This window comes from Dipodomys spectabilis, unplaced genomic scaffold (genome assembly GCF_019054845.1).
Source record: "Dipodomys spectabilis isolate Male_0828 unplaced genomic scaffold, ASM1905484v1 ptg000024l, whole genome shotgun sequence".
Lineage (NCBI taxonomy): Eukaryota > Metazoa > Chordata > Mammalia > Rodentia > Heteromyidae > Dipodomys > Dipodomys spectabilis.
This window is the reverse complement of record NW_024870701.1, coordinates 3,423,336-3,949,712: the sequence shown is the minus strand read 5'-3', so window position 1 is coordinate 3,949,712 and position 526,377 is coordinate 3,423,336. Positions and strand designations below refer to the sequence as shown.

General features: G+C 38.7%; 4 protein-coding genes, 1 non-coding gene and 2 pseudogenes across 9 annotated transcripts; 3 read left to right on the top strand and 4 right to left on the bottom strand.

Moving 5' to 3' along the window:
- The first annotated feature begins 21,480 nt into the window (after nucleotides 1-21,480).
- On the top strand, nucleotides 21,481-72,740 carry Abhd3 (abhydrolase domain containing 3, phospholipase). The gene is made up of 9 exons (XM_042675248.1): nucleotides 21,481-21,743; nucleotides 22,291-22,454; nucleotides 24,369-24,551; nucleotides 41,353-41,398; nucleotides 59,759-59,871; nucleotides 65,274-65,447; nucleotides 68,165-68,213; nucleotides 68,294-68,459; nucleotides 71,884-72,740. Exons 1-9 carry the CDS (start codon nucleotides 21,597-21,599, stop codon nucleotides 72,060-72,062), a joined length of 1,221 nt encoding a protein of 406 aa, XP_042531182.1. The 5' UTR covers nucleotides 21,481-21,596; the 3' UTR covers nucleotides 72,063-72,740.
- A 10,491-nt stretch (nucleotides 72,741-83,231) lies between these two features.
- Nucleotides 83,232-96,456, bottom strand: Snrpd1 (small nuclear ribonucleoprotein D1 polypeptide). The gene is made up of 4 exons (XM_042675123.1): nucleotides 96,320-96,456; nucleotides 90,797-90,873; nucleotides 86,350-86,541; nucleotides 83,232-83,409 (listed from the first exon to the last, which is right to left on the bottom strand). Exons 1-4 carry the CDS (start codon nucleotides 96,331-96,333, stop codon nucleotides 83,333-83,335), a joined length of 360 nt encoding a protein of 119 aa, XP_042531057.1. The 5' UTR covers nucleotides 96,334-96,456; the 3' UTR covers nucleotides 83,232-83,332.
- On the top strand, nucleotides 88,930-89,056 carry LOC122104472. The gene has a single exon (XR_006146936.1). It is a non-coding gene; the product is annotated as a small nucleolar RNA SNORA40 (small nucleolar RNA).
- A 6,572-nt stretch (nucleotides 96,457-103,028) lies between the features above and the next one.
- Esco1 (establishment of sister chromatid cohesion N-acetyltransferase 1) lies at nucleotides 103,029-177,951 on the top strand. Of its 5 annotated transcripts, none has more exons than XM_042675096.1 (12): nucleotides 103,029-103,237; nucleotides 113,385-113,478; nucleotides 119,547-119,649; nucleotides 120,019-122,125; nucleotides 129,139-129,250; nucleotides 137,486-137,552; nucleotides 140,837-140,951; nucleotides 144,131-144,262; nucleotides 167,674-167,763; nucleotides 170,739-170,882; nucleotides 173,828-174,015; nucleotides 176,776-177,951. In XM_042675096.1, the coding sequence occupies exons 4-12, from the start codon at nucleotides 120,602-120,604 to the stop codon at nucleotides 176,921-176,923; spliced, it is 2,520 nt and encodes an 839-aa protein (XP_042531030.1). In that variant the 5' UTR covers nucleotides 103,029-103,237; nucleotides 113,385-113,478; nucleotides 119,547-119,649; nucleotides 120,019-120,601; the 3' UTR covers nucleotides 176,924-177,951. The 5 variants fall into 5 exon arrangements, 4 of the variants coding, with proteins under 4 accessions (XP_042531030.1, XP_042531031.1, XP_042531028.1 ...); XM_042675097.1 differs by lacking the exon at nucleotides 103,029-103,237 and adding an exon at nucleotides 103,271-103,400 and having other exon boundaries at nucleotides 113,368-113,478; nucleotides 137,492-137,552; XM_042675094.1 differs by lacking the exon at nucleotides 103,029-103,237 and adding an exon at nucleotides 103,271-103,400 and having other exon boundaries at nucleotides 113,368-113,478.
- LOC122104288 lies at nucleotides 130,352-130,648 on the bottom strand (annotated as a pseudogene).
- Nucleotides 177,952-182,844: 4,893 nt separating the features above from the next.
- Greb1l (GREB1 like retinoic acid receptor coactivator) lies at nucleotides 182,845-435,545 on the bottom strand. The gene is made up of 34 exons (XM_042675277.1): nucleotides 435,503-435,545; nucleotides 309,281-309,389; nucleotides 296,778-296,937; nucleotides 296,256-296,453; nucleotides 286,057-286,233; nucleotides 279,520-279,696; nucleotides 277,448-277,570; nucleotides 250,227-250,355; nucleotides 245,998-246,114; nucleotides 245,272-245,391; nucleotides 243,379-243,516; nucleotides 241,731-241,916; nucleotides 237,507-237,833; nucleotides 236,173-236,301; nucleotides 235,440-235,574; nucleotides 232,234-232,431; nucleotides 220,925-221,105; nucleotides 218,820-219,012; nucleotides 215,110-215,243; nucleotides 211,176-211,515; nucleotides 207,017-207,132; nucleotides 206,022-206,266; nucleotides 202,663-203,228; nucleotides 202,337-202,439; nucleotides 199,387-199,542; nucleotides 198,968-199,107; nucleotides 197,595-197,756; nucleotides 197,283-197,487; nucleotides 191,868-192,033; nucleotides 190,499-190,726; nucleotides 189,072-189,213; nucleotides 187,160-187,360; nucleotides 186,050-186,188; nucleotides 182,845-185,469 (listed from the first exon to the last, which is right to left on the bottom strand). The coding sequence occupies exons 3-34, from the start codon at nucleotides 296,932-296,934 to the stop codon at nucleotides 185,306-185,308; spliced, it is 5,892 nt and encodes a 1,963-aa protein (XP_042531211.1). The 5' UTR covers nucleotides 296,935-296,937; nucleotides 309,281-309,389; nucleotides 435,503-435,545; the 3' UTR covers nucleotides 182,845-185,305.
- A 20,430-nt stretch (nucleotides 435,546-455,975) lies between these two features.
- On the bottom strand, nucleotides 455,976-457,764 carry LOC122104402 (annotated as a pseudogene).
- Between the last annotated feature and the right edge of the window lie 68,613 nt (nucleotides 457,765-526,377).

The following is a 526,377-nucleotide window of genomic DNA, read 5'->3' as shown; positions in this document are numbered from 1 at the left end:
CTTAGTTTTTTATGAAGATAACAAGAAAATAACAATTATTGAGAGCCAAATGCCAAATCCGGATAATTTTAAAGTCTAGAGTTTAAATTTTCCCCCTCAGGATAACGCAGCCAGTCTCGTTTATTTTTCAAAATACTTTCACCTGAAATATCTTAAATGTTTATGGCCAAACCTACCCAACTGTATCTAAGCAATTAAAGGCAGTTAAATATTTCTGCTCTACTATTTCTCTGTTTTCAAAATCCTTTCTGGTTTCCTTTTTATCCCAATAAATTGATTTCATGAATTACTCAATTGGTTGTTTTATTTTTTAATTTTAGTATTGAAAAGGGGCCCTGTTGAGTTATAGTGTTGACTTTTTAAGCTAAATTAATTCCAGGAAAGCCATCTGAGATGTCAGATCCTTAACTTGCATTTTACATCAAATATATCAACAGCCTTCCACATGTTTTTTGTTTGATTCACCTAGGAGTTTTATGATTATTATGACATAGTCTAATATTTAAATAAATTTTGATGAGGAGATGTGCAAGGGATTGAATTCAAGACTTTGCAAATGCTAAGTACATGCTGTACCTTTGAGCTACACCTAGCTCTTTTATTTTTCCTACAAGATTCTTGTTGTTTGGTTATTGTTGCTGGAACAGAGTTTATGTAGTCCAGACTGGCCTCAAATTCAAAATCCTTCTGCCACAGTCTCCCTGGGTTACAGGCACATCCAGCTAGTACCAGAGATTTTTTAATACTAGCATTTTCCCTTAAATGAATAGTTGTAATGCCTTAAACTGGGAAGGGCTCTTAAGAGGTGATTTAGAAGCCAGGCTGGGTGGTGCAAGCTTGCAATCCTAGCACTTGGGGAACTGAGATAAGAAAATCAGGAGTTCAGGGCCAGCCTGGGCTATATAACCAGACCCTGTTTCAACAAGTCGGGGTAGAGTGGAATGAGATGATCTGGGCTAGAACTTTTCTTTTTGTTGTTGTCCTTTTATGTCTTTGTTGCCTCCCTGCACATCAAACTGGAGGCAACTTGCAGTCTATGCTTCCACCTGCCACTGCAAGAATCTATAGGAATCATCAAAACCTCTGAAATAACTTTGAGCACAAGAATAAAAACTTCAGTGGGCTGGGAAGGTGGCTCAGTGGTAGAGCGCTTGCCTTGCATGCATGAGGCCCTGGGTTCGATTCCTCAGCACCACATAAGCAAAAAGAAAAAAGCCGGAAGTGGCGCTGTGGCTCAAGTGGTAGAGCGCTAGCCTTGAGCTGAAGAGCTGAGGTACAGCGCCCATGCCCAGAGTTCAGGCCCCACAACCGGACCCCAAAAAAAAAAAAAAAAAGAATAAAAACTCCATATTAGCCCAATCCTTATATTTGAAATGATTAAAGTGAAGCTGATACTGGTTAAATAACTTGTCTAAGAATGCAAAGGAACTAAGTTACAACCTGCTGAAAGAAATACAGGGCATATTTTTTTCATATATGAACATGCTTTTAACCATCGATTTCCTCATTAAATGTGTTGTGGATTTCTAACATAATTGCGTTGCTTAGATTGTTACAATGCTTTCATTTCCCAAGGATCTCCAAATGTTTTCAGTCATACGTCTTTTCAGAACAACAACAAAAAAATTTTATTAGGTTGCCAGTGATTTACACTTGTACTCCTAGCTACTCAAGAGACTGAAATCTGGAATGTCCTGCAAAAATAAAAGGTGGAAGTGGAGGTGTGGCTCAAATTATAAAGCACCACCCATGAGCAAAAAAGCTGAGTGAGAGTGAGTGAAAGGCCTAGAGTTCAAGCCCCAGTACTAGCATTAAAAAGACTTACAGAAAAATTTTTATATTTCTTCTGTCAAAGTAACATTTCTGTATCTAGAAATGTTTAAGTTGGTATGCTCCAAAGTGGTTACACCCAATTCTGGAGACCACAGGGTCATAAATGTGTCTGTTATTTTTTAGAACACAGTCATTTTTACACATATGCTTACTTATCTGCCCATTTGCTAAGAGATATTTAAGGTCACTCACTACTTAAAAGACAAACCCTTGCCCCAGAACTTAAAGTAGTTGTTTTGTTCACATGTTATTCTACTATGAATTTCTAACTGCTGTTAGGTGTGATATTTGGACAATAACTTTATTAGGATAACATTATCTTCTGTAACAAACAGACATCCAACGTACAAGGAAACAAAAAATATGAACTCAGATTGAGTTTTATTTCCCAGTCATATGATAGCCTAATGCTTCCCACCATATGGTAATTCAGGGGCTCATGCTGCTATTCAGACATCCACTAAGACTGACTACGTGTAGCTGAAGGAAGGAAAGGAGAATAGAAAGGCCATTCTCAACATGCAAATTGTTCTACATCACCCAGTTCTTTTCTGTCTTCTAGAATTCAACCACTTGTAGTTGAAAGGAAAGAGAAATGTAGTGTCCAAGCTGAGACATGTCCAAGAAGAATGGTATATCAGTTAGTGTCCACGTAGGAAAACAGAAAATACTTATTCCCATGAAAGAAATTGAACATAGCAAATTACTTGTAAAAATGTGATAAGGAGCCAGGCAACAATAGCTCATACCTATAATCCTAGCTACCCAGAGGGTTTAGATCTGAAAATCATGGTTCAAACCTAGGCTGGGCAGGGAAGTCAGACTCATCTCCAGTTAACCACCAGAAAGCCAAGTGTAGAACCATGGTTTAAGTGGTAAAATACCAGCCTTGAGCAAAGAAGCTAAGGTACAAGCCAGGCACTGGTGGTTCACACTTGTAATTCTAGCTACTCAGGAGGCTAAGATCTGAGGGTCATGGTTCAAAGCCAGTCTGGGCAGAGAAGTCTGTGTGACTCTTATCTCCAATATATCCTCAGAAAAAAAAAAAATCCAGCAGTGGCACTGTGACCCAAATGGTAGAGTGCCTTGAGCTTAAAGCTTAGGGATAGCTCTCAGACCCTGAGTTCAAGCCTCAGGACAGCACCAAAACAAATAACAACAACAAAAAAAAACTAAGGTACAGTGCTAAGGCCCTAAGTTCAAATCCCGGTATTAGCATAAATTATTTAAGTGTCAGAAAGGCTGAAGAAGCTAAAATGAAACATTTCATCCAGTCTAGAGGAGCAAAAAGTGCTTGGAGATCCTTAGGACCCATCATCCCTGTGCCATTGAGGCTGCTGGATAAACTCCTGATGTTGGAACTGCTTCTGTTTTGCACTGAGGATCCTCATTCACCCTGATACTGAAACTAAGAGTGCAGTCACCTATGTCATCTACCACTGTCACTTCCCTGACAAAGTCAGAGCTCCATGAGCATAGGGCATGCCCCGGTGCTACAGTTGCTAAAAACTGCCCTGCCTGCAGAGAAACCCAGAAGTATGACACAACTAACTGTTCTTTCTTGGGTCAGTCTCCCATCTGTCTCCACCCTTTAGATGGAAAAACTATTTTAGCCATTCTGACATGTCTGAACTTCCACATCATGCATCTGCTTAGGAAGATGCAAATATTCAAGATAAAATGAAGGTACCTTCATAATCTCTTCAAAAAGAGAAGGTATAAAGTAAGCCACATCCATTGCCATACCCCATATCTAAGAGATATTAACTCCACTTACAGTTCAGTCACAATCCTACCTATTTTGAAAACTACATTAACAACTAAATTAACAACCACCAGCAAAACTGGCAGATCTTTTGTTAAACTAGCCACACACAAAAAAGTCCGTTGTGGTGCTATTTACCTGTAATCCTAGCACTGGGAAGAGGAAACAGAAGACCATAAGTTCTAAGAAAGCTTGTTCTATGATAGCAAGCCCTTGTTGCAAAGAAAAGGAAATGGCAGACAGATAATGAGAAAAGGGAAGCCGCAAACAACCACCAATAATTCTTACATAAAATAGGAGAAAAGAGAAAGAAGGAAAATAGTTACCTAAAAATTGTATTATGTTGGTCATGTCCTCATAAAAGATAAATTGAAAGCTGGGTACCGATGGCTTACATCTGTAATCCCAGCTACTCAGAAGGCTGAGCTCTGAGGATCACAGTTGAAAGCCAGCCCAAGCAGGAAAGTCTGTGAGACTCTTCACTTACCCACCATAAAACTGGAAATGGTGCTGTGGCTCAAAGTGGTAGAGCGCTAGTGCCTTGAGCACAAAAGCTCAGTGACAGTGCCCAGGCTCTGAGTTCAAACTCTATGACATACCAAAAAAAAAATGAAAAAAATATGTTAATCCAGATGCCAGTGGCTTATACTTATAATCTTAGCTATTCAGAAGACTGAGAGCTGAGGATTGTGGTTTGAAGCCAGACTGGGCAAGAAATTCCATGAGACTCTTATTTTCAATTAACCAGCAAAACACTGGAAATAGAGCTATGGCTCAAGTGCAGAGTGCCAGCCTTGAGCACAAAATATCAGGGACAGTGCCCAGGCCCTGAGTTCAAGCCCTGGCCTCAACATCAAAAAAGTTCTAACCTTTGAATGTGACCTTATTTGAAAATAAGGTTGTCAATATACTAAGTAAATAAGGTCACATTCGAGTGAATACTAAAAATCCAGTCTCTGGTGTCATTAAAGAAGAGGGATTTAGACACAAAGACAAACCAGGAAAAAAAAAGACAAGCCAGAAAGAAGGCATGTGATGACAGGCAGAGACTGGAATAATGCAACTATAGGACAAGAGATGCCAAGGATTTACAACAAACAATATGAAGAAGCTAGGAAAAAAATCAAGAAAGAATATTTCCTTAGACCCTTCAGAAAAAAAGCATGGATATAGTAATAACTTGATTTCAGATTTTTGGCTTTCAGAACTGTGAAACTATAAATTTCTATCATTTTACTCCATGACTAAATACTTAATTCTGGAATCTATAAGAACACCATATATTGGTCTTAAGTGCTTACAGTAGCCCTAGGAAATGAATACAAGAAAAAGGCAAAAAAAATAAGCATAGATGTACCTATTCTCACTGCTGTCACTACTTATAAGGTCTTTGTTGATATGTCTACTTCCTCTTTCCAGTATACACAGCGCACATTTCCTTTTCTTCTACAAGCACATCAACAAATCAGAGTCCCCATACCTGGCAAGTAACCCAAATCTTCAGTCCTAAAGGACTTCATTGTCAGTCCTTAGAAGATTGCTGTAGTATGATGATTAATTTTATGTGCCAGCTTAACTGGGCCAGAGGATCTGACAATTAGTCCAACAGTCTTCTGAGTGTGTTTGTAATGGATTTTTTTGTGAGATTAACATTTGAGTTGCTGCATTGAGTAAAACAGACTATCCTCACCTCCCTAATATGGGTGAGCCTTCTCCAATCCATTGAAGACCTAACTAGAACAAATAGGAGAAGAGGAAACATCTGCCTGACTATGTGAGCTAGGACATTTGTCTGTTCTGTTCTTTTGGTGCAAAGTGAAACATTGGCTCTTAAGTCTCAAGTCTATCTACCAGCTTAAATAGAACTCACACAATCAGCTCCCTTGGTTCTCAGGTGTTTGAGTTCAGGCTTAGACTAAAATTACGCATCAACTCTCCTGGATCTCCAGCTTGCATACTTCAGCACTTGGGATGTAGCCTCCATAAACATGGAGTATTCCTTGTAATAAATATTATATATATAATATAGATATGCACATATACAAATAGATCTGTATATAATACATAAGAATGCATGTGGGTAAAAATATATGTGTATACATATATGTGTGTGCAAATATGTATACCATATACACATATATAAAAATGTGTATATATATATATATAGTCAATATGATGTTGTAATTGTAATGTGATGTCCTATAAGATGCTAAGACAATCAAGGGCCCTGCAAAACATGTTATGACAAAGCAGGAGACTTGACACAGCTCTGAGGAAAGATACTGGAGATGACATGGCTGCCCCTGTTAGGACCTAGCAGCTAGGTGAAAGTTGTACGCTGACAGCAAGTACTTGTCTGATGATTCTGATACAAAACACTTTTATGTCAACAGCTATAGTAGCTGCAGGTTCAGTTGCTGCAGTAAAGAAGCCGCATCTAGAATGGCAGCTGCAAAGGAATCCCCATGTGATTAAATTTACAGTAATGCATGGAACTCATCTTTCTTTTCAAGCTAAATAGGCCAGTTACATAGAAGGTGATAGAAATGCTATCCTTGCAGTTTTCAAGTCTTTGATGTTGGCACTCTGCAATTTTCCTAAGGATGTGGTGTTGCTTTTGGCTTGCCTTTTGGTCTGAAAAGGTAGTTACAAGGCTCCTATTTGGACTCCCTTATTGTAATGTCTCACTCCACAATTCAAGGAGCCAATATGTGTGTTATTCCAGCTGCTAAGAATATCTATTCCAAGTGTGCTTTCAGAAATGAAGAAAATCACCTCTAGCCAAACTAGTTTGGAAACTGAGACAAAACAATTGCTTAAACTCAGGAGTTACAGGCCAGCTTAAAAAAATCCAGAAACTAGAGAAATAAATTTAGTAATACCATAGGGATTTTTTAGTTTTTATTTTGGGGTGTGTGTGTGAGAGAGAGAAAGACAGACAGACAGAGACAGAGACAGAGATAGAGACAGAGAAAGAGACAGAAAGACAGACACAGACACAGAGACACACACACATACACAGAGAGAGCTGGTATGATGCTGTCTCTTTGCTTTTTCACTCAAAGCTAGCACTCTACCACTTGAGCCACATCTCTACTTTTGGCTTTTTGGTGGTTAATTGAAGACAAGACTCAGATCTCAGCCTCCTGAGTCACTGAGATTACAAGCATGAGCAGCTAGGATTATGGCTTAGAGTTTTATTATTGTCTTTAAGTAGTTGTACAAAGGAGTTTCAATTCAGCATAACAATTTACGAGTACAATACCTCTTCATCAGGGACACTGCTTCCATCATTATCCTCCATCTCTTCAACACTCCCCCCCATCCTCCCAAGTTATCTGGTTCCATGTTCACATGTGTACATTGACTATTAATGACTGGATTCATTCACCCTTCTCTCTCCATTCATCTTGGAATTACTATAATGTACAGGAGCTCAAACTTCACCTGACTCTGACCAAGGGACCACAGAGTTTCTTGGGCCTCACAGCAATTAGCTGTGGGGATTTCTCAAAGAAAAATTTCCCTTTCCCTAGTGCCCATCACTCTGAAAAAATGGCTTCTGGATTTTTTTTGAGAGAAAAAAATATAAAACACATTTCTTTATGTCACAGGGTCCTACTTCTTTTTTTTTGGGGGGGGGGGTCCGGTCATGGGGCCTGAACTCTGGGCCTGGGCGCTGTCCCTTAGCTCTTCAGCTCAAGGCTAGTGCCCTACCACTTGAGCCACAGCGCCACTTCCGGCTTTTTTCTTTTTGCTTATGTGGTGCTGAGGAATCGAACCCAAGGCCTCAGGCATGCAAAGCAAGCGCTCTACCAGTGAGTCACCTTCCCAGCCCAGGGTCCTACTTCTTGGGGACCCATAGAATGGCTTCTGTCCAGACACTGGCAGAAAGTTATTCCTCATATCATGACTCGGGTTAGAGTTCTGCTTACCATAGCTAGAGTTTCTCACATTTTACAAATTACTTAGGTAACATGCCATCTCCTTAGTTCATTGTGATTAACAGCCACTACCAATGAACTACATGAATCAATACATTCTGATTGCCAGGCGATGGTGACCCACACCTGTAATCTTAGCTTCTAAGGAGGCTGAGATCTAAGGATCATGGTTCAAAGCCAGCCCAGGTAGGAAAGTCCATGAGACCCTTATCTCCAATTAACCACCAGAAAACCAGAAGTGGCGCTGTGGCTCAAGTGGTAGGATAAAGTGCTAGCCTTGAGCTGAAGAGCTCAGGAACAGTGACCAGGCCCAGAGTTCAAGCCTCATCATCAACAACAACAAAAAAACTCACTGCCACTCAGACCCCATTGTCCAATTCAGTTACTGCATTCACCTTGGCTGTGCAACAGCGCCTAGGCCTAGAGTTCAAGTCCCATGACTGACCAAAAAAAAAACCCAAAACCTCTGGTATGTGCTTCTATGTTGCTCGATGCAGACCAGTTCATTTGTAAGTGCAATTCTCTTTTGTTTGGCACTCAAGAAGTCATTCCTACACATATATATTCTTACATCTATATTAATATACATTTGCAAAATTTTGAAACATATCACTCATGAATCACATGACAGGAAAATGTATTTTGTGCAATGTTGTTATTGTACAAATGTCAACAATAAACAAACATCATTGTAGCATACATCATTGTATAGCAGACTACACACCTAGACTATATGTTTTAGTCACTATTGCATATGCTGTACATCATTGACTGAAACATTGTTATACAGGAAATGTCTTAATTTGTTTCTTTTTTTATCTATAAAACCCCAGGCCAAAAAAGAAACCAATTCAAATAAAGTAACTACAAGGTTATTATACAATGAAGGCTCATCTCTTTAGATCCTGGAAAAAGGAGTATTTTGGTTAAAAAAAAAACTCAGGGGGGTAGAATATTACTCTACAATAAAAAGAACATTGTAAGGAAATTTACTCATTAGCTGACTCATGGAATTATAAGCTCTCTGTATATCACCTTTATAATAACAATAAATGAATAAAAAGGAACAAGTTATTAATACTTGGAACAACTTAGATGGATTTTCAGGGCATTCTCTCTATTACACACTGTATGTTTCCACTCACTTAACTTTTTAAAATGGTACTAGGGTTTGGATTCAGGGCTTTGTGCTTGCTGGTAGAGGCATGAAGATGCCATCTTGGAGGTTAAAGGCCCTTACCAGACATGAGTGCTTTGATACTGAACTTGCCAGCAACCAGTACTATGAGGAATAAATTTCTATTGTTTATAAATTGCCCAAATTACTGTGTCACAGCAGCCTACATGTACTAAGCTACCATGTCCCTCGCTAACCAAGCTCTGACTCTATTGAAGCAAGTCATGAGCCCAACTAAGAAGTACTTTACCCCAAGTCCTGTGGAAGTGGTATGTCCAAAGACAGTTCTGTACAATAAGGTGTAAGCAGAGTGTGGCACATCAGGTTGCTCCAAATGCGTTTTAGCTAATCTCTTCTATCTCCAGTCCTTTTTACCCCTTTTCTTCCCCCTAACATGTAGTTGAAATGACTGGGAGAGTCCAAAAGCAGCTACAAGAGTCACACACTAAGAAGCAGGATGTAATAGCCTAGAAACTGAAACACTGAAAACATCTTTTGAACTATTACCATAGCCCTAGATTTACGTGCTTTCAGACTGTCACATGAAAGAAAAATAATGTCCTATCTTAATTAGCTCCATGCAACCTCTTTGCCACATCACTCTTTCAACATATTTATCATATATGGAGGACAGATGGACCAATGCCTACAGGAAGATATGATTAGGAATAGATTTGCAAGGTAGAAAAGACTTGAGCTTATTTAACTGCTGCTAAGAAAGTGGCTCATTGCCCCCTGTATCCTCAAGAAGCCTCATGGTGACACAAATCAGATTACAATAATAGACTGGAGAATGGAAGCAATTCAAGGAGACATTGCAGTTTGCACTTATAGATAATAAGATAATAAGAAAGGATTTCTTGATTAGAAAGATCTCATTCTCCTGAGCTCAAGAACCATATCTTGTCCATCATACAGTGTGTGTACAGGTAAGTTTAGAGGTAAAAAACTTGAATGAAAGTTGGGTAAACGTAGCTCATGCCTATAATCCTAGCTACTTAGGAAGCTGAGATATGAGGATTCCAGTTCAAAGCCAGCTTGGGCAGGAAAGTACATGAGACACTTATCTCCAGTTAACCACCAGAAAACTGAAAATAGCACTGTGGCTCAAAGTGGTAGAGCACTAGCCTTGAGGGAAAAAAAAAAGCTCAGTTGCCTTGTTTTTTAGAACTGATTTTAGCACATGCTTGCAATGTTTCACATGACCATTCCACACTTATTTATTATGATAAATTCACAAGCTATTTGGGAATTAATAAGACAGGGTGTTTTTTACAGATGTCAAAGCAACTAAAAATATTTTGTTTTCCAACTCTAGTTACTCAAAAGATTGCATTTTTTTCATATAGAGTTTGGAAAAAAGGTGGAATTATATCACAATTCAATTAAGATCATTTTTATCTCAGTCTACCACACTTAGAACCTATGTAATCTTTCCTCCCTTAATTCCTCTCTTAATTTTTCCTTCCTTCCTTCCTTCCTTCCTGTTTTACACAAACTACGTTTTTAGCTTACCCCTAAAGAAGGAGAAACAAAGATCATTAACTTTATGTTTTACCAGTTGGGTTACAGTCTGTAAATTAGTCCCCTCTATAGGAAAATATTCCCAAATGACAACAGTTACCTTGGAGGAAGCAGGGATAATTTATCTCCCTATTATGGATACGACTTGGCTCCTATGTTCTGAATCTAATAAACACACATTGATGCTGACTGAAACTGTTAACAGATTTCCACTCAAAACTCCAATGATAAGCTTAAACAGTACAGATTGGGAGTCAGGGCTGGAGCCACAATTCAGGTGTCTCATGATGACTCTGTGATCCTTCAAGGTATTCAACTTAGGTCTTCCCTAGGCCTCTCCATGGGTCCCACACATACATTCCAACATGACTTCTTTTTGTTTTCTATATTTTAATTCTTTTCATCTTCAGGATATTTTATCTCCAATTCTTAGGACAGAGTGCTCCTACAAAAGATGTATTTCAGTTGGAAACCAGATTGTTAGTGTTAAAGTTAGAACTACAATTATTGTAGTAAGGTTTAGAACTAAGGTTGGGATCATAATAGTTTGTCAAAAAGTAACTTAATGGAAAGTAGTGCTGTGGCTCAAATGTGCTAGCCTTGAGCTAAAGAGCTCAGGGACAGCACCCAGGCCCAGAGTTTAAGCCCCATGACTGACCAAAAAGAAAAGAGTAACTTAATACCATTTGTAATTTCATATAAGAATCCATATAGAACTATAATATAATATTTTTAATTGAATATAACCTGAATATCTTTTCATTAAGTATATGTCCTTTGATATTTTTGGTTTTGATATTCTCTGTAAATGCAGATTAACCTATCTAACCTATCCTCTGCCTGACTTGTTATTGATTTCCCATGACTTTGAGAGGGGTAGGATATTGGATGTAACCTAATGCACATAGAATTATGCTTTATTCAAAAATTAAAGAAGATGGGCTGGGAAGGTGGCTCAGTGGTAGAGCGCTTGCCTTGCATGCCTGAGGCCCTGGGTTCGATTCCTCAGCACCACATAAGCAAAAAGAAAAAAGCTGGAAGTGGTGTTGTGGCTCAAGTGGTAGCGTGCTAGCCTTGAGCTGAAGAGCTGAGGGACAGCGCCCAGGCCCAGAGTTCAGGCCCCATGACCAGACCAAAAAAAAAAAAAAAAATTAAAGAAGATAAGCCAGAAACACTGCTAAGAGGTTTAATTCTTACTTATAAACCCTAAACCCTAGGGAATAAACATAAAAGTTATAATCTGAATTCATGTTAACTTACCCTAGATACACAGGAGGATAAAGAAACAAATATACACATATGTGTTAGTGTACACACAGATATAATCTATCCCTGCAGAATAAGAGGACCCAGACCTAAAAGCAATGATATTCAAATAACAATGGGTATATCTAGCACCCAGATAGTAGTTCCTAAATACCATTCCTTACCCTAACTAATCAGGGGACTAAGATATAAGGATCATGGATTGAAGCCAACAGGGGCAAGAAAGGCTGTGAGACTCTAATCTCCAGTTAACCAGCAAAAAGCCATGTGTGAAAGTGTGGCACCAGTGGTAGAAGTCCAGTCCTGAGTGAAAAAGCTAAGGGATAGCACCCAGGCCCTGAATTCTAGCCCTAGTACCAGCACACACACACACACACACACACACACACACACACACACACACATGTATACACACACACACACACACACACACAAATAAATAAATGTCATTCCTTTAATAAAAGGAACCAGGACTCCCTGGAGGAATGATTATTTCTAGGGACAGGAGAGGACAGGACAAGATGAACTTGGAGAACCTTGTAGTACTAGAAAGTAAGGAAATGTTCAAAAGCCAAAGGACCCAGGAGCCAACCAGAAAAAGCTGAGTGTCGCCAAAGTGAAAGAATTTGAGAAAGAAAATTATGTAGTTTGAGACTATAATCCAACTCTAAAGTAAATATATGTGAGTCATAACTCATATAAATAGAAGATGTAATAGAGAAATAAGACATGTAATTCCCAAGAGAAGAATTCTCAATAATATATTAAGGCCCTCCCTTCTCCAGGAAGTGAAACTGAATTTCTGTTTCTCTCTCCTTTCAGTGGGCATCTAAACTTGTGACTTTTCCAAATAGAAGACTTAAAGTAGAAGAACCTTCCAAATGATGAAGGTAGGTTAGCACCTCCAGTGATGACATGTGACCATTGTGATATAATGTAATAAAGGACAATTCTCCCCATAAGCACGTTAATCATAAGGAACACATCACACAAATCTAGATTGAAAGATAATTATAGGATCTTTGACCAGTTTTCTTCTAGAGTGTCAAAGTGATAAAAAAAAAAAACAAAAAAAAAACAAAGAAAGATAGGCGAAGTTATCATAGAACTCAGGTAACTAGGAAAACTAAATGCAATGCACTACTCTAGATTGGATCCCAGGACTAAAAGAGAATGGGAAAAAATTTCAAATAAATCTAATATTGTTTCTCATAGTACATTTATGTAAGAGGTTAATGGGTATAACTGGTTAAGGGGTTTATGGAATCTCTGTGTTGTTATTTTTAGCATATACTAATTGCACAAAATGGGTTACATTATAATTTCACTCATGCATGTAACACACTTTGATCATATTCATATATTCACTATTACCTCTCCCTATTCCCTCATCCATTTTGTTTTCACTAATAGTCCCTCTTCTACATTGTTCTCTTTTTCTTCCTAGATTCCATATAACTTTTGGGTTAAGACTTGAGATACTTCTCCTTCTGAGTTTCATTTATTTGACTTAACATGACAATCTCTACCTCTATCTCTGCAGTATCTTTGCAAAATTTTTCTGTAACTCTAAAATTATTCCAAGATAAAATTATTGTAAAGATATGTTTGTGAATAGTTTAAAGTCGGGCACCAGAGGCTCATGCCTAGAATCCTAACTACTCATAAGGCAGAGATCTGAGGATAAAGGATTAAAGCCAGCCCAGCTAGGAAAGTCCATGAGACTTTTAGCTCCAAATAACCAGCCAAAAACAAAAACAAAAACCCAAAATAAGAACAACAACAAAAACAGCTATGGCTTAAATGGTAGCACACCAGCCTTGAGCAAAAAATAAAAGTTAAGGATAGGGCTTAGGTTCTGAGTTTGAGCCCCAGTACTGAAAAACAACAACAACAATAACAACAACTTTTCTCTAAATGAGCATTTCCACCTTACCTCCAACTGACAGTTTTTGTTTATTTTTCAGTGCTGGGTGTGGACACAGGGCTTTCAATCATGCTATGCTCATTTCCCACAGCTAAGCTCCAACCCCAATCCTTATAAAAACATTCTTTTTTTTTTGGGTCCGGTCGTGGGGCCTGAACTCTGGGCCTGGGCGCTGTCCCTCAGCTCTTCAGCTCAAGGCTAGCGCTCTACCACTTGAGCCACAGTGCCACTTCTGGCTTTTTTCGTTTTGCTTATGTGGTGCTGAGGAATCAAACCCAGGTCCTCATGCATGCAAGGCAAGCACTCTACCACTGAGCCACCTTCCCAGCCCCTAAAAACATTCTTACATATACAAATCCTTGTACTTTCTACTTACCAACACTAATCTTGTTTTATATCAATTCATACCACTTCCCACTGGATTATTTTGAAGTATATCCCAGAGATGACTTTATTAATAGATACCTCAGTAACTATCAAAGAAGTACTCATAAAAATCAGAAAACATGCACATTAGTATGAAATATTACCATAGTAGTAATTCCTTGATTATACTAATTACCCAGTCTTATTTCCATTGTTTTCATTTTCATTATTGTCTCACATAATTGAATGTTAGTTTATTTGAATCAAGATTCAAACATGAGTCATATTTCACTGACTGATTGCTCCTTTCCCCCTCTTTTTCACACTTTGAAAATACTTGAGCCAGGCACCAGTCAGTGGCTCACTCCTGTAATCCTAGCTACTCAGGAGGCTGACATCTCTGAGGATCGCCGTTCAAAACCAGCCAGGGCAGGAAAGTCCATGAGAATCTTACTTCTAATTAACCACCAGAAAACTGGAAGTGGCACTATGGCTCAAGTGGTAGAGCGCTTGCCTTGAGCTGAAGAGCTGATGGACAGCGCCCAGGTCCAGAGTTCAAGCCCCACTACTGACCAAAACAGCAACAACAACAACAAATCTTGAAAATGATTTATTTAATAAATCAGATTGATCTATGCAACTTCCCATATACTAAATTTTTCTAATTACATTTCTGAGGCATTGTTGGACATGTTTTTGTATCTATGGTGATTCCATAACATGACAAATAGATCTAGAAACTTAATCATATGAATTTTTTGGCAAGAGTATTTCAAAGGTGATATTGTATACTTTCTATTTTAGCCCTTCAAGGTGTACTTAATTTCTAGGTAAAAATGTCTTATTGATATTCAGATTGGTCAAGGAAATTGTTGACTTGCTCCATCCATTACAAATTTCTTCACTAGCTTCTACTGTTTAAGCAGCTATTGGTAATTGATGGCTATACATTTAATGAACTAATTAATTAATTAATTATAAGCCATAAGTAATTATTTTTCTGTTTCTACCATTCTTTCTTCATTTTGTTAGCTGGAGTTCTTTCATGTAGACCTTTGTCTATTTCAGAAAATTGAGTATTCTAAGATACAGTTAGTACCAAAAAAAGCAGATAAATGCTGGTTTTTCCCCCTTATTTAGTATTCCTCACACTCATAAGTAGGTTCCTTCTTATCCTCCAAATGTGACCAATGATTGTCTTCGAAAGTCATAAGCAGGGCTGGGAAAGTTGCTTAGTGGTAGAATGCTTACCTAGTATGCATGATGCTCTAGGTTCGATTCCTCGGTACCACATAAACAGAAAAAGCCAGAAGTGGCGTTGTGACTCAAGTGGTAGATGCTAGCCTTGAATTTAGGGTTTGGGCACTGTCCCTGAACTTTTTTGCAGAAGGATAGCACTTTGAGCCACAGCTCCATTTACCGTTTTCAGGTTGTTAATTGGAGGTAAGAGTTACATTGCCTCTGCACCCCACCCCCCCACCCCCCAGGTAGTTCATGCCTGTAATCCTAGTTACTCATCAAGCTGTGATCAAAGGATCACGGTTTGAAGTCAGCCAGGGCAAGAAAGTCTGTGAGACTCTCATCTCCAATTAACTACCAGAAAAAAAATGAAAGTGGGGCTCTGACTCTATATGGTAGAGCACTGCTCTTGAAAAAAAGAATTTATAAAAAGTTCCAGGCAGCACCCTGGCCCTCAGTTCAAGCCCCACAACCAGCACCCCTCTCCCCTGCAAAAGAGGTCTCTTGGACTTATCTGCCTGGAGTAGTTGGCTTTAAACCTCAATCCATAGATCTCAGCCTTCTATGTAGCTAGGATTACAGGCATGGACCACCAATGCCTGGCAATGCAGATATTTTTTTTTTTTTACTACATCTGGAAAGCTGCATAGAGATTCCCCAGCCTTTGTAACCTAACACTCCTGGGCATGGATATGGGCTATATTAATCAATTCCAGAACAAGAGGAACAGCTGGGTTCCAGTGGCTCATGCCTGTAATCGTAGCTACTCAGGAGGCTGAGATCTGAGGATCATGGTTCAAAGCCAGCCTGGGCAGAAAAGTTTGTGAGACTCTTATCTCCAATAAACCAGTAGAAAACCAGAAAGGGCGCTGTGGGTCCAGTGGTACAATGCTAACCTTAAACTGAAGAGTTGAGAGACAGTGCCCAGGCCCACCACCTACCAAAAAAAAAAAAAAAGAGGAAAGATGACAATCAACATTCTAGTACCACATTCAAGGCCACAGCTGCACTCCAGCGGACATTAGAACGCTGTTCCTTTTAAATAATTTCTCCAGAGAGTAGAGATATGATATATACTCACTGATAGAGCACATAGTTTAGCATGAGCAGACCATAGTTCAACCCCAGCACCAAAAAGAAACAAAGAAACAAAACCTCCAAATTCCATCCTGTAAGACTTAGGATTTAGGGTCTGGGAAGGTGGCTCAGTGGTAGAGCGCTTGCCTTGCATGCATGAGGCCCTGGGTTTAATTCCTCAGCACCACATAAGCAAAAAGAAAAAAGCCAGAAGTGGCTCTGTGGCTCAAGTGGTAGAGCGCTAGCCTTGAACTGAAGAGCTGAGGGACAGCGCCCAGGCCCAGAGTTCAGGCCCCACGACCGGACCAAAATAAATAAATAAAAATAAATTTAAAAAAGACTTAGGACTTGATGATTTCCTAATAATAACAACAACCATACCACTAATAATAAAAACAGTCTTTGTAGGATAGCAAAGTGACATGACAGCGGTGCGGCTAGCAGTAAATCTTTATGCTCTTCTGTTCTTACAATATATTTTGGAAAGCACTCAGGAGAATCCCAGTAATGTACTTCCACAACCACAGACCTTGTTGTAACTTCTAGCCAGCAAATTGATACAATCCTCAGAGGTTTGGAAGATTAAAGCTAAAATTCCTTTTGTGGTTTGCCTTATAATCTTGAAACAATAAAGTTCTCTTTGCCTTTCCCTGCAAATTCCTAATAGCAATTTGATATTAAAAATTTTAAAGGTCAATACACATGACACAAAGTTTCAAAGGATAGTGACAAATTTCCCTCCTACCTTTCCTATCCAGTGACCCATTTTCACTCTCTGAAGTCAAACATTATTTTCTGTTTCTTTTGTGTCTTTCTGGAATATCTGTTTTATAGATGGAGTCCCTGTATATTAATATAAATAGATTTTAAACATGACATATTACACAAAGTTTGTGGACAGTTCCTATTTAAAATTCATCTTCCAGGGAGTGAAATTAATCAGAATACAGAATTACCTGTATAGAAATGTAACAGTGAATTCTCCCCGGCCCCCCCCCCCCCCCGTAATATAGGTGAAAAACAGATAAATAACAAACTCACCTTCCATTACATCTTACAATATTTCAGCCTTTCTTTTAGCTCTATATTTTTCCTATAATTCATACCTTCACCATGAGTTTTATGTTTTAAAAAATAACTGTTTTACTGTTTAATAAATTTTCACTGTGGTAATCAAACAGACAAATCTAAAGAAAAAAAATCTCTTAATAGGCTTCTTACTTTTGACTATTGATTGAAAGCTTAAAAAGTTTAACTTATTTAAAATATTTTCATAATAGATACTTTGGTAGGCAAAAGATGAACCATTAAAAGCTTTAATCATTGAGTGGATTGTTGGACATTTTCTTTTGTTGTTTTCTATTAGTATACTACTGCTAGATAAAGGCTGGGAAGGTAGCTCCGTGGTAGAGCGCTTGCCTTGCATGCATGAGGCCCTGGATTCGATTCCTCAGCATCACATAAGCAAAAAGAAAAAAGCTAGAAGTGGCGCTGTGGCTCAAGTGGTAGAGCACTAGCCTTGAACTGAAGAGCTGAGGGACAGCGCCCAGGCCCAGAGTTCAGGCCCCACGACTGGACCCCCCCAAAAAAAGGAAAAAAAATTACCTTACACAAGTGGGGCACCAGTGGCTCACACCTGCAATCCTAGCTACTCAAGAAGCTGATATCCAAGGATTATTATGGTTCAAAGCCTGCCCAGGCAGGAAAGGCAGTGTCTTATCTCTAATTAACCACCAAAACGCTGTAAGTGGAGCTCTGGCTCAAGTGATAGACTTCTGTCCTTGAGCAAAAAAGCTCAGGGACAGTACCCAGGCCCTGAGTTCAAACCCCAGGACCAACACACACACACACACACGCACACACACACACACACACACTTACTACAAATTTAGCAGCTTAAAAGAACATGTTGTTATCTAACACTTTGTGGGTCAGAAATCCAGGCATAATTTATCTGGATATTATGCTCAGGGTGTCACAAGGCTGAAATCAGATTGTGTTCTCATCTGGAAGTCTGCTTGCAAGCTTGTCCAGGTTGTTGGCAGAATACACTTCTTGACAGATATAAGGCTAAGGTCTCTCCTCATAGTCACCTTTAGCTAGCACTCACCCACTGATCCTAGAGGCCACCTGCTCTGTGGCTCTCTGCTTAGAGTTCATGGCTGCTGGCTTCTTCAAGACAATCTCCTGCTCCCATCTCTTAAGATGGCAGTGTATCACAGAAGTGGTGACATCCATTCCTTTGTGATATTGTATTGGTTAGAATTAAATCACAGGTCCTCCTAGCACTCAAGAAGAAGGGCATCAGAAATCAATGGGGGTTTATCTGAACATGTGTCTACCACACAGTCTCTATGTAATTCTGATTTCTCCTTGAAATCAGAAAGCAATAAGGGAAAAAAGTTTTATGAGTATTATTATTTACCATTTTACAAGGACTAAAGGCTTTGCTTAGCTCTATTACTGCTGCTTAGCTTTCCAGGCTGTTGGGGTTTTTTTAATAATTAAAAAATAAGCATAGGGCTGGAGGTGCAGTTTGACTGAAAAGCACTTCCCTAACATATGTAAGGCTCTCAATTCAATTCCCAGAAACTCACACATACTGAGAGGGGGTGGGGAGAATATAAACAATGTGTTGTTGTAGTTTAAATATTCATATATAATTTAAGAAGACTTTTAAAATAACTATTTCCTCTTTTTATTTATTTGCTTATTTATGATCACAAAGCCAATAAGATTTTGGAATGCGACACTATAGTTGCTAAAACAAGTTTTGGAAAAATCTAGGGTAAACTCCAGCTCACTATTTGCTTAATTTGTTCTGCCCTTCCATTTCTGGATCCCTACACAGTTCCTCTTCTTTCAAAACTCTGCCTTCACAGGGCTCCATTGGCTCAGGCTGTGATCCTAGATACTTAGGAGGCTGAGATCTGAGAATCATGGTTCAAAGCTAGCCTAGGCAGAAAAGTCCCTATGACACTCATCTCCAATCAAAAACCGGAATTGGAGCTGTAGCTCAAAGTGATAGAACACTAGCCTTTAGGGGAAAAAAAAATAGAACTAAGGGACAGTTCCCAGGCCCTGAGTTCAAGCCCCACAAAAAAAAATTAAATTAAAATTAAAAACAAAAAGAAAACACCTCTGCCTTCTCTTTACTTCGGAGTTAATTCTCACCATATTAAGAGTTGTCAGATTACATAGGATTGGATTAGTTACTGGGGGAGCAGGGTGTTATAAGACCAACCCATGTATTTTTGTCTTCTTGTACAGCCTACTTGCCCTCTCACTGATACCATGGGATGGCAAAGTATGAGGTCCTTGCCAGATGCAACCAGCTTTCCCAAACATAAGCCAAACTACTTTTCTTTGTAAATTACCTATTCTCTACTACTCTGTTGTAGCAACGGAAAGTGGACTAAAATACTGGGTCTTGGCTCACATCTCTTTTAGGGATTCTTCTCTGATCTCCTTTAGACATCAGATTGTAGCTGTTGCAAGTTGTCCTGCCTTGTGCCTGAAAAGGATGTCTATATTCTAAAACCATGGAGTGAAGCTTAGAGGGAACCGTGGTTTAAAGGATCAGCTTCCTCCCTCCCTCCCTCCCTCCCTTCCTTCTTTCCTTCCTTCCTTCTTTTCTTTCTTGCTAGTCCTGGGGCTTGGACTTAGAGCCTGGGTGCTGTCCCTGAGCTTCTTTTGTTCAAGGCTATTGTTCTACCTATTAAGCCACAGCACCACTTTCCGCTTTTTTCTGCTTTCCAAACACAATTCTCTGGTTTTTCTAAACACAGCATCAATCCCAGGAGCCATTGACCCATGCCAACAATTAGCTACTCAGGAGACTGAGATCTGAGGATTTCTAATATATTTCTTTTCTATTTGCAAGAAGACCAAATTAGTTTGCCTCTGTTACTACTGCATCTCGTCCCTCCCACCCTGTTCCAAGCACTTTGATAATCACCACACATTGTAATTTAATTGCTTACCTTTTGCTATTATTAACTGCAAAGTCTGTCTTATTTATCATTGGCCTCTCAGTCTTAGTAAACACTCCAAAACAAACTGGTTGGGTGAGTGAATGCAACTCTGAGCTCTCATTTTCTGATCTATAAATTGATCGTCATAGTTCCACTTTAAAGGATTTAGTTGGTTGTGTTGGGAAGGAGTCATAATCCTTGTATCTGTAATTATTGTGTCTATAATTCTTTAGAATATAGACAGACTCCTTTTGTTTATTTGTTGTTTTTGTTTTTTTGTCAGTCGTGGGGCTTGAACTCAGGGCTTAGATGATGTCCCTGAGCTGTTTAGCTCAGGGCTACTAGTACTGTACTACTTTGCGACACAGTATGCCACTTTGAGTTTTCTAGTGGTTAATTGGAGATAAGAATCTCACAGACTTTCCTGCCCTAGCTGGCTTCGAACTTTCAGCTCTCAGACTCCAGAGTAACTAGGATTACAGGCGTGAGCCCCCAGCGCCTACCTGGACAGACTATTCACTATTTTGGACAGACCTTCACTATTTTGTCTGTTAAAGTCTTTCCACCCTTACTACCTTTGAGAGGAGGAGTTCAGGGCAACACATTGTCAAATCTTTTAACCTTTACAGATGCCTGTGACTTTTCTCATGTTTCCATAAATAAATCTAAGACAGTCTGTTTCATAAACGATTTCCTGTCTGTATACTAGGTAATTGGTATTAATTTCCATAGGTTCTCTCTACCTTGAAAACACTAATGAACCACATATAGGGTTTTAACACTATTGAATCCTGTTTCCTATTCTTGACCTTGCTTTATTTTCAGAATGACTAGGTCAGCTATCAAGAAGACTGGCACCAGGGATTCAGGGTCGAGTATGGCGATCCTTGCTAGTCGAGGTGTATAGGACGCTCATATTTTCCTCTTGGGTTGGGGAGGAGGGGAGATGCAGGACCCTTTTTCACTAGGTAGTGGGTTCGCCTACCCCATTTCCACCCCCCGCCCCAAATTCTGGAATGTGAGGCCCATTTCTCTTCCACCAGAGTCCACTGGCCCACCCCTAGTTCACCGAGACCCGTGGCAGGAACGATCAAGGTCAAGGTCACTGTGGCAGGTGCGGGCCGCGCACCTAGACCCGCACCGCCAGGTGTGTTTCCGAGGCCCACTCTAGGGGCCGATCCCTGCGGATTGGGACCCAGCCAGGGCCGCCCCCACCCACCCACCCACCCACCCACCCACCCGGGCCGTGGTCCGCCCGCCAGGCGAGGCCCGCGCGCTCCGGAGCTTCCTGAGTGGCTGAGGGCGGGGGCGGCTCCGGAAGGCCGGGGCGGAGCCGGCGGCGGGGGCGGCCCCGACCACGCCTCCTCCCCGGGCGCTCTCCTCAGCGGCGCGGGGTTGCGGACGCGGCGCTCCGCCCGGCAGGAGACGCTCCAGTCGAGGGTGAGCGCGCGCCGCCCCGGCTGGTGTCCGTCCTCGGCGCTCCGGGGCCGGGCAGCGCTGAGCCATGGACCTGCGGATGCTGTCCCGGGAGCTCTCGCTCTACCTGGAGCACCAAGTGCGGGTTGGCTTCTTCGGCTCTGGAGTGGGCTTATCCCTGATCCTCGGCTTCAGCGTCGCCTACGCCTGTTACTACCTGAGCAGCATTGCCAAGGTGAGCCGCGGAGCGGCGCGGGCGCCGAGGCGCAGGGCCCGGGCACCCCGGCCCCGGACGGTGGCGGTCCCCGGGGCGAGCCGAGAGGTCGGCGTCGGAGGGAGCCCGGAGGGCGCGCCTGGGAGAGCCGGCGACCGCTGACCGTCTGCCTGGGGGAGGGGGAAGGAATAGGGGGTCCCGGGTCCTCGCACCGCAGAGGGGACTTTGCCGATCTCCATGGGTTGGCGCTGCCCGGCAGGGCTGCCCAGCATGCTGGCTGGAGCGCTTTGGAGCGTGCTTCTCCCCGCTCCCCGGTGTGTGTGGTGGTGGTGGTGGCGGGGGGGGGGGGGGGGTGTTAAACCACGATGGAAGACTGTTGTGATGTTCATTCTTCTCATCAGTTCTTCCAGGAGATGTCATCGGTGGGATCGCGCACACCAGCGGGGTTTGGGAAGTGGGGGGGGGGGGGGAATGGGGGGCAAGTCAGCGCTGGTGTAACCGTGCTGGTTTAAGGTGGGAAGAAACTTGGTTCTACACCCTTCGTGAAATACTCGATTTTCCCCTTCAGAAACCCCAGTTAGTCACGGGAGGTGAGAGTTTCAGCCGCTTCCTCCAGGACCACTGCCCCGTGCTGACCGAAACGTATTACCCGACCGTCTGGTGCTGGGAGAGTCGAGGACAGACGCTGCTCAGACCTTTCATCACCTCCAAGCCTCCGGTGCACTACAGGAAGTAAGCAAATGTCCATTTTCAATCGTTTCCTTCAAAACGATCTCCAAAAGCATACTCACTCCCCAGTGCTCTGGTTATGAGAACCTGTGGTTTAGTAAGTCTGTAGCAGAACAGAAAGAGGAAGGGACGTGGGAGAGATGCCCCTCGCCCCGCCTCCATTCCAGCTGCAGAAAAATATTCAGATATTAACTTCCCCTTTTCTATCCCTCTACCCCAATGTATATATGGCTATTTCTAGAATGAGAGAAATGCCTGGAGTTACTGTTTTCCAATTCGTTGTGCATCTGTCCGTGAAGAACAAGATCCTTTCGTTGATATGCACTAAGTTGTTGATGCATAGCAGGTATTAGGGTAGGGGGTGAGAAAAATGTCAAACATTACTGATTTTTAGGGCTTCATATTGAACAGCAAATGGGTTCCTGATGATAATGTCCCTGGTGTTAGAGAGATCATCTGGAATATGTTATAGCAGGAGATATAAATGGTGCCTGTTGTTCATTTTCCTGAGTCATTGAGTGCTTTTGGAGTTTCTTTTGTTGCCGAAAACTTGCAGTGTTTGAGAAAAGTCTATTAAGCTCCTGGGTATGGTGTGAGAAGTATAATTGGAGAAACAAATATTATCCTATACTCAATGGGGGAAATTGCACTTTTGAGTCAAAAGAGCTAGAGCAATGATCAGATCAGGTTTTGGTGGGGGGGTTGTTTTGTTTTGTTTTTGTTTTTCAAATTTGGGTGCCTGTATTATGGCTTGGACTCAGGGTATGGGTATTGTCCCTTAGCTTTTTTTTTTTCTTTTTTTTACTGAGGGCTGACATTCTACCATTTAAGTCATAGCTCCACTTCCAGCTTTTTGGTAGTTAACTAGTGATAAGAGTCTCACAGACAATCTTCCCCCGGCAGACTTTGAACTCAGCCTTAATGAGTAGCTAGGATTACAGATGTAAGCCACTGACATTCAGCCCAGATCATCATTTTTCTTATTCATACTTTCTTGTTACTGAGTGACCTCAGTCAAATCAAGTAGGGGTTAAGTGCTAGATATTTTATGGTAATGTTGAGATGATTGAAGTAAATATTAGAATTGCTTCTCTCCTCCCCTCACCCCCCCCCTCCCATACTGGGGCTAGAACACAGAGCCTTGCATATGATGAGCAACTAAGTCACACCTTCAATGCAAATACTGAAGTGCTTTGAAGTTTATTTTTATATACTACCATTTACTGGGTCTGCTGGATAGTTGTTATGGTACTAATTTTTATAACATCTTTGTAATAAAATAAGTCATTAGGAGCCAGTGGCTCATATCTCTAATCCTAGCTACTCAGGAGTCTGAGATCTGAAGATCACAGTTCAAAGCCAGCTGAAAATTCTGTGAGATTCTTACATCCAATTAGCCTTCCAAAAGCTAGAATTGGGGTTGTGGCTCAGTGGTAAAAGGCTAGCTTTGAGCAAAAAAGGTCAAGGACCAGTGCCCAAGCCCAGGTTCAAACCCAGGACCAACACACACAAAGAAAAAAAAGTGGTATAGCTGGGCGCCGGTGGCTCACACCTGTAATCCTAACTACTCAGGAGGCTGAGATCTGAGATTGTGGTTCAAAGCCAGCCAGAGCAGGAAAGTCCGTTAGACTCTTTTATCTCCAATAAACCACTAGAAAACCGGAAGTGGTACTGTGGCTCAAACAGTAGAGTACTCGCCTTGAGCTGACGAGCTGAGGGGCAGCGCCCACACCCAGAGTTCAAGCCCCATGACCGACAAAAAGAAAAAAAAGTGTATAGTTGTGTGTGGTACTGAATGCTGAAGAAAATTATTTTGAGATGACTAAATGGTGTTATATGTTTCTAGAATTAAACACTAAAATTAAGACAGAACTTGCAACACTTAATAAGTAATGCCTATTGAATTGTTTCTTCCAGTGAACTTATTAAAACTGAAGATGGAGGGCAGATTTCACTGGACTGGTTTGATAATGATAACAGTACCCTTTATATGGATGCCAGCACCAGACCAACTATCTTGTTGTTGCCTGGCCTCACTGGAACAAGCAAGGAATCGTATATCCTTCATATGATCCATCTCAGTGAAGAATTAGGATACAGGTACAAGTGAAAGATCTTTTTCCATTTTTCATTTAACTCTTACTAAGTGAAATAATATATCTAGATGTGTGTTTCACAAATGCACAAGGGTTAAGCAATCCCTTACGTTATGGTTTTTTCCTTTGCTTAGCTTTTTTCCCCCCTATCTTTCAGAATGGTATGTAACTGAATCGTCACACAAAGAAATGACACTTAGCAGAGTAGGTACTCGGAAAGCTTAGGTTGAATGAGTAAATGAAATTAGAATCACTTGGAGAATTGATAGAGTGCCTGTCCTAGAGCACCCCCCCCCCCCCAGGTCTGAGAAACAGTAGGCTCCACTAGAGAGAGTGTTAGAGAGAACAGAAATTATTCCTGAGACAGTATACCTCAGTAGCTTTCCTGTCACATGCTGTATTTGTGACTTGCATTTGCTAATCTTGTGTTCCTGGCTCCCATTCCAACTGTGAAAATATTCAGAATCAGCTTGTAGGTCATCCTTATCACCTTCCAAAAGTGATCCACCTGATTTTGCAGGTGCACATAGCTAGTGTCAAGTTGATGCCACTGCATCATTATTCAACTTGGTCACCGGGTACAATTAAATTTTTCCAAGTGATTTAGCAGCTTTAAGTTTCGAGTTCCACTTTAGAATCTTAAATTAGGGTCATTGTAAGAGGTACTGCTTTTTTTCTGTGCTTTAGTCATTTTTAGTTGAGGATTATTATCATAATGGAACACTATTACTTGTCTTTAGCTTTATATCTTTGTTAAACTTGAAACCTTCATTTATGTAAAAATCTGATGAGATCTAATGATCTCAGAGTTGGTGCTCTACCACTTGAGCTCTATCTCCATTTCTGGCTTTTTCTGGCTAATTAGAGAGAAGATTCTCACTGACTGTTCTGCCCGGGATGACTTCAAACCTGCTAGGGTTACAGCTTAAGCCACCAGCCCTCAGCAATAAAAACATTTTGATATACAGAGGGGAATGCATAGTGAATTTAGTTTTAACAATTAACTCTTCCAGATGATGCCTATTCTATCCATAAAGTGACATTCTCTGGGAAATTATGATAGGATATTCCAGAATTATGGTGTTCCAGAGATATGCTAAGCAGTAGCAAGAATTTACCATTACTCTGTGTTTGAACACCATCCAGTTAGATATGAAGCTTGTTTTGAGTTTTGTACTAAAACTTAGTCATGCTCAGAAATTTCAGTTCATCAAGCCTTTTGTGGACTGGGAATGTGGCTTAGTGGTAGAGTGCTTGCCTACCACTCATGAAGACCTGTTTCTTTCCTTAGTGCCACATAAATAGAAAAGGCTGGAAGTGGCACTGTGGCTCAAGGAGTAGAGTGTTAGCCTTGAGCAAAATAAGCTCAGGGACAGTACCTAGGCCCTGAGTTCAAGCCTCAGGACTGGCAAAAAATAAACAAAGCATTTTGTACATATTTGAATTGCTAATTCTAGATATCTGCTTTTAAAAACAAGAACTCTCATGGTGTTGAGGGTCTGTAGCTGTAGTATAGTGACACTAAGTTTGAGCTCCAGAACCAAAACAACAACAACAAAACAAATAAGAGCAAATCTCGTTGAAACTTGAAGACTAAGTTTCTGAAGTCCTGAGGTTGCCAATGTGTGTGGCTTCTGTCCTTCACTTGCAAAATTTGCCAAATCTTATTTCCAAAGGCCATCATTACACTATGCTTCAAAGTAGTTGGAATATTTTTAGCTTCCCTGTAGGTTAAAATAATCTTTCTTCTATTGATTCAGAAATTTTTATTGAGGACACAGAATATAGAGAAGGCTCCCATTAAGATACAAGGAGTTTGAGAAGGAGGGAGAGGCTGGATCAGTTCATTGTCAGCAGCTTGGAGACCTACTCTGTTTGGGTTTAAGGAGTTCTAGCATTGAATCAGACTGGCCTTGCAAGAAGCACAATGTATGAATAAGCCATTGTCAGTAAAGTTGTCAGTGGCCTTTAGACCTAGCCCCTATTATTTGTAGCTACTAGGACTCTGAATCTAGGCCAGAGAGGCTGTATTAGTTAGCTTTTGCTGTACAACAAACCACCCCAACTTAGTGGCTTAACATATGTTGCACACATATATTAAAATATGTTGGGATATATTGCAAACAGGCATGGAAGTATAACAGTGAAATCCTCCTCTGTATAACTAATGTAAGTTAATTTTTTATAAAAGCTAACAACAACCACATCATACTCTGCTCACAATTGTGTGGGTTGGCAATTAGGGCTGAGCCTACTCAGCTGGATGGGACTTTGAGTCTTGACAGGGATCATTTGTGGTCAGCTGCCAGGATAGCTACTGGCTTAGGTTGGGGAAACTTGGCTGAGACAATTCTTTTTAGCTCTGAGTGATGTCTTAACTCACCATCGCACTCAAGCTGAGTTCATTTTGTGGCAGAGGTTCCAAGAGTGCAAAAGCAGAAAGGGGGTGACACTAATCAAGATGTAGCATTCATAAACTGCTTTGTTGAGTACAACTTCTTTGTACAACTACTTAAAGGTTTAAGTTTAAAAAAAAAAAATCAGAAGCTGCCAAGTTTCTTGGGGCCCAAACTAAGAACTCTCACAGTGTTGTTTCTATAGACTTCTACTGGTGGGCTGGGAAGGTGGCTCAGTGGTAGAGCGCTTGCCTTGCAGGCATGAGGCCCTGGGTTCGATTCCTCAGCACCACATAAGCAAAAAGAAAAAAAGCTAGAAGTGGCGCTGTGGCTCAAGTGGTAGAGTGCTAGCCTTGAGCTGAAGAGCTGAGGGACAGCGCTCAGGCCCAGAGTTCAGGCCCCATGACCGTAAAAATAATAATAATAATAATAATAATAGACTTCTACTGGTCAAAGCAAGTCAGATGGTCATTCCACAGTGGAGGAGAAGGGAAATAAGTCTGGTGCCAGAGGCTCATGCCCGTTATCCTAGCTACTCAGGAAGCAGAGAAATGAGGATTGAGATTCAGAAACAGTCTGGGGAGCGGGAATGGGGGGTGGCTGAGGAGGTGGGTCAGCGGTAGAGTGCTTGCCTTGCATGCATGAGGCCCTGGGTTCGATTCCTCAGCACTACATAAGCAGAAAAAGCCGGAAGTGGTGCTATGGCTCAAGTAGTAGAGTGCTAGCCTTGAGCTGAAGAGCTGAGAGATAGTGCCCAGGCCCAGAGTTCAGGCCCCACGACCGACTAAAAACAAAAACAGTCCAGGCAGGAAAGTTTGTAAGATTCTTATCTCCAATTACCCATCAAAAAGCTGGAAGTGGAGTTGTGGCTCAAGTGGTAGAGTGTTAGCCTTCCACAAAAAGGCTCAGGGACTGTGCCCAGGCCCTGAATTCAAGCCCCAGGATAGACATAATCATCATCGTCATCATAGAAAAACAGAGAGAGAGAGAAGGGAAATAGATTCTTTGATAGAAAGAGCTAGAAAACTTATGAAGGAGAGAGCACAGGTTGTTTCAAAGACAACTGAAGTGAAAAATAGACCTAGAAGTTTGGCTTAAGGCTGGATTGAATTGTAAGAAGGGAGAAAAAAAAAGATCTAAGTCATGAATACTATGGCAGGTGGTCTGGCAGGAATCAAGGCTTGTGAAAGGTTTTGTAATGTGGTGGAATGTACATGGGCTTTGGAGTCAGGTCCAGATTCACATGTTGGAATTACTACCTACGAAGTGATCCTGAGCAGTTGAGTTCTGCCATCACAGTTTTCTCACTTCAGAGGATTTAGTGCCTGGATGAAGTGAGTTATTAGAAAATATTTGTCTTCCTTCTCTTATCTTCTATTCTTTGATCAGAGTACGGCCATTGTTTTTGTAAGTTAGAAGAGATGTAAGCCTATACCTGTCTTTGTAGGAATGCATAAGTATTGTTATCCTATCTGTTACAATAGCAAGTTTCATAGACAGTATCAACATTCCTATAACAAAGTGGTGCATCTGCTCATCTGGCCCTAGTTATTATTACCTTCTTTAAAATTGGGTCATGAATGTTGTCAGGTCATCAGGGAATGGTTGATACTTTCCTGGTGAGATGATTTAGACAGTAGAGCAAATCTAACTCCCAGCAAATAGATACATAAGGGTTTATTGTAGGCATTAAGCATTTCTTTTCCATAGACAAGGAAACAGAACCGCAATATTTTTTCTTTTAAGGTGTATGAATTCAAAATTAATTATTAATAAGATGGTAACTAAGCTGAAAGTTGTAAAAGATAATTAGGAACAAAGGTGTTGTGAAGTAAGTCAAAGGTAAGTACAAGTACGTGGGGATATTTAGCCTGCCTACATGGACTGTCTTCACTGGGAGATGATGTCAGAATATTCTCTCTTGGCTAGACCTACTTCTAAGAGAGAAGATTGTGGAGCCAGAAAAATGCTTCCAAATGTATTAATCAATTAAATCATTTATTTCTAGAGTGTGAATAAAGTAAGAAAGGGCAGGAGGCCAGAAGTATGTTTAAAAGGAAACCCTTCAGGCCAGGCACTGGTGGCTCACACTTGTAATCCTAGCTACTCAAGAGACTGATATTTGAGGATCACAGTTCCAATTCAGCCTGAGCAGGAAAATCTGTAAGACTCTTGCCTCCAATTAACCACCAAAAAGCTGGAAGTAGAGCTGTGGCTCAAGAAGTAGAGTGATGTGGAGATGTGGCTCAAGTGGTAGAATGCTAACCTTGAGCAAAAGAGCTCAAGGGACAGTGCCCATACCCTGAGTTCAAGCCCCATGACCAACAAAAAAAGAAAGAAAGAAAGAAAGAAAGTAGAGCACTAACCTTGAGCACAAAAGTTTTTTTTTTAATGCCAAAAAAGAAAAGAAAAAGAAACTGAGATCAGGAGTTCGTGACCCAGCCTGAGTAACAGAGACACCCCAAAATAGGACTCCATTCATCACATACAGCCTAATAGGTTCTTTTTTTTACATACCTGAATGATATCCTATCTCCTTAAATTTTTGTCTTGATCTCTAATACGAAAACTACAATAAACAAGAAAAGTGGACTGGGAAGGTGGCTCAGTGGTAGAGTGCTTGCCTTTCATGCATGAGGCCCTGGGTTTGATTCCTCAGCACCACATAAGTAGAAGAATAAAGCAATAATTATGCCAAGTACCTGAACCATCTTTTACCTTGACCTTTTAAATTCATCTGCCATTATGTTCTGTCCCCAGCTAGTGTTAAAAAAGAGTGACCCATCCAGAATTATATAATAACAAGCTCATTGGAATCTAGGACAGTCATTAAGTATTTTGGTACTGTACAACATCAGGACCTATATTCCCAAGGTGCATACAGTCCAGTTACAGTGACTACAGCAGAAGTAGTGAAGTATATATTAGAAAAGACCAGGAATGGCTGCAAGTGACAGAAAAGGCAAAATGACAATGGCCCCAGAGCCACAAAAAGGAAAAAAGGGTAGTTCTACATCTTGTGGTTAAGTAAAATGGCCTCCGGAGCCCGTGACAAGTTGATAAATTTGACAGAGAAAGTTTAGAAACAGGATAGCCTTTGGAGAATTAGTTGAGATATTTTTCAACATTACAGACTTGCATTTCGAAAAAATGTCTTGCTCTCTTGTCATATTTTTTTTTTTTTTTGCTGGTCGTGGAGCTTGAACTCTGGGCCTGCACACTGTTCTGAGCTCTTCAGCTCAAGGCTAGCTACCACTTGAGCCATAGCACCCACTTCCAGCTTTTTCTGAGTATGTGGTGCTGAGGAATCGAACCCAGGTCCTCATGCATGCAAGGCAAGCACTCTACCACTGAGCCACCTTCCCAGCCCCTCTTGTCACATTTTCAAAACTAGAGAGCACTGTTTTTTCAGTATCATTTGACAAGATCAAGGTGTTTTGTTTATTTCAGGGCCTTCTTATTGATAACCAGGATGTCATTGTCCATTCTTTATATTTTTGAGAGAGACTCAAAGTAGATGATTTTAAGGTGGTTACAATTTGACTGCTTTAAATGTTTCTTTGCTTTTGAGTTTGGCATTTGGGCCTAGGAGGTTTTGTTTTGTTTTTTGTTTTTTTTTTTTAATTTTAATTTTAATTTTTTGTGAACATACTGTACAGAGGGGTTACAATTACATGGGCAAGATAATGAGAGTACATTTCTTATCAAGCATTGAAGCCTCCTCCTTTGTTTACCCTTTACATCCCTTCCCAGCCTCCCCCTACCCTTGTTTTTTTGTTGTTGTTGTTTTTTTGTTTTGTTTTGTTTTGCTGGTTGTGGAGTTTGAACTCGGCCTGGATGCTGTCTCTCAGCTCTTCAGCTCAAGGCTAGTGCCCTACCACTTGAGCCACAGCACCACTTCCCACTTTTTCTGCTTATGTGGTGCTGAGGAATCAGACCTGGGGCCTCACGCATGCAAGGCAAGCACTTTACCACTGAGCCACTTTCCCAGCCCTTTGTTTTGTTTTGTTTTTTTTTAATGGAAGGTTTTCTTGTTTGCTTGCTTGCTTGTTTTAAGAGGATGTAGCACCCATGTATATTATGGATTTTCTATGAAGATTAGTTTTTCCTGTGTTATATGAGGTGGATTGAGAGGTCATCTACAGATTCTCCCTGAGGAAGGAGGGATGAATGAGGTCCACACTAAGGAAAATGATAGAGTGCAATAAAAATTGGACTGGAGCCCAGCGCTGGTGGCTCAGGCCTGTAATCCCAGCTACTCAGGAGGCTGAGATCTGAGGATCGCTGTTCAAAGCCAGCCCAGGCAGGGAAGTCCAGGAGACTCATCTCCAATTAGCCACCAGAAAACTGGAAGTGGTGCTGTGGATCAAAGTGGTAGAGCACTAGCCTTGAGCTGAAGAACTGAGGGACAGTGCCCAGGTCGAGTTCAAGTCCTACAACCAACAAAAAAGAGTTGGATTTGGAGGCATGGCTCGAATGTTAGAGCACTGGCCTAGAAAACATTAGGCCTTAAATTCAAACCCCAATGCAAAAAAAAAAAAAAAGGCCAGATGCTGGTGGCTCATGCCTATAATCCTAGTTATTCAGCAGACTGAGATCTGAAGATTGAGGTTCATAGCCAGCATGGGCAAGAAAGTCTGTGAGACTCTTATCTCCAATTAGCCACCAGAAAACTGGAAGTGGAGCTGTGGCTAAAGTGGTGGAGCACTAGCCTTGAGCACAAAGAGGCTCAGAGATAGTGTCCAGGCCCTGAGTTCAAGCTCCATGACTGACCAAAAAAAAAAAAGTTTCTGACCCCTTTCCTCCACATTTTAAGCTGTATCTTAGGTAAGAAATTCCTTTAAATGGACATTCAGATATTTTTGTCTCTGTTATTCACGTTTGTTCTTTTTTTTTTTTTTTTTTTTTTGGGGTCCGGTCGTGGGGCCTGAAGTCTGGGCCTGGGCGCTGTCCCTCAGCTCTTCAGCTCAAGGCTAGCACTCTACCACTTGAGCCACAGCGCCACTTCTGGCTTTTTTCTTTTTTCTTATGTGGTGCTGAGAAATCGAACCCAGGGCCTCAGGCATGCAAGGCAAGTGCTCTACCACTGAGCCACCTTCCCAGCCCCTCACGTTTGTTCTTAAAATAATTTGTTTTTTGTTTTGTTTTGTTTTGTTTTGTCAGTCATGGGGCTTGAACTCAGGGCCTGGGCACTGTCCCTGAGCTTTTTTGCTCAAGGTTAGCACTCTACCACTTTGAGCCACAGTTTCACTTCCAGTTTCCAGGTAGTTAATTGCTTTTCTTACCCAGGCTGACTTTGAACTGTGATTCTTAGATTTAGGCCTCCTGAGTAGCTAGGATTACAGAGGTGAGCCACCAGTGCCCAACATATTTTGGCTTTTAAATATTGAGGAATAAGTCTGTAAAGTGATTGTTTGAGACTAGCTAGATTAAAGTATGTACACTAAAAGCAGTAGAGATTATTTAATGATGTTCTGGGTAAAGATATGGTGGACCTGACAAATGACCTCATGCTCTAGAAAATTCATACATAGATACTCTGCTGTAGAATGATACCCAAATTCACAACTTTCAGGCCAGCACTCTTATTATCAGAGTTGGCATGCCCATATGGAATACTCTGTGCTCAGAATCCCCATCTTCATTGGAAAAAAGAGACTTGTTATCATCATAACAGGGAAGAACAGTAAATAGGATAAATAAGTTTTTAAATCAGGTCTTCCTCTTCTCAGATCACATGTATTACCTCTATAGCCAGGAACAAATTATTCAATCTTTCTGCACTTCAGTTTTTCATCTGTAACAATACCTTACACCTCGAAGGACTTTGAGGATTGTGTGTATAATATATATTATATATTATATAATAGTGTATAATATATATTATATAATGCATATATATATGTATATATATATATATAAACATCAACTGGTACCTGGATAAATGACAAACATTTAAAACTATTGGCTCTGAAATCTGCAGGAGTAAATTAGGGCCAGTGTCCATTTTAAGGAAGAGCTTCACTATTCTAATCTGGTGAGTTCAAAACAAAGTACTTACTGTTTAGGCCCTATTGCCAAGAAGAAACCTCTCTAAGAATGTCTAGAGATAACAGTGGGCCTGGTCAGGAAATGGGTGATCCAGGAAGGAAATGCCTTGCCAAGGTAAGTAAGTGGCTGCTGGAATCTGCATCATCCTGTAATACATGTATCTTCCCGTTTCAGTTTCCAGCAGTGACTTGTGATATTGCTGTTAGCTATGAACACTCTGAATGTGGCACCCTCAGCTAGTTACACTGGGTAGTTAATATAATCTATGGAAAAATATTAGAGAGCCGGACTAGAATTCACACATGTGAACATCAGAAAGCAGCTAAGTAAATTCTAGAATCAGAGATAATGGAATGAAGAGGGTAGTTCTGGCAATGGTAAGAGATCACACTTTTAAAGATTATGAGTATGAGTATTTTTCCAGTCCTGGGGCTTGAACTCAGGGCCTGGGCACTGTCCCTCAGCTTCTTTTTGCTCAAGGCTAGCACATTCTACCACTTGAGCCACAGCACCACTTTCGGCTTCTGAGTATGTGGTGCTATGGAATCGAACCCAGGGATTCATGAATGCCAGGCAAGCACTCTACCACTAAGTCACATTCCCAGCCTGAAAGATTATTTCTTTTTTTGGTGGTGGTATTGGAATTTGAACCTAGAGCTTTGCACTTGCTAAGCAAATGCTCTATCACCTGAGCCATGCTCCCAACATGAAAGATTTTTTGGTTGCTTTTTTGTTCTTTTGACATAGAGTCTTGCTATTTAGCTCAGATTGGACTGGGTACTCCTGCCTTAGCCTCCCAAGTGCTGGAATTATAGGGCTCTACTGCCAAGCCTGGCTATTGAAAGGTGTAAGGTTTTCAATTTCTCAAGGATTTCTTGTATTTTTTTTTTCTCATGGCCACTTGTTTTGAAGTGTTATGCCTAAAAATTTGACTGCTTCAGGCTGGAACTGGTGGCTTATGCCTGTGTTCCTAGCTAGTTAGGAGGCTGAGATCCAAGGATCCCAGTTCAAAGCCAGTCTGGGAAGAAAAGACCATGTGATTCTTATCTCCAGTTAGCCAGCAAAAAGCCAGAAGTAAAGATGTGTTTCAAGTGGTAGACTACCAGCTTGAGCAAAACAGTTAAGGGACAGCACCCAAGTCCTTAGTTCAAAACCCCAGAACCAGCACAAATAGATGAATGAGTGAATGAATGAATAAATATTTTATTAAATATTAACTTATTACTTGCATGAAGTGATATAGTACCTTTCCTAGGTTCAACCCCTAGTATTAAAAAGGTAATTTACTGTCATAGATTCCATAGTATGTACTGTAAGTAGATTATCTTATTTGATATGTGCAAAACCCCAAGACACTTGTTTTGAGATAGAATCTCACTACCTAGCCCAGTCTGACCTTGAACTTGCCCACACATATTATTAGCTCAATTTTACCAACCAAAAGCAGAACTAACCTGGTTGTCTTGGTGAACACCTGTAATATAAACAAATATAAACAGACAGATGATTTGTCAGATATTGAGGACCAGTTTTTATCTAGAATTAAAGGCTTTTCCTCTGTCTTCTTCCTCAGACATTTCTTCCATTTTCCAACTGCCATAGTTGCCCCCAAAGTCTAGTTTTTAGGTTTTTTGTTTGTTTTTGTCAGTAATGGGGCTTGAATTCTGGGCCTGGGCACTGTCCCTCAGTTCTTCAGCTCAAGGCTAGTGCTCTATCACTTGAGCCACAGCACCACTTCCAGTTTTCTGGTGGTTTATTGGAGATAAGAGTCTCATGGACTTTTCTGCCTGGGCTGGCTTTGAACCAAGATCCTCAGATCTCAGCCTCCTGAGTAGCTAGGATTACAGGTGTGAACCTCCGGTGCCCGGATAGTTTTTAATTTTTCAGTTCTATGTGATTTAAAATTTCTCAGCCAAAAGTATAAACAAAAAGCTATAAAAATAGAAACTCACTTAATGCCTTTTTTTTTTTAAACAGTACCAGGGTTTGAACTCAGTATGTGCCTGTGCTTAGCTTGTTTGGTTGACACTCTAACATTTGAGCCATGCTTCCAGCCCTATTTTTGGTCGGTTGTGGAGCATGAACTAAGGGCCTGGGTGCTGTCCTTGAGCCTCTTTGTGCTCAAGGCTAGCGTTCTTACCATTTGAGCCATGGTACCATTTCCCATTTTTTGAGTGGTTAATTGGAGATCAGAGTTTCACAGGGACTTTTCTGCCTGAACTGGCTTCAAACTGCAATCCTCAGATCTCAGCCTCCTGAGTAGCTATAGGCTACTAGATTATAGGCTCATTATAATAGATTATAGGCTCATGCCTATAATCCTACACCTGGCTCCAGCACTACTTTTTGCTGGTCACTTTGGAGACATCATTTCATGGACTTTCTTGCTCATGTTGCATTTGAACTACAGTTCCTGGATCTCAACCTTTTGAGTAACTAGGGTTGCAGGTGTAAGTCACTGGCACCCAACTTCCAATGTCATTTTCTTTCTAGCATTAACTTCCTTTCAGTTTCTGCCTGCATTTTTGTTGTTGTTCTCTATTGCTTTACTATTTTGTGGAGAGTTTATGGCCATTATTACCTGTAGGTGAGTGTAACAGAATCTAGCTTGACATTCCTAGAAGCAGAATTCCTTGCCATCTGTTCTTAGCCTTGCACTTAAAGCCCTATGTCTATTTCGGTTCTAACCTATTTCCTGTCGTTCCTTTCTGTCATTATGCTTTGTGCAGCCATATTTCAACAAAGATGATCTGTTTTTTCCATACCTGAGAACATTGTGCATGGTCTCACATTTATCTTTGCACATATTGAGCCCTCCACATAGATTCCCATACTTTCCTCCAGCTGAAATCTTTACCATTGTTTTCAAGTCTTAGCATAAAACATATCTACCTTTTGTATGAAAACCTTTCCTAATCAACTATGCCTGTTATGATCTCACAGGGCTTTTTTTTATCCATATCATTCACTGGACATTGAATCCTGTACTGGATGGTGATATTATATTTGTTGTTGCTCATCTGAAAATATGGTACATAGCTTATAAGTTTAATGATCTGGGGGCTAGAGACATAGCTCAAGTGGTAGAGGACTTGTCTAACATGCCTGAGGCCTTGAGTTCAATCCCCAGGGAGACACACACACACACACACACACACACACACACACACACACACACACACACACACACACACACACACACACACACACACACACACACACACACACACACACACACACCAGTCTAGCTATATGGTACTATCCTTGAGGTCAGAAACTTTATATTGTTATTTTCTTTCTCTACTACAGTCGGTAGCTTGAGCCTTTAGTTCAGTAAATACTCTGTTTAATGAAGTTTTGGATAAACGAGTATCATTTTAATATTACTATTCATGTGAAATGTTTACAACTTGATCTGTCAAGCAGTAGGCAGTAATTCACTTTGTTGTTATTTGAGATCAGTGCAGTGTGAATAGCTGACCCTAAAGCTTCCTCTTATTCCATTCTTTAATGATTACTATTTCTATATTTAGACTCTAAGTCTTGGAGAGCTTAGAACTGGAAGAAATTTAAGGCTGTCAGAAAAAAAAACTCTTTATCTTGCATATTTGGAAATGAGACCTAGAAAGGTACCTATTACTCTTACTCTTTCTTTACTGCTTTTCCTAGGTTCCCAAGCCCAGAATCTGCCCTGTGTGTTTAGTAGGAAAGACCATGTGTGTAGACCCTGAGTAGAGTCAAGGCTTTCTGGTCCTCCCCACCTTAACAGCCAAGGGGAAGTTTTGCTCCAAAGAACACCTGGCAATATCTGAAAAGGTTGCTTTTGGCTTTGGTTTTCAGTGGTAGGAATTAAACCAGGGCTTAATGTTAGACAAGTGTCTTCCTCTGAGTTACATCCCCATCCCTGGATATATTTTTGATTGACATGCCTGGGATAGGTTTTGCTGACTTACAGTTGTTAGAAGCCAGAGATACCATCAGACATCCTATAACATAAAGGACAGCCCTACTACAAAGAATTATTGGGTCTGAAATGTCTTTAATGCTAAAGACTGAGAAACCCTGTGTTATAATAGCTCTCTGCCTTTTACTTAACCTTCATCAGAGGAAACTCATCTGCTTCGCTGGTATATTCGTCTATGTTGTGTTATTCTAATGAAATAACATTGTGTTATGCTAATGAAATAAAGGTAGGTATCTGTAGAGAAAAAAAAATTTATTTTGATTTTTATAGTTCTGAAGGCCCAAAGTCTATGGGCCATGTCTGCTGATGACTTCATGTTCAGAGTCCCAAGGTGGCTCAGAGCATCACATGGTAAGAGATAAGTAGTGTGTATCACATGAGCATCCTGGTCCCTTTCATCTTTTTTTTTCTGATTTTAGGTCTTGAACTCAGGGCCTGGGAGCTGTCCTTGAGCTTTTGTGCTCAAAACTAGTACTCTATCACTTGAGCCACAGCTTCACTTCCAGTTTTTTGTTTTTTGGGGTTTTTTTTTTTTTTTTTTTTGGTGGTTAATTGGAGATAAGGGTTTCTGGCTTTGAATTGCGATCCTCAGATCTCAGCCTCCTGAGTAACTAGGCTTATAGGCATGAGTCACCAGCACCCAGCTCTTTGCTTCTTATAAAACCACCATTATTCTATAATGGGATCTCTATTCTGGGGACCTTACTTAATCCCAATTATGCCCCTCCACAAAGATCTCACTTATAAACATTATAATTGGATTAAGTTTCCAGTCTCTTAATTCCTACTTTGTAGTGGGAATTAAATTTCAACAGTGGAATCCCTATGGGATACTGAGACCACAGCACCTGGATTCCATCTTCTCTTGTCCCAGAAAGTTCCTTACACTGATTTATTCTCTTATTTGCCATTTCTTGTTTCTATTTTCTTTGTTTTGAGAAGAATATTTAAGTAGTTACAAATATGTTGGAAAAATGAGTTTAGCTGACTAATTTTCCTCATACAGAGACACCATTTAAATAAGATAAGCTGCAGAAACTGGAGAGTTGTTAACAGAGGGTTTTTCATGCCTGAAGAATAGTAGTTTGTGGGATTGTGTGTGTGTGTGTATGTGTGTGTGTGTGTGCACACGCACGTGCACTCATGCATATATGTGTGTGATAGTATTGGGGCTTGAATCGGGGCATGAGCACTGTTTTTTAAGTCTTACTCAAGGCTGGCACTCTACCACGTGAGCCCCAACTCCACTTCAAGCTTTTTGCTGGTTAATTGGGGATAAGAGTCTCATGGACTCTCCTGCCCAGTCTGGCTTTGAACAGGAATCTTCAAATTTCACCCTCTTGAGGAACTAGGATTATAGGCAGGAGATAGCACCTGACTGAAAAATAATAACTTCACAAGCAGCTCCTTAGCTTAATGTGTAATGTGTTCCCTGATGACTATCAGTGTAGCAAAGGAGTTAAGTGAGAAAAATGGAGGACAGAATGGCAGCTTATTCTGCTGTCTTCTGTGGCTGCTTGGCTCTTCCCTCTTTCTCCCTTATCCTTCTGCTCCCAAGGCTAGAAGTAGCAATGACTGCCATGGATTAAACATTCTTGGGACCAAAGTTAGGTGGAGAGGTCAGTTTGGCTCCTCCTCTAGCAAAAGATGACCAGAGCTGTCATCCACTTTCAACATTGCCTGCAGGAAAGTGCAGATATCTTAGTCTGCACTTTGGAAGCAAATCCCAGGTGTACTGACTGCTTTTCTATGAGCGTGCAGATTTTCTTTTCTTTTCCCTGTCTACTTCCAAGGCCTTTTCTCGGTGTCAGTCACATGGTAGCATCTTGCTTAAGAAGCTATTTTATCTTTTCTTAAATGTTTGATCTCTAAAAGTGACGCCTTTCTGAATAGGAGTCTCAGCATTCAAGGTCACAGTTCCTGTGTGACTTAGGGGCTTGAGCAAATGAATATAAATGGTCAACCCAAGTTTTATTTATTTCTAGTCTATTTTTCTTTTCTTAGAAAGAAAGTGAAAGTAAAAAATAAAGGGGGAAAAAAGTAACAGCCAAGAATGATACTATGGTACCTGTGATCTTAGCTATTTAGGGGGCTGAAGCTTGAGCTCAGAATCTTAGGACCAGCCTGGAAGACATAGTGAGACCTTGTCCTTTTTTTGCATGTATTTATAACATATTAAAGGTTTCTCCTATGTAAGTCAAATAAAATGTATCTCCTAGTTTCCCCCTCCTCCAAATTGGATATCTAAGATTTTGGGACCATTTCTCTTCTTTTAGACCACAGCTGAAAAAGTAATAATAATCTCCAATAGTGAAACAGTTAATAAACACACCAAAAAAATGAAAGTAAAACAATTTGTTTTGGGAGAGTGCATACTAAAGGGAAAAGGGTGATTGATGTGGGCAAAGTATTTGCATGTGTGAAAATAGAATTTTATGGGTCTGGGAATGTGGCTTAGTGGTAGAGTGTTTGCCTAGCATGCATGAAGACTCAGTACCACATAAACAGAAAAATCTGGAAGTGGTGATGTGGCTCAAGTGGTAGAGTACTAACCTTTAGCAAAAGAAGCTCAGGGACAGTACCCAGGCCCTGAGTTCAAGCCCCAGCACCGGCAAGAAGAAAAGAAAAGAAAAAAATAGAATTATGAAATATTGAAATTGTTTTAAGAACTGGGGAGGGGCGTAAGGGAGAGTGACAGAGGGATGAGTTTGAATGGGATGTTTTGTATATATGTGTGGAAATGTCACAATGAAACCCCTCTTGTATAATTAATACATACTAATTTTAGAAATCCCATATGGGGTTTTAGATGCAAGTATTTTTCTGCAAAAATATATCTTGAGGGCTGGGAAGGTGGCTTAGTGGTAGAGTGCTTGCCTAGCAGGTATGAAGCCCTGGGTTCGATTCCTCAGTACCACATACACAGAAAAAGCCAGAAGTGACACTGTGGCTCAAGGGGTAGAAGAGCACTAGCCTTGAGCAAAAGCAGCTCAGGGACAGTAGCCAGGCCCTGAGTTCAAGTTGCAGGACTGGCAAAAAAAAAGTGGTGTGTGTGTGTGTGTGTGTGTGTGTATTGAATAGCACCTTGTAGATACTTGGGAGGATGAGATTAGAAGAATTGCAGTTCAAGGGCATCCTGGGCATCCACTTCTCAAACAATAGCCAAGCTCAGTGGCATGAACCTTTATCTCAACTACTTGGGAGGCTGAGATCAGACAGATCTTGGTTCCAGGCCAGCCTAGGTAGAAAAATCTGTGAGACTCCATGTCTGTGGAAGAAGCTGGGCATTGTGGTACCTGCCTGTCATTCTAGCCAAGATGGGAAATGTAAAATAGGCAAAGTGAAGTCCAGGTGTGGGCCTGGGCAAAAAATGAGACCCTATGTCAAAAATAACCAGTGTAGCACCAGAAACCAATGTCTCAAATTTATAATCATAGCTACTCAGGAGGCTGAGATCTGTGAACAAAGGTTCAAAGTTAGCCTAGGCAACAAATCTGAGACATTGATCTCCAAATAACAAGCAAAAAGCCCAAAGTGGAGGTGCATCTCAAGTGGTAGAGCACTAGCTGCACGTGGAAAAAGTAGAACCAGTTCAAGGCCCTGGATTCAAGCCTCAGTACTGGCACAAAAATAAATAAATAAATGCATACATACAAAACCATTGCAACAAATGCCAGAATCATGGTTCTGCAACAGAGCACTTGCCTACCAAGAAGGAAGCCTTGACTTCAAACTCCAGTATTGAAAAAAAAAAAAAGAGAGAGAAACCTTTGAGTTCTAGATGGCCCTCATTGATTGGATAAGTAAATTTAAAGAAAAGTGATTTTGTTTGTTTGATTGTGTTTATGCCAGTATTGGAGTTTAAACTCAGAGTCTCATGCCCACAGCTTTACTTCTGGCTTTTTGGTGATTAATGGCAGACAAGAGTCTTGTAGACTTCTCTGCTGGGTTGGCTTCAAACCACTATCTTCAGATCTCAGACTCTTGAGTAGATAGGATTATAGATGTGAGTCACCAATACCTGGCACAGTACTTTTTAAGTAGCAAATGGGTCATAAATATGGAAAAAGGTTCTGTGTAAGGAAGGATCAGAAGAAAGGGTAAATACACACACACACACACACACACACACACACACACACATACACACACACACACATGAAAATAGCTTAATGAAATTCAGTAAACAGTGGAAAAGAAGGGAGGAGGAAGGAGAGGAATGGAATATAATGGGAAGGTAGACATGTTCTAAGTACACTGTGTATGTGTGGAATTATCAATGAAACCTGTCATATCATTAATGAATGCTAGTTCAAAATTTAAATTAAATTTTTAAAAAGTATATCATGATCAGAAATCATGTATACATATAATGTTTCCTGATTTCTTTTTAGATGTGTGGTTTTTAACAACAGAGGAGTAGCAGGAGAAAGTCTCTTGGTAAGTAAATTTAAAAGAATTTTTAAGGTTTTAAGAAATTTAAAAGAATAATTTCCAGGGGCTGGGAAGATGGCTCAGTGGTAGAGTGCTTGCTTCACATACATGAGGCCCTGGGTTCAATTCCTCAGCACCACATAAACAAAAGGCCAGAAGTAGCACTGTAGCTCAAGTGATAGAGTGCTAACCTTAAGCTGAAGAGCTCAGGGACAGCGCCCAGGCCTATATTTCAAGCCCCATGACCGACCAAAAAAAGAATAATTTTCATATTTTTTGCTTTCTTCTTTTCTTAGTGCTAGTACTGGGGTTTGAACTCAAGGCCTGGGTGCTATCCCTGAGTTTTTATGCTCAAGGCTGGTGCCCTAACACTTGAACCACAGCTGAACTTCCAGCTTTTTGGTGGTTAGTTGAAGATAGAAGTCTCATGGACTTTCCTGCCCTGGGTGACATTGAACTGAAATCATCAGATCTCAGTCTCCTGAGTAGCTATGATTATAGGGATGAGCTATCAGAGCCCAGCTAATTTCCAGTTTTATACTAAAAGCATATTCTTTTAAATTTAAGATAGTTGTTTATGCAAAAATTGTTTATGCAAAATATTTTATGCAAGTTCATGGTATACAAATACAAAAAAGGAAATTTTCAAGACACACAATTATACACTATTAAATCTGTGTTAATGAGGATGTTATGAATATATGTAATACATCAGTAGATACAAATTTACATTACTTTTAATACAAATGCATTTTAAATTATTATTTTTGTTATGTTTACGGAGTTGTATAATGGAGTTACCATTCAACAAATCAGTTTATAAATACAGTGTATGCTGATCCATGGCACCCCTTTCATCACATTGTTTTTAATTGAAAAACAATCAGGCTGGGTGCCAGTGGCTCACACCTGTCATCCTAGCTACTCAGGAGGCTGGGATCTGAGGATCACGGATCACGGTTCAAAGCCAGCCCAGGCAGGAAAGTCCATGAGACTCTTACCTCCAATTAACCACCAGAAAACCAGACATGGCTCTGTGGCTCAAGTGGTAGAGTGTTTGGCTTGAGCTGAAGAGCTCAGGGACAGTGTCCAGGCCCAGAGTTCAAGCCCCATGACTGACACACAAAAATAAGTCAGGTAAAAATAACAATAAGCCAGATAATGAGTACATTTCTTTTTGAACATTGTTACTCCTTCCCTCTCTCCCAGTTTTTTCCTCCCGTCTCTACCACAAGTTGTATAATTCATTTAAGCCTTCTTTATTTTTTTTCTTTTTTGTCAGTACCAAAGTTTGAACTCAGAGCCTTATACTACCTGTCCTTTTTTTTTTACAGTATCAAATCACATTTAATAAGCTGGATTTCTTCCATTCTAAAAATAATCACATATTTAAATAGGCAGGCACTAGTCATGAGGAGAAATATAGCCAACATTTGTAATGTGTGAGTACTTTCATGAATACTTATTTGAAAAATAAAACTTTCCTTCTATCAACATTATAATACAAAGTCTTCCATTTTACAAAGAAATAACTACCTGTCCTTTTTTATTTTGTTATTTTTTTTTTTGGGCAGGGTCTTGGTTTTTGCCTGGGCTGGCTTGGACCACAATTCTCCTGTTTATACTTCTGTGTAATGGAAATGATAGGCATACTCCACTTCACTCATATTTTTGTTGGTTGCAGTGGGTTCATTTGATTTTTTTCCCCCAAGCTGGCTTTGAACTACAATCCTTCCAATCCTAGAATTACAGGTGTGAGTAGATAATTTTTTAAAGTAGGCTTTAATTTTTTAATTTTTTTATATTTTATTATCATAAAGGTGAGGTACAGAGGGGTTACTGTTACATAAATCAGATAAAGAGAGAGTACATTTCTTTTCGGACAGTGTCGCTACTTCTTTTGCTTTCTCCCAGTCTTTCCCTCCCATCCCCAGCCACAAGTTGTATAGTTCATTTTCAACATAGTGTCTAGTGCATACCACTGGGACTTTAAATTTTAAACCAGGTCTCCTTCCCCTTCTGCCATCCCTGTCCTTTCTAGTATTTGCTATTCATCTCTTAGCAAGTCATAATTCTATCTGATGTTTAAACCTGTAAGTTGATCCAGGCTTGTGGTTGGGCCTGTAATCCCAGCTATTTAAGATGCTGAGGCTGGAGGAATCTTGAACCAAGGAGTTCAGTACCATCTTGGGCAATACAGTGAGACCCTGTCTCAAAAATCTAAAAAGAAAGAGAAAAGAGGATATTCAGGAAGGGAAGCAAAGAATGTTAGAAGGGAAAGAAGGAGGAAGGGAGGGAAGGAAGGGAAAAAGGACAACAGATATTGGGGTCTCTGAAAGATCAATGAAAGGATCTGCTACATCCATGCCAGAGGACCACGCAGAGGCAGGCAGGCACAGGGGAAAGATTATTACAAGGTTTATTAGAGGAGCCATATTTCTCTCGGAGAGAGAGAGAGCACATGGCGACCTCCACTATCTAGGTAGCAGCAGGGTCTGGGGGCAGGAAGTGAGGTAGATGGGAGTTCAGGTGGGTCTGGGTGGAGAGAGGGAGGGACCAGCTATGTGGTAAGAACTCCTGGACAGGGAGGAGCTCAGGTCTGGGTGGAGCTGAGGACCAAAGGTGGGCATAATGCTTACAGTCTGAGCTGAAATCTAAGCTGAAATCTCAGGAGGCTGAAATCTAAGTATCATGGTTCAAAGCCAGCCAGAGGAAAAAAAAAATTGGTAAGACACTTAACTCCAGTTAACTACCAAAAAAACAAAAACAAAAACTAAGGTACAGCTCCTAAGCCCTGAGTTTAAGCCCCAGTACTGGCACAAAAATATATATATAAGAGAGATCTAGAGAGGAGGGGCAGGGTAATGGAAAGGGATAGGGAAAAGGAAAGCAGTGCTGGAAGGTAAATTATTAAACTCACTGAAATACATTTCAGTAGGTCAAAGGTAATCCTATTAGAACTGGAAGGAACTGTTTTGTTTTGAGTCATTAGCGAATGACATTAAGACTATAAATATGAAGTCATTCTGGAAATGAAAATATACTCGTGCCAAATGTGAATGCTTTATGAGCACTGTGGAAGAACAGAATTCTTATACTCTGCTTTGTAGTCACTTAGGCCCTAGAAGGAATCAAGATCAATAAGTTTGCAAAAGAAAAAGTTGTAAAAGTGTTTATGCCCTTCCTCAAGTGCCTTATAATCAATAGTTTGATGAGAAGGTTCACATTTCCTCATTTAGGCTAGCTATCCCTTTCAGATTCTTGTAGACAGTACTCTGAATAGAAAGATTGGAATTTTCCATTTTGGGCTTAGTCTAAGCACATTCTTTTGAGGAGTTCCCATCTGCTGTGCATTCTAACATTAAGTCCTCTACACATAAATGAGGAAAACCTGATCTGATGTTCTCCAGGAAATAGCATGCTAGAAGAAGTGTCTATTGGATCTCATAAAGTGAAGGACAAAGAAACCCTATTCCTCATCAGCTCAAATTCAGAGTCAAACATTATTCAATATCAACTATAAGTGTAGGAACTGAGTGTGGTAGTGCATACCTGTAATGCTAGTTCTTTCCTTTTCCCTCTTCCCCTCCCTATCCCCTCCCCTTCCCCCTTCTCCTCTTCTTCCTCCTCCTCTTCCTTCTCCTCTTCTTCCTCCTCTTCCTCCTTATCCTCTTCTCCTTCTCCTTCTTCTTCATTTTGCTTGTTAACTGGAGGTAAGAATCTTGTGGATTTTCCTGCCTGGGCTGGTTTTGAATTGTGATCCTTCAATCTTAGCTTCCTGAGCAGCTGGGACCTGGTGGCTAATACCTTTTTATGCTTTATGTTGGTTATGAGAATCACCTCAGTGATTTAGGTTTCTAGATGAAAGAAATGAGACATAGGAAGACAAGAACTGTCCCTAGCCAAGAACTGACAAAGTCAGGACTCAGACTTAGGTGATCTGACCATATGCTTATATTTCTTGACCATTATACTAAACTCCTTACTATTTCCAAAGTAACAGAATTCTTTGAGGAGGGCAGGGACAGAGTTGGCAGAATGATGGGGAAAATCCTAAGAAATTTGGAATTGCCAAGTTGGAGATAGGGACATAATTTGATCTTGTTTATGTTTGAGAGGAACCATAGCAGTAAAATGTAGAAAAGGGATGGATAGGGAGGAAGTTAAAGGCCGGGATACCAGTGAGAAAGCAGTTACTACAGACCTTCCCAGAATTTGGAATTAGAAAGCAGACATAGGGAGACTATATAGAGGAGAAAACAACAACAACAAAAAAAAAATAAGTGGATTCAGGTCTCACTCTCAAATGCTATTAATAAATGTTTGGAGACTAAGTTTCCAATAATGAATTTTTTGGAGACACATTCAAACCAAAGTAGGCATATAGGTAGTTTTTAGATTATCCAAGTGGGAATTTCTAGTAAACAGCTTGATATACTGAACTGACCCTTGGAAGAGATATGAGCAGGTAGAAATTGGAGCCCAAGAGTGGCTGAGATTTCTTGGGGAGACTGTAGAGGAGAGGTCTATGGATAGGCTCTTAGAAAACAATGGATAAGCCAGGTGCTGGTGGCTCACGCCTGTACTAGCTACTCAGGAGGCTGAGATCTGAGGATCGAGGTTCAAAGCCAGCCCGGGCAGGAAAGACTGTGAGACTCCTATCTCCAATAAACCACCAGAAAACCGGAAGTGGCGCTGTAGCTCAAGTGGTAGAGCGCTCGCCTTGAGCTGAAGAGCTGAGGGACAGCGCTCAGGCCCAGAGTTCAAGCCCCATGACGGACAAAAAAAAAAAAGAAAACAATGGATAGCAGGTGTAGTAGTATACACCTATAACCTTCCATTACTCAGATGATGGAGTTAATTACTCAGAGGATAGAAGTAGGAGGATTGTGATAGAAGATCAGCCAGGAGAAGGTTAGTTTGAGGAAAATTAGGATGAGAAACTATCTGAAAACCAAATTAAAAGCAAAAGGAGCTGAGTTCAGATGGCTTAAGACTGTAATCCTAGCTACTTAGGAGGATAGATCTAGAGGATCATCATGGTTTGAGGCCAGCCTGGGCAGAACAATTTTACTAGTCTTCATCCCCATTGAACCAGCATAAAACAGGGCTGGAGGCATAGCTCAAAGTGATAGAGCACCAGCCAGGCAAGCATGAGGCAAAAGGAGTGAAGCCATTTGAGTTCTCTCAAGCTCTATCTTGCCAAGACTTTGCGTTCCATACCAAGCACTATAAAAAGAAAAATAAAATTAATACAGGTACCAGTGGCTCACACCTGTAATCCTAGCTACTCAGGAGGCTGAGATCTGAGGATCTCGGCAAAGCCAGCCTGGCAGGAAAGTCCATGAGACTCTTATCTCTAATAAACCACTAGAAAACCAAAGTGGTGCTGTAGCTCTTGCAGTAGAGTACTTGCCTTGAGCTGAAGAGTGCAGGGACAGTGCCCAAGTCCAGAGTTCAAGTCCTACAGCCCACCAAAAATAAATAAATAGATAGATAAATAAATAAATAATAAAATTAAGACAATACAACAAGAAATGGGAAAGAAGTCAGAAAAAGAAAAGAAGCTGATTAAGAAGCATTATATCTTCAGGTTTGAGGACATGGCTGAAGTGATTGTCTAGCAACTGAGAGACTCAGGGTTCAATCCTCAATACCACCGTTATCTTTCGCATTTGTTATAGTTTGGATCTTACATGCTGCCCAAAGGCCATGTGCTTAAAGTTCAGTTGCCAGTTGAGGGTGGTGCTGGGAGGTAGCAGAATCATTACTGTAAGGACTGGTTGGATCAGAGGACAAAGGTCACTGGGCAGGTGTTCTTGTATATTTTGGCTTTTCCCACTCCATTCTTCTTGGCTGCCAAAAGATGAGCAACTTTGTTCTGCCACATACATTCTTTGCTATTATGTTCTTCCTCATCACAGGCCTAGAAACAAGGAAGCCAAGTAACCACAGACTGAAACCTTAGGAACTGAACCAGAAATACATCTCCCAGCTTTTTAATTCTTCCCTGCCCAGGATGTCTTGTCATAGTATTGGAAAGCTAATACAGCATTTAAGTCAATTAGAAATTTATTTCAAAAAGATGCAGCAGGGGGCTGGGAAGGTGGCTCAGTGGTAGAGCGCTTGCCTTGCATGCAAGAGGCCCTGGGTTCGATTCCTCAGCACCACATAAGCAAAAATTAAAAAAAAGTTAAAAAAAAGATGTAGCAACCCGCCAACTCATGAGAATACTTCTAGTTTTTACAAAGTCATAGTTTATTAGAAGAACTGTTCAATTTTTTTTAATTTTAAAGTTCAAGTTTAGTTTCCATCACTAATAAGCTAAGTGAAGAAGACAAGTCAAATAACCTTTCTGATTCTTTACTTACCTGAGGGGGAAAAAACAATACCATTGTACACATGCCACTTCATAAGGATATTTGATGTTTACATGCAATAACGAATAGCAGAATGTCTTCATCATTGAAGGCATAATTGTACTTAGATCCTTAGAGAATAAGAACTGTATATTTAATTAATGTATACTGATACATTCTATAATAAATTTTAAATAGTTGTCTAAAAGGATATAACTAATTATATTTTTGGCCATTTAATAAAATTGCCCTAATTAAATTAGGATCATAAAAATGGAAATAATTTGTGGTTCTGAAAGGACAGAATTTTGATTATAGTTTGGTTATTTCAATTCTTTCTTAACTTTTGGATCATACAAACAAGATGCCAATATTAAGGATGAGAGCTAGCTTTAATATTTAGGTCCCTTGATAACATGCTCTCTTAGCTGAGAGGAGCCATTGTTGCTTTCTCCTAGAAGTCTTGTTTATTTATACCTCTCCTTGTTCCAAACCCAGAGTAAGAAAGCCCTTAGGGTAGGCATAAAAAAAAAAAAGATGATTCTGCCAAGATCAAACAGGAAGGACCTGTCTCTACCTGAAATAAACCTCAAACAACTGTTAAAGGTGAAATGAAATGGGGGGGGGGAGGGGGCGTCAAGCAGTTTTCCTAGAAGAGGAAGGAGAACACTGTAAAGGCTTTGCTGAAAGATATCAGATGAACTCTGTGTAGGGATTGCTGAAGGTCTGCCACCACATATTTGTCTTCATTTCCTACTGGTCATTGCAGGAGTATGGGAAGAGCAAAGGAAATCTGAATCACAAGGAAAGCTGAAGCCTGCACTTCTCCTTTCCTGGTTGTTTTCTGTAGGAGATGACAGTCCTAGTCTCAATAGACAGAACTTCAGATATCCTGTAGGGTTCTGGGCATGCTTGGAAGAGATGGAACCTTTTCTTCTCTCCCTGCAGATTAGCTTTCAAGGTTAAGAATCTAGGAGTCCTACCCAGGTGCTAGTAGCTCATGCCTGTAATCATAGTTACTTAGGAGGCGGAGATCTGAGGATCATGGTTCAAAGCTAGCCCAGGCAGAAAAAGTCCTTGATACTCTATACCCTTTTCTGCTTATGTAGTGCTGAGGAAGCACCTCGTGCATGCGAGGCAAGTACTTTATCATGGAGCTACCTTCCCAGCCCAATATTCTATACTCTTATCTCCAATTAATCACCAGAACACCAGTGTGGCTCAAGTGGTAGTGCACTAGCCTTGAGCTGAAGAGCTCAAGCGCTAGGCCCCCAGAGTTTAAGTGCCCCCCCCAAAAGAATACAGGAATCCTGCTAGGCACTGATAACTCATGCCTGCCTATAATACTAGCTACTTAGGAAGGTGAGAGCTGAGCATTGCAGTTCAAAGCCAGCCTAAGCAGGAAAGTCAATGAGACTCTTACTTCCAATTTAACACCAAAAAGCCAGAAGTGGAGCTATGGCTCAAGTGGTAGGATATAAAGTCCTGACCTGAGTTTAAGCCCTAGAACCAACTCCAAAAGAATTAATTTTAAAAAAATGAATCTAAGAATCCAAGTTACTCACAAGCTCCCTGATATTACTGATTGATTACTAAATTTAGCTTAGGAATGATAATTCACAAAGAACTTAGTGAAAATTGAGTTTGTTGTTGCCCATTGGGTTATCAGACACCTGTATACTTAGGCCCCACAAGGAAAGTGTTCTAGCTGCTTTGGAAAATAGTCTAGCAGTCCCTCAAATATTTAAACACGGCTCAGAGCAGTAAAAATACGTGTTCTCTTAAAATGTATCCATGTTTATCTATTATAATATTATTCCTACTAGCTAGAAGGTAGAAACAACTCAGAGATTTCCCAGTCAATGAATGTATAAACAAAATGTGGCCTGTCATATCATAGAATGATCATATTATAAAGTATTGGGTGCCTAAGAACCTTGAAGGCATTATGCTAAGTGTGAAGCTAGTAACAATAAACCATATTTGTGACTCCATTTATATAACATATTCACAAGAGGCAAACTCTCTAAGAAAGTAGATTAGTGGATGCCTAGGGCTCATGGAAGAGACTTTCTTTTCAGGGTGGTGAAAATGTTCAAAAATAGTGGTAGAGGTGGTTGTACAACTTTGAATATATTAAAAACCCTAACTTGTACATTTTACATGGGCAGATCACCTGATGCATAGAAATGACATGTCATTGAAAAGAAAAGTTCCTTCAGGCATTTCCTAACTCAAGTCAAGAGCTGCTCCCATGGAAGCAGGAAGAGTCTTCAAAGCTATGCTTCTCAAGCTGGGTACCAGTGGCTCCCTCCTATAATCCTAGCTTCTCAGAAAGCTGAGATCTGAAGTTTGAGTTTTGAAGCTAGCTTGGGCAAGAAAGTTGTTGAGACTCTGAGTTCCAATTAACCAGCAAAAAGCTAGAATGGGAGCTGTGGCTCTAGTGATAGAACACCAGCCTTGAGCAAAATAAAGCTTAGAGACAATGTCCAGGCATTGAATCAAGCCCCAGAACAGGCACAAAGAAAAGAGAGGAGTGTTGAGAGGGGGGGCGAGGGGAGGAAGGGGAGGGGAAAGGAGAGGAGAGGAGGAAGGAAAAGAAAAAGGAAAGGGAAGGGAAGGGAATGAATTGTGTGGTCTAGGCATGGTCTCTCACTCTTCATAGCCTGATACCAGTCCCTGATAAGCTGAGAGGCTTCAAAGGAATATAAACCAATTTAGAAACCACAGAAGCACAGAGGAAAATGCTGGTTGCTAGAGGGTGGAGTGGGGGAGTGAGGAGATACTTGGCAAAAAGACAGAATTTCATTTAGGAAGAGTAAGTTCCAAAGAGCTATTATACAACTTGATGACTGGTTAATAACAAAGGATTATATTGTATGCTTGAAACTAGCTAAGCAAGTAGATGTTTATATTCTTATTTTAAGCAGTTGTTCAAAGGGGCTTCGATTCTACAAGTCAGATTATGAGTATAACGTATTTTGATCATTGTCACCCCTTCCACTGTTCTCCCCCAAGAGAGTAGATTCTGAGTAGCTATTAAGTGTTCTCACCACAAAAAAATAAGCATGTGAGGTAATAATCATTTAATTTACTCCATTTAGCCATCATATAATGTAGTCTTATTGCAAAACATATTATACCAATAAATATGTACAATGTTTATTTTCCAATTTAATAAAGTATATGATTTTTCTTAGAAAAAAGAATGTAAACCAATTCAGTTTCCACACACCCAAGGTGACTTCCCCCCCTCAAAGAAATATTCATAATTTTAATTTTGTAAAACCAGTGATTGAACACAGGGCCTCTGGCCTGCTAGGCAAGACTGTACCACTTGAGCCACGCTCCCAGCCCTATGCTCTGGACAGTAGAAATAGCATACTGAGTTACATACTGAGACTGGCACTCACTCTGGGCTGGCACTTTGAATGTCTCTGTTTTAGAGGTTTTCAAATCTCCTTCTATAGATGTGGACATGTCTGGGAAAGAAGAGTCTGAAAGCTAATTAGGGTAGGAACTCAGAGTGTCCAGGCTAGTGTCTCGACCTTTCAGTGCTGTCTTTCAGTCAAGTTAGGCTGAGAACCTCAGGGAGAACTAAGAATGACTCCTATGAGCCACATCTCCCTCCAGTCTCAGCTGCTTTACATGGCTAAGGTCTCAGCTCTGGTGGCCAGGGGTATGGTTCAAGTGGTAGAGCACCTGCTAAGAAAGCATAAGTTCAAACTGCAGTACCGAAAACAAAAACCCAAGGACCCAGATCAGATCTAGATCCTGGTGGCACATTAAGAACTCTCTGTAAGCTTTAAAAAATCCTGATCTATGAACCCTACTTATCCAGAAGTTCAGATTCCCTTGGTTTCAGATAAACACACATACTCATATGTATGCATATTCTTCAATGAGTTTCATGTACAGACAAGGCTGAAAGTCCTGTGAGGGATGAGTAATTGTACATGTGGCAGCCGTACTGACTCAGGCTCACCATCCCTGGTCCCAGAGACAGCCATAGGAAAGCACAGACCTGCATGTTAGGAGCCTAGACTGTAAAGAACTGGCTGGCTGATGTTAGCCATGAAGAGAACGGCCCTCTTGCTGATGTGGCTTGTGTACCATGTCTGCACGAGCATAGCCATCTGGAGCATTAGCAGGAACGTGGCACGCAGGTCATCTTAGCTTCAGCATTTACCAGCCTAACTCATGGGGCCCTCTGTTTTGCAGTTAATTATTTTTAGACACTTGGTCATTTTTATTTCAGCAACTAGGTGAAATGATTGTGTATTAAGTTGCTGATTTTATTATATATACATATCCTTTTTCTTTTCTATGACTTTTTATTTGATTAACTCATATTCCAAAAATAAGATCGATTTTCCTAGAGACAATTGGGGCAGTTCACGAGGCACTGGACAAGGAATGAGGGGAATGAAAACAAATCACACTTCAGAGATCAACTTAAGAGCATAATTGGTCCTGTTATTTAAAAAAAAAGTATTCCCTTTTGAAGTTCCACATCTACACAAAAGAGTTCATCTAATAGGATCATCAAATAACTATAGATGATTAAATACTCAGGATAAGACTATAAAATGAAGTATTCTAAATTTCAGATGATTGTCAGATATGACAATAAAGTACACATGAAATTTAAATGTTTATATATATATATATATATATATATATATATATATATATATATATATATACATTTCTTTTTCAGTTTTTGTTTTATTGAGAAAAACTCTAAAACCCTAGATGGTATTGGCTGTGAGGTAACTCCAGTGTTAAAGAAGGATTCTGTTACAGCTCTACTGCAGATTAGCAAACTAATCTCTTCCCAGAATAGCTAGGGAGAGCCGGGCTACCTGATTAACAGGGTAAATTTAAAAATTTTTTCCAGGCTAAAAAAATGTAATGGGAAAAAATTTAATGCTAAAACAGAGGTCTTCTGAAATCAGATATGAAAATTCTATTTCCAGGTTAGGGAGAAATCAACTTCTTACTTTTTCTTTTTGAGCTCTTAATCAGTTAAGAAAAAAACTATTAGACCTGCATGTATGGAAATATCATGATACCCTTTTGCACAAGTAAAATTAGATATGAACCATAGATAAAAATTAAATACAGCTTTGCGCTGGTGGCTCATGTCTGGAATCCTAGCTACTCAAGAGGCTGAGAGCTGAGGATATGGTTCAAATCCAGCCCAGGCAGAAAAGTCCAAAAGACTCCAACTAGCCACCAGAAAACTGGAAGTAGTTCTGTGGCTCAAAGTGGTAGAGCACTACTAGCCTTGAGCAAAAGAGCTCAGGGACAGTGCCCAGGTCCAGAATTTAAACCCCATGACAGACCAAAAAGAATTAAATATATACTTTATTATTTTCCTTTTATATATAAATATTAGGAATTATACATGACTAATCTCTCAATGCTTGCTTTAAAATGAACACTTACAGCTGTTAAACAGATTGCTGTTTGCTATTATTCTTGCTCTCTGATCATAGTTGCACTTGAATAATTTGAACAATCTTTATTTGTAATTCTGTCACATTTTTCTGTCACTAAAAAAAAAAATGTATGCTCAGTTATCTGCTGGAAAAATGTGTATTGGTGGCTCACAACTATAATCCTAGCTTCTCAAGAGGCTGAAATCTTGGCTCAACATCCTCAAGACAAGTCTGAGACTCATCTCCAGTTAACCACCAAAAGGCCAGAATAGAGGTGTGGCTCTAGTGGCCCTGTTTAAGCCCTTGTACAGACACAGACACATACAGACACAGACACACACACATCTGCTGGAATGCTTTTTGGATTTTTTGCATTTTTTTTTTCAAATATCTTTCCCATCTTATCTCACGCAGATAAATCATGCCAGATCTTCATTCATCCCTGTTCTGATTAGGTATGGTTCAATTTACCTTCTGTGCTGGGAGTATGGAAATGAAAGAAATTACTACAAGAAGTTACTAGTTGCATTTGTAGCCCAAGTAGCTGAGAAGAATCTAGTTGTTCACTTTAAAAAGCTGCTAAATTTTATCTTTAGTTGTGAAGACAATTTTTGGAAAGCCTGCTAATTCAGATATTAGAAAGACTGTATTATGCCCCAAGTGTCCTTGCCGTGTGTATATCCTGAATGAATCAGTTCTTTAATAAACCTGTGCATGGTTTCTTACTTTAGATGATAATGAAGATATCTGTCTCCTTTTGGAGGCAATCAAATGGCAAGGAGAAATATTTTATATAATTGCTCAACTTCTGCAAATTATATTAATCAAGTCTTCTCATTTTCAGGCCTGTGTGTCTCAGTTCTGTTTGACAGGTATTTATTGACTGACAAGTAGGGCTTATAATAGACACTAGGACAGTGTGAACTGGAAATCCAGGCAGAATTAGGAAAGGTGAGGCCCTAGCAGACAGAAGTCAAGACTTACCTGTAGTCATTTACCCGTCATTTATTCAAATGACAATTGCAACAGTCAACTGCTGACAGTGTAGGACATCAAGCAGATGAAATGTATACACATGCACGTAGCAAGGATGGCACAAGTTCTGGCAGCCAAGAGAACATTAGGAGCCCATTGATTTGAACCTGTACATGTGGAGAAAGAATAAAATACTGAGATGGAAAGGATGTTTGGCTTCCTGTTGTCCAGGCCTAAAACACTTGGAGGAGTTTGTGCTTAATTCAGTACTAATGGAAAGCTAATAAAGGATTTTCTGCAGAAAAATGTTCATGGTTAGAACCTCAAGTGTTCTTCATGAAAATTTGCCTGACAGTGCACTGGATGGTAGATTACAGATGGTGATTAGAAAATACTGGAGGGGCTGGGATGGTGGCTCAGTGGTAGAGTTCTTGCTTTGCATGCATGAGGCCCTGGGTTCCATTCCTCAGCACCATATAAGTAGAAAAAGCCAGAAGTGGTGTTGTGGCTCAAGTGGTAGAGCTCTAGCCTTGAGCTGAAGAGCTGAGGGACAGCACCAGGCCAGAGTTCAGGTCAGTGACCAACAAAAAAGAAAAAAGAAAATACTGGAATTACCCAGTGAATTGATGATTACTGCAGCCCAGGTGAGAAGCAGGAAGGCCTAGTGATAGATAGTAAAAACCAGATCTAACTACCCTCTTTGTACTCAGCATTCTAATCCACACCTACCCGAGGGTGATCAACTGTGAGAACTTTCTTCTGTGATTAAGGACCTTCTCTAGCCCCTGGGCACACCAGAAGTCCTGGAGGCTTCATTTCTTCTAGGAATAGTCCTCAAGCAGTGACTGAAGGGACATGGTGGATATTAGTCCAACTTACTTGCTGCTCTTTAGAGATTTTTTTTTAAGCCTCATTTAACATAATCTCCCAAAGAGTTCCCTAAGAAGATTGAGTCCCAGTTGTTCACAGCTATAAACTGCTTGGTAACATTTTCTTTATTGTCTTCTCTTTTTTTTATTTGTGCCAATGCTGGGCTTGAACTTGAGAATTCATCTGCAGGTCTTAAGTTTATCAGCCTTATGGAAAAAGGCAAGGTCACCTATAGTTAATAATTAACTAGGAAATACAGATGTTATGTACAGGAAAATGGATAATTCTGAGAAGTAAGGAGAGTTTTTATGAAGAGAGAAATGACATAGGAAATATCACAATTCTATAAAAGGAGGATTGAGTTTGGTCATTTTTCATTTGAAAAACAAGAACAGTCCAGTGAAGCTGCTTGCTAGGACATAGAAATTTGGTGCTCAGGTTGAGAGAAAGACAGTAGACAAGTGCACCAAGAAGTGGTTAATGAAGCTATGGAGGTGAGTAAGGCCTTGAAGAACTAAGTATTGGGCTGGGAATGTGGCTTAGTAGTAGAGTACTTGCCTAGCATGCACAAAGCCCTGGATTCACTGCCTCAGTACGACATAAATAGAAAAAGTCAGAATGGGCACTGTGGTTCAAATGGTAGAGTGCTAAGCCTTGAGCAAAAGAAGCCCAGGCCCTGAGTGCAAGCCCCAGGACTGGCAAAAAACAAAAACAAAACTGAATATTAAGGCGGGTGCTGGGGGCTCATGCCTGTAATCTTAGCTACTCAGGAGGCTGAGATCTAAGGATTGTGGTTCTAGCCTGGGCAAAAAGTTCATGAAACCCTTACCTCCAAAACCAGAATTGGAACTGTCGATTAAAGTGATAGAGCACTTGGCTTGAGCACAAAAGCTCAGAGATAGCACTCAAGTCCTGAGATCAAGCCCATGATTACCACCACCACCAAAAAAGATCTGAGGCATAGGATTCCATTGTGTGTGTGTGTGTGTGTGTGTGTGTGTGTGTGTATCACGTTTTCTTGATCCATTCATCTACTGAGGGGCATCTGGGTTGGTTCCGTATCTTAGCTATGGTAAAAAATGCTGCAATAAACATAGTCATGCCGGTAGCTTTAGTGTGGCCTTGTTTGTGATCATTTGGGTAAATGCCCAAAAGTGGGATTGCTGGGTCATAGTGGGGAGCTCTATGTGGAGTCTTTTGAGAAACCTCCCTACAGCTTTCCAAAGTGGTTGAACAAGTTCACATTCCCACCAACAATGCAGTAGGGTTTCCTTTTGGCTACATCCCCTCCAGCATCTGTTGTAATTAGATTTCTTGATTCTAAGTGGGGTAAGGTGGAATCTCAATGTTGTTTTGATTTGCATTTATTTTATGGCTAGAGAGGTTGAGCATTTCTTCATATGTCTATTGGCCATTCTTATTTCTTCTTCAGAGAAGTTTCTCTTTAAGTCTTTAGCCCACTTATTTATCAGGCAGTTGTTTCTTTGAGGATTTGTTGTTAGGGGATTTAATTTTTTGAGTTCCAAGTATATTTTAGATATGAGACCCTTATCTGTTGTATGGCTAGTGAAGATCTTCTCCCAATTCGTGGGCTTTCTGTTGATCTTGCTAGCTATGTCCTTTGCCATGCAGAAGCTCTGCAGTTTCATGCAATCCCATTTGTCCAACTTTTCTTTGATTTGTTGTGTTTTTGGGTCTCTATTAAGAAAATTTCAGCCTGTGCCAAGGAGCCCTAGAGTTTCTCCTATTCCATCCTGTTATGTTTTCAGGGAAGGAACAGGTGGCTCATACCTGGAATCCTTGTTACTCAGGGGGCTGAGACCTAGAATTGAAGCCAACCTGGGTAGAAAAGTTAATGAGACTCCATCTCTAAACTGGCATAAAAGGTGGACTATTGGCACAGCTCAGATAGTAGAGCTCCAGCCAGCAGTGAGCAAAAAAAGCCTAGCCAGAGCACTAGGCATATATCAAAAAGATGACATTAGACAATAAGTTGTATTTTAGAGATCAGTTTAAGTGTATGGATTATTTAAATTTTTCCAACTACTCATTATTGAATCAACAGATTTATAAATTATATAATCTTCCTAGAACATGGTTTTGGAACATTAAAATTACGGTGGTGCCAATAACTAGTTTCAGTGTCTTTATTAGAGGAATGTTATGGTTTATCTCCTTGGTATGAAATTCCAGATAATTTTCTGTCATAATACTTTTCCTTATAGTAGTTTATTCACATGCACATTCACTGTATTTTAAAGAGAATTATTCACTCCTCGCAGATCTGAAATAAAGCATTTTGGATGCGGTTCTGCTCTAAACAAAGCCCTTATTGATGAATTTCACATAAAAACCATTTGTTTTAATGTATTATGTATTGAGGCAAAAATCAGCTTTACATAATTTAACATGTTCAGTGCCTACTGCAGTGTACCATGTTCAGCACAGCTGAGGCTAACTAGACATAGTTAGAAAAAAGAAGTCAGACTGGCCATTACTGTATCTGAAGTAAAGGCCCTTTATTCCTTCACTGACAGATGGAGTTGGGGATAGAGAAATAGTTCTCTGGTTAGGAACTTACCACTTTTTAGGGAAGAGGATTTTATTCACTATGTAGTTCAGGTTGGCTTCAAACTCATAATTCTCCTGTGTTGGCCTCTAATACTCTAGTCACAGACACTTATTTATTTGTTTGTTAATTGTGGAGCTTGAACTCAGGGACACGGTCCCTGAGCCTCTTTGTGCTCAAGGCTAGCACTCTACCACATGAGCCACAGTGCCATTTCCAGTTTCTGAGTGGTTTTTTTGGAGATAAGAGTCTCATGGCTTTTCTGTCCTGTCTGGCTTCAAACTGCAATTCTCAGATCTTAGCCTCCTGAGTAGCTAGGATTACAGGTATGAGCCGCTGGTGCCCAGCCTATTTATTTATTCTTTGTTGGTCATAGGGCTTGAGCTCAGGGCCTGAGCACTGTCCCTGAGCTTTTTTTTTTTTCTCAAGGCTAGGGCTCTACCACTTTGAGCCATAGCTCCACTTCCACTTTTCTGGTGGTTAATTGGAGATAAGAATCTGAGGATTATCTTACCCATACTGGCTTCAATCTGAGATCAGTGGATCTCAGCCTCCTCAGTAGTAGAATTACAGGTGTGAGCTACCTACGCCTAGCTACAGACACTTGTTGTTGTTGTTGTTGTTTTATAACAAATTATTTTGGAGGACTAAGAATGTGGCTTAGTGGTAGAGTGCTTGCCTAGAAGCCTTGAGTTTGATTCCTCAGTACCACATACACAGAGAAAGCTAGAAGTGGTGCTGTGGCTCAAGTGATAGAGAGAATAGCCTTGGGCAAAAGAAGCTCAAGGACAGTGCCTAGGCCTTGAGTTCAAGCCCCAGGACTGGAAAAAAAAATATTTTAGCTTGGGAGTGAGGGACTGATACTTTTTTTATATATTAAAAGTATAATTCTACAAAAGCAGCAGTGGTACTCACTAAATACTATGCTGAAAATTATAACTTGTGAGTGGGGATGGGAGGGAAAAACTGGGAAAGATTGAGGAAAGGGATGACCTTGTCCAAAAAACGTACTCTTTTACCTGACATGTAACTATAACACCCCCCCCATATCACCTTTATATTATAAATAAAACTTTTTTTGGGGGGGGGTCCGGTTGTGGGGCCTGAACTCTGGGCCTGGGCTCTGTCCCTCAGCTCTTCAGCTCAAGGCTAGCACTCTACCACTTGAGCCACAGCGCCACTTCCGGCTTTTTCCTTTTTGCTTATGTGGTGCTGAAGAATCGAACCCAGGGCCTCAGGCATGCAAGACAAGCACTCTACCACTGAGCCACCTTCCCAGCCCCAAATAAAACATGTTTAAAATATAATTCTCTATTTTTTTTTCTTCCTAAAGTTACTGTTCTTCCAAAGATGGAGACTTGTTTGAGCTGAGGTTAAAACAATTTTTTCTCAGTATAGGGTTTGGAAGTTAGGGCTCTGGAGCTTTTTTATGCTAGTTATTTTTTTTTTTTTTTTTTGCGGTCCGGTTGTGGGGCCTGAACTCTGGGCCTGGGCGCTGTCCCTCAGCTCTTCAGCTCAAGGCTAGCGCTCTACCACTGGAGCCACAGCGCCACTTCCGGCTTTTTTCTTTTTGCTTATGTGGTGCTGAGGAATCGAACCCAGGGCCTCGAGCATGCAAGGCAAGTGCTCTACCACTGAGCCACCTTCCCAGCCCCATGCTAGTTATTTTTAAGATAGGATCTTGCCTCCTATGTAGAGTCAATCCTGTTGTAACTAGGACAGGCGTTCACCACCACACCCATCTTCTTCCATAGAGATGGAGTGTTGTAGACATCTTGTTTTTACAAGGACTGCCTTAGAACCATCTTCAGGTTCTCAGCCTTTCTCAAAGGTAGGATGACAAGCATGTGCCACTGGTGCCTGGCTAGAAAATTATATTTTAAATTGAAAGTAATTTTGTTGAGTTTACCCACCTTGCATCAGGGTTTTCTTTGCATGTTGAAAAGTCTTTCTGTTAGGACCAACTTGAATCCTGTTGACTTTAAATGGCATATATGTATAATGGAAAAGATGAAAACAAGTTATTATTGACAGTATGTGTAAAGAATGGTTGCTTTTCATGTTTATGACTTTCATGTTCTTCTTACATATTATGCAAATAATCTTACCTTTTAATATTTATTATTTATTGCTTATCATTTGCTTCTAGACACCAAGGACATACTGTTGTGCTAACACTGAAGACTTGGAGACAGTTATTCACCATGTTCACAGCTTGTTCCCTTCTGCTCCTTTTCTGGCAGCAGGAGTTTCAATGGGAGGGTAAGATTTTTCTCTTTGTAAAATATCTGAAGAGAAGAAGTCCTACTCAGTATCCCTTTCTGAGGACTATAAGCTAGCTACAAATTTTATATTATTTATTTATTTGCCAGTCCTGCAGCTTGAACTCAGGGCTTGGGCACTGTCCCTGGTTAGCACTCTACCACTTGAACCACACTGCCACTTCTGGCTTTTTCCATTTATGTGGTACTGAGGAATTGAACCCAGGGCTTCATGCATGCTAGGCAAGCACCCTACCACTAAGCCACCTTCCCAGCCCTACCTAGAGATTTTAAAATAAGTGTTTGCTTATTTGCATCTTATCACGTGGTTGAGAGAAACAAAGAAGAAATGAATTCAGGTAATTTTTTGCATGTGTTTGTATGTGTACGGGTACTGGGGCTTAAACTCAGGACCTGGGTGCTGTCCCTTACCCTGTTTTGCTTGCAGCTGGTGCTTTACCTCTTGAGCCACAGCTCCACTTGTGGCTTTTTAGTGTTTATTCATTGCAGATAAAAATCTCAGGGACTTTTCTGCCTGAGCTGGTTTCTAACCTCAATCCTTAGACTTCAGCCTCCTGAGTAGCTAGGATTACAGTTGTGAGCCACTACACCCAGCTTTTAGGTAAATGTTAATATTTGCCTTGGCTATGTAGTAATAAAGGTACAAGTCCTTCGCTGGGGCCCTTGGTGATTTGTGAGACTTGAAGACTGCCTGACCCCTTGGAGATGATTTGCAGCTCTTTATTGCATGTTGCCCCTCTAATTCCCTGCATTGAAACTCAGGATGCTGAATTTATAGCAATAACATACATCATTCTAGTCTCAGAAACAATCACTCTCCAGTGGCCTTTCAAATTATTTTCTCCTAGGAGGTTTGTTTTGTTCTGATTTGATTTGATTTGGTTTGGTTTCTGGGCAAATGGAACTGAAATTTTGTTGTTCATCTACTCTAGCTGCTGTTTTAAACGTAATACTGGGGTTTGTGCTGCTTACCCTTACAGTGGGACTTACCTGGAATAATTATTTGCCATGTTTATATTTAAGCTTATTTCTAATAATAATTATTATATTGTTCTAGTGGCATTGTACTTAAGGAAATCCAACAGTCTTATCTAGTATTTTACTGTGCCTTAAATCCTCCATGCCACTATATAAACCTATTTCCTAATTTTTTTTGTCAATGATGGGCTTTGAACTTTGGGCCTGGATGCTGTCCCTCAACTCATCACCTCAAGGCTAGCCCTCTACCACTTAAGCCACAGTGCCACTTCTGGTTTTCTAGTGATTTATTGGAAATTAGAGTCTCACAGACTTTCCTGTCCAGGCTGGCTTTGAACCACAATCCTCAGATCTCAGCCTCTTGAGTAGCTAGGATTATAGGCATGAGCCACCAGTGCCCAGTTTACTTTTTAATTTAACTTATTTATCAACTTACTTTTTGTGTGCTGGATATTAAGCTCAGGATTTCTTGTATTCTAGACAAATGCTCTACAGCTTGGCTCTACTCCAAAATCAGAAAACACTTAAAGTGAAGAATGACATTTTTCTTAAATTTGTAATGGATTTATCTATCATTTTGGTTTTCAGAGTATCTTAGGGTCATATATATTTGAAAACAGACATTGCGAATGTTAGACTTTGAAAAGTAGGTTTTAGCAAGAGCATTTTAGATTCTGATAAACATAAAAGTACAAAGAAAAAGAATACATCTCTTACATTAGCATGGAAGGTTTGACTTGACCTACAAAAGGAAGAAATCTGAATCAATGCAGAAAACCCAGGCAGAATTTCTCAGTTGTGCTGAATGGGCAGAATTTAGCTTTTTTTTCCTTCCCCGTGACATGAGCCTTTGAGGGATGGGGGGAATACTGAACTTTTATCCCTTAGTCATATAAATTCTTGGCTTTTTTTTTTTTTAAAGGCCAGACCTTACATAAACAGGCCTAGATTCTTTATTCAGAATCTCCTGGGAAGTGTCTATTCATGCCAGGCATTGAAGCCTCAGTGCCTGAAGGCAAGAAGTGACCACTAGTCTTTATAGCTAGTTGAATATTAATGTCATGTAAATTATTTGAAGGAAGCACCCTTTCTAGTTGCCTAGCAGTATGACACATTCCCACATGGGCACATAGTTTGGGGGCGGCTTTTTCAAGCTTGACAGTTTTGGGGTTTGTTTTTTGTTTTTTTTTTTCTTTTAGAGATGGAACTGACAAAAGCATGGTCTGAGGGAGAATCTTATGTTCAGTGGTCCATGGACTTGGGTAATCCCCAAGCCTGTGATGCTAGGTGCCAAGGGCAGGCTTTAAGCCAGAACTGACTAGGGCCAAGGAACCCATGCTACTCTAGACCTGGACTCTGGTATCACAAAAAATTGATGAACAAACTTTATAAATGAATTTTAAAAGCTGGATACTGGTGGTTCCAAGGATCACAGGTCAGAGTTATGTCTGGCAGCAAAGTCACGAGACTTTCATCTCCAACTACCAAAAAGCCAGACGTGGAGCTCAGGCTCACGTAGTAGAGCACCAGCCTAGAGGAATAAAGCTAAGGGACAGGCCTTGAGTTCAAGCCTGGTACCAGCACACACACACACACACACTTTCCAAATATATATACACATATATACACACACATACACACACATATATGTGTGTGTAGATAAGAGGATCCTCATAAACTCATTCAGCTTCAATAATTAGCAACACATATATAATTTGTTTCATTATTTTCATCCTCCTTTCTATTCTTTCCTAAGACATTATTATTAACTAAATTTTAGACATTACATAAAATATTTCATCTGGGCTGGGCGCTGGTGGCTCACGCCTGTAATCCTAGCTACTCAGGAGGTTGAGATCTGAGGATCGCGGTTCAAAGCCAGCCCGGGCAGGAGAGACCGTGAAACTCCTATCTCCAATAAACCACCAGAAAACCGGAAGTAGTGCTGTAGCTCAAGTGGTAGAGCACTAGCCTTGAGCTGAAGAGCTGAGGGACAGCGCCCAGGCCCAGAGTTCAAGCCCCACGACAGACAAAAAAAAAAAAAAATTTCATCTGGGGCTGAAGCTGTAGTGCAGGAGTAAAACAACTTGATTAGCATGCACCAGGCCCTGGGTTCAGTACCACAAAAATAAGTAATTCAGTTAGGTCACTTCTTGGCCTTTGTGCTAAGATCAAGTTCTGATCTGTTCTGATGATCTTAATATCTGACACATCCTCATTCATTTATAGAAGTGCAGCTTGAAGCAGGGATATGGAGAGTGGAACAAGAGCTTATTCTGTCTATGCCGTCCATCTGCCTGGTATTGCAATACTTCCAGAAATGGTACACACACAAATTAATACAAAAATATTTTAGTGGTATCTTTAAAAGGAATCTCTAAGCTGGGCACTGGTAGCTCACACCTATAATCTTTGTTACTCAGAAGGCTGAAATCTGAGGATCTTGGTCCAAAGCAAGCCCGAACAGACAAATCTGAGAGACTCTTACCTCTAATTAACTGCAACAAGCCAGAACTGCATTTCAATTAGCATCATTTTGTATGGTCTTATGTACATAGCTATTGAGCTATTATGATTCTCTGCCCGGGAATACCCTATGCATATACTGTGTTTCTTTGGGTCTGGCTTACTTCACTTAATATGATTTTTAACTAGAACTTCTCATGTCTTCTCTTCCATTAAAATGCCTCTATCAAGAATTCTGAAATCTTTGAATTTCCTCTCTTGAAGTTTGTTCCCTTATTGCAAATTTAAGATAAAACTTTGGCATATACTTCAATAATTTAGCAGTAGAGTCAAATTCACAATAAGATGTGAGTCAACAAAAAGTGAAAAGTCACACACACACACAGAGCAAAACCACCCATCCCGCACACTCACACGCAGAGCAAAACAACCCCAACTTTCAGGGCTGCAATGTTTGCTGTTCAACAATAACTATTTGGAAAATTTGTAACAATGTGGGAAATAATTTAATATTTTATGTAAAGTAGTGGTAATGTGTTCTAGTTACCTATCACTGCATAACTGACCATATTAAAAGTATTTTAGTTCTGGTTTTTAAATGCTAAATTTCTAGAAATATGCATTATCCTACTTCTTTAATGATTTAATGAATAAAACTGCCCTGTAGTGTGATAGGGGAGGCGGTGATTCCCTCACCCCTCTTCTTAGGAGTTAGGTGCAGCAAACCTGAGGGGCAAGGGACAGCGAAGGGAAAGGCACCACACAGTAAGTAGCATTTTAAAATCTTTCCTTCATTTAAGCCATGGTTTACCGCTAGGATATCAGATCCCTGAAAAATGTCAAATAGCAGGTGTTAATTACAATGATTAAAATGCATTTAATTGTGAATAAAATTAGACTGGAAAAAAATAATGATTTAGGATAATCCTATTTCTCTAAAACTCCTCCCTCCTCTTTCTTCCTTTTTAACAGTCTTTGGTGGGCTTCATATATGGGGTGAATTTGATCAAAGTACTTTGTGTGCTTCAAATATCACTGCAATGATGCCTTTACACAATTAATTTATGCTAATAAAAATTTAAAAGACTTAAAAAAAGCCAGAACTGGAGTTGTGGCTCAAGTGGTAGAGCACCAGCTATGTACAAGGCCCTGAGATAAAGCTCTAGTACTGGCACAAATAAATAAATACAAATAAAAAAATTTTTATTTAAAAAAAACAACTACAGGTGTGACTCAAGTGGTAGATCAGTATTCATGAAGAAAACAAAACAAAAAAACAAAAACAAATGAAAAGGAAAAGAATTGGAGGTATGGCTCAAGCCATAAAGCACCTGCCAAGTTGAAGCCCCAGTACAAAAACAAGCAAAAATTCACAATGCCCTTATCATACCTGATCAAAAGTAACTAATTCCTAAGTATCATCAACTATTCAATGTCATTTATCCACTTATCTGTTTGTTCACTTGATTTTATGGTTATGTAGTTCAAGAACCAAATAACTGTAGGCTTGGCATGCTTCTTAAATTCCTTAATTGTGATTTGTTCTCTTTCTTCCTCTTTTAGTTGTTTTTTTTTCTTTTATCGAGAAAATGAGGTCTTTTTACTGTCAAAGTAAAACAACCTTTCAGGGAGAAACTATCAATATTATACTGATCCTCAATGATAAACATAATTCCTACCTATTGTGGTGATGTCTTTTTTTGAATCTGAGTTTTCTTTCCAACCCTGGTAATTTATGCGTTTTATCAGCTTCCCAGCTATATCCCAGCCATTTAAGGCCTCTTAATTTAGAAGCCTAAACATTTTACCAGAGAGGAAGTATTGTCTTTTAATGGCTTAGTGACCCATCGCAATATATGCAAGTAGTACAGTCATTTTCATGAGCTAGCTTGAGAGATGTGACAAACTACTAAATTTCCTGTTTCTCCCCAATTTTAGAATGCTACTTCTGAATTACCTGGGCAAAACTGGGCCTAAAACTCCTTTGATGGCAGCTGCAACTTTTTCAGTTGGTTGGAATACTTTTGCCTGCTCGGAGTCACTAGAGAAACCACTGAACTGGCTGCTTTTTAATTACTATTTGACAACCTGTCTCCAGTCCTCAGTTAATAAGTAAGTCAGCTTTAAAACTTTTGTCTCCAAACATTTTAGATTACACGCTCTAACAGGATAAAAATTTTTAAACAATACTGCCAGTATATGTCTTATATGTTATGTGAATTTACACTATTTTATCAAAGTATTCTCTATATTATGAATGCATATAAAAACAAAGTTACAAGCAGAAACTAAAAATACAGATAAAAGTCATAATGTTTTCCTTTATCCCAGCAAATTGTCTTGTATAACTCATGAATTAGAGATCTGTACCTTGAAGATCACTAATTCTAAATTATTCTAAAAGACTGAAAACATCAGTATGGAATGTGTTAGGTAAGATTATGGGCCACCTAGGTTTTCTACTTGTTGTTCATCTTGTCAAGACCTAATTCTTTCCCAGGAAGTAAGTGATATTTTACATGCTTTTTTCTTTGTCATTCATAGACTTGAAGTCAGGGTGCCATCCCTGAGCTTTTTTGCTCAAGGCAAGCGCTCTACCACTTTGCACCATAGCTCTTCTACTGGTATTTGGGTGGTTAATTAGACATAGAGTCTCACAGGGGCTTTTCTGCCTGGGCTGTCTTCGAACCCCTAATCCTCAGATCTCAGCCTCCTGAATAGCTAGGATTTCAGACATGAGTCACCTGAATGGTTAGGATTAGGATTTATAGGTATGAGCCACTGGTGCCTGGCTTCGGGCACCAGTTATATAATCAATGTTGATTATATAAGTATGTACTTATGATCATGGCCTGCTTTAGAAATAGAAGGCAATTCACATGTATTGTCTTAGCTCACGGATTTACTACTAAAATACTCTTTGTTTGTTTTTTGTTTTTTTGGGTCCGGTTGTAGGGTCTGAACTCTGGGTCTGGGCGCTGTCCCTCAGCTCTTCAGCTCAAGGCTAGCTCTCTACCACTTGAGCCACAGTGCCACTTCCAGCTTTTTTCTTTTTGCTTATGTGGTGCTGAGGAATCGAACCCAGGGCCTCATGCATGCAAGGCAAGCGCTCTACCACTGAGCCACCTTCCCAGCCCCTAAAATACTCTTTACATTAATATTTCCAAAATTATTTATGTATCTTCTAATAAATTGGCATGATAGCAAAGAACATAGAACTCTACTATTAAACTACACCCCAGCCATATCACTCACTCTACCCCTTGAAATGCACTGATAGGTTTAAACTCTAAATGAAAGTACAATTAATTCACATATAACTCATTGAAAACCATAGCTATCCTGAAAGTTGACATTAAATATTGGATTTAACCTTACTAAATTAGAGATCTTAATTATACATGTTGGTAAATATGCTGACTCATCATATTATTATAGTGATGATTAAAAATGATCTTACATGTGGTCACTGAAATGGGGACAATAGCATGGAGAATGAAATGGGATTTGAATTGAAATGCCACTTGAGATGTAGCTCAGTGGTGGAGCATGTGTTCAAGTCCCAATGAAAACTAGAGACTGTAAAGTTTATATAAATATAAAAACTTGTAAATATATAAATGTGTAATCATTTACAAGTATATAAACTGTCTTGTATAAGAAAAATACCAACATTTCAAAAATAAGTATGTAAGAAGATAAAATCTGATTTGTATTATTATAATTTTAAAAAACAATGTCCAGATAATGTAACCAATGGAAAGATTGTAATTTAACTGAGACCTTTATGATCAAACTGGCTTACTAGCATCAGTAGGCAGGTATAATTTTTTATGAAACAATATTTATTTGTTTTTATTACTGTGGATGTAGTTCTTTTCCTGAATTTTTTAAAAGAATGTTGACATGTTAAAGTGTACAACTAGCCGGGCACTGGTGGCTCACGCCTGTAATCCTAGCTACTCAGGAGGCTGAGATCTGAGGATCGTGGTTCAAAGCCAGCCAGGGCAGGAGAGACCGTGAGACTCCTATCTCCAATAAACCACCAGAAAACCGGAAGTGGCGCTGTAGCTCAAGTGGTAGAGCGCTCGCCTTGAGCTGAAGAGCCAAGGGACAGCGCCCAAGCCCAGAGTTCAAGCCCCACGACCGACCAAAAAAAAAAAAAAAAGTGTACAACTATTTGAAAAAAAGTTTTTAAGTCTTCACTGAGACTACAGCATAGATAAATTAAGAAATGAGTAATACCTCTATCCTGACAGCACTGAATTTTTTCTTTAATAAGCACAACAAACATTTCCATTTGTTGGCCTAAAACATAAAAAATGGTTTAAAAACAATCTCAGGGCTGGGCACCAGTGGCTCACGCCTATAATCCTAGCTACTCTGGAGGCTGAGATCTGAGGATAGTGGTTCAAAGCCAGCTCAGGAAGGAGTGTCTGTGAAACTCTTATCTCCAGTTAACCCCCAGAAAAGCAGAAGTGGTGCTGTGGCTCAAAGTGGTAGAGTGCCAGCCTTGAACAAAAAAGCTCAAGGACCATGCCCAGGCCTGAGTTCAAGCCCTAGGACCAGCAACAACAAAAAACATAGTCTCAGGGCTGGAGGCAAAGTCAAGTGGTAGGGCACCTGCTTATTAGTAAGTGCAAGTTCTTTCTTGAGTTCAAATCCTAATAATGCCAAGTAATAATAATACCTCACAATAAAATCTTCCTACATCTTAATTAAGCACGTATTTTTTACATACCAACTTTATGCTCTGAGCTAGATTATTTACTTGTATGATTGAGATAGGAATGACCTTAACTTTTAGTTTTGAAATTCTTTTGTTCCAGGCACCGGCATATGTTTGTTAAACAAATTGATATGGATCATGTCATGAAGGTAGGTGAGAAACTTTATGCAATATTTTAAGTTTTTTCTTTTGATTCCAAGAATCAACCGAATTTGTATATGTTTTTCAGGCTAAGTCTATTAGAGAGTTTGATAAACGATTCACTTCAGTCATGTTTGGATACCGGACAATTGATGACTATTATACTGATGCCAGTCCAAACCGGAGGCTGAAGTCAGTAAGGATTCCCGTGCTGTGCCTGAATTCTGTGGATGATGTTTTCTCACCCAGTCATGGTAAAATTAACTTCAATAAATATATTTGGACATGAACTAACTTTTAAAATACCATTCTTTTTAAAGAAATGCAGTGATTTTTTAAAAAGTATCAGCCATATAATGTTTTATATTGTAATAAAAACAAAAACTAACTAAGCTGGGTGCTAGTGGCTCCTGCCTATATTCCTAGCGAGTCAGGAGGCTGTGATTTGAGGATCATGGTTCAAAGCTAACCACCAGAAAACAGGAAGTGGCATGGTGACTCAAGTGATAGAGAGCTTACCTTGAGCTGAAGAGCTGAGGGACAGTGCCTAATCCCAGAGTTCAAGCCCCACAACCGACAAAAAAAAAAAAAAAGAGCCCAAGTGAATCAAGTGATAGAATGATAGCTTTGAGCACAAAAAGCTCTCAGGCCCTGGATTCAAGCCCCAGTACTGGCTCATGCACACGAGTGCATGCACATGCATACACACACATACAACTTGACAGTCATTATTTAGTATCTAATGTTTCCCATCACTCTGAAATGTTTTCAGTCCTTATCTAGTCCCTTGTAAGATGCAGGACAATATTTTGCTTGTTCTATAAACCTTTCCTTCTTATCAAATGCACTATTCTTTGAACTGTTTTGTTGCGGTTTCTTTGCCTCAGAAGAACATTTTCATCACTTGGCTCTTTTTCATAGGGTTGTTATACAAAAGAATTAGAAATTTTCATGAGAGTTAACCTATTAACCTGTTAGTTAACCTGAGAGTGAACATAGTGGCCTTGTATAACTCAATGATGGGAGCAAATTTAAAAGCAAACAGTTTCTCCTCTGGATATTAAAGAAAAAAAATATTCCAAAATTAACTTTTCTTCTCTCTTACTTTGAAAGGTTATCTTTAATCTATTGAAATAATGTAAGATGTTACATTGTCTTAAAGATCTTTAGGCTTGATCTCTCACTTATTCTTAACAGAAATTTCAAAAGGCATTTTATGCGTGAGGCACTAGTGGCTCGTGCCTATAATCCTAGCTACAGGAAACTGAGATCTGAGGTTTGAATACAGCTGGGGCAGGAAAGTCTGTGATACTCTTATCTCCAATTAACCACCAGAAAAACAGGAAGTGGCACTGTGGCTCAATTGCTAGAGTGCTAGCTTTTAGCTGAAGAGCTCAGGGACAGTGTCCAGGCCCAGAGAAGAAGAAAAGAAAAGAAAGAAAAAAACAAACAAACAAAAACTTCAGGTCATTGGTTATCGATCAGAAAATGAAACTAGGAACTTAAAAGTCAGTTTATTATTTAGCATATTTTTATTGGACAAAAAAAAAAGAATGTAGCTGATCTACACAAGTAAAATTCTTCCCTTATATATTCCAAGTGTAGCTGATTTTGATATAAATAATTGTCTTGACTTTTACTGTGATAAGAAAAATTAAAATTATGCTAATATGTTGCTATATTATTATCTATTGGTCTATTTACAAAATCATCTACAATCATGATGTCCTAAAACTATTCTTGTTACCTGTAAAAAAAAAAAAGCAAACAACAATAAACTTTGGGCCATTGATCAGAAAATGAAACTGTGAACTTGAAAGTCAGATGATTATTTAGCATATTTTTTACTGGATTAAAATTGTATATTTTTAGTCCACTTTTTTCTTTCTATTTCACTGGCCTTGCTACCAACAAAAATTTCCCAACATTTGGATCTGACCCATTAGGGTGAAGTTTAAACTCATTATTTCTTATTTCCCAAGCCCTTTAAATAGTCTTGCCAAACTGAAAATAGTGGACAATTGTCTGCAGTCTAGGAGAACAGGCAGCCAGCATGCTTCACATGACTCAGCCTTTGTTCTGATATGACTGTAACTAACAGTAACAGATATTTCTGGGTAGGGATTGGGGAAAACTAAACAGTAGTGTGTATACTTAGCACTCATGAGGCCTTGGATTCAATCTTCAGCATGAACAAACACACAATCACTGTCTGCACTCTTAAGCATACGAAAAAAATAAAACAAGGCTGGGGCTTGGCTCAAATGGTAGAGCATTTGCCTAGCAAGCACAAGGCCCTGAGTTCAAACATGCGTACTGGCAAAGAAAATAAAATAATGCTGGGCACTGGTGGCTCATACCTATAATCCCAGCTACTCAGGAAACTGAGCTCTGAGAATCAGGTTTGAAGTCAACCCAAGCAGAAAAGTCTGTGAGACTCTTATCTCTAATTAGAGGTAAGAGAAAAAGCTAGAAGTAGAAGTGTGGTTCAAATGGTAGAGCACCAGCCTTGAGAAACAAAGCTAAGTGAGAGCACAAGGCCCTGAATTCAAGCCCCATTACTGGCATTAAAAAAGAAAAGAAAAGCAAGAAGAAAGAGAGGAAAAAAAACTTTTAATTCATATCCTTTAGCTTATTCTCGGGCTTGATTTTGTACAACCCATAAAAAGATTGCCATTGCTGGTGAATTATATCTAATATTTATAGCAACTTTGTTTTCAAAATAAAGTATTTTTCTCTAGAGTATGAATAGGAATTTAAAGAAGGAAAAGTAATCATCCCTCTTTCAGCTAGAGATAAATACTGTTGACATTTGGGTAAAAAAGTTTTGTTGCTATCTATTTTTTTCCGGTTGTGGGGCTTGAACTCAGGGTCTAGGTGCTGTCCCTGAGCTATTTTGCTCATGGCTAGCACTCTACCACTTTTGAACCACAGTTGCACTTGCAGTTTTCTCGTGGTTAATTGGAGATAAGATTCTCATGGACTTTCCTGTCTGGGCTGGCTTCAAACCATCGTCCTCAGATCTCAGCCTCCTTAGTAGCTAGGATGACAGGCGTGAGCCCCCAGCATCCAGCCTTCTATACACTTGTGTTTTTTTTTTTTTTTTCAAAATTTTTATTGTGATTAAATGGTTACATAATTTCCCAAATTTTACAGTATTGTGGGATAGTGATGCTTAGTTAAAGTCACAAACACATTCTAACTTTCATGGAGCAAATTGTCTATCACAGTCTATAACATTTATGAGTTCTTATATACTTGTAATATATAAATTGTGATGCATAATTTTGAACCTTCACATAGCTACAAGTTGGCTTCAGGGATCTATAACTTTATGCAAAGTTAACCAAAGTCATGCATAATAATTTACAACTCTCACAAATGTGCTAAAATTAATTTCTCAAAGCAAGATTCAGGTATACTCCTGTGTTACAATTAAATCTTGGGTTGATTCTTTTAAAAGAATCAATCAGTACATGTGTGCAAATATGAACTAAGAATATAAGTGGTTTCTATAAATTAGTAAGTCTCATTCCATTTATCCACATTCATTACAAATATTTGTTTAATGGTGTGTAGTTTGTTTTGATTAGAAAGGATAAAGAATATACTTTTCCTAATAAAAAATGATAATTTTCTTTTCCCCCCTTTCTACTTCCTCCCCTTCTTTTCCTCAAGCTATTCCAATAGAAACTGCTAAGCAAAATCCTAATGTGGCATTGGTCCTTACTTCTTATGGAGGCCATATTGGTTTTCTGGAGGGAATCTGGCCAAGGCAATGCACTTACATGGATCGCGTCTTCAAGCAGTTTGTGCAGGCCATGGTTGAGCACGGACACGAACTCTCTAACATGTAGTTCTTCAGTGCATCATGTCTGAATCACCATTTTAAAGGCAGCTCAGCTTAGTGCACACATTTTAACTTATGTATATACAGCAAAGAAGCCAGCAGATGGGTGAAGAGGTCCAGAATGACATGCAAAAACGACTTTTAAGAAAACAAAATCACTTTGTAGCAAGCAATTAAATATAGTTTAGATTGTTACTTATGTAGATTTTATTTTTTACTATGCCTTACCAAATATGACCTTAACTAAAGTAGTCTTTATGTACATGGAACTGCACTTAACCAAAACTATTGTGTAAAAAGATTTTAATTCCTCAGGGTTTTAATTTAGGCTAGTGTTTTTTTTTAGATTACTCATTTTAAGTGACTTAATTGTACCTTACTAATTGTTAAGAGATTTTGGTTTTACTTGAATGTAAGTTATAAGATGGCACATTCCTAAGGGTATTTATACTTGAATGGTAATATGAAAACTGAAATAAGATAAAATACAATGCGCTAAATCTTTTATGTGTTTAATTTTAACAAGTGCAACAATGTTAGCCTGACTTCTCTGTACATGCTCTTCTATTCTGATAACATATTAGGGCTGATTTATGTTTTATAATGATTATAATTTACATGCTTATTTTTAAAATAGTATATGTGCACACATATAAGTCATTATATTAAAATCTATTATTTTAAATTGTTTCTTTGCAATTTTTTCATCTTCAAAAAGAGACTGGGAAATAATTTATGATAGTTTCACAAACAAATTAGCAAGAAAACTTGAAACTGCTTCCAAAATATTAGACTCACATCATTTATTCCAACTAAGAATACCTTCAGAATTGGGCTCTGTTGGCTCATGCCTACAATCCTAACTACTCAGGAGGCTGAAATCTGAGGATTGCAGTTTAAAGCCAGCAAGGAAAGTCACTCTTATTTCCAATTAACTACCCAAATGCCAGAAGTAGAGCTCTGGCTCAAGTGGTAGTGTGCAACCTTGAATGAAAACACTAACAGATAATACCCAAGCCCTGAATTTAAAAAGAGAGAAAGCTGGATGCTGGTGGCTCACGCCTGTAATCCTAGCTACTCAGAAGGCTGAGATCTGAGGATCTCGGTCTATCTCTAACTACCAGAAAACCAGAAGTGGCACTGTGGCTCAAATGGTAGAGCACTTGCCTTGAGCTGAAGAGCTCAGGGACAGCACCCAGACTCAGAGTTCAAGCCCCACACTGACAAAAAAAAAAGAGAGAAGTGGGAGGGAGAGAGGGAGAGAGAGAGAGAGAACACTTTCTGTTACAAGACACCCAACAGTGGCTCAAGTAATAATGTTTAATTGGGGCTAATGGTATAGCTCACACACATCTATACAATAGATAGACAGACAGACGGATGGATGGCAAAACAGGGCTGTTGCAGGGACTTGTTTTTTTGTCGGTCGTGGGGCTTGAACTCTGGGCTTGGGCGCTGTCCCTGCACTCTTCAGCTCAAGTCGAGCACTCTACCGCTTGAGCCACAGCGCCACTTCCGGTTTTCAAGTGGTTTATTGGAGATAAGAGTCTCACAGACTTTTCTGCCTGGGCTGGCTTTAAACCATGATCCTCAGATCTCAGCCTCCTGAATAGCTAGTATTACAGGCATGAGCCACCAGTGCCCGGCAGGGACTTTTCTTTTGCTAGTCCTGGGGTTTGAACTCAGGGCGTGGGCACTGGCCCTGAGTTTCTTTTGCTCAAGGCTAGCACTCTACTACTTGAGCTATAGCACCACTTCTGGTCTTTTCTGTTTATGTGCTACTAAGGGATCAAACCTAGGGGTTCATGAATGCTGGGCAAGCACTCTACCACCTAAGCCACATTCCAAGCTTTACAAGGAACTACCACTTGATTCAAATCTCCACTTCTGGCTTGTTTTGGTAGTTAATTGGAGTCTCATGGCCTTTTTTGCCTGGACTGGCTTTGAACCACAATCCTCAGATCTCAAGCTTTCTGAGTAGCTAGGATTACAGGTGTGAGCTACCAACGTGGACATTAGTGTTTAGAGAAGGAAATAGTAGGAGTGGGGTCAGACACAGGCTGCCTACCCTTTTGGAAATACGAAAGGTTTCCAGAAGTCTTGGATTTACACCTAGTAGAACTGTATCACATGTCTACCCAGATGGGAGTGGGAGCTTGGGAATGCAAATACATAAATTATTTCTATAGTGGTAAAGGCAGGAACGGAGCAAAGGGCTGCCAATAGTTGTTGGACTAACAAACTAATAGTTCAGGCGGGCACTGGTAGTTCACACCTGTAATCCTAGCTACTCAGGAGGCTGAGATATGAGGATCTCAGTTCAAAGCCAGTCTGGGCAGGAAAGGCCATGAAATACTTATCTCCAATAAAGCACCAGAAAATTGGAAGTAGTGTTGTGTCTCAAGTGGTAGAGTCTTGCCTTGAACTGAAGAGCTGAGGATCAGCACCAGGCCCAGAGTTCAAGCTCTATGACTGACAAAAACAAAAACTATTTCAACCTGTTTCTAAAATATGTATCTCACTATGTAGTCTAGGCTGGTCTTAAAACTTGTGAACTTTCTGCCTTAGACCTCCAAGTGCTGGGATTACAGGAATGGGCCAGTATGCTCTACTCAAGTACTACTACTACTCTATTCAATATCTCACACTAAAAGGTCATGTACAGAAAAGCATATTAGTTATGAGAATGCTTGAGAATCCCAAATTATGTCTAAAATAATAACAGATACTAATTATATTAAGCAATTCACGAGGCCTTGGATTCAATCCTCAGTGCACGCACATACTAGGGGTGTCTAAACCCCACACATTCCCCCAATGGTAAGGAAGCAAAAACATCCCCATAGCTTTGCCTGTTGGGCTCTGTTTCTGTAAATTAAATCATACGTATAGTGTATGATCTTTTTGCCTGCTTTTTCTTCCCCACTTGACATTGTGCCTTAGCTTTTTATTGTGGAGATGGCCATCAAAACTGCAGGTTAAGCAAGTGCCCTGACACTGAGAGACACCCCCATTCCATTTGGCACAATGTTTTAAAAGTCCATCCTTATGGGTAGCATCTATCAGTTCTGGACTTTCCTTTGGTGGATGTACAGTATTTCTTTGTGTAGATATATCACATTTTATTTATCAGTTGATAGACATGTGGGTGGTTTCTACTTTACCACTAGAACAATGGCATAATGGACATTTGCATATAGTTTTTACCTGAGTGTACTTTTTGGGGGAAGGATTCTTGGTCAGATGGTAATTATGTTTAGCCCTTTGAGAAACTACTATTAGAATTTTGCAGTTTGTTTTACATTTTCAAGTGCAACATATATAGCTCTCCACATGACTGTCAACCCTTGTTATCACCTGACTTTTTTTGGCAGTGCTCTTACAGAATGTGAATTAGAAGTTTTAATCATGATATTCTGTCAAAACCAAAATGTAAACTAATAGCTTGATGTTTAAATATTTCTTTTATGCAAGTTGGGCACCAGTGGTTCACACCTGTAATCCTAGTGGCTCAGGAAGCTGACATTTGAGGATCCCAGTTTGAGGCCAGCCCAGACAGAAAAATACATGAGACCCTTATCTCTAATTAGCCAGCAATTAGTCAGAAGTGGAGATGTGGCTCAAGTGATAGAACACCAGCTTGATCAAAAAAGCCAAGTGATAGCATGAGACCCTGAGTTCAAGCCCCAGGACCAGCACCAAAACAAAAAAGTGTCATCTGTAGTTTGATTCTGCTTTTTCAGAAATTCATTATTATTCTTGTGTGCTCCCCAAATTTACAGGGTGAAATAAGTCACTTTAGGGGAAGTGGACTAAGAAGGTAGGTGACTAAATCTTTTTTTTTTGGGGGGGGGGGAAGGGTCTGGTTGTGGGGCCTGAACTCTGGGCCTGGGTGCTGTCCCTCAGCTCTTCAAGTGATAGGCTAGCGCTCTATCACTTGAGCCACCGCACCACTTCCAGCTTTTTTCTTTTTGCATATGTGGTTCTGAGGAATCGAACCCAGGGCCTCATGCATGCAAGGCAAGCGCTCTACCACTGAGCCACCTTCCCAGCCCTGGTGACTAAATCTTAAGGGTAGGACTCTCATAAATAAAATGTGTGCCCTTATGAAGGCATTTTGAGAGTATAGCTAATCAGAAGTGGCCCACTCCAGATATCCCAGCACTTTGACCTTGGACTTTCTAGCCTCTAGGACAGTGTAACACAAATATCCACTGTTTAAAAGCCACACAGTCCACAATGTTGTGTTATAATATGCCCAAGTTGCATTTCACAAATTTATGAGTGAGAAAGTCAAGCAATACACAGATTATAGCAATCAAAGGAAAAGGGGAAGAAAAGGAACACAGCCCGCTGCAAAGATCATAGCTGACTGCCAGCTACATTTACATAATTTGAAGAACCATTAACATTACCTACTTCAGGAATAAAACTTGGGTACTGACCATGCCAGCATTTGAACTCAGTGCTTCTCACTCATATTCAGCTTGCTTGCTTGTGGTTGGCACTCTACCACTTGAGTCATGCCTTTAGGTTAGCTTTTTGCAAGTGTAAGGCCAGAGTTCAAACCCTGAGTACCAGCAATAAATATATATATATGTGAATTCTGGATCATTTCAGATTTTTAGGCTTTCAAATTAGGGATGCTCAATCTGCATAATATGAGATGCTTTTTTTTTTTTTTTAAAGTTCCTTTCCTTATATACTATATCCTGGAAGCCAGCTCAGGCAGAAAAGTACACAAGACTCCATCTCCAAAATAACCAGCAGAATGCTAAGGCTGACTGGAATCCCGGTTTACATGACAGAGCGCCAGATGAACAAGCAAGCTGAATGAGTGCAAGGTCCTGACGTGTTCAAACACTGGTACTGGCAAAAAAAATTTAAGTGTTTATAATCTCTCATCTTCTCCCTATGACAATGTGCTTACTGAAGGAAGATATTTTGCATCATGCATCTTTGCATCCTTCATATCTTAATAGTTCAAAACAATAAATGAATTCAATTTTATCAAAATCTGAAATATATCAGTGGTGCATACATATAAATCCAGCTACACGAGAGACTGAAGCTAGATAATCACGAATTGTGGCCAGCCTAGGCTACTTAGTAAGACCTCCACCTCACAAAAACTCATGTGTATAGTATAAATCTGTGTAAATATAAAAATCCATTGCATATAGGATGTCATTCTATTGAGAATAAATTGTGACACATTCACATCTAGAGCCCTGAAAAATAACTGATTTTTGAGGATATTTCTGATATTTGATAAAAACAAGTTATTGATATGTATGTACATTTGTCTGTACATACACTTCATTAGTGTCAAATAAAAAAATATAACCATACATATCTATGGTTGTGAATTTCATGAATTAACTATAATGGGAGATTCTTTGACCTGATTGATTCTTTGACCTGAAGGACAAATTATTCTCAAGTTGTTTTTTCACACAGTATCTAGCTCTGAGAAGGAAAGTTATTTCTGCAGCCCAAGCAATTAGCACACTGTCAGTAACAGACTAGGAATAGAGTCAAATTTAACTGAGAAAAAAAATACTAATTTGTAAGCCAGCTACCCATTCCAGTAAATCCCTTTTAAGCATATCCTGGAATTATTTCTAGCTCTGTCTCTTCAGTTTGTTATTGCATCATCAAATATTTATCTACAGTCTTATCTATAGAGCATTATAGATACAAATGGATACAGTAGGATTTTTTCCCATTATTTTTACTTCCTTCTCTCCCTCTTTCTTTCCATCCTCTCAAGCCCATGTTTTCTTTGTATCTTGAACCCAGCAAATACACACATTTCATAAAACAATACTTACATGTAATATTCATGGTGAGGTATGCTCTCATTTTCTAGTATACCCTATTCTATTCTTTTAACTATCTTTATTTTCAAAATCTAAGTGAGCAAATGCAAAATTTTATTCTTAAATCTGGGGATGAATTCAAGGAATTTATTAGATTTCTACTTTTATGCATGAAATATTTTATTACTTAAAAAAAAACCACTCCAAAAAGGGTGAAAAAGTACAGCAGTGGAGCACACTGGACATTGATTAAAGTGAACTATGCAACTTGTGGGTGGAGATGGGAGGAAACGTACTTACCACCTGAAGCATATAAACATAACCCTACTGTATATCCTCTCTAAAATAACAATTTTTTAAAATTCCAAAATGTATTTTTGAGATTAATAATGCATTGCAACTTACAGTTTGAAAAATAACTGAAATTCCCCAGTCAGAATGTCCCACATCCACAAATCAGCCAACGACAAATGCTGGAGGGGATGTGGAGAAAGAGGAACCCTATTACACTGCTGGTGGGAATGTACACTTATACAACCACTTTGGAAAGCAGTCTGGAGGGTCCTTAGAAAGACAAAGATTGACCTCCCTTACGACCCAGTCATACCACTTCTAGGCATCTACCCTGAACAACAGGAACCAATATACAAGGACACATGCACCTCCATGTTTATTGCAGCACTGTTCGCAATAGCTAGGATATGGAAACAACCTAGATGCCCCACCACAGATGAATGGATCCAAAAATTGTGGTATCTATACACAATGGAATATTATGCAGCCATTAGAAATGACAAAATAATGGCATTTGCAGGGAAATGGATGGAGCTAGAAGGAATCATGTTGAGCGAGGTAAGCCAAGAACGAAGAGACAAACGGTACATGGTCTCCCTGATAAGTGGATGCTAAATCCAAAAGGTTAGGTGATACGACAAAACTAACAGGACTTAAGAAACAAAGAACTCCCGCTCATCTGGTTGAACCACTACTAAATATCCCCATGCTGCTGATCACAAATATGGTATATAACATGTGAACACTGTTATATATTACAGACTGTGGTAGACAATTTGCTCCAGGGAAATTAGAATGAACTTGTGACTTTGAAATTATGTAATCATTTAATCACAATCAAAAAAAAAAAAAAGAACCTCGGGGAAGGGAGGGAGGGAGGGGATGGTAGGGGGAAAACAATGGAGGGGGTAACAATGTTCAAGAGGAAGTGTACTCAGTACCTCATTCATGTAACTGTAACCCTCTGTATAGTAGCCTTACAATAAAAAAAAAAAAAAAAAGGAAAAATAAATAACTGAAATTGCAAATACTAGAAGAAAATTCCTCTTGCCTATGACAGTTGTCACATTTAGTTACAGTAACTTCTTTACCTGTAGACCACAGCACCATGAAGACCAGGAACAAAGTTGCTGGCTAAATTGAAGCTCTTAAAAAGCTTCAGGTCTGGGAAGGTGGCTCAGTGGTAGAGCGCTTGCTTGCATGCATGAGGCCCTGGATCCGATTCCTTAGCACCACATAATCAGAAGCCAGGTGGAGCTGTGGCTCAAGTGGTAGAGCATGCACGTTGAGCCGAAGAGCTCAGGGACAGCGCCCAGACCCAGAGTTCAGACCCACTACCAATAAAAACAAAACAAAAAACGCAATGCAGAGCACCAGTGGCTCAAGCCTGTAATCCTAGCTACTCAGGAGGCTAAGATCTGAGGATTGAGGTTCAAAGCCAACCCCAGCTGGAAAGTCCATGAGACTCTTATCTTCAATAAACCACCAGAAAACGGGAAGTGGCGCTGTGGCTCAAGCTCAAGTGGTAGAGCATTAGCCTTGTGCTGAAGAGCTGAGGGACAGTGCCCAGTCCCACCAGAGTTCAAGCCCCATGACCGACAAAAACAAAACAAAAAACTTTATGAGGACACTGGCAGCTCATACCTGTAATCCTAACTACTCAAAAAGCTGAGATTTGAGGATTCTAGTTTGAAGCTAGTCCAAGCAGGAAAGTCTGATTTTTATCACCAATTAACCAACAAAAAGCCAGAAGTAGAGCTGTGGTTCAAGTGACAGAGTGCCAGCTTTGAGCAAAAAATGCTATGGGACAGCACCCAGGCCCTGAGCTCAAGATCTAATACTGGCACATACAACACAATACTGTGCCCAACACTTGAAACTTAGTCTAGCAGGCTCAACCTTAGGTAGAACATTCATACAAATCAAGTGTGGGAGAAAATTCTTCAGCATCTGTGAGTCAGAACATCTGTTAAAGCAGTTTCCCCTGCATAACTCAGAATAAAGATGATTAAAAGAAAAAAAAAAAGGCCTCAGTTACTCTGAGCTAATGTAGCACTTGTCACAAGGTAAGCACTCAACGTTTTAGAACTTAATTTGGAGTCAGGACAATTTGCAAGGTCAGGTGACAAAGAACACCTAGGGAATTTGCTATTTTAGCTCCAGTTCTCACTGAAAAAGTGTTTTGACCCTAACTGATTCTCAGAACCAACCCAACCCAAGATACAGAATAGCAGCAAATGTTCCTTTTCTAATCACGTCAGCAATGATAACCAGTGCAGTCAAAACTGCTCTATATAATTGCTTTTATTGTCTTGCTTTTAACTTTCATTTCTGAGTAAAAGATTGATAGCTCTATTTTCATGGGTTTTGTGGTTTTAAAAAAAAGCAATGCTTTCTACTTTTTTCATATGTACTATAAGGTTGTAAATTATGCAACTGCTCTTTGTCCCTATTGCCAGTATTGAAAATCTAGGAGACTTGAAGTGGTGTTATGGCTCAAATGGTAGAACACATTGGGCTGGGAAGATGGCTCAGTGGTAGAGCGCTTGCCTTGCATGCCTGAGGCCCTGGGTTCGATTCCTCAGCACCACATAAGCAAAAAGAAAAAAGCCGGAAGTGGCACTGTGGCTCAAGTGGTAGAGCGCTAGCCTTGAGCTGAAGAGCTGAGGGACAGCGCCCAGGCCCAGAGTTCAGGCCCCACGACTGGACTCCAAAACAAAAAACAAAAAAATCAAGTGGTAGAACACTTGCCTTAAGCTGAAGAGCTGAGGGACAGAACCCAGGCCCAGAATTCAAGCCCCAAAACTGACAAAAATAAATAAAATGAAAATTTAGGAGACATTTTAGAATTACTTTTGAATACTGTTGTGCTAAAAAGAACTGTGAAAGGCAAGAATACTTTACCTGTGAGTTTTCTGTATATATTTGTGCTGATTCTGGGACTTGAACTCAGAGCTGGGTGCTGTCCTTGAGCTTTATTTCTCAAGGCTTAAGAGTCGATTCATGAAGCCAGGCGCCAGTGGCTCACGCCTAGCTACTCAGGAGGCTGAGATTTGAAGATCACGGTTCTAAGCCAGCCCAGGCAGAAAAGTCTGTGAGACTCTTGTCTCCAATAAACGCTGTAGCTCAACTGGTAAAGTGCTCGCTTTGAGCTGAAGAGCTGAGAGACAGCGCCCAGGCCGAGTTCAAGCTCCACAACCAACAACAAAAACAGCATTACTATCATGTACTCTGGAAAAATCTCACAAGCACTTATGGCACAGCTAGCCGAGGGCACTAGCCTCCCTGATAGTATTTATGTAACTTTTAATGTGCTTCCATAAGTTTGTTGTAAAACCACCTGAACATTGTCAAGAATTCAAATGCCATATTCAAAAAAGAAAAAAAAAAAAAAGATTGGGGACAGGAATGTGGCTTAGTAGTGTGGAATGTTTGCCTAGTATGCATGAGGCTCTGGGTTCAATTCCTCTGTACAACATAGATAAAATTTTTTTAAAGGGCTGGGAAGGTGGCTCAATGGTAGAGCGCTTGCCTTGCATGCATGAGGCCCTGGGTTCGATTCCTCAGCACCACATAAGCAAAAAGAAAAAAGCCGGAAGTGGCACTGTGGCTCAAGTAGCCTTGAGCTGAAGAGCTGAGGGACAGCGTCCAGGCCCAGACTGGAACCCCCCCCCCCAAAAAAAGGGAATTTTTTTTTTAAAAGATGAATTGTGTGGTTAAAACAAGTTGTTAAACAATATTCAACTGCCAGTAAAAACCCAAACATCCTTACTTTTGTTCATGAATCTTAGAAAATAAGGCTTAAAGTCAGTAAGCAAGAGCTATTAAAATTACTTAGAATCAAAAAAAAAAATTACTTAGAATCAGTCGTTATATAGTAATAATTTGAAATACACTATTTTCAATGCAGATGCATCTCCCTACGGTGAAGCTATTTGGGGAGGATGGGAGATCACAGTGTGTAATGATACCAGTGTCACCAGGTGCCAGCGGCTCATGCCTGTAATCCTAGCTTCTTGAGAGGCCGAGATTGGGAGGATTTTATATGCTGCCAGAAAGGGCAGCATATAAAAAGAGATGACAGTGGACTGGGAATGTGGCTTAGTGGCAGAGTGCTTGCCTAGCATGCATGAGGCCCTGGGTTGGATTCCTCAGCACCACATAAACAGAAAAGGCCAGAAAGGGTGCTGTGACTCAAGTGGTAGGGTGCTAGCCTTGAGCAAAAAGCAGCTCAGGGACAGTGCCCAGCCCCTGAGTTCAAGCTCCAGGACTGGCAAAAAAAGAAAAGGCAGCAACCTTTACAAGAAATTGTATATTATGAAACATACTTTCCTCTAACTTTAACCAATTATAACAAACCGCTCATTAATGATTAGAATGCATTGCTTTGCTATCACATAAAGCAGGTTTTTCCCATTTTGCTCTAAAAGGACTCTTTATAAAAATACTTGAAAAAGTAACCACTAATAGCTATATTCCACATTAAGAGGTTTCCACACAGCTCACATATAATTATCTAGTGGACATGATCTAGGGTTTCAACTTGAAAGTACACAAAATTATTATAATGAGAACTTATAAAAAAAAACAATGGAAAAAAATAACAATGACTATTAAATCACTGACTTCTGATTTCAAAGAAAACTATCAATTATTACCAAATAAACAGAACTTATTTTATCAGTAAGTAGGTTACACACAATGGAATCAGATGGAAGCAACAAAATGTGTATTGAAAATATATTAAATAAAGAACTGGGACGGTGGCTCAGTGGTAGAGTGCTTGCCTGGCATGCATGAGGCCCTAGGTCAATTCCTCAGTACCACATAAGCAGAAATAGCCAGAAGTGGTGCTGTGGCTCAAGTGGTAGAGCGCTAGCCTTGAGCTGAAGAGCTGAGGAACAGTGACCAGGCCAAGTTCAAGCCTCACGACTGACAAAAAAAAGAAAAGAAAAAATGTGAAATAAAAGGTCTATATTCTATATATTGTCTTCTACCTTGTTATAATTTTATAAATATAAGGAACTACTAAAACTTTAACTTGATAGTCAACAGACAACTCAGTCTCACATGTTTATTTTAAAAACTGACAAACAAACAAAGCCTGTACAAAAAGTATCCCAAATCAATGATCACTTTCCAACAATAATCTTCAGAGACATTATCGCCTAGGACCCCCTCTTCCTCTGCCACGGCCACGTCCTCTTCCTCTACCTCGGCCTCGGCCTCTTCCTGCAACTGAGAAAGAGGAAAAAAAAGAAATTAAACTCTCTTCTTTCTTTCTTGTTATTTGGAAGGGGCTAAGCTTTGTAGCCCAGGCTGGCTACACAAGATCCTTCAGATCCCTTGAGTACTGGATTACAGGCTGAGATTTACAGCAAATTAAATTCTTTTCTTCACTAATATTACCTGGCCACCAAAAACAGGATGTAAACACATTTCTTCCCACACCCTTATAGCTCTTAATTAGCAGCTAACAAAAATTTAATTCAACATCTCTTAATGTGTTAGATCTCAGAACATACCCCATACACCATCATGAAAAACCAAGAACTAGGGAGACAATTATAATGCTTTGTTCACTTAAGTTTGCTGAGAAATATGTTAGGTTTAGAATTTTCTTTTTGGTCGGTTGTGAGGCCTGGACTCAGCCTGCATGCTGTCCTTCAGCTCTTCAGCTCAAGGCTAAGAGTCACAGTGCCACTTCTGACTTTTTCTGCTTATGTGGTGCTGAGGAATCGAACCCAGGGCCTCATGCTGCAAGGCAAGCTCTACCACCTTCCCAGCCCTTATAAGTATTTTTATTTTACACTTTATCTTAAATTTACCACAACTGCAATACAAATGATTTGGACCTCACACCCAAGATAATAGATACTTTATCAAAGGAACAACATGAATCATGTATTAATGTTTTTATTGAATAAAACCTGAATGTTAATCAAATTCAATAATGTTTAGGTGGGCCTTTTTTTGGTTGTTTTTATTTATTTATTTATTTTGGGTCGGTCATGGGGCTTGAACTCTTGAGTCCAGGCACTGTCCCTCAGCTTTTCTGCTCAAGGCAAGCACTCTACCACTTGAGCCACAGAGCCACTTCCAGTTTTCTGGTGGTTAATTGTTGGTATGAATCTCATGGCAAGGCGCTGGTGGCTCATGCCTGCAATCCTAGCTACTCAGGAAGCTGAAATCTGAGGGTGATGGCTCAAAGCCAGCTGGGCAGGAAGGTCCCTGAGACTCTTATCTCTGATTAACCACCAGAAAGCCAGAAGTAGCACTGTGGCTGGCACTGTGGCTCAAGTGGTAAAGCACTGGCCTTGAGCTAAGAGCTCAGGGACAGCTCCCAGGTCCAGAGTTCAAGCCCCCCCGCCTGACAAAAAAATAATAAAAGAAGAAAAAAAAACAGAGTCTGATGGACTTTTCTTGCCTGGTCTGGCTTTTAATGGTGATCCTCCGATCTCAGCCTGAGTAACTATGATTACAGGCATGAGTCACTGGTGCCCGGCACTGTTTTTGCTATTATTAGTTTCACAGTACTAGTATTTTTTTTTTTTTTTGGGGGGGGGGGGGGGTCCAGTCGTGGGGCCTGAACTCTGGGCCTGAGCGCTGTCCCTCAGCTCTTCAGTTCAAGGCTAGCGCTCTACCACTTGAGTCCCAGCACCACTTCCAGCTTTTTTCTTTTTGCTTATGTGGTACTGAGGAATTGAACCCAGGGCCTCGTGCATGCAAGGCAAGTGTTCTACCACTGAGCCACCTTCCCAGCCCTCACAGTACTAGTATTTTTGACTACATTTTTCATTTGCTCTGCTTTTTCAGCTAGTTGTAGGCAGCTATGCTCTTTGCAGGTCATTTGGAAATGGATGGCCCCGAGTTCAAGTCCCATGACCAACAAAAATAAAAAAGCAAAACACACAAAAAAAAACCCCTATGCCCTATAAAAACCCTACACCCTAATAGCATAGGGAGCTATTAAAAAACATCAGGACTAAGGTGTGGCTCAAAAGACGCGTAAGAGGCTTTGAGTTCAAACCTTGGTACTAGTAAAAATAAAAATAAAGAAAATAAAAATAGACCCAAACAAAGATGCTTATAACTATGTTAGAATGGAAGGTTGGTCAAGAACAATTCCTACCCTGTATAACCTCTTGAAATTTGAGAAAGAAAAAAGAACAGTTCTCAGGCAAAATAAGACCAGAACAAAAAAAAGTTAAAGAAAAATAAGAGCAAAATGGTAAAAATCAGAAAATCAGTGGGAAAGATCAATTGTAAATTCCAGGGGAGAAAAAAAGAACAGACCAAACAAATGCAAAGAAATTAAGCCAGGCACCAGTAACTCTTGCCTGTAATTCTAGCAACTCAGGAGGCTGAGATCTGAGGATCACAGTTTGACACTAGCCTGGGCAGGCACGTCTGTCAGACTCCTATCTCCAACTAACCACCAGAAAACCAGAAGTGGTGCTGTGGCTCAAGTGATAGCCTTGAGCACAGAGGCTCAGGGATAGTGCCTAGTTCAAGAACCAGCAAAAAAAAAAAAAAAAAGGGATAGGAGGGAATATCAAAGTTAAGCTTTACAGTTTTCTTAGCTCTAAGAGACAATATATAAAACAAAAAGACCTACCTCGTACCCAGAGCAAAGTAAAGAAAAAAAAAAGGGAAGGAACTAGATGTGAAACCACTTTTATTATGGAATAAAGTCAATCCCCATTCTTCCAGTGTGGGGATGGTGAGAGACCAGGACATATACCAAAGGAGAGGGAACATAAGAACACTATCAATCTTAATAAGGAATAACAGGAGCTATAATAAATAATATATTTATTCATGGCAAACAAAATATGAGCAATTTTAAATAAAATGTGGTTTGGAAATGTATTTTAAATAACAGATAAGGTTTAAGTATGCTACAGAAGGAAACATTTATGAGCCAGGAACCAATGGCTCATGCCTGTAATCCTAGTACTTGGGAAGCTGGCATCTGAGGATCCAGTTAAAAGCCAGCCCAGGTAGGAAGTCCATGCGACTCTTATCTTCAGTTAACCACCAAAAAGCCAGAAGTGGAGCTGTGGCTCAAGTGATAGAGCACTAGCCTTGAGCACAAAAAACTTAGTGATAATACCCAGACCCTAAGTTCAAGCCCCAACACAAAACAAAACAACCACTCAAATCCTCCAAACTTACCAGCTTCTCTTTTCTTAGATTTCACCTTAGGTTCAACATCCACAAGAAGTGTATCCAGAGGTAAACTGTCCGGTAGAATAAAATATCGAATATTATTTCCTCGAATACTTAATGTTTCCAGCTGTACAGGTTCTCTGTTCTTCAGGGTCATTTTCACAGCTTTAAGGTGTGTATTCATGCTGACATCTACACCTAAAAGGGAAAAGGGCAATTATTATCGTAACTGTAATCACAGTATCAAACCACATTTGACACTCTATTTTATAATAGTACTGTCGGTTCTGCTAGAAAACAAGTAAGAGTTTAGCATATATACTGATATAGGAATATCAATATAATTAGCACTCTTTCATAATTTTCCTAACTGTGTTAGTTTTACACAGCTAAGCATGTTTACAGAAGTAAATAAAGCAAGCCCTGGAAGAAATCTGCCTGTCACATATGCTTTAAGCACATTACCAGTTTGGATGGCTTCAATACCACAATTCTCCCCTAGTCTCTAACTTCACCATACTGCATTCCATCAAACTATGTTTATCTTTGTTTCTGAAGTCCTACAGGCCCTGCAGTATTTTTCTTTACCAAGAGACTTAAAATCTCTTTCCTTTCTGTCCCTGTCTTTATTGTTTTTTTCTTCAGATGGGTCTTCACTATGTAGCTCAGGCTAGCCTGGATTGCTACAAAGCCAAGGCCAGCCTTGAACTTGCTATCCTCTTACCATAGCCTCCTAAGTGCTGGGATGACTGCCATGAAATACATGTGTACATGGCTTAACATTTCTTTTTAAAGGTTAATCCAGGGCCTCTTACATACTATGAGGTGCTGCATTGCTGAGCTGCATCCCCAACCCTTATACAATTGCTTTTTCCTAATTAAACCTTTTTTTTTTTTTTTTTTGGCGCCAGTCCTGGGTCTCAAACTCTGGGCCTGGGCACTATGCCTGAGCTGCTTTTGCTCAAGACTAGTACTCTATCACTTGAGCCACAGCGCCACTTCCGGCCTTTTCTGTGTATGTGGTACTTAGGAATCAAAACCAGGGCTTCATGAATGCTAGGTAAGCACTCTAGTACAGAGCCACCTTCCCAGCCCTAAGCCATTATTTTTAGGTTTTACAAAATACAAACTAAGGTTTTTCCTCATGAATATACAGCATTTTAGAAGCAACTGATTTTTGGAGCCTTTACCAAGTTATATTTTAATAAACAAGAGTAACTAAAGACATACTCAATTTTTTTCCTCTGAAAGTTAATAGCTGGGCACCAGAAGCTCATGCCTATAATCCTAGCTACTCAAGAGGTGAAATCTGAGGATCAAGGTTTGAAGCCAGTTTGGGAAAGAAAGTCTGTGTGTGAGATTCTCATCTCCAAGTAAAAACTAAAAAGCCTTGAACAAAATAGCTAAGGGACAGTACCCCTCCTTGAGTTTAATTCCATTCTGGCACAGACAAAAAAAAAAAAAAGTTCATGTGCAAGGGCCAGATGTAGTAGTACCCACCTATGGTTCCAAGTGAGTGGTGGAGATGGGAGGATTCTGTTTCAGGGCCAATTAAGACAAAAGCTGGCAAGAAAGCCGGGCGGGCGCTGGTGGCTCCCATCTATAATCCTAGCTACTCAGGAGGCTGAGATCCGAGGATTATGGTTCAAAGCCAGCCCTGGCAGGAAAGTCCATGAGACTCTTATCTCCAATTAACCACCAGAAAACTGCAAGTGGCTCTGTGGCTCAAGTGGTAAAGTACTCCCCTTGAGCTGAAGAGCTCAGATGTCACCTAGGTCCAGATTCAAGCCCCATGACCAACCCCCCTCCCCCCCCCCAAAAAAGCTGGTAAAACATAATCTCTAAAACAAGATGAGAACATTGGAGCATGCCTGTAATTTCTGCTTTCCAGGAAGCAGAAGGTGGGGTGGGGGTGGGAGGTGGAAGTCCTCAGGAAGCCTAGGGCAAAAGCAATACTCTATATGAAAATAAACAGCTAGGGGCTTGGCTCAAGACAATGGCTCTTGAATTCAAACTTGGCATCACCTCACCCTCCAAAAAAAGTTAAGATCAGAAAGCATGAGCTTTCTCAAGCTTCCTAAAATGTTCAGTATTTCTAAACCTTTCTTCTTTTCTTTTCTTTTTTTTTTTTTGGGGGGGGAGAGGGTTGGTGATGGGGCCTGAACTCTGGGCTTAGGCTCTGTCCCTTCAGCTCAAGGCTAGTGCTCTACCACTTGAGCCACAGCACCACTTCTGGCCATTTCTGCTTATGTGGTCCTGAAGAATCAAACCCAGGGCCTCATGCATGCAAGGGAAGCACTCTACCACTGAGCCGCCTTCCCAGCCACCTCTCTTCTTTTCTTTTTTGGGTCCGCTCGTGGGGCCTGAACTCTGGGCCTGGGCCCTGTCCCTCAGCTCTTCAGCTCAAGGCTAGCACTCTACCACTTGAGCCACAGCGCTACTTCCGGCTTTTTTCATTTTGCTTATGTGGTGCTGAGGAATCGAACCCAGGGCCTCATGCATGTAAGACAAGCGCTCTACCACAGAGCCACCTTCCTAGCCCAGAACTGTATTTTTTAAAAAATAATTTTGCCTCTTCTCCATTTAAGTGTCTATTGTATGTCTGGTAAAAACTTGTATTACCCTTACAAACAGGTGCAAACAATAAATCCTCTTTTGCAGCCCAGAATTCATTGTTGACTATGAGTTTTTGGTACACATAAGAATGAGTATGATTCCTACAATAGCTGGCAATAATGAAGGTTTGTTAACTTATGCAGGTTGACTCTGAGAATAGAGTTGATATAAAAGCTAAAAAACAAAAACCCCCAAAACTTGTGCTACACATATTCCTAAAATCCCTTAAGTATTGATTTAGTGTACCTCTCTGGAGAGGGATTTTTTTTGCTGGTCTTGAGCTCAGAGCCTGAGTTCTATCCCTGAATCTCTGCGCTCAAAGCTAGTGCTCAACCACTTGAGACACAGAGCCACTTTGGGCCTTTTCTGAGTAGTTTATTGGAAGTAAGAGTCTCACAGACTTTCCTGCCTGGGCTGACTTTGAACTGCAATCCTCAGATCTCAACCTCCTGAGTAGCTATGATTATAGGCATGAGGCACTGTGCCTGGCTTCTAGAGAGATTTTAATGGGACAGCAATAACACTTCCTAGACATGGTTATGGTGAGCCTTATTTTGTACTGATTTCCTTTCACAATTGGCATTGAAAAATTTTAATATATTCAAAAATTGTTTCCGTTTATTAAACTATTTGTCTTGCTGTACTCAGACTGGTTCTGTCAAAAATTACTTATAAATTTTCTATTTTAGAACATTGGAACGTATAGTAAACTAGTATTTTCTCTCATTTGGTTCAATTCTTTTGAAATTTTGCAATTTTTTGGGTGCGGGTGGGGGGGTATCTACTATAAGCAAAGAAAATATTCCCAAAATGTTATGCTGACAATATCCTTAGGTAATGGTTTCCTAATTTCTCCTTCATTTCCCACATATTTCTCACCCAGTATAATCTCATATGGAAACCTTGTCCTTTGTCCTCAAAAACTTCACAATCTAATAGGGAATACAAAATTGCAATAAAATGTACTTTTGGAAAAAGCAACATTCTACACAAGGAATATATATAAGCAAAGGTATAAAAGCAAGAAAGAGGGGCTGGGAAGATGGCTCAGTGGTAGAGCGCTTGCCTTGCATGCCTGAGGCCCTGGGTTCGATTCCTCAGCACCACATAAGCAAAATGAAAAAAGCCGGAAGTGGTGCTGTGGCTCAAGTGGTAGAGCACTAGTCTTAAGCTGAAGAGCTGAGGGACAGTGCCCAGGCCCAAAGTTCAGGCCCCACAACCGGACCAAAAAAAAAAACAAACAAACAAAAAAAAACAATAAAAGCAAGAAAGAATAATCTGGCCAATTCTGTGTGGTTATAGCAACTACTGAATTCTGGTAAGGCTTAAGACCAATTAAATGATTCATAAATAATTCAGATAGAAAGAATGAGGATCTATACTTCAGCAAATAACCAGAAAAGACTTCTGGAAGAGATTAAGAGGGAAACACCTAAACAAACCCCCAAATGAAAACAAAATTCTCCTATAAAAAAAGAGTTCAACCTCGCAGAAGATGTTTGTTGTAATAACAACAGTGATATTTGCTAGGAAGTAAAATGCTGAGTTCAATCCCTAGTAGTACTAAACAAAACAAAAACAGTATAATCTGTCGGGCAGTGGTGGCTCACACCTGTAATCCTAGCTACTCAGGAGGCTGAGCTCTGAGGATCGCAGTTCAAAGCCAGTCAGTGAGATTCTTATCTCCAATAAACCACTCAAAAACCACCAGAAGTGGCACTGTGGCTCAAGCTGTAGAGCGCTCGCCTTGAGCTGAAGAGCTGAGAGACAGCGCCCAAGCCCAGAGTTCAAGCCCCACAGCCGACCAAAACAAACGAACGAACCAGTATAATCATACCTGTAATTGTTCCATGGACCTGTGTTCCATTCTTCAATTCAATGGTTACAGTTTCATGACTCAATTTCATCAAAAATCTATTTAAAAAGATAACAAACAGAATGTTAGCATATATAAAGATGTCATCTGGAAGTCTGAATCTCTAAACCATTACACAACTTAATCTCAGACTTTCAAGGTCTTAGACTCATTTTCGGTCACAAAAAAGAAATTAAGAACTAAAATTGGTAGTATAGGATTCACATACTTAATGATAGGTAGAAATAATCTCTTCTATACCGCTCTTAATTATATACTAAGATCTTAATTATATAATAAGATTTATATATATTACATTATACTTTAATTACTTCTGTAACATGTAGCTCTCCCTCAGCAGTTTACATTGGAGATATTTCCTAACAACATATATTCCAAGAGCTGGATACTCTACTATCCACAAATGTTATAATATAGATGTAGATGGACAATTTTCAATTTTTTTGTTATTACAACAAACTTATTTATACAAGCCTTCACCAACACTGGTTACTAATAATCTTCCAAATTTTTGCCTGGACTACAATCCTATTGGTGCTTCTCTCTGCTAATTGGATGAAAACAGATGCATACACCAATGCCCAGCCATTGGTGAGATGAAATTTTGTATACTTCTATTCCCAGGCTGGCTTCAAACTGCATTCTCTGGACCCTCCCTCCCCCAATATCTAGGATGACAAGTTTGAAAAGCATTCAGTTTCTTTTATGAACTGCGCATTCATAATACTCACACCTCCAGTTAAGTTTTTATTTTCTACCAGTGATTATTCATTCAAGTGTGTGGTTTCTTTAGTCCTACATGTATTTTTTCTTTTTTGAAATTGTTTTGCTATGTTGCCCAGACTCAAAATCCTAAACTCAAATGTTCTTCCTCAGTTTTCCAAGTGTTTGGGAATATAGACACATACCTTCATACCAGGATTTTTCTTTTCTTTACATTTTTAATAGCTAAATTTGTCAATCCATTCAAAATTGATTTCTGTAAGATGTGAGGTACAAATTTGCCTTTATTCTTTTCCCCAGTTAGACAGCCAGCTGTTTCAATAATGTAAATGAATAACCTGTTTCTCATTTCATCTAGATTTATTCTTCCTTATGGTTGTTTTATGAAATACTGCAAAGGAAGAAAAGTTAAAGGGTTCACAAATTATTAAATATTGTCCATTTCTTCCCCTCTACCTCAAAGCATACATGTTGCTATCATGTGAAAGTTAAGTTGCAGACATTATCTTTCCTGTGCACACTATATTTTGAAATCAGGGCTAATGCTTCCTAGGCTGGCACAGGTTTGTGCCTAAGCCATGAGCTGCCTAAGCTTCCCATCTTCACTGGAATCACAAGAACATGCCTACAACATACACTACTGCATCCAGCTTTACCCTATGTAGATGCCACCTTGCAGAATTTTTGCCTAGGTTGGTCTGGAATCCTGATTCTCCTGTTCTTGGACTTCTAAGCAACTCCCAAGTAAAACTATAGTCTTGAGTCTCCAGTGTTTGGCTCTTAGCACAGGGTTTTGTTTTTTGTTCTTTTTTTGAGGAGCTGAACTCAAGGCTGGTTATGTTCCAAGCAGGTTCTATTGATTTATGTTTAATTGGCCTGGAAAGCATTCCTATTTGTGGTTCCCTGTGCATCACTGAGCCCAACCATCATGCTTCACTGGTAGTTGGAATAGGTAGGTTGATAAAGTGTTATGAAAGTTTTACACATAAGCTAGCCTTAAACTGTAATTTCCAAATGTTTACTTCCCTAGTAGTCCTGGCATGTTTTGTTGTTTTGGGTCTGGAATTCAGGGCCTGGATGCTGTTACTAAGCTCTTCTACTCAAGGCTAGCATTCTAGTCCCTGAGCCACACCTCCACCTACTTCTAGTGACTTTCCTGCCAGGGTTAGCTTTGAACCACCATCCTTAAATCTCAGTCTCCTGAGTAGCAAGGGATAACAAGCATCTATTAACTGGTGGCTAGCTGGCATGTATTTTCTAATGAGAACACTGGCCCATATTACCATACCACAAGTACACATAAGGAAACAATAATCCTAAAAATGAATCTACAATGGATATTGAAACATATTTACTTTGTATATTCTACCACAGTGTCTATCATACTAAATGTAGTATGTACTACTACCTATTCTAATGCCCCACTACACTACACTGTTACAAATAAGTATCAGGACAATTAAATGTCTAGATTGAAATAGACATTAAATACTGGCTGAATGTTTCAGTAATTAAAGGGAAGCTAAGCTAATCTATTTTTTAGTGTATAAATTACCATGACAAAAGGAGAAATTACATGGTTTCAAATATACTAGCCCCCAAACCTCTGCCCTGAGTTCAAGCCTCAGTACTGGTACACACTTACATCTGTAACACACAATTTACCAAAATTCATTATTTCACTCCTAAACATAAATGTTAAAATGAAGAGGTTGTACAAGGGTGTAGAGCACGGCTCACATGGCACATTAACAGCCTAGCAAGCTGAAATTTTAAACCACACATATACACACAAAAAGTTATAAGGCTTATAACACAGACAACTAGGTGTGACAACACACGTTTAATCTCAGTATTCAGAAGATGAAGACGCAGAGATCCAGAGTCCAAGACCAGCCTGGACTATATACTAGAACCTAGTCTCAGAAAAACAAGAGCTGGGTATGTAGTCAGTGGTACAACACTTGCTCCAGGCCCTAAGTTTAGTCCCAAGGTAATGAAGAGGGGTATATATTTATGGTTTGAGGGCACACAAAGTTTAATAGTACAGAGAAAGGGCACACAAGGTTTAATAGTACACAGAAGGGAAGAACCAGAAAGGAAAAGGTTAGAAAATAAAGATTTCTTACAAATAAGCTTGTGTTCATTAACAGGCTCATTAACAGTATTAAATACACAAACAGCAGGAAAAAATATGTAACAAGATTAATATCAGGATATACAAAGAACTCACACCTACAACTCAATGATAAAGACACACAACCTCAGGAGAGTGACCTGGTATCTCATGCTTATAATTCTAGCTACTGAAGAGGCTGAGATCTGAGGATCAGTTTAAAGCCAGCCTGAGCAGGAAAGTCTAAGAGATACTCATATCCAATTAACCATCAAAAAGCCAGAAGTGGAGCTGTGGTTCAGGTAGTAGAGTGTCAACCTTTGACTCTGGGACAGGACCCAGGCGGAGGTCAAGCCTCAGAATTGGCAAACACACGCATGGGTGCGCGCACGCACGCACGCACGCACGCGCACACACGCACACACACGAGACACAATTCTGACTATGGTGGCATAGATGTGCCTGTAACCCTAGCACAGTGGAAGCTGAAACGGGTAGATCATAAATTCAAGGTCAGCGTGAGTAATTTAACAGATGCTTGTCTTAAAAAAAGGGGGGGCTGGGAAGGTGGCTCAGCGGTAGAGCACTTTCCTTGCATGCCTGAGGCCCTGGGTTCGATTCCTCAGCACCACATAAGCAAAAAGAAAAAAATCCGGAAGTAGTGCTGTGGCTCAAGTGGTAGTGCTAGCCTTGAGCTGAAGAGCTGAGGGACAGCGCCCAGGCCCAGAGTTCAGGCCCCACGACCGGACCCCCCTCCCCAAAAAAAGACTGACAACAAATGCTACTAATGTGGAACAGCTGTATTCTAATATATTGTTGGTGAAAGTAGTTTTAAACAAAAGCCTACAATGTTTAAACTAAAGGACTACTAGCAAGCAAAAAAATAGATAAAACAAAACTAGGGAATAAATTCCTGATGCCTTCCATGGTATAGATGAATCTCAAAAGCATGCTGAGTAAAAGAAATTATATATATATATATAGAGAGAGAGAGAGTGAGTGTACAAACCTCACAATTCCAAATATGAGAAATTCTAGTATAGACACAGTAATCCCTGGTTGCCTCTGTAACTAGAGTTTGAATGCAAAGAGTTTGAGGAAACTCGAGTTTTTTTCTTTTCAATGACATGTATGTATCTTGTTCATATGTTGTGCTGAGCATCAAATCCTCAAGTTTGAGCATTCTACCTAGCACTGAGTTATATACCCCTCCCATGTCACCCCAATACTATATATTTTTGAGGAAGGTTTGAGTTACAGTGGTGTGTAAGGCTTTCAATGTTGGGAACTGTACACTGCATTTCACCGTTTAATTATTTTTCCTGAAAAGGGAAAATAAACCCAGTGCACACAAGGTTCCAAGTTCAATTCTCATCACCACAACCACAGTGAAGTAGGGGCTGAGGGGTATAAGTTGAGCTCCCTTCCCCCAAAAAAGGAGCCCAAATCTTAATCATGATGACCGGGTTTCTCACCCCATCTAAGCCAAAGAACCAAACAGATTTACTACATTTATCTGATGAATCTTTTAATGTGTAAATCTTTTCTTTTTTTTTTTTAAATGGTGAAAATATCGTACAGAGGGGTTACAATTACATGGGCAAGGTAATGAGTACATTTCTTATCAAGCATTGTAGCCTCCTCCTTTGTTTCCCCTTTTCTTCTTACTATAAGTTACATGCTAAATACTCAGAAAGATGGTGTCCTTGCAACAACAAATACACACTATTTAGAACACAAAGAAACCCAAACAACTGGACAATGTGATATCAGATAAAATTGACCAACCTGGCCATCTCCCATTTGTTAGGAAGATCGGGAGTCAAGACTACCTCCCAGGTTTTGCGAGAAAGGATAAAGTTTACAGTTCCCATAAACGGAGACACAGAAGAAAGCCTGTTGAAAATCCGACTGTTTCGTAACAAGGCAAAATAAATCCCCCCCAAAAGATGCTTTGTTTCTATACGGTACTGAGGACAGAAAACGGGATTAAGCGAGAAAAACTCAATCCAAACTACTACTGCATAAACCTCCAAACTGTGATTCACCAGATGAAGAGCTTGCACAGGTGAACTGTCTCTGGGAACGTGGCAGAGCCCTGACCTAGCCCTGGCCCTGGGTTTGATCCCCAGCACGGCACAACAAGACTACAATGAATCGCCTTCTTTAGACAGTCACCCCGAACAAGGCATTTGCTTGTTTCCGTTTTTCCAACACACTGCCGTATCTATTCATCACAAGTTAATGTCGTCCCTCTCTGATGTGAAGCATCCAACGGACGGGTGTCGTTCTCCCCAGGTGAAGTCCTGCAGCGTCTGGTGCGACTCGGGGGGGGGGGGGGGGGAGCCGGTGAGTAACCGACCGCGGGCTCGCGCGCCGGGCGCGGCCCCTTGCGGGCCGCGGGACACGGTCGGGCTTCCGTTTTATCTTTCGGGGAGACAGCCGGAAGATCCCAGCCCCGAAGCCCGCGCTCTGGAACCGCCCCGGCGTCTCCAAGATGGGCACCAGAGCGGCGGGCGCGGGGGGCCGTTAGCAGGCCGCACGCACGCGGCTTTCCCGCCTCTCCTCACCCGGGCGGCCCAGCTTCCCGCGCCGGCCCAAACTCCCCCTTCGCGGCCTGCAGCCCGCGTGAGTAACGTGTTTACCTGACGAGCTTCATCCTGGCCGCACCGTCGCCGTTTCGGTCCGGTTGTATAGGAAAAAAAACCTAACACTCAGACCAGATGAATGGCCGGAAGGACCGACTCCACGGGCGAGGGACGGAAAGAGCGCGCGGACGCCGGCGGACGGACGGCGTTTCCGCCCAAACCGCGCTGGGCCGCGCTCGCTTCCGGCCGCGAGGTCGGGAGAGCGGCCTCTAGTGACGGGAGGACCACCTTTGTAACCACTGAGGTCTACCTGGTGGTAGACCCCGCTAGGCCCGGCGCCCTCAGCTTTCCACCCAACTGCCCCCCGCTACAACTTCCTCGGGAGCCCGAGGGAGTCTGAGAGACACCTCAAGGAGTATTCTAATTCTGCTCCCACACCAGGAACCTTAGCATTCACGGAAGGTACCTTTCATGCTGCTCAGCGATTCATTCAAAGCACCGCTGTGGCCTGGCTTCCAGGCGGCCAAGCATCGCTGTCTGTCTGCTTCCCAGCTGGCATGCCTGTCCTCTGCTTGGGAATCTGCTCTATATTGGAGTGCTTCTGAGCTTACTGCTCTTCTTCCTTACTTCTTTTAGACTATCTCCTCGAAACTTGCTATCTCCCGTCAGAAATCTTGTATGTTGTAAGGCCAAGCTTAGTACATTTCAGTGGGCCTGGGCTGGGAATGTGGCTTAGTGGTAGAGTTCTTGCCCTGGGTTCCATTCCTCTGTACCACATAAACAGAAAAAGCCGGAAGTGGCCCTATGGCTCAAGTGGTAGAGTGCTAGCCCTTGAGCAAAAAAGAAGCTCAAGAGGCTGAGATCTGAGGGTCACGGTTCAAAGCCAGCCTGGGCAGGGAAGTCCCTGAGACGCTTATCTCCAACTGACCACCAAAAAAACCGGAAGTGGTGCTGTGGCTCAAGGGGTAGAGTGTTCGCCTTGAGCTGAAGAATTCAGGGACAGTGCCCAGTTCCACAGGACTGGCAAAAAAATTTTTTTTTTAATTTTTTTAAATTAGTGTGCATATGGCTCATATAGAGAAACCAAAATGAAAATTCTGTCTCAGTTGTTGAGGGGCCTGAAGTACCCCCATTTTAAACAAGAAATTCAATTAATGAAATGTCCCTAGTCCATAGACCACGATTTCAGTATCAAGGCTGCAATGAATATTTGAGTACTGCCTTCTCAACATTTACCCCTCAGCCTTTCTGAAGTTCCTAATATTCTTTTGGTGACCCATGTGATCCTAGTGATGCTGACTACCCTTTTTATAAATTATCACATTCCATTACTTGACCACTATTGGCATGAGTATAAAGCTAATCCAATCAGGCTTTTTATGGAATACTATACTCTTGTTGTGAATGGAATAGTAGGCCCAGGAGCTGAGAACCTTCTTAGAACCAGGAGGGGAACCAGTTTTAGAGCATTTTGGGATTTTATAAAAGTGATGTGCATAAGGGTTACAGTTACATTGTCTTTTTGGACAATGTCACTCCTTCCCTTGTTCTCCCCCAGTCTTTTCCTCTCCCCACCCACCTATAAGTTGTATAGTTAATTTTCAACATACTGTCTAGTGAGTACCACTTCTGCAGCTATGACTCAAGTAGAGCAGTACTAGCTGAGCAAGCAACCAAGTGGGTATGAGGCCTAGAGCTCAAATCTGCTACTAGAAAAAGAAGGAGGAAGAAGAGGAAGAAGAAAAAAAGAGAGAAATAAATCAGTCCCTTATTTGCAATAACTACTTTTTTTTAAAACCAGTACTGGGGTTTGAACTCTGTCCCTGAGCTTCTGTGCTCAAGGCTGGTGCTCTACCACTTGAGCTACATCTCCACTTCCAGCTTTTTTTTTTTTTTTTTTTTTTTTGCCTCAGGCTGGCTTCAAACTTTCAAACTTCAGATCTCAGCCTCCTGAATAGCTAGAATTACAGGTGTGAGCCACTGATGTTCAGCTACAAGTATTTTTATTATTTTTGTTGTTGTGGGCTTGAACTCAGGGCTGGGGCATTGCCCTTGAGCCTCTTTGTGCTCAAGGCTAATGCTCTAACAATTGAGCCACAGCTCCACTTCAGTTTTTTGAGTGGTTAGTTGAAGATAAAGAGTCTCAAGGGGACTTTTCTGCCCCAGCTGGCTTCAAATCAAGATCCTCCCCAGTAGCTAAGATTACAGGCATGAGCCCCAAGGCATCTGGCTAAACTACATGCATGAAAAAACAAAACAAAACTGGGAGCTGGGTGCTGGTCGCTCATGCCTGTAATCCTAGTTACTTAGAAGGCTGAGATCTGAGGGTCATGGTTAAAAGCCAGCCCAGGAAGGAAAGCCTGTGAGACACTCATCTCCAATTAACCACCAGAAAACGAGAAGTGGCACTGTGGCTCAAGTGGTAGAACACTAGCCTTGAGCTGAAGAGCTCAAGGACAGTGCCCAAGCCCAGAGTTCAAGTGCCATGATAAAAATAAATAAATAAATAAAAATCTAGGGTTGGAAATGTGACTTAGTGGTAGAGTGTTTGACCAGCATGCATGAAGCCCTGGGTTTGATTCCTGAGTACCACATAAACAGAAAAGGCCAGAAATGGCACTGTGGCTCAAGTGATAGAGTGCTAGCCTTGAGCAAAAGTAGCTCAGGAACAGTGCCTAGGTTCAAGCCCCAGGACTGGCAAAAGAAAAAAAAAATCTGACTGAAAAGACAATGAGATACTCATCCTCTCAAATATGTTGGGTCATCATAATGCTTTATTTATGTTATTAGTCTCAAAGATGGCCCATTGAAATGCTATTGTGACCTCATTTATATAAAAATGCTGTAAGTTTTTCTTTGTCTTTTTGTTGGCTTGTTTTCTTTTTTGTTGGTCCTGGAGCATGAACTGAGGGCTTTGTGCTTGTTCAGGCTTTTTTGCTCATGTCTGACACTCTACCACTTGATCCATACCTTGTTTTAGGTTTTTGCTGATTAGAGACAATGATCTCTCAGATTTGTTTGCTCAGGCTGGCTCTCAACCACAATTCTCAGATCTCAGCCTCTAGAATACCTAGGAATAAATGTACCTGGCTTTTATTTTTTTTGTTCTTGTCATGGGGCTTGAACTCTGGGCCTGGGCACTGTACCTCAGCTCTTCAGCTCAAGGCAAGTGCTCTACCACTTGAGTCACAGCACCACTTCCAGTTTTCTGGTGGTTTATTGGAGATGAGAGTTTCATGAACTTTCCTGCCTGGGCTGGCTTTGAACCAAGATCCTCTGATCTCAGCCTCCTACAGGGGTGAGCCACCAGTGCCTGGCCTGACTTTTGTTTTTTTCTAGATTGAATTTTTAAGAAAGAAGCTTACTTTCTCATAGGATAGATCAGGAATAATGAGTTATAGAAGACAGAAGCAGGAATTCAGAGTCAAACATTGAATTAATGAATAGCTTGGTTAAAAGCACATTGGGCAGGGGGAGGATGGGAAGGGATGGGAAGGGGAAACAAAGGAGGAGGCTGCAATGCTTGATAAGAAATGTACTCATTATCTTGCCTGTGTAATTGTAACCCCTCTGTACAGCATTTCACAATAAAAAAAAAAGCACATGGGCATTATTTTCTTTCTTTTAAACCTTACACTGCAACGTTTAGTTAAAAAAAATAAAGAAAAAAAGAATAGCTCTTTCCTTTTGACCCTGTCTGCTTGCCAAAATAACTAGTGTACTCTGGGAATTGAGCAAGGATAAAGAACAACACTTATCTAGAAAAAAAAATTCTTGGGAAAATGACTCCCCTGGGAACAACAAAAAAAAAAGTTCTTGCATAGAAAAATACTTATACACAAGGATGGATATTTTCCCAAAAGGGAGCATCTTGTGGGACCTTTTCTTTGTTAAAAGGGATATTCAAGGGCTGGGAAGGTGGCTCAGTGGTAGAGCGCTTGCCTTGCATGCATTGAAGCCCTGGGTTCGATTCCTCAGCACCACATAAGCAAAAAGAAAAAAGCCGGAAGTGGCACGCTGTGGCTCAAGTAGTAGAGCACTAGCCATGAGCCGAAGAGCTGAGGGACAGAGCCTAGGCCCAGAGTTCTGGCCCCATGACCGGACCCCCCCCCAAAAAAAAAAAGGGATACTCAAGCATTAATCCCATGATGACCTTATAGTCAACCTTATAGTCTGTAGACCTAATTGATAAAACACAGCAAAACAAGAATGACAAAATATATCAAAAGTCACATCAAAGAGAAGAACTTACCTTAAGGTGAATTTGAGCGAAACCCTCAATTTTTTTTTGTTGTTGTTGTTGGTCCTAGGGCTTGAACTCAGGGCTGGGCACTATCCCTGAGCTTCTTTTCCTCATGGCTAGCACTCTATCCCTTGAGCCACAGTGCCACTTCTGGCTTTTTCTTCTGCTTATGTGGTACTGAGGAATCGAACCCATGGCTTCATGCATTCTAGATAAGCATTCTACCACCAAGTCACATTCCCAGCTCCTTAATTTACTTTTTCCCCAGAAATATCCATGAACTTAAAGCACTCATCACATCTTTTAGCAGATGTATCTGTACTCATGCTTAGTTGTGTACTATCTACCTTTCCTTTGCTTTATTAATTAAACTATCTTGGTCTCTAATGTGTCCTAAAAGTCTTTTTTTTTTTTGGCCGGTTGTGGGGCCTGAACTCTGGGCCCGGGTGCTGTCCCCCAGCTCTTCAGCTGTAGACCAGCGCTCTACCACCTGAGCCTCAGCCCCACTTCCAGCTTTTTCTGATTATGTGGTGGTGCTGAGGAATCGAACTGAGGGCCTCATGCATGTAAGGCAAGCACTCTACTGCTGAGCCATCTTCCCAACCCCCCTAAAAGTCTTTTTGACAATGTAAAGAGACTAGTACCCAAGGGCCAGACAAAAGGTCACTTTCCTTTTGGATACCTCCTCCCTGTAGTATTGCCAGTTCCAGTAATAATAACTTGTTGGTCTTGAAATAGTAAGGGTAGAGTAACATTGTGAAAAACTTTATTTGCAACTTGCAGTAGGGTCAGTCTGGCATGAAATTATCCTGTTCACTTTTTCTGGTTTTTTTTTTTTTTTGGTCATGGGACTTGAACTCTGGGCTTGGGCACTGTCCCTGTACTCTTCAGCTCGAGGCAAGCGCTCTACTGCTTGAGCCACAGCGCTACTTCTGGTTTTCTAGTGGTTTATTAGAGATAAGAGTCTCACAGACTTTCCTGCCCGGGCTGGCTTTGAACCGCGATCCTCAGATCTCAGCCTCCTGAGTAGCTAGGATTACAGGTGTGAACCACTGGCACCCAGCTTTCTTTTTCTTTCTGGAGCTTGAACCAAGGTCCTGGGCACTATCCCTGGGCCATTTTGTTTAAAGACTACCACTCTTCACATTCATTTTCAGTGGTTTATTGGAGAAAAGAGTCTGAAGGACTTTCTTGGCTAGGTTAGCTTCAAACTCAGGGCTTGGGTACTGTTTCTGAGCTCTTTAACTTAAGGCTACCACTTTGAGCCACAGCTCTACTTCAGTTTTCAGGTGGTTAATTGGAGATAAGTCTCTGGATATTTTCCTGCCCAGGCTGGCTTTGAACTGTGATCCTTAAATCTCAGCTTCCTCAGTACCTAGGAATACAGGCTTGAGCCACTGATGCACAGCTTTGTAATAGACTTTTCTGTCTAGGCCGACTTTGAACCTCAATGTCATTCTTCGGAGTAGCTTGGATTGCAGACAAGAGCCACTTGGTGCAGACCTTAATTTTTCTATTTTTTCAGGCAAAATCTTACTATGTAACTAAACCTAAGTCAACTGGCTGGCTTCAAGTTACTTTTTTAATTAATAAAAAAATTAAAAAAATACATAATAGGGACTGGGGGTCAGTGTGAGTGCAGAGGGCAGGTGTTTGCCAAGTAATGCAATATACAGTAACATGGAGAAGGTTCTCACTTGTAATACCTAATCCAGAAGATCTCTTTGGTAAACTGCCAGCTAGTTTACTAAAGTTTTGTGAAAAATGAACTGTCAGAAAAACATCAGGCTTGACAAGTGTCATTTTTTGATTGGGCTTGGCATCAAAAGGGGAGGGCAGGAAGGGGAGAGCCCAAATCATCTCTCTTCCTATTCGGAACAGCACAAATATGGATTTACCCTTCCCCACAGCTTTGTAAACAAAGAGAACAACAACAACAACAAAAGTTTCAAACAAGAGCCACAAATCCTACATAGAGAACCCTGAGGTCTATCTTCAAAGTTTTTGAAGAGCCCAAGCTTTGAATGTGCGCCTTGACTAAATCTAGTAGGCTATTCTAATTTCTCCTCTTGTTTGTTTTTGTGCCGATATTGGAGTATGAGCTTGGGGTCTGGGTGCTGTCTCTGACCTTTTGTGCTCAAGGCCAGTGCTCTACTTGAGCCACAGTACCACTTCCGGCTTTTTTGGTAGTTAATTGGGTCTTTTCCTGCCCGGGCTGGCTTTGAACCCGGATCCTCAGATCTCAGGCTCCGGAGTAGCTAGGATGACAGGCGTGAGCCTCCAGCACTCGGCGCAGCCATCCTTTTTAATATCGGTTCCCAAGGTAGCAAATACTCTCGGACTAGAAAACGCAGATTGAAGTTCATACTTGAAGTTTACAGGCAGCGGTGGCCAGGGTTTCCACCTGGAGGTCGGGGTGGTTTGCTTCCAGATGACCGCAGAAGGGAAAAACGACAACCGCTAGGGGGCGCCGCCGCCGCCGCCGCCGCCGCCGCCGCCGCGCCCGGCGCCCACCCGCGGAGACGCGCACGCGAGGCCTCCCACTGCGCCTGCGCTGATGGTGGACTCGGGCTCGCTGTTCTCCGACGCCCAGCCGCTCTGGCCGGGGTAAAAAAAAAAAATTGCGTGACACACGGCGAGAGTGGCGGCCATCTTCCTCTTCTGGGCGAGTCAGCTGAGAGGATTAGGAGTCGAGGAATAGCGCTGCGCAAGCGCACCCTTGATGGTCCCAGGTAACACCCATCTGACCGACGAGGCGTCGACGCCGTCGCCGGAAGTTTGGCGTTCGCGCGGGGAGGAGGCGGCGGCCGCGGCAGAGCAGCTGTCTCCCGGTACCCGGATGTGAAGCGTCCGGCTAGCACCGAGCGTGAGATCCTCGGCGGGGGCCGCAGGGAGGTAGGCGCGCGTCAGTGACGGTCCCGGCGCCCGGAGTGCGCGGGCTGCTGTCCTTCCTGTCCCTCCCTCCTTGGGGGTCACCGTGTCTCTCACTCCTCTGCCTCGTCGGGTCCGGGCGCCTCGCGGTCCTGGCCGGGAGGTGGGAGGCTCGGGGACGCCCGGTCCGAGGTAGGGACTGACCTGCCCGTCGCTGTCCAGGGCCCCGTCACCTGCCGCTGCCTGCCTGCGGGCGGGCCGGGGCTCCCCAGGCGGCCGCCGGGGCTCCCCGAGCTCCCCGGTGGCGCGCAGCCATTGCGACGGCCGGGCCGCCCCAGGCCTGGTCCGGGTCCCCGCCCCCGGCGCGGCCCGAGGCCTCGGCACGCCGCGGCGGGGGCGGCCGCCGGTGCGGGGGCCCAGGCGGCAGCCTGTGCGGCGCGGCGGGCTGGGGTGCGCGCGGCGCGTTTCATCGTGGTTTCCTCGCCGGGGCCCAGGCCCAAGGTCATGGGGAATCTGGGGTCGGAGACGGGGGTAACTCGGGCACCGGTAAAGCTGCGCCGGCTGACAAGACGGGTGCCCGAGGGCTGCGCTGAAGTTTGTGGCCGCGGAGAGCGGCGAGCCGGAGGGAACGGGGGCTGCCATTTTCATCCCCCCCGGGAGATGATAACCGGGGCTGGTTTTGCACCGGCGGGATCACCTGTTAAGGCGATGTGTGAGAGTCTGGGGATCTCCGCCCTCCATTTGTAAATGACGCGCGGTGGAGATGACCGAATTTTCCAGGGCTGGGAAGGGGGGGGGGGGGTGGGTAGGGAAAGAGGAAGGGATCCAACAGTGGCGATTTGAGGATGTTTTCAGTCGTCGTAGCTGAATTGGTATTGTTCTTGGTGGGAAGGAATTTCAGCATGCAGTATCTAAGTAGTCATACAGTATTGAAGTAGCCCAGAAGAGGGGGAAAAAAATAACAAGGTGGAGTAAGATAGGGTGTTTTTGTTTTTCCTTTCCCAGCCATACACTTAATTAAAACAAACACACAAAAAACTGGGTCTGAGCCGGGTGCCGGTGGCTCAAGCCTGTAATCCTAGATACTCCGGAGGCTAAGATCTGAGGATCGAAGTTCAAAGCCAACCCCGGCTGGAAAGTCCAGGAGACTCTTGCCTCCAATTAACCCACCAGAAAACCGGAAGTGGAGCTGTGGCCCAACGTGGTAGGGCGCCAGCCTTGAGCCAAAGTGCTCAGGGACAGCGCCCAGGCCCACAATTCCAAGATCCACGACTTACCAAAAAAAAAAAAAAACAAACCCAAACTGGGTATGGGCTGGGAATGTAGCTAGCTAGCTCAGTGGTACAGTATATGCTCTATCCTCTACACCAAAAGGAAAATGAACTGGATAAGACAGATTTCACTGGTGAACTTCTCTAATCAGGTCTTAGTTTCTGCTTTATTACCAACGTAAATGGAATCTTGTTTTTAATTTGAAAATCTTAAACATTTTTACTGCCCAAATACCAGTGAACTGAAAATAGGATGAGAAAGCATTGAAAATGCTTAATTTGAAAGCTGCAGATTCAGGCCTTCTGCATATTAGGAAATGAAGAAATGATCTGTAATAGAGTCTCCTTTAGGTCAGTTGTGTGACTTTGGAAGTAGGTTTTTTTTTTTTTTCAATAGAATTTGCCTTGCTTTACTAAGTTTCTTTCTTTCCTTCTTTCCTTTTTTTTTTTTTTTTTAGTCGTGGGGCTTGAACTCTGGGCCTGGGCGCTGTCCCTCAGCTCTTCAGCTCAAGGCTAGCACTCTACCATTTGAGCCACAGCGCCACTTCCGGTTTTCTGAGTGATTTATTGGAGATACGAGTCTCTCGGACTTTCTTGCCTGGGCTGGCTTTGAACTGTGATTCTTAGATCTCAGCCTCCTGAGTAGCTAGGATTACAGGTGTGAGCCATCAGGGCTTTAGTTATTTCTTTCTGAGGTAAATAGGCTACTGTCAACTCTCACCTTGCTCAATTAACAATACAGTTCTGAAGTGAACAGTCTTTTTTTTCTTTTTTTACACCCAGCTTATACAAGGATTTTTTTTGCTGGCATTTAAATTGATGATAGATTATGCTTCACAGAATAATTAAAAAGGTATTAATTAGTGAATGCTATTATCACTCTCTACTGGTGGCTCTTTTTAGAAAAAGCTTGACATTTCATTAAAAGAGTTGATTGTGCTTATTTTAATAATAAAACTAACCATAGCTCTATAATTCAAAATAATGGATTGTTTCTAATAGTTAAATATTTTTCCTGACATTTGTGTGTGTGTGAGTGAGCTAGCACTGATCCTGGCATTTGAACTCAGAACCTGGTCGTTGTCTCTGAACTTTTTTTTTTGTCGGTCTTTGGGCTTGAACTTTGCCTGGGCGCTGTCCCTGAACTCTTTAGCCCAAGCTAGCGCTCTACCACTTGAGCCACAGTGCCACTTCTGGCTTTTTCTGTTTATGTGGTACTAAGGAATAGAACCCCAGGCATCATGCATTTGAAGCCTTCCCAGCCTCTCTGAATTTTTTTTTGCTCAAGAATGGTACTTATGGACTGGGAAGGTGGCTCAGTGGTAGAGTGCTTGCCTTGCATGCATGAGGCCCTGGGTTCGATTCCTCAGCACCACATAAGCAGGAAAAAAAAAAAGCCAGAAGTGGTGCTGTGGCTCAAGTGGTAGAGTGCTAGCCTTGAGCTGAAGAGCTGAGGGCAGCGCCCAGGCCCAGAGTTCAGGTCCCACGACCGGACCCCCCCCCCCCAAAAAAAAAAAATGGTACTCTTTGCTGGGTGCCGTGGCTCACGCCTGTAATCCTAGCTACTCAGGAGGCTGAGATCTGAGGATCCTGGTTCAAAGCCAGCCCGGGCATGAAAGTTGGTGAGACTCTTATCTCAAATAAAGCACCAGAAAGCTGGAAGTGGCGCTGTGGCTCAAGTGGTAGAGTGCTCGCCTTGAGCTGAAGAGCGATGCCCAAGCCCAGAGTTCACACCCTAGGACAGACCAAAAAAAAAAAAAAAAGAATGGTACTCTTATCACTTGCTAGCTAATTTTGGTAGTTTAATGGAGATAAGTGTCTTAAGGGCTTTTCTTGCCACTCCTGGCTTCTAACCTCCATCCTTAGCTCTTAGCCTCCTAAGTAGGTTGGATTACAGGCTTGAGCTCCTTGCTTCTTCTTTGTGACTTTGGTAAGTGGGTTTATATTCTACTTAGAGTTCTTTGAATATTCTTTACTTAAGGTGATAGTTTAGATGGTAGAAACCAACTCTAGTACAATTGTTAGGACAGATAATTCACTTAAGGACTATGTTTGCTTTTCTGAAACCCAAATTTTCTTATTTTATGTTTGTTGATGTTATGAAAAATCTTGGATTCTATTTCTGCATAAGTTCTATAGTTCAGTTTGTTTTTTTTTTTTGTCGGTTGTGGGGCCTGAACTCTGAGTCTGGGTGCTGTCCCTCAGCTCTTCAGCTCAAGGGTAGCACTCTACAACTAGAGCCATAGCGCCACTTCCAGCTTTTTTTGCTTATGTGGTGCTGAGGAATTGAATCCAGGGGCTCATGCATGCAAGGCAAGCACTCTACCACTGAGCCAACTTCCCAGTCCATATAGTTCAGTTTTATCTTACTATTGTAATTGCATTTGGCAAAATGAAACATTTTGTCAGCTTGTCTTTTCTCTTGTAGCAGTCGGGATGGGACTATATCTTAGACTTACTTGCATTATGCTGCATTTTTATTTGTTTTGGTTTTTATTTTGGGTCCGGTCGTGGGCCTGAACTCTGAGCCTGGGCGCTGCCCCTCAGCTCTTCAGCTCAAAGCTAGCTCTCTACCACTTGAGCCACAGCGCCACTTCTGGCTTTTTTCTTTTTGCTTATGTGGTGCTGAGGAATCGAACCCCTGGCCTCATGCATGCAAGGCAAGCACTCTACCACTGAGCCACCTTCCCCGCCCTCGGTTATTGGGTTTCAGTTCGGGGCCTGAACACTTCAATGAGCTCTGTTGCTCAAGGCTAGCGCTCTACCACTTTGAGCCATAGCTCCACTTCTGGTTTTTGAGTTGTTAATTGGAGAGTCTCTCAGGGACTGTTCTGCTCAGGCTGGCTTAGAACCAAAGTCCTCAGATCTCAGCCTCTTGAGTAACTAGGATTACAGGTGTGAGCCATTGCCTCCTAGCTGAATTTCATTTTTGCAGATCTTAATATTTGGCCTAATACAGCTGTAGTCTCATGAACTTTTGCATTTAATCTGTTTTTATCTGGTATATGAAGAAAATTATCTGTTGAAATATTAGAAAATTCACCACACAAGCATGTTAATAACTGTAGATAATTGTGATATTCTGTGGTTCAACAAACAAATGGTTAAAATGTAAAGTCTGAAACCGTTCTTATATGCTTTTTGTGTTTAATCCACTGTACATGAACATGTATATATATATATACATATATATATATATTTTTTTTTCTTCCCTGTGATGGATATCTGTCACTATGTTGCCTAGCCTGACCGTGAACTTTTTTTTTTTTTTTTGTGAGGCTTGAACTCAGGGCCTGGGCACTGTCCCTGAGCTCTTTTGCTCAAAGCTAGTGCTTTACCATTTTGAGCCTCAGCTCCACTTCTGGTTTTCTGGTTAATTGGAGTTAAGAGTCTCATGGGCTTTCCAACCTGGGCTGGCTTTGAACCATGATCCTCAGATTTTAGCCTCCTGAGTAGCCAGGATTTCAAGCATGAGCCACTGGTACCCAGCTTGACTGAACTCTTAAGCAAGTTAGACATGATAGGCCATTCCTATAATCCCAGCTACTTGGGTGACGTATGTAGGATCACAGTCTGAGGCTATCTTTTGGTAAAACCTGAGGACACTATTTGACAAGCTAGAGCAAAAAGAGCCAAGAGTGTGGCTTAAGTAGTACAGTGCCTGCCTAGCAAGTGTGAATTGAAACCTTGAGTTCAAGCATCAGTATTGAAGGAAAGAAAAATAGGAGTTTGAGCTCCCTGAGTCTTTGTCTGGTTTTAGTGTTCCTACCCAAAGGTTTTAGCTAACTTGCATTATAGGAAAAATTTGTTGGAGGAGGATGGAATTAGTCTTGAGTTAAGGTGGAGAACATGATTTTTGTTTTACATTTTTGTTTTACTTGCTTTACAAAAATCTTATATTTACATAATAGTTTCTTTTGTTTTTATTTAATTTTTTAAGATAAAATCTCATTATGTTGATCATGCTATTAAACTTTTAACTTCTGAGCTCAAGTTAGCCTCCTTAGCTTTCCAAGTAATTGGAACTACAGGCATGCACTGCTGTGTTTGTTTTTTCTAGTTTTATATGTGCTTGAAAAGAATGTGTTTTACTTTTGTTGGGTTAATATGTGTGTGTATATTCATATATAACGTCTATTAGGTCAAGCTTAGAACTGCTTGTGTTATGCATGTATTTGGTATATTTAACTGCTTTTGATTAGTTTATGTCTGCTTGTTTTGTCAGTTCTGAGAACAGTGTATAATTAGAGCTTTGAAAGCTCCAATTTTGGAGCTTGTATATTTTGGACTTGTATATTTTCCCCTGTATTTCTGTATTTCCATACTGTATATGTTGATATAGAAAATACGTATGTGAAAATATGTATACATATAAGTATGTATATATACGCATACACATATACTTTGCAGCACAGACATCAAACCTAGGATCTTGGGCATAACAGGCAAGTGACCTATGTATCTTGCCTTTTTTTTTTTGGCCAGTCCTGGGGCTTGAACTCTGGGCCTGGGTGCTGTTCTTGCTCCTTTGCTCAAAGTTAGTGTTCTACCACTTGGGTCATAGCTTTTTCTGTGATTAAGTCTCACAGACTTTTCTGCCTGGCCTTGCTTCCAGCCATGATCCTCAGATCTCAGACTCCTGCGTAGCTAGGATTACAGGTGTGAATTACTAGTGCCCAGCCAGGCTGTGGTATTTTTAAGGCAAGATCTTGTGTAGCTCAAGCTGGTCTTAGAAACTTTTCTACCTTACCCCCCTAATACTGGGATTACAGATCTATGACCCTCTCCTTGAACTGGGTATGTGAGTGCTGTCCTTTAGCTTTTTCCATTCAAAGCTAGAGCTCTATCACCTGAGCCATCATTGTCTAGCTGCAATTATGTGTTTTCAGACTGTGTTATTAGATGTATTCAATTTGAAAATTTTAAGCCATTTTTTTTTAACTGAGATTTTGAAATCAGGAGCCATGCATTTTTTTTTTAAATTTATATATTTTTTTATTGTAAAGGTAGTGTGCAGAGGGGTTTCAGTTACATGAGCAAGGTAATGAGTCCATTTCCAATCGGGCATTGTTACCCCCTCCTTTGTTTTTCCCCTACCATCCCTTCCCTCCCCCACCCAACATTCCCCCAACACACTCCTCCTTTCCCCAGCCAAGTTATAAAATTAGTTTTCAGCATAGTGCCTTGTACATCTCATTGTTAACAGTGGGTCAAACTGTATCCTTATATCAGCATTTTGTTGTTTCCCTTCCCCTCCCCAAATTAGAAAAATGTATATACAAGATGCAAGGCACCGGAATCAAATACAGTGAAAACAGGTGTTATACCATGGGGAAGAAACAAAAAAAAAAGCACATAGTACATTATAACACATTAAAAACAACATCAAGAAAGATAAAACCTCTTGTGTCCCTATCTTGGGTTCATTTTGTTTAGCATCATCTTTTTTTTTTTTTTTTGTCCGTCGTGAACTCTGGGCTTGGGCGCTGTCCCTGTGCTCTTCAGCTTGAGCCCCAGCGCCACTTCCGGTTTTCTGGTGGCTTATTGGAGATAAGAGTTTCACGGACTTTCCTGCTGGCTTTGAACCGTGATCCTCAGATCTCAGCCTCCTCAGTAGTTAGGATTACAGGCGTGAGCCACCAGCACCTAGCTGTCTCTCCTCTCCTCCCCTCCCCTCCCCTCCCCTCCCTTCCCTTTCCTTCCTTGCTTTGCCTGCCTGCCTGCCCGCCCTCCCTCCCTCCTTCCTTCCTTCCTTCCTTTTTTCCTTCTTTCTCCTGTCCTGGGGCTTGAATTCAAGACTTGGACACTATCCCTGAATTTTGCTCAAGGCTAGCACTTTACCACTTGAGCCACAGCACCCCTTTGGCTTTTTCTTTTTATATGCTACTGAGGAATTGAACCTATGGCTTCAAGCATGCTAGGCAAGCACTGTGTCACTAAGCCACATTCCCAGTCCTTAGCCTGTTTTGAGATGCATGCAGTTTAAATATTTTATGTCTTAACATCAAGTCAAATCTTTAATCACTATGGTAGGAAGTATTTATAGTTGCTTATAATACATTTTGTTTTACTGTTCTTATTTTGCTGTTAACCATACAGGCTTTCTTTCTTTTTTTTTTTTTTTTAATGAAATCTTTCCCCTTTAAACCTTTCTGTTTTTTTGTGTTGTAAATATGTTTCATAATCTTGATTTATCTAGAGGACTTACTAAACATGAGCATATAACAGTTTCTGATATATCTATATATATATGAGTTAAATCTGTCTTTATATTGTAATTTTTTGTCTTTAATTATTTTGTATTAGCCACATATTATTGAGGAATAATCCTAATTCGATCATGGTTTTATTTGCCACTTAAAACATTAGTTAACACTTTTTTCCCCTCAGTCATGGCTCTTGAACTCAGGGCCTGGGCGCTGACCCTGAGATTTTTTTTTGTTTTTTTTCGCTAAAGGGTGCCTCTCTACCACTTTGAGCTACAGCTCCACTTCTGGTTTTCCAGTGGTTAATTGGTGATAAGAGTCTCGTGAACTTTGCTCTGCAGGCTGGCTTTGAACCATAGTCCTCAGATCCCAGCCTCCTGAGTTGCTAGGATTATAGATGTGAGCTACCAGTGCTTGGCTAGTTAACATTTTTTTACTTCATACATAGTAGAAGAGGAGAGAAAAGGAATAGAGAACATAAAATGGATGCTGGCTACAGTCCTTTATAGTAAATTAATAGTAATTCTTATTTTGGTTATATATCTACTTCCTTTATGTTGGCTTAGGTGGTTTTTTTTTTTTTTTTTTTTTTTTGAGGGGCTGAACTCAGTGCCTTGAGCTTTTGCTGAGCCTTTTTTGTTCTCAGCTGGTACTCTTCCACTTGAACCATATCTCTACGTGTGTGTGCGCGTGCATGCGTGTGCGTGCATGTGTGTGTGTGCAGTACTGGGTCATGAACTTAGCCTATGTGCTGGCTTTGAGCTTTTTCCTCTTAAGGCTAGCACTCTACCACTCAAACCAGAGCTCCATTTCTGGCTTTTTTTGGTGGCTAATTGGAGATAAGAGTCTGATGGACTTTTCTGCCCAGGCTGGCTTTGAGTGACCTTTCCCCCATATTTTTCTTTTAAATAAAACAACAAAAGGGCTGGGAATGTGGCTTAGTGGTAGAGTGTTTGCCTAGCATGCATTAAGCCCTGGATTCAATTCCTCAGTACTAAATGAACAGAAAAAACTGGAAGTGGTGCTATGGCTCAAGTGGTAGAGTGCTAGCCTTGAGCAAAAGAAGCTCAGGGACAGTGCCCAAGGCCTTCTTCAGTTCAATCCCCAGGACTGGCAAAAAACAAAAACAGTGTGATGGTCCAGTTTGGCCCTGGATTCTTGAGCTGGAGTACTCCTTGTAGCTGGATTATAGGTATACACTGGGCTAATTGACCTTTTTTGCATTTTTTATAGGGCTTGAACTCAGGGACAAATTTGCTGTCCCTGAGCTTTTTTTCCCTCAAGGCTAGTAGTGAACACTTTGAGCCATAGTGCCACTTCCTAATTGACCATTTTGAAAATGAAAAATTTTAGTGCTAACTTTTTTTTTTAATGCTAAAATAATGATGAAAAATTTTATTTTTCACAGTACTGAGATTCTTTTGTTGGTGAGACAGGTGTTCCACTCCAGGCTTCTAATCTTTTTTGCTTTAGTTTATTTATTTATTTTTTTTTGGGTCCGGTTGTGGAGCCTGAACTCTGGGCCTGGGCTCTGTCCTTTAGCTCTTCAGCTCAAGGCTAGTGCTCTACCACTTGAGCCACAGCGCCACTTCCGGCTTTTTTCATTTTGCTTATGTGGTGCTGAGGAATCGAACCCAGGGCCTCAGGCATGCAAGGCAAGCGCTCTACCACTGAGCCACCTTCCCAGCCCCATGCTTTAGTTTATTTTTCATAAAGGGTTTTGTGGATTTTTTTTGTGTTTTATTTTGGCTTGGGATTGGCCCTCTTTGACATAGCTAGCATTTCAGGTGTGCCACCATTCTCAGCTTGTTTTTTTTTTTTTGTTTTTTTTTTGTCGGTTGTGGGCACTCCACAGCGCCACTTTTGGTGTTCTGGTGGTTAATTGGAGATAAGAGTCTGATGTACATTTCTGATTTTGAATGATGATCCTCAGATCTCAACCTCTTGAGAAGCTAGGATTATATGCATGAGCCACTGGTACCTGGCACATTGTTATTCTTATGAGGCTAAGTATTTGGTAAATCTGGAGCTTTCCAGAAAAATTAACTGTAATATTTTATCAGTTATCTCTTGCTATATAAGAACCTTTGATAATTCAGTAGATTAAAATATAAGTTAATCTTGTTTATACATCTTGTAGAGCAGCTATGGCTGAGGTTATTAACATACAGGCAGAACTCAGCTTTACTTCTCATTGTGGGTTGGGCTTGGCTACTATTTGGAGATTGATGCAGCTCCATTTAGTAAGGCCATGGCCAAGCTCAGCATCAGTTGGAAAGGAAAGCATACTTTCTCTTGGAGGTAGTGAATGGGAAAATAAGTGTTATTTTTGAAGACAAACCAAATCTTGCATGAGAGTGAGATGGCAATCATGTTGTAGTTTAGTAATGTCTTTCAAACAGCAGTGAAAATTATCACTAGACCATTGTTTAAACTAGTACTGTATCACTTACTAGGCAAATACTATTTTTGTACTAGTTTTTCAATAGTTTTTTTAATGTTTTTGCTTTACAGAATTTTCCTGTTTTAAGATTCTCAGATATTCAAGAAATAATTGGAAGCATCATTCAGTTAGAGACATCATCAATCAGCTTAACAAATTGCTAAGGATTTAATTCCCTGAAGGTAAGTTAAGTGACTTATACTTTCATAATTTTGTGAGGTGATAGTATGCTAAATATATTTTATATTTTCAGGGAAATGAAAGTTACATTTTATTTTTTGACATGTAAATGCCTACATAATAAAACATTTAAATGACTATTTAATGAAAAGTAAGCTTTTTTTCATTCTCCTGACACTTAACATATTTTAGGAAGCATTGTTATTCTTTTGTGCTTATTGTATACATAAGCATGTGGTTTTGTTTTTTTCCTCCAGTCCTTTACCCTTTTTACACAGAGGACCCTGATTTATTCTTGTTTTTGTTTATTAATGTTTCGTAGTCATAATCATAATTAGTTTTAGTTCTTTTTGTTGGGAAGGATTATTGGTATGTAATTTAAATACAATAAACTTTACCTCTTAAAATTACAATTTGGTGAGTTTTGACTGATAATACTCATGGAAATTACCACCACACTCAAGACAAAGAACATTTTGATCATTCCCAAAAGTAAACCTTTGTCTTCAACACCTAATCCCTGGCAATGACTGATCAGTCATTGTTCCTCTCCCCACTTCCGTAGATTAGTTTGCTTTTTAAATACTTGCATGAAAAGTAGAGTCTTTTTTTTTTTTGGTCAGTCGTGGGGCCTGAACTCTGGGCCTGGGCACTGTCCCTCAGCTCTTCAGCTCAAGGCGAGCGCTCTACCGCTTGGAGCCACAGCTCCACTTCCGAAAAGTAGAATCTTATATGTACTCTTTTGTCACAATATGATTGTGAAGTTAGTCCCCATCTTGTTCCAGGTATTAGTAATTTATTCGTTTTATTTGCTGAGCTGTTTTCTACTGTATTGATATATCACATTATGTTTATTCCCACTTTGACTGTTTTACCTCACAAAGAACTTTGTTAGCTGGGTGCCAGTAGTTCTCACCTGTAAGCCTAGCTATTTAGCAGGCTAAGATCTGAAGATTAAGGTTCAAAATCAGCTTAGGCAGCAAAGTCCATGATATTCTTGTTTATTTTATTTATTTATTTATTTTGCTCCAGTCGTGGGGCCTGAACTCTGGGCCTGGGCACTGTCCTCAGCTCTTCAGCTCAAGGCTAGCGCTCTACCGCTTGAGCCACAGCGCCACTTCCGGCTTTTTTCTTTTTTCTTATGTGGTGCTGAGGAATCGAACCCAGGACCTCATGCATGCAAGGCAAGCACTCTACCACTAAGCCACCTTCCCAGCCCATGTCCATGATATTCTTACTGCCAGTTAACCCCCAAAACAGTTGGAAGTGGAAATGTGGCTCAAGTAGAATGCCAGTCTGTGTAGAAAAAGCTAAGCAAAAGCACAAGGCCCTGAGTTCAGCTCTAGTACTATGTTAGATTTAAAGTTTCAAGTCTGTCTTTGAGTTCTTTCTTCCATTTGGTATTGATGTCTATATAAGGTGAGAGACAGAGGTTAAATTTAAATCTCCTACAAACATGTAATCAGTTTTGCCAGCACCATTTGTTGAAGAGGCTTACTTGCTTGCTTGCTTGCTTGTTTGCTTGCTCTCTCTCTCTCTCTCTTTCTCTCTCTTTTTCTCTTTCTTTCTCTCTCTCTCTCTCTCTCCTTCTCTCTCTCTCTTTCTCTTTTTCTCTCTTTCTTTCTTTCTTTGCCAGTCCTGGGGTTTGAACTCTGGGCCTGGGCACTATCCCTGAGCTCTTTAGCTCAAGGCTAGTGCTCTATCACTTGACACAGCGCCGCTTCTGGCCTTTTCTGTTTATGTGGTGCTGAAGAATTGAACCCAGGTCCTCATGCATACCAGGCAAGCACTCTACCACTGACCCACATTTCCAGCCCAAGGGGTGCTCCTTTTAATCAGAATGGCTTTTGCTATTTTGGATACTTCCATGCAACTGTTTGGATTGATAGTTCTATTTTTGTGAAGAATGACATTGGGATTTGCATTGAATGTATAAATTGTTTTTGACAGTTTGGTTATTTTCACAATACTGAGAGTTCTTTTATCTTCTGATGTCTTCAATTTCTTCCTCTACAAGTTTTCATTGTAGAGGTCTTTCTCTTGCTTAAATACCTAGGAATCACTTGAATTATTATTTTTGAGGCTATTATGAATGGAATTGTTTTTAAATTTCTCAGACTGTTTATTGTTGTTATATAGAAAAGCTATTTTTGAATGTTGCAGAAATAATTTTGATTCCTTTTTTCTTTTTTGCAAACTAGTGGGCCCACCCCCTCTGACAGTATTTGGAATTGAACGCATGTCCTTGCATTTGCTAGGCAAAAGTTCTACCACTTGAGCTACGTTCTCATCCTCTTTCACTTTAGTTTTTTTCAGGGGGAGGGGTGGGAGGCAGTGATGTCATCCTAGTGCTTGAACCCAGGGCCTGGAAGCTGTCCCTGAATTTTTTTTTCTCAAGGTTAATGCACTTCCACTTCAGCTTTTTTTGGTGTTTAATTGGAGGTCAGAGGCTCACAGACTTTCCTGCTTGGGCTGGCTTTGAGCAGTGATCTTCAGTTCTTAGCCTTCTAACTAGCTAGTATTACAAGTGTGAGCCACTGGTGCCTGGCTTTCATTATTTTTAGGGTAGGCTCTTGAATTTTTACTTGGGCTGGCCTTGGACTGTGATGTTCCTACTTGTGCATATTTAATAACTGGGAACACAGGTGTGAATCACCATAGTTGGTTTATTGGTTGAGATAAAGTTCTTCTAATTTTGTGCCAGAGTTGGCCTTAAACTTGTCTCTCATTCTCTGTATCCCAAGTAACTAGTGATATCAGGCCTGAGAAAGAGTCTTAGTCTCTTGAAGTTTGAGGGTGGTTTGTTTACCCTATGTTAGGCTTATGAAAATCTTATAATCTATTTTGGTAAATGTTCGTCTTTTTTTAATAAACTCACAGCCTTTTTATATGAGTGTATGCTGGTATTAGGGCATGATTCAGGCCTTTCACTTTCACTGTTTACTTGTTCACAGCTGCTATTCTACCACTTGAGCCACACCTCCAGTCCAGCATTTTTGCTGGTTAATTGGAGATCAAATATCACAGACTTTTCCCTCAGGCTTACTTTGAATTGAGAGCTCCAGGTCTAAACCTCTTGAATAGCTAGGATTATGGGATTGAGCCATCTTGCCCAGCTTGTAGCCTTTTGTTCTAGGAAAACTTATTGAATTAATTTTTTTTTTTTTACTTTTCTTAATTTTTTTCTTAATTATTTGAGTTCAGGGTCTTGTGCTTGCTAGGTAAATGCTTTACCACTTGAGCTACACTGTCAGAGCTTTTTGGTTTAGTTATTTTTCAAATAGAATGTCACTGACTGTGGACCACAGTCTTCATCTCTGTGCCTACATACATGGGATTACAGATGTATGCCATCATGGCTGACTTTTAGATTAGGTCTTGATAACTATTTGCCTGGGCTGACCGTGAATTATGATTTTCCTATCCCTAAAACTTCATAGCAGCTAAGATTATAGACATGAGCCATAGCCTTTTTCATGTATTATTAAAATACCAGTTTCTGACCAGCTGGGCATCCATGGATGGGTCGCTTAATTTTCATAACATCTTTTTCTTCTATTGCTCTTCCAATAGTTCTTTTGGACCTGTTTACCTTAAAATGCTTTTACTGACTTTTTAAAAGTTTCTCGCTTCACTGTGAGTATGCTTAAATACTTGTATCACAGATGATGAGTTACCCTATTTTTAGGCTTTGTTTCTGTATAGTGTATTCCTTCAAAGTCATTCTTTCCAAAATTTTTTTTCTTCCATGTTGAGATATTCCTTTTGTGGTGATTATTTGATCTTTTTGTTCTATCCAATGAAGTACAGGCTTGGCTAGCAGTTTCTAAAAGTCTTCCTTGAGTAGGCAAAGAGGGCTATGGGTAGAGTGGAGTACACATAAAAAGTATGTGTACTTCTATGTATTTATTTATTGTTGGTATGATATTTCTGTCCTTAACCTGTAGAGTCTATAGCATTGGTTTTTACCCCTCCTAGATAGATATAACTCCAGTTTTCAGTGGTAGTGCAGAAGCAGTCTTTTGGGAGCTAATAGTTGATTACAATCTGGAAGTCTTAGCAGGGTGTGTGTGTGTGTGTGTGTGTGTGTGTCTGTGTGTGTGTGTGTGTCTGTGTATGTCTGTGTATGCCTGTGTGTGAATCTTTGTCTGTGTCTATTTTGCCAGGATCAAATCCTAGGTTTTATTCATGCTAGGCAAATGGTCTACTACTGAGCTACATCTCTAACCTTACCTATTTTCTTTCTTCTTTTTCTTTTTTTCTTTGCCAATCCTGGGGCTTGAACTCAGGCCCTGGGCACTGTCCCTGAGCCTCTCTGTGCTCTAGGCTAGCACTCTACCACTTGAGCCACAGCACCACTTCCAGCTTTTTCTGTTTTTGTGGTACTGAAGAATCCAATCCAGAACTTCATGCATACTAGGCAAGCACTCTACCACTTAGCCATATTCCCAAACCACCTTATCTATTTTCTAAATCTCATTTTTATCTGTATTTCCTTTGAAATCTAGTGCTGCCAATTCCTTGAGTTTTGATGGGTCATATAGTTCAAATAGAGCTGCTTCCTAGCCTTTTTTGTTTCTAGTTTAGGGTTCAGGTTTTCTTTGTAAACCTTTTTAAGTTTTATTCTTTCCCTTTATACTTTTGGGTTTTTTTTTTTTTTTTGGGTCCGGTCGTGGGGCCTGAACTCTGGGCCTGGGCGCTGTCCCTCAGCTCTTCAGCTCAAGGCTAGCACTCTACCACTTGAGCCACAGCGCCACTTCTGGCTTTTTTCTTTTTGCTTATGTGGTGCTGAGGAATCGAACCCAGGGCCTCGAGCATGCAAGGCAAGCGCTCTACCACTGAGCCAACTTCCCAGCCCGACTTTTGGGTTTTTTTTATGGTTTCTTTTTTTTTTATCGGTCATGGGGCCTGAATTCTGGGCCTGGGTGCTGTCCCCCAGCTCTTCAGCTATAGACTAGCGCTCTACCACTTGAGCCTCAGCCCCACTTCCGGCTTTTTCTGCTTATGTGGTGCTGAGGAATCGAACCCAGGGCCTCATGCATGTAAGGCAAGCACTCTACCACTGAGCCACCTTCCCAGCTCCTTGCTTTTTTTTTTTAAAGTGAATTTTGAATGCTAGTTGCCACAAATGTTTGATTAAATCTGCCTTCTTTATATTGTGTCTTTTTTTCCCTGTGTGTATGTAATCTTTTCCTCAAAAGGTTTTACTTTACCAGTTTTTGTTGATTATTTTTTAGTGAGGAGCTGGTACAAGGGTTTGAGCTTCATATACTTGCACTTGTTTGGCAAAGCTCTGCCATTTAAACCACGTCTTCAGGAATATAATGTAATTTTTTAAAATTTAAACTTTTTTCCCCATAGTTTAAAATGGATCCATACTACTTGAGTGGTTTCATACACTATAGAATTTGAATATTTCAAGGTAGAAGTACTAAAATTAAGTGCTGTGTATAAAGCTGTGAAAAAAATTTAAGACAAGTTGTAGTATAGGTCTTATATATTTGATTCATGAAAGTTGAATGGATGATTACATCTTTTGTCTTTTTTTTTTTTGTCAGTCGTGGGGCTTGAACTCTGGGCCTGGGTGTTGTCCCTGAGCTCTTCAGCTCAAGGCAAGCATTCTACCACTTGAACCACATTGCCACTTCTGGTTTTCTGGTTGGTTCATTTGAGATTAGAGTCTCATGGACTTTCCTGCCTGGGCTGGCTTTGAACCATGATCCTCAGATCTCAGCCTCCTAAGTAGCTAGGATTAAAGATGTGAGCCACTGATGCTTGGCTTTTTTCTGGCGGGGGGGGGGGGCAGGAAGGTGGAGGGTCATTCATTGGGCTTGAATTCTGGGTCTAGGTACGGTCTCTGAGCTCTTTCGCTCAAGGTTATAGTTCTGCCACTTAGATCCATACCACCATTTCTGGTTTCTTGGTGATTAATTGGAGATACAGTATCTCATAGACTTTTCTCCCCGGGCTGGTTTTCAACCACAATCCTAATATCTTAGCATCCAGAGTAGCTAGGATTACAGGCATCATCTTCTGTCTTTTAAACATTGAAAGTTGCTTTCTCTTTTAGGTGCTGTGTAATGTGTTAAGAACAGGTTATAAGGAATGGTTTTATCAGATTTTCATGAGTTATGTTGGCTGAAACATCAATTCTGTCTTGTGGGAAAAGAATTGTAAGTATACTGATTTTCAGCAGTTGTATGTTTTTATAAAACAAATTACTGATTATAAGAATACAGTTAGGATACCTCATTCTGTTAATATATACATATATATATATATATATATATATATATATATATATGGTTGTGGGGCTTGAACTCTGGGTCTGGGTGCTGTCCCAGAGCTCTTCAGCTCAAGGCGAGCACTCTGCCACTTGAGCCACAATGCCACTTCCAATTCTATCTTAAGCATACAGTCTAAACATTTCAAAAACAAGTGTTAGAATTCAAATCATTATTTGAATAATTATTTCTGCATAGTATTAGCATGGCTAATTATACTTAGATTATAATTTAATTTTTATTTATTTATTTTTTCAGACATATCAGCACAAAAGGAAATCTATATTAATAGAGTACTTTATTAAACAAAGGAGGCTAAATAAGAACTACAAACCAACATACCCAGCAAACAAGGAAAGAAACGTGTTAATCATAAGACATGTTTCAAATGAATCAGAGTCCAGTAACTGTAGACTACAGAAGAAAAAAGTTTTCAAAAATTTTGTCAAAACAGACAGGTCAGTGATAAATAACTTCTCCAGTAATAGAGATAGGATTGAAACTAAAAATTAATTGACAATTTTTTACAAAATCTGAATTAAGTTTCTTTTCATTTAAAAACTTATGCAAATAGAAAATTAAATATAAAATTTCTTTAGAGTGTGATTGCCTTGTTCAACAGAAAGCAAATATCTTTCAGAATTTATTCCAGCTTTTCTCATATCTAAAACCTTACTTGAAGCAAACTAGTACTTTTGTTGAAAATGTGTATCAGCATAAGTTAAAGCTGGTTTTCACGACTTGCTTCTCAGTAATACTAGATACTCAACATTTTTACCTGCCAGGACACAGGCTGTCCTTTGAAAAACTACTCAGAAAGAGAAGACATTACTCAGGAATAATGTCCATTCAGGAGAAATCAAGAGAAAATTCTTCCAGTATTATTAAAGAAAGTAAAGATACGAATTTAGAAATAGACATTCAAGGTTCTGAAAATAATCTAGCAAAAAAATCAGGTCCTATGGAAGCTATAAAGTCACTGGTTAAATCTCCCAGTGATGAAAGTAAAGTAAATCAGTGTGAATTGGGAACACGCATGAGTACACGGTCGACAAAGGCTGCCTCCAGTGATAAAGGCACTAAAAGTATAGTACCTGTAAAAGGACATTCACAAGAAACTACAAAAAACAAATGTCAGAAAAAATCAGTGCATCAAACCTCTAAAGCAAATGAGCATCTTAATCGGAGATCACAAAGATTACAACAGTTAAAGGAGTGTTCTACAAGGTCTTTGCGCAGTAGAGATATTCAGGGTCATATTCAAGCAGCTAAAAAGTGTGTACCAGTAACAAGAAACGAACACTGTAACAGTACTCAAAGTAAGTCTAGTAAAGTTAAAATAAATCAAAAACATGTGAAAAGGAAATCACTGGAAATAAAGTCAGATTGTAAAGAGTATGAAAATTCAGTAATTAATGAAATAGTAAATTCCCCTAAAGCAAAAAAGCTCAAAATAGAACACCAGACAGTTTATACTTGTAGTGCACAATGTGTACAAGGATCTGAAAAGTGTCTTCAGAAAACTACAAGAAAAGAAGAACCAAAACCTGTGCCTGTAACTTCTGAAATAAAAAGATCAAAAGTAGCTACTTCATTGGTTTCTAAAAAGAATGAACTGAAGTCAGCTCACACACAAGTGAATACTAGCACAAAATCCCAAAAAAGTCCACAGCCATCAGTGCCTGAACAAAGTATAGATAATGATTTGGAGCCAACAGGAAAGAGCAAACGTGGTAGCATTCTCCAGCTTTGTGAAGAAATTGCTGGTGAAATTGAGTCAGATACTGTAGAAGTAAAAAAGGAATCATCACAAGTAGAAACTATAAAGGAAAAGAAGCCTACAGAAGTAAAATCAGAAGAGACTGATGTTGAAAGACAGATACCTCATCAAAAAGAAACAAATCAGGATGTGCAGTGCAACCGTTTCTTCCCCAGTAGAAAAACAAAACCCGTGAAATGTATACTAAATGGAATAAACAACTCAACAAAGAAGAACTCCAACTGGACTAAAATTAAACTCTCAAAATTTAATTCTGTGCAGCAAAATAAAGACTCTCAAGTTTCCCCTAAGTTGGGCTTATTGAGAACCAATTTTTCACCACCAGGTTTAGAAATACATCATTCTGTGACTCAGAGTACATTTTTAGAGGCAAAACCACATGATAAAAATGTAATTTGCCATCAGGAAAAAATGGAAGAAATTAAATCTGAAGTTAAAATGAAAGAAGTTAATATTAATGATATTACAGTTGAAACTAATAAAACCACAAAAAGGGCTCCTGAAATTTTGGATAATCAGATAAAACCTTCTGACTCACCTTTGGATAATCAGATGAAACATTCTTTTGAATCAACACCAGATAAGGTAATCAATTTTTGTTCTGTTCAGTATAGGTACCTGAGTACCTTTTATTTCTTATTAAACTTTACAATGTTTTTAGCTTAAGTAGGTCATAAAATTATTAACCCAATCTTATAGTGATTGACTTTTGTGATTCCTTTGGTTGTTTATCTTTATATGTATGATTCCTATGTTTATTTTTACTCTCTCTTATGGAAAGCATGAATCTTCTAAATGCCAGATTTTCTTTTTAGCTTAACACATGATATGCTTAATTTTACTAATGATTATAGTCATAGAGAACATACTGCCTCGTGATTAAAATGTGGAACTTAAAAACATGAGTCTTCTCATGTCCATATTAAAAAGCCTTTTATCCCACTTGATGAAATTTAAAAGTTTGGCATCTTCAAAAGGGTATTTTTTGGTTTGATTTGTGTAGTCATTTTCATTAGTTGGCAAATTGAAATGTCTGAGGTATAAATCAGTCTAATGTCTAAGAATAAAATTGTACTGGCCAACATTTTTGAATGTCTTGTTTGCTTGCTCTTGGTTGCTTAGTTTTATTTCTTGGCAGTGTTAGGGATTGAATCCAGGTAATTATGCTTGCTAGGCAATCCTTATCTCCTATGTCACATCCCCCAACTAAAGAATTTTTGAAAATAATTTTTGAAAATAATTGAAGACTTTCATTTTAGAGAAAATAGTTTTAAACTTCATCAAACTGAGCCTTTGAGCTGGGTGATGGTGGCTCATGCCTGTAATCGTAGCTACTTACTCAGGAGACTGGTATCTGAGGATTGTGGTTCAAAGCCAGCCTGGGCAGGAAAGTCTGTGAGACTCACCAGAAAACCGCATGTGGCACAGTGGCACCGTGGCTCAAAAGAGCTCAGAGACAGGGTTCAGCCCCAGAGTTCAAGACCCATGAACTACCCCCCAAAAAAACCCAAACACCAAAAATGAGCCTTTTGGCTGGGGTGGTGGCTTAGTGGTAGAGTGCTTGCCTAGCATGCATGAAGCATTGGGTTTGATTCCTCTGTACCACATAAACAGAAAGGACTGGAAGTGGTGCTGTGGCTCAAGTGGTAGAGTGCTAGCCTTGAGCAAAAGAAGCTCAGGGACAATGCACAGGCCCTGAGTTCAAGCCCCAGGACTGACGGAGAAAAGAAAAAAAAAGGTTACTTTTGTATGAATAATCTTACAATGAGAAATGAGAGCAGAGTGTGATTTAGGTTTGGTGTCAGAAAACTAGAAACCAGATGTTCTAATTTTCAACCCCTCATTTTCTATACACCACACTGAACATTAGGAAATCATTTGAGTGAAATTTTGAGTAATTTGAAGTTTATATTTGGGATGAGCTGGGGATCTGGGCTTTATGCCAAAAGTGTGAAAATAAATCAGTATATGTTACTCTACAGGGTTGAAAATCAAACCTGAACTTAGAACAGACATCATTTGCTGCTTTTATACAAATGAGAATGGAAGCATCAATTAAAAAATGATAATTTAACAGCTGGGTATCATAGTTCATGCCCATAATTGCAGCACTTGGAGGCTGAGGCAGAAGGATTGAGGCTAGCCTGGATTACGTAGGGAGAACCTGTTTCAAAAAAAAAAAAGAAAGAAAGAAACAAAGAGAAAACAGGAAAGAAAAGAAAAAATAATTCAGAATAGATAGGAGGAGTAATAAGTTATGGGCCTGGGAATGTAACTCAGAAGTAAAGTGCTTGTCTGTTTGATGTCATAGGTCCATTCTCAGCACCATTTTTTTTTTTTTAATTTTTTTATTGTAAAGATACTATACAGAGGGTTACAGTTACATGAGCAAGGTAATGAATACACTTCCTATTGATCTTAGCACCATCTTGCTCAGATGAGTGGCTTTTTTCTTTTTTTTTTTCCCCTATATTGCTGCTGAATGTGTCTTCTCACAAGCTTCATAAATGCCTTTCAAAACTTAAAAGGAGTTGGACACCAGATGGTTCATACCTGTAATCCTAGCTACTCAAAAAGCTGAGATCCAGAGGATTTCAGGTTGAAGTCAGCCCAACAGAAAAGTTCATGATTTTTTGTCTCCAAATAACCAACAAAAAGCTGGGCTAGAGGTACATGTCAAATGGTAGAATAGAAATCCAATAAGCAAGCCAGTCAAGCATGATGCCCTGAAGATTTGAGTGCAAACACTGCTTCTATTAAAAAAGAAAACAGAACCTCAAAAGGCAGCTTATGAAAAAAGATAAAGCAAATTCAAATCAATTTATTTGGACTAACTATAATAGGCAGGAGATGTTTACTTGGATCATATTGTTTTGTCTCTTTATAACATTTGAAAAGTGTTTTGAGTTTATGCAGTTCTTTGTTACAAGAAAGAATACTAGAGATTTGTTGCTATTTTAAAAATTGTATGGTTCTGAAATTCTTCAGTATTTAAGATTATAGCACAGATAAACATGTAACTACCGCCCAGATTTGACAAAATGAACATGTTCTTCAGATCCTTTAAAACATAAGTACATTTAAATCCTCAACTATACCTTCTTTGTTTCACTTCTTCCCTCTCCAGAATAAAACTTGCTTCCGAAATTGGTAGATTCCTTCTATTTTTTATTTGTGTGTTTTTATGAGTTTATGAACATAAAGAATGCTTAGATGTGTTTTAAAATTGTATGTAATAATCCTTTATGTATGTATATTTGAAACTTGATTTTGTGCAATCAGAACAAAATGTTTTGATACATATCACAAGTTTATATTTTCCTCTATTAAAGAACTCTTTTTTTTCAACAATATTAATAAGTGCTCACTATTTCAGAAATGTGGTGGTGACTTATCAGTTTGAGACATACTTCAGTGCCTGCATCTAGGTACTGGTACAAAGGAGGCATGTTTCTTGTCTTTTTTTCTACAAAAGGGTTACTATACTATTCCATGACAGGTTATGAGTGTAATGCTTCTTGATCAGTTTCACCCCTTCCTTCATTTCCCCTCCCCTCTTTTTCCCTTCACATCCCTACCCTCAAGGTACATATTTCCTATTTATCATAATATACATTAATATAGTATCTGAATTTGCTCATCTTTTCTCTATTCCTCTGGCCTCCTACTTCTGTCTTCTAGAACATGTTTATACTTCCTGTTTTTGTTTTTGTTAGTTGTGGGGCATAAACTCAGGGCCTAGGTGTTCCTCAAGCACTTTTGTTAAAGGCTAGTATACTACTTTAAGCAACAGCTCCACTTCTGTTTTTTGAATGGTTAAGTGGAGATAGGAGCTTTAAAGGTTCTTTTCTGCTGGGGCTGGCTTTGAACCTACATCCTCAGATCTCAGAGCACTCAGTCAGTCAGTAGGATTACAGGTGTGAGCTAACAGTGCCCAGCCCTGGTATTTGTTTTGATATATAATAGTTCTTCAGAGGAGTTACACTTTTGGATTCCTCTGTGTATACCCTCCTTTAGTCATGTTTGCGTGTACGTAAATGCATAGAACCATATATATGTTAACATGCATATTTGTGCTTTGGTTCTGGCTTCCACATATGAGAGAAAACGTGGGCTGTTTGTCTCTCTCTGAGTCTGGCTTACTTCACTTAGTATGAATTGTTCTAGGTCCATCCATTTCCCTGCAAAGGACATAATATTCTTTCTAACAGATGAGTAAAATTCCATTGTATATATGTATCGCATTTTCTTGATCCATTAATCAGTTGTAGGGCATTTGGGCTATTTTCATAACTTGGCTATTATGAATAGTGCAGCACTGAACATAGATGTGCAAGTGTCTTTATTGTATCGACTTGCAGTGATCTGGATAGATGCCCAGTATGGCTTGATCATAGGTAGCTCTACGTTTAATTTGTTGAGGAATCTCCAAACTGCCTTCCAGAGTTTTCATTCTTAACCAACAGTGCAATTAGGGTTCCTTTTTCTCTCTATCTCTGCCAGCATTTATTATTGTTTGAATTTTTTGGGGGGGGGGAGTCTGGTTGTGGGGCCTGAACTCTGGGCCTGGGCGCTGTCCCTCAGCTCTTCAGCTCAAGGCTAGCATTCTACCACTTGAGCCACAGTGCCACTTCTGACTTTTTTTTCTGCTTATGTGGTGCTGAGGAATCGAACCCAGGGCCTCATGCATGCAAGGGAAGCGCTCTACCACTGAGCCACCTTCCCAGCCCATATTGTTTGAATTCTTGATGCTGTCCAGTCTTATTCTGGGGTGAGATGGAAACCCATGTTGTTTTGATTTGAATTTCCTTTATGGCCAGGGATGCTAAGCATTTTTTATTTTCTTCTTTTATGAAGTCTCTTCTTTAGCTCCTTTGCCCATTTATTTTGGGTTATTAATTTGGGGGTGGTTTAGTTTCTTTGACTACCTTGTATATTTTGGTATTAGGCCCTTGTCAGATGTATAGTTGGTAAAGATCTCCCAGTCTGTTGGCTGTCCCATCATTTCCTTTGTTAGGCTTATTCCTAAATATTTTTTTTTGAGGATTTTGCAGATGGAATTGGTTTCCTGATTTCTCTGAAATCTGCACATTTTTGATATATAGAAAAGCTACTGATTTTTTGTGGTTTAATTTTGTATCTTGCTACTTTGCCAAAGTTATTGATCAGCTCTAGAAGCTTAGAAATGGAATCTCTAGGGTCTTTTAAGTAGAGTATCTTGTCATCTGTAAATAGGGATAATTTGACTTCTTGTTTCCCTGTTTGAGTCCCTTTTATGTCTTTCTCTTGCCTTACTGGTCTGGCTAGGAATTCCAGTATTATATTGAAAAGGAGTGGAGAGTGCTTGTCCATCCTATTCCTGATTTTAGAGGAAATGGTTTTAGTTTTTCACCATTTAGTACGATGGTAGCTGTAGGCTTTTTTTTTTTTTTTTTTTTATCACTAATAGTCTTTATTAAGCTATTTTTAGCTTCTCCAGAACATGAACAAATGATGGGTTTTGTCAGAGGCTTTTTTTTTTTTGCTGTTTCTTTTAAGAATTGCAGTAAACTCCTAAACACTAAGAAGTGAAATGACAGTAGTTAATACTAGTCATTCATAATAGCTTTTGTTTAGTGATTGTTTTCATTGTAAAATAGCTTTTGTTTATTATGATGTAGGGTATCATATTTCTCAAGTACAATCTACACTGTAAATTTAGTTATCCACATAATACAAAGAAAATGAAGCTTAAGTAACTTAAACTTGTTTGAGTGACACGTTAAAGGATGGAGTGTCAATTTAAAGTGGGTTTGGCTGGCTTCAGAAGTCAGCAAGATTTGTATTTGGGGAAATAGGAATGCAAATAAAAAGGCACAACCCTTGCAACATTGAAAATTTCATGTGGCCACCTGTATGTAATGTTCTTTTTGTTATATATTATCAGTATCAGTAATACTGCTGATAAGCCAGGTATCCAATAAAACGTTCATGAGTTCTTGTTCGAGTTTTAGTATCCAGACATTATGAATTTTTAGGCTCCATAGTTTTATGGTCTGTCTTTTAAATCAGTAACTTATTGGTTTCCTATTAATGGATTGTATAATGATTAATACAATCATTTTATATATTTTTTTCTGTTATTTTTGGATGTTCACTTAAAAAAAGAATGTTCTAGCTGGGTGCCAGCGGCCCATGCCTATACACAGAAGGCTGAAATGTGAGGATCATGGTTTGAAGCCAGCTCTAGCAGGAAAGTTGATGAGACACTCATCTCCAGTTAACCATCAAAAAGCCAAAAGTGGAGGTGTGGCTCAAGTGGTAGAGTGATATCTGTAAGCAAAAAAGCTCAGGACCTGAGTCAAGCCCCAGGACCAGTGTAAAACAACAATAAAAATGTTCTAAAGTCATGTCATGTTCACTTTAGCTTTCATAACACACATACAAAATGTTTCCTGTTACTTCCATTTCCAATGTTAATTGAATTGGTAGTATATATATATTTATTAGTTACTAATTGTGTATCTTCTTTGATAAGATTTTAGCTTAGAGGTTCTTAGGAATAAAAAGATTAATATGCTCATTACTCCTAAAAGCTATTGATAATTCAACTAATTTCAATTAGAAAGTGAAAGGAGGTTGAAAGAGATATAAACAAATATATGAAGGGAGTTAGGGAAAACTGAAAGCTTCATTGGAAGAGGCTAAATTTTGAGTTATGTGAATTTTTATTAGAAAGATATTCTACATCATGACTATAAATATGAGCCATAATTTTAAATTTTAAATAGCTGCATTAATGGAGCAAAAAGAAACAGGTAAAATTCATTTTAACATAATATGTTTTATACATTGTTTATAATACATTATTTATAATATATCTATCTGTCCATAAATGTATGTTGTATGCCTGTCACATAAAATGGTATGATTTCAACATCAATTCTAAAAATTATTAATGATACAATTTACTCTTTTTGTTTTTTAGTGGTACTGGAGTTTGAATTTAGGTCTTGTGCTTGTTTGTACCGCTTGAGCCATGACCTGTAGGCCTGCTTTTTGCTGGTTAGTTGGAGATATAGTGAGACTTTAACAGTCTTTTCTACCTGGGCTGGCTTTGAACCAGATCTTTTGGATCTCAGCTTCCTGAGTAGCTAAGATTATAGGCTTGATCCACCAGCACCTGGCTATAGTATACTGTGTGTGTATAAGGGAGAGGAGAGAACGAGCATGTGCTTTAAGTTTTCAAAATCTGACTTGTGATTATTATTACATTTCTCAAATCATATTTTCAAGTGCCCAGTAAGTCAAATGTGACATTCACAACTATATTGGATAGTGCAGTCCAGACATGAAGCTCTTAAGAAAATCATGAAATTGTGAAATGAATCTCTGGGAGTGGGGTTGAGTTTTAAATGTAGCATGAAGGGGAGTAAGTGATGATAGGTAATACTGAGAAAGGGAGCTTATGGCAAAATCATGAATAGATTATTAATGCATTTTTATGTGAATTCAGTTAGAAAGTGTTATCTTAAATTTTATTAGTATGTTGAAATTTACTGAAAACTTGAGATACTCCACAAAAGTTGATACAAAAACTTTGAATTACATTTGTTCAGAATTTCAGCCTATGTTTGGAATCCAAGCTGGGAAGCAGTGCAGTAGAAAACACTTCTGTTTCAACTTTGCCAAATCAAGCAAAATTTGATGCAGGAGAAAATACACTTCCAGGTAATACTGTGAAAATATTATTTGGATTTCTCAATGTTCAATGCTATTTTTATTACTGTTACAGAAAACTTTTATATCAAATAGGCCTATTATTGCTTCTTTAAAAAAATTTCTATTATCATGGTTATTCTTTACAAATAATTGTTTCTCTTGATTGGCTTGGACAACTAAATACTACCTTTTGCCTTCCTAACAAAAGTTCTTTTATTTTTACTTTTCTTACTTTGTGGTTTATTTTCTGGACAATGTTCCTTAATGAATAGCAGCTTATTTCCCAGACTTTTTGTATTTTACTTTTTGTATTTTACAGTAAAATACAAACAATTAAGATTTTTTTTTTTTTTTTTTTGGTTGGCCGTGGGGCTTGAACTCTGGGCCTGGGCGCTGTCCTTCAGCTCTTCAGCTCAAGGCGAGCGCTCTACCACTTGAGCTACAGCACCACTTCCGGTTTTCTGGTGGTTTATTGGAGATAGGAGTCTCACAGTCTCTCCTGCCCGGGCTGGCTTTGAACCGCGATCCTCAGATCTCAGCCTCCTGAGTAGCTAGGATTACAGGCGTGAGCCACCAGCGCCCGGCACGATTAAGATTTTTAATCGTTAACTCACAGTAACTCGAGTTTTCTAACTCAGTGAATCTCTTGGAATTAAGGATTTAATAATGCTCCAAAATGTCCACCTATATCATATAAGAACTTTACTTTGATAACCTTATGAAAATTTGTTAATATATTATTTGAACTGTTGAAGGGGAATTTGCTTTCATATCAGATGAAACATCATAAGATGTAGAAAGTTTATTTTTTCCCCCTCTGTTTACTAAAGGAAAGGTGTAACTTGGACCAAAATACTGAAGTCAGATAATCACTGATGTTGCCTATAATTTATCTTTTTGTCTTTATAGAGGAAGAGTGAGTATAATTATGAGAAATGTATTGGAAAATAGTTATTACATATAATTTATTTAACTTAAATTCCAGAGATCGTAAAATTTTTTTCCTGCTTATCCTTTTTTATTATTTAAAAAGTGGAAAGTAATATTTTCATTGATAAATATTATTTGGTCCTTAGGTAGTTCTTTTGCAGAAAGTTGAGCCCATAATTTTCAAATGATGATAGGACTGTATCAACCAAAGAGTTTCACACAGTTTTAATAACAGCAGCAATTTCCTTGAACTGTCTGTAAAAATTCTGAAACTGAGGAATTGCCATTTCAAAGGACTTGTTCTTTACTTGGCTAGTGATCTGCCACTTTTAGCATTACTGCAGCATAAGGATACTTAAGTGATCTACAGCTGTCCAAGCTCACAGCCATACTGAGTTTCCACTGAAAATCCATAAGCTGGCTAGTGACTTCGGACTTAGCATCTAGTACCGGCTCTCTGCCCCCAGACTCCTCCATGGCAAAGGGTATGGCGCCCCCGCCGTGGTCTCGGACGGACACGCCCCGCCGCCAGCACTTCCAGATCATAAATTTTTTTTTTTTTTTTTTTATTGTAAAGCTACTATACAGAGGGTTACAGTTACATGAGTGAGGTTATGAGTACACTTCCTCTTGAACATTGTTACCCCCTCCATTGTTTTCCCCCTACCATCCCCTTCCTCCCTCCCTTCCCCGAGGTTCTTTTTTTTTTTTTGATTGTGATTAAATGATTACATAATTTCAAAGTCACAAGTTCATTCTAACTTCCCTGGAGCAAATTGTCTACCACAGTCTGTAATATATAACAGTGTTCACATGTTATATACCATATTTGTGATCAGCAGCATGAGGATATTTAGTAGTGGTTCAACCAGATGAGCGGGAGTTCTTTGTTTCTTAAGTCCTGTTAGTTTTGTCATATCGCCTAACCTTTTGGATTTAGCATCCACTTATGAGGGAGACCATGTACCGTTTGTCTCTTCGTTCTTGGCTTACCTCGCTCAACATGATTCCTTCTAGCTCCATCCATTTCCCTGCAAATGCCATTATTTTGTCATTTCTAATGGCTGCATAATATTCCATTGTGTATAGATACCACAATTTTTGGATCCATTCATCTGTGGTGGGGCACCTAGGTTGTTTCCATATCCTAGCTATTGCGAACAGTGCTGCAATAAACATGGAGGTGCACGTGTCCTTGTATATTGGTTCCTGTTGTTCAGGGTAGATGCCTAGAAGTGGTATGACTGGGTCGTAAGGGAGGTCAATCTTTAGCTTTCTAAGGACCCTCCAGACTGCTTTCCAAAGTGGTTGTATAAGTGTACATTCCCACCAGCAGTGTAATAGGGTTCCTCTTTCTCCACATCCCCTCCAGCATTTGTCGTTGGCTGATTTGTGGATGTGGGACATTCTGACTGGGGTAAGGTGGTATCTCAGGGTTGTCTTTATTTGCATTTCCTTCACCACCAGGGATGATGAACATTTCCTCATGTGTTTCTTTGCCATTTTTATTTCTTCATTTGAGAAGTCCCTCTTTAGTTCCCTTGCCCATTTAGTAATTGGTTTGTTAGGTTTGGGAGGGATTAGTTTCTTGAGTTCCCTGTATATACAGGATGTTAACCCCTTGTCTGATTTATTGCTGGTAAATATTTTTTCCCAATTAGTTGGTTGTCTTTCTAGCTTAGTTGCGATAGATTTAGCTGTGCAGAAGCTTTTTATTTTAAGGTAGTCCCATTTGTCGAGTCTCTCTCCAACTTGTTGTGACCCTGGGACTCTGTTCAGGAAGTTCCTTCCTGTGCCTATTAGTTCAAGTGTCTCTCCTACTCTGTCCTGCAGTAGTTTCAGAGATTCAGGTTTAATGTTAAGGTCTTTAATCCATTTTGAGTTGATGTTGGTGCATGGTGATAGGCTGGGGTCCACTTTTAGTTTTCTGCATGTGGCTGCCCAGTTTTCCCAGCACCAGCGGTTGAAGAGGCTGTGTTTCTTCCATTGTATGTCTTTGGCTCCTTTGTCGAATATCAGCTGGCTGTAGGCCTGTGGATTTATATCTGGATCTTCTATTCTGTTCCATTGGTCTTCGGGTCTGTTTTTGTGCCAGTACCATGCTGTCTTTGTGATTATAGCTCTGTAGTAGAGTTTGAAGTTCGGCATGGATAGCCCTCCCATATTGTCTTTATCCCCTAGAATTGTTTTGGCTATTCTAGGTCTTTTGTTGTTCCATATAAATTTTTGGACTGTTTTCTGTATTTCAGTGATGTACGTCATTGGGATTTTAATAGGAATTGCATTGAATTTGTATATTAGTTTTGGAAGTATCACCATCTTTACTATATTAAGTCGGCCTATCCAGGAGCATGGGAGGTCTTTCCATTTCCTAGTGTCTTCTGCAATTTCTTTCTTTAACTTTTTATAGTTCTCATTAAATAGTTCTTTTACATCTTTGGTTAGGTTAATTCCTAAATATTTTATTTTTTGGGAGGTTATTGTGAATGGGGTTGCTCCCTTTATTTCCCTCTCTTCCTGTGCGTTATCAGTGTATAGGAAGGCAACTGATTTTTGTGGGTTTATTTTGTATCCTGCTATTTTGCCGAAGTGACTTATGATTTCTAAAAGTTTGGGGATGGAGTTTTTGGGATCGTGGAGGTATAGTATCATGTCGTCTGCAAAAAGGGATAGTTTCACTTCTTCTTTCCCTATGCAGATCCCTTTAATGTCTTTTTCTTGCCTTATTGCCCTGGCTAAGGGTTCTAGAACTATGTTGAAGAGGAGTGGAGACAGTGGACATCCTTGCCTTGTTCCTGTTTTTAGGAGGATTGGTTGTAGCTTTTCCCCATTAAGTATAATATTGGCTATTGGTCTGTCATAAATGGCTTTTATTGTTTTTAGAAATGTTCCTTCTATTCCTATTTTCTCCAGAGCTTTTAGCATGAATGAATGTTGAATTTTATCAAAGGCCTTTTCTGCATCTGTGGCAATAATCATGTGATTCTTGACCTTGGCTCTGTTGATATGCTGGATTACATTTATTGACTTACGTATGTTAAACCATCCCTGTGTCTCTGGGATGAAGCCTACCTGATCATAGTGTATTATTTTTTTAATGTGTTTCTGGATTCTGTTAGCTAGAATCTTGTTAAGGATCTTTGCATCTGTGTTCATCAAGGAGATTGGCCTGTAATTCTCCTTTTTGGTTGGGTCTTTGCCTGGTTTGGGGATGAGTGTGATATTGGCTTCGTAGAATGAGTTTGGGATAGCTCCCTCCTTCTCTGTTTCTCTGAAGAGCTTGAGGAGTATGGGTATTAGTTCTTCTTTAAAGGTCTTATAGAATTCTGCTGTGAATCCATCTGGTCCTGGGCTTTTTTTTGTTGGAAGACTTTTGATAGCTTCCTGTATCTCATTATAGTATATTGGCTTATTTAATTGGTTAACTTCTTTGCTCAGTTTGGGTAACTTGTATTTCTCTAAAAATGCATCCATTTCCGCCAGATTTTCTTCCTTTAGAGAGTATAGCTTTTGAAAGTAGTCTGTTAGAATTGTTTGGATATCTTGGGTACGTGTTGTGATGTTTCCCGTGGCATCCCTAATCCTATTAATATGGGTTTCCTCTCTTCTTTTTTTAATTAATCTTGCCAACGGGCCATCAATTTTGTTTATTTTTTCAAAGAACCAGCTTTTTGTTTGGTTTATTTTGGTTATGGTTTTCTGATTTTCTAATTGGTTAATCTCTGCTCTCAATTTGGTTATCTGGCTTCGTCTAGTAGCTTTAGGTCCCATTTTTTCTTGTTTTTCTAGCTTAGCTGTTTTAGTTGCAACATGAGATTATTTACTTGGTCTGTCTCCATTCTCTTGATGTGGGCACTGAGGGCAATAAATTTGCCCCTCAGGACTGCTTTTGCTGTGTCCCACAAGTTTCTTTGTGAGGTGTTTTCATTTTCATTGAGTTGTAGGAAATGCTTTATTTCTTCTCTGATCTCTTCTGTTACCCAGGCCTTGTTAAGGAGTGTGCTGTTCAATTTCCATGTATTAGAGAAATTTCTGCGGTATGCTTTGTTATTGAGAGCTAGCTTGATTCCACTGTGGTCAGATAGCATACAGGGGATTATGTCGATCCCTTTGTATTTGCTTAAGTTCCTTGCATGAACTATGATATGGTCTATTTTGGAGAAAGTTCCATGAGCTGCTGAGAAGAATGTGTACTGTGTTGTTTTAGGGTGAAATACTCGGTAGATGTCAGTTAATTCCGCTTGAAGTATGGCCTCACTTAATTCGGTAGCTTCTTTGCCAATCCTCTGGTTGGTAGACCTGTCCTTTGGTGAGAGTGGCGTGTTAAAGTCTCCTAGTATTATCGTATTGGGATCTATTTTATTCTGTAAGTTTGAGAGCATTTGTTTAACATATCTGGGTGCACCGATATTTGGGGCATATAAGTTGATGATGGTTATATCCTCCTCTTGGATTGTTCCCTTTATTAATATGTAGTGTCCGTCCTTGTCTTTCTATACTGATTTTAATGAAAAGTTTATTTTGTCAGATATCAGGATAGCTACACCTGCTTTCTTATTGGGGGCATTTGATTGGTAGATCCTTTTCCACCCCTTCACTCTGAGTTTGTTTGTATGTTTGGCTGAGAGGTGGGTCTCCTGAAGGCAACAGATGGATGGGTCTTGTTTTCTGATCCAGTCCTCAGTTCGTTTTCTTTTAATTGGCGAATTCAGCCCATTTATATTAAGAGAAAGTATAGAGAGATGCATTGTTGTCCCTGCCATTCCGTTTTCCTAAGTTTTTCTTTTTTCCTTTCCTCCTGTGCTTGCTCAGTTAGAATTTGAGTAATGCCTGTTTGGGGCAGGTCCCAGTTCCTGGTTGCTTTCTTCAGGTTGTGTCCCCCCTCTTAGAATTCTTTGTAATGCTGGCTTAATGTTTATGTATTCATTTAGTTTTTCTTTGCTATTAAAAGTTTTCAGTTCTCCATCGAATGTGAATGCTAGCTTTGCCGGGTATATCAGTCTGGGTTGGCAGTTATTGGCTCTCAGGGCTCGTATGGTGCTTTCCCAGGCTTTTCTTGCATTCATTGTTTGTGTGGAGAGATCTGCAGTGATTCTAATTTTTTTCCCCGTTGTAGTATAGCTCCTTCTTCATTTTTGCTGCATGCAGGATTGTTTCCTTATTATTCAGATCCATCATTGTTACTATAATGTGCCTAGAAGTGTTTCTCCTGGGATCTTGCTTGTTGGGTGTTCGATAAGCTTTTGTGATGTAGTTAAGATGGTCGTTTTTGAGGTGGGGAAAATTTTCATTGACTATCTTGTTAAATAGGTGTTGCATTCCCTTGCTCTGGAATTCCTCACCTTCGTCCACTCCGATTATGCGAAGGTTAAATTTTTTAGCATTATCTGCTTGCTCTTGAATTTCCCTTTGGTTTAATTTGAGTGATTTTTCCATATCTGTCACTTTTTGGTCCAGTTGGTGTATTCTGTCTTCTGTATCTGACACTCTACCTTCCATTTCATTCACTCTGTTGACCGTGGCTTCTATTGTGGTTTGCATGGTGGAAATGGATCCCTTTATGGATTCAATGTTGGTTCTCAGAGTACTGATCTCACGTCTCAATGAGGTGAGATCAGTATGCATTACCTCTAATTTGGCGTTTATCTCACTTCTTACTGAGGTTTGTGCAGCTTCTATTTTTGCATCCAATGTTTGTTTGATATCCTGTATATCTTTTGATAGTTCATCCTTGTGCTCTTTCAATTTCTGATCCATTTCTCGCTTTATTTCTTGAGTCATTGCCTCCAGCAACCCTTGGATGTAGTTTTTGTCTTCCATTCCTGCTTTGCTCCCACTGGGGCTTTCCCCTGCGTGGCTGCTGGCTTTTGAGGTGAGCTTGCTGTCCTGGGTAGTGGTAAACCTTGTGATTTTTCTCTGTGATTTTCGCATGGGGGTTCAGGAGACTGCTCTTCAATCTTGTTTTGGTGTGTCTGTCTTTGCTTGGTTGCTGATTCTGTATTGGTAGAGAGAGTCTGTGCCTGATCTGGATTCTGTTGGGAGCCTATTTCCAGCTGCTATTCTGACTTACTTAGGATTCTCAGCTCTCTGCTGTAGCAATTCCCGCCTTTGGAAGGGTTGAGCAGCCTAGACTGCTTGTGTTTGCTCCTGCGGGTGCTCTTGGGAAGATCAGATGCTCTGGATGCACTCTCCCAAATACTGGAGTCTGCTATGGGCTCCTGATGTGTTTTTGTTTGTTTGTTTTGGGCTGGTTGTGGGCTTGAACTCTAGGTTTGGGTGCTGTCCCTCAGCTCTTCAGCTCAGGGCTGGCACCCTACCATTTGAGCCACAGCCCCACTTCTGACCCTTTTTGCTTTGTTCAGGCGCCGGTCCCCGGGCCTGGTTCCGGCCCCAGCCTGGAGCGCGCTCGTTAGGCCTGTGCTAATGTGTATACCACCTAGGTTATGCAGCCTGGAGGACACAGTTCAAATTTCTTCTACTGTTGGTAGTCTTGACCCAGGGGCGCTGTTCCTGGCTTGGGCATTTAAGCTCCCTTCCAGGGGCGCTCTTACTCTGGCCTGGCCAGCAGAGTGTGCTCCACCGGCTGGTGGAGCTCTCGAACAGTTCCCAGTTTTAGTGGGTCCTGTGGTCCGGGTGTTGGGGTAGGGAGTCTAGGTCAGGGTCTGGGGATTCCCTCCAGCTCTGGTCTCCCTTGATGGATTCACTGTCCCCTGTGGGGTACTCACCCTGTAGGTCGTCAGTTGTTGTTGCAATCCGAGTTCAGTTGGGGTGGTTGCGGGCTGGGTTGGGCGGCCCCCCGCCGGGTAGTTGCGATGGCGATTGGGCGGGTGGTCTGCAGACAGGTCCGTTTGTCGAGCTGCTGGTGCCGGGCGGCTTTGGCGGGATGGAGCCTCTCCACTCCGGTGGAGAGTGAGGGGTGGGGGTGGGATCCTCGTGGAGACTCCCGGCTGGTAGGTTTCTCTGTTCCTTGCGATCCGCTGTTCTGCAATCCGGTACCTGGTGATCTCAGATCATAAATTTTTAATAATGAAATGTTTTGTTGCCATTTTGAATTTATATAATTATGCAGATATTTAAATAATTTATTCAATGCCAGCAATTGTTGGTGAATTTAGAGGTAAACCAGTGCTCTCCCAGTAGCTATCTGTAGTTCCATAGGAGGCTTATTTTGTCTCTTCTGTGTAGAGTAATTGTTAAATGGATCTAAATTTGTGAAATATTTTTTATTAAAAATGAGGGAAAATTTTCAGTTTTCTAAATTATTTATAATTGTTCTTATTTCCATTTCTTAATATCATCAATCTTCTTAATAAGTTGCAGGTTCAGCTCCCAAACAGCACAGTATACCTGATAACCAGACCTCTAAGAACAGTGATAACAGGTAAGGTATTAGTTTAATTTAGGTGCAAATTTGAAAACTTTACACTTAAAAGTATTAGTCTAGGGGCTTTTCCCCCCCCAAAAGTTATACTAGTAATTGTCAATTTACTCACAGATTCTTTTATTGTATATTTTTTTCTGTGCCTATATATTTAGTAGCTTAAAAAAATTGTACTAAATACACTTTTTCAAACTTCCTACTTTATTCTTTCAAATTCTGCATTTCATTTAATTGTGTAAATACTCCTTGGTTTATTTAATTGCTGTCTACTGTGTGGACATTTTGGTGTCTTAGTTAATTTCTATTTATTTACAGTGGGCCTATATCTTTGTTCAGTTGTGTTACTTTATGTCTAGGATAAATTCATAGCTGTAGGACCTATTTGACGTTGCCTAATTTTTTTTCCAAAATATTCTGATTTATACTGACAGCAACAGTATTTGAGAATGTTTTTCTTCACACTTGAGAAAATACTGTGTGTTATCAATATGTAAGGTTTTTTTTGTTTTTGTTTTTCTTTATTTGGTGCCAGTCCAGGGGCTTGAACTCAAGGCCTGGGCACTGCCCCTAAGCTTTTTTGCTCAAGGCTAGTGCTCTACCACTTGAGTCATAGCTCTATTTCTGGCTTTTTGCTAGTTATTAGGGGGCAAAAGTTTAATGGAGTTTCCTGCCCTGGCTGGTTTTCAAACCATGATCCTTAGCTCTCAGCCTCCTGAGTAGCAGAATTACAGATGAATTACCAATCAAACACTGGTGCTCATAGAGTGTTTTATAGTAAATGGAAAAGCCCTTTTAAAAAAAGAATCTTAGGTCTGGGAAGGTGGCTCAGTGGTAGAGCGCTTCCTTGCATGCATGAGGCCCTGGGTTCAATTCCTCAGCACCACATAAGCAAAAAGAAAAAAGCCGGAAGTCACGCTGTGGCTCAAGTGGTAGAGCACTAGCCTTGAGCTGAAGAGCTGAGGGACAGCGCCCAGGTCCAGAGTTCAGGCCCCACGACTGGACCCCACCCCCCCTCCCCCCCAAAAAAAAAAAGAATCTTAGAATTAAGTAAATCTCCCTCCCTCCCTTCTTCCCTCCCTTGCTTCCCTCCCTTCCCTTCCTTCCCTTCCTGTCCTGTACAAACTGCACTGACTTAAACCATGTTCTCTGTGCATGGCTCACACTTGTAATTGCAGTTACTTGGGATAGGGAGATTTGGAGGAATCTGTTTGAGGCCAGCCCGGATAAAAAGATTGTGAGACACTATCTGAGCAAAAAAGCTGAATGTGTGCCTGCCATCCAAGCTATTCAGATGGATTCTAATCCAGGCTGGCCTGGGCATAAGTCATGGGAGACTCTACTTGTAAAATAAAATCAATAAGAGATGGAGATGGGCCTCAAATGGTAGATTACTTTCCTAGCGAGCAAGAAATTCAGTTCAAATTCCATAAAATGTGAAGACCCATATCAAGTGCTGGAATTCGTTTGTTGAAAGTCAGTTTTCTTTTCCTCTTAAAGAAATATAATTGAGCCGGGCATTGGTGGCTCACGCCTGTAATCCTAGCTACTCAGGAGGCTGAGATCTGAGGATCGCGCGGTTCAAAGCCAGCCCGGGCAGGAGAGACCATGAGACTCCTATCTCCAATAAACCACCAGAAAACCGGAAGTGGCGCTGTAGCTCAAGTGGTAGAGTGCTCGCCTTGAGCTGAAGAGCTGAGGGACAGTGCCCAGGCCCAGAGTTCAAGCCCCACGACCGATCAAAAAAAAAAAAAAAAAAGAAATATAATTGACACATAAGAAAACACATTAATGGGGAGGTTAGTATGTCTTTTATTACATCAGTTCAGGGAAATATCTTTCACCTCAGACATTTCATTATTTTTTTGTGTTTGGGACATTGAAAATCCTCTGCTAGAAATTATACAGTTGATAACCATAGTTGCTCTGAGTGTTAGGAGATATTAGGAGTCTTTCTTTCTTTTCTTTCTTTTTTTTTGTTGGTTGCAGGGCCTGAACTCTGGGCCTGGGTATTGTTCCTCTGCTCTTCAGCTAGCTCAAGGCTAGCACTCTACTTCTTGAGCCACAGCGCCACTTCCAGCATTTTCTGCTTATGTGGTGCTGAGGAATCGAACCAGGGCTTCATCCATGCAAGGCAAGCACTGTACCACTGAGCCACCTCCCCAGACCTAGGGGTTTTTCTATCAAGATACACCCCTGACCTTTTAACATTCTGCCTCTCTCTGTCCCTGTTCCTTTCTAGCTTCTTGTAACCACTGTTCTAACCTTTACTTCAGTGAGATCAGCTTTTTAGCTTCCACATATAAATGAGATTATATAATATTTGGCATTTGGTGCCTGACATAGTTTACTTAATGTAATGCAGATTCATTCATGTTTCTATGTATGTCAGGGTTTCATTCTTTATTATGACTGGATTATACCCAACTGTCTACATACCACATTTCTTTTTTTTATGGACTCTATATCTTGGCTTATTTTCTTGATTTTTTTTGGGGGGGGGGCAGGGCTTGTGGGGCTTGAACTCTGGGCCTGGGCGCTATCCCTCAGCTCTTCAGCTCAAGGTGAGTGCTCTACCACTTTAGCCACAGCTAATGTGATCCTTAGATCTCAGGCTCCTGAGTAGGATTACAGGTGTGAGCCACTGATGCCTGGCTTTTCTTAATCTTTATAGTTTCTTTTTTTAAGGTGCTGGGCATTGAACCTAGGGCCTCCTGGATGTGCTCTGCCACTTAGATACATCCCCAGCCTCTCCTCTAGACCATTTTTTTGTGTATGTGCAATGGGGTTTGAACTTAGGGCCTCACAGCTGCCATGCTTCTAGTCCTACAGTTTTATATGCCAGGACTGGGGCTTGGGTGTTGTCCCCTTAGTGTTTTTGCTCAAGCCTAGCATTCTACCACTTGAACCATAGCTCCATTTTGACTTTTTAATGTTAATTCAAACTAAGAGTTTCATGGACTTTCCTGCCTGCACTGACTTTGGACTGTGATCCTCAGATCTCAGCCTCCTGAGTAGCTAGGATTATAGGCATGAGCTACCAGTGGGTAATTTTGGAGATGGAGTCTAGAAAACTTTTCTGCTTAGAATGACCTTATAACTTAATCCGCCAAATCTCAGCTAGGATTATAGGTGTGAGCTACTTGTACCTGATACCCTTAAATTTTTGAAAGGTTATTGTTTTCCCTTTGAAGTTGAAAAATTTCATGATTGTTTAGTATTTTTTGAGTCATTTAAAATAATTCAGATTTATAATTTTCTATAAGCATTTTGTTCTATTTTTCAAGAGAGATACCACCAAATCATTCTTGGTCTAAATGTAATTCCCATTTGGAGATAACAATTCCAAAGGACTTGAAACTAAAGGAAGCAGAGAAAGCTGATGAAAAACAGTTGATCATAGTAAGTATGCAATTTGACCTTGTGGTAAAATGTTAATGTATCTTACTTATTCATGGTACTAGTAAATATATTCTTTTTATGCAAAAGTCCTTTTTTTTCCACAGGTTTACAATATAGAAAATATTCCTGGTATTGTTACAATTTCTTCTCCTCTAAATAAATAGATCATCTTGTAAAATAAGTCAGGTTCCTCCTAGTTTTATTTATAATACTGATATTTTACATCTGATAATGTCTTAGGTCATTTGATCATTACTTTCATAGTTGTTGCTGTTTTTGTTTTTGGTTTTTTTTGGTTTTTTTTTGGGTCTAGTTGTGGGCATGAACTCTGGGCCTGGGCGCTGTCCCTCAGCTCTTCAGCTCAAGGCTAGTGCTCTACCACTTGAGCCACAGTGCTACTTCCAGCTTCTTTCTTTTTATTTATGTGGTGCTGAGGAATCAAACCCAGGGCCTCATGCATGCAGGGCAAGCGCTCTACCACTGAGCCACCTTCGTAGTCCCATAGTTGTTTTAAATATTGAAATAACATGGAACTTCAATACATGAATTTATTTATTTATTTTTTATTTTTATTTTTTTTGGGTCCAGTCGTGGGGCCTGAACTCTGGGCCTGGGCATTGTCCCTCAGCTCTTCAGCTCAAGGCTAGTGCTCTACCACTTGAGCCACAGCGCCACTTCTGGCTTTTTTTTCTTTTTGCTTATGTGGTGCTGAGGAATCGAACCCACAAGGCAAGCGCTCTACCACTGAGCCACCTTCCCAGCCCCACATGAATTGATTTTAAATCTACTGTAGTTTTTTAATTGTATAAGGATAATAGGTTAGCAATTTGAAATAGAGATATTTTGGTGGCAGGATGTTAAAAAGGGAAATATTTGATTAAAAACGTTGGGCATTCATGGCTTACACCTTTAATGCTAGCTACTCAGAAGGCTGAGATCAGAGGATCACAGTTTAAAGCCACACTGCCAGAAATGGTGAGACTTAATTTTCCATTAACTAGCGAAAAGGCTGGTCTGGAGGTTTGGTTCAGGTGGTAGAGTATCAGTTGTGAGATAGTAAGCAAGGAAGCAAGAAAGGATTGTGAGGCCCTTAGTTCAAACTACAGTACTAGCACCAAAACAACCCCCAAAACACCATACTTTGAAGGACTAGCCTCCCAAGTGCAAGATCCCTAGTTCAAATCCCAGTACTGCCAAAAAACAAAAATCAAAAAACTTAAACTTGAGTTCTTTTAACTCTTATTTACTGAATGGGAAGCTGGAAGTGTTTCTTTTTTTCCCCTATTTAACCTGTTATACTTAAAGACTAATTTAAATATTGGACATGATATGATGGCTCATGCCTGTAATGCCAGCTACTCAAGAGGTAGACATAAGAAAGCCTTAGAGTTGAGGCCAACCTGGGTAAAAAGTTAGTGAGATCTAGCAAAAAAGCTGAATATTGTGGTGTATGGCTGTCATCATGATGTATAAACCTGAATCTTAGGAGGTGCATATAGGAGAATCTTGATCCAGGCTAGTTCAGGCAAGAAAAAAAAAGTGAAATCTTATCTGAAAAATAAGGCATTAAAGGGCTTGCCTATGGTTTACAAATCCCAGAACTAACAAACAAAAACAGGAACAAATAACAAGTCAATAAAATATGAAGAGATCCAAAGTAATAAGGTCATTTAGTGTAGTTCCAGTCAAACATAAAGGATTTTTTTGAGATTGGATCCTGGATTATGCTTTAATATCAGGGGATAACTTTTCAATGATTGTTTAGAAAAGTATAATGAAAATAAAATTTGTTTTAGTAATGTTTTTGTTGTCAAATCAGTGTGGTAGGCAGTCTAATATGGTAGTCACATAGCTACTGAACACTTGAAATATGGTTTGTCACAGTGAGATATTGTAACTAAAATAAATAAAATAGTGCATTTCAAGGAATAGTATAAAATGTAAACTATCTCACTGAGTTTTCAAAAAATTTTGAACACAATTGGGATGTTTTTATTAAATAAAATGTCAAAATTTTACATTTAATTAGCATAGCTAAAATTTAGAATTTTTAAATTAACATTTGTGCCAGGTGCCAGTGGCTCATGCCTTTAATCTCAGCTACTCAGGAGGTTGAGATCTGAAGATCACAATTTGAAACAAGCCAGAGTAGTAAATTTCATGAGACTTTATACCTCTAGTTACTAACAACCAAAAAGCCAGAAGTAGAGCTTTGGCTTAGCCTTGAGTGAAAAAGCTAAGGGATAGTGCCAAGGCCTTAAGTTCAACCCCTAGCACTAGCACAAAGGCATACAAAATAAAATAATTACATTGTGATAAAGAGAAGTAATTTTTACTCCCCCCCCTCCCCCTGTGTATTTATCTGCCCGTCTGTCTCTTTCTAAGGGTTTTATCTCAGGGTCTGTTGCTTACCAGGCAGTTACTTTATCACTTGAGCCACTTCTTCAGCCCTATATGTATTGGTTATTTTTGATATAGGGCCTCACATTATTCCTAGGCTGACTTGGACTGTGATCTTCATAGTTGTCTTATCCCTACTCCTGTATCTGGGAATGACAGGTATGTACCATTTCATACTCACATTGATCCAGATGGAGTTTCATTAATACCCCCTCCCCCTGAAGCTGGCCTCAAACCTCTGTTTAACCCCTTCCAAGTAGCTAGGATTATAAGCTGGAGCCACTATTACTGGCTGTTTACTTATTTTGAGGCAGGATCTCACTGTGTAGCCTAGGTTGGCCTCAACTTACAATCTTGTACTATTTCCTGAATGCTGAGATACAGGGGTATGTAACCACACCCAGCAAAGAGGCTTAAATTTTCAAAAAGAGTCTACAAGCCACTATTTCCTCTAGGTTCTGGTATAATTATTGAAAGGATGAAAAATAATAGTATTCTTTTTAGATTATTTGCTGTTTGGAGCTTTTGGACTAAGTGTGTAATGTTAAAGATAATTTCTCAGTTTTTAAGTTGGATGCTGTGATAGGAGTGATTAGGTTACTAAAATGGAAACATTTACTAGAATCGTACATTTCAGACAACATCTTGATGTTTCTAGTCAATATTAAATCACTCATTATAGATTTAGCAGTTCTCATGCAATGTTCATTTTGTAGCTGGGAATCTTATGTTCAGGAGTAACGGGCAAAGATTAAAAACTTACTTGTTTTTATAAATAGGATGCAGGACAAAAAAGATTTGGAGCAGTTTCCTGTAATGTTTGTGGAATGCTTTACACAGCTTCAAATCCTGAAGATGAAACTCAACATCTGCTTTTCCACAACCAGTTTATAAGTGCTGTAAAATATGTGGTAAGTGGAATTCTTGAATTATAAGTGTAAAGTTCAGATGATTAGGTCAGAATCTTAATGAGATGAATTGCCAAATTTTTTTTATTTTTATGGAACAGTAATAGATACAAAACATATGTAGTACTGGCTTACTTTTTTTGAAAAGCCAAATGTTGAAAACAGCTAATATATTCTTACTAGTTGATATGGTGGGATTTTTAATTTAAATTATATTCTCCTAAAATAGTTATTATACTGTTTCTTTGTAATTATATTCAGCTTGAATAATTTCCTACAATTTTTTTAGATTTTAATAAAATAATTGATGAATATTTAATTTGTGTAACCTTGTGCAACTTGGTATTGGGGCTTGGAGTTTTTTTTTTTTTAATCTTCTTTGAACTCACAAGAATTTGTCTTTGTAATATTAAAAGAAAAAAACTGGAGTATCTAAAAGGAATCCCACAAAGTTAATATGGGTTTTATTTAATATATTTTAGCATGAAATGTATTTTAATGTAAATTCATTTGAGGCATATGAGTATAATTAATACTCATTTCTGGAAATAGCAAAATTATTTTCAGCAGTTTTGAACCATTTCAGATATCTTGTGAAAATAGTAATTTAGTATAATTGCTGTTTACCCATATCTGAAATGGAACCTGTTTTTATTCTATACATGTTACCTTCAGTACTCTACACTCAAATAATAAGACCTCCAGGATATCTGAACTGAGATCACCAATTCATTTCATATAGGCTTGTATGTAGGCACCAGATTTATTGCATTATTTTAAAGTCTTCATTGCCCTCAGTTAAATTCATATTCTTAGCTTTGGCTGACTGATGATGTATGCATTCATTCACCTAATTACTCCTACCTAGAGTAGGTGAGGTTTGTTATTTTGTTTTTTTCTTTTTTGGTTTGGTTTCCCTGGTCATTTTTGTATTCCTTTTTTTACCTTTCCACACACTGTCTCTGTTACTGCTTCACTAAATGAAATACAATGTATGTGATGTAGACCATTTATAGGTAGATAATGATTTATCATTGGAAATTTTACTCTTTCAGTTTGGCTATGTTAGGATCTTTACATCTGGAGGAGAAAAATGATCTTATCAGGTAGTTAAATTATAGAAGACTTATACTTTTATATGTGAACTGGCAGAAGTCCTTTCTGTCCAATTTACATAATTTACATATGGTGATTTAGTTTCCTAAAATTAAACATGTTTAAAAGACAGAAAAATTCTTAATTTCTGAAGGGGAACTGTAAAGAAATCAGTTAGAAAATAACTTATTTTGATTTTTTAAAATCAAAAGTTGATTTATGTAGCAAGGAATAGTTACCACCACCTCTAAACAAATTCTGAATCTCTTAAAATGCTAAAAGCACTTTAGTAATCTAGGAAAGATTGCCTCTTGTTCCAGGCAACTATCCTCACATGCTGTAGGTGGGACAGAGCCTAGGTTATTTTATTTATTTTGAAATAAGCTTGTGAGAAGGAAGTGAGTTTAGGAGTTAGTTATCTTTTGCATTTTCAACTGTGGGTATATGTAGTCTGAGCTAAGCCTACTCCAAAATCATGTAAGTGCATTCTTTTATAGTGCAGAGTGGATAAAAGTGTAACTGACGGGCTGGGAAGGTGGCTCAGTGGTAGAGCGCTTGCCTTGCATGCTCAAGGCCCTGGGTTCGATTCCTCAGCACCACATAAGCAAAAAGAAAAAAGCTGGAAGTGGCGCTGTGGCTCAAGTGGTAGAGCGCTAGCCTTGAGCTGAAGAGCTGAGGGACAGCGCCCAGGCCCAGAGTTCAGGCCCCACGACCAGACCCCCCCCAAAAAAAAAAGTGTAACTGACTTGATGGTCTGTTGTGATTGTGGCTCCAGATTTTGAACTGTGACATTTAAATAATTAGTTAGATAGATTATAGTGAACCTCAAGTAGACATTAAGCACTTGTGCTTGACGGAACATCTAACATTTAGTGCCAATTCTATCTGTTGTGTTTAATTCTTGGTGAAAAGTACACAAAAAGAAGACACTTGATGTTATAGTTTAATCACTCAGAAATGGGTGATAAAATTTTACTCTATTTAGAGCTACTTAAAAATAACAACAAATGGGGCTGGGAAGGTGGCTCAGCGGTAGAGCGCTTGCCTTGCATGCCTGAGGCCCTGGGTTCGATTCCTCAGCACCACATAAGCAAAAAGAAAAAAAGCCGGAAGTGGTGCTGTGGCTCAAGTGGTAGAGTGCTAGCCTTGAGCTGAAGAGCTGAGGGACAGCGCCCAGGCCCAGAGTTCAGGCCCCACAACCGGACCCCCCCCAAAAAACAAACAAAACAAAACAAAACAAAAAATAACAACAAATTGCCTGGTGCCAGTGACTCATGCCTGTATTCCTAGTTACTTAGGGAAGCTGAGATCAAAGGATCACAGTTTGAAGCCAGCCAGATCAGGAAAGTCTATGAAATTCTTGTCTCCAATTAACCACCAAAAATCCAGAAGTGGAACTATGACTCAAGTGGTAGAGCACTAGCCTTGAGTGGGAAAACTAAGGGTCCCTAGTTCATGCCCTGAGTTCAAGCCCTAGTACTGGCACAAAATAAAAATAAAACATTCTTTCCCCCCCACCCCCAAGTCTTGGGGCTTGAACTCAAGGCTTGAGCACTGTTCCTGAGCTTCTTTTTGCTCAAGGCTAACACTCTACCATTTGAGCCACAGTGCCACTTTTTTTTTTCTTTTTCTGTTTATGTGATACTGAGGAATCAAACCCAAGGCTTCATGCATTCGAGGCAAGCACTGTACCACTAAGCCACATTCCCATACCTAAATAAAACATTCTTTAAAAAGTAAGTATTGTTTCCTTAGGTACCTTGGGTAAAAAGTTTCTCTAGATCAAGGACAATAGAAATGCTAATGTCCTATTTTCAAAGTTTAGTATTGATATTATATAATCACTGTAGAAATTGATGCTCATAGAACCTATTTTTGGTTGATTGAAGTAGTCCCTTACATCTTTGTTTGTCTTGGGTAGGGAGAGTAGGTAGATAACTTTTCTGTTCCTTTGTTTTACCCCATTTGCCTTATTAATACCAGTTGGAGAATGAATTTTATCTGACTTACTACAAACCGAGTAGAAAGAAGTCTCTTAGTGGCAGAGGGGAAGCCTAGACTGGTTTAGACAGAACAACTGCTTTCCTATGTGAACCAAGTGCAGGTTGTTAAATTTGTGACAAGTAGGAAGAGTTCTTTCTTGTCTTTAGGTAAGGAACTATCAGGAATGATTAGAAACTAGAGCTGTATTATTGCAGAGAAATTATCTCAGGACTGTTTGATAAAACCTTACTTTCAATCTTAAGAACAAATTCATACAGAAATGAACAGTTGTCATAAAAGGTAAAATAACTATTAAGGCATTGAATAAACATTAAATGTTTTTTCAAATTAGAAACTTTCACTGCAGTTTGGAAGTGACCAGAAGAGCACTTATCAAAGCAGAAGAGGGATTTGTTCTCCTTAGTGGACAAGAATTCTTAAAAATGAACATAGGTCATCTGGTTGATAACATACTATAACTAAAACATGAGAAAACCTACCATCTTTGTGGAAAGTAATGAGTAGATCTTTTCAACTGAAATTGATCATTTTTGTGGGGAGTAAGAATACCTTCAGATTGTAATATTTTGATTTTGAATGTTGAGGAAGACTTTATTTTTTCTGTTTTTGTGGGTGTTGAGTTTTGAGCATTGAGTTATAAATTTAAATACCATTGAAATACTTGGGCAACACGTAGGGAGAGAAATATGTCTCTTCCTACATTTATACGCATGTCCCTACACATTTTATTAATTTATATTACATGGGTAAAGTGCATGTCATACGGATAATTATTTTGGCATTGGTCATGTGGAGGAGAAAATGGACCACATGAAAAATTTTGAAGAAAGATTTGTTATATATCTGATTGATTATGGAATTATCTTTTTTTTTTTGTCAGTCATGAGGCCAACTCTGGGCTGGGTGCTGTCCCTCAGCTCTTCAGCTCAAGGCTAGTGCTCTACCACTTGAGCCACAGCATCATTTCTGGCTTTTTCTGTTTATGTGGTGCTAAGGAATTGAAGCCAGGGCCTCATGCATGGAGGCAAGCACTCTACCACTGAGCCACCTTCCCAGCCCTAATTATGGAACTATCTTATGCACTGTGGTAGGCACTAAGCCAAGTGAAATTAGAAATACTGTTCCTAAATCTCTCTTTCCAGTCCTCAATAGCTGCACATTAGGAGGGCATACTGTATTTGACAGTGTAGACATAAAATGCCTGTCTCATCACAGGAGTTCTCTTGGACAGTGCTGCTACTGAGAGTTACAATTATATATGACTTAATTTATGGAAGGCATGGTCCAGTTACTCTTAAATTTCATTTACTTAAAATGTGACTATGAATTTATATCAGTATACTTTGTGTTCATTCCTTTTGAAAATGATTAGGAAAAAGTGGCAAGATGTTAGGGAAAAGAGAAGTGAATAGTAGAGTAGAAGTAGAGATTTTAACATCTTAGGAATGGGAAAGGAATCTGAAATTGGGCTTAATCTTTCAATAAAGATTACCAAACTTTTTGTATCTCATGCTTCCATGTTTTCTTTTCTTTGCACCTGTCCTTTTTTTCAATTAAAAAAACTTTCATTATATTTTACAGTCTTAGAAAATTATATATATGTACATATATATATATATATATATATATATATATATATATGAAGCAACCCTTCCCAATATATATTTTTAGCAAAAGAAATTTTACTGTGAAATAGGAGGATCATTTGGTAGAGAGAAAAATGCCTTCAATTTGAATGTTATATGGACAATTTTTTAAAAATTTTTTGGAAGTGTTCACAAATTTGGCTGGAGCGGGGAGAAGTGACTTGTCAAATGATAAATAGAAATTTTTCAACCTGTTCTACCTGTATTTTTCCCTGTATCAGAAATGGTACCCACTTTCTACTTATTTCTTTAAACTGAAAACTTCAGAGTGATCTTCAGCTTTTTTAAAACTGAATTCCTTATGACTACCATTAGAAAATCTCATCTTCTAGTACCAATCCCAAGTCCTTCTACTAATGTCATTTGCACTGCTGCCACTCTAAAGCATTCCTTGTGCCATGTTTTACTGATTGACCTTCAAATATCCATTTGATGTTTCTCTGTGGTATACACACTGATCTTTTAAAAATTGTAAGCTACTCAGGAGCCTGAGATCTGAGAATTGAGGTTCAGAGCCAGCCCAGGCAGGAAAGTCTGTAAGACTCTTAACTCTAGTTAACCACCAGAAAAACAGAAGTGGTGCTGTGCCTCAAGTGGCAGAGTGCTTGACTTGAGCCGAAGATCTCAGGCACAGCGCCCAGTCCCACAATTCAAGCCTCCCTACTGACAAAAAAAGAAAAATTGTATATCAAGCCAGGTGCCCGTGGCTCACGTGTGTAATACTAGCTACTCAGATTGAAATCTGAGGATCGAAGTTCAAAGCCAGCCTGGGCAGGAAAGTCCCTGTGAGACTCATCATTAATTAACCACTCAAAAACCAGAAGTGGCGCTGTGGCTCAAGTAGTAGAGTGTTAGCCTTGAGCTGAAGAGCTCAGGGACAGCGCCCAGACCCAGAGTTCAAGTCCCACAACCAACCAAAAAAATTGTAAATCATATTTTGTCTTTTTTTTTTTTTTTGGGTCCAGTCGTGGGGCCTGAACTCTGGGCCTGGGCGCTGTCCCTCAGCTCTTCAGCTCAAGGCTAGCGCTCTACCACTTGAGCCACAGCGCTGCTTCCGGCTTTTTTCTTATGTGGTGCTGAGGAATCAAATTCAGGGCCTCATGCATGCAAGGCAAGTGCTCTACCACTGAGCCACCTTCCCAGCCCCACATTCTTTCTCTTTACTTACTGCAATCCACTAATAGACCTTTCTGTCCCTAAAACACTTTAGGCACATCACATTCTAATACACACACACACACACACACACACACACACACACGTCTTAAAACTCAAAAGTATAAAAGTTAACTTGTGCTGGTAGTGTGGCTCAAGTGGTGGAGCATTTGCCTAGCATACACACACACACACACACACACACACACACACACACACACACACACACACACACACACACACACACACACACACACACACACACACACACACACACACACACACACACACACACACACACGTACGTACGTCTTAAAACTCAAAAGTATAAAAGTTAACTTGTGCTGGTAGTGTGGCTCAAGTGGTGGAGCATTTGCCTAGCATATACAAAATCCAGAGTTCAACCCTCAGCATCTCCAAGAATAAACAACAACAAAAAAAACCCTGACTTAATAATGGGCATAACCCAGACAGTTTCCTTCAGACAGATGAATGGTAAATAAAAATGTAAAAAATGATCTAAGTCAGGTGTAGTGGTACATACCTCTACTCCTTCAGACCTGAGGCAGGAGATTTCAAGTTTGAAGCTAGCCTTGGATAGATGTTAAAACCTTGTCTCAAGCTAGGCACCAGTGTTCATGCCCATAATCCTAGGCCAGTATCTGAGGATCACGGTTCAAAGTCAGCTGGGGTAGGAAAGTCTGAGAGCCTCTTACCTCCAATTAACCACCATAAAGCTGGAAGAAGAGCTGTGGCTCGAGTGGTAGAGTGCTAGCTTGAGCAAAACAATCTCAGGGACAGTGCCCAGGCTCAGAGTTCAAGACACTAAAACAAACAACACTAACAAAAATTCAAAGCTGGGCATTGGTGACTCACACCTCTAATCCTAGCTACTCAAGAGGTTACTCAAGGGCTGGGAAGGTGGCTCAGTGGTAGAGTGCTTGCCTTGAATGCATGAGGCCCTGGGTTCGATTCCTCAGTACCACATAAGCAAAAAGAAAAAAGCCAGAAGTGGCGCTGTGGCTCAAGTGGTAGAGCACTAGCCTTGAGCTGAAGAGCTGAGGGACAGCGCCCAGGCCCAGAGTTCAGGCTCACGACTGGACCCCCCCACCCCCCCCCAAAAAAAAGGTTACTCAAGAGGCTACTCAAGAGCCAGCCCAGGCAGGAAAGTCTCTGAGACTTTGCTGTGGGCACTTAGAGACAGTAGTCAGGCCCTGAATTTTAAGTTCCAGGACAGGTACACACACACAAACATAAGTAAATCAGGAGATTTTTACAGGCTTTGCCAATAATAGAATGTTTTTAAAAATTTTGCTGCTTTTTTGGCGGTGTGGGAGTGGGTCGTGGGGCTTGAACTCTGGACCTGGGTGCTATGACTGCTCAAGGGCTAGTACTGTACCACTTGAGCCACTTGGTTTATTGGAGATAAGAGTCTCATGGACTTGCCTGTCTGGGCTGGCTTTGTACCAATCCTCAGATATCAGCCTCCTGAGTAACTAGGATTACAGGCATGAGCCACCAGTGCCGGACTTTGCTGCTTTTTTTTTTTTTTTTTTGCTAGTCCTGGAGCTTGAACTTGGCCTGGGCACTGTCCTTGAGCCTTTCTGTGCTCAAGGCTAGCGCTCTACCACTTGAGCCACAGCACTACTTCTGTCTTTTTCTGTTTATGTGGTACTGAGGAATCAAACCCAGGGCTTCGTGCATGCTAGGCAAGCACTCTACCACTAAGCCATATTCCCAGCCCTTTGCTGCTTTTTAAAAAAATTGTTTGGGATCAAACTCAGGGCTTCAAGTATGATTGGCAAGTACTCCTAGTCACAGTCTCTGTTGCTTTCAAATCATTGGGAGTTGATATCATTCTAGGGCAGGAAACCAATTGTGCATATTTGCTTTAAGTTACACAAAACAAAATTAATGCAATTCAAATTTTAATTCAGTGTGGGAACAAGTTGCCTAGATTTGCATACAGAATACTTGATTGAATTTAGATCGTATAAGTCATTCATTCTTCACTTAAAAAATAATTTAGTGTGGATTTTCTTTTTAAAATTAACTTATATTAATTATACACGGAGATTTTCATTGTTACATTTCCACATACATTTACAGTGTATTTCAGTCTCACAAGCCTGAGCCACCAGGTACCCATGTTTTTGTGGGGTTTGTGTGTGTGTGTGTGTGCTAGTTCTGGGGCTTGAACTCAGGGCCTAGTCACTGTCCCTGAGCTTTTTGCTCAAAGCTAGCCCTCTTACCACTTGAGTCACAGTGCTACTTCCAGCTTTTTCTGTTTATGTGGTATGGAGGAATTGAACCCAGTGCTTCATGCATGCTAGGCAAGCACTCTACCACTGAGCCACCTTTCCTAGCCCCTTTTTGTTTGTGGGTTTAAAAAAATATATTATTATTATTTTGCCAGTCCTGGGGCTTGAACTCAGGGCCTGAACACTGTCCCTGAGTTTTTTTTTTTCTCAAGGCTAACACTCTACCACTTCAGCCATAGCACTACTTGGCTTTTTCTGTTTATGTGGCATGAAGGAATCGAACCCAGGGCTTCATGCATGCTAGGCAAGCACTCTACCACTAAGCCACATTCTCAGACCCCCTTCCTGCCCCCCCAGACTAGTCTTGAATGCATAATCCTGCTTTTTCCTATGAGAACTACATTATAGGCTTGCACTACTCCACTTTTTTTTTTCAGTCCCTTGACAATATCTTCAGTAAAGCAGAAATTTAAAATTTTAATCAAGTCCAGCTTTGCTAACTCTTGTGGATTGTGCCTTTGTTGTTGTATCTCAAAAGCTATCTCCAAAGTTATCTATATGTTTTCCTTTAGTATCTTCTAGGTGAGTTATAGTTTTGTGTTATACATTTATAGTCATTTTGATTTCATTTTTATAAAACCTGTCTTAATTTTTTTTGTCTTAATTTTATTGGATTATATTTAGGGCCTTTCATATGATTTGCATGTGTTGAACACTGACCTAAACCAGAACCCCAAAGATCTGTATCTGGCCCTTTTTTTTTTTTTTGGTGCCAATACTAGGGCATGAACTCTAGGCCTAGCCACTGTCCCTTGGCTTTTTGGCTCAAGGCTAGCATCTACTACTTGAGCCACAGTTCTACTTTTTTTGGTTTTTGGGTGGCTAATTGGAGTAAGAATATTACTCCAATTACGAACATTATGAACATTCCTGCCTGGGCTGGCTTTGAACGGTAATCTTCAGGTCTCAGCATTCTGAGTAGCTAGGATTGGCAGGTGTAGCCACCAGCACCCTACTGTAATTTTTTTTTTTTTTCTTTTAGTGAATTTTTTTTCTTTTAGGACTGATTTCAGGGTCTTGCACTTGCTGGGCAAGTGCTCTTCCATTGAGCTAAATCCCCACTCAAACCTTGTAATAATTTTTTAAATTTGTGTAGATATCCAATTCTAGCACCTTTCTTCACTGCTTCTATGACAAATTTCAGTTGACTGTGAATCTATTTCAGGGCTCTCTGTTCTGTGTTAGACACTTATTTAAAAAATACCATTTATTCTCTTGTACTGTAACTTTATGTAGTTTATTTTTGATGAAGTGTTTATTTTTTTCTACTGGTACTAGGGCTTGAAGTTGGCACCTTGAACTCTTCCTTAGCTTTTCAGCTCAAAGCTAGAGCTTTACCACTTGAGCTAGGCCTCCATGTAATGACTTTTTTTTTCTGTCAGTCGTAGGGCTTGAACTCTGGGTCTGGGTACTGTCCCTGAGCTCTTCAGCTCAAGGCAAGTGTTCTACCACTTGAGCCACAACGCCACTTCTGGTTTTCTGGTGGTTTATTGGAGTCTCATGGACTTTTCTGCCCAGGCTGGCTTTGAACTGCGATCATCAGATCTCAGTCTCCTGAGTAGCTAGGATTACAGGCATGAGCCACCAGGGCCCACCAATGTAACGTGTGTGTGTGTGTGTGTGTGTGTGTGTGTGTGTGTGTGTGTGTGTGTGTGTGTGTGTGTGTGTGTGTGTGTGTGTGTGTGTGTGTGTGTGTGTGTGTGTGTGTGTGTGTGTGTGTGTGTGTTTTGTGGGGGGGTTCTGGTTGTGGGCCTGAACTCTGGGCCTGGGCGCTGTCCCTCAGTACTTCACCTCAAGGCTACCACTCTACCACTTGAGCCACAGCGCCACTTCCGGCTTTTTTTTCTGCTTATGTAGTGCTGAGGAATCGAACCCAGGGCCTCATGCATTCAAGGCAAGCGCTCTACCACTGAGCCACCTTCCCAGGCCCATATATATATATTTTAAACCTAGATTCCACATGAGATGTTTGCCTTTTTGAGTCTGGCTTATTGCATCTAATAGTCTTTACAGTTCCATCTATTTTCCTCCAAATGATATAAAAAAATTTTTTTCCCCCGGGATTGGGCTTTGAACTTAGGAGGATGTACTTGTTAGACCAATACTGTATCACTTGAGCCCTGTCCCCTCTCAGCTCTTTTTTGCTTTTAGTTATTTTCAGCTAGGGTCTCATGTTTGGGTGAGGCGCTAGCCTCTGACCCCAACCCACCAACCCACAAAACTGGAACCACAGGATCCTTCTAACTTTTTGCTCAGACTAGCTTCAAACAGCAGTCCTCTCTGTCTCTACCTCCTGATTATAGGTGTGAGTAACCATGTCCATTTCTGTTCTTATTTATGGTTGAAAATAATCCATTATGTATTTGTGTTTGTATATATCCTTTATAGTATGTCAGTTCTCTTGTTTTCTCCTGTAGATGATTTGTTGTCTTTTCCCCCTCTATAAACTTCAGAGTTTGTTGGTAACCACAAAATAACTTAATGGGAGTTAGGTTAGGATTGTTTGGGATTCGATTCAGGAAGAATTCTTCTCATGACAGTAGTTGTGAAGCTTTTTTTTTTCTTTGTGTCGGTCCTGGAGCTTGAACTCAGGGTCTGGGTGCTGTCCCTGAGCTTCTTTTGCCCAAGGCTAGCGCTCTACCACTTGAGCCACAGTGCCACTTGGTTTTTTCTGTTTATATGGTACTGAGGAATTGAACCCAGGGCCTCATGCATGCAAGTTGAGCACTCTATCACTGAGCCACCTTCCCAGCCCTTGTGAAGCTTTGTATGTGGTTTTTGTAAGCTTTTGTTGTACATTAGACAATGTATATGGAGGAACAGTAGAAACTGAAGTAGATAACTTCTCCATCTTTATCCAAAGAGCTCTCTTTCGTTTTTCTTTTTTTTTAAAAAAATATTTAAATAATTGTACACAGGAGATGTCATTCAACAAAGCAGTTTATAAGTACAGTGCATCTTGATTTTCAACATTCAACATTCTTACCCATCCTTCCCACCCTCCTCTTCCCTCACTTTCTTAATTTTGTAGGATATACATTGAATTTTGAGTGTATTATCCCCTTCTGTTCATTTATGTGCCCCTTCCTTGGACCCCATCCTACCCTGTTTTTTCTTTTTCTTTTTATCAGTTCACTATGATGAGGAGTGATCTCTTAGATCTAATTGACAATCAAGTAGGGTCAGGTCAGAGTTGGGTTGAAACTTTACTTTTTAGTTCCCTCCTGCTATTAAATTTCATGAGGTTGGCTCTCTCTTGCAGAGATTAGGGATCAAAGCTACATAAGACATAGAGTACTCTATCCTTTCCAGCCTCACTCAGTCGATGTCTCATGGAAGAAATTTATCTCTGGAAGTCTTCTGAATTTTAGTCTGCCATGCCAGCCTCTTAAAATTTTGGCTGATTTTTTCCTTCTCTTCTACCTGTTAGAGCCTTGCTTCAATCATGAGAATTGCTGGTCAGCTAAATAGATTTGCTAACTAAGTTCCTACAGACTTTGAGGTGAGAATGGCATCAAATAAAATATTTCTAATATACTGGAAAATGGTTGTTACCAAGAAAAGTGCTAAACTAGAAATACTGAGATATTCAGTATATGATCATGATAAAAGAATCATTTTTCCTTTTTGATTTTTCATTAGTATTTTTTATGAAACATAAACATGATAGGTTCACATGTTTTAATTATCATTGATAGAAGTGCACTTACTTAGCTGATAGAATGGGGAGAAATGAGTAAGTTAATACCCAATACTAACACTTTAAAAAAATTGATTAAAGTTTGAATTCATCATAATATCCAGTTAATAGTGGCTTAAGTCATGCATTTCTTTTCTTTTCTTTTTTTTTTTTTTTTAGGGGGGGTCCGGTCGTGGGGCCTGAACTCTGGGCCTGGGTGCTGTCCCTCAGCTCTTCAGCTCAAGGCTAGCGCTCTACCACTTGAGCCACAGCACCACTTCCAGCTTTTTTGTTTTTGCTTATGTGGTGCTGAGGAATTGAACCCAGGGTTTCAGGCATGCAAGGCAAGCGCTCAACCACTGAGCCAACTTCCCAGCCCCTGCATTTATTTTCTTAAAACACCTGGAATTAAGTGTTGTCATGAGTGTTGGCTATTTCTTATTCAGCACTCTCCTGTTCTTAGCAAATTGACTTTTCTGTTTCACATTTGCAATAGCATGTTCCTAGGAGTTTGATAGTCCTGATATATCATATTCAGATATCTTTCTATAGATAGATCTTTACCAGTTATCAGTGAAAAAAACACTTTTTCTGGAAACTCTCTTGAAAAAAATTTCTTTTGTCTCATTGTCTGGAACTGGTCAGGCAGCCATCCTTGGCTACTAGAGGATCTAGGAAAGCAAGAGTCTGGCAGAAAGAAATAGGATAATCATGACTGGTTTATGCCAGTGGTTCTCAAGATGGGAAATGGGATATTTGTTATATACTCTACTTAGAGGCTTCTGAAAATGTGTAGAGAACTATTGACATGTAGTGAGTAGAGCCAAGAGTGCTAAATTTCCTGCAATGCATGTGACAATTCCAAAGAAGATAGATGTCCAGCTCAATTGTCAGGGCCAGCCCTGTTGAGAAATTCACAGATAATTGTTGGGAACATGTAAATTACCCAAACAAAATGCAGAGAAAGGAGAGAAAATGACTGTGGCATAGGCAAAGAATAATGTCTTCTCATGTTCATTATATTGGTTAAATATTATAACTTAAAGCCTTTAACATGTAAATGTATATTAAATATAGTGAATATGGAAAGCCTATTTAAATATCAATCTCCTAGGCTTTATTTTTCTCATATAAATAACATCCATAATCATCCCATGTGATTTACTTTAAAACAAATACAAGAGCTTAGATAAGAGCAATCTAAGAGTCTGTGTACAAAATTGATCTTATTAATCCTATAATCCTAGCTACTTAAGAGGTAGAGAGCTGGAAGATTGCCTTTTGAGATCATTGCTAGCATAAAGGTTAGGGGACTCCATCTCAACCAATGGTTAAATACAGTGTAATACATGCCCATCATTCCAGCTTATAGGGGAAGCAAAAATAGTATTTTAATCCAAGCTGGGATGGGCATAAAGTGAGATCCTGTCTCAAAAATAACCAGTGCAAAAAGGGCTAGTGGAGTGGCTCAAGTGATAGATCAAATTCACACCTCAGTACTGCCCTGTCCCCCAAAATGTCCCCCCCAATGTCCCCCTAAAAAAGTATGATTAGAAAGTAAAACTGATATTATAGTTTCACTTACATATGTTCATATTACTTGCTTTTCCCAGAATTATCTTTGATTCCTTTTGTTTTCTCCCAAATATTATGGTTCTCCACATTATGACTCTTAAATGTATATTCTTCAACAACTGTTTTTTTTTTCTCTCTCTTTTCTAAGCCAAATTGAACTGATCACTGTCTTGCACATGGCTTATAATATTCTGCTTCTCTTTTAGTTCACAGCATTCCTACCACCAGGAACGCCTTCCCATAGTCATCTGTACCTTTCAAGCCCTGGGAAATACTGCCTCTTCTGTGAACCTTTTTTTGATTTCTTTCTAATCCCAGTAAGAGTTTTCTTTTCTTAAAACCATTGTAACACTTTGCTTATATTATTTTGCATTTTCCTGTGATCTCTGCTTGAATTTGACAACTCTTTCACCACTTCAGCCCTGCCTGGATGCTGGGGTTTGAATCCAGGTCCTTGTACATATTGGGTATGCACTCTATCATTGAGCTAAATCCTCAGCTGATAACCGATTTTTTGAGAATTTGCTATGTATAATGACAAGAATTCAGAAACATAGAAATATAAAAGCTTGGTTTGAATCAAAGGAGATTTCCTTTCAAGCATATAGCATATTTCACTTTATATTATATACATTTGTGTACCCCTTCATTATGTTTTGTAATATTCTTCAAGTAAGGGCATAATAGAAAAGAATGTGAGCACTGGTCATGATAATATATACCTGTAATCCCAGTACGCAGAGTCAGAGGCATGGGATCACAAATTGTAGGCTATGTAGGAAGATCTTGACTCAAAACAAAAAAACAAAAAATATGAGCTTAAACTAGAAGATGTAGATTTTTAGTGAGTCACTTATCATAGTCCATAGTACATTATTGATCTTTTTCACTATTGTCTTTTTTTCAATCTGTAAAAAAAGAAAATAATATAGAATAATTTTTATAGCTTTTTTCTTTTTTTTTTTTTATACATATGGGTGTATAGGAAAATTTTTACTTATTTGAATTTTCCTAAAACTAATAGGTATGGTTTCCTGAATTACATCGTTAGGGAGTGACTCAATGTCACAATAAAGAATGCCATAGCTTTCCATAGCAGCTTAAAGTCAGTCTAGTGAATTTGAGTGCAGTCTGAGCATCTTGTGGTATGGGCACTGGGCCTTGTAATCTTGGGGATCTTCTGGCTAGCAAGGATGCGTATTTCAGAGAGACCCCTAATAGGCAGTGTGGTGAACAGCCAATAGTGTTTAAAGATAATTATATCTCCTGTGAAGAGTCTTTTTTTTTGTTGAAACAGTATAAATGATCAGCTGGAAACTGTGCTTCCAGGCACCTGCAGAAAGTCTCATGAGAGGTGCCGCTGTGAAGGGACTAGCTTCTCATAGACCAAGCTGCTTCCTTAGCCAGTCCCTAGCCACATTACACAGAAAGACATGGATTGGGGACAGTGGAGGAAAAGCCTGAGAAAGGAGGTGTTTTGGTTTTGTTTTTTCGCGTGGAGGTAGTGGCATGGCAGCGAAGGGCTCGGGGGAATGTTGGTGCTCTGCGCTCAGATGCTAGCTGGTCTCACTTGAAGTTGTGAGTGCGGCTTGTACATGGGGGGAGTAGTAAGTAAGTCCGTTGCCTAGAGCTACGCACTTAGGTGAGACACATCTGATTTGTTTCTAAAGTGCTCCAAATCATATGATTTCTTTTTTTTTGTTGTTGTTATTGTTGGTCATAGGGCTTGAACTCTGGGCTTGGGCGCTGTGCTTGTACTCTTCGGCTCAAGGTGAGCGCTCTACCGCTTGAGCCATAGTGCCACTTCTGGCTTTTTAGTGCTTTTATTGGAGATGAGAGTCTCATGGACTTTCCTACCCGGGCTGGCTTTGAACCACATCCTCAGATCTCAGCCTCCTGAGTAGCTAGGATTACAGGTGTGAGCCCCTGGTGCCCGGCAAATCATATGATTTCTATAACTTCAGGTGATAATTATAGTAGACAGAAGAATGTATCAACTTAAATATTCTAGGTCCTTCAGATCTTGATTAGTCTTAGTTTTAGTGACAAAAAAATTTTTGCTAGGAAATAGTTGAATTCAAATCTAGACAAATATACTTTATATCTTCATCTTTTTGGTCTTTTAATATATCTAGTTATCTGCCTTTTTTGGGGGGGGGGGGCGTAGTTTATGGGAAGTAAGAGTCTCATGGACCTTCGTGCGTAGGCTGTCTTTGAACTGCAATCCTCAGATCTCAGCCTTCTAAGTAGCTATATTTACAGCCAATATCCACTGGCGCCCAGCTGATTGGCTGTTTTTTTTTTTATTTTATTTTTATTTTTTTATTGTGAACATACTGTACAGAGGGGTTACAATTACATGGGCAAGATAATGAGTACATTTCTTATCAAGCATTGCAGCCTCCTCCTTTGTTTACCCTTCACATCCCTTCCCAGCCCCCCCCCCCCCCCCCCCCGGCTGTTTTCTTGTTGTTATAAACATCTCCTGTGTGTATGTATATGTTTATGTGTATTTTATTTCAACGTTTCTCTGTGTAGTCTAGTCTGGCCTTTCAATTTGAAATCTTCCTCCCTTAGCTTCTTGATTTGTAGAATCACAGGCCTGTACCACTTGGCCTGGCTGGGTAAATTATTTAATGTAGCAAGTGTCAGAGCGGTAATATTTGAGGATATGTAAGATATATATGAGTTTAAGGAAAAAGGTGTCTAACAGATTGGAAAAAACAGTTTTATATCTGAATAGAGTCAGAAAGGAAGGTATAGAGAAAAGGTTATCAGGCCAAAATTACAAACAGTATGAAAGGTTAGGAAAATAGAAGTATTTAATTATGATTTGTAAATATGTTCTGGGAGACCAGGCCATGAGTCATCTTTTGAAGTCTCAAAGTATCTAAGATATAAAAGCACGTAAGACCCAGGGGAAGTAGCACCCATCTATAGTCCCAGAAATCCCAAGTCTCTTTGGGAAGATAGAGAATTGAGGTCCAGCCTGGCATATATAGTGAGTTCAGTGACAGTCTGGGTTACATGTGAGACCCTGTCTCAAAACAAGAAAATGATTAGTTGCTTTATTCCTATTGGAAACATTTATTGAGTAAATGTTACATTAGGCACTAAGTTCTACACTTGGTAGCATTTTCTTTTTTAGTTTCTCCACAAACTTTTATTGTAGTTATTTTCTTGCAGGTAGGAACAAAGGTTTAAAGAAGCTTAGTAATTGTAGAACTGGTTTCTTTGGATTACTTTGACATCCTCTTCATCATTTTGTTATAGTATGTAGATCAATTGTTTACATATATGGTATGTAGTCGGTGCATTATTTCCTGAATTAACTGAACTCTCATGCATTTTTTTAAATGTCTAATCATAGCATCTAAGACTTCTTTTTTTTTTTTTTTTTTTTTTTTGGGTCCGGTCGTGGGGCCTGAACTCTGGGCCTGGGCGCTGTCCCTCAGTTCTTCAGCTCAAGGCTAGCACTCTACCACTTGAGCCACAGTGCCACTTCTGGCTTTTTTGTTTTTGCTTATGTGGTGCTGAGGAATCGAACCCAGGGCCTCAGGCGTGCAAGGCAAGCGCTCTACCACTGAGCCAACTTCCCAGCCCAAGCATCTAAGACTTCTGTAGCACTTTAAACTTCAATATGGTCACATTGACTGGATTCACATCTTTATCAGTATTGTTAATACAAGATTATTTTTACTAAAAAATGTCTATAGAATATTTAACTCAGGGCTTTGAGCTTTCTAGCTAGGCAAGCACTTTACCTCTGAATCCATGCTTCCAGTTCCAAAACATCTAAAAATCTTTTGCTAGGGAGGCTGGGAAGGTGGCTCAGTGGTAGAGCGCTTACTCTGGGTTCGATTCCTCAGCACCACATAAGCAAAAAAAAAAAAAAGCCGGTAGTGGCGCTGTGGCTCAAGTGGTAGAGTGTTAGCCTTGAGCTGAAGAGCTGAGGGACAGCGCCCAGGCCGAGTTCAGGCCCCACGACCGGACCCCCCTCCAAAAAAAATCTTTTGCTAGCCGGATGCTGGTGGCTCACACTGAGATCTGAGAGGATCGCTGTTTGAAGCCAGCTGGGGCAGGGAAGTCTGTGAGACCATTATCTCCAATTAACTACCAGAAAACCAGAAGTGGAGCTGTGGTTCAAAGTGGTGGAGCACTACCTTCGAGCAACATAACTCAAGGACAGTACCCACACCCTCAGTTCAAGACCCATGACTGACCTTCCCCCCCAAGGAAAAAAAAAGTTGCTTAAATATATGAATATTGCATCACTATTTTATTTAAAGTAGAAAAATAGGATATATGGATAGGCTGACAGGAGAAAATTTAAATCAACATTCTGTCATGCAGCTCACCTCTGTTTATATTTTGGTGACTTAAAATACACACAAATGTTTAAAACTTATTTTAACAAAGCATGTGTTTCAAGAGTTTATTTCTCTTGCAGTGTTTCTGTTGTGTCTTATGCTTTCTGTTATATAGGACATGTAACTGCTTTTTTTTTTGTTGGTCATGGGGCTTGAACTCTGGGCCTGGGCGCTGTCCCTCAGCTCTTCAGCTCAAGGCGAGCGCTCTACCACTTGAGCTACAGCGCCACTTCCAGTTTTCTGGTGGTTTATTGGATATAAGAGTCTCACAGTCTCTCCTGCCCGGGCTGGCTTTGAACCGCGATCCTCAGATCTCAGCCTCCTGAGTAGCTAGGATTACAGGCGTGAGCCACCAGCGCCGGCTGTAACTGCATTTTGAATGAATTAATTTGCTTTCATCTCTGAAGCTTCAGGATAAAAAAATAAAAAAAAGATCATGTTAACCTCAAAGCTACTTTATACTCTTTGTGGAGTCAACTGCTTTTCCTGACTTTAGGCTTTACTGCTATGCTGACTATATTAGTTTAGTTTTTCTCTACTAAATAAGTTTTACTTAAGCCTTCATTTTTGTTTTTGTGAGATAGGGTCCTGCTAGATAGCCCAGCTGGCCTCAAACTCACTGTACTCAAGTAGCTTCTCTAAGTTCTGGTATGATAAGTGCCACCTCCATCCAGCTAAATGTTTTGAACTTTCTAAAATAAGTTTAATAAACTAAGTCTCTAAACTTACCTTTCTCTCTCAACCACTCCCCCACATCAAGAGAATAATGAATCCCCATGTACCTCTCACTTAACACTTTAAACAAATAACAAATCACAGACAATCTTTCATCTAATCTTCCTAGTTATTTTGACGTAAAGCCAGGCATTACATTGTAGTTTTAATACCAGGACTTCATTTTTATTCAAGTTCTAATTTATTCTTTTTTTTAAATAGTATTTTCTTTTAAAAGCATTCTCTTTTTAATAAAAATGCTTTAAAGTATATAACCGTATCTTTAAAAAATGAATACATTGTGCCAGGTTCCCGTGGCTCACACCTATAATCCTAGCTACTCAGGAGGCTGAAATCTGAGGATCACCGTTCAAAGCCAGCCCAGGCAGGAAAGTCGGTGAGACACTTATCTCCAATAAACCACCTGAAAAAACCGGAAGTGGCGCTGTGGCTCAAGTGGTAGAGCACTTGCCTTGAACTGAAGAGCTGAGGGACAGTGCCCAGGCCAGAATTCAAGCCCACCTACACCAAGGCTGTAGAGCACCTCAAATATATTTCTTATATTGTTTATTTGAGTAAGGTTTATATGTTGCATGTGTTGATGTATATTTCTTTTCTTTTTTTTTTTTTTTTTTTTGGGTCAATTGTGGTGCTTGAACTCTGGGCCTGGGTGCTGTCCCTGAGCTCTTCAGCTCAAGGCTAGCGCTCTATCCTTTGAGCTACAGCGCCACTTCTGGTTTTTCTGAGTGGTTTATTGGAGATAAGAGTCTCATGTACTTTCCTGCCCAAGCTGGCTTTGAACCATGATCCTCAGATCTCAGCTTCCTGAGTAGCTGGGATTACAGGTGTGAGCCACCGGTGCCTGGTTCCTCTTGTCTCTTAATTAGAGGTTTCCCTCTATGTTGTATTTTCCTTTGCATTGTTTGTTGATTTTTTTTTGAGCTGGTTGTTACTTTGTTTTTTAACTGTCTTTATAAATACACATTCTCAATCAGCCTTTCATGAAAATAATTAGGGTGAACTTTTAAAATTGAGACATAACTTATACATAGTTACATGCACAGATCTTAAGTATAGGCTTGAATTTTTAGTGTATAAACTATACAACTATACTGTATCCATCACCCAGTGTGCTTTATTGTCAGTTGTGATCTGTTTTTGTTTTATTGTTTTTGTTTTTGCTTTTGTAATGAAAACAAAAGAAGAAATTTTGTCTGTTTTTAGGCTCTATCATTTAGAATAACAGCAACAAGGAGAAATTTTCTATCAGAAACATAAATTAAAAACCAAGCATGTTGGCTTGTGCCTATAATCATAGCTACTTAGAAGTCTGAGGTCAGAAAATTGCAGGTTGAGGGCAGCCTTGGCAAAAAGTTTCCAAGACCCTTAGCCAGGTGACAGTGGCTCATGCCTGTAATCCTAGCTACTCAGGAGGCTGAGATCTGAGGATCGCGGTTCAAAGCCAGCTGGGCAGGAAAGTCTGTGAGACTCTTCTCTCTGATTAACCACCAGAAAACCAGAAGTGGTGCTGTGGCGCTGTGGCTCAAGCTATAGAGCGCTCACCTTGAGCTGAAGAGCACAGGGACAGCACCCAAGCCCAGAGTTCAAGCCCCACGACTGACTCCCCCCCAAAAAAAGTTTCCAAGACCCCATCTCAACAGAAAAAGATGGTGTGGTAGTATGTACCTACAACAGGTACTGTAAATAGGATTGTGGTCTAAGCCAATCTAGGCAAAATGTGAGAGCCTATCTCAAAACTAAGCAGAGTAAAAATGGGGTGCTGCTCAAGTGGTACAGTTTCTGTTTTAATGAACATGCCTTTCTTGAGTTCGAATCCTAGTGTGCTGAACACCCCCTTCCCCCCCCAAAAACCGGATGGCCATAGATACATACATGCCTACATATATATATATACACACACACACACATATATACACACACACACACACATATATATAATGGTATATATATATATATATATATATAATGTATATATATATATATATATAATGTATCTCATTAATAGGAACTTTGCCTAGTATGTGAGAGGTCCTGGGTTTAAACCACACAAACAAGAAAGTTCTAATGAGGACATAAATGAAAAGTACAGGCTGGGTGCTGGTGGCTCATGCCTGTAATCCTAGCTACTCAAGAGGCTGAGATTTGAGTATTGTGGTTCAAAGTCAGCCTGGGCAGGAAAGTCTATGAGACTCTTATCTCCAATAAACCACCAGAAAACTGGAAGTGGTGCTGTAGCTCAAGTGGTAGAGTGCTAGCCTTGAGCTGAAGAGCACAGGGACAACACCCAGGCCCAGAATTCAAACCCCACAACCAACCAAAAAAATGGGCTGGGAATGTGGCTTAGTGGTAGAGTGCTTGCCTAGAGTACATGAAGCCCTGGGTTCGATTCCTCAGTACCACATACACAGAAAAAAGCCAGAAATGGCACTCTGGCTCAAGTGGTAGAGTGCTACCCTTGAGCAAAAAGAAGCTCAGGGACAAGTGCTCAGGCTCTGAGTTCAAGCCCTAGAACTGGGGGGAAAAAAAGCCAAAAACAAAACGAAGCTTTTTGCTTTTCAGTATCAGATGACTAAATTAAGGAGATTAAGATTTTGGAAAAATACTTCTTTGTAGCAGAGGCATATGTGTACCATGTTTAGAGTAAAGCTGAGAAGTTTAAATGTTCTGTATTAGAATATATACATTGGCAAAACCATCCCTGATGTTGCGTATTGCTTGAATTGCATGCACTTCTCCCCGTGTCCTCTCCCTCTTTCTCAATTTCAAGCAACAGACTTCTAAATTCCCTCTAAATTAGTGAAATTGAATGGTGTTAACTGCAGTTGGGTCACATAGATTCACTGTATGGTGTTTGACAAACATTTGCCAACTTGGTTATCTTTGCTTTGTCCATCATATGCAGTTGTATTTTACTTTGAGAAAATTTTGTTGATTGGCTGTGTGTTTTGTTAGACCTAGTCTATTGATTTTATTTTGATAGGCCAGTTACTAAGAGTTTGTAGTGGCTATTCTGTGTGAGCAGTCATCTTTATCCCTCTGCTGATAGCCATTTTATAGACTGTTTAGGCTAGGAAACAGAATTAGAGTTTTTATGATTTGTCCAAGACTACATATTTAGTAACTGTTAAAAACAAGGATCTAAGCCCTGGACTTTTACTCCAGCACTGTTAAAAAAGTTTTCACTAAAGTATGCCATCATGAAGCTTAAATGAAACTAAGCAATAACAATTTTTATACAGTTCTTGCTTCTTAGATATAAAGGCCTTTTTAATACATGAAAAAACAGAATTTGAAGCTTAATTATATCAAATCTGACTGGGAGAGAGTTGTTTCAAGAAAAAGTTTTAGCTAAAAACTTAATAAAGGTAATTTAAATGCCCATGGTTTATAATATAACATGAAATTGATATTACTGCTCTTAAAGGCAGTTAATAGAAAAATAGCTTATCAGATTGTCTTTATATAATCCAAGGAATATGGCTTTCTTAAAACTTGAAGTTTCTTAAACTTCTAGCTTGATTTTTTGTAAGTGAAAAGTCTGCTTTTCTATGGGAAATGGGTTTATGTAGAAGTTTTTTCCTAAAATAATATAAATTTCTTTTTAAAGAGGCACATTCCTTTATGCCTTATATTGAGATCTATATTTTGCAATTGAATTTCTTATCTGAAAGACTTGTATATCTATTGTTTCTGCTGTTCAAGTCATGGACATTTGGAATTAATCACCTACATTTTACTTTTTTGGGGAGATACTCCTAACTTTGTAAATAGGTTTTGGGTTTTAAATAGCTTAAGTTGTTACATATACCTTGTTACTATAATTTTTGTCACCAACTAAGATCCTACTCCCATCATCAAAAAAAGGCTATATTGCTTAAGAAAACCAGTTTCTTTCAAATTTGTCGTTACATACAAAATTTTTAGTTACTTTTTTCTTGCTTTCATTGAACATTTGTGTTCTTAAAAGAAACATCAGAAAAAAAGATTTTTCAAAAAATCCAAAGGCCTTTTGGAAAGGCCTGGAATTTTTATGTGACGTCTGTTGGGTGAAGCTAATGGAACAATTAGTTAAGCTGGTTCCTTCTGTACGTATTCAAAGCTTCTCGTTTTAACCTCTGGTTTAGTCCCATCTTACTAGATTTAAGTGGCTTTTGTTTTGTTTGTTTTTTTTCATGCAGGTTCTGCTCATTAATCACCACGAGTGTGGATCTGAAGAAGAGTTTATTACCTCTTTTTTTGAGTATGTTTAACTTCAGATACACACAACGTAGCCTCTCCTTCCCTATTAGATTCTTAGAAGGTAGTTATATATTTTTTTATAGTCTCCTTCCTTGTGGCTTTGTTAGTGTGATCAATAAAATAAATATTCCTTTCATACTGGGCTACTGCATGCAAATCAGTTCATTTAAAACCTCCTGGAGGTCTTGGCATGCCAAGCATAAAACTATTGAGTGTTTGTCTGTGGAGGTAACCATGTTCCAAAGAAATCTAAGAATTGAATTCTTTTATCAAATATCTGGGAGAGTTATCCTGTAGCTTCTGGGAATCTTTGACTTTAAGGGGTTTATTGTTGGTATGTGACTTACAAATTTCTTTTAAAATGGGATATGATAATTAGACAATTTTGTGTTATTAGGTATCTGAATGAGAAATAGAAATTAGCTTACATTTCACCTTATTGTATGCCTTACAAGAGAGATAATTTGTCATGCCATATTAACTTTAATGAACATTTATTATTTTGTGTTTGTAAATTTTAGACAAATACATGTACTTTCCTCTTATACATGATGTGATAGTGTATGCTATATAAAATTCTTCCTTTTATACCTAGGGTTGGAAAAAAGAAAGAATTCTGGCTGAATATCCCGATGGCAGGATAATAATGGTTCTTCCTGAAGACCCAAAGTATGCCCTGAAAAAGGTAAATTTCCAGTGAAGTTTTATATAGAGTTGATGATCATTTCCAGCTAATGTTAAGAAGATAATGTATTTCTAGAATAGCATATTTAAACACTAGTTGGAAACAAGAAATAAGCATTTAAAGGATACCCATAGCTAGCTCTGGCCTACATTTATAATCCTAGCACTCTGGAGCTGAGGTAGGAGGATTGAGAATTCAACTCTGCTTACACTGCATAGTGAGTTTGAGACCAGCCTGAACTAACATAGTGAGACCACACACACACACACACACAGACACACACACACAGACACACACACACACAGACACACACACACAGACACACACACACACACACACACACACACACACACACACACACACACACACACACACACACACACACACACACACACACACACTTTAAAAGGCACAAAACCTATCTAAAGGAAAAAGAAAAAATACCAAATCAAGACTGGCTGACTTACTTGAAAAATTATACCCAACTATATCCACATATGAAAAACTAATTTAAAAGAGTCAGTATGTGCCCAGTATTATCAGTAAGTTTTGTGATTATATAGAAGGCGTGCTGATTAAGTTAATGAATTAATACCAAGTAAGTGATCTCAGGAATGAGAAAATTAAAAGTCAAGAACTAAAGTAGAACCCACGGGGCTGGGAAGGTGGCTCAGTGGTAGAGCGCTTGCCTTGCATGCATGAGGACCTGGGTTTGATTCCTCAGCACCACATAAGCAAAAAGAAAAAAGCTGGAAGTGGCGCTGTGGCTCAAGTGGCAGAGCGCTAGCCTTGAGCTGAAAAGCTCAGGGACAGCGCACAAGCCCAGAGTTCAGGCCCCACGACTGGACTCAAAAAAAAAAAGAAAAAAAGTAAAGGTAGAACCCAGTTGGTAGCACATGCTTCTTGAGATTCTGGGCTAAATCCCCAACACTAGTACGAAACAAGTCTAGAAAAGTTTTTTTTTGTTGGTTTTTTGTTTTTTGCCAGTTCTGAGGCTTAAACTCAGGGCCTGGGCTGCTTTTGCTCAAGGCTAGCACTCTACCACTTGAGCCACAGCACCACTTCTGGCCTTTTCTGTTTATGTGATACTAAGGAATTGAACCCAGTTCTTCATGCATACTAGGCAAGCATTCTAATATAAAGTTTAGAGGCTGTTATTATAGGTCAGTGGTTGATTCATGCCTACAATGTATACAATCCTTAGCACTGCAAAAAAGAACCCCGCCCAACTCAAAAGTAAAGTTTCATTTTAAATATACATGTCTAAATACAAACTTACTACAGAAGCTAGTTTAGCAGTACATCATAATAGAGGAAATTAAAGGTTACATATATATGATTGTGTGTATGTGTGTATGCTGGTTCTACAGCTTAAACTCAGGAACTGGGAGCTGTCCCTAAGCATTTTTGCTCAAAGCAAGTGCGCAAGTGCTCTACCACTAGAGCCACAGCTCCACTTCTGGCTTTTTTGGTGTTTAATTGGAGATAGGAGTCTCATGGACTTACCTGCCTGGGTTGGCTTTGAACCACAATCCTCAGAATTTAGCGTCCTGGGTATTAACAGGTGTGAGCCACCAGTGTTTGGCCTTCAAATATATTTTTAGGTGACAAAGATACATTTCCTCTTAATCTAGTTTCAGCTGGGTCTTAATTAACTTAGAGAGTTGATTCTACAGAATTAGAGAAACTAATTCCTAGCCGGGCGCTGGTGGCTCACGCCTGTAATCCTAGCTACTCAGGAGGCTGAGATCTGAGGATCGCGGTTCAAAGCCAGCCCGGGCAGGAGAGACCGTGAGACTCCTATCTCCAATCAACCACCAGAAAACTGGAAGTGGCGCTGTAGCTCAAGTGGTAGAGTGCTCGCCTTGAGCTGAAGAGCTGAGGGACAGTGCCCAGGCCCAGAGTTCAAGCCCACGACCGACCAAAAAAAAAAAAAAGAAAGAAAGAAACTAATTCCTATAATAAGTACAACTCTACTTTAGTAGTGAATCACACAAAAGATCAGGCACCAGTGGCTCACACCTGTAATCCTAGCAACTCAGGAGGCTCAGATCTGAGGATTGCTGTTCAAAGCCAGCCCAGACAGGAAAGTTCATGAGACTCTTTTTTTTTTGCCAATTATCACCAAAAAAATCTTAAGCAGCTTTGAGAGTTCATTGTGTACTGTGTTGATAAATTACTTGGAGAAATAATGAAGTCTGGAGGTATATGTCAAGAGTATTTTAAAAGCAACAACAGGATAAACTTAGTTTTGAACAATATGTTGAGCTAGGTATATAGCTCAGTAATAGAGCACTAGTTAGCATGTATTAGTTCCTAGGTTAAATCTTCAGAACTATAACAACAACAAGAGTTAATTACAGATAATGTGCTGTGTCTATTTTTATTTTACCAATGAGGCAGTAATTATTATTTTGGAAGAAAAGTGGCTTGTGGGCTGGGAAGGTGGCTCAGTGGTAGAGTGCTTGCCTTGCATGCATGAGATCCTGGGTTTGATTCCTCAGCACTACATAAGCAGAAAAAGCTGGAAGTGGTGCTGTTGCTCAGTGGTAGAGCACTAGCCTTGAGCTGAAAAGCTGAGGGACAGTACCCAGGCCCAGAGTTCAGGCCCCACGACCAGAAAGAAAAAAAAAAGTGGCTTGCCTGGCTAAAGATTTCAGTGATGTTCTAGCTAATTCACAGCTCATGATTCTCCTATTAGAAGCGCATTAGTGTAGAATAGAAGCTAGTATAGGAACTCAAACCTCTCGTTTCCTAGACTGCTGAGCATGGCATCATTGTCCTGCTCTTCTGTCCAGCACTCTTCATCTCACATTGCAAGTGGTATGCACGGCTTAACAATTACTGATCAATGGACATTTCTATAAGAATTCTTTTTAGAGTACTATTCTTCTAAAAATATTCTGTTTGTTGAATTATACAATTTTCATATATCCAGTGCTTTCACTTTTAAAAAATTATTATTTATTTGGCAGGTCGACGAGATTAGAGAGATGGTTGATAATGACTTAGGTTTTCAACAGGCTCCGCTTATGTGTTATTCCAGAACTAAAACACTACTCTTTATATCTAATGACAAAAAAGTAGTTGGTTGCCTAATTGCTGAACATATCCAGTGGGTAAGTAACTTTTAAAGAGTGTTTGAAAGTAGTTTAATGCATTAACAAATTCATGTGTGATCTTGAATAGTATACAATCCTGACAAATTTTTCTAAATTAGACGAGGAAAGGTGTGAAGGATTGTAACACATTATATGGGTTGTTTGGGGAGGATGGTGGAGGGTGGCACTGGGATTGGAATTCAGGGTTTCTTGCTAGAGCAGCTTATTTGCTCAATTGGTGCTCTGCCACTGTCACTTGAGCCAGGCTTCCAACCCTACTTTTTGATGGATATTTTAGAGACAGAGCCTCAGACTTTTCTGGCTTTGAATCTTATGTGTGTGTGCATAGGTGTGCACACACGCACCAGCCAGTACTGGGGCTTGAACTTAGGCTTGAATGCCACCCTTAGCTTTTTCACTCTACCACTTGAGCTACAGCTCCACTTCTGGCTTTTTTGGTGATAATTGGAGAAAAAGAGTCTCTTAAACTTTCCTGCCTAGGCTGGCTTTTGAACAGCAGTCCTCAGATCTGAGCCTCCTGAGTTACTAGGATTACAGGTGTGAGCCATTGGTGCCTGGCCTTTTGTGTGGATTAACTACGAAATAGAGTTGTACTTAATGTAGGAATTAGTTTCTCTAATTCTGTAGAATCAGAAGTACTGTTAAAGTTTGTTTAGGATGGGCTGGGAAGGTGGCTCAGTGGTAAAGCGTTTGCCTTGCATGCATGAGGCCCTGGGTTCGATTCCTCAGCACTACATAAACAAAAAGAAAAAAGCTGGAAGTGGTGCTGTGGCTCAAGTGATAGAGCACTAGCCTTGAGCTGAAGAGCTGAGGGACAGCGCCCAGGCCCCACAACCAGACTCCCCCCAACCCCCCCCCCCCCAAAAAAAAAAGTTTAGGAAGTTTTCATGAGTGTAATTTCTCTCTCAGTTGGGCTTCCAACATTTGAATAAATGAAGGGTAGGTAGACCAGTGGGTAAAATGTGGCCTGTTTTTGTAAATGAAATTTTATTGTGCCATACCATTCACTCACTTAAATTTGTCTGTGGCTGATTTCATATTATAAAGCAGGAGGTGAGTACTCAAAAGAGAGACCAAGTAGGCTGTGACACCTAAAATATTTAGCTATCTGAGGACTTATTTTTATTTTTTTTGTGGTATGAGGTTTAAACCTTTGTTTGCTAAGTAGGCATTCTAACCACTTGAGCCATGCCCTTGTCCCTTTTGCTTACCTATTTTTAAACAAGAGCTGTGCTGTTTCCCAGGATGGCTTTGGGCTATGGTCCTTATAACTTCACTTGATCAGCAGAATATTATCATTTCAACTTTTCTTTGAAATGGGGTTTCATTTTTTTAAAAATTAATTTAGCCTGGTCTTGAACTACACTTTTCTTACCTTTGTCACCTGAGTAGCTGAGATGACAGATATGGGCCACTGTGCGTGGCCTATCTAGGCCTTTATACCAAGTTTTTCCACTCTGAATAGATAACTTTTTAACTAAAAGTTAAAAGTTATAGATGAAGTCATTGGCTATGTTTAGTGGTATGAACAGAAACTGAGGAATGAGTTCATATTGTAAATGTTATATAGTTCTTTTTTTTTTGGTCTGTCATGGGGCCTGAACTCTGGGCCTGGGTGTTGTCCCTCAGCTCTTCAGCTCAAGGCTTGTGTTCTACCACTTGAGCCACAGCACCACTTCTGGCTTTTTTTTTTTTCTCTGCTTATGTGGTGCTGAGGAGTCGAACCCAGGGCCTCATGCATGCAAGGCAAGTGCTCTACCACTGAGCCACCTTCCCAGCCCTGTTACATAGTTCTTAAGACCAACCTAAGCAAATAGGAGCTTTTTGACTCTACGATTTTCACTTGAAAAATCTTTTTTTTCATCTAAGTTCATCTTCATGAATTTAGTTAGTATTGTATATAAGTACTATTCCCTTAGTGTCTTTACCATACCAATAGCTGCCTGCATAAATACGTGCTGCTTCATAAAAATTAATAGGAGGACAAAAAAATCCTATGAGTTTATTTCTGTTTTTCAAGTTTTCATGCCTTGAAATTGTAGTTCTTAAGAGTCTTGCTGTGATAATTGGTTTAAAGTAAGTAGCTGACAAGTACTTTTGTACTTCCTTTCTTTCTTTTTTTGTTATTGACTAAGATGGGGTCTCAGACTTTTTCCTGGGCCAGCCTCAAACTATGATCCTCTTGATCTTCATCTCTTGAGTAGCTGTGATTACAGGTGTGAGCCACTGTGCCTAGGTAAACCATGCGTTTTAAAATTTCTGTTTTACTTAATTTCAAAAACAACTTACAACAGTGATTAGATTAGAAGATAACTAATGCTAACTCTTAATTAAAAAAAAAAGTTTTTTGGCTTTTGATGCTAGTACTGGGGCTTGAATTTGGGGCATGGATATAGCCCTTTAGCTATTTTGCTCCAGGCTGGTACTCTGCCACGAGTTACACATCTATATTGGACAAAGAGATATATGATTTTTACAGTTATTTATTTAAAGAGACCAGAAGATTCAAGAGCCTTTTAAAATTCTGATTTTCCTGCTGTTCCTAGTCTTAGTTCTTGCACAGCTATAAATCCAAGAAATATGGAAACATTGATAGGAGCAGCCATTAATACTACTAAATTCTGAACCTGTATTTTTGCTAATTATTAGTCTGTAGGAGGTAGAGGGAATTGTTCCATTCTTATGTGGACCACACAGTAGAACGTTTTATATATTTTTTCCTTACTTAATCTCTCAAAATGTGAGTTGATGAGTATATCCAATTTATACATGAGAAGCCCTGACCTTAGAGAAATTAACTGACTTTCCCTCATAGTGATATAAATAATGAATTAGAACTTCTAGGTTTGTGAATTTTCTAAAAGCGAGAGTAAAACCGTGAGTGATTCCCATAGTTATTAAGCCTCACAAATGTAGTGACTCCTCAATTTTCACATTTATAGGGCTATAGAGTTATAGAAGAGAAACTTCCAGTGATCAGGTCAGAAGAAGAAAAAGTCAGATTTGAAAGGCAAAAAGCCTGGTGCTGCTCAACATTGCCAGAACCTGCCATCTGTGGGATCAGTCGGATATGGGTATTCAGTATGATGCGTCGGAGGAAAATAGCTTCTCGCATGATTGAATGCCTAAGGTAACTTGAATGTTGGTTTGCAGTAGTTTAGGAGTTGAGAATTTTAGTATGAAGATTGGCATTTCATTTAATTATAATTGTATGGTTTGTATTTGTACTTATAGTAAATTTTGCATAAAATTACCAGTGTATTGGATCTGTAAATACTTCCCTGTGAAGTTAATCTGAGGAGAACAAAAGCATTCTTGTTTAAATCTTAACTATTTTGACTTGGTTGTAGCTGTGATGTTATGTCACAATCATGACTTATTTCGAGTTTCATTGATACTAGAGAAATTTTTTTTTATTGTGAAAATACTGTACAGAGGGGTTACAATTACATGGGCAAGATAATGAGTACATTTCTTATCAAGCATTGTAGCCTCCTCCTTTGTTTCCCCTTTCTACCCTTCATATCCTTGCACCCCGCCCCCCTCGTCCTCCCCCCCCCCCCCCCCCCCCCCCCGTCCCCCCTACCAAAGTTGTAAAGTTCGTTTTTCGACATAACGACTTGTACAGCTCATTGTTGCAATGGGATATTAGAGAATTTTAAAACATAACCAACAAGCTGTGGAAAGTTTCTTGTGAGTTCAGCTTTTTACGAAAATTTGTCTCAATTTAAGAGTATTATTTGTAAACTTTTAGGTCCCTTATTTTCTTTTGTCCCTGGATTGTCAAAGGTATAGATAAAAGACTCATTTGTTTTTTGTTCTGTAAATTGTCTCTATTTTTGTTCTCCTTTGGTGAAGGAGTTTAATGATTACATTCATTCAAAAGAGGTTTCTGGGTGGTGTCAGTGGCAGAGTGGTGTCTGGCATGTCACTCTTGTTTTTGTTGTTACATATAAAAAGCCACTGCATAGTCCATAGCCACTAAGATTCATACCAATGTTGTCTTGTCAGAGTTTATAGTTTTAGTTGCTACATGTAGGCCTTTGACCTAGTTTGAGTTAATTATTGTATGTAATTTGAGGCAGTTTATCACATGTGATATTCTCTTATAGTAGTTGGTCGTAGCATGTTGTTAAAAATTATTGCCCACTGGGAAGATGGCTCAGTGGTAGAGCTCTTGCCTTGCATGCATGAGGCCCTGGGTTTGATTCCTCAGCACCACATAAGCAAAAAGAAAAAAGCCAGAAGTGGCGCTGTGGCTCAAGTGGTAGAGCGCTAGCCTTGAGCTGAAGAGCTGAGGGACAGCGCCCAGGCTCAGAGTTCAGGCCCCATGACTGGACCCAAAAAAAATTAAAAAAAAAAAAAAATTATTGCCCATAAATAGAGTAATTGGTCTGTATGTCTGTTCTCATGTCACCTCCTGCACTTTGGAACACTATTGCTTTGTAGTATATTTTAAATGAGAAAATATGAGTGTTCTAGCCTTGTTTCTTCTTTTAAAAATTATTTTGGCTATTTGGCATCCACTGTATTTCCATGTTAATTTTAGGACCAGCTCTTCAATTTCTCTAGAGAAGCCATCTATAGGTCAGTTTGTAGGAAAATGCCAGTTTTACAATGTTAAGGTCTTCTGATTCATAAACTTGGAATGTCTTTGTTTCTGTTAGATCTTTCATTCAGTAATATTTATGTTTGTAGTTAATAGTCTTATACTTAGTTAAACTTACTCCTAGTATTTTGTCTTATCTTAATTTTTTGTTTTTTTTTGGCCAATCCTGGGGCGTAGACTTGGGGCCTGTGTGTTGTCCCTGATCCTCTTCGTATTCACTCTACTACTTGAGCCATAGCACTTCCGTTTTTTTTCTGAGTAATTTACTAGAGTGTCTCACAGACTTTGCTGTCCAGCTGGTTGGCTTTGAGCCACAATCCTTATATCTTAACTTCCTGAGTGAGTAGCTGGGATTATAGGTGTGAGCACCAGTGCCCAGGTTTGTTGTTGTTTTTTTTTGTTTTTGTTTTTTGTCGTGGGGCTTGAACTCTAGGCCTGGGCGCTGTCTCTGAGCTCTTCAGCTCAAGGCTAATGCTCTACCACTTGAGCCACAGAACCATCCAGCCTTTTCTGTTTATGTGGTGCTGAGGAATTGAACCCAGGGGGCCTCATGCATAGGAGGCAAGCAGTCTACCGCTGAGCCACCTTCCCAGTCCCCCAGCTTTGTTTTTTTTGTTGTTGTTGTTTGGTCATGGGCCTGGGCGCTGTCCCTCAGCTCTTCAGCTCAAGGTGAGCGCTCTACCACTTGAGCACAACACCACTTCCCCAGCTTTGTTTTTCCTAATTTTTTGGGGATTATCAATTACAAGAAGATAGAAAATATAATTAATATTTATATCACCCAAGCTGAATTCAGCTTGCATGTGTTTTCTAAATCACTTAGAATTCTATTAACCATGTCCTTTCATCTCTAAAAAGATAGTTGTTTTTTTCTTTCCTATCTAGATGCCTTTCTTCTTCTTTTCCTCATCTAATTCACTGACTATAACCTTTTGTTCATTTATTGGACAGGCAAGAACAGCCTTATCTTACTCCTGATATTTGAGAAACAGTTTACTTTCTCTGTATTACCTCTGATGTTCTTTGATGCTCTCGATCAGGTTGAAGAAGTTCTTAATTGTGTGTTGAGTAGATGTGGGTAGATGGGTTTTACATGGTTCCATCTATTAAAAAACAACAAACATCAAAAATAATACTTTAGGTGAATCAGTATTTCAACCATCTTTAGCATAGATCATTACTTAAGTCCTTTTAGAAAACACAAATGTGTCAGGCTTTCACTATTTTAATGATTTTTTAAAAAAACTTTTCATGTTTCCCTCCCACCTCTTCTTTTAATAGGAGTAACTTTATATATGGCTCATATTTGAGTAAAGAAGAAATTGCTTTCTCAGATCCTACTCCTGATGGAAAATTGTTTGCGACACAGTACTGTGGCACTGGTCAGTTTCTGGTATATAATTTTCTTAATGGACAAAGTACCACCTAAACCAATCTTGCCTGCAGTACCAGAAGACATCTTTTGAAGAGAATGAATTGGTTGCTGACTTTAACCAGGAACTAGGGCCATTTTTATTACAATGAACTCAGGACTGGTAACAACTATATGGTTGTTCCATTTTCATAAAATTGGAAATAATGCAGTAATAGCTGATTATTGTTTTGTTTTTTAAAAAAGATATTTTATTATCTTTTACAGAAATTTATGATTGATGTATTTTATCTATAGTAATTTAGACATGTTTACATGCAGCAGATAATTGTTCATAGTGGACTGAAAACTAATGCAAGGACTATGGTCTCAGTGATAAGTATATTTTGAAGTTCTTAATATGGAAATATACCAGTGTAGCTTGGTACTGTACTTTTTAATATTTGATCTGATACCAGTTATAGGATTAAAGATTGTATTTTCACAGAATGGAAACCAATGTTTTTGAGTTACTGTTTAAGAAGGACACAGTACTATGTGTTTAGCAATTTGAAGCTAATTTTTAAAGAGACCTGATGGATACTTTAAGAAAACTCCTACAAAAAAGGAAAGTTCCAAAGAAATGGAAAAAATTTAGAAAACTGAGCATTTTCTTCCATTTCTCTTTCCCACCTTTGATGGCAGGATAAAGTAGAAAGAGGTAAAGAACTAAAGCTCTTATGAAGTGATAAATGACCAGAATTTTGATTGATACTTTCTGAGTTTGTTTTTACATTTCTGGTTTCACTTTAAAAAAATGCATTTGGCACAATTGGCCTGTTAGCAAATCTCAAAAAAGCTTATGAAATCATTATAGAATAGTTGCAAGCTAAATATGAATGACTTGGTATCTGCTTATTATTCCTCAGAAATACTGCACTGAGTATATACCTACATTATTGGACTTCATTTTGATACTTGTCTAACCTTCATAGTACCCTCTACTTTTAAAGGGTTTATATGTTGAAAAACTGCTGTGGCCTTCTATGACCTGTACATAATGTGGAATAAAATAATAAAATAGCCTTTTCTAAGTGATAAATGTACTAAGATAATGTTGTGTTGTTATTTATGTGTTTTTCAGGGAGTTTCTTAGGTATGAGACCGAAATATGGTTAAAACACTGATTTTGTAAAAGTAGTTCTTAGTAGTTTGCAGCAACTTAGCCAAATTTTCTCTCCAAAAGGCAAAGTTCTTTCTGATACTTGAGTAAATTGGTACTTCATCTTTGAAAGAAATAAAGGGCTACAGCCCAAGAGTGAAGTACCACTGTGTTTTCACATAGATTATCTGTATGAATTGAAACAATCATATCTTACTTTAGGACCTTAAATTAAGAGTTTGGTATATGTTTTATATTTCTGTAAAGAGGGGCTTTTATTATTTATAGGATGGTGTAAGACTGTTCTGCTTGGGTAGAAAGGGCAAGGGGTATAAGTATTTCACTCTGAAGAACAATGTGAACGTTAAGGTAACACTGAGCTTGTAATACAGGTCTCATTTGCACATGAGTAATATATACTACATAGACAAGCACCAGTTGATTTTTTTTTTTTTTTTTGCACCAGTTGATTTTAAGGAGATTTGGAGGTAGAGAAGGATATGTATTGATTGGTTTCTTTAAAAGTTAGTATTAGGGGCTGGGAAGGTGGCTCAGTGTTAGAGTGCTTGCCTTACATGAATGAGGTCCTTGGGTTCGATTCCTCAGCACCACATGGCAGAAAAAGCCAGAAGTGGTGTTGTGGCTCAAGTGGTAGAGCTCTTCAGCTGAAGAGCTAAGGGACAGCGCTCAGGCCCAGGATTCAGGCCCCATGACTGACAAAAAAAAAAAAAAAAAAAAGTATTACATGGATAATATGGTACTTTCAAGTTAATGTTGAAAATAGCCACTTAAATTTTATAATCTAGATAGTTCTTTTAAGAAATTAGTAATAGGGGCTGGGAAGGTGGCTCAATGGTAAAGCACTTGCCTTGCATGCCTGAGGCCCTGGGTTTGATTCCTCAGTACCACATAAGCAAAAAGAAAAAAGCCGGAAGTGGCGCTGTGGCTCAAGTGGTAGAGTGCTAGCCTTGAGCTGAAGAGCTGAGGGACAGCACCCAGGCCCAGAGTTCAGGCCCCACAACTGGACCCCCCCAAAAAAAAAGATATTAGTAATAATAGTCGTTCGTATCTAGCATTGGATGTTTGCTACATCTGACTTAGTATTTAGGCTGCATTATTTAATTATGACAACTTTATGAAGAAAGGCTTATAATAGAGGAAACTGAAATTTAAAAGATAATTAAGAGAACAGAATTAGTAGTAGATAATAATGAAACACCAAGGATGAAATAGGGAGATGGACACACATTGCAAAGACAGAATTTAAGAATTGATAGAAGGGACTAGGAAGGTGGCTCAGTGGTAGAGCGCCTGCTTTGCATGCCTGAGGCCCTGGGTTCGATTCCTTAGCACCACATAAGAAAAAAGCCAGAAGTGGCGCTGTGGCTCAAGTGGTAGAGCGCTAGCCTTGAGCTGAAGAGCTGAGGGACAGCGCCCAGGCCCAGAGTTCAGGCCCCACGACCGGACCAAAAAAAAAAAAAGAAATGATAGAAGTTTGTAGCTGACCAGAGGAGGATCATGGCAAAGAATGTAGGGTAAATTTTGGTTTGAGATAATACAGTAGGTTGATGGATTGAGATGGGAATACAGAGGAGGTGGGTTTGGAGAATTTGATGGGAAAGGGTAAGTTCAGTTTTAGCACCTCTAAATGGAAATATTTATCCTAGTGTATGATTGAATATGGGGGTCTGGAGTTCAGGAGATTTAAACTGAGCAAATTTATGGGTTTAGTTCTTTGAAGGTTTAGAAGAGATCATCCTGGACTATGTAAAAGGAGAATTATGATAGATCTGTGAGGAATACCATTGTTTAAGCATGTCCAAAGAGACCAGAGAAGGCATGAAGCAAGGTAAGAAAGTCTGAAGAGGGTAATAGAAAGCAAGGAAAGAGTTTTAAAAATCAAAGAATAGCAGGATATAGTGGCCCACCTGTAATCCTTGCACTTGGGAAACCCTGGTTCAAGTGAGGGAGGAGGTAAGAAAGAATAATAAGGGGGGTGAATTTGACCAAAATAAATTATAGGCATGTATATACGAAATATCACAATGAGGCCCCTTTGTACAATTAATGCACACTAGTTAAAACTTGAAAAAAGAAAAGACAAATCAAAGAATAGTCAAGGCAGTCACATCACAAGTGAAGACAAAAGAGGACATTAGAGAAAGAGCTGAATCTGTGGCCTGGTGGAGGCAGCAGTGTAACAGGAAGTAGAATGTGTCTTCGTCAAGCTTCAGAAAGGGTGATTCTATAATTTCTAGTTACATAAAGATGTTGACAGTTTTTATTAGCACCCTCAATAGTTGGTCTTAAAAGTAATCTAGCAGATACACATTGTAGGAACCTGTCATTTGAGGTGTTCTGCTCTTATCTGTGTGGATACACAACTGTTAGTTTCTTTAGCAAGAATTATCAGTTTATAAGATGTAAGATTGAATTTGGTATATCTCATAGAAGCGTGACTCTTATAAAGATAGCCAGTGAGTACAACTGACAGTGATTTTTAGTTGAGCTTGCTAACTTTGCCCAGCAAGGAAGTCTCAGACTGTTGGATGGGAACACAGCATATTCCTGCCCAGCCTTAGTCCCTTAAGGTTAATATTGCTCAGGTGATTCTTAAGAGTAGTGACACACAGGCATGTCTTCTTTCTTTGTCATGACTCCTGAATTTTTTGGCAGAAAAAGGGATACACTCTTTTGTCTCTTGTCTCCTTCAGCCTCCCTTGTCCCCATTACTCTTTTAGTAAAAACAAACAAAAAAATTAGACTACTTGTGGAAGTTGTCAGTAAACATGTTTTTCTTTTGTATGTGGTTGCATACACACACTGGTCCTGTGGCTTGAGCTCAGGCCTGGGCACCATCCCTGAATTTCATGTGTTCAGGACTAGTGCTCTACCACTTGAGCCACAGCTCCACTTATGGCTTCTTTTTGGTGTTTAATTGAAGATAAAAGACTCATAGACTTTCTAGGCTGTTGTCAAACTGTGACCCTCAGATCTCAGTCTCCTGAGTAGCTAGGATTATAGGTGTGAGCTGCTGGTGCCTGGACACTTTTTCTTTATTATAACTTACCCTGTGTTGGTGTCATTAATGTAGATGCTCAGCTCTAGACAGTAAAGAGCCCAGTAAACTGATTCTGTGAATGATTTTCTTTGCTTTCAAAGGCCTTTTTGAAACCATCTTTATCATGGCTTTTCAGTGATGGCAGGGCCTCAGTGTTATAGTAATGTTCTAGAACCAAGGAAGCTTAAGATCTAGTCTCCATGTTTGTAACGCCAGGAATGTTTGTTCCTGGAGGTTGTTCCAGGGGCACGTAGTTGAATGTAAAGGTTTGGCCACCAGTTATGTTATTTTTTTTCCAAGGTTGCTGCTTGGAACAGTAGAATGCTGGCAGTCTCTGCTTCTCCTCAGTCTGTCCTATCATTATTGAAGTGACAGCCAAGGTCTTTGGTCTGTATTCTCATGGTTTCTTCAAATTCAATTCTTTCACTACTCTATATATAGAGAGAGATCCAACAGGCACATGTCTAGGACAAGGGTTACTTACTTTGGTGATATTCAAGTTTGAGCTCAAGGCCTTGTGCTTGCTAGGCAGGGCCTCTAACCTTTGAGCCATTCCTTCAGTCTTGTTTGCTCCATTTAAAAAAAAAATGGGGTGGGTGTATAGCACTACTAGGGTTTGAACTCAGGGCCTCAAGCTTGGTAGCCTCGTACTCTTCCACTTGAGCTATACCTCCAGCCCAGTTCTTTCCCAGGTTATTTGGAGATAGGGTTATGAACTTTTCTGCCCAGGCTGCTTTTGAACTGCAGTCCGTCCACATTCAGCCTCCTGAGTATCTAGGATTATAGGAGTGAGCCATCTGATTTCTTGTTTATGTTGGTACTAGGACTTGAACTCAGTATCTGTCCTTTAGCTTGCTTGCTTATGGTGGGTGTTCTATCACTTGAGCAATGCTTCCAGTTCAGCATTTTAGTAGTTAATTGGAGATATATTAACTTTTCTGCCTGGCCAGCTTTGAATCATAAGCCTCTAGGTCTTAGCCTCCTGAGTAGCTAAGCAGGCATAAGCTAGCATTGTATGCTTCCTGTTGTATGTGAGATAACAGGTATGCAACACCAAAGCATCTTGAAGTTCTGTAACCTTTCTTTGCCCAGGCTGGCTTAGGGAGTCTATATAGGTAGGAATATAGGCATTAGCCACTGGTGCATGGCCATTTTCTTAAATTAAGTGGGATGAGATTAAATAGCACCTTGTATCATATCTACATAGTTTTAGTAATCCAAAGTTCTGTTCCTGAGGATTCCAAAGTCAGGAAAAGTTGCCTTGTGTAAAATAAAAGGTTGGAGATGTACTAAAAAACATTCACAGGGCTGGGAAGGTGGCTCAGTGGTAGAGCGCTTGCCTTGCATGCCTGAGGCCCTGGGTTCGATTCCTCAGTATCACATAAGCAAAAAGAAAAAAGCTGGAAGTGGCGCTGTGGCTCAAGTGGTAGAGCGCTAGCCTTGAGCTGAAGAGCTGAGGGACAGCACCCAGGCCCAGAGTTCAGGCCCCACGACTGGACCCCCCCCCCCCCAAAAAAAAAAAAAAACATTCACAGTACCTCATTTCTAGGTCTGTGAGCTGTAGTTTCATGGAAATGTACATTTGAATCTGTAGCTATTTAACATGTCATTCAACAAATCTTTTTCCTTGGCAGTTAGTTTTGCTGAAGTAGAGGATTTTGCAACCACTTATGATATGGAGACTTCCATCCTGTTTTGGACATTGGTAGAGTCAGGGAGCTCATTTTTCTTCCATAAAGAAAATAAGTTTAAAGAAAACAAACTTTTGGGGGTGGGGAATGGGAGAGAATTTTAATACATTCACCAAATTAAATGAAAGGATAAAACATACTGTAGACACAACTTATAGAATAAAAACAAAATGTGAGGTAGACTGGTGAAATTCACCAAATTTTGGTTAAGAAAATTTTACAGTAGTAAAGGAACAAGGTGCCCCTTTTCTAAGTCATAAGAAGCCGTTGCATAAATTACAGCCCAAACTGATTCACTACAATGATCCTTGCAATTTTTAGTTTACATTCAGTATTAACCTGTGTGAGCTGTCATAGATGCCGAGGTCCAGCAGGCCTGAAGGTAAGTTTGTGTGGCTGAGTGAATCCATTTGCCTTACCTCAGCATCTTAAGGAAAAAGCATAAAACTGAACACTCCCAAGACAAGCATTAAGAAGTCATGGTGTCCTGAACTTGTGCAATTTCATCCTTAAGAGGACATTCCTGAAGGAATTATACTGAGAAGATATTTTTAAAAGATCCAGACTTAGTAAAACAGGCAGGGAGGGGAGGCAGGGAAGGCAGGCAGATCAGTTGAAATTTCTTCATTGTTGGATGATAGTCTTTGGCTTTATTCCGGTATTTTTCTTCTACACTGTTGAATTGAGAAGTATTTACAAGCCATAATCATTTGAGTACTTTCATCTAGCTTTAAAAATGTTCTTTAGATTTTCAGTCATAAGGCCATCTTCCCCAGGTACAAAAATTGTTTTAGAATTATTTCAAGTATTTTATTTGCCCTATGTAGTGTTATTGAAATATTGCACAGACAGTGGGTTTCTTGACATATCATCTGCACCAGGCCCTTTTAACCAGACAGGAGGAAGTGAAATACATTCATTCTAAAAAAAAATTGCCTCAGAACATACCTCTTTGCCAAAAGTTTGTACTAAAGCAATATTTTTTAAATCATACATAAGGCAGGTCTTCTTTGAAGGACAGTTTAAAAATGGGGCTAAAAGGAATTGTTCATTTCAAGATACACTTAAAGCATTACAAGTAGCTATATTAAAACCAAGAGATTTGCAAACCAGTTTCAGTCTAATACATTTCATCATCTCACTAGCTGTAAACTCCGTGTTATCACAAGACAATAAAGCTGATAGGTTAACACTATTTGTTCTAAGTAAATGCAGGCTTAGATAGGCCCTCTGGGGCCTAAAATAGATTCAAGTAAAAGTGACCATTTTAAGTGGGGATAAAGTGATACACATGTGGACTAATGAGAGTAATCTGAAAATAAGTGATGAACTTGTAATCTCAGTGTAAACTTCCAATAGACTTGTAAAATACTTTCTGAAACCCTGTTTTTTATTATTTGGTGAGAAATCCATAGAAACTTATGCCTCCTATTGATGTTAGTAAAATACCACCCGTAGATTTTAGTGAGTCAAAAAGACTTCACAGAATCTTCCTCATTCCTCGCAAAAAAAGTGGCTGGGAGAACTAAGAAAAACAGTTCCTCCTCTTTCTATGACTGTTTCAGCAGTCTCCATGTTCTCATTGTAAGGCAGCTTATATTCAGTGTGTCTTTTAGAGGAAATTTTGTTTGAGTTCCTGAAAGAAATGAGCTGATTTAACTCCATAACAGAATCCCAGCCTGACACTACTGATGCCCACTGCTTTCTTTCAACCCAAACAGGGTAGGTACAGGTTTACTGCAAGTGTGGCTTAATTGGCTCAACTACTTACTCCATTATTTGCACAAGAATAATCACTGTGCCATATAGACATGATGTGCTTAAAGACTGGAGAAATTTTAAAGAATGGGAAATCCATAGGGACTAAGCTGAGAAGCTTCATAAATGCGCACAATGCCTGCTCTGCATTTACTGATTTGTTTGTTCGGTTTAAATAGTAAACTTTTAACTCCTGTGGAAATTTTGCCAAAAGTTTCAATACATATAAGATTATAAATCTTAAACTAACACTGCACAGAGAAAGACAAAACTACTAGTTTTTTTAAATACAAATATCTTCTACATTTTATCATTTCATACCCCTGAGAAATACCTGTACCAAAGTACAGATATCTGTACCACAGTACAGATCTGAAGAGAAACTGAGGGTCAGGCCTCTAACGTTTATCTTCAATTAGTTCCACACCAATAGTGTGAGTCTCATTTAACAACATTCAAGCTACCTAATGCTGACAGCTTTTCCTTTAACATAATATAGTAGAAACAAAATCATGCAAACTGTTTGTTCTCCAAAGTCTATCCTCCTTGGGCTCCCATCCTAAGTAATTGCATAACTACCTACTATGCAGTTCACCTGAACTTAAGATCCTGTAATTGGAACTGAAGAATGATCCCAAAGACAGATCTGAGGAGTTCTTTGGAGAATAGACAAGTATGTTGCACTTTGCTCCACAGTGATTGTACTTTGAAGAAAAGAAATCCCCAATAATTGTTTCACTCCCATCCCACCTAGGCATCCCTTTGTTATTTTTGGTCTCTTCAAACATTCATACATGGCGTCCAGTAAGAAAGTAAAGAGGCTTGTCATCACTGCTGTTAGCAGTTTGAAACTCATCCCGGAGACGGAACTGCCACTCATCCTCTAGCTCTAAGCGGACAATTGTTTGGCGTAAGGAGCTTCGGTCTTGGCAGATGACACACAGGGTAGCACCTTCAGAAAGCGAGGCAAAAATGGGGCTTAGGATCAGGGATTAAATGACCAAAAAACTCCCAATATATTCCTAAACACTTCTGAGAACCAACATACAGTGGGTAAATAACTTGTTAGAAATGGGCATTTTAATTTATCTCATAGGTTTACAAGATTTTAAGAGTACGGAGAAAGTGAGGGATCTCAATAGCTCCCTCATGTCATACATAACCAGTGCTGAAACTAATGTTAGGTGTTCCTCTAGAACAGTTTCTCAAACTGGGTAATGGTTGGTTGTATAGTTGGAAGGGGGAGTTATTCTGTGAACCGCTGTCTACTATATGCTAGCTTTTACCACATCTGTTCTAGGAGGCAGAACATTCCCCATCTCCAGATGAGAACCCACTGTCTTAGCAGTACTATACACATACATTCCCTCCCTCCCTCCCTGTCCCTCCCTGTCCCTCCCTGTCCCTCTCCTTCTCTCCCTCCCTCCTCCTTGAACTGACCTCAAGGATCCTTCTGTCAGGATAGTACCTGGTACAACTCTGATTTTTCTATTGAGAACCATTAATATACACAATCCAGATACTAAATTTACCTTTTAGGAACTTAAATTTCTTAAGAAGATCAGCACCTACAAAAGAGTCACAGAGGTACAAAAGGAGTCCACTGAAAAATACCCCTTCACAATTGACATTGCTGGAGTGGGGTCTGGAGCTGATGTAGCATATGGCCACCTGAAAGCATCAAGCAGAAATAGGTATAAAAAAGGCAGAAAGCAATCTGCACATTAATCAGTATCTTTCTCTGTATTTATGCTGTAAGGTAAAGCAGCCAAGTCTTCTTTAGCGTGAAAGGGATTGGTTATTCAAGTTTATACCTCTCTTTAGTATGACAAGTTTTTTAAGGTAGCTGACATTTTTCATAAAGGATTTATGATATTAACTAAGGGAGCTCCTACACCTAAGAGTGTACACTTAAAAAAAGTACAAAAAGGTATTTAGGAAAGCTTAAATGTATTTAGGAAATCTTATTGATGAGCATATAATAGTAAATGTTAAGTAGATGTTAATAGAGTGACTGTGTTGTCCAATATCGGGAGCTTTTGACTCTGAGGAATGGAATTGGCTTTTTTTTTTCATAGATAACTATTAAAGGGTATTGTTACATCAGATTTTTTTTGGTTCTATTTTATTTTTAGGGTTTTTTGTTTTTTGTTGTGGCTCAAGTGGTAGAGCACTAGCCTTGAGCACAAAGAGGCTGAGGGACAGCGCCCAGGCCCTGAGTTCAAGCCCCACAACTGACAGAGAGAAGAGGGCTCCCTGTGTGTGCCCACAGTGGCCTTGAACTGCAGTCTTTGTGGTTTCAGCCTTCAATTAGGACTACAGGTGTGAGCCACCAGCACAGGGATAGAACTCAGCCTTATGGGAAAATTCACATTGTCTGAACAGTGGAATAGTGGAAACAGCAGCTTCTGCCTAAGGTCATTGGCGTGGGCTTCTCAGACACTTTTATCTGAGATAAGGTGTAAGTGGTTGCTGGCTCTTTCTGTAGAGGTGAAATCAGTGTTGCCATCAGCTTTTGTTCAGTGACCTTTTGCCTTGTAGGACACTGGCTTCCTTTTATCACCAGTTGAGTTTCTAAATCAAACGAAAGTGGGAAATGGAAGAATATGGGGAAGCATAAGAGTTACCATTCCCATCTTTACCTCTTGTCCAATGTTCAGGTAGCAGTCAATGGCCAGCACAGGACTCTTGAAGTTATGGATGGCTTTGGGGAAGAGTTTATATGAAGCATGCTGCAGGAACTTCTCCAGGAGAAATTGTGCTGGCGCTGCTAGCAGTGTGTGTTCACTGTCAGGCGCACAGATGTACTGCGGGGGCAAGATGGGAGCTAAGCTCTCTGACACCTGAAATCAAGAGAGATGATCACAGGAGATGCCCAAGAATAACAGTCGCACCCTGAAAATCTTCACATGCAGTAGTTCCGCTTTATCTAAGAGGACTATGTTCTGCGATCTACAGTTGATACTCGAAATTACTGTTTTATACACACGGTGATGGCTTAAATAAATTAGGCACAGTAAGAGATAAAATTATAGCAGGGTACTGTAACAATTATTGAATATGGTCTCCTGGGAGGCAAGAAATTCATATTTTTAGGCCATGACTGAACGAAAGTTGCAGCTAAAGGGGACTCTACTGCATTGGCAATAGCATAGTGACATGCTATAGTCAAACGTTGGTCATTTTGGGTCCCGATACCCTACCCTAAGCCCCTTTAGGAGTAAACTACAGTAATATTTGACCTATGTTTCAGCAAAGGCATGAAGAGAAAGTAGGCTCTTTTTTTTTTTTTAGCTAGTCCTGAAGCTTGAACTCAGGGCCTGTATCTTGAGCCTCTCTGTGCTTAAGGCTAGCACTCTATCACATGAGCCACCGCACCACTTCTGGCTTTTCCTGTTTATGTGGAAATCGAACCCAGGGCTTCATGCATGCTGGCAAGCACTCTACCACTAGGCCACATTCCCAGCCCATTTTATTTATTTATTTATTTAGGGTCCTGTCGTGGGGCCTGAACTCTGGGCCTGGGCGCTGTCCCTCAGCTCTTCAGCTCAAGGCTAACGGTCTACCACTTGAGCCATAACACCACTTCCAGCCTTTTTCTTTTTGCTTATGTGTTGCTGAGGAATCGAACCCAGGGCCTCAGGCAATGCAAGGCAAGCGCTCTACCACTAAGCCACCTTCCCAGCCCCCCATTTTTTTTTAAACATTGCATTTGAGATCAATAGAAAGTCTTACTCTTGCTGCTGTTAATCTCATCCCATTCAAATAACTTTTTAAAAAGCAGGAATTTCAGCAGAAAATTTCTAAGCTCCAGAAAATAGTCTAGCTACTGTAAGTGATCTATCAGTACTCCCTTGGATGTGGAAGTCACTCCTCATGAGTTGCAGGGGGTGCTATTTCATGTTGTGCCAGACTAGGGCTTGAATTCAGGGCCTGGACACTATCCGTTAGCCTTTTTGTTCAAGGCTGGCCCTCTTCCATTTGAGCCACATCTCTTCGTGGTTTTTTGGTGGTTAATTGGAGATAAGAGTCTCATGAACTTTCCTGCCCAGGCTGGCTTTGAACCATGAGCCTTAGATCTCAACCTCCCGAGTACAGCTAGAATTACAGGCATGAGCCACTGATGTACAGCTTTACAGGTTTTTATACTGTACTATCTTTTAAAAAATCTGACAAAAGGACTAAGCAAGCAGAGGAGCAGTGGTATTGAACTAGGGGCCTTTAGATACGATGCTAAAAGCACTTCTGAGCTAAATGAACACCTTTTAATATGTTGATTTTTGTCATTTATCTCATGTATATCACATGAGTAATAGCACAATGTAAAGTTTGCCATCTTGGAACTAGAGTGTTAAGTCTAAACAAATGGTTGAATTGTCAAAACCTGTGTTTTGGCTGTCGGTGAGTTCTGAGTGACAGAAATGAAACTGCACAGTTTTCATTAACTCCTTTAGGTTACTTTCTAATCAAATAGTCCTTAATGTAGTATCTAATAACATGTTCATATGAAGTTATACTTATTTTCAAAAGCACAATCAAGCTGATAAAACTTACCATGATCTTTGGTTTAATGATAAAGTCCCTTTGTCCTCCAACCTGAATGTGTTTCTTCATGAGACTGAAGTTATTGAAGCGGCAGATGAGCAAACCACTACTGTTTGTTCTCAGGTTAAAGTCAACATCTTCACAGAAATACCTAAACCATAATCACAATGATAGGTTTCTTCGACTGCTGTTCATTTCTCAACCATGCATAGAAAAACATGGGGCCTATGTGAGTCTAAAAGAAGCGACCTCCTCATGGAGCCAGCCTTTGATACTCACCTGGAAAAACCCCTAACTTGGGCATCACAGCCACTAAAGGAGGAGAAAGTGGGATGAGCCTGGTCTCAAGCCACTGAGTTAAGACATTCCTGTGCAGAAATAGAACTGTACATTCTTATATTCTGATAAGAGTGCAAGATGCTACAGTTTTAAATTGGGGCTACTACAGGACAGAATTTTCTGGGAGATGTTAAAACATGGAAGTGGAAGGAGCAGCTATTGTAAGAGCCACAGGTTGGGACTGACACAAAAGTGACTTTATGATCTCTAACATTATTTCTTGACTCAGGGTTACCAGGAATGTGGACATAGTTTATTTAGGAGTTAACGTCATACCCATGCTGCCCATCCCTCTCTTCTGCTTTTCCCCTAAAATCCAGACATCTGGGTCTTAACATTGGTGGAACATTCTTGAGGGTGATTAGGGGGGTTGCTATGTATGTTTTGGGGTCCACACACTGATTGATTGAGCAGTTTTGTTTGTTTTTTTTTTTGTCGGTCATGGGGCTTGAACTCTGGGCCTGGGCGCTGTCCCTCAGCTCTTTAGCTCAAGGCGAGCGTTCTACCACTTGAGCTACAGCGCCACTTCCGGTTTTGTGGTGGTTTATTGGAGATAGGAGTCTCACGGTCTCTCCTGCCCGTGCTGGCTTTGAACCGCGATTCTCAGATCTCAGCCTCCTGAGTAGCTAGGATTACAGGCGTGAGCCACCAGCGCCCCGGCTTGATTGAGTAGTTTTTGTGTCTATTTTAGTTCTTGTTGAATACGATAGCCAAAATGTGCTTTGCATCTTATCACATCTACTACTAACGGTCTAGGAAGTGCCTGGCATGGTAGTTCACACCTGTAATCTTAATATTATGGCGGCTGATACCAGAAGATCACAAGTTCAAGCTAGCCTGAGGTTATCTTGTGAGACCCTGTCTAGTTGGAAAGGTGAGGGAAGGGGCCTACACTGTGAACTTGAAACCAGTTTTCACAACCTCCTTTAGTATATATAATTAACAGAACTGGGAACCTTTGTCCTTCTAATCTCTGGCTATCTCTGATAACTCCAAAGAATCAGAGACCCAGGAAATAAAAACACTGCAGAGGCTATAGATAGGCAGCAACGGTCTGTACTGAGTCCAGGATGGCCTATATACAAGGCTTGACTTACCTGTTAAAGTCATACTGCACATTCTGAGTCAAGTCTATGTTGAGGAGAATGAAGTCATGCACATGGCACCTAGAGAACGGGGTCTTTAGGCTTTGAGAAGTCAGCTTGCTGCTCCATTTTTGTATTCCCAGGATTGCGTAGTGGATGATCTTTGGTGTGGCTTCAATATGCTGCAAGACACTCTTCAAGGACACATTCTTACTTGAAACTCCTGCTTCCACTGGCTGGCTATAAAATATATAGTTTATATTAAATGTTAACTATTAACAAACAAGATCATTATGAAGGACCAAGACTGTCCCAGGAATACTGCAAAATATGGGATCCACTGATTTACTTTGTCTTAGTCTGAAACAGAGTAGTATGTAGTGCCCAGTGTTCGTGCTGCCTTTTGGGGCTGGGGTTTATCACCTTGTCCACTGGATTTTTTATTTTCTCTGCCTTAAACAGGATGACCAAAGAGGTAACCAGAAGTCAAGCACAAAAGTGCCAGTTCTGGTAGTTATATATAAAAGGGATATGTGAAAACTCCACTAGATTCAAATCATCAGTGAAACAAAGCTAGAAAATTATGTTTGAACAGAGCAGGAATGGGGTGGCTAGTGTTTTAGTGGCACAGTGTTTTGGTCCTACTATGGTGTAGGGTTTGCAGTGTGGTATTTCTTGATCTTTTTAGAGCCTCTGACTACCCCCAAACCATGTGACATATCTAAATATTCTCATCTCCCAGGGTACCACTGCTGAAGAAGAACCACCACTGCTTTTGTCCCAGCCATAATTTCATAGTGCAGGACTTGGATCATGGTAAAATAACTTCCAGTTTAAAAGCAGAACTAATTCCACAAGCCAGTCTCCTGATTCAGATGTCAGAGCCTCATAGTGTCAACAGATAGTTAATGAACACCATAATGCAAAAATGGTCCAGGGTTTCATGGCACACTAAATATCTAAGTTTTAAAAAATCCCTAGAGCGGGGCACCGGTGGTTCATGCCTGTAATCCTGGCTACTCAAGAGGCTGAGATCTGAGGGTCACAGTTCAAAGCCAGCCTGGGCAGGAAAGTCTATGAGACTCTTAATCTCCAATAAACTACCAGAAAACTAGAAGTGGCGCTGTAGCTCAAGTGGTAGAGCACTTGCCTTGAGCTGAAGAGCTGAGGGATAGCGCCCAGGCCCAGAGTTCAAGACCCACAACAGGAAAAAAAAAATCCCTCAATCATTGCAGAATGTGTTGGTGAAGGTGGTCTCATGGTTGATCTTTCTGTGGAATGCTGTATCCCTTTTACTTCCAAATAACTGATGCCAAGAAAACCATCCAACCATCCCCTCTAGCAATGTGTATATTCCAGAATTGCTCAGAAGTATCACTACCTGGTTTGCTCCTGAACACTGTGAATGTTCCACAGAACACAGGAGTCATCCATCACAACGATGAAAGGCCAGACACACTGGCGTTTGACTCCCAGCTCCTCCAAGCGGTTCCTCTCCAGTTCTAGGTTGTGATATGACAGCTCCTTAATGAGGAACCTAGCAGCACCTGGAAGGCAGCACAACCACAGCTCCATATCCTTCCCTCAGGCTTGGCCAGTGCCCTCCAACAGTTCATATTCCCTCCATGGGCTTCCTGATTCCATGGGCACCATGCAGGCAGGAGCCAAGTGTTGAGCTGTGGGTCTCTGGACCAGCAGATAAAAGAGTTACTGGGGAAGTCAGTTTAAAACAAAGGTTCCTTGGCCAGGTGCTGGTGGCTCACACCTGTAATCTTAGTTACTCAGGAGACAGATCTGAGGATCTTGGTTCAAAGCTATCCCAGGCAGGAAAGTCTGGAGATTCTAGCTCCAATTTACCAGAAAACCAGAAGTGGCGCTGTGGCTTAAAGCAGTAGAGCATTAACCTTGAGTACAAAAGCTCAGAGACAGTGCCCAGTCCCTGAGCTCAAGCCCTGTGACCTACAAAAATACAGTAAAGATTCCTGGAGCCCATTGCTAGAAGCTTACCTGAGTAGGTCTCATGAACTAGAAACATCTTTTGTGATCCAAACGTATTCTAAAAAGAACCTAGTTTCCTTAACAAAGGATACCTCAACAGGAATGTGATAAATGTTCTGTAAAGCATAATGAGCAGCTCTGTGCTAGAAGCAGCCACACATGTCCCACACCAGGGAGTAGCCAGGGCTACAGTCTACAGTGAGTAGGAATGCTGCTTCTACTCGTGCTCACTGCTTTAGATACCTTCTGGAAGTTAGCATCTTCTCTGAAGATGATTTAGCAATGTGGCCTTCTTTACCTAGATCTGCTTTTTTTTTTTTTTTTTAAAAATAATATAGTAAGCCAATAGATGGGAGACAAGCTTCCTGTGTGGATCCTGATTCCACCAATTTCTAGCCTTGTTACCCCAAACAGGTTTACTCTACTGAGCCTTGGCTTTTTCTCCTGTAAGAAGATGATGTCTTCACAGAATTGTATGGTCCCTAACACATGGTGTGTATTTAGGGAGTATCTGTGTAAAATAAGCTATCAGGAATTAGCCAAAAGGTATGAGTGGGCTAGTTTAAAATGAAACAAAACATAGAGTATAATGAAATGAAAAAAAATCTGAAAACTATTCAATCTGTGGAGGAACCCAAAACATTTTCATTAGATTGAGGGTAATGCTGAGGAAAACCTACCTTTCAAGAGTATGTGTGTAATAGTTTACTTTCTCAACATAATAAGGGTCACATATCAAAGGTTCACAGCTAACATCCTCATAGTGGTGAAAAGTGTCTCCTCTAAGATCAGGAGCAAGACAAGATGCTTGCATCACTTCTACTTAACAGTACTGGAAGTCCTAGCCAGAAAATTTAGGCAAGAGAAAGAAATGAAAGTCATCCAAATTGGAAAAGGAGATTTTCTCAGTTCCCTGACAACATATATGAAGACAATTCTAAAATCTGGAACTCTGTTGGAACTAATAAATAGACTCAGCAATGCCACAGATAAAAATGTCACCAGCTTCATTTCTAGGCATGTAATGGTTAATCTAAAAAATGAAATTAAAAAATTTCAATTACAGTACAACATCAAAAGGAATAACCTCTGAGGAGGAGGTAAGCATTTGTATAGTGAAAAGTGTAGAATGGTGCTGAAGGAAGATAAAGACACTAATACATGAAAGACAATACATGATTATAGTTTGGAAGGCTTTTTGTTGTTAGGGATCCCTAACAAAATCCCAATAACTTTGCAAAAATAGGAACAGTCTTAACAGTCTTTTCTTGAAAGAGAACAACTTATAGGCAATGATTTTTTTTGTTTGTTTGTTTTAGATAGTAGGACCAGGAAGAAGATATAGGCCAAGAAATAAAAAGACAAATGGGAAGCTCTTGCACCACAAAAGAGAAACAACCTAGTTAAGAGAGAGCCTAAAGAATCAGACAAAGTATTTCCAAACTATTGGACCAACAGAGGATTGTCTAGAATACGTATGTACACAACAAAACTTAAGCTGAATGCCAGAAGCCAGGAAAATTCAATTTTAAAATGAGACACATCTCAGAAAACATTCACTCACAGAGTATTGTGGTGCATACTTGTAATACTATAGCTGATAAAAAAAATAGACTGCAAGCTAAAAATCAGAAGAGACAAAAATTGCTTAATATTAATAAAAGGAGTGATCTATAAAGAGAAAATTATGGTTGCCATCATAGACTCCAACATAATAATAGTGTGAGACTTTAATACTCCATTCCTACCAGAAGATCAAACAAAAAAAAAAAGAAACCTTAGAAAGTAAATGACACCATAAACCAAATGGACTTATCTGTAGAGTATTTCACCCAATTGGTACACAATATACATTCTTCTGAGCCAGCAGCCAAGGAACTTTCTCCAAAAGAGATCATATCCTAGAACATACAATAAGGCTGAGCAAATACAAGAAAACAATTCCTTATATTCTATCTGAACATAATGGAATTAATAAAAACAGGAAAATATACTACAGAAATATTCAGACAGAGACAGAATAACATGTTGAATGATATGTGGTTCATTGAAGAAATAAAGGGAGAAATTAAGAAGTTCCCATTCAATGCAAAGGAAAACACAGCCTAGCAGAATTTTTGGTGCAACAGCAAAGGCTGTGGTGAGATGAAAATTCATAGCTATGAGTGCTTACATTTAAAAAATAGTGCTCAAATAATCTAAAGAAGCAACTTGAACATACTAAAAATAGGAACAAACCAAATCCGTAACTAATAGGCAGAGAGAAATGAAAGATTAGGGCAGAAAATAGTGAAATAGAAACTGTAGGTCCAGGGGCTGGGAAGGTGGCTCAGTGGTAGAGCGCTTGCCTTGCATGCCTGAGGCCCTGGGTTCGATTCCCCAGCACCACATAAGCAAAAATAAAAAAAAAAAAAACCAGAAGTGGCGCTATGGCTCAAGGGGTAGAGCACTAGCCTTGAGCTGAAGAGCTGAGGGACAGCGCCCAGGCCCAGAGTTCAGGCCCCACAACCGGACCCCCCCAAAAAAAAGAAACTGTAGGTCCACACAATGAAACAAAGCTGGTTCTTTGAAAAATAAGATTGATAAGCCTCTAGCTAATTTGACCAAAAGAAGAGAATCAATAAAAATTAGTGAAGAGACAGTCACAACAGATACCAAAGAAAGGATCATGAGGGAATACTTAAAAGGCTATGCGCAAATGAGCTGGAAAATCTAGGAGAAATGGGTACGTTTTAGATATAGTATAGTTGGCATATCAAAACTAAATTGAGAGGATTTAAATTAAATTTTCTAGAACTGATAGTACCTTTGGAAAGGTAGCAGGATACAAAAGCAATATTCAAAAATCAGCTTTTCTATACAGCATGAACAGGCTGAGAATGAAATCAAGAAAAACATTCACAGGTCTCAAAATACCTAGGTATTAACCAAGAAAGTAAAAGACCTCTGCCCTGAAAACTATAAAACTCCAAAGAAACTGAAGGCATCAGAAGGTGACATTTCATGCTCATAGAGTGGCAGAGTTAATATTGTGAAAATGGCCATACTATCAAGAGATATTTACAAATTCAGTGGAATACCCATCAACATCCCAATGTGATTCCATACAGAATTACAGAAATCAACCCAAAAGTTAATACACAGGCACACAAGACCTTGAATAATAAAAGCAGTTCTAAGTAAAACAAATACTACTTGAGGAAATGTCAGAATTTGTTATACTACAGTGCCATAGCAGCATACAGTTTGGTACCGACACAAGAACAGGTCTGAAAATGGACAGTACAGTATAACAAAGTATTTCTGCACAGAAAAAGAAACAATCACCAGAACCAAGAGATAGCCATGGAATGGGGGGAAAAAATCTTTGCTAGCTATTCATCAGATAAAGGATTAATATCCAAAATGAATAAAAAAACAGCAAGACAACAATCCAATCAATAAATGGGCAAACTAGACATATTTCTCACAAGAAGCAAAACAAATGGCTGTGATTCATGAAGAAATGTTCAGCAATTTAACAAATGTTCCTTAGTCATCAAGACTGTGCAAAATCACAACCATACTAAGATTCATTTTTACTCCAGTCAGATTGGTAGTCATCAAGTAAACAAACATGCTGATGAGAATTCTTAGAAAAATGAACACTCTTATCGGTCTGCACATTTATAAACATGTTAAACAATATGAATCAAACCTAAGGGACTACTTAGGAATGGAAAAAGAGGTGAGTAATTTTGTAATACACTGCTAGAATATATGAACATAAAATCAATGAAAGAAATGTAGAATATAATGAAATGAAAAATCTGAAAACTATTCAGTCTGTGGAAAGTTTTTGATCAATAGGGTTGAGTTGGGCTAACAGGCCAAAGGAGGTTGTATATTGCAAAATATATTATTTGCAACCATAAAAACGAATGATGAAACCTGTTGAAATTGTTTTGGAAAGGGGATCAGAGAATGATAGAGTTTATAAGATTTACAGTGTATGCCAATCAGTATGTGGAAAGGTAATAATGAATCCTTGCCCTGTAGAACTAATGCAAACTAAGAAATAAAAAGACCTCTAATTTAACAGCAGTAATCTAGTGGAAAAAGTGGCCAAAGGACTCCGTAAGGCAGTTTTCTAAAGAAGAAGTACAAATAGCTTAAAAGCACATGAAAAAAATGCTCAACATTACTAATCATTAGGAAATACAAATCACAATGCAATGAACAGTGAGCTCAGACACTGAAGTTAACTGGAAAACTTCAAAACTATGGAGCAAGATGTGCTCAGGATGAAACACTGGTTTCTGTTAGAGGTTTCTTGTCTGTAGCCTATGTCACCCACAGCTGTTAGAAACACTCAAAAACCCCTGTTCCCTATTGCTCTTTAACATCCTGAGGAAAAAGCAAGAAAGGCTCTGCCAGGCATGTTCACTATGGTGTAGTAGTAATGATGCTTGCAGTGTTCTGATTGGCAGAAGCCCCCTAGAAGTTGCCATGAGCTCCTAGAAGTGAGGGACACTCCAGGCAGGTACAGCACTACCTTCCCTCCTCTCTGCCCAAGAATATTTGCAGTCTACCCTGAGATGCAGCCTAAACTCTTCCAGAACACTCAATAGACCAGTAACTTCCTTAGTTACTAGGTTTCAGAAGTTCACAAATGTGCAAAATTTCAGAAAGTGGGGGGTGGGGGTGGGGAATCAAGGAATCAAACTCAGGAGGACAAGACAATTTCCAGAAGCCACCATGAGGAATTTCATCCCAGGAATGGAACAGCCCTTCCCGACACCCCAGGGAAGCCCCTTACCCACGCCTGCGTTATTGAACATGCCGGGAAGCACCAGCATGATGTGGTTAGGCCAGTACTTGCGGTACAGTGGCATCTCATACTCTTTGACCACCAGAAGGTGGAGGTGGCTGGTGCCCTCCATGGCGTGGAAAAGATTTAGGAGTCCATGCTCGTGGCGACCACTGGAAGGAGTGAAAATAGGGCTCTTGACTGCATTCAAATTCTGCTGAAAGGAAAACAGAGACCCAAGAAGGAAAATAAAACCTTTAGATCTGAGCAGTTTGGATAAACTGATGCCTGGTAGCCCTCCCATCCAGACACGTCACCCACCTTGTCTGAAACCAGAGGCAGCCTCATGCTCTCCAGGTGTTTGCCCTGCTTGCTGAAGACAAAATGACTCTCTTTGGACTTGGGAATGATGAAATAGAGCTGAACTTCTTCTCCCAGCATAGAGGAAGAAAATGTGAACGCATGAAGGGTGGAGTCGGACATCTAAGTTTGCAAAGAAGAAAAAGGGAAGGGATGTAAGCACATGATTTCTAGACTACTTGTTTTGGTTGTTATTGGGAGGCAAACTGATGTGTGTTTAAAAGTGCAACCTGGTCATCAGACCTCTGGTTACCAGCAGCAACATGCAAATGATTCGGAATGCAATCAATTCAAGTTGAGCAGCTGCCACTGGGAACTAGGTGGGAACCAAGCATCTGGCTCCTACACAGTCCTTCCAAGCGTGGAGAGGTACAGATTGCTGGCATTGTCTGTTCCTCATTCTTACAGTCCTCGTAGGCACACATTTCCCAAGGGCCCACCATGCCTTGGGGAGCTACAGTTTTGCATTACATGAGTCAGATCAAAGGAACTGAGTTTGAAAGCTAATGCTTTTTGAATAAAATAGTAGGAGTAACGTCATTAAAATTCCTCAGTGGTCCTATCTTTGCTGGCTGCAGTGGAAAGTGGAGAGTAAGCAGTCATTAGCCCAGAACTTTGGCTTTGGGGAGAGATCATTTGATCTATTGAAGCCAAATATAAATCTAACCTATTTTTAAAGGTGCTAGGACACTCCCAAGCTCTCAGGAACTCAAACTTTCTCTCTCTCTCTCTCTTTTGTCAGTCATGGGGCTTGAACTCTGGGCCTGGGCACTGTCCCTGTAGCTAGGATTACAGGGATGAGTCACCAACGCCCAGCTTTGAACAGGGTTTTTAATTCTAAAATGTTCTAGACACAATGATTTATATACTCAGGAACACTTGAATCTTCTATATCTTGTAAAGCATTATGAACCAATTTCAGAGCAGCCTTTCAAGAAAAAAATTCTAAAAAAAGAATAAAAAGATATTTAAAAGGGCATAAAAAGGCACTGGTGGCTCACGCCTGTAATCCTAGCTACTCAGGATCTGAGGATTGCAGTTCAAAGCCAGCTCGGACAGAAAAGTCTGAAATTCTTATCTCCAATTAACCACCAGAAAAAATTAAACACCGTAGTGGTGCTGTGGCTCAAGTGGTAGAGCGCTAGCCTTGAGCAGAAGAGCTCAGGGACAGCGCCCAGAACCAGAGTTCAAGCCCCACGACTGACAAAAAAAAAAAAAAAGGTAGTTTGTATTCCAGTGTTAAGTGTATCCCTTCTTTTTTTTTCCCATGCCAGAAACTAGGGCCTACCGCCACCATTACACATTGCACGACAGGAGGGAAGGTGGGGCTGCACCTGGGAGGCGGGGGTGAAGTCCATGTACTGGTGGCACTGCTCACAGTGGTGAAAAGTATTGTAGGCCGCGTATTTGGTCAGCATCATGGACACAGTTTCTCGTTTCCGGGGCTCTTCAACTTTGCATTCCTTTATTACTTCTGTGTACACAGGGACAAAACACTGTAATTCCAGGACACACAGGTAAAGCCCCTATACCTGGGAAGAAAGGTTCCCTAGTCCCCAAAAGGACTTTTCTGAAGATTCTATAATTTACTCCCTGACAAGGTATAAAAATTAACATGACATATATGTGTATAAGAGAGAAAATCAGGAGAATTATTAAGATGCTGAAGATTGAACTGCCTCTGGCTTCCTGCCCTGATTCAGCATGCCCTTGGGCCTTCAGGGGAGGTAAGCCTGGCTCTTCTTACACTGACCTTGTTTCACCCCTGCCAGCTTCTCCGTGTACACCAGGCTCATCAGACTGTACTTGGGATCATGCACGCTGACATCAAAAGGCATTTTGCTGAAGCTCTCGAGGTCAGGCCAGGGCTCTCCCTCAGACTGGCTCACATCACTGCTTTCGCTGTGATCTAGGACAAGAAGAAAGTGAGCAGAACAGACAGACCCCCCCTTCCTCCCTCCTTGTCAGGAGGAGAAGTTTTCTGAAGTATAGAGCCCCGATGACAAACACAGCCATTTCTCAAAACTCAGCCTTTCTTCCCCAGGACAGGAGCAGCCGTAATTGTTTCTTCAGACCTATGCCAGGGGCGGGGAACATTTGCCCTCACGCTGTGCTAGTCTCTTCAGACCTCACTCACAAACTTCCACATCTGTAGACCAACTAAATATCCCTTAAAATTGTCTTTAATTTGGAGGACCTAAATCCTTAGCTTTAGCTGTGGGTTTTTTTTTTTTGGGGGGGGGTCCGGTGATGGGGCCTGAACTCTGGGCCTGGGCGCTGTCCCTCAGCTCTTCAGCTCAAGGCTAGCGCTCTACCACTTGAGCCACAGCACCACTTCCGGCTTTTTTTTCTTTTCGCTTATGTGGTGCTGAGGAATCGAACCCAGGGCCTCATGCATGCAAGGCAAGCGCTCTACCACTGAGCCACCTTCCCAGCCCAGCTATGAGGTTTTAAGGTGTGGACACTTGAAATTTTAGGATGTCCATCAGCTGCACATTACAATCACCCTGGCACTCCAAACACACCTCTCAGGCCTCACCTCCCAGAACCTTTTAGCTGGGTGCACCAGTGGCTCACACCTGTAATCCTAACTTATAAGGAGGTTGAAGCTTGGAGGATCATGGTTCAAAGCTACTCAGGGCAGAAGTCTCTAAGACTCCACCTGCAATTAACTAGCAAAATGCCAGACTGGAGGTCTGACTCAAGTGTTGAAACAACAGCCATGAGCAAGAAAGCCAAGTGAAAGTGTGAGGTCTTGAGTTCAAGCCCTGCTAGCAGGAAGAAAATACTGTTTTTTACTACTCAGGCACCAGCTACCAACCAAGGCATTCCAATATATATGAGCTCCCAGACTGGGACTTGAATCCTGGTACTGCTTCATACTTGTAGGCAAACTTACTCCTCAAAGTGACAGGTTTATTAGCATTAGGAATGGTATATTGCAAGTGCTAAAACACATAGTATGTGTCCAGTAGATGGTATTAAATGTTAAGATCAAATAGCAGCTTAAGCCTAAAGAAACAAGGGAAGAAATACACTTTGAATTTTTTTAAAAAAACATCTAAAACTGGAAGTATGGCTATTATTTTTTACATTATTTTCACATCCTGAGTTGAAGTTTGCATTCTGTTAAAAATTTCAAGCGTGTTGTAGTGAAGGTGTGTTTGTATCCTTCCATAGCTGCTTTATGTTAGCCCTTACTTAAATAAGGGAGAAGCAGCTCACACCGGTAATCCTAGCTACTCAAGAGGCTGAGGTCTGAGCGGGTCAGGAAAGTCTGTGAGACTCTGATCTCCAATTAGCCACTCCCCTCCAACAAACCAACAAACAAAATGAGGAAAAGAAGCAAACCAAGTCTCCCCTGTGCATCAGACTATGTCAGAGGCTGCCAGAGTGACACAGAGAGGGAAAGGGTCTCTTCCTCTGTGGCAGGATTTGCAGGTAAAATCAAGGGCATTGCTCTGCTGTGGTGCCAAGGAGCCGGTGGCAGAGCTGGCAGGAATACAGGACGCAGCTTCCAGCTGGTTTTCCTGAGCTTTGCCCTTCTGGCACCAGGCCCCTTTCAGGGTTGTGGCATTTTCCAGCTGTCCTGGAGCTCTAGTTCCCCTCTGTGGTGGGGCTGAGGATGTAGTACAGCTTATCCAGGGACAAAAGGACACGTGAAGCTGGGTACTCAGGAGGCCAAGGTCTGAGATTCCTATTTTGAAGCTAGTCGATGAGAATCATATCTCCAATTAACCACCCAAAACCTGGAAATGGAGGTGTGGCTTTAGAGGGAGGGCACCAGTTGAGTAAAAAAGCTAAGAGACAATGCCCAGGCATTGACCCAAGAAAAAAAATTGGGGTGGGAAGATGAGATTACATACAGATGTGTGTGTGTGTGTGTGTATGTGTGTGTGTGTGTGTGTGAGAGAGAGAGAGAGAGAGAGAGATCATAGATATGAATTCCTATGTAGAAACAGGACTGGAGCCATAATAGAATTACTAACTATATCAGTCCTTTGTGTGGGTTAGAGAACAGAACCGTATTATCTTCACAATGCAAGTGAGGTGGAATTTCCAAGAACTAATTTAATAGATGCTAAGGGGAGTCCCTGTTGGGCCTATCTTTGAGGACCTTCAGAAGAACTTCACCTGGTTGCCTTGGCTGCCTCCCCACAGTCCCTTTCGATAGGGAAGGGTGCTAAGGATGGGACCCAGGGCTATGGAACCCAGGGCTAGACCACCGTCCTCAAAAGGATCTTCGTTGGCCAGCCAGCCCCATCCGCCCCTCACTGCAGAGGGGAACGGGTCTAGGTCAGCTCTGCACACAGAGGTTTTCATTTCATGACAGTAATCCCAGGCCTCCAGTGACAGGTTTACAGGCTATCCTCTAGCTAGGCAACCAAGGACTGGTGTCTAGAGTGTGAAACACCAGTACCCACCCCCCCCCCCCCACCCCCCCCCCCCCCCCCCCCCCCCCCGGCCGCGCACAGCTGGACTCTACAAACTGAATTTCACACTGGTTATAACCATCGTAGCGGTGAACTTTCCTAACAAGCCTTAAAGAAAGAAAAAGGCCCAGCACGTTGCTGGCCTCCTGAAGTCGGGGAGATAAATGGACTCAGGAGATAAAGGCAAGTTAGGGGCTAGAGGCACTTCAGGAGTGGGAGCCACTGCAGTTCTTTCAGTGTCTCCCGTGGGGTGCTTGCCACGAAACTCACCAGTATTGATTTCCTCCTCGTCATACACATCCACCTCCAGGAGCCGGATGAGCATGCGGAAGAGGATCCTGAGGAACTGTAAATAGGAGCCAGTCTTTCCAACCTGATGCAAATGGTTTTTTTCATCGGGTCAGGGAGGAGGGGAAGGGAAGGGAGGGAAAAGAGAAAAAGAGATTTCATAGCTGGACGCTTTGGTCGGCTGCCAGGCCTGAAGGAGTCCTCCAGGCCCTGCGCCACCCATCCACCCCCCTCTCCAGAGGTCCCTGGCTCTTCTACTTCTTGGGGACAGTGTCCCAACCTCTGCCCATCACCTGGCCCACGCCTACCTGTGGGGGTCCGGTCAGCAGCAGCCGCCGCGGGTGGAAGGTCGGGGCCCCCGAGGCCGGGTCGGGCTGGTTGCTGTAGTCGGCGTGGTGCTGCCGGGCCGACGTCCACTGGCGGTAGTACAGGGACTGCTCCTCGCTGCTCGTGTCCCTGTGCAGGCGGGGCCGCAGGGAGCTCACCCACGCCACGTCGGCGTGGGGCAGCAGGGAGGCGGAGGACGGCAGCTTGCCATCCTTCGGGGCGCCCAGGAGGCCGTAGGCCGCCTTGGATAAGATCACCACCGGGGGCAGGCTGACGTCCAGGCTCCTGTAGCCTCTGGGGGGCTGGCCGGGCCACGCCAGGCTTCGGGTGCCCGAGGAGGACGAGGAAAGCTTGGGGGTGGTGGTGCTGCTGGCCATTGGGGGGCCCAGGGAGTCACACTCCTGCTTCAGGGTCTCCCCCGCGCTGGCCGAGACCCCTTCCCCCAGCCCCAGGCTCGGGGCAGGACTCTGCAGGCTGGGCGTCCGGGGCTGCTTCTGGGGCTTGTCGGCTGTGCTGGAGGAGCTCACTCCATTCTCCATGATGGACCCTGAGAAAGGATGGACAGAGCTCACCCCGGCCTGCCCCGTCCAGCGCCAAGGAAGGGAGGCGAGGCCAGGAAAGCCAGCCGGAACAGCACACACAATACAAGCTGGAAATCTGCATTTCCAAAGGGACCCACTCAACGGAGGAAGACGTCAACAAGCAGACAAACGACAGAGCCGGTGGCAGCTGCAATGAACCCCAACTTACCCGAGATCATGGAACAATGGGTCCTTGAGCCTGACTAGTAGCTGCTTTAGGAGCCACTGAACTGTAATTGTTGTATTTGTTTCACCTTTGCAAAATGTAAGGGCAAAGTCATCTTTGCCTTGGTCTCTACACCCTCCATTCCGGTTTTTACCCTGACTTCTCTGTGGGTTTGGCCAATGGGAGACCCCAGTAGAAAGCTGATTCTTCCTTCCCACGTGACCACCTTCCACCGCAGAGCAGCAGCTAGTGGCCTGCAGGGCTCCTAACCAGACCAGACACCATGTCACTTTCCTGATGCTGCCCGGCTTCTTTGGCAATAGTCCCTTTACTGTACTCTCCTCAAATCCTCCAGGAGATGCCATCCCAGCCCCACCAGGCCCAGATGGGTACAGGTGCTGTGTTCAAGTCCCCTACGGGGCATTGGCTGCCTTTGGTGGAGGTAGAACTGAGGACTTCACCCCTCTGGCTGCAGAGATATTGCTGATACTGCAGCTACTTCCCACTCTAAGGCATCCATGTCTCCGTGGAAAAAGAAAAGGAGAGACATCAGGTAGAGCTTCTAGATGAGGAGGTACATGCCTCTAGGGCCATGCCTGCAGATTTGGCCAGTTCACTTTAAGTGTACCTTTCCCTTAGAGAAGCTTCTATTTGGTTTGAGGACAACCCTAAAGCTCCTTATACCGAGGGCCCACTTGGAACACAGGAGGCACGCAGCTCAAATCCCAGCCTTGGGAGATCCTGACAGTAGTGTTAACTGGTGGTGATTAAAGCCAAGCAACTCTGAACCACACTCAGTGGAAGCCCATGGCTAAGGTCTAGAACACTCAGTGTTGTGATCATGGCCCAAGAGGTAGGAAACTACACAGCAAAGGGCAAACTGTTACCTTCTGTGAGCTGATCAGAACACTAGCCAAAGCAGGGGCATTGAAGGGAAAGGAGGAGTGAAACACAGATCCCGCCCCAAGAGACAGACTTCCTCCTGCCCCCCATCTTTTCCCTCCTGGTATGTATTCCAGTGTTCCTAGATGCAATATTCCCTACCTCCTATTTCTTTTTTCCCTTCCTTCCTTCCTTCCTTCTTTTTTTTTTGGGTCCGGTCGTGGGGCCTGAACTCTGGGCCTGGGCGCTGTCCCTCAGCTCTTCAGCTCAAGGCTAGTGCTCTACCACTTGAGCCACAGCGCCACTTCCGGCTTTTTTCTTATGTGGTGCTGAGGAATCGAACCCAGGGCCTTGAGCATGCAAGGCAAGCGCTCTACCACTGAGCCACCTTCCCAGCCCCCCTTCCTTCTTTCCTTCCTTCTTCCTTCCCTTTTTTGCCAATCCTGGGGCTTGAACTCAGGACCTGGGCACTGTTTCTGAGCTTCTTTTGCTTAAGGCTAGCACTCTATCACTTGAGTCACAGTGCCACTTCTGGCTTTTTCTGTGTATGTGGTACTGAGTAATGAATGCTAGGGAAGCACTCTACCACTAAGCCACCTTCCCAGCCTCCTCCCTCCATTTCTATCCTCCAACTGTATTGAGCTAGCTTTGAGGGAAAGTTGGGGAACTTCTAGATAGTAGTGGGTTGAGGGAGGTAGAGAAATACAGGATTACCCCCTGATCTCTGCTGAGGGAGAGTAGCTGGACACACCTAGGAGAACTGTGGACAGAGGATGGGGTAGTGCCTCATGACCCTTAAGAATTAGGGTCATGACTGTAGAGACCCCACCGGCAACAGCCTCTTCAGTTCCCACAAGGAGCCATCTAACAGCTGCTAGCAGAATGAAGAGGAGGAAGAGCAACACACTTTGAACACAAAATGTGTGTGTGTGTGTGTATGTGTGTGTGTGTGTGTGTGTCAGAGTGACAAAATGATCTCAGTGATAGTGCAGATAAAAAGGGAAGGAGGCAGAACACATATAATGGTGATTATCAATAATAATAGTGATTATCTCTGGTGGTTGGATTATGTTTTGCTTTAATTCTTGTACTTTGATACCTTCTTCAAGTTTTCCAAAATGTTTTATGACTTTCATAATCAGCAAAAGCTATATTTTGCTCTAGTGCAATTTACCAGAAGAAAACTCCAGGCCCTGGCATAAGACATACGCTTTGAGTGGGAGGCTGCCTGGTGGATCTCCACTGCCCACCAGAGCAGTGGCCCCAGAGCAGCTGTGGGCTACAAACACTTGCCACTAAGTACCAAAGTCATTCATTCATTCAAAGCTCTGTGCAGGTACCGAGCCACTTGACACAAACCTACAGCTTCAGAAAAAGGGGGCACGTGTATAAATATGAGCTGTAGAGCCACCATGCAGAGATAAAGGTGGGAATCACTAGGAAATGTGATGCAGGCTGCAATTGATGAGATCGACTTATTGTCTTTAACCTATTACCAAACTTGGTCAAGTGTTTCCCAGAGACAGAGGCTGTGACTGTTCTGCTATTCTGCTTGCGTCCCTCCCAGGAACTGTAGTCTGGAGAAGCTATAGTGTTGGGTCAGTAGCTGGCTCTGCCTTCCAGACTCCCACCTACTTCCTCCCACTCCTCCTGTGAAGGAGAGAGGACTGACCCAAGCTCCTGTGATAGGAGGAGGAGGAGGAGTACTGACCGGAGGTTCCAGTGACAGCGCTGCTGTTGCTCTGCGGCCTCTCCAGGTCGATGAGCAGCTCCTCGGAGTCATTCTCACTGGCTGGGGCCCGCTCTGGCTCTTTCCCACTGAGGTCCAAGGCAGCAGTGGGTCCCCGGATGACCTCTTTTGAGACATAGCAGCATGCCAGACCCACCTCCTGTTCCAAAGCCGTGCGAGTTAAATAGCTCGAGTCGATTAACCGGAGGTCGCAGTACTTCAAAGACCTGCACAGAAGTAACTCTTTTGGTGGCCAGTCCCTCTGCTGGGGCACATGGGGTTTCCGCTTGTCTGGAGGGCATTGTGGGTTATGAGGCAGTGAGGACCACGGCTTTATTGCCAGCTAAGCCTGATTTACATCTCAGCTCTGTGTCTACCAACCATCAGCCTTAATTTTTCTGTTTTACTTTCTTTCAAGTATAAAGTAGATATGCCAGGGGCTAAGGGGCATAGCTTAGTGGTAGAGGGCTTCATTAGTTTGTGTGAGACCCTAGATTCAGTCCTGGCAGCGAAGACAAAATAAAAATGAAAAAATCTGATTTAAGAGAAGACAGCACAGCTGGCTTGCCCAGTCAGTACAAGGCTTGATGCTGATGCTGATGCATGGGGAGCATTTAGGGCATGCCCTGGCACACATGCAAAAGCACTCAATTGATGCTTTTATTGTTGCTGTGTTTCAGTCTGTGGGAGATCCTTGAGAGATTTAGTGATAGCAGATTAACAAAGCATTTTATCCAAAACAAAAATCTATATTTCTATCTCTGTCTCTGGTCTGTCTCTCTCTCTCCTGTTAGCTTCTGCTTTTCTTCTTGTTCTCTGGCTACCAGCCTTCTTATACACAACCATTCCCCCCCCCCCCCCCACACACACACACATTTGACCTGTTTTACTCCCAGAACCACTAGGTGCTCTCTGAAAAGCTGAAAGAGTTCAGCTGGGCAGCTAACTCCAAATGGAATCAGTTATTCATACGGTACCTGGGAAAGGTTTCCCCCAGAGGGTCTTTGCCGGTTAATATTACTATGCAAGGCAGACCTTCTAAATCTTGATACGTCCGAGGGATCCATTCTTCTGGCTCATTTCCTCTCCACGTCTGTACAAAGGATCAAAAGGAAGAAGTTCAAACTCTGAAACTCCTAATTCTCATTTATACCTTTTCAAAGGTTTCTAGGCATAGATTTCAAACACCCTGTGCTTCCTGATACCTTTCTCTAATGGAATAGATTTTAATTTGCTGCTATAAAAAAAGCATTTGCAAAGCATTTCTGAGAATGTGGCCTTTTGGTTTTGTCTCAATAGAATAAAATAGGAGATCTTAGTAGTCTTCATGCATTAGCCCCGCAGGCCAAAGAAACAATGTGGAACATGCGGCCAGTGATGCAAACTTCACAGCGTTTCCAGCTAGTAGCCAGCTGGCGCAAGGCACTCAAATGTACTCTTTTTGTATCACTGGCAAACTTTGGTATTAAATGATTTTTAAGAAAACTTTCAGTTGTAAATGATCAAGAACAGAACCAAAAAGGACTCTATCAACAAAGACATGTTCACCAAGAAAGTGAAGAAGTCAGCCAGTTCTGATGGTTCTTTCTTTCCTTCTTGCAACTTATTTACTTAGTCCTAAGTCTAAGTGACAAATGATTATTGACTTAAGGCCTCCAAAGAGTCTCATACAAGGAATATAGCCTGAATCAAGGGAAAGGAAACAAAACCAACAGCTTGCCCTTACTAGAAAGTGGTTCAGTTTTCAGTTTTCTTATGGCTTCATAAAGTATGAAGCACCACTAGAGAGTGGTAGCTCATGTCTGTAATCTTAGCTACTCAAGGGGCTGAGATCTGAGGATCACAGTTCAAAGCCAGTCTAGGCAGCAAAGTCCATAAGACTATTAGCTCCAATTAACCACCCCCAAACCAGAAATGGAGCTATATAGCTCAAGTGGCAGAATACCAGCCTTGAGCAAAACAGCTATGAGACAGCACCCAGGCCCCAAGTTCAAGCCCTAGTACTGGCACTGCAAAAAAAATAGTATTAAGCACCAATTTCTCATTATATTAATGCAGGTATACAGGAGCATACTTTAATAAATGGAACATCAATTGTGAAAATATGAGCATGAGTAGAACAAAACACCATCAACTTGAAAGACATTCAAATCTAAAGAGATAATACAGGTTTTTTTTTTCTATTTTAGAACAGGAAAAAATAGACCATCTCAAGTGGATAAGGTACTTTCTACTTATTATAGGCATAGCATCTAATTATACTTTATGTCAGCTTTGTAGCAGGAGTTGCCATGTAGAAATGAACTAACACTTCTAACCATGCTTTGGGGAGCGAAGAGGTGTTAATACCCAAGAATTAGGTTTATTTCAAATAGAAGAGTATTCTTCCATAAGCACAAAATGTGACAAGAAGAAACCTATATAACAAAAGATAACAGAGTTTCATTATTATTTGCTGCTATTTAGAAAAGATGTGCTGATACTTAGAAAAGACTCACTGAAAGCTGGGCACTGTGGTGCACCTATTATTCAACACTAGAAGGCCAGGCAGGAGGATCTTGAATTTGAGGCCAGCTTGGGCTATAGAACAAGACACTGTCTCAAAATAAATTTTTAAAGGAAAAAAAGAGCCAATGAAGAAAAAAATACAATTTTAGCTATGTCTGAGATATGGGGCCTTAGAAAATCCAATCTTCCAGAAAGTTTTTTTTTTTTTTTTTTAACTTTTCTATTGAGAAAATCTGTTTTCTAAACCATTTCTTGTTAAAGGGATCTACCTATTACTTGACTTAAAGAAAGTAATTCTGGAACATTTTGCCTATGACCTTCACATTGGATCCATGCTTTTGAAACCCAGTGGGTATCAATCTTCCAGAGACCACCATGATTCTACCCAATGTATTAAGGTTGGGTTTTATGACAGGATCACAGGTATGTGTTGCTATACAAAGAGATTTATTTTCAGTACACTTCACTTTCATCCTCCACCCCTTTTTTTCCAATTTTATTCTTGACCAATATGAGTTAGCCAGATATACTAGACAATGCTTCCTATCATATTGCTACTGTGGCTTCAGGATGATTTTATTCCAAAGGTCTTTAAGACAACCAGAAAGACAAGTTTCAGGATAAGACAAGTCTCAAGACGACTGAAATCTTTTGAAAGCTTCACCTGCCTCTTGGAGCCACTGATTTATTTATATTTGAATCTGTGTCCTGACAAAGTGTTTGTCATACTTATAGGTTAACCATACTACCTAACCAGGTAGGGATGGAAAAACACAAAACTGAGATCATAAGAGGAAGCAGTGTTTGTTTTTTTAACCAGCAATGCAGATAATAGGCAAATGTGCCATCCTGAGAATGGTAAAGATGGTCAATAATACAGAAAAAAGCAACCAGAATTACTTAGCAAGAGATAGTCATGCTTTGGTGTGAATGTCCTAATAACATTTCATATTTCACACAGAGTTCAGAGTATAGACATGATCCAATCATTTTGAGAATATGAGGCTGTTTTATTTGATTGGTGCCCAGCAACTATCCACAAAATGGAGGGGGATACAACTGTGTTGAGAGGCAACTTCAGGTCCCCCTTGGACATGGCAAACTCTTTCTCTAATTGTCCTTTGAAGGCCCTGCTGGTGATTCTGATACACTGCCAGTCAGGTAAAAAACAGCTTCAATAATATTTTTCAAACAATGGCTCATTATTTACAACACACTGATTCATACTTAGTGCCTGGCCTTTCTAAACAAATGACCTCATACTTAATCGAGGTCAATGGAGAACCAGCCTGGAGCCTCACCTTCATTATAGCACCTTGAACAGGCGGGAGATTATCTGCTTTTCAAAATTCTTCATTACACTCATTTATTTGCTCTGTGTCCCAATGATTTACACTGTGAGAAGGGGTTTTTGGAGTTTTATTATTTATCCCAGGAATTCAGACAATGCTGCTTATGACCATTATCTTAAAAGGGTAAACATATTCCTATATCTGAAATATACATGTTACAATTTCCACTAAATACAGGAATTGGCACTTTTGAACAATTTTGTGTCTTCTAGTTGCTTAACTCCAAGCAAATATGAGATATTTGTCTGGATTTTAGATTCTGTTTAGGTTAGCTAATAAAAAGGTTTATGTTTGCCAAGGAATTTATGAATGTTAAAACAGAGTTCTTGGAAGTCATATAATCCAACTCCTGCATTCTACAGATGGGAAACTACAGCCCAGGGTGAAATGTGATTTCCACAAGATTCTGCCTGAGATGTCTATCCATTAAGTTTGTGCCAAGCTAGATTTTTCTTAGCCCAATTTAGCGTAGGATTTAGTGTGTGCAGAATGTGGAGTTTCCATTAGCCTCACTGAGCCATACAGGAGCCAGCTTGGTAACATACCCATATGAATGTGGGTATTCGAGTACGTGTCTTTTAATGGCTAGGACAAGTAGATTATAAAAGTCCCAGAAAAACCCTAAGCCAGGCATAAGGTAGGGAGTTAGGTGAGTTGATCGGTGCCTGGCAGGAGGGGTAGCGGACAAGCAGAGTCCCTGGCTGAGCAGAGGGGGCAGTGAGGGACTTGGCATGCACTTAGTCCCTCTGTACCAGAGCCGGCAAAGTCAGTCCAGCCAAAGCCGGGGGCTGAGAGTCAAAGCAAGTAGAAAGAAACCAACAAATAGTTGGGGGGAGTCCACATGCTAGGAGTCGCTCTAGGTGAGAAGTGAAGATGAAACGGAATACTTTACCGACTAGCCACGGGCTGACAGATGGGCTGGATGGACAGAAAACAATTAGTGAGTTGAGGATACTCAAAGGGATACCCCACACATGTCTGAGAGATCTTACCTTTTACAAAATTTTCCTGAGACAACAGGGCCAGGGTCTAGATGCATCTCCAAGGTCAAGATGCATCTCCAAGGTCAAGGAATATAGTGTCAGGTTGGGTCATTGTATTTTATGCACTGCCGCTGGGGAGCATGGATGGCAAAGAGGGAGGGGGCTAGCTACGGGGCTCCACAGAATTTCTAGAAGCCAGCTCCACTTAAGAACGTATGTCCCTGAAGACTGCATGTTCCTAGAAAACAGAAGCAAACGGCATTCTGGAAGAGAAACATCTGACGGCTACTAACCTTTAATCGTGCCACAAAGTGAGTGGCCACGTTGAGTTCGGAGGCGGGGTTCCCCAGGATGATCTCGAAGCGGTACTGCAGACCCAGCTTGTCGCGCACCTCCTGCAGCCGCTCCTTGGCCAGCATGGCCAGCTGCACCGAGGGCACCCTTATGATGAGCATGTGGCCCCTCCCACTCTTGGTTTTTCCTGGGGAGCTGATGAGGTCATCTATAATGCTGAGCGTTTCAGGTGTGCTGTGGTCTCGGAGCGACGCCATGGTGGTGAGAGCCATCAGGGCCTCCGAGTACTGCTGGATGAGAAGATAGCAGCGGACGACCATGCTGTGCAATCTGGGGTACCTTCAACAGAACACGGGGAGCCGCACTCAGCCACAGGCAGGCCCGGCTGGAACAGCAAGGCTTGTGCAGTGGAAATCAGATGAACCATTGGGTGGGGGGGAGAGAGGGGGTTAGCTTCAGGAAGACCTGGGGTCCCACATCACTAGGAGAAGTTTCATTGTCAAAGCCTGTTGGGCCAGCTGAAGCACATGTAAAAGGTTTAGGGGTGGTCAGCTGGGCTTCACTTTTCAAAGTGTGGTCTGCAGGCCAGCAGCACTGGAGAGCTTGCTAGCACTACCAGAGCTTCCCCCTACATGGCTGAACTAGGGTCTATAGCTGACTAGGGGCCCTCAGGTAACTCGATGCACATTAAATTCAGAGGCATGCTGGTCCAGGTAGGTTATTTGTTACATGTTTTGTAGTTGTATAAAGGAATTTCAATTCAACGAGTCAGATTATGAGTACAATTCATCTCCATCAATGTTACCCCTTCCATCCTCCTTCCCCAAGGTTAACAGTTGATGGCGTCAAGCTGGATGGTCCCTGGATCCTAACCTCTACTTGGTGCCATTGGATGAGAATGGCAGTATCATGGCCTTATGACATGTAGGTTTACAGTAAAGAAAATGAAGACATTATTGTGGTATCCGTGAAGTATTAAGCATAACAGGTGTTACTGGTTTGAGGTCAGTCCCACAGACAGCAGTAACTGTCCTCTATAAAAAGTGATGTGAAAAAATAAATTGAAGCTGACTGGGAAAAGAGCACCCCCTGGTGGTGTAGCCTCTTATTACTCAGAACCCTCCTTGCTCAAGGGAGAGGAGCAAATCTGAGTCTGGAAGCGGCATTATTCTCCCCTTGCTGGACTTCTAGGTAAAGGGACTGTTTTGCTCTTGTCGGAAGTTTTACCATTACAGAGCAGGTAAAAGAGAAACCACCCATGTAGATGCTCTTTCTGAGGAAGTTAGGCCTGATGACCTGGTAAGTGCAAATAGGTACAGAGGCCCCACTTACAGCATGAAGAGATAGGGACTAGCCAAGAAGATAGATGCCAGGCCCAGGGTTGGCTGAGAAGTTCCTAAACTCTGAAAAGGTAAGGCTGAGTGAAGACATTTTTTTTCTGGATGCCAGCCAGGAGAAGTGTGACCCAACAGTGGGTAGCTAGTGGGGAATGTCACCCTTGTGTCACTTTGTAATTCTATGTAGAATACCACAAGCCCTCCCTCCCACCACCAGCCTTGCACAGTAAAGCTCAGGGTCAAAGGCCTGGCAGAGGCATCAACACTACATGGTTTTGAAGACTTTTGAGGGCAAAGGAATAGAGGTAACTTGTATTCCAGCCACCACTGCCTTTGTGTAACTTATAAGAAGCTATGAGAAATTTAGCTACTTGTCCCAGATCATACAAACAGACAGCTACGGAACTGGGTCTCATTTTATTTAGGTCTCTATAATGTCCTCACATACTGTAAAGTTTTAGTAGGTTGGAGCAAAGTGAAGAAAGCCTTGGTTTCACTAATCCTGGGCTGGTCCTTCCAGCTGCTCAATAAATCATAGCTATTATTAGCCTAGGAACACTATGTTGAAGAAGCATGGATGATCTATGTTTGTGTAGAAAAACTGAAGTTAGAATAAAAGAAAACATTAAAATATAGGCATTTACATTTCACACCCTCAGAGCATTATGTTTCTTTTTTTCAAGTGAATTGTTTCCCTGCTCTGTTTGCATTAAACTACAGATTTCTAATCATTACAAAACTTATAACAGAAGTTTAGGAGATAGTTCCTTAAAACACAAGCTATATATATTTTTTGCCAGTCCTGGGGATTGAATTCAGGGCCTGGACACTGTCCCTGAGTTTCTTTTATTCAAGGCTAACACTCTACCACTTGAGCCACAGCGCCACTTCTGGCGTTTCCTGTTCATGTGGTCCTGAGGAATTGAACCCAGGGCTTCATGCATGCTAGGCAAGCACTCTACCACTAAGCCACATTCCCAGCCCCAAGCTATAAAATTCTGATGTTATGGGGAATAAAGAGGCATCCTAAGCTGGCAGATCAAATGGGTAAAAGTGGTATTTTGAGTTAATATACATTAATAGTAAAAGAGGGCTTTGTTGTGATAATTCCAAGATGTGTATAGTTTGCTCTGAATACGTTCACCCCTGTTCTATTTTCCTCCTTTCAAACAGTTTGTTTGACAGTTTAGTGGGTCTCTCTCTCTCTCTCTCTCTCTCTCTCTCTCTCTATCTATCTATCTATATGTATGTGTTTACACACACACACACACACACTCTCTCTCTCTCTCTCTCTTACATCAACTCCCCCTCCCATACTGTCTCTTTTCTCCATTCCCTCCCATTGATTCCCTCCAAGGTGGGAAACTTTTTTTTTTTTGGGTCCGGTCGTGGGGCCTGAACTCTGGGCCTGGGTGCTGTCCCTCAGCTCTTCAACTCAAGGCTAGCGCTCTACCACTTGAGCCACAGCGCCACTTCCAGCTTTTTTCTTTTTGCTTATGTGGTGCTGAGGAATTGAACCCAGGGCCTTGAGCATGCAAAGCAAGTGCTCTACCACTGAGCCACCTTCCCAGCCCCAAGGTGGGAAACTTTTAAAGGAGAGACTCATGGATGATTTTGGAAATTTAAGATCACATGTTTTGTAGAAGGATTAATGTCATAGTGTCAGTTTTCTCATCCCCAACAGCTGTAGAATATGAGCTCCTTCTCTGAGCTTCTCCTTTTTCCTGAGGCAGCATTACAACTTGCTGGGTGAAATACATCTACTTGTCCTCATTTTTATTTCCCTTGTTTCTTACCAAAATTATAGAGCAGATTATTAAATAGCTGACCCGTGATTGGAATCAGGGTCTCTCTCTCTCTCTCTCTCCCCTCCTCTCTCTTCTTCTCTCCTTTTCTTGGCTTGAACTCAGGGACTGGGCACTGTCCCTGAGCTTTTGTGCTCAGGGCTAGAGCCACAGCTCCACTTTCAGCTTTTGGGTGGTTAATTGAAGATTAGAATCTCACAGAATTTCCTGTCCTGGCTGGCTTTGAACTGTGATCCTCAGCCTGCAAAGTAGCTAGGATTACAGGCATGAAGCACCAAAACTCAGCCTAAAGCCTTATTGGCCATAGTTGATGATCAAATAGTACTAGGGCAGAAGGTAGGATGGGACACTGTTAGATAAAAGGCTTTACATACTCAAGAGTCTATGATTCAGGGTCAGAAATGAAAAAAAAAGTTTCAAAGTTAGACCTGATAAAAGACAGAAGAATTCTGATCTTCAGCCCTCAAGGTCAGGGACTAGAGAAAAGGTGCCGAGAACTGAACATGTTTAGCTGCTTTGATTGCTCCTTAACTTCCTTCTGTCTCTTGATAGAGGTCTCTTTTTAAAAAGTGGTGTTCCATTTTACTGTAGGTCAGTGTTTTCCTTTGTTGGGCTGGGATAGTCATAGAAAACTCATGGGAGTAGAAGGTCATCTTAGGAAAAAGCTATTTATATTTGGCTTTGCATGTCATCTGCATGGGCTCTATCAAACTTGCTATGATGTGAACAGAAAAGCATTTGGCTATTTTCAATCTGCAAGTACAACGAAAGCAAAGGGCAGAAGTCCTTACCTCTCCAAGAGTGTGTTCACCATCTTCTCAAAGGTCTCGTCGCATCTCAAAAGTGGGCTGGTGACCCCCCACTGCAGAGACTTGCTGTACTCGTTCAAGCCGAAGTACAGCTTCTCCTCACAGCCCACATCCTCCTGATTGAAAACACAGGGCAAATCCCCAATAAAGACAGGATACTGTGTGTTGTGGTTTTTATGGGTGTGGGGTGGGGCAGGGTGAAGGGGTAGGCATGAAGAGGTTATTTCCTGGGAGGTAAAAGAAAAACTGTGTTTTGTTATGTGACCTAATACCAAATCTGAATCATCTCTCTTCACTTTGATTGAACTTTATATGTAATTAGCAGAGTGTTGACAAACTCTGTAGGCAAATTATAACTACAGGGATGATTTGTTTTCCTTCTTTTCTCTTTTTGGTTTTGGTTTAGACAGACCTGGACAGATGGCTTCTAACTCCTAATCTTTCCCTACTGGAAGCAGCACTCTATTTGGATATGTTTGATATCCACAGAACTCTGAAAACTCTAAATCTCCTGTTTCAACTTTTCTAACATCATTCAATGACATAACTCATAGAAGTTCATCATTTCAAAAATTAGGTTAAAAATGTAATGTGGCCGAGTGCTGGTAGCTCACGCCTATAATCCTAGCTACTCAAGAGCCTGAGATCTGAGGATCCTGGTTCAAAGCCAGCCCAGGCAGAAAAATCCATGAGACTCTTATCTGCAATAAACCACCAGAAAAGTGGAAGTGGCGCTGTGGCTCAAGTAATAGAGTGCTTGCTTTGAGCTGAAGAGATGAGGGACAGTGCCCAGGCCCAGAGTTCAAGACCCCTCCCCCCCAAAAAATGTGTACCCTTTCTGCCCTCTTTCATGGAATACACAGCATTGGCCCTTCCCCTTTCATGATGACTTAGTCATTGCTACAAAAATAAGCTGCTATTTTGGGAAATGACCCAAGGGTGTCCTCAGAGGATCCTGAGACATGGGACAAGCTGCTTGTCCTTAAAGTAGGAAGAAGCCCCAGAATATTAAATAAGCTTTCATATCTCATGCATCTAGCTTTAGTTTTGTTGTTGCTGATAGTTTTTCTTTTTACATTTTTTTCTCCCCTTCCCTCTTTTCCCGGTATTTTTCTCTCCTTCCTTTTCTTTCTTTTTTTCTTTCTCTTTCTCTCTCCTTCATTTCTCTCCATTCTCTTTCCCTTCCTTCCTTCTCTTTTTCCTCCTTCCCTCTTCCTTCTCCTCCCTCCCTTCCCCTTCCTTCCCTCCTTCTAGCTTTCCTCTTCCCTCCTTCTCTCTCTCTCCCTCCCTCTCTCCTTTCCTCCTCTTCCTCTACATCTCTTATTTCTTTCTCTTTTGAAGTAATGGGATGAACTTAGGGTCTCACCCTGAGTGGTAAGCAGGCACTCATTTGAGCCATGAGCCATGCCTCCAGCACACTTTACTTTTTGTTTGTTTTTCAGATAGGTCTTTAACTTGGCCCAGGTTGGCATCAAATAGAGATCTTCCTGTCTGTCCTTTACTCCTGAGTAGCTGAGATTTGGGCATGCACTCACCATATCCAGCTTGTATTAATATTTCAGTCATATTTTCTTGTCATGTTGTTCATGAATTTTAGTCTCATTCTCCCATTTATTTTACAAAGGAAAAATAAGGCAGCTTTTAAAAGACCAAGAATACAAAAACAAATAAGGCAATCAGGAAGGAAAAAAGCAAGGATAAAAGAAGTAAGACTGCATCAGGAATAAGATCAGTACCCCCAGAAATGTATGCCAGAATGGGGAGCAAAGACAACTATAGTAATACTCAATGTAGCTGGGCGCTGGTGGCTCACGCCTGTTATCCTAGCTACTCAGGAGGCTGAGATCTAAGGATCACGGTTCAAAGTCAGCCCAGGCAAGAAAGTCTGTGAGACTCTTATCTTCAATTAACCACCAGAAAACCAGAAGTGGTACTGTGGTTCAAGTGGTGGAGCACTTGCCTTGAGCTGAAGAGTGTAGGGACAGTGCCCAGGCTCAGAGTTCAAGCCCCATGACTAAAAAAAACAAAACAAAACAAAAACAAAAACAAAAAAGCTCAATGTATGTAAGTGGAAATGGAAGTAGGTAACTTGAGCAGTTGGACGGACAGAGGGGAAAATGATGGAAGGGTGACACTTACCAAGGTGTACTGTACTCATAAATTGGCATGTTGAATTGAAAACCTCTCTACAACTACTTAAAGATAATTTTTAAAAATGCATGTCAGAATTAGGCACCAGTGGATCATGCCTGTAATCCTAGCTGCTCAGGAGGCTGAGATCTGAGGATCATGGTTCAAAGGCAGAAAAGTCTCCATGAGACTCTTATCTTCAATTAACCACTCAAAAACTGGAAGTGGTGCCGTGGTTCAAAGTGGTATAATGCTGGCCTAGAACACCAAGAGGCTCAGGGACAGCACTCAGGCCCTGAGTTCAAGCCCCACAACAGACAAACAAAGAAGGAACAGCATGCCAGTTGTTTTGAAAGACTTTGTTGGAAATGGGCTATACATTTGGTCCCGAGATTTTTCAGCAACCCATCTACAGAACTGTGATTTACAGGGTACATATAAAACACTAACTAACAGCTTTTAATTTTTGTGGCCCCAAACCAGATAATCCTGCTTGTTGGAATTGGGTATTACTTTAGAGTAAGTAGATTTTACAAGAAGACTAGAGGATGTTCTTACAGATTCTGGAGACTTAGAGTACACACTGAGCTTTTAAACCTTGTTTATTTCCTACAGAGTGTATCTGGTGCAGTTTTGAGTCATTTCAGGAACAAGAGTTGTACATCTCTGTTTCCTTCCTCATATGGACTATAGGCACAGTCACATGGAAAAGAATTATCTCTCCTTCTCATCCTGACCGTTTTTTTTTTAAAATCAACTCTTTCTCTGCACCTGTTCCTTTTCCTGATGCTGCATTGTAATTTTCTAGGTAGGATGTATCTATCTGTCCTTATTTCCACCCATAAACACACCCTTTTGGCAAAACTATAAGGCAGATGGTTAAGTGATGTTTTGTGATCAGGTAGAGCCTGGAGGGTCTGGAGAATGAGAACAGCTGAAAAATTAGAAGTGACTAGTTCCTCAATCTGTCATGCTTGCATTCAAGTGGAGCTGTAAGTTTTCAATGTCACTGATTTTGTAATGGAAGTTTATAGGGCCACTCTTTAAAATATAAGTGATGAGAGCTAGAGGCATGGCTCAGGCTGTAGAACATCTACCTAGCAGGTGTGAACACCTGATTTCAAGCTCCAGTAATATCAAATTGAAAAAAAGTTACCAAACTCAGACTAACTTCTGCAATTTTATCCACACACGCTGCTTCCGATATCAGTCCTATTCAATTCAGTCATATTTGAAAAAGATTCCTTAGTGATAAGCTACGGTCCTATGCAGCCTCTCCTGTGCTATGCGAGTGCGTGGAACTACTCCAAGGCAGTCCCATCCGCCCTTCACAGGTCAAGCTTCCTCTATACTTATTTTTTCCAATTAAAGGCATCATCTTCATTTCAAAACTAAAAAATAATTGTGATCATATGTAACTTTCTGAGGATGAAGCATTAGTTTGATTTTTTTTAAACTCTGGGGCTTATTTTTATTTTAGCTCTCATACTTATTTCTGATCATATTTAGTTTCAAGTTCTGCCCTCAGGGGCACTGAGTACAGGATTGATTGGGAGACTCACCACAGTGTCCAGCTGTATCCAGTGAACTTCGTTGCTGGAGCTGATTCGGGACTGCTGGGTCTGTAGTGTGTATGGAAAGGAGCTAACCTGGAGCACCAGGAGGTTGAAAGCTTCCAGAACTTCTCTGCAATTAATGACTCTATCTGCCAACCCATGACTGGGTTCACCATGGGACAGAGTGCCTGAAATGACACTGTGGAAACAGTGAAGGTCATATTAATACCTCCTCATTTCATTGATTGGATGCAGAAACCTACGCCAACACAGAGATGTTTAAGTTCTTATTTTTCTAGCTCTTCAAAATGGAGAGAAGATAAAAATCAAAATGTGATGTGGGAGCCAAACATGAGGTATGCCTATGATCCTAGCACCTGGGAGCTTGGAGTTCAAGACCAAGTCTGGGTAACACACTGAGAAGTCATCTCAAAAACCAAACAAAAAATATAATTTGGAAGGCAAATCTTTACCTTCCTTCTTAACACTTTTTTTTGACAGATTTCAAGGATTGTTCCTCCTCCAACCCCCCTTTTCAGTTTGTTCTGATCTACCTCAAAGGACAAGCACTTAACATGAATTTAACATATAGTTAACATGAAGTTTAACATGAAGTTAACATGTAGTTAACATGAATTGCTTTACTTTGAAAGTTCAAATGAGAGAGGGAGCTTCTGATGAAAATGTGATGAGTAGACCTATGTCTTCACAGTGTTCCAAGGCTCCCCAGCACAAAGGAAGGCTCCTTCCTGTATTGGATTCTAGACTGGGATGAGGGAGACCTCCCCCTTCTATGACTGTACCAAGACTTATATTTCTGAAGCTTTATTTCTGCTCTGCCCAGTTCAGATAGACAAGGATGTCATAAAGACTCAAAAATAAAAAAAAAAAAAAAAGGAATCCTTGTTGTTGTGTGTATGCTGGTACTTAACTTTTTTTCTTAAGGCTTTTTTGCTACCACTTGAGTCACATTTCTACTTCTGTCTTTTTGCTGGTTAATTAGAGATAAGAGGCTCACAGACTTTCCTGTCCAAAGCTGGCTTTAGACTATGATCCTCAGATCTCAGCATCCTGAGTAGCTAAGATTATCGGTGTGAGCTACCAGTGCCCAGCTAAGAATAATCTTGATTATACAAAGACATCCAGTGTACATTCTCAGCAATACCAAAGAAGAGGCATGTAAAGTCACCAAGCTGTTTCTACTCATAGAACACTAAGACAGACATATGCAAAAACATTCCCTGCTTTCTGTTTCTCCCTCTCTTCTTTTTATTTAATATTCCTTTTAAATCTAACAAGTTATGAAAGGTCCTTCTTAATCTACTTCTAGATTTTAAATTGAAGAGTATCAAACACATTTTAGCTTCTAAATAGGTGTTTCTGTCATCCTGACATTTCTATTAAGTCCAAAAAAGTTCCAGTTCATCCCTAACTTCGAAGAAAGGAAAATCTGCAAATGCGCAAGGATGCCCTAAATTTCCACTACATGTCAAGCTCAGTGGGTATTTGCTACTCTCCTTTAAAAAATGATTTTCCTTTTGGTTCATAAGAACAAAGATAGCCCTTACCAGATAATTACAATTTTGTCAGGGAGTAAAACTGGCCTCCTTATACCAATATATGGTTCTTTCATTAATAAGTCCATGGAAAAAATGGGGGTTTTGTTTGTTTGTTTAAACTGGAAAACTAGGGAAGGAGGGAAGGTTTCAGATGTGTTCTCAGACCATTAAAGTGGCATTTCTTTTGCTGTTAAAGGTCAAAGGGAAGAGATAAAGGCCAGGAAAAAGGAGAAGTGAAGAAAAAAGGAGAGCTAGGGAGGAAAGCAGGAAGCATGTTTTCCTTCTGGAGCCCTCTGAAGCAAGTGAGTTCCACGATGCTCTGAAAGGCCATAGTTTCAACAGAAGTTTCTAAATGTCCCAGAGTATAATTTTAAAAATTAACAAGGAAGAGGAAGTGCAGGCACAAGGAAAGATTAAGAAAAAGTTACCAGGAGGCAGATGCCAAATGTAAGGTTCCCCAACCTTCACATCACTGCTCTAAAGGATTTCCTTAGTAAGTAACAACTACTCCTATAGAAGAAACACAGTGTTTGCTCACACGGAAGCAATCACCTCGTTAGCTCCACATGGGAGTTGTCATGAACTAGTACAAACAGTGTGTACGGGTTCTGTTTCACCCTCCTCATAAAAACGTCAAACTTGCTTTGAATCTCATTGTCCAGACGAACAACATATTTCTCTGCTCTCTGATGAGCTGTTCCATTTTCCTCCAGTCCCAGGTCTACAAGGACACCTGTTAAGAAGAAAAGTTTCACTTTTACACATTTTACATGAACACACATGTACACACACACATACACACACACACACACACACACACACACACACACACACACACACACACAGGAGATAAACTTTTGCTCAGTGCTGACTGATACTGGAACTACAGAGATTTACAGAATAGCATGCTTTTCTTTTTTATGTTCCTTACCATAGTTCTAAAGAGAAAATACCAGATTTTCTTTACCTGAGAATGTTCCTCCCAGCATCTCATCACCTGACAAAGAACATTCTGATCCACAAAGTCAAAAGCAGTTGAAACTAGGAGACTTCTGTTTAATTCAGTTCTATTTATAGGTAAAGTGATAATGTTGCTGGCTATCACAGATCATTGGGAATAAATTAAGGTCTGGTCTACAGTTCTTGACCAAATTAATATAACCACATAATCCTTCCTTAGCAACAAAATGTTTATAAGGAAGAGAAATATGAAGTCCAAAGATGCCGTATTAGGTTATGTGAGATGAGATTTTGAGCTTCTTTAGTAGTGTTGTGGGGTTTAGTAATTTTGAATACTTTAGTAGTATTTTATTCTCACAATACTGGAGTTTGAACTTAAAAGCCTTGCTAGGCAAGTGCTCTACTACTTGAGCCATTCCACCAGTTCCTTTTTGCATGCAGGGTTATGTTTTGGCTAGTGTCTTGCTTTATGCCCAGACAAGTCTAGACCTCAGTCCTTCTATTTGTACTTCCCCACAATGCTGAGGTGATGGCTATGCCACCCCACTCAGCCATTATGCTTCCCAGATAGCTTAGGAAGACAGGTATGTGCTACTGTGCCTGACTAGTTGAGATGAAGTCTCTTGAAGATTTGTTTTCTTTTTTGCTTGGCTAGCTTCAAACTATGATCATCTCGTCTCTACTTCCCAAGTACCTAGGATTTTCAGGCTTTAGCCACTATGCCCAACTCTTCTTTCCTTCCCTCCCTCCCTTTCTCCCTCTTTTCTTCCTTCCTCCCTTCACACACACACACATTCTCTCTTTCTCTCTCTCTCTGAATTTCTATGATTGCAAGATTTTCATAAGGTTAGGAAGTGGAACTTCAGTGTGGAAGCTCTGTTTAAAATAACATTATTTCTATACACAGACATCTACAACAGTTCTAGGTGCATAGAGCTGTTGATAGGCTAATTAACACACCAGATCCTCCTTTGAAATGAAGACCCTCTTGTGAATTATGTTGATTTAACTTTGTTAGTCTAGCTTCTCTTTTAAGATACCATAACTACAGGCAATTAACAACTAGAACCTAAATGGCATAATAGAAAAAGACTAAACCATTTTTACTATATAAAAACCCATTATAGGGCTGGGAAGGTGGCTCAGTGGTAGAGTGCTTGCCTTGCATGCATGAGGCCCTGGGTTCGATTCCTTAGCACCACATAAGCAAAAAGAAAAAAGCTGGAAGTGGTGCTGTGGCTCAAGTGGTAGAGCACTAGCGTTGAGCTGAAGAGCTGAGGGACAGTGCCCAGGCTCAGAGTTCAGGCCCCACGACCAGACCCAAAAACAAAACAAAACAAAACAAAAAACTGCATTATAGTCAGATGCTGGCGGCTCGAGCCTATAATCCTAGCTACTCAGGTTTTTTCTGGAAGAGTCTTGCTTACAACACTCAGTGAACATTCTGAAGCTATTTATTGATCATCTACTAAGTGTCAAGTAACCATCAGGTACTGAGCTAGCCCTGGGAATTCAGGGGGGAACAGGATGAAGGCTAATCTCATGGAGTTTATGACTGAGAAGATAATGTCTTAGGTGGCAAACAAATCCTGCAGTGTAGAGGAACCCAGCAGAAGTGAAGAGAGTATCTACTCAATCTCTAGGGGTATTTTTATCCCTAAAATGGGGAGAGTAACACCAGCTGAGAATCTCAAAATAAGTAGTGTGAGTTATGGCATCCTATCAAGGAAGGATCATAAATTTAAAAAAAGAAAAAACTATACCTATTTATAATGAAGAGTCAACAACATTCTAAACAAATGAGATAAAGATGAACAGTATGGCTGTGATAGGTCAATCCACACATGTCCTCAATGGACAGAGTCCCAAGAATTTAAAGGTCATTCTTTTAGGTATAATATGGTATATTAGTCTATAGCTAGACAGCTATCTGGAGGAGAACAGGCAGGTTGAGAGGTATTTGCTTTATTTCTTTTTTTTCTTTCTTTCTTTTCTTTTCTTTTTTTTTTTGTTGGTCGTGGGCCTTGAACTCTGGGCCTGGGTGCTTTATTTCTGATTGGACATTTTTAGTAAATCATCCTTACCTCTAAATTTTATTTTAGGCATGCTTTTTAGGTTTTGTTTCTTTCCTGGATATGAAAGTGATACTCATTTTGGAAAACTGGAAAATATAGATCTATATTTAAAATACAAATCATACATGTAATATTTTAATGTAAAATAAGCTATTACTTACATTCTCCATTCCAATGTGTTTTCTTTCTTTTTCCTTTAGGTGGTGTTGGGGTTTGAATAGGGCCTTGAGTTTCTATGGCTTGTTTGGCAATTGCTCTACAACTTGAGCTAAATAATTCCAAGAATTATTTAGAAATGGAGGCTAGTGGACGTTTCTGCCTAGGTTGATAGTGTTGGAAATAACTCATAGGATACAATAAATGTGACCTGTCCTGATGAAAAATAGAGCCAGAGAAACAGCTTTTCTTATAGAATCATACTCCAACTAGTATATGTAAAGAAAATGACAATTGCAGAATTACCATTATGCAAATGCCATGATAATGTCTGGACAAGATCCACTGATGGATGCAAAAATTAGTAGTTGAAGAATTGAGAAGAAACAAGGTATTTAGCATAGTTGGCATAGTCACAAAATATTTTCATAAGATTTTTTAAAAACCAATTACAAAGATGGAACTGGAAATTACAATTATAATGGAAATATCTGGGAGGGTGAAATGAAAAATTTTAAGGTAAATGTTAAAAAACAAAACATATCAACATCATCTGATGCACTCCCCAAAGCGACACAGAGAGGATGCACAATCACTTTGTGATTCTCTCACCTCAAAATATACAACCTCTGGAAACACCATTCTTAGTCTGGGAGGTGTTACACAAAACAATTGACTGGCATTTACTTCTTTCTTGAAGATACAAGGAAAGAATGAAGAAATATCATAGATTGAAGAATACGAAGAGGACATAGTAAGCATGCTAGATGGTTTTGAGCACACTGTAAAGACAGGTAAAGGAGAGGCAACTCCAAAACCCTACCTGACAGACACATCCAAATGTCCTACATACTTGAAGGTCTCTGCTCTTGGGCAAAATTGATTTCTGGAACATGTTTTATTTATTTATTTATTTTTTGGGTCCAGTCGTGGGGCCTGAACTCTGGGTCTGGGCGCTGTCCCTCAGCTCTTCAGCTCAAGGCTAGCGCTCTACCCCTTGAGCCACAGCGCCACTTCTGGCTTTTTTCTTTTTGCTTATGTGGTGCTGAGGAATCGAACCCAGGGCCTCATGCATGCAAGGCAAGCGCTCTACCACTGAGCCACCTTCCCAGCCCCTGGAACATGTTTTCAATGACCCAATTTGTTTTGTTTTCTTTTCCCAGAGGATTACCATATCTTTACTATTATTTCTATGTCTTTCCAAATATATTTTAATTTCATATTTAGTTCAACAAAACATTTATAAAAATTTACATTACAAAAATTTAGTTCAGCTGATATCTGAAGTGTTTGTTGGGATATTGGCCATATACACATGTTCCTTGAATATTTTATTTTCTGGCTTAAGAGAAGGTCATTGTAAACACACAGCTACAGCCGGAAGTGTCTAGTGGCAACAACTAGGTGCATGCCATGTGATTAGGGTGCAGATTAGGATGGAAGAAAAGCTGGGAAGGTCCAGAAAAGTCAAGTATTAAAAAGTTGTGTTTGAAGGCAGGGATGATGGTCTCCAGAATGACAAAAGTTCTGATTTGACAAGGACAGGGAAGGTCATTGATCACAATGGTAGGAGTGCCAAGAAGGTGCAAGCCAACTGTGGGGAGCTCCCAGTTTGACTGTGGCTCCAAGGGGAGATAGAGCCTAGGTAGGATGAACAGAGGGTAGTTTTGCCTTTGAGAGCGGGTCAGTTATAAATTAATGAATGAGACCTGGAGTGAAAGAAGGTAAAGATGGCTATGAGAGAAAAGACAATCCTGTGAGGTCACTGAGAATGAGGAGGAAGAGGTAGTTCCTACAGTGAGGTGGGTGAGCCAGACTCAAACCAGGGAGGGCAGCCTTTCTATCAATCAGGAGGAAAGAGGAAGAGACAAGTGAATAAATACTTCAGTTTCTTAGCTTGGGGGCAAAAATGAAATTTCTGCATTTCCCCTTTTAGGTGAGGAAAGGAGAGAAAGGTGTCACATCATCATTTGCTAACAAAGAAGGATGAGATGCATGAAATGGAATCTGAAATAGCCATTGTAGAGAATATGATAGAGATAAATCTAAAGGACTAAAACACAATGAATTATGAAAACAACTATAAAGGTTGAATCCAATACATTAAATATGCATCAAAGAAATTTGAAGTTTGCAGTTGAGAACCTTTGAATATTTGAGCCCAGCCTTCAGCAGGCCTTGGATATGACTGAGAGGGCAGGTGGTTGGGCAGGGAGGTTAGAGGTGGAGGAACATGAAGAACCGAAAGTACTAGGATATGGGCTGGGTCCTCCTACACATGACCGTGCTATGTTACACAGAAGATGTTTTCTACCTGGGACAAGGTGATTTTCCAGAACTTTCTCTCCCTGGGATCCTGTTCCCTGTTATCTTTGCTAATGCCCAAATTTTTCTGATGATGTTTTAGGTGATTAACAAGGCCACGTAGGTTGATGAGACCAAGGAAATACATTTTAGAAAGTGAGAATGCTGAGCTGTCAGTGTGGCTCAAGTAGTATAGCACCAGCCTAGCAAGTACGAAGCTTTGAGAGAGAGACAGAGACAGTGAGACAGAGATGGATAGAGAATGTTTTCCTCCATTTTTCCTCTTGTCTTCCTCACTGCCACTTCCCTAAAACATCCTTCTATCCATTTAGGCAGGGTAATCTACCTGTGTCTACCTGATCACAAGACACATTGCTCTTTTATAATAATGTAGTTGCTCAAGCATCAAATGTGTCTCACTCAATTGTACGGAATAAAATTTCCTTGACTGGTCACTACTAGGACCTTCTCTCATTTGCTGAGAAATTTGAAAAGCCGACAGGACAAAGTTATAGTCATTAATAGTTATCCCAGCCATCTTGAATTGCAAGTGACTTGCATTTTGACTGTGCCAGTACCCCCAGTTTTCTAATGGACAGAATCTCTTGGAGAGATAAATTATGCCATAATTTCAGGTTTAAAAATGACATGATCATTTCCCACTGATTAGCACAGCAGTTACAAGTCTACTTTGGGTAAGCTTAAGAATGTTTAACCCATCTGGGAGCCTGTAATTATAGCTGCTGGAGAGACAGAGATCAGGAGGATAAAGTTTGAGGCTAAACCATACAAAAGGTTTGAGAGATTCTATCTTAACCAGTAGCTGGACATGGTGGCCCATGCCTGTCATCCCAGCTACATGGCAGGTTGGAATTGGGAGGACTGTATTTCTAAGCCAGCCCAGACATAAGGAGCAACTCCATCTTAATCAATAGCAGGATGGGATGACATATGCTATTTATCTAGCTAGTTGGGAAATGTAAATAGATGTGGTGCAAGCCTGCCTAGGCACTTGAGACTCTATTTGAAAAATAACAAATATAAAAAGGCCAGAAGTGTGGCTGAATTGGTAGAGTGCCTTCCTATCAAGCTCAAAGCCTTCAATTCAAACATGAATCTCACCATTCCCCCAAAATAACATTTATTTAACCCATTTACTTTTTTTTCCCCCTGACTAAGGGTTTGACTAAGGCTCTCCTGCATGCTCAGCTTGTGCTCTACCACCTCAGCCATACCTCCATTCTGGCTATTTTTTGCTGGTTGTTTTTGAGATAGACTTCAAACAGCTATCACCCTTCAGGTATCAACTTTCTGAGTATCTAAAAATCACAGGTGTGAGCAACTGGTGACTTTTTCATCTTCCAACTTCTCCCATAACATTTTCTTTTTTTCTTTCAGTACAGAGATTTGAACTCAGGGCCTGGTGCTTGCAAAGCAGGCATTCTACCGTTTGAGCCATGCCCTAGATCTTTTTTTTTACACTGGTTATTTTCAAGATGATGTTTTATTCCCCAAGCTGTTCTAGTGCATTGGGCCCATGCCACCACACCCAGCCCTTGTGCTTCCCTGGTAGCTTGGGGAGACAGGCACAGGCCATTGTACTCAGATGGAGTCTTGTGAACTTTCATCCCCAGACTGTCCTCAAATCCCAATACCTCAACCTCCATATCCCAAGTAGCTAGGATTATAGGAATAGCCACTGTACTGAGCTCCTCCTCTTCTTGTTCCCCTTCCTCTTTCTCCTCCTCCTCTTCTCTGAACTCCCCCCGCCCTTCCTTCCTTTCTTAATTGGAAAGTGAGTTGTATATCACATGCTTCACCTCAATGCTGTGTCTGAAACAATGAAGTCGTTTCTATTTCCATCTTTTTTACTTTCAGCCAGAGTGGGTTGCCAAGGATGTGGCCTATCTGCATGCTCTGGCCCAATTTCCCTGACTGATGCTTTTCCTGGCCGGCTGGCAGCTGCACTGCTTTCTTAAGGGAAAGAGCAAGTGGAATCAGAAGAAAAGCCCATGGACATTATTTTTTACTGCTCTCCCCCTGGCCCTCCATTCAAATATAGATCTTCGTTCTCAAGAGATTGACCCTTGTGACCTCACTCAAGTGAAGCTCTCCTTAATTCATATCATGGCACACAAGGAAACGGAGTCAGATGGTTTCTTGGGAATTCCATTTGTGTTAATAGCCATGATATTTAAGTTATTTCAATAAAAACAACCCCCACTTAAGTATTTAGGAAATATGTCTCTGGACAATTTCTCTTTATACCATAACATGTGTATGGGCTTTTTTCTTCTATCAGTTGCTGTGTTCCTAAAATATGAAAGTATTTCATATCAAGACAAAGAAATTTATGCATTGAGTATTGCTTATAATGGCTTTTTGTAACATGGGAAAGTATGACACTATCATATCAGGAGAAGACAAATGATACCAGGTGTTTTAAGTCATCTATTAACAACAAAACTTTTATATTGGTTATCCTTGCATAGTGGGATTACAAATGCAAATTGTGTTTTGGTGCTGGGAATTGAACCAAACACCTCAAGCATGAGGAGTACATTCTTAACCATTAAGCAGCACCTCAACCCAACAAGGTTTACATTTTCCCATTTTCTTTTACTTTTCAAAATCATAATCAGCATCATAGTCCTGCTCTTTTCTATACTAAAAATGGGCAATAAATTTAAATACATAAAAGTGATTGTTTTTGCAGTATGTTTTAGCAGGTATGTCAAAGCTAGACCTGGATAATGTGTGTGTGTGTGTGTGTGTAAGCACGCTGATAAAGGGGTAGGAACTCAAGGCTGGGTACTGTTCATCAGCTTTTTCACTCAAGGCTGTTTGGTGCTCTACCACTTGAACCACAAACTCTACTTGCAGCTTTTTGATGGTTAATTGGAGATTAGAGTCTTGTGGACTTTCCTTCCCAGGCTGGCTTTGAACCTCAGATTTCAGCCTTCTGAGTAAATAAGATTACAGGTGTGAGCCACCTGTACCTGGCTTTAGACCTGAATAAATTTTAAAAAAATGTTTTGAGCCAGGCCTGGGTGGTTCACACCTGTGATCCTAGCTACTCAGGAGGCTGAGATCTGAGGGATGCAATTCAAAGTCAGTTTTGCCTTGAATTTTTCCAAATCTGTTCATAATATTGACTTTTAAATTTCAATTCTAAATTTAGGTTAACTGGTCAGATTCTGGTACTTTCTAAGGTATGACAATCTTAAAACAACTAAGAAAAATCTGAAGGTGTTAAGAAGGGGAAAATGAAAGCCCTATACAATGTCTGAATCTGTCAAAAATGTAAGATTCTATTTAGCTGTTTGCATTTATTAGGAAAGGTAAAAGTGCAGGTCACTGAGAGGTTATTTCGGGAAAGGCCCTGTAGATGAGTTCACCACTTCAAATAGCTGCTATGATGTGTTTATTCAAGTATCACTTAAGATAGCAGATTACAAACTGAGACTGGTCACAAATACCAACTGGTGCAACTAAAATACCTAAAAGAGAAGGCACTCCTTCCATGAATGGAACAGAGAATGCGTGAGGAATAACAAAATGTGTGGTTACCACTTGGTGTGGGGGAAGCCCCGCCATTGCAGAATGGCCAGTGGCTGACAAAATCGAGGGTTCACTCTGGTTTCTGAGAGAGCTGTGAGGGAGGGCCTTCTCTTGTCCAGCAAGTCAGTTTTTCTAACAGGTCAATTAGTAACTTGGCATTGAGAAATTTAGAGGCTAAGAAATCGCACTAGGTTCCAGCAGCTGTGACAAGATGTCTCATGTGTTAGTTGAAGTCACAGAGAGTTTCCTTTAGCCACTGAAATTAACAAAAGAATATTTCTGTTGTTTTTTTTTTGGGGGGGGGGGGGGTCCGGTCATGGGGCCTGAACCCTGGGCCTGGGCGCTGTCCCTCAGCTCTTCAGCTCAAGGCTAGCGCTCTACAACTTGAGCCACAGCGCCACTTCCGGCTTTTTTCTTTTTTGCTTATGTGGTGCTGAGGAATCAAACCTAGGGCCTCTGGCATGCAAGGCATGCGCTCTACCACTGAGCCACTTGAGAATATTTCTTTTTTTTTTTTTTTTTGGGTCCAGTTGTAGGGCCTGAACTCTGGGCCTGGGTGCTGTCCCTCAGCTCTTCAGCTCAAGGCTAGCGCTCTACCACTTGAGCCACAGCACCACTTCTGGCTTTTATCGTTTTGCTTATGTGGTGCTGAGGAATCGAACCCTGGGCCTCAGGCATACAAGGCAAGTGCTCTATCACTGAGCCACCTTCCCAGCCCTGAGAATATTTCTTATACAACCCTGCACTTTTTTTTTTGTGGGTGCTGGTTCCGATGTTTGAACTCAGCATTTTTGCTCAAGCCTAGCATTCTACCACTTGAGCCATAGTTCCATTTCTAGCTTGTTTTTAGTAGTAGTTTATTGGAACAAGAGTCTCTCAGACTGGCTTTGAACTGCAATCCTAAAATCTCAGCCTCCTGAGTAGCTAGAATTTCAGATGTGAGTTACTGGTGACTAGCACAGCCCTGCAGTTTTGAACTCATTCATTTTCCTGCCACTTATTTCAAATATATTGAAAATAAAAAAATTTAATGTGGCACAAAGATTTATTGTCCAAGGGCTGGGAAGGTGGCGGAGTGGTACAGTGCTTGCCTTGCTTGCATGAGGCACTGGGTTTGATTCCTCAGCACCACATAAGCAGAAAAAAGCCAGAAGTGGTGCTGTGGCTCAAGTGGTAGAGCGCTAGCCTTGAGCTGAAGAGCTGAGGGACAGCGCCCAGGCCCAGAGTTCAGGCCTCATGACCGGACCAAAAAAAAAAAAAGTATCTTCCAGCTAAACCTCTCCCCTCTGTCTCTGACTTTGCCTTGTGTCTGTCTCTCTCTGTCCTATTTCCTCTTCTCCTCTCTGTCTCGTGTGTGTGTGTGTGTGTGTGTGTGTGTGTGTGTGTGTGTGTATTTCTCAAAGATAAAGTCCTCAAAAGGAAATTGATATTTATAATTTTCTTTTTTTTTTCCAGGGCTGAGGACTGAACCCAGGGCCTTGCGCTCGTCAGGTGGACGCCCTTCCACTGAGCTAAACCCCCAGCCCCCATATAATTTTCTTTTCAAACCTAGTTTTGCACAGGCTAGCACTGTCCCAATTTTCTAAATTCTTTCTTTCTTTTAGTTTTAAGCAAATTTTATTTTATTTTTTAATTTTTTGTTGGTCATGGAGCTTGAACTCTAGGCCTGGGTGCTGTCATTTAGCTCTTCAGCTCAAGGCCATGCTCTACCAGTTGAGCCACAGCACCACTTCTGGTTTTCTGGTGGTTTATTGGAGATAAGAATCCCACAGACTTTCATACCTGGGCTGGCTTTGAACAGTGATCTTCAGATCTCAGCCTCCTGAGTAGCTAGGATTATAGGCACCCGGCTTAAGCAAATTTTATTTTTTAAAAGTTATTATTTATCACAGACTTGTAAAAATTTTGCTCTCTCATCTTCTTATATTTTTTGCAGACAATATATTTCCTTTATACTCAGTTTCTCAAAGTTATTAGGAATAATTAGTTTTTTCTTTCCTGGTGTTTGAACTTGTGGCCTTGTGTTTGTTAGGCAGCTGCTCTACACATGATTATTTTTCCCCCTGCCCCCCCCCCCTTTTTTTTTTGCTTTAGTCATTTTTCAGGTAGGGTCTCCTTTTTAACTAGGACAAGCCTCAGATCACAATCTTATTTATACTATTCATGTAGCTGGGATCACACGTGTGTACCACTATGCCCAGCTTATTAATTGAGATGGGGATCTTGCTAATAACATTTTGTCTGGGCTGCCTAAAACTTTGATCTTTCTTATCATACCTCCCAAGTAGCTAACTTAGTATTTTTTTTAAATGAGTCTACTCATTATTGACAAGGAGAATGGTGTTCTGACCTTTGTGCAATTACTTAAAGATAATTTTAAAAAAGAAAAAAAAAAGGAAATATGCTGACAGTGTCCTAAATGTCTAAGAATCTATCTCTGAGAGCATGTCCTCTCTGGGCATGTGAGCAGTTCAAGTGACACAAATTCCATCTTTCCTATAAATTCTGCTTGTCTTGAGAAAATTTCTCTTCCTAAGTAAATGACCACATTCCAGTCCCAAAGACAACATCACAGACTTAACAATATCTGGCTGACGTTCACATTAATTTACCCTTGATCTTAGAGAGGAGAAGGTCAGAGTACTTAGAAAAAAATTCACAGATAATTTGGAAGTAAAATTTAAAGTGCTTTTGTGACTTTTATTATTGATGAATATTTTACATAGTCTCTAAATATCTGGGTTAAGCAAAAGGAAGAGACAGAGGGGTCTAAACTGGTGGAGAACTTGGTAAGTTCACTCCTACCTGATTGTCGAACCCGTTGAAGAGTTTGCTGGACCAGAACCTCCGATCTTGGGACAATGATGATGAAGTCCACTTTGCTAAAGTGGCCGAGGTCCAGGCTCTGGCTGCCACTGTCAGCAATAGCACATACCTGGGATAAGAGTTTTCTGGCAACAGTAAGCTGTGGTTGATAAATTTGGAAGCTTTCATTATCTAAATCTAAAATGAAAAAAAATTAGAAGATTAATTTTTTATTTCCATGATGGCTGTTATAATTCCATATGGGACATGTCACAGGAAAAACAATGCTTTATCATGAAGAATTTTTGCTTACTATTCTCATATGATACTGAGTTTTGGTAGATTTGCCTATTTTCCCCAAAAATTTTGCTAAGGAAACGTGCTCAGGAGTTGATGTGGCAGTTTCATAAAGGTACTCCTGCACGATTACAGCTGGAGCTAGGTGCCATCTATAGAAAAGGGAGTTTCCGTGTGTGTGTGTGTGTGTGTGTGTGTGTGTGTGTGTGTGTGTGTGTGTGTGTGTGTGTGTGTGTGTGTGTGTGAGCTCACACACAGTGGGGCACTGGTGGGGCCAGTGTCCCAGCTCAGACCTCACTCAGGGAAGGAGGCAATGCTGAAACTATAATGCTCAGCTCCGTTGGGCTTTTCTGGGTGGCACCACAGTAAACATTTCTGCTTCAGCAAGTCAGTTGCCACCTGGCCTGAAATCCCCTTGCTGGGGAATGAACAACAAAGGTCACAGAAACATCACCCTTCTCTTTCTTCCCACTCCACTTTGCCAGCACTTGTGACCTGGCAGGCCTAAGTGCTCTTGGTCAGTGCCAGCCCTGATGCCAGGACTATCTGAAGAGACCTGCTAGGTAGCACAGCCAGCTGGCTTCCCAACAGGTGACAGATTATAAAACACTATCCAGGCACTCTATACATATCAGAAACTTTTTATTGTAAATTGTAATCAAGTGATCAATCTCTGGTATATGTGACAGCATTTCTCCATCACACAAACAATGAAAGAACCAAGCTTAGCAAAATAATTCTAAAAGAAGTTCTTTTTTTTTTTAAAGTAATTTATTTTTGTCGGTTGTGGGGTCTGAACTCTGGGCCTGGGCCTATCCCTCAGCTCTTCAGCTCAAGGCAAGTGCTCTACCACTTGAGCCACAGCACCACTTCCGCCTTTTTCTGCTTATATGGTGCTGAGGAATCGAACCCAGGGCCTCATGCATGCGAGGTGAGCATTCTACCACAGAGCCACCTTCCCAGCCCTAAAAGAAGTTCTTTAAAGAGTTTTGTTGTTGTTGTTGCTGTTATCAGGAACACATGTTGGCAGTCTGACCAAATAAAAATCACCAGGCCCTAATTAGCCTGTGTCAATGTTGTCTAAATATCAAACTAAGATATGGCTGAGGCAGACAGCAGTCATAACACTGTAGCTGACCATGAGTAGAGATTGGTGTAGTATTTCCCTCTGGTAAAGTCCAAAGCTGCAAATTTTAGTAGTATGGCCAGGAATGTAGCTCAGGCAACACACTTGTGTAGTATGGATGATATGTGTTTGATCCCTACACACAGAAAAAAAATTAATAGTATGCCAAGGAGATTTTTCTTATTCACAAAGACTACCAAGCTAAATAAGCCAGTCTTCTAATATGTAGTTAGGATATTATTTCCTTTATTTCACACATTGGCTGAGTAGAGACTAAACATAATCATAAATCTGTGGACCTTAGTAAAATTTAAAGTTTAATGAAATATATATATACATGTATATATAAAATTTTCTTTAAGTAACATTCTCGAACAGAGAACCTATATCTTTGGGGATTGGCAAGTACTTTAAAATTTAAGTTCTGTATTTGTTAACATCTCAAAAATAGTTAATAGGAACACATTTTAGTTCATCTGGATGGTTGCTTTACTACCAAATACAGCTCAGAAGTCGAAATATTTCATTTGCAGTTGTTTTTTCACTCAGAGATGATGCCATGTTACCTTACTGCCTGACACAATGATATATAAATGATGCATTCCTATGGGGAGGGGAGCAAATGGCTGTCAGCAACAGCTTGCGTGGGTTTGTTTCTCTAGTGCTTTTTCCTGTCTTCTCCAATGTTGTACTTGTCAATCAGTGAATCTGGAAAGGAATTTAACCAGAAGGAATCCAATCTAATGATTTGACTCATTATCCCTAGCCTTTGGGGTTTTGTTGTAGGGAAGATTATGTGTTGGTGTGGTCAGGAAAGTTTCATCCTCCAGAGGTTGTGGTTTCTACAAGTTAGAAGGCATATGAAGCAGATGTTGGTAGCTCACACTTGTAATCCTAGCTACTCAGGAGGCTGAGATCTGAGATTGCGGTTCAAAGTCAGCCGGAGCAGGAAAGTCTCTGAGACTCTTATTTCCAATAAACCACCAGAAAAAAAAAAGTGGTGCTGTGGGTCAAGTGGTAGAGTGCTATCCTTGAGCTAAAGAGCTGAGGTTCAAGTTCCATGACCGACAAAACAAACAAAAACGCATATGACATAGTAGCAGCCAGGGGTTCTGTGTGTTGTCTGTAGTCTAGATTCTTTCATGGAGTTCTTTGAAGCCTTTGCCAACCTAGTAGTAGAGAGCTAAGGGGGAAAAATGAGGCTCCATGGGATCTCCCATGGAAAAATGATGGTTAGTTTAAGATAAAGTATTTAGCCAGGTGTGGTACATGCTTGTAATCCCAGTACTCAGGAGACTGAGGTAGGAGGATTTCAAGTTTCAGGCTAGCCTGTGGGCTACATAGCAAGGAACTATCTCAAAAGCAAAATAAACCACAGAAAAGCTGGAGTGTTTGATCTCAGTTTTAATTATAAGAGACTTATTTGTTTTATTTTTTAATTAATTAATTTTTACTAAGAATAAGGTCTTTAATCCAGGCTACAAGGTAACTAAATTTTATTTTATTTATTTATTTTTGGGGCTTTTTATTTTAATTTAAATTTTATTGTAAAGGCGATATAACAGCGGGGTTATAATTACATAAGTCAGGTAGTAAGTATATTTCTTTTTGAACAGTGTCACTCCCTCCAAGGTAAATGAATTTTAATCTGAACCAGATTTATCATGTAGACAGGAGCAAAAACCTATTATAGTCTGAGATGTGAAGACAACTCAAAACCCTAAGCTTCAATAGTATCTGTCCCAATGTCTGATTTCTGTCTGTTAGACTGAAGCAACATTACCCAGATTTTGGGTAGGGATCATAGCAGCAGCCTCCTGGGGTGACACACATTCATTAAGATCTCCATTGAAAGGGGTGACCACACTGTCTCCTCTTCTCTGTTGCATTTTTTCGAGTAGCTTATCCAGGTCATCACCTATGTCCAAATAAAGTGAAGATAAGAAGGTTACAAGAAGTGATACACTTGTATCTTTATCAGTCTCCAAATTTGGCAGTTAGGCAGTGGCCTCAACAAGATCTATGGTAACCCAGCAATGTATATCCAAGTTTATACCTAGCCATGTCTATGGTGCTGTTTCAATGGCAAGAGCTGCTGTTACCAGTAATCTATCCTTAGAGTACATGCTTCCATCTAGCATGTTTCACACCCTGGGCATCTATCTCTTCACTTGAATCACATTCAAAAGCAGGCAGAATATTATTCTACCTTCATGTGACATATCAGAAAGGAGAGAGAGAGGAAAAAGAGCAGAGAGAAGAGAGAGAGGGGTTAAGAGATGCCCAAGGTCATTCAAAAATCATGCTAAGCTGAACCCTTGATCAGAGTATCCATGCGCCTTCCTCTGGACTCTGCTGCTTCCTGTGACGTTAGTCACAAAACACTAAGGATAAACCATTTCAAATGATCAGCTGGCAAGCTTAAGCTCCATACTTATCTTGAGAGGTTAGCATTTAAATTCATACAATCACAAAGCTAGGGGCTGGCAGTGTTGCTGAATCTTAAAGCCACTCACCTAATGACGTGGTTCTGAAATGTGATGCCAGGAAACTGACCTTTCCCGTGATGAGCTCATAACTAATTTCTTTCAAAAACTCACTTGTGGTGAGCATGCTCTCTGCCAGAGCCCGGGACTGATGTTGGCCTGAAGGATAGAAAGGAGAAGAGATGACTCATCAGGGAAAAATGCTCACTGGAACATTAATTCTAACAGCCACAGTTGTAAACTATAAACCATTAAGAATATCCTGCTAGCCAGGCACTAGTGGCTCATGCCTGTAATCCTAACTACTTAGGAGGCTAAGATCTGAGGAGTGTGGTTCAAAACCAGACCAGGCAGCAAGGTCCGTGAGACTCTTATCTCCAATTAAGCTCCAGAAAACTGAAAGTGGCATTGTGGCTCAAGAGCACTCTCCTTGAGCTGAAGAGCTCAGGGACAGCACCCAGGCCTAGAGTTCAAGACCCACGACTGCCCAAAAAAAAAAAAAAAAGAATATCATGGTAGACCAAAAGATGGTCAAAGGATGTGGACAAGTAAGCGGCCTTTGAAGTGGTGATTTGAACACTTTAGACAGCAATAGAAAATGGTCATAATATAAAGCTAGTTGATCAAGAGAGAAAATTATGTACCATATGTTTGTAACAGTGAAAACATATAAAAATACTTTATATATTGTTTTACATGGTTATTATAAAGATTATCTTTAAAATATAAATTTCTGTTTCTAGATTGTTTTTAGAGAATAAAATAAAATTAATGTATCAATTCCATCTGACGAAGTTTTCTGAAAACTTACATAACACAGAAAGAAGGACAGGCGGAGAAGTAGACAGCAGAGAAGTAAAACTCAGTCTGACTGGCTACATAGAATGGTACCTAGTAGAAAATTTGCACAAAGGAAAAAATACTGCACTATTTAGAGTCAGTGTTATAAAATCAACTCTGGTGAACCTCATAGGAACGCATGAGTAAGTGTCTGGCAATTGTAACTAACTGGCATAAGCCACCTGTGGCACTGGCTCTATCACATGCTGGAGTGGTAACATTTCTAAAACCGTTTAAGGACAGAAGTTACATGAGACAAGGGTATCTATTACAGGGTAAGCTTTGAAAGAATGCCATAACCAGCTGACAAGGACACGGGCCAAGCTGAGTGCCACACCAACTGATCTGAGGAGGAAAGAAAAAAAAAAAAGTAAAATTGGAGGAAGAATAGAAATTGAAGAAATTAACTAGAGGTTGATTATGTGGATATCTTAAAATGTTTCATGGCTATTTTTTCAAATGGACAGGTGACTGAATGAATTCATTAACAACAACAACAACAACAACAACAAAATACTACTCACCTAGCACCACCACACAAAACTCATTTCCTCTGATTTTTGATGCACAAATTGCCACCACATAATCTGGCAACCTTTGATAGTGTCTTATTTCACTGAGAATCCGCAATGTCTCTGAAATGCCCTCTGCTAAAGAGTTTTGAGTCACAATCACATGAACCAAGTCTTGTGACACACTGGCAATTAATCTAGCAAGCCAGGGGAGTTGTCCTGGAGACACTGGGGTACACGAAGCTCCCATCTGCAGGGCCCGCTCTCTCAGAGTAAATTCCTGCATAGCTTTCAGCATAATTTGCTCAAATTCCTCCCTGAGAGGTATCTGATCAGGACCTATATTGAAGAGAATTACAGCTAAAGTTAAAAAAAAATCACAGGTAGAAAAGAGAGACACACAGCATCCATCAATTCTTCTAAGCCTACCACACTCCAACTGGCAAGGAAGCATTTTCTCTCAGTGATATTGAGCACAGAATCCCTAATAATCCCTTATTGTGAAATTTCCTTCTCTCCTCTCTTTCAGCCTCAATAAAAGCAAATCCTATTCTTCCATGTTACTTATACTATTTCCCCCCCACTTCCCTGCCTTCCCCTCCCCCCCAATCCTGGAGCTTGAACTCAGGGCCTGGGCACTGACTTTGAGCTCTCTGTGCTCAAGGCTAGTGCTCTGCCACTTGAGCCACAGCGCCACTTCTGGCTTTTTCTGCTTATGTGGTACTGAGAAATGGAACCTGGGGTTTTATGCATACAAGGCAAGCATTCTACCACTAAGCCACATTCCCATCCTAACTTCTAATATCCTTAAAGGAGAATATACTAAAACATGCATCAGTTCCATTGTAAGTCCTGTGGGATGGTTATAATGGTTAGTATATTTCCTGACTTGTTCACTTTGACATACTGGACATTGTTAAAGACTAATAAAACTAGAAGCCAACCTTCTTTCTACATTTAATTTCAATTAAAACCAGGGAGAATATATTCACTCACTCTGTCATTTCTTTGGCTGTGTGAATCTGATATCTGAAACTCAAGGGCTCTGGCCAATAGACACAGACTCCTTAGTATCTGTGATCACAGACTTCAGAACCTGGGGCTAAAGGCCCCTTATGAAAGAACACAAGAGATAAGAACAGGACTTCTGTCTGGAAGAAGTCACCTTTAGGGAGTCAGAAATCATTCTTTTCTCTCATGGGGATTTAAGAGTCTCCCTTTCAAAATGGCCTTTTCCCATCTTTTCTGGGACAGAAAGGAAATGGGAGGTTTGGCCATCTTTTATAAGTCAAGAGATATTAAATAAACTACCATATATTAAGAAAAGTAATTTAAATAATTAAAAGTTTTCCAGGACTGGTTGGGTGAGAGATAGAAGAGTGGAATCCTCATAGATAATTGCTTGTTTTCTATTCATAGAAACAGCAAGAAATTCCGAATGCTTAAATTTGCTTCTAGTGCTGTGGGTGTAGCTCAATGGTAGAGCTAGCTTGCCTAGCATGAATTAGACCCCAGGTTAAAGATGGCAGTGCTGCTATTTACTTCTGATGTCCTCCCAACTACTTGCTAGAGGAAATCTGATGGTGGGTATTTTTGTTTTGTTTTGTTTCAAAATCACTAGGGAATCATAAGGTTTCTGATCTTCATTCCACTTTATCTACTTAAAATCATGGTTAGTAGTAACTATTTTTTATTATTGTTACTGTTATTGTAATTATTATGTAAAGCTGAAAATCAAACTCAAAGCCCTGCACTTTCCAGGCAAGTGCTTTTCCACTGAGCTAACCCCCAGCCCCATAACTATATATTACTGAGCTCAGAGTGGCTAGATTTGTACTGACTATATTAAATGATTCAAAGCTTTGTCCCACCAGAACTTATGGCAGCCAAAAAGCGAGTAGCCTTGTCTCTAATTTCCTATATCTAATTGACAACCTGCAATCTCAGAGGCCTAGGTAGTTCATAGTGGTATCCTTAAGAACCATTCCAAACTAGGATTGAGCAACATGTCCTATTAATTAAATCCAAATATAAAGGAATTTTGAGAAATTAAAATTATCCAACATTTTCCCAGCATTCTCTGTTATCTTACAACTCACTTCTGGAGAGTTTGGATTGAATCTAAAGCTACAAATCAAAAATAGGGAAAATGTATTGAAGCTTAAACAAGGGAAGAGATTTCTTGGAACAAAATATATTTCTTCTAGTCATCAACCATGACTACCTCATTTTCAGCCTTTACAGTAAATTACAGGAGCCTTTTCTCCACATTTTTCAAGCTTGATAAGAGCAAGTTCTTCCTGTTAGGAACTCATCCATCTTTAGGAGTTCAATGTAACCCAGACATCAGTCTGATGGCTTTTCAGATAGAGCTATCTTGATGTGAAAAAACAGGCTTACAACAGACTTGCAATCCTCCAACAGTTTCTGGATTTGATGATTTCATTATCTGTCTCAAAAGATGTACAGATTGTAAAATAACAGAAAAAGGTTTTCTAGAAGTGACTATCATAGAAGCCTGTTCTTGGAGAATCTTATTCTGTTTCTGTTACCTCTCAGGAACTGGGTTACTGAGCCATTAAAATCATGCTTTAAAAAACTTGCATTTTTAAAAAAATGTCAATCATCTATGGAATAAGTGAAAATATTCTTGCTGCCTTCTCAAGATCTGTGGGGACAAACAAAAACGTTTTTGAAGGACTCCAGAATAGTTAGTTGAAGAGCAGAGAAATTCCAATGGACTATGTTTACATTAAAACAGAAGAAAGACCTATCTATTCATGTTCCATTTTGAGAGACCTAATGGAAAGTAAAATTGTGGAGAAAATTGATCATGACAGAAAAGGGTCTCATATAATTTAAGTGAAATTTTCTAAGAGAAAAAGTTTTAATAATTTAAAAGAAGGTATTTTATTTTGATCATACAGGATATTTAATTAGCCTGGACTTTGTTTCTTTAAATTGTTATTAAGGTTGAACAAAATGACATAGTGATTGGCTCTAGAACATTGCTGGAAGCATCTAGAAGCAACTTTTAGGTCTTAGAAAACTGTCTGTAGTTCAAAGTCAGTATGTAGCAAAGCTGTAACATTTGGACTGAGGGTATGGCTCAAGTAGAATAGTGCTTACCTAAAACTATGACATCAAATGATCTATAGACAGGTGAGTTTTTAACTTTATTACCTACCAGTAGTCTGATTTACAAGTCCTAGGTTTGTCATGAAAGTGGCTCCCTTGGAAAAGCTGAGGCCCTGCAGGTCTCAAAAACTTTTGTCAAAGTGGAGTCCATGTGAAGCCAGCCTCTTAAGTGTTCTAGGCACAGTTGCAATGGAATGTTCTAGAGGCTGACTCTAGCTTGCCAAAACTTTTTTTTAAAAAACACTGTTTATCCCGGTATTTTTAAAAAATCATTTCTTAACAACAAACTATTTTCTAATACTAAATAAACTTATGACTATACACAAATATATTTATGTTGTGATTTTACACTTCAAACATTCATCCAAGTACATCAGTGGCTTGAAATTCTGGAGTGAATGTGTAATTAGGCTGCATAATCAATGGCTTACTGCAGTTTGCAAAATAAAGGACATTTCAATGTAAATGCTGCTGAATCTCTACAGTATTGTCAGGACACCTGCATATACCCACTGTGGGGTTAAGAGGAAGTGAAGGGTTCATGACCTATGTACCCCCCTTACCCCATAGAACCCTCCAGGGAAGCCCAAAGTTACTACCTACATGAAGGAAAGCATCAACATCATGAGACTACATCAAAGGAGAAATAAAAAATGGGCAAGGGGCAGTGGATATGCAAGGTTAAAAGGCTATGTGGAAAACTGGAAAACAATTGTCTAAGGCAAAGATTGTATTTGCATTCCAGAGAGTAGCTGTGCTTTGGGAAAGGCTGCTGGCTAGACTCCCCAGTGAGAAGGGTGTCCCACAGCACAACCCTCTAAGGTTTTGCCTCCATCAGCTACTTTGAGGAGCATCATAAGACTGGACACTAGGTGGAGCAATTCACCTCTATAAAGAACCAAAGAAGCAAAAAGAAAAGGAAAAGAGCAAAGCAATGGAGGAAAAAGGAAAGTCATAGAAACTGGGCTGGTGGAAAAGAATGTTAGAAATGAAAGAAGGAAATACAAGGCAGGAAGGTGAATAAATTCAAAAAAGAAAGAAAACAGTATGGATAATAACAATAATAATCACCAGCCAGTGACTAAGGAAAATACTTACCCAGGCGCACAAGATACTGGATGGTCAGAAGGATCATGTTTTCCACGCTCAGGAGCTGGCTACTGGTCAACCCCAATTGTTCCAAATCTTTGTTTTCCAACTGTGGAATCTTGTAGCAATTCACCAGCAGAGGACTCACAACAATGTCACCAACATTTCCATAGAAATAGGGTAAAGTGCCATAGCCTGCCCCAACAGAAGCAGGTCAACATAGTTCAACATTTCTCTCTGTGGTCCAACCATGAACACTTGCTTCATGAGCAGCAAGGGAGCTCAACAAAATTCCCTGCCCTCTCAGATAGCTATCAAACAAGTCACTCAAAGGTATCTATCCTAGGGAATTCAATTGGATGCTCTAAGTTCTATGTCTATAGTAAGTGAGATGGACACAAAGCAAAATACTCCAATTATATTATGTCCACTTCCCATAGCAGAGGCATGTTAATATTATAGCTCTGCCAGAGAAGACTGATAAGATGTAAAACATCTCTTCATCCTTTGCAAAACTGTGGTAAAATGTTTTCTGGTAAAGTTCCTGGTCAAGTTTCTTTAAAAAAAAAAAAAGAAAAACAAACCCCAACGTTTTTCATTTTCTGAGGGAAAAACTTATGCTATCAGCAATATTCTACCAGTGGCAGGTGCTTAGTAGAGATCCTCCACCTCTTTTTTGTACTAGTGAATTTTTTAGTTTTTCTTTCCCTGAATGCCAGAAAACAGACCCCAATTAGAATTTTAAAAAGATAGAATTAAATATGTGGAAAATAAATGCTGGTTGTGGAAAGAACAGTCACTCTATGAGACTTTCTAAAAGACAGGCACCAAAAGACCAAAGGGTTGATATGTTCTTGGTATCTTTCTTAGGGAACTTCCAGAGTTCTGTCCTGATAAAGCACAGAGCTTGAAGCAAGACCCTCCCAGTTAGTACGCTTAGGCCAACCACAAGCATAGATAACAACTCATATAAACACACCCCACCTGCTTTATCCTGGAGGGAAAGCAGACAATCTCCTTTTGGCCTAGGCCTGCCTCAAACTGAGACTTCAGATGGGAGGAATGAAAGACAATTAGTGCTAGAATCTAGTACTTCTAAATTTCTGTACTTTCATTTAACAACAGCCTGGAAAGACAAACTCTATAAAAATATTGACTCACAGGTACTTTCCCATGGTTCACACCTATTACTGTGGGACTTCTTGGGTCTCTAGTGAGATCTGTTAACTGGCTTAGCTTGTTCTTTTCCTCTATTGTTTGGTTTCCTTTGACTGGAATGTCCCATTCCCCTTCCTGTCTACTATTAGCTCAAACATTGCTTCAAAGGAATGGAGGTGAGTTCTTGTAGGTCTTGGTTGTGAACCTCTGCCAGTTCACTTATCCCAGTAGGCTACAATGCTTGTTTACTGACCACCATGGTTAGTAGGGGTCAGATGGTGCTCTTCCCGGGCAAGAAGACTTTGCCTTATTTTCAACTTCTAATGTTTAATACATGTTTAATACTGCATGAAGGAGCTAACCAATAAAAGCTAAAAAAATCAATCATGTGATAAATGAATACACACCCATGAGAGCATGAATAAACCCACGAATGATGAAACAGAGGCACATTCCTAGATTCCAGAAGACACAGGCAAGTTGGAATTCCTTCCCTTACCTATCAGAATTACAGGTCTAACGCCTGAGTTACTTAGCAGGTTTTCAGGAACAATTACAGTTTCCCCTGCAGGAATGGGCCGAGGTTGTAAAATTCCAGTTAATGGGGTCTGTGGAACTGGGGCAGATAAAAGGGGCTCTGAAAAAAAAAAGTTGTTTGAAGGATTAGACATAGAAGCTAAATGAAAAATAATGGAAGGCAATGTAGTTTTAATACTTTTAATATAGAAATGTTAAAAGTCTAGTAGTTTACTGTTTTTTAGTAATGTAATTAATGTGTATTATATAAAATTAATAGTAAGAAGAACAAAGAAAGGAAGAAATCCATATCATATATTCCATAATCATATCATCAGGTATCTACCATTCATTTATCAGTTTTTCTCAGTTGTTTCTTCTTCATAAAGTCTTTTTGATTCTGCTTTATTTTTGAATTTCCCCCCAGATTACCAAAGGTATATTTTCCCATTATATAAATTTGGTAAGGAACAGAAAAAGTTGGAGGAGGATAAAGTTATCATTAATCAGTACTACCTAGAAGCAACCATAGTAACATATTAGCATGATTCTTTGCATATACAAGGTCTCTATTTAGTCTTCTTTAAACATAGAAGGATTTCCTTGGTGTCTTAGAATTGGCTCTTTAGTACAACAAGGCAGACAAATGTTTGCAGACACCAAATGGCCACAGTTTGGGTAGGATGAACAAGAACCAGTTGCTTTTTCAGATTCTAGCCACAGAATGAGGCATCCAGGACAGAATTAACAACCAGATCACAGAAGTGCAAATCTAACACCATGACTAACAAAGCAAGTCCATCTGTGATGGTGTGTTGGTAGCATCATGCACAACATAATGAATGACTTGTCAATGACATGGGCTAAAACTAAGCTAAAGGTTAAGATCAGTTGTGATGGCCCATGTGCTTGGGGGGAAGGTAGATGTGACAGAGACAAAGCGCTATCACTATCCTTTTACTATATAATGATTAAGAAAATTTATCTTCAAGAATTCAGAGGAAATACAGAAGAAAAGATACATATGCAATTTAGCCCTAATCATGTTTTTCTTATGTAGGTATAATAAAGATTTACTAGTTTTATTTGGCCTTTGGAAAGAACTACCTTCTGTAACATTGCATGGTTACATTCAATTATTACATTCTATTGTTATTCTGGGTTGTTACAATGTATTATTACATGTTTACTTTTTTATTTTGCTACTTTATCTTTGTTGTTAGTGCCAATTTATTTTAGAATTCATGTACTAATTTTCTACTTGTTAATGAATCACTGGGTCTTATCTCATTTGTGGTTTTATATACTTGTCATCTAATCTATTAATAGCCTAAAGATGACATAAGTTGCAATTGATATATTTTTGTTTATTGTATTTTTATCATCATATACTTGTGAGTCATGTCTAATTTTTATTTTATTTTTTATTTTATTTTTATTTTTTTCTTTGGCCTCTGATTTCATTCAAATGGTAGTTTTAGAAAAAACTATATCAGACTATTTTCTTCTTAATTTGGAAAGTTAAAAAAAAACTAAATGGGTTATAAATGTAATAGATTTTCTAAAGAAAAAGATCTATATGCAAATTTCAAAGCAACTTTAAAACCCATCTTATTTAAAAATCTTACCAGCTGGGTGCTGGTGGCTCAGACCTGTAATCCTAGCTATTCAGGAGGCTGAGATCTGAGGATCATGGTTCAAAGTCAGCGAAGGCAGAAAAGTCCATGAGACTGTTATCTCCAATTAACCAACAGAAATCCAGAAATGGCACTGTGGCTCAAGTGGTAGAGCGCTTGCCTTGAGCTGAAGAGCTCAGGGATAGCAACCAGGCCCAGAGTTCAAGACCCACAACTGACCAAAAAAAAAAAAATCTTACCAGTTCTTGAAAGAGGGCGAATTGTAGGAACAGGTAGAACTAAACCAGGTTGGGGGACTGGTGACCCAGGGTACCATCCCCGGTGTCGTTTCTTTGGTGGTCCAGAAATGAACATGGTAGCTGAAGACAAAAAAGAAAGATAGCTTTGTCCTCAGCAATATAGAAGGAAGAGAGAATACCAAAGTCATATAGGGCTGTATTTACTTAGAAGAACTAAGTCTCTCTTCTAGAGGTAAAGATAAGCTTTAAAAAGTCATACTAGCAAACCAGTATCACATTAAGAACCACCTAACATCTAAATGTTGTTTAGGTTATACAATTTAGCCATATTGTTTCATTGGATTCTATCAATATCTCTGTGAGCTTGTAAGATGTTACTGATATATCTATTTTGTGGATGGAGAAAGGAAGGCTCCTATTTGCTCAGGGCTACAGAAGAAAGAGGGACTTTGAATCCTTTATTTTGGTCAGTATAGCTCATGTTTTTTTTTTTCCCCCAAGATGTTTCATTACACACTCATTTCAACATTTACTTGGGTTTTTCACATAGACTCACTAAACATTTAATTATTACTTTTCACACCAATTGTAAAACTTCAAAACATTATGCGACAAGTAAAGGGAAAACTCTAGAGTGTGTTGTCAGATAATTCATTTTTCAAGATTCTATAGTGCTTCTATGATAATGAGACACATTATTGGAAAACTCTAAGATGGGTGCTGTACCTTGGTCTGCAGATGCATAGCTAGGTCTTGGTGACAAGGAGTAGTTCCCTGGGCGGGCTGGAGTGGAGCTGGGTGTGCTAGTCTTCCCTCCTTGACTACTGTTCCCATTTGCAGCCTCTGTAGAACCAGAGAGGAGCCACTCAGAACAGAAGCTGGCAGACCATTTCTTTCTGTGGGGTTGCAACCAGCTGATAAACCTTATAAATGAGGATTCAAGGAAATCTCAGCAAGACAACTCAGCCCAGTTGCATAGAAACACCTACAATCATTAGAGTGGTGTCTTCATTAAAAGTAAATGTCATGGCTGGGTGTGGTGGCTCATGTCTGCAATCATAGTAACTTAGGAGGCAGAGATCAAGAGGACCACAGTTTGAAGCCAGTCTAATGACAAAAGTCAGCAAGACCCTACCTATCTCAGTCATAATCCAAGTGTTGTATACATGCTACATCAGAGATATTATTAGGAGTTGGCCCAGGAAAAAGAATGAGAGACCCTATATGAAATATAACTAGAGCAGAAAAAAGCTGGGGCATGACTCAAGTGGTAAAGTACCTGCCTGGCAAACTAGGTCCTGAGTTAAATTTCCAATACTGCAAAAAAAAAAAAAAGTCCTATGTCAATTAAAAAGAATAAATTAGCTGGGTGCTGGTGATTCATACCAGTAATCCTAGCTACTCAGGAGGATAAGACCTAGTACTGGGGGGAAAGGGAATAAAATAAAAGATTAAATGTCACTTAAAATTTTCCTAGGATCCCAGGGAATCTACAGAATCATTTTCAATACAGTCTTTGAAGAAAGTGGCTAGAAAGGTGGAGGCACTAACATTATTATTTTAGTTTGTGAGCTTGTATGATAAAGTTCCACATGCTCACCATCTAACTTCAAAATTTATTGATAGAGCCCACTGGCTTCCTGTATACACAGTTCCTCTTTCCCCTGTACCTACACTCACATGTATACTGGATTATTTGGAAGCAAATTCATTCATCAGATAATTTCATCCATAAGAAGTATTGTATTCATTGGAAAAAGAAAAGGACTCTAGTTAAAACTACTATTATTATACTGAAATTTTAACAATGATTACTAATTCCTTAACATCATCAAACACCTCACCAGTATTCTATTTTCTCTCAAGTATTTCAGAAATGGAGTTTTAGAGCCGACTTACTTAAATTGGTTTTCTACACATTTGGAATCAGTTAACGTGTACTTTATGTCTTTTAATCTGAAGATTTTCTTTTTGCATTTACTGGAAAGTCCTTTTACTGGACTTTACTGATTGGATGCTTATGGTGTCAGTTAATATTCCTTTGTCCTCTATATTTTCAAGAAAGGAATTGTTAGAGATAGAATTTACATTCAATTTGTTTTGGCAAAAGAATGTCTAAAGTAGTATTGTATGCTTCCACAGGGAGGCACATAATGGCCAGTTTTCTCTCTTCATGTGATATTAAGAGTGATTAAGTCTTATAATATCAAGACTTGTCAGCCTAACCATTGCATACAGTGGTATCATCCTTTCATCTAATGATCTTAGTAACCATGATGATTATTCCTCATGCTTTTAACCAGCTTGCTCACTGCTGGTGCTCTACCACTTGTGCTATGCCTCCAATCTAACTTTTTGTTGGTTAATTAAACATGAAGCTATCTGCCCCAGCTGGCTTCAATCCAAGAATCTCCACAACACAGCCTCCTGAGTAGCTAGGATTACATTGGTACATGGCTCATGATTTTTTTTTAAATGCTGCCAAAACCTGAATTAAATTTTTTCGTGTGTAATTAAACTAGAAGTAGGTCCTGCAAAAGTTATGGGGATGATGTTCATTTCTGTACTATTCACAATAGCCAAGTTATGGCTACAGCTCAGATGCCCTACCATAGTTGTATGGATCCAAAACAATGTAGCACCTATATACAATGTAATTTTACACAGCCATTAGAAAGAATAATATTATGTCATTTGTAGGAAAATGGATGGACCTAGAACAAATCATCTTAAGTCAAGCTCAGAGAGACAAACAGCATATATTTTTTCTAATATGTGGAAACTAGATCTAAAATACCTCAGGGTATGATAAATTATATACTACTCATGACTCCGCATGGAAGTAGACAGTAGTACTCATGTGATTCTTTTGCCAAAACAAATTGAATATAAATTATATCTCTAATTATATAGGACTCTAAAGAGTCTGGAGACAGTGAGATCAAAGGAGGATAGTCTTAGAGGAAAACACAAAGATTCAATGCCTATGTGCTTCTACTCTTAAAAAATAAATTTACCAAAATTAACTCTAGGAAATGGAATTTTCTTGGCTGTTGTTTTTGCTTTATTTATCTGTATTTGGGAAGGCAAGGAGGGGCAAATAGAAATAGAGGGAAAACAGTGAACAAATGCAGCAGTGGTACTCACTAGATACTATATAGAAACTGAACTATACAACTTGTTGGGGGGGGGGAGGATGGGAGGAAAAACACTGTGAGAGAGCAAGGGAAGGAGTGACATTGTTCAAAAAGAAATGTACTTTTGGAGCTGGGAAGGTGGCTCAGTGGTAGAGCGCTAGCCTTGAGCTGAAGAGTTGAGGGACAGCGCCCAGGCCCAGAGTTCAGGCCCTACGACCGGACACAAAAAAAGAAAGAAAGAAAGAAAGAAATGTACTTATTACCTGACTTATGTAACTGTCACCTCTCTGTACATCACCTTTATAATAATAAAAAATTAAAATAAAGTTATGGAGATGAAGTAAGAACCAAGGTAGGTTCCATACATGATGATGCCTAATGTGAAAATTTCTTAAAACAACAGGCTCTCTTATCTCCTTGTTGTTCTACTTCTCCTACTACCACTTCACTTCTCCTCCAGCATCAGAGGTTTCTGGGATTCCATCCATAGTTTACCATTCGCCTTTTGTATTTCCCCTTGCCTGATGTTATTACCCTGATGATATTACCTACTTGTTGCTATCTCACCTTCATAACAAGCGTTCTGATTTCTCCCTATGGTAAATTAAACAACTATTAAACAGCTCCAACTAGATGTCTCAGGGTAACTCGGGCTCAAAATATCCAGTCAACCTCCTCCTGGAAAAATCAACTCCTCCTTCCACATTCCCTGTCTCAGGCAATAACAATTTTAGCCCAAAGAGATGGATGTCAGTTGAGATGCCTTCTCCTTTATGCTCACATTGATCAATAGATCTGGCTGATTTGACTTTCTATGTAGTTCTTCACTTTGTCTCCTCCTCTCCAAGTTATCACTCTGGTCAAGGATCTCATCATTTCTTAGACTATTCAAATGCATTCCAACCAATCTTTCTACCTCTTGTCTTCTTACATATTACTGACAAAATGATCTAGTTCAAGTTCAAGCCAGACTATGTCACTCCTCTGCTCTGTAAGTTAGAGTCAAACCCATCCTTCTCAGCCTGCCTTCTCAAGAGTTCCCTTACCTATCACTTGCCCACCTCCGGACATTCTGAGTTGTATATTTTATAGCTCTTACAAGTCAAGACTGCTAGAAGTTTTTGCATATGTCATGCTATTTTGTCCTGTTCCTTTTTCTCCTCTCCCCTTCCTTTTTTGTTTTTTTTTTGACATAGGTTTTCATTATATATCCCAAGCTAGCCTCCATCTTGGCATCCTCCTACTTCAGCCTCCAGAGGTGGCATTATATAGGTGTTCATCACCTATATAACCAATTTTCCTTCATTCCCTTTTAACTTTTGTTTCTATTGTCCCTTGAATTTGAAATGTCTTTCCTCTACTTGTTAATACAGTGCATGTCTCCTCATTTGTAAAGACCATGCTCCTCCTAGAACCCATTCTTGATTACTACTCCATAAAATGCTGGACTGCAGGACACTGAAAATATCTGTCTCCCTATTAGATTATAAGGACATTTGGAGATAGGCATTATCCTTTATTTATTTGTATAACCTCAGTTCCTAGTCAGAGCAGTAGCTCAAGGTATGTTTGTTGAACAGAATCAAACCACATTGTCTCCTCTGTGTGCTAAATATTACTTAACTCTTCCGGCTGAAAAAAAAAACAGAGGACAAAAAGCTCTGTATAATATTACATTTTTAGAGACAGCTCCACTCTTGTTTCCAACTAGCAGGCAGAGCACCTTCTGTTTCTATGACCAATTTGTCAACTAAATCCACACGAGTCTTTTTGTAGACTATGGATTTACCAAAGAAATATAATTAAGAAAAACATCACCTGCAGCAAAAGTCTTCCCTACCACCTGCAAGGATAAAGCCAGAGGTTTCACAACATTCTTATTCCGGGTCAGGTCCTGAGCTCCACTTAAATTGATTGCAGAATTAGCTGGACTGAGAACCGGTGAATCTTTAAAATGAAAGAGGTTATATAGATTAGCAACCACTTACATATGCAGGAAAGAAGTTAATTCAACAATTATACATTAAGAAAGATCATAGTGTAGGATTCAGTTTTTACTTTGAACTGATCTGATTTTTAGAGATGTCAATTTCTTTGTATTCAGTTTTAATTAGATTTATTTATATTTGACTCAAAATTTACTGTGTGTAAGAGACTATTCTAAGCACTTCAAAAGGATAGTTTTAATGTTTCAGTGGCACAGCTACTGAGGAGTAACAGAGAAGAAAAGTAAGCTTCTTCAGGAGGGACAGGCTTCTCCATGGTAATTACCTCTAAAAGATTCTTTTCTGTTATTTTACAGTCTGAGCATCTTTAAGATAGATAATAAAACTAATTACAGCGATTATCTTTGTGTGGGGGCTGGGCATACAGAAATGAGATAGGATGGAGAAACGGACTATATATACATATATATTTATATATGAATATATATGTTATATAAAATATATTATATATAACATATAGTATATATAATTATATATGAATATACATACATTTATATTTATATTATATATGTATATATATTCACACATAGATTTTTTTTATTCATTTTGTGGGGGGCTGGTCATGGGGCCTGAAATCTGGGCCTGACACTGTCCCTCAGCTCTTCAGCTCAAGGCTAGTGCTCTACCACTTGAGCTACAGCACCACTTCTGGCTTTTTCTGTTTATGTGGTGCTGAGGAATTGAACCCATTGAACTCATACATGCAAGGCAAGCACTCTACCACTGAGCCACCTTCCCAGCCCTCATACATAGATTTTTTAAATGAAGTATTTCCTAGTAGTGGGAAAAATGATCTTCTTAAATGATTAAAAAGTTACATGTAGATTCATTACTAATATCAACCTAATTCCTAACTCCAGGAGACATATCTCAAGCCCTGTCATACTGAATTCTACTGTTCCCTTTTATTCAGAGATGAGTATTTTTGAGCACTTACTACATATCAAGAACTTTGCTAAGATCTACAGTAAAATGACAAACAAGATGAGAACTATACTTGCATGTATTTTTTTCCTGTCTGTACTCTTCTGTACTGTACTGTTCATCTCTGTCTGTTCTTTCACACTTGTGTTTGTCTCTAGACAATCTGAAAAGATGCCGTGGTTTCACTTTGAAAACTATTTTTCTTCGCATTACTTGTCTTTATTTCAACTACCAATTACAGAAAAATCAGAATGCACAATGAAACACTAGGTAAGGTCAAAGTGAATTTTCCAAAATGTAAGTCCTATTGTATTATTCCCTAATATCTACCACCTTGCACTATTTGTTAGTAAATGTATTGTGCTTGGTGGCATTTGCATATTTAGCTTTTACCTGAGTGGTTTTGTTTATTTGGCAATAGTTATAAAGGTCCAAGATGTGATTTCTTGTCTTGTTCATCAAAATTTGAAAGATCTGCTTTGAGACTACTATCCAGTATATAATCTGGTGCTTAGGAAGAGGCTGATAACTTAGCATCTGTATCTCTCCAAAGCCAAATTCTCTACAAGTGATTTATATCCATTTAAGGGTGTGTGTGTGTAAATTCCTTGCACCAAGTTATAGCTCTGCTCTCTATGTGGTTTGTAACTTCTTGTTTCTTCCACTAGGTCATGTCTTCAAGGGCATTTCCCAGTTCCTGCTATAACAACTGTCACAATATGATTGGAGATATAGATGGGGGACAAAATACTGTCCTTATTTTCTTTACGCAATAGTTCAGTTACTCGTTGTTAGATTACAATTCCTGGGGGCAAAATCCATTTTGAATAAAAGGAATTAAATAAGTAATGAATACAGAATTTGGATTTTGATTTGCCATTTGCTAGCTCTCCCCCAATATGAATCCTGATTTGACTTTGTTTCATGATCAACAAAGATGGTACTTAAAACTCATAGTAACGGAGTCTGGAGGAAGATAGCAGAGGAGAAGCTGGAGGTTAAACAAGCTCTTGCATAAAAAGCAGTTTTAGTGTGCCAGTGAACAGTCCTAGGCACACTTGTGTGCCATCACAGTACAGGGTGTTTGGCCAAAGAGGAAAAATCCAGACAGCTTGGTCTTGATCTGAGCATTTGCCGATGTCTGCAGTGGTGGTGGTGGTGGCTGCTGCCTAAGCTGCCAAATCAACAGAGAGAGCCTGGGACAGAGGCGCCAGACATGGTGTGAGAGCAGATTCTACTCACCACCAGCAAGAACTGACAAAGAGCAGAAATCTTCATCATGCTGATTGCAGACCAGGGATGGCCCAGAAAACAAGAGGCTAGCGTGAGTACACCCAAGACATCCTCACTCCTTCTCACCGAGCAGCAGTGGGAAAGTACCCCCTCCCCCACCACCGGAGATGAACTCCATCTTTGATACTGACAAAGGCCTGGCTACGCAGCTAGCTCCAATTCAGGCCTTGGAAGAAAACAATAGGAGACATTCACCAGGTCACAGGAACTTGACCTGACCACCAGGCTCAGCTCCACCCAGGGGAAAGTTGCCCTTCACAGGCAGAGGAATCTCTACCCACAAAGGAGTGGCTTTCTTCACTGGATAAACAGAGCCAGAGGCTGCCCCTCCCCACTGCAGCATAAACAGCAGAGGGGTAAAAGATAAACAACTGAAACTCAGTAAACATAAATCCTGAGAATGACTCCAGGCTGGGCTCTATGAGTATCTCATGAGCTAGCCCCTCAGGGAAAAAGCTACTGATTGCTGATAGGCCTCAATCCTACCCAGTACCTAGCCTCATCACAGCAACTCCAAGCTAGAGGAAACAGCCATGTCCCTCTTTTGTGATACTCAAAGCAGATCTCCCTCCCACTGAACTAGCCTGGGAGGAGGATCACAAAGTCCTGGGTAAGGCAGAACTTCTTTCTGCCTGCTCAAACAAACTGACTTAAGAAACCAACCAAGCCACAGGCAAACCAAACACCACAAGAAAACCAGAGACTCTACCAAGAGATTGGTTATGAACACAGGGGAGATACAAGCTCTTTCCCCCACACCCCCCCCCCAAAAAAATCAAAGAACTTTTTTCTACCTAATTAAAAATTTTTTTTAAACAATTGTTTTCTTTTATAATTTTTATTTTAGGGGTGTGTGTGTGTGTGTGTGTGTGTGTGTGTGTGTGTGTGTGTGTGTGTGTGTTTGATCTCTTTTAACCTTCTGGTCCTTTTTTTTTTTTTGCATGACTTAATTAATGTTCTGCTCACCCCCAGATATATACCTGTTGTTGATTATTAGACCTTATCCTTCATTGTGTACGTACTTAATTCAGAAATTGATTACTCAATTCACAACCTCTTAGGCTTAACTTCTTTAATAGTAGTATTATTTCTTTATATCTACATAATCTTTAAGTATTCCATTTTAATTTTTTTTATTTTTTCATTTTTTCCTTTTTATCACTCTCCTCTCATCCTGTCTTTTTCTTCATTCGGTATTATTTCTTTATACTTGCATAATTTTTAAGTGTTTTATTTTTTAAATATAAATTTTTGTTTTTTCATTTTTTTCTTGTTTATCTCTCTCCTTTCATTCTGTTCTATCCATTTCCTCTCTGAGATTAGGACTTGATTAAATTCACTCTTTCCTTTTACCTCTACACATCCCTCTAATCCTATTTTTCCCCACAATTCTCCCTAAACCTATTAATCTTTGGCCTGCTGAATCCCTCTTTGATGTTCTTAGCCCATTAATCCATAGTTGTTTGATGTTGAATACATTGTATCTGTTGAACTAAATTGTATCTGCAGGTATTTTGACTCTGCAACTATAGGACTCTGGTTGATGCTTGCCTTAAAATAGTGTTCTAGCATGAAATTGGTGTTACTTTCATACCAAACGGGCAGAACAAGCTGGAGAAACACAAGAAAAATGGCAAGTGCAGGTATCTCAACTCCCACTCATGATAGGTGACAGAATAGTTAATGAATAATCCAAAGGAGAGTTCCCAAAAAGCTCTACAAACACTACTGGTAAACAAGGTGAATGAAAAGATTGAAAACTTGCAAAGGACTCAGTGTGAGCATAACAGGGAGCGAGGTGAGGGTAACCAAAGATTAATACAGGCACTTTGCAAGCATGATGAGGCTAACCAAAAATTAATACAGAGCAGGCTGAGAACAGTCAAAGAGTAATACAGGAATTATGTGAGTGTGAGGAAGCTAATCAAAGAGTAATACAGGAATTATGTGAGTGGGACAAGAATAGACAAAGATCAATAGAGGTATTCATGGAATCCATAAACAGACAGCTGAAAGAATCCAGGGAGACCACAAAGTGAATGTTGAATGGAGCCCATCAGAAGGAAAGGGAGTCCAATGAAACCATAACCAATCAACTAAGGGATTTGAGAATAAACACTGAACACCAAATTAAGGAAGTAAAGAAATCCATACAAGATCTAAAACAAAGCTCCAAGAAAGAATTTGAAGCCATCAAAGCCAACCAATTAGAAGGAAAGAAAATAAAAAACAAAGTAGAAAGTCTTGACAGTAGGTTAGACCATGCAGAAGATTGAATATATGGGATTGAAGACAGCCTAGATATTATAGAGAAAGAACATACAACTATCCAAGACAAATCCAAGAAATCTGATAGATCTATTCAACATTTAGGAGACACCATCAGAAGGCCTAATCTGAGGATAATGGGTGTAGAGGAGCACCTAGAGTCAGAAGTTAGTGGTCTCGGAAATTTATTTAACAGGATCCTAGCAAAGAACTTCCCAAACATGAAAAAAAAAATAGGCCTATTCAGATACAAGAAGCTTTTAGAACCCCAAATAGACCACACCAAAACAGGATATCCCACTGTTATAATCCACACAGGATCAATTCAGACCAAGGAAAGGATCCTTAAAGCTGTCAAAGAGAAAAGATCAATCACCTATGAAGGGAAATCAATTAGAATAACCTCAGGTTTCTCAGCAGAGACAATTAAAGCAAGAAGAGCCTGGAATGATGTATGACATGCCCTAAAGACAAACAACTATCAACTAAGAATACTGTACCCAGCTAAACTTTCCTTCATAACCAAAGGCCAAATAAAAACCTTACATAGCAAAGAAAAACTGAAACAATATATCTCCACCAAACCAGCCCTACAAAAGATACTTAAAGATGTCCTACACATAGAAAACCAACAAGAGCACAATAAAGGCCAAGAAACCGCACCCAAACTGAAAATCCAAGAACCACAAGAAGAACCCAGTTGTCATAGCCCCCAAGAAGGTAGATAACATGGCAGGAACTACCAAACACCTTTCAGTCCTAACTCTCAATATTAATGGATTTAACTCTCCAATTAAGCGACATAGACTGTTTAGTTGGATTAAAAAGCAAGATCCTTCTATCTGCTGCCTTCAAGAGTCACACCTTGCTCATGAAAACAAAAATATTCTGAAAGTGAAAGGCTGGAATAAAATCTACCAAGCAAACGGCCCCCAGAAACAGGCGGGAGTTGCAATCTTAATATCAGATAAAATAGACTTCAAGTTAAAATTCGTGAGAAGAGATAAAGAAGGTCACTACATACTAATTAAGGGATCTGTCCTTCAGGAGGATATTATAATTCTAAATATCTAGTCACCAAACAATGGAGCACCCAAATTTATCCAAGAAACACTACTTTCCCTCAAATCTCACATAGATCCAAAGACATTAATTGTTGGGGACTTTAACACACCACTATCCCCACTAGATAGATCAACCCAGCAAAAACTCAACAGAGATACTGCAGATCTAAATAACTGCATAGATCAACTAGATTTAACAGACATCTACCGAACATTTCACCTAGCAGCATTAGAATACATGTTCTTCTCAGCAGCACATGGAACTTTTTCCAAAATAGTCCACATTTAAGTCACAAAGCAAACTTTTCCAAATTCAGAAACATTGAAGTTATGCCATGCATTCTCTCAGACCACAAGGGAATAAAATTAGAACTCAACACCAAAAGCCATCAAAGAAAATCTGGTAGCATGGAGGTTGAACAACACACTGTTGAATCACCAGTGGGTCATGGAAGAGATTAGAAAGGAAATTCAAATGTTCATGATATTCAGCAAAAATGAACACACAAATTACCAGCTCCTCTGGGACACAGCAGAGGCAGTACTCAGAGGCAAGTTTATCGCTCTGAGGTCCTATATCAACAAATTGGAGGGATCTGAAACCAATAATTTAATGAGATATCTGACCTCCAATCCAGTAGATGGAAAGAAATAATTAAAATTAAATCAGAATTAAATGAATTAGAATAAAAAAATAGAAAGAATTAACAAAACAAAGAGTTGGTTCTTCGAAAAAATTAACAAAATTGACAGATCCTTAGCAAATCTTACCAGAAAAAGAAGAGAACACACCCAAATAAACAAACTCAGAGTTGAGAATGGAAACATCACCACAGAAACAATCAACATTCAGAACATTATTAGGGAATACTTCTTTATGCTAATAAGTTTGAGAATCTGGAAGAAATGGACAATTTCCTAGCAAATAAGGACATGCCAAAACTAAACCAGGATGAGTTAAACCAACTTAAGAGGCCCATATCAAGCAGTGAAATAGAAACAGAAATAAGAGACCTCCCATCTAAGAAAAGCCCAGGACTGGATGGATTTACAGCAGAATTCTACAAGGCCTTCAAAGCAGAACTCACACCAATACTCCTCCAACTCTTCAATGAAATTGAAAGAGAAAGTTTACTACCAAACTCTTTCTATGAATCCATTGTAACTCTCATTCCAAAACCAGGCAGAGACTCATCAAAGAAAGAGAACTATAGACCCATTTCTTTGATGAACATTGATGCAAAACTTCTCAACAAAATTTTGGCTAATCAACTTCAGCAATTCATCCAAAAAATCATACACTATGATCAAACAGGATTCATTTCAGGGATGCAAAGCTGGTTCAATATACGTAAATCAATTAATATAATTCATCACATCAGCAAGAGCAAAGATAAGAACCACATGGTTATCTCAATAGATGCAGAAAAAGCATTTGACAAGATCCAACACCACTTTATGATGAAGGCTCTGGAAAAACTAGGAACCCATGGAACATTCCTCAATATAATAAAGGTTGTATATGACAAACCTACAGCCAGCATTATACTTAATGGTGAAAAACTAAAGCCATTTCCTCTAAACTCAGGAATAGACAAGGATGTCCACTCTCTCCCCTTCTCTTCAATTTAGTATTAGAATGCCTAGCTTCAGCAATAAGACAACATGCAAACATAAAGGAGATCCAAATAGGGAAAGCTGAAGTAAAACTCTCTCTCTTTGCAAATGACATGATCTTGTATTTAAAGAATACCATGGACTCCACTCCCAAATTACTCAGGCTGATTTGAAACTTTGGCAAAGTAGCAGGGTATAAAATGAGCCCTCAAAAATCAACGGCTTTTCTGTATGCCAATAATGAGAAGAGCACAGCTGAAATCAGGAAAGCAACTCCCCTTGTAATAGCCCCACAAAAAATAAAATACCTAGGAATTAACTGAGGAAGTGAAGGATCTCTATGATGAAAACTTTAAAAACCTGAAAAAGGAAATAAAAGCAGAACTTAGGAAGTAGAAAAACCTCCCATGTTCCTGGATCAGAAGGATCAACATCGTGAAAATGGCAATACTTCCCAAGGCTATCTACAAATTCAATGCAATATCTATCAACATTCCAACCTCATTCTTCAATGAAATAGAAGCAATCAAAAAATTCATATGGAACAATAAAAGACCCCAAATAGCAAAAAAATGATCCTTAACAGAAAGAATAGTGCTGGAGGAATATCAATACCAAATTCCAAACTCCACTACAAAGCCATAGTAATCAAAACAGCTTGGTACTGGCACAAGAACAGACCTCAGGACCAATGGAATAGATTTGAAAACCCATAAATGAACCCACAGACCTATAGCCATCTAATCTTCGATAAAGGAACTAAAAAAATAGAATGGGAGAAAGACAGCCTCTTCAGTAAATGGTGCTGCCAAAATTGGTTAAACACCTGTAGAAAACTAAAGCTAGATCTTTATATATCACCCTGTACCAGAATCAACTCCAAATGGATCAAAGACCTTGGAGTCAAAGCAGACACCTCGAAAACATTACAGGACAGAATAGGAGAAACCCTAGGTCTCTTTGGCGCAGGCCGAAATTTTCTTAATAGAGACCCAGAAACACAACAAATCCAAGAAATGGTGGACAAATGGGATTGCATGAAGCTGCAGAGCTTCTGCATGGCAAAGGACATAGCCAGCAAGATCAATAGAAAGCCCACAGATTGGGAGAAGATCTTCACTAGCCATATAACGTACAAGGGTCTCATATCTAAAATATACTTAGAACCCAAAAAATTAAATTCCCCAACAACAAATCTTCAAAGAAACAACTGCCTGATAAATAAGTAGGCTAAAGACTTAAAGAGAAACTTCTCTGAAGAGGAAATAGGAATGGCCAATAGACATATGAAGAAATGCTCAACCTCTCTAGCCATAAAAGAAATGCAAATCAAAACAACATTGAGATTCTACCTCATCCCAGTTAAAATGGCTATAATCAAGAACTCTAATCACAATGGATGCTGGAGGGGATGTGGCCAGAAGGGCACCCTACTGTATTGTTGATGGGAGTGTAAACTTGTTCAACCACTTTGGAAAGCAGTATGGAGTTTCCTCAAAAGACTCCACATAGAGCTCCCCTATGACCCAGCAATCCCACTTTTGGGCATTTACCCAGATGATCACAAGACCATACTAAAGCTACCAGCACAACTATGTTTATTGCAGCATTATTCACCATAGCTAAGATATGGAACCAACCCAGATGCCCCTCAGTAAATGAATGGATCAAGAAAATGTGATACACACACACACACACACACACACATATACATATATATATATGTGTATACACACACACACACACACACACACACACACATACATATAATCTTATGCCTCCATCAGAAAGAATGACATTGCCCCATTTGTTAGGAAATGGAAAGACTTGGAAAAAATATTAAGTGAAGTAAGCCAGGCCCAAAGAAACATAGGTCCCATGGTTTCCCTTATTTGCAATAACTAGTATAAGTCTGGGACAAGCAGAAAAGGTCAAAAGCTATGTACATATGACCAGATAAGATGATGTTAAGCAAAATGAACCCCAAGATAGGGACACAAGTGTTTTTTTTTTGCCATTGTTTCTAACATAGTTATAATCTACCATGGGATTTTTTTGTTTCCTTGTATATTCCTCCCCCACAATATAACCCCTGTTTTCACTGTATTTGATGTCTGTGTCCTGCATCTTGTATACACACTTCTCTAATTTGGGGAGGGGAAGGGAAAAAACAAAATGCTTAAATAGGGATACAGGTTGGCCCATTGTAACAAAGAGATGTACAGACACTATGTTGAAAAACAAACTTTACAGTTTGGGGGGGATTGTATTTGTGGAGGTGGGAAGGAAGAGATGGTAGGGAAAAAACAAGAAGGAGGTAACAATGCTTGATAGGAAATGTACTCATTGCCTTGCTCATGTAACTGTAACCCCTCTGTACAGCATTTTGAATATGTGCCTAGAATATGGTAGATATTCACTACGTGTTTTTGTTAAATCTTGTTAAGAGTTTTCTTAAGAGCTCAAGACTATGAACTCAACTCTTTCCATCTCTTGGGCAAAGAGTCTAAGTAATTAGTTTTACAGCAATTTATAAAATGTAGATGCTATAACCATTTGCTTCCTCTTCCTCTACTCTTCTTCCCCCCTCCCCGCCTGCACCCCCACCCCTGCCTCCTTCTATTCCTTCTTTTCTTTTTCTTGTTAAGACAGGGTATTGCTATGTAGTTCAGGTTGGCCTTAAACTCATGACTCATGACTCTCCTGCCTCAGACTCCAAAGTGCTGTTTTCTTGAGTAAATTTACCCTAGGCCTAGTCTCACATTCAAAAAGGCCTGGAACTTCTTGTCTTTCTTTCTTTCTCTAGTAGATGGGATTACAAATATATGTCACTATGCCTGGCTACTTATTTCCTTCTTGTCAAGTTTTTAGTAGGTTTTTATTTAGTGAGTACAATTATTCTGTATGCTTTACAAAAATTTTCTGCTAGGCTGTAGATTGCCTTTATTCTGTTAATAATACCTTTTGAAGAGAAACTTTTAATTTTTTTATTGTAAAGATACTGTACAGAGGGGTTACAGTTACATGAGTAAGGTTATGAGTACATTTTCTATAGAGCATTGTTATCTCTTCCTTTGTTTTTCCCCTACCATCCCTTCCCCCCAACTTCCCTAACTCCTCCCTCCCCTGCCCCGAAGTTGTAAAGTTCGTTTTCAACATAATGTATTGTACATCACTTTGCTACAATAGGTCAACCTGTATCCTTATTTCAGCATTTTGTTATTTCCCTTCACCTCCCCAAATTAGAAAAATGTATATAAAAGATGCAGGGCACTGGAATAAAATACAGTGAAAACAGGGGTTATACCATGGGGGAAGAACATACAAAGAAACAAAAAAAAATCACACAGTACATTATAAATACATTACAAACAACAGCAGGAAAGATAAAACCTCTTGTGCCCCTATCTTGGGGCTCACTTCACTTAGCATCATGTTATATGGTCATGTGTACATAGCTTTTGACCTTTTCTGCTTGTCCTAGACATATACTACTTATTGCAAATAAGAGAAACTATGGGACTTATGTTTCTTTGGGCCTGGCTTACTTCACTTAATATTATATTTTCCAAGTCTTTCCATCTGAAGAGAAAACCTTTTAAGTGTCAATGATATCTAATTTATCAGCTTGTGGTTTCTTTTAATAGATTGGCTTTTGATACTATATCTAATTTTTTTTGCTAACTCAAAGCACAAAAAGGTTTCCTATTTTTTCTCCTGTAAATTTTATAGTTTTAGGTTTAACATTTTGGTATGTGACCCATTTGACTTACTTCTTTTTACTGTAGATGTTTTTATTCTAATAATGTACTTTTCTCTTTTGTTATATATAACCAGATAGAATTTTCATATGTGGTATCAGATATGGATCAAACTCATCCCATTCCATATGGATACCCAATTGCTCCAGTACCTTTTTGTTTAAGTAGTCTCGGGACTTGAACTCAGGGCACTATCGTTGAGCCTCTTTGTGCTTAAAGCTACCACTTGAGCCATAGTGCCACTACTTCTGAGTAGTTTATTGGAGAGAAGAGTCTCAAGGACTTTTCTACCCTGGCTGGCTTTGAATGGTGATACTCAGATCTCAGCCTCCTAAGTAGCTAGGATCTCAGGCATGAGTCACTGGCACCTGGTGCTCCAGCACCATTGGCAGAAGTCTATCCATTCTTTAATGCATTGTCCTTCGGTCTTCAATCAGTTGTACTTTTATGTGTTTATTTCTAGGCTTCTATCCTATCCCATTAATCTATTGATCTGTGCTTATACTAGTACTGTAACTTTATAATACAGTTTGTTAGCTTTCTTTTCTGGAATTATTTTGAGTATTTTAAATCCTTTCTACTTACATATGAAATTTAGAGCTGCTCTCAATTTCTACCCAAAAAACAAAACCTGTGAAATGTATTGAATTAACAGGGAACTTTGGAGTGTACTGATATGTTAACAATATTGAGTTTTCCTATCCAAAACCAAGAGTTATCTAGTTTTATTAGGCTTTCTAATGACTTTCAACAATGTCTTCTAGCTTTCAGGGTACAGTTTCTTCATATCTTTGATCACATTTATCCCTTAATTTTTCATATCTGTGACTATTATAAGTTGTATGTTTATTTTAAAAATTTAAGATAGCTCACTGTTGACATAAAGAAATACAATTAATATTTGTATATTGCTTTTAGATCTTACAATATCATTTATAGTTCTAGGTTTTTGTTTTTATAGATTTGTTTTTATAGATTTCATTGAATTTCTACATAGATAATCATGTGATCTGGGAGTTAAGGTAGTTTTGTTTCTATGAATAAGGATACTGTTGTCCTATGCTAGCCTTAGCTAGATCAAGAGTATGAAGAATTGAAAGAGTCTGCCTTCACTTTCCAACAAGAGACCTCTCTAGGAGCTGGCTGAGATAATCTTTCCATCTCTGTAGCTGTAGGTGATATAGTTAAGCCCTTCTCCCCCCGCCCCCCCCCCCCAGCCCCACAACCACATTGCTATTCTGCCACCCCACCCCTGCTTCACACTGCTTTGCCTTATTTCATTTCTGAAAAGATGTTTTTACTGAGTGGGGTTCTATCCTTGTCTATTCTTTGCTTTCAACACATTAAAGATGTTGCTCTACTGCGTTCCTATTTATCTTGTTTCCCATGAGGAAATAAGATGTCATGTTCATTTTTGTTCTTCTGCATATAGCATTCATGTCATATGACATGACTTGTCTCAAGAGTTTTGGTTTTTTGTTGATTCTGAACAATTTTATAATCATATGCTTTGGTATAGTTTTCCTAAAATCATGTTTCTTGGGCTTGGGAGACACTGAAATTCTTTTATTTGTGGCTTTTTAATTTTAATAAAGTAATAATTTAAATAAAGTAATGAATAATTTTTGTTTTCCCAATCCTCATGCCTTCAGACACTTCAACTACCAGTATATTAGGTTGCTTGTAGCTGTCTCATAGCTCACTGATACATTTTTTTTTTTTTTTTTTTGGTGGATCATAGGGCTTGAACTCAGGGCCTGGGCGCTATCCCTCAAAGTTAGCACTTTACCACTTGGAGCCACAGCTCCACATCTGATTTTCTGTTGTTTAATTGGAGAGAAGAGTCTCACAGACTTTCCTGCGGGGGCTGGCTCTGAACCATGATCCTCAGATCTCAGATTCTTTTCATTAAAAAAAAGTGTTTTTTTTTCTCTGGGTTTTATTGTAGACAGTTATTTATACTAAACTTTTCTTCCACAATAATTGTTTTGTTAATCTTATCCAGCATGTTTTTTTTTTAACAACTCAAGCATTATAGTGCTCATTTCTAAAAGTGTGACTTGAAACTTAAAAAAAAATCTTCCAGATCTACTTAGAAAACTGGAAGTGGCACTGTGGCTCAAGTGGTAGAGTACTTGCCTTGAGCTGAAGAGCTCATGGACAGCACCCAAGCCCAGAGTTCAAGCCCCACAACCAACAAAAAAGAAAAAGAAAAGGAAAGAAAAGAAAAGAAAAATATATAATGAACTATAAAATTTGTTTTGGGATGGATGTGTGGTTCAAGTGGTTAGAATACCAGTCTAGCAAATGCAAGGCTCTGAGTTCAAACTCCTATACCACAAACAAAACAAAACAAAATAAACCCTCAAAGCCTAAAAACAAAACAAATAAGGGAAGAAAGCCTGTATTTATGTTCTCTGTTGATTCTAGCATCTGTGTCAGTTCTGAGTTGGTATGGATCGATCAATTAGTCTTCTAGATATCAGCTATGTCATCCTGCCTGTTGAATGCCTGGTAATCTTGAATTGGATATTAGACATTGGTAATTTTACCTTATTGGGTGCTGGTTATTTGTGTATTGTTACAAATATTCTTTTTTTTTTTTTTTTTTGGTCGGTCATGGGTCTTGAACTCTGGGCCTGGGCACTGTCCCTCAGCTCTTCAGCTCAAGGCTAGAGCTCTACCAATTGAGCCACAGTGCCACAACCACCACAACTGGTTTTCTGGTGGTTAACTGGAGATAAGAGTCTCATGAACTTTCCTGCCCAGGCTAGCTTTGAACTGCGATACTCAGATCTCAGCCTCCTGAGTAGCTAGGATTATAGGCACGAGCCACTGGTGCCCGGTTTCTTACAAGTATTCTTGAGCTTTCTCTGGAATCCAATTAAATTTGGAAACAATTTGATCCCTAAGGGCAAAAAAAGAGCCATTCACAATGGTCTCTAATATTTTGTTTTATTGCACTGAAGAAGGGAAAAACTGAACTATATTAGCAATGTATACATAATGTACATATCCTGGGCACAGGAAATGAGATGAAAATGAGGAAGGAGAGAAAGAGGCTACTAGCTTTAGGCAGTATTTTTTCTGTTTTTAGGATTTTTATTTTTATAATATTTTAGGCAGGATTGGAATGATATTCAGTTTAGGACTGTGCTCTTCATTACAAGGACCGGATCTTCCTAGGTATTTTACCCAATGCTCTATAACTTGAGGTCTGTTTGTCTGTCTGTCTGAAATAGTCATTGCTCTTGGCTGTGTGAATGCTGTTCCTGTGGACTCCTGTGAATGATTCCCTGCCCCGCCCCCCTACCCCCCCACCTGCCCCATACTGGGATTCAACTCAGGGCCTTATACTTACTAGGCAAATGCTCTACCTCTTGAGCTACACCCCACAACTTGTGCTTCTATTTTATTTTTGAGATAAGTCCTTGCTAACTTTTCCCAGGCTCACCTCAAATTCAGAGTCCTCTTGTCTCCATTTTGGAGTAGTTGAGATTACAGGTATGTACCACTATGCCCAACTTCAGCCTTGAATCTTTCTTTTATGTTGTTATAAAATTGACAGTATTTCAGAGATTTCTGATGTATAGTGTCTTGAAAATTATTTTTCAAGTGTTTGTGTCTAGCATTATCCACATCTATTTCAGCTAGGAGGGTCAATCCCCTTTCTCCATTTTACCAGAGGCAAATGCTGAGCTAATCTCTTACAAAACTTGAACTCTGATGCTCACTCATTTGGTTTCTTGTTTCTCTGCCCTTACTCTTCTCTTAAAATCTGAGTATTTTACAGAATTTGAGGGTGGGATCAATCTTCGTATCTCCATATCTTATTTTTTTATGTTTTTGTAAAGATGCTATTTGGAGGGATTACGTGAGTAAGGAAATGAGTACACTTCTTATAAAACACTGTTACACTTTCCTTTGTTTTTCTCCTACTAAGTATCTCCATATCTTATTATCAAGTAATTGCATAATAAATTTGTTCACTTTTGAGTGGAGTGTATATTTTGATTGTTTTTTTCTAAGTATATATTGGAATTATCTCAATTAAGTCCTGGCTTTATGACTACATATTCAAGGAATGCTGAAGAGAAATTAATAAGTTCAGACATTTTCTATTGGCATATATATTAGCTTAACTGAAAAGTTATGAATGTTTAACCTATGAAAAATGTCAAACAAGCTTAGTGTAGTGGCCTGCACCTGTGATTCTAGCTATTCAGGAGGCTGAGATTGGAGGATTGCAGTTGGAGGCCAGCCTGGGGAAAATTTCAGGACAGTCCATCTCAGCCAATAAAAAATCTGGGCACAGGTGGGGAGGGAAGGAATAGCAGGGGAAAAAAACAAAGGAGGGGGTAACAATGCTCTATAGGAAACGTACTCATTACCTTACTCATGTAACTGTAACCCCTCTGTACAGTATCTTTACAATAAAAATTCTTTTAAAAAATCTGGGCACAGTAGTTTACATCTGTATCCCTACTATCAAGAAAGTATAAGTTAAAAGATTGTGGTCTAGGCCAGCCTGGAAAAAAAACTGAGATTCTGTTTGAAAAATAATGAAAGTCAAAAAGGGTTGGTGCTGTGGTTCAAGTGGTAAAATGCCTGCCTAGTTAGTGCAAAGCTTTGAGTTTAAACCCGTTATGCCAAAAATAAATAAAATTCAAAAATAGAAACAAACATGCTGACATCTCACCTCTCCCACAAACTTTTGCTTTTCTTTTTTTTTTTTGCATGCCTCTCTGTGTTTTATCCACATTATCTTTTGACAAAATAAGTAAGTTTTAATATTAATTTTATTATTTAATGGAATAAATATGTTTGTGGCTGCACAACGTTCATATTGATCATATTCACATCTTCATTGTGTATGTATGCTGTGATTTATAGTACTGCTTCTATACTTAGATTGCATCTCTTTTTTAGTTAATATAAAAGGAATTTCAGTGAATATCTTGACTTTCCTTTTGGGTTATATCCTTGGCTAAATCCTTTGAAGTGAGAATACCAGAACAAAGGGCATAAATATTTTTAATGTTTTCATTATATATTGCCAAGTTGCTTTCTTTTTTATTGTGAAAATACCATACAGAGGGGTTACAATTATGTGGGCAAGATAATGAGTACATTTCTTATCAAACATTGTTGCCTTCTCCTTTGTTTCCCCTTCCCATCCCTTACCATCTCCCCCCCACACCCCCCAGTGGCTTTCTTAAATGGTTATACCACTGTTCACCTTCACCAGCCTGGCTGAGTGTCAGCTTTACCATATTTTTTCAGCATTGTATATTATCACTCCAAGTTTTTTGGCTACTGTAATAAGTGACTTTTCACTGATATGACTTACAGTTTTCTCATATCTACAAAGAGGGCTATTCTTCCGTATACTTGTGAAATTTCACAAGTGATTTTTCCTTTGCAGAAGAATTCTCCCAAGTGCATCAATAAGCCTCAGCTTTTCCTCTTGTTGGAGAGAAGCATTCATTGGTTTCCTTCTTTTCCTCTCCTATCCATTCATTTATTAAATATTTATTAAATGTTTTCAGTATTCAAGGCTGTGACTAGACTCTAGGGACACAATCAAGAAATAAAACAAAGACACAAACCTTAACCTCCAAGGAATTTATAATATAAATAAGAGGATACAGTTCTCAATATCTGAATATGAGTGGGCAAATCTGCCAGTCAAAATGTGAGGACCACATTTGAAAAAAGAAATGGCTTTGATAAAGCATGAATTAAATATCTGTGAGGAACTAGGTTTGGAAAAACCTGGTAGAGGAACTTCTGATTACCTCAGCTTCACTTCAAGGTTGTTCCTGTAAAAGGAAGAAAATTTAGCATCCAAAGGACAACTCTGAAAGACAGTTAAATAATGCTTTCTTGGTTCAAACCTGTATTCCTAGTTACTTGGAAGACAGAGTTATCAGGAGATAACAGTTCAAGGTCAGTCAGGCATAGAAGTTTGAGAGACTCCATATCAGCCAATGTCCCTAACACCTATGGAAGCATAAGTAGGACTATAGCCCATGCTGGCCTGGACATAAAGTGAGAACTTACTCTGAAAGTAACAAATGCAAAAAAATTTAACAAAAAGCAAAAAAAAGAGGAAGAGCTAAGTAAGGAAGTGTGAACAAGACAGGGCTGGATTTGATGCACATCATGGAGTGTTTAGAACACACAAAGGCAACACAAGAGCTCTACACATGGTTTTATTTTTATTTATTTATTTATCTATTTATTTATTTTCGTACTGGTGCTGGGGCTGAAACTTAGGACCTCTTGTTCCTGCTTAGCTATTTTACTCAAAACTGGTGCTCTACTACCTGAGCCAGACCTCTAGTTCATAGAACTCTAAACTTGGAAAGCAAAGGAAAAGAGGCCAAGAGAAGGAAATCTGACCCTCTGATTTCCACTTAAGAGTTACTCTGCTTCCTCCTCTTATAGAGAACTAAGTCATCTGGAAGCAACACTGGAACATTACTATGGTAGGTAACAGAACAGCACCACTGCACAAGTGCTTCTGGCTGCCAGCAGGTGAGTAGCTATGTTCCAGCATGCACTCCCCACAAAATGTCTTGTCTAGACATACATAGGCCCCCAAACCAGAGCCAAGTGATCATGTACTGAAACTACAAATCAAAATAAATCTTTTCCCTTTATAAGTTGGTTCTTTTGGCAATGCAAATCTGAGTAGCACATTATCATCCAAGTCAAGGGAAAATGCAAAAATAAAACAGTGCCATCAACCAGTAGCTTCCTTTCTCCTCTTCCCTATGCCATCTCTCTCCCTCTGCTCAGAACTAATCACTGTTCTGTTTATGCATCCTTAAAAGTTTAGTTCTGCCTTTTTTGAATGTAATAGAAATGAAACAATATTGGATAGAATCTTTTATGAATTGCTTTTGTATATGTATATAGAATCTTTTATGAGTTGGTTTTTGTGTTTACTGGGATTTGAACACAGGCCTTATAATCTTGCTTGGCTTTATTTTACTCAAGACTGGAACTCTACCACTTGAGTCACATCTCTATTTTTAGATTTTTACTGTTTAATTGGACATAAGAGCCTTTTCTTCCCTGACTGGTTTCGATCTACAATCCTCAGAGCTCGGACCCTTGAGTAGGAAGAATTAGAGGTGTGAACCACTAATCACTGGTGATGAATAGGTTGGAATTTTTTTTTTTTGGCTCACCTCAAAAACTCACCTTTTGTGCTGAATATAGGCATTTGCTTGTTTCTATTACATGTGCACAATTGGCATGCTTATAATGGTATCTCATACTTTCAAAGTAATAATTCAATTACCAAAGTAGCTACTCATTTTTTCAATGTACTTTGTAGTCATTTGGGTTTTCTGTTTTGTGCCTGCTGATGTCTTTGTTCATTTTTTCTATTCTTTCTGTGCCTGTTTTTCTTATCAGTTCACTCTTCATATGTTCTTGATACTGATCTTCTGTTGGTTTTATGTATTTTTCTCTTTTCCTTTCTTATCAATATTTTTATCCTGATCCTGACCATACTATTCCTGATCCTGAAGTTATGAATAGTAGTCTACAATATCCTCTAAAAGCTTTATAGTTTTATCTCTGACATTTAGACCTTCCAATTGTCTTTCTCTCCTTTTTGTTTTCTCTCCCTCCCTCCCTCCCTCCTGTGCGTCTTTCCTTCCTCCCTCCCTTCCTTCCTTCCTTCTTCCTTCCTTCTTCCCTCCCTCCCTTCCTTTCTTCCTCTCTTCCTCCTCTCTCCTTCCCTCCTATTCTTCCTTCTTCTCTTTCTTACTTCCTTTCCACACAGAGTATCCTATTTTTGAACATCATGTATTGAAAGGTTCAACTGATCTCCAAGTCAACCCTATTAAGTCTGAACTATACATAGGTTACATAAATCTGGCTTTGGACCAAGTCAATCCTATTAAGTCTGAACTATACATAGGTTACATAAATCTGGCTTTAGACTTATTATTGTGTTCTGATGTTGTGTCTGTTCCTGTGCCAACTTTTCCTGATCTTTAGTAACAAAGCTTTGTAGGTTTGACATATGGTGGGAAATCTCTCTCATTTGTTATTATTCTTTCTTCTCTAATAATACAAGCTATAATAGTGAAGTGGTTATAGTACTTTGAATCTATGTCGACCCACAGAGAGGAAAATCTTACCACATGGACAATTATCTCTGACTCTGGTAACAGGGTCAGCTTTACTAGGTGCTGAAGGCATGGTACGATGCATAGGAACTGTGACACTCTGTGTGTGTGAGCGCACACACAGATGTGTGTGTGTGCATATCAGTACTGGGACTTGAATTCAGGGGCAGAACTGTCTCTTAGTTTTTCAATTCAATGTTTGTGCTCTACAATTTTTTGGGGGGGAGGGGTCGGGTCTGGTTGTGGGGCCTGAACTCTAGGCCTGGGCGCTGTCCCTCAGCTCTTCAGCTCAAGGCTAGTGCTCTACCAGTTGAGCCACAGCGCCACTTCTGGCTTTTTTCTTTTTGCTTATGTGGTACTGAGGAACCGAACCCAGGGCCTCAGGCATGCAAGGCAAGCGCTCTACCACTGAGCCACCTTTCCAGCCCTGGTACTCTACAATTTTAACCACAGCTCTACTTTTGGCTTTTTTGGTGGTTAGAAGCTGGCTTTGAGGCATGATCCTAGATCTCAGCCTCCTGAATAGCCAGGATTACAGCTGTGAGCAACTAGTACCCAGCTCTATAACACATTTGAGAGATCATGAAAATGTTCTAATTTATTATAAAATCAGAAGGAAGAAAATGAAGAATATGTTTTGTTTGCTTTACTTTGCTTTGCTTGCAGTATTGAGGATGAAACCCAGGGTTATACAGAAAACTTTTTTTTTTTGTCAGTCATGGAGCCTGAACTCTGGGCCTGGGCGCTGTCCCTCAGCTCTTCAGCTCAAGGCTAGCACCCTACCACTTGAGCCACAACACCACTTCCAGCTTTTTCTTTTTATGTGGTGCTGAGAAATCAAACCCAGGGCCTCATGCATACAAGGCAAACACTCTACCACTGAGCCACTTTCCCAGCCCCAAGAAATTATTTTAATATTTAATTTTTATTATTATTTAATTTTGTTGATCATGGGACTTGAACTCGGGGCCTAGGTGTTGTTCCTGATCTCTTTTTGCTCAAGGCTTGTGCTCTACCACTTTGAGTCACAATGCCACTTCTGGCTTTCTGGTGGTTAATTGAAGATAAGAGTCTCACAGACTTTCCTGCCCCAGCTGGCTTTGAACAGTGATCCTCAGATCTCAGCCTCCTGAGTAGCTAGGATTACAGGTGTGAACCACTGGCATCAGGCTTTGATTTTAACAGACTCATTTCCCCCTAGTGCTGGGGATTGAACACTGTGGCTCTTGAATGTACTCTGCCACTTTAGCGATATACCTTTAGCTCTTTGTTTCATCTACTTTCTTTTTGAAATTAAGGTCTGGGTGACTTTGCTCAGTTTGGTCTCCAATTTGAAATCTTCCTTCCTCTGTCTCTTGAATAGCTGAGTTTACACGTATGAATCAGCACACTCAGCTAACAGATTCATCTTTATAGCTATATTGTCATAAAACATAATTTCAAACTTTTTCTATGGAGAAATATCCCACATAGATAAAGGTACTGAGTACTCCTACTCTTTTTTTTTTTGTCGGTTGTGCAGTTTGAACTCTTGGCCTGGGCACTGTCCCTCAGCTCTTCAGCTCAAGGCTAGTGCTCTACTACTTGAGCCACAGAGCCACTTCTGGTTTTCTGAGTGGTTTATTGGAGGTAAGAGTCTCATGGACTTTTCTGCCACGGCTGGCTTTGAACCATGATCCTCAGATCTCAGCCTCCTGAGTAGCTAGGATTACAGGTATGAGCCACTGGCGCTGGGCTTATAATGGCCCTTCCTGATAGAATTTTCTTATGTGAAGTTTTCCTATCACTTACAGGATCATGTAGCTCTTCCCTGCCCTTCTCTACAAGCCAGGAAACAAAAACACATACCTCCTTACTGGTAGCTGAACATATTATCTTCGTTTAGAAAAATAGTACACACCAATAAATTAATAATCCCCCAGTGCTGATCTAAGTTTAAATAAAAATGGAATTTTAGAAATATTTATTGCTAGGTATTTTCCATGTACTAGAGGATACAGAGATAAAAAAAAATGAACATAAAGCTGCTAGCATATAAGAGAGTATAGGTGATGAACAATCATAATGGTTAGCAATACTATACAAGTCAGAGTATGGTCGTAAGTCTATCAGTTGTTACAAAAAAGCAAAGCAAGTATTGTTAATTTCAATTTTGCAAACAAGGAAACCAAAACATGGACCAATGTAATGGTGCATAGATCAGGTGTAGGATTTGAATACCAGGACTCAGGTGCCAGTCCTGGTCTAAGACAATGCTCACCACATACATGATACTCAATAAATCAGATGGTGTTGAACTGAAAGAGTAACATGCATCCACAAAGCGTCATGCATTTCTCACAATAGCTATTTAATTTATTTTGTATGGTTTTATTTTTACATACATAAATGTTACTCATTTCATCAGCTGGTGCAACCATCACTATAAATCAGTTCTAGAACATTTTCATCCCTCCAGTAAGGACCCTCAAGCCCATTTTCTGTTTATCTTCATTTCTACCTGCTCATCCAGGCAAGCACTAAGTACTTCCTTTCCTTATAAATTTGCTTTTTACTTCATGGTCCATATAAATAAAATCATATAATATGTGAACTCTTTGGTTGCTTTTACACAGCATAATATTGTAAGGATTTAGTCATCGTGTAGAATGTGTTTATATTTTGTTCTTTGTTCTTTGTTGTAGAATGTGTTTATATTTTGTTATTTGTTGTTCTTTGTGGTATTCTATTGCATAGACATACAATGTTTGGCTATCCATTAACAAGTTGCTCAGCATTTGTTTCTAGTTTTGAATGTAATGAGTAATGTGGCTAAAATATTTGCAGGCACATTTTTGTGAGGGTATTGGTTTTCATTCCTATTAGATCCGTACCCAAGAGTAGAATTGGTGGGCTTTATAATGGTGTTGCTAACTTTTTGAGAAACTGCCAGGCTAGATGGCAAAGGGGATGCCATGTTGCAGCAGAGCTTTCCTAACAGCAACGTGTCAAGGTTCCAAGTCATCCAGACACTCGCTATCGCCTGATTGTTGGAAGTCATTTTATTGGGTGTGAAATAGTATTCATTATATATTTTTTTTGTTTTGGTCGGTTGTGGGACCTGAACTCTGAGCCTGCGTGCTGCCCCTCAACTCTTCAGCTCAAGGCAAGCACTCTGCCACTTGAGCCACAGCACCACTTCAGTTTCTGCTAGCTTATCGGAGATTAGAGTCTCACAGATCTTTCCTGTCCAGGCTGGCTTTGAACTACGATCCTCAGATCTCAACCTCCTGAGTAGCTAGGATGACAGGTGTGAGCCACTGGTGCCCGGCTTATAGTTTTGATGTGCGTTTTCCTAAGATGACTAGTGATGTTAGGATTTCATATGCATATTTGCCATTATATATATTCTTAGAAGAAATGTCTACTCAAAATCTTTTGCCAATGTTTGATTGAGTTGCTAGTCATTTTCTTGTTGAGTTATGTGTTCTTTTAAAATAAATTCTACACATACACCTCCATGTTCATTGCAGCACTGCTCATAATAGCCAAGCTATGGAAACAACCCAGATGCCCCACTACTGATGAGTGGATCCAAAAACTGTGGTACGTATATACAAGGGAATATTATGTAGCCATTAGAAAAGACAAAATAATGGCATTTGCAGGGAAATGGATGAACTAGAGAAAATGATTTTGAGTGAGGTAAGCCAAGAGCAAGAGACAAATGGCATATGGTCTCCCTGATATGCAGATGTGAATCCCAAAATGCAAGGAGATATAACAAAGAAAACAGGACTTGAGAAACAAAGGACTGCCACTCATTCTGTCATATCATTGCTAAATGACTCCATGTTCTTGACCATATATATGGTACATATATGCATACAACAGAGGGAAGCTAGGAGTTTCCCACAGAATCAGTGAGAAACAGGAAAATGTACAACAGAAGGGCCAATCAGCTGCAAGTGAACTAAGCAACCCAAAGACAGCGATGGGAAGGGATGAATGAGAGGGAAAGAGGGAACAGCCTACACTAAGCAAAAGGAAAGAAATGTAAATATCACCTGATGTGGAAGAAAAAAATTGTATTGTCAAAGCTCATAGAATTCACAAACTTTATAGACCATGATAATGACAATTTATCTTGTGAAGGTTAAAATGTGTTTGTGACTAAGTATCACTATTCCACACTACTGTGAAATATGTGAAATTTATGTAAAGACCTAACCTCAATTTTTTTTTTTTTGGGTCCGGTCGTGGGGCCTGAACTCTGGGCCTGGGCTCTGTCCCTGAGCTCTTCAGCTCAAGGCTAATGCTCTACCACTTGAGCCACAGCGCCACTTCCGGCTTTTTTCTTTTTGCTTAAGTGGTGCTAAGGAATTGAACCCAGGGCCTCAGGCATGCAAGGCAAGCGCTCTACCACTGAGCCACTTTCCCAGCCCGACCTAATCTCAATTTTAAAAAAAGAAGAAGAAAAGAAAAGTTTGAGAAGGAGTGGGTTAGGAGCGATGGGTGACAATGCTGCCAGACACCTTGTATTCAGATACTGTTTTATAGAGTGGGAACTTCTTTGTACAACTACTTAAAGATAATAAAAAATTAAAAATAAAATAAATTCTAGACACTAATGAATTATTAGACAGGTATCTCACAGGTCTAAAGATATATTTTGCAATTATTTTCCCAGAATGTAGTTTTTTCTTTTTTAAAATTAACTGCTTAATTATTATTCTAGGTGGTAATGGAACTGAATTCATGGCATCATGCTTGCTACCCAGTCACTTCTCCACTTGAGCCATTCCTCTAAACTATTTATTTCCTTTTCTTAACAACATATTCTGAACTGTATGTTTTAAATATTTTTTTTTTGTCAGTTGTGGGGTCTGAATTCTGGGCCTAGGCACTGTCCCTTAGCCCTTCAGCTCAAGGCTAGTGCTCTACCACTTGAGCCACAGAGCCACTTCCAGTTTTTTCTGCTTATGTGGTATTGAGGAATTGCACCCAGGGCCTCATACATGCAAGGCAAGCACTATACCACTGAACCACCTTCCCAGTCCTGTTTTAAATTTTGACAAGACCCATTTGATTAATTTTTTCATGATTATATTTCCTTATATTTATGGTCAGTTGTTGACTGGTAAGAAGAAACCCAATAAACAGATATTCAATAAATAGTCTAGAACAATTGGATAGACACATGCAAAAAAGATATTTAGAGTCTTATTGCATTAGGACACACAAAAATGAACTCAAAATGTCTTCTGGACTAAACTATAAGAGCTATAATACTAAAACCTTTAGAAGAAAACATGGAAAATTTCAATACCTTGGATTGGAAAAAAATATTTTCCTCTATTTTTTTTTGAGACAACATCTCACTCTATAGGCCAGGCTGGCTCCAAACTCTCACTTCTCCTGTCTTCGCTTCCTGGAGTATGGTGGGATTACTTGTGTTTGCCAAAACACCTGGCACTTTTCCATCTATTCTTGAATTTTGCCCTTATTTGAACAATCTCTGTATCTGTATATGTGTATAATGTATACATAACACAAAAAGATAAATACATAGAGAGTTCAAGTAAGCAAGTGAGAAAAATAAGTCTCTGAAATTGGTGACAAAATTTGAGTTATCAAAAAATGTTGAATTATCAAAAATGTTCAAAGCAAATGAGAAAGGAATAAGTAGCAAGCCAATAAGTATAGAACATTCCAGAGCTTGTCAAATGGTACTCTTGATAAGATGTAAGTAGGAAGGCAATCCCTTCTTAAAATTCTATGAATTGTGTGTACTTAACTTTCAGGATCTTCATTGATTACAGTCACTGACTGCAGATTAAGATTAAGGAAAAAACAATCTCATATAGAAAAGTGAATCTTACAGTTAGATGCTACATATCCTAAAAGTTGCATAATATTGTCATAGTGATACCACAATGTTAACATGAACCTCTTAAAGCTAGTTTACATTCAACGAATGTCAGAAAAATTATTGTCCATGTACCTATAAACATAAATTCATCAATGTGAAAGTTTTAGATTCAAAACCTTACTTACAAAGGTATTTCCTTTTAGTAAATTCTCTAGATTGCACCTAAGATTGTTAATAACTAGTTTCATGGTCAGTTACTTCTTATGCCTCTACAGGGAACATGCAAGGATATTAGACTAATACTTGGCCAGTTTTGTTCACTGTGAGTCAGTCAGTGACCTTCTCCCTCTCTGTTGCCTCCATCTCTTCATGGCTCTGGGGGCCTGAATGTTTCCAAAAGCCCTATTTCTTCTTTCAGAAAAATATTTCTTTCAAAATATACTTCCTGGTATGACTAAAATTGTATTATTAGATATTGACATTTTAATAACTTTTCATTACCAGGTACAACTTGTTATTTAAGGCAACCATCTTTCCCCTTAGGAACGCTAACATGTTTTGTTGCTTTTTAATCTCCTCTATTTAAAGATGGATTTTAAATTGTTGAAGTTGTCAGTCCAGTACAGGAACCCTGCCTTATAGCATATGATAAAATTCTTAGACCATAATAGATACTTGGTGCATTTTTGTTTAAATGAGCCAAACATTAATTTTTTTATACTGGTTTAAAGTTTTAGCCCTATGACTTAGGGAAAGATAGGGGAATTCATCAAAATAATAAAAATAATATTCTAGGAGGACAAATAGATATGTCTTCAATGTAATAAAGGCTAATCTTACAATGACAAGAGCCAAATGCCATCTGTTTTGCTTTTTGAATACCTAATGACATGATGTTCTTTCATCTCTTCTAAAGAGAAATGATCTCTCTCTTAGATTACAGGATCTATCTACATCTTCTGAACAGCTTAAAATACATTTTTAATCCAGAATGAAATTTTCCTAATGCAGGCACATAGTGAGAAGTGCTACAAATAAAATTATCTTGTTCCTTCTTGCATTATTGCTAACTTTATTCATTTAAAAAAACAATTAATTTATTAGCTCATCAGAAACTCACATAAATTTGAAAGCTGTATGTTAAGTAGTGAATAAAGATATCTTTTGAGTTGTGGTTGAGTGGATACTGGTAAAGCACATATGCATATAAAGTTTGCATCTCACATGGGTAAAATGGTATAAAAAAGACAAAACAAGTGTGTTGAAAACATAATTCACAAATTTTTAAAAACACTTTCATTGCCTAAAATACAACTGTACAGATTCTGAATCATTTTTCTCAATTGCTATCTGCTGTGCTGTTTTCAATTACAACTCTCTACTTGTCAGACACCTGGAGCCATCCAGTCCCACCTGCAGACTTATCTTGACCTCAGGGCCTACACCAGGGCTCCATACTGGAAGAATTCTTTAGAAGCCTTGGAAGAGTAGCAAATCTGCTTGGTATCAGATCAGCCTTTCTGCATTCAGGCCCTGATACTGTAAACTGGTCTCAGGCACTAAAACTTTGTCTGGTTATGTGTAATCAAGCCCTTTTATTGTACCATTAGAAACTAGATTCTGGATTTATATAGTTTCATAATCCTACCTTAATGCCTTACTTTTTATTCTCCCACACACACACTTTTTTTTTAAGACAGGGTCTCACTATGAGCATTATTATTACAGGCATAGGGTGTAATAACACACTGGGTCTGGGACCTTACTTTGTATCTAGGTGTTTACTACTATCTTTAATATTCTATGGGCTTAGGTAGAGTCCTATCCTGGGAGTCCAGTCTTCATGAATCTGTCGCAGTACATTCCACTTGATAGCTGTGATGTCTGGGTTTCTTCTTATTGCCTATGGTCAGACTCTTCTAGCATCATATCCTATGGTTGAGGTAAGTTTCCTACCAATTGTCAGTTCCTGTTTCTATTCTCTGTCTACCACTGGTGGAACCAATAGGACTTGAGTCCTATTCATCCAAAGATTGAGTTCTAACAAGTAATATTTGTTTGGACTTAAGTCCTGGTCATAAATGACATAAGAAAGTGACTCATACCTGTTTGAGTGAATCCTGTTTTGTATCCATTAGTTGTTCCATTTTCTGGGGTCACAGTTGATGACACAGAAGAGTTTGGTTTAATAGAATGACAAGTAGCAGAGGATTGTCGGCTTCTACATTCTGGAAAGAAAAACCACATTATATGAACAGGTCAATATTCTGTTTAAACAAGTAATGGAGACATGATCCATAAAATCTCTTAAACAAAAAGCTACTCTTTAGATAGCAGTGGCTTCCTTTATGAGTGAGATATCACCTTCCCCTAACCCTGACTCCAAACAGTATAGAATGTTCAGCTAGGAGGACTGTTGTTCCTAGGACCGGATGTCATGCTTAAAAGGAAAAAACAATCAAGCCTTTGTTTCCCACAGATTAGTTCTCTGGAGAAAAATGCTCATAACCAATGTAGCCATTGGTTTTATGGGTAAGAGAGAGGCTGAAATATCAATAACATAAAAAATCTGATAAGCTTTTCAAATACCAGTTAACCTCCTGTCCAGGATTTGTTTAAGTGTAGAACAGTAACTTTGATTCTGTCTAATCTGCTTTCAATATTTTCTACTCAATCTTAATTTATGTCCAAATATAGAAGTAATAAAAATGCAAAGAAGATTAAAAAATTATAAATTCTTAATGTTTCCCTTCTTATTTATAGAAATAGCAGGCATAAATTGATTATTAATCATGCACTTCACAATTGCATATTAAGTATCTGTTGTTGGGATACTGGTATAATACATTAACAACACTTTGTACTGATGTAGGTAAGTAATGAAGACTATAACCATTAATGGATCATTAGTTCCAACTAAATTATAAAAAGTAGCATGTGAAATAGAAGTATATAAATAGTTGTAAATGAAAAATTAATATTAGAGGGTTCTAGGAAGTTTCCAAGTTTGCAAGAGCTAAGGGCAGTCTTCTCAAGGGCTTCTATAAAGAGATACTGTATTTTGATCTAAAAACTCCAGGTTATATGTATTAGATGCATTGATATTATGTTTACATACATAAACAATTCCAGTTTCAAAATAGCAACTTCTATATACACAAGGTTTTTCAAACCTTTGAAAAGCAAGAAGTTAAATATATTTTATATAATCAGTACAAAATCTTGGAGAAGAAAGTTAAAAGGTAGAGAGGTGATAGGCGCCTTATTTCTACACTTTAATTAGGGTTTATGACATTCAAAGCTATTTTCCTACAGGAAAAATCTTCAGACTTTATTAAGAAAGTTATCTATAATTCACCAGGTTTATGAGCCAGTATTTCCAAGATTCAAGTTCTGATGATACCTTGCTTGGAACACAAACCCATTTCCTAAGAAATTACATAAATGCCACTTCGAATGCAAGCAAGAGTAATTACAGTGAAGGACTCAAGAGACAAATATATTGCAATTTAGATATATTCTGCTATTGTTTGTCAGACAACAGTCATATATAGGCAACAAACAGAAACATTAAGGAATTATTTTATGGAAGAAAAAATCTTAGCATCTAAGAAACTGCTGAATAAACTCAAATGCATTGCAACAATGCACAGACATTGTAGCAGTTTCTATCAAGCACATGAAGATGTGAAATTTCTACTGGATTTATTTGTATGAGTAAGTTAGGTTCTTCCTAATTTAAAAGGACCAAAACTTTGTCAAGGCAGTTTCCCTGGCATTATAAAGACTACAGTGTTTATTCCAGGTAGGTTCTGGACAAATTAAAATAGAAAAATATAGATCCTTGAAAATTACCAAAGAATTAAAGAAAAACTGAGTATCTGACACTTTGAAGTCCTCTCTAAATGAAAAGAGACCTAGAAAGTGTTGCTTATTTTCTCCCCTGAGAACTGCACTGCTTCCCAAAAGTCAAATGCAGACATGTACTTCCCTAAATATCTCCTTTAAAAATAAAAGGATCAAGTCAATAACCTACTAAAGGGTTTCACATTTTTGGAGAGCCTCTGAACTTGAGCTCTTTATCTGTATCACACCTGTACTCTGAACCCTGTAAGAGTCACTGGTCGCCATCACTCTATCTCCATTCCCTCCTCTTCCCCTCCAGGAATTTGATTACCTTTCCAGCAGATAAGAGGTCCTTTTGACAGTACACCCTGGGAGGTTCTGACTAGGTAGTACTTTAAGTGCTTCTGCTTCTTAGGCTGAGTGGTGAGCTTCAAGTTAATGTGGTTGGAAAATTCCGTGAAATACCGAAATCCTCTTTCTCCACAGCCGATACAATTTCCAGAAAACCCTGGAATGAGGAAAACCAATGGTACTGGTGGCCTTCTAAGTTGACACAATTTCTCAATTTCTTTGTATAATATGCTAATTTTAATTTGTATAATATCTCCTAATTTTAAGGAAATAATTCAAAAGGAAAACTTGGTTAACATTTTTTTTAGAATTCTTTTTAAAAGAGTAGAAGACTGGATATAATTTAAATGCTGCTCCAACAAGATAATAGATAAGGAAATACAGTAGATAGTATCATGACAGAGATTATTCCTATTTTATATATATATATATATATATATATATATATATATATATATATATATATATATATAAAGAAAACCTTGGTCCTAGAGACATCTTTTTCTTTTTCTTCTTTTTTTTTGGGGGGGGGGTCACTCATGGGTTTTGAATTCAGGGCCTGGGTACAGTTGTTCCTGAGCTTTTCTGCTGATGGCTAGCCCTCTACTACAGTTCTACTTCCAGTTTTCTGGTGGTTAATTAAAGGTAATTAAGTCTCATGGACTTTCCTGCTTGGGCTGGCTTTGAACTGCTACTCAGCCTCCTGAGTAGCTAGGGTTTACAGGCGTGAGCCACTAGCTCCCAGTTTCATTATTTTTTCTCATGGATTCCTTCTTAAGAATCTGTCAGTCTTAGTCCTGATTCTCTGCCCAGCTCACTACAAGAACAAGCTGCCATGGCCATAGGTAATAAATCCATGAGCAATATCTGACCAAATGTAAAGCAGAAAAAAATCTTTCTTCTGGGATTTTGCAACAAACAAAGTCAGTCCAATGATACTGGACTCTGCGTTTGTAAAATTTTGTAAAAGTTGTGAAGAGGAAGCTGATCTTCAGAGAAGAGAGTTGATATGGACATCAATGTGCAGATTCAGAACACTCAATTTCAGCTCCTATGAGATCTAGTTTTACTTTCTGACAGGAGCTCCATGGCATTCTTGTTTCCTGTTTATTCAAACTAGCTTATTTTTCCTTTAGATCTAACATTTGAGCAACTCCTTACCCAGAGTACTCAAACAAAATAAGACTTTTAATGGTCTGGTTCAAACAGGAGGTGTAAGATAGAGAAGACAGATGAAATAGGGAGAATAAGACATTGCTGGAGGCATGGCTCAAGTTGTAGAGTGCCAGTCATGAGTGTGGAGTCAGAACTTAAGGCCCTAAGTTCAAGCTCCAGTACTGGTGCATGTGTGTGCATGCATGCACACACACATGTGTGTGCACACAGAGCAATGTTTTGCTTTATTGAAAACCAGCATTTCAGTCCCCCTTGATATACAAAGGAATAGGTTGGAAGTAACAGTAAGTTCCTTTGGTTGTTTCTGATGAGAACAAAACATATTTGAAGTCTACAGATGAACAGGACAACAGTTGAAGATAAAAAGGTGGCATTCCAAGCCGGGCGCTGGTGGCTCACGCCTGTAATCCTAGCTACTCAGGAGGCTGAGATCTGAGGATCGCGGTTCAAAGCCAGCCCGGGCAGGAAAGACCGTGAGACTTCTATCTCCAATAAACCACCAGAAAACCGGAAGTGGCGCTGTGGCTCAAGTGGTAGAGCGCTCGCCTTGAGCTGAAGAGCTGAGGGACAGCGCCCAGGCCCAGAGTTCAAGCCCCACGACTGACAAAAGAAAAAAAAAAAAAAAGGTGGCATTCCGGGTTGGGAAGGTGGCTCAGTGGCAGAGCACTTGCCTTGCATGCATGAGGCCCTGGGTTCGATTCCCCAGCACCACATAAGCAAAAAGGAAAAAAAGCCGGAAGTGGTGCTGCGGCTCAAGTGGTAGAGTGCTAGCCTTGAGCTGAAGAGCTGAGGGACAGAGCCCAGGCCCAGAGTTCAGGCCCATGACTGGACCCCCCCCCCCCCAAAAAAAAAGCAGCATTCCGTAGTGTATAAAGACAATATATCTCTATATAAATAACTAACTGAAAATAAATTCACTGAAGTGACACTTTTCAAATCCCTAAACCAACCTGGTATATAATTAACAATGATAAGGAGAAAAGAGAAACATCACAGGATTAAAGAGAATATCTTACAATGTCCTCATTTTAGAATGCTAACAATCAATTCAAATTATCTATAAATATGCAGGCCACTTTATTACTATTCATTCAACAATTATTTATTGAGTACCTATCTTTATGTCAGTCATTTTGTTCAGCATTAGAAAATAAGTCATACAAAAGAGATAATCATAATCTCTAGTCAACTATATAGAACTAATAATTTATTACTGTTACTTTATAAGAAAGGAACAACATAATTTTATAATTCAGATGGATTATATTGGAAAATATTTGCCCAGTTCTCAATACCTTGAAGTCAGTGGGCCCTGCCAAAAGTTGTCAATGACTGTCTAATTCACTAAGTTCCTAAACTCATTGATCCACCCATCCAATAAACACTTATACTCTACAGTGTATCAGTCACTGTTTCAGGTACTATATATCAGTACTGAACAATAAGACGAAGCCCCTGCCCTTGTAGAACTTATATCTCAAGTGATTCCTGATGAAAAACTGCTTGATCTGTGAGATAGGTATACCTCACCCAAACAGAAAAAGAAAGCTATAAGAGGTTTTCACCTGAAATAATTAAGAACAGGGCTGAAAAATAAGGTGTGTGTGGTAGGTCCAGGTAATTCTGAAATGACTGGTTTCAGCTGAATGAACAGCTAGTGAGGTTGGGCTTCATTTTTTATCTTTTCCTTTGTGAATATTCTCTAAGATAAAAAGCAAATGTGAAAGAATCACTTGCCTGCACCATCTGCAAAAAGAACCTCCATGTTAATGATGACAGCTAACATACGAAAGAGTTAAATTCCACCAGAGTTAGTTGTGACTACTCTTGTGTGGTTTCAGCATGATTAGCCTTAGCTCTCAAGAAATAGTACCTTTTCAAAGCTCTTGCTATATCAGTAATGAAAAGTTCCATCTCTTATACCTGAATTACATTTCTAGTTTTCCTGGTGGTCAAGTCTTCCAATCGCATGTTAGATTTGGAGCACGTGCACTGCCAAATAGATGAGTATAATTTTAAATCGATTTTCCTACAGCCTTTGAAATCAGCATGCTTTAACCAAGTTTTAGAAAAATTGATACTGGAGTCCACAAGGGTCCCAGAATAGTTGAATCTTTAAAAAGCAAATTCTCTAGGGGCTGGGAAGGTGGCTCAGTGGTAGAGCGCTTGCCTTGCATGCATGAGGCCCTGGGTTCGATTCTTCAGCACCACATAAGGAGAAAAAGCCGTTAGTGGTGCTGTGGCTCAAGTGGTAGGGTGCTAGCCTTGAGCTGAAGAGCTCAGGGACAGCGCCCAGGCTCAGAGTTCAGGCCCTATGACCGACAAATAAAATAAAATAAAATAAATTCTCTTAGTGCATACTAAAACTTCTATCATAAGTAAAAACTGTTTTTAGATAATATAGTACTGGACATGCAAAAATCTCACCAATGCACTGATCCAAGAAAAACCTTCTACAATACTGTTGTACTATATATTTTTCTGTGGAGAAGTGACTAGTGAAACATTATGTCCATTTATACTTAGAAAGAAAAATGTGCCAGGTTATGCAAGGTGGGTGCCTTATAAACAGCTCATCTCATTTTTAGAGCATGAAAGGTAGCTATTATTGGCCCCTTTATGTAGATGAGAAATCTGAGACTTCAAGTTCTTAATCTACTTCAAGTTCCTAAAATACTAGCTGGTAAATCTTATCTAGATAGATAGATGTAGGCAGACAGAGAGAGCGGGGTCACAATCTTCTTGCCTGAACCTTCCAAGTGCTAGGATTACAGATGGAAGCCACCTCACCTAGCTTAAATCTGGGACTTAAATGCAGTTCTGGTTCCAAAGTCTATGGATATTGTGTCAGATTGCTGATTATAAAGGAATTTGAGAAGGCAGTAGTGACTCAAGTCTATAGCCCTGGCTTCTCAGGAGGTGAGATCTGAAGATCATTGTTCATAACCAGCCCAAGCAGGAAAGTCTTATCTCCAACTAATCACCTAAAACTGAGAAGTGGAGTTGTGGCCCAAGTGGTAGAGCGCTAGACTGAGTGAACACAAAAGCTCAGAGACAGCAACTAGGCCCTGAATTCAAGCCCCAGGACGAGTGCATGTGTGCGCACGCGCACACACACACACACACACACACACACACAGAGGACTATGTAGTATACTATTCTGATGGTATTTTCTGTGTCTTTCCATGATGTATTATAACAGAATTCCCCTAGTTGTGCAAGAATCATTGACCAAAAAGGGATTATGATTGTTTTCTTTTTCAGTGTCTAGTCAGAGCTGACCTTGATTTATTTCAATAGATTGTAAGGTTTTAAAAATGCTAAAAATGGCCGGGCGCTGGTGTCTCACGCCTGTAATCCTAGCTACTCAGGAGGCTGAGATCTGAGGATGGCGGTTCAAAGCCAGCCCGGGCAGGAGAGACTGTGAGACTCCCATCTCCAATAAACCACCAGAAAACCAGAAGTGGCGCTGTAGCTCAAGTGGTAGAGCGCTCGCCTTGAGCTGAAGAGCTGAGGGACAGCGCCCAGGCCCAGAGTTCAAGCCCCATGACCGACAAAAGAAAAAAAAACTAGATAAAAATGCCACAACAGTTTTATACTACCAACTTGTAAGTTCTGTAAAAGAAAGGATTATGCCTTATAATTTTGGTGCCTCCAAGTCATAGTGCAGCATTATTTATTTATTTATTTTTCCAGTCCTGGGTCTTGAACTCAGGGTCTATGCACTGTCCCTGAGCTTCTTTTGCTCAAGGCTAGCATTCTACCACTTGAGCCACAGCACCACTTCTGGCTTTTTCTGTTTATGTGGTACTGAGAAATTGAACCCAGGGCTTCATGCGTGCTAGGCAAGCACTCTACTATGCATTATTTCTCATATCCAGCACATTTTGAGAAAATAGTATTGAATGAATGAATGAACAAATTGAGTAGGTGAACTTTCTCTGGTAATTTGGGGCAGTGCATAAGCTTTATCATTAAACATATATTAAACTATATATTCAATTTCACTTAAAGAATAAGTAAACATTTTTGTGAGATTTATGAAACATGGAAATTGTCACTTCTTTTCCTACGTGCCAGAATCATGAGGGCTCTAGACTACAATTTAAGAAGCCTTCAAAAAGCATGTACAGAGTCACCTTCTGACTTAAGATAGTGATTGATGGGCTGGGTGCAGTGTTCACAATTCCCCCTACCTGGGAGACTGAGATCTGGAGGACTAAAGTTCAGACAAAAGTTAGCAAGACCCCAGCTCAACAAAGCAAGCTGGGTATAGTCATGCATATCTATAATTCTAACTACTCAGGTAGCATAAATAAGAGAATCAAGGTATAAAGCCAGTCCTATCTGAAAAATAACTAAAAGCAAAAAGAACTAGAAGTGTAGCTCAAGTGGTAGGCACTTGCCTAACAAACTCAAGGCTCTGAGTTAAACGCCAGTATTGACCCCCAAAATTATGAAAGATATAAAATATATACAAATATAATATATAACATAAATATAAAAATATGTTGTGGAGATGCTAGTATTGTAAGTCGAGAAAGTCAAACAGTTCTGAGATAATACTATCTATTTCTTATCATTTCTAGACTCGTAGTTGTTTTAGGTGAACTAATGTTAAAAGTAAAGTAGGAATCGCATCTGTCAAGTATAGAAAGGAATAGTGGGTAGAATGAAAAACTGCCTTACAAAGTAGAAAATCCACCAAATAAATGAGAGTTGACATAAGTTTTAGATTAATGACTATATAGAGTATGTTGCACTTTGTTTTACAAAAACTTGTTTTGTGCTGGTATTGAACTCAGGGCCTGGTACCTTCTAGACAAGTAGTGCTCTAGTACTGAACTACACTCAGCACCAGAATATCATTTTTTGACAAATTGTATGCTGTTAATATAACATTTGGTCAGAATTGCCTCTTAATTAAGGGAAACATTTTGACAATAACCAGTGAAACTAACTTTTTAAATGCTTAAAGAAAAAAATTGATCTAAACTAATCAACTAATTCTGATATACATGAATTATATGTATATTATATATAATTATATAAAATCATATATGTAATATGTACTATAATAAATAACATGACAATATGTAATAAATGCATAATATATAATGTTAGATACATATAATTTTATTTTGCTTGAGACAAGAGAATTACTATGTAGTCTAGGTTGGCCTTGAATTCATGATCTTCTAGTCTCAGTCTCCCAGTGTTAGGATTACTGACAGGTAGGAACTTCTATGCCCAGCTGTATTTTTTAATGCTGTGGTAATTTTAAATAAGCTTGCATTTAACATCTGCCCAGAAGTAATATTACAGGCATGAAATACTCACCTAAAAGTGCATTTTTCCCATTATCATCTGGTAGGAATCGCTTGTCTACAGCACACACTAGGATATGTTCAGGAAGATTGGGAGATTTGGCCCCCACCAGGAGGAATCCTGCTGGGATGTCGATTTGTTCCATACAGAGTGATACCAAACGCAAATCCTTTCCTGCTTGACAAAAACCTAGAAAGCATTAAAAAGGAAATAGTAAAATATTTGGGGGGGTATGTTTTCTTATTTTCCCACTGGGAGGATAGTAATTTACAGGAATCACATCTAGGACTAAAAGGAAGGCCTATGGACTCCAACCAGAAGACAGATTTATCCTATATGCCCTTCTGAATTGTGTTGAAAGGTACTAAAAGAAGATATTTCTATCTGGTTTGGTCACAACAATTCTTTATCTTTTGATCGACAAATAAGGCAATAGCAAATGGACAACAAACTTTGAAAATTTCATTAAAAAAGCTTTCAAGTTTTTATAGTTTTTATGTGCACAGAGCAATTTTTTCTTTCATTTTAACTTAATTCAAATTATCTTCATTTTTACTTAACCTAATTTCAATAGGGTTTTGTTACTTCCAACAATAGATGAATTGTTTATATGACAAATGCTATTTGGGGGAGATGTGTAAGGTTGGGAAATGTTTATCTGATACTCCACATACAAAGCTGGGGGTAGCACCATCATCACCACCCAAAAGAAAGTAGGGAAGAACCATGTTGGATTCTGCCAGCATTAAATCACATATTATTTTGATTAGATGCCAATAGACAATTGAAAACAATCAGTGAAACACATGAGAAAAAAAAAAAAACTGTACCGAACCATTGTATGAAACTGTAGTGCATAAAAATCTACCATATGATCTGGGTCTTCAAACCTTAAACGCAAGTGATGGAACTGAAAAAAAGTCAACATAACAAATCCTCAAACAATAAAGACAATGGAGCTCCACTATTTCAAGCTTGTAGATCTCATTTAACATTCACAAAAATTAGTTCAACTTTCATTAAAGGCCATGATATAAGAAAAATATATCCAAGTTACTATGAATTCTTTTACCATTCAAAATGAATCTACATTTTATTATTCAGTATAAAATCTATATTTATTTAGCAGTAAGCCATTTATATATGTGAAGCATATTCGTTATTCAGTTTACAGTTTGGGGATGCATGGAAACCTCTGGAAAAGTTCTGCTTCTTGTACTCTCCTTAATGGATAGTGTTCACAGGTTTAGGAGTTGGGAGTTGATGAGGATGACATTGATGGCAGCTAAAACTTGTGAAGTACTTACCAGTAGTCACGTCTAGTTTGAACACTGTACTATATAGAATATCTACTTTCTCAAAATTTGTAGGATCATATAATTCTTTTCATAGATGTAGAAACTGAGTCTCTTTAAAGGTTAGAGAACTTGCCCAAGGTTATGTGAGTCCAGTAACATTCAATGATATAAAACATGGGAATTTTGCCACATAAGAACAGACAAAAGTATACTATTCATTTTGGCAAAAGAAAAGCTTAGAGCAGTTATAATTCAGTGGTAAAACTGCCAGGAATGAACATGGGCTTGCTCTCTTTCTCTTTCTTTCTCTTTCTTTCTTTCCTTCTTTCTCTCTCCCTCCCTCCTTCCCTTTCTCCCTTTCTTCTCTTCCTCCCCTCCCTCCTTCCTTTCTTTTTCTTTCTCTTCCCTCCCTCCCTCCCTTCCTTCTTTCCTTCCTTCCTTCCTTCCATCCTTCTTTCCTTCCTTCCTTCCTTCCTTCCTTCTTTCCTTTCCTCTCTTTCTTTTTTGTGTTAGCACTGGGGTTGGTAGTTAATTGGCGATAAGAATCTTAGACTGCTTTGGTGGCAAATGTCGATAATCAAAGGAGGAGGATGAGGCAGGAGGATCCTGAGTTTGAGACCAGCCTGAGCTACACCTTCAGGCAGGGAAGGTGGCTCAATGGTAGAGTGATTGCCTTGCATGTATGAGGCCCTGGGTTCAATTCCTCAGCACCACATAGGCAGAAAAAGCCAGAAGTGGCCCTCTGGCTCAAGTGGTAGAGCGCTAGACCAGAGTTCAAGCCCTATGACTGACACCCCCCCCCCCCCAAAAAAAAAACCTCACAGAGTTTCTTGTGTGGGCTAACCACACTCCTCAGATCTCAGCATCCTGAGTGAGTATCTAGGATTACAGGTATGAAACATTAGCTTGAGAGAACACAAACTTTTTAGTCAAATTCTAAAGTAGTATTTAGGAAGCATTTTAAAGTACTAAAAAGAGCACCATTAAATCAAAGAAATTCTAATTTGCATATAGACAATAAACCTGAAAATTTTTCCCTCAGGATATAATACCTTAATTAAAAGTATGACTTACTACAAAAGGCAAAACATTTCAAATATCATTCCAAAAGGTATAGGGATAATGAGAAGTCTATGGTTGCCTAGGAAAGGAAAACAGGGAGCTCTGGGAAGCTCTTGAAATGGTGATCCAACCTTTCTACAACTTAGTCACTCTATAAGAAAGAGTAGCTGGATGGACACCACAAGCTTGCACCAATTTACAATTTATTACAAGCTTTTTAGAACATTACAGTTATATGGAACATTCTGATGATCATTTCTCAAGTAGTTATCACAAATTCCAGGGATTCAGGAAGTTGCTCCAAGAGAAATGGAAATTATAAGTGAAACTTAAATAGATAATATTATCAGTTTCTTAAAATGAACTGATTTTTCTTAGATCCCATTTTTAAAAGTAGAATGTGATAAGGACCTTCCATCCACCTACATGTGCAGGATTCATGGAAACAAGCTGAATGAGCTCATCACTCATTCAGACAAACTCTATATCATTGTATGTTTTTGACTATAACAAAATTTCAAACTGTTTTGATTTTCAGTTGTATACATATATTGATATACTGCTTAATTTATAATATAATGGGGCCTACTGGTTAAAGATGGGAAGCTCAGGGAAACACTAGTTGTATTAACTAATGCAGAAACTAATTGTACAAATGTACCTAAATATGCTTGTGGCTAGATATGGAAGTTAAACTAATTCTCTACACTCACTCTTCAGACTTACAAGATTATATAAATGCATTAATACGTTTCTAAAACACCAAAAATCTAATGTTACAAAGGTAAGGAATTTAGTGATTATAAAAAAGTTTGGAGGGGCTGGGAAGGTGGCTCAGTGGTAGAGCGCTTGTCTTGCATGCCTGAGGCCCTGGGTTCAATTCCTCAGCACCACATAAGCAAAAAAAAAAAAAAAAAAAAAGCCGGAAGTGGTGCTGTGGCTCAAGTGGTAGAGCACTAGCCTTGAGCTGAAGAGCTGAGGGACAGCGCCCAGGCCCAGAGTTCAGGCCACACAACCGGACACCCCCCACCAAAAAAAAAAAGTTTGGAAGCCAGGAGCCAGTGACTCAGGCCTATAATCCTTGCTACGCAGGATGCTGAGATCTGAGAATCACAGTTCAAAGCTGGGATAGGAAAGTCTGTGAGACTCTTATCTCCAATTAACCACCAGAAAGCTGGAAGTGGTGCTGTGGCTCAATTGGTAGAGTGCTCGCCTCGAGCTGAAGAGCTCAAAGACAGTGACCAGGCCCAGAGTTCAAGCCCTACAACTAATAATAAAATAAAATAAAATAACTAAATAAATAAATAAAAATGTGTTTGGCTTTTCACATATGATAAGCAAAACACTATCAAGTTCAATAAAAGTTTTCTGCATATAGCAGTCTAAAATTTTCTCAGAACACACAGCAAACAGCAGAAATTATTAAAATTAAACCCATGTATCTTTTAAATCCTAAATTGCAGAAATACCAAAACTTTGCAGTTAAGAGTACATTTGGAGATTTATGGGTAACAGTCAGTGGTAAACCACAAGGCCCTGGTTTCAATCTCCAGTACTGCAAAAGTAGATTTTGACTTATTTTTATTTTTATTTATTCTATTATTATTATTACCTTTTGGTGGTGCTAGATTGCCAGGCCTTTGAGCATACTAAACCAATGCTCTACCACTGAATTATATCTTCAACCCCTTGCCTTTTATAAATGCTGTAAAATATTTAAATATATTTGGCTCCCCTAAAACAAAATACAATATCTTATTTTGAACTTTTCAATAAAACATTCATTTGTTAATCGAATAGCAATTATTGAATCTTAAACAATTTTTCTGATGTAGCATGAATCTCAAAAATATATTAATGTGCTAATCTAAAGGAAATACTTTCTACTCAAAATCAAGTCTTTATCACAGGCCATGCAGTAATAAAACAGAATTAGTTTTAAAATTCCTGAGGAGTTCAAAAGTTTCTGCACTTCTAAAAGAGATTTGTGAGTCAAAGATTGGGGAACATTAACTTATTCTAATCTCTTTAATATGTAAATGAGAAAAGGGCCCAGAAAGGTTAAGAAAATGCCCCAAGGTCAAATACCCAGAAACCAGAAACAGTGGGACCTGAGCCAGGTCTCAGCTGCCAGTGAGATGCTCATTCAAGGGAAAAGACATCTCTAACTCAACCACCTTACTACTTTTTGTGCACCTTTCAGACTGCTTTCTGTGGGTACTTTGATATACCAGCAACTGCTAGCCATGAATTATGTCAGCATCTATCTATCTCATACTTGCTAATTAATTCTTAAAACTGAAGATGTTATTTAGGAACTGTCTCAGCTATCTATGAGGGAGAGGCAGGAGGATTATTTGAGCCCAGGAGTTCAAGGTCAGCCTGAGCAACCTGGCAAGATCCTGCCTCAAAAAAAAAAAAAAAAAAAAAAAAAAAAAGATCAAGTTTTTGAAAGCCACAAAGATAGTCCATGTCTAGACAATTCTGATGAGATTTCTCAAGCAACACAGTGCATCAATAGCACGATGAAGAAGGGAAAGTATCATTTTGGTTTCAGGCTAACCTAGCTAGGTACATATTAAAACAAAACAAAAGGCACAATGTGGACAATGCCTGCCTGAAGAAAACAAATTTTTTAGGGACAAAAATTATTTCAGAGTTATTTCTGTGGCAAAATTAAAAGTACATAGTCCACTCAAATGAAGAGAAACAAATCATTTTACTATTTCAGGCTTTGAGGTTTCCCATTTACTATATATAAGGACACCTAGAGGTCAAAAGTAATAAATATTATTTTTGTGAAAAGCATGTTTTCTAGCTTTCTCTTAAAACTTATTGCAGTAGGTGCTCAAGACAGTGAAAAGAAAACATTTCCCTACTTTATAAAAACAAAAAATAAGGTGGGAATGTGGCTTAAAGGTACAGTGCTTGCCTAACATGCATGAAGCCCTGGGTTCAATTCCTCAGTACTGCATAAACAGAAAAAGCCAGAAGTGGTGCTGTAGTTCAAGTGGTAGATCACTAGCTTTGAGCACAGAGAGGCTCAGGACAGCACACAGGCCCTGAGCTCAAGCCCCAGAACTGACAAATTAAAAAAAAAAAAAAAAATCAGTCCCATAACAATGGAACTGTATAAAAGAGATACAAGAATCAGCAGAAAGAATCTGAATATCTGAAACTGTAAGCCTTGGAGTAAGAAAATGAAGTAGCATTGGATTACAATCCCAACATAAAATAAGTATCCATGATTCCATAATGACATAAATAAACAACTAAATAAATTAGTAAATATGGGGAGAAGAGGTGAATTCCCAGGAGGTAAAATTTCAGACAAGGCCCTCAAGATTATAGAGCTTAAGTCTGAGCTCTAACAATGTGGGCTGGGCATTCTTCCTTCTATAGCAGAGTTGAGGAGGAAAAGAGAGGAGGACATCAGTTCAGGTGACTAAGGTCAACACTCACAGTCCCAAGATCCATTGATGTTCTAAGGTGATGAAAATGGCACTTTACCTCCAAATTCAGTCTCAGTTTAACCAGGAGAAACATACCACATTCCAGTAGGGTCTTCTACTATACACCAGACTAGTAGCCCAAAAACTGCTAGCATGATAAAACAAAAACAAAATGTCCCAGCCTAAGAGGTACCTAAGGAAGCATAACAATTAAATCTACTTCGTATTCTAGGGAATCTTTTAGGCAGAAGGAAGACATTAGGCAAAAACTATCCAAAGAGGCTGGGAAGTTGGCTCAGTGGTAGAGTGCTTGCCTCACATGCATGAGGCCCTGGGTTCAATTCCTCAGCACCACATAAGCAGGAAAAAGCCTGAAGTGGCACTGTGGCTCAAGTGGTAGAGTGCTAGTCTTGAGCCGAAGCGCTGAGGGACAGCACCCGGCACAGAGTTCAGCGCCCACAACTGACAAAAAAACAAAAACAAAACAACAACAAGAAACCACAGACTTAAAATTATAAAATTGATGATTATAAATTAATTATTATAAACTTAATTAAATTTATCAAGAGTAGTTCCTTAATTTATCTACTATACTAAGATATTAATAGGAGGAACTATGGGGATGTATGGAAACTACTACTTTTCTCAATTTTTCCATAAATTTAAAACTTTTCTTGAAAGCATGAAGTCAGCTATATAAATAAAACAGTCCTATTTTATTTTCTTTCCTCCTAGTTACTTGCCAACGTAAACAACACTTCTTAATTAAGAAGAAAGAGTGTAGGAGAGAAGAGAAGGCAAAGGCTGTATTTAAGAGCAGGTCAGGAAGAAATCAATTCAAGGACAAAAAATGGTTTCAAATCCAGGAAAAGTTTTTTAAATTTGTGGTCATTCCAAGATTTATTTGCCACAGGTTTGGTATTTTATTGTAGGCATCTATTTACTGAATTTCCCAAAACTCTCATTGTCACAACTCAGCTTAGCCATTGACACATATAATCAGAGATCCCCAAGAAAGAAAAGCATTGTGCTAAGAGCAATATTTATCTTTTTTTTTTTTTTGGTCAGTCCTGGAGCGCTGTCCCTCAGTTCTTCAGCTCAAGGTTAGCACTCTACCACTTGAACCATAGAGCCACTTCCAGTTTTCTAGCGGTCTATTGGAGATAAGCATTTCACAGCTTTTCCTGCCCAGGCTGGCTTTGAATTGTGATCCTCAGATCTCAGCCCCCTGAGTAGCTAGGATTACAAGTATGAGACACCAGCGCCCAGCTAATATTTATCTTTTTTAAAACTGAAAATAAGATATGTATGTAAAGAAGAGTTGGTAGGTCCAGCACCCATTAAACGTAATATTTCAACATGACATTAGTAATTCTATATTCTCACTATTATAAAGACATCAAATTATTAAGGCCTAAAACTAAACTAAAAAGAAAACCTTTGTTACTACTCTGCAGGGCAATTCTAAAATTATATCTAAAATAATTGTGAAAAGCCGAAGTGATAATTCTTTAGAAACTACTAGAAGATCACGCTCAGGAAGAATCTAGGACTGTTCCTTACAGGGAAAGATAAACTGTTTTGATGTGTATGCTGATAATTCATTTTCAAACATTTTTCCAAAATAATTTCACTTTCTGGCAGTAATACTGAAATGTTGTTCTAACCAAGACTCCTGCATAGCAAATGGTTTTAATTAAAAAGTGTAAGGGGATGGGGTTAAAGAGGGCTCTTCATTATAAACTTCATCTGCATTTTCTAAGAAAATAGCCAAGGTTTTCACTTCACAGAGACAGATTTGCATTCTCCAATTATCTCCAACTTGAAGGTAACTGAGTAAACAAAAGAGGGAGGGAAAAGTTTACTGAAACAGCTGTAAACACAAACTAAAGTAATTAAATCAGTATTTAGATGCCTAAAACTTAGTTACCCTTCACCCGCTGCAGACAATCAACAGCTTCCCAGCAGGATAGGGACCCAGGCCATTGCAATAATTTACATAAGAAATTAACAACCAAAATTTACATCAGAATGGTAACCCCTACAGGTGTTAAGTATCTGCTTATCTAAATTGCCACTAAAAAAAGCTTTACCTTTCTTTAAGCCTTAGGTAAACAGAGGATTTCCCAGGAAGGAAAGGTGGTTTGCCTCAAGAAGTTCGGTCAATCATTGCCCTACTTCAATGCCACTTTTTGAAAGAAAAACTTTAGAGCTGTTCTCCCTTTTGCTGCTACCAAGACATTCTTAGAACATGGAACTAACCAAATTGAAAGAACTACGCTAACTATAAACTTCCAGTTTATAAGCTACTTTTTATTTCAAATATCATCCTCTGGATGATTTAAAAGGGAAAACTGAGTAAGACAGTAATAATAAAAATGCCAAGTAGTTGACATAGGAATCTAAGCAAAGGACTTAACTAGTGTTTTTAGACTGTCTTGAAATTTCAATCTCTTACTTGGGTGGACAGTTCTTTGTTCAGCATATTTTCTTTATCATTAAAATAATTACTATCTTCTCAAATATTTCACATGTTCTCATGTTTTAAAGTTTGAGAACTGCTTGCTATTTTTAGGTCACAGATTTTATATTTTGGTGGGCACTAAACACCTTTCCATACCTAGTTGTAAATAACAACAGCACAGGATACCTAACAAGCAAACTAAAAGCATGCTTAGGGCACAGAGAAGTAGTGAAAACTCCTCCGTTTTGATTATTTCAAAATTATCCTGTTTTTTATTCCAACTCTATTTAATTCGTGCAATCTAATAAGCTTTTCAGTGAGAATCCAACAATATTTTAAAGCACTGTTTTCAACTTGTACTTATTAGTTACATACAGGTAGGCGTTGACTACTCAATTAAATAGAAAGCATACCAATGGCCATAAAGCAAGTAGGCGAAAAATAATATGAGCACCTCCCCCACATTTCCAGGCTTAAAGGCTATTATTATACCAATAATTTAGTGTAGGCAAAAAATGAAGCAATCTTAAGTTGGAAGCAAAATGGAGGCCAGCCTTATTGAAAGAGCAGCAATGGTATCTACTGAAAAAAACAAGGCACAGAACTATTTAGGTTTTGCAGATTTTGTCTTCATATTCCTCAGGGGGAAAAAGAAGTCAATAGGATATGAAACTCTACAGCAATGTAAATTCTTTCTTTTTATATGTAAATATCTAGTTTATTCCAAATTACTTGTACTTTAGGCTTTGGAAGGAGAGTGTCCTGAAATTTTTTTTTTTTTAATTTTTTTTTGGGGTCCGGTCGTGGGGCCTGAACTCTGGGCCTGGGCACTGTCCCTCAGCTCTTCAGCTCAAGGCTAGCACTCTACCACTTGAGCCACAGCACCACTTCCGGCTTTTTTCTTTTTTCTTATGTGGTGCTGAGGAATCGAACCCAGGGCCTCAGGCATGCAAGGCAAGCGCTCTACTACTGAGCCACCTTCCCAGCCCTGTCCTGAGATTTTTGTTCCTTCCTCCTCCCTATTTCTCTACAAGATTTACATGCATTGACATCACCCCTGAACTATGCCAATCTAGGTAACTTAAGTGCACTCAGGCTACTCTGGATAAAGTAAAACCTATGTAGTAATTATGCTGACGGTTTTTCATAGACTCCTTTGTTGAATGGCAACTCTTTTGTACAACTACTTAAAACCTATGTAGTAATTATGCTGACGGTTTTTCATAGACTCCTTTGTTGAATGGTAACTCTTTTGTACAACTACTTAAGGACAAACATTTTTTTAAAAAACTGAGTGGCAGGGAGAACACAGGATTTGCTGTGAATCAAAACCATAAAATGCTAAAAATGTTAGAAAACAACATTGTCTTATTACAAGTATGGCTAAAATCTTGGAAGTCAAGGTTGAGAAAAATGAGACTTTCAAACTATTTACCTTTTTGTCCTGTATAGATAAAAATTTACATTTATAATCTCTATTATTGTTTAGGGAGAGAGATGGAAAAAAGAACAAGAGAGAACACTTAAGTTCTTAAGTAACATTTTATTTTTACTGCAGTGCTAGGAATGAAATCCAGAACTTCAAGCATGCTAAGCAAATATCTTCCACTGAGCCATAGCCCTAAGCCCAAGAGTAGCATTCTTGCAGAAAGTACATGGAGTACTGAAAAAAATCTCCTACCAGTATCTAGACATCTCTTTGCCCAGACCCTCTGAATAAAGGATTCATCCCTTGAGTTGTGAACCTCAGTCTCTATAGTATGAATGACAATACTTATCTCTCTTGTAGACCATGATGTGAAGAACATAATCATACATTCCTTTCCATAAGCACTAACTTCCAGCCTCCAGCACCACATAGAATGCTTACTTAGTACAGGCCAGACACAGTATGGGAGGGAAAATAGCAAAGAAGAAAACAAAGGTGAAACCCACCATCTGTAGTGCAAGATCCTTCTGGGGCAGGTTTTTGTGAATAGGGAATTGGAGGGCTGTTTGAATCAGACATTTCTTCATCATCTTCATCGTCTTCCATGTCATTAACTGTTAGATTGTTCGAAAAATCCAGACTGCCATTTTGAGTGTAGCGGTGTACCAAATCTTTATCCAGATCCTCTACTTTGGGTTTGACATCTGGGTAAGCAAAGAAATGATAAAGAATTTAATTTAAAAATTTTACTTTTGGTTGGCGCTGTGGCTCAAGTGGTACAGCGCTAGCCTTGAGCTGAAGAGCTGAGGACAGCAACAAGGCCCAGAGTTCAGGCCCCACGACCGGACCCAACAAATAAAAATAAAAATTATACTTTTGGAAAAATAATCAGAAAAAACCCAGCACAGTGCTGAATAATGTATTTGCAGAAAGGAGATTAGTAACCTAACTTATTTCAGAGCTCCTGAAACTCAGAATTACCACTTTTTTTTTAAGAGTCTAGAAATATGTGTGGTTGAGAATCTTACCTGCAGATGGGAAAGGATGCTGGTCAGGGTCCAAATAGAGCTGGGAAAAAATTGGCCGTGGCACCACACTACTACATCGGAGAGAGGCTTCTATGGAGTTGTGGAGTGCTTCTTCAAATCGAGCAGATTTCAGTTGCCCAGCATATGAATTCCCCATGGTCTACACAGACAAGAGGAACGGTGGAAGAATACAGTCATAATTATCCACGGACATATGTGAAAATGGAACTAGGTAATTTGAGGGGCTGGTAGGAGATAAATAGGAAGAAAGAATGAAGGAAGGGGTGATACTGATTGAAATGCTTTGTCCTCATAAACTTACATGCTGAATTGAAACCCCTTGGTACATCTATATAAGAACAATTTGAAGAACAAATTTTTAAAAACTGGAAAGCTTTAAAAAAATAAAAAAGGAATAAAGCTAGGCACTGGTGGCTCACGCCTATAATTCTAGCTACTCAGGAGGCTGAGCTCTGAGGATCACAGTTCAAAGCCAGCCTGAGTAGAAAAGTCTGTGAGACTCTTATCTCCAATAAACAATTAGAAAAAAAACGAAAGTGGCACTGTGGCTCAAGTGGTAGAGAGCTCGCCTTGAGCTGAAGAGTGCTGGGATGGTGCCCAGGCCCAGAGTTTGAGCCCCACGACCGACCAAAAAAAAAAAAAAGGAGAAAATTGACAAAAATTATTGGTTAAATGTTTTCAAAGTACGTGTATAGTACACGTGAACTACATCTACCTATCTAGCTATATATTTTTTTTCTGGTCCTGGGGCTTGAACTCAGGCCTGGGCACTATCTCTGAGCCTCTTTGTGCTCAATGCTAGAGGTCTACTACTTGAACCACAATACCACTTCTGACTTTTTCTGTCTAGTTTATTACAGGTAAGATTCTTATGAACTTTCAAAGCCTAGGCTGGCTTTGAACCATGGCCCTCAGATCTCAGCCTCCTGAGTAGCTAGGATTATAGGCATGAGCCACTGGTGCTTGGCTTCTGGCTATAATTTAAGGTATGTATTTATAAAATGCATTCTTAAAAAAGCTTATATTTTTTGTTTCCTCTGTGTGTGTGTGTGTGTGTGTGTGCTAATACTAGGGCTTGAACTTAGTGCCTCAAGTTCTCATTTTGGTTTCATACCCATGTCTGGCCTCTACCACTTGAATTACACCTCCTGCACAACATACCATACTTTTTTTTTTTTTAAGTGTACTGGAGTTTGAAATCAGGGTTACACCTTGCTAGATAGGTCATACCTCAAGCCTTGTGTTATTATATCACTTGGTTTTCAAAATGTCTCTTTAAATATTCTTGATTCAAAAGAATTCAAAAGTAAAAAAAAAAAAAAAAAAAAGTTCTGGTCAAGGTTCTCCAAACAGCAAAGCAACACTGACCCTTCAGTGTTTTTAGACAGTGACCTATACTTTTCATTACTAATATTTGTGTAGTACAAAATTTTCATGTATACTAATAGCAACAATTTTAATTTACTATGTGCAACAATTCTCAAGTGATCCAGGGTCCCCACGACCTTTTCAGGGGCCCCTGAAGTCACAACCATTTTTAAACTATTATTAGAATTTTTTTCTTGTTGTTGTTGGTCGTGGGGCTTGAACTCTGGGCCTGAATGCTGTCCGTCAGATCTTCAACTCAAGGCTAGTGCTCCACCACTTGAGCCACAGCGCCACTTCTGGTTTTCTGAGTGGTTTATTGGAGATAAGAGTCTCACGGACTTTGCTGCCTGGGATGGCTTTGAACCCCTATCCTCAGATCTCAGCCTCCTGAGTAGCTAGAGAATATTATTTATTTTTTTTCCCCACTCTTACTCTTTCTTATATATAAAGTGGAATTTTCCAGAACCTCTGTGATATGTGATACTACAAGATTACAGAATGCAGAAGCAGATGTGTATTCTACTAACTCTTTTTTTAAGTAACTGTTTCCATAAAATACATTATTTATGTTAATATATAGTGAATTGTTTATTATTAAATTTTTTGCTGTCGGTCCTGGGGCTTGAATTAAGGGCCTAAACATTTTCTCTAGATGTTTTTTTTTTTTTGGGTCCGGTTGTGGGGCCTGAACTCTGGGCCTGGGCGCTGTCCTTCAGCTCTTCAGCTCAAGGCTAGTGCTCTACCACTTGAGCTAGCACCACTTCCGGCTTTTTTTCTTATGTGGTGCTGAGGAATCGAACCCAGGGCCTCAAGGCATGCAAGGCAAGCGCTCTACCACTGAGCCAACTTCCCAGCCCCTCTAGATATTTTTGCTCAAGGCTAGTGCTCTACCACTTGAGACACAGCTCCACTTCTGGCTCTTTTTCTTTGTGATGGTCAGTTGGGGATAAGAGTCTCAAGCTGAGCGGGGCGATGGTGGCTCACGCCTGTAATCCTAGCTACTCAGGAGGCTGAGATCTGAGGATCGCGGTTCAAAGCCAGCCCAGGCAGGAGAGACCGTGAGACTCTTATCTCCAATAAACCATCAGAAAACCGGAAGTGGTGCTGTAGCTCAAGTGGTAGAGCGCTCGCCTTGAGCTGAAGAGCTGAGGGACAGCGCTCAGGCCCAGAGTTCAAGCCCCACGACCGACCAAAAAAAAAAAAAAAAAGAGTCTCAAGCGGGGCTGGCTTTGAATCATTATCCTCAGATCTCAGTCTCCTGAGTAGGTAGGATTACAGGCGTGAGCTGCAGGCACCTATTATTAATAATTATTTACAAAGTCAACTAGTTTAAATTTCTAGCACACATATCTATATAAAAATTCAATGGCTTTTTTTTTTAAATGCCACTCCTGGGGCTTGAACTCAGGTCATGGGCACTGTTCCTGAGCTCCTTTTGCTCAAGGCTAACACTCTACCACCTGAGCCACAGTGCCACTTCTGGCTTTTTCTGTTTATGTGGTACTGAGGAATCAAACTCAGGGATTCATGCATGTTAGGCAAGCACTCTACCATTAATCCACATTCCCAGCCCATGAGCTAGTTTTATAAACCATTCAATAGTAAACAGTATACTAAGTAGTTTATAAAAATTAGCCTAGGTCAACATCAGGAGTCTGAATTAGATCTGATCTCTTTCACATCACAGATTAGAAATCACAACAAAAGACCTGAAGCATGGAGATGCTAAATGACTTGCTTACTATCAGTCAGATGGTAAAGAATGAACCTAGAACTCAGAACCTACTTATACAATGACAAGTCCTGTACTCTACTATAGGTTCAATCCTAAAATATTTCATTTTTAAGACCATGGTGGTGATGATGATGATGATGATGTATTGGGTCTTGAATTCAGGACCTTGTACTCTCACTTGGCTTTTTCCATACAAAAGCTAACACTGTGTCACTTGAGCCACACAAAGAATCACATCATCTCAGACTCTTCTCATAATTTAATGAATAACAGGAGAAATACACACACACACACACATAAAGCAAATAAAGATCGCTGTGAATAAAACATTAAAATAAACATGAAAATTAAATCAACATAAAAATGAGCAATATAGTTTAAGAATCATAGGAGATTCATTAGATGAAGACAAAGGGAACGATTCACTCCCTATTTAGGCTTGGAAGAGTAAAAGGAAGTTGTCCATTTCAAATAAAAATATATCTGGGCATAAAATATGATCATGTAAAGGAGTATAGATAGATGTGATGCCAGACTTCTTTACTGCTAACTATGACGGTCTACCTTGGACAGCTCATATTTACCCCAAAGTGCATGGAGTTCAAAGGAAGTTTAATATACTATGTTCTAAATTTCATATACCATACTATTAGAGTCACTGCCACAGTTGGCATTGGCTACCTAGACTGACAATCTTTCTTTCCTTTGAATGAGAACATGCTGCCTGAGACAGCATAACACCTGTTATAACGTTAGAAGATGGAGAAATACTTTCCAGAATTAGTCATTAAATCAAATGTAACAAGATAACAGATTTGTGAGTTCTATTATAAACTACCTTATTATATGTACCTAGCTGACTGGGTTTGAGACAGAATTATAGCATTTTCCATGCTTACTTCAAAGGACAAATTGCATAAAATGCTTTGTTATGATATTACACAGACCTCTGAGATACTAATAAACTCTTTTGTGATATTAAGGAAAGCCTAAGAAAGATGGTAAACAGTATGGACTCTTTCTGCACTGTGATACTGTGATTGGGTGTCTTTCTGCTTTTGTCTTTGCCCTTTTGCTACAAAAGAAACTAAAAAAGAGGGAAGGTAGTTTCCATTTCTGGTGAGTTGAGAAAGGGCAAATGAAAAAGTGAAGAAGAGCAACTTGGGAAATAGGTGCTAGCTAATACTGATACAGCCTGTCATTTTTCTTTTCTCTTGCAAATGGAAAGGAGAAGCAACATACTATCAAGAAGTAGGTCATGTCAAGAAAATACCAAAGTCCACATGAAGAATTCTCTAGGACAAAGATGAGATAAATTGGACATAAAAGAGAATACATACATGTAACTGACTAACATGTATTTAAAATATAAAACTCACAAATTACTTTTGCTTTTCAAAGGGAAAATGAAAGCGTCTCTTAGAAAAATGAAAAACAAAACAAAGAGCTTAATTCATTGAATATGATTAGAAAAAAAGGGAAAGAATAACATTTACCCTATTCTTCCTGTCCTATACTCCAATGTAACCAAATAGTTTTGGTTGACAGAGAGTGATCTTTTTAAAGGAGAATTCCAGTTAATAAATGTGCAAAAATGACCACTTTGTGACTGCTAATGAAATATTCATAAGAACAATGATAACCATTAGGTAAAAGACGGATGGGGAACTACATAATGGAAATATCAGACTCTCTTCTTGAACACACTAATCAAGAGATATGGTGACACTTTGAGCTCCAAGGGAAACAACATGAAGCACATACTCCCCCAAGAAGCATTCCTGCCAAAAGGTGCAGCGTATCTAGCTAATTCTGTAGAGAAACATCAATTTAAAGTGCTGAGAGAGTGGGGCTGGGAAGGTGGCTCAGTGGTAGAGCGCTTGCCTTGCATGCATGAGGCCCTGGGTTCGATTCCCCAGCACCACATAAGCAAAATGAAAAAAAGTTTTAAAGTGCTGAGAGCTGGGCACTGATGGCTCATGCCTGTGATCCTAGCTACTCAGGGGGTTGAGATCTGAGGATCATGATTCGAAACCAACGAGGGCCAGATTTGTCTGTGAGATTCTTAGGTCCAATTAACCACCTAAAAATTGGAAGTGGAGCTGTGGCCCAATGACCAAAAAAGTTCAGGTACAGTGCCCAGGGTTCCAGTCCCACCACTGGCCCAAAAAAAAAAAAAAAAGTATTCAGGAAAAAATTAAGTGAAACTACAAAAGAACAGGTTGAGGCTGGGAAGTTAGCTCAGTGGTAGAGTGCTTGCCTCGCATGTATGAGGCCCTGGGTTCGATTCATCAGCACCACATAAGCAGAAAAAAAAATAGCTGAAGTGGCGCTGTGGCTCAAGTGCTAGAGCGCTAGCCTTGAGCTGAAGAGCTGAGGGACAGCGCCCAGGCCCAGAGTTCAGACCCCACGACCGGACCCCCCCCCCCCCAAAAAAAAAAGAACAGGTAGATTCCAAATGAGAGGTAGGAGTAGAGGGCAACAGACATGGGTTCTGCAAAGCAGCCAGGGTCATCCAGTTTTCAAATGTTGGAATTAAGATTCAAGTTTAAAATCAAAATTTCATGTTTTTCCTGCTAAAACATTGCTGTTTGAATCAGAAAAAAAAAAAGGTAAAAAGTAGCTGGGCATGATGGTGTGTTCCCGTATTCCTACCACTTGAGAGGTTGGGACAGATAGGTAGATGGTGAGTTCAAGCCCAGCCTAGGCTCCAGAAGGAGAAACTGTCTCAAAAAAGAAAAAAGGGAAAAGTAAAAGTGGTACATATTGTTTATAGGAATGGTATATGTAATTATTTCTGTTTTAGGTACTTTTAAATTTTTATTTTTATTTTTTTGCTGGTACTGAGGTTTGAACTCAAGGCTTCACACTTGCTAGACAGATTCCCTATCTCCAGTCCTTTCTACACTGGTTATTTTTGAGAGAGGGTCTCAACTGCTGCCCACAGGCCTGCCTGAACTTTGATATGCCTATTTTAGGTTTTCTATTGCTGCTGAGGTATCAGGCACATACCATCATACTCAGCTTCTTCTGCTGAGATGGAGTTTGGGGGACTTTTCTGACTAGGACTAGACATGAACCACAATCCTTTCGATCTCAGTCTCCCATGAAGCTCAGAGTTGTGTACTACCACATCCAGAAATGGATTGAAAAGAAGTCTTGCAAGTTTTTCTTCCTGTGCTGGATTCAAACTGCAATCATCCCATTCTCAACTTCTAAGTAGCTACAATTACAAGTGTGAGCCATGAGATGAGTGTTTTTCTTTTTTTTATTTGTCAGTCGTGGGGCTTGAACTCTGGGCCTGGGCGCTGTCCCTCAGCTCTTCAGCTCAAGGCGAGCGCTCTACCACTTGAGCTACAGCACCACTTCCAGTTTTCTGGTGGTTTATTGGAGATAGGAGTCTCACGGTCTCTCCTGCCCGGGCTGGCTTTGAACCGCCATCCTCAGATCTCAGCCTCCTGAGTAGCTAGGATTACAGGCGTGAGCCACCAGCGCCCGGCTGAGATGAGTGTTTTTCAAAGTAGAATTTGACTGTGTGCCAGGCATAGGACAAAAAAAAAAAAACCAAAAACCAAACCCAACTTTGTATACCACAGTTTTCCTTTACCTTTGTTTTTGCAGATGTTATCACTCACTTTCCATTCCTTAACAATCATATAGCATTTACAGAAATCCTAGAGGTACATATATGGGTTTTGGAAACTGATAATCTTAAGTCAAATCTTGTTCCACTACTCCTTGTGTGATATTGGGCAAATTACTTAAACTCTCATTTGTCAAGAAAGTGGTGGTTATTAGATTAGTAATAACATGTTTTGTGAGACTACTTGAGATTATATATTAATAACAATTTTAGAATTTTTATTGTGCCTGGCACAAAGTGTATAAAAATGATAAATAAGGGGCTGGGAAGGTGGCTCAGTGGTAGAGCACTTGCCTTGCATGCCTGAGGCCCTGGGTTCGATTCCTCAGCACCACATAAGCAAAAAGAAAAAAGCCGGAAGTGGCGCTGTGGCTCAAGTGGCAGAGCGCTAGCCTTGAGCTGAAGAACTGAGGGACAGCGCCCAGGCCCAGAGTTCAGGCCCCACGACTGGACCCCCCAAAAAAAATTTTTTTTAATGATAAATAATTTTTCAATGGTATACTACATTAAGAGTACCAAGTAAAGATGTACTCCTTCCCTTGAATGATTTGGGCACTAAGTAGGTTCCAAGGCACAGTTCTGGCCACAAATGACCATCAAGGTAAAAAAAAGCTGCTACTTCACACTACAGAGAAATGATGGGATGATTTTTGACACCAAGAGCAGTGGTGCCCAATAGAATTTTCTAAGATGAAGGAAATGATCTATATATTTACTGATATATGGTAGCCAGAAGGCACACTTGACAGTCGAGCACTTGAAATATGGCTAATAAGACCGTAAAACTAGATTTTTTTATTTTATTTCATTGTAATTTAAGTAACCACATGTACTAGATGGTTATCATATTAGACAGTGGAACTCTAGCGTATATATAATGACTAGGAGATAAAAATTTACGTTCTAAGAACTCAGAGATGGCTGTGTCCCTAGTAATGTAGCTTTGAACAAGTCATATTACTTTTCTCAAGCTCAGTTTCTTCCTCTGTAAAATGAATATATAGAGTAGACTGTTACTATTGCTTACAGCAATACAATTCTTTGACTTTGTGTAAGAAAACTACTTTTTTTAATGCATTACTGATAACATGTTCTCTATTCATTAAATCATTCACCAATGAGTACTGTGGCAGACCATGGGCTTAGCATGTATGAGGTCTTAGGTTCAATTCCTAGAACTGAAAAAAAATGTTTTTTTCAATGATGAAAGTGATAATGTGTAATTCCTATACAAACACTGTTCTTAAAAGTTCTTACTGGAGTCCAAAATTAAAAACAAGTGCATATTCATAGTTCTTTCTTGTGTATGTGTGTGCTTGTGTGTGTGTGTGTGTGTGTGTGTGTTTGTGTGCGTGTGTGTGTGTGTGTGTGTGTGTGTGCACGAGCTAGTCCTTGAATTCAGGGCCTGGGTGCTGTCCCTTAGCTTTTTCAGTCAAGGCTTGAACTCGACCACTTGAGCCACAGCTCCACTTCTAGCTTTTTGTTGGTTAACCAGAGATAAGAGTTTCATGGAATTCCCTGCCAGGCTGGCTTCAAACTGTTATCCTCAGATCTCAGATCTCAGCTTCCTGAGCAGCTAAGAGACTACAGGCCTTAAGCCATTGGCACCTGGGTTCTCTTGTGCTTTTATAGCATTTATTTATTATTTTCATTTATATACTAGGGGTTGAGATTGACTGTACATGCTAAGAATGTGTTCTAGCACTCAAATGTACCCTAGCCCCATTTACTCTTTTAAACTGGCATTTTAATTATTTATATTAGTTGGTCTTAATATTTGGTAACTAGTTTTTGTTTTTAAACTTACAGTTGAGTAAAAAGATGAATAGGTGGAGCTTTTATGTGTCTTACCTAATTGCATATTAAGCAGGTCTGAAGAGATACGATCTTCCAAGCACATTCCAAAAATGCACAAAGCTAACCATGGATCTAAAACAATGTGTTTTATTTCATTTTTTCATTCTCTTTGTTGAAAACCTTAGACTATGAAAACATACTGAAAGATAAAAATTTCAACTTCTACTATACTTCTACTGTATAACTTCATTCTATACATTTAGGTGGGAATTATTCAGTTTTGACAGCTTCTGATGCTAAAAGTACTTCAGATACCAAAATACAAATTTAGCTGTATAATTTAATTTAATTTTTAGGGATGTGCTTACAGACAGCAATATCTCTTGTTAATACTATTGAATGCCAAATAATTTTATAATACTTATTTAAAACTCCTAATTACAAGATGGGGTACAATGTTATTTTTCTTTTGTAACACAGGGTTACTGGAAATCTTTATTTTCTTCTTTGAAATGCCAGAAATTCTTCTGTAAAATAAACACATCTTGTCAAAGCTCTCTGGAACTAGTATAATTACCAGAGGCAATCCCTGTGTAAGATCAAAGAACCAAAACAATAATAGGCAACGTGTGACCTCTACCATGTCACCAGAGACCAATTTTTCAACAGGGGGGAATAGTCAATAATCCAGAACAGAAAACATTAAATAACAAGAAATGCTTCCAAAGTACAGCTTGACACATTCATCAAGACTGTCGCAGAGAGATTTCAGAGACTCTATGGTTTCAGAGAATAAACTTCTGGGGATTTGTTACTATAATCATTAAAATTTGCATAAAGCACAAGAGGAAAAAACAAATTTCTTAAACATAGTAAACTTTCAAAAAATTAAACTACTAAAATAAGTTTCTAAATTTTAGTTGATACTTTCAAAAGTGCAGTGGGAAGGGCAAATATAATCATATTTTTCATATGAACACTGACCTGGTTTATTTACCTATTCTCATTTACATTACCTAAGATTATTTAGACCTTAGATCATGGACATTAATCAGAGAAACATAATTAGTAATAACACATTAATGACTTCTAGGCAGTGTGTGTGTGTGTGTGTATTGTTTTGGGTGATGGTAGGCCATTAAATCCAGAAACAGGGTCCCCTTTGTAATGCACGTGGGTGACTAAGAAATTAGAAGGCTTAAAGGAGAGAAAAAGAAATTCCTACTCATAGAAATGACAGTAAATCAGAAGCACATTTAAAATTGACTTTCAAAACACTGCAAGTCAAGTGGCTTTACAATCACTAACATTTGATTGTTTTTCTTGAATGCTACCACCAAACAGCTGCTTCTTTTGAATCTTATATAAGTTGGAGGATTTACAAATGGATCTGAATTACACCATTTATGAAACACATATTCTGCCATAATTCAGAGGCTACTGAAAGAAGATGAGCTCAAAAGAAACAGTGCTGGAAATTCAAAGCAACTTGAACATTCTGTCCTTGTATGGGTTTGTTACTCCTGTGCTCTCCATCTCCCACTCTGTCATCTGCCTGTCTTCTCATCTTCTTATCTTATTAATGTTGTTAATTGCATTTGTCAGTTTTGCCACAATTTCAATGCTACTTAACAGCTGCAGGTTTTCTTTTGTCAATTATCCATCATTACACTTAGGTTTCTAAATTAGCTGTTGAAAAGAGCTTTAACCTTGAGAGGATAGAAAAAGAGCACTCTGCATGCTAAGCCTTACATTTATGAATATGCTCCTATAATAGCAGTAGTAATCACTTTAAAAGGATTGAAAAAACATACATACAAAGTTAATAAATATATTAACTATAACCATAATATTAATTCATAATTTCGTAAGAGAATGTTTCATAAAACCTATTATAACACACTCATAATTTTATCTATTTTCTTTGCTATACATGTTGTAATTTCTTCCTATATATGTATGTGTATATACCGTATAAACTGGAATGACAGATACTAAATCTCTCACTGTCCCCTTTCACTCTCTGCCAGGTGGCTAACACCTTTCAAAGGTATTCATAATCCTGTAAGTGGGTCTCTTGAGGTCATGTACTATTAGAAATGACTTTCACAGCATGAGGATATTTTCCCCCTTCTCCATTTCTTTTTAAAGAGAACATTATTATATTGCTGCTTTTTTTCTCCCCATACTAGGGACTGAGCAGGGTCTCACATATGCTACTCAAGTGCTCTAGAACTGGCCATACAATAGAATAATCTATTCTTGACTGACATTGATTATTTTTATTACTACAAAATGACACGAAACATAAGATCTAAGGCTAACCACCAACTGATACCCCCTTTTACCAGCTATCAACAACAAATTTAAAAACCTGAAAGCTAGAGATAGATGTGCAGCATAGTGGTACATTATATAGATTCATGAGGCCCTGGATTCAAAAACTGTCAGGCAGAAACATACTTAATGTACAGTTTCTTCCCTTTATAAATAAGTTAAACTCAAAGACAACTTTTTAGAGTTAACAAAATTTTGATATTTTAAAGATTTAGTAATAATATCCTATGTTAGGTAAGATCAAAAGCAGGTAGAATAAATTTTAAATTAATGTAGGTGCACTCCTTACCTCTTCCTCCTTGCCCTCCCCCACCCCCTTTCTACTCTAATGAAAGAAAAGGTGGTATTTCACCAGTATGAAATTCTTCACTGAGACAGAACATTAAAATGATAAACATTTTGGAAAGCAAAGTACACTTCAAACCCAAACTGTTCTTTCAGACGTATATTGACTCTTATAGTCCTTGGCAACATTTGGTAAGGATTATCCTTCCATTAGACAAAAGCAAGCATTCCTTAGATAAATCAGGAGTTTTTGCCATGAGACTCATAAAACCTTTTCACAACACAGATTTTCAAGAGAATCCTTTAAGGTTTTAGGAGGCTGCTCCTTTTACTAAGTAACAAAATACACCCCATGGTGTCTTACTGACCCCACTCAGCTGTCCTTTGACCTCTTCAATTGTTGAAGCCTAACTCCAGGGCCCACAGAATTTGCCTCCATATCAAAAAGGCTAATGTTGCTTCCTCCTAGCACCTGGTGAAACAAAATGCAACAGTCTCTTTCTTCTGCCTCCTCCTCTCCCTCTCTGACCATTTTCCAGATGTTCCAGGCCCAAATGTTAAGCCAATACAGGGTTTTGGTATCCTCGTGGTCAGCTTGAAGGAACAAACAGAGACGAGGCTGAAGTGGCAATGACCCTCTTGTTCTTTTTGGCCTCAAAAGGATACAGCAGGCCATAAAAGAGGAAAAGATCTTTGGCCTCCCTTGGAAATGCCAGGCTATTTAAGCACATTATAACTTCCAAAAGGAGAGAGACATCTTGGGTTATATCCCTTCTGATACTCTAGTGTTATCTAAAACAGTAATACTAAATTCTCAATTTTATGCAAGCTCTTAATTTTCTTTGCCATAGGGGGAAATAAGCAGTATCATTTCTTTTTCTTTTCTAAATTGAAATCCTTCTTTAAAAAAAAAGCTTTAATAAATACTTTATAATATACACCAGGAATAGTGATATGTGAAACAAAATTTAAATATATGTGGTTACTAGTATGGTTTGAGTTTTTCTAAACAATCTAGAAGTCTTAGACAATTTGAAAGATAAAAATCTCCAACAAAGAGGAATCAAAAACTGAAATTTTGCTCTCATAATTTGGGTGTACAGGGGAAATATAAGGGGAAATTTTATTGCTGAATAAATTTTGTGGGGCTAGGGAAGTGGGATGGGGAAGAAGTGAAATGAGAGGGGTTTATAGAAATGTTTGTTTAATTAATTTAAGAACCAAACACAGTAGCTTTATTTAAATTCTAAATCTAACTCCTTAAAACAAATCGGATCATGAAAAACTGGAAGTTGGACATACATAATTGTACAATACCTTGGTTTAGTTATTAACATTTTTGAGTCATGTTCATGATTAAGTTCATCAGTCAACACTTCAGGGAGCCAGTTGCCTAGGTGATAGCTTGCTGAAGGTTTTTTCACACCTGTAAAAACATTAAAAAATAAAATATATAATTTTAATTATATATAATACAATATATAATCAAACATTCTGTAGCAAAACATTCTAAATATCTACAAAGTTTTACCCAATCTGTATACATCACAATAGACAAATATACACAGATATTCTTCCCTCCTAAATACTCCCCAAATAATCCTAATTATATATACTCAAAAGCAATTTCTGTTGCTCTTAAGAATAAGTTTGCCTACTCTGTATTTTTTTTAATTGTATTTTATTTTTTTGTGTGAACATACTGTACAGAGGGGTTACAATTACATGGGCAGGATAATGTGTACAGTTCTTATCAAGCATTGCAGCCTCCTCCTTTGTTTACCCTTCACATCCCTTCCCAGCCTCCCCCCCCCACACCTCCCCTACTCTGTATTTTTGACAGGCATTATCCTAATGGTAAAATTCTATAGAATACTTTTAATTTTAGGAATGAAATCAGTGTATGACTTTCTTAGTAAGGAGTTCGGGAATTTTCTAATCCCTGACATCTGGTCAAAATTACTCAAATGTAAAAAATTGAAACTTAAGTAATACTGATAGGAATTTTTTATTTCTTGAAACTGTTCCTTTTATAATTTTAAGAAAAGATGCTTAAAGTGGGGAAAGAGCTAGGGCTCTATCTATCCCTTGAGCCACAGCTCTACTTCTGGCTTTTTAGTAGTTAATTGGGAATAAAGAGTCTGACGGATTTTTCCTGCCCGGGCTAGCTTCGAACTTCGACCTTAGCCTCCTAAGTAGCCAGGACTTCAGACATGAGTCACCAGTGCCAGGCTTATTCTTTTTGTTTTGTTTTGTTTTTGTCGGTCGTGGGGCCTGAACTCTGGGCCTCAGCGCTGTCCCTGAGGTCTTCAGCTCAAGGCTAGCACTCAATCACTTGAGCTACAGCGCCACTTCCCAGGCTTATTCTTAACCCTTTTAAATGTATTTCTAGAAGATAGTAATTTAACTATAATTATATATTACTGGTTGAAAATTATAGTGTGCCCATTATTCTCTTTGTGTAGTAGATTATGGTCAATATAAACTATTACATGAAAATATAGGAAATGAAGTTGTAAGTCAGGAAGTAAATGAAGATTATTTCTCATTAAAAAGTTTACATATAACTCAGAAGTATATCTTGCTCTTTGTTACTGGGTCTAAAAAGAAAACAAAGAGGATTTTTCTAAGAATGCATTCATTTCAATACAAATATTTATAGCAATGAAAATATCTGAAGTAATGTTCACACACCATGTTTTCTAAATGATTGGTTTTGATTTTAGTTTCCTTTTTAGGCCAAGTTGAAAGACAGAGGGAGAGAGTAAAGAGCCACATCAGCTCTTGTAATAAAAACACTTGTCTTACCTCTCTCATTCTTCCAAGAATATTTTCAGGCAAAATAATAGTTAAAAATGCAGGACCAATACTTTCAAACTTACATTTTTCCCACTCCCACACATACAAATAGACATCAGGAAATTGCTACCTTTACCCAACCCAAGATAACCCCATATGGTCAGCAAGGTCAAACTGCATTACGGCCAATGAAAACTATATGACTCCACAAGGACCTTAATGATTTTTTTTTAAAGGTCAGTAATCCAATTCCAATAGCTTTGGAGTCTAAAATTGCTAATTTTTAGCCACGTGCTGCACACTTCACCTGCTAGTAATGACATTTCTGTATTTTCTTCTAATTACACTCAAAGCTAAGACCTTTGCCCTGGGCCACAGACCTCCATTCATGCTGCACACATTCTCTTAAACGACCTGATCCTTTGTTGTCACTCTTCCTCTTTCATCTATTATTTACACCCATAGAGAAGGAAGATACTCTACCATTTGTGTCGCTTAAAGCTTCTAATCATCTTAATTTCTTTACCTTTCAACCTATGATCTTTTTTTGTAGATGAATGCCAAAAAGTTTGACAAAGTCATTTTTATTAAAATTACATCACCCTCCATTCCCGCCCCCCCTCTTTATTTCCCAGCCAGGCTTCTTTCCTGTCCTCATTTTACACAGGACACACTTTGTATCAGCCAGCATTTATAAATTTTGAACATAGCTAACAAAATGAATTCAATACAAATCCCCAACTTTTTCTGTCAGATGAATAAAAATTGTACATTCTTTTAAACCAAAGAGCCCATTAAATGAAATTGGAGATTATTTTAAATGACTTAAAATCTGTCCCAGCCTCATTTAAGCATAAGTATAGGATGGTCAGGACTATTTCACAAAAACACCAAGAATATTCAGAACATAGTAAGAATGTGAGTTACATGGCCCAAACTTTTCAAACATTTTAAAATTTACAACTGCCTGGCTGCTTACAGGAAAAGAAAAGAAAAGAAAAAGAAAAGGAGAAAATACAATAGAAACATCTAAACGTTCAATTCTTAATTAATATTGAAAAGATCACTGATTCCCCAAAAAGCAAAACTCTCATACAAAACCTTCTCCTGACACTCTTCCTAGACTTTTAAAAAAGTATCCGAACACATTTTACAAAGTCAAAACACAGAATTGTTTACCATGATGCAGGTGTCTCCCTCAGATCACCACAATCACCAAAGATTCTGATTTCCAAGATGTTTATAAAATGACATCTGATCCATCTTTGCTTGCTTCTCCTATTGCTCAGCTTACTCTTGATTTCTAACAGTGTTTCCTGTTGTCTGTCCCCTCCACAGACCCTGCAACCCCTTGTCTTTTCTTATTTTCACCATTTGCTTCAACCAGCAGTTCACTGGAGACCCATCCATCTTGTAATGCCTAAAGTGACAGATGCTCTCAGGGACGACCACACTGCTGAGTGAACAAAAGATAACATCACCTCCAGGAACTCCAGAGAGAAATACAACTGCAACCTTAAGACAGGGGCTGACTTGACAGACATTGGACCATAAACCTCTTCTAAGGGAAAAAGAAAACAATTGCCACACACACAAAAAAAATCTGACACAATCAAAGGCAGAAAAGAGTGATTATTTGTGGATTGCCTTTTCACTCTGTAACTCACTTCCCCATCCCCCAACGCTATTATATAGGGGCAATTCACTTGCCAAGAGGCAAGAGAAGTTCTTGGGAAAAGAAGCCTTTTTCAAGTATCTTCTTTTATTCAACAATATTCAAAGTGAAATTCATTCCCATGTGTGTTTCAGGAAATCTAAGACTTGCATTCAGTTTGACCTGTTTGGTTTGCATAAAGCAATCTGAACTCAGAAACGCTGACTCAGTTCCACTGCTGGAAAAGTCGCATGCATACTTTGCAAATTAAAAACACATTAAACACATTAGAAATTAAAAAGTTACACGTGACACAATATCAACAATATGTGTAGCTCATAAAAATGCCCATCATTCATTCATCAGGCAACCTCCAACTTATGTTAAAAAAGACAGTTAACGAAAGGATTCTGGGAAGGGCTGCAGAGCCCTTCTAACAAAGGAAAGGTCATATGAACATCTCCCAGCAACAAAACTAATGACAGACAAGCTGTAGATGCAAGGGACTCTGCCTGATGCTAGCTACAATTTGAGGGTTTGTTGTGTTTCAAGCATCTTATTTAAAATCATGACACAGAAGTAGTAAATAAACATCTCTATCATTTAGATATTGTAAAGTAAAGAGAAAATTCTGAAGAACTAAAAAGCAAAAACCAACCTAGAGGTTCAATTAAGAATACTATGTATGATCAATGTCAATTATGGAGATTAACAACCGGTTTCTGTAATAGACATCAAGTGGATAGAGGTAAGCCTCTGTTGCAGGCAAATACATTATCATTCTAAAAAAGGGAAAGTAATACAAATATGTCTCACCTAAATAGCCAATGGGCTTTCCCTTCAACAATATTTCTAGGAAACATGAGCATTTAATTGTGTAGTAAAGATATTTTAATTTTTCTTAAAGTTTCTTGTTCACAATGCCCTTAAGATATAATTATGTTTCTTTGGAATTCCTAATGATTCCTCTCATCCAAATTTCCCCAAAATGTAAACATTTAAATGTATTTTATATTCTGTGATTTGGAGGATAAAAGAAAAAAATTTAACTCCAGAAATCAATGTAGCTCTTCTTACTTAAACATTTTTATGGCTTCCTTATTTCCTCAAACACTTCATTTAACCCTGCAAATAATAGTGTAATATTTCATAATCTGAGAATTTTGTTGTTGTTGTTTTTTAAAAAAAAACCAATGCAATTGGTAAAACAATGCATACGAAACAAATAAATGAGTTTGTTCTAATACGGACTTGATCTTTAATGGAAGACTTTCACACATGCTGGCCCAAAATAATTTCGCCCCAAACCACTGAACCAAAAGTAGTACATCTTAGTTCAATACTCAAACTTTGGCATTAATACCAAGAGAGATGTGACCTTAAAATGACAGCTCCATTACAGAAGGCTCAGAAAAAAACACAATTAAATTATCTACTTCGAAACACAATAAGATCAATATGCATGCAGGAAAAGTACACTCCCAAGGAAAGTTCTTATTGCCTGACTGATCAAAAACAAAACAAAACTTTTCTTTCTATTTTTTTTTAAGGGCCTCTTCCAGATCACAGCGCCAGAAATCCACACAGGAAAAAAATCCATCAAAATGAAACCCTAAAAGCAGTTACCCTTCACCATCCTATTTGCACTTCAAAACCCTGTTAGCCCTTCAGTTAAATCCCAGGGTTGAACCATTTCAATAATAAGAGAGGTGGCCAGCAGTGATTTATCTCCCATTTGGCTTCTGGACAGAATTGTAACTTCTAGGAAGCCTCTCTTCCCTGACTGGAACCCTTTCCTCAAGTCTGCTCCTTCAGTTTGTGTAGCCTTGGATCTGGAATACTTTTCAAACAACTGGTAGGTTCCTTCCAATCAGAGGCAAGAGTGGTCTGTAACTCAAGATTTGGGTGCATTCTCTTGGCAATGATTTGACAAAATGGAATGCTAGTAAGTTATCAGAGGATTGCAAATATTAGGTTAAAATGCAGCTTCTCTTTGTTGTAAATTGGAGAACAGAAGAAACTTCTTAACTTCAGCCTCTCTTTTCTCATATATATGTTCATTTTTATTATGACTTTTTAAACTTTTCCCAATTTATGCCTTAATATTCTTTACTTTGGAGTATAGTAGTCAACTTGCTGTAATACGTGTTGACTTAAACTTAAATCCATGCATTATAAAATATTTTTAAAAATAAAAAAAGTAGAGATTTCACAGGTCACAAAGTTCTGGGTCAAAAAGACTTAAAAAACAAATAGAAAATATTATGACTCAATTAATTTTTCTTCTACCTTGTTATCAAATACGTACTGCAGATGTTGTCTTACACAGTTTTCCTCTGGTAAAATAAACTTGGAACAATGTTATTTAACTTGAATTCCAGAAGCTATAAAGTGTTTTAATATAGTGAAGGTATTTCTTAAAAACAGAGGACGTTTGCCATTTTATAATTAGGTCCATTATTTTCTAGAGAAGGACAGAAAGTATTTTTCCCTATATGTTCATTTTTTGTTTTACTTAGAGTTCATTTTTGGATTAGTAACTGTTGCTACCTATAAATGTATTAAAATTTTACACCTCCTGTATTGATTTTTAAGTTGAAAAATGTCAAGTTATTTCACTAACTTTATATATTTAGAGACTCCAATAATAAGTACCTTTAATAGATGAATAATTTTTAGCCATATCAATAAAAATTACATTCCTGCTATTTAAAAAATCTATCACAAACATCCTTCTTCCTTGTGAGCAAATAATTTTTCACTTTCAGAGCTTCATATACCACAAATTCAAGTAAAACCAATCCTTTAACAAATGATTTTCATTCTGCTAGGGTAATGAATCTCAGATTTACAGCTGAGATCATATAAAATTCAAATTGCATATATTAAATCAAGGAAAATAAACAATGGAAAACCCAAGTTACTTGAATTTTTATATCACTAATACAAAGTGCAGTGTTAAAAACAATATTTAAGAAAACAAATTTCTTACTCTACTGCACAGTAAAAAAAAAAAAAAAGAAAGAAAAGCTTTCCTTAGAGAATTGACAAAAGTAATTGATTCACTAGAGAGGAAATATTCAATCTTCATTAATTATTTATTCAGTGCAATAAATTGTTAGGTGCTACTTAGACAACTAAGAAAAATTGTTCTTGTCTTTGTAGGAATCACATTCTGGAGAAGTAAGTGGAGATGAAGCAGTTTCTCAAATCTTACTACTGAATTTCAAAATGACAATGATAATAATTGGAGATGTGCTATTAAATGTATATTATTACTTTGAAATCTGATACCAAAAATGTAATTAACATGGCTTGCCTGGGTAAGCAACTCAATTTCCTATTAATGGAGCACAAATACATTTGCATATTCAAGATATAGTTCCCATCTTTGCCACTCAACCCAGTCACCTATTTTCTCTAGGCCTCAATTTTCTTACCTTTAAAATAAGAAGGGGTTTAAAGGCAATACATTTCTAGATTGAAGACAATATGGCAATCTCTAGATAACACAATCTTTTGCATGGAAATCCTAAGACTCCACCAAAACATGGTTAAAACTAATAAGTAAAATTTATACAAAGGATATAAAATCACAGACAAAAATCAGTATCATTTTTATGATCTAATAATAAACTATGAAAAGAAATTTGAAAAACCATCCTATTTTTAATAGTAAAAAAATTAAAGTACTTGGGAATGAATGCAATGAAGGAAGTGAAATACCTGTACACGGGAAGCTATAAAACACCAGTGAATGAAGTCGACCCAAATAAATGGAAAGACATTCTTTCTTCATAGACTGGAGCAATTAATATTATTAAAATGCCCATACTCAAAGTGATCTATACATTTAACGCAATCTCAATAGAAATTCCAATAATATTGTCATATAAATTTTAAAAAACTTTATGTATTTAGCCACAAACTACCTTGAATAATCAAACCAATCATAAACCCTAAACAAAAAAGGCTGAAAGTATCACACTATTTGACTTTGAAATGGACTACACTGCTATAGCAATCAAAACATTATGGTACTTGCATAAAAATAACACTAATATAAAAATAAGCCAATGGAACAGAAGAGAACACAGAAGTAAATCCATGTATTTACCATCAATTGATTATCAATGATTAGGAAAATTAGACAATTGCAAAAAAATGAAATCAGACCCTATCTCGTATCATATAGTTACCAAAAACAAAAATACCTTGGAATAGATTAAACACTTTAATGTAACACTTGAAACTATAAAACTACTACAAGAAAGAATAAGAGAAAAGCATCATGATTTTGGTCTGGATTATTTTGAATATGACTCTAAAGAAACAGGCAATAAAAAAAACTGACAAATGACATTGCAACAAGTTGAAAAGCTTCTATACAGCAAAGGAAACAAGTAACAGAGTAAAGAAAAAGCCTACAGATTGGGACAAATATCTATAAGCCATACATTTACTAGGGGTTAAAATCCAAAACATACAAAGAATTTATTTAAAAAAATTCTGATTTAAAATTTTCAAAGAATAGGTATTTCTGAAGAGGGGGCATATAAATGGTCAACAAGTCTATTATATGCTCATTATGCTACTCACCAGGAAAATGCAAGTTAAAGCCTGAATGAGCTACCATTTCATACCTGTTAAAGTGGATACCACCAAAAAGATGAAAGATAACAAGTATTGGAGAAAATATGAGAAAAGGAAACCCTTGCACAATTGGTAGGAATGTAAATTAGTACAGCCTTTAGAAAAAAAAGTATGAAGTTTCCTCAAAATAATATTAGAATTCTCATGAGATATAGAAAACTCATAATTGGTTATACAATATTCCCTACAACATACTGTGTTTCTTTTCTTTCTTTTTTTTTTTTGGTTGGTCATGGGGCATGATATCTGGGCCTGGGCTATGCCTGAACTCTTTAGCTCAAGGCAAGTGCTCTACCACTTGAGCCACAGCTCCACTTCTGGTTTTCTGGTGATTAATTGGAGATGACAGTCTCATGGACTTTCCTGCCCAGGCTGGCTTTGAACTGTAATCCTCAGATCTCAGCCTCCTAAGTAGCTAGGATTAAAGGCGTGAGCCACCAGCACCCGGCTATAAGCCATGATTTTTGATAGTTTAGGTGTATTAAATGTCTTTTCAATTTATAATTGGCTTTCTGAGTTGTAATTTCTTGATAAACTGAGGAGAATCTTTTTAGGGTTCAGTACTATCTTAGTTTTAGTTATCCATTGTCTTGTAATGTATTCCTTGGGGATAAAAGTGTGTGTGTGTGTGTGTGTGTGTGTGTGTGTGTGTCTGTGTGTGTGTGTGTGTGTGTGTGTCTGTGTGTGTGTCTGTGTGTGTGTCTGTATGTGTGTCTGTGTGTCTGTGTCTGTGTCTGTGTCTGTGTGTGTCTGTGTGTGCCTGTGTGTGTGTGTCTGTGTGTGTGTGTCTGTGTGTCTGTGTGTCTGTGTGACTGATAGATACCTAAAGAAAACGAAGTTAGTATCTCAAAAATAGTATTTCAAAGACATATTTTCAACCCTATGCTTATTGCAGCATTATTCTCAATAGCTAAGGAATCACCTTAAATGTCCATCAGTAGATAAACAGATAAAGAAAATGTGTATAATTTAATGTCTAAATCAATATATAGCTTAAGATATCTATTGGAATACTATTCTGCTTTAAAAAAAGAAGGCAATCCACTGGGACCATAGGGATAAACCTGGAGGACATTATGTTAAGTGAAACAGCCAGCTGCAGAAAGACAAATGCAGCATATTCTCACTTATATGTGAGATCTGAAATGATCACATTCATAGAAGCAGAGTAGAATGCTGATTCTCAGAGCTTGGGCTAGTGATGAGGAGATATTAGCAAAGGATAAAATATTTCACTTTAAGAGGGGAAGTAAAGAGTGAGGTGTAGCTCAAATAGTAGACTAGTGCCTACCTAGCAAGCACAAGGCCCTAAGTTCCAATGCCAGAATCAAAAAGAGGGAAATAAGTTTAAGGTGTTTATTGTACTTTGTACCATGAAGTAATAATAAATGAGGCAATGGATAGGTTAATTTGCCAGATTAGACATTCTACAATGTATATATACTTCAGAAAATCCCATTATATACCATAAATAAATTTTTGTCAATTAAAATGTTTTTTAAAAAAGAAAAAAAAACCATGGTGGTAATAAAAGCAGAGGTCCCATTCATAATAGCAGCTAAAAAGTAATACCTAGGTATCATCTTAAGGACAGATATAATATCTTTTAAATCACCAAACTTAGCAATTTAAGTGAAAATTTGCTCACATAGAAAAATATATTCTATTTTTTAAAAGACCCTAATCATTGTAAAAATACGTATTTTGCAAACAAAATAATAAATAGTACAATTGTAATGTAATATTAGCACAGTTTTTGTGGAATTTATTAAAACACCTGTAAGTTATAGAATATTATAAAAGAAGACACAAGAAAAATTATTTTTCAAAAAAAGTAAATGAGTCAGGCTGGGATGTAGCTCAGTGGCAAAGCACTTGCCTAGCAAGTGCAACGTCCTGCGTTTGATCCCCAGTACCAAAAAAGAAAAGACAAAAAAAAAAAAAAAAAAGTAAATGAGTGAAAGCTATATTAAATAATATTATGGAAAGAATTTTTGGTCATTAAAATCTGTGTCACTAGACCTGATAAATATTTTTCAGGTTTTTTTTGTTGTTGTTGTTGGTCATGGGGCTTGAACTCTGGGCCTGGGTGCTGTCCCTGTGCTCTTCAGCTCAAGGCAAGCGCTCTACCACTTGAGCCACAGCGCCACTTCCAGTTTTCTAGTGGTTTATGGGAGATAAGAGTCTCATGGACTTTCCTGCCGGGCTGGCTTTGAACCGAGATCCTCAGATCTCAGCCTCCTGTGTAGCTAGGTTTACAAGTGTGAACTACCAGTACCTGCATGAAATATTTTTTCTATTGAACTTTTCCTGTTAAAAATTTTAATTGGTCGTTACAATGAAATGCTGTATGTTATTTATTTTGTTTTGTTGGTCATGACACTTGAACTCTGGGCCTGGGCAGTGTCCCTGCATTCTTCTGCTCAAGACTCGTGCTCTACCACTTGAGCCACAGCGCCACTTCCCGTTTTCTGGTGGTTAATTGGAGATAAGAGGCTCACAGACTTTCCTGCCTGGGCTGGCTTTGAACCACAATCCTCAGATCTCAGCCACTGATGCCCAGCAACATTTTTCAGTTCTAATTTAATAATGAGAATGTCCTTTCTGTTGAATTTCATGTCATTACATTTCTGGTTTTCCTTCATCCATATGCTACTTCTCAAGTCCCTGTGCATGCCCATGATATTTACCCAGCAATTAAATGTTGGGATTCCACAGAGTTTAGTCATCTTCCAAGAGTTTCTCTTTCTATATAGTAGGTCCTGTTGAATCACAGCTGACTTGAGTGCTCAATAAAATATTTAACAAGAGAAATGTGTGTTTTCCAAGGTCATAGGAGCTATTGCAGTTTCTGCCTTGATCTCTTGGATTCCATGCTGTGAGGTCCTCAAAGGCTCTGTGGAGAAGCCCTCCTGGGCACTTTCTTTCCAAGAGCCAATACCAACTTGCCTAATTGCACTCCTTGCCTCCTCTCTGGAACCTTTCAATCACTTTTTTGAATTACAAGGCAATTAAAATCATAATCCTTTGCTAAAACCCTCAAGATTCTACATTGTCCTCTGGATACAAATCAATGGTCTTAGTATCTCTGTCCACTCTTGTGCCTTATCTTGCCCTGTTTTCTTCCTAATCACTGTTGCTCTGCTTCAAGTACCCTACTTAAACACATATTTTCTCTGTTTGTAATACCACACAGTACAATTTTTACTAAGGCCTACTTAAATTTCTTTCATCCTTTAAATCTCAACTCAAGCTCCCAACCCCTCAGTCTTTTGCTAAAAGCTCTCATAACCTTGCTAATCTTTGAAACAATTAACTTACTTCTGAGCTATGTAAGAATCTGAATGAATAATGTTTGTCTTCCCTATTAGACAGTAAGCTCCCTGAAAGCAGGGACTATGCTTTTCTGGTTTTGCCTGTGCTACTCTGCAATGTCATATCAGGCACTCAAAGTAGTTTATTATAAAGGCTGGAAAAAGAATGAAAACCCCATTGGTTACAATCCAAAAAGGCTTAACTACAATTGAGACATTTAAAAATAATAAAAACAAATTGTTCACTAAATGACTTGGAAATAACGATCAACAATTTCAAAAGTAATCCTTTAAAAAATCATCTAGGGCTAAGAATGTGGCTTAGCGATAGAGTGCGTGCCTAGCGTGCATGAAGCCCTGGGTTTGAATACCTCAGTATCACATAAACAGAAAAGCTGAAAGTGGCACTGTGGCTCAAGTGGTAGAGTGCTAGCCTTGAGCAAAAGAAGTCCAGGGACAGTGCCAAGGCCCTGAATTCAAGCCCCTGGACTAGCTAATAATAATAATAATAATATCATCTAGACACTAAAAATAAATTCCAGATAGAACAAAACATTGAATCTAAATTTCTATATATTTGTATACCCATTCATATCAATGATATAAAAACTAAGAGAACAGGGCTGGGAAGGTGGCTCAGTGGTAGAGTGCTTGCCTTGCATGCCTGAGGCCCTGGGTTCGATTCCTCAGCACCACATAAGCAAAAAGAAAAAAAAGCCAGAAGTGACGCTGTGGCTCAAGTGGTAGAGCACTAGCCTTGAGCTGAAGAGCTGAGGGACAGCGCCCAGGCCCAGAGTTCAGGCCCCACGACCGGACCCAAAAAAAAAAAAAAAACCAAAAAACTAAGAGAACACAGAATAAATTATTTATCATATTAATATTTATCACATTGTATCATCAATGTTTATTATAGTAACTTTGTAAAAGTTTTGGTTTCTAAGCTTAGAAATCAAAAAGGAAAGACCTGTAGAACTTACTGATAAAAAATAAACTTTTTATGTTAAACACTTAAAATGAAATAACGGTCAGCTAAGCAAAGCATTTCTAATGGAAAGAGTTAGTATCTATTATATACATAATATAGTGAAATTGTCTATGTCTAACTCCTAAGAAAAACATAATAATAAAATAATAGGGAATCAGTTAAGCACATTACAGGAACAGTGCTAACTGCTACTTTTATCCAATTTCTACCTAAGCATCTTACATTCACTGTCTTACTTAGCATTCATGGAGTTTCATAAATCCATTCACAGAGTTCCATTCAGTATGTGGGGGGGGGGGGGAGGGGTCTTGGGGCTTGAACTCAGAGCCTAGGTGCTATCCCTGAGCTCTTTTAATCAAGACTAACACTCTACTATTTTCAGCCACAGCTCCACTTCCAGTTTTCTGGCGGTTAATTAGAGATAAGAGTCTCACAGACTTTCTTGCCCAGGCTGTCTTTGAACTGTGATTCTCAGATCTCAGCCTCCTAAGTAGCTAGGATTACAGATGTGAGCCACCAGCACCTGGCTTAAGAAGCATATTTTTGATATATAAACATATTCATAATATATAGAATGGAAACATGTCATAAAAGCAACATTGGCTGTGTGCTGGTGGCTCACTCCTGTAATCCTAGCACTCAGAAGGCTGAGATCTGAGGATTGTGGTTCAAAGCCAGCCCAGGCAGGAAAGACTATGAGACCCTTATCTCCAATAAACCACTAGAAAACCAGAAAACCAGTAGAGCACTAGCCCTTGAGCTGAAGAGCTGAGGGACAGCGTTCAGGCCCAGAGTTCAAGCCCTATTACTGACCAAAAAAAAAAAAAAAAAGCAACATTGTTCCATTTCTATAAGCAAAATGTATAAATAACCTCATAAGATGAAAAGATAAGTCTGAGCAATGTGTTGAAAATAATATAATGGGTGAAATGGTTGTAAGATTATTTCCTTTATGCTTATCTTTATTTTCCAATTTTCTACAATAAGGTAGGTTCTCACATCCAGTATATAATATCTATTCCTGTAAATTTAACTTTATTACTCTCTCCACAAATAAGCTCATATTCATCTCACCCCTTATTTAACTTCAGCTAACCTTACTTTCTTACTTTTCTCTGTGTGACTGCTCATCTAGCATGATTCTAAAGCACACAGGAGCACTTAAGAAACAAAGGTTATCATTCAACTATTTTCAAATTAAAACACACTCAATATTGAGTTACTATGGAAATTGTTCCTCTAGGTGTTTAAACTTTAATATTTCTATTTTTAAAGATTTTAAAATTGTGTTTTTAACTATTTTTAATAGATAATACATTTAACATTTAACAAGTGGCTCTTGCCAGTTTTAAAATCCTCTTGCAGAACGAAATTTGCATGTTGTTAACATAAAGAGTGATAGATGTCTAAGGTGTTAGATAGGCCAATTATCCTGCTCCAAAGGTAGAAAAGATATCAGAAAGTATCTCTTCAAGCTCTTGTCCTAGACTCATAGGAAACCACTTTTGTTAGACTTTGTAAATATCCCTTATATTTTTATTTTTTATTTTTGTCGGTTGTGGGGCTTCAATTCTGAGTCTGGGCACTGTCCCTCAGTTATCAGCTCAAGGTAAGTGCTCTACCACTTGAGCCACTTCCGGTTGTCTAGTAGTTTTCTGGAGACAAGAGTCTCATGGACTTTCCTGCCTGGGCTGGCTTTGAACCACAATCCTCAGCTACTCAGCCTGAGTAGCTAGGATTCTAGGCATGAGCCACCAGTGCCCGGCGTTTTTTAAATGTATATATAAATCAGGACAAAACAAATAAACACTTTTTTTCTATTTAGTGATAGAACAGTTGCCTAGTATGTGAAAGGTCTTGGGTCATTGCTGGCATTTTAAAGAAAAAAGAAAAACTTTGAGAATTTTTCTATATAAGTATATAAAGATCTCTTTTATTCTGTTTTGTGCTTCAGAATATTTGACAAGTATATGCCATAATTATTTAAGAATCCCTTAATAATTTTTGTTATCACTAAACAAAGTGTAACAATCAACTGTATTTTTGATGGTTCAACTTGATGCTCACCTTGATTGGATTAAGAAATACCTAGGAATTAGTAAAACAGATCTCTGGATCTACAGAAACAGTTCAATCATGAGGGTGCTGGCATACTAAATGATTTAATCCACTGATGGTTTCAAAATCTAACTAGCCTATTGGGAGGTGACATAATTGTTGAAGGTAGAGTCTGATTGGAGAAATAGTCCATCAGGACTATATTTTGCCTTAGCTCCTTCCTGATAAACTTTTCTTGCTTTGTCACACATTTTGTCACAGTTATGAAAAAGAATATACACTTGATGGATAAATTCCTTCGATCAAATTGCTGAGTCAAAAAATATATGCAATTTTAATATTAAGTCTTGCCAAACTGCTTGTCATAAGAGCTCAAGCAACCTACACTACCACTATCAACTTATGTATGTCCAAATGTATTCAATATAGAATACTATCTACTTTTAGAGCTTTCTAATCTTGACAAGTAAAAAATGAAGTCAATGTAATGGTAATCTGAATTTCTTTTTTGAAAGAGATTGAATATCTTTCTAAAGCCTAAGTTTCTTTCTCTGAAATGTTCATTTTTCTGGTTGTTGGTTTTGTTATTGATTGATATGAGCTTTCTGTTCTGGGTATGAGCTACAATATTTTGTCCCAGTTTTACAAAAGTTTTGATCCCTTCCTTCCTTCCTTCCTTCCTTCCTTCCTTCCTTCCTTCCTTCCTTCCTTCCCTCCTTTCCTTCCTTCTTTCCCTTTTCCTTCTTTTCCTCCCTCTCCTCTCTTTCATTTTTTTTTCTTTGTACTGAGGTTTAAACTCAGGGCTTTACCTTTGTCAAGTAGATGCTCTATCATTTGAGTTATGTCATTTTTAGCCCTTTTTGTTTTGGCTATTTTTGAGATAGGGTCTCAATTTTTGTCCAGACTGGCCTGGACCTTGAACCTCCTATTTAAGCTTTCTTAGTTAGCTGGGCTGCCAGGCATGTGCCACCACATCGAACTTCTGTTGAAGTGGGGTCTTGTTAACTACTTTTGCCTGGGCTGACCTGGAACCTGAATCCTCTTGATCTCAGCCTCCTGCATAGCTATGATAATAGATGTGCACCACTGCATACAATTATTGGTTGATGAAATGTCATGAACTTTTTGCCCAGGCTGGTCTTAAATTGAAATTTTCCTGGTTTTGGTTTCCTAGTTAGGATGATAGGTGTGAATCACCATACCTTGCTAAGTTTTAACTTTTGCTTTTGGTGTTAACAGTTACTTTTATGTGCAATTCTAATATTTACTTATTTGTTTCTTTTGCAGTTGTGGGGGTCAAATCCAAGGTCTTGCTTATGTTAGGTAAAAGTTCTTTATTATACTTCCAACTTCAATTTTTATTTATATATCACTGAATTTGTAAACTGTTAAATAGTTGTATCAAAACACATAACTCATTTTCTCTGAGAAATCTATATAAGTACTAGATATAAAGCAATGTTCTCTTTCCTGAAAGAAAAACAAAACAAAACAGTTGGGTAGTGGAGTTTAGCTGCTCATGCCTGTAATCCCAGCTACTCAAGAACCAGAGATCAGGATGATTGAAGGCCAACCCAGGCAAAAAATTAGTGAGACCCTCCATCCCCATCTCAATCAATAAGCTTAGTGTAGTGACACACACCTGTGATCCCAGCTGGCAGAGGCTGACCCAGACAAAAACAAGAGATCTTATCTAAAAAAATAACAGCAAAGTAGTAGTAGAAGAAAAGACAAAAGGAGTTTGAAATAGCCACCAGCAGTCTTCAGTTCCTACCAGGACCAGTCCTTTCCTACTTCTTTTATGTTTAGTCCCTGAAGAACATGGCATCCATTCAGTTGTTCTTTCTTTCTTTCTTTCTTTTCTTTCTTTTTATTGTGAAAATATCATACAGAGGGGTTACTATTACATGGGCAAGGTAATGAGTACATTTCTTATCAAGCATTGTTGCCTCCTCCTTTGTTTCCCCTTCCCAACCCTTCCCATCACCGCCCCCCCCCCCACCAAAATTGTAAAGTACATGTTCTGACATAACGACTTGTACATCTCATTGTTGCAATGGGTCCATCTGTATCGCTATTTAAACGATCTGTTTTTTCCCTTCCCCTTCACAAGTTATACCGACATCAAATACAATGAAAGCAGGGGTTATACTGTAGGGGATGGACTGGTGACTCCTACATTCACATCTTTGGCATGAAATATTTTCTGACTTACTGCTCCCAAACTAAAAAAGCCTACAAAACATTATCTGTTCTCTTCATTGCAATGTGTCAACTCAATATTCCTCAAATTAAGATGCCCCAAATACATCCTATGATTATATTAAAAGCCATTTCTATTCTTTGATTTCATTATTTTAATTCATTTATTTACCTAGAAACACAGAACTACACTAGAAATGAAGGCAGTTCTTAATCTCAAAGAGATCCCAATCTAGAGGTGAAGGCAGATCTGTAAATGAGTAAGTGCTCACCAGAAGCAAGAACAAAGTTCTACAAAAGGTCAGAGAATGTAGCAACTCCCAAGAATGGAGATAACACCAGAGAGAGGTGACACTTTGGGTGGCTTTAAAGATTAGAGTAGGAATTCATCCAAAAGAATTGAGAGAACCCCATGGGTCAGCAGAACAGACTGTTAAAGACATGATATTTTAGAAATACTGAAAGTTAGTTGTTTACAACATGTTGGGCTTTAATTCTTGGGTGGACAGAATTGAGTGTCAAGATTTTTAAAAAATAAAGAAATTAATCCTTGAAGCAGTAAAAGGCGACCGAAGTTTTCACATGGGAACCTATCAGATTTTTCAAAAAATAGGGAGGTAAAATGATATATGAATTAGAAATACAATTAAAAGTTGCTGCCAAAAGTATGAAAAGACGTGACAGAGCACATACATAATCAGCAGGAGACATAATCAGCAGTTAGACATTTAGGGTTTGAGCTCAGAAGTGGAGACTGCATAAACAGTCCCTGAAGACAGACAGCAGTCACACAGGTGGATGACACTGGTACTGGTATGATTGCCTGGGAAGGGAAACTATGCAGAGTAAGAGAGCTAGAGCAGTGAGTGAATCATGGGAAATACTGGTGATAACTGAGATGCTTTATTGGCCTTGGACTATTACCCTCTAATTTTATAAGGAGGGTGGGGGGAGAAGATACTTCTAACTTGTTTAGTGTTTTCTGTCATTTGCAGACATGATACAGGAAGGGTATTAGAAGAATAAGCAGGAGCCTCTCAAAAGTCTGAAAACATGAAATAACACAGTCTCACCCAAAGATGAGACTAAAATCAATCTGACATTATTAGACACTCATGTGTGAGAGAAGGAATGGTAAGAAAGATTGTAGAAGTTGAAAGTAGATCCCGATGATCTAAAGTAGTTGCAAAAAAGGCATTAAGCAAATGAATGACATGCTTCCCCTCTCAGCTTCAAACAGATTTCTCTAATGGCAGGCAGGACGATGCTTATAGGAAGCAGGATGCAGAGAGAGCATTCAGAAATTTCACTTGCAGAGATTATAACAGCCTGTATGAGTGCAGTTGTGGTAGGAACCCAGAGGATGGGGTGGAGCTGAGAAATATGGAGGACCTAATATATAGGAATTAGTGATTGATGGCATGGGGAAATGAAGAAGCCTAGGCCTATACCTTGTATAGGTTTTCTTCACTCCCATCATTACCGACGTAATTCAGGTACACCACTACCTCAATTGGTCATTCAACAAATATTTACTGAGTACCTTTTTTGGGTCAGTTCCTACTAATACAAAGGTGAAGAAATTGGAAATGATGGGTAAGGATATCAGTGACCAATGCTGCATGTGTGATGACTCATTTAATCTTCAGGACACCTTATGATTTAAGGACTATTATTATCTCTATTTTTCAAAGGAGATAACCTAGTCTTAGAAAGTTTAATAACTTGCTCAAGGTTACACAGATAACTGATAAGTGGTTGTGCCAGGAAATGAACACAAACCTAACTTACTTCAAATCCCATGTTCTATATCACTTGACTGTACTATTTCTCATGTAATAGCTAATGTGCTAAAAATCTGTGGCAAGAGTTATCACACCTCCTAAATTGACAGACTTACTGTGTTTGGTATGTGCTGGCCAAGGTAGGTTTTAGTTTTGTCTTCTTCTTGTTGTTGTTAATGTACATTAGATGGATAATGGTACTTTTTCTGATTAGGGTCACTCTGAGGAAGGAGATGGGGTGATGGATGAATGGTAAGGCAGTCAGTTCTTAGACATATTGGTTTTGAGCTTGCTATGAAACATCTAAAGGAAGACATCCAGCAGTAACTGATAAATGAGCCTGAAGTTCAAGGGGAAGTCAGTTTTGGAGATAAGGCACTTGGCAGCAGCACTGTACTTAGGGGTCAGCTAAAGCCAAAGCAATTATTTTGATTCTCCAAGGGCTTCTAAAAGTTAAAGGAGCATCCTGCTGAGAAAGGAGCAGTAGGTAGAGGCATGAAGAGAGTGAAATACACTTGGTGATTAGAAAAAAAGGAGGGTGCAGCCAAGTCCAAAGACATAACTAAGTAGTATTTGGGGTTAGGGATTGTGAATTTAGAGTGATTTCAGCCTGCAGGGTTGAGGTTTTTTTCTACAATACCAATCAAATTTGAAGAGTTGGAACATTTGCTCAACTTTATATTACTTGTTCATTTCCTTCTTTCCAGATTAAGAGTTCTCAGAGCACCTTGAAGTTTGTGTGTGTGAGCAAGTACAATACTGGGGCATAAACTTAGGTCTATGATGCTCGCCTTTAGCTCTCTCCCAGGTTTTCCCTTCTGTCCCCACCTACAAGGTATAATTTTCATTTCCAACCCAGTGTCCAGTGAGTACCATTGCTGCATTTGTTCATTCTTGTCCCTCCATTTCTGTGCCTCCTAACACTTCCAAAGACAGATAAATAAACAAGACAAAAAGAAAAGAAAAGAAAAACAAAGAAAAAAAAACCCTCTTGTTTCCATTTCCTGGAGTTCATTTCCATAAGTATTACATGAGCAGATACACATAGCCATTGCAACTTTGTGTTTCTCTCCTAAGAGTATCCTCCTTTGGTCTCACTGTGTGTGAATGCCTTGAGTCCTGTATAATTTATCATGTACTGGTGGATTTTAGATCTAGCTTCCGCATATCAGAATATGGTTTGTTTGTCTCTCTGAGCTTGGCTTACCTCACCATGTTATGTTCTAGGTCCATCTATTTCCCTGCAAATGGTATATTATTGTTTCTAATAGCCATGTAAAATTCCATTGTATATAGGTACTACATTTTCTGGATCCACTCATTTATTGTAGGGCTTTGGGGCTGTTTCCATAGCTTGGGTATTGTGAATAGTATAATAATGAACATGGGTATGCAAGTGTCTTTACAGTACCCTGACTCATGGTGTTCTGGGTTGATGCCCAGAATGGTGTGACTGGGTTGCAGGGAAGATCTATGTTCGGTTTCCCTTAGCTTTCTGGCTCAAGAATGGTGCTCTAGGAGGCTGGGAAGGTGGCTCAGTGGTAAGAGTATTTGCCTAGCATGCATATAACCCTGGGTTCAATTCCTCAGGACCACATAAGCAGAAAAAGCTGGAAGTGGTGCTGTGGCTCAAGTGGTAGAGTATGAGCCTTGAGCAAAAGAAGCTCAAGGACAGTGCCCAGGGCCCTGAGTTCAGACCCCACGACTGACCAAAATAAAAACCCCACAAAATCTCCCCAGTATAGTTTCACATGTAATGTGAGACACATGTAGGACTGTATTAACTTCAATTTTGCAGCTGCAAAAGAAGAATTAATCAAGTGTCTAATACTATCAAGTAGTGAGTTTTAGGTTTTAAAACTTGTAATTATAACCCATTTTAACTTTTTATGCTCTGTTTCTCATTAAGGAATAGCTAAGACAGCTACATCCTAGTATATGTCCATTTTGTCTAGAGTTGGAGCTCTCCTGGCAGCTCTTTTAAATTCTGGTCCATTGATTAACTACTATTTCTAGACCTCCTAAATCCTCACTAGAAAAATTTTAAGGTTTGAATACAATGATTGCTGATACCCCATCTTGTTCTAATATCCAAAGACACTATGACTTCTGAGATATCCTTAACCTGCTCCTGAATCTGCTGCCTTATGATGCACAATTCAAATATGAGCTCCATACTTACCTACTGGAAATGGGCAAATTCTTTTCTGTAGGTGGGTTGTTGGGTCTTACATGGGTGGCTCATCCTGTAATCCTAGCTACTCAGGAAGATCAGATCTGAAGATCATAGCTTGAAGCTAGCTTTGGCAGGAAAGTTCATGAGACCCTTATCTCCAATTAACTACCAAAAAGAAGGAAGTGGAGCTTTGGCCCAAGTGGCAAGACTCCAGTGTTGAGCAAAAAATCTAGGGGACAGTGTCCAGGCCCTGTGTTCAAGCCCTAATAATGGCACACAAAATTGGGTTATGATGTGCAAAGTGTCTCACTTCTGTAATAAAAACACTAACATTTTATGTTCAGTTGTTGCTTTGACTACTGGCTAAAATGGTATGCAATTGTGTATTACATACTGTTATGTATCCAACAATCCAATGAAGGGGCACCTGGTTCACTTTAGTAGTAAAAAGCAAATCAAGCAGGAAAAATCAGAAACATCAGTGTGGGTCTCCTAGGTACCATGTTAACATACTTTTTTTTCTTTTTTGTTTTTCAGAAAAGAAACTCAAAGTGTTGAGAGATTTAGTCAAGATTATGGAGTACTAAAGAGTAAGGCTAAAGAATGCAGTCTGGCATTTGTATTTTCTTAAATAACCAAACTGGTTTTAAAGAAAAATCTCCTGAGGGAAAAACAGATTGGCAACTGGTGGAGTTTAAACAGAGACTTCACCCAGTATTTTCCAGGTTTAATAATAAACAGTGATTAGCATGAAGGGCAGATAAAACATTCTGACCTCTAAACAAAAAATGTATGTATTTTGTACCAGAGTTAGGAAACTAATTGTTAAAATTAAAGTAAATGGAAAACAAAAATAATTAGCAAACTCAGAATACAATTATCCTCCACTCTTGGAAGACATTTAAAAAAAAAAGTCCCTGTGGTTACCTTCATTAGCAGCTAGGGTGGTGAGTTCTATTGTAAATCCCACTTATAAAGACTCATGGCTACCTGCAGAGCCAAGGAGTACAAATCACTTTAGTGAAGACACAAGATGACTAAAGGAAGCAGTGAGGGCCTGGTGGAGCTAGTAAACAAAAGGCAGCATTTCAAATGAATGCCATTGCTAGAGTCTGCTTTGTAAAATGCCTGGATTTGAGAACCCTAAAGCAGATTAGCTTGAAGCAACAAAAGATTCAAATAAGATACAAAGAACTGATTTCGACACATTAAGAGATTGTCTTCATTAGGTCTTCAGGTGCTTAAGTGTAATTATATATATATATAAATTCCATCTAAGTTATGTTTTAGGCTGTGAAGCCTAAAGGACAATAATCTAAAGATGGTTCTTGACTCTAACATGTTCAGGACTAAAATTCATGCACCAGACAAGCCAGCCTTTTTCTCGTTTTTAGTCATCTAACATTTAAAAAATTTAACATTTAAATAAGTTTGTAATACATTCAATTTTACACATTCTACTCAAGAGGGCCTATTTCAAATACAAACTAAAGAAAACCTGAAGTTCTTTAACTGTAAATAATGTGTAATATTAGATCAGTGATTTCCCAGGCATAGATCATCAATCCATCTGAAATTTTTTTTTACAAATATATTGAGAGCCCCCCCATAAGCACATAGGCCAAAATAGTTCTGATAATTTAGTCTCCAAACCCTAAATCTTTGTTCCCTTATATTCATGTAGCTTAGGACTAGTGACCTGTGAAGTGGGAGCCGTTTCCTGGTGTTCAGTAAATGCCAGTGTGCCTCAGAACCCCTGGCATTGCCGCCTATGACATCCTAATCTAGGTTGATTCAAAGTCAGTGAATGCAAAAACAGGAAATTACTGTGTAAATTAAGTAATCAGACACATTAAGTCTAGTACACATACAAGATTAAGTGTAGTCTCACTTGATGTTAAGGGGAACCCAGCCAAATTTGATTGCTTATTCCAGTTTATCACTGCATTGTACTCATAAGGTCCATCTGCTTTACTTCTAACAGATATGTGGGAGGCTGGGTTGAATGTCATCTGATGTTGTTCCCAATGCAGAGGGCTTTACTTTCCTTGTTCCTATACAATGATGCTATTGGACAAATCACAAAGTACTTAGAGTCTTTGGGAGGATAAGGAGAGGGGGACAGAAATGGAGGACAAAGGGTAAACAAATGCAGCAGTGGTACTCACTAGACACTATGATGAAAATGAACTATAGAACTTGTGGGTAGGACGGGAGGGAAAAACTGGGAAAGAGCAAGGGAAATAGAAATGTGCTCTTTACCTGACTTATGTAACTGTAACCCCTCTGCATATCACCTTTACAATAACAATAAAAAAGAACTTGAAATTAACAATTTTTTCAAAAGTAATTAGAATATTTCCCTATGGTAGTTACACAAGTCAACTTACAGTGGGGAAGGAGACACCTGCTTTACATGACCAGACACAGCAAGGGAGCATGTGAACTTTCAACAAAAGAGGAAGCTTTGTACCAGATGTGAAGAAGTTAAGTTTATTTTTCCATTGAGTTTGTTTATGTAAGTAAGAAAGGAAAGAGACAGTGGCTGCTTCCCATTCCAAACTGCTCAGGGAATGACTTTTCTCTTTCTTCATGAAAAGAACAAAGTCGGTTATTGCAGTTTCCAGAGGGATCTGGAAAGTCACCAAGTCACTAATGATTACATTTCATCTGTAGCTGGTTTAACCTTTGCAACCTGCCAATAATGGAGGAGACTAAGAGAAGGTCAATGCAGCCTTGCTCTTCTGGCATTCTCTCACTGTTCAGATGGAGAATTTATGAAGCAGATTATTTTAAGAAATACAAAACACATCATAGAGACCATATTCAAGTCCTTCAAAAGATGTCTCAACATCCAGCAGTTAAGAAACTCTCAAATCTTAGATTAGCTTATTTTGCTTTTTAATCATTGTGAAAGAGTGAAGATCACTTCACATTTATAACACAAAAAAATTCACCAATATCATTTGTCTTTGATCCATGTCTCTTTCCATTTTTTTCAGTTGACCAACCTATTGTTTCTAGCATGAAGACCTTCTTGGTATATGTCCAAACAAAGACCAATGAAATATTTTGTGGTTGTGTGTGTGTGTGTGTGTGTGTGTGTGTGTGTGTGTGTGTGTGTGTGTGTGTGTGTGTGTGTGTGTGTGTGTGTGTGTGTGTGTGTGTACTAGAGCTTTAACTCAGGGCCTGGGAGTGGTCCCTTAGGTTTTTAACTTAAGACTGATGTTCTGCCACTTGAGCCACAGCTCCACTTGCAACTTTCTAGCAGTTAATTGGAAATAAAAGTCTTACAGATTTTCCTGTCCAGGTTGGCTTCAAATTGCAACCTTAGATCTCAGCCTCCTGAGCAGATAGGATTCCAGGCTTGATCTACCATGGCTGGCCATAAATCTTTTTTTATTTCCACAAATTGGCAAAACATTCCTCTTAATGCTAAAGGTATGATATGCTAGTGATAAATAATATAAAATACAACACAATATACATTGTTGTATATTCAAAATGAACCCATTACCAAACAGGTAAAGCTACAATTATTAAATGATATCCCTATTATGCATTCATTAAAAAAATGAAATATCCTTTTCTTCCACTTCCTGTTTATTACAAGGAAAGTGAGAACACCATTACTAAGATTAATGAAACATCAGGAAAGATTTTTAGGTACAAATGACCAACTTCTTTGTCATGCTAGAAAAACTCAGCAAGGGTTTAGGAAGGAAAAAAACCTGAAATTCTTTATTCATGTAGCCTGTGGATGATATATTGACTGATCCCATTTAACAATAGACAGAAAGTAACAGAACAGAAAGACAAAATAACAGTAACAGAAAGACAGAGAAACATTTCTATAACTGGCTATATTTTTATTATATTATTCATTATTATATTTGTTTATTATATTATTACATGTTATTTTATATTATATGCTATAATAAATAATAATACTTTAAATATTAATCTATAATTTGTAATTATATTATTAAATAAATATTTATTATTATAACTGTTTCTTCTTCAAAGGTTTTATGTCACTGAGATGAATTGCCTTCTGTTTTAATTACAACCCTCTCTAAGGTCAACTCATCCACTCACTATGCTGAGAGAGAGTGCAGGAAGAGCATAATAAGGTAGGCGCTGGTGGCTCATGCCTGTTTTCTTAGCTACTCAGTAGGCTGAGCTCTGAGGATCACAGTTCAAAGCCAGCCTAGGCAGGAAACTCTGTGAGACTCTTATCTCCAATAAACTACTAGAAAAAAAAAAGCTGAAAGTGGCCCTGTGTTTCAAGTGGTAGAGTGCCTGCCTTGAGCAAAGGAAGCTCAAGGACTCTAGTGCCCAGGCCTAGAGTTCAAGCCCTAGGATTGGCCAAAAAAAAAAAAAGAGAGAGAGAGAGCATAATGGAGAGGGGCTTCTTCCAGCAAAACACTTCCCTCTCTATAAAAGGAAAAGAAACGCAATAATTTATCCTTGGACTTTATTTCCTTGCAATTGTTTCTTATATAAACTTTGTATATTTTATGAAAACCATGATATTAGTTTATCATATTCCAAAACCAAAAATTAGAGATCGAATTTTTTGTTTTTGTATGTGTGTACTAGTTCTAGAACTTGAACTCAGAACCTAGAAGCAATCTTGAGTTTTTTGTGCTCAATGCTAACCTTCTACCACTTGAGCCACAGCTCCATGTCTGGCTTTTGGGTAGTTAATTGGAGATAAGAGTCTCGGATACTTTATGCTGGCTTTGAAGTATGATCCTCAGATCTCAGCCTCCTGAGTAATGAGAATTACAAATGTGAGCCATTAGTGTCCAGCTTAGAAATGATATTTTTAAGCTTAGATCATTCTCCAAACTCAAGAACTCTGAAGTTTTAACTTGCATATCTAAATTTCACTCTCAAACGTGAATTCAAAAAATATTTGTAATTAGGAACTGTTGTGCCTAACTGTAGTCTCAGCCATTTCTGAGGCTAAAGCAAAAGGATAACTTAAGCCCAGGAGTTCAATGCTATTCTGGACAACATAGTGAGACATTGTCTCTTTACCCCTTCCCCCAAAAAGACACTCTTTTGATCTTGGCTACAAACAGAAAAAATTTGAATCAATACCAGCTAATATTGAATGATTTTTAAATATTTTAAATGCTTTTTTTCCTCTGTAGTCTAACAGTTAAAGCCAAGAGGTAGCTAACATTTCATAGCAGTAATGTTAGGGACTCAAGAAAGGCAATACAAAAAGTGTTTAAATGTAGTCTTTTCTTGGTGGGGCTGGGGGAGTGAAGGGGTGGGGAGGTTGCAGGTACTAAGTCTTGAACTCCCACCAGGGCACTGCTCCAGACTAGTACTCTACCACTTGTGGCACACTTCTGGCTTTTTTTTTCTGGTTAATTTAAGATAAGAGTTTCACAGACTTTCCTACCCAGGCTAGCTCTGAACTGTGATCCTCAGATCTCAGCCTACTGAATAGGTAGGATTATAGGCTTGAGCAAATGACATGTGGCTACAAATATAGTTTTAAAGGTCTGAGTTAAAGGTATACCACTGTTGATCCATATTCAGAGACACTAAAATAGCACATTGCTATGTGTGTTACAATGAATATCAGAATACAAAAGCCCAAGAGTGTGTGTGTGTGTGTGTGTGTGTACCTCCTTCCAACTATCTAACCTGGAGAACCAGTCAAGTACTCGTATCTAAGAGAAAAGTGAATTTTTACAGTAAAATGACCAAAGAAGTGGAACTGACTTGTATTTTAGGTGTTATCTCACTCTTAGGTATAAAATGAACACTTTACCAGCAACATGACACAGGGGATTCCAGGGAGCAGTGATAACTTACATGAAGGGAAGAGACAAAGAGTAATAATAAAACTATGGCTACTCAAGTCACTTAGCAGCAAATAACCAACCCTCCAGTAGACACTTCAACGAAAGTCCCAGAGAACAGGGGCCATTGTATTCCAGAGTATTTCTACAAAGGATGTTTAAAATTATGATCCTGACTTAGTTGAGTATGCACAGCTTAAGAGACAAAGTATTACCTAATGTATTTAGGAGGAGTGTTCAGTGAAATAGCTCATTTTAAAATGTTCTGAGGTTTCATTTATTTGGACAATAAAGTAATTCAGAGCAACTTTACTATGCTTATGTGTGGTTTTTTTTTTTTCATTTTTGAGCTCAGTTTTTAATTTTTTTTTTTTTTTTTTGCCAGTCCTGGGGCTTTAACTCAGGGCCTGGGCACTATTCCTGAACTTCTTTTGCTCAAGGCTAGCAATCTGACACTTGAGCCACAACACCACTTCTAGCTTTTTCTATTTATGTGGTACTGAGGCTTCATGCCTGCTAGGCAAGCACTCTACCAGTAAGCCACATTCCCAGTCCAGTTTTTAATTTTTTTTTTAATTGTTACTATAGCTGTCTCCTAGTTTTTCTCTCCTGTCCCCGCCCACAAGTTGTGTAGTTCATTTTCAACATAGTATCTAGTGAGTACCTCTGCCGTGTTCCTGTACTCTCCCAAAAACAGATAAATGAACAAATAAGATAAAAAGAAAACAAAAACAACCAGAAAGAAAAAAACTTCTTGTTTCCATTTCCTGGAGTTCATGTCAATAAATATTATTTTATTTGGTCAGAGGCACAAAAGCATTGCACCTTTGTGTTTCTCCAAGGAGAGCCTCCCTTGGTCTTACTGTGTGTGAATACCTAGAGTCCTGTATTATTTATCATGTCCCAGTGCATTTTAGATCTAGCTTCCACCTATGAGAAAAAAGATGTGCCATTTATCTCTCTGAGCTTGGCTTACCTCACAATATAATTTGTTCTAGGTCCATCCATATGCTTGTATTTCATGTAATGTATTTTGTCTCAACTTCTGAATTTTTCTGAATATACTTGGTCATGCTCAGAGTAGTTGCCACAGATGTAAGTATCTTCAATAGTATCACTGTTTTCAGCAAGATGAAGTCACACAATTGAGTGATGAAGCTTTTAAAAAGGCATCTCCACTGATTAAATGATCTGTCATGTTAGAAATTGTGTTAACTGATCTGCTGCAAACATTTTCAGTTGTGATATTGTGTCTCTTCCATTACTATAACAAGATACTACTACTGACTTGAAGTAAGTTATCACCTCTAATATTTTTATTTTTGCAGCTGACGTACAACTACAAACTCAGACATTAGAGCCTCTGAGGAGAACTGCATGAGGGAGAAGAGGAGGAGTTACTCAAAACAAAAATTCCTAATTCTTTAATGAATCCTTCAACATCATAATGTCATGGATGTAATCCAAGGGTCTTGGAGGATTCTTCCAGGACAACAGAATAAGAAGATTTCAAGTAGTTGAAATCTTTAACTCTCTTTCTTTGAAAATCTTCTGTCACAAGTCAGGATAATGTCTCTTTTACCCAATGAGAAAGCTGTTTTCACACGAGCATAATTAATCTTCTGACACCATGACAAAGAAATTCCTTAAAAGGATTTCTCCGATTTCCTCTCAAGACAGAAGATTGTCTTTATCCATCATCTGTTCTTCCTGATCCCTTCTTTTTGAATATCCACATCAGCAGAATTGTCCATCAGAGGAGACAGCAGGAGGGAAATCTCTGCATGATTGATAGGGCCTCAATGCTCTGCAGGCCTATTTAAGTGCAAGCATCTATTGTTGCAAACTTACTTTACAGCAGTTAAACAAATATAATAGTCACCAATTCAACCATTGTGAGGTTCAGACTTGACTAAAATGTGTAAGTGAAGTTTGCTAATGACAAGTCACTAATTTTGAAGCCAGATAAAAACTCTGCTGATAAATTACCCTAATGTCTACTTTGAAAAAAGGAAGTTCCCTAAGATATAGAACATAACATATATACATATATATTCACATGAAGGTATTACACATTTTCTATATAACCATAGACATTATTTAAAAACCAAGAAGAGTCTAATTCTTATATAATATTGTAATTTTTAAAAATCCTTGTATATACACTTCTCTAGCTTGGGGAGGGGAAGGGAAAAAACAAAATGCTTAAATAAGGATACAGGTTGACCCATTGTAACAATGAGATGTACAAGACACTATGTTGAAAAATGAACTTTACATTTTAGGCAAGGAGAGGAAGGAGGGAGGGGGAGGGGGGAATGTAGTTATGGTAGTGGAGGGAAGGGAGGGTAGGGGAAAAACAAAGGAGGGGGTAACAATGCTTGATAGGAAATGTACTCATTACCTTGCTCATGTAACTGTAACCCCTCTGTACAGTATTTTTACAATAAAAAGTATTAAAAAATCCTAATAGGCATTTAATTCTTCCCTACATCATATTTATTTGAGATGAAGGAAAAACTATAATGTTACCACCCTCTACTAACAGTTGTGTCAGAGAAAAAAAATCTTTGTTATTTTACCCCCAGTGTCATCATAATATTATGCTTATTTATTTTCAGAGAGATTTAAGTATGTCTTTGTGTTCTTTTTTGAAGTGTGGAAGAAAACTGACATTTCCTATGAATACCTGCTACTGCTTGGATAGGTCTAAAGAATCAGAGGAATATAAGTCAGTTTCAAGTGGAGGAGCAATGCACACTGGGAAAAGGTCCAATTCACAGAAAAGTCAAGTGTCTGGCTCCATTTTCAAAGCAATTTACACAAAATGGAAACAGATTAGAGACTTCACTAAATTGTTGGAAGAACACCCCAATATGAGCAGTACAGATTATAGCATGCTGTGTTCTTTATACATGCTTCCAAGAAGGCCACTTGAGCCCAGACACCAGAACACACTGACACCATGAATTCTGTTTGCACCACAGTGACCCTGACAACTTAGTTCTGGACGCACCCTGTGAAAATATCTGTTTATCCTTCCAATCCCCTGATACCGAGGCCAGTAGTCACGGCCAGATCTCAGCTCATTGGTGCTCACCTTGGCATGGCTGGGAGGACAGAATGTCATTGCTTGACCCATGAAGGGCTTCCTCTCCAGCTGACCTGACTCCTTAGCTCAATTGACTGCTAACTCGTAGTATTCCCTGAAAGGTACCTTGGTTTCAGGTTTGTTTGTTTTTTAATTACAAAGTTTGAAATTCAGGGTTGATTAACCCTTTGAAGACTTAAGGAAATAGATTTGTATCAGGATAAAGATTAGTAAAAAGCCTTGTAGCTGCAGAGGAAAGATGAGCAAGTTAAAGAAGGGATCTCCTTGAGAATTAGAATACAAAGAAGACAGAAATCAAGAAAGGGAGCTGGTGGTGAAAGTAACACAAGAGGGTTAGATGGGTGATGCATACAAACAGCTAAAGGAGTACTCTCTTCTAGCTCTTCCAGGCCCAGGCCCAGGCAGTCCTACCAAAGGCTCTGGTCACCAACAGCTCCACGGCTGGTTAACAGTTCTTTTGTAAATAACTTGTCTTCCCACCAGGATTGTGAGGGGTGGTTTACTCTTTGGTAGGGGTATGTGGAGAAGGACAGAAACCAATCCTTATCATTTTTGTTTGCCTGTTCTTTGTGGGTCAGCATGTTGCTGAGGAGGGGAGCAAAAAACATCTGTAAGCTGGAACTGCTAGCTCGGAATTGAGCAACAGGCTGTTATCACTGCTCAAGGCCAGGTGTTCAGGACCTAGGAGGGCCACAGCCACATCTTCCTAGATACTCCGGATTTAAAAAAAAAAAAAAAAGCAGCAATGTCTGGAATTAAGTTCAAGTCCATAAGGAATATCTTGCCTACAATGACCATTTCAGTTAAATCCTTGATGAGGAAAACCAACCAGCACTCCCCTCAAAACACAACACAAAACAAAACAAAAAATTAGGGCAAAACAAACATTTCATTCTTTCACCCTTCAGAGATATGTTTAAAAGACTTAGTATTTATGTGGCTTGTTGCAACAGTTTAAGGCTAATTGACTGGGAACTCTGTATATTAAACTCATTGAACCAGGTCTTCCCATTTAGAAATTCCCGTAGCAGTTAAATACAAGTAATCACCTGCCTGTCATTCCTTTCTCCTCTTCCTCCTCCTCCTCTACTCCTCCTCCTCCTCTAAATTTGCTCTCACCTTAAATTAAGACATATGTTAACTACATTCCAGCTCACCCACTTCCCATGGGTACACATGATTGAACCTGCCTCTCTTTACCTGAGTTAATTCATCTATAAAATAGTGATAATAGGGGCTAGTATGGCATCACATGTCTGTAATCCTAGCTTCTTGTCAGGTGAGACTAGGTGCATGGTAATTTGAGGCTAGCCTAGGAAAAAAGGATAGCAAGACCCCATCTAAACAAAGAAGCTGGATATGGTGGGTCATGTCTGCAATCCCAGGTAAACAGGAATACAGTAGGAGGCTCACAGTCCAAGGCTGGCCTTAAGCAAAAATGTGAGACCTTATTAGGAGAGTAATTTTGGCAACATACCGTAAGTGGTAGAGTACCCGTCTAGCAAGTATGATTGCTAAGTCCAAACCCTAATAGTACTGCCACCCCTCAAAAAAGGGTTAGTAATAATGGCACCTACATATCACAGGATGGTTGAAGGGATTAAATATAAAAGCACTTAGTGAATATTCAGTACATAATAACATAATTTATTCTGTGATGCTTCCTTCTTCCCTCATTCAAACAATTCTCTCAGTGGGCACATCCTATTTTAGGGAGTTTAGTTAGAATGAAACACACATGTACATGCATAATGTATGCCAAAGCCTTTGGCACTAGGTTGACAGACACGAATTCTTCTTATCTAGTAAGAGACAAGAATGAGGAAATTAGGCAGAATCAATGAATAACAGACCAGAGTGACATGAGGAGTGGAAATAGTTTCCTAGCATGGTTTAAACCACTGTAGATCATGTGTGTTTCATTCAGCCTCATATAGCTCAGTGTCATCACCCAGCTTCCTGGTTGTCTTGGCATTATTTTCAGGTTGTATATTTAGGGAGAACCAGTATACACACAGAGCACATTCTGTACTTGCTTTTATTTCATTCAGTGTAACTTGTTACTATAAGTGCCAAGTATTGGCGCAGATGCTGAGGATTCATACATGAATAAGACCATTCTGTCCTGAAGTTCACTGCTCAATAGGATCACCTAGACAGCTCACAATGAGATAAGAGTTCTCTTGAAAGGACATGTGTGGACTCAAGATGCCTGGGTGTGGGGGTGGGTGAGGCTCTGAGCCAGGGCTTCAAAGATGAGCTGTTCACACACCACACAGAATGGGTGGGGCTGAAACAATCTACATAAAGGACAAAGGGGCAAAGAAGTACAAGAAGTGGGTGCTACTTTATGTGTGTGTCTGAGAACTTAGGCTAGAAAATGGAGGTAGGCAAAAAGGCAACTGGGATTTTTTTTTTTTCTTTTGCAGAGACAGTGTCATCCTTTGAGGTGCTAGGCAAAAGAGGGACATGATGATACCTGTTTTCCTAAAAAATAATGATGGGACAAAGTAGGAAAAATTGGAAAGAGAAAATGAAGAGGAATAGTTAAAAAGCAAAGAGCCAGCCAGGCACTGGTAGCTCATGCCTGTAATCCTAGCTGCTCAGGAGGCTGAGATCTGAGGATCATGGTTCAAAGCCGGCTGGGGCAGGAAAAACTGTGAGACTCTTATCTCCAATAAACCACCAGAAAGAGCAGAAGTGGCTCTGTGGCTCAAGCAGTAGAGTGCTCACCTTGATCTGAAGAGCTAAGGGACAGCACCCAGGCCCAGAGTTCAAGCCCATGACTGACAAAAAAAAAAAAGCAAAGAGCCTTGTTGGCTATTGGTGGTTTACACCTGTAATCTTGGCTACTTAGGAGTCTGAGTCTGAGATCAGTTCAAAGCCAGCTTGGTCAAGAAAGTCCATGAGGCTCTTACCTCAATTAACCAACAAAAAGCCAGGAGTACAGGTGAGTTCAAGTAGTAGAATGCCAGCCTTAAGTGAAATAGCCAAGCGTTCAAGCCCTAGTACTGGTATGCATACATGCACACACACATGCACGAGTGTACACATGTGCACACACACACACATGCAGATAACATCAGATAAACATCTGGTAAGATGATTAGAATGGTTTAAAGAGGCAGTGAAGGACAAAGAGGACAGTGGAGATGAGTTGTCATTTATTGAAACAAAATGTAGGATGGTGAACTGACAGGGATCAGTGACCTACACTTGACATAGGATGTGAGCAAGGGAGGGGAAGTCTAGGGTAATTGGGAAGTTTCTGGTTTGAACACCCCAGCAAATGTCTTGCTGTTAATTTGGATGGGGCAAGTAAAGGAAGTACTGCTCTGTGCATCCAGTGTGTGTGAATTTGTAGAATCATGTACTGCAGAGCCTCTTGTTTACCTTGAGTCATTGACCTCTGGGATGATCCAGAGGGAATTAAAGAATAGGTTAAAATGTGGGAAAGTAACAGTTTTCAATATTTAAAAACTATTTTTACTTCTACTTCCCTTCCAAAGGGAACGGATTAACAATTGCCCCAGAAATTCAAAGCTCCATGGTTTATTTCATAAATGCAATGGCTCAATGTATTTTTGTGGATAGATTAATCTCTAAGTATGAGAGGTGGGAGGGAAGGGGGAAAGAAAAGCAGACATCTGCCAAAAGGCCATTTGTGCCAAATGGTCTAAGGTGAGAGCAAGTTTAGAGGAGGAGAAGGGAAGAGGGGTAGAGGAGGAAGAGGAGAAAGGAATGACAGGCAAGGTGATTACTTGTATTTTACTGCTAGGGGAGTTTCTAAATGGGAAGACCTGGTTCAATGATGAATTTAGCATACAGAGTTCCCAGTCAAAGAGGACCTGTTGGAAGGTAAACCAGTTTTAATCTTGTGTTACTGTTTTACATGCAGTACTAAGATTAAAATAATCTGCATTAACAGTAAGCTAAAATGTTACAGACTATACAAAACAAACGGAGCCTTTTAATGGAAAGCAACTTGGTTCATTCACTAAAACAGGATTTCTCAGCACATTCACTTCCATCGCATGAACACAAAAGAAACACTGAAAGGATAGAAGGGTTGGAAGTTGAACAGCTAGCTATCTTGGATGGTGAAGTGTCTTTGGGAATATGGTAGAAGAAAAGACAGAGCCTGTTTTCCTGACCTCTTAAACCATATTTCAGACCTAGTTTGCTTCTCTTGGAACTTTATAAAAGTGAGAGAGGTATAAATTCATTTTATTAAGCCAGTAAATATTTCTTAGCTCTTTGTTACGTATTGCCAAATCTCATCCTAACAAAGACAACTGATTTTAACATTTTATATTATCTTAGTTTTTGTGTATGTGTATGTAATTTCTCCCACAAAAGGAGGCATCATATCAAATATACTGCTCCTTTTTCTATTTACTAACTTTTGGTTTTTTTCTTTTGCTAAGAAAGGGAGGGTAGGAGGGAATGGAAAGAATATTGAGGGGTGAAGAGGATGAAAGAACTTTACATGAATATGTATACATGAATAAAATACGGAAACCCAACAAAAGCTGTTTGAAAAAGTAGTGGATGAGAGAGGAGAGAATTGTAAATATTATGGAGGTGAATTTGTTCAAAATGCTCTTTGTACATGTGTGGAGATATCACAGTGAAACTCCCTCACACTATAAATCTATGCTCATTTTAAATAAAATAATGTTTAAAAATTATGACATAGGGGCTGGGAAAGTGGCTCAGTGGTAGAGCGCTTGCCTTGCATGCATGAGGCCCTAGGTTCGATTCCTCAGCACCACATAAGCAAAAAGAAAAAAGCCAGAAGTGGCGCTGTGGCTCAAGTAGTAGAGCGCTAGCCTTGAGCTGAAGAGCTGAGGGACACCACCCAGGCCTAGAGTTCAGGCCCCACGACTGGACCCAAAAACAAAAATTAAAAATAAAATCATGACATAATCCCTGAAGACTGCCTAAAATGTATCATTAGTTATATAACTAATTCTGTATTGGGAACATGTAGTGAATAGTGTCACTTATCAATGAACTTTCTTCATTTATTATAATTCACCAGAAACCATAGAAAACAATTATATAGTTGTTTTGGCATATGAGGTTAGTGTGAGAGTTGCAGTAAGTTCTCTGCCACACAGTGACAAGCAATGTGGTCACCATTTCATTCAATCCCTTTCTACAGATTTGATCACAGAAGAAAGGTATGGGAAGTAATCTGGCAGGTATTTGGTTATTTTCAGCCAAAGGTATAAAAGAGTGATGGACATTGTTGCAAATCTATATAAACTTTTTTTTTTTTGGTCGGTTGTGAGGCCTAAACTCTGGGCCTGGCCACTGTCCCTGAGCTCTTCAGCTAGTGCTCTCCCACTTGAGCCACAGTGCTACTTCTGGCTTTTTCTTCTTATGTGATGTTGAGGAATCGAACCCAGGGCCTCATGAATGCAAGGTAAGCACTCTAACACTGAGCCACCTTCCCCTATATAAACTTTTATTAAAAAAAAAAAAAAAAAAAAAAAAAAAGCCGGGCGCTGGTGGCTCACGCCTGTATCCTAGCTACTCAGGAGGCTGAGATCTGAGGATCGCGGTTCAAAGCCAGCCCGGGCAGGAGAGACCGTGAGACTCTTATCTCCAATAAACCACCAGAAAACCGGAAGTGGCGCTGTAGCTCAAGTGGTAGAGCGCTCGCCTTGAGCTGAAGAGCTGAGGGACAGCGCCCAGACCCAGAGTTCAAGCCCCACGACCGACAAAAAAATAAATAAATAAATAAAAATAAAAAAAAGCTGCAGCCTAGAAGGTTCAAACCCCCACCCTCAAACACACACAAAAATTATCTTTATAAGCTCTGCGACAAGTTCCTTAGGCTAACGGTGAAAATAAATAAAACTTATGTAGGTTTTTTCTACTGAATCAGACTTTAGTGTCACTAGCAGGCTAAAAGTAAAGTTAATTATGTCTAAACGACATAAAACAAGAGAAATACCAATGAAGCAAATTCATATCAGGTATTTTATTCAGAACTTTTCTGAAATCCCAGTGAGTTTCCAATGAGAATGTGTCCCGTAATAATCCTGTGTATATTAGAACTGACAACTATACTCAGGCAAGATGTCAGATATGGTCTTCTGTAATTCCACAAATGGAGCAATTACCTTAGAAACATCTTTATCATAAAAGATAAAGATAAAGATACAAAAAAAATCCAATTGGATTTTAGACAAAAATTGCCAGTTTGCTAGGATTTCTAATTATTTGTCATTTTATTATTGGAATAACATCTTTCACATTTAATTAAGACATATATTTTCCCCAAGAACCATAGGAATAGAACAACATCTGCATTAAATTCTCCTACAACTAAGCTCTTTATTAAAGTTTTCATTTTTACCCAGAATGAAAATAATATAGTACTTCTTCCATAAGGGTCAATAAAGGTGAGGTAGAGGTCTATGCTGGGAGTAGTTATTTTATTAAATATTATTATTTAATAAGCAGAACTAAGTAACATACTCAAAATTTACAACAATTCAAATAAGGTAACAGCTTCTCTCTCCAGGAGCTATTTACTCAGAATTTTTAACTATTGGAGACAGTATCTAACAGTAAGCAAATAAGTATATACAGATGCACAGGCAGCACCAGAGCCCCTTCTGCAGGCCTTTATATTTTATTCAAGGTCTGCCATCAGGCACTAGCCCAAACTTATTTCCTCTCATTTTAGACACAGTTTAAAGAAGTTTGACTATATAATCAAAAGAATAGGTGTTAGGGTTGGGCCAATGAAGGTAAAAAAAGAAGGAAGTTTTTAATCTGACACTGACAGAAGTAAAGACTGAAGATAGCACAAAATTTTTTTTAAGGATAAAGAACGCAAAATATGCCAGGCACTGATGGCTTAGGTCTTTAGTCCTAGCTAATTAGGAGCTTGAGATCTGAGGATCATTGTTCAAAGCCAAACTAGGCAGGAAAGTCCGTAAGACTCTTACCTCCAGTAAATTACCCCCGCCCCCCCCAAAAAACACCCACAAAGAACAGCAAAAAAAAGTCCAAATAAACAAAATTTGGAGCCATTCAGTTTAGAGACTGAGTTCTAGTCTTTAACATAGCCCAAACCAAAACCAAAGTGCTAAAATTAACCTAAATAATTAAGATAAGGACACTCTTGTTTTAAGCAATTAATAATCTATAATACTTGAAAGTTTTCTATAAAACTTTCTAAAACTGAGCATTTAAAAGAATAAATCCTAAATATTTTCTGTTATTAAAAACTGTAAGTTAGAGTTCATGATTCTCTAGAGAAATAAGAATTATTCATTCCCTAATTACATGGAATGTATATCCTTATTGAAAAAATAGTATTGAAGTAGGCAATAATCACTCACGGTGCATACACACACGATAAGAAATAACTTTTCTTCCACTCAAAAGTCTCCCTAGAAAGAACTACTATTGCCAGATTTTGTTTCTTCATCTGAGGGAAGATGGCATATGTATGTGTATGTGTGTGTGTGTATGTGTGTGTGTGTGTATTGATACAAATTGTAGCATATAACAAAAATTTTTCTGTAATTTTTTACTTCATTTATTCTTCTACATTTGTAGAAGATATCCAAATATATAGAGTTTATGTATTATTTTTATGGCTGTATTTTATGATTGATTTAATCTGTTCACTTAGTAGCAAATCTTTGATTATAATGAAGAGTACTGTAATGATTATATATATAATGAAGAGTACTACTGTAATGATTATATATACATATATGTATGTAAATATATATGTATAAATATATTATTATATATTATATAATTATATATGTAATATGATATATAATTATATTATATATAATATATTATACATAAAATATAATATACATACATATATATATATTACAGTAGTACTCTTCATTATAATCATGTAGCCATTCCAATTTGTACATCAGAAAGGTAAATTCCTAGAAGTAAAATTTCTGGATACATACATCTAAAATTTTGACAGGTATTGCTAAGTTGTTCTCCACAGAAATTATATTAATCCCATTAACAATGTATGAGAGCAATTGCTTCATTTTACCCACTGAATGTGATAACTGTGATTATTTATTTAGAGAAAAACAATATGTCATGCTAACTTTAATCTGTATTCCTCCTATTTTGAATGAGGTTAAGAATCTCAACTGAGATGTAGATCAGTTGGTCAAATTTTCACCTAGCATACATGGGGCCCTTGGCTCAATATTTAATACTGTAAATAAAGGAAAGGGGGGGGCATTTGTAGCTACTTTAGTGGTTGTTCTTTACCTCTTTTCCTTTTTTTTTTTTTGAGGCTGTTGTGAAAACATTCTTTGTGAGTCTGTTGTGATGTGAGTTATAATTTTTTTTTCAGTTCACCATTTCTCAGTTTACTAAGATAATTACATACTTAACTATCTTCTGCTTTGAAGTTATATTGTTAGACAACTTTAGTTTCTATGTATTGAACTAAACCATCTTTTATTTTCAGGCTAGAAGGTTTTGATCCTAAGATGTTCTACTTACTTTGATAAACATTCACCAGTTCTCAGCTCTGGCTCAGATCTGAGAACAAGGCCTTTGCTCTTAAGCAATCTACCCAGGACCTAGTTTTCTCTTCAGTGTATTGAGTGGAACCTTCTCGTGCATTACTGATATTTCAGATGTCATCTAGAACAGTCAGAGTTGAAATTTTATATCTGTTTCTCTCTTTTTTAAATTGCTGATGTGGGATTTGTAAGAGAACAGGAAAAAAATACTAACTTGAATATTCCTAGTTTAGATGGTATACACAAGTATGTCATGCCAATGAAACTTTCTCTTCCCTTCCTTTTCCCTCTCCTCTCTTTTCCTTTCCTTTCCTTTCCTTCCCTCCTCTTCTTCTCCTTCCCTGATCTTTCAAGAGTTTTTAACTAAAAGCAGATGTCAGATTTATAAAGTATCTTTTAAACATCTATGAAGATAATATATGCTTTTTCTACTAATGTGGAAAATTATCTGAACAATTTTAGAATTCCTAGAATTAGCTCTGCTTGGCAATGATATAACATTCTTTTAAAACACTTTTGAACTCTGAAATTATCTGTATTGTGCTGTCTTTGTTGATAGCTACCAATGTCATCATGGCCTCATAAAAGGAATTTTAAAGTTTTCTTTCTTTCAACTAGTTTAATTAGAATTAGAATTTTTGTTTCTTAGAAGTTTAATAAAATTACCCTATGCAAAATCTGGGATTGGTGATCTTTGGGGAAGTAGCTCTTTCACAATTTTCCCTATTTTATATATTGCAGTAGATGAAACTAAATTGTCTTTTGAGGTCAGTTTGTCAGTTTTGTTTTGTTTTTTTAAATGTGTGCCCATGCTAGTACTGGGGCTTGAACTTAGCACCTTTCACTCAGCTTTTTTTACTCATGGGTACCACTTTAGTCACATTTCTATTTCTGGCTTTTTGATAGTTAACTGGAGTTAAATGTCTCTTAGATTTGTCTGCCTGGGCTGGCTTCAAATCAAGATCCTCAGCCTCCTGAGTACCTAGGATTACAGGAGTGATCCCCTGGCATCCAGCTATGAAGTCAGTTTGTTGTTGTTATTGGTGTTGGTGTAGTGCGCGCACACACACACACACACACACACTGGTATACATGTTCGTGCACTGTGTGCCAGTCCTGGGGCTTGAACTCAGGGTCTGGATACCCTTACTATGCTTTCCTTGGATTTATTTAGTTTTGGCTATTTTAGCTTTTTCAGTTGATTGCTTACTCTGTTATTGTTATTTTATTTTGTTTACTACTATATATTCTTTGGGTGCCATTACCTAGCACCAATACCTAGAACAATGGCTAGTACAAATACTGCCTGGGCACTGTTCCTGAGCTCTTTCAAGGCTAGCACTCTACCACTTTCAGCCACAGTGCCACTTCCAGCTTTCTGGTAGTTAAGTGGAGGTAAGAGTCTCATGGACTTTACTGCCTAGGCTGGCTTTGAACTGTGACCCTCAGATCTCAGCCACCTGAGTAGCTATGATGATAGGTGTGAGCCACCAGCCTTTTTATGGCTTTAAAAAACATTACTGAGCCAGGCTTTTATAATCCTAGCTACACAGAAGGCTGAAATGCAGAGAATTGTTCAAAACCAGCCCAGATGGAAAAGTCCTAGAGAGTCTGTTTCTAAAAATAACCAACAAAAACAAGACCAGCAGGAGCGGATCAACTAGTAGAACACCAGTTATGGAAGTAAGCCAAGTGAACATAAGACCCCGCAACTTGTAAAAGAGACAAAAATGTTTACTGTGTGAACTGTATTTGTTTTTCTACATGTATTTTTCTTCTGATAATTCTGAAGTGTTCTGTTAGGTGGTTATTTATTACTCAGGTTATAATTAAACTTTCATTTCTATATTATCCATGGACTCCATAATGAATAATGACAAATTTAGCATATTTTGATTCTTTACTTTTTTACATTCTTCACTATTTTACCTGATTTTAGTTGATAAAAACCATTTTTTCTAAGCCTTTACCTTCATACCATGATCTTTGAATTTATATCTTAAATTGTATCTTTGACCCGTGGCTATAAAAGATAAAGAAATCAGTGTTCTTCAATCATTTACCATACTTCTCCATTTCATTTATATACACACATACTTTTTTTTTTTTTTCCAGTGGTACTGGGTTAACTCAGGGACATGCACTTGCGAAGACGATGCTCTATCACCTGAGTCATGCCTCCAGTCTTTTCTTTGCTGGCTATTTTATGAGATACTTATCTCTCAAACTTTTCTTTCTGGGATAACCTTGAACTATAATCCTTCTGCTCTTAATCTTCCATTAGAGCTAGGCTTGTGGGTGTGAGCCACCAGCACTGACTTTCCCTCTACTAGTTCTGTTAATAATAGTTCTTGATAACACAAGGTTTTAAAACTTTCTTGTTACCACACACATATACATACATACAAACACATGTATACACATACACACAACAGATAGATTATTGGTACTGATGCTTGAACTCCGTCTTGAGCTCTCACTTGTTTTTTTTTCACTCACAGCTAGTATGCTACCATTTGAGCCATGCTTCCTGTTTCTGTTTTCAGATATTTTTAAGCCTTATATGGAAACAAAGTCTTGATAAGTAACCAGGCTGCCTTTGAACTCTTGATCAGAATATGTCTCTTTTTTGTGTTGTTTCCAAGAATATTTTGGTTCCTAATTTTTTCTCTTCTACTTCGTTTCTAAGCTCTCCTAAATCTCACTTTTCTGTTTATTTGTCATATATTCCCTGAGTGCTAGTGTCTTTGGGTTAAATTCTTGTTTTTTAGCAGTGATTAGAAGAACTTTTTACTATATGGCTTATTTGATAATTTCTATCTGATTATCTGATGTTTGTATATATGTGTGTATATATATATATATATATGTAAACATACATTCATCACCTAATCTTCAATTAAAACATGAAATCTTTTTAATACAAGTCACTTGTTTGGAAATTTCTGATTAATCATATTTGTAATGAATATATGTAGCTTTCACTTTCCAGTTGTTTATAATAAAAAAGAATTTACATACACTTATGAAACAAGAGTTCAGATATCTCTATGTTTTTATGGTCCTCCTTATCAACATCTATTGTACTTTCACCATGCTTGCCTCAACAGCGAAGTATTCTTGACAATTTTTGGGGCTTTTTTGCTTGCTGGACTAGGACTTGAACTCAAGATGCTGGGTCATCTCAGTGGCATTCAGTTCACAGCTGGGAGACATATGAATCGAAGATCCTCTCTCTCCCTGCCTCCTTCCCCCCACTCCCCTCTTTTTTCCTCTCTTTGTGGGTCATGATGCTTGAACTCATAGCCTGGGTACTATTTGTGAGCTCTTTTGCTCAAGGCTAGCACTCTACCACTTTGAGCCACAGTTTTTCAGGTTCTCTGGTGGTTAATTGGAGATAACAGTCCCACAAGATTTCCTGCCAGGCTGGCTTTGAACCATGGATCCTCAGATCTCAGTCTCCTTAGTAGCTAGGATTATAGGTGGGAGTTCATACTTTCTAATTCCATGAAAGACACTGGATAGACATATTTGTTTTTTTTATAACTGCAAAATTATTATATATTGGGTTTGCAATTACTTTAGCATTATATAACAGAACAGATGAAATGATCAAAAGTGTTAGAAAAGAAGATGCTTTTCTCAATAAGCTTATATCTAATGGCTAAGAAATGGTAACATAATAAAAAAAATTGGGGGGAGGGTATTACTATATATCTTGCACTCATTATGCAGCAAGTTAACAGGCAAACCTCTCAAGTACAAAATATTCCTGCTTCCACTTCCTAAATGCTGAGATTGCAGGTGTGTGCCACCATTCTTGGCCTCAGGTGAAATAGGATTTTTTAATCCATGATTGTAACAACAACAGCAGTATAATTTTGTATTTATTTAGATACTTTAAACAACTTAAACATTACCTACATCCTTTACAGCAGCCCAAAAGCAAGGAGGCAGTTTTTACTGCCAAGTAACATGGAAAAATACAAGCTCAGAAAGTCCCTACAATATAAAAGCATGTGGTTAAGGCAGGGATAATAATCTTTGTGCTTGGTGTTCTTCTCATTAATCCTGGGTCTTTTCAGCCACCTTCAAAATGAGTCACTGTCATTTGGGAGAGACAAAAAGATCTGGGAGACAAATTTCAGCTGTAATCTTACATGAATTCTAATATAATATTATACTTTCTCTGGTTTTCTATAATTTGAGCGTGGTCTCCCCTCCCTTCTTCATTCCCTTCCTCCCTCTCTCCCTTTTCTCTCTTCCACTACTTAGACAAAGACTGGAACAAAAGGAAATTGTTCCTGCCCTAGTTTTGGTGATGTCTTAAATAATGCAAGTGCTAAAGGTGACAGATTGGCTTTTGGCTTGCCACAAACATGTGGTTCCTTGGTTTACTGCAATCAGCTGATTACTGCTAGCAACTAGCTCTATAGTGAAGTTAATATCTACATTCCTCATCTAACCTCTAAGTGAATTTTGAAGAAATGTGTGTTTCATGCACTCTTGCATCCAGTTAATTAATGTATCCAGGATCATGGGAACTCTAGTCATAATCTCTGGGAAGTTCTGGATTTAAATCTTCTGGTTTGAATTATATTTTAACATACACAATTAAGAATTAGCTATTTCTGTAAAAGCCTCATCAGACCCAGAAGAAATGAACTGTTAATGCATCCCTATACCACAACCAATCACCCCCTTCCTTATTTGAACTGATCAGATTGTATTTGAACACTTCTCTGTAGTTGGTCATCATATCTGTTATGTGTTTCCTTCCCATTAATATCAGACACCTGAGAGACAGAATTTGTATCTCTGTTCTCAGTCAAGTCAGAACAGGAGAGAGGATGGCAGAGTCAGGAAAGTAAGACTAATAGCTATTGTGTACCAAGTTATCTTCATATGCCAGTACAAGGACTTCCCATAAGCATTTAATGGTATAGCCATAATTATCCTCATTTTCCCAACAAGGGGAGAAGGAATCGAGAGCGTTCTCTCACACACAGCTAGTGAAGTTTGGATATCATCCAAGTTAAGACATGCTCTCCCTTCCCACTGTCCCACAATACCTTCCTCTACACATATTCAAAATATCCCTCATTGTAAGAATCTTAAAATAAAGAGGCAATAAAAGATGTTCTAAAGAGAATAAAAGGAAGAGTGAAAAACAATCTTTCCTATACTGCATTTACTGACCTATTTACTGCACCACTGACCTATATTTTAAGACATTTTAAATTATTATTAGATTATCAATGCAATGCATGTTCTCCATAGGAAATGTGTATAAAGAAAAATTTAAAACTAAAAAAAATCATTATTAACTTCAACACTCAGAGGCAACTGCATTCAGCATTTGGGCATGTTTCCTTCCTTCTAGTTCTACTATTTTCCTTCTAATTCTTTTTATATGCATTTGTCCTCATATAATTGACATCAGTCTTCTTATTTATTTTGACACATCTTTCACATACAATCATACTGAAAATGGCCCCATGTTGTCAAAACCTTTAACTAAACCTTGATGTGGGCAATATTGCCTTTCAATCAGGTTAACGCTGCCTTGTTCAGAGACCTGCTTTATAGCAGCTCTGTTCTGGCCCATCTCTGGCTATATCCCTTGTCTGAGATCAGGAATACACAGAATAAAAAGGATATATCCAGTTTGTGCCATTTCTCCAGGCCATTCTCAAGATACTTGGGATTCTGAAAGGCCATGACCAAAAGGTCCTGCTTAGACTCCTGTTTAGATAATTATGGCTATACCATTAAATGCTTATGGGAAGTCCTTGTACTGGCATATGAAAATAACTTGGTACACAATAGCTATTAGTATTACTTTCCTGACTCTGCCAGACCTGTTCCAAGAGTCTATAGGGTGCATGCTGTGTACCCTAGACCAATGAGAACTCAAGGGGTCAGAGGACATTGATGGACCTCAGATGTGCAGATGGGGTCTCCCTACAAGTGTCTACAAGTATGTGTAAGGCTTCTCTTGGTGCAGGGCTGGAACAGAGCTGAGAGGAGCAATGGGTTCTTTCTCTTTAGACTACCCCATTTTAGCCTGGTATTCCAAAGTATCAGAGAATATCAAATTTAAAGTTGGCCTTCTAAGACATGAAGAAAATGTATACATCAAGGTAGGAGGAAGAACCCTATTTTAGCAGTTAGCTTGTTTTCCTTATAGCTTTTAAGTATTCAGACATGCATTCTCTTGGTTCCCTGAGCTCCAAAATTGTTGTAGCTATGGGGAAGCTAGTAGGTGTATATTTTATGCAAATATATCATTGGTTTTCCTCTCCTCTCTTCTTCCTTTTTTGAAACAGGGTTTGTTCCCAAATCTGCCTTGAATTTGCAATCGTGCCTCAGCATCCCCAGTGTTGGGATTACACGTGTATACTACTATTCCTGGCCTATGTGAACATATATTAGACCTAATGATCTCTTTAAAGTTGGACATTTGAATGGAGTCCTAAATTTTTATTTAAGATGATGTATATTACCCAGGTGGGGTAGTACATACTTATAATCCCAACACCCAGGAGGATGATGAGTTCAAAGCCAGCATGGGTCACACAGTAAGACCCTGCCTCAAAAAATACATTGAATATTTGTACATAAATATTTGCCATCATTGCTGATTACAACTCCAAAGAAAAAAAACCTAGGTCAAAGCATATAACCAATATCTGAAATTAATAGTTAGATTAACAAATATCACTAAATGCAACCTCTTTCTCTTTTACCTACTTTCCAAATCCACTGACCTACATTAGCAGTTGCAAGGCCACACCTACACCTATTTTTAGACTTTAATATCGTCATTTTGTTTCAAGATAGGAAACTGACTTACAAAATATTTTATATGAAGTTCATTATATTTCAATACTTAAAATCAGGGAGGAATAAGCTATAGCTCTCCTGCCAAATCTAGCCCACTGTCTGTCCTTATTGTCTAGAGCTGATTTCATATTACAACAGCAGAGTTCAGCTATTGCAACAGAGACTACATGGCTGGCCTACAAATACTAAAATATTTACTTTGGATCCATTAGAGAAAACCTTCACCAAACCCTGAGCTAAATTTACCACAAAACATAAACCATAAACTAGGCACAGTGGTATACCTGTAGTTCCAGTTTCTCAGGAAGCTGAATTGGGAGGATCACTTGAGCCTACCTAAACAACATTTAGACTCTGCTACAGAAAAATAAGTAACAAAAAAATGTGAAATAGGATGTTAGAAAATACTGAGTCACAAGTCTATAGTAGGTTCTTTTTTTGTTGTTGTTGTTGGTACTGGAATTTTGAATTTGGAGTTTCAGGTACTCTACCACTGAAGCCATGCCCACAAGCTTTTAAAAAATATTATTTAGCTATTTTTCAGGTAGAAGCTTGTTCCCCTTCCCCCAGCCAGTCTCAGAATGTTACCTTCCTATCTATCTACCTTCCTACCTACCTACCTTTCATATAACGGGGATCACAGATGCACATGACCACACCCAGCTTATTGATTGAAATGGAGTCTTGCTGATTTGGTTGGGCTGGCCTCGAACTGCAATAATCCCAGTAGCTAGGATTATGAACTTGAGCCATAATGCTGGCTGCAGTAGGTTCTTGCTTCTTACTTTGAAAGTCAAATGTCCTAGTCTCATTGTTCTGGGTATTCCTGCTGACACCTAAATCAAACTACCATCTTTTTTTGTTAATAGCATTTATCAAGTGCCTATTATATACCAAAAAGACCTTTTTTCTGGTGCCAAGGGCCTATGGAAGAATAATTATTTTTAGCATTGAGGACTTTATTAGTTTTCCAAGTATCTGTGTCCAAGCTTTTACAAAGCCTATGAAAATACCTTCCATTTTCCATCACCTCTGAAATTCTAAGAATTGGCTATGTATAAAAAGCAAATATTGCGGGGAAAAAAACTGTGACAAAGAATGGACACACATCTTCACCATGGCAACTTAGTTTGAGCCACAAGAACTAGGCCACCTTAGTGAAAAACCACTGATAACAGACCTAAAAAGAGCCAGCAAATAGGCAAGGCAAACAAATCCTATGTCCTAAGGAATCCTTCCTGTAGAAATTACTTTGTAGATTTTGCTTTAGCCAGACAGGGGTAAAGTGTCTACTTTCTGATTCAACATAAGCAAGAAATTGGTAGATGGTTATTTTGTTTACCTAAAAAAAATTAAAAGTCCAAAAATTAAAATTAAAAATTAAAAAGGCTAAGTATGAAAACCCACATCTGGAATTCTAGCTACTCAAGGAGGCAGAGACTGGGTGGAATGTAGTTCCAGGCCAACACAGGAAAAACATTAGCAGGATCCAATCTCAATCAGTAAGTTAGATACATACTCCCAGCTACACAAGAGGCTGGCTGTAGGTGGGAGGATAGAGATCTAGGCTAGTACCAGGCAAAAAATTAAAACCCTTCCTGAAAAATAACTAAAGCAGAAAAGGGCTATAGGTGAGGCTAAAGTGGTAGAGTGACTGCTAAGCAAGTATGAGGCCCTGAGTTCAAACCCCAGTCCTTCACAAATCAATTAATTTCGGAGCTGGAGGTATAGCTCAGTGGTTTAGTATATGCTGTATGCAAAGCCTGAGGTTCAATCTCCAGCAACAACAACAAAAATAAATAAATAAATAAAGTTTAGCTAGGCGCCAGTGGCTCATAGCTATAATCCTAGCTACTCCGGAAGCTGAGATGTGAGGATCATAGTTTGCACTCAACCTTGGCAGTAAAGTCAGTAGGGATTCTTATTTCAAAAAGCCAGTACCACTTGAGCTGTGATAGAGCACTAGCCTTAAATTTAAAAAGCTCAGATATAGCACCAAGGCCCTGAGCACCCAGGACTTGAGTTCAAGCCCTAGGACACCTGGACACACACACACACACACACACACACACACAGATTAATTATATTTAGGAGAAAAACACCCATATAAGCATAGGCAATAAAGAAAAATAAAAGAAGCTGCCAATTTTATTTTCCATGAAAATAGAGAAATAACAGTATGATATGACTCATGGAGAAGACATAAATTTGAGTCAAGTATTTCAGAGAATTCTGAAAAGTGTTCTGTGGAGCCAAGTTGTGAGGGGAGTTTTGTTGAGTTTCAGATGGAAAGAAAAAAAAAACAAGAAAGAGTATTTACAACTTACATACTTTTCACTTTTTGTTGGCATGATTTGTCTGTTACAAAATTACATTAAAAACCATAAACCAAAAACAAATCATCTGGATTTTTTTTTTAATTTTTGCTATCACATGAGAATAAAAGAGAACAGATTCTGTGTCTGTGCATTTGTACCTTTCCTTTGCCTCTTAATGGGCAACTTACTCTCAAAACCTCTTCTGTAAAATGTTGATGAATTTACTTACTTAGCTGAGTTCTCTTGGAAGGTGAAGTGAACTGAGTTAGCTTATATTATTGGCACTTAATGATACTCAATTAAGATATTTGTGTTGTTGTCACCATAAGGTAGAATATATGTTAAAGCTCTCAAAATGGACTTTTTAGAGTTAGTAGACAGCTGTCTCCATGGATTGGTTTGATGAGTGCTTTCATAGTCACTAAAATTTTACTCTTAGGTGCTTGACTTTGCAGATGAAGCTATTGAAATCCTCTCTTTCATATATATATATATATCCACAGGCTTGAACTTCTAATACTTGCTAACCAAGCTTTGCTGGGTAATTAGCTGGTATCTTAATCAAACACAATACCTTTACAATAAAGTTCCCATGTTGACCAGTACATGTGCCTGGGGAAGGGAAAGATATAGTGATCAGGCAGGTAGATGAGTACCACCTCAGGAACAATTTATCACTCTCCAGAGGATTGTCTCCAATAGATCACTTAAGAAAATAAGTTCCTTTGTGAAGAGGTATACATATGTGCAAAAGCAAAGACCAGATCTGCCTGTTCATGTCAATTCAAAACCATTAGAAGAAGGAATTGTTCTGACCTACTTAGAATAATCAAACCTCCATGTAGCTGTTAACTATACTTCCTGGCTCTGTTATAAAAACATCGTTCTCAGAATACCTTAAAAATATTTGCCAAGGACATTATTACTTTTGTTATGTTCCCTCTGGGAGAGAAGTCAAAGATAACTCATGTTTGCATTGATAATTGGCTCTTTTTAAAGTATTTTGACTCAAATATCTCTTCTTCCTAAGTACTCGTTGGCCAAGAAAATCAATTATTGTCCTTCGTTCCTTACCAAGTGTTAAAGTGTTGCTTTTCTCAATTTCCTCAACATGAGTCATTCTTTTTACTCCTTTTAATTATTACTTCTATCTTCACTTTATGGGTATTATTTACTCAAAAGTGGACAAAACAGGCCCTTTATTCACTAAATCCAAAGGTTTTCGTGCCTCGCTGTATCTTCTGCAACAAAGGGTCTTCAGGTATGTGTAGGCTAGCAACATAATACTTGGGGAGCATGAACAAAATTTAATCTCTTCTTTATGTTTTCAGTTCCAACATTGTTTTGTTTTGTACATTTTCACTATCTATATAATGTATCGATATTATATCAACATACAATATGGGGAATTGTTACTCAGATTTAAACAAATAGATTATAAAATCAATAAAATTTTGTAGACTTTTTTTCTGTATAGTATTTGTTCTTAAAATGTGGCACAGAGATTCACGGGGGTATCTGGTCAACTGTCATAATTATCATCATCATCATCATAGTGACAATAATAATATGCAATTTATGTTTTACACTCATTGTTTCATGAGTACAACGTGAGATTTTCCACTGGCTATGGAACATGTAATATTATAACATTTTGAAAGCAGAAATAGATTTAAAATCCAGTTGTGTTCCATTAAGCCAGACTCTAAAGACACTAATAAAAACAAACAAACAGACAAATACACACATAATGCTGGTCTTCTTATTTTAGAAAATAATTATTTTTCATAAAAATAGATTTATGTCCTCATGTAAAGAATGACTATTACTTTAAATGAAATAAACTTTAATTCCTAATTCTAAATATTATATGGTAAATATTGATAGCTATCCAGTGGTGTATTGGAGCTGACTTGGGCCAGATATTCAAGAAGAAGTCTGTTCATAGCTTGCAATAGTCGATGTTGTACTTTTATGCTATGAAAATCAAGAAACACCACAGTCATTGCTTTTGTTTTGGATAACTGGTCTAGCAGCACAAAGTACTCATATAACCAAAATTGTTTGGGAACCTTCATAATTTTGGGGGGGGGGTCAGTTGTGGGGCCTGAACTCCGGGCCTGGGCACTGTCCCTCAGCTCTTCAGCGCAAGGCTAGCAATCTACCACTTGAGCCATAGCACTACTTCCAGCTTTCTCTGCTTATATGGTGCTGAGGAATAGAACCTAGGACCTCAGGGCTAGGAAGGTGGCTCAGTGGTAGAGCGCTTCTTGCCTTGCATGCATGAGGCCCTGGGTTCCATTCCATTCCTGGCAAAAAGAAAAAGCCAGAAGTGGCGCTGTGGCTCAAGTGGTAGAGCGCTAGCCTTGAGCTGAAGAGCTGAGGGACAGCGCCCAGGCCCAGAGTTCAGGCCCCATGACCGGACCCAAAAAAAAAAAGTTTCTTTTGCATGTTCTTCCCCTGTTGTCATTATATTTGATTCTGGTGCCCTGCATCTTGTATATACATTTTCCTAATTTGGGGAGGGGAAGGGAAATAACAAAATGCTGAAACAAGGACACAGGTTGACCCATTGTAATAATGAGATGTACAAGACATTATATTGAAAACAAATCTTACAACTTCAGAGTGGGGGAGTTGGGGAGGGAGGTAGGGAAGGACGGGATAGTGGGGAAAAACAAAGGAGGGGGGTAACAATGCTTGATAGGAAATGCACTCATTACACATGTAATTGTAACCCCTTTGTACAGTATCTTTAAAATTTTTAAAAAATGGAGCTGGGAAGGTGGCTTAGTGGTAGAGTGCTTGCCTTGCATTCATGAGGCCCTGGGTTCGATTCCTCTGCATCACGTAAGCAGAAAAAGCTGGAAGAGGTGCTGTAACTCAAGTGGTAGAAGAGCTGAGGGACAGAGCCCAAGAGTTCAAGCCCATGACCGACCAAAAAAAAAAAAATTAAAAAATGTAAAGGTTCCTAAGACAAAAAAAAAAAAATAAATAAAAATTGAGAGCCTCTGCTAAACAGAATGTTTTTGGCCCTCAATCCAGAAGACCTCTCTCTAGAGCCTCGAACTCTGCTTTCTTTTAACTCAGAAGCCAAGAATTGAACCCCTGTCTACTTACCTACTCTATTCTCCATTCCTCCCATTTTCCTCCAACCTAATAAAGGATTAGCCATCATCAACTTCTCTCTGTTAAGACCCAGTGCTTCTCAAAGTACATCAGAATCACAAGGGTGTTAATTAACATTGAAAAGTCCTAGAACAGTTGTATCATCTACTGAATCACAGGTCTCTGGAGGGGGCACAGAAGTCAAGTAACACTACCATCAGCTTAAGTTTGAAAAGTGACCACTCCTCTATGCTTTGAGGATCTTAATTCTACATCTTTAAACACCTTAATTTCTCTAATCTCAGCCACTCTCCTGGATTCCAGATATGTGTCTGTAAGTGTTCCTATGACTTTTTCACAGACATTTGCCAACAGGTTTAGACATAACCTCTCAATTTACAGAGGAAATCTATTACTCATCTATTATTTCTTCCTGAGTTAATGATGTCATACTCAGAAATGAACTACCTTTCACTTCTCTGTTCCTCCCATGTCTTACCAGGATCGGCTCTATATATTCTATCTCTAGAAAAGCATCATTTGTATCTATCTTATCTATTTCCAGTCTCATTTAACTCTTTTCACTTCAGCCTTGGACAAATAAATCACCTTATTAAACATGTTCAGAAGTTCAGTTTCTCAGTGATTAGTAAAACAGTCACCTTTTCATGCCCCTGTGTCTTGTAATGCCACCTATTGGCAGGTAAGTACAATTCTTAGGAAGTTACTTTGGAAACTCTATTGAGTGCTCATTTTAGTCATTGACTATTTCTAGGTACAGGTATAGGACTGATATTTCAGCACAGAAAACTGATTTCAAGAACGGTAAAAGATGCATGCTTTGATTCACAAGAGTGATGGAAGGCAACTCAGACATTTTTTAACATAGAATAAGCAGGCAATGAGCCTAAGAATCTCTGTAGCCATGTAGGAAGAGTGCAGATACTAAGAAATCATCCTAAATAGTTAGGACAGCCACAGTACATGTAATTTGCTAGATGCAAAATAGTTTTAGCTCTAAAGGGTAGAATGCAGGTAATAAGAGAAGCAGTTAATAAAAGCAACAATGGAAGAACAAAAGTTACATGTACAGCCATTGGGCAGGTAGAGGAGGGAAAATGTAGGCAAGTGTATATACTAGTATATATACCTTGCTCTGTGCCAGGAGACTCACCTGTGTACATCTCTCATATATCTGTGCTCTGTATGATCAGTATGGGCAACTAAGGGGGAGATTGTAAAGAAAGAGGAGCACAAAATCAGAGCAGTTTCCTACCAGTCAGATGGACTCCACTCCATCTGTCTGAATCCTTCAATGAAAGTCCCAGCTCCTGTCTACAGAATTCTCTGCACAATCTTGCGTAGCTGAGTTCCAGGAAAGGCTCACTCACTGATACTTAACCCTAGAGGAGATGAGTACATCTCACTGGTATGAGACCTGGGGACTTTCATTATCCTACTTGCTGCTTTCTGTAGCTTTATGAAACTACTCTCAAATCATTCAGTTAGAGTATGGCTTGTGTTTCCTCTATGACCTTGACTGATACAAATGAGCAGAGAGAAGAAAAAAAGAAAACCCAATATCACTAAACAGAGGAAAGAAAAACAACTAATGATCACCAATAGATTTTAAGTGTTCTCTTCACAAAAATGATCAGTATGTGAGGTAAGACATTTCTTTTTTTTTTTTCTGGGATGATTTTTTATTCTTTATAGGGAAATAGTAATAACATTTATTATTATAACCACATTTCAGTGACATTCAGTACCTTTCCAGTATTGTAGAACCATGACCTTTATCTTATCCCAAACAAATCCATCACCCTCAACAAAAATTTTGGGCCATTAAACCATTCATCCCTCAACCGAGGTAAGACATTTCTTAATTAGCTATATTCAGCTATTTCACAATGCATATATATATATATATATATATATTTCAATATAAATGCTGTACATAACAAATAACAATTTTTATTAGTTACCTAGTTCAAGCCCCACAACTGACATACACACACAAAAAAAAGACTAGAGGGGCTGGGAATGTGGTTTAGTGGTAGAGTGCTTGTTCAGTCCTTAGGTTCAATTCCTCCATACCACATAAACAAAATAATAATTTAAAAAATTTTAATAAAAATTTAAGAAGACTAGAAAGTAAAAGGTCAGAGGTACCTTTTTTCATCAAAGGTCATACTCATTCAGTGAATTTTCTTTTGGCTCCCCCCATGGTCCATAGAACACTCACATAGGTCAGTATGAGGTACAGTACCCCTACTCACCCCTGCCAATAAATGTAAGGGAGAGTTTTGACTTAAACATTAATTGAGAGTGTCTTCCATTCCTAATAAAAAGTGTGGAATTGGTGAAACATTATCACTTTATGCCACTAGAGATGACCAGGAGATCTTCCTAAGTTGTAGGGCCACTTAAACACATTGCTGCCTAATGCTGTGTCTTCTGACTCTATCCCAGATCTTCTTGGGTTAGGAGGTATGGAGGTATCCAACCTGGTCCACTGATAGCAACGTAGGAAAAGTCACACAGCCTAAGGTCCTAAAGGATACAACCCAATTATGCAAAGCAGGCTCTCTTCAAGTATGGTCAAAGCCCCCACCGGTGGCTAACTGCTGTAATCCTAGCTACTCAGGAGGCTGAGATCTAAAGATTGTGGTTCAAAGCCAGCCCAGGCAAGAAAGTTCGTGATACTCTTATTTCGAACAAACCACCAGAAAACTGGATGTGGCACTGTGGCTCATGGTAGAGTGTGCTGGCCTTGAGCTAAAGAGCTGAGCAACAGCTCCCAGATCCATAGTTCAAGCTCCATGACCAAAAAAAAAAAAAAATTGTGGTCAACAGCCAAGAAATAGCCAAAAGTAAAAAAATAATTTTAAAGTCAATTGTACCAATTTTCATCTGGTGTTTACCCAAATGTATGTGCCTTACCCAATGCCTTGCCCAATGTTAACAAAGAAAAGAAGTCCTGTGCTCAGCTGTAATCTCCTAGTCACCCAAAGGGTTTCCTTGACACTGCAAGATTTCTAGCCAGTGAGATCAAGGCACAAGTCCTGTTGTGAGCTCAGGAAATGGTCATGCTTGAGAACTGTAGAGGTCACCATACAGAACTAGGTGATGGAGCCTGAGAACAGAACAGGCATCAGCACAATCAGACAGGTAGGTGATCTGCTTTCTTCTACAGCTTTTAAGGCTAGAAATGACTGTGGATTAGCAAAGGTCTAACAGCACCAAGGGATGTAGGGTCCCAGAAAACAGGGCAGGACCTCTTTGCTGAGTCAAAGGCCACTGTGAGCACTTAGTAGTTTGGAAACTTGGCATTTAAAATGTGTTTGAGCAGTGATGTGACACAAACAAAGTGAATCACAAGGTCAAAGACTTCTATTGGTTCAAGCACTGTGTGGTACCCATACAGTAAAGAGAATGAAGGTAAAGCCCTACATGTACAATAAGTCTATCTTATTCACAGATTTTTTTTTTATTGTGAAAATACCGTACAGAGGGGTTACAATTACATGGGCAAGATAATGAGTACATTTCTTATCAAGCATTGTAGCCTCCTCCTTTGTTTCCCCTTCCTATCCCTTCCCATCCTCCCTCCCCCCAACTAAGCCTCCCCACTACCCTCCCCACCCCAACCCCTGCACCAAAGTTGTAAAGTTCTTTTCGACATAAAGACTTGTGACTTGTATATCTCATTGTTGCAATGGGTCCACCTGTATCCCTATTTAAACGATTTGTTATTCACAGATTTTTTTTAATACATGGTTTTGGCCAATTATGGTATTCATACATATATATTCAAAGAAAAAAAAACTTTTTTTTTTTTAGGTGCCTCTGGACAGGGGCTTGAACTCAGGGCTTGGGCACTGTCCCTGAGCTTTTTTGCGCCAAGCTAGAGTTCTACTACTTGAATCACAGCTCTACTTCTGGCTTTTTTTGTTTGTTTGTTTTGTTTTGGGCAGTTAATTGGCAGTTAGTTTTGTTTGGGGGCAGTTAAAAGTTTCATGGACTTTCCTACCTGGCCTGGTTTCAAACTGTGATCCTCAGACCTCAGCCTCCTCAGTAGCAAGGATTATAGGCATGAGCCTCCTCCAGTGCCTGGTCAAAAGAAATTTTAAAACAAAAGTTTTAAATTCCTAAGTATGCGTTTTGTCAGTTGAATTAATACAAAGAAGCTCTCAGTGCCATGTTCTCACAGGCTGTTTTTTAATTATTGTATGGTCTCCTGAGTGTTTCCCTACCCTTAATTTTGTGAAAATATTTCTCATAAAAGAAAAAATGGGGCTGGGAAGGTGGCTCAGTGGTAGAGCGCTTGCCTTGCATGCATGAGGCCCTGGGTTCGATTCCTTAGCACCACATAAGCAAAAAGAAAAAAGCCAGAAGTGGCTCTGTGGCTCAAGTGGTAGAGCGCTAGCCTTGAGCTGAAGAGCTGAGGGACAGCGCCCAGGCCCAGAGTTCAGGCCCCACGACTGGACCTCCCCCCCCCAAAAAAAAAGAAAGAAAAAATGGTGTCCCCAAAGCAAGGTAAAGACTAATGCAATTAATCTAAGTAATGAAGTGGAATTTTTAGATTTGCTGAGAGGCTGCATATCTTTAACATAAATTGGGTGGGGTGGTGTAAATCGAACAATCATCAGCAGTATAGTACTAAGCTCTGTGCATCCTGAGCATTCATAGTTTTTCCTCACTAGTGGTCTCCTTGGAATCTTATACACATGGACAAGGATCTTCTTTAAGCATAATCAGTTCCTAATAGACCAATAATGATGATGACAATGATGATGATATTTAATCCTACAAGCATGTGAGGCTGAGATAAAGGGCCTTTAAGGCTGCCTAGGTTTGTGTTTCTCTGACATGTATACTGTCTGATTTTATTAGCTACTGAATACCAAATAAGGCAAAATATAGACAGTCTATCTCACATGATAGATGCTTCAAAAGACAGTTAGTTTGTCTTTTATTTTGTGCCCACTACATAGACTCACTTAGGGTGGTAGTTATACAGTGAGTACTTAGGTAAAAATAGTTGACAGTATCCAAAATCCAAGAAACAATTCATTTTGAAACCAAGTCTTGCTCTACATTCTACATTGGCCTTAATGATCCTCCTGCCTCAGCTTTTCCAATGCTAGATTGCAGGTATGTACCACTACACCTGCTTCAAGGAAGAATAGTTTTGTCAGACGAGATCCGAGTAAGAAATCAATGGCACATTCAAATCAGGATTATCTATGGAGGTTGATCTGAAAAGGACAACAGTGAACACAGCAAACGGAACTGCAAGTGCCACTGCCCTCATTTGGCACCAGTGACAGCAGAACTATCACCACTCCTGAGAGAAAAGAGACAAGAGGAAGGATTGATTACAGAAACCTGAAAAGTGAAAGTCTAATAGTGAAGAACCATGACCTTAGGTTGAGGGGCACAAGCAGCCCAAGGCAACTCCACCAGGAGGGAGCCAGGAGAATAATTAGCTCAGCCTCACTCTCCTCCCCCACTTGGATCTCCTGCTGAGATCCTGCCACAGGCAGGAAGAAGTCAGGCACAGGAACAAGGCTGTAGTGCTCATGGTAGAGAAGTTTATCAGGGTAGAGAAGAAAAAGGAAAAGGAAGATCACAGGAGGTGATCACTATCCTTGATCTAGTAGTTTCTGGAAACTGTCTGGGTGCTGACTCACGACCAATCCAACCTTAATCCCCAATGAGAAATGCTTTTAAACTCTCCTTCCATATGAGAACACACACACACACACACACACACACCCTGCCCCCTCTCCCCAAAAGACACTCTACTTTAAAAACAGGATTTTATCCAGGACAAAAGTCAGACCCCCCCCCTAAATTAAGAATAAAATTAAGTGTTCAAAATAACAAAGAAATTGTGAACTTTAATTTTTCCAGACCTGAATCAGTCAGCTACAAGTACACTAATTGTAGATGTCTGCCTAGTTCCCATTAGGGTAACTGAGCAAATATGACAATTACATATAAGTAATGCTTTTTATTGGGAGAGGACACAGGACTCAGATTTTAGGATTTTCGAGTTGAACAAGGGGAAGGAAAAGTGCCCAAAACTCTAAAAGAAAAATTGCTACCACACAGAAGATAGAAGACAGTTGAAACTGAAAAATTTGTGAATATTGGGGAAAAAGGAGGAAGAAAACATTACCAGTCACATGACAGAAAATAACCTGATAGACTATCTAGAGGAAGAATGTTAAGGAGAAATCTAGAATGATGGACTCATAAATAAAGGAGTAAAAGTTCAAAAGCATCATTATCATCTTTTAATTTGGGGGAGTCTGCAACAGGTAGCCTATTGAAATTTATTAATAAACCACAGTAAAAGAAAGAAAAAGTATTTCCATTTCCTCTTCTGTACCTTAATCTTAGGCATATACCCAACTTATTATACTTGATTTGTAAAGATTTACTGTCACAAAAAAAGATAAGCTTTCATTACCTACATATTCATCACTTCCAAGAAAAAATCATTAAATGTTTAGAAATTTTACTGAATTGTCGTTTCCCACACTCAGTCTGAAATTTGATTTCTTTCTTTAAAGAGATATATGCATGTTAGCGTTTGTTTAATGCAAACTGTTCTCATCATAATGGGTACTTACCACACTTTTGGCCTCGCATCTGCAAGGACTGCTTTGTACTATTATTCAAACATACAACACTCACATCAAGTGACAAATAAATGATACACAGATCTGAGAACTGATGATCATTGTGTATGTACAGATATACAAGAAAAAGATCCATCTGATTTCTCTTTGTCACAAATTAATAGAATAACCAGGCTCTACCCTATTTCCTATGAACCACCTAATTATTAGGATTTGGAGGGACTATTTTTACTAATTCAGATTCAGCAATTTATACTTCTTTATGGATCTAAGTACTCTTGTTTACAAATTTTATGATAAACATTAATTGAGCATCTATCATATATACCGTGCAATGTTACAATATTACGTGAGACATGCCTCATTGGACAAGACAGGATCTCTCTGTCCTCATAGGATAGTGAACTATAATAAATAGATAACTATGTAAGAATTTTAGATAGCAAATTTTTCTAGGAATAATAAAAGTTATGGGATGGAAATGAACATGGGAGGGGGAAGGGATATCATTTAGAGGGGCTATTCTGACGAGTTAACTTTAAAGATTTGAACAGAAGAAGTAAGCCATGTGAAAATCTAGGAAAGGGCATTCCAAGACAAAGATCAGCCAAGACAAAGGCCCTAAGGTATGGATGAGATGGGTATGCTTCAGGAACAGTAAGATCAGTAAGTGAGAGGAAAGTGATAAGAGATAAGACTGGGAAGGCAGCCAAATACCAGACTGTGCAAGCCTTATAGGCCTAGGAATTTGGAATTTTTTTCAAAGAGCAATGAGCAGTTAGATACCTTAGGGTTCAGAATTGGTGAGGATCACTCTGGCTCTTCATGGAGAACAGATTGTAGAAGGCAGAAGGCCATAGCAGTTGTTCAAGTTCCTAGAAATATAGTGGGGAAAAAGACTGAGAACCTATTCTAGACATAGGCCTGCAGGCAGACTGAATGGGTGATAACTATAAGAAAAGAAAAAAAATAGGAAACACCCCCTTTTGGCTTTGAGGCACTGTCAATAACTGAAAAGGAGAAAAATTAAGGAAAGGCAAGTGTAAGGAAGGTGAACATTTATGTAGGAAAACCAAGAATTATATTTGGTACTTATTATATGTATCCACAGGAAGATATAGAATAGACACTTATATGTATAAAGGTGGAGTTCTAGGAAGAGATCAGTAATGTCTTTTTTTGAGTAATCCAGATGGAACAGTATTATTAGAGACACATGCTGTACCCTGTAGCTGTTGTGCCTCATCTATTGAAATTCTTAAAACACACATAATGCAATAAATAGTAATAATAAAATTAAAAATAGAAAATCTTTTGTTTGATGTCCTTAACCAACTCAGCTAAAGTATTACCCTCCAGAAGTTATATGATTGACAAATTACTCATAGCAGAAAATGATCACAATAGGAAAATAAATAATAGGAGCTTATTAACAAATGAGAACTGGAAAGCAAGCCAATGCAGTATTCTCTACTGTTTTAGAACCAGGTTACAAGGGTTTGCTAGTTCAAGCATGCACACTACAGTCCCTCTAAGAAAAAGCAAGACAGGATTATCAGGCTACATCAAAAGAAGAGCAAATTTTATGAAAGGCAATTCACTAAGAGTGTTAATAAAGCATGAGGGCTTGCTTTATTTATTTATTTAGTGGGTCAACAGAATCTTAGAAATGTGAACATCTTCTGACCTGGTGGTTTCCCAAAAGTTTCAGCTTCTTATTGACTCTCTTGTTTTGTTAGGAAGTTCATCAAAAAAAGGAAACAAAAGACATTTCAGTTCTCATAACAGAAACTCAAAGTCTCAGTATTACCTTATAAGTTATCTAATCAAATAGATTCCGATGAGAAGCAAATGTGCTTAATTTAATAGGCATGCAAATATCAAGAATTTTCTATTGTACTGACTTCTTTACTGAGGGTCTAAGCCCTCAACCTCCCCTCCCCTTTTTTTAAGGACAATAGGACAGGAAGTGACAAAGTCATAATCAGTAAGTGACCTTAGATCTTTTTGAAGTGCTAAGAGGCAGAGGAATAGCCTACAGAGTAAAACTAACATCACACCTTTAAATCAGTAAGGGAAGAGAGAAAATCATTAACAGCTATCTGATTCTCTAGTGAGAATGTCAAAACCAACTGGAAAGTCCCTGAACAGTGTTATATTTATGTTTAATAATTTAGTCCTTGCAAAAATGTATTTCTATTGCATTTTATAATTAAAAACACCTCCACAAAAAATAATCCTCTGTGTGGGAGGTTCTAATTTCTTCAAGAGAAGTTATTTGGAAATTTGTGTACAAGTCTAGCAGATGATAGTAACTGTGCCTGGGGTTAAAAGAATTCAACTCAAAAACATGTCACATTTCACCTCAAAGGTATTCATTCATGTGAAGACCTACATGTCAGTATCACAGTACATTCAAAATGCCTGGCCATGTAATTTAAAATATCTGAATACAGAACCTCCACTTCCTAAAAGAACAAAAACAAAAAGAAAAAAAACATATACTACTTATTCCTAATATAAGTGATGGTGAGGTATGTTTCTTTCATACCTCATATCTTAGATCATATTTTACTCTTTACATCTAAATATGGGTGGGGGGGTGGGGAAAACTAAAGAAGCAAATAAAAGGTAATTAGTGCTTACTTCAACATGCCAGAGTTAAGTAGTAAGAATTCTATCAAAAACATGTGGTCTGCCAGGATATTCATGCTCTCAGACCCTCTCCTTGCAGTTTTCTCCCACACTGTTCTGGGGTGTTCCTCCCTTTCATAACCACCTTCTAGCCCTAGCATTGATGTCATTAATGACTCTTCCATACAAATATAGGGCAAAAATTAAAGTATAGATTTGTTTCAACAATCTGAATAGATTAATGCAGCACATTGGAACTGGTCATTTTACAGTTTTGCTAATTTGTCTGAACTGAATAAGTATTCAAAATTAGTGATTCCTATTCCATAAACTTGAAGAGTTAAAAAAAAGTATGTTTTTTTTTCTATCCAGCTATCACAACCATCTGTAAAAGATGAACGGAATTTATCCAAGACTATGTTGTCAAATTATGTCCCATAAGTTTCTTCTGAGCTTTCAAAAGAAAAAAATTCACTTAATATTTAAGTTCCAGCCCTTCCAGGCTTTCTCCCAAAATCTCATTAGTGTTTGGGGATCTAGAGCAAGAATTCAGATACTTCAAATGTTTTCAATTTATTGACCTAAAGTTCATGAGTAATGTATATATGAATGGCATTTGCTAAAAGGGGTAACTGGCCCCCACAAAAAGCCTTTCAGGTGGATCTATTAGTAACTAGAATGTTCTGTGTCAGAAGATAGCCCCTAGGCGAAAGAGGATTCATTTAGCTTTTCAAAATTTCAGGACACCAGCACCTCAAGTAAAGCCAAGCAGTTTCCTCCTAACTTCTAAAATGTAAATAAAATAACCTTGTTGATCATCCACCATACACACAGATAAGGCAGCACAAAATACTTTTAAGAAGCAAGGAAGTAAATTATATCAACAATACTATATGATGGTAAAACAGAAATATTTTTTTTTTGGGGGGGGTCCAGTCGTGGGGCCTGAACTCTGGGCCTGGGCACTGTCCCTCAGCTCTTCAGCTCAAGCTAGCGCTCTACCACCTGAGCCACAGCGCCACTTCTGGCTTTTTTCTTTTTTGCTTATGTGGTGCTAAGGAATCGAACCCAGGGCCTCATGCATGCAAGGCAAGCGCTCTACCACTGAGCCACCTTCCCAGCCCAAAACAGAAATATTTTTATATTTACATTTTCTTTTATGAATAATATCCTTTCAGCTATCAAATACCCCAGTAGATGCTAGTAACATAAAGAACAGTATGCTACTGAATTAAACACAGATTCTACCTGAGTCTAAACATCAAGATAACACTGGAAATATACAAACTTTCTTTAGGTGTTACTTGATTTTGGATAAATCTTAAAGTGCCAAAAAGCCTTCCTGAAAATTAATTACAGACTAGAGAACAAAGCTCCACACTGATGTGTTCTTTTTTTTTTTTTTTTACTGTGAAAATAACATACAGAGGGATTACAATTACATGAGCAAGATAATGAGTACATTTCTTATCAAGCATTGTTGCCACAATGAATGATGTGATCTTATTCAAACAGGCAGTCTTTTTCTTCCTTACCCAGGAAGACGTGGTAGGCAGGGAGCATGTAAAAACAGAAACAGTATTTTAAGAAATGATGAGAAAAGGGGAAGAAATAGATAATGCATGAATAAAACAATAAAAATATTTTCATACTAATTTTGTATAATGCTCAACAGGAAGACAGACAATATACAAGTTGAAAATATGTACCAGTTTTTCTGCTTATTTAGTGCTGATTTTATAGGACAAGAAAAATTCAGTTATATCAAAGCATCTGCAAAGATAAAAATCTCAGGAGTTTCAGATGAGATCAGGAGAGGTGCAGGATGCCATAGTGTAAGGAATTAACCAGAGAATGTTTGGAGAGGGGGAAGGGAAAGAGAAGAGGTAACAGAAGTCAGAACAGGATAAGGTACAACTACAAAACTGGCTTGTTAACAAAAGAAAATTGGAGCATAAAACATTTATGAGAGTTTTCACCCATTCTATTTCTTCCTAAATCAGTTAAAACATTGGCTTATGATGGATTTATACCATAGCAAACTCTTGACAACTTCAAAATCAACTTCATGTTTGGGTTCCATTCTTTTAGATGATGAATAGTGGGAAATCAGAGAAGGAATGTCACTTGAAGTCAGCCATTTATCATGAACTAAAATGGCTAAGTACCCCATAAACCACAATGATCCATTTCCTATTAGCATCACACAACAGAAGGCAACCTCATTGGCATTAACAATTTTTATGACCTCCGTAGGCAAAGAGGCTAATGTAAGGAAATGGCTTATTTTTGTTCTGTTATAAATGTTCATTATTATGCCATAAAAAATTCTTTAACAGTACAAACTACTGATAGATTCATTAAGGACTTTTTTAATGATTAACTATTTTTCAAAAATTCTTTTTAAAGGTTTTCCCCACCTTAGGCTTAAACTTTATATATATATATATATATGAGTTAATATAATCTTAGTAAACTATTTTTCACTGTTCCTGACTGAATTCTAGCTGGTTATCTATTGGATGCACACTCATTTTTATCAGAATGTCAAATATCACAACAAAGTACAAATAAAATAACATCACCTCCCCAAAACATTCGGGAACACTGACAATTCCAAGTTTCAAAATGTGTAATATTTTGGCAAATATTATTAAGTTTTTTACTTCCAAGTCATGAAAATAGTATGCCATAGTTTGAAGCTAAAATTCTTAAAGTAATTAAATTCAATACATTACCCATAAAATGCAAACTAAACATCTCAGTGGGTCACATGCACATAGACTAGTGACAAACTTCATTATAGACATGCCCAATAATTACTTTTCTACAACAAAATGATACTGCTTCCAAATAGGAAAAAGGTAGGAAATAAGGAAGGCAGGTAGATTGGGGAATGTAGTTCATTTGTAGACCACTTTACCTAGAAAAGAGAGAGAGAAAAAGGAGAAAAAGAGACAGAGAGAAGAAATAAAAAAATCAGTATCCAAATTTAAAAACAATGAAAATGGGGATATTTACTAAGATTCTATAATTTCATAATTTTAAACTTTTTTAAGTTCTTTAAATCTATGAGAGTTTCAACATGTCAGTTTATGTGTACTTGATACATCTTGATCAGTGTCACTAGTTTTATAATTTTTAAAATCTACTTTGAAATGAGTGTTCAAAAGCATAAAAAGAACCCAATGTTTTTTTGATAATTATCTATTTTGATATTATCTATAAATCCTCATAAATGCACATTGCATTTTTACTGTGCTTTTGGAGATTTCTCCTGTCTTTTCTTCTCTATGCCCTCCATTTTTTAAATTAGAAACATCAACGAAACTGGGAAAATTTAAGAAGTATAAGGTAAAGCATTAACTGATTACATGCAATGATGAACACCCTTGAGACCAACTATTTCATAAAGTCAAGTTCCCCAAGGAAATGACTCATCTTAGAAAGTCACCAATATTTATACTAATAGGTAAAAAAGATATGGTCCATGTTCTGTGTCATCTATTTTTGGAGATAGGATGAAATCCTAAATAAGAAAAATTAAAACCCTAAGTGAATCATTTATAAATAAGTAGATACCACAGTACCGCTTGGCTATCAGGACAAAACAAATGATTATGGAACTATTATAAAGAATTTTAAGAAGTGAGAGAGATGAGAGTAAGAGAGAGAGAAAAGAGAGAAAAAGCACATGCACTATAAACTAGGCAGCTAGGGAAAAATTAGTGGTACAATTTCAGCTCAGACTTGAAGAATAAATCGATTTATCGTATTAATAATTTTAGCACTTTTTCCCAAAGAACATAATCTCCTGAAATGTATGGCTTCCCTTGAGAGGGTTGTCCCTGCTAGAATGTGTTGTCAGAGTCCTTCACAACAGCAAGCCTTTCATACTTGGACTTTTAACCTCTCCCTTTCCTGAAACTCCTCCTCTCTGCCCAGTGGCCAAATGATGACCATCATTGTTTCCTTTTCTCCTTTGAAATCACCAATAACCCTAAGTCAGTTGATCCCACCCACCAAGAACTAGGGGATCACGTGGAGTAGTGACTGAATGTTTATGACTTTATTTATGACAAGTAGATTTTAATCATCAGAAATTCTCCCCAGTTTTGGAGAAAATGTCATGCAGAGATATGCAAAAATAAAAAGATACAAAGCAATCTATTGCCATTTCTTCTCAAATGCTGAAGATTTGGGGAAAGGTGTTTAAATGTTATTCAGGTTTTCTGGGTATACTGAAGATTAAACCCAGGATCTTGAATATAGTAGGTATATATGTTACCATTGAGCTATATCTTGAGTCTCACTATTCAAATTCTTAAGGATAACCAGATCCTTCTGTCTTCACCTCATTTACTCATATGTGGTTACTGAAATTCTCCCCTAATGTGTTCTCAAACTCGTCATATCTGCCCCCAAGTGCACCCTATATCACAGTATGATATACATGATGTCTTAGGATCAAAAATCTTTGGGAAATGGGTTGGGTATGGTAGCTCACCCTTGTAATCCTATATACTTAGGAGGTGGGGGTAGGAGGATCTTGGTCCAATCCAATACCAGCCAGCTTTGGAAAAGTTGGCTGACTCTAACTAATAAACAAACTTAAAGTTAAAGGACTAGAGACATGGCTCAAGGGGTAGAGTGCCGGCCTAGCAAACTTGGAGACTGAGTTGAATCTCTAGTACTTTAAAACACTGGAGGATCTTCATTCCAAGTCCGTCTTTGGCTGATGGTCCTCTTACTTTCTCCTTAAGGCACTCAAATTTTTTGGGGGTGGATCACCTGAAGAGATAACCTGAAGAGACTTCTGGCTGACAAGAAGCATTCTAATGCCTTGGGGAAGTGGGGGGAGGGGGAAGGGAGGGATTGGTATCACTCTACACCTGTTACCCTTTCCCAGCTGATAACAAACAACTAAGAAAACCTGGTTAGATAGGCCAGCCCTTCTCAATTCTATTTCTTACGTCTTCTCCCCAAACTTCCATGTGCGTAGAGATCACCTTGGATCTTGTGAAAATGAAATTTTGATTCTGTAGGTGTGATATGGGGCTACATTTCTAAAAAGCTACCGGGAAAGCTAGCTTTGTCAATCCAGAGATCACGTTGGCAATCGCCTCATAAACTTGGTTGTACATTAAAATCACCGTAAAACTAAAATCCTGATGCCTAGCAACATCTTAAATCACCAAAGCAGAATCATTACTTCCCCAAGTGATTTTAAGAGCAGCCAAAGTTGCATTTTTCTATTTCCTCTTCCTTGTGCTACTACACAGGCAGGTATTCCAAGTATAGACTTTCCTTTGCCTTGTGATAAGACCTCATAACAGTACCTCATCTGCCAAACTTTCTTCAAACCCTGGACACTCAGGAGTTTCATCTTCTCAAGCCCACTGCAGCTGACTTCCCCATTCTTTAATCTCTGTCTTACATTACCAGCAGAGAATGCTCCTTGAAGCATACCTTTTGCGCTTCTCTATATTCTCAAGCCCTGACAAGTATAAATGTTAGATGTACTTTATTATATCTTTTTTACTTTGGGATGGAAATTTAGGAAAATTTAGCAAATAACAATGCGTGCACACACGTACGTGTGTGTGTGTGTGTTCTGAAAAGAAAAAAAAAATCCAAACGAGTTCTCACAAAACACAAGTATTTTTCAGGCTGGGTGAGCTCCAGATTTGAACATCTCTAATCCAAAATTCTGAATTTAAAAACGTTTTGAGTGCTAACACTCAAATAGGACACTCATATTTGCTGAGACTATGTAAACACTCCCAAACTCCAAAACCTTTGAAATCTGAAACAATTCTGTTTCAGATAATAGATATTCAACTTGTACTTTCAAGACTTGACCATGTCTGCCAAGCAGGTGCAAAGATCCAGTTCTTAAGAACAGCCAAACCTCTTCCAGTCACTGAGATGTGCTCTCAGGAAGGCATAAAAGGAAAGAAAGAAGTCAGAACCCAGGGTCATAACCTTTAGGTTAAGATGTTCAGGGCCTCAAATAACAAGCCATTCCCCACCACTTGGAGGCAAGAATTCTACACATCATGGTCACAGAGGTCCATTCAAATTTGGGAATGAATGGACTAGGTCATCCAATTTAGCTAATTCCCTAACTACTCCCTTTTAGGATATAAAAGGCTCCTAGTGTCATAAATATGCAAAAAAAGAAGGAAGATTGGTAATAGAGCTATTTCCAAAGCCTGACTTCATGAAATGCTTTGTTAATGGAAGAGACTATAATACTCATTCCTTAGCTAGAAAACAATTCCCATATAAAAATCAGAGACTTTAAAAAAAAGAAACTATGGAACTCATAGTAGTAAGAAGGAAATGATGGGTTTTCATCACAACTCCTAGATAAGAAAAAATTTAAATCCAAAAAGCTTGATCTCTAAAGCCAAGCAAGCTCCAGATGCAAATTTTGATTCTTCTACTCAATGCATTCTCAGACTAATTCTCTTAACTTCCCAGGCCTCAACTTTTCTCTCTGTGAAATGGGGATCACAATGACAATTTCTATATTTATTTTGAATGATAAATACTGTAATTCTTCCAACAATGTATATCACATAATCTGCCAAGTAAGTTCTTATCATAACAGCCATTTCCTATAGTGGCTATATTACAAGAAGCTACACTTAGACCTTACCAAGCCATGTAGATTTTTCTGTAAATTTTTCTTTTTTTTTGCATACTAGTTTGGTTGGTTGTATACTAGGTTTTGGTTGGTTTTGGTTTTTGTTTTATGGCAGTCCTGTGGCTTGAATTCAGTGCCTGGAAGCTCTAAGGTTTTTGTTGTTGTTTTGTTTTGTTTTAGCTTAAGGCCACAGGCTTGAGCCACAGGCTCTACTTCTGGACTTTTGGTGATCAATGTGAGTCATATGGACTTTCCTGGCTTCAAACCATGATGCTCAGATCTCAGACTCTCAAGTAGCTGTTATTACAGGCATGAGTCACCAGAGCCTGGCTCCGCAGGGTCCTTTAAATGATAAGTATGTGCTCCATTGAGCTCCACTCCCAACCTATTTAATTCAACCCAAGGTTTTAATTCTCATTTTCATGCACTCTCTTCTCTTTTGACTAGTTTTCCTGTCATTTCCAATACTGGAGGATGTTTTATCAGCTTCTACAATATTTTGTTTTGGACTATACATCATTCCCTGAATTGTAAGTTGGTGTTTTCCTCATTTGACTATGAATTTCTTGAGTCATGATATACAACATGATAGCTACTAGCCTCACATGCTGCTCCTAGTTAATTATTAAAAAATAAAAATAGGAACTCAGTTCCTCAACTACATGAGTCACATTTCAAGTGTTCAAGAGCACATGATGTTCACATTTTCTCTTCTGGATAAATGAAAAAGCATTATTGCTTAATGCTTAAACATATAAGAGGAAAAATATACACAATACATGTATCCTGGAGGTCATCAAATAGCACTCAATGAATAAAGGGTGGTTAATCATACAAATGGGTTGACTGAGAGCTGGCCATGTAGCTCAGTAGTAGAACACTTGTCTAGTATGCATCAGTCCTAGAGTTCCATGCTAGCACGGCAAAAACAGAAAACCAAAGAGTTATAGTTAAGAAGTTCTGCTCCGGGGCTGGGAAGGTGGCTCAGTGGTAGAGCGCTTGCCTTGCATGCATGAGGCCCTGGGTTCGATTCCTCAGCACCATATAAGCAAAAAAAGAAAAAAGCCAGAAGTGGCACTGTGGCTCAAGTGGTAGCGCTCATGGCTACAAAAACCTCTTCTTTTATGTTTTGCTTTCTTGCCAATTATTTCAGCAGTCTTTCCTTGCTTTTCCCCTACTCTGAAGAGAAAATTTTAAGACACCCAATTACTAACTGCCTTGCTTCATGGTGCCTCTCTTCTTTGACACTTCTTTAGAATTACTCAATATAAGTTGAACCCTACAACAAAAAATTTTACCTTGCCAAGAAGCCCCATGTTTTCCTGCTATATTTTTTGCTTGCTTCCTCAAGTTAACAAAGCTAACAATGACCATGGGTGTTTTTCTCTGTGACAAAACTGTAGGATCTATCTTGTAATAACATTCATTTTGTTCCACGAAATTTCCTGTAACAGAAAGTAGCAAAATGTTTTCTTATCTGATTTTTTTTTTTTTAATCAAGAACTTGGTTCTTAATTCAGCCATTAAAAAGCAATGAAGGCCGGGTGCTGGTGGCTCATGCCAGTAATGTTAGCTACTCAAGAGGCTGAGATCTGAGGATCATGGTTCAAAGCCAGCCCGGGCAGGAAAAGTCCAAAGGCTCTTATATCCAATTAACTACCAGAAAAACCAGAAGTGGCGCTGTGGCTCAAATGGTAGAACACTCACCTTGAGCTGAAGAGCTGAGGGACAGTGCCCAGTCCCAGAGTTCAAGCCCCATGACCAACAAAAAACAAACAAACAAACAAAACAATGAAGTACACATGAATGAACATTGAAAATATTTATGCTATGTAAAAGAAGCCAGACCCAAAAGGCTATGTATGACATAATTCTATCCATATGAGATGACCACAACAGGCAAACCCACAGGACATTAAGGTTGCCAAGGACTGGGGGAAAGCAAGAATGGGGAGTAATTATTAATGGGTACAAATATCTTTCTGGGATAATAAAAAGGTTTTGGAATTCGTGCTGATGGCTGTACTTTGTGATTATACTAAAAGCTAACATTGGCACTAGAAGAGTGATACAGCATTTGTAAACTATATCTCCGTTTTTATGAAGTACATTTCTATCTTACATGCAGGATGTGGTCTCCTGTACAAGTGTCAGATGCAGCTTTATCTTCCTTAGAAAACAGTCATAAAGAAGAGCCTTGAAATCAGTGGATTAAACAACTGGATAGAGTTGTATCAAGTCCCCTGTGGCACCTAACAAGGCTTACCAGGTAAACTGTTCTACTTTGTCTTTATTTCTATTTATCCCTACTTTGTTTCCTCCTCATTCTCTTGCTTCCACCCTTTCCTCTAAAGTTCATATATTTTGTATTTTTACAATTTTACCATAAAACTGCTTTGGCAATGTTAAGATTCAATGTTAACCTCTTTAAATGTCACACTATAGTTAAAAACAAATGTACAAATGTAACTTCTCTAATCTACTTGTTGGCACTTTACCAAAACTACATATCCCAAGATGGCATTGGGTATAGAAAAGTCAAAGAGGGGTACTCAGAATCTGCCAGTGCTAGAGCAGATCTAATAGTGCCAAACAGAACATATTACGTTTCTTTGCAATAAGGAATTAATTGCTATTAGAAGTAAACATGGGAGTAACACTTTTCCCAGGAGAGGCCTAAAACATCCTTCCTATTGCCACAGTAAGTTAGCTAGAAGACCACTAACAAGAAAGAGACTCAGAATGGCAGCAATGTTTACTGATAACATGGACAATCAGCACTGGACAGAACACTATAGCAATCTAGTGGAGGGGGATGATGTCTAAGACTACACTCAGTAAAATACAAAGACTTCTCTACTTTTCTATGCTATATAATTAAGAGACTCAAGCAAGGGACAGGCATCCCCCAGGACAAAAGACTTTTCAGGTCAGTGATGAGAGGTTCAAAGAAGAAAGTTTAGTAAGGACTATCAACTTCTCAAGGAAACCCAAACCAAACGAAACCTGAAAATCACATAAAAATCTATCCAGTATTCTTTGTACTTAACATAACATTAATATTCAGAGTAAATGATATAGACCTATCACTCTTACTTGAAAGCATTGGTCCTGTTATTCTTTTTTCTTTTGGTTAACTGGAGATAAATCTCATAGAATTCCATTTTGTATAAATACTACATTTTCTTGATCCATTCATCTACTGAGAGGTATATGTGTTGGTTCCATATCTTAGCCATGGTAAATAATGCTGCAATGAATATCAAGAAAATGTGGTATATGCATACAATGGAGTTCTATACTTCCATTAGGAAGAATGATATAGCCTCATTTGTAAAAAAATGGAAAGACTTGGGGAAAAATCATATTAAGTGAAGTAAGCCACCCAATAAACAGGCTCCATGGTTTTTCTCATTTGTAATAATTAGTATATGTCTAGGATAGTCCTAGAAGAGGATCTCAGTAGCTCAATAGCTATGTACATATGACTATATAAAATGATGCTATATAAAATGAACCCCAAGACATGGAAACAAGAGGGTTTTTTTTTTGCTTTTTTTCATATACTGTACGAATTTATTTCTTTTTTCTTTCCTTTTGTTTTTTATTCCTTTGGTTTATCCCCTGTTGTCACTGCATTTGATTTTGGTACCCTGTGTCTTGTATATATATTTATCTGATTTGGGGAAGGGAAGAGGAATCACAAAATGGTGAGACAATGGACAAAGGTGAACCATTGCAACCGTGATACTCACAAGACACTATGCTGAAAATGAACTTTACAACTTGGGGGAGAAGGGAGTCGAGGGGGAGGGAAAGTGGGAGAAAACAAGGTAACACTGTTCAACTCATTACCTTACTTATGTAACTTAACCCCTCTGTACATCATCTTTACAATAAAACAAATCTTTAAAAAGGCTTATGAGTAGCTACTATTACAAGCATGAGCCACCAGCACCCAGCAGTTTTGATATTCCTAACCTTCATCTCTCAGCCCTCTTATGTCATTTTATAGAAATATCTGAACTCATGGATATGGTGGTAGTTAAAGGTCCCAGATACTACACAATCCATTTCTCTTTCCTTGAGGTCTTAGTTCCCAATGAGATGACTGATTGCAACTTTCAAAGGGAAACCTTTACAATTCTGTCCAATACTGATAGACATTCACAGTTTCATCATGTTTCTTAATACTATCATATTCACATTATTTTCAAGTAAAATAGGTTCTTCCCTTCCCCTCTTCTTTAGCAACACAAGGGAATAAGAAGAGCCAGGAATGGTGGTAGGTGTATATGTATAGTACTCGCTACTCAGGAGGCTGAGATAGGAAGATTGCTTGAGACCAGCTTGTGCAACATTGAGATGCCACCTCAAGATCTTACTCTTGTAGATAATAAAGACATGCATGTCTAACTTGGAAATGTCACAATTCTCTAACACAAGGGTAGACCGTGAGTCAGGGAAGGTGTCACTGAAAAGTTAACAGTAGACCAGAACTGAGCCAAGTGCCACTAGGTAAATATGTTTGTGCAAAGCAGAGACAGGAAGAAACCCCAGATGAGCCTAGGTAATGTGTATAAAGTGAGTTGAGAAGGCTTGGTCACAGAAGCAATGAGACAAGTTGTCTGTGGAGTTAGGGTACTACCTGAGGAGAGTGAGAAAATACATAAAACAAGGTCAGGAATAATTGCTTGGACAAAAATCCTACAGCACAAATGTTACTCACTATGATCCATTTTCAAAGGAGAAGGATTTGTTGTCAAAGTGACAGTTAATCATGTTGACTTGTACAGATCTGCAAAGTATGGTACGTCTTGAGTCTACAGTAACCTTGACCATAAACTTGAGATAGTCTTAAGTGAGCTTTCTTCTTTGAACGAAAAGTATCCAAAGGGCAATTTAGAAAAGAGAAATGGGGGGACTAGGAAGGTGGCTCAGTGGTAGAACGCTTGCCTTGCATGCATGAGGCCCTGGATTCGATTCCTCAGCACCACATAAGCAAAAAGAAAAAAGCCGGAAGTGGCGCTGTGGCTCAAGTGGTAGAGCGCTAGCCTTGAGCTGAAGAGCTGAGGGACAGTGCCCAGACCCAGAGTTCAGGCCCCATGACTGGAAAAAGAAAAATAAAAAATAAAAAAGAAAGAAAAGAGAAATGGATCCATCTACCTAGTTGTTAAGAATTAAGAATTTATATAAGCAATATAGTTTAAAGAGAAATTTATATTAGAGCATTACATCAAAACAGTGATTTAAAGATGAATGATTAAACAAAGACCAAAAGACGACTAATCTGTTTCATACAAAATACAAGCTACCATGCTTGAAAAAATATAAAAAAACCTTACTTTATCCTTAAAAGATATATATATATATATATATATATACATATACATATATATATATATATTACAGCTATTAACACACATTAGTTATATCTGGAAGGGTAATTTAAATAATTCATTTGGGAGTTGAATGAAAAAGAAAGAGAAAACCAGGTATTCATACACATATATTTTCCATAGGAACACTCCAAGATCAAAGTGAATTACACTTTTTCTCTTTCTTTCTTTCATTCATTCGTTCTTTTTTTTTTGTCAGTTGTGGGGCCTGAATTCTGGGCCTGGGTGCTGTCCCTCAGCTCTTCAGCTCAAGGCTAGCACTCTACCACTTGAGCCACAGCACCACTTCCAGCTTTTTCTGCTTATGTGATGCTGAGGAATTGAACCCAGGGCCTCATGCATGTAAGGCAAGTACTCTACCACTGAGCCACCTTCCCAGCTCCTTTTCCCCTTTCTTATAAGCTAGGTAACAGCAGAACATTTGTCAGTAAACTGAACAGTCCAATCTGCTTCTCTCACTGTGCAAAAGAAGCTGTTAGTTCTGAATAAAGTAGCATTTTTTTCATTTCCTATAAAAACTATGTATTATCAACAGGAAAACCTCATATGTTGCAATTCTAGAGGCAATTAGTAACAAACAAGACTGTATCCTTTTTCTACAGTGATGGAATACCATGATCAAATATCACCTGAGAATAAATATACAATTTTGATTTTAATTAACAAAAAATGATAACACAGCAAACAATCCAGGTTATTACAGTGAATACTATAAACATGAATTTTCCCCCTTCCTATGTTACTCCTAAGATTAGAAATCACCCTAAATATTTATTTAATAAATATTTATTAATAAAATGATCACTTACATTCTACTCAAATAGGTTCATATATTAAGGACAAGGCTAAAAAGCATATTTCTTTACTGAAGATACTGATGAAATTTTACAGCAAAAAGGAGAGGTGGTGGTTAGTGGTTTCCTTTCAGTCAGTCCCTTAAGTGGACTGTCAAGTATTTTCACCTTTAATAATAATCTTCATTTTGTCCTCAGCCATTGGAAAGGAAAAAGAAAGCCTGGTTACCTTTCCAATTCTATACCACTTTTATCAATTTTCTACCTGTCTTCAATATCCTAATTTTCCACATATCTTCAGCATTCATCTAAAAATTGAACCTGTACACACATTCTTAGGTTTCTATGAAAGGGATATTTTTAGCTCAGCTCTCAAAACCCTCCTAAATGCATGTGTTCAGAAACAAATTATGAAAAGTGTAACATTTAATTAATACGAAACATGGCCTTCTCATTTTTATTTACTGTTAAAAAGGAAGAAATAATCTTTTTAGTATCTCTCAAAACTGAACTCACCACCATTCATTAATACTCAGTGCTCATTTGTCAGCTAGGTTCTGCAGTAGCACAAACACATTCATACCAGAAACACACATAGACATATTTTCCCCAAGTGGAAGAAAGATCTCAGCTCTTTTCTTTCCAGATAGTCTTCTTGCTCATCTGAGGCAAAGGATTTTTTGGACTAATTTTAGCTAATATAAACCAAAATGTTTTATATACAACTCCCGTCCAAAAATAAAAGGCAAATAAAAGCTCAATAATATTAAACTGGTTTTCAATAAGTTAAAGTTATTTTAACCTACTTATGTATATAAATAGATTCAAGTTATTCTTTCCCTCTTATCTCACACTGATAAAAATCCATTGCAAACTTTTTCTGCTTTACTATAGTAATAATTACACAAAGGAAAGATGGTAAGTTTAAATTTTCATTATTGGTATAGAAATATACTCAAGGGTACTTTTCTTCTTATCACATATAGGAGTGATTCAAAATACATAGCTTACTTTAAAATATTTAGGGAACAAAAATATTGGATCCATGTTTTAAATTTAAGTTTATTTTAGCATGATGTGAAAAACAGTGTCATGGATGGGGTTGGGAGAGATCGGGGAGAATAATGGAATGGGTTACATTGATCAAGATTCATTGTACTCATAACTTGATATGTTTAACTGAAACCCCTTTGTACAGCTACTTAACAAAAATTTTAAGATTAAAGAAAATTTTTAATGAAAAATATGTGACAAAGCTGAATATAATATGTGATAAATATATGCAAGATTTACATTGATACATGAACATGAGCAATGGCAATGAACATTATACTCCTTAATTAACAAAGACTGTACTTCTTAATATTTATAGAGTGCCAATAAATAGGATGATTAGAAGATCTGGTGGGGGTGGGGGACCTTTCTTCTACTAAGGGTAATTGGGATAATTTAGAATATCATTTGAGATCATACAAAACTATTAATATAGACAGATAGCTGTGGGCAACAGACAAGAACCCTTTGAGAGACATATATGCCTCAAATGATTTTGTGGGCTTTATATGGTCAGTGGGCAGAATATTACTACCCTAGTATAGTATGTGGTTCTCTAGAACAATGTACACAAATTTTTGGTCTCAGTTCTGGTATGGGGAAAAATATGTGGGAAATTATATTACCCACTCTATTTCTTTTCTTCCTTTAAAAGCAGACACAAAAAATCATACCAAAGTTTCATGTAATTAATATTTGAAAGTTTCAAATCATTTTGAAGAAGATAGTGCCAACCACACTTAAAACATTGACATTTGCATTGATTAAATTTGGATTATAAAATATCACTTATGATTAATTATTTCCTTGTAAGTCATTCCATCTCTTCTATTTAAAGCCAAATGTTTTAGAAAGTTTAGAAAATTGAAATGGTCCACACCTGTAATCTTAGCTACTCAGGAGGCTGAGGCCAAAGGATCATGAATTTGAGGCCTAGGCAACATAGTTAGATCCCATCTCAAAAAGATACAAAGTAAATTAAAAGTGTAGACAAAAAGCATTTGAAAGGCTGAGAAGAATGATTAGCAGACTAAATAGTATTAGAAGAAAATACTGACTCTCAAGTCCATGGTACAAACTGCTACCAAAAGTTGTAAAAAACATTTTAAGTATGCCTTTGAGAATGTAATAAATCTGTACGTAACACACTTAAGTGCTATATTTAGTATATACTAGGGTCCTGTAAATATTTTTGCCACTGCCTCAGAATTGGCCTGGTGTTTATTATCACTTACCTGAACTCTTGTGTTCAAAGAGAATTGCTTCTTGAAAGTCTCACTGTGTTTCATTTTTCTGCCTATAATCAACCTTTGGAAGGTTATTTCCAAAGTTGCTATTTCCATTCATGGCACTTTTTTCCTTCCTGTTCAAATCTTTTTCTCCTAAAGAATGAAGAATAGCTAAATTTTTGGTCTAGCTTCACTTGAAGAAGCAAGTATCTTCTCTTACCTCTGAGTGTTCATTCTAGTCAAACATCTCCTAATCAACTCCATGTAGAGTATATACATGCTCCTTCATGGTCAACAGACCTGTGATGGTTCCTGATCAGCTAAGTACAGAAAGTAATTTAATAGAGTAATTTTATGTCTGTTGAGTCTAATATTGAAAAATTGGAGATTTGTATTTTATGTCTTTAAATTTCATTTTTCGAATCATTTATGGTTATTTTATTTTGTAAGACTAATGTGAACACTGAAGACAATACTAAGCTTAGCAGAGCCTGCTTTACCTCAGGAGCAAACACAGTCATCATCTTACATACAGGTGTTTGTGATTTTAGCCACTGAACTTTTGTTACATGGCAATTCACGATGGCATGAAATTTGACCCTCTCCTAAACATACTCCAAGTTTTCATTTACTTATTTATTTATTATATTGTGGTGTTGGGGATTAAATCTAGGGTCTTGTGCATACTAGCCAAATGCACTACCACTGAGCTATGCTTCTAGCCTCCAAATAGCCTGGTTTGATCAATATTTTCTTATATGTTTATGGAAAGATATATTTGCAGACCATATATAAGCATATGTATAGCTATATAAGTATGTATATATATCAAAAGCCTAGGATGTTTCACCATATCAAATTAAAGACATCAATATACTTTTTAAAATGGGATTGTGTTTTTGTATATGGTTACAATAGATAGTTCTAATAAATGAAAAAATAGGCATATTAAAATTTTTTTAAATGAACCAAATTCCCTATGATATAAAGCCTAAGAATAACATTATGAGGAAGTTCTAGTTGTTTTGTTATTTTATCATGTGTAGATTTATCAACACTATCTCCTTATCTGTAAGAACAGATTAGCAATGCCTTCTATTTGATTTATCAGCCCCAATGTCAAAGTACAGAGCCACACATAGGGAGCTTCTATTGGAGTCTATTAATGAGCACAAGAACACAAAAATGGCCACCTACTTAACTGGGTAGCTGGCCAAGTTCCTTCCTTCTTGAACCAGAAACCTAATTGACAAACATATTTACTCACTCTCTACATATATTGTGATATTGTGAGGGTAGACAATATGCAGTGTCTGAACTCAAGGAGCTACAACCTAATAAAATATGCAAGCACAAAAATAACTCTGTGTATGTGTATGTCCGTGTCTATATCTGTGTTGGTCTTGAGGCTTGAACTCAGGGTCTCTAACTCTTCTTCCTTTTTATTTTTGCTTCTGCCTGGTTATATACACTTGAGCCATGCCTCCAGTTCTGGATTTTTTTTGGCTAGAGATAAAATTCTCTCAAATTTGTATGCCCAGGCTGGCTTCAGACTGCAGTCCTCGGATCTTAGCATCCTGATATTTTAGGTGTGAGCCACCAGCACTCAGCTCATAAAATAACTATTAACCAAAATGGCATCAAGTTAAAAACTCTATATAGATTGTGGAATGTGGAATAATAATATGGAATAAAGTCTATTTGGGGGAAGCTCAGAGAGATAATATGTCAACAGCTAATAATATTATGTGAAGAATGAAGAAATGAGTATGAAATTACATACCTACAACACAAACTCAGTATCTTTATTTCACATAAACATTCTCCTTAAAAGTTTAAGGCTACTGTCTAAACTATTATTTCATTTGTAAAAATTATAACTTCTAAGGGAATTAATGTTCTCACAATTGGATTGCATTATAGTATATGTGTGTGTGCACGCGCATGTGCACGTGCATTGTTTTCTTCACTCTGTTCCTTCATAACTTAGAAAGTATACTTTGTTTTTCCTTTGGTGCTGGTCCTGGGCTTGAACTTAGGGCCTGGGCACCGTGCCTGAGCTTTTATGCTCAAAGCTAGTACTCTACCCACTTGAGCCATAGCTCCACTTTCAGCTTTCTTGGTAGTTAATTGGAGATAAGGGTTTCCCCTACCTGAGCTGACTTCAAACAGTGATTCTCAGATCCCAGCCTCCTCAGTAGCTAGTATTACAGGCATGAGCCATTGGTGCTTGGCTTAAAATATATAATTGCTAAATATTTCAAATATTCTTTTTTTTTGAGTTTCAACTTATAAATCTGTCAAGACCAGGCTCTGGTGGTTAACACCTATAAGTGCTTAATAAGTGCTTCAAATAGATTCTGTCATTTAATCATCATAGCATCTTTATGATTAGGCAAATTTATTAACATCATTTTATATTTAAGAAAACTAGAGCAGAGAATACCACATTTATTTTTAGTTAACATGAATAGGTTTCTGCTTTTCATTTCAGGACTAGTTTAAAAAAAATGTCTTCTGGAGAAGAAAGGCAGAGCAATTAAGGTACCATGTTGGTGCCCAAAGCAATCTCATCCAACAAGTCCTGGAGATCTATAAGTTCACTATAATCCCTATCAAAATCCCCTTTTTGGCAATAAAAAAACTTACATAAAATTTATATAGAAATGAAAGGGGCTAAACATGGATCAAATAATCTTCAAGAAAAAAAGAACAAAGTTAGAGGATTCATATGTCAAGTTTTATAACTTACTCCAAAGCTACAGAATTCAAGAGTGTGCTACTAGCATAAAAATAGACATACAAAACAATGGAATGCCATTGGGAGTTGCATTGGGGAAAAAATCTTATCTTCATAATCAATTGATTTTTCAACAAACAGTGGGAAAACAACTAGATATCTACATGTAAAGAATGAACTTAGATACCTATTTTACACTAAACCTAAAGTTTCACTCAAAATGGCTCATATGTTTACATGTAAGAGTGAAACTATAAAATCTTTAAAAGAAAATATAGGTATACATCTCTGTGATTAGGTTAAACAATGGTGTCTTAAGACACCAAAAGTATACATAACAAAATTTGAAAAACTGAATTAAAAAACTAGAAACTTATCTCCTGTTGTTCAGGGTAGATGCCTAGGAGTGGTATAGCTAGGTTGTAGGGAAGGTCTATGCTTAGTTTTCTGAGGAACCTCCAGACTGCTTTCCAGAGTGGTTGTTTAGTTTACATTCCCACCAGCAGTGCAGTAAGGTTTCTCTTTCTTCACATCCCGGCCAGCATTTGTCATTGTCTGAATTTAGTATATGGACATTCTGACTGGGGTAAGGTGGCATCTCAGGCTTGTTTTCATTTGCATTTCCTTTACAGCCAAGGATGATAAACATTTCCTCATGTGTTTCTTTGCCATTTTTATCTCTTCTTTTGAGAATTGTCTTTAGCGCTTTTGCCCATTTAATTATTAGTTTGTTAGATTTGGGAGGAATTAGTTTCTTGAGTTCCCTGTATATAATGGATATTAGGCCTTTGATATATTGCTGGTAAATATATTCTCCCAGTTGGTTGGCTATCTTTCTAGTTTGGTCTTGTCTTGAGCTGTGCAGAAACTTTTTATTTTAAGGTAGTCCCACTTGTCGGGTTTCTCTCCAATTTGTTGTGGCCCTAGGACTCTGTTCAGGTAGTCTTGCCTGTGCCTATAAGTTCTTGTGTCTCTCCTATTCTGTCCTGCCATAGTTTCAGAGTTTCAGGTTTGATGTTGAGATCTTCAATTCATTTTGAGTTGGTGTTAGTGTATGGTGACAGGCTGGGAACCACTTTTAGTTTTCTGCATGTGGCCGCCCACTTTTCCTAGCACCAATAGTTGAAGAGCCTATGTTTGTTCCACTGTATGTCTTTGGCTTCTTTGTCAAATATAAACTGACTGTAAGTATAAGGCTTTATTTCTGGGTCTTCTAATCTATTCTCCATTGGTCTTCAGGTCTATATTTGTGCCAATACTAAGCTATTTTTGTTATTATGGCTCTATAGTAGACCTTTAAATCTGGTATTGTGATACCTCCTAGGCATCTACCCTGAACAACAGGAACCAGAATACAAGGACACATGCACCTCCAAGTTCACTGCTGCTCTGTTCACAATAGCCAAGATATGGAAACAACCCAGATGCCCCATTACAGAAGAATGGATCAAAAAAATGCAGTACCTATATACAATGGAATATTATGAAGCCATTAGAAAGGAGAAAATAATGGCATTCACAGGGGAATGGATGGGACTAGAACAAATCATGTTGAGCAAAATAAGCCACCATCAGTGAGACAAACAGCACATGGTCTCCCTGATAATCGGATGTTAAATTCCAAACACAATGAGCTATGACAAAGTAAACAGGACTCAAGAAACAAAGGACCTCTTCTCATTGTTTTTAGATAACTCTGTGTTCTTGAACTCACATATGGTATGTACAGGTGCACATAAGAGAAAAGCTAGGAGGAGGTCACAGAATCAGAGGAAAATGGGTGAAAAAACAAAAGCAAGCTAGTGCCAGTTACTAAAGAAGCAGAGTTTGATAGATGGAAGTCCAAGGCAAGCCTGGGGCAAAACTGAGAGACATTATCTGAAAAACAGATTAAAAGCAAAGTATTGGAGTTTGGTTCAAGTGACAGAGCAGTTGAATATCTAATATCACTGAAGAAAAAATAAAAAATATTAAAAATAAATAAATAAAATTGCTGTGTTGAAGAACAAATTTCAATATATCCATCAAATCTAATAGCCTTCTGAAAAATGTCATAGGCTATTCTTTTATGCTTTATAGAAATATAGCTCAGAACAATTTATAATCCATAAAGAATTTTATTGGCTTAGTGAACTGTCTGTTCAATTCTCATTTAATCTATCAAAATGATAACTGGCAGGAACACACATACACACACACACACACACACACACACACACACACACACACACTGCTAGCCATATGAGCAAACAAATATGATATTTATACCTGAATATCATCTTTCACAAAATAATACCAAATTGAGGTTTTCAGATAGGGTTCATTTTGAATACAACTTTGAAGGTATGTGTATGGAAATTATTTTTACATCTTTTCTATTTATATTTATAATCATTCACAAAATAAAAATGTACTGGTGGTGACTTTAAACACTACCATTAAATTATTTTATATCATAGGTTGTTTTTCTCCAACTAAAGTCACATGCTTCATTCAAGAAGTTTAGTTAAAATAATTCATCTTATTTTGAGCTTGGGGACAAGTCACAAACCAGTCTATAGGGACTAACAATGTAAATGACCACATATGATGTACAAATCATGCATAATGATTTGGTGGTCAGGGCTCCAAACTCATTTATCCTTTCATTTTCCCCAAAAAAATTTTCAAATTTTAAATTACTCTTCTCTTTTCTGAGATGTATTTCCTCACAGTTTCTTCAGGCTGCCTCATGGCCTATATTGAATTTGTAGAAAGCTGGGCTCAGGGCCTCATTCTTTGCATGTAGATACAAATGATCTCTCTATAAGCCTAAATTCAGGCATCTACCCTGAACAACAGAAGATATGTTTTAATTTTTTTAATTCAGTTTTTCAGATTTTGTCATGAATATTTTTGGTGTCCTAAGAAACCATTGTTTAACCTAAGGTCACAGAGATGTATACCTATATTTTCTTTGAAAGGTTTTATAGTTTCAGTCTTACATGTAAGCATATGATCCATTTTGAGTGACCCTTTAGGTTTAGTGTAAAATAGGTATCTAAGTTCATTCTTTCCAAGAACTAGCAGACAATGCCAAGAAATCTAATCTGTATAATTGGTATTGATGAAGGGAAGGAATACCAGAATAGAGGGATACAACATTTATTCAAAAGTATTATTACAGAAAATTTTCCCAATCTTGAAAGAGAAAACCTCACCCATGTAACGTAAGTGTACAGAACACCTAGTAGACAGGATCCTAGAAGAAACACTTCTAGACACATTGTAGTAAAGACACTAAACCTGAATTGCAAAGAGCTGTTTTTAAATGCTGTAAAATCAAAGAAGGAGCTATATTACAATGGAAAGAAAATTAGAATCATTGCGGACTTCTCCACATAATCCCTCAATGCAAGGAGAGCCTAGAAAAGTACCATCCAAGCCCTGAAAACTAACAACTGCCAAACCAGACTGGTATATCCAGTGAAACTAGCATTCACATTCAACGGAGAAACTACATTTTTTTTAATGTGTGTGAAAATACCGTACAGAGGGGTTACAATTACGTGAGCAAGGTAATGAGTGCATTTCTTATCAAGCATTGTTGCCTGCTCCTTTGTTTCCCTTTCCCATCCCTTCCCATCTGCCCCCCAATATGGTTTAATAACCATAAACATTAATGGACTCAATATACCAATCAAAAGAAAAAGAAAACAAACTGCAGAGTGGATCAGAAAACAAGATCCATCCATTTGCTGTCTCCAAGAGACGCATCTCACAGCCAAAGATAAAAACAAACTCTGAGTCAAGGGATGAAAGAAGATCTTCCATGCAAATGCACCCAGCCAGAAGGCAGGGGTCACCATTTTGATATCTGACAGAATAGAATTCTCATTAAAATCAGTACAAAAAGACAAAAAAGGTAGCTACATATTAATACAGGAAACAATCCAAGAAGAAGATATCACAATTATCAATTTATATTCACCAAACAAACCTATATACGTCAAACAAATACTCTCAGACTTTCAGAACAAGATAGATTCAAATACAATAATAGTGGGGGACTTTAATACCCCATACTCATCAAAGGACAGGTCAACCAAACAGAAGATAAGCAAAGAAGCCTCTAACTTAATGACACCATATCCCAAACGGACATAACAGACATCTACAGAGTTTTCCACCCAACCACAACCCAGTACACATTCTTCTCAGCAGCCCATGGAACTTTCTCCAAAATAGATCATATCTATAAGCCTGGGGTCTGGGAGAATTTTCCTGGGTAACAAGAAGAGCAGGCCCTAGGAACTCTGTTCCAATGCCCCTTTCCAAATTACCTAACCTCTCAGCATTATTTTATATCAGCACTTTCTGAGCCTATCTTCCTTGGGGCACTCCAGAGCTATGCCTCTAGAGTAATAAAGATAAACTGGTTCTCTCTAGTTAACACTGCAATATTCCTTACTCTCCTTTCCCTGATTTTTTACCTCTCTTAGGTATTTAAAAAACAACAACAAAAAATTTATCTTCTGTTGTGGGTTCATGACTATAATCCTAGCTACTCAAGATGCTGAGAGCTGAGGATCCCAGTTCAAAGCCAACTCCAGGCAGAAAAAAATGAGGTTTTTATCTCCAATTAACCATAAAAAAGCCAGAAGTGGTAGAGCACCAGTTGTGAGCAAGAAAGTCAAGCCCTGACTTCAAGCCCCAGTGCCAACACAAAAAATAAATATTAAAAAATGCTGTGGCAGCAGCATTAAGTTTTATTTTTAAAAGCTAAAAACTAGAAACAATTCAAATGTCTACCAAATAACGAATGCATAAACAATATGTGATAGTATATACATATATACAGTGAAATAGTATTAATTTGGTAATAAAAAAAAGTACTGATATATACTGCAACATGGATAAACCTTGAAAACATACTCAGAGAAATAAGTTACAAAATTCCATATACTGCATAACTCAAGAATAAGCATATTTATAGAATTATAAAGGATATTAGTAATTGTCTAAGACTTCAGGATTTAGGGGCAAATAAGAATAGTTGCTAATGAGAATGGATTTCTTTTTCTTATGCTAGAAAATATTCTAAAAATTATTCTGATGGTTTGCACAACTTTGAAGTTTAGTAAATGGGTATGTTTTAGGTTATTTGACTTAAGCCTCAATAAACTTATTTTTTTTTTTTTTGGGTCCGGTCATGGGGCCTGAACTCTGAGCTTGGGTACTGTCCCTCAGCTCTTCAGCTTAAGACTAGCGCTCTACCACTTGAGCCACAGCGCCACTTCCGGCTTTTTTCATTTTGCTTATGTGGTGCTGAGGAATGGAACCCAGGGCCTTGAGCATGCAAGGCAAGCGCTCTACCACTGAGCCACCTTCCCAGCCCTCGATAAACTTATTTTAAAAACCAGATCTTTGAATGAATTGGGGGTAAAAAAAAAATGTGTGATAGGTGGACAGGCATTATCCAAACAAAGGGCCCACAGCAGAACATTCCCTGCCCCTGACACTGGTATTTTTTGGGGTTTTGGGGGGAGATTTTGGCTACTCGGAGACTGAAGAATGGACAAGAGAATGGCCAAAAAGGGAGATACCTTTGAAATCTGTATGTTTCTATTATCTTTTTACAGGTTGTTAACAAAGCTCCAGTGGTGATGTCCTTGTTACAGTACAAAGGAAAACAGGATGGCTGTAGGAAAGTACCTTAGGACCCATCTTGACCTTGGTAACCCTCAAACCTTACCGACAAGGTTGTGTATTAAACACAGTGTTCGTATCATACAGACAGTTCATAGACACACAGTGGCTAGACTTTTCAGAAGAACAAAACTCTCTGTTTCCACTGAACTTAGTATTTGCTCATTTAAAGGGCGTGCTTCCTAGATGCCAGGAATTTCGGGTATCTTTTCCAGAATGTTCAGTCCCTTAGGCAAGTAGTGACCCACTTTCATAAATTGCAAATACATGAAATTTCTGAAATACACTAAAAGGAAATTATTTTAAAGATAATTTGGCCAGGTGTGATGGCACCTGAAAGGCAGCAGCAGGAGACTGGTGAATTTCAGGTCAGTCAGGGCTACAGGGAGAGACTCTCTCTCAAAAGGGTTTTTGTTTTTCGCTCTGACATTATTTATGCTTAAGTCCAAGAGAAGTCGAGGACTTCTGGGAGTTATACTAAATACACAATAAAGAGAGGAGGCTAAATTTGTGAAGTCATGTATTACATAATTATTTCTAGCAGTAGAATTTTGAAATGGTATAAATACTCAAGCATAGGAAAACTGTCCAAAAAAAGAAAGAAATGTACTCATTACCTGACTGATGAAATGGTAGCCCCTATATTCAACACCTTAATAGTAACAATAACATTATCTTTAAAAATTGAACCCCAACTCAGCCATGAGGGAAGCTAGAAACAACCATATTTCTCCAGTAAGTCATATTGCCTCCTCAAAGACAGAGTCAGGTTAGGCTCCAAAATGGGGATAAAGGCAAGAAACCCTCTTATAAATCCCCAGATCCGTTCCCCAATTCCAAGCAGTTTAACTATAAGCATTCTAAACTAGCATGGTTGAGGTAGCTGTAATCTTTTGCAAACAGTATTAGGCAAACACTATATTCTAAGTCCAACCACCTCCAGATCTCTTCTCTAACTCGGTGTTATACCATCAAGGTATGAGGTAGGTTTTTCCCTGTAGAATCTAACCTGTCTAAGTGGAAATACTTCACACTAACTGGATATTTCTCAAAGAAATGGTCCACAGGTGGCAAGCCTCATTACGGGGCTAGAGTTTCTTAACAGCTTTATGGGGGCACCTGTCTTAAATAAGAACAGACAACCAGGATTACCACACAACTGAGAAATAGCTTAGATGCAGAAGACAGAGACCAAAAGAAATAAACAAAAGGTAACCTGGAGAAAACAGAAACTACAGAGAAGAATAAAATATATTCAAACATTTATTTCACAATATATTCAGAGAGAGAAAGTATTTATAAAACAATAATATGGATAGAGAAAACATACATTAGAGTTGAAAATACATCTATTAAAAAGACTTCTATCTAAATGTTCATAGCAACTTTAATGTTGCCTAGACTGTAAGAACCAAGACAACCTTTAATAAGTGAATGAATAAACTACAATACTTCTATATAATGCTATATTATTTAGTAATGAAAAGAAATGAGCTATCAAGCTTCAAGACATGGTGGAATCTTAAATACATTTTGCCAATTACAGTCATGTGCTGTTTAATGACAGGGATTTGTTCTTGAAAATGTGTCATCAAGCAACTGTATTGTTATGCAATTTCAGTTTTGTGCAAACTAAGACAGCTATGAGGACGTTACTATGCAATATAATCCTTCAGGAATATGTTTGTATATGCAGTCTGTCACTGACCAAAACATCACTACGCCTCACATAACTGTAACACTCTGGAAGTGGCAAACTAGGGAGACAGTTAGAGATCTTTGGCTGCCCTAGAGTTGGAGAGAGAAAAAGAATTGCACATTTGTGAAAATCCATAAAATACAAGCTACATGGAGTGAACCCTAATATAAGCAATTTAATTCTAAAAGGGAAATAGTTCATAATAATGCACCAATCACCATTTAGCAATTGCAATAAGTATGTGACACTAAGGATAGATGTTAATAATCTGGGTGCAAAATGAGGACATTTAAAAGTCCTCTGTGCTTTCTGCTACATTTTTGTAAATCTCAATATCTCTAAAAATATCAATTAGTGAAAACAAAACAGAACAAAGAACTATAAATGACTTTTTTTTGTAAATTCTGCTAAGTAAGTGGTGAAATTGGTACTCTTATTCCAGACACAACTGTAATTGGAAGGATCTTTTGGGAAATCATTAAGATGTTATGTATCTAAAAGAATCATTTTCCAGCATTCAGGCTTGAGGATCATGAGTTCAAGGCCAACCTCAGCTACATAGAGTGACATATATACATAGATCTATCTATCTATCCACACACATATGTGTATATATATGCACATGCATACTCATAATATATAAAGGTTACATATACATATAGTTTTCAACTTTTGGAAATCTACCCTAAGAAAAAAGTACAAAGTATGGTGGGAGGATCCACAAATACCAAATAAAATGTTGGACCTCATTTAAATTATTCAGTGGATAAATAAAGACATTATAGTATGTCATTAGCTGAAATTAAGCTGCTATCATAATCACAATTATTTAGACTAATCAGAAAAATATCCATGAAAACACTAATTTTAAAAGAATATAAAATTATATATATATAAAATAACAATTTAAAACACATTTTCTGCAAAAAGTGTGTGAAGTTTATGGGCTTATTCTTTTTCTCTATTTTCCAAACTTCCTAAAATTTTCTTAAATAGGATGCGGTTTGAAGTGAAACAAAATGTATTTTTTAACTAAATATTGGACTTGGTAATGCTGCAATGATTTTATCATTAACAATGTTTAATCCTTGAATACTTATTTTTACAATAAAATATTTATCAGAAATATTAAAAATTATTTCATAGGGCATATTTACAGTTGTACAAGAGCTATTACTATTGTCATATAACTATTGGATTATTTTATTTCATTAATTTTAAATTTCCAAAAGCCTGGAATAACATTATTTTTGACATTAAAACTACATGAATGCCTAGGGAAGATGAAACAAAAAACAAAAACAAAAACTATGAAGCCAAGCACCAGTTGGCTGTAATCCTAGCTTCTCAGGAGCCTGAGATCTGAGGATCATGCAGGATCAGGCAGGAAAGTCCATGGAATTTTATCTCCTATTAACCACCAAAAAGACAGAAGTGGAACTGTGGCTCAAGTATACAACACTAGTCTTGAGAAAAAGAAAAAGAAGAAAAAGAAAAGCTCAGGCACAGTACTTCAAGATTCAGGACCACAAAATAAAAGACTATGAACTTTTACAATAGATAATTTGTTTCTGGACTGAATTTGGCATACAAATCTTTTCCTTATGATTTCTGATTGCTACTTCACTAATTCAATCCTGGCTTTTACAGTCATAACTTTTCTGCTTTATTGTACAATGTGACTTATTTTCTTTGCTACTTTTTTTATAGCTGCTGTTATAGATTGTTTGAGAATTGGTATTCTGCTTTAAAATTTTTGAGTACTTGATAACAGAACATTTTATACCCATAACATTTTACACTGAGTGTCCTCAATACCACCAAGTACAAAAACTCAGGAACTAATCTAAAGTGTGCTAAGTACTGAATGTAAAATGTTCTATGTTTACTACTAAACTTCACAGTTTGAGGATGATGTTGTTGTAGTCTTAGTATTCTTCTACTTGAAGCCTAAATGGCTTTAATTTTAAATTTAAAAAAATCATCTGGCTGGGCACCAGTGGCTCATGCCTGTAATCCTAGCTACTCAGGAGGCTGAGATCTGAGGATCACAGTTCAAAGCCTGCCAGGGCAGGCAATAAGAGTCTGTGAGACTCTTATCTCCAATTAACCACCAGAAAACCAGAATTGGCCCTGTGGCTCAAGTGGTAGAGCACTCGCCCTGAGGACAGTACCCAAGCCCAGCGTTCAAGCCCCATGACTGACAAAAAAAAATATCATCCATCATGGCTGTAACCATTTTAAAGGCCTTGTGAACATTGTCAGGTTTTTATCAATAGGCCATAGAATAAGAACACTGTTGGTGCTTCATCTTTTGGCCAATTTCCCAGACTCAGTTCATTCAAGAGGACATCTATCCAATATGTACAAATTCTATTATATCGCTTTATATCACCCTTATAATACAATTAAAAATTTTTAAATTGTTTTTAAAGATTTGAATCCAAAATAAAGTTTAATCCTTTCTTTCTCTCACACACTCATTGAACACAGACTCTACTCAGTTTACTAGACACTGAAATAATATAGATGAAACATGAGGTCCCTGCCCTCAAAAAGCTCAAAATGGGTCTGGATGGATAGACAGGTTACAGAGTACTGTGGTATTTGGGTTCATGAATATGGCCAGCTACACTATGGTACAATATAAAATGGCCTGATAAAGGGTGATAAGGAGTTGGATTTTGTCTGTGTTCAATTTCAGGTAAAAATAAGACTTTTAAGATCCTGTGAGATCTTGATGGGGGTGGGGGTTAAAAGCTACAGGATGGAAATAGCGATTGATGAATCATTAGTATGGGACTGCCTTGGGAAAGTACATAAAGATAAAGGGGATTAAAAGTACTAGCTGTCCGTAGTTCACACCTGTAATCCTAGTTACTCAGGAAACTGAGATCTGAGGATCTCAGTTCAAAGCCAGCCAGGTGGGAAAGTCCATGAGACTCTTATCTCCAATTAACTACTAAAAGCCAGAAATGGCACTGTAGCTCAAAGTGATATAGCACTACCCTTGAGCACAAAAGCCCAGGCCCTGAGTTCAAACCACAAGACCAGCATAAAATCAAAAAAGGATGAAATTTGTTTCAAGACGTGGGAACCTGAGTAATATCATACAAAGCACATGAAAAATAAAAGAAAAAAAACAGAAGAAAATATCAATAAAGAAAATGAAGTTTTAAGAAACAGACAATAGTCAATTAAGAAACAGACAATAGTCGACTATATCATAAGTTCAAGTGAGTCAAGGAAAGCAGGGATGGAGGGGTAAATCTAGCATAGAAAGTTGGCCAAGGCACCTTCACAACTCTCACAGGAAGGTACATCTTATGACAGACAATATGAGAGAAACTGCTGACAAGCAAAGAGGCTGTGTCTACAAAGCTGGGCTGTGAGGGAAAGGGTAAGTACGCAGGAAAGTTGGTGAGGAGTATAGAGTCCAAAGAAGTATGAGAGGAGCATACTTCTTCCTTTTCTTTTTTTCCTTCTTCCCTTTCCATCTCCCTCTTTCTCTTCTTCTTCCGTCCCTTCCCCCTTCCATTTGGAAAAATAAAGAATTGAGGCATAGTTCTGGGTGATGCAGCACTTGCCTAACAAGTATGAGGCTCTGGTTTGAGCCTCAACATCACTAATAATAGTAATAATAATAATATAATCTTATCCAGGAGTGGCTGAGGTATACACCTATAATCTCAGTACTTAGAAGGCAGAGTTCCAGGCCAGCCTGGATAATACAGTGAAATCCTCTCTCAAAAGCAAACAAAAAATAGAGATGAAATAGTTTACAAGTTATGGGGGAAAAAAAAACCAGTTTAGAGGCAAAATGTTGGTGGTAAAACAGAAAGATGTCACAAGTGGATTCTTCATTCTAAGGAAGAAGGATTAGACCTTACTGCATAGAGGCTCCATCCATGTCTCTGTGAAGAAGGCAAGTTCATTTTTGGAGGACTTGGAAGGAAGAGGTGGAACAAGGGAGCTGAAATAAAAGATGAAAGGTCAGGGCAGTCAGACTTAAGAGGTCATAGGAAAGGAACTGATTTGGGATCATGGAAGAGTTCAAGACAGGATTCCCCATTCAGGTCAGAGAGAGTATGAATGTAGCTATATAAAACATTGCCCCATTAGTGTGAATTTCTACAGCAAAAGTCAACAACCTAGATGCAAGATACCAGAGAAGACTTGATGACTAAAGGCTTAGGAATGGGTGAAGGTAATTGAATGTGTTTTGAAAACATTGAGGACTCTAGAATTTGTTTACCATAGAAGAAGTAGTGCTGCCAAAAAAGGAAAAGGTAAACAGATCAGTGGGAATAAATGCATCTAAGAGGAGAGATACCTACAGGCATTCATGTATGATAACTAACCAAAGATGAGTTCAAAATAAAAACAAACCGGAATCAAGCTGCTGCTAACAAGGATCACCAAAAACCATTCCAAAGGGAAGAGACTCTAGAGGTCTTTCCAGACTACCAAAACTGAATATTCCCTTCTATTCAGCAGTAAAGAGAACCTTTTTCTTTAAAGTGCAAGATAGCAAGGACTGTTAGCTTTAATGTTAGTCAGTTCTGTTATTGTAGCTCAAAAGCAGCACAATCTGCAAATAAATATTCAGGACTATGTTCCAATACAACTTCATTTTAAACATAAGATGGTGAACAGGATTTGGTCCAGGATGAATTTGACAATACTTGCTCTAGACCATTTCCTTCCCCCGCCCTCCCACCTCTGTATATTTGTTTTTCTAGTGCTGGAGATCAAACCCAGGGCCTCAAGCATGCTAGGTAAGTGCTTTACCATTACACCACATTCCCAGACCAGATTTTTCTTTTTCATGCATTGTACAAATGTTTTATAGAGAGAAAATATTAACACTTTGTCTATTACATACATTGCCAAGACATTTTTCTTTTTATTATTATTTTTGTTTTATATATTTGGGGAAAATGTGAAGGTTTAAATGAGTATATAGCCATATAATCAAATCTATCAATTCTTTTTTTTTTTTTTGTCGGTCGTGGAGCTTGAACTCTGGGCCTGGGTGCTCTCTCAGCTCTTTAGCTCAAGGTTAGTGCTCTACTTGAGCCTCAGCGCCACTTTAGGTTTTCTGAGTGATTTATTAGAGATAAGAGTCTCATGGACTTTTCTGCCCAGGCTGGCTTTGAACTGCGATCCTCAAATCTCAGCCACCTGAGTAGCTAGGAATATATGCGTGAGCCACCAGTGTCTAGCTTGTCCTAGATCTTTTAGTGGTAATACATATGTGATAGATAAAGACACAACTCTGGAATCAGAATATTGAGATCTTTTACGGCTTACAAGGTAGCACTACTATTTTGCTAAGACTCCACTGCCTTAATTTAAAGTAGGTTTCACATATAGTACAAGTTACATGCATGTTATCTACATTATTTTGGTGATTTACATTTACTTGGAAATTATTCTAATTTAAGAAATGAAATTGAAGTAAAACTCCATTTTATATAATAAAAATCTATTTCTCATCAGAGTTTCCCCGATCTAGTTTATTTCCTTCTTTCTTTTAAAGAAATATAACCAACATTTTCTCCAATGTCTTACAAACATGCATTTGTATGAAAATAAGGTTGCATTTTACTGTACTTATAGATTTTCATAAGTCACTTAGCCATAGCAGTATATTTTGAGAACTGTATGGTTAACAGATTTTGTCACTCTGTGAACATCATAGCATGCTTTTTTTCCCCCCAGTTGTGGGGCTTGAACTCTAGGCCTTGGTGCTGCCCCTGAGCTCTTCAGCTCAAGGCAAGCACTCTACCATTTAAACCACAGCTCATAGCATGCTTTGCAAGCCTAGGCAGTACACACCAATCACTTAACATGGCCATTCAATGGGCTCACAAGACGATGTAAACACTGATCCATAAAGCATCTGCCAGTGTAACAGGCATACTGTTTTGTGGTTAATTGTTTTGTTTTGTTTTCAAATAAGACTTCATTTTAAAATAATAACAGGCAGGCACTGGTGGCTCATGCTTATAATCCTAGCTACTCAGGAAGCTCAGATCTGAGGATCACAGTTCAAAGCCTGGGCAGGAAAATGTGCAAGACACTTATTTCTAATAAATTACTTGGAAAAAGCTGGAAGAGGCACAGTGGCTCAAGAAGTTGAATGTTAAGGGAGCTAAAAAAAAAATAGAATGGAAGAAAGAGAGCCTCTTCAGTAAATGGTGCTGGCAAAATTGGTTAGCTATTTGTAGAAAATTAAAGCTAGATCCTTATATATCACCCTGCACCAGAATCAACTCCAAATGGATCAAAGACCTCGGAGTCAAAGCAGACACTCTGAAAACATAACAGGATGGAATAGGAGAAACCCTAGGTCTCCTTGGCACAGGTCGAAATTTTCTTTTTTTTTTTTTTGTTTAATTTTTATTTATTTGTTCTTCTTCTAGATTTTTTTTGGCAGTACTGGCTCAAAAGCAGACATTCTACTACTTGAGCCATACCTCTGGCTCTGTTGTACCACTTTTTTTTTTGTCGTTCGTGGGGCCTAAACTCTGGGCCTGGGCACTGTCCCTCAGCTCTTCAGCTCAAGACTAACACTCTACCACTTGAGCCACAGTGCCACTTCCAGTTTTTCGAAATTTTCTTAATAGAGACCCAGAAATACAACAAATCAAAGAAAGGTTGGACAAATAGGATTGCATGAAATTGCAGAGCTTCTGCATGGCAAAGGACATAGCTAGCAAGATCAATAGAAAGTCCACAGATCAGGAGAAGATCTTCACTAGCCATACAACGGACAAGGGTCTCATATCTAAAATATACCTTGAATTCAAAAAATTAGATCCCCCAACAACAAATCTTCAAAGAAACAACTGCCCAATAAATAAGTAGGCTAAAGTCTTGAAGACAAACTTCTCTGAAGAGGAAAGGAGGATGGCCAATAGACACATGAAGAAATGCTCAACCTCTCTAGCCATAAAAGAAATGCAAATCAAAACAACATTGAGATACCACCTCACCCCAGTTAGAATGGCTATAATCAAAAACTCTAATAACAACAGATGCTGGAGGGGATGTGGACAGAAGGGAACCTTACTACATTGTTGGTGGGAGTGTAAACTTGTTCAACCACTTTGGAAAGCAGTATGGAGGTTCCTCAAAAGACTCCACATAGAGCTCCCCTATGACCCAGTAATCCCACTTTTGTGCATTTACCCAAATAATCACAAACAAGACCATACTAAAGCTACCAGCACAACTATGTTTATTGCAGCATTATTTACCATAGCTAATATATGGAACCAACCCAGCCCCTCAGTAGAGGAATGGATCAAGAAAATGTGGTATATATACACAATGGAATTCTATGCCTCCATCAGAAAGAATGACATTGCCCCATTTGTTAGGAAATGGAAAGACTTGGAAAAAATGATATTAAGTGAAGTAAGGCTGGCCCAAAGAAACACAGGTTCCATGATTTCCCTTATTTGCAATAACTAGTATATGTCTGAGTCAAGCAGAAAAGGTCAGATAAGTTGATGTTAGGGAAATGAACCCCAAAATAAGTATTCAAGTGTTTTTTTTCTTTCATGCAATTGTTTCTAACATTTTTTTGGGGGGGTCCGGTTGTGGGGCCTGAACTCTGGGCCTGGGCACTGTCCCTCAGCTCTTCAGCTCAAGGCTAGCGCTCTACCACTTGAGCCACAGCGCCACTTCCGGCTTTTTTTTCCTGCTTATGTGGTGCTGAGGAATTGAACCCAGGGCCTCATGCATGCAAGGCAAACGCTCTACCACCGAGCCACCTTCCCAGCCCTCTAACATATTTATAAGATGATGTCTTTGTTGCTTTGTATGTCCCTCCCCCATGGTATAACCCCTGCTTTCACTGTATTTGATGTTGGTATAATTTGTGGAGGGGAAGGGCAAAAACAAATCGTTTAACTAGGGATACAGGTGGACCCATTGCAACAATGAGATGTACAAGTCATTATGTCGAAAAACGAACTTCACAACTTTGGGGGGGGGGGAAGGATCGGATCGGGTGGGGGGATGTGGGGGGAGTATGGGAGGGGAGGGGAGGGGGAAACAAAGAGGAGGCAACAATGCTTGATAAGAAATGTACTCATTATCTTGCTCATGTAATTGTAACTCCTCTGTATGGTATTCTCACAATAAAAAAAATAAAAATAAAAAATAAAAAAAAAGAAGTTGAATGCTAGCTATGAGCAAAAAGAGCTCAGAGACAGCATCCAAGCACAGAGTTCAAGCCCCAGGACCAGAAAATAATAATAGTAGTAGTAGTAGTAGTAGTAGTAGTAACTAGCCAGGTGTGGTAGTACATAGCTATAATCCTAGTACTTGGAAGGATGAGGCAGAAGGATCTCAAGTTCCAGGCTACCCAGGGTATAATAGTGGGATCATATCACAAAACAATTATAAAAGATAAAGGAAGATAAAAAAGAAATACAGTAGAGGGTTTGGGAAGGTAGCTCAGTGGTAGAGCGCTTGCCTTGCATGCATGAGGCCCTGGGCTCAATTCCTCAGCACCATATAAGCAGAAAAGGCCAGAAGAGGCACTGTAGCTCAAGTGGTAGAGTGCTAGCCTTGAGCTGAATTGCTGAGGAACAGCATCCAAGTGCAGAGTTCAGGCCCCAACCAAAAAAAAGAAAAGAAATAAAGGAAGGAAGGAAAGAAGGAAGGAAGGAAGGAAGGAAGGGGGGAGGAAGGGAAGGGAGGGAGGGAGGGAGGGAGAAAGGGAGGAAGGGAGGGAAAAAAGAAAGAAAGAAAAGAAAGAAAGAAAGAAAGAAAGAAAGAAAGAAAGAAAGAAAGAAAGAAAGAAAGAAAGAAAGAAAGAAAGAAAAAAAGAAAAAAAGAAAAAAAGAAAGAAAGAAAATGTACCAACCAGTAAGGAAGTTGTTTTTATTATTGTTATCAAGTATTACATACTTCACAAAATTTTGTGTCCTAGACTTTTGTATAACTGACAAGTTTGTTTATACCAGCATCACCACAGACACATGTTGTGTGATGACATAGCTACAATATCACTAAGTAACAGAAAATTTTCACCTCCATTAAAGTCATTTAGGATCCCAATATGTGATCTATTACTCAATGAAACATAGGGTATCCTTTTCATCTCAACACAGAGTCCACAGACACTTTCTGAAAAATGAGACGTTATGTACTGCCAGTTACTCTATCTTGTTCAATCTTCATTCCAGTTACAAAGTCATTTAATTATATATATACTGGTATGTTAATATCATCTGAGTAGAAACTCACTGAATGTTGGTTGAATAAGCAAAAATTAAAGGATTAAGTATGACAAATATTACTAATGGAATAAAAATCTAATTTATATTTTCCACAGGTGTGAAATTTCAACTCACTAAAACTTAATTCTATGAGACAAAATTTCAGATCTTTGTCTCATAATCACCTTATTACAACTAGATGCTACTAATTCTTTTTTTTTTTTTCAGTTGGTTGTGGGGCTTGAACTCTGGGCTTGGGTGTTGTCTCTGAGCTCTTCAGCTTAAGGCTACTGCTCTACCACTTGAGCCACAGTGCCACTTCTGGCTTTTTCTGCTTATGTGGTACTGAGGAATCGAACTCAGGGCCTCGTGTATGCAAGGCAAGCACTCTACCACTTATCCAATTTCCCAACCCCAAGCATAACTTTTAAGAATAACAAAAGCAAAAAGGGCTTGGAAGCATAGTTTAAGTGGGAGAGTAACCCGCCTGTTAAGTGTGAGGTCCTGAGTCCAAGCACCAGGGCAGCCAACAATAAAAAGAATCCAGGAACTGGAGGTATGGCTCAAGTGTTAGCATACCAGCTCTGAGTAGAGAAAGCCAACCAAGAACATTGGTACCAGCACACACAAAAAATAGAACATGCACTTGAAAATAACATACAATTTCACTGAAGGATACTTACTTGTATTTGGTGGTATTGGTGTTTGAACTCAGGACCTTGTACTAAACAAGCACTCTACCACTTGAGCCACTTCTCTACCACAATATTATTTATGGTTCTTGAGTAGTCAGAATGATAGTGCCACTACACTATTAATTGAGATGGGGGAGCTTACTTTTACCTTGGGCTGCCCTTCAAACTGTGATCCTACATACCTCTATTTCCTGATAACTGAAATGACAGGCATGAGCCACTGTGCCCAGTCCAATTGAAGATACTTCAGAAAGAAAGAGTGGCTAATTGGAGATAAGAGTCTCAGAGGGACTTTGCTACTGGGGCTGGCTTTGAACCTCAATCCTCATCAGATCTCAGCCTTCTGAGTAGCTAGGATTACAGGCATGAGCCACCGGCATCCAGCCCAGTGCTAATTCTTTTTGATCAGCTAGTGAAAATTATTACTTACGTTGCCGCTGAGAAGAACATTTTTTTTTTCTAAGACAGATCTCACTATGCAGGCAGGATTCAAACTCTTAATCTTCCTGCTGCATCCTCTTCAGTACTGAGATTATACAAATGCACCAACATGTGTGGCTTACAGAAAAACATTTTAATCAAAATGCTTCAAATCAAGTTTTCATGAATTCAAAAGTAGCCTGTTTTCCTTTTTAGTCTGAATTGAATTTTTGCCATTGCCCATAATTCATCCATGCACCTATCTTTTTTTTTTTTGGGAGGGGGGGGACTGGTCATGGGCCTGAACTCTGGGCCTGGGCGCTGTCCCTCAGCTCTTCAGCTCAAGGCTAGCACTCTACCACTTGAGCCACAGTGCGACTTCTGGCTTTTTTTCTTTTTGCTTATGTGGTGCTGAGGAATCGAACCCAGGGCCTCATCCATGCAAGGCAAGCGCTCTACCTCTGAGCCACCTTCCCAGCCCCAGCACTTATCTATTTAATTACAAATTCAATTACAATCTCATCATTTACCTTTTCATCATTAAGCCCTGGCAATTAAAAACATGAATTCTGACTCTAAGAATTAAGAGTCAAATGAGATATGTGCCAACCAGTTATTACAGCTAAGGAACAGTACAACACAAAAGTAGATACAGTGGGCTGCTTGTTGTTGAGAGGGCTTGAGGACAGCTTTTAAGTAATGGAGTGTTTGAAACTTCTTCTCTATCTATCTGTCTGTCTGTCTGTCTGTCTGTCTATCTACCTACCTACATACATACCTACCTACCTATCCATAACATTTTTTGTAGTATTGGGGTTTGAACTCAAGACCCTGTGCCTGACACAACTCCACCCCACTGTTTTAACTATCTATAAAGAAAAGATTAAATGAAATGTCTTAGATATAGCAAAGGATCATAAATCCTATGTTTCTATCATCTTGTCAAAGTCATTTTTCACATTAGTAAATATCTTTATTCATGTGGACAAGTATCTTCAATGACTAGGTTTCACTCAGCTGCAGAATTACCAAGGCTGGCTAGAGTGTCTCAAAATCTACTTCCTCTCTAGCAAATATTTCCTAGTTCTTACGATAGAATGTGTCTGATGAGACTGCCAAAAGATCTGTGTCTGTGGGCAGAGAGGCCCAAGTTTATAATCCCATGTTCTTTGGAAGCAGAGGCAAGAATACTTTAAGTTCAAGGGCAGCTCAGGCAAAGTTAGCAAGATCCTTTCTCAAAAACAAAACACAAACAAAAAGATCTGGGGGCGGAGAGGAAAAGTCATGGACCAAGTGGTAGAGAATGTTTCTAGCATGCAAGAGTCCCTGGTTCCCATCCCCACTACTGAAAAGAAAAATGGAAAAAGAGATATTCACATCTCTTAAATTCTCTTTGCTCCCACAGCAGTCATGAAGTGCAGAAATAGAAGGTGGCAGGAGTATAAGGACTAGGCCTGAGCACTGTATATCAGATGCCACTGGAATGTTCAAGGTGTGTGCTATAGCAGTTCGCTTATTTCACAAATCATTCTGTTGTGAGGATAGTAAGTAGTCGGAATTTTAAAGAACATTGCAATGGTAGATACTGTTAGTCTTTTTAAAAATCTATCCTGCCTTCTTTTTGCTAACCAAGCAAAGGGATAAGGCCATGAGTTTCAATGAGAGAGGAGAGAGAAGAAAGAGACAGGAGACAGAGAGAAAAAGAACAGAGAGATGAAGATATGCTTTGGGAATTTTGTTGTTGTTGTTGTTTTGGGTCCAGTTGTGGGGCCTGAACTCTGGGCCTGGGCGCTGTCCCTCAGCTCTTCACCTCAAGGCTAGGTGCTCTACCACTTGAGTCACAGTGCCACTTATGGCTTTTTTTTTCTTCTGCTTATGTGGTGCTGAGGAATTGAACCCAGGGCCTCATGCATGCAAGGCAAGTGCTCTACCACTGAGCCACCTTCCCAGCCCTGCTATGGGAATTTTGAACAAATGTTTTCATTTCCTGCAGAATTGGCATGATCCCTTTCTCCCTGTCTTTGTCTTAAATAGAAGCCTATATTAGTAAGGTCTGCATTCTTAACTAAAAAAATTAATGCATTCTAAATTAATGCTACACATCTACTAAAGCCATAATCATGTGGGCTGACATAGTACATGCATAAAAACACATTACCCTATCCAAAGACACTTTATATATTGAAATGACAAAAATAAAGTTTCAATGGGGGGCTGGGAAGGTGGCTCAGTGGTAGAGCACTTGCCTTGCATACATGAGATCCTGGGTTCGATTCCTCAGTACCACATAAGCAATAAGAAAAAAAGCCAGAAGTGGTGCTATGGCTCAAGTGGTAGAGCACTAGCCTTGAGCTGAAGAGCTGAGGGACAGCGCCAAGGCCCAGAGTTCAGGCCCCTCGACCGGACCAAAAAAAAAGTTTCAATGGGCTCAAGTCCACTTAGCTCATAGAAATTTGAACTATAATTGCCTGGTATTTAATACTAACTCTTAAAATGTTGTTAATATCTACTGAATACAGCATGCTTATCCCTCATGGTTTCTTAATGTGTTTTCTTTAATCAAAGCAGGATAATAAACTGGCTACTAAGAGTTCAGGCTTTGGAATCAGACCACCTGGATTCAAATCCCAGTTCTGACACTCTGTGAACTTATACAGTGTTAAGCTTCTTGGGTTTTTTTGTATTATAGCATCTACTTCTAAGGATGAAAATAAAGATGAAATGACATATCAGTAGAAAGTACTCAGAAGAGTGCTGGGCAATAATGCTTAATAAATATAAGCTTTTATGTGTATTACCTCTCAACTTTCAGCATATAGCTTCAGATAGGAAAACAATCCTTTGTCTGTAAGGTGGTCCTTGCTTTCTAAATGTGCTTTATCCAGGCATCCTGGGGAGTAACCTAAAGAATAATTAAGTTGCCTGATGGCCTTTGGACTACTCAGGTTTTAAGCAGGGTTAAAACAACATCATGGCTAAGTTGTTTTAAATAAAGGATTAGTCAATGGCTAAGAGTCAAGGGTGGGATTCAGAGAGGATCCTTGAAGAGTGGGGTGTATGAACTCTTGAGCTCTGGGCTTGAGGATTGTGGGCTTTCACTCCAAACAAGATGACAAAGAGACAAAAGCCAAATAATAATTACAGATAATCCTGACATGATGGTGGAACAGGCTTCCTACCTCCCACTCCACGTCCTGACCTCTGCTCTATTCCCCACTGACCACTCCATTCACCTTCCCCATGCTTCTCCAAAATGAAGTTTTCACCTTACAAGCCAATGGCCCACATTTTTCTGCCTCTGTATCTCTAATCACATGATTCTCTTCATTAAAAACAACCATCATCCTTGCCAGGAACTGGTGCTCATACCTGTAATCCTAGCTATTCAGGAGGCTGAGATCTAAGGATCTTGGTTTGAAGCCAGCCTGGGTGGAAAAGTCCATGAGATTCTTATCCCCAATTAACAATAACAACAACAAAAGCCAAAGGTGGAGCTGTGGCTCAAGTGGTAGAGTAACAGCCCAAGTAAAAACCAAAACAAGCAAAACAGATGAACCCTGGTGGCTCATGTCTGTAATCCTAGCTATTCAGAAGACTGAGACCTGAGGATCATGGTTGTAAGTCAACCCTAGCAGGAAAGTTTTTGAGACTCTTATCTCCATTAAACTACTCAGAAAATGCTGGACGTGGTCCTGTGGCCCAAGAAGCTTAGGGACAGTGCCCAGGTCCAGAGTTCAAGCCCCAGAACCAGCAAAAAAACAAAAACAAAAAAAAACTAAGGGACAACACCAGTACCAAAGTCTTGAGTTCAATCCCCAGAACTGGCACAAAAATAGAGATAGATAGATAGATAGATAGACAGACAGACAGATAGTTCCCATCAACTAGTCTGTGCATGTCAAAATCCTATTCCTTTCTCAGAATCAAGTATAAATGCCTTTTTCTTCAAGATTGAATTTCTTGTTTTCCCACTCACTCTCCATGACTTGTCTGCACCCTTATCAAATTTCATTCATTTATAAAACATCTTAGAGTACCCACAATGGCCTTGGAATGATTTTATATGCTAAGGAGACACATATAGTCTTTACCCTTTGGGAATGGTTTAGTGGCTATACTAAATTGAATTTGTTTTAATCTTTTACTTTCCCTAATAGGATGTGCCCTGATTCCTGGAACTAAGGTATAGAATATAGAAGAAATATTATATAATGGCCAATATATATATACATATATATATATATATGTATATATATATAATTTAGTATTAACTTCAGTCCTAACCTTCCAAAGAAACAAGCCCAAAAGGGGGCATCCAAGGGCAAGGTATGGTGCTACACATCTGTAATCCCAGGTAAGTAGGAGGCAGAGATGGAAAAGTCACTATTCAAAGCTAACCCAGGCAATAATAATAATAATAATAACGATGATGATGATGATGATGATATTAGCAAAAGCTGGCACCAGTGGCTCATGCCTATAATACTAGCTACTCAGGAGGCTGAGATCTGAGGACTGCAGTTCAAAGTCAGCCCAGGCAAAAAAGTCTTATCTCCAATTAACCATAAGAAAACTGGAAGTGGTGCTCTGGCTCAAAGTGGTAGAGCACTAGCCTTGAGTGAAAATGCTCAAGGACAATGCCTAGGCACTGAGTTCAAGCCCCATAACCAACAGGAAAAAAAAAGTTAGCTTGACCTTATCTCAAAAAATAAACTAGGGATCTGGGGAGTTGGCTCAGTGGTAGAGTGCTTGCCTGGCATGCATGAGGCCCTGGTTCGCTTTCTCAGCACCACATAAGCAGAAAAAAGCCAGAAGTGGAGCTATAGCTCAAGTGGTAGAGCGCTAGCCTTGAGCTGAAAAGCTGAGGGACAGCGCCCAGGCCCAGAGTTCAAGCCCCATGACCAACAAAAAAAATAAAATAAAATAAACTAGCCAGGTGTGGTGGCTCAAGCTTGTAATCCTATGTACTTGGAAGACAGAGATTAGAGGGAGAAGGAGGGTCACTGTTAGAAACTAGCTCACACATAAAAGTTTCTAACCAAGGGCTTAACCAAGGGCTGGGTACAGTAGTTTCTGTCTGTACTCCCAAGTTATAGATGAAGCACAAATAGGAGGATCACAGTCTATGCCAACCCAGGCATAAATCACATTTTATCATAAAAATAAGCAACTCAAAAAAGGGCTTGCAGAGTGGCTCATGTAGTAGGGTACCTGTTTAGCAAGCACCAGGCCTGTTTAAACTGGTTTTTGGTGCATGTTCATCTAACAGCTAACAGAAAACTTTAACTGTTCTGGTTGGTTGGAAGGTGGTGAACTCAAGGGAAGTCTAGGCCTCCAGGTAGAGCAACGGGGATGTGGCCATCCACAGTTCTAACTTCCATACTGTTAGGCCCACTCTTTCAACTACATAGTTTCATCTGAATGCTTCCCCATCATCTTAGTCTTCACTCAAAATCAATGTGTCACCAGTCTCCCTTAGTTACTTGTCTTCTCTGTTTCTACAAAGAGGAATATCTTTCTCCCAGACAAATGGACAGTCTCTTATCCTACTTCCTTCACTCCAAAATTCAATATGCAGTCTATTACTTGTTTTTGTTTTTATTCTTTTTCTTTTATTTCCAACACTAACATTAGGATCCACATTACCTGAGTCCATATTTATGCACTATCTTAGAGTCACTTTCTAAAATATGGTATTGTCACTTTCCTATTCAATAACTTTCAGTGAGCCCTTATTACTCACTAGATGTATAAATGTTCGCTAAATCTTAGTCCTTGGAAACCTCCTACATCACTGCATGGACTTAACCATGCAGTTTATTCCCAGTCAGGCCAGAACTCAGGATTTCACAGTCTCATTCAGCTTTTTTCACCCATGGATTGTGCTTTGCCACTTGAGTCACATCTTCAGTCATTTTGCTGGTTAATTGGAGATACTCCTTCCTGGTGACTTTTATGCCCTGACTGACTTTCAGTTACAATCCTCCAGGTCTCTGCCCTGAGTAGATAGAATTACAGCTGCTACTACCAGCTCCTGTCAACCTCTTATTGCCTCCACCTTCATACTGCTTTACACACTGTCCTTGTGTCATTCATTTTCACTGTTTCATAACCACAAACTGCTTTTCTTACTTCTTCCCTATTAAATTCTTTATGGTATAAGTACAATCCGAAGCCAAGTTTTCTTTGCTTCATTCATAGTACTCACTGTCATCTACCTGGCTCATTCAGTAACTTCATATACGTATCTTTATATCACTCATATTGTCTTATGAGATTTTCCACATTTAGTGTGAATAGTATACATATGAGCATACACTGTGGCTTCACAACTAAAATGGTAGTCCAAAATGGGTTTTGTCAACACAAATCACTTAGCACCCAGTAAACACTTAAATATATCACAGAGTTTAGGAGAGTAACTTTTGGTTTCATCTGTTGCCAGAATGAGAATCCTTTCAACACACCCCACAACCTATCTTTCCGTCTCTGTGGAACACTCCAGTCACTCCAGTGACTTCAGTATCACAACACAGCCTATGCTAATTATGAAAAACACTAGGAAACAGAAAGGTTTTTAATCAGTCTCCAAAGTGAATGAAAATGCAAAGAAAAACCAAAATCTTCATATGTTTCCTTAAACAGATACACAGAATATTTCAGAAGAATATACCAAAAGCTGGAGTTACCTCTGGTGAGAGGAATGGCTGAAAGACAAGGGTAGAAGACCTAATCCTCATTATTAGACTTTTTAGTATATTTCATATTATTAAAGAAAAATATGTTTTAAAATCTTTCTTGTTATATTTACATCTTCTTCTGTGATATTTTCATTCTGATCTCGTTTCTGATCTCCAGAGTTGCCCAGCCTCACCCAAATATGCTGATAAACTGGTTAAAATTTTAGTGAGCTGTTCCTAAGAATCATATAAACACATGAATGCAATAGAGGTTTATTTTTTATTTTTGCCAGTCATAGGGCTTGAACTCAGAGGCTAGGCACTGTCCCTGAGCTTCTTTTGCTTGAGGCTAGCATTCTACCACTTGAGCCACAGCACCATTTCCAGCTTTTTCTTTTTATGTGTTAGTGAGGAAATGAACCCAGGGCTTTATGCATGCTGGGCAAGCACTCTACCACTAAGCCACATTCCCATCCCAACAAAGGTTTATTATAGGGCTTAAAAGTAATGTATTTGGGTTGGGTGCCAGTGGCTCACACCTGAACTCCTAGCTACTCAGGAGGCTAATATCTGAAGATCACAGTTTGAAACCAGCTGGGGCAGGAAAGTCCCCATGAGACTCTTATCTCCTATTAACCACCAGAAAACTGGAAGTGCAGCTGTGGCTCAAAAAGAGCCATAGAACAAAAAGAGCTCAGAGAAAACACTCAGGCCTTGAGTTCAAGCCCCATGAACAAAAAACAAACATACAACAAAATTATATATTTTTTTTAAACTAATATACTTTGAGTGAAAAAATAGCTAATGGTAGAGTACTTCTGCCTAGAATTTGTGAGGCACTATGTTTGATTACCTAGTCCAGAATAATAAAGAAAAATGGTAGTATATTATTTAAAATGAGTTAAAAAAATTGACCCAATATGCTTAATCTTTACTTTTTACAAGTACACTGTTTCCAAATCAGTTGACTTAATTTTCTTAATATTCTCTCTCTATCACTATTATATTGTTTTTATTCCTGTGAGACAAGACACTTATTACTTAAGGCATTATAATGTTGTCTCCTATCCTACACAGCAAGCAGCTGTTCAGAGTTCTTGACATCTGCAATGCCCTCCTATTACATAAGGCCTGAAGGCATGTTTCCTAGCTTTAAGGATATATGAACAGATTTCTGAATTTTATACATAATCCAAAAATTACAAAACAATTTTAGGAAGGAAGGCCGTCCCTAAATACTCTCTTGACATTGTGAACAGGCATTTATATTAGCAAACAAAAAAATCTATGTTCTAGTCCTGGCCCTTTAAGTGGGTATCACATTTTTGTTCCAGAAGCTACTTGGGCACTATAGTTCACACAGAATTGATAACTACTCACCAAATGAAAAGCATTTCTTTTTTCCTGGGAACATGACAAAGTTTCCTTGATGCTAGAATCATTTCTTACTCTAGGCATTCGTCTTGTCACTTATCAACATTGAATAACTCGTACAGACATCTTCACATCTATGTTTACAGATGTGACCAGCCTCCCTATTTGAATTGCAAGATACTGACATCATGAAATTTGTCCCTTAATACATCTGAGTTTGTAGAAACATGGGAGATTTCAAGCAGCAATGATTATGATCACCAGCTAGGGGAAATACTGCAATTTATAAATGGTCCTTAGATTCCCAATGGTAGAATTTAGCTTAGTTCCAAAAGCTTTTCTTTCATTTCTGCTAGGTACAAACAATGTGTCAGGAACTGGGAAACATTCAGCCCATTTTTATCCAATACAAAGAGAGGCAATACGGAAAAAATGGTGAGTAAAAGGGCTGCTTCAGATTACAGTGAGTTCAAGCACCTATCTGCTCTTATCAATCTTTCCACCATTACCACATTCCAATCTTGCATTCTGGGAAAATTTCCTGCAATTCATACCTTTGGTTCTAGTTCTCAACAAAATCAAAACCAATTTAATCAGGGTGCAAAACCCTTGAGACCGGACTTCCAATATGATCCTTTTCAGGTTTTGCATATCTGCACTAGGAATACCAGGAAATCTCTCACTTCACCCTTCTACTGGGCCTCAGTTTGTCAGTTGCTATGGAGAGTCAAGATTATCTCATTCAGGTTTTATCTATTAGAATCAGGGAGCCATGTCTACTTTTCCAGACACAGTAGTATTCTGGCTTCCAGCAAAAAAAGAAAGCAGGGAGGCTTATCTTTAATCTCCTTTGTCATTTCTATTCCTGAAGACTTCAGCAGCAATAGAAGAAAAAAAAAAACAGCAAATATTTTCCCTATCAAAGTCCTTTATGATTTGATGGTGTAATAAGGTAGTTAAGTAAGTGCTTCTTGTGGTCATTTCTTGTACCAACAGGTTTTTCCTGGGCCCCTACGGATTCGAAGAATCCAAAGCCATGAAGCATTGTTCCCCCTCTCAGAAGCCTCATGATTTGGTGGAAGATAAAGTTTACCACAAACCTTAATGGAGAACAGCCAAGTGTCAATACCTGACAGTAAGAGAAAAAAATCAACTACATAACCTTAGAACTATGAGAAATCTAGAGAACATCCAATTCAAACTTTTCTCTGAGCAGAAAGCTTCCCACATCCTTGTGAGGATCATTAAACTACTGATTGAATGTGGAACTCACGTTTCACAAAGAAATTTGTTTAAATTTTCAAGTCTTGATACAACACTTTATCCTGATTTGAACCTAAAACACTCACTTATTATTATAAACAGCCATGATTTTCAAAAGTTTATTTTTTAAGCAGTTCAATGTGTTTTCTTTTCAAGAATGATAGAGAGTAGTTAATATAGAGTAGTTAAAAGTGGAGTTTTTCTGTTGGTAGCTGCAGGGGTTGGGGGTGGGGTTCGCATGTCTACCAGTACCCCTCTTAGCTCCTTTTGGAGCCCAAAACTCAGTATAAAAGTCCCTGCTGCTCAGCAGAGCCCAATTTGGAACAAAACAAAACAAAACCTAATGAAAAAGTAATTAAAGTAAAGCTAATTTCAGCTGCATATGTTAGTCCTTTGTTAGTTTCTTTGAAACGTTATCTGGATAAATTTGCCTATTTCAAGGGATTTATTCCCTTTATGTTATTTTTTCCCTTCATATGTCCTTCATTCTGACCATTTTTAAAAAACAAAATATAACAAAACATAAAAACTATATCTGAACACAAGTCATCCAACTGTTAAACTGTGACCACGTAAAGAACACAGCCTCTCTAACTACCTGGACACCAGAATTAGTTGAAGAGGCTCTAGTGAATAAAGAAGGACCTGAGCTGAACCTTGAGAAGTAGATAGAAAAGAAGTAGATAGAAAAGAAGAATTACATTCTGGTAAACTAAAAGAATTATATTTAGATAGTTTAAAATACATTTTTATAGAACACAGATACCTCTTAATGAGGCCCTCCTGTCACACTTCAGGCAAGAACCCTCATGAGTTCTTCTCCATTCTGCCAGCTGCTCACTCTCTTATTTAGTTCTCAGAACAAAATTAAGTCAGATCTTATCTCTACCAATGTAGGCTCTTATTATATTGGGACCAAATTAGTGAAGTGATCTGATCAGTAGAAAATTAGGTCATTTCAATATTCTAATCATCTGCCACAGAGGAAAGAGTACTTGGTGAAGATGTTTGGTAAGTCTCTGAAAAAACTGTGTCATCTTCCAATGAGTCAACATTTTAACAATAAAATTGAAATTGAAGCATATCCTTGGGGGATTCTCAATTTTAAAGCTAAACCATAGAACACCTAGTCTACACAAAATTAGCTTTTCCTAATGCTAATCTACCAAGAAACACATCCTGTGAAGACAAACATTAAAAGTGTAAGCTTTTCCAGCAAATACACACATCAAAATTCATTTTCTTATTTTATCATTTACAGATAATAATGCAAGCACATCACTTCTTCATATTATTTGGCTTTTCATTCAAGAGAAAAGATCTTAAAGATGGTATTTCACTACAAATTTTTTTCTTTTATGATGTGTTCTTTAAGGGTTATTTATATGAATACTACTAAATCACATTATGGGAAAGTGAATTTCATATATACAATACTCCCAAACTTGAGGAAATTGATTGTCCTAAGTTTTAATAAGTGTTATGAACCTAAGGATTTTTAAGACATTAACAGTGTTACTAGCATTGAATCAGACATTTTATTTCCATTATTTTCTCTTTTTCCTTCATCTCAAAAGGAGATAATCTGAATTGCTCTAATCTTAAAAACAACAATAAGTGTAGCAAATACTTGACAATGAAGATGAAAAGCCTCTAAAAATCTGTTACCTTAGTAACAGCAAGAATGTGGAAGAATAAGAATACACTGTCAGGACATCATTTCAGATTCCACAGATTTGAGGCCTAAATACAGTCAGCTTTCATTAGCTTTTTGTTTTTCCCAGCAGGTCCTTGGACTTTGAAACAAAACCTGAATGACAGCTATGAGCAATTCCAGCCTGGCTCCTGATTAGCTATGCCAAACAAAACAACTCTCTGCAGTGTAAACTTTCCAGGCATCTGCAACCCAGCCTCTGTAGAGACTATAATTCCTTAGTGAGATTTGAAGGTTGAGGGGGGTGGGGGTTGAAGGGTGACTAGGAGGGGGAGGGGAGAAAAGGATAAGACCTTCCCCTCCACCTCGAACTAGTTCCCTGAACTAGTCTCTGATTAAAGCAGTGGGGGAAATAAAGCAGAAATGTTCTCCATGTTAATGTAGTTTCTAAATTGTTTTATTTTACTGTCTAACCACTTCTCTGAATATTCTCTTAGGTCCAATTAACATTCATGACATATGTGGATTCAAACCACCCATTCATTTAAACCAATCTTCATTATTATCAGATAGAGCAAGTAGTCAATTATAGATATCCAGAAGAAAATGGGACCCCCCCCCCAAAAAAAGCAAAGAAAATGGGAACCAAATCATAGGAATGGACAATGTCCTAGATGGATGTAAACTAAGATTTTTGTGCCGTTTCTTGTTAGCCACTTTTTTCAGGATGTGGACCTAAAATTAATTACACCAAATGACACTGGATTATGCCTTGTGGTCCCATCTGCTATATAATTAGATCCCTGAAGAACTATTAAGCTTTCTTCTTATGATCAGGCCCCTTACTTCTACCTGATGACTATATTCCTATCTACACAAAAGAATTAGAGATCAGCTTTCAAAACTCAATTCTGATCAAATGCTTGATTTCAAAGCTATAAGTGGTTTTAGTAAAGATACAGAAAATTTGAGAAAGAAGTGGTATCAATTCAGCTATAACAGAAGACAGAGTTAAACTAAAAGGTTGACTTAAAGTCTGCCCACAATGCTCCTATTACATCAGAAGTAAAAAGTAATTATTTTTATATTTCTTGACCACACACATTGTAGCCACACACAAAGTGACAGCATTGAGGTTAGCTCTTGTCTTCTGAAAAGTGTCATTTACTCATACTCTGAACTTCATTGCTTCTGAGAAAACCTACAGAAACTGATGGTTGACTTACTTGGAATGCTAGGCAAACAAGATTCCCTACTTCTAGTCAATAATCACTTTTTTAACAGAGTCATGGTGATTAGGTAGCATTTAAGGTCAGGAAAATAGCTCTAACTTCCTAAAATGTAATTTGCAGATATACGGCAACAGATGTCACAGAAAACTATTTACCAGACACATCATAAAGACCTTGCTTAGATTTAGAACAAAAACATTTAAATCATTAAAGGTTCAAATAGAAAATTGAAGAACAGACAGTAAGAGATTTTACATAAGGTCTCATCAAAAATCACCAAAACCATATTAATTTTGGAAACTAAAGACAACGAAAATGTCAATGTTTAAGACAGGTAATACCAAACTAGAAAGTTACATTTTCAATTATTCTTATTTGATGAGTCTGTAAAACCATCACTTTATTAAATTATAGGAAAGAATCCTAAAAATATTTTTTGTAATTGATGAAGATAAGGAAAGTGACCTCAGCAGAATAGATAGCCTCTCTAAATAAATCTATGCTTGAAATCTCAAACCAAACCTGCTGATTCAGCACAAAGTCATCAACAGAATTCTTATCTGTAAAAGGAACAATCCATTGTTTGACTGAAACAAAGGGCAATGCACAGGAAATCAGCCAAATCTGGGCCAGATGGCCACTGATTCAAGTTTCATTCTCTCCATCCCCCAACTCACCCTGGCACTCCAAAATTAGATTAGGATAGCATTTTCAGTTTCCAGGTAATAATAACCTGAGTGTGGGATATAATGTTTTTTACAATTACCCATGGCCCCACCCCAGCACTAATTTGTTAAACAGAATAGCCCAGTAAAATGTTAATTTAAAAATTTGTTATGCAGCGGTTATTACAAAGACAGTCTCTCTATTTATAAAAAAAAAAACACCACTGTTTCTTGAACATGGCATGAATTTTGCCAGGTGTATTTCTAATTTGTGCTTATCTTGTTTTTCTCAAGCCATGACATAAGATTAAAAATCCAGAAATAAATGACTTATCAGTCATTTTTTGCAGGTTATACCAGTAGGTGATCACTTTACAAAGCTTTCATGATATGTAATTCAGAAACACTTTTTATAATTACCAATGACAAGCTACCAACAAAATTAATTGCAGTAAGTATTAAAACTAATATCCAATGGTATTAAGACATAAAATTTTGGTTATCAAGTATGTCTTTTAGGATGAGGCTTTGACCCAAATGATGAAGTAAACAGAGAAAGTAAAAAATGATACCATAGCATAGTATTTTCACAAAGTATTCATATACTGCACCTGGAATGGGAGAATTTCTTCCACACAGATCTTCCACAAGGTCTGTCATTCAAATAAAGAAAGACTGCTTTTTAGAGTTCACTTTTTCCAAGACTTGGAAGTTTAGAGGAAGTGTAGAAAAGCTGGGAAGAAACAAAAATGAGATTTGTGTTTAAGAGAGAGGTATACCTAAGAATGGAGAGGAAAACACATCAACATATTCTACTGGAATTACAGAGAAAAAAAAAATCACTTTTGATTATGAAAAAAATGTGACCTCATATAATAGAACCTGTAAATGAGAATGCTGCTAAAAATAGACATTCCAAACTTCTGGTTAACATAAAATGAAGTTTTAAATGCAAAATAGTAATGTCTCACTCTATTAATTAGAGCAAAGCATGCAAAATTATGCCTTAAATCTGCAAGCACTTAATGGAAACTTCCATATTAAAAACTAAGACTTCTCAAAAAAATGTTCAAAAAACAGTCATTCACTCTTCCTGACTGTAAAAAATTTTAAATATAGAATAAACAAAGACCTTTTCTTTGAACGTAACTCTTAGCTTCACGAGAGTTACTTGGGGGGGGGGGGGGGCTGGGAAGGTGGCTCAGTGGTAGAGCGCTTGCCTTGCATGCCTGAGGCCCTGGGTTCGATTCCTCAGCACCACATAAGCAAAAAGAAAAAAGTCGGAAGTGGTGCTGTGGCTCAAGTGGTAGAGCGCTAGCCTTGAGCTGAAGAGCTGAGGGACAGTGCCCAGGCCCAGAATTCAGGCCCCACGACCAGACGCAAAAAAAAAGAAAAAAAAAGAAAAGAGTTTCTTGGAAAATAGTTACATGTATGTGGCTTAAGTAAACCTTATCAACCAACAAATAGTACTCCCTTTAGTAAACTTTATAATCCTTCCTATAATTATTTTAGAAATGTCAGTGCAGGAATTTTATTGGCATACTATAGTGTCTCCCAAAATCTGCATATAGAAAGGTTAGAATAGATCAAAGAGGTTTTCAGTCTATTTGTTTGTTTTTTTAACACAAGATAATCACAAGCCAGTAAGTGACTAAAGGCAAAAAATGACTTGAAACTCTCAGAAATGGCCTGTTTTATTGCAGGGAAGTAGAAAAGGCTACTAAAGGCAGCAGAAGGAAACCTTTCTGAGGACGTTGATGGTAGTATACAGAATACAATGACTAAACAATAAAGAAAAATCATAGAACTTCAAATTGACATTCTGTCTCCAGAAAATAGGGTAAGTGGAATTGTCCTCAAATCTGACCCTCAAAAATTGTTCCTGGGAGTTGATTCATAATTATAGATCAGAAGAAATTAACAAGTGACTAAAAATAGTTTCTCTATGTAATATGTATATTATAGTTCATAGATGTTTATATGTATCATATACCAGTGTGCTCATGCTAACTTCAGCAGCTGCTTTTTTTTTTTTTTTCTTGTCGGTTGTGGGGCCTGAACTCTGGGCCTGGGCACTGTCCTTCTGCTCTTCAGCTCAAGACTAGTGCTCTACCACTTGAGCCACAGCGCCACTTCCGGCTTTTTCTGCTTATGTGGTGCTGAGGAATCGAACCCAGGGCCTCATGCATGCAAGGTAAGCACTCTACCACTGAGCCACATCCCCAGTAGCTGCTTTTTAACATCTTAAATTTATTTTCTTGAAATGAATTTTAATAAGTTATTTCTGGTTAAAACACTAACATTTTCCTTTATGTAACATCATAAGATAACATTTGAAATCAAATAGGCAATCATTTAGCTACTGTTAGAACATGTTATAGAATGTTAATTTTCTTTGTATGGAATTATATGATTGTGAACATACTGCTAATGAAATAAAACTGATCATCAATTAAGAACTTTTAAAATAAGACAACTGAGTATTGGCTGTTTAATGTCTTTTCTTTAGTGTAAGATAGGGATTATAGTACTCATGAATAGGGGAAAATAACTATTCACATTAAAATTTTCTTTTTTCTGAGCTTATTTTTAGAGTCTCTAAGATAAATTTACATTTAAATGAAACACACACAAAGGCAGCTTGACTATCATAACTACTCCATAGCTCATAATGTTTTCAGAGATTTAAATCTGTAGTTCTTAGGGGGAAAAACATTTGTGAGTACACAACTATTTCTAATCAATTAACTTGATGCAGCATTTCAATATAATTTATATGCTAATGATTTAAGAATTAAGGGAATAGTAATAGAATTCTAGTCATAAAAGTCAACTCAGAACAGACTTACCTTGCACACAAGTTTCTGGAAAAAGGCTGTAATAAATAAAAACTGTATCAATAACAATAAATGACTGGAAGTGAAATGAGCTAAAATTTTACAGAATAACTTTATGAACTTTTTCTTTAATGTGTCCTAAAATAAATAAGTTCAAGAACTAAAATACCAAAATATTGGCTTCTAATTACCATTTACATCTTTTCTTTCTCTTTCCTTTTTTCTCTTCCTTCCTTCCTCCCTCCCTCCCTCCCTCCCATCCCTCCATTCCTTCCTTCCTTCCTTCCTTCCTTCCTTCTTTCCTTCCTTCTTTCCTTCCTTCCTTTCCTTCCTTCCTTCCTACCTACCTTCCTTCCTGCCTGCCTTCCCTCCTTCTTCCCCTGCTTGCTTGCTTGCTTCCTTCCTTCCTTCCTTCCTTCCTTCTTCCCCTGCTTGCTTGCTTGCTTCCTTCCTTCCTTGCTTCCTTCCTTCTTTCCTTGTGAAAAACTGTCACAAACCTAAATTTCTAGAGTGAGTTAGATTTATAAGAAAGTTGTTTAAGATCTTTATTTTCTCATTAAAATCTACATTTCTCATAATCTACATGCATCAATCGAATAGCATTATTAATCTCATATATAATTGCAAATGTCTGTAAATAGTTTGAAGGTCACAGTGAGCTTTCAATCATTTTCTTTTTCCTTTTTTTTTTTTTTTGCTGGTTGTGGTTTGAACTCTGTGCCTGGGCGCTGTCCCTCAGCTCTTCAGCTCAAGGCTAGCACTCTACCACTTGAGCCACAGAGCCACTTCTGGCCTTTTCTGCTTATATGGATGGTGGTGGGAATTGAACCCAGGGCCTCATGCATGCAAGGCAAGCACTCTATCACTGAGCCACCTTCCCAGCCCAATCATTTTCTTTTTAAAATGATAATTCTACGTGCCTTAAATTTACAACATATATCTCAAAAGGAAAATATTTATTAAAATTAGCTTCTTCTATAAGACAAAAACCTCCCTCTCCCACAGTATAATCCCTGCTTTCATTGTATTTAATGTTGATATAATTTGTGGAGGGGAAGGGAAAAAAACAAATTGTTTGAATAGGGATATAGGTGGACCCATTACAACAATGAGATGTACAAGTTGTTATATCGAAAAACGAACTTTACAACCTTGGCGGGGTGGGTGGGGGTGGGAGGTGGGGAGATGGGAAGGGATGGGAAGGGGAAACAAAGGAGGAGGTAACAATGCTTGATAAGAAATGTACTCATTACCTTGCCCATGTAATTGTAACCCCTCTATACAGTATTTTCACAATTAAAAAAAACATAAAAAACAAAAATAAATGCTAAGCAAAAGAAAAATACAAAAAGTAAGGATATGAGTTGAATAATGATCAATTTCATACTCTTCTTCCTCCCCCAAAATATGTAGGGGGCAGTTTTTGTGTTATCAGGAGGTATTCACAGCAATATCCATACCATGATTCCCTTAACATCTCTAGCACTATTTCAGATTTTACATTCCATGCTTCATGAATAAATTTAAAACATTTCAATTTTTAAAAATAAAGAAAATGGACAAGAAAACTTCATTAGGTATTGGTCCAATTGCTTTATAATTTTTTGTATTAGGGTACAGAAAAAATAACATCCTTGTATATTATGTTGTATAATTTTTTACTACATTATTAATGGTTTGAGGAACATGGTTTGGATAAAATAGATCTGAGTCTATAAAATTACAAGCGACAGCACTGTATTTTAACTAGATTGTAGTATTTCCCAAGGGAGGGGACAGCTCTTTATTCCACTTTTGTTCTCAACAGCATCTATTCCATTTTTTTTATTTTAAAGATAATTTATTATGATAATATATATATATACCATATATATTTATATATAAGTAATATGAGGGACAGCAACAATACAAAGGAATGGGAGGCAAAATTAGATTTTGCTATTCATTTTTCAATTTTAATTTTTTATTGTTATTATAGAGGTGATGTACAGTGGCATTACAGTTATATAAGTCAGATAATGAGTACATTTCTTTTTGGACAATATCACCTCTTCCCTCACGCTCTCCTAGTTTTTCCCTCTGTCCCCACCCACAAGGTATACTATATAGTTCATTTTTAATATAGTGTGTACTGAGTACCATTGCGACATTTGTTCACCCTTGGTTCCTCCATTTTTGTTTTATTTTGTTATTCTAAGTTACTCATTATTGTTAAATAGTGTTACTTGAAAGTGGACTTTGGTTAGTTGTAATTTTATACAGTATGATCAGTCCTATGTACACACACACACACACACACACACACACACATCTACGCACTTTAGGGAAAGATACAAAGATTTCTTTTCTTTTTTTGTGGGTCACGGGGCTTGAACTAGGGGCCTGGGTGCTGTCCCTCAGCTCAAAGCGAGCGCTCTACCACCGAGCCACAGCACCATTTCCAGTTTTCTGGTGGTTTACTGGAGATAAGAGTCTCACAGACTTTCCTGCCTGGCAGGGTTTCCTGTCCAGGCTGGCTTTGAATCATGAGCCTCAGATTGCAGCCTTCTGAGTAGTTAGGAATACAGGCATGAGCTACTGGCACCCCGCACAATGATTTCTTTTATGACCCCTATACTCACAGATCTGGAGCCATTTCCATTATCAATAGCTTTCCAAGTGAAACGTTTGTTACAAGTGATGAATTTGAATTTATACTAATATTAGTATTACCCAAACTCCATGGTTTTTACATTAGGCATTATTTATTATTGGTGTGATTATTGGTGATTCTCCTCTTTCACTTAATATTCATTTAAGTTTTCATCAAATCTGTTTTTTTTTCTTGTCTCTTCCTCTTTTTCACTTTTAGCAGTTTATATTGAGATGTCTTCAAGCTTCATCTATTCCATTTATAGGTACCTAAAAAAGACTTATTAACTTACTTTCATTGTTAATCTCCTTCCTATTCAATGGAGAATTCTATTGTCCCCACTGGTTTGAACTTCTTACTCAGTAGGAAAATTATGAAGACAAAAATTATTTTTAGGAAGTGATATATTTGAGAAAGTAATTACTTTTCATCAAAATGAAAATTAAAAGTCAAGTTGATATTATAATTACTGATGCCAATTATTATTTCAAAGTCTTGAAAACAGTATAAGTTAAACTCACATCTTAATCTAAGTTAGAACTATAGTGTCTGTTTGCAATACATGAACAATTTTAGCTTCCCAAGGGTAAAACTATATAGACACGTGGTAATCTCTCCTGTAATAATAACTAAAAACAAACACTGTTTTGATTTAGGAAGTTTTAGCAGTTTAAAACTAATATGAATTGTAGTACAATGCAAGAAATTTTGTCATATTTATAAGACACTTTTTTCCCAGACTATTCATTCTGTAGTACTATTTCACTATGCACTATTATTCTGGAAATCTATCTCTTCAATTACATTATTATTGTTGTTATTGTTATCATTATTATCAGTCTTGGGGCTTGAACTCTGGGTCTGGGGTATGTCCCTGAGCTTCTTTTTGCTCAAGGCTAGTGTTCTACTACTACTTGAGCCACAGCATCACTTCTGCCTTTAACTGAGTAGTTTATTGGAGAGTAGTCTCATGGACTCTCCTGCCCCAGCTGGCTTTGAGCTGCAATCCTCAGATCTCAGCTTCTTAAGTAGCTAGGATTACAAGTGTGGGCCACTAGCACCTGGCTTCAATTTCATTTTGAAGTAGAAAATTATTTCACTGACAAGTTTAAAATTCAAAATATGTAAGCTATACAAGAAAATGTATACATTTTTAAAAAGGGGGACAGTATTAGAGACAAAGTCTTGTTATGAAACCCAGGTTGCCCAGATTTAGCCCAGAATTCAAGATCATACCGCCTCAACCTCCTTAACTACTGAGATTACAAGTATGCCCAGTTTAAATAAAATAAATTCAAAAATAAACAGTCATAAAAAATTTTCAAAAGTCTTCACCATTTTATGAAATTCAAAAACAAAGGAAGCCAGACATGGTGATTCATACCTGCAAACCTAGCTATTTGGAAGGCTGAGATGAGAGGGATCATAGTTTGAGGCAAGCTTGAGTAATAAAAGATCACAAAACTTCATCTCAATGGAAGGCTTTGGGCATGGTGGCATTCTAAGAATATCAGTTACAGCAGGAAGGTAAAATAGGAGGACTGCAGTCCAGGTATGGGCCCAGGAAAAAAAAGCAAGACCCTATTTCAAAACGCTCAATACATGCCAATTACTGCTGCCTCATGCCTGTAATCCTGGCTACAAAGGAGCTGAGATCTGAAGATTATGGTTCAAATTAGGCCAGTCATGAGAAGTCCATGAGACTTCTAATCACCAAAAAGCCAGAAGAAGAGCTGTGGTTTAAGTGGTAGAGTGCTAGCCTCAAGCACAAAAGCTCAGGGAAACTGCCCAGGCCCTGAATTCAAGCCCCAGGACTGCACGTGTGCATGCACGTGCACACACGCATGTGTGCACACACGCATGTGCACACACACACACACTCACACACAATGACCAGTACAAAAAGTGTTGGAGGCATGGCTCAGCAGCAGAGCATCTGCCCAACAAATGTGAGATCCTAAAATCGAACTCTAGTCCTGCCAAAAAGAGAGACTATTTTGGATTTAGTTTTCCTTGTTACCATCTTTATTCAAACAATAATGCTACTGACCTAGCTTCCAAAGGATATAGATCTTTGCCTTGGAATTTCTAGCAGAGGCAATAAGCTTATGTTGTTCCATCTAACCTCCCTCCTATGCGTGCTTTTGTAGTTTAGTAGCTTAGATCTGAAAAGGGCTTAGGAAGGAATACACAGCCATGGAACAAAGTTAACAAGTCACTACAGATGTCACCTATTCATTTATTCATAAATCTTTATTGAAGGCAATTGTGTGCTTATCCTAGGCACTTCAGATAGGAGTAGTGAATAAAGAAGATAGAATATCTGCGGTGTGGTTCAAACTTCGTGAATAAACCCAGGACATGACCACCACAGGAACCATTCCTCACCTATCATGGTACAGTCTTGTACAGTCTATTTCCCAAATAGACAATTAATTTCTTAACACTTAACATGGACTTTAGCACCTACACCTATACCACCTTCAGCAATTGTAGCAACATTTGCCACAAGTCATTTTTCTGGGCAATATCAATCATTTTAAGCTACAATTCCTGATATACTGATCTTACAATCTAGTAGAATATGGCCCGGATAACAGAATAGTAGCTTTGAAATCAGCTGATCTTAGGTTGAATTCTGACTTTCTACCTATGGGCTCTGAGCTAAGTTTTCCTAGCTATAAAAAAATGAAAATAATGATGCCTATTTCACAGGAGTGTTGTAATGGTTAGAAGTGATGTGTGGCTGGAGCAAGTGACTCACTCCTCTAATCCTCGATACCCAGGAAGCTGAGATCTGAGGATCGAGGTCAAAGCCAGTCAAGAAAAGTGTGTGAGACTCTTATCTCCAATTAACCACTAAAAAAGCCAGAAGTGGAGCTGTGGCTTAAGTGGTAGAGCACTAACCTTGAGTGAAAATGCCAAGTGAGATTGCAAGGCTAGCAAGGTACTGCCAAAAGAAAGAAAAGGAAGAAAGGAAGAGAGGAACAAAGGAAGGGAAGGGAAGAGAAAGGAGAAGGAAAGAAAGGAAGGAAGAAAGAAAGAAAGAAGGAAGGAAGGAAAGAAGAAAGAAGGAAAGAGAGAGAGGGAGGGAGAGGAGAATAAAGGAAAAGAGGGAGGAAGGAAGGAAGGGAGAGAAGGAAGAAAGGAGGGAGGGAGGAAAACCCTATTCCATATGAAAGAAAATAAGCAATATAAAAACTTTTGGGCTGAGGTAGAACATTTTACCTAGCATACACAAGACCCTGGGTTCAATCCCCACACCCCACAAAAAAGTGGAATAAAGGGCTGGGAAGGTGGCTCAGTGGTAGAGTGTTTGCCTTGCATGCATGAGGCCCTGGGTTCAATTCCTCAGCACCACAAAAGCACAAAAAGCCGGAAGCTGTACCATAGTTCAGGTGATAGAGCGCTAGCCTTGAGCTGATGAACTGAGGGACAGCACCCAGGCCTAGAGTTCAGGCCCCATGACCAACAACAACAATAACAACAACAACAACAACAAAAACTACTTAAAATCCAAATATAATAAAATATAATTTCTTAAAATGCTGCATATGCAATATTTTTTAAATGGGAAAACATGCCTTACTTATGATTAAAGGTATACAAAGACATTAGAAACAATATGGTAAAGCAGAAAGCATACAGGACTGGCTGAGTAACCTTAGACAATTCACAAAATCCCTATGGTGGTGCTTTCTCTCAGTGTAGATAGATCCCTGGCTGTAAAATCCAGTAACACTCCAAAAATGGACCGATACTGGTAATCCCAGCCACTAGAAGAGGCAGAAATTAGGACGACTATGGTTTGAAACCACCATGGGCAAAGAATTAGCAAGACTCTAGTTTAGCAAACAATCTGGGTATGATTGGTCATGTCTGTAATCCCAGCTCCTTGGGAGGGATAGGATGGAAGAAGTCTGAGGCTAGTCTGGACAATTGTAGAAGATTCTTCTTGAAAAAACCAACAAGGAAAATGGGCGAGGGGCACAGCTCAAGCAAAAGAGTACTTTCCTAGCAAGCATAAGGCCCAAAGCTTAAGCTCCTAGTACCACTAAAAAATAAAAAGGAATATTGGCTGTGAGTATACTACAGGTGTAGTTACAAATTAGAGAAACAGTCTTTCAATTTCCCAATACTAATGAAGATGGTTATATAAATTTACTGTAAGTAATAGCCATTAAATTGCTTTAAAATTAATTCAGGAAATTAGCCAGGTGGCTCGTGCTGGAATCCTAGGAGGCTGAGATGTGAGGATTTGTGTTAGAAGACAATCCAGGCAGCAAAGTCCATGAGATTCTTATCTCCAATAAGCACCAAAACAGCTAGAAGTGGAGCTTGAGGGGGAAGAAAAGTTCAGAGACAATGTCTAGGCTCCAAGTTCAAGCCCCAGGATCAGTATTTAAAAAGGAAATTAAAACTATAATAAATAAATGAGAATTATATCAATTACATCCTTTCTTCATATGGTGACCTGTACAAGTAGCAGTGATAACTTTTGGTATATCTGCCCTGGAAAAGCTAAATTTGCAGAACAAAAAATATTTAAGGAGTTGGTTTATGATCTTGTGTCTATTTTTTTTTTTTTTTAAAACCACATTTGTAGGTCTGAACTCAGTCATTGCTATTCCATGGGTGTGTTGATGAATAATCTGTATTTTAAAAGCAAATGTGGCAGGTGTTGTCAAATCATCCTGAAAATAACAATGAATTTAGGGATGTCTGATCTCTTTACAAACTGATTAGCTAAAGAATTTCAAGAGTGTGGTCCACTACCGAGAGAGCAAAGAATTTTGAAGAAGATCTCCATTGCCTCTCTGACCTTATCCTTCCCACTCTCTCTCTCTTCCTCCTCCCTCCCTCCCTTGCTTCTCCCTTTCAGCTCACTGAACAACCTTCTGGTTGTCCTCCAGCAGCCCAACTCCACAGCTTCCCAGGACTCAGTTCTTCACCTCCTTCATCTCTCCAGCCGGGTGTCATTTCTCACTGACATCTGGCAAAGAACCACAACCCCCAACTCACTTTCTAATGCCTCCTTCTGCTTTGTCTTCCTTTCTAGCATATCACCATCTAAAAGGCAGGATATGTTACTCATTATCCCATAAAGACAAGACTGTTTGTCACTTGTCTTCACCAGGGTATCTCTATACCTAGAACAGAACCTAATCAAGATTAGGGAGATTTAACCTGGTCAAGGTAAAATGAATGCGGCTTCACAGATTAAGTGACAGGAGGAAGAAACAGCTAGCAAGTGAAGGGTTTGTTAATAAGGATTCCTGGACCCTGCTAGATATTCTGATTTAATAAACTTTAGAGGAGAGAAGGGAGGAGCCTGTGAATATCTAAGACGAACCAGCTGATACTTATGAGTTTGGAAAGTTGTCAAGTGCTTTGGCTTGTTTTTTTTTTTTTTTTTTGCTTTGGCTTGTTTTATAAATTGAAAGTAAATCAATTCTATTACTGAAAAGAGAAGCATGCAGTCTGGGAAAATTCTATCATATTCATACATTTTCCAGAAGAGAAAAATTGGTTTTGTAACTTTTTGTACCTAAGCTATCTACCTAAATAAGTAAAATGATTCTGCAATAGGGATATTTGCACTTGACATATTTCACAGATATACTGTAGCCTGGTTTTATTTATTTGTTTGCTTATTGTGCCAGTACTGGAGCTTGAAAAACTAAGGGATGTTCTCCCTTAGTTTTTCCATGCAAGGCTGGTACTTTGCCACTTGAAATACCTCCACTTGGGGCTTTTTAGTGGTAATTGGAGATGAGTCCCATGGATGTTTCTGTCCAAGCTGGCTTCAAACTTCAGTGCTCAAATCTGAGCCTCCTGAGTAGCTAGGATTGCAGGCTAGGCCATAACCTGGTTGTTAACATCATAGTTACTTTTTTCTACCATTTTTACTCTTATAAATAACATTTCTTTGTTATTTTGCTTATACATCGCATATTTGGATAGTTACTTCTAACAAATTCCTAGAAGAGAATCTTTTCCCATGGTGAACATTTTCTGTATCTACACAATCCTACATAGCCACCAGCTACATGCAACTACTGAACACCTGAAATTTGACTAGAATAAGTGAGAAACATAAACTTTGATTGTAGATAATGTTAATTAAATAACACTTAGATGACTACCTGTGGCAAAAAGCCACAGGACAGGTCTTGACAAAGTCATATTTGATGTCACATTGTTCTCCAGAAAGAAAATGTACTTATTTGCCTTCACTCTTGGTATATAGCAAAAGCCATTTCTTTATTCATTTGCCACCATTAGATTTTATCTATTTATTAAATCTTTATAATTTGAAAGTTAAAATGTTTAGTTTTAATATACATTTCTTTGATAATTAATAATGTTGAATGGGGTTATTACTTCTGTCATTACACTCATTCAATTGTCACTGTTTCATCCCATATTGTTTAATGCACAGGTTGGAAGCTTTTAGCGTCTAAATTTTTCTAGTTGAGCCTCTTTGTTTTCTCTTTTCTTTTTTTGGTCGGTGGGGGGAGGAGAAGGGGCAGCCCTGGGATTTGAACTCTGGACATTGCACCAACTTGGCTTGCTTGTTCAGTGGGTACTCTATCACTTGAGCTTTGCTCCAGCCCAGTTTTTTGCTGATTATTTTAAACATGGAGTCTCACAAACTTTTCTACCTGGGCTGGCCTTAAACCTCAACCTCAGCCTCCTTAGTAGCTAGGATTATAGGTGTAAACCACTAGTACCCAGCCTCCATTTATTTTCTTTAAAATTCATTGGCAACATTTATCTTCACATTAAAGTGTGAAGCTAGCCTTAGACTTTATTGTCTGCCAGAATACACCATCAAGACAAAACAATATGTTATTATTTACACATATCCTGATTCAACTTGGACCATTGTTTGGCACATATAGGCATTTGAGTTTATAGTCCTGTCTGAATTAAGTTTTGAGAGAGCAAAAGATAAATACTGATGAATAATAATAGCTAACTTTCATTCCATGTTCAGCACAGAAGTGGTTATGGTAATTCTAAACCGTTTTATAATAATTAATAGAATGGTTTTTTAGTGGGTGTTGAAGTTTCTTACTTCCTAGAACAGCCATTCAGTATTATAAAGGGTTGTTAAAATGAGATTGGCAAACTCCCTCCTCAGAGTTTTTGACTCAGTGAGTTGGGCGTTCTGTAAGCATCTGCATCTAACCCCAAATTCAAATGCAATCTCATAATGAAATTAAGCTTCCTCAAAAATATGGACCCTCCTAGAAAGGTGGTGACAATATGCAATTTTGGCAAAATTGTACAAATTTGTACAAAATTTCAAAATCAAGCCTACTATTACTAATCCATTTTATATTTACAATTACAGCAATTCTATACATAAGATTGGTAATTAGAGAGGGAAGAACCAGGGGAGCCCGAGTAGCTATGGTTGTTGTGGGGCACTAGGATGGCGCTCCTGGGGGGAGGGTTAGAGGTGCTCGGGGTGGCCCCCAAAGTTGGGCGGAGGTTAAGCAGCTTGTGGGGAAAATGCCTAGGCAGCTAATAAAACTTGTAATTGGGGGGACAAAAAGATTGGTAATTAGAATGGTAATTGTTAATCCCACTTTTTCAGAATAAAAGGCATGAAAGAAAAAAAATCCCTCATGGCACTCAAGATGTTAGAAAAGCCAGAATAAGCAAGTCTTGTAATTGCTAACCTTGGTAAATATAGACAAACAGCAATACAGGACACAATCAAAGCTTGCTTCTCCAGACTGGTACCATAAAAAATAGAACCAGGCTCCAAACAGAGAAGATAATACATGATATGATTCACTACAACAACATTTATGAAGTGTTGATTATGTGTTAATTTCCACTGAACATGGCTATGGTCTCTAAGGACTGTTGAAAATATTCACAGAGCATAGGGGGAAATAATAAAGTCTGAAACCACAACCTTGAAAAGATAAGGAGTTTTCTATATATTTTGTCCTAACTAGATAGGAAAAAAGCCAATACATTGTATGTATTGGTGGGTGGTGAGGATAACAAGTTATGTATAAGAGAAGTCCCTATGGGATTTCACATCAGGACCTGGGGGAGTGGCTATCACCAGTCAGTCAAAAATGAGAGGGAAGGAAGAGTACACAATAGAACCCTCCTGGGGCTCAAGAGCACAAAGAGCTGCTGTTATCCATGTTGGGTGTGTGTTTGCCAAAAATATCAGGGCTGCTGGAACTCTAGAATGTACAAGGGCATGCTTTTGAGTGTATAGACTAAACTACACTGTCTATCTAAGAACTCGAAGTCAGAGGGCATAACTCCATAATCCATTTGTCACCAAAAGATAACTTGATTTGGAGATCATAAATATTATGATTTATCTTCAAATTTTGAGAAGCATTTCTCCTTAAAAGCTCACCAGATTATGACCACAACAATACTTACATAAAATATCCCTTGAAGGAAGGATTGTATTTTCATTTAGGTAGGATTTGTGCATGATACTAGTAATTAATTTCAACATCTTTTCTAAGATTCAAAATAATAATAGCTAATAAACATTACTATAGACTGGAAATACAAAATACCTACAACTAATTTGAAGAATTTAACAGATTTCTCATTAGTGTTGGAATGAACCTCCTCTACATGTCCATCATAAAGTCTAGTTCCAAATTACTGAAGCAATTAAATTTTCATGACTCCATTTAGAAAACTATAACAATTCTTCTGAGAAAACGATTCCTCACTATGAGAAATGTAAATCAAGGCAAATTAGTAACAATTTAGCTGTTTCAAATTACCAGAAAAGTGGAGATTTTCCTAGTAAAATAAAAAAGGGGGAGAGGGCAGGTATTGGTGGTAATCTTAGCTACTCAGGAAGCTGAGATCTAGGAATCACCATTCAAAGCCAGCTCAAGCAGAAAAGTCCCTGAGACTCTTATCTCCAATTAACCACCAAAAAGCCTGAAACAGAGCTGTGGTTCAAGTGGTAGAACACCAGCCTTGAGCAAAAAAGCTCAGAGACAGCACCTAGGCCCTGAGTTCAAGCCCCAGGACTGGTGCATGCACATGCATGCACGCACGCACGCACGCATACACACACACACACACACACACACACACACACACACACACACACACACACACACACACACACACACACACACACACACGGGTATTACCTTTTTTATTCCACTAGTCTTTTTATTCCACTAGTCCTGGAATTTGAATTCAGAAACTTGGGCTTGCTAGTCTGGTACTCTACCACTTGAGCCGCTATTTCAACCCTGTTTTTTTTAGGGGGGAGGGCATTATTTTGAGATAGGGATTTGAAAACTTTTCTTCCTCAGCTGACCTCATACATTGATCATTCTACACTCAGCCTCCTGAGTAGTTAAAATTAGAGGCATTAGCCACTGGCACCAAGACTTGTTCATGTTTTTTAACTTTACAGAGAGCAATTACTACCACAGTAATCTTATAGATAGTACAATTACCATCTTATAGATCAGAAAGCTCAAGTTCTGATAAATAAGTTACTTGTCCAATATTACTAGTAAGTGATAGAGTTAGATTTTAACTCAAGACCTCCAAATTTATAGCCTACCTTACCCATTTACATTTTCACTATGTTGCCTCTCCAGGGAAACAATCCTAAGGATATTCAGAAGAAAAAGAGGTAAAGAAAGTGGAGCAAGGAGCAAAGAGAAGGGAAGGAGAAAGAAGAGAAAAACCAAAACAGAAGGGCTAAGTAACAAGACATTTATTGCAAAAATGACTCCAAAATTATCGCTCAGATGTTCATACTAACATGTATCTGAAATATATCTATAAAAATACATCTTTATATAGCAACATTGGGAAGGGAACTAGAAAACATAAACTTATTATTTAGAACAGTTTTATTATTGGTACTTTGTCAATTTTTTCAGTAAATCAAGTACCTTTACAAAAGTATCCTAATTTTTATATTCTTAGCATCCTAATCAAATAGTTTTTAAATGACTGGAAGTCATTTGTAAAACATCTCTATCTTAATATCAATGATTTTTACAATCACCATTTACAGTACTTTTGAAACTCCTTAATTGAGGTTCTAAACAGTGAACAAAATTAGTCCACTGGTTTTACTGTCACACTGTGCAATCACACCCCAACTCCTACATCCACCCAAGAATCATTAGCTCTACTTGTAAATGTTTCAAAGATTAGGAACTGTTTTTTAACTAAAACTATGATATGAAATAGTTATTTGTTAAATATATAACAAGTAACTAAAAACAAGCTACTAAAACATCTTAGCTGCAATGGATATTCACAATCTGAATACTTTTGAGAATTACTAATTAAATCATGTCAACCATCAGTCTTTAAACAGTACTTCCCTTTACCAAAAAGAAAATTTAAGCATTTTAGAAAAGAACTTTCTCTAAAAATGGTGCCCTCAGTTGTAATTCACTCTACCATGTGAGCCCAAGCAACAAAAACAGACGTTGTGTGGCAAAGTTAAGAAACTCTTCTCCAGTAGCATCTTCAAAAGCAGAAATGTACTTTAAACATCTCTAACCTTCCCTTTATGATTCCAGTATTCAGAATTGCTTTTCATTCCCTCACTGTCTAATCACTGTACAGTACAACAGGTTATTCTTGGCCAATTTTAGTACACCCATAGAGCTATTTCACTTGTCAAATCTGGGCATCAAAAAGACTACCAAAACCTTAAAAAAAAAATCTATGTTTCTCAATTCCTTTTATTTAACTGAGTGGAAAACAAAAGCATGTCCCTTTTCCTGTGGCTGATTTATGGCAAACCTAGGAACTAAGAGACGTGACCAAATGTCTTAACTTGGCCTCCACATTCCTCTTGATTTCTACAATATTTATGCTCTATCATTTCAGTGGGAGAATGCATATAACCATTCAGTGTTTTCACATATACACCGTGCAAACAAAACAAATGATAGTTAATGTAAACTATCGTTCTCATTCTACTCCATAGCATTCCAAGGTGTAGGAATATTCAACAAAGGTTATAAAGCCTGGTGTAAAGACACTGGTATAGGGGAGGGAAGTTCAATAGTTCTGCTTCCTACTGAATACCACCAGTTCTATGATTTCTTTTTAGTACTCTTAAGTACCCACCTAATGCCAGATGAAAAATTCTAATGATATCCACAAATGGATATCAAACTAATAATAAACATTATTATAAAATCTGGTATTTACTTAAAATATCGAGTTCCTTTCATCCTTGATTTCCATAATGTACTTCCATTTTTAATAGTTTATACATACAAAAATGTACAATTAAAAAAACAAAAAAAAAAGAAATGTACAACTGTGCTTCAGAAAAGTAGGGCATGGGAGGATGGGCTGGAGAGAGAGCTTAATTTTTACAGTATACTCTTCACTGTTATCTGAGAAGTTTTTGCCATATTTCTGTAACTTTTCAGTATTCTTTTTTTTCTCTTAAGTACATATACCTATGCATGTAAAGTTTATTACCAATTGCAGAGAAAGTGTTTTTCAACCAAGTTTTCAATATTGCCATGTATAAAAAAAAAAATCTCCCAGGAATTTTCATGAAGAAAAAAAAAAAGCTAGTACTTAGAAAACTCACAAGAGAATTCCAGAGTTCTGAAGTATAAAAACTTGAGAAAAGGAATGAAGAAGAGTTTCTCCCCCACCCCACCCCCACCCCAAGGGGGCATTTCGTTCAAAAGTAATTTTGAAAAAGCAAAGCTCTTTTCCATACTTAAAAGTCTAGTTTTAAAAATGGGATTTGAATAGGGCTTTTCATCTCAAGAGGGATGGGGAGGAACCTCGTGGTGCAAAGAGTAGACATTGAAATTTAGCTTCTAGCTGCTCAGCCGGGTGGGATGGGTAAGGACTTTGTAACAGTCACGTTCATAGAAGAAAGAAAGGAGCTGGAAAGAGCAGTTTCTCCAAGACCTGCCTGCCTTGGTTGGAGACAACAGCTGTTCGTGCAAATGAATCATGTTCAGGGACGTTACTTGGGCTCTATTTAAATAAGACACCCAAGCACTGAATCTATCCAAAGAATTTCTTTTTAATGAAGCTCGGGAAAGGGACGGTGTGAATCGATTCGCTTTAACAAACCGCCCATCATCACCCTCACCCGGCCAGGGCACCCCCTCACCTCGCGGGCTACTTATGTCAGGGTCAGCTGTCAACACAACCCTTTGTGTCTCATTCAGAGCCAGAGTGGTCCTCGGCCACTCACAGAAAGAAGAAAAAGGGGGAAAAAAAAATGGGAACGATGGCCGGCGGGCGCGCGCGCGCTCCAGACGAAGTGACATTTGGCTCTGGAGGTCAGAAAACCACGGACACCAAGCCAACCACCGGCCACCTCCGGACGCGCTCAACTTTCCCCAAGCTGAGCTGCACCCACCCTCTCCCAGGTCACGTCCGCGTCTCCCTAGCTGCTGTCCACCGGGCTCCAGCGGCCCGCCCCCCCCCCCCCCGGGCACCGGCTGGGGCGCGTCCCCTCGCCCGCTCGGCTGCTCCCCGCGTTCGCCGCGCCCCTCCACCTCCCTCATCCTACGCCCGGGCGGCCCGGCTCCCGCCACAAAGGCAGCGAGCCGAGCCCAGGGTGACAGGCCTTTGGCCTCCGGAGTGCGGACCCCAAGGGCTGAGTCGCACCGGCGGGGTGGCGCGAGGCGTCCGGGACACAACGGGTGCTGTTTGTGGTTGCCACCAACGCCCGGTCGTCGCCATACAAACCGACTGGTCCGCACTCACGCGTGTACAACCCCCGCAACCGCCCTTCTGTTCCTCCGGGAAAAGTCAGCCGCGGCGCTGGCCGGCGCCGGCGAGGGTGTCCAGCCCGCCCAAGGGCAGCTCCCGGCCCGCAGGGGCGTGCGCTCGCCTCGCTCGCGCCTCCCGCCTCCCCACACCCTCGTCCGCGAGTGTCCGCAAGCCGCTCACCTGGCCCTGACGGGGCGCGAGGGCCGAGGACCCGGGGGGTGGCCCTCGCCGCGGCCAGCTGCTCTCCCCACCCCCAGTCCCGCTGCCAGCGCCGCGCCGCGCCGCGCCGCGCTCCGCTGGACTCGCTCCGGCCGTCTCCTCCGAGGTGCTAGCGCCGCCGGCGGCTGGCGTCTCTGTGGCAGGCGCGCGGGCCGCGCGCTCAGGGCCGGGGCGGAGCGAGGTGGCGGCGGCGGCCGGAGGCGGATTCCTCAGGTGCGGCCCCTCCCGCCCTCACCGCAGCTCTGCGGCGACGACCCCCGCCGCACTGTCCCCGCCCCCCTGCGGCCTCCTGCACTCTTCGCGCCGGCTACGGGCCCTCTGCGAAGGTAGGTGGGCGCCGGGTTCCCAAGCGCACCCCTCCGAACGGGGCCCGCCGGTACTGTGGAGCCTTGGGTGCACTGTTTCCCCGCCTCCGTTCCCCAGCTCCGGTGCGCTGAGGATGTGTGTGGCCACTGTGGGGTGTGGAGGTCGGGGCGCGCGGAGGGGCTTTGGGGGAAGGATTGTACACACACGTGCACACACACGCACACATCCCGACCTCAGGGAGGCCGCGCTCGTTCAGAATGTTCTCACCTCACCGCGCGATTGATTTCTCGGTCACTGGACGGCGGCTAAGGAGCCCCCCGGGTGACCTCCATCTGGGCGGGGGGGGGGGGGGGAGAAGGGGTCAAACCCCTGGCCTTTTGCATGAAGCGACCTCGTCAGGGGCCGGACACAGACACAACCAAACCCACCCGGGAGCTCTTGGCCAGAGAAGACTTTTGCACCCACGGGAGGAGCGCGCGTCCCTGGCTCCCCAACTCTGGTCACCAAGGATAATGCGGAGCCTCCTCGGACCACACAGAAGCCTCGCCCCGGGGCAGCCACTTCCAGCAGTTCCCGGCCTCGAGGGTGCTACTGAGCAAAAGTCCTCCAGGGTTTCTCTGGACTCCATACTGACAGATGTGGCTCCTCATTTCACAATCGATGGCCTGTGTTATTAGACAGATGACTGTGTTTCCTTACATTCTAAATTGTTGCCAGAGATCAACGACGACTACACCTTCTAGAAGAAGACAGCTCCATGCTGAACCCAGGTGGAAGTGTCTAGAAATAGAAAACGTTGGCAGATTTTTAGTGCTCTGTTAGCAGAGTAGGGCCAGAGAGCTCAGTGTGTTCCTGGAGGTGGGAAGAGGCCACCCAGTCCCAAGTAGATTGGTGTCATTGTCAAGTGTCTTCTAAGTCAGTACTTTCATTCGCTTGTGTTGCTTTTTAGATGTCTACCCCCCCACACACACATACATACACACACACTAAAAAAAAAAAACCAGAATAATTTCCCTTTCTCTCTTGTAAATGTAGAAGGAATTGCTTGAAAGTCTGAAAGCACCAGAAAACAGCTCAACGCATAATTGAGTTGTGACTAGCAAAAATACAAGATTTATTTGTGCTTTCAATCATCTTCTCTCCTCCCCACACAGGAAATATTTACTGGTGCAGGAAAGACTTCCTGAGATTACTCTCTTATTTTTTTTTTTTCAATTATTGCTAGGAGCTGAAATCTTTATGTTGTTTTTACAAGTGAATCTCTACTGCTTCTGCTTTTGAAACACATAGAAGCCAGACAGTAGCTCATGCCTGCAATCCTAACTACTCAGGAGGCTGAGATTTGAAGCCAACCAAGGCAAGAAAGTCCATGAGACTCTTATCTCTAATTAACCACCAAAAACAAAAAACTGAATGGCGCTGTGGCTCAAATAGTAGAGCACTAGCCTTGAGATTAAAAACAAAACTGGGACCACTGAATTGAAGCCCCAGGACCCTCCCTGCCCCACATAACCAAAAAGAAACACACACACACACACACACACACACACAGAAAACCAAACTATAGAAACAGTGTTAGCAGGAAATATGACTTTCTCAATCAATGGTATAGTCCTACAGTGGGGGTGAAAAACATAGTAAGTAGAAACCTAAGATTCCAAGTTTTTGAGATTATATATATCAAACACATAAGAAGTTAAAGAGAAAGGAGAAGTTAAATCAGGTGAGAAGTTTGGAAAAACTCAGTCCTCTATTAAGTCAGTGGCATTGGGAGTGAAAGAACACCTTCCATTGTAAAGATAAGGAAAATAAAATAAATAAAATAAATTTTAACATCAGAAAAAAAATAAGGAAAGGGTTAACAATGAGCCATCTTAAACCACAGTGCAATTTCCATTTTATTGACAACCAAGCATATTAGACTTTGAAAATATCCTGGCAAATATGATGCAGCAGTTCAAGGACCTTAGCCTAATATTATCAGTTTTTGTATTCATTCTTCACTTATTAAATATTTATTGAGTACCTACTGTAAACCAGGTGGCTCTGTACACCTGTAATATTAGTGATTCATTAGTCAACAAATTGAATCTGTAACAAGGCTAAAAATTAGTGATTGTAATCTATCAACATCCTGGTATATTTAAAACAATGCAACATCACCTTTCTTAAATAGCATACTTCCTAGTATTTAATCTGTGTACATGCCTATCTCTTCTTTAGGGTCCCTAAAGTAGATGTCTATGGTGATAAAACATGATAAGTGTAAGAACGAACACTCCAGACGTATTATATTTGTGCCAGTATTGGGGTAAAACAATGCAACATCACTTTTCTTAAATAACACACTTCCTTGCATTTAATCTGTGTACATGCCTGTCTCTTCTTTGGGGTCCCTAGTCATATCCAGTAGATTTCTATGATAATAAAATGTAATAAGGGTAAGAATGAACACTCCAGACATATTATGTTTGTGCCAGTACTGGGGCTTGATCTCAGGGCCTGAGTACTATTTCTTAGCATTTTTGCTTCGGGTTAGCACTCTTACCACTTGAGCCACGGTTCCACTCTGGCCTTTTGGTGATTAATTGGAGAGAAGACTCTCACAGACTTTCCTTATTAGGCTGGCTTTACAGTGATCCTAAAGTGTCAGCTTCCTGATAGTGTGGAGCTGTAGCACCTGGCCATCACTATGGTCTTGAATTTTGGCTTTAAGATTTGACTATTATGTAACCTTTCGAAAGACTAAATTAGAACAAATATCACCCAATCAAATCAAGTCAATTCAAGAACAAGAGGTAATTAAAAAAATTAAATCTTGTTGTTTTCAGTGAAATTTAAAGAGTAACAAGAGCAGTTTGTCATGAAAATGGATCACTCTGAGAACTAGAAGGTCCTTGGAAATTAAAAAAAGAAAAAGTAGATAAAAAGTAGATGATTGCTTGCTTTAATCCAAGCTTTTATGAGGCTGAAGTAGAAAGATCTTAAGTCTAAGGCTAGTTTGGGTTACATAGTGAGACCCTGTCTCAAAAAGCAAAGTAAGGGCTGGGAAGGTGGCTCAGTGGTAGAGCGCTTGCCTTGCAATGCATGAGGCCCTGGGTTCGATTCCCCAGCACCACATAAGCAAAAAGAAAAAAGCCGGAAGTGGCTCTGTGGCTCAAGTGGTAGAGCGCTAGCCTTGAGCTGAAGAGCTGAGGGACAGCACCCAGGCCCAGAGTTCAGGCCCCACAACCGGACCCAAAAAAAAAAAAAAAAAAAGCAAAGTAAAATAAAATGAATATTTAGGTTAAAAGACTATAGAATTAATTATATAAAAATATATATTGCTGAAAACTGAATTAAAGAATTGTAAGACCATCTCAAAGGATTCTTCCATAGGGCAGAGCCAAAGATAAAGAAATAGAAAGTGTGGGGGGAAAAAAGTAGAGATACAAAAAAATAAAGTGTGGTGGTATGTGTCTGTAGTCTCAGTTGTTTGGGAGGCTGTGGCAGGAGAATCTCTTAATCCTAGGAGCTTGAGGTCAGCCCCAGGAACATGAGGTCAGCCCCAGGAACATAGTAAGGCCCTGTCAAGGAAGGAGGGAAGGAAGGAAGGAAAGAAGGAAGAAAGGAAGGAAGAAAGGAAGGAAGGGAGGGCAGAAGGAAGGAAGGAAAATTATAGTAATAAAAAATTAATTCTTTAGCCACTTATTAATGGGGTGGTTGTTTCCTTGAGGATTTGTTATTAGAGGGTTTAATTTTTTGAGCTCTCTGGAGAGGAAATAAGAATAGCCAATAGACACGTGAAGAAATGTTCAAAATCTCTGTCCATAAAAGAAATTCAAATCAAAACTACACTGAGATTCCTCCTCACCCCAGTTAGAATGCCATTATTAAGAAAACAAATAATAACAGATGCTGGTGGGGATGTGGCCAAAAGGGAATGCTACTACACTGTTGGTGAGAATGTAAACTGGTTCAACTACTCTGGAAAGCAGTATGTACGCTCTTTAAAAGACTAAACATGGAGCTCTCCTATGATCCAGTAATCCTACTCCTGGGCATTTACCCAAATGATCCCAAACAAGGCCGCACTAAAGCTACCAGCACAACTATGTTCATTGCAGCATTATTTACCATAGCTAAGATATGAGCAACAACAACAAAAACAACATAAAATGATTGTTATAATTAAAAAATTTTTGCATGAAAGGTTAATAGCCTCTGATACAAAAAATAAGTGGAAAGATGCCTAGTGTAGTGGTTCAAGCCTGTAATTCTAGCTGCTACTTGGCAGCTGGAGATCAGCGAATCATTGAAAACTAATCTAAACATTAAAAAAAAAAAGATCACTAGACTCTATCTCAATACATAGCTGAGTGGGGTAGCATTACACCTGACATTCAAAGTTAAAGGGAAAGTACAATGGCTGGACATAGTGGTATGATGGTCATCCCAGCAACAAAATAATGCACAAATAGGAAGATCACAATCCAAGCTGGCCTATTCATAAAGCAAGACTCTATCCAGAAAATAACCAATGCAAAAAGGAACTGGCAGAGGGCTCAAGTGGCAGAGCTCTTGGTTAGCCAAGTGTGAGGCTAACAAACCCTCAAACCTTCGTGCCACAAAAAAGAAAGTGAAAAGACAACCTACAGTATGGAGAAAATATTTGTAAATCATATATTTGATAAACATCTAGTATCTAGAACATAAAGAACTCTTACAATTAAACAATATATAACAAATAATCCAAATGAAAAAATGTGCAAATAATTTAAATAGACATTTCTCCAGAAAAGTTAGTCACATGAAAAGGTACTCAACATCATCAGCCAAGTGGAAAATACAAACAAAATCCACATGAGATATTGTCTCACATCCATTATAACTATTGTCGCAGAAAAATAAAAATAAAATAAAAAACAGAATTAATAGAATACATACAATATTATCTTACTCAGCTTAAAAAGGAACACATTTTCTTCTAAGTTTCATTGAAAGGATTGAAATTTGAACTTAAGGCCTATGCTTAAGGTTCTGCCACTTTAATGATATAGTCTCAGTCCAAAAAGGAAGGAAATTCTGACATGTGATATATAACATGAATGAGCATCTTCTAGTATAGTAGTACGCACCTGCAATCTCAGCACATTGCAGGATCTCTAGTTCTAGAGAAGCAAAAAAAAACCCTGTCTCAAAACAAAACAATAATAATGATGATAATGATAAAATATTGATGAAGTTGGGTGCTGGTGGCTTATGCCTCTGAACTCATATATCTAAGTCCCACTTTCCTTGGGTGTTTTGTGATTTGGTAGGAACAGTCCCTGAATTTACTGAGACAGGTGGATCCACTTACTGGTAAAGAAATTCTGATATTCTTTCAAGTGTTGGACACTGCTAGAATATGAAAAAAGAATCTTTCATTTGGTATCCAGCTTTTAAAGCACTTGGCAAGTATGTTCATTATTTGCCTTTTGGGATTATGAACTATAATGGCTAGTTGGTATCAGATTGGCTAGTTTAGAGCATCTATTTGTTTAATGAACACTAAGTATTTCTGGGGAGGTATTTTTCACAAGTAGTTAAGGTATACAATCAGTTTAAGTAAAAGAGATTACTATTGATAACAGACCTTAACCAGTTACTTAAAAACCCTCCATTGCAAAACAGAGGGTTTCCTAAGAAGAAATAATTCAGCTTCAAGATAGCTACTTGCTCTCCAAATTGCTGGCTTGCTCTACAGTTTCCTGACTTGATGGTCCTCACAATCAGGGAACCTGTTCCTTGAAATAACTGTATGTTGGTTGAAGATACTGTTTTATATATTGATATCCTGTCTTCCTACTCTTTAAATCTTTGTTGAGCAGAAGTTATTAATTTTAACCTGCACTTATCAGTCTTTTACCATTCAGATTTTATACATTTTGTTTAATCTTCCACTTCTTCAAAGTCTTAAAGACACTACCTACATTTTCTGAAAGTTTTAAGGTCGTTTTTTTCTTCCTTCTCCCTCTAAAGATGGTTGGTAGGGGGGATAGCAGCACTATAGACTGAACTCAAGCCCCTAAACTTGCTAGTCAAGCACTTGAGACACACTCCTAGTCCTTTGGCTTTTAGTTTGCTTTTCAGATAAGATCTTACGTTTTACCTAGGCCAACCTCAGACCTAGTTCTTCCTACTTCCTGACTAGCTGGGGTTACAAGAGACTACCATGCTTGGATCATTGTATTTTCTTAGTTATCATATTTTCATCTTTAAGAAATACTTAGCATACTTCATTACTTCTGTCTTCTTAACACTGTTCATAACTTAGCCTTTTATCTTTTGCTTCTAGCTGGTGCTCTATCTCTTAAGCCACACCTTCAGTCAGAATCTCACCAACTCTTCTGCTTGGGCTGCCTTTGAACAGTGAGTCTCCATATCTCATCCTTCTGAGTAGCTAAGATTTCATGCACATATATATGGCATTCCTAATCAAATTAGGTTCAACATTCAGTATTATAAATTTGATTTTTCATCTTTTCTTATCTAGCATCTTAGTGTCCCCTCACCCCCACCCCCACAGTGGGCAAATACTTCTTTGGTGTCCAGAGATCTCTTTTCCTTTTCTACTCTGCTGAGCTATTGAATTACCAGTCTTTGTGGTTATTGTCCAGGTCTCATTCTACTTTATACTCCCAAGGTATCTCACATAGAATTTTCTGGTTCATACATAAGTCAAGAAATATTTGCTAAATTGAATCAAGTCTCTCTCCTTATAGCCTTTTATCCTCTACTCTACTATGTCTTTTCTCTAAGTCCTAAGAGATTTTCTTTCGTCAAGAAACCGTGGTTTTATATGTATTGCAGCACTGTTCACAATAGCCAGGATATGGAAACAACCCAGATGTCCCACCACAGATGAATGGATCCAAAAATTGTGGTATCTATACACAATGGAATATTATGCAGCCATTAGAAACAACAAAATAATGGCATTTGCGGGAAATGGATGGAGCTAGAAGAAATCATGTTGAGCGAGGTAAGCCAAGTGCAAAGAGACAAAAGGCACATGGTCTCCCTGATAAGTGGATGTTAAATCCAAAATGTTAGGTGATATGACAAAATTAACAGGACTTAAGAAACAAAGGACTTCCACTCATCTGGTCAAATCACTACTAAATAACCCCCATGCTGCTGATCACATGTATGGTATATATGTGCACACCGGAGGGAAACCAGGAGGACGACACAGAACTAGAGGGAATCAGGGAAAAACATACAACAGTAGGACCCATCAACTGCACTGACAAAAATGAACTAAGCAACTCAATGGCAGTGATGGGAGGAAGGGAATAAGTGGGAAAGAGTGAACAGCTGATGCTATGCAAAACAAAAGATATGTACATATCACCCAATGTGGAAGAAATAACTGTATTGCAAAACTCATAGACCTCATAAATGTTATAGAACATGATAGACAATCTGTCCTATGAAAGTTAGAATGTGTTTGTGATTTTAAACTTCACTATCCCACAATACTGTGAAATTTGGGAAATTATGTAACCACTTAATCACAATAAAAAAAAGAAACCATGGTTTTAGGAAATTTTTTTATTTATTAAGTACAGATGGTAAAACCTTCAACTTACTAAATATCAAATAGCATAAGCATCATTGAATCCTCACAATTATCCAAATAGGTAGTAATTATTCTCTCCTTCAGAGAACTTTAGTACTTTTTCTAGAGACAGCTGTCTAACAACTATCTGATCTTTCTGATTGCAACAATGCAGCTGTTCACACTACATTTTCTTGTAATTCCCCTGGTATTCAAATCCTCCTACAGTATGGAGGAGTGAGGCAATATCTAGCTATGTGTATCTTTCTAGTATTATTCCTCTACTATAAACTGAGGATAATCCTAGAAGTGGATCCTTCCTCTGAAGTTTTATGTAAAATGGTAATAAATACGAAGCAAACAGTCAAGTGTATGGAAATAATTTAAAAGAAAATCAGGGCTGGGAAGATGGTAGAGTGCTTGCCTTGCATGCATGAGGCCCTGGTTCAATTCCTCAGCACCACATAAGCAGAAAACTAGAAGTGGTGCTGTGGCTCAAGTGATGATAGAGTGCTAACCTTGAGCTGAAGAGCTGAGGAACAGCACCCAAGCCCAGAGTTTAGGCCCATGACTGACAAAAAAGAAAGAAAGAAAGAAGAAAAAGAAAATCTTAAGGCCTCAGTGTAGCTCAGCAGTTGAAAAAAAGAAGAGAGGAGAGAAGAGAGATAAGGAGGGTAGAGGAAAAAAGAGGAGGAGAGAAGGGGAGGGAAGGGGAGAGGAAAGGAGGGAAAGAAGGAAAGGGAAGAGGGGAGGAAAGGGGAAGAAGAGAGGAGAGAAGAGAAGAGAGAAAAGAAACCAAAAAATGACTAGATATGAATGCTCATTTCTGTAATCTCAATTATTTGGGAAGCAGAAATGTGGAAGATCAAGGTTCAAGATCAGTATAGGCAGACAGTTAGTGAGACCCTCTTCTTAGCATTTAAGTGATGACTAACTTCTGTGATCCTAGCTATGTGGTAAAAACTGGGATTCTCTATTGGAAAAATAACCAAGGCAAAATAAGACTGTAGTCATATCTCAAGTGGTAGAGCATCTGCAGAGCAAGTGTGAGGCCTGAACTTCAAACTCTAGTGTCCACCAAAGAAAGGGAAAGAGAAAGAGAATGTCAGAATTTACACTAGTAAATACCTTAGAGCTGTTGAAATAATATCTACATATGCTTACTTTGAAAATAAGGAATTGATGGATGAAAAGAGATATAGAACAGAACATTTATAATAAAATTCAACTGAACCTAAGCATCTAAGTGATAAAATATGAGTGATCACAGTGAAATATTTTCAACTCTTCTATATGCTTAGAATTTTTCTTTTCTTTCTTTTTTCTTTTTGTTTATTTATTTATTTTTGCCAGTCCTGGGGCTTGAACTTGGGGCCTGGATGATATCCCTGAGCCTTTTTGTGCTCAAGCACCTGAGCCACAGCACCATTTCTGTTTTTTTGTTGTTGTTGTTGTTGTTGTTTTGAGTAGCTTATTGGCGAAGAGTCTCATAGACTTCTCTGCCTGGGCTGGCTTTGAATCACGATCCTTGGATCTCAGCATCCTGAGTAGCTAGGATAACAGGCATGCGCTGCTGGTGCCTGGCTGCTTAGAAATTTTTGTAAGACTAGGAAACACATGTTGAATAAAAAAGAAAATTCTTGTAATGAAATAATATAATTTATAATAAATGTATAAAACAGGTTATATCTTCTCAACGAAAATGAAAGAAAATTTACCAGATTTTAATAGTGGATGTTTTGGTTACTATGTATCATATGGTCAACTTTTATTTTGTTCCTTAGTACTTTTTTGTTGGTGTTATTGTTGGTTGTGGGGCTTGAACTCTGGGTTTGGGCTCTGTCCCTTAGTTTTTTGCTCAAGCTATCACTCTATCACTTTGAGCCACAGCTCCACTTCCATTATTGAGTGGTTATTTGGAGATAAGAATCTCATAGGGACTTTTCCGCCTGGACTGGCTTCAAACCATAATTCTCAGATCTCAACCTCCTGAATAGCTAGGATTATAAGTGTGAGCCCTCAGCCCCCAGTTTGTACTTTTTAGTATTTCTAAATTGTTTAATAAGCACAGTATTAAATTGAAGTAAGAAAAAGGGCTTTAGTTCTTTTTTATTTTATTTGTTTTTTATTGCTGTTATAAAGGTGATATACAGAGGTGTTATAGTTTCATAAATCAGATAATCAGTACTTTTTTTCTTTCTTTTTTTTTTATCGGTAGTGGGGCTTGAACTTAGGGTCTGGGTGCTATCCCTGAGCTTTTCCAGCTCCACGGTAGCACTCTACCACTTTGGGCCACAGCACTACTTCTAGTTTTCAAGTGGTCAACTGAGATCCTCATATCTCAACCTCCTAAGTAAGCTAAGATTATAGGCATGAGCCACTGACACTAGGTTAGATAATTAGTACATTTCTTTTTGAACAATGTCATCTCTTCTTTCATTCTCCTCTAGTTTTTCCCTCCCATAACCACCCACAAGTTGTATAGTTAATTTTCAACATAGTGCCTAGTGAATACCACTGCTGCATTTGTTCATTCTTTGTTCCTCCATTTCGGTACCATCCCTTACCCTCCCAAAGACAGATAAACACAAAGGAGAAAAAGAAAAGAAAACAATAACTAAGAAAAAGCTTCTTGTTTCTATTTCCTGGAGTTCATTTCAGTAAATATTATTTTATATGGTCGGAGGCACAGAGCCATTGCACCTTTGTGTTTCTCCCCTTAGAGTATCCTCCTTTGTCTCACTGTGTATGTCTAGAGTCCTGTATAATTTATCATGTCCAGGGGTATTTTAGATCTAGCTTCCTCATATGAAAGAAAACATGATGTTCATTTTAGTGTGTGACAATAAATAAGTTATTGTAAAAAAAAAAAAAAGAAAGAAAACATGTGACATTGGTCTCTCAGAGCTTGGCTTATGTCACTTAAGATGATTTGTTCTAGGTACATCTATTTTCCTGCAAATGACATAATATTATAAACATATTATAAAATTGAAATGAGAACAAAGTTTTAAAAATAAAAATGTATAGTAAATTGTACTTTTACAATTCTATAGGAAAATCAACAGGGTAAATGAAAGAATGACAATCAGTGAAAATATGCAGACAGAACTGGTCCTGTGCATGATCACCTCTTTTATAAATATACTTGAGCTGCCAGGTGCCAGTGGTTCATACCTGTAATCCTAGGTAGTCAGGAAGCCAAGATCTGAGGATCATGGTTCAAATCCAGCCCAGACAGGAAAGTCTGTGAGACACTTGTCTCCAATTAAACACCAAAAAGCCAAAAAATTGAGTTGTAGCTCAAGTGATAAGTGCTAGCCCAGAGAACAAAAAGCTCCAGGACAGTACCCGGCCCTGAGTTCAAGCTGCAGGAGTAGGACAAATGAATAAATGATTAAATAAATAAATAAACCTGAGCTGCTTAATAGTATGACCTACTGTTTTTACTAAAAGGCCACTGTTGCTAAATTATTCCTACTTTAATTTTTTATTAATTAATTGAGTCAAATAAAAACAATTTCTAGTAGAACTCTTTTTAGACCTCTCTAGGTAAGCTGCCCTTTATCCATGGAGCCCTCGACAACAACCATGTCCTGTTATTTGGTAAATATATCTTGAAGCTTTTAAAAAGCATATTCTGGAATTTGGGCTCCCGACTGTTAAAATAAATAAGTTCTCTACACCTAGTAGGGCAGAGTGGAGTTGGGCTTTGGAGCTAAGGTCAAGGGTAGGGTCAATCAGCAGGGGTCTCAGCAGAGGCTGAGAGGCTGACATTTCAGAGTGCAGTAAGTGTTTTTCTAATGTAAAAGTGAGTGCTTGCACATTATTTTAACCAACAAGCAAATGTGAATTGGCACTTGAAGGAGGAGAGCAGGATTGAAACAAAAACAAAAACAAAAAACAAAAAAAGCTCTCCAGTAATTTTCAGGTAGCAATATCATGATTAAATAAATTCCCAAACCTAATTTAATAAAAAGTTAACCCTTCATAATCTTGACTTTTGTTTCAAGCAAGTAATTTTCTACCAAAAACCAAGCAGAGCCCATTTTTTTTCTTGTCAGTCATGGACTTGAACTCACAGCCTGACTGTCCTCGATCTTTTTTGCTCAAGGTTAACGCTCTACCACTTTGAGCTACAGCTCCACTTCTGGTTTTCTAGTGGTTAATTGGAGACAAAAGTCTTATGGACTTCACTGCCTGGACTGGCTTTAAACCGTGATCCTCAGATCTCAGCCTCCAGAGTAGCTAGGATTACAGGCGTGATCCACTAGCACCTGGCAAGCAGAGCCCATTTAATGATCAAACTTTGAAAGTTGTCTAGCCAACTAGGCGCTGGTGGCTCATGTCTATAATCCTAGCTGCTCAGGAGGCTGAGATCTGAGGATCACGGTTCAAAGCCAGCCCAGAACAGGAAAAGTCCATGAGACCCTTACTTCAAATTAATTATCAAACAAGATAGAAATGAAGCTGTGGATAAGTGGTAGAGTGCTAGCCTTCAGTACAAAAGCAGATCAAGGACAGAGGCCAAGCACTGAGTTCAAGCTACAGGACTGGCCACACACACACACATACACACATGCACACACGCATGCACACACACATATATTTGGAGAAAATACTAGAGAATCAATAGACTATAAAATTAATACCAAACAAAATATTGACAAGTTTGTATACTTGGCACCATTTCAGAGTTTTAGTATCAAATAGATTTACCTGTAGTAAAGTTTGATTTGAGTTACTTGAGAGCAAAAAAAAAAGGAACATATTCCCAAAATTTCAAATATTATCTTACAAGTTTAAGTGAAATAAACACTAGCAAAATAATTAAGTATCATATAAATATCTATATATATGTTTAAGATGTAAGTGCAGAAAACAGCATTTTTCAGTCAGAAAAATCTGTTCTTCCCAAATTGGAGTTTTCAGAGCACAATTATGTCCATGAAAAATATATTTTATGGTCAAATAAGTTTGGGAAATTATCAAGATGATGATCTCAAAAACTTGAAGTTCAAATAATCATATTAAATATTGTAAGAACCAGTATAAAAGGTTTCTGAATTACAGTATAAAAGTTTCTTAGTCTTTTGTTTACATAACATCTATTAGCATTTTCAGCAACTACAAGGAACACTACTTTAGACCAATGAACTCATCTTTATTGAAAGAGAGATTAGAGAAAAAGTTGATTTACTTAAGTGAACAGTCTTGTGTACTTACATATACTCTCAGGCAGGAGAACTGCACAGTACTTTTATTTCAAAAGCAACTAAACTTATTTCTTCCTATTGAAGCTTTGCCTTTAATGATCCTTGATTATAGGCAAAACAATGCAGAATTACTTTTATTTTTGCAACTAAATTTTCAATGAAAATGCTAATGACATTTTTTTTTTCTTTTTCAAAGCTAATTCTTTTAACACTTGAGCTCACGCCTTTGCATCTGGCTTTTTGGTGCTTAATTGGAGATAAGAATCTCACTGACTTTCCTGCCCAGGCTGACTTTAAATCTTGATCCCCAGGCTGGGTGCTGGTGGCTCATGCCTGTAATCCTAGCTACTCAGGAGGCTGTGATCTGAGGATCGAGGTTCAAAACCAGCCCTGGCAGGAAAGTCCGTGAGACTCTGATCTCTAATAAACCACTAAGAAAACCAGAAGTGGCGCTGTGGCTCAAGTGGTAGAGCTCTCACCTTGAGCTAAAGAGCTGAGGGACAGTGACCTGGCCCAGAGTTCAAACCCCATGACCAAAAAAAGTAAAAATTAAAATAAATATTGATCCCCAGATCTCAGCCTACTGAGTAAACCACTAGGCTTCTGGCTCTAATGACCTTTAAATGAAAGGTTAGTGAAAATATAACCACAAATAGCCTTTAAGTAGAATTTACATTACACTATAGTCTTTGACAAATCAGTCAGTGATTTTTGCCATTTTCCCACTAATATGTAATCAAATTTCAAATTCTTTCTTTTATTGTTACTTACACCAGTGTATGTGTGTGTGGTTATTTATTTATTTTGGCAGTCATGGGGCTTGAACTTATGGTCTTCTCAATGCTAGTGCTCTACCACTTCTGGTTTTCTGGTGGTTAATTGGAGACAAGAGTCTCATGGACTTTCTTGCCCAGGCTGACTTCAAACCTCAATCCTCAAATCTCAGCCTTCTGAGCAGCTAGGATTACAGGCATGAACCATTGTCACCTGGCTTCTGTGTCTTACCTTTTGGGGCTAGCAATACCACTTGAGAGTTTTTGTCTAGGTGTCCACAGAAAGCTAGGTTCCCCTTGCCTGAAGGACACTGCAATGTTGCCTACAACACTCCAATGAATCAATGAGTTGCTCATCAAATCATCAGGATAAGTAAATGTCATGCCCAAATCTACTTGGAAATCAAACGGCCTTTTTGAATAATAAAATGGAAGCTTGATTATATTTCTACATGTTCAGCCTCTACATTACCCAAAAGTACAAGAGAACTGCTCTTTTTTTTTTTAATGCATAAATTGTCTTAAGGAGAAGCTGATTACAAAGTAGGCAGGGACTATTCTAATTCTAGTTTTAGGTTGTTGAATATGAAGACCCTAGCTAAATTGAAACAGAATAAAAGAAACTCCTTACCTCTCTATGTTATTGATAATTCTAGCAGACTTTATTTAGAGGACAAGATCTGTACTGAAAAGTCAAACTAAACCCACATCCCACAAAGTAGTATCCATTCTTTCTTGAAATTGCCACTGTGGTTGCGTCGCTAATAGATATGAACTAATATTGTTAGCTTAATTAGTTTTTTTGCCTACAAACGAACCCATTAGAGTTGACTGTGCAGGTTCTAAGTTCGCAGCCCTATTTTAGGCCCTGTAGAGTTATAGAAGATATATACACGTATGGTTCCTCCCTTTGAGGAATTAACAACTAACTATGGGGAGATAAGACTAAGATGTAAAACTATGAACAATACAAGGCCTATGATCCTGTGTTGACTTGGAAGCCTTGACTTCAACTGTAATTTAGTGAGGAGAAAAAGGCACTAGGCGAGCCTGGCACCACAATCCTCTCAATCTCTTGTAGCTTGGGATGACAGGTATACATCACTGCTCCCAAATATGGATTGAGAAGGAGTCATGTGAACTATTTTGCCTGAGCTGGCTTCAAACCATGATTCCTCTGTTCTCAGCCTTCCTTGTAGCTAGGATTACAGGCTTAAACCACTAAAACCCAGCATTTTGTTCATTCTTGATGCCCCAGATCTTAAATGCTACAAGACAGAAGGTACATAAACACTTTCAAACACTGGATAATCACTTTCTAACTTTAACATATAATTCTTTTAGTGGCTCATAAATAAATTTGTTCAAATTTGCTCTTATTTAGCAAGGCCAATAATTAGCATGGATATTATTTATCAATATTAACTTATACATTAGATTAATTTATTTGTTAATGACTTATTAATAAAGCCAAAGTGTTCATTTTATGCTAGGTCTTGATTGGGTACTGGAGATAAACAGTATTCCCATCAACTTTAATTGTGGTTTTAGAGACATACAAGAAAATAACATGATTATCTGTCATCAAAGAAAATGTAGAGAGTATATATCAGGAAAGTGTGCATCAGATTGAAAAGTAGTAACAAATTTCTTTTCTTTTTTTTGGGTCCGGTCATGGGGCCTGAACTCTGGGCCTGGGCACTGTCCCTCAGCTCTTCAGCTCAAGGCAAGCTCTCTACCACTGAGCCACCTTCCCAGCCCCGTAACAAATTTCTTGAGGAAGTAGAAAGTAAAGCTGAGAATCAAACTGTGTAGAAGTTAGAAGTAGAGAAAACAGAAACAGAATTTTTAAGAAAAGAAAGGTAGCTAATGTGCTTGGAGGATAAAGGGAAGTAAGACTAACCAAGCTGAGCTGGATCATGCTTATCAATCTACATTATACATGCATTACAGGAGTTGGAGAGCATGACTCAGTTGGTAGAGCACTACCTAATGATCAAAAGCATCAGGTACTCAGTTTGAGTCCCCATCTCAGACCAAAAACTAGAATTTAAATTATAGTAAACTGAAGGACAAATTGTAGTGAACTCCTATAGTCCCAGTTACTTTGTTCAGAAAGCTGACATGGGAAGATAACTTGAGCTCAATTGATCAAACTTCAAGGCAACATAATATGTCTCCTTCTCAAAAGAAAATAAAAGAGTAAGGCATGATGGTTTATGTCTGTAATTCCTAGATACTTAGGAGGCTGAAATCTGAGGATTCTGGTTCAAAACAACCTAAGCAGGCAAACTGGAGAGACTTACTTCCAATTGACTAGCAAAAGAGCTGGAAGTAGAAGTATGGCTCAAGTGGTAAAGCACCAGCTTTGAGCAGGGAAAGCCAAGCAAGAGTGCAAGGCCCTGAATTTGAGCCACAATACTGGCACACAAAAAATGGAGAGGGATAAATTAGAGGAATGACATTATCCAATTCCAAAACTTACTATAAAGCTACAGTAATCTACATATTATTAGTGGAAAAAATAGATAAATAGATCAGTAGGCCAGAAATAGACAAAAATATAGCTTAGTGTCAACTTCTAGATGAAAATCACAAATTTAATTCATTTATTTTTGTATCCTACTGAGTCTGTCTAAAAGAACAAACAAACAAAAAAGGCTAAGCTTAAGTTGTAAAATGCTTGTCTAGCCCTGGATTCAATCAGAAGAGAGAGAGGCTAATATCAGAGGATCACAGTTCAAAGCCAACCCAGGCAAGAAAGTCTATGAGACAAATGTTCAATCAAGCACACCTCTCCCCCCAAAAACTGTCTTTTGGCTTTGTATTTTCCACTCAAGGCTGGCATTCCACCACTTGAGCCATTTCTGGCTTTTTGATGATTAATTGGAGATAGGAATCTCACAGAATTGTCTGCTTGGGCTGGCTTCAAACTGAGACCCTCAGATTTCAGCCTACTAAGTAGTTAGGATTATATATGTGAGCCACAAGCTCACATCTATAGAATATAGATTTTTAATGTAATAAACCAACCCCATGAATATAAAGATTCATCCTAAATCCTATTACGTTGAAATTCACTAAAATTAGGGATAAAGAAAGGTTCCTACAAACTATTGTATAGACAAAAGGAAGGCCATAGGACATGGATCAAGAATCAGGTTTAGGCTTATAGTTCTACTCAATACTAGAATCTAGAAGAAATGAAGAATTTCAAATTTTCTTCTTGGTGGTACTAGTGTTTGAACGCAAGGCCTCACACTTGCTAGGCAGGTACTCTATTGCTGAGTCATGTCTCAGAACCTTTTTTTAACTGGTTGTTTTGCCATAGGATCTTGTCTTTTACCTAGGACTGTGACTAAATCATGATCCTCCTACTTTACCCTTCCCACTAGAGTGGGATAATAGATAAAGACCACTGAATTTGCCTTGAACTGAAATCCTCCTAATCTCTTGATTAGGTTGGATTGGCTAAAATGACAGACATGAGCCATTAGGCCCAACTTCCTTTCTTATTTATTTACTTATTCATTTGTTTATTTATGTATTTATCATTGTGGAGCCTGAACTCAGGGTCTGAGCTGTCCCTGAGCTCTTTTGCTCAAGGATAATGCTCTACCATTTTGAGCCACAGCTCCACTTCTGGTTTTTGAGTAGAAAATTGGAGATAAAAGTCTCACGGGAACTTTTCTGCCTGGGCTGGCTTCAAACCATGATCCTCAGATCTTAGCCTCTTGAGTAGCTAAGATTACAGCTGTGAGCCACTGGTGCCAGACTGCTTTCCAATTTTTGAAGGAAAATTGTTTTCAGGTGATAATTATACACCCAGTGAAACCTGTCAATCTCATGGGAAAGTAAAAAAACATTTCCAGTCATACAAGGTCCTAATCTACTTCACCTTCCACATGTATTGTCTCAGAAAACTAGAGATATGTGCTCCATTAAAAGAAAGGGGTAAGTTGCAACCAAGCAAGATATGTGATATTAGAAACAAAGGATCCAACATAATAAAGAGATCAACACAATTCCTCAAATGAAGGCAAAGAATTGTTCTACGACAAAGCATTCTACTTCAACTAGGTGGCAACTGGTCCAGATTGGAGCAAGCCAAAAAGCACAGGGAAGAATTTTTATGATTAAATGGAATATCTGATTCATGTGAATGTGTTAGGTAATTTAGACAATTATTGGAGACTTCGGATTGAAAATATAGAGAAAACAAACCAAACAAAGGGAACGATGTGACAATTGCTACTAAAGAAAATAAAGTCATACAGAAAAGGAAAAAAATAGTTATAAGGCTCAGCTGTGAATAATATTTGAATAGTCCACATTATTTGTAGACCTATAATAATTATATGCAGAATATGGACTTAAAATTGCACTATAACTATATTGGAAGGATGGAAATAGGAAGGGTACAAGTATGTTGTGGGAAACTGAGGAGCACTGATAAAAGAGATCTAAATCTTGGTGTTTCATATGGAATTGCACTCAATATAAAAACCTAGACAATTATGAAATAGCATTTCATATCATATTTCATATGATTTTATATAAGCATCTCATCTAGGTAAATACAAGAAAATGCCAAAATTATTGACTAAGAGGAGAAATAGTGGCAATTGTTATTTGTCCTAATTAACCATATAGAACTTTTAAGTATGTATAATTTTAATAAGCATAAAAATTTTAAAGCTTATCTCAGTGCTGAAGAAGATAAAAAAAATGAACAATCTCAGGTCCCTCAGATTACTGTGGTCCATTAGGGAAAGACAGACGTTGTGCATGAAAGTGAATGTAACATGTCCTCTCTGAGGTTAAAAGAGAAAGCTTAGGACATAAAAGTAGTTCTCTTGTGTGGGTAAGAAAGTGTGGTCTGATTTGGATTTGATGAAGTGTTCAGCACAAGCAGAATGTTCTGAGAAATAAAACATGAAACTGGGGAGGGAAGTTGAGGATAGACTTTTGGATGACCTTGACTATTACATTAAAGCTTTTGGAAGGCAGTGGGAAACTGTTAAGTTGTCTGGGACAGCGATTGATAGGATCTGTTGTTTAAGAACATCATCTGGCAGCCATACATGAGTTGGATTGGATAGAGGGGGTGGAGAAAGGCAAGGAAATAAGAAATAACTGAATTCAATAACCCAAAGAGGTATATGAGGGTCTGATTGGAGCAGGTTTGGTAGAAAGTGAAGACAGGGACACGGAAGTTGTGACAGATATAATGACAATGTCTGCTTTTAATAATTTAATTTGTTTCTGGTTTGTTCTGTTTGAAATTCTTGATGAGAACAGTCTGATATAGGAAGTTCAGGAGCCAAGTAAATCACATTGACTTGTAGTTTATTTTTAAAAAGCCAACTAGTTAATAGGCCTTAGAACATTCTGATCTTGGTGCAGATGCTTGATGTGCTCATACTTCATATCATTACAGTGCATTTTATTTCAGTTGGTTGCCCCACTGTTGATTACAGACTTTTAAAACAAATTATTTTACTTTTTGTCATCTCATTACTCTTTTTCAGTCCATTTTTTTCCATAATTTAAAAGTTTACTTCAAAATTGTATTTCCCAATATTTAACAGGTAAAGAAAATAGCATATTGGCTTATTTTATATGGTTGTTATTTTTTCCAAGTAATACTGATTAAAAATATTTACATACATATACTTTTAAGCCCACAGTTTAGCACTCTTATTTGTGTGGCTTTAAAAGTTATAGCACAGAATCTTTCCATTAAGGATTGGGGAAAAAATTCAATTTGAAACAAAGCCTGATATATACATGTTTTCCTCTGTACTTTATTTTGAACACATTCATTTTAAAATGATGCTCTTTTTTCCAATCTGGTGGTAAAATACTAGTGCAGGTTTTCATCAAAATAAAGTTTACCACAGATGTAAATGAATATTCCAATTGAAAATGGCCCTTTAGCTGCCATTACATGAAATTTCTGAACCCAACTTAAAAGGAAAAAGAGTTGGCAATGGCCATTATAAGCAAAAATATTAAGTATTACAATTGCTACAATGCTCCTACAACACAAACTTTGAAAGAACCACAGATGCTTTACAAAAGTGTAGTTGAGTTTAAAGGGCACATGGTGTTTTTTTGTTTTTGTTTTACATTCTATAAATTTTGCCACCACCATTTCTATTACAGAATTGGCATCTGTGACAATTGGAATAAACAACAATGTTTTTCAAAAGAAAGAAAGCACTTTTCTTCATGCAGCCTTGTTTCCTATATATTCAATTTTCTAACATGCATCAGAATTCATAAACGTATAGTCTAATGATTTTACATTTGATTTGACAATATGGAAAGAATTTGAGGAAGGACATGACCTGGGAAAGAGAAAAGGGATCCTTTTCACAATGAAAATAGAAACATTTGTACCCAACTATATAGTAAGAATATAATCCATTTAACTTTCCAGAAATATACTTCTCCAAGCTCCCCTTCTTGTATGAGAAAAATCTCCATTCCGTCATGAGCTTGAGGGAGGGATATAAGAGTGTTTCCATAGAAACAATTTAGCACAAAATGAAATAGTTTAACTTTGATCCAACTTATCTGTTAGCTTAAGGACAGTCACACTGCCCATCATCAGTTCAAAAACTGAACATATATATTTTAAAATACACTAATTTATTATTTCATTGTAAAATGGGCAGAGCTGTTCTGCCATTCTCTGCCTTTTCATTTTGGAACTCTTCTGTTGGTTTGGTCTCTAAACCTCATCACCTTCATGATCTTCCCTGGCAGCCTCAGCAGCTTCTGCTTGGATAGGCGCTCTCTGCTCTTGGCTCATGATTTCAGGAATCAAGTGATCCAAGTCTGCCTCTAGAAGCTCAGTATGTACTTCCACTGACATCTATTTACCCGTTCAACATGGAGCTCCTCAACATGTACCTCAGTACCTTCTTTAGTATGAATTTGACCCACTTATAGATAACTCACTTGGACCTGCTCTGGAAGTTCACTTATATGTAAATCATGCACTCTGCCATCTTGAAGCAGATCTGAATGGACTCCTTCCACAGTCACTTGGGCTGAGTCTACCTGGACCTGAAGCAATGGTAACACATCCCCCCTTCCAGACTGGTTCTATAATAGTCATTGACATCACTGGCTCCATTTGCACATGTGTTTCTACTGAAAGAACTTCTTCAGTTATTAGAAGCTCTGAAATATTGTGAGCATCACTCAGACGCTGCCTTAATTCATTTCCTCACATTAAGCACAAGTAACAATGGTTGGGTTTATCTCCAGTGTCTATTACCAAGTGATCTTTGGACTGGTTTCAGCTGTTAAAGACAGTGTTACACACCTGGCACTCATAAGGATTCTTTCTTCCCTTTTTTGCCCCTACTCCAGTTTGGCATGCTGTGAGGTGACATTTGAGGGTGCTATTTCTAGCAAATCTTTCATGACAATTTGGACATTCTAAAGGCTTTTCAACCCTATGTTTTAGAAGACGCTCTTTAAAATGTCCAAAGTGGTCAAACTGTTTGTCACAGTACTGACAAATGTGAATTTTTTTTCCCAGTTCGTTGCTTCTTACTGACTCCACTTTCTTCAAAGTGGCAATAATTTAGGTGCTGCTTCCAGACACGCTCTTGAAGATACATACCTTTTATTGCATATTTCACACTTGAAACTCTCTGTGGAGCGTGATTTCAATGTGTTCCCGTTTGCTTATGGGGTCAGATGCACAGACATCTTCTTTAATCTGTGCTTTTTTATCACCTTGACAGGACTTACTGGTAAGATCCGCTAACATCAGAAGAACCGGTGCTCTGTATGCACTTTATGGACTGCTTAGCAGATGCCACTCCCTCTAGTGTCTTGATGTCTTCATCTTTTACTTTGATTGTGCAATCTGCACGTCCATTTCAACAGGTTCTGATTCTGACTTCAAGGGCTTTGATAGCTTCAAGCATTTGTAGAAATGCTTTCCATGCATCATTGGCTTGTTCTTGTAGCATCAGTTTTGCTGTATATGTGCATTCAATTAAATGACGAAAGGCCATTTTTCTAACACCTTCTAGCTCTACCAAAGGTTCTTGAGTAAATTCTTGAAAGAATTTGTAGAAGAATTTACTGCAAGCAGCCAAAACAACCTTGTGAGCCTTAAAATGGTGTCTATTGACAATAAGGATGATGTCGGCAAACCGGTCCCGCTCCCTCTGTTCAATCATTCTAGGATCATTTTATGATGTTCAGGAAATGCCTGAAGGCATTCCATTGCTTCTTCAGCCTCCATGGCCGTCGGGTTGCTCCTCCATTTTCTCCACTGGAACCACAGAGCGCTCCTTCTGCCGGCCTGAAGATGGAGGCCCCCCCACCCCTCACCCTCGAGGGGCCGTGGAGGCGGCCTCCAGCCTCAGTCAATTTTAAAATGCACTCAGAAATAATCGTATCATGGCAAGGACTATAGTATTTCCCCGCTATAGCTGGTTGCATAGCTATTTTCGCTGAGCCACGCTCCCAGTCTAACTATTATGAACAACATTTTCATATTAGTGCTCCATGCTTAATGTTGAACCACCCACTCACATTTATACAGGGTTTCCTAATGCCTACACTCTCTCTCTCTCTCTCTCTCTCTCTCTCTCTCTCTCTCTCTCTCTCTCTCTCTCTCTCTCTCTCTCAATCCAGAGTTTCTGTTTGATGGTCAGGGCCCCCCAAATCTGGTCCCAATCACCTGCTCAACTTAACCTGTAGCGAACCTCTAACACTATACCTCCACTCCATCTGCCCGACCTCCTGATTATCCCCTGCCCACAGCATGCACCTTGACACACCATTGTTTTGCTATCTAGGTTTTCCTGCCTGACATTCCCTTCCTTTACCTTTACTTTACTCTTGTTCAAAATTACTTGCCTAGGGGCTGGGAAGGTGGCTCAGTGGTAGAGCGCTTGCCTGGCATGCATGAGGCCCTGGGTTCGATTCCTCAGACCACATAAGCAAAAAGAAAAAAGCCGGAAGTGGTGCTGTGGCTCAGGTGGTAGAGCGCTAGCCTTGAGCTGAAGAGCTGAGGAACAGCGCCCAGGCCCAGAGTTCAGGCCCCACGACCGGACTCAAAAAAAAAAAAAATTACTTGCCTATAAGGCTGACTCTGGGTTCTACTTTCTCCATTCTTTTTGGAGAAAATGAATCTCTTTACTTGCTCAATCACTTTAGCTATTAGAGTCTGCATCAAGTAATCTGGCATTTATTTATCTGCTTCATCTTTTTTAATGTGTGTTGACCACCTCCAAGCAGAGTAGGTTAGAGTGAGTTAACTTTATCACATACTGACTATGATTCCGTCTACCTTTACTCTCTGGAGGGATAATTTTAGTTCCAAGTGATAAAACCCTATTAAAATTAAAATACCCAAGACAAAGAGAAAGATTATTTTACTTAATGTAAATAAACAATCAGTGGATTAGGTAGGATTTAGAAGCATATTTGAACCTAAGTATTTGAACAATCTGATCATATATCAGTCTTTTTTTCATCTCTTCTCTCCTCAGAATCAAGCTGACTCTTCTCAAATATTAACAAAGCTGCCAGATAGAATTCAGAATTTAAATCAAACCAGTTTAGTAAACTACTGGGACTTGTGTGCAGACACACACACACACACACACACACACACACACACACACAAACAAAGAATGGTTCTAGGTATAGTTCCTGGATAGAGTTACATGCTCACTCTGAACCAATCACAGCACCTCTGTTTAATTATTTCTGGATCATACAATCAAGTCTTGAACTTTGAGGGAATGAGATCTGCCTCCCAGAGCTTCAGACTAAGAATTATCAAAATACAGTTTTCAAAGGAAAATCAAAACATTGTTGCTCAAACAAGAGGGAATTGCTCTGGGCAGACAAATATAGTAGATGCTTAGTATACATGTTCTATTTCTCATGTCATTTAGAACATTATAGAATCTCTTTAAAATACCTAAATAAGATATACTTTCTTGAGTTATCATGGCATATTTATTTTTGAAGCACTTTCAAAACTATATGGGAAACAGCATCTAAAAGAGTAGCGAGTTATCTTTTTAGTCTCTTTATGTACACATTAGGAATTATGTCAAACATAACTACAGTAAAATAAAGTCAAATTAAGTCTCCTCAGTCTTTGATTCAGGCAGATTTTGAAAGTATATCTTAACATGGTATTAAGCATCTGAAGTAAATCATGCATTTTGTTCTTGTTTCTAGTGCTATTAAAGTAACAGTGATGACTGGAAGAATAAAGATGTTCCTGTTCTGGAACATTCAAAAATAGAATAAGTTTGGTAGTAAGTCACAATGACCATAGATTTTTAAAAAAAAGTAACATGCTTTCGCTTTAATGTTCACTTGTCGTGATAGAAGAAAACAAAAATTTAGTCATCTCCTCGGATGTTGTCGGAATCCCTGTTCCTACCTCAACTCAGAAAATTAGAGACAAACTGTACAGTAGCTTTGGTGGCTTTCGCCTGAGAAAAGGCAGAGACATCAATGGAGGGGAAAGTTTAGCAGCTGTGAGTGGTAAAATGGATGCAGTTACCCAAAAAGTCATTAACAGGTCAAACGTCCGTGTGTTACGAACTGCCTTTTATAGGACTGGAGATGTAGCCTAGTGGTAGAGCACTTGCCTAGTATTTAAAAGGCTCTAAATTCAGTCCCAACACTGAAACAAAACAAAATAAACAAATTGGCCTGATTAGAAAGAGTCTAGAACGAAAGGCCAATTTGAATTGGTTCTTCACTTATCTCAAGAGAAAAATATAGAAAAACACATCAAATTACATTTCACTAGAAGACAGAAACAGTATGATTTGTTGAGTAGTGACCAAAAGGCCACACTACATGCCTACAACACATTTGTTGAATAGATAAACAACCCCAGGTGTTATCAAAGCCAATTCACAAATTTGTGTCAATTTGACAGGCGATAAGGCTAGCAGTATATATTATTTTAAATACCAGATTGAACAGTTTTGTTAGTGATCTACATGATGGACAAAAGCATATGTATTTGTTTTTAATTAAGTTAAACTAGAAAGGGAAGTGGAGGAATAAGAAAAGGAGAAAAAAATAGAACTTTGAAACCAGAGAGATATAAAATAAATTGCCCACCACTTACTAGGCAAAACTTTACTCCACACTCCCAGCCTCAGCTCTCTTGGGTAACACAAGTAAGTTGTTTAAAGATTAAATGAGAAAATGCATGTAAGATTATTTAGAACAAGAAGTATGATAAAGTATGATGAATTTCTGGCCATTATATTATTGCTGTTGTTACTGATTCTTTTTAAGGGTTCTTTGAAGGAAAGGATGAAGCAAACAAATATCTTAGTTTCTGGAAACAAAACTAAAAATAACTGAATGTACTCAACATGTTAAATCAAGATGAATTTGAATTCCTTCCCCCTTCTCTCCCTCCCTCTGTTCCTTCCTTCTTGTGGTGATGGTGCTGAGGATTGAACCCAAGATCTTGCATACCTGCATATCTTAGATCAGAGCTCTACCACCAATATACATCTCCACCCTCACACTGAATTCTTTTTTGTTTTGGGGGGTTTTTTTTGGTTGGTCATGGGGCTTGAACTCTGGGCCTGGGGCTCCCTCAGCTCTTCAGTTCAAGGCGAGCATTCTACCACTTGAGCCACAGCGCCACTTCCGGTTTTCTAGTAGTATATTGGAGATAAGAGTCTCACGGACGTTCCTGTCTGGGCTGGCTTTGAACCATGATCCTCAGATCTCAGCCTTCTGAGTAGCTAGGATTACAGGCATGAGCCACCGACGCCTAGCTTTCACATTGAATTCTATTTTTTTTTTTTAAGGAAGGAAGGAAGGGAGGAAGAGTAGAAGCTACCAAAGACACAAGCCATATTCTAGGGATATCACCCATACCTCTGCCTATGTTCCCAGTATCTTCATTTTTTTATTTTTTATTTTTTTGTCAGTCATAGGGGCTAGACTTTGGGCCTGGGCACTGTCCCTCAGCTCTTTAGCTCAAGGGGCCTGGGCGCTGTCCCTCAGCTCTTCAGCTCAAGGCTAGCACCCTACCACTTGAACTACAGCGCCACTTCCAGCTTTTTTTCTGCTTATGTGGTGCTGAGGAATCAAACCCAGGGCCTCATGCATGTGAGGCAAGCACTCTATCACTGAGTCAACTTCCCAGCCCCACTGAATTCTTTAGAAAGGTTGTAGCAGGTGAGTGTCAGCTTTGAATGCTTGTGTAAAACCAGAGACCATAGTGTCCTCTCCACATCTGTATCATGTGCATCATATTATGCACTTGGGAAATAAACACAAAAATGACACTAGGACACATACATGAAGTATGAAATCATGAAGTATTCAATAAAATCTGTATCAAAGTTTTGTAAGTAATCTATAATTTTGAGAAAAAGAGAGATCCTGACGACAATCTCTATCTCCCTTTGTGACCATTATACCTGAATGCCTAGCAGCACAAGGTCCCTAGATAGAATCAGTTAATCCTTAACCTTAAATTTTATGTTGCTGTTGATTCCAGAATAGTTGAATGTGGGTGCACAATGAGCTGGGATCAGGTTCAAACTATGATTCATTTTAAATTCAAATCACTTGAGTACGTACTTGGTTTCTATGACTCAAAAGCCTCTTCAGGTAACTTTTGCTGTTGTTCTCTTTTTTCTTTTTTTTTTTTTAATTTTTATTATGGTCTATCTGCTTTACATGTTCAGAGCCCCTGCTGGCTGCCATTTGAAGAAATTACTGTTTTCAAAGAAAACATTAGTAGTAAAACAAATTTGAATCAATGAATTGACTCCAGGGACGATCTTGGGTATCAGCACCTGCAGATGTTCAAGTTCTTTATATATATATTCCCATAATATCTTAAATTGTTTCTATATTACTTATAATACTTAATACTCAGGAGGGTGAGATCTGAGAAGCACAGTTTGGAACTAGCTGGGGCAGGAAAAGCCGTGGGACTCACATCTCCAACTAACTACCAAAAAGCTAGTAGTATAGCTGTGGCTCAAATGGCAGAGCACCAGTCTTGAGTGAAAAAGCTAAGGGACAGTGCCCAGGTCCTGAGTTCAAGCACTAGTATTAGTGATAATAATAATAATAATAAAATGTAAATACTATGCACATAGTTGTTATGCCATATTTTTTAGAGATGACTAACAAGGAAAAAGTCTGTGTTCAGTACATGTGTAGTTTTAGTTTATTAGGGCATTTTTGATTTATAGTTCATTGGATCCAAGGATATAGACACTGCAGCTACAGGGTCCAATTATATGAATATTTTAAAGTAATACACAGGAGAAATGACATTCTCTTATGTATTATGTAGCAACAAAACAATTAAATTTTGGCTAAAATTATGGGGAAAGCTAAAAGACTAAAAAAAGAAATATGAAGTGGAAGATTGATTAAAGGAAAGAAATTTTAAAACTTTGATGGTGTTTGGTGGAGTCTAAATTGTTTAAGAGAAATGATGACATCGGAGTGTTGGGAAAGATTGAGGACTCCGAAGCCTTCCATATCAAAGAGAAAGCAGAATTTTAAGCCCACAGCCTGAAATTCTCTTGAGACTCTCTACAGACCAGCATCTGCCACCATAATTAAGAAAGGTGTTATCTGACCAACCTCATGCTACGATGGTAGGCCTGTGGTGTGAAGCAAAACAAAATTTTACTTTGTTAACTTCCTTTAAATAGGTGTTACTTCCCCTAATAGCACTGCTGTGCTTGGTCAAGGAGGATGGGAAACCTGAACCTCATTTAAAAGCTATACATTACTCCTTTGCGCAATTACTTAAAATTTAAAAAATAAAATTTAATAGCTAAACAGATGAGAGCTATTCACATCCCAGCTACTATTTTTAAGCCTCAATGATGTCCCTTCTAAAATTCTCTACCTTCCTAAAAAATTCATGGATTTTTTTTTTACTTCTTATTTAAATGGTTTTAAATTTGTTTTCATTTGCTCTATAGAGAACTGTGAAATACTTATTTGAAGTTCTTTGTTGCTTTTTTGCCATTGGGAGACATAATTTAAAAATTCTTCTAATCAGAATAAACTAATTTCTTTCCATTTTTATGGGACTAGTTTTGAAGTGGTTTTTTTTGGTCCCTTTTATGAATAAATATCATAGCTATTTCAGAACCAAAACAAAGAGGGAGAGAATATATATTTGGTGATCAAACCTGAATTTAATTTTAACATCTTCCCTGGGATCAAAATAGGAATTAAAAATAAGTCAGACTTATTTACAACACTGATAATAGTTTAAATAATAAATACAATATATTAAATGATATAATATAAACATAATATAAATAATATCATATATAAAATAATAATAGTTTAAACAGCTTCTTCAGTCTTTATTGATCTTCCTTATCTAATGTTCAACACACACACACACACACACACACACACACATATTAGCTATAGTCATAAACTGACCTGATCATCAAACTATGCAGCACTTTCCTTCAGAGATGATCCACTTTCTTCATGTATTTCCATCTGTCCTTTAGCATTTAGTTTGTGTTTGGCATCTTGAAGCATTGCTCCTTTATCATCTTAAACTTTCATTGGTTACATAGTAGTCGAGCAAATGGCTAATGGAATTGAGGTAGCTTAGGATCCTGAAGCATTGCAGGACTTTGAATCCTTTCACAAGTACTGAACGTTCTTCAAGACTGTGGCTTGGGGCTAGGAAGGTGGCTCAGTGGTAGAGCGCTTGCCTTGTATGCATGAGGCCCTGGGTTCGATTCCTCAGCACCACATAAGCAAAAAGAAAAAAGCCGGAAGTGGTGCTGTGGCTCAAGTGGTAGAGTGCTAGCCTTGAGCTGAAGAGCTGAGGGACAGTGCCCAGGCCCAAAGTTCAGGGCCCACGATCGGACCGTCCCACCCCCCCCAAAAAAAGACTGTGGCTTGACTTATCAACTATTATGGGCAAAGAATAATTTATATAAATATTTTGTATATAAAATATAGATACTAATGAGGACTTTTATTACTAAAAAGGATACCTAATTTCTCAGATTAATTTTGAGAAGTGTTTTCTAAGTCTAGGGATACAATTTAAAGGACAATCTAAGTTAGGCAGTCATGGCTGATGCCTGTAATCCTAGCTACTCAGGAAGAAGAGATCTGAGGATTATGGTTCAAAGCATGTCTTGGCAGGAAAGTCCATGAGACTTTTTTATTTTACTTGTAAAGGGGATGAACAGGGGTGTTACAGTTACAATAGTAGGGTAATGAGTACATTTATTTTTAAACACTGTTACCCCCTCTCTCATTTCCTCCTGCTTACCACTCCTCACTCCCCTTCCCTCAAGTTGTTAAGTACATTTCCAACATAGTGTCTAGTGAGTATCACACTGGTGCATTAGGTCATCTTTTGTTCTGTTGTTTCTATGATTCCCTTTCCCTTCCATGAATCAGATAAGCTTATATACATGACAAAGGGTTCAGAAAACAAAAACAGAAAGAAAAAATAGAAATAACTGCATACAGGACATAAAAAGAATCTCTTGTTTCCAATTCTAAGAGTTCATTTTGATACTTCATTAGATATGGTCCTACGCACTTAGAGACTGGGCTATTGTGATCCCCTGCTAAGAATATCCTGGACCTATTCTAGTCATTACAAATAAGGGAAACCATGCAACCTATATTTTTTTTAGGCCTGGCTTGCTTCACTTAATATAATTTTTTTCCAGACCATGAGTTTTTTTTTTATCTCCAATTAACCATCAAAAGGTTGGAAGTGGAGCTGTGGCTCAAGTCGTAAAGTGCTAGACTTGAGCAAAAAAGTTCAGGGACAGCACTTAGGCTCTCTGAGTTCAAGTCCCAGGACACTCTCTTTCTCTCTCTTTTTCTCTCTCTCTCTCTTTTTCTCGCTCGCTCTCATACACACACACCAATCTAGCAAGTATTTTCTAAAATTGTCCACTTGGCTCAGACAAATCTTCCATGTTTGATTGCACATTGGACTAGTTTATTTAAAATGACATAAAATATGAAAAACTCATAAATCTCCCAAATATTTCAGGTTTATTATTCTTGTATCTGTCAGACAATGTGGCATAAAAAAGAAGCGTATATAATATAGTGGTTAGAAGCACAAATGAAGAGCTGAGAACGGTAGTACATGCCTGTAATCTCAGGGTTCAGGAGGCTGAGACAGGAAGATCAGCAAGTTTGAGGTTAGTATGGGTTCAAAAATGAGATTCTGTCCCCAAAACAAACAACAATCAAATTAACATACTTTTGATTCATAAAGACCTGGGTTTGAGTTTCTGCACTGTCACATATTAGCTGTATGGTTCTGGGTAGTTACTTAACATTACTGAGTTCAATTTCCTCAGCTGTAAAACAAGAGAATATCTGCTTGATAGGGATGGTATGAAGACTAAATAAGTTAAATAGAAATAAGATTAAGTAAGTTAAATGTAATCTTAGTTAATTAGGAGGCTGAGATCTGATGACTGCAATTCAAAGCCAGACACTGGCACATAGAATACATTTAATAAATGGTATCCAATATTATTAACAGTGTATTAAGGAAGAAATATTTCAGCTATGATTCCTACTTTTTATAAAACTATCAATCTACATGGTCATTTCCCACCTCCTCTATTCAACCTTGGGAAAAAATAATTTTGGAATAAGAATAAAAACTTTTTAAATATTTTAATTTAAATATTAGAAAATAAATAAATTTTAATTTAGAAGTGAAACTTCTATGCATTCAAAGTGGCACCTAAGTGTATTTTCAGATAGTTATACATACCTTGTGTTCCTTCTTTGTACTACACAGAGGACAGAGGAACGTATCAAATCAAAGAACATGGTGGGAAACAACTGGAATCAGAAAATTCAGAGAGACTTAGAACATCAAAGATGCTAGGAACACTTCATTCCAGTCTTTTAAAATGTAGTTCTCAGTTTCTCTGTTAGATCTGACAATGAAGTATAAATACTATTTAGCTACAAGATATTTATTGATTTGCTAACTGGAAGTAAAAATAAAGTTCCAGGAAAATGTAACATATTGGTCAGCCTTATACTATATCCAGTAAGTTTTATAGGGAAATTACCCCCTTTTAAGGAGAGGAATAAAATGTTGCTCAGTTTCTAGCTTAGTCACTATTAATCACCTTGGAAGCAGTGACTTACAGAAAAGTGTCTCTAACAAGAAGAATTACAAAGAGGTTAGGCTGATTAAAATAAGATGAATTTTTTGATTATTTGCAGAAGCTGCATTCACTGTCTAACAAATAGCATTATTGCCACAAGAGAAATACTTGTAAGACTCAGTGTTCTTTCACTAATACAAATAGCCCCATTTTTGGCAGCTCAGAACATTTAGAATCTAACAAAGAAAATAACACTGTCAGTAACCTCTACTATAATAGACAGACAGTAATTCTCTTTTCTTGAAGTACTGAGACTGAGATGGTTTTGTGATTGGTGTTCCTGGGATTAATCACCTAAAGTGTTTCACAGTTCTTTTTGGTTCATGGACTTCCCTGGATTTGTTCAAATTGCAGATGACTTTCTAGCTGAGATTGCTCTTTAAGAGTTCTCTATAAAATAGATTGAGAATGGAGTTGGTCTCTTTTCCCCCACGCACATTGTTGAGGGTTCATAGGGCAGATTAGACAGCATGGAGAGCTTGAGCAATGAGGCAGTAAGAAGCATTTTGTAGTAGGTGACAAGCAGTGGCTAGACTGGGGCAAGGGTAGCAAGAGACATGGGAATGGCCAGATGAGAGACTAGGGATATGTTTTGGAGGCAAAACCTACAGATTTTGTTAATGATTTGGCTATAGAAGATCAACAAACAGGGAAACACAAGGATAACCACAGTTTTAGGCTAAAGTAATTAGATGGGAATGGAATAATTCACAAAGCTGGTAAAGAGAGACTGTTAGATAAGATGAATCTTCCGATGTATAAGAAATACAAAAAGTACTTTTGAAAGGTATCAGCTGGGCATTGGTAGCACACACCTGTAATCTTAGCTACTCAGCTGCAGATATGATTGCAGTTCAAAGCCAGCCCAGGCAGAAAGTCCAGGAGACTCTTATTTCCAATTAACCATCAGAGATTGGAAGTGGAGCTGTGGCTCAAGGGGAGAATGCCAACTTTGCTCACAAAAGCTAAGCAATAGTACCAAGGCCCTGAGTTCAAGTCTAGTACCAGCACAAAAATAATTAAAAAATAATAAATAAAAATATCAAAGCATCATTAAGACTTTGCTTTTGAAATATGTTTTAAGTTTTTGTTCTTGGCATACAATTGTTTTGGCATATGTATATTCTTCAGGCCTCTTAAGTTAATATTTTGATAGTTATAGAAATAAATACAGATCATTATATTTATTCTTTGTCATTATATTTACTTTACTATAAAAGGTTAGTTCTGATCTATGTGAACATTGAAGCAAATTTCTAAAAGATAACTTTTAGACCTTTTCTCAAGTTCTGTGATTTTTTTCAAAAACATACTTTATTATAAGATTTTAAAAATCAATAAAGTCATATTGACAGTCAACAAACATTAGCTAAGGTAACTTCTACAATGAATTAGCGTTTGCCTTGGCATTGGACCAAAGCAAACCTTTGTTGAATCTGGGTAGATACAAGAAAGTATCTTTTTAAAAACTTCAGTTCTTGGCCAGAGCCATAAAGCAAAAGAAACAGAAACATAAACAAAAGAAGAAGAGGTCAACAGTCAATGTATTCCCATTTGCAAAGAACATGATTCTATGTTTAAAAGGCCTTAAAAAAACAAACAAACTGGGGATAGTTCAAGTAGAAAAGACCTGACTAAGAAATGCAAGGCCCAGGTATTACAAATAAAATAAAACAACTCCTACTGGCTATCTAGCTGGAATCTGAACTATATGTAAGACTGAGATCATGAATGCTGTGGTTTGAGCCAGCCTGGACAAAAAGCTGTGAGATCCCTATCTCAAGCAATAAAAAGCTGAGCATGTGGCACATGATTCTCATTACAGATGTATCAGAAGTACAAATAAGAGTATCAGAGTTTAGGCTGGTATAAGCAAAAAGCAAGACCCTGTTTGAAAAATAACAAAAGTTTGCCAAATGCCAATTCCTCACACCTGTAATTCTAGCTACTTAGGAGGCTAAAATATGAGGACCACTGTTCAAATCTACCCTGGGCAGAAAGTCCGCGAGACTCTTCTCTCCAATCAACCACCTAAAAGCTAGAAGTGGAGGTGTGGTTCAGGTAGTAGAACACTTGAGCACGAAAGCTAAGCAAGACCATGGATTCAAGTCCTAGTATTGAACCCACACACAAAAATATCAAAAGGGCTGGAGACATGACTCCTGTGGAAAAGCACCTGCCTATTGAGTCAATGCCCTAAGTTCAAGCACCAGTCTTTTTTTTTAGTATTTTAGCTTTGATAAACGCTTTTGACAAACTAGCATGATACAAAACCAACATTAAAGTCAATAACTTGTCTATCTTTTAACTTTTTTTCTATTGTACTGGAATTTTAACTCAGGGCCTTATTCTTGCTAGGGAGGATGGAAAGTGCTCTATAACTTGCGACAAACATCCAGCCCCCAAACTAGACATGCACCTGTCATTTCAGCTATGTGGGAGATATAAATAGAAGCATGGTCCAGGCTGGCAATAGCAAAAACATGAGGCAGAATGGGGGAAAAATAGCCCACTCTTCATCAGAATTAGTAATCAGAATATAAGAATTCTAAATACTTAAAAACTTAAATACCACACAAACTGTTTCTAATTAGTTTTCCTTTTATTCATTATCTTCTTTCTCACTTTAAAATGTTTCTAGATCCAGACATGTATTGTTACAAGATTCCACAACAGCTTTAAGAAGTAAAAAATTAAAAAAGAGAAACACCAAAAGAACAAATAATCCAATTAATAATGGACAAATGGATTGAACAGTGTTCCCAAGAACATAAATGAAGCTCAAGTGGCTTATGCCTGTGATCCTAGATACTCAGGAGGCTGAAATCAAAGGATCACAATTCAAAGCCAGTCTGGGCAGGAAAATTCATGGGACTCTTATTTCCAGTTAATCATCAAAAAGTTGGAAGTGGAGCTGTGGTTCAGATGCTAGCTTTGAGCAGAAAAACTCAGCGATAGCATCCAGGCCCTGAGTTCAAACCCCAGGAGTACTGTGCATGTGCACACACACACACACACAAAGTACAAATGGCCAATGCAAACATGAAAAAATATTCAACATCCAGCCATAAAAGAAATGCTAATCATAATGACATTGAGATTCTACTTTCCCCAGTCAGAATGGTCATCATCAAGGAAACAAAGAACAAATGCTGTGAGGATGCTGTGTAGTGGGATGGAGAAGATCCTTATACATTGATGGTAGGATGTAAAAAAATGCAGCCATTATGAAACTCAGTATAAAATTTCATTTAAAAATATAGACCTATTTTATGACTCTGTAATACCACTCCTGGGCATATATCTGAAGGAGAGTAAAGCGACATACAAGGGACATAACATTTGCAAAAATAAAAACGCAAGGACCTGGAAAAAATTATGTTAAGGAAGTTAAGCCTATATAGACAGAGGCTGTGTGTTTTCTCTAGTATGTGGAAGCTAGAATTAATTTATAAATCTAAAATATACACTTTGGGGTATCCAAGTGTTACACAAATGTGTTAACTGAAATATAGTAACTGGGGAAAAACTCAAATTGTGTAATTCCTTAGGCTAACTTACAGTCTCACAAAATAAACAGCAGGAAACAGGCTCTCAAAAGGGAGATGGTAGGACAAAAAAAAGTGGGAGTGGAAGGGGAAGGGGAATGGGGAAATGCAGTCATAAAATTCAATGCATGTTCTATAAAATTAAGAAAATTGAGGGACAAGGTGAGGTTCGGAAGGTTGAGGAGCATAATGAAAGGGGTGACACTGATTAAGATTCAATGTATCCATGTACTATTTTGTTAAATGGCAACTCCTTTGTACAAGTACTTAAAGATTTTTGAAAAAATAAGAAAATGGGCTGGGAAGGTGGCTCAGTGGTAGAGTGCTTGCCTGGCATGCATGAGGCCCTGGGTTCGATTCCTCAGCACCACATAAGCAGAAATAGCCGGAAGTAGTGCTGTGGCTCAAGTAGTAGAGCATTAGCCTTGAGCTGAAGAGCTGAGGGACAGCGCCCAGGCCCAGAGTTCAGGCCCCATGACTGAAAGAGAAAAGAAAAAAAAAAAGAAAAGAAAATATAGACAGTTAATAATGCAAAACATGAAGTAATAATAATAGAGAAAACTAAAAGCAAAAGACATACTTGTAGCAACACTATAGCCTCACAATAGTCTAAATGAATCATCCCAGGTGTGCATCAATGGATTAAAAAAAATTACACACACACACACACACACACACACACACACACACAAAATGATGTATTATTCAGCCCAAAATACAAAATTAGGTCATTTATAGAAAATAGATGGAGCTGGATCATCATGTTAGGTGAAATAGTTAGATGCAGAAAGACACATATCATATGCTTTCTCGAATATCAAAAGGACATGAATGGTGAGGCACTAGTGGCTCATACCTGTAATCCTAGCTCCTCAGGAGTCTGAGATCTGAGGAACAAAGCCAGCCCAGGCAGACGAGTCTGTGAGACTCTTATCTTCAGTTATTCACCGCAAAACCAGAAGTGGCACTGTGGCTCAAAGTAATAGACCAAAGAGGCTCCCAGGTCCTGAGTTCAAGACCCAAGATTGACAATAAGTAATAATAATAATAATGTCACAATAATAATGATAATAATAAAGGACATGAATGTAAAGGGGGACTTTCAATGAGGGAACACATGTAGGGGAAAAGAAGATGATGAGAGTTATAAATGAAGTACTTTAAATGAATATATGAAAATAGAATAATGAAACCAAGGAAATTTTTTAAAAAAGGGAAGGGAGAAAGGCTAGGAAAGAATAAAGGATGAATTTGATCAATATGTCCATATTACAAGAAATCCTTTTGTACACCAATATACACTAATAAAGAGAAGAAGAAAAAAAAACTTCAGGACAGGAATACTTTTTTTTTTTGCAACTTCAAGATTTAGCCAGAAAAGAAAGACAATTTTTAACAAAACTAAGTTTAGAGGCAGGTTTAGTGGCAGCTCGTTTACTCAAATAGAAGATAAGTATGACACCTAGTGTTCAGTAGAAGTATCTGTAAGTACAAATTTGATCAACTCACTCTATTTACCAGCTGTTGAAGATAGGATCAAAAACAAATGAGAGGATGACAAATGAAAATAACAGTCATCATAGCCATCAAAAATAGGTTGATGCCAGGCGCCGGTGGCTCACGCCTGTAATCCTAGCTACTCAGAAGGCTGAGATCTGAGGATTGTGGTTCAAAGCTAGCCTGGGCAGGAAAGTCTGTGAGACTCTTATCTCCAATAAACTACCAGAAAACCAAAAGTGGTACTGTGGCTCAAGTGGTAGAGCACTTGCCTTGGCTGAAGAGCTGAGGGACAGTGCCCAGGCTCAGAGTTCAAGCCTCACAACCAAAAAAGAAAAAGAAAAACAACTTCTAAGAACTCAGATTTGGCTTGGTACTAGAAATCAGGAGTGGCAGTCTAAAATAGACACCTCCAGAATTGATAAAGGGGAAAAATTAGTCACTGTTGACAAGCATGCTAAGAGCACTGCTTGCAGTTAGCGGAGACAGATATATGACTCAAAGTAGAAAGCCAATGAATTGCATAATATCTGATCAAATTTTATTGTGAATAAATCAAGGAACAGTGATTGTCTGGAAGAGAGGCAGAAGAAGACAAAGCCAAGTCCAAGGAGAGTTTGTACTTTCTACAAAATGGGAACTCAATCAAGAAACAGCTTTGCAATTCAGACAGAACTTAGGCATCATGTGGAGAGTTGACAGGCTATGGAGAGGTGTTGGAGATTAAAAATTAGGTTGTCATTGTATAGATTGTGGTAGTACTGAGAAGAAAAGAGATAAATTTAAAAACAAGTAAGTGGGAGACAAAATCGATAGACTTGATGAATGGATATAACCTTCCTTCTTTGCGAGTTCATGTAGGTCATATTTTTATGAACTAACATTTTGAATTACAGGAGGAGAAAGTAAAGTCAGTAGAAACAATGATGATGGATTCCATTTTAGTAAGTTTTAATCTTGAGATGTATACGAAAACTATTATGTGTAAATGCCAACAGGAAAGTGAGTAACAAGTTCTTGAGACTTTGAGAAGATTAAGCAGGACACACGAATTAACCCTCATCAGCATGGAGGTGACTGCTGATACAATAAGAACAGATGATCCAGGAAGGAAATATACAATATTCTTTTCCTGAAATTCTTGGGTCTAGAAGGATTTAAGATTTTAGATTAAAAAAAAATTGAAATAGTTGTGTGTATATATATATATATATATATATATATATATATAATGACACACTGTAGTGACAAGACCCAAGTGTAATCACAAAATAATGTACCTTAATATGTACATTATATACAAAATATGTACCTTAATCATATATCCAAAGGTAATTTTATACAATATGCTTAGTGCATCTGCATTTTGATTAAAATCAGTCACATGAGGTCAGATGTAGCATTTTCTACTTGTGATATTGTACAGTCACTTTAAAATTTCTGTTTTGGAGCACTTTGAATCTTGAATTTTTCCAGTTGAAGGGTATGCAGCTTGTTGTACCAAGTCAGAGTATGGGGACTGAGAGCATGGCACAAGTGGTAGAATGCCACGCAAGTGTGAGGCCCTGAGTTTAAAATCCAGTACTACAAAATAATAACACAGACATCAAAAAGCATTTCTAGTGCCTTCAGTTAAATCCTTCAGCAAGGGATAGGAAGTCATATTAAATAAATAGTATATTCTTCACCTATTTCTCCCTAAACATTAGCTAACATGTTATATAACTTCAGTAATAATCACTCGACAATTGATTATCCCAGTGAAAATGACACACTATCTAAAATATAAGAACATGAATTCCTAAAAGGTGACTGGAGTTTGTGACTGTTATGTTTAGAAATATTTCCTTATAATGAAAGAAAAAGGTTTAAACTCTGAGGTTCTCAAAGTCAAAGACTTGACATATATGCCCCTTTGCAGTTATATTTTAGATTAAAAGCTTGCTTGTCTAACCTTGGAACTGTTCTGGCCTCCAGGATTGTAAAAACTATTTCTATTATATACAAAACCACCCAGTCTGTGGGCAGTTGTGTATTTTGGTTTAGAAGTAAGAATGGACTAAGAGTTCCTGTGAACTCTTAAGTTTGACTTATCTTCCCCATAGTGACAGTCAGCCTTCAAAGCTGCTGGCAGTCACTTCCCTCAGGTCTCTGTCTTTACCTGCTTTGGATACTGGCTTCATAAATGCTTTGCTTCTTTTTTTCTCCCAACAATAGATCTCAGAGCTACCTCCATTCCTTCTCCCAAAATGCTGAGCAGATTTTCATGTAAATGAGAATCCCAACCTATTTATGATAAGCCAGAAGAACAGAGATGAGTTTGTTGATCTGACCTGGATTTGTTTAGGTGCAATATCCTGAAGTCAATGTTAACTACATAGAGCATATGGACAAACTCACTTCTCCTCCACCTGTATGCTTGTTTGCACAGGTGAAGGATTAACAAAGGAGCCTGCTCTTCCTTCCTTTGAATCCCCAAGTCTAAATTTGTGAACTATTTTTGAAGAGCAGAAGAGCAAAGAAGACTAATGAAAGGCTGGCTTCTTGAAAGAAGTGACAGGCTGGGTGCCGGTGGCTCATGCCTGTAATCCTAGCTACTCAGGAGGCTGAGATCTGAGGATCACGGTTCAGAGCCACCCAGGGCAGGAAAGTCCAAGAGACTCTTATCTCCAATAAACCACTAGAAAACTAGAAGTGTCACTGTGACTCAAGCGGTAGAGTGCTAGCCTTGAGCTGAAAAGCATAAGGACAGCGCTTAAGCCCAGAGTTCAAGCCTCATGACAGACAAAAAAAAAAAAAAAGGAAGTGACATTTGTTTGTATAGCCAGACATACTGTCTCAAATGGCATCCTTCTCATAAATAGTCCAGATGTTCTTGTGGATGTGCAATATACCCATAGTTATGTCAAGAGGCTTCAGAAGTTTCCTCTGGGAAGAGCCGCTATGGGAAAATCAGGCAGTGAAATCCTAGAGTGATTCTTTGAATTGTCATCAGTCACAAAAAAAGATCCCTTTACCCTTTGCATAACTCAGATATGTGGTTTAGAAATAATTTGCTTTTTTTAAAAAAAGCCTGCAGGTATACATAATAAATTGGACTTTCCTTTTTTACTAGAGAAAAGTATTTGGTAACGACAGAATGATAGATGGAGAATAGCAACAGAAAGTAGAACAATAGAAGTCAAACATATTCAATCACTATGAAGTACAATTTCTGGGTTAAAACATTCATTGAATGGCCTTAGCAGTAATTACAGATAGCAGGGGAGTAAAGTCAATTTGTTTATCTGGGTCTTCTGTGAAAATGGGATTAAAGGTGCAAAGATTTTATTAGTGACACTGTGAAAAGGTGGAAAGGAAGATGGAGAAGGCTGAGTGAGCCAGAAGAGTGTCTGAAAGTCTGATCCCAAGTGAGGGAACAGTGAAGATGGATTGATTATCCAAAGTCTAAGAAAAGTTTAGAGCAGATACTAGAGTCCTTGGTCCAAAATCAGCCATTAGGAGAATCAAATGTCTCCCAGGCACAGATTTGCTTAGGTCCCTGCCATATTTACTCAGGTCAGGTGATCCCAAAACAAATACATACACTGATAGATTTCAGAGCCCTGTAGCTGTGGATCTTGAACAATTACTTCCTTGTAGTTGGAGCTCTGAAAGATATATTCCTCATGGATGCTCCAGTCTACAACTTTTACTCAATAAACTCGTTTTTCCTCACAGGTGTTGGGAGCAACTCTTTTATGCTCCTCTGGGGTTTCTTCCAAAGGGGAAACTCAGAAGTAGTTCATAAAGTAAACCATCACTACTGTTCCATTTAATCCATGGTGGTACTCATCATCTTCCCTGTCATTCAGTATTTCAAGATCATAGGTCTTCCCTACCAGCACTCCAACCTTTGCATAACAGATCTGACTTGGTTAGTTTTCAAATGTCTTTGGAGCTGGGCCCTTCTTCAAAAGCGTTATCTTTCATCTATTATTCAGATGTGTTTTTTCCTTCTACTGCAGGCTCTCTTATTAAACTATCACTGAGGGCCTGGGGGCCATTCCTTCAGTCTTTAAGGTTTCATTAATAGGCCTCCTCCTTCCATATCCTTTTGAAGAACACTAACACAATTTAGCAATAACCAACCCAATCCACTGTCTTTGTCGGTGTAGTGTCTCCATATTCTTCAAATGTTTATTATCTTTCATAACATTGTTGTCAATTGATCCATGTTCTTATTTTACCACCAGTGAAAAACTACTCGGCAACGAAGCTACTCTATTTTCCAGAGATTCTTCTTGCTCCATCTACCAACAAAATAGCATACTGTTTTTTCTGCTGAGTCAGTCCTATATTTTTACCATCACCTGTTTTCGCAAGCCATCTATTTTACCGTATGATCCAGATGTTTCCTCAAAGCAGACACTCAAAATGGATTAAACATGAAAGGCTTTTACTCAGGCAAATGTAGAAGTTGTCAACACACGTGGGAAGGCCGTCACAGCCATCAGATTATACTTCAAGTTTGACCTGCAATGACACAAGAAAGGGAAGGTTAAATAGAAGTTTCCCAGACTATCCTGAAGACCAAAGGAAGTACTTTAAGGCCACTAGGGAGTCCTTTAGTCAAAGGCAGGCATTTGGAACCTTTGCCATGCTCATTGTTCAAATGAGTGCAGCCTGTGAGAAGTGTGAACCCAGCATAAACATAATGATAAACCTCAGAGGTAGCAGCTTTGAGTAAATTATATTCCCTGCAGCTAGAAACCTGGAAGGTAATTCTCATTACTGTCACAGCCCATAAACTTGAAAGAAGAACCATTAGAAATCACAATTTTGTCCATTTACAGTAACTGCATTCCTAGCCACTTGGGAGGTTGAGATCAAGAGTATCACAATTTGATGTCAGCCCAGGCAAAAAGGTTGAGAAACTAAGTTATGTGGGAGGCACAAATACAAGGATCCTGGTCCAGGTTAGCCCAGGCCAAAAGCAAAGCCTTATTTGTAAAATGATGAAAAGCACAAAGGTCTGGAAGCATCGGTTCAATGATAGAGTGCCTCTCAAGCAAGAGACCCGGAGTTCAAATCTCAATGCCACAAAAAATTACAATCTTAAAAGAGAAAGGCGACCAAGATTGAAAGTACTCAGCAGAGCTATTTCCACCGAAAATATTTCCACTGAAAATAAAGTAAGTTCCTGAACCTCCCAAAGCTATAACCAAAGCAAAGACTTTGAAGATAGTGCTATAAAGCAAACACACACACACACACACACACACACACACACACACACACACACACACACACAGAGTCACACACACGCACGATTTTCACATCATCTACTTTAAGCAGCCTATACACTGTAGCTCTGGGGGCAGTAGTCTAAATGTCCTTAGAAGAGTATCCCAGCAGGAAAATGCTTGGCCACTTTGTCATTCTCAAGTTCCCCTGAATACTGAGCCTTCCATGAAGAAGACAGAAGAGGGCAGGGTGTAGTGCTTCACACTTGTAATCTAGAATTTGGAAAGTGAAAGCAGGAAAATTGAGATCTTGAGACCAATCTGAGCTACATAGCAAGACCCAACAACATACTTACAATGTTCATTGTGAGTGTCAAGACAATGGATCACCAGATCTACCAGCCTAAGCAAAGCTCTGATGTAATCAAGGTCAAAACCCTTATCAGGCTTGATGGATTGGTTTCTGATTATGATGGGCTTGATGGTGCCAACAAAACTAGGATCATCTAAGCTGGCTAATTCTACATACATGACTTCCTCCACCTCCTTCTCTTCTTCCTCCTCCCCTTGATGCTCCTTTTCCTCCTTCTCCTTTCTTCTACCTCCTCCCCTCCTCCTCTACTTCCTCCTCCTCCTCCTTTGATTCCTCCTTCCCTTCCTTTATCCTTTCCCATTTCCCTCCCCTTCCACACTTCCCTCCTCCTACTTTCTCCTCCTCTCCCTGCTTCCCTCTCCCTCTCCCCTTCCTTCCCTGTACTTTTTCTTTTTTTTTCTTTTTTTTTTTTGGTCCGGTCGTGGGGGGCCTGAACTCTGGGCCTGGGCACTGTCCCTCAGCTCTTCAGCTCAAGGCTAGCGCTCTACCACTTGAGCCTCAGCGCCACTTCTGGCTTTTTTTCTTATGTGGTGCTGAGGAATCAAACCCAGGGCTTTAGGCATGCAAGGCAAGCGCTCTACCACTGAGCCACCTTCCCAGCCCTCCCTGTACTTTTTCCTCTTCCTCTCCAACTTCTTGTGCCAGTCCTAGGGCTTGAACTCAGGGCCTGGGTACAATCCCCAAACTTTTTCACTCTATCATTGGGCCATAGCTCCACCTCCAGATTTTTGCTGGCTAATTGCAGACAAGAAGACTTTCCCACGCAGATTTTCCTACCCAGGCTGGCCTCAAACCACAATGCTTAGATCTTAGCCTGAGTAGCTAGGATTACAGGCATGAGCCGCCAGTGTTCCGCAACATTTTCTTTCTTTTTTTTTTGGGGGGGGGGGGGGGTCCAGTCGTGGGGCCTGAACTCTGGGCCTGGGCGCTGTCCCTCAGCTCTTCAGCTCAAGACTAGCACTCTACCACTAGAGCCACAGCGCCACTTCCGGCTTTTTTCTTTTTGCTTATGTGGTGCTGAGGAATCGAACCCAGGGCCTCAGGCATGCAAGGCAAGCGCTCTACCACTGAGTCACCTTCCCAGCCCCACATTTTCTTAATACTAAAGAAAAAAAAAGGAAAATAATGAGCCTTAAGAGACTCAGTGATTTGTGTAATATTTTAAGTTGTTTAAAATAAGTGTGATTTGATTCCCATAAGAAAAGAAAGAATGACACGAAAGAAAAGGACATTTTTTTAAGTTGAATTACCCTAAGCTTGATGGAAATACTCTATATATTACATATCCAAGAAGCTCAAACAAATTTCATCTATCTATCTATCTAAGAAAATCCTAAGCACATCATACTCCAACTACCAAAAATGGAATTAAATTTATGTTGAAGTAATCAGAGGGAAACATTCCATAGAGAGAAATGATGATAAATGGTAGATAATTGTGTATTATCCACTAAAAAATGGATTCCAGAAGACAATGGAGAAACAATGTTTTATACATTTGAATCATACAGCAACATGAGTCATGCATGAAACCATAAATCTCACAAAATTTACAAATATTTTCAATTTTAAAGAATATTTTTTGAATATAATGAAAGAAATGTTACGAACACAAAAGTTAAAAAGTAAAAAGTTATCTTTACTCAAAGATGACATGCTTATTTATGTAAAAATGTCAGGATTATTGCACAATTGTACTAAATCCAATAAGTGAATCTAGCAAGTTCAATATTTAAAAAACCAACTATATTTCTACTGCTAAATTATTGGAAAATTAAATCTTAAAATGCAATTTATAATTGCATCAATTGCAGGCATATTCCTGCAATCGTGGTACTCAGGAGGCTGAAATAAGAAGGTTGTGAGTTTGAGCCAACCTGGGCCACAAAGTAAGACCGTATCTCAAATAACAAAACCAAAACAGAATAAAGAAACATATATACATGTATATATGTATGTATGTACACACGGGGAAAAAGAATTAACAACATATATATTCATATATACATATATGTCAAGTTTAATGTTAGGAAAAAAGCATATGCTTTATACATACTTATATACACATACGTTATAAGTATATTTTATATACTATGTGTCATATATAAAACACACATATGCCTCTTAAAAGTAAAAATTTATAAAAAATAATGCAAGATTTCTACACTTAAAATAGAAAACATTTATATATATATATATATATATATATATATATGAAAATCTAAATGATTGAGAGCTATGTCATGAGTAGGAATAGCAGTCCTAAGTTTCCAGTTGTCTTAATGTCTGCAAAAAGTTCAGTCTTATATTCTGCTTATGGGGAAAAGTAAATCTAGACCCTGTTACTCCATTATAGCTGAAACAGAAGCTGATCAACAGTTATAAAATAATTCTCTAGCCAGGCACCTATGGCTCATGTCTATACTCCTAGCTACTCAGGAGGCTGAGATCTGAGGATCAAGATTCAAAACTAGCTCAAGAAGGAAAGTCGAAGAGAATTTTATTTCCAATTAACCAGCAAAAAAGCCAGAAGTGGAACCATGGCTCACGTGATAGAGTGATAGCCTTGAGCAAAAAGGCTCAGGGACAAGTCCCTGAGTGTGCTCAAGTCTTGAATTTAAGTCCCAGGGTAGGCACCAAAACAAACAAAAAAACTCTACTTCTTCAGCTGCTATTTGAAGAACAGATTACCATGAAGCAAAATGGAAGAGATGGACACAAAGAGTCTATTCAGGAAATAGTATGCAGTGCAGGAGAGATAGGATTGTGCTTGATTTAGTGTGGTAGCTGTCAAAGGGAGATGAGTTGGCTGCTGAATGCACTACCAATAGGAATTGGCAGTGTCTGATGACAGATTGAACTTGGAGCCGTGAGAAGAGAAAAGTTATAGGCCTCAAGGAAAACAGCAGAAGTCCTGAAAACTGACTGCCAGCAAAGGACAAGGGTATGAGAAGGTTAAGGTTGCTTCTTTGTTTGTTAGTTTGTGTGTTGTTTGTTGTGAGGAAGGCAAGGAATCTGACACTGCCACTCTTTAGAGGTAAATAGAAGAAAATTCATACTCACACTTTAACATTTTTTTACTTTATTGTTATAATAAAGGTGGAGTACAGAAGGATCGCAGTTATATAAGTCAGGTAGTCAGCACATTCCTTTTATACAGTATCATACTCATACTTTAACATGTTATTGTATACTATATTACAGTTTTTATGTCTTTCTTTAAACTTTCTTTAAGCTACTTAGAAAGAACGCCACTCTATAACGTTATATACAATCTACTAGTCCTTGAGAGAGACAGAGAGAGAGACAGAGAGTAAGAGAGACAGAGAGAGACAGAGGAGAGAGTGAGCGTATATGTTTGGGAGAGAGAGAAAGAAAAAAAAAGGAGCCAAGAGTAAGAAGGAGGGGTGTGTGGGGTGTAATCTTACCAACCTGAAGTGAGAAATAAGGAGTTGAGCGTTCTGCATTAAAGGAGAGAGAATACTGAATGTCTGGAGAAGATGTGGAATCCTCTGCTATTTTTTTTCTTGAAAACCAGTTGAGAGCTCAGTAATTATAAGAGATGTGTGCTAATCCATCAATATTCTGTTTGTATAACTTTATATGGAAATCAGAAAAGCCTAATGTAATTTTGATATCTTTTGTGTCCATGAAGAATAAAAATCCTTTTAATTTAAAAACACAAGTATGAAATAAAGACTACATTCAAGAAATAGAGGGTTTTTTTTTTTTTGGGGTCCGGTCATGGGGCCTGATCTGGGCCTGGACGCTGTCCCTCAGCTCTTCAGCTCAAGGCTAGCGCTCTACCACTTGAGCCACAGTGCCACTTCCGGCTTTTTTCTTTTTGCTTATGTGGTGCTGAGGAATCGAACCCAGGGCCTCTGGCATGCAAGGCATGTGCTCTACCACTGAGCCACCTTCCCAGCCCGAAATAGAGGTTTTTTATATGCAAGAGCAAAATAAAGAATGGGATCAAGTATGTGTCTACCAGCATGCCAGCATATATAAAAATACACTGATTAAAAGCACATCTGTCTCAACTGAGTGCTCCAGTTTACAGCATAGCTACCACGGAGCTCCCATGGTCTAAGATGGCTTTATTCCTTTTATCTTTGGCTACAAGTTATAAAATGCCAACTGAAGGCTGCATTCTTGGGGGGAGAAGGGGGGAGAGGAAGACAGAAGTAACCCTAAATGGCAGTGAAAGGTGCAGCTGCTTAAAACTTTTGCTTCATCTGAGAAAGTTAATATGTCTCACTATTTAGGTTTAAAGCATTCTCCTCAAAACAGTCACTGAAATTTTTCAAAATTTTGTATGAAAAAAAGATAGTAAGTATTTATTATCTAGTAGAGAGGGGCTATATATACAGGGGTTGCAAGTTATTTTTTACAGACTTTCTATAATATGCCACGTTTCAATCGTTGATAAGGGGCTTAACCTCACTGTCTCCACTTACTTATCTGGGAAGAGGATCTAATAAGATTCATCACACCAGGTTGTCAGAAGGATTAAATCAATAATGAATATAAAGTTTCTCAAAAATAGTTCTTGGTACCCTTTCTAAGTAAATTGAACCGAGCACAGGTAAGTTTTAACAGGAGGAAGGGGTTGGGAAAAGTCTAAAACATAAGAAAGGCCCCGGTAGAGTCCCCACTACAGGAGTCTGAAAGGCAGTGAGACACCCCAGATGGAGAGATCAGAAGATGATGGTGCCAACACCCCTCCCCCCCCAAAAAAAGCCTACTTACCAGTTTTACTGAGCAAAGAATTACCTAAATATTTACCTGATTTAAATATAGGCAAAGACTTTTAAGCTTTAGAAATAACAAAAGCATAAACCAAAACTTAAGTTTAAAAACTCTTAGCTGGGTGCTGATGTCTCATGCCTGTAAGCCTAGCTACTCAGGACGCTGAGATCTGAGGATCACAGTTCAAAGCCAACCCAGGCAGGAAAAGTCTGTGAGACCCTTATCTGCAAATAACCACCCAAAAGCTGGAAATGGAACTGTAACTCAAGTGGTAGAGTGCTAGGACCAACACACACACACACACACACACACACACACACACACACACACACACACACACACACACACACAATGTCATAGCACCAGGCTGGTGTCTCAAACTTGTAATTCTAGCTACTCAATAGGCTGAGATCAGAGGACCATGGTTCGAAGCCAGCCCATGGAAGGAAATGTATGACATTCTTTTCTCCAATTGACCACCAAAAAGCTAGAAGTGGTGTGGCCCTAGCTTTGAGCAAAAAAGGTAAAGGACAGCTCCTAAGTTCAAGTCCTGAGTTCAAGTCCCAGTACTAGCACAAAAAAAATGTCATAGTGCAAAACATCTCTTTATGGATAACACAAAATCCATGAGAGAAAAAAGATACTAACAAATTTGGCTGTATTAAAAAAAGTTTTTATCATACTTGAAAACTATAAACAAAGTTAAACAATTAACCACAATGACTAATTATAACTTGGGAAAGTTATAATTGAGATAATATATTATATATTATAATTTATGTTATTACATATCTACTAAGTGAAATCAGGAAAATACCAGCAACACAATCTAAAATTAGACAAAGCTGTGATCAGGAAGTTCTTAGGAAAGAAAATGCAAATAAATTCAATTGTTTGAAAAGGTGTCCAATCTCATTGATAATATAACTAAAAGTAAGACTTCAATAAAAATATTATGTTCTATTTATGATATTAGCTGATAAAAAGTAGTAACATTTGGTGTTGGCTGGGAATGAGGAAAAATGAGAAGCCAGGTATTTTCATACATTCTGAGTAGGAGCATGAATTGATATCATCCGTAACAGAGCAATTTGACCCAGTGATTACACCTGTAGAATTTATCTTGTAGCTGCTTTCTGAGAAGTACAAAAGAACTCTCTGCACACAACGATCTCATCCAAACTCCTTCTTTAAGAGATTCTACCGACCCTAGCGTGACTTCTGTCAGCTTTAGCTGTGCCCCTGGGTCAAACTAGCCTCACTTTGAGTTACTGTCTGAAAAGCTCAAGTTGACCCTCTCTTTCTTAGAGACATTAGTTTCAGAACAAGCTTACTTATTTCACATCTGCTTATCAAAGCATCTATACTAAGGTATCCTCCTTATTTTATATTCTGGTTTCCTGACTTTTTATTTTATTTTGGCCCATACTCAGGGTGTGAACTCGGGGCTTCACCCTTGTGAACTGTGAGTCATCTGCCTAGGCCTTTTTTCTTTTTTTTTTTAAAAATTTTATTTTATTTTATTTGAGAACATACTGTACAGAGGGGTTACAATTACATGGGCAGGATAATGCATACATTTCTTACCAAGCATTGCAGCCTCCTCCTTTGTTTACCCTTCACCTCCCTTCCCAGCCTCCCCCCTCCCCCCCACCCAATCATACCCCCCCCCTCCGACATTGTAAAGCTGGTTTTGACATGACATTTTGTACTTCTCATTGTTGCAACAGGTCCACCTGAATCCTTAAACGACTTGTTTGTCCCCATCTCCTCCACATGTTATACTGACATCAAATATAGTGAAAGCGGGGGTTACACTGTGGGGGAGGGACATACAAAGCAACCAAGAAATAATCTTATAAATGCGTTAGAAACACATGCATGAAAGAAACAAAAACATTAAAATACATATTTGAGGGTTCGTTTTCCTAACATCGCATTCTCTGACTTTTTCCGCTTGACTCATACCTATACTAGATATTGCAAATAAGGGAAACCATGGGACCTATGTTTCTTTGGGCTAGGCCTTTTTTCTTTAGTGATTTTTTTTTTCCAGGTAAACACTTTCATTTTTGACCAGGGCCATACTCATACTGCAAGCCACTGATGTATGGCCTTCTGTATGGCTGAAATCACAGGTGAGTACCATCCTACCCAGTTTATTGATTGAGATGGAGGGTTTTGCTGACCAGCAAGGTCTTCTCAAGCAATTGGAACTGCAGGTATGAAATAGCACCAGCCTTGATTTTACATTGAATGATTATGCTTGGAAAGAGGTTCTACTAAGATCCAAAATGAGATTATGAAGACATCTTGTTTTAAGACCAACTAACTACTGGGATCTAAAAGATAATGGGAGTTCACCTAAAGATTCCCAAAAAGACCTGGGAGAAAAAAACTCTGCAACCAAAGCTCAGAACTGTCAACCTCGCAGGTATTATTGTTAATAATTCACTTCAGATAAATTGTTCAGGTTAAAGACCCCTCAGGTCTTTTAGAAAAGAAAACTCTACACATATTCTTTGGTCTGTTTGTCAGTTCTTTCTGCTCTACTTCAGTGGTCTAAGGAGCTCAAGAATAACTCCATATCTAATTTGGAATCACTCTTCCCAAGTCTAATCTATTCTCCAAATTTCTCTCATGATGATTCCCTGTGGATCTTTTTCCTTCTTTACAATCTGGTTCATGACATATTTCTTACCCAACCCCACACAAACCCCCAACACTGTGAGCCTGTCATTCAGAAGAGTTCGATTTCTTTTTAACCAGACTCTTGAGCCCTATTCAAGTGTGGAAATATACTGGGGCCCTGGTTGAACAGTTCCTCAACATTCCACTCAAAGCAAACATCAGGTCCTAATGGGAGGTATTTCCTAATAGCTCAGGGTAGCCTGGCTCAATCTCAATTTCCTTTTGCTGAAAAAAAAATACTTCATTATACAATGCAGTTTATTGGAGTCCTTAATTTTTACTCCTGTTTTCCAGAACTTTGTAGCTATTTTATTTCATTCATATAGAATTATGTTCTAAATTTTTACCAACCCAGACTAAGCATTTTACAGAATGAAAAGTATATGACTAGATGGCATTGTCCAAAAAGAAATGTACTGTTTATATGATTTATATAACTGTCATCCATCTGTACATCACCTTTACAATAACAATAAAAATTAAAACATATTACTTACAAAGAGCCAACGCATTAAAACTAAAACACAAAAACAATCAAAAAATATTAAACTTTCTTTTTAAACAGTTGGCCATCACACTTTCAAAACCCATGACCCCACCAACTGTCTGAACAAAGACACAAACCTTTGGTGTCTATTATTCCAATGAGGTCCCCTACCTGACTATGCCTAAACTAGTGATATCTATTTGTATAATCCTGTTAGTGTTCTTTGTACAGGTTTATAAGCAACCTAAAAAGGCATTGTGGCATTTACTCCCATTTTGTACTCAAGCTTGTTTTTCTGCAAGTACTTGTCCTACATGTAGGTTATGCTACCACCAGGTGGCAGCACAGTCTTAGTGGGGGTTTTGTTTTTGTTTGTGTTTTTTTACTGGTCCTGGGGCTTGAACTCAGGGCTTGGGAGCTGTCCCTGAGCCTCTTTGTGCTCTACTACTTGAGCACCACTTCTGGCTTTTTCTAGTAGTAGTTTATTGGAGATAAGTTTCATGGACTTTCTGCCTGGGCTGGCTTCCAACCATGATCCTCATATCTCAGTCTCCTGAATAGCTAGGATTATAGGCGTGAGGCATGAGACCCAGCAGTCTTAGTGATTTTTAAACCAAGAAACAGGCTTTCCCTTCAGCCTAGCTGAAATTTAGAGCTGAGATACACATTGTCTTCATGCTGCATCAACCCATTCATCTATTCACCCATACCAAAAAACAAAACAAAACACCCATTCATCTATTCACCCATACCAACAAAACAAAACACACAACAAAAAAACATGGCCTTGATAATGACTCGGTTGAGTTTAAAACAATTATGAAAACGGCATTAAGAGATGTCCTCAAAGAGGTCAGAACAACAAAAAAGGAATTAAAGTACATTGTTCTTGCCTCAATCTTTATAGGTAGAAAAGTTCAAAGGCAAAATTTCTGCTTTTTTTTTTTAAATAAGGTGATAGATTTTAAGCCTTTTAGAATTGGGCCCTCAATCAATAATACATTGTGCCTTGAAGTGTGCTGGCTCCTGGCCTGTATGGCCTAAATCTATTCCTTGCTCTTCTGCTGCTATATCACAGGGATGGATGCAGATGCTAAAAAGGGCATTTTCAATGACAAGGAACTAAGCATTAGGTTTGGTTCACAAACAGGGCAGTGGTGAGGGACCAGCTGATAACTTAATGAGATAGCCTCAGTGAGAGAGTGCTGGGAACTGTTTTTTTTTTTTTTTTGGCATGAGAGCAGAAGTACCAAATAATTGAAGGCCAAAGTTCTAGAACTAGAGGAAGCAGATATTCATCAGTCAGGAACAGGGTGGTATTCATAAATTTTGGTTGTTGGCGTCTTTGTAGATCCAGGCAATTTTATACAGCTCTCGCACACATAACTGCTAATAGACAGACAACTTGATATCCATCTAGCCAGTTCCTAGCAGTTATTATTTTTCTTCCTTATTATCAAAAAGAAAAACACTTGGTTCCTTTGCATACATATTTGCTGCTTGTTGTATATATCCTCTCTGCACTGTTGTTTCTAGGCTAAATTTCACATACATATGACCAGAAGTTTTCTGTTCTCTATGAAGAGACCTTTGTAAGGCTACTCATAAAACTACTGACAAGCAGATTTGTTTCCTGATCTGACTTCTTTAGTTCAAGCTGTCTTCCTCAAGCACCTCAAAAAGGACAAAATTTGGAATCCTGTAATGTTCAGAAGTGTGATTTTATTCCTTCCACACAGGGAAATAGTAGTATAAAATACAAGTCAGCTTTGCCTTCTAAGGTAATGGCTCTTAAATCTTTAGAATATGATCCTCAAGCAGCAATACATTTTAACTAGCAGCTGGCCCCTGGCCTGTTTACTCTCCAATCTGGTCATTGTTCTGTAGCTGCTTCATCACAAGGGTGCTGATTTAAACAGTCTTGAGTCTTTTAGACTCTCAGGACCTTGCCACAACACTGAAGAGTGGCGCACGAGAGAAAAAAAACCTACAGTGATTTTTTTTTCCTTTCCTTCCAGTACTTCCCTGGCAATGGCTGAGTGTTCTTCCTGGCTCTCAATCTAGCCATAAAAAGGGGAAGATTGTGGCTCTGTTGGCTAACCCTAAACCCTAGCTCTGGGACCCAGCAGGGCCACCACCTCTTTTTGTGCCTCCAGTGGAAAGGTATAGGTATATGCCACTCTTAAACTCTGGTTGACTTACCTTCCCCTATTCAGCTTCTGAGATTTTTCTTCATTTGTGTAAACATTAAACCATTTGTTAAAAATACACTGATGATGGTTTCAATTTTCCCAACATATGAATATAGTATACACAAATATGCATATATAAAACTGAAACAAATATTCCTCTTACTGTTTGCAATGAATGTAGTGTTTCCTACTCTAGTCTATCTAGTGCACCTCTAAATGATAATTACTAACCACTAAATTGAGGCTCCAATTCTCACTGATGGATTAGATCTCACTATCAGAAAATTGAGAAAACATACTGCTTCAGAGACTTATTTGTTTATTTTTATGTGGTATTGAGGCCTAAACTCAGGACTTCTTGCTTACTAGGCTGTAGCCTAGTAAGCTCTTCTGCTTGAGCTATTACTCCATCCCTTTTTGTTCCGCTTATCTTTGAAAGAAGGTCTCACATTTTGACTGGGCTGGCCTGGACTGTGATCCTCCTGTTTACATTTTCCATTTTAGCTGTGATGACAGATGTATGCTACCATGCTCAGATTTTTTATGTTGAAATGGGATCTCATGAACTTTTTTTTTGTTTGGACTGTTTTGGGACCTCCATTTTTCATGATCTCAGGTTCTGCAGTAGCTAGGGTGACAAAAAGGAACCACTACAACTACCTATTGGTTGAAATGTGGTCTCATGAACTTTTTGCTCAGGCTGTCCTCAAACCACAGTCCTCTAGTTGTTGTCTCCCAGGTAGCTAGGCTCTGTAATCCATTGGCACTGGCTCATTATTTTATTAAAGTCAGACTGAGTTATGATTTATACAAAGTTTGAATTAAGCTTCTTTTTTCTGCATTTGGATGTCTACTTGTTTGGACTATTTACTGAAAAAAACTATCTTTTTCCACTGAGGACTTTGCTTCTTTGTCAAAAACCAGTTGACCACAGTTAGATTAGCAATAGACTTTGTGTTGCCATACAACTGGGTGTGTATAAATAACAAATTTATATTTTTTACTTGAGTTACTTTCTTATTTTAAAGGTAATGTACAGAGGGATTGCAATTACATGAGTTTGGTAACAAATAATTCCCTTTCATACAGTGTCTTCCCTTTCCTCACTCTTATTTTTAATTAATATATAAAATTATACATATTAATGAGGTACCACGTGAAGTTTTGATACGTGTATGCATTGTCTAATGTTTAAGACAATGGTGACAAGTTCTGGTTTGCACAGTAGGATGACTATAGATAACAATAATATGCTATATGTTTCAAAAAGCTAGGCAGAAGAATTTTGAGTGCTTTCACTATGAAAAATGATGAATGAGGACAGAGATATATTTGACCTTACATAAACATACACAGTGTGTACATGTCTCAAAAATCATGATACTCTATTAATATGTATAATTTCTGTTTATATACAGATACACCAGCTAAATATAAATGTTTTTGATGAGTAGTGCCTGGATTGAACCTAGAGTCCCCAAACATATCAAGCACATTTTGCCATGAACTATGTGCTCATCCCCTTAAAATAAACTTAAATTAAAAAATAAGTTTCGGGCTGGGATGTGGCATAGTGGTAGAGTGCTTGCCTAGCCTGCATGAAGCCCTGGGTTCTAGTCCTCAGTTCCACATAAACAGAAAAAGCTGGAAGTGGGGCTGTGGCTCAAGTGGTAAGAGTGCTAGCCTTGAGCAAAAAGAAGCTCAGGGGCAGTGCCCAGGCCCTGAATTCAAGCCCCAGGGCAAGCAAAGAAAAAGTTTGAGGGGAATTTAACTTGAAAAACAAAACAACACTTTACCATGTACTTATGGGTCTTTGTTTAAATATTCCATTTTGTTCCACTCCTACTTGTGCGTTTTTTTCCTTTTTTTTTTTTTTTTCTTTTCAGTTCTGAGGCTTGAACTCAGTACCTGGGTGCTGTCTCTGAGATTTTTGTGTTGAAGGCTAGCACTCTACCACTTGAGCCACAGCTCAATTTCTGGTCTTTGTTGTGATTAATTGGATGTAAGAGTTACCCAGACTTTCTTGCCTGGGCTAGCTTTGAACCTTGATCCTCAGAACTCAGCCTCCTTAGTAGCTAGGATTACAGACATGAATTACTGGCACCCAATTCAAAATGGATGTTGTATATGCTTTGCAGCCCATTAATCTAAAACCATGCAGAACCTTTGAGAAAGTTTTAATTGCTAGGACTTAATGATTAAAAGTATAGAGGTAGGAGTTCACACAATAGCCTCAGTGATTTTTATGTTCAAAGTCAAGAGAGTAATTATAATAGTCTTGGCATCTTCATTTAAAGTTGTTTTTGTCTACAGAATGAGATAAGAGGTTAGCTCAGTGAAAGCTGAGTGATAGCTCAGAGCCTGGCTCTGGGTTTAATTCCCAGCACAGGAAAATAAAAGCACCATAATGATAAGAATATACATTGTTTCATCTGTAAAACATTATTATTCCCATTAAGTCTTCTTTTACTGTCTCTCACAATGCTTTTTAAATCAGCACTATGTAATATTTTATACATACTTAATTACATATACTTAATAATCTACTTAATTACATACATATACTTAATTACCCAAAATGGCCATTCAGATTTGAAATGTATGAACAGTCTGTGATATGACAATAGAATTGTTTCTGCAAAAGCATTTGTTATTGCTTCTGTAATAAATGCTGATGACATTTATAAAACACTACTCCACCTGACTGCTGAATGCCAGTGCTTATTTGGCACCAGACATGCACATTCTAACAGCCTTTGTGTTAGTAGAATGCCCCAGTAAATTCTATTTGAGGCTAGGGACTCATTTGTATCCTACAAAGAGAGATAGATTATTTTGAACTGACATGTGTTAAGAAAATATATCCAGCTGGGAAGTTTGCTCAAGTGGTAGAGCACTAGCCTTGAGCTGAAGAGCTGAGGGACAGCGTCCAGGCCCAGAGTTCAGGCCCCACAACCGGATCCAAAAAAAAAAAAAAGAAAAAAGAAAATATATCCAGTACTTAACTTACTTACCTACATGTTTTAATTAACTTTAGTCTGCTATTTAACAACTATTTATAAAATGAAAGTTTTCTTATGAATTAAATAAACAGAATTATTGTTATATCTGTATCTATATATTTAAATCATGCCTGCAGTAAATGTTGTTATTTTATATTGTCATATATAGTCATTTATATATTGGCTTTCAGGAAATCATTATGTCAGCATCCTAAGAAGGCAAGAACATAAAATAGACATTGATGTAAGTTTTTGTTTTGGTGTTTTTTGTTTGTTTGTTTGTTTGTGATGGTCCTGGAGCTTGAACTCTGGGCCTAGGCACTGTCCCTTAGTTTCTTTTGCTCAGGGTTATCTACTATTTGAGCCATAGAAGCACTGATGGATTTTTTCTGTGATTAATTGGAGATAAGAGTCTCACAAACTTTCCTACCTGGCAGTCTTCCAACTGGGATCCTTAGATCTCAGCCCTCTGAATAGCCAAGATTACAAGCGTGAGCCTCTGGTGCCCGGCTTGATGTGACAGTTTTATGGGTTATTCTAGTCGATAAATTAGTTAAGGAACCTGTAAATGACTATGTATAATACTCATACGCCATTCTATGGAATTGTGTTGCCTGAACAATACAATGCTGAATGAAGAAGGATCACAACTATTGAAGAGATAAAGATACAAACACATAATTATTAATATAATAGAAAACTACTATGAGGTTAATTAATTAATTTTTTTGAATGAACTTAGTACTAACATATGCCAGACCCTGTACTAGCTATTAAGGATAAGATAAAAGACTTTAAAATCTCAGTGGAAGAGTGGGAACCCCCAGGTTGGATTAGAGCACCAATAAATACATAAATAAAAAAACCTCTTCGAGTACTCAAGTTCTAATGGTGGAGTTAGACAAATACCAAAGAAATTACCAGAAAGTGCCTAACCTGGGATGATGCAGGAATGATGCAGCTACTTCCTATAAGTGGACTTTAGACTCAATTTTGAAAAACTAGTGACAGAAGAAGAGAAGAAAACACAACTTTTGTGCAGGTACAAAATGAGGAAAATAGCAAATCCTGTAGTATGTCAGGAATCTAGGGCACATGCTGGAAAACAAGAGTCTCAGATGGGATGAGTAGACGTCAGTAAAGATGGGTTGTATGGAAGTTCTAAGGAGAAAACCTTAGAACTTTCTGCAGAGAATATATACACACACGTATTTCCGTATGTATGTATGTATTCACAAATGTATATATATATATATATATATATATGTATATTCATAGATCTGTGCTTATACTTTATTGAAGTGTAAGTGATATACTATGTGGTTTTTATGTAATCACTATGTTGTGTTACCATCCTCATGATCAATTTTATAGCATTCCATCAAATTCAAAATAAACACTATATTCACTGTCATACCCTACCCTCAAATTCAGGCAACCACTAAACTTATATCACTGTAGGTTTGCCTGCTCTGAAAATTTCATGTAAATGGAATTTTATAATATGTGGGCTTTTGTAGTGCTATGTAGGTGGCTATGGGTGTTGTATTTATTTATTTAGTATGCTTTCAAGGTTTATCCATGTTGTAGCATGTATAAATAAGCATTCCTTTTTATTACTGAATAACATTCCATTTATTTGAGTTTTGTATTGTCACCAAAACAAATAAACAGAAAAATGCAAATTTAGGCCAGGGGGGAGGGGGGAAGGATTCACACCTGTAATCCTAGCTGCTCAGGAGGCTGAGATCTGAGGATCACTGGCCAAAGCCAGCCAGGGCAGGAACATTTGTGAGACTTTTGTCTCCAATTAACCACCAGAAAACCACAAGTGGCACTGTGAGTTAAGTGGTAGAATGATAGCCTGGAGCTGAAGAGCTGAGGGACAGCACCAAGTCCCAAAGTTCAAGCCCCAGGACTCACCAAAAAAAAAGGGGGGAGAGGGGGGAATACAGTATTGGTTTCAATGGACTAAAATGAAGGTTTTGTCAGGGATGGATTCCTTCTGGACTATCTGGAGAAAGATCCATTTCTTTGCTTTTTACAGCTTCAAAAGATTGTCTATAATCTTTGAATAATGGCTCCCTCTCTCCATCTTCAGAGCCAGCAACAAAAGACTGAGTCTTTATCACATTAATTCTCTTTACTATGTTATGCAATATGAATATTCATAGTTCTGAGAATTAGAGTGTGGACATACAATGATTTATTTATCATCATTTCTAAAGACATACCATATTTTATATATCCTTTTATCTGCTGATACATATTTGAGTTATGTTTATATTTTAGCTATTATGAATAATGCAGTTATAAACATTTGTGCATAAGTTTTTGAATGGAGACCTTTTCCCTTCCTTCCTTCCCTTTTTCTTTTTCCTTCTCTTTCTTTCCTTCTTTCTCTTTCCTTCTTTCCCTCTTTCCTTCTTTCCCTCTTTCTTTCTTTCCCTCTTTCTCTCTCCTTCCTTCCTTCCCTCCCTCCCTCTTTTCCTCCCTCCTTCCCTCCCTCCCTCCTTCCCTTCTTTTCTTTCTTTCTTTCTTTCTTTCTTTCTTTCTTTCTTTCTTTCTTTCTTTCTTTCTTTCTTTCTTTCTTTCTTTCTTTCTTTCTTTCTTTCTTTCCTTCTTTCCTTCTTTCTTTCATTTTTTGCCAGTCCTGGGCTTGAACTCCGGGCCTGGGCACTGTCCCTCAGCTCTTCTTCTCAAGACATGTGCTCTACCATTTGAGCCACAGAGCCACTTCTGGTTGTCTGGTGGTTAATTGGAGATAAGAGTCTCGTGGAGTTTCCTGCCCTGGCTTGCTTTGAACCATGATCCTCAGATCTCAGCCTCCTGAGTAGCTAGTATTACAGGTGTGGGCTACTGGCACTCAGCATGTTGTTTTTTTTTTTTTTTTAATATGCTTTTTAGACAAGCATTTACTGCTGGGCTACACCTCCAGCTCAGAAGTCTGACTTTCTATTGTGATTGGTAATTCTGTAAGGAGTATTCTTGTATTTAAATCTTTTCCTTTAGCCAGGCACCGGTGGCTCACGCCTGTAATACTGGCTAATCAGGAGGCTGAGATCTGAGGTTCGCTGTTCAAAGCCAGCCTGGGCAGGAAAGTCCGTGAGACTCTTACCTAGAAAACCAGAAGTGTCGCTGTAGCTCAAGTGGTAGAGTGCTCGCCTTGAGCTGAAGAGCGCGCAGGGACAGTACCCAAACCCAGAGTTCAAGGCCCACAACCGACCAAAAAAAAAAAAATCTTTTCCTTTGAGCTAGACCTTGAAGTCTGAGTAAACTGGCTATCACAGAATTTTACAAGATAGCAGTCATTCAAGAATATGCCAATAGTTTCCTTTTCATGAAAATACTGAAGTAAGGTGTTCGAACCAAGATTCATAAATGTGATAGTATTAAGTATTTGCAAGTAAAAAAGAAAGTAGATTAAGTCTAATAAGTAAAATAATGAAAGTTATGGTCAAACTAACTTTATCAACATGGGCTCAAATTATTCAAGCCATCCCTTCTTTTTCCTACTTTCCTTCCTTTTTTTTTTTTTTCAATTTTGGTACTGCCAAAACTTTACAAATGGTACCATGGGCTCCTCCTTTAGGAGAGAGTGGAGCAGTGGCCAATCATTTTTCTAGCATTCAGGAAGAGGAGGGCCCAGATGTGGGTTGTAAACAAAGCAACAAAAGAAATGAAGGGAAAAAATAAAGCAAAACAGTCTAATGTCAGCCATGTATTTCTGCTGGCGATTGAGGACTGGCGGTAAATGAGTGTTGTTTGAATCCCAGAGTCTGTAGTCCTGAGTTATTAAGACTAAGATTCCAGACCCACGTGGGTCCAGTATATTGCTTAGTCCATTGCTCAAGATTAATGTATTAGAGTCCATTTCTGGAAGTGCGTCTTCCAATTTTCTTTTATTACGTCTCCTTAGAAGATAACAGATATTCTTAAAGTTCTGGAATTATTTTAATAAAGTGGGTCTATCCTTGCAGAGGAGGAAAAACTGGAAGGGGAGAAGAGAGAGTGGTGTATTAGAAATTCTTTGAAGTTAAAAGAAATTTAAAAAGATTAAGTGTCAAAACTTCATGATCCTGGCATTAAGGTAGGTGATTGATATTCTATATAAATTTCATTAAATCCATATATGTGACTCATCTATTTATGAATTCAGTACCAGATTTGTTTTTAGTGCAGAACTAATCCTGTTTATTTAAAAAAACACACAAAAAAAATTTTGCCCACACTTACATCTTCTTACTTAGCTTACTTAAAAACACTCATTTTGTTGGTTTTATTTTTCCCCTAAATTTTTGGGATCAGCAGAATACAGTATTTGAAGTGGTTTTTATGAATTTCTCCATTTGTTTTGGTATCCCATTGGAAAAGGTGGGTCCCTTTGTAGAGTTTTCCAGTTTCTCAAAAGAATTTGATTTGATTTTTTTTGGCTATGTCATAATTCAGTAGTTCTAAATAGATACCTTTACATTTTATCCTATTTAGAGTAAAAACATTCTGTGGAAAAGAGGAAGGAATTGTTTGAGTAAACATAAATTTAAATGACACCATCTTCCCTCTCCTCTCTCATTGCACACATTCATTATTTTTTTATGTAATAGGAAATGCAAAGCAGGCCTTTTCTCTTCCTCAATGTATCTGCCTTTGCAGCTTCTACTGCACAGTGACCTTAAATAGGCCTCTCTACTGCCAAAGTGTTTAAAAAGGTTAAACACACTTTATATGTATTTTACTTGTGATGGTAGAGCATGGTCAACAAAGTTTAGCGGGAAAGGAAAAGCTAAAGCTGGAAGTTCAGGGAGCAAAGAAAAAAGCCATAAAACACCGAATTAATATTTCTTTAACATTTTTTATGGGTAGATGATCCAGATGATTACCAGAGAAGTTGCAAAAGTATGTAAAATGAGGTGTTTTTTTTTTGTTTTTTTTTTTTTTTACTTTCAAAGTAACCTAACAGCCTAAGAAGAGAAGAGATGTAGTCACACTATAAAAATAATTTGAACATTACTTCTGGGATATACAATGTCTGGTTGTTAGCACACCAAACAAACTGAGATAAAATTTATGTGTGATAAAATACAATCACTAAGACATTTAAATTATTTTTAGTAAATTTATGCAATTGTGCAATCATCACCACAATCCAGTTTTAGAACATTTCCATTACTACAAAAAAAAATTCCCTTATGTGCCCATTTTCAGGAAATCCCCCATTCCTCGCTCTAGCCTCAGACAATCATTGACCTGTATTGTTAGAATAGCTTTGAGTCTAGGACTAAAAACCTCACTCTTGAAACAAAGCTAGTGGGAATAATGCTCTAGGGATTTCCCCTTCTGCTCCTTTCCTTCATTCTTCAGTTTCAGCAATTTCTTCACTCTTAGCCTAGAATTCAAGAGGCCCTCTCTGCAAATCTCTGAGAGTCACTGTCTTTTTCTATCTCAAGGGTCTGTCTGTCTCTCTGTCTCTCTCTGTCCTTCTGCTACAGTTCTCTCTTATAGTCTATAGATTTTAGCCTCCCCACATTCCCAACTCTGTTGCTTTAACCCAGGAGATTGTTGGTTATTGCTTTGTGCTCTTCCTGCCTTCACTGTGGCCTAGAGGCTGGCTGGGTCCTCCTAGGCCTTTACCTCCTCAGTCCCGTTATTTCCACTATCTCTCTATGTCTATTGTCCAGTGCAGTTTTCTAGCTGTTTAAGTGGGAAGATGAATCTACTCCCTGTTATTATAACGAGAAAAGAAATTCTAGTGTTGAAGTTATTTCCTTATTATTCCCTGTACTCATTTTGAGCTCTATATGCTCAATTAATTCTCAATCATTCAGTGATAGGTTAAATCTTTTTTTTTTTTTTGCCGGTCATGGGGTCTGAACTCTGGGTCTGGGTGCTGTCCCTCAGCTCTTCAGCTCAAGGCTAGCGCTCTACCACTGAGCCACAGCGCCACTTCTGGCTTTTTCTGTTTATGTGGTGCTGAGGAATCGAACCCTCAGGCATGCAAGGCAAGTGCTCTACCACTGAGCCACCTTCCCAGCCCCGGTTAAATCATTTTAAAAATAAAACATAGTGCCAGGCGCTGGTGGCTCACGCCTATAATCCTAGCTACTCAGGAGGCTGAGATCTGAGGATCGCGGTTCAAAGCCAGCCCGGGCAGGAGAGACCGTGAGACTCCTATCTCCAATAAACCACCAGAAAACCGGGAGTGGCGCTGTAGCTCAAGTGGTAGAGCGCTCGCCTTGAGCTGAAGAGCTGAGGGACAGCGCCCAGGCCCAGAGTTCAAGCCCCATGGCCTTGAAAATTAAATGAAAAAATAAAACATAGTAAATACAGACATATTTGTATCTCTATACTTAAAAAACATAAAATAATAATGGTTCTGTGTGAAGCTCTACATATCCTTATAATCTATGCTATTGACCAATCTTGTGAATCTAGTCGCAATCTACCCTTTTCCACTCATATGCAGGTAAGTGTTATCTTGAATCCCTTTTGTGCTGAGGAAACGGGAGACAGGGTTAAATGAATCATTGACTTCAATTTTTTTTGAGGAGGGTGCTAGAAATTAAACATAGGCCTGTGTATGCTGATCATGAGTTGTACTGTAAAGCTATACCACTAAGCCTGATTCATTAGTTTTAAATTTTTAAAAATAGAGTTTACTTTGTTACCTCTTGCATGACAGGGAAAGTTTGCTAAGAGGAAAATGGCAGTGGCAGAGTGATAGAAGTGACACAGACACCATCATATATAATGTAACTAGGAAACATCTATACAGACCATTTTTCATACTTTTGAATGTCATTTATAGAATGAAAGGATAAGAAATGTGTCTTTATTAGAATGCTATGTTTTCTAATGACAGAAACCTCATCTAAACTAGGGAGTCAAAGGAGAATGAAAGCTGGGTATTGTGAGTCACTGTAATAGTAGATACTCAGGCAGCAGAGAGCAGGGGGATTGAGGCTTGAGGCCAACTTGGGAAAAATGGTATCGAGATTTCATTTCAAATTTTTTTTTTAACTGAGTGTACTGGTTCTTGCTTGTAATCCCAGCTGTGAGGGAGCATACATAGGATGATGAAGGTTCAAAGTCTTGTCTAAGTAAAAAAAGTTCAAGACTCTATCTGAAAAATAACTAAAGTGAAAAGGACTAGTGCATACCGCAGAAGTATAGATGCTGAGTTCAAAGGTCAGAATGAGAGCAAGAGAGAGAGAGAGGGAGAGGGAGAGGGATGGAGGGACAGAAGGAAGGAGGGATGAAGTGAGAAAGAGAGACAAAGAGACAAAATATTAAATGGCAATTAAATGTCTAACTAAACTTAAACTCTAGTTAATATTAGCTTTAGATATGGCTTGATTTAAAGGGCCAACATACATGATTAAAATATTTTCCTATTATTTTCCTCTTTCCCTATTTATTTTATTGTATTCTATTTCCTTTATTTTGATTTCTTTCTTTTACAGATTCTCCCACCCTAGTGATAAGATAGCAACTTGGATTACACTTTTCTACTTTTTCTTTCAAAATATGCCAAGCAGAGGCCTAGGCCTGGGTCATATATCTGCGGCTGATCACTGTGGCAAAGGAGGTGTGATGATTGGTTCAGGCTAAGGTCATGTACTTCCCCTTAGACTGAGGACATCGCTCCTCTCAGATCATGTGGCTGAGAATAGAAAGCAGAGCTTTGACACTAAGATTGCTGAGCAGCTGTAAGAAAGACAAGGCATAAGTGTGCTCTAAGTATACCAGATATAACTGCAGTCAAGCTATGCTTGATTCAATCTATCTCAAACTATAGATTGATAGTCAGGGATGGTAGATCAAACCTGCTGTCTCAGTACGTTGGAGGTTGTGGCAGGAGGATCATTGGAATCTAGGTGTTTGAGGTCAGCCTGGGCAATAGCCCTGTCCCCAAAACAGAGAAACAAAACCATAGTTTGACTGTGACAGAATACATTATTCCCACCCCTACTCTTACACTACACATAAAGATGGTCTTATTATCTTAACTAGCTGAGAACTTGAGGTACATGGTGCCATACAAAAACAGGGGAGGAGATTATATGGTAGCAAAAGTCTTGGAAGACCTCATAGAAAAGAGAGGGACATTCCAGGGGAAGAGTACAGACCAAAAGGAGGAAAATGTAGAACAATAAATAGGTTAGTGAAAGGAGAAGTTGGGGGTCAAGAGTGAGACTATAGAGGCTGAGGAAAAGTCAAGCAGTCCTTGATCCTCACAATGAAGTGCTTCACTTTTATTGCGAATGTGCTAGGATAGAGATCAACGATGCTTTTTCTATACAGAGCAAGCCAGGCAAGACACCGGTGGCTCACACCTGTAATCCTACCTACTTAGGAGGCTGAGATCTGAAAATCTCGGTTTAAAGCCAGCCTGGGCAGGAAAGTCCATGAGACTCTTATCTCCAGGAAACCAGAAATCACGCTGTGGCTCCAGTGGTAGAGCTCTAGCCTTGAGCTAAAGAGCTCAGGGACAGCGCCCAGGCCCAGAGTTCAACCGACAAAATCAATCAATCAATCAATAGTGTTATATAGGTGAAAAAGGTGAAAACAACTTCCTGTACAAATTTTATTGATGAAATTTTAAATATACTATTCAGTATAATTTTTCTAATACAATTCTTCCATATAAACTTCTTTTCAAGGAATCAGCTTTTACTAAGTTGGGGTGCAGCTTCGAGTCATCAGGTGCTGAAAAGACAGAGACTAAGAGGTTTGGGTTCAAAGCCAACCATAGCCAGAAAAGTCTTTCAGACTCCATCTCCCATTAATCAGCAAAAATGGCAAATTTAAGCTGTGCCTCAAGTGGTAGAGATCCAGATGTGATCAAGAAAGTCAAGCAAGAGCACCAGGCCCTGAGTCCAGGCCTTACTGTAGACACTAAACAAATTAATTAATAAATACATCTTCAAAGTTAGTGTACCTCATCAACAAATACATTATAAAGGTTCACTAGTAAAAATGGTTCTTAGTTTATAAACTGCATAAAAATAGGCAGGCATTTGAGATTGACCCATAGACTGAAATCTTTAGACCTTTGCACTAGGGAATTATTTTATGTTTTCAGAAGGGAGATTATCTTTTGTTGATTATCTCAGAAAGAGGCAGACTGAGAGCAACACAACAGTCCTGCACCCTCTATCAGAGGTTTCATTTTCCACAGTTTACTAGTGGTCAATCATGGATAAAAATATTGCACAGAAAGTTCTAGAAATAAGAAACTCATGTTACTCATATTAAATTGTATATCATACTGAGTAGTGTGATAAAGTCTCATACCATCCCACTCCATCCTGCCAGAGCTGAGAATCATTTCTACTCAAAGTATTTACATCAGTCACTTAGTAGTAATCTTGGTTATCAAATTGATTGTAGTATTATAGTATAAAAATCCTTGTATTCAACTAGCCCTTATTTTACTTAACAATGGCTCTCAAAATGTAGTTGAATAATTTGGATATCCCAAAGAGAAACTATAAAATACTCCTTTTATGTGAAAATGTAAAAGGACAAGATACTTTGAGAAAGATTAATTTCACATAACTTTTTAGAGTATATTGTTATCATTGCTTTATTATAAATCATTAATCTCCTACGGTGCCTAATTTGTAGATTAAATTTTAGCATAAGCATGCATATTTAGGACAAAACCACTTATATAGGTTCAATATATAGGCTTCAGGTACAAACTGGTGAACATATCCAAATGGAAAATGGAGCTCTACTGTAGAATACAGGCAAGCATAATAAAAATCTAAATTAGGATCCAGGTGCTGGTGGCTCATGCTTGTAATCCTAGCTATTCAGGAGGCTGAGATTTGAAGATTAAGATTGCAAAGGTAGCCCAGGCAGAAAAGTTTACGAGACATTGATCTCCAATTAACCACTAAAAAATTGAGAGCATCAATCTTGAATGAAAAAGTTAAGGGACAGTGTTCAACTCTGAGTTCAAGCTCCAGTATCTGCGCACACATGTTCATGTGCATGCACATACATACGAATCTGAATAATTAGAATGCCATGGGTTTGGACAGTCATGTTCAAAAAAGCATCTGGAGTGAAGCAAGTCAGACTCGACTCAATAGAGCAATAGATAGAGCTGCATTACTATTCAGATAGGAGTAGTCTTGTTATAAGGACAGTATTTAATATTTGCTCCCTCTCACTACTGTCTTGACATGTACAAGGCTCATTAGGATTTACTTTCTGGCACTAAAAAGAAAAGACTCTAGTGTGGCACTGGTGGCTCATGCCTATAACTCCAGTGAATCCAGAGGCTGAGATCTAGTATCACAGTTCAAAGCCAGTTTAGGCAGCAAAGTCCATGAGACTCTTCTCTCTAACCAACAGAAAACCAGAAGTGGTATTGCAACTCAAGTGGTAGAGTGAAAAATCTTAAGCAAAAAAGCTCAGGGACTGTGCCCAGGCCCTGAGTCTAAAAACAACAATAACAAAATCAACCAGGCACGATGGTACATGCCTTTAATCCTAACTACATGGAAGAATGGGGAGAAGGCCACTAAAGTGGCTCAAACCTGTAACCCAGCTACTCAAAAGGTAAAGATAAGGAAGAAGATTGCTTGCTGTCCAAAGCCAGCTCATGCAAAAGTTAGCAAGATGACATCTCAACCAATAAGCTTGGTATGATAGTGTGTGATTTCACCAGCAACCGGAGACTTGCTCTTAGTACAAACCTTAGTTAATCTACTTTTGAGCAAATCTTGGCTGAAGGGCATTTTTGTGGCCCTGTATTTTTTACCTAGACAATAATTTTTTACCTAGACACCTAGTCATATTACTAGCTGGCAATCATAGTTAATAGTAATGATAATTTTGGTGACAACTGCATGCTAGTAGGAAGAAAAATATGGTGATTTCAATAAGAAAACATCATTTACAAACCTTAAAAATCTTAAAGAAAGATACATAAAATGGATGTTTAAAGTGGACTCAGAAATGTGGTGTGTTGACTCAAATCCTCTGGGGCACATGGTTGCATATAAATGCAACAATGAATCAGTTAATCATATAAAATATTTTATGCTACATGGTGACACATGGACATGTGAATTTCTTTTCCACATATCAAGTTGTATTTGATTATTTCTTCTAGAAAGCTACAGAGGAATTACAGTCATAAAGCTATGCTCTTTCCTGCAAGTATTTGTCTTATAATGAAAAAGAAGCATATTTCTCAAAGAACAGGTGTATTAGTCAAGAGAGTAGCAAACAGCAGTGTCCTGCTACCATGGAAACAGCCTGGTGTCCTAGCAACAAACATATTCATTGGCCTAGACTGCCTTGTGGAGTTCTGTCAACACAGGTAAAGGGCTTATTCATAAAACTGAAGAGAGCTTTTCTGCTTCAGAATAAAGCTACAGCCATATGTGTGAATCTGGATATGGAAGAGAAAGCAAATTATTCTGCTAACCAAGCAGTGGTTTGGGAATTAAGGCACAGTAATTAATGTTGGTGTTAATTTTATTCGTATCTACTCTTCATCTAGACTGGCTAGAAATCTTTCTGTATTTGTTGGCTCTCCTAAAGGAAAGATTAAAAAATTCAGTGGCAGTGGCTAATACCATGACCTATGGCTTGTCTCTGTCTTCCTTCTTTGGATTATGAGGTGCAATACTTTTCTAAAACTTCTTTTGACCTCTACCCCTATGTTTTAAGCCATGAAGAGTATGGAAAAGAGGTCAGGTCATTCCCCTGTGGTAATCTGAAGATTGTGCTTTTCTTTCTCACTTATTTTTAAATGTAATCCTTGAATTCTGTGACAATTATGTATGTAATATCATATATATGTGATATATATCATATGTGTGTATATATATATAAATATATATAAGCTTTTCACTCACAGGTAGGGCTCTTCCACTTAAGCCATGTCTACAATTCCATCTATTTTTGCTGGCTAATTGGAGAAAAGTCTCTTGGATTTGTCTGCTTAGGCTAGATTTGAACCATGACCCTTAGATCTTAGACTCTTGAGTAACTAAGATTATATGTGTGAATCACTAGTGCTAGAAAATGCTCGCAATATCTTATATTTGCAAATTATTTTCTACAATAAAATCCATAAGAAAAAATTATTAGAATCCAATTTGGAGGTGCAGACATCCTGTTTAATGACAGCACACAGGAAAATTTTTCTGAGTTCAGGGCAAAAACTTGATAGGATTTACATCCTACCCTTGCTATCAAAATTCCTTCCTCTAAGTCTCTCTTTATCTGTTTTTACACACTTATTTAATATAAGCTAGGAATTATTCTAAGAATTATGAATCGCTATTTTTCCATTATTATTCTAGAGGTGCATAAAGTAACAGGTAACTACAATTTCAATTCAGGAGCAATAAGTTCAATATTAGAACAGATGGGGTCTCAGAAAGCTAAATGAACTGGGAATTTCAGTGTTGCCATCTAGGACTATTGAAAAACATGTATAAGTTTTTGATGCAGTCTCAACAATATTTATTCTATGAGGGGTTTTTTTGCCTTAAAAAGAATCTATCTTCAAAATAGGAAACTGGGCATATTGGCAATAAATGTTATTCTCCTACTTTGAGTATGTACCCACACACAAACATACACATACACAGAATATAAATAACCTTAATGACTGAATAAAAATAAATGGTTGACACTGAATCCTTGAGTGGTTAAACCCCTTTATTCGTTGATGTCATCATTTAGTAAGTTACATAAACACACACACAAAATATATTCAAGTTTTCCACAAGTAAATCACAGTAAGACAACCCTGCTGCAACATTGACTTTAACAGTAAGCCTCCGTTTTTTGTTTAGTTTCAAAAGGAAAATCAAGTTTTTATTACAACTTGAAATAGTATTTGTATTATTTTATACTGAATTGTTATTTGGAAATTAACAAGCAGAGTAATAAAAACAAATTATAAAAGTACAAATATTATCTGAAAATTTTTTTGTTTATGGAAGAGATGATAAAGAACATGCTGAGATAATTATTGTCATTATTACAACTCTGGCTTTCAGAATGAAGTATTACACAGAAGGAAATAAATTTCTACCCCTAAATTGATGACCAATCAACCAATTTAGAGATTAAGACTGTAACCAAACTGTATTTCAGTGGATTAGTTTTAATCATTGAAAAGAAGTACAAACAGATGGGACACCTTTTTCAGAATATGATTGGCAAGGAATATAATGATATTGAGATATTTTTATGATATGTGCTTCAACAGAGCACAAGGAAAAACTAGAAAATATCCATATAGAGCCAACACTACAGGAGATGTTAGAAGTGCATTTAAAGTTGCACATGTGAATACTTTTGGTATTTTAAGTACCCAAATATATAGAATCTTAAGCAATACCTTTAATTATTGTAAACAGCAAACTCAGTAGTTACATCAACTTCTATTTTAGTAATACCTTTAAACCAAAGATTACAAATCTCCTGGTAACAATGTAGTCAGAGTCCTTGGGGTGGGGTGGGGTGGAGAATGGGGGGGGGGGGAGGAATGTTTCTCTTCAGTAGTGGATTCTTAAAGTCATTATATTTCTAGAAGAGAAATCTAATGCTAAGGAGATATTATTTTGTAAGCAATTTTTTGTGATTTTTTGGTACATGTTGAAAATGTATTTAATTTTCCAAAGGATAATTTTTCACAAGGCTAAACAAAAAGCTTAAAGTTCTGTTGAAGATTTCTCCTAAGGGCCTTCATCTCACTTGCTTCCATTTTACTTCTGCTTCTCTGTGGTCACTACTACTGCACAGGAAGCAATTTTGCAAGCATTTCTATGGCTGTGAGCCATGCATGAGTCAATTAGATTGGCTATTTTTTAAATCTCTCTAACAGTTTATAGAACAGACTAAGCCCTTCTCTCATACTGCATCGGGCTTGGATTCTGCCCTTTTGAGGAAGAATATATTAGACAAAAAAAAAAAAAAGCTTTTCAACGAGATCAGGGCAGAAAATATCAGGCTCTTTTCTTGCTCTCTCTTCTCCTTTTAAAAATGCTAGACAAACTTCCTAAGATCAATCTCAAACACACACAATGCTCAGATAACAGCAAAGAATTCTTTAGCAAAAGGATCCAACAAATTCTTGTTCCCAGCCACTCTTTAAGTTGACTTAACTGTGTTTCTTATCAAAATTACATATTACAAGCCAGGAGCTAGTAGCTTACACCTGTAATACTAACTACTCAGGAGGCTGAGATCTGAGGATCATGGTTCAAAGTCAGCCTTGGCAGGAAAGTCTGTGAGACTTTTAGCTCTGATTACCCAACAGAAAACCAGAAGTGGCGCTATGGCTCAAGTGGTAGAGCACTTGCCATGAGCTGAAGAGCTGAGGGACTGAGTTCAAGCACCCAGGCCCAGAGTTCAAGCCCCACAACCAAAAATAAACAAACAAATAGATAAATAATTACTTCTGCAGGAAACGCCCTTTCCCTATATACAGGTCTCTATGAAGAGAAAAAGTCAGTCATGTAAATGCAACTAGTTCACTCTCACTCTAAGCCAGTAGTTAACTAAACTATTAAAGTACTAATAAGAGTAAAAAAAAAAAAAACCCGGAGGTAGTACAAAAATATTTTTAATTGCCTTTGGGGGCAGTAGTTTTGCCTTCCTTCCTTCCTTCCTCTGCTCTTCATTCCTGTGTGTTGATGAAGCTAATATTAGTATTGTACTCTCTTGAACACACACCACGTGCCTAGACTACACATATAATGTCCTGAAAAATAGTCACCTACAACTTTTTTTTTCCAGTCCTGAGATTTAGACTCAGTCCCTGAGCTTCTTTTGCTCAAGGCTAGCATTTTACCACTTGAGCCACAGCACCATTTCTGGCTTTTTCCGTTTATGTGGTACTGAGGAATCGAACCCAGGGCAAGCACTCTGCCACTAAGCCACATTCCCAGCCCTTCATCTACAACATTTGCTTCATTTATTTTCATCCTAAGAAAACTTACTTGGCTTAACTTTATAAGATAATTAGATGCTAATTTGTTCTACATGTACAATCTCTATTAGGCCTTCTGGAATTGAGAACAGGAATTGGGTTACTTTTCCCTCATCATTGCAGTCCAAAAATGTAGCAGAATCTGACACAGAGCAGACACTCAAAAAATACTAAATATAAACAAACATTCATTTATAAATATAAATGAATATAGCAAACAGCACTAAAATTAAAACTATTTGTTCTTACTGTACATCATGTTTTCCATATTTCTCTATATTTTCATTCATGGTTTACATAGGTAGAGTTTCTTTTAACTGATCTTTTACCTGTTATAGTCCTACTAACTCCTCAAATTTCAGACACAGCAAGCATACACTGGTGATTAGCAGATTTCTGATTTGTGTTTCTTTTTGTACATTATGCAGTGTCTGGATCAGACTGTTCTACAGGAAGTACAATCCCTTTTTAGCCTGAAAAGATGCCCTCTTGTAGGCAATGAATTCCATCAAGGTAGGTATGATGGCTAATTTTAATGTGTCAATTTGACTAAGCCATGAGATGCCCCAATAGCAAGTTAAATACTCTCTGGCCATGTCTGTAAGGATGCTGTGGTCCAGATATATTCTAACTGTATCCCACCAAATGTTCATTAAGGGCTTGGTCCTCAGGGTGATGATTTGAGGAGATAATGAAACATTTAAGAAATGGGACCATATGATACTTGGCATGTGAGGTAGGTCTCTGCCACTCATTGAGTTCTTAAGAGAGGACTTTTATAAAAAGAACAATGGGCTAGGAATGTGGCTTAGTGGTAGAGTGCTTGCTTAGCATGTATGAAGCCCTGGGCTCAATTCTTCAGTATCACATAAACAAAAAAGGCCAAAAGTAGTGCTATGGCTCAAGTTGTGGAGTGATAGCCTTGAGCAAAAGAAGCTCAGGGACAGTGCCCAGACCCTGAGTTCCAGCCTTGGGACTGGCAATAAATGATAAATAAATAAATAAATGGAGCAAGTCTGATCTGTTTCATCCTTTTTTCTTCTGGCTTGAGATGCAATCATTTGTCCCTGCCTATGCTCCTGTACAGCTACATCATGAGGTGATGAAATCAAAAGGCAACCTTTGCCAGAGCCGGCACTATGCTATTTGGACGTTAAATCTCCAAACTGTGAACTAAATAAACCTCTTCTTCTTCATAAGAGGTATTTTATGTCAGGTATTTTGATATAGTAATGAAAAGCTGACTGATATGGAAGATTAACATCTGAATAGGAGAACTGAATAAAGCATATTCAATGTGAGTTGGCATCATCCAAATCACTGAGAACCTAAATAGGACAAAAAGGAAAAGAAGAATTGATATTTTTCTCTCTGTTTGGCTGCCTGGGTCTCAAACTGTGAGAGATAGAATACTATGAAATTTCTCAGCCTCCATAATCAAGTAAGCTAATATAATAACTAGCCACACACATACATAAATGCATGCATTTTGCACATCTTTAGATATAAAATAACAAAAGGATCAATAAGTAGGATTGCACTGGGTTAACCTAAATTAACCTGAGTTAACCTAAGATGCTGAAAGACTGATGAAGAAATCAAGCACTATGGCTCACACCTGTAATCCTTGTTACTCAGGAGACTGAGACCTGAAGATTGAAGTTTGAGGCTACATCAGACAGGAAAGTCTATGAGACATCTCCAATTAATTACCAAAAAGCTGGAATTGGGAGTTGTGGCTCAAGTGGGAGGGTGATACCTTGTGCACAAAAGCTCAAGAACAGTACTCAGGCCCTGAGTTTAAGCTCCAGGACTGGCACAAAAAAATCTAATGAATAATCATTTTAACTAGATTTTTGTAAAATGTATTTATATTTTGTGGTGCTAGAGATTAAACCCAAAGCATCATGCATGGTAGGCAAGTGCTCTACTGGAAAGTTAATATCCCTAGTCCTAAACTAGGATTTTATTCCCAGCCAAACCAACAGAAGTAGAACAATAAAGAGATTTTCAATCACACAAGTCTAATTAAAAAAAGAAAAGAAAAGAAACAGAAAAGTACTGTGCTGCTGATTAGTGTCCATTGGACATAATGGAAAATTAGCCAAAAATGAAATAGGAGGTTGGCTTAATGAGGGAAATATCAAAGGAAAAGTTGGAATTGGCCAATGAGCCAACATATGTGAATTTGTTCAGGGAAGAAACAATGTGAGTATACAAAAAAATCAAATGAGCATGGCGATAATTATCAAAAAATTATAACTAAATACATCCACATTATGCTATGTAAATTAGATGCGAATACTACTTAACATTGTTAAAATAGCATATGTTACTCTAACTAGAAATTATGTGTGGGGGTATATGTTAGTCCAGGTCCTTCAAGAAGCCGATTCTATGCAAGGCATTGGTAGCTCACACCTATAATCCTAGCTGCTCACCAGGCAGAGATCTGAGGATAGCGGTTCAAATTCAACCCAGGCAGGAAAGTCCTTGAAACTCTTATCTCCAATTAACCAACAGAAAACCAGAAATGATGTTGTGGTTCAAAATAGTAGAGTACTAACTTTGAGAGGAAAAAGCTCAGGAACAGAGCCCAGGTCCCAAGTTCAAGCTCCACAACCAACAACAGCAGCAGCAACGACAGGAACATTATCAACAACAGCAGCAACAATGCAGATGCCAAGAGGGAATTAGATGTAAGAAAACATGGAAAATAAGCTGAAGAGGGCTTAGAAAACCACAAGACCTCCAAATATATCTAATTACACAGGGAAGATTCTTAGTCTGCAATGCAATTCTAATTCAGCAAACCCATTACACAGGCCTTAAACTAACCATGCTGGTCAGAATATCCCCTGACAGAAATAGGCTTCCTTATTATGCCTGTATGTCTGTTATACCTAGTTATTGGTTGAGAGCAGCCTGTGTGGGAAACATGGCCCTGGGGTCAATGCAGCAATGAATTTAAAGTCCACAATTGGCTGTCCATTATGCTACTGTTATCAGAAATCTTACAAGTATATCTCATGGCCACAATAGGTTGAATCATTTAAAGATCACTATTTTAAAAAATATGAACCCCATGAAATTAGGTGACCTTAAAAAATCAGGTGAATAGTCTTGTTTAAAAATAAAGCACAGGGCTGGGAAAGTGGCTCAGTGTTAGAGTGCTTGCCTGGCATGCATGAGGCCCTGGGTTTGATTCCTCAGCACCACATAAGCAGAAAAAGCCGGAAGTGGTGCTGTGGCTCAAGTAAAGTGCTACCCTTGAGCTGAAGAGCTGAGGGACAGCGCCCAGGCCCAGAGTTCAGGCCCCACCAAAACAAAATTAATAAATGCTTAAAAATAAAGCACTAAAATTGAAAAATAAAGAACATTAAAGCTAAGCTTTTAGGTTACTTTAGAGCATGTCTAAATTGGATTTGTTCAGATGAATTTGTATTTTTTCACACTTCTCTCATATTGGATTGTAACACACCATTGTTAAAAGTAGAAGATAATCATGGTTCATTCGGGAGGAAAATATGTACACCATAGATTTTTAAAATAATTTTTGAGATTAAGTGATAACATAAATTTCATGGTATTATGAGATAGTGATAGTTAAAATTACAAACATTACACCATAGATTTTTTTTTTTTTTTTTTTTTTTGTCGGTCGTGGGGCTTGAACTCTGGGCCTGGGCGCTGTCCCTCAGCTCTTCAGCTCAAGGTGAGCGCTCTACCACTTGAGCTACAGCGCCACTTCCTACACCATATTTTTGAAAACCTGCTTAAAAATTATATGAATCTTTGGCTATTTTTAATTAGATCTTAGTTTCCTTTTGGAATACAAATGGAAATATTACAGAACTTTGTATGTTAAACATACTCACAAAAAGAAGTGACTACCTAGGCTGGGTATGTGGCTCATTGGTAGAGCGCTTGCCTTGCATGCATGAGGCCCTGAGTTGGATTCCTCAGCACCACATAAGCAGAAAAAGCCAGAAGTGGTGCTATGGCTTGAGTGGTAGAGCACTAGCCTTGAGCTGAAGAGGTGAGAGACAGCACCCAGGCCCAGAGTTCAGGCCCCATGACCAGCCAAAAAAAAAAAAAAAAAGAAGTGAATACCTGAAAATTCACATGTTATAAAGTTGGAAACCTTGATCCAAATTATGGCTCTGATGAGTATCATAATATACTTATTATGTACTCTGATATGCACAGGTTAATTCATATTCTGAGGTTCAATGGTATTACAAATGGAGATAAGGCAATGAGTTGTGATAAGTAAAATAAGATGATCAGATAAAATCTAAACCTATACAAGTCACATAGGGATGAATAAATATTGATGTATATTTAATAAATATTCATTAACATTTACATGTTAACTATTTTTTTCTTTTTTTTATTGTGAAAATACTGTACAGAGGGGTTACAATTACATGGGCAAGATAGTGAGTACATTTCTTATCAAGCATTGTAGCCTCCTCCTTTGTTTACCCTTCCCATCCCTTCCCATCCTCCCTCCCCCCCCACCCAATTCTCCCCCCCCCAAGTTGTAAAGTTCATTTTTGACATGACAACTTGTACTTCTCATTGTTGCAACAGGTCCACCTGTATCCTTATTTAAATGACTTGTTTTTCCCCTTCCCCTCCACAAATTATACCGACATCAAATACAGTGAAAGCAGGGGTTATACTGTGGGGGAGGGACATACAAAGCAACAAAGAAATAATCTTATAATTGTGTTAGAAACAAATGCATGAAAGAAAAAAAACATTTAAAATACATATCTTACTGTTGTTTTTCCTAACATCACCTTATCTGACCTTTTCTGCTTGACTCATACATATACTAGATATTGTAAATAAGGGAAATCATGGGGCCTATGTTTCTTTGGGTTTGGCTTACTTCACTTAATATAATTTTTTCCAAATCTTTCCATTTCCTAACAAATGGGGCAATGTCATTCTTTCTGATGGAGGCATAGAATTCCATTGTGTATATATATATATATCACATTTTCTTGATCCATTCATCTATTGAGGGGCATCTGGGTTGGTTCCAGATCTTAGCTATGGTAAATAATGCTGCAATAAACATAGTTGTGCTGGTAGCTAACAACAGATGCTGGAGGGGATGTGGACAGAAGGGAACCTTACTTCATTGTTGGTGGGAGTGTAAACTTGTTCAACCACTTTGGAAAGCAGTATGGAGGTTCCTCAAAAGACTCCACATAGAGCTTCCCTATGACCCAGCAGTCCCACTTTTGGGCATTTACCCAAATGTTTACAAACAAGACCACACTATTTTTTTCTTTTTTTGTCGATTGTGGAGTTTGAACTCTGGGCCTGAATATTAACTGTTTTTACATTCATCTAACACCTTACTCTGATATTTTATTAAAGTTAAATTTTTAAAATAAATAATTGGGGCATAGCTCATTGATAGAACCTTGGCTAGCATGCACATGACCCTAGGTTTAATCTCTACTACCAATAAATAACTAAATAAACACTCAATTAAATAAATCATATATTTTCATGAAATGTTTATATAAATCATATATTTTCATGAAATGCTTATATTGGCCTCTTAATTATAAAAAGTTTCAACAAGTACCTTTGATTAAAACATAAAATTTTTCATACTTATATTTAAAAATTTTAGTCATGAAAGTTAAGTAATGAAAAAGTAAATACTGAATACTGATACTAATTCAAGAAACTAAATTATATTCTCTTACAATATTAGTATTTATGAATATAAATAATTCACAAGACTACAAATGTGTTATATTAGTGACTATAAATGTTTTTTGCCCTTCCAAATACTTGCAGTGCAAGTAAAAAAAAATGAAATAACCTTTTTCTACATTTTATATTTACAAAGAAAACTTCTAAAGAATGAATTTCCACTAGACAGGCTGACTTGCAGAACTGTTCTTCCCCTCCCCTCCCACTTTCCAGGGTATGCTTTAAATAGTATTGCATAAAGTTTCTATCAGAAGTCATATTCATAAAGCTACATGACCATCAGAGAGTTGATGTTAAAGTTCATAATATCTTCAAATTATTCTGAACTGTGTAAAAAAAGTGAGTTATTTTCATCAATCCCACAGGCTTCAAAAACCACATATACTTACATGCAGACATTAAAACTATGCTTCACATCGTCTGAAGATCTGATTATACAGAGAAGCTATTATCTGCAACAGAGCTTATCTGCAACAGAAGATATATATTTATATCTTGAGTGGTAGCGATGACTGGATATAAATTCTGAGAACTTGAAGATTGGTATTTAGAAATGATATATTTTAGAACCAGCAGAGGAAAGATTTTTAACTTTCAAATTTAGCCTCTAAAAGATAAGACGTATCATAGATGCTCATGGAAATATTGTGTGTACTTAAAATACCTTTAACTCAACATGGATTCATTGAGAATAACATGGATGGACTTAATCACTTTGTTGAAGATGGAAAGCAGAGGAGTAAATAGAAAAGATAAAAGACTTCTAAAAATAATTTGCTGAGTGCCTACCACCTCTCTAAAGTTAAGGAGTTTGAAAGCATTTTGAAATATAAATACAATAAATTTTTAAGGAGATAAACCTTATTGGTACAAACAAGAAAGAATATTGATAACTATCATTATCTAGAGTTTGGGAGCATATTAAAGTATCACTAATTTGTTTCTCACAATAAACCTCTGAGGCAGTTATTATAACAATATTATTATTTCCATAATAATCTCTATATTCCAAAAGAGAAAGCTGATTCAGGAAAGATATACCTCATTTTCATCATATAACCTTTCAGCCAAATCTTACCAAAGACAGTATTTTCTTTAGCTATTAGACTATTTTCTAGTTTGTAGCATTTTCAAGGTGTATGCCAGTGGGAAAAACAGCAACAAACAAGTGGTGGGGGTTACTATTTCCTCTACTAATCATAAGCAAGCTATGCTGGCTGATGCTGCCTTGTTAGTACTAAAAACAATCTGACAACATTCCCCACTATTCTAAGATCCAGAAATAGATATGAAGTAGATACTGGCTCCCTCAGGAATGTAAGTTGGGATTTAGGGAGTGGGAGAGTGTGTACTTGGGCATCAAGGGTCACTATGTTACACAGTTCTACTGATGCTTGCTGGGAAAACATTAGTTTCAAGGAAGTATTAACAAAGAAACAAGCTAGAGCTACCATAATGTAGGGAAACCACAACAGAGAGTTCTATATAGGACATTAAACATTGTTTGCTATATTAGTCCACTAACTACAATAGATTACTGTCTAAAGTTGTCTCTTTGCTAATGTGAGATTGCCTTGTGTTTAGAGGTTATATGCATTAGTCACGACACTGTTCTCAATTTGTTCTAAATTCAATAGTTCTGTTTTTAGAAATATGTAAACTACTGAATTTTCTGGTTAAGATTAAATATGTGACTGGAGAATGTGAGATGGAATACTTCCACGTCATGAATCTGGAGAGATTATATTGATGGAGAGTTGGTGGGAGGAGGGGAGGCATTATGTATAAAAAAAGGTAGATATTATTAAAAATGGATAGTCTACTAAGACATGGCAATAATTCCAATGTGTTAGTACCTAAAAATAGTACCTTTCAAAATGCCTGATACAAAAACAAGTAGAAATAAAGGAAAAATAAAGAAATTTATATGTATACATGAGGCTTTAACACTTTTTTCTCAAATAAATAGAAACAATTTAATTTTTTTGGGGGGGGGGTCCAATCATGGGGCCTGAACTCTGGGCCTGGGCGCTGTCCCTCAGCTCTTCAGCTCAAGGCTAGCGCTCTGCCACTTGAGCCACAGCGCCACTTCCCGCTTTTTTCTTTTTGCTCATGTGGTGCTGAGGAATCGAACCTAGGGCCTCATGCACGCAAGACAAGCACTCTACCACTGAGCCACCTTCCCAGCCCGACCAATTTAATTTTTAAAACTTAGTAGGTATACAGGAATAACTATCAACAAACTTCAATATGCTCAAATTTCAAGAGCATTCAACTAATGCTAGCAATATATAATCTTTTCAACTGAAAAGAAATGTACAAGTTAGAACATATACCAAATTAGAACAGAAAGGGTCATAAAGCAAATTTAAATAATTTAAAGAACACAGAGAGTTGGCAATCCTATAGAGACAGAAAGTAAATTAGAAACTTCAATAGGCTTGGGGGGGGTAGTGTTATTGTTTGGTGGATACAGATAGGAAAAAAAAAATCATGGAAATGCATAGTGTAAACTGTGATGCAATATTATGATTATTCTTAAAGCTACTGAGTTGTACACTTTGAATAGTTAAGAAAAACCTCCTATATTGTGTATTTTACCATAATAAAAATAGTTGTGAAAAAAGCCATATACATAGTACATTATCTTACTAGAACAAGATTAACAAGAAAAGAATCGAAAAATATAAACAAAATCCTTACATACTTGGAAATTAAACACACTTCTAAATAAGCCATGCACAAAATAGGGAATTTCATGAATATTTTAAAATATTTGTAACAAAAAGAATGAAACACAACATCTAAATTTTTGGACTATGCATGTACTCAGAAGAAAATTACAGAAATGAATGCTCATATTAGTAAAGAACAATGGTGTAATATCAATAGCTTAATAATCTAGACAAAGCCAAATGTAGGAGTCTCACACTTATAGCCTATGCAAACCAGGTGTGGAAGTGTAGCTCAGTGGTAATGTGCTTGCATAAGGCCTTTGGTTTGATCCTTGGCACCCCTCCAAATAAATCAAACCAATAGCAAGACACAAAGGTCAATAATCCTTCAAATACACAGAGAAAAAAAAATCCTAAAATAGCAAATGGATCCAGATCTGTAAAAGACACTAAAGCACAAATGTAAGCAGGTATAGAAAAAGCACATTGAACAGTCCTGAGCACACTACGGTACATAAAGCTTCCAGATAAAAACAAAAAGGAGAAAAGAATATAGCTCAGAGTAAATACTATCAATCATCTAGACTGAAGTCTGGATTAACCTTCAATCTCCTCTTAGTTTCCTAAAACATTTTTTATTGCTGTGAAAGTGACCTTTACAAAATGCTTTCCCTTACGTGTGTGTGTGTGTGTGTGTGTGTGTGTGTGTGTGTGTGCCAGTCCTTGAGCTTCTTTTGCTTAATGCTAGTGCTCTACCACTTAAGTCACAGTTCTATTACTTACTTTGGAGGGTGGGGGCGTTATTTATTGGAGATAAGAGTCTCACAGACTTTCCTGCCCAGGCTGGTTCGATGCAATCCTCAGATCTCAGCTCCTGATTAGCTAGGATTAGAGGTGAGAGGTACTGTTGCGTGGGTCTTTGACTGATTTTTAATAATCTTTGTATCACCTTGATACTTAATAAAAATTGGAAAAACTAAAAATTGATTATTTCCCTACTGGTTGTCAACATAATCATCTAAATAGAAAAACCCGAAGAATGTATAAAATAGCTACTGAATCTCATAAGTATGAATATCAAAGATCATGGGATTCAAGGTCAATATATAAACATTAATTGTACTTTTACAAATTAACAGGTTTTAGAAATTGAAATGTGATGCAAATCAAAACTATTCTAAGATTCCATCAAACTTCAGCCAGAATGGCTATCATCAAGGAAACAACAAATTCTGCTGAGGAACACAAGAAAAGAAATCCTTTTATTAAAAAAAAGAACTTTTATTTAAAAAAAATTTTTGTATGTGGGTCCTGCTGTTTGAACTCAAAGCCTGGACCCTGTCCTTGAGCTTTTTTTGCTCAAGGCTGGGCATCTACCCCTTGAGCCATAGTTCCACTTAATGTAATTAGTACTGTAGTTGTATTTAGATATATCATTTTAATATTCACTTTCTGTACTGTCTGCCTTTTTATCCCTCTATTCTCTCCTTCCTTTTCAATTGTCTTTTAAATCATTCCAATAGCTTTAAAACTTTACTGTATTATATCTACGCTTTGTGGAATGTGTCACTCGCTGCCATTTTGGTTGCTCTAGGATAGACTGTCTCCATCTCCACACTATTGATACTTAGGGCAGGGGATTTGTTTTGTTCCACACAACCCACTAGATGTCACACTTTGTCACACCCAAGTTATAGCATTCAGAAGTGTCTCCAGACATTACTAAATAGTCACTACTGGGACAAAAATTACCCCAGTTAACGACTACTCTAGGCAGCAGAATCTATTTAATATTTTACTACTTCATATTTTTACTACAGTAATATGTAATGCCCTACAACCATATAGTTCTCTTTATCCACACATGTTATATTGTCAGAAGTATTAAATATTCAAGGATACAATACTGCAACAGATAATGTTATATTCTTTTAAGAATTATATGTATTTTAATAAAGGAAAAGGCAGACAGTCTAGTGGTTCTTCCTTCATTTCAGTTTTCACCTTGTCTTATGTTCCCTTAATCTGAAGAAGTTCCTGTAGCATTTCTTGTAGTTATCTACAAGTTCTCTTAGTTTTTGGATAGTTTTGCTAGTTGTAGAATGCCAAATTGACACCTGTTTCATCATTTTAGAGATGCTGTTTTAAACCAGGCCGTGGTGGCTCACGCCTGTAATCCTAGCTACTTAGGAGGCTGAGATTTGAGGATTATGGTTCAAAGCCAGTCTAGGCAGGAAGGTCCATGAGACTCTTCTCTCCAATAAACTACCAAAAAGACAGAAGTGGTGCTATGGCTCAAGTGGTAGAGTGTTAGCCTTGAGCAAAAGAAGCTCAGGGACAGTACCCACACCCTGAGTTCAAGCCCCAGGACCGGCACATGCACACACAATAATGCTGTTTCACTGTGTACTGGTACTCATGGATCTGATGAAAAGTTCACAAGAATTAACATTATTACTGTTCCCTAATACATGATATGCTATCTTTTCTTAACTACTTTTTATCATTTTAGTCATTTGGTTGAAGTATTTGGGTGTACTTTTCTTGAGTTTGTGTTAAGTAAACTTCTTGAATCTGAAGTTGATGTCTTTCATCAAATTTAGGAAAATTTCAGCCATTATATTCATTTGCTTGTGCCAACCTCTTAGTAGACTCCAGTGTAATGTGTGTTTGATTTTGATGTACATGCACTTCCAAGAGTCACTGTAGGTTTTTTTTAAAATTTCCAGTCCTTTCTTTATTCTTCAAATTAGATATCTTCTCTCTATGTCTCTCTCTTCTCTGTTTTTCTCTTTTCTGTCTCTCTCCCTCCCTCTCTTCTCTCTCTTCTCTATCCTTTCTAGTTCTGGGAAAGAATTGAACCCTATACTTCCATGTGAGGCAAGTGCTCTACCACGTTTGTTGGGAAGTTGCTCTATCACTTGAGCCACTCTGCCAGTCTCTTTGTTGTCCTGGTTATTTTCATGAAGAGTCTAACTTTTATGTCCAGGTCAGCCTGGATTGTGATTCTTCTATTTTTCCTTCCCTTTGTTGGTGGGATAACAGACAGTTACCACTGCATCCAGCCATTGAGCTTCCTCCAATAGCTTGGGGCGACAGCTGGATGCTGGTCATTGAATGAGATGGAGTCTCAAACATTTTTTTATATCAAAAGTGGCCTCCAATCATGATCCCCCTGATCACCACATCCCAGAAGCAAGGCTTGCAATACCATACCTGCCTTCAGCTTTCAAACGTACAGATCAGTATTGCTATCTATAGTCACCCCATCATAACTTATTATTATAAAATATAACTTAGTTTCTCTTTATCAATCTTTTCTTGTCTCTCATTATCACTATTTTCACCAGAATTCTATTTTCAAGTTCCATGATATCAATCAGGTGTTTGCTATTGAGTTTTTTTTAATTCTTTATAGATCCTATATCAAGTCCTTATCAGATGTGTAGGTTATTTTTTCATTGTTTTACTTGTTTGTTTTTAGCTGCAGTAGCATTTGGTTTAAAGAAATTTCATTTGTCTATTTTTACTTTTGTTCCTTGTGGTTTTTGGTTTAAAAACAAAAAGAAACAAACAAAACACAAAACCTTGCCAGTTCCAATGTCAAGCATTTTCCTATGTTTCTTCTAGTAGGATCATGGTTTCAGTACTTGCAGTTACGTCTTTTATCCATTTTGAGTTCATTTTTGTGACTGTCAAGAGCTAAGAGTCTAGGTTTATTCTTGAGCATGTGGACATCTAGTTTTACCAGTAGCATTTCCATATATGTATGTTCACAGCATCTTTGTCACAGATTGATTGGTCTGTGTGTGTTTTTAGGCAATATTATGCTGTTTGATTTCTGCAGATCTCTCTCTGTCTCTGTCTGCCTATCTCTATCTCTGTCTCTGTCTCTGTCTCTCTGTCTCTGTCTCTGTCTCTCTCTCTCTGTTATTACTGAGAATTTAACAGAGCTTTGTTCTTACTAGGTAAGCTAACTTTGCCCTGGCTGGCTTCAAACCCTGATCCTCCTGTTTCTGCCACAGAGTGTAATACCCAGGTCTAATGCCCATGCCTGATAGTATAATGTCTCCCTCTTCTTCCTTTTTTTTCTCAAAATAGCTTTGGCAATTCAGAGCTGTTGTTTTTTGTTCTGTTCTGTTTTGTTTTCTGTAGTTCCATGTAAATTTTAGGATTTTTTTTAGTTATTTGAAGAAAGTTATTAGCATTCTGTGTTCTAATTGTTCTCTTTATATAATTTTATGCCTTTGCTGAGATTTTATCTTTCCATTTACTTTTTTTAATTTTCCTTTACCTCAGAGAGCTGAATTGTATATTGATTTTAAAATCTTAGATCATTTAAAGTCTGTGGCATCTAGCAGTTAGCATCTGCTAATTGTCTTTTCCCTTGGGAATTGGCCACATTTTTCTGGTTCTTTGTGTGTACAACAACTTTGTATTTGTACCAGAACTGTGAATATTACATCATGTGGATATTAGTCATGTGAAAGAGTTGTTGTTGTTATTATTGATAGTAGGGGTTGAACTCAGGGCCTTGCACTTGCCAGATACTCCACTTCAACCCTTATCTCTAGCCTTTGCCTCCATTATTTTTTGAATGGGGTCTCACTTTTATGCCAGTGCTAGGATAGACTGCCATCTATCCACCTATGTATACGTCCCACATAGCCAGGATGACTACCATGTATGTGCCACATCATTCAGTGATTAATTGATAGCTTGCTCAGCAACCAAGCTAAGCAAGCACCATACAGCTGAGTGCAAGCCCTGGAACTGGGGGCAAATAGGATGTTTGCTGGTACTGTGGCTTGAACTCAAGGCTTTGTACACTTATTGACTTTCTTGCTTATAGCTGGTACTCTGCCATTTAACCCATACCCCAGCTCTGCTTTTTGTTGACTATTTTGGAGATATACTTATCTGGACTTTTCTGTCCTAGTTGTCTTCAAACGGTTATCCTCCAGGTCCTAGCCTCCTAAGTAGCTAGGATCACAGGCATGAGCCAACAGGGCTTCATTTTGGTGATCTCTTTGCAATAAGTTGCTTGAAGAGCTGGAGACAATTTTGACCACCATTGGGTAAACTTGCATCAAGTAGGTAAAGGACAGGAATTTGTTTAACATGTAAATTGCCAGAACAGAATGAAGAATTATCTGGTCCAAAATATGAATGTTGATATTGAGAGCCCTTGGTTCAGTTGTCAAGGTCTTTGCTGCTCTGCTTTTACTGTTCTGTGTATTTATATGCAACTTAAGGGAAAACTTAGGAATTGTTTAGCTTTTCTTTTTTTAAAGTTTGTTTTGTTATTGTGCTGGTCATGGGACTAGAACTCAGAGCTGTGGTGTTATTCCTGAGCTTTTGTGCTCAAGGTTATTTCTTTCCTGCCCAGGCTTGCTTTGAGGTACAGTGCTCAAATCTCTGCCTCCTGAGTAGCTAGGATTATGGGTGTGAACCACTGGGCAGCTTTTTATAAATTTCTAAAACATTCTCTTCCCAAGTTCATTTCTCTTCACGATTCCTTTTACATGCTCTGCCTCATAGAAGCTCTTTTCCCAAGTCTGTGAAAAGGATGAAAGTTTCTTCTCAGAGTTTTAATCGCCTATATTACTACTACTGAGTCGTTCTGTAGTTGAGGCCTGTGTTAGAAGAAAACTCACAAAAGAAAAGAGAAAAAAATGGAAAAATCATTCTCATATGTGATAACTCTTGACTCCACTGTGTGATTTGCCTGATTTTTTCACACTTAAGTGTTCTTGCATAATTTTTTAAATATTGATTTTTGTCCAGGTTTTCAGAAGAGACGGGCTATATTAAATGCAAGTGATCTTGGCTAAAATTGGGGGTCACATTCTGATCTTTAATGTAAGAAAAATGTTAAAGAAATCTGTAAATACATGCAAAATTAATATAATTGAAGGATGATATCTTTGAAATCTCACAGTCCAATGGAACTCCCACCATACTTGCCTGGGAGAGCAAAGTAGGTTGAGAGTGCTAACTATAGACAATACTAATCAAGAGTGTTCTTAAAATAACTAACCAAAGTCAGAACTCAAGAATTCCACTTATGTTGAGAAGTCTTGATGTCTTTCCTCATACTCTTCTTCAGGGGGTAACTTTGAGCAAACATCCTTCAATGGTGTTTAGAATAGTGATTTAGAGATTATGTTACTGAGAACTCTGGGCAGTGGAGTACTTCCAGTACAAAAATAGTGGGATGTGGGTGGACTTGTTGGTAATAGCCAGTGCTTCGACTAGAGTAGATCATTACAAAAATGATTATAAGAAACTAAACAAGTAAATTTTCTACTAGTAAATGAAGTGAAACAATCATAGGAAACCATCAGTTATAGTAAAGAACTTGGGATTGATCTGTAGCAGCCATATGTAATGATGCTTTCTGAATCACCTTTGACACTTGCTAAATTGTTGACACAAATTAAGAAGTAATGATGTTTCTTTAGGGATTGCCTGGGCCACTAGAGAAGATTCAGAAAGATAAATATATTCCCCTGCATGTGCTCGTCTGAACACAGGAAAAGGCAACATTCAGTCTATTGGCTTTTGTGCTTCATTCTCCTCTCTCTCTCACTGCCAAAGTAAATAAGCTTTGCTTAGGACCTAATGTTACCAAACCAAGATGATAGGATCTGGGCTTATTTTATCCCTTTGGAGATTATTTGTCTCCTGAGAATGGTAAATATGTAACACAAAGAAATTGTTTTGATACTTGCATTTAATTAAAAAGTGCATTTAAGTGTCAGACTAGTGAGAAGAGACTCTTCTTTGGGTATTAAAATACACGGGTTATACAAAATAAGCTAAACAATTTTAGACCCATACTTAAATTTTTTTATGTGTGTGCTAATCCTGGGGCTTGAACTCAGGGCCTAGATGCTATCTCTGAGCTTCTTTTGCTTAAGGCTAGCACTCTACCACTTGAACCACAGTGCCATTTCTGACATGTTCTGAGTAGTTTGTTAGAGATAAGCGTCTCATGTCCTTTCCTGCCCAGGCTGGCTTTGAGCTGCAATCTTCAGATCTCAGACTCCTGTACACATGTGTGAGCTACCAGCACCTGGCTAGACCCATACATTTTTAGGATGGTAGCTAAATAACTATAAAGCAATAGTTCTTCCAATATTCCAGTAAGTATTCATGAAGTAGTACAAAATATAAAAAGAAAGCCAAGCGCTGGTGTTTCACACCTATAATCCTAGCTATTCAGGAGCCTGAGATCTGAAGAACATGTTTCAAAGCTAGCCAGCCAGAAAAGTCCTTGTGAGACTCTTATCTCCAATTAACCACTCAAAAACTGGAAAGGGCACTGTGGCTCAAGTGGTAGAGCACTAGCTTTGAGCACAAAGAGGCTCAGGGACAGCGCCCATGCCATGAGTTCAAGCCCCACAACCAACTAAAGAGAGAGAGAGAGACAGAGACAGAGACAGAGAGACACAGACACAGAGAGACAGAGACAGAGACAGACAGACAGAGACAGAGAGACAGAGAGAGAGGGAGGGAGGGAGGGAGGAAGGAAGGAAGGAAGGAAGGAAGGATGAAGGAAGGAAGGAAGGAAGGAAGGAAGGAAGGAAGGAAGGAAGGAAGGAAGGAAGGAAAGAAAATGTAGCCAGGTACTGATGCCACTAGATTTGAGCACAAAGAGGCTCAGGGACAGTGCCCATGCCATGAGTTCAAGCCCCACAACCAACTAAAGAGAGAGAGAGAAAGAGAGACAGAGACAGAGACAGACAGAGATAGAGACAGAGAGGGAGGGAGGGAGGAAGGAAGGAAGGAAGGAAGGAAGGAAGGAAGGAAGGAAGGAAGGAAGGAAGGAAGGAAGGAAAGAAGGAAAGAAAATGTAGCCAGGTACTGATGCCTTACACTTGTAATCCTAGCTACTCAGGAGGCTGAGATTTGAGGATCCCAGTTTGAAGTCAGCCTAGGACGCAAAAAGCTGAAAAGGAGAGGTGTAGTGCAAGTGGTAAAGTGCCAGTCTTAAACAAAAAAAGTCAATTGAGAGCTTGAAGCTCTGAGTTCAAGCCCTAGTACCACATCGAGAGCGAGAGAGAGAGAGAGAGAGAGAGAGGGAGAAAGGGAGAGAGGGAGAGAGGGGGAGAGGGAGAGAGAGAGAGAGAAAAGAAAATGCACAATAACCTCTGAAATGAGGATGCAAGTCAAATGTAAAAAAGAGTTCTGGAAATACTTGCATTATAAAATTTTCAATAGCAACAAATTAAGATACAGAATTGGAATCTATAGAATATATTTGTAAGTCTGGAAAACAGATAAAAAGAATGGTGTTACAGCTCTCTTCAGTTTTCTTTACTGACTGCCCATACTTGGGAAACAGTTACATCAATGAGAATCTAGGAAGCTATGGCCTTAACTATGCAAAAATATATTTCTGAATGGTCAGTGTCCCATCTTGTCATTAACAGCCCATGTTTTCATTTAATTCATATTCATTCATCTTTTTCAAGATTGTTTTTACTGTTATTATAAAGGTGATGTACAGAGAGTTTACAGTTCCACAAGTCAGGGACAGAGAACATGTCACCCTTTCCTCACTCTCCCCAGTGTTTTCTTCCCATTCCCACTCACACGTTGTATAGTTCATTTTCAATATAGTGAGTACCACTGCTGCATTTATTTACCCTTTGTAGCACCCCCTTTTTAAAAAATTTTTTATTGTAAAGATACTATACAGAGGGTTACAGTTACATGAGCAAGGTAATGAGTACACTTCCTATTGAGCATTGTTACCCCCTCCATTGTTTTCCCCCTACCATCCCTTCCCTCCCTACCTTCCTCGAGGTTCTTTTTTTTTTTAATTGTGATTAAGTGATTACATAATTTCCCAAATTTCACAGTATGGTGGAATAATGATGCTCATTTAAAGTCACAAGTTCATTCTAACTTTCCTGGAGCAAATTGTCTATCACAGTTTATAACATATAACGGTGTACTCATATACACCATACATGTGATCAGCAGCATGGGGCTATTTAGTAGTGGTTCAACCAGATGAGTGGGAGTTCTTTGTTTCTTACGTCCTGTTAGTTTTGTGGTATCACCTAACATTTTGGATTTAGCATCCACTTATCAGGAAGACCATGCACCGTTTGTCTCTTTGCTCTTGGCTTACCTCACTCAACATGATTCCTTCTAGCTCCATCCATTTCCCTGCAAATGCCATTATTTTGTCATTTCTAATGGCTACATAATATTCCATTGTGTATAGATACCACAATTTTTGGATCCATTCATCTGTGGTGGGGCATCTGGGTTGTTTCCATATCCTAGCTATTGTGTACAGTGCTGCAATAAACATGGAGGTGCACGTGTCCTTGTATATTGGTTCCTGTTGTTCAGGGTAGATGCCTAGAAGTGGTATGACTGGGTCGTAAGGGAGGTCAATCTTTAGCTTTCTAAGGACCCTCCAGACTGCTTTCCAAAGTGGTTGTATAAGTGTACATTCCCACCAGCAGTGTAATAGGGTTCCTCTTTCTCCACATCCCCTCCAGCATTTGTCGTTGGCTGATTTTTGGATGTGGGACATTCTGACTGGGGTAAGGTGGTATTTCAGGGTTGTCTTTATTTGCATTTCTTTCACCACCAGGGATGATGAACATTTCCTCATGTGTTTCTTTGCCATTTTTATTTCTTCATCTGAGAAGTCCCTCTTTAGTTCCCTTGCCCATTTAGTAATTGGTTTGTTAGGTTTGGGAGGGATTAGTTTCTTGAGTTCCCTGTATATACAGGATGTTAACCCCTTGTCTGATATATTGCTGGTAAATATTTCTTCCCAATTAGTTGTTTGTCTTTCTAGCTTGGTTGTGATAGATTTAGCTATGCAGAAGCTTTTTATTTTAATGTAGTCCCATTTGTCGAGTCTCTCTCCAATTTGTTGTGACCCTGGGACTCTGTTCAGAAAGTTCCTTCCTGTAGCACCCCCTTTTAAATAATTCCGTTTTTAAAATTCCCAGTGCATAATCAGGCTAAAATAAAGAGAGGATAAAGGCTAGGATAAAGAATGGAGATCTTGCCGGGCGCTGGTGGCTCATGCCTGTAATCCTAGCTACTCAGGAGGCTGAGATCTGAGGATCGAGGTTCAAAGCCAGCCCGGGAAGGAGAGACCATGAGACTCCTATCTCCAATAAACCACCAGAAAACCGGAAGTGGCGCTGTAGCTCAAGTGGTAGAGTGCTCGCCTTGAGCTAGCTAAAGAGCTGAGGGACAGCACCAAAGCCCAGAGTTCAAGCCCCACGACCGACCAAAAAAAAAAAAAAAAAAGAATGGAGATCTTATGATTGTGGTAGTATCTCAAAAGGTGAAGAATTTCAAGTGAGATAAAAGGCAAAGAAACTCTAAAGGCAGTGGAAGCCCAAGGAGGGGGTCAAGTTTTCACTGATCACTCAATGTTATTAGAGAGAGCAAAATTGTGTTTTCAAATTTTAAATGTTATTATAAAGGTGATGTACAGAGGGGTTACTGTTATATAAGTCAGGTAAAGAGTACATTTCTTTTTGGACAATGTCACCCCTTCCCACAAAATTCTTTAGGTTACAATTCTGGGGCTTGAACTCAGGGCCTGGGCACAGTCCCTGAGTTTCTTTTGCTCAAGGCTAACACTCTACTACTTGAGCCACCACACCACAACACACCACTTCCAGCCTTTTCTGTTTATGTGGTACTGAGGAATCAAACCCAGGGCTTCATGCATGCTAGGCAAGCACTCTACCACTACACCACATTCCTAGCCCTGGGTTACTAATAATGAGAATCAAAAAATATTTTATTTGATTTCAAAAAAAAAACTTCACAAGACTAACATCTGTTAAGCAAGCAAACAAACAAAAAAAATTAAGATAGAGTATCACACATCAATTCACAGCATTTCCACTAGTAACTGTACTTTTTTGTTTTCAAACTCTGGTATGGATATATTTTTCTTAAAGGCATAGCTCATTGGTAAACTGTCTAGAAGTGTGAGGTCTTGAGTTCAAACCACAGCACTGACAAAAAAAAAAATACATATCAAACTTGGAACGTAGAAAGACTTTCTAAACATAAAAATAGCAAAAGAAAGTCTAAAATAAAAAGAGATAGATTTGACATAATTTTAAAAGTAAATATTTCAATTGTCAAAAATATATTCAATCCTGGTGCCAGTGGCTTATGCTTATAATCCCTAGCTACTCAGAAGGCTGAGATATGAACATTGCTATTTGAAGCCAGCCTGGACAGACAAATTCAGGAGACTCCAATTAACTAGTAAAATGCCAAAAGTGAAGGTCAGGCTCAAATGATAGCTGGCCAAAGCTAAGAGACAGCAGGAGTTCTGAAATCAGAGTGCTGACACAAACACCAACAAAAAAATTTCAGATTTTCAAAATAAGTTTTAAAAATAGAGCAAAATATGAGGTTGGTAAAAGAAAGGTAGTATTAGATATGCATTTTATGTCAGTAAGAAAAAATTTTAAACCAACTGAGGAGTAAGTGCAGAACTTAACTGTTGTGTTGAGAATGAAAAACTACTAGTCAACAAAGATGAAAAAAATATAATAAAAGAGAAGCAAATCAATATAATGAGCATATAAAGCAACTATTACAATGATAATAAATGATGACAGTTTCAGTGCTGGTGAGAGAAGGCTATAAAAAGCACATAAACATTAATAGTGGGATTGTAAACTTGTATTAGCATTTAGAAAAACAATGTGGAAAAATGTTTTACCAGCTGGGCACCAATGGGTTATACCTGTAATCCTAGTTACTCAGTCCACTGAGATCTGAGGCTCATGATTCTAAGCCAGCCCAGGCAGGGAGGTCCATAAGAGTCATCTCCAATTAACCACCAAAGGAAAAAACAAAAAACAAAAAACAGAAGTGGACCTGTGGCTCAAGTGTTAAGAGTGCTAGCCTTGAGCAAAAATAGCTCAGGGATAGAACTCAGATGAGTCCAAGCCCCAGGACTGGCACATACATACACACAAAAAGTACTTTACCTGACTTCTAAGAATCATTTCAAAGGGACAAATTCTAAATTAAGAAAAAATACTTTACAAAGAAGCACATCGTGACACTATAGATGGACATATCAGTTAAGTAAACTTTGATAAATTTCTGGGATACAATAAATGTTTTCAAAGTTATGTTTAGAGTAATTATACTGGGGTTGGGGATTTAGCTTGGTGGAAGAGCACTTGCTTGGCAAATGCAAGTCTCTGAGTTCGGTCCTCATCTCTGCAAAACCAAACCAAACCAAACCAAAACAAAACAAAAAACAAAAAAACAAACAAACACCAAGTCAACCAGAGTAATTATACTTACAAGATTATGTAAGCTGGGGCTGGGAAGGTAGCTCAGCGGTAGAGTGCATGCCTTGCAAGCATGAGGCCCTGGGTTCGATTCCTCAGCACCACATAAACAGAAAAAGCTGGAAGTGGTGCTGTGGCTCCAGTGGTAGAGCGCTAGCCTTGAGCTGAAGAGCTGAGGGACAGCACCCAGGCCCAGAGTTCAGGCCCCACGACCGGCAAAAAAAAAAAATATTATGTAAGCTGAAAAAACCCAGTAAGGAAGAATTAT

Excerpts from the sequence above, each read along its gene's own strand:
- Esco1 (XM_042675096.1), top strand. The coding sequence starts at position 120,602 with ATGTCCATTCAGGAGAAATCAAGAGAAAATTCTTCCAGTATTATTAAA. Across the intron at positions 144,263-167,673 it reads TAAGTGCTGTAAAATATGTG|GGTTGGAAAAAAGAAAGAAT; the intron begins GTAAGTGGAATT and ends TTTTATACCTAG. Across the intron at positions 167,764-170,738 it reads CAAAGTATGCCCTGAAAAAG|GTCGACGAGATTAGAGAGAT; the intron begins GTAAATTTCCAG and ends TTTATTTGGCAG.
- Greb1l (XM_042675277.1), bottom strand. The coding sequence starts at position 296,934 with ATGGGGAATTCATATGCTGGGCAACTGAAATCTGCTCGATTTGAAGAA. Across the intron at positions 197,757-198,967 it reads ACTTCACCCCCGCCTCCCAG|ATGTCCGACTCCACCCTTCA; the intron begins GTGCAGCCCCAC and ends TTGCAAACTTAG. Across the intron at positions 185,470-186,049 it reads GAAATTTAAGTTCCTAAAAG|GTGCTACCCTGTGTGTCATC; the intron begins GTAAATTTAGTA and ends CGCTTTCTGAAG.
- Snrpd1 (XM_042675123.1), bottom strand. Across the intron at positions 86,542-90,796 it reads GGTCCATGGAACAATTACAG|GTGTAGATGTCAGCATGAAT; the intron begins GTATGATTATAC and ends TTTCCCTTTTAG. Across the intron at positions 83,410-86,349 it reads ATCTAAGAAAAGAGAAGCTG|TTGCAGGAAGAGGCCGAGGC; the intron begins GTAAGTTTGGAG and ends CCTCTTTCTCAG.
- Abhd3 (XM_042675248.1), top strand. The coding sequence starts at position 21,597 with ATGGACCTGCGGATGCTGTCCCGGGAGCTCTCGCTCTACCTGGAGCAC. Across the intron at positions 21,744-22,290 it reads ACCTGAGCAGCATTGCCAAG|AAACCCCAGTTAGTCACGGG; the intron begins GTGAGCCGCGGA and ends TTTCCCCTTCAG. Across the intron at positions 68,460-71,883 it reads TGTTTTCTCACCCAGTCATG|CTATTCCAATAGAAACTGCT; the intron begins GTAAAATTAACT and ends CTTTTCCTCAAG.